Consider the following 509,421-nt stretch of genomic DNA (forward strand, 5'->3'; position numbering starts at 1 on the left):
GGGCATATTTTCTTCTCTCTGGTATTATACAAAATAATAAAAATAACTAAGACAATTCTGTATGATCGCTTTACCAGAGTCAGCAAATTGAAATGGAAAAGGGAATAGTTGAAGAAAAAATAATGCCAAATGGGAGGGTCAAATGGAAGGGGTATCCGTAGAGGCAAAAGGGGCTGTACCAAAGAGGAAAGGGAACCCAGTTACACTTTTTTGCCCAAGCCCATGCAAACCTGGAACCAGAGGAGGCCCAGTTTGGATCAGGCTGTTGGAGGGTCAGGGGGTTAAGCCTTTTCCAACTATATGTTTCCCCCCAAAAACAAATTGCCTCAAAAGCTGCCTTAGCCATGGTATAGAAAAAAAGTCTGATGCCTGTATTTTACTACCTCCCTTCCATCACAAATAGCAACTTCGGGGTGATTTATAGAAAAGAAAACCTTACCCTCATAAGCGTCAAAGCCTCAGTCGAAATTGAGATCCCCTACAGCTGTTTTTTAATTTCGCTGTAAAAGAAAACATCGAGAAATCTGACCACAGATCTTTCAGTGAACATGTAGTTTCGCCCTCAGTGTTCTTGCGTTGTTTATTGCTGAAACCATTTAGTCATAATAAGGAAACAGCTATTTAGCCACATGTGATCACTTTGAACTTATGGTAAAGGCCACACAGCCTGACCGCAAAGTTAAGTGTAGTGTGTTAGCTGACCCTTTCTACAATAATGGTGCCAGCAATTGTGTCCTCAGAGGACATATGCAGAACTTATTTCCTCAGTCAGGATGTGCACCAAATTATTTTTCAAAATGAACAAACTATATAATGCTTAAACCACAGCCACAAGGATTATTTTTTCCGCATTAATTACCCAGCACGAAACAGAGCTCATAGATAAAATAATGGAATATCATGGATTATTTAAAAAAAAAAAATACAAAATGTATTTGTGCCACATAACACCCTAGCTAGATGTGGAATGAATCACCCATGTGGTGCAGAGGGTAGGTGGTTTCTATATACCTTTATTTCCCTGACCCAGTTGTTAAGATGGCTTGTGCATATTCCAGGGAGAAAACTGGCAATAGTGTTGATAATCTCTTGGAAAACAGAGTTGTGGGCTCGAGTTACTCATCACACGACCTTTTCATTCTAAACAGCTAATTCGCTGTATCACCTCTTACCTGACCTGGGCTACCTGTGTGCAACTGCTGCCGCCGCCATGTATGAGTCCAGCACTGGATCAATGTTCACGTTTTTATCTAGAAATGTCAGTGTTGTGACTTGAATTTCCATTGCAAATGAGATATTCTCCCAGATTCCCCACAGCCCTCCAAAATAATCTAGATGAAAGTAGGATTACCAGGTAAATTGTTTTTCTTGGAAAGATTTTGCTCCTGGACGTATTAAAAAAATCAGCAGAGTTGTTACCTTTTTCAAAGGACATTCAATAGTAAAGGCAGCGTGATTCCTCTTTCTGAGAAATGCTGTGTCAGATCTGTTTATTGCAATCTGATGCTCATCCAGATATAAAAGTACAGTGAGAAGAAAATAGTTATAAATTCCACAGATGCCTCATTCCTGGAAGAGATGGTTTAGTAGCACCCATACAAAAGAGTGGTTGGTGACATCAGGTTATATAATAGTAGCTAATAGCCAGCGTGATCAAATCCTTCCCCAGAGACACATGAGTGATGTGCTCTATGTTGTAATACTTGCTTAAGGAGATAAGCTTTATTAAATTACTGCAGGTAACCACACAAGCACACATCTAAGGACCTGAACATCTAGGTCCTTCTTGAATCCCTACATCAAAATAGTTTTAGAGGGTAGCTGTATCTCACAAAGGGAACTTTGACTCTCGAAAGCTTATACCCCAAAAATCTTGTTGGCCCCTAAGGTGCTACTGGTTTCAAATCTAGCTGTTCTACATCACGACTGTAACATACAGGGCACTGACTAAGGAACTAGTATAACACTGTGTGCTCATTTGAGGTACAAAAACCTAATTATTACAATATGCTGTTTAAAAGAATGACAGCAAACCTAATCAGGAATACTCATAAGTAAGTTCATTTGATTAAATGGGATTTACTGCCAGGAAAGTGTTGCAATTTAAGGCTACAATCCTAAAACCACTAGTTTAGGAGTAAGCTATACTAGACTCAGTGGCACTTGTTTCAAGATAAAGCTGCATAGGATTGGGCTACAGAAGAGTAGAAGTTAACTTTCTCCCCACTTAAATTAATTTTTGCAATAGTCCACATTGGCTGAGATGTCATGTTTTCAGCACTTCATGTGTAGTCAGTAGTGCTCTGTTTAGGGGTGGGGGGAAGCATCCTGATTAGCTGCAAAATCTTGTTTCCCAGTCTAGTGGTTATAATAGAAATTGTGCCCCTAAACTGCATCATTTCAGTTACAGCACAAAGGAAACATTCATTGGTCATCCTTCCTGAAATAAACATTGGGGACTGTCTATTTTATCATATCCTGTTTTTCATTGTCTTCTCATGACTACACTGCTATTATCAATAGTAGAGCTTCATTCCCCAACACTGTGAGCTTGTTCCCCAGTATTTATTCCCTGGTCCTTTGAGATGACTTTCAAATTGCAGTCTTGTGACTGAGCCCTAGTAACAGAAGTGGTGTTAAGCCAAGTCCTGCTTTGTCAACAACCTTCTTAAATAAATGTTTGTGCCAAATGGTTACACAATAATACTAGTATGGAAGCAGGCAAGACAATAATGTAGCTTGGAGATTCTGACCAAGGTAATTGGAGAGAACAAAAACTCAGGAAAGCTAACTAGCCAAAGCAAAAGGATGTAGCAAGCCATGGTGTAGAGAGGAGGGACAGAGAAGCAAACAAGGAAGCAACTCAAGAGAAGCACCATAAAAGCTATGGGAATGGGAAGTCAAATAAGGCTGTGAACCAATCAAGAAAAGGCATGTTGGCAAGAGAGTCAAGAGCTGCCTTCAAGAGTCTATTGCAGCTGGCTAGCCTTAGGTTGTGCCCTGACTTTGATGGCCCAGGCTAGCCTGATCTCTTCAAATCTCAGAAGCTAAGCAGGGTCAGCCCTGGTTAGTATTTGGATGGGAGACCACCAAGGAATACCAGGGTTGCTGTGCAGAGGAAGGCACTGGCAAACCACCTCTGTTAGTCTCTTGCCATGAAAACCCGAAAAGGGATTGCCATAAGTCGGCTGCGACTTGATGGCACTTCACACACACACACACACACACACACACACAGCCTTAGGTTGTAGCACTGAAAAAAATATTTTGGCTGCTTTGTTCAAACTCATCTTGTTCCCCCCCCCCTTGGCCAACTGCACTGCTGGAGGGCACCTGCATCAAAGACACTTTAAGATACTCTTGTTCTGGTCCAGATATCTGCACACACAAAAACAGATAATTATGGCATCAAGCATTTTCTAGCTTTTGGCTATCAGGCCAGGAGACCAGTTGAAACACCCAGGAAGATAGGGTTTCTGCAACTGAGACTGGATGGGAGCAGGTATAGAAATCTTGGGGAGCATTCAGAACTTTTGGGGACAAATGGGGGCATTTGGGATTTTAGCCAGTACTTTCAACGTGCGGTGGCTTTTAACAGCTAGCAGGGAAGAGTTCACTGACACGGAGGGTAAAACCCCAGATCTTATAAAATTATTTTATAATTTTAAATATTGTTTTTAATTGTTCAAATGTGTTAATGTTTTTATGTGTGCCACCTTGGGGCCCAGATCAGGTGGAAAGTCAGCTTTTAAAATTTTAAATGGCTATTGTGTCGACTTATGGGGACCCCTTTTGGGGTTTTCATGGCAAGAGACTAATAGAGGTGGTTTGCTAGTGCCTTCTTCTGCACAGCAACCCTGGTATTCCTTGGTGGTCTCCCATCCAACTACTAACCAGGACTGACCCTGCTTAGCTTCTGAGATCTGACAAGACCAGGCTAGCCTGGGCCATCCAGGTTGGGGCTATTATAGGCCATTAAAAACATGACATACAACAAACAGGAATCAGTTCTAATGTTAAGGAGCTGGCTGCTGGTCATTCAGCATAATGGTCTCATTGAATCTATACTGTATGCATATAAATAGTCTTTTCTGGAGTGCTGTTTTATGTCCTAAGTTTTCAGTTGAGGTATTTGATGGTAATGTTGCATACTTGGTGGACAGTAGTTGATTAAAAGTTAAGAATCACTATCCTAACTACGGAATGTGAAAGTCAGGCTGAAGTCAAGTAGAGATCATGAAAGAACAGAATCAATTAGTACAAGATAGACCAGTGATGGTGAACCTTTTAGAGACCAAGTGCCCAAACTGCATCCCAAAACCCACTTATTTGTCGCAAAGTGCCATCACGGCAATTTAACCTGAATACTGAGGTTTTAGTTTACAAAAAACAACTCACACATTAACATCTTTGATTCACCTCCACTGTACATGCGTTTGACCTATCTAGTCCAGCTCCTGTATCTCACAGTGGCCCACATCTATAATAAGGAGGTAGCACATACCCATCAGGGCTAGTAACCCGTGATGGACTTTTCCTCCAGAAATTTGTCCAATCCCCTCTTAAAGGCATCTAGGCTAGATGCCATCACCACATCCTGGGGCAAGGAGTTCCACAGGTTAGTTACATGCTGGGTAAGTAGTAGGGGATTTCTTTTAGTAGGGGATTTCAATGAAAGGTGGGAGGCATAGCAAAGCCCGTGCTGTGGCCCAAGCTCTATGCTCCCCTCCAGCTATGCCACGCTGTGAGCTATGCTCCCCTCCAACCTAGCTCCTCTTCAACCTAGCTCCTCTTCACCTTCGTCACAGACTCAACAGGCTGCCCGCGCCGCACCCTCATGCCGCATGTGAGCCGCCCTGCCTCATGTGACAGGGGAGGGAGGAAGCGGTCCCATTGGGCTGCTGGGCAGAGGGGCGGGTGATGTGAGCAATGCCCTCAGGGGCGCGTGGAGAGGGGGAGAGGAGTAGCCCGCTCCCGCGTCCCTCTGGCTTTCTAGTAATGAACTTAGGCAAACTCTGTGCTGGGGCGACGGTGACCGTGCCCACAGAGAGCTCTGAGTGCCCCTCTGGCACGCGTGCCATAGGTTCGCCACCACTGAGATAGACTATACCAAAAGAAAAAGAAACACAATGTCTTTTGAGCAATGCTTTTCTGCAGGCATAAAAAGGTAACAGTATTTTCTCAGTCTTCAGGCATAACTTGACCTCCCACCCCCCACCCCAAAAAAAGCTCCAATACAAAAATAAGCCTGTGTAACTCCTCCAGTGGCTTCCAGGGAAATATTTTTCCATTCATGGAACATAATTGCCCATTTCCCTGTTCCTAGAAATGGTTCCATGAAATCAATAAGCATGAGCGACACAGATGTCCCTGTAACTGAGATAATTATCTTCCATTTTTGAATATATATATGTCTCATCCTATAAATGGGCTGGGCATCCTCCTCCCAGGGTTCTGTGCAAATGGAAATCTCAGAGGCAACCTGACTTTATTCACCAGCCCTGCAAAATGAGAAAACCTGGGTGTGTGTCTGCCATGTGCAAAACCTATTATCTCCCCATCAGTTGTCACCTAGTGCTGCAATCACCGGAACGATACCAGCTCATCGTTTCCAAGGGAATGACATCAGGTAAACGTGTTTTTGCATCTGCTTTTTAAAAAAATCCTTGTACTCACCCAAGTTATGCTGTCTGCAAATTTAGGTCCATCCTTAAAAATGTAACAATTAAACAAGGGCAGGGACTGTGTATTTGAGAAAGGGTGTAGAAGGAGGGTTGCCACAGTAGGGATGTCATGAAATAAAGGGCTGGATATCTTAGAGGCACCAGCCTATGACCACATTTCTTCACATGATTAATTCAGAATTGCCAAAGTCTGGTTGTGCATGAATTTGGGCTTTAACAAGCCACCTCTCTGACTAAGAACTTGTGTCCATAAATGCCTACTTTGTTGTGAGAATTATATAGTCAAGTAACACTGTAAATGTCAGAGGGATTTTGAAACTGAATTATTAATATTTCCTGTCAATCATTTGTTCACTAAAGCACACGAAAGTACCAGTGTATATTTAGCAGACACAAGACAGACAAAAGGATGAGCTCTTCTAATCAAGCTCTAGTTTTTAAACTGTGTTCCACAAAATTCTGGGATTTCACAGGAGCTTACCAAGGTTCTGTCAATTAAAAGATCAGGAATGGTATTCAGGTTTCCTGAAAGAAAGCTTATCCAACATCATCAAGGTTAATTTGGCATGGGCAGCTAGAGAAAGATCCAGTGCTCTCTCCCGCCCCCTGTGGGTAACCCATCACCCAAATGCAAGGGGGAATGTCAGATCTTAGCCTTGGCTGCCTCGCTCTTCATTTTAATTATACTTTAATCAAATTAATAATAAATCATCATATCAAAAGAAAAAATGGCGGAGGGCGCCCAGAGAAGTAAGCAGCCACATGGCTGTTTACCTCTCCAGTCCCAGAGGCTTATCGCACCAACAATTTACAGCATATTATCATCGTGCTCGGTGTGTGGGTTTTGGATGCGTATTCTTCATTTCCAATCATACGGTGCCTGTTAAGACTGCTCCCAAGACAGCATATCGTCATATCGCAAGGAGGAGCGTGGGGGAACACTGAGTCATGTCTATGTTGCTGATACTTCCCCGCCTCCCCTCCCCTTTCTTTCACACATGCGCAATATCATTGATCCGAAGGAGCGCTGTACGCCATTAAGAATTGCCTCATTTGCACGGCAGGGAAACTCTAATCACAACCTATGCAGGCATTCCCCCCTCCCCTAAAAAAAAAACCCGAAATGAGCCGTTCCTTGCACAGTGCTAATCACAGAGCTGCCAACTTTTCGGGCGTTGGTCCAACGATCATGCATTTTTTTGTTGGGATGAGCACATAATTATTATTTTTTTCAGAACAGGGAGGCACCCCAGCAGCGAGAGAAAGGGAGGAACAGGTGGGGAGAAACTTTGTGCCGGCAGGAGAGCCCTGACATGTGTGTGTGTGCTCTCTCCCTTCCTCCTCCTGCTGCTTCCCCCTCCCCCATCTGCCGCTCCCAGCAATTTCACTACTTTTCCAGCCCTCGCCCTCCATTCTTCCCCCTTAGCCCACGAACCGTTTACAAAATCCACTTCAAGGACATTCCATATGAGGGAAATGTTTGATTGGGACCTTGCACAAATAAAAATGGTTGATCTAATGTTCAAACGTTCCCGTGTTCCTTTGTAAGACCACAAGCACTTGGGGGGGGGGGGGATTAAGTAACAATAATGATTGGTGGATGCAAACGGGAGGGGAGGGGAAGGTGGGATGGGAGGATGAAGGCTTTTCATTGGGTGTTGCAAAAAGAGGGGAGGAGAACTGAATAGTGTATGTAACTGAACGCACCCCTTGGATTGCCGGTTTTGAAACGACATAACGAAATACATTGTGGTATAGGCGTTTTGGGGAAAAACAGATGTCTGCCGCTTCCAAAGCATTTCCAAGCCGAAATGGGAGGTCTGAGGTGCGATCTAACCTGGAAAACACGGTTTTTTAAAACAGTATATACTGAGTGCGTTAGGCCCCCCAGTTGATCACAGGATACAGGTAGCTGAGCCCAGCGCTTCCCCACGATCTCCCATCACAGGGGAGGAGAAGCCAAGTGCTTGGCTGCCGTCCAGGGCTTAGCTTTCTCTCCTGTGTGCTCCATGATTCCAGGGGACAGGTAGTTGAGCTGCAGTACCGGCTTTTTTCCCCTGGTGGTACTTGGGTTGTAAAATGGCCACTTGCCGGGGGCAGAGAGGAGCTGGCGGGGTGGTGGTGGTGGTGACGTTTTTCTAACAAGAAACACTACAGCCAGTTACAGAGTTTTCAAGGGGCAGGGACTCAGAGGCTTCCGGATTTCTGCTAGTGATTCTGCAGTACTCCTGGTAATCCAGGAATATCTTTGGGGCAAGCAACCACCATGCATAGGATTTTGAGAATTCAGATCAGAAAAGTGTGGGTCAAGAGAGCGTTGAGCCCAAGGTTAAATTCCCATGCATAAAAGACCGTGGGCACAACCCAAGGGCATTCACTGCAAACAATTTCCACGTATCATATGACATTGCATTAAAAATACTCCTTGTGGAAAGAACTGCATTTTTCATTTTTGGCAGTTTTGACTGCTGGGAAAATATAGTCCTGCTAAAATAGAAGCATTTATTTAAAAGAAGACTTCTAGATACTATGCTGCCAAATGAATAATGAGTGGACATTTCTTGCAGTAAGCTAGCTGTCTCGAAAGGTGTGTGGGTTTTTTTTTTTTTTGAATGCCCACACTTTTTGAATTAGAATTGCAGCATACCTGTGCAAATTGGGTGGTTTGAGGCTGCTCTGTAATTTTTCTGGATACTCCTCAACTATTTTAAATATCTGTTACAAGGATTACATTTCTGCACTTACTTTTATACAAGCATATAGTATTCTCCAGCCTTGCTTAACAAATTTGCTCAACTAGCAAATACAGGATTGTTAAAAATATATGCACTATTTGGAACTAGCGATAGTTAACCTGATGACAAGGATAGCAAGACACAATATACTCCACCCCAGCTGACTGTTCTATCAGATTTGAAAGATTTATGTTCTTTCACATTGTAGTGGTGGAATAATATGAAACATAGAAACTTGTCCTTCATAACACAACAGTTGAAAGCTCTTTAACATAGCTCAGTACTAATTTCCTGGTATATCTGGCACAATTGGAGACTTGTGATAGATTTCCAGGAGAGAGAATGCTTCCAGCCAGGACTAAAGAAGATTAGCAGCTCAGCCCTATCCTTCCCTGTGCCTGAGGCACTATAAGAACTTATGCCTAGGTGTCTGCTTGCAGGGCAGAGCATTGGACTTCTCATACATTCAATAGTCTTGACTTCATGTATTCCAGAGGTCAGAAGTCCCTCAGCATTGCTTGTTATCACAATCTGTGCATACCGAGCGAGAGAGAGACTGCTTTCCAAAATGTTTATTTGGAGTTGTAATTTTTCTCCTTAGCCCCTTTACTTATTTTAGCTCAGTAGAACTGAGACACCACAGGCCTTTCAAGTTAACAACCAAGTAACAGAAAATTATTGAACACTGTACATGGGATGACTTGGAGGGAAAACGGTACGTAGGGATGGTATAGAACCAGAGCTAGTTTTACTACAGAGAAGGCATAGATCTTAGATGGCTTAGTTAGTACAGAATTACAATTCTTAAATTAAGTTCCCAAATTCAGTTCACAGAACTTCCTATAGGCGTTCCTAGTCAGACTTTGCTCCTTAGCTAACAGGGAAGCATGGAGATTATACAATCTCTCTCCCCCAGAGAACAAAGAGGTATGGAGATTGTTCTTCTAATCTCTCTTCCAGTTCTCTCTATAGATCTACCTCACTTTTGTGGCAATAACTCCTTAACTAAACCCTGTATTTGGAATATCTCCTCCCCAGAGCCTATTCCCTATCAGTGACCTGAGAAAGGATCCCTTTCCTCCCAATCTCCCCCTGTTACTCCACAGGAGTTGTTTCACAACCGCTTAGGCAAATCTGAACCCTCAGGTTCCTAGAATCAAAAACAGCTGCTGAACAAGCAGATTACCAAAACCAAAAACAGACTCACTCCTTTTTCCCCCCGAAAAGAGTGAGCTCCCTAGCTCTGCCCACTCCGTCCATTTCTTTTTCTGAGCTTCTCTCAAAGATCAACTCTTTGTTCATCACTCGTCTTTTCTGTTGTCTACTGATAACAGATGCAGCAGATCAGAGCAGATGATTCTGCTGGGAAAGATCTCATTGTGTAGATACTCTGCTAAGTAGGAGGATGGAAACACTCCTGATTTGATTTGTCTCTCATTTTTGTTCTTCCGCTGAAAAATAGAGATCCCCTTCATATTTTGCCTTCTATCCATGACCACAGCAATAATCATTACAGCTACTAGCCAATGTTTAGCATTTGTCATCTCTTCCTCAGGTTCTACTGCATTAGCTTAATACCAACGTCACCTCCTTTAAGTAAAGTGGATAACACGTAGCTGGTATTGTGGCACTTGTGCCTCATACGTAGATTATTAGATTGGTAGTAATCCTTCTTGCAACTCTTGACTGTATCGGATCTGACCAAGAATAGGCACAGAAGAAGAAACACATGAGGTATTATGTGATACTTATTGCAGCCATAACAAAGAACCATTTGAAAGGAGACTCATAAGAACTCACAAGATCATTACTCACCTTCCCATTTTCTCTGCTAAATGCCATCGGCTGGGTGTGGTCTTAGGATACAGGGAAGGGAGTTCTCAGGGAATGTTTTGTCAACTGTGCAGCATTGTAGCTGTGCTTCTGCCTTCTTTTTTAAATAGGTATAAAGCTTGCACCTTGTCCAGAGGCAAGAGCCAAGCGGCACTTGGCTCAAGGCTTTGCAGCCTGTGGCGCTGTGCGAGCCCCTGGATTCAGAACCTGCCCAGGATGTGGCCCTGTGCCTGTTTTCCCCCCTAGGTTTATTCATTGTGTTTCTCTTTGCTAATGATTTTAAAATTATACACCATTGTAAGCGGTTTTGGGTCCCTATCAGAAAGAAAATTTAAATAAATACACATTTGACTGCCAGTTGTAGCCACTGGGAGAGCTAGGGCTCTCTGGAACTGCCTTATGCAAATTCTGTTCGACGGTCCGAGAAGCCTGGTATTGCCTGTTCTGGTAGTAATCCCCAAAGCCCTTTTATGAAAAAAAAGTCTGCAAATAAAGGATGTAAGAGAATATAAAGTATAACCCAGCTCATTAATACCGCCAACTCTTTAATCACACGTATCTCCCGTCATTACACAGTCATCACTGACTTTCCCCTTCTTGTAGTTCAACATATTCCACCTCAAAAAGCAAGTACAAAAACCAGCTAGTGCTATGACAGAAGGGAGGAAGTGAAAGAAGGAGAGAGACAGAGAGGTCCAGGTCTCTCTACCTTTCTTACCCAGCAGCTTGGAGAAGACCAAGGCAGAAGGTTCCAGTAGTACTCCTACCTGCTTTAAAGCTGTGAGCTGTGCGCTTAAGGAAGTCGCTGGGATTCAGTTCTGTAAGGCTGGTAGGAAGATTGTTGGAGCCTTTCTCCTTGGTTGGTCTGATTATACTACTAGGGGAGGGTGGGGAGATGTCGTTGCAGCAGAAAGAAGAATAGGTAGGAGGAACCTGCAAGCATCTCCAGTTTGCTTTCTTTCCTATCTTTATAACACCATAAATCTCAAACAGCAGAACAATGCCTTTCTTTTTGAGGCCTGAGAGCTCTTTATATGTACGTGCTCAGAAGCCCACAGCCATAATTCACTTTAAATAGAAGACTATAACTGACAAGTCGATGGCCGCATATTTTATTTATTTCATTTATACCTCACCTCTCTCCCCAATGGAAATCCAAAGCTGCTTACATCGTTCTCCTCTCCTCCATTGTATCCTCACAACAACCCTTTGAGGTAGGTGAGGCTGAGTGTGACTGGCCCCCAAGGTCACCCAGCAAGCTTCCAGGGCAGGGTGGGGATTTGAACCTCGATCTCCCAGATACTAGTCTGGCACTCTAACCATTACAACACACTGGCTGTCAGTGATAAAATATATTAATAGGTTGGATCTTGCAGTTCCATTTTGCTAACAGTAGTGCTTTTCTCCAGTGCAAAAAGCCCTGAAGGAACAGGCTCTTCCACCACTGTTAACAGATTTCCCCTAAAATGTCACAAGAAAGCATATCAAACTGAAATATTGCCTAAAAAACAAACACAAGAAATAATAGACCCAGGCAAACAGATTATAGCAATTTAATAATTCAATCATTTCAAAACAGCTGTGACAATACATCTTTCCACAGTCATGGAGAAGTCCTGCAGTTTAGTAAACAGAGGCCTTCTCCACATGCATCGTTTACCCCAGATTTTCCACGTGGTCGATCTGCGAGGCTTGGAATCGCATTCCACGAAAGCTCTGCATGCTTTCTTTTGCAACGTTGCTTTCTGTTTTCCTGTTCACTTCTAAATCAGTTTTATCCTGTCTGCACTTGTTTCCCCCAAAAGCGATGTTTTCTGGTGGAGGGCATCATGTCATTTGTGACATCGTGGATGATCATGTTGGACACTCCCTCCACTTCCCCCTAATTTTGTTTTTTGTTTTTGCGCATGCTCTCTAGCACTGATGCATACCACCAGTAAATAGGAAAACACGATTGCACCTGCACTTTAGCGATAATACATTGTGCTTACAATTTGAGAAGTGGCAAACCCATGTGTTCGAAGGTGGCACCCACAGAAACATATTCCCATTAGTCAAGAAGATTGTAATCCACTTCAATTGGCCCCTGGATGCCCACGAGGCTATTCTGGGAATGTTCTGGGAAGGTCGCTTGTCTTGCACACATGTGTCTCATCCACCATTTGGAAAAGTTTCTATTCAAAATGGATGCCCCAAACCAAAGCACAATTCACCATTAGGCACATCTGCAAAGTGGGTTTGTCCACTTTGCTTTGCACTCAAGCACCACCAAACTATTACACACAATTCTTTTTTTTTGCTCACAGAGTTTTACCAAGCAACTTTATGAACTTCTCAGAATTAAGGCATACTCTGGCTCTCCAAGCATGTAACAAGAAGCTCATGGTAGCAGAATACATGTTAATTATAGCCTAAGGGAATGCAGAAACGGGGTTATTCTAGCATTCTTGCATCCATTAATCCTAATCTTTATTAAAAACAGTCATAGACCAGCATAGCTCTTCACAATTTACCACTAAAACCCTTAGTATCTTGTGTTCATTAGCTCCAGCATTATATCACTAATTTTAGGCATCAGTTTTTTTAAAAAAAATTAGGGCAGGAAATGGGTGGAGGGAGGATAAAGGAGGGGAGACGAGCAAAACAGTGGGCATGAACAAGGGAAGTGTGTTTGGTAGGGTGGAGAAATGAAGGCTGTTTGAAGAAGTTTGCATTATCAAGGAAAGCTGGCTCGGAAATGGATTTTTAAAAATCATGGTAAAAGTGCTCAGGAAAACAATGGAGGAAAAATGATGGGGAAAATTTCCAAAACCAAACAGAGGGGAAAACGTGCAGAATGTGTTTTTTTAAAAAACAACAACAACAACAACAACCCATGAATTTGACAACATGCAATGATTTATACCACTTGTGCAGAAAAGGCCAGAGTTCACTCACAAATGTTAATTGCATGCTAGAAAGAGACTTTATTAAAAGGATCACACACTTAAAAGAATCATATTTATTCATATACAGTATGAACATTACAAAAGAAATACAGAAACTCGGCATTTAAACAATCATCTAAGACATTCATTGCACCACCAGCAGTTTTACAAAAAGTTAAGAACATAAGAACTGCCCTTCCAGATCAGATCAGTCTATCTAACTCAGAATTCCATTTTCAACTAGGGTTTGCCACCAGCCTGGCCTGTGCTGCCAGGGAAGGGGAGCTATTGCTTGGTCATTTATGCATGGTCGCTTTAACTTCCTTTATTCCCCGTTTCAGCCAGGATCAAAGTAACCCGGGTTGGGGGAAACTGTATGCATTGGCTGGAATGATCAGGGATGAAACTGTGTGCTAATGGAGGCATAAATACAGAAAAGCAGTCTCCTAAGTTCAAATCAAGTCCCACCCCTTTAAATGCTGCTCTGTAATTGGTTTACCTCACGAGAGAAGATTTCCTTCCCCCCAGACCCAACTGCAGCATAAAAAAGCATTTTAAGGACAAAAAAACAAAAAATTGAGCAATCTGAAAGAAGGTGGTGGTGGTGGGGAGAAATCCAAGCCTCGTTTTAAAAAAGCCTTAATTTTGCTCAGAAAGAGCTCCAAGGAAGCAGGAAGCACTTGAATCCCTGCCTCTTTACACACTGCTTCGTGATTGGCTGTGAGAGAAGCCAATCTTCTGGGCTTCGTCTGTTTGGCTTCGTCTGTTTGGCTATCTGCATGCTGCCTTGAAGAGGGGTTTGGAAAAGGGTGGGGCGAAGCTCAACCTGAGAAAGGTGTACGCTCGCTCAGTGACTCCAGAATGAGCCAGGATGAACAGTTTAATTCAGGCCAGAAGAGGAATGGGAAAAGCCGGGTTCATTTCGCGTTGAAACAGGGTTGAGCTGACAAGGAATGAGGTAACGTGCATACAGAAAAATTTGTTCCTGGCTGAAACAATAAAGGAGGGTAAAGCGACTATGCATAAATGGCCCTTGTCTCCTCCTAATTCCCACCTTACCCAGTCACTAATTCTTTGTTGTGCATGCCAAGGACAAGACAACTGACACTGTTTTTGCATACTCAGGCCTTAACATTTTTTTCCCGATCAGCACCAGAGGTGGGCAGTCAGTGGTGTGGGCAGCCAGAGCAAATGATGATGGATGGTTGCAAGGAGTCTGGCTCGAGTAACTGAGAGAGGAGGAGGACAGATAATGGAAACGGAGGCTTGAACAGGCCTAGGACAGTGGTAGGCGGACAAAACTGAATGGAGGTGTCGACAGTGCTGCATGTCATCACGGTTAGACAGCAGGGCCCAGTGGCTTTCAAGCAGGTTCCCCCTCCCAAAAGAGTTCTTTAAGGGGAGCACTCAGCCCAAAGACCACTTTGCTTCTCTAGAAAAGAGAAGAAGGCTGGGAAACAGAAGTTTTGAAATGAGTTGAGGACAGTCAGCGAATGAGGAGCAACCAGAAAAGTCACTCTAGCTTCAGTTCATCCCTTGTGTGTATTTTGTACTTCTGTGTCAGGATGCAGGACAAGAGAGTTTGTGTTTTCTCATGACTTGACCCTATATTCTGTGGCTTGGCTTGTTTTTTTTTTAAGTTATCCTACATGCAGAGAAGATATTTCTGATTATGAACAATTTATAATATCACTTGTGTTGTGATATGTGGGAGCCTGATACTGTGTTTGGGCAGCATAGTTTTATAAGCACATGGCTTAGATAAACAGTGTATTTGCTGTAGGCTCCTTCTCAGATCCTGGTGCCAGAATCCCCCCTGGGGTTGCTAGGTCCCCCCTGGCCACCAGTGGGGGGCGGGGAGTGGTGGTAGGGTGGCCAGATTCAGGCTGGGAAACTCCTGGAGATCTGGGGATGGAGCCTGTGGAGGACAGGGTCCTCAGTGGGGTACAATTAGGGTTGCCAGGTGCCCAGTGGTGGCGGGCAAACCCCTGGTAATTTGCCTCTCTGCCTGCCAACCACCTGAGGGTGCACGTCCGGGTGTAAACGCATTGCAAGGGGCCTTTTACCACTGGTAAAAGGTCTCGTGCCCCAAAAGCTCCCACTGGAGGAGAAGGGGGACCTGGCAGCCCTAGGTACAATGCCATAGAGTCCGCTCTCCGCTCTCCATTTTCTCTAGGGGAAGTGATCTCTGTAGTCTGGAGATGAGCTGTAATTCGAGGAGATCCCCAGGTACCAACTGGCGGCTGGCATCCCTACCCCCCACCAAGAAATCCTGGCCAGATGATGCTTGGAAGCTTGCAAATGAAGTATGACGTTGGTGCTCTTTGTTCCTATCTGGTAACTGGAATGTACTGCTTCTGAATTAATGCTGGTGCATACAATATTCACCTTTTGCTATTATTTTTAAACATGGGAATACACCAACCCCTTAGTAATATTGATTAGATTAGGGATATAAGAACAGCCAAATCATGTTAAAACATATGAATCTGGTGATCATAATAATAAAATATGTATGCCACGAGCCGACAAAAGGCAGAGTTCTCCCAGCCTCAATAAGCTCCCATTCATTTCCATAGAGAGACCTGATAATCATACCAAGGAATGCAATAACAGATTGGGCTTCTCCAGTAAAAAAAAAAAGGGGGGGGGTGAATTAGGCAGCCTGTACTTGTAAGAAATCATATGTATCAGAGCATCCACAGATCTTTGGGCTTCTCCAGTAAAAAAAAAAAGGGGGGGTGAATTAGGCAGCCTGTACTTGTAAGAAATCATACGTATCAGAGCATCCACAGATCTTTGGGCTTCTCCAGTAAAAAAAAAAGGGGGGGTGAATTAGGCAGCCTGTACTTGTAAGAAATCATACGTATCAGAGCATCCACAGATCTTTGGGACTGGAATGATAATCAAGAACAAACTCCAAACCAGTCAGTAAGGTTTACTTGCAAGGAAATTGTTGTAGAACTACAGCCTCAGAGTTTGCTCATACAAAGACACTCAGATTGTGTTTTCAACTTTTTATACAAAGTATAGTGATTAACAGTACAATCCTAAGAACAGCTGCATCCCTCTAAGTCCATTGACTTCAATGGATTTAGAAGGGTGTAACTTTTCTTAGAATGGCTCTGCAAGTCCTACACTAACTCTAATGAAATGATACACCAGAGAAAAACACCTGCTGACTATTATGGCATCATCACGTGAAAGGCAACATTTTCCTTTGCTATTGCTTGAAATCTACCATAAATATGTTGTGTACTTAAGGCCAAATATGCAGATTTTCTGCAGTATGTAAAAACATACCAGGTATTTAAAGTGAACCCATTCCTGAATTTGGAGCTTCCTTTGGAAAATGGCACTTTTTATGATGAATCATGGTCAGACAAGATTATGCAGTATATTTATCCAATGCTTTCAGTAAGTAATCAGTGGCCACTGCTAGAAACTAAACTGAGGAAATAAGAATTTTCTGTCATCTTCTTTTGTGCTATATGTGAGTACCAAAAGCTTTCATACTTCTCCCATGTTAGCTTTTTCCAATACCCACAAGGAGGGCGATTACAAATGCCAGACTGCCACACAGATATATTAGCAGCAGTAATATTTCACTTTTCACCTAAAAGGAAAAACAAATATTAACTTTAAGTGAAAATTGTCTTTTGCATGGATTTTTACTATATATATTTATACACACACATATATTTTTACATTCAAAATATCTGTTAACCTTAGTCTTCCTATACCACTTAGCACCTACTACTGAGCAAATCTCTACAGGCAAACCACGGATAACTTGTAATAGTGCCAGTCTTCGTGATTCTGGGGCTCTGAACAAAAGTACAGGTTGGGCAAGCCCCCATAGGCCGAAACGTGTTTGTCTATTGGTCATTTACATATATTTATGATCATCAACCATGTTTGTAAATTAGCAATGATCTTTTTAGAGTCTTTTAATTGATCCGACTAATTTTGGGGCCTAGTGTTTTTAATTGGGTGTATGCTATATAATAAACAATATCAGTATATTGTATAAATTTGCAGCTCAACTTTTAGGTTCTCTGTCTGTCTTGCTAAGGTTGATTTTTTCCCCTCTTTTCGTTAATTCCACCATTTTAGTGATTCTGGGGCCCTGAACAAAAGTACAGGCTGGGCCCCCAAATCACTGCCACCACACCCCCTTCCACCTGGGCTACCAGGCTCAAGGAAGGGGCTGCCCTTGTCCTCTGCCAGGTGGCAATCTTTGCACCTAATTGATTAATGCACTTCCTTTCTACCCTCCCGTGAATGGGCAGGTGCATGCATAGGGTGGCTGTCCAGCTGTCCAGCCATTTCTTGAGCCCCAGTGGGAGAAGGCAGGCTGCACACCTGCCAGCTCTTCCTGTTCTTCTCCTCTGTGGGAAGGCATACCCCAGTCAAGGCCCAGAGCAGCCACCCTGGATGCTTTATGGCTAAGACTGACCACTGAACAGGGGCAACACCTTGAACAAAAGCAACGCCTCTTCTGGTAGGGAGAACTGAGAGCCAAGAAATGGCTGGAGGACGAAAAGGGTTTGTAACTCTTTCCACACCTGCAGTTCCTTTGCTCCTTCAATATTCACCCATCAGCTGCTTTTCCCCCTGCAAGGCAAACATGTGTCTGAAAACTTGCAGGGAAAACCCTACTGGGGAGATTTAGAGCAGAGAAATGGCAGTAGCGAAATAACCCTTCCCTCTCCATTCTCTGCTGTAAATTCCACCCTCCCAAAGAGGCTTTGCATTTTTAAAAGGGGGATTGGGACATCGTTGCATGCACTAACATGTAACTAGTTCCCTTAGAACTTTCAAAATAACTCCTTGTTTTCCTGACTATCCTGCAGTGTTGATTTAGGACTGGTGACTGGCTTAAAAGAGTTTTTGTTTGTTTGTTTCCACATACAACTGTATCTGGATGACAAAGGGATGATAAAGGGATGACAAAGGGATGAATGACTTTTTCTTCACATGGCAGTTATCTTATTTCCCCCCTGCAAGAGGTAAAAGCATTTTTTCAACAGGAAAACAGTACTGGAGGAAAACGTTTAAAAGCAAAACATGCTCTTTTAAAAATAACCAACTTCTCCTATTGAAGTAGACATTCTATTTTACAGCATCGTCACAGTCCTAGATGGCTATAAAATAAATTGCTTAAGACTGGGGGGATGATTACCTTGGCTTGTGAATCATCATATATTTCTGAAAAATGTAAAAGATAGGAATGTTACTAAATTCTGCTTTGCCTTGTTGCTTTATTAAATACAGGCAGCAAACATTTGTATGTGTGAATCAGAATCAAACTGTACCTCTCTTTTTCAACCAGAGATTTACATCCAGTGTGATGGCTATTAATGCCTCCCAGCCCACAAAGCCGCCCATTGTTTTAACCATCCAGTGGTTAGGAGAGCTGAGCATTTGTAGTCCCAGAAATAGGTCAGCATCTAAGGTAAAAAATAGAAAAACCACGGCAAGCAAGTTAGATTTAGGTGACAGCCCTTTTATGGCACATTCCAGTTTCCTGTTCCAAATTCTAAGGGCAGTTAATACATTCAGTAGAATCAGTGGTAAAGCTTTTTGAGGACTGTACTGTATAGTTGACTGCTCCTCCAGTTAAAACAAAATTATCCTAGCCTTTGTCCCAACAGTCTGTTTTTCTATGCACAAGTGCTTTTCATGGAAGCACACACATTTAGCCTTCCTTCGCTGCATCCCTCATGAATATAGTCCAGAAAAGTTTTACCATTTTATTCTGTCAAATGTATAAAATTTATCTCAGTGACCTGATTCACGATAGTCAAAGCTGCAATCCTGCACCTGCTTTAGAAGCCAGACAGTGTAACCATGCACAGAAAGGCTCTCTTATCTGAAAAAACCGTTGAAATACCAATATACCAACACAATATATATTTTTAAAAACCTGGACACGACGGGAGAGTAATGGCCGAATATGGGGGGGAATTTTGGAAATCAGGGAAGGAGGGAAAATGGGAGGAGGGGAAAAGTAGAACAAGCAGTGGAAAGATCGACCTGCGGATGAACAACGCACCTACAAAAGAATCATGAATTATGTGGAAGATAATTGTCGGGATAAAACAGGGATTGGAAAACCTGGGGAAATCGCAGAATGGAAGCAGGCTGAGCCCCAAGGAAGGGGAATGTCATGCATAATCCCCGCATAGAATCAGGACATTCGCGGGAGAATTGCAAGACTAACCGGCTGTGCATAACTGACCACAAGCAGAAGGCTACTATATGTTTATTTGGGATACAACAAATGATCTATTCTCCCTGCAATTTTGTTTGCTTTACAGTTGAAGGGTTAGATCCAACAGAAGATTCTACATATACTAGACCCCTTGTGTAAATGGAAATGTACTAAAAAGACCACACTAGCAGTTTGCACTAAATTAAATTTAGCGTATGCCAACATACATTTCCAATTATTTTGTTTCTATGCAGCGGACAAAAATATTCAAAGATCTTACTTATAAGTTCTTGCTCCCCTCCCTGCGGGGAGAGGGGATTAAGTCCTGCTTCTCACTTTTCAGCCAAAGCTACCATTCATTATTTAGTTTATTTTCCTTTTCCTTTTATCCCTTAGAAGTTCCTTGATCAATTGATCTTGAGCAGCATATATCTAGTGTTGGAAGGATATAAGGATTGAAACAAATCTTGCCACTGACAATGTAGCCTTGGGGTCCCTATCGCTTAGTAAAAAAGGCATTATGTCAGTCACAGAGGCATTGGATTTGTATATTAAAAGGGGGGAAATATAGTGCGATCGAAGTTCCTCGTAAAAGCGGCATTCCAAAAGGGCATGGGCTAATGAGTCAATAGAGCCAGAAGAGCAAGGGCAGATCCTGTCTGAGTATGGTATATTCAGAATTCTGCCCTGCATTACCATAGAAGGGTTAGCATTCAATCTAGCCAAGCAAAAAGCTCTACAGAGATGAGGAGTTGTCAGATAATATGTATAGGCAGGCAGACCACGTGGAGGGGGTATTCCGAAGAACTGGGATGAACAGATGAGACGAGCACGAAAAGTAGTGCTGTTATAACACTGGTTCCCAACCGGGGGTCCATGGACCCCCAGGGGTCCGCGAGAACTAAATTAAGGTCCGCGAAACAAAGTTATAAACCCATAATAAATTAATATTTTCAATTAAAAGTTCTCTATTATAAAATATATATCAAATATTATTCTAAGTTTATTGTTTAACTAACAGTTATGATTAAAGTTTATTTTCAAATTCCCTGAATTTTTATTTTGAACCTTGGGGTCCCTGCACCGAACAAAAAAGTCCTAGTGGTCCCTGGTCAAAAAAAGGTTGGGAACCACTGTGTTATAATCAAGCTCTTTAATGCGCTTTTTAATTTTGGTAAAAGCTTCAGTTTTCCCAAGATCTAATAACATATCCTGCGAGAAGCCCAACAACGCCAGTTTCTCATCTAAGATTTTTTGCCATGAAGATTTAAAAGGGTCATGCTTCAGAGAAGCTAGGAACCCCTCAGTGCTAAAGCAGTTTAAGGTGTAGTTTAAAGGCGGCCAACCACGCCCTAGCTTCAAGTGACATTTGGCCAAACTCGGAACGAAGAGTAATGCCAGCAACACATCGAGGGGCATTATTTAGTTTGCAATGTGTAGTGTTAACAGCCATAAAAATAAAGAGAAAAGCAGGGATTAATTATTAATTCTTGCTTTGCTTGGGTATGTGGGATCAACAAATGATTCATGAACGAACAGGATTAAACAGGAACTACAAAGAAATGAAGATAATTTAAAGGGATAGTAATCATGAGAAACCTCATTGGAAACCTGGCACTAAATTTGTTTTATGATTTTTTTTATCACCATGAAACAGAACAATAGATTGTTGCAAAAGATGCCAACAACAATCTAGACTCCTCCATTAAACCTGAATGAATGAATCCTCAGTTAGACAAGGTTGCCTCCTTGCTCCTCTCTTGTTTAACCTATACCTGAATGATATGGCAACCAATTTCTCAGAGTTTTGCCACCCCCCAAAGCTTGCAAGTCATCCCACCCCGATTCTACTCTATGCTGACGATGCAGTTCTCCTGTCCCGCACAAGAATTGGTTTGAAAAGATCTTTGCTAACTTTTTCTGAGTACTGCTCTAGGGAAGGTCTTAAAATAAACCATCATAAATCTAAGATTATGATCTTCACTAAGAGGAGAAAATTGCCTCTTTTTCGCTGGGTATTAGATGGCTTTGAGGTTGACCAAGTCAAGGAGTTTGTTTACCTTGGCATTCTTTTTCCCCGTAACCTAAATTGGAATGCCCATCAAAAAGCAGTGTCCAACAAAATTAAACCTGGGGTTGGTGCTATTGTCAATTTTTTTCACACCAAAGGTGGCTATTCCGGTTTTTAACCTGAAAATTACCCCAATTATCCTCTTTGGTGTTGCCATCTGGATTACAGTCATCAATGAATCTATAGATCGTCCACTGCTTCAGTTTTTACGAAAAATTCTAAATGCCCCTCGATGTGTTGCTGGCGTTACTCTTCGTTCCGAGTTTGGCCAAATGTCACTTGAAGCTAGGGCGTGGTTGGCCGCCTTTAAACTACACCTTAAACTGTGCTTTAGCACTGAGGGGTTCCTAGCTTCTCTGAAGCATGACCCTTTTAAATCCTCATGGCAAAAAATCTTAGATGAGAAACTGGCGTTGTTGGGCTTCTCGCAGGATATGTTATTAGATCTTGGGAAAACTGAAGCTTTTGCCAAAATTAAAAAGCGCATTAAAGAGCTTGATTACAACAGCACTACTTTTCGTGCTCGTCGCATCTGTTCATCCCAGTTCTTCGGAATACCCTCTCCACGTGGTCTGCCTGCCTATACATATTATCTAACAACTCCTCGTCTCTGTAGAGCTTTTTGCTTGGCTAGATTGAATGCTAACCCTTCTATGGTAATGCAGGGCAGAATTCTGAATATACCATACTCAGACAGGATCTGCCCTTGCTCCTCTGGCTCTATTGACTCATTAGCCCATGCCCTTTTGGAATGCCGCTTTTACGAGGAACTTCGATCGCACTATATTTCCCCCCTTTTAATATACAAATCCAATGCCTCTGTGACTGACATAATGCCTTTTTTACTAAGTGATAGGGACCCCAAGGCTACATTGTCAGTGGCAAGATTTGTTTCAGTCCTTATATCCCTCCAACACTAGATATATGCTGCTCAAGATCAATTGATCAAGGAGCTTCTAAGGGATAAAAGGAAAAGGAAAGGAATGAATCCTCATACTTTCAAATTAAATTATTAACGTGGAAGCACCTAATGACCTAGGGGAATCAGATCTTTCTGATGGCATTAAAATATTATTATGAGCTGATTTTACTATCTCACTTTTACTCAGGCCATTAACGCATGGCTGCCTTCGCATTTGTTTGTCCCTGTCCTATTCCACGTCTTTGATCTCAAAAAATTGAACACACGGGGACAGGGATAAACAAATAAATGAGGGGCAGCAGCAGCAGCTCCTTTCCCCCACCTGTGCCTCTCCCCCCCTCCCTGACAGCAGTAGCGGCTCCTTTCCCCCCACCCATGCCTCTCCCAATTGCAATGGCAACAGCTCCTCCCCCTCCAGACCCGCGCCTCTATCTCCCCCTCTTCCCCTGCCCTTGCGCCCTCCTCCGCCTCCCCCCGGCACCCCAGCACCAGCTGTGGTTTTAGCCCGCAGCCTTACATCAGTCTGCATTCCTGAGCTTTTGGCGGGTGGGGATGGCGGGGAGGAGGCGCCGCTCCTAATCTGTTTCCCAGGCACCAAAACCCCCCAAAAAAGCCTTTTAAAGGCTTTTTAAATTTTAAATGGGGCTTTCCACCCATAGAGAACAGTGAGGCTGCACCTGCTAAAAAGCAGACACAGCACCATTGTTCTCACCACCAGCATGCCAGGCTGAAAGGGGACCAGCATGCCCCAAGAACGCCCCCAGGGATGCTGGAACGCCTCCTGGAGCGCTGGTGCGGGACTTTACGACAGTGGGACGCCAATGGAAGGCCCCATCGGTGTCCTGGGGAGGTGCTGCCATGGCAGCACCAAGAAACCGGCATCCAGGCCTATCCACCAGCATTGGGGCCACTTATGGCAGCCCGAACACCGACGTGAGGGGCCCCAATGCCGGAGCAGCCCCTTCCTGGCCTCCTGAGGAATTTTGTCCTCAGAAGTAAGGAATGCTCTATCAAAAGATAAAAACTTTCTCTTAAAACAACTTACGTTCTGAGGCTATGTAAATAAGAATCAGATCCAATCAAATTGTCCTTATGTATATTAGTTCCTTGCCTCTATCAAGCTACTGCCTACCCCTGGAATTAGGATCAGGGTGTTCACATTCCATTGCAGTTGCCTGATTTTTTTAATAAGCTATATGCCATCAAAGTCATGCAAATTTCTAGACTATCTAATTCAATGGGAACTGAGCATTTGTACTTGAAAGTCAGAAAGAAACATCCACTTACCCGCCAATACTTTGATGACTAATGCATTTAGCATGTGAAACCAATTAAAAACGAACCTCCTGTTGATGCAATGCAAAACTCTGTGTCAGATATCTTTGTTCTTTAAGGTGTAAACATTAGGCAGGGATAAGGTTTCATGCCTACGTGTGATGGAACAGACTGTGAGTGGGTGGCAAGGTTCTCTTTCAGTAACAAATCGAGAATTCCTTCTAAACTAGCACACCCAGGGCCGGCACTGGGGAAAAAATGACATAGCCACTACATGGATGCATTTACTTCAAATCCCAAACTGGTGAATAAGGTGAATGTTTGTTTTCCACAAGTCCTGAAACACTGGACCTCATAAAAGCTGTGTGGCTTTAAAAAAAACTACTGCATTACAATGGATAATATTATTTTAGTTACCATCCAGGAAAACATTAGATATTGTCCCCTGGAAAGTGCCTGAAGCCTTGGTTTAAATATCTCGAGATACAGCAATAATATGGACAGCTTTTCCCAGGAACGTGGTCCTGATTTTGCAGGGTGGCTTTTGGCAGCCTTCTGGAGTAGAAGAGACACACAAGCAGCTCCCAAGCTTGTAGAGTCTGCAGGCACTTTTGGAATTTGAAAAAGGGTAGCAGTACCACCACAAAATGGCTATCATGGGGAAGGAGCCAATCACAAAATGCCTGCCTTTGGGGTGGGGCCATCACAAAATGGCTGCAAATGGGGCCAGATCAGCTCTTTGTTTTGCTGTTTGGTGTCAGTTTCCTAAGAAAAGGGAGGATGTTCTCCCTGCACTGCCACAAGGAAAGGTTGCCATGCCAAGACTAGGGTTCCCAACTGCCAGGTAGTAGCAGGAGATCTCCTGCTAATTCAACTGATCTCCAGCCGATAGAGATCAGTTCACCTGGAGAAAAATGGCCCCTTTGGCAACTGAACTCTATGCCACTGAAGTCCCTCCCCAAACCCTGCCCTCTTCAGGCTCTGCCCCCAAAATCTCCTGCCGGTTGAGAAGAGGGACCTGGCAACCCTACCAGAGACATAAGGTCTGTGCCTAAGCTCAAATTGAAGGCCCAGGGCAATCTCAGCACTTTGTTAGTCAGTCAGCTGTTAGGACATAACCTCTAGCATCCTCAATTTTTTCTGTTCCCCAAAAAAAGTCTTTGCATTTTTTCCCTTGAAAAGCAAGCAGCCTCCAGGAATCATACTGCCTCCTTGGTCTCCATAGGTGCCATATTGGGGATCGCTGTTCTATTTCATCACAAGGACAGTTTAAATAAGACATTATAATACCCACAACCCTACCAAGTACTCCAATTTATTCATACACATATATAGATCCACTAATATTCTTCCAATTTCCATGTACATACATATAACCTTTCTTGGCATAAATAGTTATGGTCAGGAGATCAGAAATAACAGGCGTTTCATAAAAAATTACAATCAATTAATATTTAGGATTGAATCTTAACCTTAACCACTTTCACCAAAAACTCTGCTACCTTCACCGTAACCTGAGTCATGAAGTCATTCAGCAGGAATTGACATATGGTTGTTCTGTAAGGGGCCATCAATTTGCTAATTAAAGGTAATATAAATTTTTTGCGGGGTTCCTCATGTAAATGACAATCTAGGATAATGTGTTGAAAGGAATCTGGCTGGGCCATTCCACATGGACATAGTCTCTTGTTAAAGGGAGTTTTTGTAAATCTCCCATAAAGAACCGTGGATGGGAAAGAGTTAAAACGAGCTAACATAAAAGCTCTCTATTGGAGGGGTTCCTCCAGTGTATAGAAATATTGCTGTATCTTTCCGGGCAATGTTAGCAAATCCATTTTAAGTGGGGAACATACTGGCGGATTGAGTGGAAATTTCCATGTACAGTGCAGAAAAATTCTGCAGATGGCCACCACAAATAAACCATAGGACTGCTATCATTACTCCTGCACACTGTATCTACTACAGTACACAGGACTATATAGACAGCTGTTGAATCAGGATTTCATGCCCTCTGCTCTATAATCTTAGCCTGATGCCAGATGTGTGTGGATTGGTTGTGGTTACTCAGTGATTCAGGGAATTGTTCCCTGCACCTGTTCAAAGACATTTTTTGTTATTATTTCATACAGCCCAAGAGCTTTGGCTCTGAAAAAAAGCCATGGTCAGTTCTTGCTATCTGAGATTTCTAATCAATCAGCCCCTTGTGACAGTGTGCCTCTCTGCGTCTGATTAATGCAATTTATGCTAGAAAAACTGGAGACACTCATAACAGAGCATCTTGGTAATTACAATCCTACAATTCCTGCACTCAGTTTCAGTCTCTAATAATTAGATAATAAAGTTTAATCAGACTCTGCCAGCACAAATGTCTGAATATGGAGACTGGATCCAACCATCCAGTGTGGTTGCAGTGGTTAAAGTGTCGGACTAGGATCTAAAAAATCCAGATTTGAATCCCCACTTGTGCCATGGAAGCTTTCTGGGTGACCTTGGGCCAGTCACACACACTCAGCCTAACCTACCTCACAGGGTTGTTGTGAGGATAAAATGGAGAAGAGGAGAACGATGTAAGCTGCTTTGGGTCCCCACTGGGGTGAAAGGTGGGATATAAACAAACAAACAAACACAAATGTTAACCAGTTCAAAGGTATGATGTAACCTGCAATATGTTAATTTAGCATTTGGTCAGTGAGAGCATCGTTGCGCACATGCAGCTTGTCACGTACACAAGCAATCTGCTTTTACTGCTCTTTCTCTATATCCTTTGTTTAGAAGAGAAAGCACAGTCTCAGTTAACTTTTGACCATCAACCTGGAAGGATGGAGGGGCAGTTCTTTTACTTAGAAATGCCTCGTGTGTAATCTTAGTACCTGCCAGGAGTATCTGGCAAGTATAGGTAACGTTAGCCATGTAGAAAGGATTATTTGTTTTAATCTCCCAGTGACCCATTCCCTGATTTTAGTGAGTAAAGGTTGTTTTACTAAGACAAAGGACTTTGTCTATTTTGTGCGTGTGTGTGTGTGACTTTATCTTCATTAGGCCACAACCAAACGATACAATCAGTAATAAGTCAGTTCTGACAGAAAGGTGGGATATAAACAAACAAACAAACACAAATCTACAGCTTAAACATGATAGATATGCAAGCTAGTTTATCTTGATTAGAGTGAGTTTCTAGTGCAACAAGTCCTCCTTTTTGCTAGCCAAGTGTCTCCAACAGAAAACTAGTATAACCAAGACACAGATTATTCAATATCTCAGTACATCCGGGCAAAGGGCAGCGTTGAACTCAGTTCTTGCACTCTGTGCCAGTTCTCAGGTTACGAAGTCCTTGTGTCCCCCTGCCCCATGTCTGCACTGGATTAGGCATGCACTGAGAGTTGTGTGCTCAGAGATTGCTTCCCAGGTGCATGCAGAACCAATGCAAAGCAAACAGGGAGAGGGGTCTTAAGGCTTCCCTCTTGTGCTGTGTTTCCGACCTGAAAAAGTCACCGGGAGCCATCATTTGCCCCACTGAGGGTTATACATAATTTCCCTAAATGGGGCAAGGAGCAGCGCTCCAGACTTTCTATAGCTGGAAAAACAGCACAGGTGGGAAGGCTAAAGAGGCCGCCATTCTCCATGTGCCACTGTCTCAGAGTCAGGTCCACACACGCTTGGGAATTAAGTTCAAACCATGGAACCCCCAGCGCATGACTGATGGCAACTATCAGGGCAGACATGTGGAGGACGTGCCATAACATATGAACCAGCCCTCATGAGAATTACACTGTGCGTGCCTACTTTGTAGTCAAAGCTTGGGGATCCACAGGCTCTCCCACCACCTCTCTTGCTTCCCTAAGGAACTGAAAGCCTCCATAAGTATGTCAGTAAGTATGCAAAGAGAACTAAGAGTTCCCCACTCCTCCTAGGTGGGTTAGGCCAGAAGCTGGAGTTCCAACACAGCCAGCAGAATGGAAACAACTTATGTGGGCAGCTGAGGGTGATAAAAAGTGTCCACATATTATTCCATTCCACTAGTGATGTGCAGCAGCAGATCATCTGCAATTGGATTTTCTTGTGCGCACAAGATAATTCAGGTGGTGAATGACTGCTGTGGCACAACATGCAGTGATAATGTGGATGCAGCTTCAGTCACTATAAATGTGTCTTTAGGATGGCTGGTGCAGGAAGCTGGGATCCTCCTGTTGCTTGACATCTCGTTTCTGACAAGGTTTGAATCAAGTAGCTAGGGGAAGAGAAGTAGACCCATGCCTATACACTGAACAAGTCTTGTATGATTTTGGGGAACTCTCTGCGACAACGTATGAAGATCCCTTGCATTCAGCAATGATTATACACAAGTGTATAAACTAAACCAGGGGTGTCGAACTCATTTGTTACGAGTGCCGGTTATGACATAAATGTCACTTGGTCAGGCCAGGCCATGTGTGCCATAAAATTTAATGCCAGGTACCAAAGATACAAACCTTATAGAAGACACAGGCAAAACCAATTAATGTTATTTTTGTACTTTTATTTTTCACTTAAAATATCAACAAGCTTAAAACAATAACACTCTTACAGTATTTTCTTTTATTTAACAGTTTTTGGTAATTGATACCTCGGGACTGGGGGAGGCGGCTGCCTCAGCTGGCGAGTTCACATGGGCTTGTCAGCCCAGATCAGGAGTGGGGGGGGCGGCTACCTCGGCTGGCCTGCGGGCCGGATAAGAGACCTCAAGGGGCCTGATCAGGCCCTTGGGCCTTATGTTTGACACCCATGGACTAAACCATCTGAGTTCCTCCTAATCTGGCATTTTGTAAGCCAAGCAGTGAATCACTGGGAGGGAGGGTGCTGTTTGGGTAGGGAAAAGCTGCTCAAGCAGCCCTACCCCTTTTGGATATGATATTTGCACCTTCTCCGCAATGAGTAGATTGTGCTACAAGGAAGCCATGCTTAATCATCTTGCTCTATTTGTGAAAGAGGCAAGATTATTTTACAGCAATACACTTAATGCCTGTAGAGCATACTCCTGAGAGAGCACAGTGTCTTGTAGAGTTGGATAAAAACCAGTACAGGCAGGCTACCAAAGAAGTGTTCTAGTATAAACAGGAATTACTCCAGCTGCGTTCGTACTCTGAAATGTTTTTAGATAATTGTAGGGAAGTACGTGGTAAATTTCCTGACTCCCTGCCCTCAAGGCGTTACACAAAAAGTTGACTTCAAAATCACTAGCATGACTTTACCTAACCTGCAGAAACAGTCATACATTTTGCAATAGCTTGTTAACCTTGCACAGACATAATTTACTGAAGGTAGGCAACTGGTGTAGCGGTTACAATGTTGGGTTATGACTGGGAAAATCCAGGTTCAAATCCCCACTCAACCATAAAGCTCACTGGGTGACTTTGGGCCAGTTTCTTCCTCTCAGCTTAATCTATTTCACAGGTTGCAAGAACAAAATGGAGATAGGAAAAACTGGATTGCAAATTCTAGCCCCTTTCATGGTGAAAATATACAAGGAAATGCATGTCTCCACAACAAAAGAGGCTAGAAACTTACTGTATTAAAAATGAAAGCTGGGAATTCAGAGAAGCTGATACACAGATTTTTATAACATTACATTGATATATCAATATTAAAATGGTTATTTTTAAAAATCTACTGAAAAAGCCACTGTGACCTAGCTGTTTGAGGGAGGTAGAATGGCCACTGCCAGGGGAACAGGGAAGAAACTGTGGGGAAATATCCACTGTGCAGTATCAGCAGCAACAGGGAATCTTTACAAGCCTATCCCCATGTGGAAACCACTATACACTTTTAAACATGCAAAGACGCAAGAAGAAAAGTACATGCATATAGTTGCTTATACTTAAAATGAATCTCCAGAAGTGTTGGCCTACCGTTGTGAAAATGTCAAATAAGAAATGAGAAAGAACTGTTTGCTATATTCCAGAACAGTTTTGACCAAGTTAAACATCCTTCTACAGCAAAAACAGTAAATATCTACACATAACGTTTTCTTATTAAATGTATGATATACAAACCTGTTATTTTGAGGAGAAGGGCGACAAAAAGCTATCAGTGGCTGAAAAAAAGACAGAATCATAACAATGCACCCAATAATGGCATGAGCTTCTGCCCCCTGTGGAAGAAAGTTTATAATTGACATACCTGCCTTGTTAATACCGTGAAATCACCTAATTGAAAAAGGGTAATTCCTTACCCGCTACAAAAGTTTTAATTTTTTTGTTTGTATCAAAATAAATGCCACAAAAAAGCCAGTAGACATTTTTTGAGGTAGATGAAAATAGAGGACATCGCATGTATTTCAGTTTGTCAACACTGAAATAATATTAATTCTTTACCCTGCAGGAATCCTTTTTCTCCCATATGTGAAGGACTGAAAGAATATCAGTTCAGCACTAAATTACACACTTTTTACAAAACTGTCAGGAGCCATAGGAATCAGCTTTAAAATTCCATAGGGGTTTATTCACTTCCCAAATGAAAACAAGGTGGAAAAGCCAGCGTATGCAAACCGGACTACCTCAACAAATGACAATTGTCCATATTTCTGAAGTCAAAAAGAACCAAACAGCTTTTTTCTAAGTACTATGTACATTTTAAAAGTACTGAAAGAAGTCCTCGTTTTCCAAAATGAGTTGTTGCCCAGGGCTTTCGATGTCAGATTTTTCTTAATTTACACAACTTACACTACTCCATCCTTTTCTTGATACAAAGGCCAATATGAAAGCAACTATTGTTGCAGCTACAGTTAGCAGCATCACCCAAAAGTGAATCTAAAAGGGGGGGGAAATCAAAGATTTAAATTAGATGACAACAATAAAATATAAAGAATTGTTTCTGTTTAACTGATATGTCACTCTCCTACAGAATGGACATTTTAAAACATATTATTTCTTTCTCAACAGCCATGGGAACAATCCCTTCTTAAATAGAATTATTGATTCTCTTTCACCATCTGCAGGCAGAAATGTGTAAAACCCAAAGCCCAAATGAAGGTGTTCAGGATTTATAGAGGCTGATCTACTTCAGTAGTAATGGATATACAGAATGGCTGCCTTGACCTGCCCTGAGCTGGCTTGCTGGGGTGGGCAGGATACAAATGTGGAAAACAAACAAACAAACAAAAGGTTAGAAAATTTCATTCCTACATAAAGGAAGACAGAAATCCCAGGCACAGCATAACACACTAGATGATAGTATCTTGCTATACATGGCAATACCATTGAAACACAAAGACCTGGAGTAATAGCATGAAGCATGATTGAGAGGCTCTGTTTTTGTCATTTTAATATAAGGGTAAGCAACCCCTGGCATGTGAAACAACAGTGGCACACTAGGAGGAGGTGGAGTTGATTTTTATACCCCGGTTTTCTCTACCTTTAAGGAGTCTCAAACCGGCTTGTGAGGTAGATGGGGCTGAGAGAGAGTGGAGAGAACTGTGACTAGCCCAAGTGCACCCAGCAGGCTTCATGTGTAGGAGTGGGGAAACCAATCCAGCTCACCAGATTAGAGTCTGCCACTCATGTGGAGGAGTGGGGAATCAAAGCTGGTTCTCCAGATTAGAGTCCACTGCTATTACCCACTACACCACACTGGCTCAGCATGCTAGACCATTTTGTTTGGCACCTAGACCTTTGCTCAAGCAACTAAGGGCACTGTCAGCACTGCTGGGGCCAGCGGTGTGGGAGAAGGCAACAGGCATGGCTTATGCCCTTCATCACTACCCAAATCTGCACAAAGTGAATCCAGTGGCAGTGCCCTGTGGGGTTGCTTGCTCCAAGCATGTCTCCAAGTGCAACCCTTGTCTCCTCCTGTCCATTTTGTTTCCCACAACATCTTCATAGGTAGATGTTGCATTTTTCCCCAGCAATTGGGCCAAAAAATGTTTGCCTCCTGCCGCAATTACTACCTTTATGGTTGAAAGATACACAACAGATATACAAGTGAGGCTGTTGCTTTAGAATGCCTAAGACTGTGAGGTCTTCAGTTTAAGTATGACTCAGGGCCAAACTACATGTTATGTTTCACGTAAGATGCCAATGGGAACTCGCAGCTGTACTATGGCTACAACTTCCTGTAGCGAATGCATGTAAAGCACAGCATGTGAAGTATGACCCAGCCACAAACTTATTCAGGCAAGCTAATATTTTCTCATCCTCCACCCCAATCTGCAATGGAAGATCAATAAAAGTGACCTTACCAGGCTGCTGTAAAAGTTTATGAAATAATGCATCTGCAATGCTTTGAACATTTGCAAAAATATTATATAAATGCCAAGTTTTGCTATTAAGCCCATTTGTGTTTGAGAAAGGATATGCAAGGTGTTTGTTTCTAATTGAATCCCATTGTTAATCAGAAAGAAGCAGAAAATTTGCATATATTTCTGTGAATAAAGCTGTGAATTTATTTTTTAAAAAATACTGTTCTTGTATGAATTGTTTTTATTTATGTTATCATTGTTTCCTGCCTCAAAAAACTTTGGTTGAGAATTGAGATAAAAACCTTTTACGTTGATTTACATTATTTAAAAACAGGGTGGATTTGATTTAAATCACTAGTCAGTAAGACTAGATTTAAATCATGGTTTTCTACATAGAGACTCATTCTTGCTTGTACAATCTGCTTGCCCCCCCCTCACACTTAGCTACTTGTGCAGATCTATTCCACTCCAAACAATCGTCTATTAATTGAAATTTTTGAAACTTAGCCCTTAAGAGGTAAGGGATTAATTCCGTATACATAGATTTGCAAAAAAAAAAAAAAAAAAGGATTAAAATTTTTTCCTCAACTCTATGTTTATTTTATAACATTTTTTCTGTGAAGAAGAGGCATGTTATCTCTGCAGACACAAATGCACAGTTTTGAGAACTACAAAACCAAGCATCTGTGATAATATCTTCTAGACAAAAAAACTGCCCAAAATAATCTTAGGCCGTTTATGCATGGGAAGTTTTGCCTTGGATTTGCTGCTCTCTAGATGCACATTTCCCTCATCTGAATTCTCAAAACTCTGCATGGGGGTTTATTTTATTTTTTATTTTTGAGAATTAGGCTGGGGAAAATGTGCACCTAGAAAGCGGCGAATCCAAGGCAAAACCTCTCATGCATAAATGGCCCTAAAGAACCCTCTGGAATAGCATGACATTGTAAATGGACTAATGGAATTCATTTACCAAAAATTTTAAACATGGCATGAATATACAGCCTCATACAACATAATTAAAAATTAATCCTTGTTTCATGGTGAATATCCTTTGGACTATAATGTATCTTAAATAGATTTTTCTCAAAAAGCATTTTTAAATATCTGATTTAAATTTAAAAAACAATGTAGATAAAAATCATTTTAAATTTTTTAAATTGATTGATTTTTATTTACCCTTTTAAAAAATTCAACCAACCAGTTATCTGTGCAGTTGAAAAGCTCAGATATACTTTCACCAACAGAAACTGCCCCTGTAAGGTATCTCTATCTATTTGCATCTTGTTTTCTGGACCTAACCAAACAACAGCCCACTCTGTCCAATCACAGATCAGACTGATTTATGTACATATCTGAAACCAAATATCTTTTCCCAGAAGAGGTTTTTTAATGGACTTCAAGTACCTAGCAAATACCATTCCTATGCTGCCTGTGGTCATCCAAGCAACCAACATAAGAGCTCCTTAAAAACAACCAGCAGAAAGGAGAGAGAAATTTTCATTTATTAAAGCATTTCAGTAATTCCAACAAATTTTTGCCCAGTGTACTATATCTTGGGATGCTACTTCTTCAACTGCACGGGTAAGCATGAAGGGTCATCTAATCCAACCCCCTAAACAATGCAGGGAATTCACAGCTACCTCCCCACTCCCCCAGTGACCCCTGCTCTGGGCCCAGAGGAAGGCAAAACCCCTCCAAGATCCCTGGGTCAATCTGGCCTGGAGGAAAATTCCTTCCTGACCTCAAACTAGTGATCGGCATTACCTTGGGCATATAATAAAAGGCCAAAACAGCCGAGCATTGGACCATCTCTTCCTGCCCTTTCTCAAACAATCTGCCTAAATTCATAGTGAGTCATAGAATCAGCATTACTGTCGAATGGCTGACTAGCCTCTGCTTAAAAACATTCAAAGAATGAGAGCCCACCACCTCCTGAGGAAACCTGTTCATTGAGGAACAGCTCTCTCAGGAAATTCTTCCTAATGTTCAGCTGAAAATTCTTTTGATTTAATTTCAACCTGTCGGTTCCGGTCTGACCTTCTGGGCTAACAGAAAACAACTCTGCTCCATCCTCTATATGACAGCCCTTCAAATACTTGAAGATGGCTATCATATCACCTCTTAGTCGTTTCTTCTCCAGGCTAAACATACAGAGCTCCTTCAACCTTTCCTCATATGACATGATCTCCAGAACAAGATCACCATCTTTGTCGACCTCCTCTGGACATGTTCCAGCTTATCAACATCTTTCTTAAATGTGGTGCCCAAAACTGAACACAGTACTCCAAGTGAGGTCTAACCAAATCAAAGTGATACTATAATTTTATGTGATCTAGACACTATACATCTGTTGATATGGCCCCAAACTGCATTTGCCTTTTTAGCTACCACATCATACCACTGACACATGTTCAGTGTATGATCTACTAAGATCCCGAGATCCTTTTCGCATATGCTACTACCAAGACAAGTCTCCCTCCTCCTATAATTATTATAATTCTATAATTAAGTATAACTTCCTTGGTAATTCGACATGCATTTTTACATGCATCTGAATTCAAGTTTATAAAGTAACATTTAAAGTGGCTCCTACAGTGTAACCCTAAATCAAGTCACACCCTTCTAAGGATCACCCTAATAATCACTCAGCAAGATGTTTAGTGCAGGGGTGCACTGAGCAAGAATTATACATGCAGTAATACTAGAGGGCTATCACAGTGTCCAAGCACAGCCCATTACAAGATAAAGAGACCACAGGGAATCTTTTATAAAATAAAGACCTTCATATCCTTCAGAACCTGTAAGGTAAGTAACAGTGCAGTCCTAAACAAAATCCAAAACAGAATAACTGTTAACTCTGCTTAGGGTTGGACTGTGGTGAAAGACTGGTACAATTTAGCAAGGGTAGTCCCTGCAGGAAGGAACAGAAGAAGGTGCAGACAAAATGTTTTCCCTTTGTATCTGTCACCCTTGAGCACTAGGATTGCCTTCACATGGTACCACAAAAGCCAGAAAGAAACAACACTGTGAATTTGCTCTCAATCATTTACCATGAGCCTTAATAATCAACGGTGTAGACCAGGAGCCACCTTGTGTTTCAGAACTTGAAATGTTCACCCTCTGTTTAGTGATGGAGGGTGTCCTTTGATGCTTCAGTATCTGCCCTTTGAATATTTAAAAGAAAAGAAGAATAACTAGCAATGGCAGTGCCTTCCTCTGCAAGAGATGAAGCTCTGCCTCAGATTATGCAACATGTTGGGAAAAACAGCTACCCATCAATGACATCCTAAACTGAGTTACACCTTTCTAAACCCACAGACTTTAGTGGACACAGAAGGGTGTAACTCTGCTTAAGATGGCACTGTATCTAGAGCGAAGGGGGGAAGAGAACCTGTAGCTTTAATTGTTCAACAGAAGAGGGTACTTCAGCAGGTGAATCTTACAATGTAAGGTAAACTGCACCAGCTTAAATGCCCTCTTCTACAAAATTATTGAAGTTATAGGAATTCCAAGACCACGGTTACACAACCCGGATAACCTACAAGAACCAATTATAGGAATCCTGTCTATCCTTGCCTCTGGTCACTCTCTAGCTATATGCTAAACAAACTATAAACATTTCAGGATTATTTAATATGTTCATCCATATATTGTAAGAATAATAATGTTATGAATCAGTCCAGAACCTAAAGAGCTTGTGTGTGCCATGACAGGTTTTAATGAGTGGCATTATCTGTAAATACCTAGCATGCGCACACTAGGGTAATAAAAGTCTCTTGACTACTCTAAAATACTTGCTACAGTTAAGGCTTTTCAGCTGTTCTTTAGTTTTCAAGTAATCAAATTACTCTTGTAAATGTCTCCCCTTTCTGCTTTGACATAGAACTCACCTGCTGATGATGGCCCATGAACCAAAAATACGTAATACAAACTGTCACCAGCTCTTGATTGAGTTGATATGGCATTTCTTGAAATGAAAGAACATCTGATGAGTCCGTTGTTAAAAGATGTTGCCAAAATTTCCACCTTCCCCTTTAAAAAACCCGATTAATTATTAATATGTTTGGCCATGTTATTGTACAGTTATACATTTATAAATATATAAATCATTAGTAATCAACAGCAATCAATTAAAATTATTTTGCAACTCCTGAAATAGCTCTTCATTTTCTTTAGCATAAGGAATAATTGAGGGCCCACTATAAGTGCTTTTGGGGGGAATGATTCCTGTGAAAAAATTTATACTGAACATTTGAACATCCACATGAGTATTTTCAGTAAATATATGTACTACTAGGTCCCTGCCACCTATTCCTTGGGGGGAAAAGAGCAAACACCACAATCCAGTTTAGAAGTCAGTTCCTTTTCTTGTACTCACTCACAGACCAAACTAATGTAGAAATTACTTGTGGTGGCACAACAAATGCTTTTCTTTTTTTAAGTCAGCAAGGAAAGGAAAATTCTGAACAGTTGCATCAGGGGAAGTGTGATGCTTCACTCTTGAAACACTTCAGGCAAAGGGGAGCAGGGCAGCAGTGACCACATCCTACTATGTTCTGTATAATACTTAGAACACTGTTTTTAAAAATAGAAGGAGTGAAAGACATTGTTAGTACCAGAGGTTTATTACTTGGAGTAGTACGCCCCGTTGAGAAGGCACGTTGAACTTCAATGTGATCCGAAGCATTCTTAACACAAATGTAGATGTCATCATTCCCCTAGGAAAAGATTTAGATACATAAATAAAGGCAGCACAATAGGTTCATCCTCCAGCAGTTATTACTGAGGATAAGCTCAACTTACATTTGTTTATCACCCTACAACTAACACAAGGGAAATGTGGCATTTTTTGTTCATGACACTTATAGACCTGCTAACAAATATGAAACTGTTTGCTTTTCAAGTCTTTCATTTCAGATGGGACTGCAGATCTGGAGGTTAAAAGGTATAATGCTTAAAAGCCTAGAGGAGCCTGAGTAGACAACACTAGAAGGCCAGAAATATCAGAAATAGAGCTTTGCAGAATTACATGAGATAATATATATTTATACCCCAGTTTTCTCAAAGCGGGCTATTGCATCATTCTTTCCTCCTCCAATTTATCCTCACAACCGCAACCCTGTGAGGTAGGCTAGGCTGTAACCCTCGCTGTGGCAAAAAAATTTATCTATGGTTTTTAATACCTCTTTTTAACTGTACTATTTAGATATTATGTTTTTGTATGTTTGGTTATTTATGTATTATGGAATGCATTGCATTTGTTTTGCTTATGACCTGTTGGTCTATAAGCATAAAGGATGGAATAAAGAAATAAAGGAAAGGAATAGGCTAGGCTGAGAAACAGTTACCCAGCAAGCTTCCATGGCTCCCAGCTTCTAGTTCAATACTCCAGCCACTGCTAGTTGTACTTTATATAATTTGCTGGCTGCAATAGTCCCAATTCAATGCTCCAACCACCACTAGTTGTGCTAGCTGAACTAAAACTTTTATTATCTTGCTGTTAGGGTGCATACCAACATATCTGCAATACAAACCGAGCTTCCCCTTTCTTCTAGTTCTGAAAGTTATATGGCAGAGCTGCCTGTATATGATGCTGATTAGTTGGTTGCTAGCTGTGGACAGCACTGATTGGCTGTAGCCCCTCTTCCCTCTCTCTCCCAGAAGTGCCCATGTATTTATCCATTCAGTCAACAACTTTAAAAAAAAAAAGAGTACACCCCATTTGTAAAATATTATAAAACTGTTCCAGAGAAGGATAAATATGGACTAAAACTGTCAGCTAGTCAGTGCTGTGCACAGCCAGTTACCATCTAATACACCTGTGCACAACAGTCCCATTCCAGCCAACAGTGGATCCAGATGGCTCAAATTCCACAGTTTATCAGTGAGTCTGATCGAGCATGGCAAAGAGTGGTATGCACAGCAGGATTGTTGAGGGAGTAGGACAGAAGACAGGAGGTACCACTTTGGCCACTTTCTTACTGGGATTCACTACTGACTTATTTTCACCCCTGCAGTAGGGGAGCTATGCATCCAGCCCAAGAAGCAAGTTCAAGTTTGAAAAAGCTGAGTCATCCTCCATCTGGACAACTAGAACTAAAGCACACAAGGAGTGGCTCTGAAGATGCGTTGCATCAGCAGCATCCTATCCAGGTAACTAATGAAGAACATTACTGCTAATATGTAACCATAGTTTGGCAGTTCATTGTATTAGCAAACTATTGTTTGCACTAAGTAGGTGGTAGCTATCTGAATAAGCGATTGTAAACTGAAGGGGGAGGAGTGAAAGGGAGAAATGAGCTAATTCACATAAAATCAAACCACAGTTTGAAAAAGAAGAAGAGTTGGTTTTTATATGCCGACTTTCTCTACCACTTAAGAATCAAACCGGCTTACAATCACCTTCCCTTCTCCTCCCCACAACAGACATGCTGTGAGGTAGGCAGGGTTGAGAGAGCGTGACTAACCCAAGGTCACCCAGCTGGCTTCGTGTGTAGGAACGGGGAAATAAATCCAGATCACCAGATTAGCCTCCGCTGCTCATGTGGAGGAGTGGGGAATCAAACCCACGCTGGCGTGGTGTACATCTAAACCAATTAATTGTCATTACATCTAAACCAATTAATATGAATTTTGGGTGGCATTCCATTATCATCATCACCACCACCACCACTACCATCATCAAGGCCACAAAAGCAACTACCCAAGATTACATTTTAAGTTTCTCCATTACTGCCCGTAGATCAGTTATAACTGCCACGTTTGCTTGGCTGGTCCTTCTGCTCGACAGTTAGAATTTAGGTTTTTCTTTCACATACGAGCAATATCTAAAACACACATCCACCTGCTCCCGTTTTTGCTTTGCAACATTTATCTCACCATAATATTGTCGTCGGAAAAGCCAATAGCTACATATCCATCGGACAGTCCGCTCATTTCAAATCTAAAACCACCGCTTTCCAACGCCTCTGATGACATAAAGTAACAGTTTGGGTCACGTGGATCGCAGCCTGCAGGGGTGCTGAAACAGAACTTCTGGACACCACACACTTCTTTTGAGGACATCTGCAAAGAAAAAATAGCTGCCCAAATGTCAACCATGAACCTAGCTACACAATCTTGTTTTAAAAAAAGAAGAATTACTCCTACCCTTTATTTGAGATTATATTATCTGGTTTAAGTTCATCACAAATACCCTTTACAAGTGAAACTTCACAAGAATATGAACTTGAAATTCAAATGTACACTTACATGCATAAAGGCCCACATTCTTCTTTGTATTTGGCACTAGATAAATTTGTTACAGCAATGCTCAAGTCACTGACCCTCTAGAGCAGGGGTGTCAAACATAAGGCCCACGGGCTGAATCCAGCCGCCTGAGAGCTCTTATCCAGCCCGCAAGCCAGCCACACACACCCCACTCTAAATCTGGGCTGGCGAGGCATGGCCCGGCCCGACCAAGTGACATTTATGTCATATCCGGCCCTCGTAACAACTGAGTTTGACACCCCTGCTCTAGAGGTATCTCAAACTCTGTCAAACAAGAGCCATTCCAATCATTGCTCGGATGTAAATCTAGGCTTATAACGAAACATATATTTCAGTTTACATTTTGTGGAGAAAGTGTGGCCTATAAACATTTGAAATAAATAAATAATTGAGAACCTTACTTATTCTCTAATGAGTGTACCTAATCATGCATTTCTTTCTCAACAGATGTTTGGTTCCTGTCTGGGGAAATCCTTTCTTCCTTTCCCACATTAATGAGAGGGAACTAAGCAGTCCTCAGGAAGAAGACACTGAGTGTTGATTCTGTTTTTTAAAATCTCCATTCCATTCCAATCTCCATTTTTTTAAATTACCATTTTAAATCTCCAGTGAATATTTCATTGTTTGAGACTTATACCAGGCTGTGAGAAACCTGGTGTGGGACATCAGGAATAAAACAAGGGAACCAATGCTTATAGAATTGAAACATTGGGTTGCAATGGTGTGATCCCTGAGGTTTTGCTGGCTGATGGTTTGGACCCTTCAAATAATTTGTATCTGACACCTATGACATAAGCCTTTTGCATACTAACGTAGCCGTTTTCTTCTATACAATCACATGCAAGTAAATTTTGACATAAAGGGAAGGAACCTGGACAGAAGTGGAGGGGGGACATTTAAACGGAAAACAAGAGTCAAAGATCAAATACTTAAAGAGGGACTAGAACTCTGTGGGAAACTGGGTAAAGCCCATGAAAGAAGCAGAGAAATGTCAAAATGGCTTAGGAAAGCAACTTCTTTCTAAACTTCTCACCCCCCCTTGCGATCAAGGAAGAGATAAAGAGCAATCTATGATGGTATGTTCGCATAAACATTTCCTCTTACAGAATTCCTCACCAACTCTGAAATACGTATGCTATCTATAAACTAGACCGGGGTGTCCAATCTTTTGGCTTCCCTGGGCCACATTGGAAGAAGAAGAATTGTCTTGGGCTGCACATAAAATACACTAACACTAACTTGGGCCGCACATAAAATACACGAACACTGACAATAGCTGATTCATATTGTTTTAAGTAAGTTTACAATTTTGTGTTGGGCCACATTCATAGCCATCCTGGGCCTCCTGCGGCCAGGGGACCGCAGTTTGGACAAGCCTAAACTAGACAGTGCAGAGATAGAAGAAAAACAGGGATATTGCCACACACACAGGCAACATTTTCAGCTATCTTCATGTCCCATCTGGTTTATTCATCACATTTGCATTCCATCTTTCCTTCAAACAGTTTAGAGTGCCATTTTTGTTCAAGACAGCAGCCCCATGGTTGCTAGTTTCAGATAGGGGAACTTCATGGGGAGGGGAGGAAGAGCATTTCAGGCATCCAGTCCATCCTGGGAACTCACAGAGGTGGCCTGGGCATATGATTTGTTTTCATATGATGTTAGGTTAAGGTCTAGGTGATGAGTGGATGTCACTGTATGAGGAACCAATGTAGTTTTCAGCAAAAAAGGCAGGTAATTTGCTAAAGCCCCTGAGCTAGCTATACCAGTCTGGCAGCTAACTCATACTAATATTTCTGAATATGATCACAGGCAAATATGTAGTTGTCATATAGGACAAAGTGAGTACAAACAGATCATTTAGTCTAGTATGCAGAACAGATGACTGGATGTGATCATTGTCTTCAAAAGTACAGCAATTCTGGGTGTCTTTTCAATTTTGGGTGTCTTTTGGATAACTCAGGAATGACCTCAGTGAACACTGGTGGAAAAAAACATATACTAACATACACAAATGACATCAACTTTTCCCTGTAGACTTGTTTAGGCAAAACATTATATATGAAACAGATAATTATTGCAATTTCTTCCCCCACATTTAATGAGGATGATAACTAGAGATGTAAAATTCCCAAAAAGTTTGAAAAAATGGGGAAAAACCCTTTTTTGTGGGTTTGTGGAATGGAAATTTTGGGGAAAATTGGAATATATACAATACTTACTATCCTATCAATCCTAAATGTAATTTTACTGCTTTAACGACATAAAATGCATCATTTACTCACTATATAAAATTGCAATATTTGACACAGTTATGTAATTTAAAAGATATAAATGCCTTAGTTTTATACAAGCAAAACTGCAAATATACCCAATACTTGAGAGAAAACTTCAAGCTGACGCACCCTATGCTGTCTTGGCACATGTACCTTCATTTTTTGTATCTGTTTAGAGAGAGCTCAGTGAAGCTCTCAGTTTTTCTCTGAGGCTTTGGCGTAGTTTCTGCCCAACCTCCTGATCTTTTTCTCCCTCCTGCAAGGTAGGGCAATAAGCTACTTTTTACCCCGTCTGTGGGTCAATGTATCACAGTGGTTTGAGGGTGAGGTGAGAAGGTCAAGCATGTCAGGTCAAAAGGACAAGAGAAGGCTTGCAAAAGATGAAAAGCAATGAATGTCCTGCATGCTCCCCTCATGAAGATTCGGTAACCTAGGTGCAGAAATGCATTTTGGATTTTAAAGCTGTGTATGTCTAGGAGATGCTAACCTTTCCTTCAAAAACGTTTTACTCATTCTAAACGAGAAAATATTTCATCTACGTTTTTTTCAGTGCTCCCCAAATTTTCAATTTTTCCATTGGGAAAATTGGGGGGGGGAGGTCTTGAGGGGGAAAATGGAAACAAGCTCGCCCTCCTCCCCCCACAATTCAGTTGTTCCCAACAGGCCTTCTCATCCCTAATAACATTCTTAATCTATGGGGGATATTTTGAAAAAGATACAGGAACAAGGTGTTGTGATATTTGGACCATTCAAGTTTAGTGATACTGTACAATCATGAAAACATTAAATTCTGCTAACACCTTTGTGAATACTTTTTATGTATTACACTGTTTTGATTGCATTGTTTTGAATTGTGTCATCCATCTTGAGTCTCAGTGAGAAAGGCAGATGAATGAAATGAAGAAGAAAAATGTACTAGGATGAAATATGCATTTGGAGATAATAAATTTTCTTTCAGCCTAGGCTTAAAGATGGGTTTTTCTAAGTAAACCTTTTAGAAAAGATGTGTCAGAAAACTTGAAAAACAAATGAAAACAAAGGGATAGATCCCACAAACTGCAAGCACAAGAAATTCAGGGACAATAATCTTCTCCACCATCCCTTTTCCCCATAGGGACCTTCATGGACAAACTATCTTGCAGAATAAGGGCTGCTGTGGGGGGAGGGGGGTGTCAGGCCCCAATGACCTGTGCACTTTCATCCATGAGGTTACCCCAAGCTTCATTTGCAGCTTTTGGAGGGGCATAAAGACTTCTAGGAAACTATGATTGAGGTTCACATGTTCCAACCCAAAGTTTTAAACCAGAAAGTGAAACATAATTACACACTGATATAAAAAAAGCAACCACGATCACATCAAAACTTACGGAAACTTGTGGACTGGAAGATACAAGAATTTGGCTTTGAACCTCAGCCCAGAAAACTGTAAAATTATGAAGCACCGTTGCTCTATAAAGGGAGTAAAAAAACTAACAGTGAAACACAGTTGTAAGAAGCATTGTGACCATTCCCACCAGCTGTTCTATGTCACACTATTGCAAATTTCATCTCATAAAAACATAAGGCAGGCCATGCTAGATCAGACCAAGGTCCATCAAGTCCAGCAGTCTGTTCACACAATGGCCAACCAGGTGCCTCTAGGAAGTCCACAAACAAGACAACTGCAGTTGCATTGTCCTGCCTGTGTTCCAAAGCACCCAATATAATAGGCATGCTCATCTGATCCTGGAGAGAATAGGTATGCATCATGACTAGTATCCATTTTTACTAACAACCATGAATTGCCCTCTCCTCCATGAACATGTCCACTCCCCTCTTAAAGCCTTCCACGTTGGCAGCAATCACCACATCCAGGGGCAGGAAGTTCCATAATTTAACTATGCACTCAGTGAAAAAATACTTCCTTTTATCAGATTTGAATCTCTCAGCCTCCAGCTTCAGCAGGTGACCCCGCATTCTAGTATTATGAGAGAGGGAGAAAAGTTTCTTCCTGTCCACAATCTCCATAATTTTATAGACCTCTATGATGTCTCCCCTTAACTGCCTTCTTTCCAAGCTAATCAGCCCTAAGCACTTTAACCGCTCCTCATAGTCCCCTGGTCATTTTGGTTGTTCTTTTCTGCACCTTCTCAAGCTCTGCAATATCCTTTTTTAGGTGTGGTGACCAGAATTGTAAATAGTATTGTCTAATCATGGCCAGCATGGAATCTGCCTTTTTCACAGCAGCTGCACACTGGATTGACATCTTACCTGAAGACAACATGACTCAAATCAGGAGGAGCAACCCAAATTGCAGATATATTTTGCTTGTTTCTACTATCAGTATGACTCACAGAAGAGTTCTGTAATTAAAAGAAAAAAATTAAACCTGATATGAAAGGAAACAACAGTTTGAGGATTCTAAAAACATAAAATGCTGAATATTGTTTTGTGAAAACAAGTCCATACAAAGAATCAAGAATCTAGTATAGACACACTTTTTACTTCATATTTGTATCTCACATGCAATAAAATTATTGTCTCTACTTGGCAGACTGATACATGTAACCAAGCTCCTCTGGGGCAAGAAAGCTCACTATTGTGTAATTTTGTCATTTCCACATGACCCTGCCAACTGACAAGGAAATTTTTGCCACCTATGAGATGTACAAGATAAGTGACAAGGGCATTTAGAAAAACATCGCAACAGTTGGTTTAATTTGCCCACCAGTTGCAGCTAAGAAAATGAGAACATTGAATAATGGTTGTTAAAGCAGTTGTGTTGAGAACAAAGTAAGCACAACATTACTGGTATTTTTATCAGAATAGTACAAGTGTGAATTCTCAGAAGTACAAGTCAATAACACGTGTGGTGGTGACTTTGGCAACAAAAGGAATGGACTTGAATGAACAGCTAGGCAAGTTATCAAACAGGGAAGAAGCTATTGCCTCCTTCAGTGGCAAATATTGTCCCACTGGGTTCCTACACTAGCCCCAGGAGTAACACTACAGCCCCATTGCTGAGGTGATGGTAATGAATTCCCTGGCTGTTCCATAAGACTTGAGTGATTGTTGGAGCTTTGGTTTAGGAGCAGGAGACATGAGTGTTCTTCCAGTAACACTCAAAAGCAGGAAGCCATGGGGCTAAGGAGGACTGCCTCAGGGCTTGGCTGAAAACAGGGACGGAACACAGAAATGAACATTAATATATCTTCCCTCAAAATGAGTAATTGCTAGGGGCACAACCCTACCCTTCCCTTTCTTCCCCATAATCATAAAGCTCATATGTACTATGCCTGGTCCCTAAAATCATAAAAGGATAGTTGCTTGTACTCAACTAGTGAGCCATTAGTGAAGGCCTAGGGTTGTCAACTCCAGCTTTGGAAATCCTTGGAGATTTGGGGGTAGGTGCCTGGGGAAGGGAAGAAGCTCAGTGAGAATGGGATATCACCCTTGGACTTCTGTCTGAAGCTGCTGTTTCCTCCAGGGGAACTAATCTTTGGAAATCAGTTGTAATTCTGGGAGAACTCCACCTTGAGATTGGTAACCCTATCCAAAGCAGATCACATGGACCACTCTCTTGTTGCAGCCCACTGAATTCCCTGAAACGTTGTTCTGGGGGGTCACTGGGGGGAGGAATTTGGGTCTGCAGAGGGAGGGGAAATTGATAGCAACTGTTGTCCCCTCTTCCTCTTCCAAAGTCTTTGGAAATACATAAAATAGCCAATCATTATGAGAGAAATGAATCCAAAACAGACTATGAAAGACTGGAAATTATCACCACCACAGATGCAACACACCCACAGAGGAAAAAGGAAACAATTATTTTATTGCAAAACTTGGCCAGGGTTAGTGGCAATGTTTCCTGCTGGAATTCCACAATAATATGTGGTAACTGTAATTCACATTGAAGCAGCTAAAAGCCCAGATGGATTCAGATTTTCTTTGGGAAGTACTCGATGTATAAAAGATTGCCCATTGCTCTGGTTGTGGTACCAACAATTCTTGTCCAGTCTTTTGCTTTCTCTATCCACACCAGATCAGAGATATTCAGTTAAAAAGTCATCACACAGCCTCAGTCCTCAAGGAACCTATAGATTCCACTCTTTGGCTCTCCCCTTAAATGGAAACTCATACAAACTGCAGTGCAACCCTGGGCAGAGTTACTCCACTCCAAGACCACAGAAATAAATGGGGCTTAGACTGGAATAACTCAGTATAGGATTGAACTGTTGGGTGCCATATAGAAAACACAGTTTGAAGCTACAGAGACTTTAAAAAGCTGTTTGTGGTATAATACAGAAGAGTTTCTTAAAATCCCACCAGGAATACTCAAAGAGCCTTGGGCACATCTAAAGTAACTCTTTGGATCCTAGCTGGACGTTTTACTCAGCAGTGTCTCTCTACGAATCACCTTTTTTAATCACAGGGTTCTCACAGCATGTACATTGTCCTCCCTTCTTCCATTTTATCTGCACAACAACCATGGGTTGGAAAGAGATGGTGGCCAAGGTCACTCAATTAGGTTCATGGCTGAGTGGGAAGTTGAATCCAAGTCTCTAGTCCTAATCTGACACAGTAATCAGATAATAAAACAACCAAAGCCAGTGAAGTAAGACAAAAGTTATAACAAAAGCATTATACGAAGCATAATCAAATACCTGAATGTTGTTACACACAAGGCCCTGGGTGTTAGGTGTTATGATTCGAAATGCACCGACAGCTACACCTCCTCCAACTGTTTGTGCCTGTAGTAAAAATCCTTTAAAACTGGAGTCATTCAGCCCTGTTAGAGATACTAAATTTAAAAAAAAAAGAACACTAGTGTAAGTTGAATCATTTTTCTATGATTGGTATTAATAACATGAAATAGTCAATGTGGAAGTTATGCCTACACAGCATTAGTAATCTATGCCACTGGGACTATCACCGTGATATCCTGCAGAGATAAATGCACGATAGCCACCTTTTAAGCACAAACTTAGCTCTCCCCAGTGAAATCAATTGCAGATGTTTAGTTTTGGCTAAAACACGTCCTGTGTGTTTCAGCCTTTCTTTTGGAATATATAAATATACACAGAGACTATCAGAAAAAGAACCAAGCCCAAAGCAGCTGACAAAGCACAGATCCTTTCCTGCATTGCAAATCATTGTTTCACCCTAGGCTATCTACAGATCTGGTTTCACCACAGAGAAAAAAAGATAATAAGCCACACTGATTTCTTCTTTCTGCACAGAAGGCAATGACTGAAACAGGAAACTCTTCCATTGGCAGAAACAAAGAACCTTTCAGTTCTTGCTGGCCAAAGGTAACCTGTTGACTGCAAGTCCTGGATGGGATCCGACAGGCCGTGCGCACAGTTCTTCCTGTGCACCAGGGTTTTCCAGACCCCTTTCCACCACAGCATCTTGTGCCTTGCCCCAAATCCATTTCTGGAGGTTGGGAAACTTTCCAGAGATGTAGCTCACTGGACTGCAGCCAGAATAGATACTCAACACACACGCGCGCACATACACACTTTGCAAAAGTACATAACATGCAAAAAGCTCTTAGGATCCTGGCCCTTGTCGAATCAGAAAGTAGGGTAGGGTTTAGAGAGCAAGAAAATTGAAGGACAACAATCCTTTGTCAAACAGAGACATTGCTGGATGCAATGAACATCCTCAATATGTACTGTTTATTATTTTATTTATTAAAAAATTTATACCCTGCCTTTCCTTGTGGTTCAAGACAGCTTACAATAATAGTTAAAAATCATTTCCAGATTAACAAACCTCAAAATTCACCCCCTCCCTCTTAAAAGATGCCCCCCATGCTGCTTTTAATTAAAACAACCAACCCCTTCATTCTGTCGGGGGCAACAGGACTAATACCAGACGCTCCTCCTTCTTGGCACTCCACATGGTCAATCTAAGCATCCACCAGCACCAGAGGAGCCACTAATGCACCTGTAAAGGCCCACACGCCAGCCAGCGGATCAATGGCGGTTGGCCCTTGCCCTTTGACAGCCAGTCACCTGATGTCTAGAAGGCGGAGGGGAGTGGCAGGGGAGAGATTGATCACAGGATGCTATTGTTCTCTCATGGGTTTGGCCACACACCCCTCTGCGTAGAGGGAGGCCACCTGGCAAGACCCAGGCCTGGCTAGGGCTTTTAAAAGGCTTGAGGGAGGAGGCTGAGGAGGATGTACCACCTCTGCCAGCCAGCACAGAAGAGTAAGGCGAGAGGAGGTGGAATAGGGTGGCGCTCAATCCTCGCCCCTCTCTGAAGTATGGAATTTCAGTCAAATTGCACCGTGGTGCACGACAGCCATGGCCGAAGACCCAAAACATTCTACCACTTTCAACAAATTGTTCTAGATAGTGGATTTACCTGTGATCTCATCGCCTGGGTTAAATGCAGTGCTGGAGACAGAGATGGCATATGGGGGTGGAGAGGTCTGTGGAGCAGAGGTCCAATGCATGGGCAACATAGATTTACAGGCCATACCAATTTCTCCACTTGGATAGGTCAGGACTGTTGAAGAAAACACCACGAAAAACAGAAACAGAGCAGGCCATGTTTCCATCTGTGAAAAATACAACACTTGAAATATGCAAACTAAGGCAAAAGGCTCATGCACAAGCATGCAGAAAGGGGAAAAATTCATTTGATTGCATCCTTCAGCATCTGAACATCTTTAATTAAAATCATATTTAACGGCTTGCATCCTACCACTTCACTCAGCTGTGGAAACTTCCTCTAGTGGCTCCTCCTCAAGAGGAAGGCTCCTTCTGCTGCAGGGAGGCAGATTGGCAATATAAATCCAAAAGAAACATTTCTACACAATAATCACAAAAATATTAATACTGAAATTTTATCTTTTGCATGCACCATCAAAAAACTAACACAGATGCTAAAAACTGAATGTCATTGCGTTGAGCCTGTCTAAAACGTCCATGTATGGAAAGACTGCTGTACATAGAAGCGCAACCCCCCTTCCTGCTGCAACCCAAAAATGCTGTTTCTGTGGGAAAGGGAACCCTCAGGAGCAGCACAAGGTGGGGGGGGGGGGACTGAAGGGCTGCTATGAGAGGGAGGAAGCATCAAAAACTGCCACCCCTTGTGTATGTGGATCTTTTGACAGTATCCAACTGTATGTACCCAATTCAGCTGACATTAGGAACTTGTAAGTCCCACTGGTTTAAATGGAAGAATTAGGCATGTGTTTTAAGCTCTGCCACTCTGCCGTGTGTTTGTAAAGTGTTTGTAAAGTGTTCAACTTTAGCTGAATCACTGCATAGTTCGTAGCCACACATGTCTGTTAAATTTTGGTAGGGCAGATTTCAATAAACTGGGAGGCATGATGAGAATCATTCCATGGGCAAGACTGCTGGAAGGGAAAGGAGCAAGTGAAGGGTGGGCTCTCCTAAACCAAGAGTTCTTGCAAGCTCAGACCCTCACTATTCCAACAAGAAGGAAACATGGATCCAAGAAGCCAATGTGGATGAACACAGAACTCCATGATGAACTAAGGAAGAAAAAGAAATGTTCAAGAAATGGAGGCAAGGACATACCTCTAAAGAAAAGTATCTGTGGGTTGCTAGGAACTATAGATTAGTCATCAGAGAGGCCAAAGCTTACAATGAGCTGATACTGGCTAGGGAGGCTCGCTACAAGAAAAGCTTCTTCAGATATGTGAAAAGCAGACACAATGGAAAAGAGGCCATGGGTGAAAATAAAGAAACTCTGACAGAGAGAAAGCAGAAAGGCTCAATGCCTATTTTGCCTCAGTTTTTTTCCTGAAGAAGAAAATGGGCTCATCTAAATATGATAGTAAGCAAGGCACGGTGTCCAGGCTGCTGGTTGACATGAACAGAGAGGTAGCTGAGAAGCACCTGGCTGCACTGGATGAGAACAAATCCCTTGGGCCAGACAGTATGCACCCGAGAGTGCTCAAAGAGCTTTCTAGAGAGCTTACAGAGCCTTTGTCCATCATCTTACAGACCTCTTGGAGGACAGGAGATGTGCCACAAGACTGGAGGAGGGCCCAGTACTTTTCAATATTTTTATAAATGATCTGGATGAGGGTGTGGAGGGATTACTCATTAAATTTGCAAATGACACCACATTGGGAGGAGCAATGAACACACCAGAATATAGACAAAGAATTCAACGAGATCTGAACACATAGGAAAAGTGGGTGTATGTGAACAAGATGCAATTCAATAAGGATAATTGCAGTGTATGTGAACAAGATCTTGGGGCATGGGTGGTCCATAATATGAGCAGCCAGTGTGCTGCAGTGACCAAAAAAAAAAAAAAAGCTAATGAGATCTTGGGGTATATCAACAGTGGCATAACATCCAAATCGCAAGATGTCATAGTTCTGCTGTATACTGCATCGGTCAAGCCGAACCTGGGGTATTGTGTGCAGTTCTGGAGGCCTCACTTCAAAAAAGATGTGGACAGAATGGAGTGGGTGCAGAGAAGAGTGATGAGAATGATCAGGGGCCCAGAGACCAAGCCCTATGAGGAAAGGTTGAGGGAGTTGGGAATGTTTAGTCTGGAGAAGAGGAGGTTGAGGGGGGGGACATGGTTGCTTTCTTTAAGTATTTGAAGGGCTGTCACTTAGAAGAGGGCAGGGAGCTGCTCCTGTTGGCATCAGAGGATAGGACTCGCAATAAATGGGTTTAAATTGGGTTTAAATTAAAACCCAAAAAATGGGTTTAAATTGTGGGTGGAAAGGTACTGGCTGGATATCAGGGGGGAAGTTTTTACAGTAAGAGTTGCTCAACAGTGGAATCAGATACCAAGAGAGGTGGGTGAGCTCCACTCACTAGAAGTCTTTAAGCAGAGGCTGGACAAACACTTGTCAGGGATGCTCTAGGGCTAGGCTGATTTGGGCAAAATGTATGTTGCAAAGGAAGGAAATATTCAGCAAGAAACTTCCCAGTCAGTACTGATTGTATTATAGGCAGCGCAGCATAGACAATACAACACAATCCGTACAACTAATTTTTCATTTCATTTTGGGAGAATTATTGACCTTTTAGGAAATATCCAAAATGGTTTCTGTGTCTCAAACTGACAATGTTTCAACAGTGCATGTATTTTTGCTACAAAACGTGACAGTGAGGCACACTGGAATGTATTAAAGCATACATTCTGCAGGCTTAACCTGACTAGCAAGCACTCTAAAAATTAATTGAGGAGAAATGACACAGCACTGATCTCCCTCTTCATTTTCAGCATATCACTTCCAAAGGCTGCAACTGTTTGAAATCTGCAATGTGGGGCCCAGCTTGCTAGTTGGAACTTGGGAGTTTTCATGCATGGACATAGTGAAGAGGCAGAAGAAGAGGCTGGGTTAGTGAGCTGTGAACGCCGTAAAACCCTTAACCTGGCACTGAGAGAGTCTGAGCCACTTAGATGGAATCTACAGCATCCAAAAACTGCACCTGAAATACAGTGTCATTCTACCAATATCACAACTGATATTGCTTTGTACTTTCACTATCTTTTCTGACATGGAAATGTTTAACTCCACATGTGGGTTGTCATATGATGACTACCACACCTCTCTAACCGAATGCACACCTAATCAAACAAATACCTGATCAAACACTAAGCAAACATTACATGCTACTATCTACACATAGGTATCATACTTTTCATGTATTTAAAAATGTGATATTGCCTTGAGTGGCCAGTTTCTGCATTGTTCCAAGGAACAGGAATCACATTTTAATATTTTAAGACAGTCTCCATTTAATCAGTTTAATTTCTGTATTTAGAATCATAGAATCCTAGAGCTGGAAGGGACTGCCATGGTCATCTAGTCCACCAGCCCGCACAATGCAGGAAATTCACAACTAACCTCCCACCCACACCCTCAGTGTCCCCTATTCCATACCCAATAGATGGCGGGGGGGGGGGACCTCCAGGTTCCCTGGCCCATCTGGCCTGAAGGAAAATTGCTTCCTAGCCCCAAAGTGGCGAGTATTATGCTGGGCATGAAAGAAAGGGCCACTAGAGCCAAACACTGAAAGAACCCTTCCTCCCTCCCTCTCATGATCTGCTGACAGACCTCCAAAGAAGGAGATCCCACCACCTCCCAAGGAAGCCTATTCCATTGAGGAACTGCTCTGTCAGGAAGTTCTTCCTAATGTTTAGCCGAAAATTATTTTGATTTAATTTAATTTTGATTTAATTTAATTAAATTTAATTAAATTTGGTTCTGGTCCAACCTTCTGGGGCAACAGAAAACAACTCAGTAACGTCCTCTATATGACAGCGCTTCAAGTACTTGGAGATGATTATCCTATCACCTCTCAGTCATCTCCTCTCCAGTCTAAACATACCAAGCACCTTCAACCTTTCCTCATAGGACTCTGCCTCCAGACCTCTCACCATCTTCGTTGCCCTCCTCTGGACACCTAGCAGCTTGTCTACATCCTTTTTGAACTGTGATGCCCAAAACTGAGCACAGTACTCTAGGTGAGGTCTAACCAGAGCAAAGCGATACCATCACTTTGTGTGATCTGGACACTATGCTTCTGTTGATACAGCCCAAAATCGCATCTGCCTTTTTAGCTACTATACAACCCTGCTGACTCATGTTCAGTGTATGGTCTACTAGGACCCTTACATCCTTTTCACACACTCTACTGCCAAGACAAGTCTACCGATCCTATAATTATGCATATAATTATAATTATGCATATAATTATGACTGACTGATGATTTGTTCTAAAACTTTTCCAGGTATAGACGTTGAGCTGACGGGTGTGTAGTTACCTGGATCCTCCTTTCCCCCCTTCTTGAAAATGGGGACAACATTTGCTCACCTCCAATCTTCCGGCACCTTGCCTGTTCTCCAAGAATTCTCAAAAATAATGGACAGAGGCTCAGAAATTACACCCGCAAGTTCTTTTAGTACCCTTGGATGCAATTCATCTGGCCCCGAGGACTTAGTTTCAGTTAAAGAAACTAGGTGTTTATGACTGTATGTGTGTAAAGTGCCTTCAAGTCGCAGCCGACTTATGGCGACCCCTTTTTGGGGTTTTCATGGCAAGAGACTAACAGAGGTGGTTTGCCAGTGCCTTCCTCTGAACAGCACCCCTGCTAATCCTTGGTGGTCTCCCATCCAAATACTAACCAGGGCTGACCTTGCTTAGCTTCTGAGATCTGACGAGATCAGGCTAGCCTGGGCCATCCATGCCGATCCTGGGCTGCAACTCCCTTCCCTCGTCATCTGTTCTGTGTTTGCCATGTTGAGCACAGTTTCATTTGCAAGAGAAGACTGAGGAAAAGTAGGAATCGAGCAGTTGTGCTCTGCCCTCTCTTCATCACATGTTACGATTTCTAACAGAGCTGTCACTAGCCCAAGGTCACCCAGCTGGCTTCATGTGTAGGAGTGGGGAAACCAACCCGGTTCACCAGATTAGAGCTCGCCACTCAAGTGTAGGAGTGGGGATTCAAACCAGGTTCTCCAGATTAGAGTCCACCACTCCAAACCACCGCTCTTAACCACCACACCGGCTCTCACTGTGACGTAGCAGGGCAAGGGAGGTACCCCGGCTGGCAGAGCAGGCACAGATGGATTAATGTACCCTGTTCCTATAACCAACCAGAACAGGGGACTCGCCTGTGTCAAACAGCAGCCCTCCACAGCTGCTGGAGGAGCGGCGCCAAAGATGCAGAACATCCCTACTCGAGCATAGAGGGACTGCTAGATTACAAGCACTACAAAGAACACTGCCAGCTGACAGTGATGAGGATAATGAGCTCACTCCAGCAAAGAGTGCTGAGTCAAAGGAACCACCAGGCTTATTTAAACAGATTCTTGCATCCAGGCTGACGTGGGAACAACTTGTGCTAACTGTGATTATATTGGTCTCTGAGAGCTTATGACCCTGGACTGAACTCTGACTATTCTCTTGGACTACGTTTATTACTTGAAACCAAACTCTACAGGTAACCCGGCTTTGACTTCGGATTGCTCTTGACCCCACTTCCCAGCCTCGGGCCTTGGCAATACCCAGTCATTTATTTGCAGTATTCTTCTTTCCCTTCCTAAGCCACGACTTTCGACAGGAAGAACTGATGAAAACACAACCTCTACTCCCAGGTCCTTCACCTTTTTACCCAGAGCCACATAGTCTCTTTGACTATGTTCTGGAGCCATTTATTTAAATAGTATGAGGACCATCCAGTGAGAGGGAAATATGCACAGAAACAAGTACACATATATAGCCCTGCACACTCCTCCCCCAATCCCTTAGATTCCCACTAATCAGCTTATTTGGCACAGTAAATCCTGACTTGCTCCCCCCCTCCTGAGCACACACAAATGTTCCACAGTAATACCATCTTAACTAGGCACATGTGTGCATGTACTTCCATGCACATGTCCTTGTGACTGGATTGCATCCTTGTGTCTGAAGTTGTGTATTAATTAATCCTCATTGTGTTCTAAGAGAGCACGTGTGGTACAGCAGAAAGCATATTTGACTTGGAATCCTGTATTCAGCCACTAAGACATTAACAGTGAAATACTATGCAGTTACTCCAGTCTAAGCCTATTGGTGTCAGTGGGCTTAGACTGAAGTAACTCTCCTTAGAATTGTGCTGTAAATCCACCAGGTAGCCCCGGACAAGGCACTATTTCTTTTTTAAAAAATTCCATTTATACCCTGCCCTCCCCCAGCTATGCCAGGCTCAGGGGAGTTTCCAACAGCATACATCACAATATTAAAATTATATAATATATAAATTAAAAACATACTGTTTAAAACCACAAATCCTAATTTAACTTCAACTGATGATATTCAAAATATTGTCGAAGGCTTTCACGGTCAGAGTTCATTGGTTCTCGTAGGTTATCCGGGCTGTGTGACCGTGGTCTTGGTATTTTCTTTCCTGACGTTTCGCCAGCAGCTGTGGCAGGCATCTTCAGAGTAGTAACACTGAAGGACAGTGTCTCTCAGTGTCAAGGGTGTAGGAAGAGTAATATATAGTCAGAAAGGGGTTGGGTTTGAGCTGAGTCATTGTCCTGCAAAAAGTATCAAAGGTAATGTGCTAATCATTGTCCTGTAAGTATCAAGATAATGTGCTAACATACCACACCCTCATTAGCACATTATCTTGATACTTACAGGACAATGACATTATCTTGATACTTACAGGACAATGAAGAGACACTGTCCTTCAGTGTTACTCCTCTGAAGATGCCTGCCACAGCTGCTGGCGAAACGTCAGGAAAGAAAATACCAAGACCACGGTTACACAGGCAGGATAACCTATGAGAACCAGATTATATTCAGTTTTGTACCCACTATATAACAATAATCTCAGTGGTGAATAGGGCTGCCAACCTCCAGGTACTAGCTAGAGATCTCCTGCTATTTAACTACTTAGACGTTGCTGCCTCAGCTATATGCCTGGTGGAACATCTCCATCTTGCAGTCTCTGCAGAAGTGAGTTAAATCCTGCAGGGCCGGGTCTCATTAAACAAAGAGTTCCACCAGGTAATTCTCAGCTGAATTACCTCATAGGGAGATTCAAAATAATAAATGAGCAAATAATTGTGACTTTGTGATATTCTCATTCCTCCAGTTATGGCTACAAGTAAATTTTATGGTACAGATACACTGACTTAATTTTTGTTCACTTGGCACTGAACCTGCTGTATAGGCTAGTATAGCTATCAGGACGTTTTCCAATTACACAGCACTCTCATGGAACTAGATTTTAAAAAAACCTTTTCTGCATTCATTTTCTCCGTTTGTTTCCTTATTTTTCCAAGTTGAAGACTTCCATGGATACTGTGCCAGAACTTGGTCTTAATATCAGCAATCCAGATAATTACAGCCAAACCACAAAGACTTCTAGCTGCACGTAACCAAATAGTTATTTTTGAAATTAATCGTATTTGTTTCCTACTATAAATGCACTTTGCCCTGTGCAGAAGAGTTCTTTAGCCTACTGGTTTTTCTAACACATAGAACACAATCTTGACTCAGTTCTCAGAGAAAACAGACGATTGGTAAGACAAGGAATAATCAGACAAAAAAGTCTGCACTATTTAAATGTAGAGTAACCAATCTACAGGTGGGGCCTGGAGATCTCCTGAAATTATAACTGATCTCCAGATGACAGGGATTAGTCCCTCTAGAGAAAATAGCTGTTTTGAAGAGTGGACTATGTGCCACTATACCCCACTAAGGCCCCTCCCCTTCCCAAACCCCATTCTTCCCAGGCTCTGCCCCAAAATCTCCAGGAATTTCCCAACGAGGAGTTGGCAACCTACCTTTAAAGTAATGTTTTATTTATTTATATCACACCTGTTGATTTACAAAACTCCAGGTTGGCTTTAAGAGGGGAGTGGACATAAGAAAAGCCATGCTGGATCAGACCAAGGTCCATCAAGTCCAGCAGTCTGTTCACGTAGCGGCCAACCAGGTGCCTCTAGGAAGACCCCAAACAAGACGACTGAAGTAGCATCCTGCCTGTGTTCCAAAGCCCCTAATATAATAGGCATGCTCCTCTGGTACTGGAGAGAATAAGTATGTATAATAACTAGTATTCATTTTGACTAGTAACCATGGATAGCCCTATCCTACATGAGCATGTCCACTCCCCTCTTAAAGCTTTCCAAGTTGGCAGCCATCATTACATCATTGGGCAGGGAGTTCCACAATTTAACTATGCATTGCGTGAAGAAATACTTCCTTTTATTTGTTTTTAATCTCTCACCCTCCAGCTTCAGCAGATGACCCCGAGTTCTAGTATTATTTATCCATAGCATGCATAATTTTATATACCTCTATCATGTCTCCCCTTAATCACCTTCTTTCCAAGCTAAACAGATTTAAGCATTTTAACCACTCCTCATAGGGCAGTAGCTCTAGTCCCCTGATCATTTTGGTTGCTCTTTTCTGCACCTTCTCAAGCTCTGCAATATCCTTTTTTAGGTGTGGTGACCAGAACTATATACAGTATTGCAAGTGTGGTTTCACCATAGATTTGTACAAGGGCAGTACGATAGCAGCAGTTTTATTCTCAATTCCTTGTCTAATCGAATCTTCTGAGGAGAGAGGAGATCCTGGGCCAAAAGCAGATGCATATGCACAACACTTGTTAAGATTTGCTACTTACTTCATGCTACAGTTACTGCTGCTTGTGTTTGGACATATTAAACACAGCTCTTCAAAAAAGTAATCTAAAGTTCCATCAAGCAGAGCTTCTTTTTGCTTCTGCAAAGGAGAGTACAAAGCAACGGCGGAACAACTTTGAACAGTCATGACAGCAAAAAATGATGTTATTGATAATATCTAGAGCAGTTTACACAATCACTTTGCTTCAGATGTGTCACAAAATTGAAAAGTTTGCCATAGAAGAGGATGATAGTACATACATCCTAAACTTTTACAAAACTGACTTGGATGCTGCCTCACTACAGCTTCATTGGGATGTTTTTGGATATTGCAATGGAGAACAGCTTTGTTTCAATATATTTCCATTATCTATACAGCTAAGATAAAGAATAATTTATCTGTAACGAACATGGTGAAATTTGAGTTGGGGAGGCAGGAACTATAACAATTGGAGTACACAATGGAGTACAACGTGAAAAAAGGGTTTTCTGAAAGATGCATTACATTTCCTTTTGATACAAATTGATATGCAAAGCCCTTGCAAACTTTCTAGGATTAAATTACTGAATCACCGCATCTTGAGGGCTTTTCAGTTTTGAGTTCTGCAGGACTGGCAAAGAGCACCCGTGTCTCCGCCATAGCATCTCCAAAGCTTTTTGCTCAAGAATATACATTTCTGAGATTCAGGGCCAACGTGTGTCCAACGCAACCGTTCTACAGAAGCAAATCTAAACGAGAGTGCTACATTTAAAAAGCATACACACCAGCAATCTGCACACACCAGAACACCTGGAATTTACTCCAGGTTGCCAATCGTTCCTCCTCCAGGCAAGATTCGTGCACCATTGGGAATTACGAAACCGGCAGCCCATTCAACAAGTGTAGTCATCCCCAACAAGGAAAAACAGTGACAAGAAAAGCTTTCCCTGGTGAACTCCTGTTAGCTCAGCTCTTAAGGGGAGCAACAAATATATCTGAATGGTCTGTTATTCAGAGGGCGGCTGTATGAATATTCTTGCGCATCAGTCCCATTTCTCCCCACCACTCAATTTCACCACTACCTTTCTTTGCAGGGGAGAAAAGGCTGACGCCGGTACCTTCCCTCAATCTTTTTTCTTGATTGGATGCAAAGCAGAGCAGAGCTGGATCTGTGACCATAGCCGCCAGCATGAAAGACGGGCGTCCTAACCACGTGTAGCGCCTAGGAACAAACTTGACGCACGCGCCCTTTACGCTCCGACGCTTGTTTTAAAAATGAGCGCAACTCCCTTCTACACAATCACGTCCGATCCCTCTGGCGGTCTATGGGAGATACTACACGTGTTGCAGAGGTAACGCGCTGGTGCTGATCTCCGACTGATCATCTTTTGTTTATACAGAAGAATCCCTTTCTGTCCGTGATGGAAACTGTTTAGGCCCCCAGCCCCCAAACGTTAATCCGTTTAGCTAAGGCTACAGAGTTGTCGATTTTCCTCCAGCCCCAAAGTTTTCCTCCCTCAATTTTATTTTATTTTATTTATAAATGTCTCTGCGGCCTTTCCTCCATTCAAAGCGCTTTTGCAATAAAAATGCAGTAGCGCGGTGTATATAATAAAATCCCAATGTCAGTAACAAGAAAAGTAAATCACAGTCTGAAACTGCGCAAGCTAAAAATATCAGGCCACTGTACAGCCACCTGTTCCCCAAAAGCCAGGCAAAACAAGAATGGTGTCCAAATCCCTGCTCTGCTATGGAACCCTGCTAGGTGACCTTGGGCCAGTTGTTTTCTGTCATAGGGCGAAAACGGACGGTCGCTTGAGCCTCCTTTCTTCCCTGTTCCAGCCAGGATTCAGCCAGGATCGAACGCACGGACGTGCGTTCGATCCTGGCTGAATCCTGGCTGGAACAGGGAAGAAAGGAGGCTCAAGCGACCGTCCGTTTTCGCCCATACTAAACTACGTCACAGGGTTGTTGAGAGGATTACATGGAGATTGGGAGAATATTGTCAGCCTCTTTGGATCCCCATTGGGGACAAAGGTAGGGTTTAAACTAAACAAACAAATAAACAAATATGAAGAATATGGCCTTCTACACCTCCACAAGGAGGTGATTCCATAAATAGACTGCCAGTACACAACAAAACAAAAAAGATAGATGGCATCCTAACAGGGCTTGCTGTCCTATCCGTACTTTAGATATGTAGCAGCATCACTGAAAATTACTATGTGTCTCCAGACAAAGATTCTCTCTGAGCCTCCCCATATCACCCAGACCCTACCCCAACATCCTATGAAAACAAACCATGTAACATTTTGGGCCCCAAAGTTTATTAGGTCTCTTGGAATTTCCCCCTCTTGGCAGCTTGGCATGTGGTTCCTGGGTTGAAAAAGATATGAAGGCCAAGTTTGAGTGACTATATTCCAAATTATTGTCGAAGGCTTTCACGGTCAGAGTTCATTGGTTCTAGTAGGTTATCCGGGCTGTGTATATTCCAAATTGTTTTTATTTTAATAGCATGCAGTTGATCTACGTAGTAATCTTTCAAATACAGCTAAGAACAAGCTGCTTTTTATTCTTTCCCTTGATACAATATTGTAATTTCTGTGTGGCTCAGTCCTAGCTTCAGAGGGCACATGCTGGATCAGACCAAGGTCCATCAAGTCCAGCAGTCTGTTCACACAGTGGCCAACCAGGTGCCTCTAGGAAGCCCACAAACAAGACAACTTCACCTGCATTCTCCTGCCTGTGTTCCAAAGCACCTAATATAATAGGCATGCTCATCTGATCCTGGAGAGAATAGTAGGGTTACCAGGTCCGTCTTCTCCACTGGCAGGAGGTTTCTGGGGTGCAGCCTGAGGAGGGCAGGGTTTGAGGAGGGCAGGGACTTCAATGCCATAGAATCCAAATGCCAAAGCAGCCATTCTCTCCTGGTGAACTGATCTGTATCGGCTGGAGATCAGTTGTAATAGCAGATCTCCAGCTACTACCTGGAGGTTGGCAACCCTAGAGAATAGATATGCATCATGACTAGTATCCATTTTTACTAGTAGCCATGAATAGCCCTCTCCTTCATGAACATGTCCACTCCCCTCTTAAAGCCTTCCAAGTTGGCAGCCATCACCACATCCTGGGGCAGGGAGTTCCACAATTTAACTATGCTTTGTGTGAAGAAATATTTCCTTTTATCTGTTTTGAATCTCTCACCCTCCAGCTTCAGCAGATGACCCCGCATTCCAGTATTATGAGAGAGGGGAAAAAGCTTCTCCCTGTATCTCCATACCATGCATAATTTTATAGACCTCTATCATGTCGCCCTTAACCACCTTCTTTCCAAGCTAAACAGCCCTAAGTGTTTTAACCACTCCTCACAGGGCATTTGCACTAGTCCCCTGATCATTTTGGTTGCTCTTTTCTGCAACTTCTCAAGCTCTACAATATCCTTTTTTAGGTGTGGTGACCAGAACTGTACACAGTATTCCAAGTGTGATCTCACCATAGATTTGTACAAGGGCAGTATGATAGCAACAGTTTTATTCTCTATTCCTCGTCTAATTATGGCCAGCATGGAATTTGCCTTTTTCACAGCAGCCGCACACTGTGTTGACATTTTCATCGAGCGATCCATTACCACCCCAAGATCCCTTTCTTGGTCTGTTGCTGCCAGCACAGATCCCATCAGTGTATATGTGAAGTTGGGATTTTTTGCCCCAATATGCATCACTTTACACTTGCTCACATTGAATCTCATTTGCCATTTTAAAGCCCATTCCTCCAGTTTGTAGAGATCCTTTGGAGCTCTTCACAGTCCGATTTTGTTTTAACCACCCTAAATAATGGTGTCATCTGCATACCTGGCCACCTTGCTGTTCACCCCCAACTCCCTGTCATTGATGAACAGGTTGAAAAGCACTGGTCCCAACACAGATTCCTGAGGGACCCCACTGCTCACATTCCTCCATTGTGAGAAATGACCATTGATTCCTACTCTCTGCTTCCTAGTTTTCAGTCAGCTCTCAATCCATAAGAGGACTTGTCCTCTTATCCCATGACTATGACGTTTTTGGTGGGGGACTTTATCAAAAGCCCTTTGGAAATCCAAACACACAATGTCCACAGGCTCATTCCTGTCCACATGCTTACTGACACTTTCAAAAAACTCTAAAAGGTTAGTGAGACAGGACCTACCTTTACAGAAGCCACACTGGGTTTCGCTCAGCAGGCATTGCCCTTCTATATGCTTGACAATTCTATCTTTAATAATGCTTTCCATTAATTTACCTGGAACAGATATTTATCTAACCAGCCATTAATTTCCTGGGTCTCCCCCTGGAACCTTTTTTTATAAATGGGTGTTATATTGGCCATTCTCCAGTCCTCTGGTACAGAGACTGATCGAAGGGCCATGTTACATATCACTGTTAGGAGTTCAGCAATTTCCCATTTGAGTTCTTGAAGAACTCTAGGATGAATACCATCTGATCCCTGATTTGTTAGTTTGCAGTTTGTTAAGACGTTCTAGGACTTCCTGCCTTGTTACCACTCTTTGCCCCAGTTCCTCATTCTCCTCTCCTCAAACCTCTGTTCAGGAGAAGGTATCTACCCTAAATCTGCAACAGTGAAGACAGATGAGAAGAATTCATTTAATTTCTCAGCAATCGCTTTATCCTCTCTTAATGTCCCTTTACTCCCATTATCATCCAATGGTCCAATCGCTTTCCTAGCTGGTTTCCTACTCCTAATGTACTTAAAGAATTTCTTATTGTTGGTCTTGATGGCCATTTATGCAGGGTCAATTTTGATGCTCACTCAAAGCTCTTTTTTTAAATGCGACCTTTAAATGCCTATTCACAATTGCACAACCCCCCACTCGCCTGCTCCTTTATTCCTTCCATTAGCCAACAGCCATTTGCATAGCTAACATGCGGCTGTCATTTTGCATGCTTCCTTGAGGGGATTCTTTGAGGCAGGGTGGAGCAAACACAAAAGGTTGCATTAAAGGGGCTCTTAAGAAATGCGAAGCCAGTATATGCCGGCTTCGTAGTCACTCCCTGAATGACGGTTCAGAGTGAAAAACTAAAAAAAAAATATGAGGGGCACTTCAGCCTTGAACGCGCTGCTAATTACCAAGCATAAATGGCTGATTTGTTTAGCAATATGTCCCTCAAAATCTTTTTTTGCATCTCTAATTGTTTGCTTGCATTTCCTTTATGCAAGTTTGTGTTTGCTTTTGTTTGCCTCGTTTGGGCAAGTCTTCCAGTTTCTGAAGGAAGCCTTTTTTCTCTAATAGCTTCCTTCACCTTACCTGTTAGCCATGGTGGTGAGCTCTTGGACTTATTACCATCTTTCCTGACCTGTGGTATACAATCTAGCTGAACCTCTAGTATTGTGGACTTGAGTAACCCCCAAGTCTTTACCAGAGATTTAACCCTCCTAACTGTTCTTTTCAACTTCCTCTTTACCAGGTTTCTCATTTTAGAGATACCGTTGTGGTCACTATTGCCAACTGGCTCAACTATATCCACATCCTGCACTAAGTCACTGGCAGCACCACAGAGTATTAAGTCCAAGATCACCTCCCCTCTGGTTGGGTCTGTGACCAACTGTTCGAGGGCACAGTCATTGAAGGTGTCTAGAAATTTTATCTCTTTGGCTTGACTGGAGCATACATTTATCCAGTCAATATGAGGGTGGTTAAAGTCTCCCATTATTACTACTTCATCACCTTTGCATGCTTCCCTGATTTCATTCTCCATCTCCAGATCATCCTGAGCTTTTTGGTCAGGGGGCTAATAGAACGTCCCCAGTACTAAATTACCTTTAGGGCCTGGAATTGTCACCCACAAGGATTCTGTGGACAAGTCTGCCCTTTAGGAGTTGTGTTGACCCGCAGTCGATCAGCTAGATTCGAGTCCAGTAGCACCTTAGAGATCAACAAGATTTTCAAAGTCTGAGCTTTCAAAAGGCAATGCTCTCTTCATCAGATGACCCAAAAATCTCTAAGGTGCTACTGGGCTTGAATCTAGCTGTACATCCTAGCCTATACGTTTGCATTAAGTTTACAAATGCAAGAAATGTCAAAAACACTTATCGTGCATTCCTGAAGGGCCCCCCGAAGCAGCATAGGAGCCGGCATAACCCCATGATAAAGTGGCAAGGATGCCAGCGCGGGGTCACTTAACCAGTGCCACAGAGTGATGCAGCAGCACGGCCACCAGCCACCAGGGCTGATATGTGGGCAGCAAAGCCTGGAAGCGGGTGCCCACGCCAGCATCAGGGGGGCGTTTCCGGGGTGGAGCTGATGTGAGTCAGTGTCATGGCCCAGCCTGGGCTCAGCTAGTTAGGACTCCACAGAGGAGGAGGGACCCTGTGCAGATTGATGTAAGCTAGTGAGAAAGAAAGGGCCAGTCAATGTTTATAATGAGATAAGTAAATATAAGTATTTATAGAGAGATCATTGAGTGTAAGGAAGGGATTTGGTTGTTAAAGAGCAGAGAAGAGCTTAAAATAAAAGATTGGTTTATGTATTATAAATTAAAAGATATCTTTAATAAGGATAAGTTGAAGGGTTTTAATGAAAATAAATCCAGATTTGAAATTATATTAAACAAGGGAAATAAAGGATTGATAGGACAAATTTATAAATTATTAACTGAAATGAATTTAGAACATGAAAGAATCAAACCAGTGATGGTGAAATGGATGAAGGAGTTAGGATACAATATTGACCTAGAAATATGGGAAAATTTGTGGAAAAAAGAATATAAATTTACAATTTCCAATGAAATAAGAGAAAATTTATATAAAATGTTTTATAGATGGTATATTACTCCTGTTATGATAAGTAACATGAAAAAAGGTGATTTGGATTTATGTTGGAAATGTGAAAAAGAACATTTATGCATGCATGGTGGTTTTGTAAAAAAATTAATTTTTTGGGAAAAAAGTATTAAATGAAACAAATAATTTGATTAACTCCAAAGTGAAAATGGACCCTTCCTTTTGTTTATTGGGGATACCTGAAAACAAATTAGATAGATGTGATAGAGTCATATGTCAATACAGTTTTGCAGCGGCAAGAATTACAATAGCTAAAACCTGGAAGCAAGTAAATAAACCTTCAATTAATGCTTGGAGAGAGAAATTATGATTATATATGTGAATGGCCAAATTAACAGAGTCCTTACATGGTAAGGATATGGAAGATTTAAAAAAAACATGGTCAATGGCTGTCGCATATTGGGACAAACTGGCGAAAATGAATTTAACTAATTTAGTTAATGAGTTGTAGATAATTGATTATGGTTTTGTATAATGATTTTATTATACTTACTCTTTAAAACTGTCATAACACTTCTCCGGAAGTCCAATGTGGTGATGGGACACTATCTTAGGGTGGGTGGTGGTTTTTCAGGGCACTATGAATTTTGTAATTTTTTATTATAATAAGTAGCTTAAATTGTTACACAAGTGCTCTTTTGTATATTCTTTTTTTTATTTGTATGTTATGTTTTATGTTATAAAGATAAGTAACTGTTTAGGCAAATAAGAGTAAAATATTTAACTGTGTGAAGATATGAACTCAGATATACCGTTTATTACTGATACGATAATTATAATTGAGGTAATTTATCAAAAACTTACCATTTCTAAGACTTAGAGAAAGTATGAAGATCTGAAGATAGCTTAGTAGGTTATAGAATATGTGACTATGAACAGGGGTAGCTATTTTTTTAAGTTAATACTAGAGATGACCAGGTCTGTGCACGGACATTTTTTTTTGGGGAACCCCTCCTTATTGTCTCCCTCTTTCTTCTGTATCCCCCATACTCTGAAAAAGAAATAAAATTATTTTTTTTTAATCTGATTTTAAGAGATGTTCACTGTGTGGGGAAACGAAGCCTCTACTTGGGGCGACCTTCAGTTTCAGAGCAGGTTTTTGGGGGAGGGGGTGATATCAGAGTCAGCCAAAGTCATGACCAAGGCAGCTCTTGTGAAGGAGATTGCTCATCAGCGCGGGTAAGCAGTCTTCTTCAGAATGAAGACTATTCAGCAGCTGTTGAAGCTGGTGCTTTTTAGTTGGAGGGTATATCACTCCTGACGGGACTGGATTAGCCCCGTCTTTTAAATGACCCTTCTGCCTCCAGACTATCCGGATCCAGATCAGCCCACTAAATGGTGATGGATAGTTTGGTCAGACTAAGTTGGCTCTGATTACACAACCGCTACCTCAAAAGGACCCCAACTATGGGGCCCTAACAAAACCAGTCAAAGATAGAAAAATGGGAGAAGGCACAGAGTTGTGCATCTGAGCAAAGGCAAATAGACGAAACCCAAAAAAAAGCCGAATATCCATTTGGCTTTTTCAAGAATCGCCTATTCGACTTCAGGCAGATTCCCATGTTTTGGTATTCAGTCTACCCAAAACTGAAATATTTGAAACTGCTAATTTCAGGTTTGTTTTCGGTTCAGGTATATCAATATGCACAGCCCTAATGGGCTGCCCATGGAATTTTGCTAAGGGGAGAGCACTAAAACTGTTCTGTTTAAAATGTGATTTGTAATTATTACACATGTTCCAAACTTATTGTCAATATACAAGAAGGTCACCATTTGGTGACTATCCTAAATACTGCAGAAATCTCTGAGCCTGGAAAGGGTTCCCCTGCATTCTTTATAGTAAGTTCACTTGAACATCACCTCCCTATTGGGCTTCTACAAAAACAGCAACTCTTCATTAGCACCTGATGCACAGCAGTCTGGTGAATATGTCAGCATCTGACAGTTAGGCTTTGTCTTCTAAGAGGGTTCCCAAAATCCAGGCCCCTTAACCCATGATCTCTGAATATTGAAGCACTTAACTGACTGCACCTTAGAGAAGCCAACACAAGGCTTTCCTGTGTACCCCCTGGCATCTCAAGTCAACATGAAACCCCAGCTTCACCTTCCGAGTAGAGAGGAGGACCTGCAAGGACTTGTGGGGGGGGGGGCACCTCATTTCCCCTTCCCCCACTAGTTCGTCTTTCTCATCCCTGAAAGCCCCTACAGCCTCTCCCCCTTTCCTGCTTCTTTCTCTCCTTCCCACCCACCAACCAACCTACCATTATCTGCTGGGTTTTAATAACTTCTATGATATGAGCCAGCATGGCGTAGTGGTTAAGAGGGGCAGACTCTAATTTGGAGAACAGGGTTCTATTCCCCACTCCTCCACATGAAGCCTGCTGGGTGACCTTGGGCCAGTCAAAGTTCTCTCAGAACCCCCTCAGCCCATGTGGAGCCAGGCAATGGCAAACTACCTCTGAATATCTCTTGCCTTGAAAACCTTACGGGGTTGCCATAAATCAGCTGTGACTTCACGGCACACACACACACATGATATTTTATGTTTTATAGATGCCCCAGGCGTTCTCTGGAGAAGTGGCATAGAAATAAACAAATAGAAATAAATAAATCCCAAACTTTAAAAAATGCGGGTTCAAAAGTGTTTGTAACTTAGATTTAAAACCACATGACGTCACAGGAACTTAAGAGTTTGTGGCAGATGTTAGATCTGAACCTGAGACTTCCCAGCTCTCATTCTTCATCATCCTACCCTATGCTATCAGAAACTTAGTGAAAATGGAATAATAGGGAAATGTAAAACCAACTGCTGTGAAGTCAAACAGCTATTACAGGGTGACCATGCTAGTGGCTTTTACCATCTTTATTTTGTTGGATCAGAGTGTCAGGCTTGTTGACAGAAATCTTGGGGCAAGTAGAATATAACAGTAAACTGAGGTTGGGCTATTATTAATCTATGGAGGGGTAGGTAAATACTGGCATGTGCCGACAGCAGTACACCAGACCTTTTTTACTTGGGACCTATGGTCAGGTCTCCACGAAATCAACCAAGGTTCTGGCAGCACTGCTGGTGCCAATAGTGAAGGAGAAGGCAACAGGTATGGCTTATGCCCCTCATTATTGGGGGATCGGGGCCCCAGTTCCTGTAAAGGGAACCCCGATCTTTAATTTATCTGCTACCAAATCAGAGGGAATGGATCGTTCCTCTTGAACTATGAGAATTGAGATCACACACACGCACAAAAGAGGCAAGACGCATTTGTCTTGAAGTAAAACAATCTTTACTCTAACTCAGGGTAGGGAAAAAGTCACTGGGATACAAAACAAATAATATCTGTCTACATTCTATGTTTCCTATACTTGCCAAAAGCCTTTGGCAAGGCACTAAGCTTACTTACAAGTAGGCACCCTTAGCAAAAGGAGAGCCTCTCTCCATCCTGCCTGTTCAGCAGTCAAGCAAGGAGAAAAGTGATCAACTACTTTCTCTTCTAACAAAGAAATCGAAAGCAGTTGAACATGCAAAGTAGTTGTATACGTGACCCTCGGGGCACGACTGCAATGGCCACTACACTGACCAAATGGTCAGTTACAATATTAACCCTTTAACTGTCTGACATGTAACAAAGCTCGCTCTCTAATACCCAACAATCCCCTTTTCGAGGTTTAGTTACATTCAGACATATAAACACAATGCATCACGTAAGTATTCAAACTGTTGTCTAGGCAGTGGCTTCGTCAGGATGTCGGCCACCATCTCTTTACTTTCACAGTACTTCACTACTACGAGACCTCTTTCTTGTTTGTCCTTTACTGAGTCCATTTTGAGTCGAAGAAGTCTCTTCCCTTTCTTAGAGTTCTCGCCATTCAGTAGTGCTATACACGATTGATTGTCCTCAAACATTGTAGCAGGTGTCAGTTCATCTAATCCAAAGTCGCGTAGCAGTTCAATTATCTCTTCCAGCTCCGTACATGCACACTTGGCTGCTATGCATTCTGCTTCAGTTGAAGATGTTGACACAACTTGCTGTTTCTGGCTGGTCCAGGAGATCAGGTTTTCTCCAAAGTAGAACAGATATCCACTTGTAGATTTGCTGTCTGTTCTAGTACCACCCAGACTAGCGTCCATGTATCCTATCAGTTTCAGCTCAGTATTTGGAGTTATCTTCAACTTCAAATCAATAGTTTTCTTTAAGTATTGTGTGAGGTGTTTGATTGCATTCCAATCATGTTCTGCAGGTGTGCTGGTCCTTCTACTTAGGATTCCAACTGCTGCACTTATATCCGGTCTACTAACGTTGCTCAAGTATAGAAGTTTTCCAATAGCTTCTCTGTACTTGTGATTGTTAGGCAATAGTTCACCTCCGTCTAGATCCATATATGAAGGGTCAAGTGGAGTGTTCTTGGTCTTGCACTCCTTCATATTCATGAATTGTAGAAATTCCAGTATCTTGTTCCTTTGATTGATTGAAAATCCATTGTCTTGGTTTCTTTCAATCTCCATTCCAAGATAGTTCTTTACTTCTCCAAGTAGTTTCACTTCTACTGATTCATTCAGTTTGTTTGCAATTTCCTTTGCAGCTTCTTCAGTGTCAGAACAAATCAGAAGATCATCTACAAAGGCCAAAATAAAGTCCCATCCATCATCCTTCTTCCTTCTGAATAAGCATTTCTCTATATTTCCTTGTTCAAAGCCTTGAGCTTTCAATAATGAGGTTAGTTTGTGGTTCCATGCTCTTGCTGACTGTTTGAGCCCATACAAAGTCTTTTCAAGTTTACAAACTTGATTTTTAGTATCACAGTCCTTTAATCCTGGTGGAAGTTCCATGTATATTTCTTCTGATAATTCTCCATTCAGGAAAGCTGTTTTGACGTCGAGTTGCAGTACCACTTTATTCCTGGAGGCGGCTATACTCAGCAAAGTCCTTATAGCCGTGTGACTAATCACAGGTGCGTAGGTTTCTGTGTAGTCAGTTCCATACTTCTGGGTAAATCCTTTTGCAACTAGCCTTGCTTTGTATTTGTCAACAGTTCCATCCGAATTTTTCTTGACCTTGAACACCCACTTACATCCCACAGTCCTTTTGTTTGGTGGGAGTTTGGTTAGTTTCCAGGTATTATTCTTCTGCAGTGAGTCTAATTCTTCTTGAATTGCCTTCAGCCATCTCGACCGCTCCCCATCGGGCAACTTTTGCAGTTCGTCCCAACTTGAGGGTTCCACGTGGCTGTCAATTCTAGTGAAAAGACTCAGTTTCTCTGCTGGTATTCCTTTTGTAGTCCTTGTAGATCTCCTTAAGGTCTGAGAGGGTTCCGCTGTTCCATCAGCACCGGGATCAACCCCTTTTGAATCTGCAGTCTCTTGCTGTTCCGCAGGAGCAGGTGGATTGCAATCCCATGCTGTAAATGGAATCTCTATGGTTTCGTCTTCACAAACCTCTGGATCATCAAAGTTATTAATTTGTTGATTATTAATAACATTTCTTTCATCTATATATACTGCATTCAATATTTGTAAATTGTAAGTCTTAATGTCCATTATCCTGTATCCTTTTGAGAAAGGATGGTATCCCACAAGAATTCCAAGTTCTGTAGTAGGATCCATTTTTCCCCTTTTCTCCTTTGGGATGTATGCAAACACACGAGATCCAAATGCTTTCAAGTGTTTCAGACTAGGCTTCCTGCCATTCCATCTTTCATATGGAGTCATGTTGATAGCACTTGAAATTGTCCTGTTGTAAAGGTAAGCTGCTGTATTTACACACTCTCCCCAGCAGGGGTAAGGCAAGCCTGCCTGTAGCATTAAACATCTTGCACTTTCCATCAGAGTTCTGTTAAACCTTTCTGACAACCCATTGTTCCTAGGGGTATATGCAACTGAGGTTGCATGCTCTATTCCTTCAGATTCAAGAATTTCTTTCATTTCTTTATTAAGGTACTCACTTCCATTGTCAGTGAACAATAACTGTATACCTCTGTCATGTTTATTCTTCATCAGGGCAACATAAGCTTTAAACTTTTCAGCTACTTCAGTCTTTGATTTCAACAAATACACATATGCAAATCTTGAGGCGCTGTCTATGAAATGCAGAACATATTTTGCCCCTCCTGCTGAAGCCTTGAGTGGGCCAATCAAGTCTGAGTGCACTTCTTCCAAAATCTCTGCCTTAACACTGCTTGGCCTCTGCACGTGCTTAGGCGCTGTTCCCTTTCCTCTGAGACACACTTCACAACGTTCTTTGTCCTTAAAGCATTCCTTAACTGGCATTCCACAATCAATCAGCAGTTGCTTCACTGACTTAAAGTTTTTATGAGCTAGTTTCACGTGCCATTGGTACAAACAGTCCTTGTGGTTACACTCTGCAGCCTTCTGCTCTGTCAATCCTTTATTAAAAGCAACTAGGCATTTTGATTCTTCCTCAACATTATCTTCATTTCCATCAAAATCACTTTCATCAGAATCAACATTGCTCTCAAAATCACTACAAGCATATTCCTCCAATTGACTTGCAACATTCTCCAGGCAATAGTGCGAGCCTACTGATAGCACTGGGTATTCTCTTCCTTTAGAATCAAATAAGCGACATTTGTCTCTTTTTATAGACACTTCAAAGTCTGCATCCACTAATTTATTCACGGACAGTAAATTTTCATCTGAATTAGGCATTAGGAATACGTCTTGTAAGGTCAAATGCATCACATTTCCACAATAGCTTTGAATTGCAATAGAAACTTCTCCTTTCTGAGTGCATAGAAATCTTTCTCCACAAGCCATAACTAATGTTTCATCACAAGGCTCTAGAAAGTCAAAAGCTGATCTCAAGCCAGACACATGTACATCTGCACCACTGTCCAGAACAAATGTATTTACACGCTTTAAATAATCTTTGGTTGAAGCTGTATTCGAGACTAGATAAGCCTTTGGGTGACTGTGCCATCTGGGCTTCCCTTGGCTTGTACTTGGGCTCCCTCTTGTGGACGATTGGGGCTGTTGCCTCCCATTTCCATCCCTCTCCCTTTGTGAGGATTTGGCGGGCTTTTCTTCCCGGCGAGAGGGGGGGGGGAATTTCTCCCTTTGTTTCACGTCTCTCACATTGAAACGACCGGTGACCATGCCTTCCACACAAGAAGCATCTGATTGTGGATTTGTCATTTACACGCAGTACAGACACTCCACGAGATAATTCCCTCTCTTGGCTCCTGTCTGCTTCAAACTGTTTAAGTGCAGTCACCAGCTTAGTAAGGGTTAAGTCCTCTCTACCCAAAAGATTCCTTTTTTCAGCGTTATATTTAAAATGCAAACTTCCCAGAAATAGTACAAGAAACTCTTCTTCACCGATTTCCCCTCCTACAGCCTTCAACTCTGATTCCATATCTTGCATTTTCTTAAGGTGTTGCAAGAGGGTCATATCTCCAGACATTTTATTTGCATACAGTCTAGTTTTTAAAATCATTTTCTGGGTTTTTGACACAGTTCCAAATTTCTCATTGAGTGCATTTAGCATTTTCCTGGCGCTATCATTATTCAAAATTATTGCAGTTTCTTCCGGATTAATCGCATTGGAAATCAAATTCATTGCCTGGGCATCTGAAATCTTAAATTTCTTAAGGGCTTCTCTATCTGTGTCAGCTGGCGGGTCTTCATTCAAAACGTGATTCACCCCAATTGCTGTTAAAGCATTTTCCACCATTCTCTTCCATACTGGAAAGGAGGCTTGGGTGATATGGGGGACAGAAACGGATTGGGGTTGTTTTGAATTCATACTTTCCTTATCGTTGCTCATTCCAGCGGCTCAGGGCTGCTTTCTTCCTCACAGGATCCAAGCGTGGCGCGCGGGGTTAAGTTTCCTGCCGTCCTTTGCAGACCAGGCTGCTGGCTCCGTCACAGGAAAAATTCCCTCTGGGCGTTTGTAAATCCTTTCGTCTCCAGTGAAGATCCCAAAAGCAAAAAAAAAAAAGGAGTGCGGTGTGATCCTATCTCAATAGCCAAAATAAAAACCAAGCGTACTCAGCTACCACTTATTGGGGGATCGGGGCCCCAGTTCCTGTAAAGGGAACCCCGATCTTTAATTTATCTGCTACCAAATCAGAGGGAATGGATCGTTCCTCTTGAACTATGAGAATTGAGATCACACACACGCACAAAAGAGGCAAGACGCATTTGTCTTGAAGTAAAACAATCTTTACTCTAACTCAGGGTAGGGAAAAAGTCACTGGGATACAAAACAAATAATATCTGTCTACATTCTATGTTTCCTATACTTGCCAAAAGCCTTTGGCAAGGCACTAAGCTTACTTACAAGTAGGCACCCTTAGCAAAAGGAGAGCCTCTCTCCATCCTGCCTGTTCAGCAGTCAAGCAAGGAGAAAAGTGATCAACTACTTTCTCTTCTAACAAAGAAATCGAAAGCAGTTGAACATGCAAAGTAGTTGTATACGTGACCCTCGGGGCACGACTGCAATGGCCACTACACTGACCAAATGGTCAGTTACAATATTAACCCTTTAACTGTCTGACATGTAACAAAGCTCGCTCTCTAATACCCAACACTCATCACATTCCAGACCTGTGCAGCCACCAGCTGAGTCCAAGGTGAATCCCTGGGATGCTGGCAATGCTGTTGGGGTTTAGCTTGCTTCAAGTACAACCCCGCCCTTATTTGCTGGCACATCAACATCTTCACAGGTATACGTTGCATATGTGTGTGTGTGTGTGTATGTGTGTGTGTGTGTGTGGTACTTGGAACATAAAAGTTTCCTACCCCTGATTTTTTTTTTAATGCAGCAAAACCTGAATACAGGAGATAAGTTTATTTAAAAAACAACAACAACAATTAATGTTAATTTATGGCCATGGCCCTATATGTAGTTCTCATTGGTATTTGGAAAGGAAATCAAGTATAGTGTATTTTTCCATTCTCATTGTGCATATGCTTCCTGAAAAGTAAGTAAAGAAAATGATATTATTACCTTACCCGTAACAGTTAAGAAGAAATGATGGACTTTAAAATGTTGTAAACTCCTCCGAAGACCTCATGGTCAAAAACAGGATGGAAACAACAAAATTAAAATGATTTGAGTTGTATTGCATTGTGTGCAATTGACATATTCCTGTCTATTTGAAAATACATTAAAATAAACATAATATCCAAGGGGAAAAAAGGAGAATAAACACAATAAAGTCTGTAAAAACACATTGCAAATTACAATACTACATACACAATCAATAGCAGTAATCATTATACATGATTGTGTGTACTCGGCAGTCAAAAGCAAGGCAGTTTTGCTGATCATCGAGATTAGAAAAGGAACAATAGGTACCGCTGTCAAAGGGGCGAAAAAGGAGGTTGTTTTATGTGTACTCGGAATTGCGGGTGTGGGGGGAGGTTTCCTGTCAAATTTCCCTCCAGCTCCCGGAAGAATTCCCTTTGGATAGCTAACTTTCCTACCAGAATTTCGTGGAAGTTATTGGGATTGGTTGTGTGTGTGTTAAGTGCTGTCAGGTTGCTTCCGACTCATGGCGACCCTATGAATGAAAGTCCTCCAAAATGTCCTATCTTTGACAGCCTTGCTTAGATCTTGCAAATTGAAGGCCGTGGCTTCCTTTATGGAGTCCATCCATCTCTTCTTGGGTCTTCCTCTTTTCCTGCGGCCCTCAACTTTTCCTAGCATGGGATTGGTATTACAGATTAACAATTGTTACGATCAAAGCCATCTTCACCGCAGCAGGCCGTACTCGGCTCGTCCTTTTAACAGAAACTTCTCTCTGTGGGCGAGATGGACCAGAGCCCGGGCATGTGGCACGTGCTTGGAAGGGAGGCCGAGCAGAGCCTGAGGAAAGACTGTGCGTGAGGCGGGAGACTAGCCTTTTCACTCGGGCTGCATTTTGCAGCTCATTAGGGAAACACAGGAAGTACCCCTATCTTAAAACTAGCAAAAAGTACAAAAGCTAACTCTAACGCTTTTTTTTTTGGGAACAAAAAACGTGCTGCCAAGGTGCCACAAGACCCCTGCATTTATTTATTTATTTTGCTGCAAAAGCCTAGTAGGCTACCCTTCTGGAAATGGTTGGGAAAACAGAGATAGCCGAATCTGTTGTGGCAAGAACAACGTTGCGAGGCATAAACTTCCCTGGGCCAGAGCTGACTGTTGCCTGCAAAAACCTTCCTTCCCTGCCTTCTGACAAATGTAGAAAAGAGCAAGAGTCCAGTAGCACCTTAAAAGACTAACAAAAATATTTTCTGGCAGGGTATGAGCTTCCATGAGCCACAGCTCACTTCTTCAGATACAGCTAGAATGTGAATCCATCTGTCTTTAAGTAGAGGAGAGTGAATTCAGACAAGCATTGGTATGTAAATGTTAACAGTATGTACATGTGAATTGCAGGCGTGATGGGATGAGGTGTGGCGTGCAGAAGAGTCTGTGATGTCCAGGGGAGAGATGGGTGTGGAGAAATCAGCATTGGCAATGAGCCATGAACGCAAGGTCTTTATTCAGCCCAGGTAAATGCATTGACTTTAGTTTGAATATCAACTGTAATTCAGCAGTTTCTCTTTCCAATCTCCCTTTGAAAATTCCTTTGTAAGAGAACTGCTACTCTTACATCTGCAACAGAATGTCCTGGAAGGTTGAAATGTTCTCCCAAAATATTTTCTGGCAGGGTGTGAGCTTTCGTGAGCCACAGCTCACTTCTTCAGATACAGCTTAGAATGTGAATCCATCTGCCTTTAAGTAGAGGAGAGTGAATTTAGACAAGCATCAGTATGTAAATTAACAGTACGTCAATGTGAACAGCAGGCGTGATGGGATGAGGTGTGGTGTGCAGAAGAGTCTGTGATGTCCAGGGGAGAGATGGGTGTGGAGAAATCAGCACTGGTCATGAGCCATGAACGCAAGGTCTTTATTCAGCCCAGGTAAATGCATTGACTTTAGTTTGAATATCAACTGTAATTCAGCAGTTTCTCTGACCATTCTGACAAACGGTTTCGGATACAGAAGCGCGCTCTTCCGCGCCGGATCCCATTGCGGACTAAAGCCCAGCAGAAGGAAGAACGCCTGCGCGCCCAACCCAACCCTCTCTAAAATAGTCCCTCTTTGTTCACCGGAGGCCTGGACGTGCTCTCAGCCAGTATCCTTCCGCACGTCACCACTCCAGGCGGGCTTCCTTTCCTGGCCTCTCATTCCCCGCCCCTCGCCGGGGAAATCGCTACTCGGCCGGGTTGGGCTGGCGAGGGGGGCGGGGGAGGCGGCCGAGCGGCTCCTTTGTGTTTCCCACAATGCACCAGCGTCTCCTCCGCGGGAAAGAAAAATGGCGGCGGGCTGCGGCGGAGCCGGGCGGCTTGTGAAGCGGGCGTGAGAGCCTCTTCCGCGGCCGCCTTTGCCCCGCAGAGGCCGCAAGGAGCCCGGCTGAAGAGAGGCCTCTCGGGGAGGGCGCATTGAGCGCACTGGTTTCCCTGTATGAAGCGGTGGGCCCCACTGGAGAGACCGAATGAGGTGAGGGAGGGCCGGGGGACACCCCCCCCCACACACACGGTAACGGCAAAGGGGGTAGTTGAGGTACGGGGGGGGGATTGTTCAGCATGATCCCACCTTTTGTTGGCTTCCCCCCCAAAAAAACTACAACAACACTTTGCTCTGCTGAATGAGTATTAACAGAATGCCTGCCCCCATTATGCGGCGGAAGGAAGCCTTCCAGACATCTTACGCTTAATGCGACTTTATAAGAACAGGGTAGGGAAAGGGGGTAGTGGGTGGAGGGGGAGTTCAAGTGCACGTAATATAAGCCATATCTAGGGCTGGCTGTGCGCGAGGGAGGCGTCTGGTGTCCCGTGGAAACCAAAACAAAGGCGAGAACCGTAAGAGGAGTCGGAGTCGAGGCGCGCCTCACCGTGAGAAGCCACGGCCGCGAAAATTGAGGAGCTTCCCTAGGTTAATTCCTAGTTGCGTGTGAGCCAAAAGAAAAGTTGTTTTTCCTTTCCTACAAAGGGAAAGAGCTAAAGCCGGGGTGGGGTGGGGGGAGCTTCTGTGCAACGACTGCGAGGCAGGCTGTATCAGTATTTTGAATACAATGACCATTTGTATACATTCCCTTGCTTGCTGATCGGCTTCTAGTTGTAAGTTGTTTTAAAAGAGTAAATCTTTTAGTTCTTGCTTAAAGAGCATGGCCGTGTTCTTAAAACTATAAATATTTATATGTCTGCTTCCCAGACAATTGGGACCCAAGTAGTAGAAAAGAGCAAGAGTCCAGTAGCACCTTAAAGATTAACAAAAATATTTTCTGGCAGTTCTGAAGAAGTGAGCTGTGGCTCACGAAAGCTCATACCCTGCCAGAAAATATTTTTGTTAGTCTTTAAGGTGCTACTGGACTCTTGCTCTTTTCTACTACTGCAGACAGACTAACACGGCTACCCACTGTGAATTGGGACCCAAGTTAGGTAATATGCAACAGCTAGTGACCCCAGTATAGCAGTGTGCATCCGCATTAAATTAAAGGTCATAATTTGAGTAATGCAAAATTGCTGCATTTGTACTGTTATTAATCAGACAATCCTAGTGTGTGTGTGTTTTTTCTTTCTTTTTGTGTGCCTGTGCTGCCTCAAACTCAACCAGCTGTTTAGCTGGATTCTGGGCAGATATGCATACAGATGCCAATCTTTGTGTGTATATCTCCCAGTAGTGGGTCAAGATACTAGTTTTAGGTCATGGCCTTAATTTAGAGAGTTCCTGTTAGATACATGGCTAGGGTATTGCTAGTAAATATTGTCATCCCATAAGCAATGAAGAATCATTTTTCGATATGATTACACCGATGTAAATTCCATGAATGGTTAAAATGTTAATTTCTTAAAGGTGTAATGGAAATAGGTTAGGTCATGTAAAATTATTCTGCTTATACTTCTTTTCATAAATATAACATAAGTGTGGCTATCCTTGGTCTATTTCAGAAAACATTTATACATTATGAGCCTTTTCATATTGATTATACTCTGATTTTGGGACTACATCTCACTATTGCCAGCCAGATAGTTTTACATTAGAATACTTATATTGTCATTCTGAATTTGAGTTAAGTAACTCACCATAAGTCAGTTGTGATTTGACAGCAATACACACAATCATTATCTAATAAGATTATGAACCAAATTATAGGGCAACAAACCTCTATTAGTTTTTATCTCTATTAGTCCTCTATTAGTTTTTATCTCTACTGTGTGTGTGTAAAGTGCCGTCAAGTCGCAGCCGACTTATGGCGACCCCTTTTGGGGTTTTCATGACAAGAGACTAACAGAGGTGGTTTGCCAGTGCCTTCCTCTGCACAGCAACCCTGGTATTCCTTGGTGGTCTCCCATACAAATACTAATCAGGGCTGACCCTGCTTAGCTTCTGAGATCTGATGAGATCAGGCTAGCCTGGGCCATCCAGGTCAGGGCCCTACATGTAAACTAGAAGCACCAAAATTTGCATTATCACGATTGGTGGCTGCGTTAGTCTGTCAATAGCAGTAGAAAAGTGCAAGAGTCCAGTAGCACCTTAAAGACTAACAAAATTTCTGGCAGGGTGTGAGCTTTCGTGAGCTACAGCTCACCTCTAAAAAATGAGACTAAAGAATCTCTCTGTATCTCTCTCTCTCTCCCTCCCTTCCCCCCCCCCGTTTCACACAGAAAAATCCAGTTGCAAATGATGGCTATAGTGCCTTGAGAGTGCATTAGCCAACGATGTGTGAACATAACCTCTCTCTCCTCCCCCATGTCTCTAAAGTGAATTGTGTTGTGTCCATCTCAAAAATCTGCAATCTCTTGAATTCTTTGATATAAATGTGTACAAGATATTTCTGATGCTGTCTCTTGTAAATAAAATCTGGAAATTACTTTAGCTTTTTCAAAGCAGCTTCGACAGATTCCTTTTATTTGAATTAGTAATAGAATTTAATCTCCTAAATACTGTACCTATTCAGTTTGTTTTAATTTCGTGTAGATGGGGCAGGGAGCTGTTTCACTAGCTGCTCTAATTTAACTTCTTTGTTGCAAATGTCATAATTAAACTTTACTAGTATGGTCAATTGCAAATTACGACTTGGCACAAACTCCTTTCCCATTCATGTACTGTTGATAAGAAAGAGCTCTGAAACTTGTGCTTTGTCTGTGCAGACACTTCATGTGGGGTGAGAGAAATATTCTTAAAACTAGCTACCTAGCATTTAAACAACTTTCAGGTTATTCATTAAGCATGTTTTCAAAACCCCAGTGATTGTCCACTCCTGATGCCCATTCCTGAGGGGGAGGGCTGAGCCGGTGACTGGAGGCAGTGCAGCCACACTGCCTCCAAAGGAGGATTCCCCCCCCCCACACGCACACTGAAGCCGGCACTTTGCCCTTACCTGCGAGCCCCTGGGACCACGGCACTCAGAGGTGCATCATCAGGATGCTGGCGGGAGGTCGAGCTGGTCGAGCTGCCACAGCAGCACAAGGAGGCCACCGTGAGTGCCCCAATGCCGATGTCCATGCCACTCTCAGCGGTGCAAGTGGCACAGACGCTGGCGCAAGCAGCCCAGAAGCTAGTGCGGGCCCTTGCGCGCTTCCTGAGGAATTTCGCCCTCCCAGCTCAGGAGTGGACTGTTAAAAATGCAGCAGTTTCTCTTACAATCTAAAAGGAAAAAGCTTTCTTTGCAATCTTTTAAAAATTATTTTTTTAAAATCTTTCATTTCTGCAAAGATTATGCAATCACAATAAACCAAGCAATATAAATAAAAAATAACATCAAAGTACTACTCAAAATTATTTTAAAATCTTAAGCAACTGTATTTTCAACTAAAAGATACAGCTGCTAAACCATTAGTACATTATATTTAATATTTAGTGTGTGTTATTCAAGAATGTTGTTTGTGAGTATATAAAAAGAAATGCAATGTTTTGTCATTTACATGGCAGAACTACTCTCATATTCATTATTCAAATTCTTAATTGTTATAAGAGCAAAATAATACTTAGTATTAACAGCAGGGATCATAAGAGTCATATTTCATAGCCAGTATAATAATAGACTTTGTCTTAAGTAGTGAGCACTTAATAGTGTACTTCAAAATATTATGAATTGATTGAAATTCTTGGAAGAACATTTGCATTCAAAATAATAATGAGAGGAGATCTTGATCAAATTTACTGCCTGAAAACTTAATATTGTCTGAAAAGTTACTGTTGCCAATAAAAGTAGAAATGCATGCCACTTTATAAAGCTGTTGCCACATATGTGTGCCCAAGATCTCACCCTTCAAGTTAGTCCCTTTGAATTCAGTAGGACTTGTTCTTAAGTACACAATCTATAAGTCTGATAGTTTAATCTATGGGCTGTTCGGCAATTAATCTTCAAGGTTAGCACATTTATGTACATCAGATTTCACTAGTTTTTGTAGCAGGTGAAATCTAAACGTTGGCCTAATACAGTGATGGTGAACCTTTTAGAGACTGAGTGCCCAAACTGCATCCCAAAACACACTTATTTGTCGCAAAGTTCCATCACGGCAATTTAACCTGAATACTGAGGTTTTAGTTTACAAAAAACAACTCACACATTAACATCTTTGATTCACCTCCACTGTACATGTGTTGGACCTATCTAGTCCAGCTCCTGTATCTCACAGTGGCCCACATCTATAATAAGGAGGTAGCACATACCCATCAGGGCTAGTAACCCGTGATGGACTTTTCCTCCAGAAATTTGTCCAATCCCCTCTTAAAGGCATCTAGGCTAGATGCCATCACCACATCCTGGGGCAAGGAGTTCCACAGGTTAGTTACATGCTGGGTAAGTAGTAGGGGATTTCTTTTAGTAGGGGATTTCAATGAAAGGTGGGAGGCACCGCAAAGCCCGTGCTGTGGCCCGAGCTCTATGCTCCCCTCCAGCTATGCCATGCTGTGAGCTATGCTCCCCTCCAACCTAGCTCCTCTCCAACCCCACCACGGGAATCACCTTCGTCACAGACTCAACAGGCTGCCGCCCATGCCGCACCCTCATGCCGCATGTGAGCCGCCCTGCCTCATGTGACGGGAGGGAGGAAGCTCTCCCATTGGGCTGCTGGGCAGAGGGGCGGGTGATGTGAGCAATGCCCTCAGGGGCACGTGGAGAGGGGGAGAGGAGTAGCCCGCCCCCGCGTCCCTCTGGCTTTCTAGTAATGAACTTAGGCAAACTCTGTGCTGGGGCGACGGTGACCGTGCCCACAGAGAGCTCTGAGTGCCCCCTCTGGCACGTGTGCCATAGGTTCGCCACCACTGGCCTAATATAACCTTTTCTCATTTATGTACTTGTCAAGTTTGAAAGGTGCTAAGATATAGAGCTAGTGTGGAAGACTCTTCTAGCAGCAGAAGTTATTTCTTGGTAAGTTTTAGCCATTTCTGTGTCCCAGTATTCTTAAGTGGTTATAGAGATGAAGAAGTGGCCCTGTTCACTCAAATTTTAGCCTGGTAAGAGTCTTGGGTACACTTCTCACCACCCCTTACTATGTACCCAAAATGGCAGGTGAACTGTGTCTACTGCATTTATTTGAGCTTAGGATATGCCTTTTCCACATTTAGTGGAGCATGTGAAAGTGTTCCCTTTGTGTTGATTATCTTGTCATTTAAATGGAGTATAACCTGATTTTATTATTTTTGTTATGTGTGTATTTCTATACTTCTGTAAGCCACTGTAGACCTACTATGTAGGGAAAATGGTTTATAAATATTAAACCAATTCTCCAACAATATCTCTAGGTGAAAAGTTTAGGAACAGTGTTTGCTCTCTGCTGTTCAGACACTTTTTTCCCGATGTCGCTAACTACTGTGCAAATGCATTGCTCCAGCACTTGTGTGAGGTTTTCTTGAACTGACACATTACACCTACGCAGAAGATTATTTGGTGCCAGTTGCTATGCTGCGTATTGAGAATAATTTTGTGTCTCAATTTTGTTGTCTATATGAATGCTATCAAACCAACATTCTGTTGGTCAAGCAATACAGAGTGGTTCTAATTTTGTAAACCATCTTGGATGGTGGTTCTTCATTCCATATGCTTAACATGTGGAGGTTTTGCTTCTCATTAGTGATTGGCATTTGGGTGTACTAAAAAAAATTACATCAGAAGCCATCATTTAAGATAAGTTTCCAAGGATTAAAAGAGGCTGAAAAAATTTCAGGCAACCAAGAGCTTACAACTTAATGCTGATGTTTAGGAATATGACAGCTTTCTTCAACCCAAGGTTAGGGTTTTGTATTCATTGTTTGTGCCTAGTGTCTGGTGCCAAGGATAGAATTTCTGCTGGTGTCCTGCCCACCCTGCTGCCTAACCATCTTCATATCCGAGCATAAAGAGATGTCACCTCAGTCAAACTCTCTGACTGAGTCTAGGGGTTCATGGTTACTGTGATAATGCAAAATGTCTTCAGCCTTTTATATATACAAGAGGACACATACTTGACCTGCTCTTCGTTCTATCAATCAAGGGGTCGGCAAACTCATTAGTCAAGAGCCAAATATCAACAGTACAACGACTGAGATTTCTTTTGAGAGCCAAATTTCTTAAACTTAAACTATATAGGTAGGTACACTGTTTATTAACTTAATAAACTTTAAAGTTTTAAGTCTTAATTAAACTATAGGTACACTGAATAAAACTTGATATCATACTTAATAGTGATCTTATTTATTGATAAAAATTAAATTGTAAGTCCCTGCCATTTCCCCCTCCCCGTCTGGAGTCCTCGCCTGGAGGCCTGGTCTACCGCCATAAAAGCCTATTGGTAGACCTGGCCTCCTGCTAAGTCCCATTGGGAGGCCAGGTCTACCCATTGGCTTTCTTGGCAGTAGACCTGGCCTCCGGAGGCCCATAGAAGCCAATTGGTAGACCTGGCCTCTGAAGAGGGACTTTTCCCCCTCCTCGGAGTCCAGGTCTACCGCCAAGAAAGCCAGTGGGTAGACATGGCCTCTCAATGGGACTCAGCCGGAGGCCAGGTCTACCAAAGGAAGCCCGCCCCGCCCAACAGCTGATAGGCGGGGGGGGGCAGGAACCGCCGAGCCGCCCACCCAGCAATCGCGCGGCTAGAGGGGAGGGGAGGCTTTAGCCTCCCAACCATTAAGGGAAAGGGGGACCTGGCCATTCTCCACGGCGGGGGGGGGGAGAGACAGCGCTCCCGCTTGCCTGCTCTCTCACGCTCTCTCTCTCTCTCTCAGGCGCGCGGCTCCGCAGCACGACTGCCGGCGCGAGCGGGCGCAAGAGCAGGGGCTCCGAACCAAGTTTGGAGAGTCGCACTCAACGGGCCAAAGAGCCGCATGCGGCTCGGGAGCCACAGTTTGCAGACCCCTGATCTAGTGTATTTTTATCCCACCCTTTGTCCAAGGAGCTCCAGGTTTTCCCTTCCCCATTTTCTCCTCACAAACAACTCTGAGGTAAGCGAGGCTATGAGGGACTCACCTAAGGTGAAGAATGAAAGAAGGGGAATAAGCTGGCCTTGAGGGTGGTGATCTGAAACACAATATTTCTATGATTTCCCTTTCAAAGACAGATCAGCATCTGGCAAGGCTTTGGATGAAGGGAGGACCTGTGCCTCCAAAGGGCTAGGCAACTACTTTAGTCTGCTTTTAGAGATGCATGGATCCAGATGGTTTCCAGGGGATTCTTGGTAGATAACTATAGGACATGGTGGGAAATTCTGTTGAAGCCATGGTTGATCTCTGGATTACAGAAGTGATCTGGCACGATGGTTTCTAGACCCCTCTGCCTCTGAACTAAATTGAGTCTATAGTGTTGAATATACATAGGAGCTGGAGGGTGACACTAGCAATGGCTAGAGTGAAAATGGATGGCCTATGGGGATGAATACAACTGAACACAGGGTAGAAACCATCTGATAGACAATGGTTGCAGCCCAAAAGTACTAATTATCTCCCATTGAATCTGTTTAGAGCCATTGGCGCTGTTTTGAGTGATGAAAACTTACTTCATGCAAATCCAGTTGATAACGCTGTTGAAATATCAATAGACCACTCTGTATGTTTGTCAGACACCTTGTGGATGAAATCACCCATATTAGTGCTGAACAGGATACCACTATTGATATAGTTACAGTAGCAGACACCTCCAGAGCAGTGATTTCTCATTTGATGGGATTACTACAACCTGAAAATGTGGACATGATGCTTGGAATTCTCTGTTTCCTCTGTGACTTTTGCCCTTGGCTTATTGTACCTAAACAGAAGAGAGTTTCTGCCTGGATATGGGAACTCTTCCTTGAAAGAGGTGATCCTGACCACCTTGGAGGAGGTGGTTATGATGTTAGTCCTGAAGATACCTTCATTAGATGATGCATGGACTCCATCTATCAGCCAGTCTCAATCTCCCCTTGGGGGCAAGATAGTGAGTTCAGTACCAGGGGCTTTTGGATGCAAATGGTTTTCTAGGTCATGGTTTTGGCACACAAAATCCATTGGCCAAATTTGATGGATGATATACTGGAACAGATTGAAAGTGCTACCTTCCAGATTCTCCCGAATAATTCAACAGTGTTTAGTATCACTAACCATTGAGTAGGGGTAAAAGGCAGCTATATTGTGGTGATTCCTACTTGGTACATGATTCTAGAAGGCTATACTAGTTCTACTTTCAGCCCCATGCCTGTTCTTAGTGCCCTCTTAAGAATATCAACCCCTATATTGAGTTTCAATGTCACATGGCTAGTAAGCTTGAAAGCCTCTGACATAACTCTGTAGAAGTTGTGAAGAGACCCTTTTCTTATTGCAAGAAATCAAGTTAAGAGTTCATTTAATGTTGCTTTTTTATTTTAGAGACTCTACGGGGGTGGGTAATTCAGTGGTCCACAAGCGGTCTCCTTTACGGCGACACCAAAAGCCACCAATATCCTTGACCAAGCTGTCCTCGCGGGATGGACAGCAAGCAAAAAAGCCAGTGTGCAAATTTGAAGAAGGTCAAGATGTCCTAGCCAGATGGTCAGATGGCTTGTTTTATCTTGGAACTATCAAAAAGGTAATTCATTTATAGGAACTATTAAATCATTTTCTTATGTGTAGTGGTGGTTTTATATGTAACAGCCTCAAATTTATTCTTACTTTCAGATAAACAAACTGAAACAGAGCTGCTTCATTATATTTGAAGACAGCTCAAAATCCTGGGTTCTTTGGAAGGACATACAAACAGGCAAGCACCTTTCTAAGTCCTTGTTCTTTTAGCTTTGTGTTCATTAGTTTGAATTTTCAAACTCTTTTTCTCAAACCCCACCCTGTAGAGGGAAGAAAGTTATCTGTCTGGAATATGTAAGCACAGAAAGACAGTGCCTAGGGGCTTCTGAGATTACAACACGTTTAAGTTCCTTTTCGAGAAGGACTTCAGTCAACATCAGTTTTATTCCTTTTTATGCACTTCCAGTCCTACATGGCTTTCACTCTCACAGCTAATGCCTTCCCCCTCTCAACTTGTGACCAGACACTGGTATCTGCTGGGTCTTAATGCACTCTACTTATTGCCTGTTCCTCCTTCCGCCACTTGCTCATTGCTGTTAGTTTTCTAATCACAACTAGTTTAAAAGTTGTATGTATATTTGATATTGCTCTTGAAATGGCATACATGGACTTTTTAAATTGTAAACCTAGCCCCTTTTAATTTTTTAGGAGCTACTGAAAGTGGGGAAATGGTCTGTACAATATGTCAAGAAGAATATTCAGAAGCACCCAATGAAATGGTTATATGTGATAAATGTGGTCAAGGTAACTTGCATTGTGTTAGAAATTTGTTTTGCCAGTTTCTTAAGTTTCATCCTGGATGTGGAAATGTTTGCATTGGCATGGATAACCGTGGCATTCATATCACCACATCATTTATTGTACCTTCTAATTTATTGGGACTTGTTTATGATCAGTTGGGGAATAATTTGATGTATATGTATTAACATGGTGATATTTCCTGCACTTGTTGAGACAGGAAAGGCTTTTAATGTGTAATAAATTCTGTAAATTCTTTTTAAATTCAGGTTATCATCAGCTGTGTCACACACCAAATATTGATTCTGCTGTGATAGATTCAGATGATAAATGGCTTTGCCGGCAGTGTGTCTTTGCAACAACGACAAAGGTAGGCTAATCGCTTAATAAAGTGACTACTGTTGAAAGACTTGATTTTTGCCTGGCATTGGACACTAGTGTCTGCTTCTTCAATATGTCTTCATTCAGAGAGGTGGCGCGCTTAAGAAAGGACCAAATGCCAAAGCCCTGCAAGTCATGAAGCAAACATTGCCTTACAACGTAGCAGATCTTGAATGGGATGCAGGCCATAAAACTAATGCCCAGCAGTGTTATTGCTACTGTGGAGGTCCTGGAGAGTAAGTTAAAGAATGTTTATCAAAAGATTCTCTGTCAAATGTATTCCTATATATTTTGTTGCCAATTATATGTATGAATGGTGGCTTACATTTCACAGAAATATACATATATTTCTAGGGCAGTGTGCTTTCACATGATGCATTAGGTTATTTCACCAGCAATATTGGGCTTTCACTACGTTGCTGTATTTTGGTTTTTGAAGTCTGTGTTTGAGAAAACTGGATTTTACTCCAGATTAAGCTTGTTGATTTCTGCATAGGATTGCATTGAATTGCAGATCAAATGAAGTCCTATGGATGCTTTGCTGGGAGTCAGTCCCATTGAACTCAGACGCTTCCAGCTAAACCTATCATGATCCCCCTTACCCTGTCCTGTACTGAGGGAGAGAGACTGCTTGTTTGTTTGCCAGAATGTTTATTTGAAGTTTTAATTTTCTCCTCCTTAGTCCCCTTTACTTATTTTACCTCAGAAGAAATGAGACACCAGAGGCTTTTTCAAGTTAACACACAAATCATAGATTTATTAAACACTGTATAAGGGATGGATTTGGAGGAAAAACGATGGGTTAGGAAAAGCATAGAACCAGAGTTGTTTTATACATTTCACTTCAGAGAAGGCATAGATCTTGGATGGCTTAGTTGGTACACAATTACAGTTCTTAAATTCAGTTACAAATTCAATTCAGTTCCCAGAACTACTTATAGATGTTTTTCTTCAGACTCTGCTGTCTAGCTATCAGGGAATTTGGAGACTTTACAGTCTCTCTTCCCCAGAGAAACACAGAAGTATGGAGATTTCTCCTTAAATCTGTCTTCCAGTTCTCACTATAGATATACCCCACTTTTGTGGCAGCAATCCCTAAACAACACCCTGTATTTGGAATATCTCCTTCCCAGAGCCTATTCCCTTCCAGTGACCTGAGAAAGGGTCCCTTTCCTCCTAATCTCTGCTTGTCACTCCACAGGATTTGTTTTACACCAGTTTAGGCAAAACTCCGGTTCCCAGAGTCAAATATAGCTACTGAACACGCGGGCTTCCAAAATCAGAATACAATTACTTTCTTCAGAACAGAGAGAGTGAATTCCTTAGCTCCTCTCACTCCCTTTCTCTAAGCTTCTCTCAAAGATTAACTCTTTGTTCGTCACACCTGCATATAATCAGGCTGCCATTTTCAATGCAAGTAGGGTAAAATTTGCTGTGCTGATATTGTGTCATACTTTGGTTGCGCAGCAGAGGCCAATTTTAGACAAATTTAGGAACAAGGATGGCATTCCCAAAAAAGGAGATGGTGAGTGAGTAAGGCTAACAACCAGGGTGGGTTTCCTGAAGAAGATTTCAAATACAGCCAAGCAATATCGCTATCACCAATGCTACCTTGAAATAATTTTGTTACTCTGCAAGCATGGGGAAATGTGTATAATGGGTTGCTCAAGCAGTTGTTATGCTGTATTATAAACAAGTGGCAGAGAAGCACTGCAGACGACACCACATTACTTGGTATGGGTCACCATGAAAGGGTCTGCCTGGGATATAGGTTATCCAGATTTCACAGGTAAAAGAGGCATACTTGAAGTATGCCCGATATTTTCTAGGCATTTCCACATGTCACTTTCTTCTGCACAAAGGTAATTTCTTGTGGGGTGAAAAATATCTGTACATCCATGCTTCTGAAGTGTGGTGCAACTGTTCAGTTTTCCACAAGTACATAGATCAGGAAGGCACTGTACAAAGGCTTCCCTAGGTATGTACTTGCAGCAAAAATATTTTAATCAAAATATATTTAGAAGTATTTAAATCTGGTGGTTCATACTGAATTATTATTGTGCTATAATAGAGAACTCTTACCACAACTCATTTTTTCTTCCTTTCTCTTAATGAAGCTGGTATTTGAAGATGCTACAATGCTGCAAATGTAAACAGTGGTTTCATGAGGCTTGTGTGCAGTGCCTCCAAAAGCCAATGCTTTTTGGTGACAGGTAAGATTCTGTATGTTCACCATTGCTGTATTTGCCTTAATATTTAACCAGTGAACTGATGGGTTGTATCTTACCAGTCTGTTCAGCTGCCACTACTGTGTTCCTCCATTGCAAGTAGCTTTCCATTGATACAAGAGGTTCTTGCACAGAAGGAGAGTTGTGCAGTAGTGGAATGTCTTTCTACTGGGGGAATGTGCTGGCACAATCAGAAGGAACTGGTAGGATCCCACCTATTGTTTTTATGCAATCAAATTTTATTTTTACACACACACACACACACACACACACACACACAGACACACACACACACATATTAGGGTAATCACATGAGTTCATAGACTTCAATAGCTAATGGGTAGTCTTGGATCTGCCAACTAATTTCATTGCAAGTTGAATGGGTTTCAGCTATACAGGATATGTTGGTTAATGCTTTTGATCTGGAAGTCCTAAACATCCTGCAAAATTGGACTACTTGCTAATGGTATTGATTACAGGTACACATTTTCAAAGCACTGAACCTACCTTACTTTTTATGCTTTCTTTCTCTCTCTCTTTTTAAAGGTTTTATACATTCATTTGTTCAGTTTGTAGTTCTGGACCAGAATACCTCAAACGTTTACCCTTGCAATGGTAAGAACAACATCAGAGTAGAACTGTGCTGCACATTTTCCTAGTTGTTGTCTGCTCCAAAAACATATTTGCCCTTGAACAATGAATGAACATAAGTTATTACCTTGTATTACTATTCAGTGTTTTTTTCTTTCCAGTTAGCTTCAAGTTAATCAGCTAAGGAAATCTGAAGCACAGTAGAATAAGGTTTTAGTAAACTCCTACATAGGATTAGATGTGATCCAAATAACATTATGGCACAATGCCTTGACCTGGACCCTCAGCTGATACAGTTCTAGCTCTTGGCATTAAGCCTGCCAGGTGCCTGAGCCTTTGCTCCCTTTCAAGCCTGAAACTCAAGAAAGCTCATTTCACCATTTGGCCCATCTTGACTTGTCCACAGCCTTGGTCAGTACTTCTTGCATCTGTTCTATGCTCTAAGCTCTTCTGCAGTTAGTGTGCATTGCAAGGGCTCACACAATTGTGATTTTGGGCAAAGCTATCTCTGTTGCTTCCCTCACCTGTGCAGTCTTTACCTGTCTAACTCTGAGTCAGGTTTGGCTTCCCTCATCCTTTCTCAGGGCATTCTGACTGTTCTGCTGTGCTGTCTGGAGGGGAGTCTTTTTTTAAGTACCCCACTCTTTCCTGATATGCAGACGACACCACATTACTGGCAGTAAACAGTGAAGACTTGAAATGACTACTGATTAAGGTTAAAGCTGAAAATGCCAAAGCAGGATTACAGCTGAACATCAAGAAGACAAAAGTAATGACTATTGATGAATTTATACAACATTAAGGTTGACAATGAAGAAATTGAATTTGTTAATCATTTTCTATTCCTTGGCTCCATCATCAACTAAAATGGAGACTACTACTGAGAAATCTGAAGGAGATTGAGACTGGAAAGGAAGCTAGAAAAGATCCTGAAGTGTAAAGATATGTTGCTGGCAACCAAGATCAAGATAATTCATACCATAGTATTCCCTATTACGATGTATGGGTGTGAAAGTTGGACAGTGAAGAAAGCTGACAGGAAGAAAGTGGATTATTTTGAAACGTGGTGGAGAAGAGTTTATGGATACCATGCACCACCAAAAAGACAAATAAGTGTGTCTAGATCAAATCAAGTCTGAACTCCCTAAAAGCTAAAATGACAAAACACAGGCTATTGCAGTTTGGTTACATTATGAGAAGACAAGAGTCACTGGAAAGGACAATAATGCTAGGAGAAGTTGATGGCAGCAGGAAAAGAGGAAGACTTCACATAAGATGGATGAACTCTATAAAGGAAGCCAACACTCCTCACTTTGCAAGACCTGAGTAAGGTTGTTAACAATAGGATGTTTTGGAGGTCATTAATTCGTAGGGTTACCATAAGTTGGAAGCAATTTGACGTCACTTAACACACACACACTCTTTCCAAGTATTTATGGGTTGCCTACACACCTATTGTAGTGGTATACCATTACTTCTGACCATACTGCTGCCACTTCCAGAGTAACTAAAAGTGCTACCATTCTTTTCCCCTTTGGCCCTAGAGTCTCCCCGTCACACATTTAATAAAGCTGAACAATTTTGTGAGCTTCATAAGCCACCTGGCTCTATAGAGTGTTGGTTTCTTGCCAGATTGTGTTTGCATTTATAAAATGGCAAGGTATGCTAACTATTGAAATTTTGAATTCTAGGGTGGACATAGCACATCTATGCCTTTACAACCTAAGTGTTATTCACAAAAAGAAATATTTTGATTCAGAGCTTGAACTCATGACCTACATTAATGAAAACTGGGATCTACTGCACCCTGGTGAAGTAAGTCGTCAAAATATTCTTATTGGGGGTATTTTTTCATCCATGAGGCAGAACCATTAGCATGAATAGCTATAATACATGCTTAATTTAGTCACAGAAAGAATATACAAAATACAAGAAACCATTAGATTTTCCACTTAGTAAAAAAGGAGTTTGCCCTGACCTGGATGGCCCAGGCTAGCCTGATCTCGTCATATCTCAGAAGCTAAGCAGGGTCAGCCCTGGTTATTATTTGGATGGGAGATCACCAAGGAATACCAGGGTTCCTGTGCAGAGGAAGGCACTGGCAAACCACCTCTATTAGTCTCTTGCCATGAAAACCCCAAAAGGGGTCGCCATAAGTCGGCTGCGACTTGACGGCACTTTACACACACACAAAAAAGGAGTTCTCTGAAAATAATTTTCTTGGGTTACAGCCCTAATGTTCAGGTCCGGCATTGGCAGCAGGAGGCAAAGAAGCTCAAATTTTTCTATGGTCAGCAGTGAGAAGCACTGCTATCATTTTTTTTAAATATATAAATTTTTATTGGTTTTCATTTAACATAATAACATGTAAATGAGCAGATAGTACTGAAATTAGTATAAAACAGTTAAAACATGTATCATTATTAATAATAACAAAAAAAAATTGACTTCCCCCTCTCTCTCTTCTATCTTAAAATAAATTGTGTATACCTTTGCTAACAATACTAATCCCCCTTATTTTTTAATTAACAGATACTTATATTGTCTAACCTTACCATTTTCATTCAATACCTTGATTTTATCATATTAACATATATTTATAAGGGATTAAATCAATGAATATCCTTTAAAAGGTCCCGTCAAAAACTGATTTTCACAGTAAATTCTCCACGCCTCCCATTCCCCCCAAAATTGTACATTATAATTTTGATTAACTAAAGCTGTGAGCTTTGCCATCTCCGTCAGTTCCAGCATCTTACTTATCCAAACTTTTTTAGCAGAAAAACACCCCCAAAGCATAATATGTCCCCCTCCATGTTTGACGGTGGGGATGGTGTTCTTGGGGTCGTAGGCAGCATTCCTCCTCCTCCAAACACGGCGAGTTGAGTTGATGCCAAAGAGCGATTTTGGTCTCATCTGACCACAACACTTTCCCCCAGTTCTCCTCTGGGTCATTCAGATGTGCATTGGCAAACTGCAGACAGGCCTGTACATGTGCTGTCTTGAGCAAGGGGACCTTGTGGGCTCTGCAAGATCTCAGTCCTTCATGGCGTAGTGTGTTACCAACTGTTTTCATAATGACTATGGTCCCAGCTGCCCTGAGATCGTTGACAAGTTTCCCCCGTGTAGTTCTGGGCTGCTTCATCACCGTTCTCATGATCATTGCAACTCCACGAGATGAGATCTTGCATGGAGCCCCAGACTGAGAGGTTGAAGGTTAGGGTTATCACCTTCTCACCAAGCTGCTTGGCAATAGTCTTGTAGCCCAGTCCAGCCTTGTGCAGGTCTACAATCTTGTCCCTGACATCCTTGGACAGCTCTTTGGTCTTGGTCATGGTGGCTAGTTTGGAAACTGATGGATTGATTGCTTCTGTTGACAGCAGGACCCTAACCTGGCTGGCTGATAGGGGATCAAATACTTATTTCACTCATTATAATGCACATCAATCTCTGGCTTTTGTCTTCTGGGTTTCTGGGGGTTTTCCTGTTGTTATTCTGTCTCTCACAGCTACAATAAACCTACCAATAAAATTATGGACTGGTCATTTCTTCGTCAGAGGGCAAATGGGCAAATTTAGCAGGGGATCAAATACTTTTTCCCCTCACTGTAACTGCTGGGAAGCATTAGCTGAGGTTACAGTACAGGAGGGCATTGTTTGAGGGTGTGTGGGTGTGTTTAGCCTGCTGTAGAGTGGTGCCTGTTTGAGTAAGCGTTGTTTCTGTTGATCTCTTTTGCCTGGTTTGTAACTTAGTATACCTAATTGAGGAAGATGATTGTTGTTGACTGGGGAGAGGCTGCTTTGCCTGGGTTCCTCCTCACCAGAGGCGCAAGCCGAAGGTAGCCTGGGGATTGAGTCTGGGGACACTATAGGGTGGGACAGAGTAGTAATCCTGTTATCGGGGCAGAGTAGATCTCTGTGGCCTGTAGGAGTTCCGAGCAAGTTAATCATCCGGGTGAGGAAGCCCGGGCACTAGGTCCTTATTCAGTACAAGAGGGGCACATGGCATAGAGAGCAGGGCACTTACCCCTTTTCATCTCCAGAGTAAAAACACCAAATAAAAAAAACAAAATACCAATAATGAAGATAGAAAGCCAGCAGGGGTTGGGGGGTTATCCAGTGTGCTGTATGGAGTGTCACATGTATGACTATCTGGCTGCTGGACAGAAGTCATGAGTGTGTGAGCTCGGTGCAAGGAGCTCCTGGCTCTCAAGGAGTGAGTTAATTTCCTTGAGACCAAGGTAGCTCAACTAGAGAAGCTGAGACAGGCAAAGAGAGAGGTGGATAAGGACTCCGGGGATGAAATAGTCACATCCCAGGCTGATGGCTCCCTGCCAGTCACGGATGATGGAGCCCTTGGTGGAGGTCATCTCTCTGAGGTAAGGGGATATGGTACCTTAGAAGGGACCCCTTCCTTGGTGGATGAACAGATATCCTGTCATACCGAGGATATTCCTCTGAGGGGAGGGGACTTCTAGTAGTGGGAGACTCAATCCCTAGAAATGTAGACAACTGGGTTTCTGGCAGGCGCATGGACCACGTGGTGACTTGCCTGCCTGGTGCAAAGGTTGCGGACATAACCCGTCATTAGGATAATTTGGTAGATCTTTTGGAGGACCCAGTGGTCATAGTGCATGTTGGCACTAACGATGTAGGGAAGTATAGTCCTGAGGTACTGGAATCCAAATTTAGGTTGCTAGGCAGGAAACTAAAAGCCAGGACCTCCAAGGTATCTTTCTCTCAAATGCTACCTGTTCCATGCGCATGACCAGCTGGATAGGCACAGTTGGGGAGTCTCAATGCGTGGATGAGATGGTGGCGTAGGGAGGAGGGCTTTAGATTTGCTTGGGCAATCTTTTGGGATAAGCCGGGCCTGTACAAAAGAGATGGGTTCTGTTTGAACCAGGATGGAATCAGGCTGCTGGCACGTAATATAAAAAAGATGGCCAAGCAGCTTTTAGATTGACCCTGGGGGGAAAGCCAACAGGTACTGAGAAGCATCTGTTTCAGGCAGACTCATTGCAAATGGACAAAGGGAACATTGCTTCTGATTACTCATATAGGGATGGGGTAGATATGAAAGGGGATGATAAAATAAAGCAGGATAGCCATTAAGGGATCTCTGTTGGGACCGGTGCTTTTCAACCTGTTCATCAGTGGAGTTGGGGGTGAAGAACAAGGTGGCCAAGTTTGCAAATGACACCAAGGTGTTTAAGGTGGTTAAAACAAAATCGGACTGTGAAGAGCTCCAAAGGATCTCTACAGACTAGAAGAAGGGGCATTAAAATGGCAAATTAGATTCAATGTGAGCAAGTGTAAAGTGATGCATATTGTGGCAAAAAATCCCAACTTCACATATACACTGATGGGATCTGTGCTGGCAGCAACAGACCAACAAAGGGATCTTGGGGTGGTAGTGGATCACTTGATGGAGATGTCAACCCAGTGTGCAGCTGCTATGAAAAAGGCAAATTCCATGCTGGCCATAAGAACATAAGAAAGGCCCTGCTGGATCAGACCAAGGCCCATCAAGTCCAGCAATCTGTTCACACAGTGGCCAACCAGGTGCCTCTAGGAAGCCACTAACAAGACGAGTGCAACAGCACCATCCTGCCTGTGTTCCACCGCACCCAAAATAATAGGCATGCTCCTCTGATACTCGAGAGAATAGGTAGAGGAATAGTTAGATGAGGAATAGAGAATAAAACTGCTGATATTCTGCCTTTGTACAAATCTATGGTGAGACCACACTTGGAATACTGTGTATAGTTCTGGTCACCACCCCTAAAAAAGGATATTGCAGAGCTTGAGAAGGTGTAAAAAAGAGCAACCAAAATGATCAGAGGATAGGACTATCCTTGGCTACTGGTCAAAATGAATACTGGGCATAATGCATGCCCTCTACAGTATAAGAGGAGCATGTGAAACACAGGCAGGATGTTGCTGCAGTCATCTTGTTTGTGGGCTTCCTAGAGGTGCCTGGTTGGCCACTGTGTGAACAGACTGCTGGACTCGATGGGCCTTGTTCTTATCCAGCATGGCTTTTCTTATGTTCCTAGGCATGTTCTAGAATTCCTGCTGGACATCACGCCAAATATATTCAAAATTTTAATTTTTCTTCCTTCTGTGATTAGCTTGCTGGGTAATTTTGTCCTATCTTTATAGTCAGAATTTTAGATAACTAAGATTTTCATTAGATTAAACCACTTCTTAATATTTACAGCTGGCAGACACACCAAAATCTGAAAGATACGAGCATGTCCTGGAGGCGTTAAATGATTACAAGACCATGTAAGTTGATACGGGTTTTATATATTTTAAATAGTTTCATTTTATTTGCTGTAATATAAATGCTTCTCTTAAGGTTCCTTACAACATACCGATGGTGGCAACTGAAGGTAGCAATGGAAAACATTATTACAGAATTGTTGGATCTCACTCAAAACCAAACTTGTTATTGCTGAGAGAATTTTAGAGAACCCAGTGCTCAGTTAGTTTCTATCATTTTTACACCCTTGGAATTTAAGATCACCATAAAATGCTATTAGGTGAACTGGTTTTTGGGAATGTCTGAAGAAATACTCATGTGTCCATGTTCTACATTTAACAATTATTCAGGTTTATGTCTGGAAAAGAGATAAAGAAGAAAAAGCATTTGTTTGGCCTGAGAATTCGTGTTCCTCCTTGCCCACCAAATGCTGCTTTCAAGGCTGAGAAAGAACCTGAGGGAACTTCACATGATTTCAAAATTAAAGGCAGAAAATCATCTAAACCTGTGCCTGATCAGAGGTAAGACAAATAAGTATCTGAATATTATGACTTGCTTTCTGTTTGTTCAATGAACACCTCCTGGTTTATTTTTTAAACTCTTGGTCTACAACAGACATGTATTAGTTGAGGAAATATTAATATCAAAAATGTTGCTACTGACTTTAACGGGACGTGACTTGTGATTTATTATAATCTGTTGTCTGTGGTGCTCTTCAGAATAGCACTGAGTTTAAGATTAAGGCTTCTAGAACTTTGCAGAAGAATAGGCCTAGGAATATTATTACTGTTAATTAACAAATCCCAGATAGAATCGTGTTTATACTTAACCATCTTTTTGTATGATACATTAGCGTTAGGATGGAATATATCTATATTGTCTTCAATATTGATAGGTTTGGGGTTTTTTTTGCCAAAGTTACCAGGCATCCATTGATGTTCCAGCTGTTCAGGGAACAAGACTGTTGCAACAAAAGGGTTGCGGATAAATTTGTAGACGAATTTATAAAAAGCCTGGTCTTTAAGAATAATATAAGCAGCCATTCCAAGTGGTTTGAATCCTGGCTAAATTGTCCCTTAGCAGACCCTGAGCAGCAATGTGAGAGGGGTCTGCAACAGGAACGAATAATTACTGGAAATTATGATTTAGTCTGGATTGCTTATCTTATGCTGTGTCACCGAAATTCTTCAATTTGGTTATGCTAGGCATTGTTCACACACTTCATTGGAACCTAGTTACAATAGACATCTTATTGCTGTCCAGCAATCTCAACCAATTTTTCTCTTTCTCTGTTCATGGCTAAATGGTTTGCTGTGGTGTAGCCGAAATCTAGTTAGTTCCTTTTCCTGTGCCTGCAGTTTAGTTCTTTCTCCTAAGTTCCTGCTCAGTGTCCCTCTCAGAGCTGCCAATACGACATACCGTATTTTTCGCTCTATAAGACGCACCTGACCATAAGACTCACCTAGTGATCTGGGTGCCAGGTCCCCCTAGTTTTAACCCTGCAGCTGTAAACATAGCAGTTTCAGAGAAACTGTTATTTTTACATTGCAGGGTTAATCCAGCCTCTGGTGGTTGTCTCCCTGATAGCCACTAGAGGTGTTTCCACGATGCTCAATGGGAAAATCGCATTGAGTAATGCTTTCCTGTGGGCGGTAATAATAATCACGTCCAGCGCGCAGGCCGGGTGATCCATGTGGGGGGAGGGCAGGGCAGGAAACCTCCGGCGGCGCGTCCAGTTTGAACCTCCCCCCCCGCCCATCAGCTGTTTGTCGGGCAGTGGGGGGGGATTTGTGGCAGAGCCGCACTCGGGAGCCGCGGTTTGCTGACCGCTGCTCTCGGCGACTCGGCTCCAGTTACGGTAACACACATACACACACACATTCACTCCATAAGACGCACAGACATTTCCCCTCACTTTTGAGGAGGAAAATAGTGCGTCTTATGGAGCGAAAAATACGGTAACCAAGATAATGAAGGGAAAGAACTTCTTTACGCAGACCAATAGGAGCAATGTTGGGGTGTGGTATACATTGTGGATTTTTAGGAACTATATGTTTGTGAGCTCGACTCACAGACACAGTTTCTATAGTGGCGTTTTAAATAGGGCAAGCTACAGTGTGACAAGAAGGCAGAAGCCACAGATTGGCTTTTATAGTCACAGGGGAGGAAATCTTGGTGTTTAAAGTGTCTGTATATGCATGTAGCTGTAACAGGATTTCTAGCTCAGTAGTGCATTTGTTTTAAATGTTAACCTGTTGGCTTTCTTCCAGGGAAGTTACTAACGGTGTAGAAAAAAAGGGAAAGAAAAAATGTGTAGGTCGTCCACCTGGTCCATATACCAGGAAAATGATTCAAAAAATGTCTGAGCCATCACTTTTGGTAAGTGGTATTTCTTTATTGTTCATCGCTCCCTTGACCAAGTAGTGGCCATTATGTTAAATGGTACTTTCAAAAAGAAAACTGATTTCAGGATTTAAGTTGTCGATGAAAATGTAAAGTTCTGTTCTTTGTTTTATGTCCTTTTTGGGAAAGGAACCTGTCATAGTGCAAGAATCCCCTACTTTGGATTTACCTAGCACTATTGGGTAAGTAGGGGAATAATAAATGTGTTTCTATTATGGATTGGCGAATGTCAAATAAAATTTTAATATTTGAATTTTTTTAAATCACATGGCAACATGAAATGGCTCAGAAGATCTGATGGAACTGCACATTCATCGAATACCTCAGATGTAGAATCTACAGGTGCTGTCAGTACAAAAGAAACTACCTCAACCTGTATTCCCAAACATTACAGGTAAGGCAACTAGAAGTTGATACAATTTGATTGATTTTGTACGAGTGATACAATTGATGATTGATTATAAATATAGTTGGTTGCAACTAGTATTGCCAAGATGACTAAAACTTAGGTTGGATCCCACAGAGTGTGAGCAGAGCTTTGCTGGTAGAAAGGCTCTTCTGTGCCTCTCCTTCTCTCCTTCCCACCAGCTGGTTCAGAAGGCTTGCAGACACTGGGAATGAGGCAGGGCTCAGGAGGCTGCAGACTGAGAGGGGAAATTCGTGGAAGCTCCAGACCAGCTCCTTGTACAAGGAGAAGTGCCTTAGGAGAAGGCCAGTGTGTGTAGTGGTTAGAGTGTCTGACGAGAATATGGGAGACCCACGTTTAAATCCCCAATCTGCCTTGGAAGCTTGCTTGGTGACCTTGGGCGAATTGCACACACTCAGGCTAACTTACCTTGGAGGATGGTTGTGATGATAAAAAGAATAAATAAAAGCACTTTTGTATTGATATTGTTGCTTAGAAGTAAGTCCTGAAAACTAAGTGTATTTTAGGTGGTAGATTAAGGACAACGTTTCATATTTCTTCTGCCATTAACTCTTGTTTGATACTGAGAAATATTACAAAATTGTCAGCTAAGTAATCCTGTGGTCCTTTGACCATTTTGCTCACTCATAAGCTACCTCCTCCATTATTGTTAAACTCCATAATTCTCAGAAGCATGCATCCCCATATGGTTGGAAGCAAGTTCTTTGGACCATGTGTCAAGTAAAATATGTCGTTTAGGACTATAATAAGTACTTAATTCAAATGTTAACTTTGGAGTAACTTTAAATAGATTTATTCCACCTGGAATATACATTTCACGTTAGAAATTTTTTACTCTGGCTTTTGTATGACTTCTGTTCAGAATTTATTGCTGAAATACTTACGTTGACGGTTAATAAGCATAAATACAGAACTTAATTGAGCAAGAATGATTTCTGAATTCCAAATGAATTTTACTCCAGCATGGAGCAAAAGTTGTTGTGTGACTGGAAGTTAATCAAATCATTTTCTTTGTTCATTCTCGGCATTCTGTTGTCTAGCATGGTCAAGAAATGGAATGTGGTATGGAGTTCTGTAGATTGAGCCCCATCTATGCTTCTAAGACCAGGTTTGATTCTCAGTGAGAGGGAGCAGGTTTATTTCCACACCAATCCAGTCTGAGGACACCCCCTTTACTTTCTCATATAATATGGCCACAGTTGTGTTTAGAGGCACATCTGACACTGTTTAGAGGCACATACTAATAGGGCACACCTAGACAAATGTGCAGTGTGAGATGGTTTGGGACCCTGCCAATATGCAAGCAAATACAATCCGTGCTAAGTATTTCACTAATCGTTACTGTACCATGTAAGGTTGGGTCGTGTTTTCTACAATCAAGAGAAACCTCTGTGTATTTGCATTGTCTTTAAATTAATTGGTTACTTAATAGAACCTGTTTTTTCCGTGTTTAACAAGCATTAGTGAAGCATTCAATAGCAAAAGGCCCTTCACATAATGGGCAGCCAAAACCTTAGATATGCATTGGTGCACCGAGTAGCTTGCAGTGACACTGATGATCTTACCATGCCTGCAAACCTTTAGATTTGTTCATAGGTAAATTGTCACGTAAATATGCCTCACTGAGATAGTCTCCAACCAATTCAGTGCCCCTGAGCTGCTTTTTGCTGCCACAGCACATCAGGTAGTGGTGGTTATAACAGCTCTTGCTTATTGTGCTGTGGTAGTATAATGTCCTGACCTTGACTAAGGCCACATACTGTTAAACTAGCTTGTGAAGTTTAAAGGATGATTTCCTGTTCCCTGCAGCTTATCTGACTCCAGGAAAAGGACACGTACAGGAAGAACTTGGCCAGCTGCAATACCACATTTAAGGAGAAGAGGACGCCTTCCACGGAAAGCACTCCAGACCCAGAATTCCGAAATTGTAAAAGACGATGAAGGCAAAGATGATTATCAGTATGATGAACTCAACACAGAGATTCTGAATAACTTAGCAGATCAGGAGTTACAGCTTAACCATCTCAAGAACTCTATCACCAGTTACTTTGGTGCTGCAGGTAGGATAGCTTGTGGTGAAAAATACCGTGTGTTGGCTCGGCGTGTGACACTTGATGGAAAGGTGCAGTATCTTGTGGAATGGGAAGGAGCAACTGCCTCCTGACTGTAGGACTGAACATTATGTTCACTGTACTGCTGTTCACTATTTATAATGCACAGTTTTAAATCAGGAGTGCAGAAGGAAACTTAATGATGTTTCTAAAAATGGAAACCAAGTTAGCCTTAACTCTTGCTTCTTAACAGTACAAACATTGTGATAAGAATACATTTTTTAAAATAAGGTTGGGTTCTTAATTTTTTAAAGTAAAGATTTAGATTGACTTTGGATGGGAATCTTGGATTTCAGTTTGCTTTAAAATGTGCATGAGTACAGAGTGACTGTCTAAAGTACGTTCTAAGGATACTCCTTTTTTGCAATTAGGGATATTTTCTATAGCTAGGAAACAATTTTTAGGATGACTCTTAATCTTTTCTTACCCAAATTTTGCAAAAGTGTATTTCTACATTGACAACCCTAGATTTTCATAAGGTGCAGTGTATATAATTCCTACTGAGAACTGTAAAATATTGAAATCTTTCAAGCAAAGTGTAAAAAATATATATATTGAGCCTGTAAATTGCTCTGTGACTAGACTTTGTGGTCTCCTTAATATATTCTTTGCATGTGTGTATATGTACACCTACGTGTGCATGTGTATATATGTGTGGTTGTGACCTATGCAATATCAATTATGGGATTGGGCAGCTTTTGACTATATATCCCATAATTCTTTTATCAGGAATAGTTGCAGTATTTACACAGCAGCATTTCTTCTCAGGCTTTCTTGGGTGCTGTTGCTTGCCGCATACTACAGAATATGTGTCAAATGAGTGTCGTGTGTTCTGGCAGTGAGTCCAGTCATAAATGTTCATATGCCTTTTTAGAAGTAAAGTCAGGCTGTAATCCTGCCCACCAGGACCCAGAGCAGTTATATTTCCTGGTCTCTTAACTGTGATTACAGATAGAAAGAGCCCCTTTAGGCTTGCACATTCTTGCCCCCCTCTCCTGTGCAGATTTACATCTCCTTTCCCCTATCAGTGATAACCATGGTAGGGGTGGGGGTAGCACAGCATCTCCACCAAGGTTTTTGCTAACTCGAGTCTGCAAATCAGCTTCAAATCCTAGCTTCAGACTTCAGTTTAAATTGAACCATATGTAGTGAATTACCTCTGTGCATCTGCAACACCAACCCTATGATTAACAGAGAGGAAGTGCTTGTTGCTGTCCATAAACATGGTTAAGATACCTAATTACTTGCATCTGGTCTGGGCCAGTTTGTTTAAATAGCCTTTACTTTCTCAGCTTAACTGCACAGGACTGCAGCCCCCAATTAATTTTGGATAAAAGTCAGCTGTTTGAGAAATGAATTGGGACTTGGAAAATTGAACATGCTTAAATGAAATTCTAAGGTTTTGTGACACATTGATTGTAAATTTTGTCTCCCAGTAATTAAAAGTCAGGAGTCGCACAAGATTCCTTTGTATGTAATGTTTCGTAGTCATGTTTAATAAGTGTAGTTGGAACAAAGTGTTTAATTGCACAGGGTCAACAAAACAGTATGTTGCCACTTGAAGTAACAATACTGCTTTTAGTACAATATTACCTCTTCTGTTTTAAATATGAATCAAGTTTTAAATTTATAACTTTGTTTTACTTGCAAAGTAACAGGTCTCTTTGAGGTTAGATAAGTTTTGTTTTGAGTTTTTGTTGTGTCTTTTTTTTTTTTTTTTGCCAAAGAGTAATCACAACTATTTTATTTTGATGGTTTCTCATTTTACTGCCTAGTATTTTGATAACAGACATGAATTTGCCAACAAAACAATTTTAAAAGTGCTGTATGGTTAAAGCTTATTCCACTACTTACTTTGACTTTTTAAACAACACTGTGTTTTGATGAAGAAGAATCCTTTGTCATCTTTAATATAGCCAAAGGAAGCATAGACACATTTCTTGTCCTGTGCTTGTGGCTGGCCAGAAAACTTGCAAGCTTTACAAAAGTGGTAAACTGAAAATGTACTTCTGTTTTGCCTTCACTAAAAATGTGGGTCTTTTTTATCTCACACACAGTCTCAGCTATTAAGTTAAAGTTGCCTTGCCTATAGCTACAATATTTTGATAATACACAGGTTAGTTTTTGAATGTTTGTCTCTTGGGATAATGCAAAGTGTAGTTGTCTTGAATGTTGCTCACACAACCAGTTTTCATCATTAATCTTTTTTACAATCCTTATAATTCACATGGAACACCAGCAGTATTTGTAGGAGGGCTTCCATACAAAGACCATGATTGGAATCTACTTAAGGAAAGAGCTTGACAAACTATCAACAGATTTAATTGTGAATGTTTTTGTTTTCATTTTATCATGGTGGTTGACATGTTTGTATTCCTGAAACTGTTTTCTAGAATTTAAAAAAAATCAACATTAAATGTGTGTATTTTTAAGAATCTTTGTTTTTATTTCTTAAAGCCTACATTTAAGCATATTGATTTGGATTCAGAGGTGCCCGTCTGTGAGCAGAAGGTGCTTCCAATTGTGTCATGGAGGGTCTGCAGCTTTCATAGGCCTTCCACTTCAGCTGCAGCCCCTTGTGCAGCAGCCTGTGCTGTTACTAAGGGGTCCATCCTCCTCAGAAACAGCTCTTCTGGGTGACACGGAGCTGCAGGTGACACAAGTAGGTGGGAAGGGTTCATTCTACCAGCAGAGCTCTGCTTGCAGTTTTTTAGATCCAGTCATTTAAAGAAAGTTCAGCATAACATCAGAGTAAGCATGTGTTTAGCCTTTTAGGAAATGAGCTTGGACTGCATTCGTACCAAAACCCTTATTCCAACCAGGTTTAATAAGCATTTTTCCTAAATGGGCTTAAGCAGAATCCCAGTCCTTAGCATCTTTATGTGAAAGTGAGTACCATTGATTTCAGTAAAGCTTATTCCCAAGTACATGTTCACCTTAGCAATGCAGTCTTACGTACACTTAATGGGGACTATGCCCCAGTGGGACTATGTTTTGAGTAACATGCATGCAGTTGGGCTTGTATGTCTGAAAATACTAATTGAAGAAATGTATTTTAGAACACGGACTACTAATATTTAATGGTTAGCTGCTGTCTCTTCTATTTTACAAATTATAGCATATTGATCTCTGGCAGTGTAATTACAAATTTAGTAACAAATGTGAGCAAACTTGCATACATTAAACCCATATCAAGTTTCACTAACAATTTCAGGCTATTGAAGTTAGTAGCCCATTCAGATTTTCATCATTGCTATTTCATGTCCTAGACCTATTCAGTTGCCGTGCAGTCACTGCAGTCCATTGGATCTGGTAATGGTGTGACATAGTTAAAATCATATTAATTGAATAAACTTCTGTATATTACATGATTGTTTCTGAAGTTTCTCATCTTCCTTTTATAAAACTACTCAGTAATTTTTTTAAAATCCTACTTTTCCTTGAAGAAGCTCAGGGTGGCATATGAGTTTTCCACCCATCCCAATTTATCCTCACTACTACCTTATGAAGTAGATTAGAGTGAGTATGTTTGACTGGCCCAAGGGTTACCCAGTAAGTTGCAAGGCAACGGTCGTCTCACATGCTTTTGATAGCTTCAAAGTTTAACAGCATTAATGTCATTCTCTGACTAGCCTCCACTGCTTTGAACATTCTGATTGCGGCCCCTGGGCCGGTTTAATATGGCCCCCAGCCCGTTTTGCAGAGAGAGAAAAGGGGGCACGTGGGGGCTGCTCCTGTGCTTTGCATCCCCGACCGAGGGAGCGACGCTTGGGCGGAGGGTCGCCTCGATTGGCTGTCTCAGCCCCTCCCCCCATAATGAAGGCCAGCGAGTCTGAAACCCTAGAGAGGCCACTTCCTTCTTACCCAGAGCCCGTGCGTGGGGACGCGGCCTTTGTTGTTCTGACGCATGGAAAAGCAGCAGCAGCTCCTCCCGAGTGGGTCAAGGGGGATCCTGAGGATGGGTTGGGGGGGGGGCTTGAGGGTGGGAAAGGTGGGGGGGGAAGGGAAAGGCAAAGGAGGTCAGAGGCCGGCCCCAATCCAGGAGAGGAAAACCCCCCCACACACACACACCCACACCGAAAAGCCTGGGAGTGGGGGGGCTGCTCCGTCTGGCTCTCCTTTTTCCTCCTTCCTCTCTGCAGAAGGCTGGGGTGGGGGGGAGATGCAGCCCCTTCCCTGCATTGCGGAGGCCTCTCGAGGGATCCAGATTTGCAGGGTGGGTGGGAGGGAGGAGGGGAGAGACTGAATGGGTCTTGAGTGGGGGGATTGTGAGTCAAGGAAAGGCAGGGGGGAGAGGGGGCTGGATTTGGGGGCAGGGAGTGTTTGGAGTCAGACCCCCCAGCAGGTTCTCTCCAAGGCAAGTGGCTGCTTCGAAAGAAGGGATGGGGTGGGGGAAATAAATGACTCCTGGCATGTATCGTGTTTGGAAACAAGGTGCGTTCAGACGGGGCCGAGTCTGCAGAGGACACCCGTGTTCATTCTGGAGGTCAAAGCCCCGAGCAGAGAGCAAAGAGGTCAGAAGGAAAGAAGGGAAGAGTTGGTTTTTATATGCCCACTTTCTCTACCACTTAAGGGTGGCTTACAATCGCCCTCCCCTTCCCCTCCCCACAACAGATACCCTGTGAGGTAGGTAAGGCTAAGAGCTGTGACTAGCCCAAGGTCACCCAGCTGGCTTCGTGTGTAGGAGCGGGAGATACAAATCCAGCTCACCAGATTAGCCTCCACAGCTCATGTGGAGGAGTGGGGGAATCAGACCCGGTTCTCCATATCAGACTCCACCTCTCCAAACCACCGCTCTTAACCACTACACCACGCTGGCTCTCATGGGGAGAAAAAAACCACATTCCTCCCTGCACGGGAGATGTCAGAGTGTTTGAATCTTGGACTCCATGAGAATGAAAACCAGTTTATTTCCTGGCTCAGATGAGGGGAAGACAGAATACCCCCAGCATGGCTGAAGGGAGAGAGTCGACAGTCCCAGAGAGGCACATGAGCGGGGGTGGGGGGGAGGAAGAGTTCCTGCTCCCTCTCTACAGAAGGAAGGTTGGAGATTTAGAAGCTGGGGGGCATCCGGTGAGCTGAAAGGGGCTTTGGGGAAAGGAAGGAATGTAGCCATGGTTTTTTGTGGTGCAGTCTGTGGTTATGGGCATAAGTATGCCATTTGCAATAAACTTTGCATAAAATAGTTAATTTGCATTTAATTAATTTAATTAAGAATGTCAGGCAAAATGGTCGGCCCTCACACATGTTCACTTCATCAAATCTGGCTCTCTCTGAAAAAAGTTTGGACACCCCTGCTATACTCTCTATGAATGAACCCACATTTAAATGAGATATTACAATAGTCTAGTTGTGAATGGCACATATTTAAATAGCTAGATTTCCCTATGACAACAGGGAAGCAGGACTTTCTTCCTCATCACTTTTTAACTACAGTGGACGGTATTAAGGAGCTGGGCATTTGTTTTGCCATTTAAATGATAATTGTTTCTGAGGAGGCATGCATCAGCTCAAAGATGCTTCACTATTTTGTAGGCTACTTTCAATTGGCTTAGTGGGCTTTTGTTGGGAGTCACCCTGCAACCATACATCTGACATCTATGCAGCAACATGCTACCACTCATTTAAAATCTGCCCATTAATCAATGCACAAAAATAATCCTATTCACAGAAGGTTGCAACAAAAAATAAGTGGCAGCTGTTTGAAGGACTGCATAAAGACCAAAAACCATTTTTGAAAGTTATGCCAGTAGCTTTTTGGACATTTAAAGTGTTTCCTAAATTAAATCATGGTTATTTAGCAAATGCCACTATCTAATCAAATGAAACAGATGTATTGGAGTTAATCTGCAAGTTCAAAGTAAATAGCTTATTTTAAAAAAATTTAAAATAAGTGCAAAGATTCCTAGTGCAATCTTTTTACTTTTCCCACACTAATGGGAGAATGTGTGCCTAAGTCTTCTTAAAAAGTTCATATAGGTTTTTAAATGAGAAAAAAAATCAGCAGAGATGACTGATACCAAATCATGGATTATGTCTTATGCATACAGCAGTCATTTGGAGAGACATCCAAATATTAACAAGGTTACAGCCATAGAATTTATTCTATGTGTGAGATGAAGCATGTAGTGTACTGTTTTTTCCCAATGGAATATCAACATGCAGAATGGTTCACTTTGGTCAAAGCCAGAAGGATCAGGCTGCAACCTCAACCATGCAATCCTGAAGTGGGGGGCCTTAGCCGCATAGGAGCCAGCATGACCCCAGCACCAGTGTCTGTGCCATTCTGGACCGTCCAAAGTGGCGTGAAACTGGCACTGGGGAGCGGCACAGCAGCGCAAGCCTTGTGTGCCGGTGCTGCCTCTCCGGCAGTGTTTTTCCAATGCGAGAGTTCACACTGGCATCTGGGGGGGGAGGGCGTTCCCCAGGGGCAGAGCTGCCTTTAGACACTTCTACAGTCCTTTTCACCCCATGAACATGCCATATTTCAGGCATATAGTTTCACCTGCAAAATCCTGGTGTGGCCCCATGAAACTATGGGTGAGGTTCACAGGTCTTGGGGGAAAATTGTTTATTTTCCCCTTCTATGCCACTGCAAGCTGGCCAGGGGACGGCGCAGCTACACCGTCCCCGGGCACCATGTAAGTACCCCCTTCAGAACTGGGCTGCCCGTATGTATGGCAGAATACACATAACAGATCTTCCTTTAGTACATTGTTAGGATAATGCAAGCAATGCATTTGTGCTCATTTTTAGTTGCTATAGCAATTTGTGCTTTTTAAAAAGACAAGATCAGACGGGGTTCACACGTAAGTTTACAATGTGTATATTCAGTATATTGCTAAATCATTTTTAGTTTGAATTAGGGGTGGGGGATGCCAAGTGCCCACTGAATCCTTGAATTCTATAAATATATAAAGTCTGGCTGTATAATAAGGATTTTGAACATTACAATTCTTCTGTGTACTGCTTTACAAAATAATACAAAAAAACTTTCATGGGAAAGCTCTTTCTGCTTGCATATGAGGTTCTTTGGATCCCTGTTCACATTTAATGGCTATTTAAAAACCAGTAAATAGCATTAGGCTTCTAGTTAAGGTTTAATATGAACTTTTACTCAGTTTCATTGTTGGTTACTTTATGGATCTTTCTCACAACACAGAATTACAAACAAGTTATCAAATCACATGCACTAAAAAAATGCACTTGAAAATATTTGTTTAACAATAGAACCAGGTTAACTGCTGTGACATTTTCAGTTCTCCTATCCTATATGCTGTAACTCTGTTTAGGGTTATATACTTAAGTTCTCACTAAGTTCAGGGGAAATTCCGATGTGATGTTGCTGTCGTCCTATATTTTCCTTTCATATATAAACAGCCAGCAGCCAGTCATTTTTTTCCATTCTCAACTTACTACTTGTATTTGAGTGTGGAAGGGAGAAAAGTGCTTGTAGCAATTGTCAGGATTCATTTCAGTGGTGGTCTCCCCTACACACTTTCACTATACCTTATTTGATATGTGAAAAGAGATACATGCTTATCTTTGTCACAGCTAGTTTGGGCTTCAGAACTCCCATTTCTCTAGGCATTCTTTGTGTATAGTGATGCTGGGAAGGATAGTGATGCTGGTTTAAACATGTTACAGAAATGGCCTTTACTTGCAAAAATAGGGTTTTTCTACTAATCAGCATGGAAGATTAATGGAGAAGACTAAAGTTGTTCCACAAACTAAGGCTGCTAACAATGAGTAAAAGTGGATTGCTAAAGTATGCCCAGGCACTTACTGAGTTAAATCACCAACATGCAACACAGTAAAATTGTTTTTAGTTCACAGCTCAAAGTAGCAGCATATTAAATGTACACCTTCCTGTACTAGTTTTAAAGCACCAAACTAGACAGGACACTTGGCTACAAGTCAGGGTTCAAGTTCACCAGGCCAGACCCTGATCGTATCACGGCCAGACATGACTAGAGGGAAACAAAGTTTGCGAGCACATGAGGAAGAAATTCAGCTCAGGACCACAGCCCAAGTGAAGACGTGGGTTTCTGCCTTCCCTCCTGTGCTCTTTACCCAAGCCAAAAATGATGGGGGGGGGGGGGACACATTAACTGCTCTACTGCTGAGCAGCACATACAGTATTCAGTGCTTGTGGCTGAATATCTCACTGAGTTTGGCCTTCAGACCAATCCTGAAATTTTGAATCGCAAGAATCTGTTGCAAGAAAAATACCAATTTGGCGTATTAGCTCAACAATCCCAGTCAGGACTCTAGTAGCTGATACTGTACTAATTAGATCCTGCTTTAACCCTTATAAATGTGCAATCTTATATTACATTGTAGCTGAACATGAAGTCAAGAGGCTGCTTTATTCATATAGAGTAAGGAAGAGTCCTAAAATCTGAAAATCTTTTAGATGCTTGTATGTTGAATTTCTTATTAGTACAACTAAGCCACAAGAGTGTCTAGTGATGCCCAGTGAAACGTGTGGACAGAACAACAGCATAGTTCACCTATAGCAGCTTTTCTTTTACCTGAGTTTCTGAAATCAGGTAGACTCAAATACAGAAAACACAATTCATAATTTTATAAATCCAAATTTGCCACATTTAAAAATATTGAAGCTAGGCTGACAGATTAAGACATATTTACAGGTATAGCAAATACTAAAAAAAATCTTTATTTTGTGCAATACAGATGGCAGAGGAGATTTTGACAAGTATTAACTTATGCAAATCTAAAAACTGACCTATTGTAGTTATGTTGATAGAGAAAAGAAAGGCATTTTGTCCATGTTGAAGAGTCATTTGTAAAACGTAAGTATCACCTGTTCAAAACAAGCTGGAAAATAACACCCATCTCCTTTTCTGTAGCAGTGTATTGCATGTTTCCTTTTATTGCTCTTATTACACAAGGCTGTTAAGTTCTAGTTTTCCTTTTATCTTCAAAGAGACTTTTCAGCATGTAAACCTGAACAGCAGATACAATAACCATTATGGCCAGGTTGACCATGGACCAGAAGTTTACCCTATCAAAGTTGCTTTCTTGAATGTTTCTATCCCGAGCTTCAAATGCTTTCAGCAGGTTCTGGATATGAATGCTTTTGCTTAGCCTAGACTTGACACTGTTGACAGATTCCTAGTAAATAACAAAATATTCATTTTAGTATGACAAATATTTTTAAAGCAATAGTTTCACTACAAGAACTTGTTTATTTTCAGAAATTGTCAGGTGCAGCTCTGCCCAATCCTCCTTTTCCATCAGCCTTTGTGTTTGGCTCCAGGTGAGTCTATTAATTCTAGAGGAGACTCTTGTTTGTCTCTCCTCAGTGTCATATTTGAAATTGGAACTACTCTTTTACATTTTGTATGCTATTCTTATTCTAAAACCAAGCCATTTATGGAGTCTTAGGATTCTGTCGATTTCAATATGTTCTCAACCACCTGTTTGTCTTACAGGACTCAACAGATCTTCAGTGGTCAAGCCATATTTGGGGGTGAATGGGAGTGGCCTTGCTTTAGAAGTCATTCAGTATTCTTGGCCCTCTACTCAAGCCTTACTACTGCATTCATAAGCATAAGGGTCTAGTGCTTCCCTTCTTATTTTGTGCCCATGCTTTTCCAGTTCCATGTCTTTCCAGAACTGCTGCCTTAATGTTCCACAAATCCTCCCCCTACATACTTGTGTGTACAAATACATTTGGAAGAGAGGCTAGAAAAATATGCAGAAACCAGAAGTGACTGCCTGGGAATCTGAAGCAGTTATTCACCTAAAAAGCAAAGGATGTGTTTTATTTATCATCGCTGCTAGTGATGGATGGGAAATGAGCAGTCCAGAGTTTGCCATTCCTGTTATGGCCACTTATATCAGTAACTGCCAGCAACAGAAGGAAAGACTAACCCTCTATTTTTCTACTCCTTAAGCTATGCAGTTTTGATTATTAGTTTCCTCCAGCTGCTAATAGAAAGACGATATTTAATAAATACACATCCCTTTTTTCCATCTCTGGAAGGCCACTAGAGATGGCTGTGCAGCCACTACATCCTGTCCTGCTTGTAAGACAATCTTGGCCAGATGGCAGCAGCAAAAAAGAGAGCCGGTAACAGAAACCACAAAGTCCACAAATATTGTAAAGGCTGAATGAATACGTACCAAAATATCTTCTAGTTTCATATCCAGAAGATCCGTGCCGGTAATATACTTCTTCCAGTCTTCTTGATCTTCTTCTTCTCCTGCATTATCTAAAATCAGTTCAAAGAAAATCACCTTCTCTGAAATGGTGCTGAATGTGTTGTCAAAGCAGAACATGTAGTCACCATCAATTGTCTCCACTCTGCAAGCACAAGATCCATAAAGGGGGGGGGGGAGAAATCACAGCCGACGTGTTAAAGCAGTCTCATAATAACAATCAGTTTTGACTACACGCCTAACATACCTTATATAGGGGAGGACTATGTCAGCACCTATCAGAAGAGCCAATGTGGTATAATGCAGTGTGGGCTCTGGGAGACCCAGGCTCAAATATCCACTCTGTCATGAAAGCTCACTGCGTGAATCTGAACGGTTATTCTCTCTTTCTCTCCCTAACCTACTTCAGTGGCTTGTTGTGAGGATACAATGGAGGAGAGAAGAAAGATATAGGCTACTTTGGGTCCCCAATAGAGGGGGAATAAATAAATATCCTGTCAAGATGCTTTTAAGTCTTTGCTTGGACAATAACAGTTCTCTCACTTCTAATGTTTCTCAACTTGCATAATCATCATATAAACGAGATCCACTACATTTAAATGACATTTATTGGTCTAAAGCAATTATAAAGCATGCTAGTTACACAAGTAGTTGAGAACATAAATTAGCAATGGACCAAAGCAAGAAAAAAAGTGAAGGTGAAATTTCTGAGCCTAAGAGCCTGACGTTGCTCACAAAGAGGTACACTACAATTCTGAGTTCCAAGCAGTTAAGAACATACATAATTTGACTTTTTACAAAGACATCTTGCTCTAGATTCTTTCTACATTAACTAGTGCAACCATATATAATCTATTTGAGAGTAGCCATAAACTTTTCTGTAGGCATCTAGGAAACTGTGATAGTCCCGGTTCAAAAAGTCTATTAAATTGTGGGAGGGGACATTCTGAGCTCTTTGAAGGAAGGACAAGGTATAAGAACATAAGAGCCCTGTTGCATCAGACCAGTTGCCTATCTAATCCAGCATCCTGTTTCACACAGTAGCCAATAAATTGTCTGGGAAAGCCAATGATCAGAGCATAGCCCCAATATTGTCTTCTAGAACTGGTATTCAGAGTTTTGTTGCCTCTTGAATATGTTGTTCTGAGGTTGTTATAAGTCACCATGGCTAATAACCATTAAATGTGAACAGGGATCCAAAGAACCTCATACGCATTCCCATGAAAGTTTTTTTTGTATTATTTTATAAAGCAGTACACAGAATTGTAATGTTCAAAATCCTTATTATACAGCCAGACTTTATATATTTATAGAATTCAAGCATTCAGTGGGCACTTGGCATCCCCCACCCCTAATTCAAACTAAAAATGATTTAGCAATATACTGAATATACACATTGTAAAACTTACGTGTGAACCCCGTCTGATTTCCTCTGTTCAAAAACAAGAGTTTCGCCTTTTGGAGATATCAGGTAAAAATCAACATCTAATCCTGCTCCATCTAAAACCTAGGAGAACAACATAAACAGATAGAAGCTGCATATGCAAATTTTAAAATTATGCAGTTATCTCTAAGGTGAAATCAAATCTAACACCTTTTCAAGTGCTACTAAAGAAAGGACAAAGTGGCATGCAGAGCCGAATAATGAAATGACCCAAGATTGCAATTGACAATGGGTTGGAGTTAAGGAACCACAAGTGGAATTCTGTCCACAGAAAAAATATTTCCCACCATCCCTTTTCTTCTGAAGCCACTTCCCCAGTGTCACCCAGGAAGTTGCTTCTGAGGGTCAGAGAACTCTTAGGAATAATATGGGTTACAATGGAAGGGAAGTGGACAATCTGTAGCTTGAATATGGAATTCATGGCAGCCACAGACACATCCCTTGCACATGTGGAAGCACTTTCCGTTTGCACAAAATAGAGATGTGAAGGCACAGGGGGGGAAATGTGGGGGACGGCTCCCCACCTAAACTTGTTTCCATTTTACTTTGGAGAACACTGAAAAAGTCCTATGAAATATTTTCTCTTTTGGAATGGGTGAAATGCTTTTTAAAACAAAGCTTTATATGCTTGTACAGCATGAAAATGTTTATGTAAGATTTACAGGATTAGATAATGATAAGTGAAGGACCCATAAGGACTTGCAGGGGGTGTCTAATTTCCCCCTCCCCCACTATTTCCTCTCCCTCCTCCAGGCAGCCCCCATGTCCTCACATTCCCCTGCTTCCTCCTCTCCTTACAACCCCATCCAAGACAGCAGAGATCTGAAGTCACTGATCTGCCTTTCAACTAACCCAGAGAACCTCTGTCTTGTCAGGATTAAGTTTCAGCTTAATCACCCTCTTTCAGCTCATTGTTCACCCTCTTTCAGCTCATTACTGACTCCAAGCACTGACTAAGATGAACAGCATCTATGGAATTAGGTGGAAAAGAAAGGCAGAGCTGGGTATCATCCACATATTGGTGACATCACAGCCCATACCTCCTGATAACTACTCCCAATGGCTTCAAGGAGATATTAAATAGCATGGGGAATAACATAGAACCCTGTGGCATCCCATGGCTATGGGACAGAGCAGGAATCCTCCAACACTATCTTCTGAGACTGACCCCCTTGATAGGACTCAAACCACTGTAATATGGCGCCCCTTAGTCCCAGCACTTTTATCTCCCTCACCCCATCTTCAGCTATACTTATGTACTTCATTTATATCCTGCCTTTCTTCACAATGGGGACCTAAATCAGCTCACATCATTGCCCTCTCCTCAATTTTATCTTCACAACAACCCAGTAAGGTATGTTAAAATCAGTGTGTGTGACTGGCCCAAAGTGACACAGTGAGCTTCCATAGCAACAAGGGGATTCGAACCTTGGTCTCCCTGATCCTAGTCTGAAACTCTAACCACTACACATCACTGGCTTTCATAAGGTGGCTGCTGTTAAACAATACCAAGCAGCTGGTGAGTCATGCAAAACAGGTGGTAACATGTTACCTGGTGGTTGCTGGAAAGGTCCCCTTCCCCCTGCCTTTTTCTGACAGAAACCAAGACTTGGTAATACTGTTGGGGTTGCCTAGCAACAGCCACTGAGGCCATCAGTTTCTTACAGCTATAGGCACTCCATTTATCATTTTAGGGTTTTTTAGGCCCCCCACTGCATTTTAAAAAATGATTTCTGATTTTTATGTAATCCTGGGGCTTTTCTCAGGTTTGTAGAAACAGCAGTCTTGTCTGTTCATGGTTCCAGTCTGTGAATTTAAGTAGCCACAGATTTGGCCACATTGAGAATTAGATGTATTGATCATTTCTGTCTTCATGGTAAACATGCATAACACATTTTCAAGGGTATTTTAATTGCTTCAATATGAATATAATTGGCAATACTTCATATTCTCATTACAGCATAATACAATGTTGAGTAGTTCAGTATTATCAAGGTTTTAAAGTTTAACTTAGTAGCCAAATATTCTGGCTGTACTACTAAGACTGTTTTTGTCCAAATAGTTTCTTTTGTTAACCACAAAATTGGTTTTCTAATTTCATTCTTTCGTATCTCTCAGACGGCAAAAATTAATCTATGTGTGCTATGATAGTACAGGCTACAGTGGAATTAGGCAGACAGTAACAAAAAGTGACAAGACCAAAACCCTATGCATTGAAAGTAAGCAGCACTGTACTCCTTTCAGACTTACCTTTGAGTAAAGTTACATAGGATCAGACTACAAATTAATTCATTTATTGTTTGAGTTCTTAAGATTCTGTTCAGTAAAGTAATACCAAAGAGAAAAGCACAACATTCGCTAGTTTGGTCTGTATCAGTTCCATATAACTAGAAGAGACATACTGCTTGCCTACCTCTACCTCATTCTTACTCAGACTTAGCTCCTACCTGTCATAAAAGTTTCAACATATTTGCTTACGTGGCTTTAAGTCATCCAAGACTAATCCAGAACATCTGTGCTGGCTAGATTGTGAGATCTAGTTCCCAAAAGCAGTTTGACATATGACACAGTTTGATTTTTGTGACATCTGGCAAACCTGTTAATTCTGTAGAGCAAACAGGACAGAAACTCTCCTCCAGCTAGGGGAAAGTTTACTTACATGGCTTTCTGTCTGGTCCTTTAGAACAGCACTCTAAAAGCTGTGATCTCACACGTAATGAGGTTAGGGTATATCCAAACAACATCAGTCTAAACTGTCATTTGGTGTGTGTATGCTAAACGTAAAACAAGAGAGGATGGAAACTGGCCAAATTCAGTACTTAATTTCTAAAAGGAAAAGTTCTGGCACATAAAGCTACCTAAAACCCACCCGATCTATGTTGTTAGTCCTGTGTGGTAGTACGTTGCAGTTATGTTCCTTTATTAATTCATATATGCACTTGGTTTCGAAGGCAGATTCCAGGATAGAATTTTGTTACAAATTAAGTGCAGGCGGGCTCCTGTTAATATCAACGAATGCATGTAAAAATAGTCATCTTGGGTCCTATTTATTTTCTTCAACTAGTACTTCAGAGACAAAACTTCTCCCCACTCCCATACTCAGTGTAATGCTCCCCATAAAAAAATCCTCCTTGCATATATAAAAATTGTATAGTGAGAAGACTAAGCTAAAGCCTATGCAACATTATGATTATTGTGTTAGACTAAGGCAAGGGAGACCCATGTCCAGCTCTCTTGTCACACCGTCACAAAACCCCTTAGAATTTTGCAGCAGTCACTCTCTTATCAGCATAACCTATCGCATAGGAGAAGAGCAATATAAACCATCCTGAGCTTCTTGGAGGGAAGGTGGGCTACAAGTGTGACATATAGCATTCTCTCTCCCAACATACTAGTTTTCCATATGTAGAGAGGTTCCCCCCGCCATAGCAGGGAGTGTTGGACTAGGATCAGGGAGACCCATGTTCAAATCTCCAGTCTGCCTTGAAGCCCACTGGGTGACCTTAAGTCAGTCTTGAGTCAGCTGAGCCTACCTTACAGGGTTGCTGTGACTGTAAAATGGAGGAAGGAAAACCAATGTACACTGCCCTGGCTCTTGGAGGAAGACCAGTCTAAAAGTGTGCTAATTTTCTCATGAGGAGGGGCCTTTCCCTCGCGTGACAAAGTGTTTCAAAGTGCAAGACGCACCCCCCACAAGCCTTAAGAAGTAGAAAAAGGCAAGAGTCCAGTAGCACCTTAAAGACTAACAAAAATATTTTCTGGCAGGGTATGAGCTTTCGTGAGCCACAGCTCACTTCTTCAGATACAGCTAGAATGTGAATCCATCTGTCTTTAAGTAGAGGAGAGTGAATTCAGACAAGTATTAGTATGTAAATGTTAACAGTATGTAAATAGGATTAGGTGTGGTATGCAGAAGAGTCTGTGATGTCCAGGGGAGAGATGGGTGTGGAGAAATCAGCATTGGTAATGAGCCATGAATTCAGCCCAGGTAAATGCACTGACTTTATTGGTTCTGGTGGGTTATCCGGGCTGTGTGACCGTGGTCCTGGTATTTTCTTTCCTGACGTTTCGCCAGCAGCTGTGGCAGGCACCTTCAGAGGAGTAACACTGAAGGGCAGTTACTCCTCTGAAGATGCCTGCCACAGCTGCTGGCGAAACGTCAGGAAAGAAAATACCAAGACCACGGTCACACAGCCCGGATAACCCACCAGAACCAATGAACTCCAACCGTGAAAGCCTTCGACAATATGCATTGACTTTAGTTGGAATATCAACTGTAATTCAGCAGTTTCTCTTTCCAGTCTCCCTTTGAAATTCCTTTGTAAGAGAACTGCTATTCTTACATCTGCAACAGGATGTCCTGGAAGGTTGAAATGTTCCCCCACTGGTTTTTGAATATTGTGGTTTCTGAATATTAAGCCTTAAGAAGCGCATGAAAAGCTTTATAATTTGAAATATTGTCAAAGGCTTTCACAGTCAGAGTTCATTGGTTCTCGTAGGTGATCCGGGCTGTGTGACCGTGGTCTTGGTATTTTCTTTCCTGACGTTTCGCCAGCAGCTGTGGCCGGCATCTTCAGAGCAGGAACACTGAAGGACAGTCTGCTGAGTGGCCCTTGAAGCAATTTGGCACTGACCCACGCGTGAGGTTTGTTTTTTAACTCCAAACTACCAAGCTGAAAAAGAAAACGGGGGGTGGGTGGGACAGAAGCACGCTTCTTCCTTCTCCGTTACCTGATACTCGATCTCCAGCGAGGCCTCGTGATGCATGGGCTGGAAAAAGCACTCCTTACGGCCGGCGGGCAGCGTGAAAGTAAAGTCACTGTCCAGAGACGAAGTGAAGCCCGGGGCTGCAGGCAGCAGGACGAACAACAGCGAGAGGGAGAGCAGCAGGCGCCGCCAGAGCTCTATCCCCATCCCCTCGGCGCCCCCACGGCCCAGGGAGCGGGGAACTTCGCAGGCGGCCAGCCCCACCATAGACCCACGCCGCCTTCCCCTCACGCACCGCCTGCGGGCGGAGGACGGGCTACTACTACCCACAATGCACAGCACCCGGAGGCGAGGACGGCTTCTGTCAATGGAAGGGAAGGCGGGAGAAGCATGACGGGAGGCTTGCCAGCCTCTAGGAAGCGCCCCAGGCCGTCGGTTCCCAAGGCATTGTGGGAAATGTAGTTCACCAGTCGTAAAACGGACTGCAGGAGAATGACACAACTCTAAGGCTGACAATGAGGAAATTGAAACCGTCCCAGGCTTTCTGTTCCTCGGCTCCACCATCAACCAAAAGGGAGACTGCAGCCAAGAAATCAGAAGGAGACCGAGACTGGGGAGGGCAGCCATGAAGGAGCTAGAAAATTGGTTCTTGTAGGTTATCCGCTGAACATCAAGAAAACAAAAGTAATGACTACAGGAGAATTACGCAACTTTAAGGTTGGCAATGAGGAAATTGAAATTGTTCAAGACTTTCTATCCCTTGGCTCCACCATCAACCAAAAGGGAGACTGCAACCAAGAAATTAGAAGGAGATTGAGACTGGGAAGGGCAGCCATGAAGGAGCTAGAAAAGATTTTGAAGTGTAAGGATGTGACTCTGGCCACCAAGACTAGATTAATTCATGCCATCTTATTCCCTATTACTATGTATGGGTGTGAAAGCTGGACAGTGAAGAAAGCTGATAGGAAGAAAATAGATTCCATTGAAATGTGGTGTTGGAGGAGAGGGTTACGGATTCCGTGTACTGCCAAAAAAACCAATCAGTGGGTTCTAGATCAAATCAAGCCTGAACTGACCCTAGAAGCTAAAATGACTAAACTGCGGCTGTCGTATTTTGGTCACGTCATGAGACGACAAGAGTCACTGGAAAAGACAGTCATGCTAGGAAAAGTGGAGGGCAGCAGGAAAAGAGGAAGACCCAGCAAGAGATGGACCGACTCAATAAAGGAAGCCACAGCCTTCAATTTGCAGGACCTGAACAAGGCTGTCAATGATAGGACATTTTGGAGGACTTTCGTTCATAGGGTCGCCATGAGTCAGAAGCGACTTGACGGCACTTAACACACACACACAGTCGTAAAACTATGTGTTGGTATATTACTGTAATAAATAATCCATTCATTCGTTAAAGGAGAAATGGGTTTGGCCAGAGAGGAGAAAACTACGATTCCCAAGAGTCTAAGGGAGAGCAAACGAGCACTTCTTTGACACGTCTCCTCCCACATACTCCGCCCTAACGACCCCGCGCGGTTCGAATGTACGAGCGACGGGTCGCTCCGAGGGTCAAGTTTGTAAAAAGGATTCAGCGTGGTGGTTCGAGGGAGGTTTCCTTGGTCTGCAGTGGCTGCTTTTTCTCTAAGTAAAGGGAGGTGAGTCCAGGTCCTTACGTAGCTGGGGCTAATATAACAAGTATAATAATAAGGGGTGGGGGACTTGGTGCGAAATGTCAATACCAAGGCGGATTCGGAGTTTTAGGGTTTTCACTCAGCCTGGCGCTCTTTTAGTCTACGGCACAGCGCGCCCGTTGTGGGGGTGGGGGGGGATGCGCAGTGTTGCTAAGCAACATGGAGCGTTCTAGCCTGGAACCCGCGCGACTGAGGCGGTTCCTTAGAAAAGGCCACCTGTGGAAGGGGAGGATGGAGCTGCGCTGGGAGGCTTAGCCCTGAGGTGGGTAAGGGAGAAACGGCGAGGGTAGAAGTTGCTTTCAAATCCTAGACAAGCGCTCCTGTGGAAAGAAGGTGACTAGACAGTGTAAAAAAAATAATAATAAAAAAATAAAAACAATGCTAGAACTACAAGAGGTTCAGGCCAGAGTTCTACAGACAGCTACAGAGATCGATGGAGAAGATGGTGGGAGGCATAGGAGATCATCTGCCCTGACCTAGCGTGATCTCATCAGCTAAACAGGGTCGGCCCCGGTTAGGTTTTGGATGGGAAGCCACCAAGAAATACCGGGGTCTCTGTGCAGAAGAAGGCAACGGCAAACCACCTCTATTAGTCTCTTGCCATTGAAAACCCTATGGGGTCGCCATACGTCCGCTGGGGGACTTGACAACACTTGACCCTTCCACACACAAGATCTATCTACTCTTGCCCTTTTTGACTACTGCAAACAGACTAACACGGCTACCCACTGTAAATTAAGATCTATTTTGGAAGGCTCTCGTGTCCAACCTGTTACCCTGAGATTGCACTTTAGCTTCCAGTTTGTGTAAGCCCATAATTCTCAATGTGTGTGCCACCATACCTAATTTTAAATAATAAAGCATCCCTTTCATCCCTCAGGAGGTCCGTGGCGCAGAGTGTTAAGCTGCAGTACTGCAGTCAAAAGCTCTGCTCACGACCTGAGTTCGATCCCAACGGAAGTTGGTTTCAGGTAGCCGGCTCAAGGTTGACTCAGCCTTCCATCTTTCCGAGGTCGGTAAAATGAGTACCCAGCTTGCTGGGGGTAAAGGGAAGATGACTGGGGAAGGCACTGGCAAACCACCCCGCAAACAAAGTCTGCCTTGGAAACGTCGGGATGTGACTTCACCCCATGGGTCAGGAATGACCCGGTGCTTGCACAGGGGACCTTTACCTTCATCCCACAGGACTCAGCCATAGAAGAGCATGCCGAGGCTCTAGGAAACTGCATGACTCTAGCTATACCTCCTTCTGATCAGCCTCTGCAATGGGTATGATTGTATCATTCAGTATTTCCTAATGCAGAGCTAGCTGCACTGGTAGGAGGTTGCCTGTTGTGTCTCTGCATAAATTAATGCTCTGAGTATGCCTTTTAATCAGAACAGCAACTCATGCAGCAACATAGGCAATGGCCATTGTTAAAGATAAACCAGTTGGGTGAAGCATGCCTTCAATTTTAATTCAGAAAAAAATGCTTTCTCTAGTTTGAGGAACATTGGGGTAAGCACTCAAGGGGTAAATCAAAGATAGAAGCATTGCCTTGGTAAGAGCTTGATGCTTCTCTTTCATTTCAGGCAAAATAATCATGTAAAGAATAATGTCTACTTATAATACTATCACTTGATGATGCACTGCAGCAGAACAACATCAAAAGTGGGGAGGTCAAGGAACTTGAGCCTAAGAAGGGTAGCCCATGGTAGCCTTACTGAAAAATACAGTAATCCTTAGCTGGGTCAAAATCATCATCAAGGGGGTTGACAGAGCCAGCCTGTGTTTTTTTTTTTTTAAGGTAGATTGGAATTCTTTTTATCTATGAATTTTGAATGTGAAAACAGGTCTGAGTTTTTCCTTATGTCTAGTTCCTGTTTTGAAGTGCTTTCTGTTGTGTAAAATGCTCACTTTGGAAATTTTAGAGGATTGGGTGTAAGCCTGTAAAATAATAAAGCAGCAGAAGAAACAGAGTTGGTATTCACACACATACTAACTACATTATGTACTTCCGGAACAGCCCTGAGAGGAGCACTTCATGAATAACAAAGGTAAGGGGATCTGATGCAGTAATGGAAGACACGACTGCTATATCTTCAAAATTTGTGTAGAAGAAGGTTTAGGTTATTATGTCACAGGTTGAGAAAAAAATTCACTAGCTCATAATGTCTCTTTGATGCCTTTTTAAAGATACCTGTGCACTCTTCTCTATTGCATCTGGTTACCCAAGGCAATGGCCAGGTGCACTGTTTCCAGGATTGGTTGCAGTTGGTAAACCAGCCTAAGCTGGGAGAAGGCACTGCTGGCTACCTGTTTTGCAAGCAGCAGGACAGGGCCTGGGCTTCAAACCTTACCCTTCAAAGGGTGTGCAGCTCCATCCAGAACAGCTGTAATCTTTCTCCCGGTTTGGTTTCATGACCAGTAATACTTCTGTCTTGTCAGGAGTAAGCATTGTGTTCACCTACTCTGCAAGATGGGAAGGCAATACTTGTCTGAACATTCTTTACCGGAGAATCATTACCTGTCCCATTACTTGGTCATCTGTGCATTTAACAAGCTATCTTCTTCAACTAGTGGATATAGTCATATTAATATTGTTTTGTTAGTTATCTTTTATATTAGACAAATGTATATCTATGGAATCTAACACATCAGTGTGCCATGATTACCATGAGGATGAGGAAGACTTGCTTGCAAGTGTTATGTCTTTAAGGAGCCAACTAAGGAAAACAGAGAGAAATCTGGAAAACTTGGGAGAAGAGCTTTTCAGGTATGTGTATATCCAAAAGTAGAACTTCATTTTATTTAATAACGTATTTCCAGTAACTACTTGTATCCTAATTTTAAAATAGTTCGTTAGGTGAATTGTTTATTTAAAGTTAGGAGAAGGTACTGCTTATATCTATTTTTTACTTTATTTTCTTCCAGTTCTAGTTCATGTGATCATTCGGACCAAAGCATACATGAGGGAGAACTTGATGTTTTAACAATGGAAGACCTTGATTATTCTACTGAATTAAAAAGTTCTTCATCTCATATTGCTGCTAGCAGAATATCTTTAAATAAAAGAGAATCTCCAAAGAAATTCAAGAACAAAGTAATTATTCAGGAATTTATGAACATTTGTTGATTGTTTATTGCTATTTGTATATTACATTCTTGGGGAATTGGGCTAACAGGTCTTATAAATGCTGTGTTCACTTTGGTTGATTCTAGCTTCAAATCTCATACTTTGCCTTCTAGTCTTATTCAGTATCTTTTGATAAAAGCATGGAAGAGGAAAATGAAGAACTAAAGGACAAATTAAATGTTTTCCGGGAACAGAACACATTATTGGCTTCCCAGAACTACCAGCTAATGAGTCAAATGGAAACCATAAACGTGGAACTGAAACAGTCAAAAACAAGAGTAAGCATTTTTCAAGCATATATTTGTTTTAAGGCAATTGCTAATGATGATACAGTATACTAAAACATTTCTCATTTACCTTGGCTGAAGCTGTGTTTAACATGTATTACTAGATTTGTTAGTAAGTAAACAATTTGTTAGTGGTTTGGTAGTACTTATTAGTAACATACTCATAAATACATTGGCTAGTGCAACCCTCAAACCACATAGTCTGATGTAGACCTATGGAACTCGGTTAACCACAAACCATATTTCAGAAAAAGAAAACATTTGGGTGGATTCTGTTATGATTTGTGACACAATTTTTGCTTGATGGGGAGCTGCAGCCAGGCCTGGCTGTGTGATGAGTGCCTGTGTGGCACATGTGTCTATTCATTTGCACAAAAATTTTCAAGTTTACACTTACATGTAAATATATATACCTGAAAACATAATGTGTGAAGCAGCCCTAACTTGTCACCTTTTTAACAACTTTGTTACATGGTATGAGAAAGTCGTTGGTTTGGATAACCCTTTCCGTTTTGGATCTTTTGAAGCATGAGCACAATGATGCTCATGGCATGGTTTCTTCCTTTATGCCCCCTGATAATTCTGAAATGCTAATGCTGGAGTTTGTGAGGCTTACATTAACAAAAAGTCATGTGGCCCAGGAAAAATGCAGTGAGCATCAATTAATTGGTTAGGCCTGCACTTCATGTTATGTTGTATTGGATGACTACAGTGAGAAGGAAGCATAGGTAGTTAAAATAAGCACCATTCTGATATGTTAAGAATAATTGAGCATGGCTAACTGAATAGTTGAACAATATGGAGCTTTTTTTGGGTAACATACCAAAGGGAGTACTTGGAGAAGAAATAGCCTGTAAGGGAGACCAGTAATTGGAGAAACTGTGGTTTTGGATCGCAGTTCTTCTTGACCTTTGCAACTTTAGGAAGGTTTACTCCCAGGGTTGCAAGACCTGCATGGATTAATTGCTCACTCCTGGCTCTTCTGTAAGCAGAGCTATATTGGTGGAAGATAAAGAAGGGTGGCTATTTTACCCCCTTCTTCCTCCACCCTGCAGCCTCCTGTCCTGTGTGGCTATTACTCCATGTGAGTCCTGTGACCCTAGGAATAAAGTTTCCTGGAATCAGAATGGACCGTGTGTGTGTGTAGCTGGGAGGCTTAGCAACATTAATGCCTTCCACTGATCAGTCATGGACTCCAACACTATATGTGCCAGTGACAATTGATTATCTTGTATCTCCTGTTTTATTGAATGTTGTGGACAAGTTTGAGGTTATTGATTCTTCTTTAAGTGATCACTGTCCATGGAGATTAATGCTCAATGTCAATGAAACCAACCCAAGATTTTGCAGAAGATACAATTCCTGGCTTTAGGAGACTGAAATGGTCAGAACAATTATATAATAACTTACTGCATACCTTTTCGAATTCAGTCTTGGCGGCTCACAGGTTAGCTCCCCCTCAGCCTGGCAATGATGCCATAAAATCTTTTGAAGCAATAATTAGATATCTAAAACCTATGTTTATTAATAGCAGACCCATAAAACCCTTAACCCATGTATCTAACAGTTGGTATGATCTTGAATGTAAAGTGTTTAAGAAAGAAATAATCGCAACTATGAGACAAGTGAGACGAAGTAACAACAAGGCATTGATGCCTCATCTTTTAAAATTTAGATCTCAATATAAAGTTTTAATCAAACAAAAAACTGAACATGCAAAATCCTTATGGAAAGATCTTGAGTTAGCAGTCCTTGAAAAAAAATGAAGTACGCTTCTGGGAATTGGTCTCATGTGATTTAAGCCGCTCGACTCGGCGGCTCAAAGCGCAAATTCCAGGTAAAGCATGGTTTATGTACTTTAGCAAGGTCTTTGGATCTTGTGTAACCTCTCCTTTAATGGAAACCTCACAATCACAGTGTTCTCACCCAGATATATCAGATCTTCCAGTTTGATTGCCCGCTTCAGAGTCTAAAATTAGAGGATTGATCGCTTCACTGGCATCTGGAAAATCACTTGGGGAAGATATGATCCTCCCTGAATTATATAAAGCTTTCTTAAATTATTGTCGAAGGCTTTCACGGTCAGAGTTCATTGGTTCTTGTAGGTTATCCGGGCTGTGTAACCGTGGTCTTGGAATTTTCTTTCCTGACGTTTCGCCAGCAACTGTGGCAGGCATCTTCAGAGTAGTAACACTGAAGAAGAGACGTCCTTCAGTGTTACTACTCTGAAGATGCCTGCCACAGTTGCTGGCGAAACGTCAGGAAAGAAAATTCCAAGACCACGGTTACACAGCCCGGATAACCTACAAGAACTTTCTTAAATTGGTGGTCTCCTGTTTTAGCTAGAGTTTTTACACAAATTAACGACACAGGTGTAATCCCCTCAGGGTGGAAGTTTAAGCATTATTAACAGAGCCACAGAATTACAGACCAATAAGCCTTTTCGACATTGCAGCAAAGCTATATAGCAAACGTTTGCTGCATAAACTGGAAGAATGGGTGACTGATTCTGCACCCACACAAAGCAGGATTTAGAAAGGGACTTTGCACAGCCGATCACTGCCAAACACTCCATCAACTTGCATTTTCAGGCATTAATGGCCCAACTAAAGCATTATTCGTAGCGTTTATAGACTTGGCTGCTGCATTTGACTTTATTGATAGGGAGCGTCTTTGGTCAAAGTTATCAAGGGAAAACATTGACAAGCGTCTACTTTTCCTGTTGCCTGAGTTACATCTATGCTCAAATTAGGGTAGGACTATCTGGTTCCCTAACCAACAAAATTCCAATCTGTAAGGAAGTGAAGTAGGGGTGTGTATTGCCCCCCTTGCTATTTAATCTGTTTATAAATGATATTGTTGAGAGGCTTTCAGGCCCGCATTTTGTTCCACCCTCACTTGGACATAAAAAAATTTCGGTCCTATTATACATGGACGACATGGCTATAATCTCCCTTACCAAAGTTGGTTTGAGAAGGCTGCCGCAGCAACTGGGATCATATTGCAAGGAAGAGTCTTTAAACATTAATTACAAGAAGACCAAAGTAATGGTCTTCAGGAAAAGTCCCAAAACATCTCCCTGGAGTATTCCAATCAAGCAGTGCAGCTTTTTAAAGTACCCTTTTTGCATTTTTTTTCTATACAAAGGGAGGCTTCCTTCTGGACTCTGTCTTAAAATTATACAAAAGTAAGGTCGTTCCACACCTCCTTTATGTGGTGGAAGTGTGGGGATGGAAAGGTCATTTAACTTTATGCTACTGAAAGACACATCATGCCTTGACTTCCTCAATAATATACTGTCCCAATACTTAATCTCAGAGGATCTCTTAGGATCATCAGCAGACATTTCCCAACTTACAGACTGAGTCTATAGATCTGATGCCTTATGGATAGATAACTGATATTGAAATTGGTGACTGCCCCCTGGCTTAAATTTTTTAAAACTGACCATCTTAGAGCTCCCTACTTAGTCACTATTTCAAATCCAAAGCTTAGAGCAGTCTTTACGTCCCTACACTTTCAATCAATGCCAACGGCTGTATTGGCCAGGTGCTATTGTGGAATACCAAAAGATCCATGCTTTTGTATTTGTGGATCACTTGCTCTGGAGGATTTACTTTCACTATATACTCGATTATCCTCTGTATGCAGAACCTAGGGCTAAATTTCTTGCCGGGTTGGTTTCTGGTCTAAATACTTGCTGTAGTGTTGAGAAATTAATATTTTTGTTAACAGACTCTGATGGGTTTGTTTCCTAGACGATCTCCCTGTTTGCCTTAGCAGCAAAGAAAATAAGGTCCAACATAGCTGCCAAGAGAGCCGATCCTGTGAGCTGATTTTAGGTCTTACTAGTTTACTGGGATATCACTGCAATTTTTAGCTAACATTGTTTTGCATTTTACTATTTTAGAATACTTTCCTTTTTTATTATGTATATTTATAACTATTATAGGTAATTGCTGACATGTTTGTAGTAGCCTATGGCTACATGCAAATAAAACTTATTCATTCATTCATTATATGTGCCAGTGTAATGAAAGGCAACAAAGCAGCTTGTTGATTCTTCCTGCATTTTTTTTCATATTTCAGATATCTTTTCTTGAATCTGCTTTGGATACACACTCTGTTAGCATTCCGATGCTAGAAGACCAAATAGCAAGCTTGGAAGCAGAAGTTCAAGCTCAAGATGATGTTTTGAGGTAATTAATTTGCTTTTTACTCTTCTCTCTTACTCACATGGTTAGTTCATGCTTTACTTTCTAGGAGGAAATGCCAACTTGGTAGCCTTGGGTGCATATGTACCCCTCATCATGGGAAGAAAACAATGGGCTGGATCTGGCTAGGAGTTTCATTAAATCTTCCCAAATTCTCCTTACTACAACCCCCATCCCTTATGGCTTTTGTCCATGCAGGTCCCATGATCCCCAGCATAGCCTTTTTAGGTTGTCAAAGGGAACCCCTCCTTCTTTTTTCACTAGCAAAAAAATTGGTTGGATTCAACCCATTGAATAAAAGGCTATATTATGTTAATTTAAATGTCATTTAGCATTCCTGATCTGTCTTGGACTGCTTAGTTAAATCATTACTTCATATGGTGTATGAGAAAGAGCCCTAGGCTGTCACTAATCTGTAATGAGTAAACAGCCTACAGTGAGTTACTGTTGTTTTTCAAATGCAGCAATTTAAAAGCCTTAGTGATTTCAATGTTACTTATATTTTTATCTGAAACACATCTAGATGTAAGGTTGTTGTTTCAGTGGAACTTACTTCTAGCCTGATACGCATAGGATCATAGTGTAAAGCATACATATGCTCTGTATTTTAGTCAGTTTTCACCAAAAATCTCTCTGTGTTTTGAATTCTGTCTTTTAGAGGTAATATTGCCTCAGTATATCAGACTGGCCATTTGTTTCAAATGTCTTAGGTCAGGGTTACCCAACATGGTGCCTGCTGACACCTTTCCTGGCACCCACCAAGTGCTTTTTGAAAGTGGGTGTGGTCAAATGAGGCTTTTGCCTGGCAAAGCTTCTAATTAGCTATTGGAGCTTTGATTGGCTGTGCAGATTGTTAAAAATGCTGCTTTGACAGCTGCTGCCATACACCATAAGCATCTACACTATGGGGGTTACCGCACTTGTATTCCCAGCGATTTATGAAGAGTTTGAAAATGTTATAAAAAATACTGTTCGCACTTTGTTTGGCCCCTTTAGCTGTGAAGACGTCTTCCAACCATTTTTTAACCGTGGTATCCAAAAACCCTTTTAAAGCGATGTATTAAGAGTTTGAAAATGTTGTAAAAAACATCGCTGGTAATACAAAGTATGGTAACCCCCTATGTAGGAAACTCCACTTTCAAAGGCAGTAAACCTCTGAATTCCAGTGCCAGGAGGCAACATCGGGGGGGGGGGGGACACCTCAGCTTCTTTGTCTTGTTGTTGGCCCTGCAGAGAAACTGATTGGCCGCTGTGTGAGACAGGATGCTGGAGTAGATGGACCTCTGGTCTGATCCAACAGGGTTCTTTTTTGTTCTTGTGTCTCACTGAAGATAAGCCATGGTAGCCATTTTGTGGCTGGTGCTGCCTCCTGTGGCAACTATTTTGTAGCGGCCATTTTGTGGTTGAGCCCACCACACTGCGTCAAAATCCCAAAACTGCCTGCAGGCTCAAAAAGTTGGGGACGCCTGCTTAGGTGATGAGGAGAAGAAAAATCCCCATTAATTTAAATGCTGGACTTGGGTGTCTTGGTTTAAAATTATGTAATATATGTTGTTTATACTTGTTTTATAATTTGAAATTATTTTTATAGAGAGAGAGAAGATAAATTAGCACAAAGCCATAGTATCCTAATGGAAAAAGAATATGTTTTGCAGAAGTTCAAGGAGGAATATAAAAAAATGAAACACGATTTAATTGAACGAAGCAAACATGGAAAGAGGTGACAACTTATTCAAGTTCAGTTTTTATTCTGGAAGTTTGATAATACATTTCTTGCTATAGAATAGTTATTGTGAGATGCCTAGCTTCAGTTTTTATTCTGGAAGTTTGATAATATATTTCTTGTTATAGAATAGTTATTGTGAGATGCCTAGCTTTATTTTGTTAAACAACAGATGTGTTATTTCAGAAGGGATCTAGATTATTAGAGTATTCAGCAGTCTCGCTATCATGCTGTGGATGTAAACAATTCTAACTGTTGCTCTTTGACCAGATTAAAAAAAGGCTGGAAAATTGGCAAAAAATAAAATAGTGTTGCTGTGACTGTCACATTTACAACATTTATATTAAAGGATAGCTGCAGTATTTTAGACCTTGATCTAGTAAAATTTATGCTACACAATATGAGCTCTGAGCTTGAAGATTTTTGCCTTCAAAACCCTATTCAGATGTTTATTCTTTTCTCTCCTGGGAGAGCCAAAGAGCTGACTGTATTGTGTGTGTGTGTGTGGGGGGGGGGGGACTCAGCATTCTGAGCCTGTACCTAATCTTTCCTCAGGAGCGACTCCGAGAAGATCTGTACCTTCACACTAACTGCTAGTTTCATTTATAGTGGCATGATACTTGCATATGTTTTTTCAGTGCTATAAGAGCAAACAGAACTAGACCATTTCCTCTTTCCTTTAGCTGCTGTTATATGAGAATGGCAACGAGCGCACAAATGTGTGCATTATTATTATTATTATTATTATTAATTAAATTTCTATCCCGCCCTCCTCAGCCAGGCCAGGCTCAGGACGGGTAACAAAAATTACAGACAAAAACATAATACGTATTCATTAAAAAACATCCAATATCATTAAAACAAGATCCAGTAAACTTGCAATAAATAAACTCAGTTAACGGTCTAATAGCTGCTGATGCTTGGCAGTCAGACAGAGCCCACCCCCCAATAATATATAGGCCGGCAGAGCCAGAAAAAGGAGGGGGTAGGGAAGCCAGCAGAAGACACCCTCGGCTGCCCTCAATTATAGGCCTGGTGGAAAAGCTCCATCTTACAGGCCCTGCGGAACTCTTTAAGGTCCCACAGGGGCCCTATGTTACTGGAAAGGGAGTTCTACCAGGCTGGAGCCAGGACCAAAAAGGCCCTGGCCCTCGTCAAGGACAGCCACACACTTCTAGGGTCGGGGACCACCATCAAGTTGGTATCAGCAGAATGTAATGCAAGGACAGCCCTGAATAGAGTGAGTGACACTAATCCAGCCTACAGGTGACTGTCACATGGATCACCGTGGCTAGGTCAGGGCGGGAGAGGTAAGGCACCAGCTGCTGGGCCTGGCAGAGATGGAAAAAAGCCACTTGACCACAGCTGTGACCTGGGCCTCCATCGATAAGGAGGCATCCAGGATCACACCCAGACTCTTGATGGCAGGTGTTAATTGCATGCTGTTGGGAGCCAGCACCCCCCTGTCCATCAGCAGATAAAGCTGTACACTGATGACAGCCCAGCCCAAAACTCCCAACAAGCTGGGCAAGGGGGCGCATATAGATGTTAAACAACATGGGAGATAGGACCGCACCCTGCGGTACCCCGCATCCCAAAGGGTGCCGCTGCGATATCATCTCCCCAAGCATGACCCTCTGTCCCCAACCCTGGAGATAGGAGCTCAACCATTGACGGGCTGTGTCCCAGATCCCAATGCTGGCAAGGCAGTGGTCTAAAAAGATCATGGTCGGCCATGTCAAAGGTTGCCAATCTAATAATATCAGCAGCCCTGACCCCCCTCAATCCAGCTGTTGACGGAGATCGTCTGTGAGGGCGGCCAGAGCCGTCTCTGTCCCATGGCCAGGGCCAGGGAAACCCAAATGAAATGGGTCCAAAGCCGATGTGTCATCCAGACAACCCTGTAGCTGCTCAGCGACCGCTCTCTCAACTACCTTGCCCAGGTACAAAAGGTTAGAAACCAGGCGGTAGTGGGAAAGATCTCTAGGATCTAAAGATGGCTTCTTCAAGAGCGGTTGTATCACTGCCTCTTTTATTGCCCCGGGGAAAATCCCCGTACTAAGGGACAAGTTGATAATTTCTCTCAGGGGCATTCACACCGCATCCAGGCTGGCCTTGACCAGCCAGGATGGACATGGATCCAAGAGGCAAGTGGTAGGCCTCACAGCCAACAGGATCCTGTCAACATCAGCTTCTGAGAGCCGACTGAAGTGGTCCCAAAATGGACCAGTAGACGGGCAAGGGGCCTCTAGTTCTTTTACTGTATCAAAATTGGCAGGGAGGTTGTGGCGGAGCAACAGGACTTTATCCTCAAAAAAACTTGCAAATGCCTTACAACTGTGGGTTGAAGTTGTACCTTCATTTGATTGTCCTTCCAAGAATGTAAGAGATCAAATTATCCTAAATAATTGTGCCTTGCAAAGCTAGCGGATGCAATGGAGGCTGCATAATACTCCTTAGCAGTTGTCACTGCCATTACATAGGATGTTTATGAAAGCCTATAAGTTGCTCTTGTAGCTTCGTCACGAGCGCACCATCATACTTGCATCACTGTTACTTGTATGGAAGTAATATCCCTGACCAGGAAATTAATGGGAGACGTTTGCTTCTGTAAGGGTGGGCTTCTAATTAGGCTGCCTCTCGTTGTAGAAGAAATAATAGCTGCTTATATTTCAGATTTAGCCTTAGGAGTTTGAATTGTTAATTACTTGGAAAGCTGGATGAAGACATAATTTGAACACTGGCCAGTTTATTTTTTTGCTGTCTTTCAGTAAAAGGTATATTTTTTGTGGTCTACGCTCTTACACTAGAGGATATTGGTGTGGTACGTGCTTTATATGGCATATTCCAGTGTCATTATAAAGGAAATTCAAAACGAAGCTACTCTTCATCTTTAATATTCGTATGAAGTAGCATTGTACATTTTATAGATATACGTTTGGGAGGAAAATAGAAAGTTAAAATAAGTGCTGATCACTTACTGTTTCTGTTTAAAGATTTGTGTGAGTGTGTTATGAAAAGAATAATCTAATATCATTACTGTCCTTGGTCAGTTTAAATCTGAGGTACCTCTTTCATTTAAAGAGCTGAACAGCAAAGAAACGAAGCTCTATATAATGCTGAGGAGCTTACAAGAACTTTTAAAAAGTACAAACAGAAAATAACCGAAAAACTGGAAAAGGTACGATCTTTTAAATAGAATTTCAAGTGTAACTGGAATCTTTGAAGTCATGGTTTAGTTCTAAAGATTGTCACCAACCAGCTCTGTTTTCGTACATTAAATTGTAGCCTATCCCACCGAAATCAACTTTATTGCATGAATAGCTAAATCTGCATGTGCCAGCCTGCTGGTAAAGGCACAAGGGCAAGGCTTAGGGTTGCCAGTCTCCAGAGGGTGCCTGGAGATCTCCCACTATTGCAACTGATCTCCAGCCAACAGAGATCAGTTCACCTGGAGGAAACGGATGCTTTGGAAGTGGACTCTGTGGCATTAATACCCCATTGAAGTCCCTCCCCTATCCAAACCCCGCCCTCTCCTGGCTCCACTCCCAAAAGCTCCAGATAACTCCAGACCTGGTACTGGCAACCCTAGCAAGACTAAAAAGAAAAGATGATAAAATTATTCATTCAGTTGCGCTGGTGTGAAAGACTGGATTTGCACTTGTTAGAAATAGTTGAATGAAGCTGTTCATGCTTTGTGTTTATGGGAGAAATTCTGTCTAAAGTGAATTTCTAATTTGTAAGGTACACAAGGATGTGGAATGGTATAGTAAAGCCTGATCTAGTCAGATCTCGGAAGCTAAGCTGGGGCAGAACTTGGGAGGGAGACCTCCAAGGAAGACTTTGCATAGGAAGACAATGGCAAACCACCTCTGCTTCATCCCTCTGGCTTAATTTATGGCCTCCTTGCTGCCAATCCTTTCTCCCAATGGGTCCAAAGAGCCACAGAAAGATTAAGAACTATAGGGTTAGATCCAGAACAACTTCTAGAAGAAGGATTAAAAAAAGCAAAAAGTGTGGTCCATCAACGCCTTATCGAAATCGAGCTACAAACAGAGCATGCCACCTTACCCCCTATTTACAACCAACTGAAACCTAGCTCGGGTTTGGCTCCAGCTTCATATCTGGTCAATATTTCCAACCCAAACCATAGATGGGCCCTTTCAAGGGCAAGATTTGATGCCTTTCCCTCCTCACTACTATATGGTAGATTCCATCATACTCCCTGCTCCATGAGACTCTGCCCCTGCTCAAGTGTCTCCATAGAGACAGTTTCTCATGTATTATTTCATTGTGTTTGGTATGCCTCTGAAAGAAAGTGGTTAATTGAACCTTTTTTACAGCGATTTAACCTAACCGGAAGCCCCATACATCAATCTGAGGGGTTTTTATTAAGATATCTCTTGGAGGACAAAAATGTGGAGGTCTCACATTCAGTAGCAAAATTTGTTTGCCTTACATTTGGTAAATGCGATAATCACAAACGATCTAGGTCCCCCATCGACTGATAGTCACTGAGACCTTTGATGTACAAACTCTATGTATGGACTCTAACTGTCCTATAGAATGACGGTTATAAATGTTCAGGATACTTGTGGATTTTATATATTCCTTTTAATCTTAAATGTCTCTGTATTTGTATGTATCCTGTCTGGTCGTTGACTGTTTTAATAAGCTGACTTGCTGGGGCAGTACTTGGGAGGGAGACCTCCAAGGAAGACTTTGCATAGGAAGGCAATGGCAAACCACCTCTGCTTAATCACGTGCCTTGAAACCCCACCGGGGTTGCTATAGGTTGGCTTTGACTTGACGGCACTTTACAAACACAAGTTGCGCAAGTCGTTTCAGAGACCAGACCATTCAGAGTTGACACCTTCAAGACTAGTATAGTTGTATCAAGTTTCAAGAAGGTATAGGGAACTTTTGGAACCAGTATAAAGGGCCCTGAGGCAGTAAAGAAGGCTCACACATGCACACAAGAGCAGTCTGCTGTAGAGACAATGTGTTGTACTGATTCAACTGTGATATTTTCTGCCCCACCTACCCCATTCTATTACATTCCAGGAGTATGTCGGTACTGGAATTAATTAGGCTTGTCGTCCAACACACACAAATGCTCCTCAGATCTCTGTTGATAGCTGCCTCTCCTTGTTATAAGAAGGGAGGGGATATTGAATGGTCAGAACAAAAGGCCTGAACACCTTTCCTCCAGGAGTAGGGATTTCTCCCTCTTACTTTGTTGTATCAATATGCAAGAAGATTTGCTTGCTCAAAGAAGGGCTTGCTTAAAGCAGGGCTGGAACTTTAATTTGTTTCTCTAGTTAGTTCCAACAAATTAATTGTAGAAAAGTAATGGCTGCTTTTTGTTCAGGTTCAGGATGAAGAACAAGTTTTAGAAAGCAAGTTAATGAACTGTGTAAAAGAAAAGGAAAAATTGCAGGAACGATGTGATACCTATAGAAGCGAGCTTGAAAACATGGAAGAACAAATGAGGTAAAATGTTTGTGTTCTAACTTAATTCTTCATGTAGAAAAACTGCTCTGAGATTATTTTTGCAGTTTTGAAATTTGGATCATGAATCCCTGTGACCTCGGGTGGACGGTTGATTCACATTATTGTGTGAACAGTTTCATGCACACTGTACTTCTGCTGTTCAGTAATCTGTAATATGGTTGCCTTTTAGGCATACAAAGTTATTCATGGCCTCACAAAAGTCTATCGGACTGTATGATGGAGCAATCAGATGACTACTTTTTCCTATAGCAGTCAGATTTAAAGTGTGTTAACTTTCTCCACAGCTTGGGGTCCTTTTGTTATTGTTGTTGCTTTATCCACCCTGAGTGTGGAATGAATGTACTTCCAATGTACATTAAGATTTTGCACTAGTACTTAACCCTCTTGATTTGATTAAATAGCTGTTAAAAGTATCATTTATATTTGTGTGATTTTAATAACATTTCTATTATTGGACAAAAAAGATTGGGTAAAAGATGGCATGTTCCTTACTTCTTGAGACTGTTACCTCTAGATGGATAATCTAGTTGTTGGTCAGAGCAAAACTGAAAGTTAGAATGATAACACTGCAATCCTAAGCAGAGTTTCGCCCTTCTAAATCATTTGAAGTCAGTGGTCTTAGAAGGATGCTACTCTGTTTAGGATTGTATTGTTAATAAAGTAGTAAGCTGCTATTGCATAGATTCCTTGTCATGAATACTTATTGGGGGGATATTCAGACTTGAAGTTTTTGCCTTGAACTTTTGTTTTTGTTTGTAATTTGTTTAGAAAATTAGTTGAAGAGAATTGTTTTGGAAAAGAGACCCTAAAAAGCGTTGAAGCCAAAACCTCTGAACTTGAATCACTTCTAACACATTCCCAGAAGAAGATTGTCATGCTGGAAAGTAGACTTCAGGAGCAAAATGCAGTCGTTGAAGCAAAAAATACACTAATAAAAGGAAACACTGAGTTAAAAGTTTTTATTGCCCAACAAAATGATTATCTTAAGTTATGTCATCAAGAAATTGAGAATTTAAGAACTGAAAAGAGTATTTTAGAAAATGCTGCTTTCCAGTCCTCCCAAAGTTCCCCTAATGAGGTACAGTAGCTTCTATAAAATATTTGCACTCTTGGTAGATTAAACGTACAATGTATTGACCATAACTGCGTAACTAGCACTCTAGGCTAAAACACTATATGGACTATATGTATTAACTAGTTCCAGTAGTACTGCCCTGGGATCTAAAGGGATGATAATCCCTATAATATGAAACATTTCCATAAGAAATGTCTCTCATGCATATTACTGTAGCAGCAGGAGAGGAGAAAACAGTTTGCCATTCTTTTTCAGTAATGGCTTCACCAACCATTTGTTGCCATTTCTGTACAAAAATTTCATTTCAGTGTTTCCAAAACGAGATAAACAGCCCTGCATTGTGCAGGGGGTTGGACTAGATTACCTTGGAGGTCCCTTCCAACTCTATATTTTTATGATTCTATATGTGACTGACATGAGTCCCTTCTGTTCTTTTTTACTGTATACGATGTCCTCAGATTTGTCAAAAATACATTCATTTGGTTTGCTGTCTGTTTGCCATAATACATAGGTATTTGAAAAAAACTGAACCCATTTTATAGGTACAAAAAGAAAAAAAGTCTGGGAATAATTTTTAAAAGTTGTTATTTTTTCCCCCAAACATTATTAAATTCATACTTGGAAATGTTTTCCAAGGAGAAATGGGTATGCAGCCATGTTTTTCACTGGTTACATGTGCCGGGGAGTAATTGGACAATGACCAGACTGAAGAAAGTAACCCATTTTCTTCTCCCAGATATCCACAGCGAGGGTTGCTGGTGATGCTTTAAACACTGATGCTGAATTACTCTTACCCCTGACCCTCTCCCAAAGGCTAGCCTTAGTGGAGAAATTCCCTTCCCACTTTGTTTTTTTGCTTAGCTTTGTGCCCTTCATCATACCATACAGATTTGATTACTGATATTTTGTATAGGTGTACGTTCAGAAGCTAGTACCGTATTTTTCGCTCCATAGGATGCACCACTCCATAAGACACACCTAGTTTTTAGAGGAGGAAAACAAGAAAAAATCTTGTTTTCCTCCTCTAAAAACTTGTCTTATGGAGCGAATGCCGGCTAGGCGCGTGCGCGTCAGGACGGGCGCGCTGGGAGGCGGGCGGGGCGCACAGAGCCGGCTGGGCGCGCTGGAATTATGCGAGCCGGCTTTCCCCGCCCCGACGGCCAGCTGGGAGGCAGGCGGGGCGCACAGAGCCGGCTGGGCGCGCTGCAACGGGGCGCACAGAGCCGGCTCGCGTCATTCCAGCGCGCCCAGCTGGCTCTGTGCGCACATTCACTCCATAAGACGCACAGACATTTCCCCTCACTTCTGAGGAGGAAAAAAGTGCGTCTTATGGAGCGAAAAATACGGTAATTGGAAAATCAAATAAGAAGAGTTGGTTTTTATACCCCACTTTTCTCTACCATAAGGAGTCTCAAAGTGGCTTACAATCACCTTCCCTTTTCCCCTCACAACAGGCACCTTGTGAGGTAGGTGAGGCTGAGAGAGTTCTGAGAGAATTGTGACTAGTCCAAGGTCACCCAGCAGGCTGCATGAGTAGGAGCATGGAATCAAACCCAGTTCTCCAGATTAGAGTCTGCCACTCTTAACCACTACACCCGCTGGCTCTCCATGATGCAAAGAAATACCATGATGTAAAGAAGGCCACTTATACATGCAGAGGGATTGTATGCACATAGTGTTTATTTCTCTCTTTTTTTGCTATGGTAGATCTTGCACACCACATTGTATGCTGCTTTTGAATTCTAAGGCTTTCCATTATTGAAAAGCAGTTTGCAGTATGATGGGGAGGAAGGGCTAGTGTTCCAAAAAGATTGAGAATCTCCATTGTTTGCATGAACATTTTTTCCCCTTTAACCTACAGTTTGAATCAGATGGTGGCGAACATCATTCTAAAGGAGCATCATGTGCTGCTTGCTGTGATATAAGTAGATCCTTGATAGAAGAGCTAAGGTATTGTATTTAAGCTACTGTACATTATTTTTATTTTGATCAACAAAGAAACAGCTTTGTCACCCATTTTTTCCCTGTAGACTAAAACTGCAAATGAAAGATGCAGAGATTCAGAAAATTATGACCAATAAGGTGGCGCAAGACTTCTTTGATGAAAGTGAAGGACAAGAATACAGTGGATTGCACATCCCGGAAGTTGAACCGGTAAAACTGACTGGAGATCCAACAGGTACAGAGGTGGAAATGTAGCATACTTTTAATTTATAGCAAAGATATCACTGCAAACTATTGCTTTAAAAGATGTCTTTACACAGCTGTTTATAATCAGTAAGTTCAGACAATTGTGCTTCTTTTGTGAAGTGAGAAAATGCCAGCAATTGGAACTGATCAATAATAAGTTTGAAAAAGAAAAGCAAAAATTAGTGAGACATCTAAAAGAGTTGCATGCCAAGCTGGAAAAATCTGAAGAAGAGAATTCTTCTTTGAAGGCTGACATGGTCCAGCGAACCGGTCAATTTCAAGCAATACAGGAAGAACTATTGGAGAAAGCGACACAATCTACTAAAACAGAACGAGAAGTAAGTAGAACGAAAGAAGCCTGTTTTCTCAGGAGCTAACTAGTTTAATAGACTAATTGCATAAATATAGCTTCTGAAATATAACTTCTAAAACACAAATGCATTTTAGACCAGTTGCCAATCAGCTGGGAAAGACCCCACTCATTTGAGGCATGGTTCCAAAAGCTCTAAACTATTACAGTAACACTGTGTCCTGTCCTCCATATAATGGTGGGAGAGGCAGGAAGAAATAATCAGTGCTGTAAGCAGGATAGCTGTCTGCTAGGGTTGCCAGGTCCCCCCGGCAACCAGCAGGGAATGGGAGGGACTTAGCAGCTACAGAGGGAGGTTAATGCCAACGCAGTGACATCACTTCTAGAAGTGATGTCACTGTGTTGGCATCAACCTCCCTCTGTAGCTGCTAAGTCTAGAAGTGATGTCACATGACCGGCGTCATGAGAGATGCTCTGGTATTTGGGCAAAAACTCTATAGTAGAAGCTGTTTTTACCATAGAGTTTTGCCCAAATACCAGAGCATCTCCTACAATGTCGATGGCATGATAACATCACTTCTGGAAGTGAAGTCATCACGGTGACCAGGCCAAGTCCTAAATTTACCACTGGTAAGTCTCCTGCTAGCTGGCTGAACAGGGCCGGGGGGAGGGATCCAAAGCAGGGGATCCCTCACCCCCGACAGGAGCCTGGCAACCATGCTGTCTGCTCATTTTAGATAACAAGAAATCAGAGTTGTGGCGTTAAATGGTAGCATTACTGGGAGAAGGAGGAGGGATTGAAAATGTTTGCCACTTCCCCCCCTTTTGTGGAAGGGTAATGTTAGCTATTCACTTTCAGCAAATACATTAAAAAATTGTGAACAGGAGAAACAACATTGCTTACTGACGTCATAGGCATTGTCCAGGTGGTTCAAGTGATGTTTTTGCAATCATATTCAACAAGGGCCTTTATTCATTCAATAAATGTCCTTATTCTTTTTGTCTCCTGGATTCAAATTTTATGTATATAATATTTTTATAGGCAACAAGGAAATCTTCTAAGATTTCAGCTCTTGAAAAACAGTTGGAAGACAAGACAGTTGCATATACAACTGCTGCCTCAAGAAATACTGAGCTGGAACAAAACCTAATGGTAAAACTCTTGCTATCTGATTAAAACATCTGGGGTGGAGGGAGATGTGTTCCTAGTTGTGACATTGTTAACAAGTTTTGGCATTTTAAACAGCTGTCTCTTACATTTTTGCATATAATTTGATATGATATAAATCTGTGTTCCAAAGAGCAGCATTTTATTTGTCCTTCTTCAGCTTCTAGATATGTAGGAAATGGAATTAAGAGAGAATACCTGGAGTGAAGATCCATACTTTTTTCCTGCTAGATGTTAATGTGTACATGTCAAGCATGTGGTTGTTTCCTAGGAAGTACGTTCCGAGCTTCACGATTTGGAAAGAATCATTGCTGAGGAACGTGAGCAGTTCATTAGAACACTAGAAAAAACAAAGCTAATTCATCTTGAGCAACACAAAGAAATGGAAAAACAGATTGAATTAGTAAGATTTTTTCTTGCATTGTTTTGTTTCTGTTATGAATATTAATATTGATTATTTTTGTTTCAGTAATCCACTTTTATTTATTAACTGTACTATATTGTAATGGTGTTCTGTATTGGAAGCCATGCTGGCTGAGAGTTGAGGGGTACAAATGACTTTAATATGCAGTCCACATTCCAGTGCTGAGGAAAAAAGTAACAGAGTGCTTATCAGTCTTGCACTAGTTGCTTCTTGTGGTCTTTTAAAGCTACGTATTGCTGTAATGTTAATTTCCTATGCCTGAAACAGCACTGGGGGGGGGAGCGCTAGAGGTGGGTAATAGAAGGGTTAGCAGTGAACAGTGAGTGAGGTGATATGATTGTGGGGGGGCATTTTAGGCTGTATCAGGAGGGGGATGCAAGAAAGTCATGGGAGGCAAAAATCCTTTTGTCTGTAGAAACACTGCACTGGATCCCAGCCAGTGTTTGAAAGGTTGGTCAACTACCATTTACCTCTTCTCTGGTTCTGAGAAGAATCCTAACAAAGTGAGACTCCCAAATAGAACTTTGCCTCTCTTCAAAGTGTTGAACACTAGATTTAGGGAGAGGTCTGCTAGCACTAATCCTTGGTCAGGAAAATTCACTCTTTTTTAGGGGTGTGCACCAAAAAACTTTCAGTATTTTTCAGATTCAGGTTAGATTTTTCAGAAAATCCAAAAAAGCTGAATCCCCTTACCGATATGTTCCCCCCCCCCCAAATATCTGAAAATTTTGGGGTCTGTTAAACCCAATGGAAAATCTTTGTGGGGCTCTGGGGAGTGGTTTTTAAAGATAGAGCCACCAAATTTGCAGTGTAGCTTCAGGTGACTGTCCTTAGAGGTTTGGTAAAGATTGGGTCAGGAAGTCAAATTTTATGGGCTTCCAAAGAGCGTGCCCCATTCATCCTCCATTGTTTCCAATGGAGAAAAAAAAGGGCCCCCATAAAATTGGACCCCCTTAACCCAGTCTTCACCAAACTTGGGGGTTCTTGTAAAGACAGTCACCATCAGCTTTGCTGCAAATTTTGTGCCTCTACCTCAACCTTCCCCTAGTCCTACAAAGATTTCCCAATAGTTTCCTTAGGCTGGGAAAATTTTCTCTCCATGATTCTCCGCTCTGACATAGCTCAATGTTACGTCAATGGGGGATCTATGCGGGGCTGTGGAGGGCTGTTTTTCAAGATGGAGCACCAAATTTGCATCATAGCTGCTGGTGACTCTCCTTACACGAACCCCCAAGATTAGTGAAAATTCAGTTAAGGGATCCAATTTTATGGGCCTGCATTTTTTTCTCCATTTGGGGCCCCATAAAATTGGATCCCCTGACCCAATCTTCACCAAACTTGGGTGTTCTTCTAAGAAGAGTCACCTGAAGTTACGCTGCAAATAATGTGCCTCTGCCTCAAAACATAGCCTCCCCAGAGCCCTGCAAATATTCCCTTAGGGTAAAATGGACCTTAACAATCTGAAAAAAATGGCTTTTTTTCGATTTGCCTTTTTGACTCCATTGACTCCATTTGACTCTTCTTTTTCCGTTTGGCATATCCGAATGCACACCCAACTGTGTTTTTCTAAGATAGTGCCATTTGTAATTGCTGTGTTCTCATACTTTTTTGAAGGGCTCAACATTTTTATTCTAAAACTTCTTATCCACTTCTGAAACATAAAATACTGTTGATGACATTGGTATAAATCAGGGGTGGGCAACCTTTTTTCTGCCAAGGGCTATTTGCATATTTGTAACATCATTCGGGGGCCATCTCCTGGTGAGGGGGGAGAGAAGCTAGGGTTGCTAGGTCCTTTTCACCACTGGCGAGAGGTTTTGGGGTGGGCGGGGTTTGGGGAGGAAGACTGCATAGCCATAGAGCCCAATGGCCAAAGTGGCCATTTTCTCCAGGGGAACTGATCTCTATTGGCTGGAGATCAGTTGTAATAGCAGGAGCTCTCCAGCCACCAACTGGAGGTTAGCAACCCTAGGGGAGGCTATGCAGAGAAGGCTTGGAGGGTGCCTCTGCTCCCCCAGATCTTCCCCCTCCTCCCAGGTGGGAGGGCAGCCAGCGGTGGGCCCAGGCAACCGAGGTGCCAGGGGGCGCAGCTTGCAGCCTTCGGTCGATCTGCAGGGAAGGAAGGAAGGAAAGAAAGAAAGAAAGAAGGAAGGAAAGAAGGAAGGAAGCAAGGAAAGAAGGAAGGAAAGAAGGACAGAAGGAAGGAAAGAAGGACAGAAGGAAGGAAGGGAAAGAAGGAAAGAAAGGGAAGGAGAGAAAAATAGAGAAAGAGAGGGGGGAGAAAGAAAGACAGAAAAAGAGGAGGGAAAGAATAGGAGAGAGAGTGACAGAAAAAGGAAGAAAAGAGAGAAAAGCCTTCTCTCTCTCTCTCTCTCTCTCACACACACACACACACACACACACACACACACAGCCGGCTCCATGTGACCGGGCTTCAGCCTTCCCACCTCCACCCCCCCCAGGCCACAAAAGTCCTCCACCTGATCGGCTCCCACGCGCATGCTCCACCGCTGGGAGTGGCTGGCTTTTTCCTCTTCTTCCCCCCTCCCTCAGTGGCGAGAGAAATTTAAACTGCTGTGCCACGGCGTGCAGGAATGCTTCGCCTTCCCTTGGGGGAAGCGTCTTTCTCCCCTCGCCAATTAACAGTTGACAGTCAGCGAGAGGGGGTTTAAAGGGGCAGGGAGGGCCATGCTGCGCTGCGTTTCTGTGGCAGGGCCCTGGAGCTCCCGAGGGCCACCGAAAATGGTCTCGGGGGCCGTAAACGGCCCGCGGGCCTGACATTCCCCATCCCTGGTGTAAATGATACCATATACCGTTGTTGGAGATAAATAATGCTGACAAAATTGTCTGCCATGTTCAAATATCTGCAAGATATGTTGTAGGGAAATAAAGAATTCTTTTAATGTAGCTTCAGAGTCAACTAGAGACCAAAACCCAGCAATTCCAGGAAGAAGAGAAGACAGTGTCCATTTTACACCAAGATATTATGTGTAAACAATGCCAGCTTGAATCACTGGACCGACAGTTACTAGACAGCAAAGAGGTAGTATTTATTCTTTCCTGTCAGACTGTTTGCAGAGGGGTTTCTTCCCCCATTATTTCTTCCTAGGATTGTGTTTGCTTGCTAGGGGAATTGCTGAAGGTGAATCAGTGTGGGGGAGGGAATCCCAACAAGTCATTCAGGAAATTGCTATGTGGAATAAATACATCTGGACTGTGGGTTGGGTCCAGCAATAGGTTTCTACCAATAGATTTTTCTGAGTCTTCTACTGCAGATTTGTCCCTTTTGCTGTTCATGGGGAGGGGTCCCATGTCCCCCAGGAGCAACAATTTTGGGATTCCGTTGGGTTGCAGTGAGATGGGGAAGTCAAGAAAGTCCTATTCTGCTGATGGAAATGGCCTCCACTGGATCTGAACCTGTCTTTTAATTACAAAGCCACATTTTGTCCAAGATATCCACAGTCCAAAGAACTATTAAATTAGTTCTGTGAGTTGAAGGGAACTTTCAAATTGTGTTTCTTTAAAAGAAGGTTTCCATGTTGCAGGCAAGTCTGTTTTTGAAACTGTGTGGGACTTTCATAGCCTGTTTCTGATATGGCATGGGGATGAAAAATCAAAAACTTAAAAATCTGAGTAGGGTAGAACAAGGTCCTTGATTGATCTTAAACTGCTGTTTGGATCCTACTCAGTGTTTAAATAAGTACTTAGAGACACACCAACCCCTATGTCGTAATAGGCTAACTGAGAACTGCTGGGCTTGGATTGGGTACTGCCAATTAGCAAGTAACACAGACTTACAAGGAATAAAACAATGCCCATTTATGCTTGGTAATTAGCAGCGCATTCCAGGTTGAATTGCCCTGCATATATTTTTTTTAGTTTTTCACTCTGAACCGCCATTCAGGAAGTGACTGCGAAGCCGGCGCATACCTGCTTCGCATTTCTTAAGAGCCCCTTTAACATGACCTTTTGTGTTTGCTCCACCCCCGCTGCGAAGAATCCCCTCAAGGAACCATGCAAAATTACAGCCACACATTAGCTATGCACACGGCGATTGCTAATGGCTATGCAAACAGGAACGAAGGAGCAGGTGAGTGGGGGGTGGTGGAATTTCTCCTTTTGCACCGGGACCATGAATAGGCATTTAAAAGGTTGCATTTAAAAGAAGTGCTGTGAGCAAGCATCAAAATTGACCCTGCATAAATGGCCTCTGTGAACAATGGGAAGCTTAAATACGGATATTTGAAGAAAGAGAAAGGCCATTTATGCAGGATCAATTTTGATGCTCGCTCAAAGCTCTTTTTAAAAATGTGACCTTTAAAATGATTATTCACAGTCCCGACACAAAAGAAGAAATTCCACCCCCCACTCGCCTACTCCTTTGTTCATTCCATTAGCCAACCGCTGTTGCATAGCTAATGTGCAGCTGTCATTTTACATGGTTCCTTGAGGGGATTCTTCGGTGTGGGGGTGGAGCAAACACAAAAGGTCGCGATAAAGGGGCTCTTAAGAAATGCGAAGTAGGTATGCACCGGCTTCGCAGTCACTTCCTGAATGATGGTTCAGCGTAAAAAACTCAAAAAAATATGTGGGGCACTTCAGCCTGGAACTCTCACTGTTAATTACCAAGCATAAATTGCCTAGAGAAAGGCCCTGCAAGAGGTAAGAACATGATTGTGCTGATCTAGGGTTTTTAGATTTTTAAAATTAACCTTGCTTGCTTGGTTTGTTTTTATACCATCTTTAAAGAGCTGAGGTAGCTTACAGAGTTCCCCTTTTTATCCTTGGAAATACTCCTGTGAGGTAAGGTTGACTGAGACAGTTGCTGGCCCAAGGTCACTCAATGAGCTTCATGGCTGAGCGTAGATTTGAGCCCAGATCTCCTCAGTCCTAGTCCAACATTCTCATTACAACACAAACCACTGCAACTACTCTTGGTCTTTAGCTAAGATCAAGAACTTCTGAGTAGGGTATTTCTAGGATTTTCTTTTATATAAAAACAGAAAAGGATTGAACAGTTTGGTGGTAGTCAACCTTAAGCAGAAGATGCTAGAAAAGATAGAGCTAATATTTTTTTTCTTGGTGGGTTAAGAAGTAAACTGTGAAACCTGAGCAATAAAATTTAAAAAATTCTGTTAATTCTGATGCAAATAGGCCATGGAAAACCAGAACTTCATTAACAATGAAACATTAAAGATATTACGGGGCCAGCTAACCGAGGAAACAATAAAGGTAAATAGCACTTTTACAGTTTCTCATGATCTGCAGGATGTTGTTTTTTTTTTTATCCTATCTGGACAAAATATGATGTTGATTACATTGGAAGGCCTTGTTACTATTAATCCTTCTGGTTCTTTTTATTTTGAAAGAGAAGAAATGAAGAATAAATCCCTGAAACATTTTTTTCTTCACGTGACAAGGTTATAAACACGAGTTATTTAAATTTATAAAGAAGAATTCTTTGTATTTCTAAGTATTACTTACAATTTAGATGGATTATGACTTTACCATGCTGTATATGTTGTAACTTATATGGGGTTGGATAAGTTCAGTGGAAATATTCCACTAAATTTTTACTGTGTGGGAAAGGGGCAAAGGAAGGGTAGGAAGAGAGTAAAAGGAGAATCAAGAGGTGAGGAAATGCAGTTACACCTACTTAAATCTTAGATGTAATTCAGATGTTACAAACAAACGAATTTTTTTCACAACACTCACGAGCCAAGCTAATTTCCCATGCTTGCACACTCTCCCTCCCTTTGCAGTGTGATGGGATTGAAAACTCAATCATGCTCAATGAGTTGTGAAGTCCAGACATTGGTGCCCTAAAAAACTAAGCTTTGTTTGGTTAAGAATCCAAGATACTAGGAACGAAAAGCTCCATGTGTTGTGATGTCTGAATGCAGGTGTCTTGACTAGTTAGAATTAGTTGAAGGCTCTTTTATGTGCGTTGTATAAAGAGAGGAAGGGAGGGAGCATGCAAACCTGGTAATTAACCGTGTTCGTACCTGTCACAAACAAACTCCATTTTATTTATTTATTATTTCAACTTACTGCCCCCTCTCCCCGGTCGAAACCAGGCTCAGAGCGGCTTACAAAGAATATAAATATCCCGTTAAATCAATAAAACCATTAAAACATTTAAAATAGCCCTATAAAAAGTTGTATAAAACAGTTATACTACATTACCTAAGGCGTCTCTAAAGTGTAAGACACAATGCTACAACTAGCAGATGGAATAAGTCCCAGATTGATATAGGGAAAGATGTAACAACAGTGGGGGTTAGGGAGACCAGCATTTATCCATAGGGAACCCTATGGCCTCAACCATAGGCCTGGAGAATAGCTCTGTATTACAGGTCTTGCAAAACTCGTTAAGGTCCCGCAGGGCCCTGGTCTCATTAGAGAGGCCATTCCACCAGGCAGGGGCCAGGGCAGAAAAAGCCCTGATTAAGGCCACCCGGACATTCCTCAGGCTGGGGACCACCAGAAGATTGGTATTAGCTGAACGGAGAGTCCTCCGGGGAGCGTGCCAGGAGAAGCGGTCCCGCAGATACAAAGGTCCCAGACCATGTAAGGCTTTAAAGGTAATAACCAGCACCTTGAATCTGACACAGTATTCCAGCTGGAGCCAGTGCAGCTGTTTAAGCACTGGCGTAATGTGAGACCGCTGCGAGGTCCCCGTAAGAAGTCTCACTGCAGCATTTTGTACCAGCTGGAGCTTCTGGGTCAGCCTCAAAGGCAGCCCTACGTAGAGCAAGTTACAGTAGTAAGGAGTCATCCAAGGTCACACCCAGGCTCCTGACAGTGGGCACAGGTGTTAGCTGCATACTATCAAGAGCCAGACTGCCCCAAGGCTGCCCTGGCTGAGCAACAGAGAGGCTTATCGCACCCAGGCTGGGAAACGTATGGAAAACACCTTAAAAGCGATCGTGCTGGATTCGATTTCCTATTTCCCCCCCGCACTTCTGCTCGTTCTAACGTCTCTGAAACGTTTGCTTTCAGAGCGCACCTCCAATGAAACAGCGCACAAAAGAGAGAAGGTGGAGTGGAGAAGCGCCCCTCTCTTCATGCTTGTTTGTCAGCCTCGCTTGCCCAGGCCCCTTAGCCCCCCGCTCACCCTGCCTGCCCCGAGGGGGGGCTCCTTCCTACCTACCTACTCAGCCTGCACAGGCCCAGAGGGTGCTGGAGAAGCCGTCAGCCATGTCGAGTGCAGGCGCTTGGCTTCCGTTCTGCCCCGGTAGCCATGCTGGTTGCTGACAGACGCCCACCCCCCGCACTACCCCACCGGAGCGCGCTGCTTTCCCACTCACCCACCCGGCCGTGCACGCTCCAGCGGTGGCAATGGCGGCGGCTTCTGTGAAAGAGTCCACGGGCCGCAGCAAATGATGTTGCGGGCCTTAAACGGCCCACAGGCCGGAGGTTCCCCACCCCTGCTTTAAGATAAAAGTTCCAAAAGGAGCAAGAAATTCAGAAAAATGTGTTTGGGTATGAGGAGAGTGAGGAAACAACCAGCATTTCAATACTAGCGTTCTTTCTCCTTTAAATGGCTATGTTAGTAAGGGCGCTTTGACTGGGATGTGTTCTTCCAATTCCCTGGAGCACTCTGATGTGCTGCTGCTGATAGTCTGACTTCAGTGCAGCCATTGAACATTTGCTCTGTTGTCCATCCCTGGTAATAGACCAGTGATGAGGCTGTTTATTCAGGTGACTTCCATTGGTACAAGAAAGAGGAGGAATGATCTTATCCTCTTCTTCACCGCGGCCTTGTCTTCAATGGCTTTTTGTCCACATGAGTCCCACAGTTCCCCAGCACTGCTTTTTCAGGGGCCAGAAACAACCCCTCTTCCCTCTTGCTGTAGAAGAAAAGTGGGTAGGTTTCAAGCCAATATGGTGACTTTGTACCTGCAAAGTGGAAAATGTCATTATACGTTTAATGTATATAATCAAATGTGTTTGTTGGAGAGCAACTACACTAATGTTTCCCCATTTTAAATTACTCTCCTATCTAATTAGGTCAGACAGCTACAGACAGCATTAGATATCTGTAAGGAAGAGCTAGCATTGTATTTGAGTCGGCTAGAAGAAAATAAAGAGTCATTTGAGAAGCAGCTGATGAAGAAATCTGAAGAGGTAAACCGGATGTTTCTGGGCAGTTTATTCTTCGTGTGATGCAGTTATGGGTTTCCCCATTTGGAGGTGTTGGAATTTGTGTCCATAAGGAAGCAATTCTTGTCATGGGGAGAACTGGCATAGTAAGATATTTTATTAAAAGGAATTGTAAAGAAAGAACAGACTTTTGATGATGTATTAACACAGCAGGTCTGAGATCTTAAATGTGGCTTAGGATGTTAAAGTGTGCCACCCAGTAGTGCATAAAAATCTCAGGATGCACTCTGATATTCAGTCACTATAAATAGATCTTTCTCAATGGTTATTTGAAACTGGGGCAGAAATTAAAACATAGACCATATTGTGTGTAGTTGAATTTTAGTAGGCGCTGCTCTGAAGATCATGTAGAGTGAGAACAAATATCAGATTCTTACTGCCACATCATTACAGCGTGCTGATATATTTCAGGTACAACGACTGCAAAAAGAAATAAAGATTAAAAATGACAACCTTCAAGCAACCAGCGAACAAAATTTACTTCTACAGCAGACACTGCAGCAGCAGCAGCAAATGTTACATCAGGAAACTATTAGAAATGGAGATCTAGAAGACAGCCAAGCTAGACTTCAAAAGCAGGTGCATTTTTATGACAAATGTTAAAATTATTTAAAGGATCTCTAGAGTTTAAGTTCAGTCAAATTTATTAATATGGTCGACCTACCAATCACGTGCCAACACATAAAAATTTCCAGACTCTATAGTTTTGCACTGCAGAATCACAGACTGCCCATGCATATAAAGGTGTAAGGTCAATAAAAGCAACCTCTGGTTAAAATTATCACATTAAAATTGATAAAATTGTAAAATATTCTGACAGTCATTCTCTAATAAAGCTCTGCGTATTTTAATAGCAACAGCACAGAACTTGGCAGTTTGGAGCGTAAGCTGAGGGTCTTCTAATAGGAGCTTCTTTGCCAAAAGCTCAACTGACTCATCAGGGAATTTACCAAGTAGGGGGGAAATAAGCTTTGATCTAACTTCTTGGTAGAATGGGCAACATATCAGTGCATGTTTGGTGGTTTCAATGTCCCCTGTTCCACACGGACATAACCTCTCTGATCTAGGGATCTTCTTATATTTCCCTTCTATAACAGCCGATGGTAGGGCCTGGCATCTGGCAAGGGTAAAGGCCTTCCTATAATTAATAGACTCAAGATGATAAAAATAAGCTGCAGGTGAGACCAAGTATCTAGATTTATCAGGTACTAGGAAAAATGGTGATTTTCCAAGGTCTGTCTGGCGTTCAATGTCTTCTACCCTTTGCTTCAAGAAACTTGATGCTTGATCTACGCCCATGGCTAACAGGGTAGGTGGAGAACGGCCCAGGCAGGCCAGTTTATTAAGGACCATCTTTAGCCATGTTGACTGGAACTTATCCTGTAGAAGCAGGGGAAGCAGTCCTTGAGGGATAAGATTTAATCTGAGCCAAAGAATAATGGAAGCAGTACAGACCCTTGCCTCCACCCTCACCAGTCCTGCCTCCAGTCTAGCAGTAGCATTTGATACGCAACGAGGTAAATGGAGGCTGCTCTCAAGAATTTAGATTGAACCCGCTCCAGTGGGACCAAAGTAGATGAAGGTGGCCCAAGTAAAGTCCCATATGTCAGTTGTGCTAGTGTTTTCGCTTGGTAAAGCTTAAGAGTGGCTGGAAAATAATGTCCTCCCTTAATTCTTGAAAATTTAATGATGCTTAAGGCAGATTTTTGCCCTTTCTCTGCTGCGTAATCGCTGTGAGCTTTTCTAGAACCAGAGGCTTGTAAGACTACTCTTTAGTAGTATTTAAACTTGAGTACCTGGTCTATTTTGTGGTCATTAATACTCCATGTTCGTACTTTAGGGCGCTTGCCAAAGGCCATAACTTTTGTCTTTGAGAAATTAATGTCTAGTTGTTCAACAGAACAGTATTGCAATAGCCTCTACGTGGCTTTTTTAAGGCCCACCGGGGTCCTGGAAAGCAGAACCACGTCGTCAGCATAGAGTAAGACAGAGATACCGCGATGGGCTAGCTTTGGAGGGTGTAACTGGAGTTTAAGTTACAGAATATCAGTGGTGATTTTAAAAAATATATTTGTTATGCTTTTAGTTTCTAACAGCCCATTCTTGAGGGAAGGGGCTGCGCTGGTGGCTGGAGGCAGTGCTGTCGCGCTGCCGCCAAAGGAGGATTCAGCCCCCACCCCAAATGAAGCCAAAATTCTGTCCTTACCTTGGAGGCCCGTGGAACCGCTCCATTGGGTCCAGGTGGATATGCCCCTCTCGAGATAAGGGTAAAGGGGGCGTTCCCGGCCTGAAAGGGCTTAGGAGGCCGCCTAAAGGCAGCTCCTCCCTTGGACCAGCCTGGGAACACCCGACGGGATGACAGCACACAGAAGTGCACCGTCAGGAAGCTGGGGCAGTGCTGTGCTGGCGTCCTGGGGCCGTGCTGGGAGACCAGCATCCAAGCTTCAACGCCGGCATCCATGCCGGTTGCAGCGGTGCAAGTAGCCTGGGTGCCGGCGTAAGCAGTGAGGACGCTGGCGCAGGCTCTTCCAAACCTCCTAAGACAGTTTGCCCTCCCAGGTCAGGAATGGGCTGATAGCATATTTGGAAAAAAATAATTTACCTCACCCTAATCCTAAAAAAAAACTAGCTGTGATCCAAACAACAGCTGTAAGTAGATATGAGGCCTTAGAATTTTTAACACGGTGTCATACACTTTTTTTGTGAAAGACTTCTTAGTTTCAAAAGTGGTTGCCGTAAGAGGCAATTTGAGAGGCACATTCTAAACCCTTCTTAGGCACACAGAACTATATCCCTATCTATATGCAGTTTGTCAGGTAGCGCACAAAATGTGTGTAGATCTATGGAAATGGTACTTTCTTTGTGATGTAGCTAATTTGCGTACAGTTAAGCAGTTGAGTTGCCCCTCTGGTTCCAGAGGTGCTTCTGGACTGTGCCTGTCACATAGAACTAAATTGCATTCATACTTTTGGTATAAATGAAAATGGGCTTGAGTTAGATGTGCCAGCCTACATTCCTTAAGCTGTCTCATTAAATGTCATGAAACTTCTCAACACTAACAGCCCATTCCTGAATGTGGGGGTGGGGATGGTTAGCTGGCTGTCGGGGGCAGCGCAACTGGGCCGCCTTCAGAGCAGCTTGCTGTCAGCGCAACAAGCTGAAAAGGTCATTAAAATATATTTCTTCAGAAAAAACGTGTGGAACTCCCCATAGAGTTCCAAGGAGCTGTGCCACAGTTTTGCAGGCGTATCTTGCCGCCTGCAAAATGGTGTGTTTTGGAGCTGAAAGGGGTTAGGAAGCTGTCTAGAGGCAGGTCCTCCCCTGGGAATGCCCTGGGAACACCTCCCAGGACACTGGCGCGAGCACTCGTGCTGGACATATGCCGCCAGGGAGGCAGTGTGGGCGCAGGAGGCTCGCGCTGTTGCATGGCGCCCCAGGGCCGGCATCCATGCTACTTTGTGGCTCCGAACTTCCCCTTCAGGAATGGGCTGCCCCTGGTTTCTAGTGTAGTTCTTCATGGTTCTATGAGTTTGTTGCTCTTTCACTAGAGAATTAAATGCTCAATGCCTGTATTTAAAATTATATTTGAAAGTACAGTGTCATACTGTAGAACTTTAGTTTTTAGATAAATACATCTTCATAGAAGTATCATTTTAGACATTTATGTTTGACTTCTGATATGTATACCTTTCTAAAACAATAATTGTGAAAGGTGAGAAACTGCATACGTTCCAGTGTATTTAGTAGCCAAAGGCTGCAGTCATATGGGAGTAAGCCACATTTGACTATATGAGTAACCATTCTTAAGACTGGACTGCATGGCATGTTAAATCTGTTATTAATGCAATCTTTTAAAATAGTTATTAAAACTAGAGCAAGAGCTCCAAAAGCAAAAGGAAAGTTCAGAAGAAGAGTTGAGAAAAGCAAATGAGAAGTTCCATTTAGCCTCTGAGGAAAATGATTTGAAAAGAGAAAAAGTGACAGAACTTACCAGCACAATCAGGTATGTCTGGAATAATTTTCTATTAATATGTTCTTCAGCAAGAAAAAGTTTGCTGTACGGTCAACTGACTTTTAAAATACAGAACAACAAGAAGTTTGTTATACGGTCAACTGACTTTTAAAATACAGAACACAGTAATTATTAAAATGTGATTAACAATTATTTCACCAGGCCTTATCTCAATAGCTGCACTGAAAAATGTTGCCATTTATTCATGTAATGTGTACTTTATCCCCAGCATGAAGAAGTGTAACTAGCTGTTCTGCTGAACGGCCTGGAACTACAGCCAAAAATTGAGCAATTATATCCTCCCTAACTCTCCTATAGAATCAGATAACCTTTATTGGCATAATATTGATGGTCACAAGGTCAGAGATAAACAGATAATACGTATCTAGATTAAAATTAAGTTTGAATCTTAACCTTAACAACTTCTGCCAAAAACTCTGCCACCTTCACCGTAACATCAGTTGTAATGTCGTTCAGCAAGAATTGGCAAGTGGATGTTCTATAAGAGGCCATCCATTTGCTGATTAAGGGTAATATAAATTTTTGACGGGGTTCTTCATGTAAACGACAATCTAAGATAATGTGATGTAGGGCGTCTGGCTGGCCCGTTCTGCAAGGACAACTCTCTTATAATAATTGTGAGAGAGTGGCCTATGGGATACGGTCTCTATTACCTGTGTGCCACAGGTATATAATCAGTCATTTAAAGGGATGTGTTTATAGGGCATCTTCAAGAATTGCTGATGGCAAAATGTTAAAACATTCTAGAGTAAAAGCTCTCTTATATTTTGGGATACTGACAGCCCATTCCTGAAAAGTTGGCGTGCGGAGTTGGCGGGGAAGAGGCGCAGCTGCACCTCTTCCTAAGCCGATTCGCGCACACAATGGGAACAAAAAAAGCCATTTCACAGCTTTTTTTGTTTTCAATGGGGCCTAAAGCCCCATTGAAAACAGCGAGGCTGCGCCTGCTAAATATCAGGTGCAGCACCACTGTTCCCCCCGCCGGCGTAACCTGCCGGACCGGGATAGGAAGCCGCCTAACCAGCTTCTCCTTCCCCCAGAACTCCCCCCTGCGCCGGCATGGCCTCTCTACGCCGTTGTCGGCACCACGGAGAGGCCGCACCGGCAGAGGGGCGAGGCCCCGCAGCGCTCTCCCGCCGGCAGGACCTCGCCGCCAGGGTATGTGCAATTGCGCAATTACACGCACTTACGCTGGCAGCGAGGTCACGCTGCCTCCCAAGGACTGTCAACCCATTTTTTCAGGAATGGGCTGTTAAGGTATTTAAATATCTTGCATATTTCTTGGGTGCTGGAAAATTTAGGTCCAAGTTTAAAGGCGAGCAAGGCTGACATGCCAAGGTATATATGTTCTAGTAATCTATATCACAAAACCTTTGCTTGACTTAATGCGTGACCTTTCCCCAGATTGTTATATAGTAAAACGGGCAAAACATCTGTCATCGTTGATTTCGTGGGTTATAGTTTACTATGTTCTTTAAATCTGTATTGTGTATTGTTGATTTTAAAAATTGTGAGTCTTTTCTTGAATGTTGTATTCTTTGAAGAAAGATTTCAGAATTAAACTTTTAAGCAAGTTATTTAATGTGTGCTTAATTCTAAAGACTGGAATAGCTAGAGGGTGTCTTACTGGTCCAGACCCATTTTTTGGTTAGACATACCAATTTTTGAATTGCTAAAGATCAAATGATACACTGTAGATCTGTGGAAGATTGTATTTTGCCAAGGGTTATGTTTATTCAGAATGCTGTTATTTCAGTGACTTATTAATACTTATCAATTCTGTTTAGGCAAATCAAAACAGAGATGGATCAGTGCAAAGATGAGCTAATAGACATGGAGAAAGAATTAGTGCACTTAAGGCGAGATAGTCACTCTAAAGCTATGCAGCTGAGCCATTTGGAAAAGGCTTTGGAGCAGAAACATTCAGAACTGCATAAAAAGGCACAGCAAGGTAGTTCCTTAACAGAACTTTTTTGTACTGTGAAAGTCCTATTAATTTCAACATAGTATGTTTGGCAGATGTTTCTAGCAGATTATATGACTTAGCTTTACCTCACTGTTGTAAAAATACAAATATAAAATAGGTCTGCAGTACTTCAGTTGTCTGATGTATATGACTAGCATATATGCCTGAAGCTTATCTGATTATCTTTCATGTTGAGGATTGCTTTGCTTAAAACGTCTTGCTTCAGTATGCTTTTAGCCCTACTCTGTATCCAAACATACAGTTGCTCTTTCCATAGCTAATCATTGTTCTCTTAGATATAGGTGAAGTTTGAGAACTTTTAGAAATTACAGTTGCAAAGCACATTCTAAATGGTGGCCACTGGGCGTTTGTTTGATATGACAGACTAACAGTTACCGTTTCTAAACCCGTCGGGCTTAGAAAGATGTAACTCAGTTTAGGATGGCACTGTAAGACTTAAAACACCAAAGTGTGGTTTGATGCTACAAGATTGAGCCTTGGCTCAGGCACTCCTTCCTCCCCTTGTGCACTTCAGTTACCTCCCTTCCTTCCTGCTGTGGTATTACCTTGCATCAAGGCCAGTTTCTCCTGGCCTAGTACTTCATAGAAAGTCTTCCTTGCTCGTGCACAGAGTCTGAGATATCAATAAGAGGGTAAAGTTATTTGTCAAGAACATATGCTCAGTGTTTACTTAGAAGCATTTTATCTGGATTAGAAGACGTCCTTAGATTATTATATCCCAAAGTACACCTTGTGTGCATTGCAGTGCAGTGAATGTGATGAACATGGTCAATGGACTCTGGTATTCTAGCATGTCTTCCATAGTCTAGTAGTTGACCACAGAACGTACAAGAAATGTTGTGTGCTCTGATGTGCATGAGGAAAGGGTGTATCTGTGACGAGGGGTTTTCCTGAAAATTCCTTCTATGTTCCATTGTGTATGAAAGTGAAAATATTAGAAGAGAAATTACTTCAGAGTGAGATGCAGCAAAAGGATGCTGTACAGGAAAGAGATGCCCTACTGACTAACTTGCAAAATGCCAATGAGGAACAAAAAGCCACTTTGAAACAGCTCGAGGAACTTCGGGAAGTCCTGCAAAAATCACAGATGTCTCTGGAGGAGAAGTATGCGGCTATCCAAGATTTGTCTGAGGAACTAAGGTAAATTAACTCTTACTACTGAACTGGATCGATGCTCCAAAGTAGCTTTTGTATTTCTTTCAAACTCATACTGGTATTGACAGCTGGTAGAATGAGGCTACATATTGAAATACTTTATTATTTCTCTGTTTATATTCCAGCAGACGAAATGCTCTTATTTTGTAAACGGGGGAAGGGGGTGGAATCTAACAGAAAATTACATAGTCTGAAGCAAACACTTCAGCTTTTTCTTCTCCAACCCATCTCCTTTTGCAGGAAGAGGGAGGTGTTGAATGCAAGGCCCCATCCTGACAGGACCCCAGCATGTTTAGGGTGGAAAGCTCCACCCTCTTGTCTATCTTTTGTCTCTATTGGAGAAAAAGCCCTGAACAAGGTGGGATGAGGGTGGCCAGAAAGCCTTCTCCCAGTACTTCTCTCAGTACTTTCTGCCAACTTCTCACTATGCTGAGCTGAAATAGTGTCACAAGTCCCACCAGGATCTTTCATATTTTCTGGGTCATGAAAAGTGAACAGAGGATGCACGTGATAGAGATAGTGAGTCCTGCAGTTGTCACAAGTACAGCACACACACACACACACACACACACACACACACACACACACAGGAACAGAAAAATTGTAAGCAGGAACTGTGATGGAGCCAAATGCACTTCTTACAGGAATCATTTGTTTAACCTTTATACTACAGAGTTCCTGTGAAACTTTAGTATAAATTGGTGACACACTGTTTATTTCCTAGTATTATTATATAGTTTTAGCGGTCGTTCCATGTTTGCTGACCCAGCACTTAACTGGGGGAGTGACTGGAGCTGGCTACACTGTACGTAGCTCACCCAACCCCTAGCATGAAATATAGAGACCCAGACCGCTTGCAGTCATGATCCTGGCATGCAATTGAAGACACAGACAACTTGGTGGGATGAAAACAGCCACAACCTTTTATTGGTTACAGCATAAGGGCATCGGCGTAGCATAGGGGCTGCATCCAAGGCAACCACCAACCCGCCTGCTGACTGATGCATCTTCTACTCCCAGCGCACCTGCTGGGGAGTACCAGTATGTGGGACCCACTTGGATTTGAACCTGCTGTGTGGCTCCTTCCACTTGGCAGGAGGCCACCCTGACAGCCCCCGAGCTGGGCATATGTAGGGAAATAGAGTGGATGAAACTAGACCAACAGGCCTGGAGAAAAATGTCCTTCCGCTTAATAGAGGCTTAATGTGTGGAAACTTCCCAGCTTCCCCCAGTATCCCTTATTGGGATCCCCAGTTCCCAGCTTCCCCCAGTATCCCTTATTGGGATCCCCAGAGTGGGGAAAAGGGGGCACACCAGCTGGCTTCCCCTCCCCCCTGCAACTGGATCCACCCCCATGCAAACACCGCCAAAAAGTTGTGACAATATTACAAAAGCAAGAACACAGTAGCAGCCAAAATATAGGGAAAGAGGGTGGGACAACATGAAGGCAAGTGAGTCAAGAGCAGGTGAGGGCTCCTTTTATTCCCAGCGGATATGAGTGATTGACCCGTTTGTATCCGGACGTGGCGCGGTCTTGAATCTTCCCCCAGCACGGGACGGCAAATAGGGGACCACAGATACATACCCATGTTTATGACTGATTAATGAAACTTTAATAAACAACAGTGATTTTTTCCCCTCAGAAAAATATTGAGATAGAGACTTTCTGGCAGACATTTGTTTCATCTAGGGTTGCCAACTGTCTGGAAGAAAAATGTCCTGTATGTTTAATAGAGGGTTAATAGGATGTTATTTATCAGGTGATAAATGTTATGTTATTTAGCTCTGTGCCATCAAAAGTTTCAACTGCCCATTTCCAAACATTAAGCCTCTATTAAGCAGAAGGACATTTTTCTCCAGGCCTGTTGGTCTAGTTTCATCCACTCTATTTCCCTACATACTTTAAACAACTATTATGTTTTGGATTGTTGGAACTATTCTAATTATGCGTTAAGCAAATGATGAGCAAAGGGAAAGGCCTTAACAGCCCACTCTTATGCATGTTAACTTTCAAGAAAGTTCCACTGAGCCAGATGGGGTTTACTCCCAAGTAAGCATGCAGAGGATTGAAGCCTTACTAGAGAGTAAGCCACACTAAACTCAGTAGGACTTATATTTGAGTAAACATGGATAGGGTCAAGCTATAGAAGGATGGGTGACAAACATAATTTGGATTCCCTGACCAAGAAGAACCTTGTACTTTTGTTTTTAAACGATCATTACAGGGAATGCAAGGATGAAATTGAGGATAAAAAGCAAGAACTTACTGACATGGACCAGGCACTGAAAGAAAGGAATCGGGAGTTGAAACAAAGAGCAGCTCAGGTTAGAACTTTACCAGACTGATTTGTTCACTAAGTATAATAAGCACAGTATAACTGATAATGGTGCAAAGTGTCATGATTGATTCTAACTTTGTGCTTTGAATAGATTGTCTTTGTTTTTTGATGTCTCATTTTTAGGTTACACAGTTGGATATGACAATTCGTGAACACAGGGGAAAGATGGAACAAAAAATCATTAGATTAGAAGGAAATTTGGAGAAAGCAGAGCTACAGATCAGGGACTGTAATAAACAGGTACTTTAATAGTTCAAAATTCTTTGACCTTAGTAAGACTGAAACAAATGAAGCTGTGTGAGAGCAAAAAAAAAATGCAAAGAAGGGAGTGTTCTAGAACTACCATTAACTATATCACTTTGAGGGCAAACCTAAGAGCACTTTCCTGGGAGTAAGCCCTATTGAATAGACCTGAGAAATTCTGAGTAGGTATGCTTAGAGATTGCTCTCTGTGTTGCTTTAAGAATAGAAGGATTAATAATAGCATTAGAGAACTCAACTGTATTCAGAAATCATGGTTTGTAATGAGAACATGCCAGGAAGTCCTTCCTCACCTTCCCTCCTCCCTTCGTTTTAATCTAAGAAGTCTTCATTCTTGAAGCAAGCCCACAACTACTCATGACATCTGAATTGGGCACTTTAACAAACTGACATTTCTTTGTTGTCGATAAACCAGGATTAAATCAGGTAGAGAAGAAACATGCCTCAGTTTGTTAAAGCATCCAATTTAGACATCATGATAACTTGCATTTATTCTAAACCAGGAAGTTTTCAGTCCCATCGCTAGGGGAGGAGGTCCATAAGTACATGCCCAGCACATTGTTAGTACAAACCATGCTTTGTAATATCTGAATACAGTCCCTATGTGCAGTTCACCAGCTATTCATGTTCAGGAGGAATTATGCTGTAGAGATTTTTTTAAGCTTCTAAAATTGATTTTTTTTTACAAATTATTTTGTGCCCATTTATAGATTGAGAGTTTGGAGAGCAAGCTACATAATTCAAATGAAGAGCTTCATCAGAAAGAGTTTGACATACTCCAACAACACCAAGAGATAGTTCAGCTTAAAAAAGAAATTGAAAGAAAACAACAAAGAATAACAGACATTGATAAAGTAGGACTTCTCTTGCATAAATATTTTTTTCTACTATCCATGGCCACACTGTAGGGAAATGCAGAAAAAGATTCGTCTGAAGAAAAACCTAAAGTATTTAGATGTGTGTTTCTCTTTATCCCAATACATCCCACAATTCTCTCTTTAAAAGTCTAATTATTTGCTGCAGAAATAATAGAAGAGCCTTTATGTTGCAGAGAAGGCAGTAAAAGGTTTTAAAATATGTGAATAAATAAGTGTAGAATATATGGATAACAGATCTAGGCTGCTTCCATGCACAGTTTTTTCTGTAAGAGCAGCCTGCCACTGCATTTAAAGGGAGCTTCTATGCAACTTCATGTTCATGGGGCTCATAGGGCTTCCCTGTTTAAGCCAGATCACAGAAAAACCTTTGGTCATGCACAAAGTAGGAACTCTAAAATGGCTGTGGGTGGAGAGTCCATGTGGATGTTCTGCCCTCAGCCAATACAAGGGGGAGGGGGTGAAGCTAAACTCCACCTTCACAATGGCAGAACTAAGCTCTGCACACACACCACCCCCCGCCTAGCCCTTTTTCTCAGCTGAGCCATAGTGTTAGCTTTACTTTGTGGCTCAGGAGAGAAAGGAAAAGAAAGGGTAAAGGGGCCTCTACAAAACTATTGCAACAGAGAGAAGTCGAGGGGATGGCATCAGCAGAAAGTGTTGCAGGGATGAGACATGTGGGTACTGTTCCCATCCAGTTCTACACCACTTGCTGCTGCAGCAGAGGCACATTTTTGCATTCCCATGTAGAAGCATTCCTAATCCTACATGATAATAGGAAGCGCATTTCAAAGAAGACTGATATGGATAATTCTTGGTTTTGTTAATGTATACTGTTTACATCTTAGATGGTGAAAGAACAGGAAAAGTGCATTGCAGATCAGCACAAAGAAGTACTGGATTTAGGTCAGCAACTGAGGTTAGAACGTGAACAAATGAAATGCATCCACATGGAACTACTGGAGAGTCGCCGTCAACTGGCTCAAGCTCAGAGGGATGCGAATAGGAACGCTCATGAATTAGAAGATGTGAACTATCTCTCTCATGAAAAAGTAACCATGAGATTTCACAGTATTTTCCCATGACCATAACTGGCCCAACCCAAGGTCGCTCCCAGGATCAGTTTCTTGCCATATTCAGTAAACATACAGTGAACAAACAACATGTTAACGAGCATGCAGTAGTATAGTTGTGTTGTTTGCTGTATGGTTTTTTAAAAAGATGCTTGGTTAATGGTTTGTTAATAGTCCCTCATACTCTTGGAGAGGAGTGAAAAGTAGAGGGCCTCAGGGATCTGTCTTGGGCCCTGTGTTGTTCAACATCTTTATTAATGACTTGGATGAAGGAATAGAGAGGGTGCTTATTAAATTTGCAGATCATACCAAATTGAGAGCAAATACAGTAGAAGACAGAGTCAAGATACAGGATAATCTTGATAGGCTGGAAAACTGGGCTAAAACTAACAAAATGAATTTCAACAGAGATAAATGTAAAGCTCTGCATTTAGGTTGGAAAAATCAAATGCATAATTATAGGATGGTGGAGACTTTTCTTGGCAGTAGTATGTGCAGAAAGCATCTAGGAGTCTTAGTAGACCATACACTGAACATGAGTCAGCAGTGTGATGCGGTAGCTAAAATGGTAAATGCAATTTTGGGCTGCATCAGTAGAAGTAAAGTGTCCAGATCACGTGAAGTGATGGTATCTCTTTGCTCTGGTTAGACCTCATTTGGAGTATTGTGTTCAGTTTTGGGCACCTCAGTTTAAGAAGGAAGTAGACAAGCTGGAACATATCCAGAGGACAATGAAGATAGCGAGGGGTCTGGAGACCAAGTCCTATGAGGAAAGGTTGAAGGACCTCGGTATATTTAGCCTGGAGAGGAGACGTCTGAGAGATGATATGATAGCTATCGTCAAGTATTTGAAGGGCTGTCATATAGAGGATGGTGCGAAGTTGTTTTGTTTTTCCCCAGAACGTCAGACCAGAAACAGTAGGTGGAAATTAAATCAAAAAAGTTTTCGGCTAAACATGAGGAAGAACTTCCTAACAGAGCAGTTCCTCAGTGGAACAGGCTTCCTGGGTGGGGGGCTCTCCTTTGGAGGTTTTTAAGCAGAGGCTAGATAGCCATCTGACAGCAATGCTGATTCTGTGAACTTAGGCAGATCATGAGAGGGAGGGCAGGAAGGGATGAGTCAGGAAGGGATGAGTCAGTGCTCAGCTCTCATGGCCCTTTCTTACATGCCCAGGGTAATGCCAACTGCTACTTTGGGATCAGAAAGCAATTTTCCTCCAAGCCAGATTGGCCCAGGGATCCTGGAGGTTTTTTGCTTTCCTCTGGGCATAGAGCATGGGACACTGGGGGAGTGGGGGGTGGTAGTTGTGAATTTCCTGCATTGTTCAGGGGGTTGGACTAGATGACCCTTCAGGTACCTTCCAGCTCTATGTTTCTACTACCTGATTATTATCTTACTGCTTGCTTACTTTGCACAAAATAGGTTGTGGGTCAGCCTCTTCTAGAGCAGAAATAAATATCAACTTTTCCAAATAAAAAAAGATAAGGATCATGAGGCAAGGCTGGCCATCTATTTACTAACACTGTCCATATCCAAGCAATATTATCCTTTTCCAGTGGCAGGAGGTAGGCTGGTCTTAATAGCAAAAGATCTTTGTTTGAGGTTTCTATTTGCTTGGAAAAGCCCTAGAGATACCCTTAGAAGTATTCACTTTGCTGTGGAAAATTGATGGTTGTTCTTTGTGTCACTGTGGTACAAACTTGCTTACAATATATTGGGCAAATACTGAAATGAAAAATATATCCATTGTCCTTGTTAATTTTTCCCTTCATGTTTGACTTGTTTGTTTTTAATCAACCACTGTGGCAAAATGCCACAATACGTACAAAAGATATGTGATATTTTTTGTTGAATAACCTTTCAGGAAGCTCGTGCAAACTATTTGGCAGAAGAGCTGGGCGCAGCTCAGGCCCAGGAAGCTCAGTTAGAAGCAAGAATGCAAGCAGAGGTGAAGAGGCTTTCTGCAGAAATACACTCACTGAAGGAGATGTATCAATCAGAGGTAAAAACTCTCCCATTTATGATCCATTGTTCTGTATATGAGAACTGAACAACTCATATTTTCTTAGGGCTTTGAGAAGCTGCCCACAGGGGTTTTCTCCTTTTGTTTCTTACACTGCAGATGGGGGGAAAAGCTGTTGAAGACTATAATAAATTAAAATTAATCATCTCTGTTTCCTTGAACCCCGGGTTTTGGGCTGAGGCTTGATTACCCAACCCCCCATTCCATATGCATTAAAGCTGAATAAGGATCATCAGTCAAGTACCTTTATTGGCATAAAAAAAGAGAAAGGCTGATGCAAGGAAACTATGGCCACAACAGGTAAAAAAAAAGGCAGAAGCTAGAAGAAGGACCAATCAATCAATAATTTATTATGGTCATGGACCAACAGAATAAAATATACACTAGCAGAGTGGCTATAAGGATATACAGTCTTCCATTAAGAGATATTTTAAAAAGCAACTATGTCACTAAATCAACACTGTACCTCAGTAGACTCTGGCAGCTGCACTGAATCTGGCAACTCTATCCAAGGGTCCAGATTCAAGGACTGTAAGAAGAAAAGAGGTATACCATTCCTCCGATTTTCCCAGGATTTTTTAGGAGGATAGGTGTAATAAATACATTTCAGTTCCTTACTCAAAGAACCACATTCACTAGCAGTGGACAGACCACAGTTAGGATCCTTGAGTAATCTCATCAGTGCACCTTTTGCCATGAAAAATCCTCCCCATTATCATTAATGTGTTCTCCTCTTTACCCAGAAAAGAGCCTTCCTGTTAATCATCTGTTTTCTAGAACTGCTGTTTTTGCAGCTGAGGCCTGTCACAGTGGGTGAGGGGATGTGTGAGTCTGTGAGGGGGCTTACACCACTTCACACCCCCCCCCACTGGTTATATGGGGTAATTGCCACCACCCAAGTTCTGCTCTTTCCCTCATTTACCAGTGGCTTGGGGGACTGGTTTTGGGTTCCATGCATGAGCGTTGGGGTATTTGTGCTCCTAGCTCCCACCTTATTTTCTCTTGTTCGTAATCCAACCCAGCCTAGCCAGGAGGCAGTAGCCTATGCATGAAATAAATGGTCAGGCACATAGGAGAGTCTGCTTGAACGCAATATGATATCTTAAAAGAGAAAAACCTTTATTCGCTAACACAACTTTATACTCTAGAGCACAAGTACATAGAGAAATGTATATCACAGCACTAAAGGACTATTGCAGAACTAGGAAATAAAACACACAAGGCTAATCTAAGCTTTAGAGTCACAGATGTTACCCACGTGGGCCGCTCAGCACTCTTATCTCTAATCAACATGGAGCACATCTCCATCTTTTATTGCCCTGCTTTGCTCGGATGCTGTGACTGGGGATGTGTTTGCTCCATCGGAAGGTAACTAGCATGACGTAACCTAGTTAGATATACTGTATGGTTTCCTTTTATTTCCTTAGATTCTGTTTTCCCCTACTTTGATGGCTATTTTCATGTATGTGCTGTAACTTAATCTTTAGTAATAAAGCTTCTTTCTTGTCTAGGAAAGCAGACTGTGCCTGAAATCCCACCCACACTCTAAATACATGCACCTGGGGGAGGGGGGAAACTAAAGTAACTGAAAGCTCTGCCCCTTGTACTTGCTCAGAGGCAGCCTTTCCAGCATATCCCAAGCCACTGATTACTGAGTTTTATATCTTGTGGTGGTGGCAAGAAGAGGAAACACACTTTTACATTCAGGCAAAAACACAACACGCATGTGAGAACACACAGACCCAGTGCAGGAATGTGACAAGTCATCCATATAAACATCCATCTTGCCCATTCTTGGCAGTTGGCCAAATGGATATCTCCTTGTAGGTAACTTAGCTCAGCCTGGGTGTAATTCAAGGCATCTTGCACTTCTGTGTCACAGCAAGGCCTACTTTTAATGTTTTTAATTTAAATGCTTTTAATGTTTTAAATGTTTTAATGCCTTGTTGTTCACCGCCTTGGGGATCCAATTTGGGTTGAAGGGCAGCATATAAATGTTGTAAATCAGTGGTTCCCAACCTTTTTTTGACCAGGGACCACTAGGACTTTTTTGTTCGGTGCAGGGACCCCAAGGTTCAAAATAAAAATTCCGAGAATTTGAAAATAAACTTTAATCATAACTGTTAGTTAAACATTAAAAGAATAATATTTGAATATATTTTTATAATAGAGAAATTTTAATTGAAAATATTAATTTATTATGGGGTTATAACTTTGTTTCGCGGACTTTAATTTAGTTCTTGCGGACCCCCAGTTGGGAACCAGTGCTGTAAATAAATAAAACATTTCCCCTGGCACTCCACGTGTTAAGCTTGAACTAAGGATGATGCAAGGATTAGCTTGTCCTCTTGTTTACCCACAAAAGAGTATTCTGTATTGTCAATTTCATGTCCATTCAGCCAGCTCCTAAGCCCCAAGTTTTGTACCATTTGAATTGACTTCTGAGCCCCTCGTGTAGTTGGGACACATGCTCCTGGTCCCCACTTCTGCTCCCCTTTGTTTCCAAGGCTGGAAAGAATAGTCTTCCTGTTCCCTGCCTGTTTGTCTTACCAACTTGGGACAAAATCATTCCCTAAAATGTGCTCTTTTTTGCCTGTTTGAGACCACTTGTGTCCTGCTATCTGTTCAAGTGCCCCATTTGGCAGATATTACATGGTTCCAGTCCCCCCTCCCCCCCCCAGTTTTAGAAGCTGCGCTGCTGTCTGAATTGGTAGCAATTGCTCTTTCTCTCTTGCAGGCATATGCTCTCTCTCCTGGCATCCTTGCTTTCTGTTTTATGACATTATTTGGCCATACACCTGATGCTTGGAATCATTCTCCTATCCAAATCTGCCAATCCCCCCCACACACCCTTAATAGTTGTATAATTCAGCTTTAATAAGCTGTGTTTATTATTTTAATTCTACTTGGTGCTCTTTGTAAGTTTTCTTAAACTTTCCAAATTGGCAGTAAGGATTTCTCACCCAGTTAAAAGATCTTTTATGTGTTTTTAAGCCTTATTAGATCTGGGAAAACATCTAAGAATACTGTTCCCTGGAACATTTTACTTTAGTCAGTGTTAAAATCCAATCCAGCTCTTCCTAAGAGTGGAGTGAGAGGCTGCAGAGGAGAGAGAGGTTCTCCATAACTGAGCTTCTAAGTTTGGTTTTGGTGAATGTGGGATCCATTGCAGGAGTGGATTATATTCACCCATACATGGTGTCATACATATGATTCATAAGCCTGACCACACATGCTATCATCCCCTCCCAAAATCACACATAGCTCCATCTTGCATCTACAAAGGGGACATTCCCTAAGTAGCAGCAGATGCTGAAAAATGTCTGCCACTTTTTCACTAAAAGAAGGTTTTAGCTCAATGAGAGATTATCTGGATTTCTAAAAAAAATTGAACAAAGTTACCAAATTAAACATATTAAAACATTGAAATTAACATTCAATAATAAATTAAATTGAAAAATAAATTAACGTTTTAGGAAGTTACTAAATTAATATTGGCAGGCGTAAGCTTTGCCTTAACAACGCAGTATTTCATAAATAAAGTCATTCAGACATAGAAATCTATAATTTAGATCTGTTTAATGGCATTAACAATAATAAGGTTTGTCGGTGCCTTGACTAACTTTACAGGAGTAAAGAGCAAGATCAAAGACAAAAATTAATGAGGTTTTGATTGAAATTTCTTACTTATCCCTTGAAACTTAGAAACGCTTACGTGAAACAGAGCGGATAAAATGGCAGCAGTCTATAGAGTCTCAGGTATCTAAATCTCATCATCTTAATGGGCAACTGAAGCAGTTGAAGTTGGACCTAGAAGATGCCCAGGGCACTGTCTGTAATCTGCAACAGCAACTTGAGTCTAGAAACATGCTGGTTCAAGCAGCAAATGAAGCCCTGCTTCTCAAAGTAAGTTAACACAGAAGTACATTACTTGACATGCAAGCTGTACAACTAACAAGAACTTAGTAAAATTAAACTTTTCATCTGACATTCAATGTGATACTCTTGCTTTCCTAACAAAAGGACCAATCTAAATTAGGTTTATATCCACATTGTTAACCTAAAGAGCCTAAGTAGACATTCTGGAGCAACATTGCTTCTACCATCCCATGTCTCACTCTCGTGTGTGTAAAGTGTCATCAAGTCACAGCCAACTTATAGTGACCCCTGGTGGGGTTTTCAAGACAAGTGATTAAGCAGAGGTTGTTTGCCATTGCCTTCCTCTGCAGAGTCTTCCTTGGAGGTCTCCTAGACAAGTACCGACCCAACTAGCTTCCGAGATCTGATGAGATCAGGCTAAACTATACCATTCCACATCTCCTCACTCTGATATTGTGAGGAAGTCTGCTGAATTGTTTCTTTCAACTCTATTGTCAGGTCTGGCCCGTACAAGCGGTCAGATCCTGGTTCAGGCTCTTGACATGGTTTAGGCCCGTGTTTGCTGTTCAGTTGTTCTGTGATTCCCACTCCCTGTTCCTCATCCCTCCCGAGTCTCGACCTTGAGTAGCTAACGGCCAGGCCGTGTTTAGATTCCTGTTTCACTCCTTCTTCCCTCCTTTCCCCTGTGCTCTGCTATCTCGCTGTTTCCCAGGCCGTTTGATCTTGCACCTGTGATGTAATCATGTAACTATGCTTTAAGTTAGGCTTTGCAGCCCAGGTCTGTATTGGCAGCTTTGAAGCTGCAGTGTATCCATGCTTACTAGATGCTCTCAATAAACGTTTACCTGCTTCTGACATGCCTGTCTGAGCGAGTGACTTTTTGAGACGACCTAGGTTGGCTTGAGGACCTGACAGATATCTCCCCAGTAAAATGTAGAAAAATAAATATATGACATAATTATCTTCAGTGTTTTCCTGCTCCCTAAAACAATGACACTAAATACCCTGGGTTGGATTCACATATTCCACTTGCAGAACTGGCCTTGCTGACCTCCTTCTGCCTTCTGCAGCCCCCTATGCCACCCAGAGATTTCCTCCTGAAGATCAGGGGATCCTTGAAAACAGTGTGGGATGCAGCTCAGGGGGCTGTAGTGCAAGAGAAAAATTGTGGCAATCCTCCTTGTGCTAGAGGAAACACCTTCCATGTAATGCTAGAAATACTTTAGATGTAACAGAGTATAAAAAACTGTTCTGTTGTGTTAATGTTATAGACTACCCCAGGCTGTAAGTGATCTTTCATCTATAATGCTTGGGGGTTATTCTTTGTAGAAAGGGTTGTACTCCTTTGTGACAGCGACTGAAGTTTTATAATGAGGCTTAAAAGTGATAAAGAGCCCCGTGGTGCAGAGTGGTAAGCTGCAGTACTGCAGTCCAAGCTCTGCTCACTACCTGAGTTCGATCCCAATGGAAGTTGGTTTCAGGTAGCCGGCTCAAGGTTGACTCAGCCTTCCATCCTTCCGAGGTCGGTCAAATGAGTACCCAGCTTGCTGGGGGTAAAGGGAAGATGACTGGGGAAGGCACTGGCAAACCACCTCGTAAACAAAGTCTGCCTAGTAAATGTCGGGATGCGATGTCACCCCATGGGTCAGGAACGACCCGATGCTTGCACAGGGGACCTTTACCTTTTTTAAAAAAGTGATATGGCCAACTGTGCTCTAAGAGCTGTTTGTTTTTTACAAATCTTGAGCCATTCTTAGCATATGCAGTATCATATATATGCCTCATAATCATCCTGCCTAACTTAAAAAAGAGATACTTCTAGAGTTCGAGATGCAGAAGCCAACCAGTTATAGTGATTATAACAAGATTTTTTCCAGACCCCCCCTCCCAGGCCTGATATGGATGTATTTGTATCAAGTGAGCATGGTTTTAAGAGAAGGTAGGTTGGTGCTGCCTCTGTTCCCTCTTTTCCTGTAACTGGAAGTGTCTCACCACAAAGCACAGACCAAAGCACAGACCAGGAAGCTCCCAGACTCTAGTTAGTAATGATTTGGCATAAAGGGCTTAAGTTCAGAGAAAGAAAGGTCTGAATTTCATGCAGCTACTGAATGCTCCTTGTATATTCTTTTTGGACACCAGCTGTAACACATGCATGGGAAAGGTGGTGAGCCTCTAATGGTTTTACAGGCACAGTTCAGTAGGTACCCATGAGACTCAGGTAGTTATGTTCCATGTAGCATACACAACTCTGGTGGAAGCACTACCTGAGATGGGGATGGAACACAGAGGAGTTCACAAAACAGCAGGGCATTGAGAGAAGAAGGTAGCTTGTGTTTGACCTTGCTCTTAAAGTACGGTCAGGAACAAATCCACTAAGCCTCCACAGAAATAAAAAAGATCTACAAAGGTTATGATGTAGAGGCAGAACCGCTGAGTGCCACTGTGGGCCCACAGACAAAAAATTTCCCTGGGCCCTCCCTCAAACCAACCCAAAATCATATGTAAACAAACTAAGTGACTTGCCCAACTCCCTGGGGCCTGAAGGGTGACCAGGGCCCTTAGAATTTTGACTACCTAGTTCTGCCTTCTCAGTGGCCCTGTGTAGAGGTTGTGGTGTCAGGCAAAATACATAATGCACTTTCCTGGGAGTAAGCCCCATTTTATTTAATGGGGATTACTTTCAGTTAGATGTGTTTAGGATTGTTCCCTTAGAATGCTCAGGTAGTGCTCAGATAATGTGATCTGTCTACAACAGATGCAGTTGCCGGGGTCAAATGGCTGGTTCTCTAATAATGACATACATATATTTTACATTTAAATAATAGTCTGGAAGAGCCATTAATGCACATCATCTTCCTACCACAATGAAGAATGCACTTTGAATTTAAAGGAAAAGAAAGATAGGGACTTGTCAGGGGCTAAAGAGAAATTTTGAAGTAGCATTACATGGTGCGTCTCTTCAGTCTCCCTCTAAGGAATTTGGGTGTGCTGCAGGAGGAGAAACTGGGTGCCCAAATGAGGGAGGTTTCCTGTGCCTCTTTGTCAACCAGACAGGCCTCACAACAGCTATTCACCCCTCCCCATAATATTAATTTTGCTAATAATTTTTCATTATATAAGAATAGATGACCCACTTTTTTCTTCCTATCGCTATCTCTTTCCCGCAATAGTTTTAATCAATTGAATATAATCTAATAATATACATTATTTGCTTGTTTTTTCAGGAATCTGAAGTTACCCGACTGCAAACTAGAATGGCAGGTCATGAAAGAACAGAAGGCATCAAACAATTATCAGTCCTAAAGGAGATAACTCCTCATCTGTGGTCTGATGATAAAGAACTGAACTTTGCTAAGCACTCTCAAATTTCCTATGCTAAACACAGAAAATTGCGTCGCTCTACAAGTGCTAGTGATCTAAATATAACAGATGATGATGGGGGTTTATTACACCTTAAAGAGATGTTTGTATTAGACTCTTCAGTGCCTTGTAACAACCAAAAAGATACAACTCTTGCTTCACAAAAAAGCCCAAGTGAATCCTCATTTGATCCCTTGGCATACACTGTAGATGAAGACATGACTTGTGACAGTAATGACTTCCACACTCTTAGTGGAATGCTAAAATATATCAACAAAGAGATGAAGAAGTCTGAAAATTCCTCCCTATAATTTTCACCTGATGCAAATGCAAAGGAAAATCAAGTATGTGAATTCTGTACTATGATATTTCTTAGGTAAATGGAACATAATACACTTAAATAGATAATGTATTGTATTTGAGGAAAAACTTGTGTTATTTGCTCTATGGTTTTCATGGGACAAAGATGGCTGCTAATAAGTGGATATCTCTAGGATATAATTTTCAAATGGATCCAAAGTGCACATTTTGTAGCTGGCCTACATTTTAAAGTAATTTAAGAGTATGTTCCTTTTGTTCTAAATGTTATACTTGTTGCATTAGCAGACTGATTGCTTGGGCTATATTCAGGACTGTGTTTATGTGATGATTCTATGAGAATGCTGGACCCTGCAGAGAATGGGAATAGAATTCAACTTCCTGAGAATCTCTGCTTTCATTTAAACCAAAGAGCAAGTTTTGTGTTCTTGTTCTTATAAAGATGCACTTGAAGCCATGCGGGCAATGCCTGTTGAAATCTCAGCAGCAGTTGCTAATAAGATTTCAACCAGTTAGAGGCAGGGCTTCAGTGTTTTCAGTAACTCCCAACCCATTTCCAGGTATTGTAGTACCAGCATAAAGTGTGTAAAGTAGTAAAAATAATTCATGGAAATCAGAGAAAATATACACATCCGAATAAGATATACAAGTCCATTCTTAATGTAGAATTTCATTACTTTGGTCCAGAAATTTGATTTTTTTAAAGCATTGGATACATAAAATCATAGCTAAATCACACTACTATGTCACAATGTATCTGACAGATACATCGGGTAAATATTATCTGCAATTTTGAGAAACTTCAATATCATTTCCAGGCAGCTGAGTCCCATAAAATCCTAGGCATACCTAGAAGGCAGGGTGCTGCATGCCCTAGCTGTTCAATACCATTTCCATTTGGTTCAAACTGGTTGGAACAGCTTCTGAAGCTCCTGGCCTGTGCTGTGTCCAGGGAGGCTCAGGGCTTATGACTTCTCACACTGGTTGCAGAGTTGCTGGGCCATGGAGTATTCTGGCTCCCAGGTTGGCTCTAGGGTTTGCTACTGCTTGTGCTGGGGAAGTTACAGCAGTACAGTGCAGTGGAACTGTGGATCGCATCCTCACAAAAACTTTTCTTTTGGAACTATCTGAAGTAGCCATTTCCAGATCAGATTGCAGGATTCAGTAGAGATATTCTGTCTGTCAAACTTACTTCTTTAATATCAGTTTTGGAAAACAGAAAATTTGTGGGGGGTGAACATAACAGAAGATTGGTGCCTGTCCAACATTGCATGCTAACTAGAATTTTAGGTGTGAACAAGTCTTGATATGAATATAGACTTTACTTCACAAATGTATCTATTTCAGGTTCAAAGGCTTTGAAGACACCTCAAGCAAGCAGTCAACCACTGATGATTTAATTGGCATAGCATTATGTTCATGAAGACATTTAATAGATATTTTGTATATAGTTAAGATCCTCTGTCTTATTTTTCTAATTCTATTTTTGTGATTATTGCTTTGAAATAATTTGTACAATAATAAAGATTGTTAAATTTACTGCCAAGGGGAAGTCTGGCCATTTCCACGCCAACTTTTTAAGACCTTTAATAAAACATTTATTCTTGTCCACACCATTTTCCCTCCATTTGGGGTTGGAGCTGATTTGCAGTCATTGTATCACCATGATATCTGCAAACACTTTTATAGCGATGTTTCCCTTTTCGCCATTTCCAGGACCGCTTTATCTAACATTGGACTGTGCTTTGCACAGGATCTCTTGAGCTAAATAAAAAACGCAGCACAAGCAAATACACATGCACGCCCGGCTTCTCGCTCTGCTTGCCCTGCTTCGCATTACAAAAGAGCCCACTTAACGCAACCTTTTGTGTTTGCTCTGCCGCTGCTGCGAAGAATAACCCGGCACGTTAGCTACGCACATGCAAATGAACGAAGGAGCAGGCGAGTGGGGGGTGGGAGGAATTTCTCCTTTTGCGTCGGGACCATGAATAGGCATTTTTAAAGTCGCATTTTAAAAAGAAGCTTTGAACTAGCATCAAAATTGACCATGCATAAATGGCCCTGGAGAAACTTTTGGAATGAGCTCTAATACATCATGAGTTGAAGTGTAGAAAACTGAAGAACCAGAACACATATGCCTAAGGGACACTCTGAATCTTGACCTAAAATGACAACTACTGCAGTCCATCTAGTACAACATTCATTTTCCAAGAGCTCTGAAATCTAAAGAAGGGCATGAATGTGATAGGCAACCCCAGCTGGTCATCCCTAGCACCTGATGTACAGAGGCCTTTGTAATGTAATCATATTCCATTCCAGATATCAATGTAAGAATTTTCTGGTTTGCTTTGTGAATGTTGGCTTTACGCTCTGAATGCTCAGGGGTTAAACTCAAACTTCCTTTACAGATAGTCTGGCTGAAAGATAATTCTCCTCACCTACCCTTCTTAGTCCCTTCTGAATTCCAGCTATAGAGTTTGGGGACCCCACTTTCTTTTTATCTTTAGGAGGCAGCCGTAGATGGTTTATTTAGGATTGCATTTGATTAAAGCAGTTTTACACTGATTTTAAATTTTGGTTTAATGTATTTTTGTGTACTCTGTTTTGTTTATACTGTAAGCCGCCTTGAGCTCCGTAAGGTCAAAAGGCGGCTAATAAACATTTTAAATAAATAAACCAGTTTGGGGAAGAACAGCAGCAAAGTGGAAAAACATCGAAGCGGGATTAATCCAGGACAAAGTTATAAGGATGTTACAGAAAAATGTGTTGCAGTAAAGAAGCCAAGGCATAGCAAAACAAAGCAGAGTGCTTCAGCTATTGCTTCTACAAAAAGTACAGTCCCCACAAAATTGGAAAAGGCCATTTTTTCACAAACAACTAGTCCTGCACAGAAATCACTACTGTCGGCCCATTCCTGAGTTTCAGGGCCGAAAGTTGTTAGGAGGCGTGCAAGTGGCAGTACCGGTGCCCGTGCCCCTTGTGGTGCCCGTACCACTTGCACCGGCAAGACTGGCACAGGCGCCAGCATTGGGCCATTCATGCTGACCTTCCTGCACTGCCATGGCAGCGCAGCCCTGGGACACCAGCTCAGGCTCCTGCTGGCCTCCTGACAGCGCACCTACATAAACCAGTGTCCCAGGGTGCGTTCCAGGGGCAGAGCCACCATTAGGCGGCTTCCTAACCCCTCTGCAGGCCAAGAAAGCCCCCTTTGCTTTTACCTGGAGTTATGCCACCTTTTTAGGTGGTGTCGCCCAGTGGAACCCTATGGAGCAGTTTCATGGGGCTCGCAGGTAAGGGCAAAGTGCCAACTTCAGTGGGGGGAGGAGAGAATCCTCCTTTTGAGGCTGTGCAGATGCGCTGCCTCCAACCAACGGCTTAGCCCTCCCCCTCAGGAATGGGCTGTAAGTGGAAATATGCATGAATCTCTTAATCCTGCATGCGCTCAATCTGCATGCTAGGAAACCACAATAGCAATTCTTAGCCTGATTTGCATGTTTGTTCTGACTGGCCACAATCCAGCTCTAGTCACATTTTAGACACACACAGAAACACACATGACCACTTAAATGTGGGTGGAAATTCATATATCAATACACACGCCACTGAATGCAATGAAGTACAACACTTGAAACGGATTTCAGCAGGTCACTTTTCAGGTGTATACAATGGGGGGTCCATGAGGAATCATGGCAGATGGAGACAATTTGGAAACCCCATTTCTTTCCACAGGAAACCCCCACCCCCAATTCTCTAAACAGTGGATTTTGAACATACTGATTTCTCCCCATTTCCCCTCTGGTTCTATCCTTTTTCATCTGACCTCTTCAGGATGGTTTGTGTTTACTCTCCCCTTTGGGTTCATTTTTAGGCAGATTTTTCAGTGTACTTGGGAAGTCCAATACATATGTAAAAACCCCCCCCCCACACACACACACTTCCTGCATGCGGGTGGGTCACTTTTGCTCATTTTATTATCATGGGGGTAGGGTGACAGCCACTTTACGATTAAAAATAGAGACTGGGGAATGTGAGGAATTATGGGGCATATCAAAATCATGCCCCATCTCCCCAAGAGGATCCCCACCTTCCCAGTTATACACATCAAATGCGATAAATTCTGCCTTGCCTACATCCAAAACTACATCTTGTTGGCCCAGGCTTTTGTAAGCAATTTTGTTTGTATAGATTCTTACATATGAGTTGGCGAAATGAAGTATTGTGCAGGTATAGGTTCCAGGGGGGACCCAGGAAATTACAGGCCAGTTAGCTTAACGTCTGTTCCGGGTAAATTAGTGGAAAGCATTATTAAAGCTAGAATTGTCAAGCATATAGAAGGGCAAGGTCTGCTGGGCAAAACCCAACATGGCTTCTGTAAGGGTAGGTCCTGTCTCACTAACCTATTAGAGTTTTTTGAAAGTGTCAATAAGCATGTGGACAGGAATGAGCCTGTGGATATTGTGTATTTGGATTTCCAAAAAGCTTTTGACAAAGTCCCCCACCAAAGACTGCTAAGCAAACTTCATAGTCACGGGATAAGAGGACAAGTCCTCTTATGGATTAAGAGCTGGCTGAAAAATAGGAAGCAGAGAGTAGGAATCAATGGTCAGTTCTCCCAATGGCGGGATGTGAGCAGTGGGGTGCCTCAGGGATCTGTGTTGGGACCGGTGCTTTTCAACCTGTTCATCAATGACCTGGAGTTGGGGTTAAACAGTGAAGTAGCCACGTTTGCAGATGACACCAAATTATTTAGGGTGGTTAAAACAAAATCGAACTGTGAAGAGGTCCAGAAGGATCTCCGCATACTGGAAGAATGGGCATTAAAATGGCAAATGAGATTCAATGTGAGCAAGTGTAAAGTGATGCATATTGGGACAAAAAATCCCAACTTCACACATACACTGATGGGATCTGTGCTGGCAGCGACAGACCAAGAAAGGGATCTTGGGGTGGTAGTGGATAGCTCAATGAAGATGTCAACCCAGTGTGCGGCTGCTGTAAAAAAGGCAAATTCCATGCTGGCCATAATTAGACGAGGAATAGAGAATAAAACTGCTGATATCATACTGCCCTTGTACAAATCTATGGTGAGACCACACTTGGAGTACTGTGTACAGTTCTGGTCACCACACCTAAAAAAGGATATTACAGAGCTTGAGAAGGTGCAGAAAAGAGCAACCAAAATGATCAGGGGACTAGAGCAACTGCCCTATGAGGAGTGGTTAAAACACTTAGGGCTGTTTAGGTTCGAAAGAAGGCGGTTAAGGGGAGACATGATAGAGGTCTATAAAATTATGCATGGTATGAGAGAGTGGACTGGGAGAAGTTTTTCTCCCTCTCTCATAATACTAGAACACTTGGTCATCTGCTGAAGCTGGAGGGTGAGAGATTCAAAACAGATAAAAGGAAGTATTTTTTCACATACTACATAGTTAAAATTGTGGAATTCCCTGCCCCAGGATGTGGTGATGGCTGCCAGCTCGGAGGGCTTTAAGAGGGGAGTGGACATATTCATGGAGGAGAGGGGTATTCATGGCTGTTAGTTAAAATGGATACTAGTCATGCTGCATACCTATTCTCTCTAGTATCAGAGGAGCATGCCTATTATTTTGGGTGCGGTGGAACACAGGCAGGATGGTGCTGCTGCACTCGTCTTGTTAGTGGCTTCCTAGAGGCACCTGGTTGGCCACTGTGTGAACAGACTGCTGGACTTGATGGGCCTTGGTCTGACCCAGCAGGGCCTTCCTTATGTTCTTATGTGAAGTAGGCTTAAAAAAATAAAATAATGAATATCATGCTGTTATTAAAAGGAAACTGGCAGAAAACTCGTTTTGGAGCGTTGCAGCAAACTTGTATACATGTATTGATGAATGAACTTTTCTCCAAAACAACACCAGCGTCCGGGCCTTTATTGGAAGGGGGGGGGGAGGAACTCAAAACCGGCACATGGTGCACTCGACCACCCCGCGACGGTCTCCGAACCGGAAGCAGAATTGTGAAGGCCGGGACAGAGTGCTTCCGGCGGAAGTGGTGCGCGCCGCAGCCGGAGTCGCTGGTCCCTCGCGAGCTCCTTCCTCGCTGCCTCTTATGCGCTGGGTGCGGGGGGAGGGGGACGGGGGAACCGTTGGCGGTCCCGAGCGCGCGAGGGCTCCCCTCTGAGAGGATTCTCGGGCCGCCCGTCCGGCGAGGAGGAGGAGGCGGCGGCGGCGCTGACGGGATGTCTCCGGGAGTTCCCAGCCGCCGCCGCGGCGCTTGAAGGATGTGGCGGAGGCGGCGCCGGTGGCTCTCGACGTAGCACCGGCTGTGGAGGAGCTCGGGCGCGCCCTCGCTGGTCCGTGTGTGGGCCTCAGCGCCGGGGAGGGAACCCCGCTCGCCCGCCCGCCCGCCCGCCCGCCCGGCCGGCCCCCGGCGGCCGTTGGCCCGCCCCAGGCGCCTTCCCCGCCTCTCCTCTTCCCGCTCCCTTCCAGGCCCTCCGCAGCCGGCGCTCGGGCGGCGGCGGCGGCTCCGCAAGCCCGAGCGGCCGAGGATGGCTTCTTCGTCCGGGAACGACGACGACCTGACCATCCCCCGAGCGGCGATCAACAAAATGATCAAGGAGACGCTGCCCAACGTGCGGGTGGCGAACGACGCCCGGGAGCTGGTGGTGAACTGCTGCACCGAGTTCATCCACCTCATCTCCTCCGAGGCCAACGAGATCTGCAACAAGTCCGAGAAGAAAACCATCTCTCCCGAGCACGTCATCCAAGGCAAGAGCCTCCGCCTGGCATCCTTACCCCGCCCCTAGGAAAGGCCCCCGTGGCTGGTTGCTGACAGGGAAGTGTCAGGGTCATAGCCTGGGGCGCTCTCGACTTTGACCTCAGAGGACTCCTGTAGCTGCATTGGTTCTTGTAGGTGATCCGGGCTGTGCGACCGCAGCCTTGGTTTCGCCAGCAGCTGTGGCAGGCATCTTCAGAGGAGGAACACTGAAGGACAGGGTCTCTCAGTGTCAAGTGTGTAGGAAGAGTAATATATAGTCAGAAGGGGGTTGGGTTTGAGCTGAATCATTGTCCTGCAAAAAGTATCAAAGGTAATGTGCTAATCATTGTCCTGTAAGTATCCTATAGCTGCAGTTTACAAGAATTTCAGAGCCGTACACCACTCCTGTTGCCTTCGATGGGTTTTTTCCCAGTCACTTTAAGCGAGAGAAGAGACTAGGGTTCTGAAGGATTCTAATGAGCAGGAGTCTCTGTGGTTCAGCTGGTCCATTGCACGTTTAGTCCTTTCAGACCGTTTCCATCAGATTTATGTGAGATTCAATGTGTAGGCAAAACACTTGTCTGTGCAGGGCTTCATGAGGCGTGGCATGTGTTTTAAATGAGTTTTACCTGCTTCCTGATCCCCTTGAGTACAGTATTAGGCTCGCATAGCTGAGTATGTCTGCTGCTGCTGTCCTACAGAGTCGCAACATCGGTTCATCTAGCTTAGTATTATTTATTCTGACAGATAACTCTTTGGCAGAGAAAGGGCTTTCTCTGTACTTGTCACCTGAGAGCCTTCCAGTTGAAGATGCTAAGGGCTGAACCTGGGTCATTCAGCATGCAAAGTATGTGCGCTGTTATTGAGCAGCTGCCACTCCCTAGTTTAGAAGTTAGCTTTGTTGTGTACTAATGGTTCATGCAAGTGTAAAAATACTTGTAAGCAAAATGCCGCTCATCTGAAACCCTACAAACAAAAGTGTTGCAACTGACTGTAAAAGTCGGCTTTGATGATTGAGGGCAAACAGGCAGAAACAATATCTGGATGTGCTCTTGATCTAAATATCACTCCTAAACACATCTGTTTAAGGGAAACTCATCCATATTAGCTGGAATTCCAAAAAAGCTAACTTAGAAATGCTTGCAAATTAAAACTGTTCCTTGTTGTAATAGCAAGCTAAGTCATTCAATGCCTCTTCTCAGGGCAGTAAAATGAGGCCATCCACAGACAAGGTGGAGGTTTCTGCATCCACAGGCATGCACAGAAATATTCCTTTGTAATTTTTAATAAGCTAGCTTGATTGGGACTGAACATGCTGATTACCCTTCACTGCAAAATGAGGCCAGTGGAGGAAAGGAGAGAATAGCTGTTCTAGACCCCAACCGCATACAAAACGTTTGTAGGTAACCAAGTCTTGTATAGTGGAGTGGTAATACCCTTCTTTTGCTGCTGTACTGTTCATATTTGAGGCTAGATGAGTAACATCCTGCTCCTCTAGCCCCGAATCTTGTCAGCACCGCTGAAGTACAGAACTTGGTGAACAGGAAGCAATTCATCTACCTCCAGAGTTCAGCTGTCTTGTGCAATTACACGCTAGAGAAAAGAAACACTTTGAAATGTTTTTTCTCTCCTTTCTCCCCCAATTAATTGTAGGCCTCGAACTTATAGTTCCATAATAGTAGAATATGGTCAGTTTGAAAAATGGCTGATGTTCATTCTTTTTGCTCAAGAGGGTAGATCATGTGTGTTCATTGACACAGCATGGAGAAAGGTGTTGCTATATACCTCTTCTGGGAATTGAAAGCAAAACTCTGTGATGCAACACAGCACAGTTCCGATTAAAGGTTTAATGAGTTGTGCTAGAGTATAGTTAATTATTCCAATTATTTCTTTGCACCTGCTTTTTTGCATTCACTTCTTGTGGCTTGTGGGAAACTGTTTTTCCTTCTTAATTTTATTTTTACCCCAAAAAAAGTTTTGTTCAAAAATCAAATCATATTTATCCTCAGTTGCAACTAGGGCAAGTTTGATTAGGATATTTTTCTTTCCTGTTTTCTTTGTCATGATGATCTTGCATGCTTGACAGATCACAGAATGTTTACAGTGGTTTCTGCATTGACCACATTCAGAGCAGCAGCAGTGAAAGTGACCAGAAACTTGGTTTCACTCAACTGCTGGTTGATTCTAGTTTCAAGCTCAAGTAATGTTAGATTTTTAAATATGGGAAACTTGGTAGTTCTTGCTTCACTAAAATGGAATTATAATAGTAAGACTCTAACTTGGGCAGATGCTATGTTGAGAGCTGTGGGTTGCCCGTATTAAAACAAACTTCAGAGTCAAGAAAAACAGGATTCTGTGACCTGTATAAATGATTCTGATTCAGCAGGTTTACTTCCTTTACTTCAGGGGTGGGGAACCTTTTTTCTGCCAAGGGCCATTTGGATATTTAGAACATCATTCGCGGGCCATACAAAACTATCAACTTAAAAATTAGCTGACCAAGCCCCAAGCAGGCAGCTGCCCCAAATGATACCCCCCCTGCGTGGATAAGCAGGGATAAGCGTGGATAAGCAGGCAGGCATCCAACTGGTGGCGCACTCGGCCACCTGGGGGCACAGGATGGTCTGTTGCACCAGCTGGGCATAGCCATCCAGTCACACGCCGGAGTTGCCCCTGCTCCACATGGTCAGGGTTGGATTCTACAACCGGCTCCTGCTACCTCCGCCTGCAGGGATGAAATGAGGACACACTGGCTAAGAACTCCCCCTCACATGCATTCTGGCCCTGCCCCCTTTAACTCCACCCCCATTGTCACCACTTCTGCCCCCAGCTCTCTTGTATAGGAGGAATATGTTTCTCCATGGCCTGGATGGGAAAGGGTTAACACCGTTACTTGGGCAGTCCTAGCAGCTCCATAGCTAACGACTCTTCAGCAAGGGGGGAAAAGGTTCCTTTTCTCGCAAAACAATCTCACATCCGTCTTGAATAGAGGCTATTCCTGTCCGCGGGAGAGGGCGGATCGCCAGTCTTAGATCCTTCTGAACTAGAGATCTGCCAGGACCCACGAAGGGCCAGACCAAATGATTTTGGGGGCCTTAAATGGCCCCCGGGCCTGACGGTCCCCACCCCTGCTTTACTTCATTCCTTTTGCATGCAGTTGCCATGGAGAGGGTCAAGAAAAGATACAGGGCATTGATGCCTTCTCCAGTAGAGATCCTGCTTAATCTCTCTGTCTTTAAAGGTTTGAAAGAGCTAAAAGATTTCCAAGAGTTTAAAGTAGCATAAGCTTGTTTTGGGGTATGCAGGCTATTTTTTAATGATGGAAAACTGAAGTTCTCAGGATACTGAAACGTGTGTGTTATCAGAATCTGAACTTTTGGGTGGTTTCACAGAATACTAGAATTCACATAGTCTTGGCTATGTTCAGGTACTTATCATGCTATCAATTTGCCTCAAAGCTAAAAGGCCCAAACAGGCACCACATCCAGTAGATCCTTAGCAGTCCAAGTTGTGCTAGGCTACATATGAGAAAAGTAGAATACCTGTGTATGTGCATGCAATACAGTGTAGGTTATCTTGTTCAGTTGTATAATCTAGTTCCATCTGTTCATTTGTAACAAGTATGAGTTGCTATGGTGGTTCTTGCTCAGGTCTCTCTTTTGTAGGTCTTATTTGTTTGTTTGTTTGTTTATAGATTAGATTCATATCCCACCAGCTGAGCTGGCTGTATTAGTTTTAGATCTCTGTCCTTCTAGCCTCAAAATGTCTAGTAAGTGGCTCAAGAAGAGCAGGACTGGCTTTTACTATGATAGCTTGAGCCCAGCATGCAGTCTAACAGGGTTATCCCCATGCTTATCCTAGTCTCCCTGGGGCTCCTGAGCTAAAGGAAAACATTGGTAGCAGATGATGGGGGAAGAAATGTAGGTCAGTGCTACAAGTTCATTGTTGACCTGATTACTGTACATACCATTTTATGCTGGTTTTCATGACCCAAATTGGTTGGTCAACTTGGCAAATTCTGCAGTTTTGTTGAAGGTAGGGATAATGTAATTGTAGATTATTGTGTTCTCTCCAGATCACTGTACTGTATTTCAGTTTTTACTTTGATTACTGCCACAAAACACAGTTGCTCACTGACTAATTTGAGAAATAAGTGAGTCACTGCACTTAGTTTTTCTAACCACGAGTTTTCATTTTCTGCCTTTGTTTTTTGAATCCACTGTGCCAGTTTTTAAACAGCAAGACAAAAGCACCTTTGCAGCTACTTGATGTAATTTGCTGAGATCACAGTTTTTCCCAAAGAATTGGGGGGTCACGTTACCCAAAATGACGCAGTACTATAGGGGTCCCAAGCATGGTGCCCATGGGTGCTATGGTGCCCACTGACACTTTTTCTGTCTCCCACCAAGTGTTTTTAGGAAGTGGGCTTTTGTCCAGCAAGGCTTCTGATTGACTATTGGAGATTTGATTGGCTGTGCAGATTTTTTAAAATGTTGATTGGCAGCAGCTGCAGCCATTTTGTAGTAGTCATTTTGTTGCTACACCCACCATGCTGTGTCAGAATTCCAAAGGTGCCCACAGGCTCAAAAAGGTTGCGGACCCTTGCATTACCATATTACAGCTGTTCACTTGATGTGCTACCTTTTCACATGCAAGAAGGTTTTAATACAAGGGAGCATTCCATCATGTAAAGCTAACCCCCCACCATGCTCACTGTATAGTTGTGGTAGTACTGTCTCATGAAGAATGACTCATTCCTGGTGAATGATTGGATTGTGTCTGCAAGTAATTTGTGTCCATTTTGTATTTTTCTTGTGGCCTTAAAAGGCTTTTGCTATGATAGCTAGCCTTAGTGGCCAGCGTTAGGCCTGGGAGACCTGGATTGAAATCTACACTCTGCTATGAAACTCCTGGGTGGATTACCATGGACGAGTCACATTTTTCAGCCTAGCCTATTTTATGGGGGTGTTTTGATGGTAACACAGAGGAATGGAGAGCCGCATATGCTGGTCTTGATTGCCCCTGCCGTAGAAAGATTTCAATTTCTGAAATGCATTGTCTCATGACACTTATTAGCAATGTAATGTTTACAATCCCTATCAACATAGAACGCCTCAAAATTTTATTATTTTTTCAACTATACTAAGTTTCTCCTAAGCATATATTTTAGTTCATCTATGACAGTGATGGCGAACCTTTTAGAGACCGAGTGCCCAAACTACAACCACAATCCCACTTATTTATCGTAAAGTGCCAACAGCTAGGTGGCAGGCAGTCCAGGGAAGGGGGGGGGCTTTGAAGATGGGTGGCCTTCGTGGGGGTGGGGGGAGTCCCCAGTGGGAAGCTTGGCCAGATCTACCCATTGGTTTCTATAGAAACCAATGGGTAGACTTGGCCTCCATAGAGTCTCAGTCGGGAGGCCAGATCTACTGTCATGCAAACCAATGGGTAGACCTGGCCTCCATGGGAGTCTCAGTCGGGAGGCCAGGTCTACTGTCATGCAAACCAATGGGTAGACCTGGCCTCCGGATGGAGATGGGTTTCCCCCCCACAGAGGCCAGATCTACCCATTGGTTTGCATGACAGTAGATCTGGCCTCCCGACTGAGACCCCCTCCCACACACACACACACACACACACACACGGAGACCAGGTCTACCCATTGGTTTCTATGCGCATAGAAACCAATGAGTAGACCTGGCCTGCATGGAGGGGGGGAGAAGGAAGCAGCAGCCTGACTGTGCCCGGGAGAGGGGGGCAGCGGGGAAAGCGAGCCTGGCCCTCTCCGGGGCAGGATTGCATGGGAGAGGGGGGCGGCGGGGAAAGCGAGCCTGGCCCTCTCTGGGGCCAGGATCGCACGGGGGGGTGGGGAAAGCGAGCCTGGCCCTCTCCGGGGCCAGGATCGCACGGGAGAGGGGGGGCGGCGGGGAAAGCGAGCCTGGTCCTCTCCGGGGCCAGGATCGCACGGGGGCGGCGGGGAAAGCGAGCCTGGCCCTCTCCGGGGCCAGGATCGCACGGGAGAGGGGGGCGGCAGGGAAAGCAAGCCTGGTCCTCTCCAGGGCCAGGATCGCACGGGAGAGGGGGGTGCGGTGGGGAAAGTGAGCCTGGCCCTCTCCGGGGCCAGGATCACACGGGAGAGGGGGGGCGGTGGGGAAAGCGAGCCTGGTCCTCTCCGGGGCCAGAATTGAAAGGGGGCGGTGGGGAAAACGAACCTGGCCCTCTCCGGGGCCAGGATCTCTCAGGAAGGGGGGCGGGGGGGCAGGCAACGCGGCGCGGTTCAAAGCCCGCCCCTTCCCTGGACTGCCCAGCTGGGCGGCGGGGGCTTTGAACCACACCGCGTCCCTTTCCTGGACTGCCCAGCTGGGTGGCGGGGGCTTTGAACAGCGCGGCGCTGTTCAAAGCCCCCCCGCCCAGCCGGGCAGTCCAGGGAAGAGGCGGGCTTTGAACCGCGCCACGCTGCCTGCAGGCAGCGCAGCGCGGTTCAAAGCCCCCGCCGTGCACGGCGCGGTTCAAAGCCCCCGCCGTGCCCACAGAAAGAGCACCGCGTGCCGGACTTGGCCCGCGTGCCATAGGTTCGCCAACACGGATCTATGAGATACCTGTGTAGCACATAAAAGTACCATAGCAGACATCTTAAATTTGTTTACCAAATATGTCAAATAAGCGTACTAAACCAGATCCCAGTTTGTTTGCATCTGAAACATTTTCCAATTCCAGATCTTTTGGAAACCCACCTCCCTGATCATATAGCTAAACTAAAGATTAGTAAAACCCTTTCCTGCATCTATCAGTTAAGCGAATCTAGATGCAGACAACGAATAGTGGGTAAAAGTGAATCCTGTGTGCCATATCCAAGAGTCCTGACGAAGGTAAGGCTCAAATTTGATACATGTACATTTGTTTAAATGCAGGTTAACTTCAGAGCAGGTGGTTTTAATGTTGCTCCTTATTTTAAAAAACAGCTTGAGATAGCAATTTAGCCAATACAGAATTGCTTTTGTCTGAAAAGTCCAAATGCAGAGTCTATGTGCTTAGCTCATTAGGTTAGACTAACTAACCTAATGAATCGTGTTCTTTGCTACCATTTTTGAGGTTTGCTAACACAAAACCTTTTTTTAATCCCCAGCACTAGAAAGTTTGGGTTTTGGCTCCTATATCAGTGAGGTGAAAGAAGTCTTACAAGAGTGCAAAACAGTAGCACTAAAAAGGAGAAAGGCTAGTTCTCGTTTGGAAAATCTTGGCATTCCTGAAGAAGAACTCTTAAGGCAGCAACAAGAGTTATTTGCAAAAGTAAGTGAAGTTACATATCTAATGTTTCCATAATTAAAAGAGAAAAAATCAGTGAAGATGGATCGACCAAACCATCCTACACTTTGATATGCTAAAACTCTAAATCATGAGAAATGCCATTTGTGTACTTTTATTGTTGTTCTTCAGATGTTAAGTATGTATCGAATCTGTATTTGTCAGTAATATGTCAATAATGAGCTACTTAGTGCGGTATGAGCCAGCTGGCAATAGTGACCACAGTGGCATCAAATTTAATTTATATCTATGTGGGAAAGTGCCTGGAAAATCTCACACAATTACCTTTGACTTTAAAAGAGGGAACTTCTGTAAAATGAGAAATCTGGTAAAGAGGAAGTTGAAAAGAACAGTTAGGAGGGTTAAATTTCTGGAAAAGGCTTGGGGGTTACTCATGTCCACATTACTAGAGGCTCAGCTAGATTGTATACCACAGGTCAGGAAAGGTGGTAATAAGTCCAAGAGGTCACCACCATGGCTAACAGGTAAGGAGAAGGAAGCTATTAGAGAGAGAAAAATCTTTCTTCGCAAACTGGAAGGCTTGCCCAAACAAGGCAAACCAAAGCAAACACAAACTTTCACAAAGGAAATGCAAGCAAACAATTAGAGATGCAAAAAAAGATTTTGAGGGACATATCGCTAAACTCATCAAGACGAACAATAAGAAATTCTTTAAGCACATTAGGAGTAGAAAACCTGCTAGGGAAGTGATTCAACCATTGGATGACAATGGGAGTAAGGGAACAATAAGAGGATAAAGCAATTGCTAAGAAACTAAATGAATTCTTCTCATCTGCCTTCACTGTTGAAGATATAGGGCAGATACCTTCTCCTAAACAGAGGTTTTGGGGAGGGGAGAATGAGGAACTGGGGCAAATAGTGGTAACAAGGCAGGAAGTCCTAGAACATCTTGACAAAAACTGCAAACTAACAAGTCACGGGGACCAGATGGTAGTCATCCTAACAGTGATATGTAACATGTCCCTTAGTTCAGCCTCTGTACCAGAGGACTGGAAAATGGCCAATGTAACACCCATTTATAAAAAAGGTTCCGGGGGAACCCAGGAAATTCAGGCCAATTCGCTTAACGTCCGTTCAAGGTAAATTAATAGAAAGCATTATTAAATATAGAATTGTTAGGCATATAGAAAGGCAAGCCCTGCAGAGCAAAACTTAACATGGCTTCTGTAAAGGTAGGTCCTGTCTCACCAACCTTTTTGAGTTTTTTGAAAGTGTCATGAAGCATGTGGACAGTAATGAGCCTGTGGACATTGTCTATTTGAATTTCCAAAAGGCTTTTGATAAAGTCCCCCACCAAAGACTTCTAAGCAAACTTCATAGTCATGGGAGAAGAGGACAAGTCCTCTTGTGGATTGTGAGCTGGCTGAAAAATAGGAAGCAAAGAGTTGGAATCAATGGTCAGTTCTCACAATGGAGGGATGTGAGCAGTGGGGTCCCTCAGGGATCAGTGTTGGGACTGGTGTTTTTCCATCTGTTCATCAATGACCTGGATTTGGGGGTGAACAGCAAGGTGGCCAAGTTTGCAGATGACACCAAATTATTTAATGTTGTTAAAACAAAATTGGACTGTGAAGAGCTCCACAAGGAAGAATGGGCATTAAAATGGCAAATGAGATTCAATATGAGCAAGTGTGAAGTGATGCATATTGAGGCAAAAAATCCCAACTTCACATTTATGGGATCTGAGCTGGCAGCGACAGACCAAGGAAGGATTCTTGGGGTGGTAGTGGATCGCTTGATGTCAACCCAGTGTGTAGCTGCTGTAAAAAAGGCAAATTCCATGCATAATTAGATGAGGAATAGAGAATAAAACTGCTGATATCATACTGCCTTTGTACAAATCTATGGTGAAACCACACTTGGAATACTGTGTACAGTTCTGGGCACCACACCTAAAAAAGGATATTGCAGAGCTTGAGAAGGTGCAGAAAAAAGCATCCTAAATGATCAGGGGACTAGAGCAACTGCTCTATGAGGAGCCATTAAAATGCTTAGGGCTGTTTAGCTTGGAAAGAAGGGGGTTAAGGGGAGACATGATAAGAGGTCTATAAAATTATGCATAGTATGGAAAGATTAGGAGCCCCATGGCACAGAGTGGTAAGCTGCAGTACTGCAGTCCAAGCTCTGCTCACGATCTGAGTTCGATCCTGACGGAAGTTGGTTTCAGGTAGCCTGCTCAAGGTTGACTCAGCCTTCCATCCTTCCGAGGTCGGTCAAATGAGTACCCAGCTTGCTGTGGGTAAAGGGAAGATGACTGGGGAAGGCACTGGCAAACCACCCCGCAAACAAAGTCTGCCTAAGAAGTCAAGAATGACCTGGTGCTTGCACAGGGGACCTTTACCTTTTACCTTTATGGAAAGATTGGACAGGGAGACGTTTTTCTCCCTCTCTCATAATACTAGATGGCGGGTCATCTGCTGAAGCTGGAGGGTGAGAGATTCAAAACAGATAAGAGAAAGTATTTCTTTATACATTGGATAGTTAAATTGTGGAACTCCCTGCTCCAGGATGTGATGGCTGCCAACTTAGAAGGCTTTAAGAGGGGAGTGGACGTGTTCATGGAAGAGAGGGGTATTCATAGCTATTAGTAAAATTGATACTAGTCATGATGCTTACCTATTCTCTCCAGGATCAGAGGAGCATGCCTATTATATTAGGTGCTGTGGAACACAGGCAGGATAATGCTGTTGTAGTTGTCTTGTTTGTGGGCTTCCTAGAGGCACCTGGTTGGCCACTGTGTGAACAGACTGCTGGACTTGATGGACCTTGGTCTGATCCAGCATGGCCTTTCTTATGTCCTTATCAGTAATGGATGTTCTTAGATTTCATTTTTCTTGTGTTTTATATTAGCTTGTGCAAAAATATTTTCATTAAGTTTTTTCTCAAATGCATCTGAATTTGTATAACAAAATGGCAGCTTTTGAGAATTAATGTTGTGTTTTGTCTGTTTCAAAATGAAAATGATCATTAAAAACCTGCATGTGACTCCAGAAAGCCATCTCACAAATGGTTAGTGCAGTCAAAATGTTACAGGCATAGATTTCTTTCTGATTGTGGACTCTTTTGTTGTGATAGATTTTTTGTGCATATTAGGTCATATGCTTCTACAGTATAAATGATATCAGTGCTGTATTTAAGTGATAATTTTCAGGTGAAATCATTTGTTGATAAATCATATCTTTTCAAATTTATCCCCTTTCCCTCCCTTTCTCCTTCCCTTCCTCCTTCTGTTCTTTGTTTCCCTTTCCTTCTGGGCCTATTAGTTTTCTGCCCGTCTAATTGGTCTCCCCCTATTATCATCTCTTGACCAACATCACCATATTGGTGATAACTCCCCTATATGAGGTGGGTGCGTAGTTCAGGATGCTATCCTGCACCATATAAGATTAGGATTTATGGTGTTAATTATATTTTTTAATCTCATATTTATACATCTGTTTATCATTGTTGTTATCATAAACCTCCCTGAGCCCAGCCCTGTCAGGAAAGGATGAGGTATAAATTGAATAAACTAAAAATTTCATGTGTTACATATGAAATCTGAGCCTGCACTTTAATAAATAAAAACTACCACTAATTGTTCTTCTGTCTTCAACATTTTTCTTTCATTATTATATCAGACCAAGACAACCTTATAATAAAGAAATATACAAGTGTGCCTTAATGATTAAAATCTGTCCTTATGAATTAGTCAGCTAATGCTTAGCCACACTTGCTAAACATTACACCCTGAGATAATACATATTTAGACCATAACTAACCTGTCTTGAGTTCTTGCAACCACCTTCCCATTATGTTTGTTGTAGAAAAGCAGGGGTTCAGTCCGGATGATGTCAGTGTTAGGTTCCCTGAACAGCAATTCCACTTTGGTGACAACAAAAATGATTTTTTTAATGCACTAAGTTCCTAAAGCAGTCTGTGCTGTGACCTGTTATTCAAAGGAGAAAAGTGATTGGAACCCAAGGTGCTATTTTGCAACTGTAATGGTGCTTCTCTTTGTAGCCCACTGGGGACCATTTTTGCTGATTTACATTCCCCTGAAAACTTTTTTATCTAAAGCACTTTCATGCTGCCTTTCCACCCAATTGAGGGTACCAAGGTGACAAACAAAAGATTAAAGCAAGCTTAAAATACACAACAATTAAAACAACGATTAACAAAACACACAAACGGGAAAGAAGGGAATGCCTAACAAAACAGAAGGTCTTTACTTGTTGGTGGAAAATGGGTAGAGGGACACAGGTGAATCTCCCTGCTGAGGGACTTCTATAACTCGTGTATGACTCAGAAGGCCCTTTCTCAGTTGTCTCCCATATAGCTTCATATGGCATGGGGAACATAAAACAGAGCCCCTGAAGATGAATGTAGTGATTGAGTGGGTTCATATGAGAATAAGCAGGTCAATACTAGCACCTTGAATTGGGCCCAGAAGCAAATTGGGAGCCAATGGAGGTGGAACAAGACTTAGAGTCCCCTCTCATGGTGAGTCTCCTGACCTCCAAGAGCAGAATTTTGGAGGGCTCATTGGGGGGAGGCAGAAAAGTTTAGTTTTGCAAGATTTGCTCTGCTTGCAGTACTTTGGATTCAACATATGATATTTAACAAGTCTTTATTTAATTATTTAATCTCGGAATAGGAAGTGTGACCACCAGGGTTATCTAAGTTCAACCGCCTGACATTGCAGGATCTACAGCTATAATTTCTCTGACAAGTAGGTATCCAGTTGATACTTACAAATCTCCATCTACAAAGATGTTTATTTATTTAAAACATTTATATGCTCCCTTTCCACCCAAAGAAGATCCCCAAGGCGAATATGAAGACATTAAAACAGCATTTTAGAAGTATATATAAATATTTAACAATACAGTAAAAACATACAAACAGCAAACATCCGCAATAATGTATTCAATAATGTCAGTAACATAATCAAGTGATTAAAAGCAATTTTACTGGAGTTAAAGGTTCTCAAGATGACAGATATGTGTACATCTTTGATACAGCTGTTCATGCTGCTGTGCTTTTCTTTGATCCTACTTCAAGCGAGTTGAAGCTAAAAAAGATGTTGCAAAATAAAGCATGCAAAAGCTATACCTATAATGTTCTTGTCCTTTTCAAGTGCAAAATAACTAGTAACAGGAAGCAGGATGCTGAACTACATGGACCTCTTGACTGATCTAGAAAAACATTTATGTTTTTGACATATGTGTGCGCTATAATCATTGAACTTTTGGCTTTGTGTCCTTAGGCGAGACAGCAGCAGGCAGAGCTGGCACAGCAGGAATGGCTACAGATGCAGCAAGCAGCTCAACAAGCACAGCTTGCTGCTGCCTCCGCCAGCGCATCCAACCAGGCAGGATCTTCTCAAGATGAAGATGACGAAGATGACATCTGAGATATTCCAGGCTGAGTTTTGATCTCTGCAAAGAAATAGTTGTCCTACACAACAAAACCAGTGGAACGAATGCTTACCCCGTAACTTTCTCTGCATCTTGGACCGGCCATTGGTATTTTAGGGATGTCTGCTGTTGTGTGCTGTACATGTAAAAACTGTCTCTTTGAACTCTTGAAGACTTAAGGTTCAGTATCATATCAACTTTGGATTTTTAATGGTGTTTATGGAAATTTTAGATAGCCGTGTGTCACTTATTTGATCAACAAACAGTGTTACAATTAAAAGTTTATAAAATATAATGGAATTTATACAGAAACTCTAAATTCACATTTACATGTCTCTTCCCTTTTAACTATAGAATCGTATGTAGAAAACTTTTAATTTGTTTTTTTGGAACAGAATAGGTGTCTAATCTGCTTTAGGGGAGAAAAAGCAAAGGGTTCAGTGTAATATTGTCTGAATTCTTTGTCCTTTTAAATTAGGAAATATATAAAATACGGCAATAAATACTATGTGCTCAAATATCACACTTGTTAAAAATCTGAAAAATGATACATTTTTGCCAAACTAGGAATATGTATGTTTAATAGGAGTTGTACAGATTCAATCTTTTTTGTATAGGGGTGAGAAAAACCCAAGATTTTATTACGGTATCGATTCAGTGTCTTGAGCAAAACAAATTATTTCATTTCAAATACTGCCCACTTTGGAGAACTAAAACAATTCCTGTTTCATGGCAGCTTAACATTAGAAGGTATTACATGCATAGTCCAAGCATATTCATAGTGTTCAAATATAAAGGTAGAACTTGGTGGGAAAGAGTTGTTTTAATTCAGTTTTGGCTAGGAATGCTTAAATAGTAAGACCTATAAAAGGAACCCTTGAAACTAATGAGCATGCTCGCAGTGAGAGGAATTTTTATTTAACTCTGATTCCTTATTAGTTGTCAGCACGTTGCTAACAGTTTTCAAACTAGTGTACCAATAGATAAGACTGTTGTGAAACTGACTGCTTCATTCAAGTAGGTTGTAGTTTATAAATGATTCATGAGGCAAAATTATTTTGGGTGTGATGGCAGTAGCCATTTTTATAGCACTGCTTGGATATTTGCATTGAAATAAAGAACATTAGAGTCCACTATAGAATTTGGAAATATACTTGAAGAAATGTCACATGTTCTGATACTATGTGTGTGTGTGGGGGGGGTGTTAATCTCAAATATCTTGCATATTAAATGTAGGCAACTACATCAGACAACATTATGGGACTGTGTAGATTGTAAATAGCCTTAATGGTTATTGAAAATTGTGCAAGTTTTGAGATGGAGAAATGGAGGAGGTCTTGTCTGTGAATCAAATACCAGTCTGGAAGTCAAATTAAGGTTTTCTTGAATTGCAGTTAGTTTAAGACGACTTGTATGAAATAACATGCACTCTGTTCATATAGTGGTGTTGAAGAGAGTGGTATGAACATTAAACTGAACCACCTTTGTGGATTCAGAAGGAAAGTATTGGACTAGATCTGGTTAAGGATCGAGTCTTTGTGATGGTTGAAGTACCAAAGGTAGGAACACTAGGTTAGCAACACAATGTTAATGGGCAGTGTTGGCTTTTCTAATTTGTACTGTAATACCTTTACCCTTCTTGTTTTAAATGAGTCTTTTTTCCTTTTAAGCAAGCAAGAAAGATATATTTTCACAGTTTTTCTGATGCAGGATTCAGGTTAATATTTTACTGCATCTGGTATGTATCATATAATATGTTGGAATCCCTATGACCTTTTCGTTGGACATTCTTGTGCTTTTTCATATGCTGTATTCCTCAAGCAATAAAATTCAAATGTGTTTTTATATTTAATGTTTGAATATACAGCTTTTTGGCATTGCTTTCAGTATTGTAAAATTCTCAATATTTAGATTTAGAGCAACTATGCAAAGTTTTTATCACCAAGGTGAGCTAACTGAAGATCTGAATCCCTCCTTATTGGGTTTGCTTCTTTGATTGTAAGTTGTGTTATTTGGTCCTGATGACTATCGCTGTTATTGACAGTAAGTGCTGCTTACGTGCATGTCATACACAGACCTAGCTTCCTAGTTCCTTTCTAGGGATTTCAGAGATTTTAAAAAAACTTTTGCTGAACTGAGCACCTTTAACTTCCACAAGTAATCTTGTTACATTATTTTGGTATCTGTTTATATATAATAAACTTCTCAAACAGATACACACGCATGCAGTTTCAAAATTTAAGAAATTAATTATCCATAGGCATTAGTAGCCATGATCTAATCATTGATATTTGCATAATGGCGATATACCCACGGTTCCAAGGAGGATCTATCTTCCAGACTATTGTCTAAACCTTACCTGCTCAGTTTCGACAAGGTAGTTGAATCATATGCTCTCCAATTATACCTTCGCCAATGTTTGCTAAAAGAAATTCTGAAATTCTGTGTATGCTGATGGAGAAATATACACAAGGAAAGTTCCCTCTCAAAGAAAAAGCAGAGGCATTATGTAGGTGAAACATGTTTTCCTTTCTCACAACTGCATTTTGAAACAGCTGAGCTGGGGAATATAGGCAGGTGTAAGTCTTAACTTTGCCTTTCCTAAAACGGCTGGGAAGCCTAATTAAACTGAGATTTAACTAAGTGAGGTTTGCTGGGAGAGGATTCTGTTTGTTGTGCGAGAGGGTGAGTGGGTGCTTAAAGTTTGATTGCTGCCTTAAAGCTTGATTGCTATCTTCTAAAGAGGGTCTTTTTGATTGGTGCTGGGTGGAGCTTGTGTGTGAGAGGTGGGGGCTGTGAGCATTTAAATTGCAAAGGCTCCTGCTCGCCAGAGGTGCGAGCTGAAGGGCGAGAGCACAAGAGCTCTTGCCCTGTGGCTGTTAGCCTGGGGATCGTGACTGGGGACCTGTGCGCGCGTGTAAAGTGCCCTCAAGTCGCAGCCGACTTATGGCAATCCCTTTTTGGGGTTTTCATGGCAAGAGACTAACAGAGGTGGTTTGCCAGTGCCTTCCTCTGCACAGCAACCCTGGTATTCCTTGGTGGTCTCCCATCCAAATACCAGGGCTGCTTAGCTTCTGAGATCTGACGAGATCAGGCTAGCCTGGGCCATCCAGGGAGGACCTGTGGGGTGGGTAAAAAATCTTGTTATCAGGGCAGAGTAATTCTCTGCATCCAGTAGGAGTACCAAGCAACTTGAGCATCTATGTAAATTAGCAGCAGATAGCTGCAGGGCAAGGAAGCTTCGGCACTCAGTTCTTATTTGGTACAGGAAGAGTGCAGGGTATAAAGGGCAGGTTGTTTTGTTTCCAGGGTTAAAACACCAAAGAATAATATAATAATAATTAATAAAATACCAGTTATGACGATAGAAAGCAAGCAGGGGTCAGGGGGCTATCCAATGTGCTGCATGGAGTGTCACATGTATGACTTTCTGCCTACTGGACAGAAGTCGTGGGTGTGTGCTTGGTGCAGGGAGCTCCTGGCTCTCAGGAAGCAAGTTCACTTCCTTGAGGCCAAGGTAACTCAACTGGATGAGCTGAGGCAGGCAGAGAGAGGGGTGAGTAAGGACTCCAGGGATGAAATAGTCACATACCAGTCCCAAGGTGATGGCAACCTGCCAGTCACGGATGATGGAGCCCTTGGGGAAGGAGGTCATCTCACTGAGGTAAGGGGATGTGGTACCTTAGAAGAGACCTCTTCTTTGGTGGATGAACAGATATCCTCTCGTACCCAGGATAGTGAAGATTTGAAACAACTATTGCTGAAAGTTAAAAGAGAAAGTGCCAAAGCAGGACTACAGCTGAACATCAAGAAAACAAAAGTAATGACTACAGGAGAATTACACAACTTTAAGGTTGACAATGAGGAAATTGAAATTGTTCAAGACTTTCTATTCCTTGGCTCCACCATCAACCAAAAGGGAGACTGCAGCCAAGAAATTAGAAGGAGATTGAGACTGGGAAGAACAGCCATGAAGGAGCTAGAAAAGATTTTGAAGTGTAAGGATGTGACTCTGGCCACCAAGACTAGATTAATTCATGCCATCATATTCCCTATTACTATGTATGGGTGTGAAAGCTGGACAGTGAAGAAAGCTGATAGGAAGAAAATAGATTCCTTTGAAATGTGGTGTTGGAGGAGAGTGTTACGGATTCCGTGGACTGCCAAAAAAACAAATCAGTGGGTTATAGATCAAATCAAGCCTGAACTGACCCTAGAAGCTAAAATGACTAAACTGAGGCTGTCGTATTTTGGTTACGTCATGAGACGGCAAGAGTCACTGGAAAAGACCGTCATGATAGGAAAAGTTGAGGGCAGCAGGAAAAGAGGAAGACCCAACAAGAGATGGATTGACTCAATAAAGGAAGCCACAGCCTTCAATTTGCAAGATCTGAGCAAGGCTGTCAAAGATAGGACATTTTGGAGGACTTTCATTCATAGGGTCGCCATGAGTCGGAAGCGACTTGACGGCACTTAACACACAACACACACACCCAGGATAGGCCTCAGAGGGGAGGGGGGCTTCTTGTAGTGGGGGATTCAATCCTTAGGAATGTAGATAGCTGGGTTTCTGGCGGGTTTATGGACCGCATGGTGACTTGCCTGCCTGGTGCAAAGGTTACGGACATTACCCGTCATATAGGTAGTCTGGTAGATAGTGCTGGGGAAAAGCCAGTGGTCGTGGTGCACGTTGGCACCAACGATGTGGGGAAGTGTAGTCCGGAGGTCTTGGAATCCAAATTTAGGTTGCTAGGCAGGAGACTAAAAGCCAGGACCTCCAAGGTAGCTTTCTCAGAAATGCTACCTGTTTCACATGCAGGACCAGCTAGGCAGGCACAGTTGGTGAGTCTGAATGCGTGAATGAGACGGTGGTGCAGGGAGGAGGGCTTTAGATTTGTAAGGAACTGGGCAACATTTTGGGACAAGCTGGGCCTATACAAAAGAGATGGACTCCACTTGAACCAGGATGGAACCAGACTGCTGGCGCGTAGTATAAACAAGGTGGCAGAGTAGCTTTTAAACTGAACCTGGGGGGAAAGAAGACAGGAGCTGAGAAGCATCCGGTTCGGGCAGCCTCAGTGCACATGGACAAAGGGTAACTTGCTTCAGATTGCCCACATGGGAATGGCATAGACATGAAAGGAGATGGTAAAAAAAAGCAGGATAGCCACTTAAGGATGCCCAAAGGCACATGCCAGGCAAATCGAAAGAGACAGTGTGGAGGTGTTTCCATGCTAATGCTAGAAGCCTCCAAGCAAAAAGGGAGTTAGAGTGCTTGGTTTTAAGAGAAAACATAGATATAGTGAGCATTACAGAAACCTGGTGGAGGGGAGAGAACCAGTGGGATACTGTCATCCCTGGTTACAAACTGTATAGAAATGACAGGGAAGGGCGGAGGGGGTGTTGCTATGTATATCAAGGAAGGCATAGTGTCTAATAAGCTAGAAACCATAAAAAGGGCAGCCTAATTCACAAAATCCTTATGGGTGACGATTCCAGGCCGCAAAGGTGATTTAGTGCTGGGGACATTCTATCGCCCCCCTGACCAAATGGCTCAGGGTGATCTTGAGATGGAGATTGAAATTAGGGAAGCATGTAAAGGTAATGAAGTATTAATAATGGGAGACTTTAACTACCCTCATATTGACTGGATAAATGTATGCTCCAGTCAAGCCAAAGAGATAAAAAGTTTAGACATCCTAAATGACTGTGCCCTCGAACAGTTGGTCATAGACCCAACCAGAGGGGAGGCAGTCCTGGATTTAATACTCTGTGGTGCTGCCAGTGACTTAGTGCTGGATGTGTATGTAGTTGAGCCAGTTGGCAATAGCGACCACAATGGCATCAAATTTAATTTATATGTAAGTGGGAAAGTGACTGGGAAATCTCACGCAATTACCTTTGACTTTAAAAGAGGGAACTTCTCTAAAATGAGAACACTGTTAAAGAGGAAGTTGAAAGGAACAGTTAGGAGGGTTTAATCTCTGGAAAAGGCTTGGGGGTTACTCAAGTCCACATTACTAGAGGCTCAGCTAGCTTGTGTACTGCAAGTCAGGAAAGGTAATAATAAGTCCAAGAGGTCACCACCATGGCTAACGGGTAAGGTGAAGGAAACAATTAGAAAAAAAGGGCTTCCTTCAGAGACTGGGATTGCCCAAACGAGGCAAACAAAAGCAAACACAAACTTACACAACGGAAATGCAAGCAGATAATTAGAGATGCGAAAAAAGATTTTGAGGGGCATGTCGCTAAACACATCAAAACAAACAATAAGAAATTCTTTAAGTATATTAGGAGTAGGAAACTCTAGGATGAATACCGTCTGGTCCCTGTGACTTGTTAGTTTGCGGTTTGTCTAGACCAGGGGTATCGAACTCATTTGTTACGAGGGCCGGATATGGCATAAATGTCACTAGGTAGGGCTGGGCCAGATTGTACCAAATAAATAAATACCATAAAATGTAATGCCTGGTACCTGAGATACGAACTTCGTAGGAGACACAGGCAAAGTCAATTAATTTTTGCTATTACTTTTGCTATTGTTTTAATCATGATTGTATTTTAAGTTAAAAAATCATTAATTGGCTTTGCCTGTGTCTTCTATACAGTTTGTATCTCTGATACCTGGCATTAAATTTGATCTGGACTGGGGGCTGGGGGTGGCTGCCTTGGCTGGCAATCCCACAGTGGGTTTGCCATCCAAGATCTGGACTGGTGGCTGCCTGGGAACAAAATTTCCCCAGGGAACAGAATTTGTGCTCTGGGACAAGAATGACATGTCACAGAGTGGAATAACAGCCCCTAGGAGTAGCAGAAGCATTCTGGGACTGTCATCTCAGAACACTTCTGCTACTCCTAGGGCAGTGGTGGTGGTGAACCTATGGCACGTGTGCCAGAGGGGGCACATAGAGCCCTCTCTGTGGGCACGCGCGCTGTCACCCCAGCACAGAAAAGCAGCAGCAGGAGAGGCGGCAGGAGGGATCACCTGAGCCGCCTCATGGTGGCGACCCCTGCCCACAGCCCCGGCTCTTGCACCGGGTAGCCTCTCTCCTCTCCTTTTGGCAGCCACGAGGGGAGGGGTGGGGGAGAAGAAAGTTGAGCTCCCCGGGTCCTCTTGCAGTCGCCGGGGCGCCTGCGAGCTTCCCTCTCCCCCTCAGTGGTGCAGGGCGACCTTGCTGAGGCCGCCCCCCAGGCGCCGGGACCGGCCGGGATGGCTGGCGGCGTGTCTGGGCTCTCCTCGAGTGGGAGCCGCCGCGCTGCTCCTGCTTTGCGCTGCCAGCGTCTGTCCCACACAGCATGAGCGGCAGCGAGACTGGAGCTGGCTCTGGCTGCCTGCACCGCCCACGGCCCTGCCCTTGGAGGAGTCCCGCCAGGGCAACCTCTGCCCTCGCTTCTCACCCAGAACTGCTGCTGCTTGCATGGCCTGGCCAACTTTTTCGAGGCTGCAGTAAGTGGGCGATCCTGAGGTAACATGGCGACGTTGCCTTGCTTTCCTGCCGTTGCAGAGATTCCTCCCCTGGTACGATTGCCAAAGATAGGACTTTTTGGAGGACTTTGATTCATAGGCACTTAACACACACACACAATTGCCAACCTCCAGTTGGGGCCTGGGAATCTCCCAGGATTACAACCGACCACCGCTCTACACAGATCAGTTCCCTCCCCAAACTCCGCTGTCCCCCAGATCTCCAGGAATTTCCCGGCCTGGAGTTATCAATTGTATTCAGGGTAAATTGCCGTGTTGGCACTTTGCGATAAATAAGTGGGTTTTGGGTTACAGTTTGGGCACTCGGTCTCTAAAAGGTTCGCCATCACTGTCCTAGCGGCTATTCCACTCTGCGACCTGTCATTCCAGTCCCATAACACTTCTGCTATTCCCAGGTGCTGTCATCCCTCTCTGCGACCTGTCCTTACAGTCCCAGAGCATACATTCTGTGGCTAGAGATCATCATTCTAGTCTGGGGGCTGTCATTCCAGACCTAGAGTAGTCTTTTTGGGCCCAGAGACTTTAATGGAAAATCCATTCCGCATTTTCTTTGCAACTTTTTTGTGCTGTAATGTATTTCAATGGAGTCCATGCAAGTCAATTGGCATTCCTGGCCCACATTATCTCCAATGGGCCTGCAAGCCTCTCTTATTGTTTCCAATGGGCAATCCTGTCATTCCGTTTAGTACATCCCCTTTTTTGTTTTAGGAATTGCATGGAGAATTAACATTTGGGAAGTTCTTCCTGCCTAAAGAGCAGCAGTGCAAGATTGCTGAGGCTTGAGGGTAGGAGATCAGTGTCTTGTTCACTTAGTCCTGACCCTCAGCAGCTCCAGCTGCTGAGGTTTTACACTTGGTGAGCAGGAACATAAGAAAGGCCATGCTAGATTAGATCAAAGTCCATCAAGTCCAGTAGTCTTTTCACACTGTGGCCAACCAGGTGCCTATAGGAAGCCCACAAACAAGACAACTGCAGCAGCAATATCCTGCCTGTGCTCCAAAGCACCTAATAAAATAGGCATGCTCCTCTGATCCTGGAGAGACTAGGCATGCATCATTGCTCTTTTCTGCACCTTCTCAAGCTCTGCAATATCTTTTAGGCGTGGTGACCAGAACTGCACAGTATTCCAAGTGTGGTCTCACCATAGATTTGTACAAGGCGGTATGATAGCAGCAGTTTTATTCTCTATTCCTTGTCTAATTATGGCCAGCATGGAATTTGCCTTTTTCATACTAGCTGCACACTGGGTTGACACCTTCATTGAGCTATCCACTATCAACCCAAGGTCCCTTTCTTGGTCTGGCACTGTCAGCAAAGATCCCATCAGTGTATATGTGAAGTTGGGATTTTTTGCCCCAATATGCATCATTTTGCGCTTGCTCTCATTGAAGCCGCTTATGAGAGAGGAAGCTGCTTATCTTGCTCCATAATGTATATATAATATGTATACATATTAAACATGTATTTCTGCGTCCCCACCGTAATTTCAGATGCTGTTAGGGTCTCAATCTATCTACCACAGTTTACTCCTGTCCTTTCTCCAGGAAGCTTAGGTTGGCCTACAAGAATCTCCTTTTCATTGTCACAACAACCCTGTGAAGTTGGTGAGGCTGAGAGGGCTGAAGGTCACCCAGTAAGTTTCATAGAGGAATGGAATTGGAGCCTGTCCTAGTCAGATACTTTTAATACTAACTCCTAGAAGAGGAAGAGTTGGTTTTTATATGCCGACTTCCTCTACCACTTAAGGCAGAATCAAACCAGCTTACAATCACTTTCCCTTCCCCTCCCCACAACAGACACACTGTGAGGTAGGTGGGGCTGAGAGAGTCACCCAGGTTTCCTGTGTAGGAGTGGGGAGACAAATCCAGTTCACCAGATTAGCATCTGCAGCTCATGTGGAGGAGTGGGGAATCAAACTCAGTTCTCCAGATCAGAGTCCACCACTCCAAACCACCACTCTTCACCACCACACCACGCTGGCTCGTAATCAGTCCTTCTCCTGGATTCTTTTGCCTTCAGAGAAGTGGGTTTCTGCTCTCCCTACCCCCTAAATATTTGTCTCATTAGCTTAGCTCTGGCTGTAGAGAAAGTGGGGACTTCCAAAAAATTTTGTTTTATATTTGCTTGGTGTGTGTGTGTGTTATTTGTTGATGTATGGTAACTGCACCTAAAAAAATTAAATCAGGAAAGACTCTGCATGGTAAGTACAAGCGCTCCATTTTCTGCATATCTGGGGGAATACCAAATGTTTTGTATTGTTGGTATGTTTGTATGTATTTTAAAGGTTTCTATCTTAATAACTGGGAATCTGGGTTCAGTCTTAAGTTTTTCTTCCTTGGGCAAATTAAGAAATGGCTCAAAGAGCCAATCCTTCTCTCTGCTTGAGGTTTCTTAGCCTTGGAGGGAACACTCTGTACAAGCGCAGAAGCACTCTCGCTGCACAAGCTCGGCCGTGCCACTGAAAACAGCTCCGAGGGCTAAGCTCAAAGGAAGCTCCAACAGAAGAGAGACACAAACACAGCACAGTCCAAGCCTCCATTTTCAGGGGGAAGCAAACTCACTCCTAGTATGATTGGGCCCCAACCATCATAGTACAAGGGGGGCGGCTTATGTTCATTGTCTGAATCGACGTTGAGGTGGTAGAAAGCCAGGGTACCAAAGACAAAGCCCACCAGCAGGGCTGCCCTGCTCTTTCCTTCCATGCCCTGCATGGCACGAAATCAAACCTGCCCCAGAGAGGCAAGACAGGTGCTTGAGAGCCAGAAGGCACCACAACGACAACTCCCTGCCCCCAGAGGGGACCCGACAGCGACATCTAGTGGCCAGATGGAGCATAGCAGCGTCAGCTGCCCATGAAGGGGAAAGGAGCTAAGAACTCTATAGATTGCTGAGTAGCGTTCTTCGGGAAGAAGGTATTTGTTTATCCTTGCCTTGGCTGGTTCGGGGGCCGGATGAGAGTGCTCAAAGGGCTGGATATGGCCCACGGGCCTTATGTTTGACACCCCTGGTTTAGACGTTCTAGGATTTCCTGCCTTGTTACCACTATTTGCCCCAGTTCCTCATTCTCCCCGCTCCAAAATTTCTGTTCAGAAGAAGGAATCTGCCCTGTATCTAAAACAGTGAAGACAGATGAGAAGAATTCATTTAGTTTCTCAGCAATCGCTTTATCTTCCCTTAGTGTTCCTTTACTCCCATTGTCATCCAGTGGTCCAACCGCTTCCCTAGCTGGTTCTTCAAGAACTCAAATGGGAATTGCTGAACTCCTAACAAAGATATGTAACATGTCCCTTTGATCAGCCTCTGTACCAGAGGACTGGAGAATGGCCAATGTAACACTCATTTATAAAAAAGGTTCCAGGGGGGACGCAGGAAATTACAGGCCAGTTAGCTTAACATCTGTTCCAGGTAAATTGATGGAAAGCACGATTAAAGATAGAATTGTCAAGCATATAGAAGTGCAAGGCCTGCTGAGCAAAACCCAACATGGCTTCTGTAAAGGTAGATCTCACTAACCTATTAGAGTTTTTTGACAGTGTCAGTAAGCATGTGGACATGAATAAGCCTGTGGACATTGTGTATTTGGATTTCCAAAAGGCTTTTGACAAAGTCCCCCACCAAAGACTGCTAAGCAAACTTCATAGTCATGAGATAAGAGGACAAGGCCTGTTATGGATTGAGAGCTGGCTGAAAAATAGGAAACAGAGAGTAGGAATCAATGGTCAGTTCTCACAATGGAGGGCTGTGAGCACTGGAATCCCTCAGGGATCTGTGTTGGGACTGGTGCTTTTCCACCTGTTCATCAATGACCTGGATTTGGGGGTGAACAGCGAGGTGGCCAAGTTTGCAGATGACACCAAATTATTTAGGGTGGTTAAAACAAAATCAGACTGTGAAGAGCTCCACAAGGATCTCTACAAACTGGAAGAATGGGCATTAAAATGGCAAATGAGATTCAATGTGAGTAAGTGTAAAGTGATGCATATTGGGGCAAAAAATCCCAACTTCACATATACACTGATAGGATCTGTGCTGGCAGTGACAGACCAAGGAAGTGGTATTGGGGTGGTAGTGGATAGCTTGATGAATATGTCAACCCAGTGTGCGGCTGCTGTAAAAAAGGCAAATTCCACGCTGGCCATAATTAGACGAGGAATTGAGAATAAAACTGCTGATATCATACTGCCTTTGTACAAATCTATGGTGAGACCACACTTGGAATACTGTGTACAGTTCTGGTCACCACACCTAAAAAAGGATATTACAGAGCTTGAGAAGGTGCAGAAAAGAGCATCCTAAATGATTAGGGGACTAGAGCAACTGCTCTATGAGGAGCCATTAAAATTCTTAGGGCTGTTTAGCTTGGAAAAAAGGCAGCTGAGGGGAGACATGATTGAGGTCTATAAAATTATGCATGGTTTGGAGAGAGTGGACAGGGAGAAGTTTTTCTCCCTCTCCCATAATACTAGAACACGGGGTCATCTGCTAAAGCTGGAGGGCAAGAGATTCAAAACAGATAAAAGGAAGTATTTTTTCACACAACGCATAGTTAAATTGTGGAACTCCCTGCCCCAGGATGTGGTGATGGCTGCCAGCTTGGAGGGCTTTAAGAGGGGAGTGGACATATTCATGGAGGAGAGGGGTATTCATGGCTGTTAGTTAGAATGGATACTAGTCATGCTGCATACCTATTCTCTCTAGTATCAGAGGAGCATGCCTATTATTTTGGCTGCGGTGGAACACAGGCAGGATGGTGCTGCTGCACTCATCTTGTTTGTGGCTTCCTAGAGGCACCTGGTTGGCCACTGGTTGAACAGACTGCTGGACTTGATGGGCCTTGGTCTGATCCAGCAGGGCCTTCCTTATGTTCTTATGTGAAGTAGGCTTAAAAAAATAATAATGAATATCATGCTGTTATTAAAAGGAAACTGGCAGAAAACTTGTTTTGGAGCGTTGCAGCAAACTTGTATACATGTATTGATGAATGAACTTTTCTCCAAAAAAACACCAGCGTCCGGGTCTGGGGCACCAAAAAGACCTTCAACTGTCAAACATGCAAATCTTAAGTGGTGTGTGTGTGTGTAAGAAGAACACCACTGCGCAGGCGCACGTCCTCTGACCGTTGGCGAAGCCGCTCGATGGAACAAAGTGGGAAGCAGCGCTTCGCTGCAAGGACACGTGCTCTCTCGAGCCGAAGGGCTTTATTGGGGGGGGGGCATGGCGACGGCGGCAGCGGTGGGAGAGAAACTCAAAACTGGCACATGGTGCACTCGACCACCCCTCGATGGTGCTGCTGCAGTCATCTTGTTTGTGGGCTTCCTAGAGGCACCTGGTTGGCCACTGTGCGAACAGACTGCTGGACTTGATGGGCCTTGGTCTGATCCAGCAGGGCTTTTCTTATGTTCTTAAAACCAAGAATGTTTCCTGAAACATAACTACTGTACTTATATTTGTGCATATAATTATGAAGATCTCCTCCGTTGGTATCAGCAGGATCATGGAGTCACTAAGCAGATGGGCAGACCACACGGAATGAAATTCTCTCATTCAAGAAGGGTGTAATGTAAAATTTGGTTATCCCATTTACCTTTGCAAGAACTCTGGGTAATAGATGACTGGCCCAAGGTCACCAATTAATTTCATGAAGGAATAGGAATATTTTAGTGTTAAATGGAGGAGGGGGGTTGTCAAATACATGGGAAATATCATGAACCAAATGGAAAGTTCTTAACATATGTTCACTGTAGGACAGATATCCAAGAACCTTATGCTTGCCAAAACACCAATTCTAAAGGATCTTTGCTTGAAATCCTTTATTTCAAAACTACAGGACTTCTACTATACTAAATATTCATCTTATATGACTCAGCCAGCATACGACCAAAGGTTTTTAGCACTGAGACATAAATTAGAGTCCTGAATTTAGATATGTTGTATCTGCTGAGATTCCTGCTTTCGTGAGTGATACATGTGGTCAGTTGCCTGTCTCAGCATTTCAGCCTATCTAGTCTGTATGCAGGCAGTGTAACAGTGAGATAGAGGAAGTGAGAGTATTCCCCTAAAATTAGGTTTTTTAAAATCCAGCTATATTGGAGCCCACAAATATCAGTATTCCCGATTTTTCAGGATCCCAATACCAGTATGATATTTGGATCTGGGATTTCTTTGGGAATCTCATATTGTTTGGCTCCATTATAGCCTATGGGGAACCTATCGGGGGAGGGGGGCTGTTTTTTTAAGCTAAAGGCACCAAAATTTCTCCACAGCTGCTTGTGCCTGTCCACAGAAGAAACCCCAATTTTGAAGAAGATTGGGTCAAGGGGACCAATTCAATGGGCCCCCAAACAAGGTGCTCCCATCCATCCTCCATTGTTTCCATTGAGGGGTCTTTTTTCCTCCAGGGCAAAAGCAAAGAGGCATGCCTGCAGCAACCTCTGGTCAATGTCTCCTATGCCAAGAACCAACAACAAGCCCAACAGAACCAATGCAGAACCTAGGAATCCTACTACAACCACAAAGTACTAACCAGGGCCAACCCTACTTAGCTTCCGAGATCGGACTAGCCTGGGCCATCTAAGTCAGGGCAATGACCCATTAACTAGTTTCAAATATTAAGTATAGGAGAATCGGATCAAAAGTTGTCTTCCCAGTTCTACATTAGCACAGCTATTGATGTGATCTTGACATGATCCATATAATATTGATATTGACTCCCATTGGCTGCCCATCAGTTACTGGGTTCAATTCAAGGTACCAGGTATCACATACAAAGCCTGGCACAGCCCTGGACCCTCATATCCGCAGGATCACCTCTCCTCCTGTGCTTCACCATGACAGTTTCACTCCTTTGATCAGAGTCTTCTGCAGGTGCCACCTTGCAAATGGACAAGATCAAAAACCACCTGCTCACATGTATTCTCTGTTGTAGCTCCCTGTTGTGAATGAGGCAGATGGGAAAGATGCAGTCTGTAATAGTTATGGTGATGGAAGAGTACACTGGCATCCCTGTGATGGAGGGAATGTGGGAAAGGTGCTGTTCTCCAGATAGAAAGCACCATTTACAACCCAAAGGGAAAATTTGCTACCTCTTTGATGCGTTAACACCTCTTGATTTGAGGGTTCATGTTCTGGTGGGCTTGAGCCCCTGGATCTGGTGCCCAGATTGGCTAAGGGCCCCGGAGTCCATGAGGAGAGGAGTCTGAAAAGGGGAATTGTTCCTTTGTTTGGGGTCAGCTGTTGCTGCTCGCTATGTTTTCTGTTGCTGTGAGCAGTGCATGCCTGTGGTAGCGGCTATCGGAGAAAGGAGGGCAAGAAAAGACTTGCTGCCCCAGCTTCCTGACTGGGCTGCAAGTTGGCTGGGGAAGTCTGGGGAGAAAGTACCCTCACATGGACAGGGTGGTTGAGCAGTCCTGACACAGGGTGGCAACCACCTAGCCACAGGGAGACAGTAGTAGTCTTTGCCACCCCCTTATCTTGTGGAATGGCCTGCCTGAAGAGGTTAGGAAGGCTCCAACACTTCTAGCATTCCACAAACTATGTAAAACAGAATTGTTCAGGAGGGCATTTCTGTAAAAGGGCCATACTATAATGGTTCAGAAAGGCACTTAAGTGAAGGGACTGTGAACTGTACCACTGGCTATAGGATGAATTGTCTGTTGTTACTGCATTATTTTCTACTGAGATAGTATCATATTTCCACATTGTAATTAATGATGTAGTACCATTTTTTTGCATTGTATCTGCATTCTAAATCATGTCTAATATTTTATGCTTGTTCCAGATTTCTGTAATACTAGTCCTAGTGTATCGCTTATCAGCTGTCTCATCCTATCAATTGCATCAACGTATACTGTGTTAGCCACCTTGAGTCTCCATGAGAAAAGCAAACTGTACACATAGTTAAATAAATAAATGCTGAAGTAGCTAGTAAATCTCATTCTTCATACTTTAGAGCTGGTGAAGTAAAATCTTAGCACTGAATGATTAGTTCTGTTGCCTGTAATTTAAAAACACAACTACTAATTTTCCATATTGACGAAATGAAGTATTTAATCATACAAAGCAGAACCATGTACCAAGGGCATATTTTAATTTCCTACTATTAATCTCCCTATATGAAACTATACATTCTTTGCACTTTTGAGTTTTGTGTTTCATGATTTTGAATTAATTGCAGTATCCAACCGAAGCACTTAGTTTCTTTTCAGGAGAGGAAGCACAAAAGACATGCAACTAGTCACTGTGCTGGTTTCTTTGTATGTTGTCGCCATCACAAGCTCTGGAGCAGCAATAAGAATGGGATGTTCAACTCCAGCAACCAAAAGACAGCATTTCTATAACCCAACAGTTACATTAATCCATACCCACTGATTTTCTGTTCATGCCAGGACAAAAAAGGATTAGCAGTGGATTTTTCCTTTACAATTGGATATTCTGTGTAAATTTGCATCTGTGTGTCTGTCTGTGTGCTAAGAACATGTTGATTCACTGGGACCACTAGGTGGCTGTCAGGTTTAAGACAATAATTTATTGCCAATGTTTTTGAAACAAGTTACCATATCGAAACTGTGCTTTAGAATCTTCTATCTTAAATAAACTTTCCAGAAGTATAACATTAATTGTACAAGCATTCACTGATTAACTACAGAACACAGATATTTCCCAGTAATTACTATTTAAAGCATATTTTTGAAGATATCCATTAACCACATAACTGATTTTCATGAATTAAATGGAGCAAGTTGGTACAATTAAAACACTTTGCACCTTTCTTACACAGCAACCCTATGCATGTTTACTCAGAAGTAAGTCTCACTGTATTAACTCCAGGGTAACTGTGTTTAGGATTGTAGCTTTATAATGCAAGACATCTCACTTACCTTGTACCTGATCACAGTGCTTGTACCAGAGAAATACAAGTAACCATATTCCAGAGAAAGAACTGAGCAACGTGCTTCATTTATAAGCAAAGGGGGAAATCTATTATCTATGTTGGCATGCTTTGCTCTCAAAGCTGTTTATTAGACCTGTGGCCGTTAGAAGTAGGTTTTCAGAAATAACTTTTTTTTTGTCGAAGGCTTTCACGGTCAGAGTTCATTGGTTCTTGTAGGTTATCCGGGCTGGGTGACCGTGGTCTTGGTATTTTCTTTCCTGACGTTTCGCCAGCAGCTGTGGCAGGTATCTTCAGAGGAGTAACACTGAAGGACAGTGTCTCTCAGTGTCAAGTGTGTAGGAAGAGTAATATATAGTCAGAAGGGGGTTGAGTTTAAGCTGAGTTTGCAGGACAATGACTCAGCTCATTGTCATTTGCATGACAATGACTCAGCTCAAACCCAACCCCCTTCTGACTATATATTACTCTTCCTACACACTTGACACTGAGAGACACTGTCCTTCAGTGTTACTCCTCTGAAGATGCCTCCACAGCTGCTGGCGAAACGTCAGGAAAGAAAATACCAAGACCACGGTCACACAGCCCGGATAACCTACAAGAACCAACTTTTTAATTCATTTTTAGAGGTCTTGCAATGCATTGACATACATTGCTGGTACTCAAAAGATCATACATACCACACTGTTCTGCATGCCTACAAGGGTGTTTCAGATCCCCTTCCAGCTCCTGAAGTTCAGGAATCCTTCCAGAGCAGCATTCAATGTGGAATTAGGGACTGCCCTTAGATGAGTTTGGCATACTGTACAGGCCTCTATGGATTCTGATTTCCTCTATTTTATATCGATGTTCATGATGATCAAATAATATTTTCATGCTGGTGTAGGATCAGATATATGTTATTTCTTTGGTGACACTGCAAAACATGCACATGGTTAATGCTAAAAGGTTACCCAATCAGAGCTTAAAGATCTGGTTACATTGATGGGTAGTTGCATTTCTTTTTTATTAATATGCATTTCCAAGAACTCTGGCTCAGTAACTGGTGATTTCCATAATCATGGTGAGGTTACGCTGTATATCTGCACGCTATGCAAATCCCTGCCGCTCTCTGATTTGAAGTTGAAAGCAAATCATAGCAAAAAAAACCAACAGTGCTCTGAATGGGTTGGATCCAGACTTTTATGCAAATAGAATGTGAACTGTAATTTCTGCCAATTGCTCCTTCCTGCTGCAGACCCTTGATTTGACCCCCCATGCCCTGAGCGTCTCCAATCCCCCTGGAGCAGCATTTCAGGCAGGAAAGTTCTGTTCTGCTCCTGGAAGTGCCTTTCCTTAGAGGAAAATTTAGTCTGGATCCAACTCATTATGCTAATCCAGTATTGTGACTGACATCCTAGACTTTGAACTTTTCATCCACATGCATACATCAAACACAGCAATTATCAAGCATGACAGCTGATGCCCAGCTCTATATGAAACTGATCTTAAAAGTACAGTTTAAGAAAAGATGTATTTCAAATAAATGCATGTGTCTCTGTCTCCCTTTTACTGTTTGAAAATCTAAGAGTATAACCAGGTAGAAGAAAAGGAGGCAGAATTATACCTTCAGTGTAATTAAACCTTCAGTGTTCGTTATAGTTGTTTAAACACAAAGATGATTTGAATTAGCCAATCCAAACTAAGAGCTGTATTGTACTAGCAGAAAGGGCTTGAAGTAAGCGGCAGCAAACACCTTCAGCATTCACACTTCCAGTTCAATTATTTGTATTTATTTTATTTGTATTTCTTTTCATCTATAGTCGCTTTTCTCACTGGGGCATATGTGGATTACAAGTATGATAGAACTATTAATTCACTCAGTAAGTCAATTAGAAACTATGATAATGTTTGAATGATAACATTTGAATCTAACAGCAAAGATCCTTAGTAACACAAAGCTATTCAGTCAACCAGAAACTATATTACAAAATATGATAAGAACATTTGAGTCTAACAGCAAAGATTCCTAGTAAACAACATAATGCCATGGGACTGGGATTGAAGAACTAGAAAAAGAAAAATACATTATCCCTAACAGAGGTCACTTCCTGAACTTATCCATTATATCACAGTTCTATTCCTTCTACAACAATGCCTTCAGTTTCTTTAATCTCAGAGAATTACATTTTATCTACAGGAAGCATCCTCAGATTCTGCCAGAAGGGATTTACGATTCTTTTGTTGTGAGTCATGTAGATTTCTGCGGGAAGAGGTGTCTTTTTTTTAGCCACCACCACCACCCCCCGCCATTAAATTACACTCTAGTGTTGCATGCCCCAGGTAACTATTTGGATTTGTTTTTATGACTGAGAAAGTAGGAAGTGGAATTAGTGTGATTTCCCACTCACCATTTTTCCAACTAACAAGAAGTTAGGTGAGTGGTATTCTCACACAACGTCCTCTTCTCTGACTGTACAGCAAATAGCTAAAGTAATCAACATCACATGAACTGTGAGCAATGTTCCATTGTAAACACACGGCCGCCAAATAATGTCAGATTATAAAAAGAATAATCAGTGTGTATCCTAGTGATAACCAGCCCCTGAAACCCCGCCAGCATCCAATGTGCCATAACCCTCCAACCTTGCTTTGTGAGAAGTCAGAACAGCCAATTTGTTCAGTCCCAGAAGAAAACTGGTCAAGCAGAAAAGTGAGGAAAGGAGAAAACAGAACATAGCGGGACCAATGTGGAATGTTGCAACCATTTCCAGTAAGCCAGAACAGCAGGGAGGTGGAAAACAATACTACTTTCTCCTGTCCAGCAAGGAGAGAGGTTGTGTGAGCAAAGGTTCTCTTGTGTTAAGAATGCTTTGAAGAACAAAAAAAGACTAATAACAGTGCCATCCTAAGCACAGTTATTTCCTTCTAAGTCCTTTGAGCACAATGAGCTTATAAGGGCGTAACACTGCTTAAGACTTTGCTGTAAATATCCTTAAATTTAACACAATTACCGTAGCATGTTCTTTTTAAAAAAAATTCCATCTAAGCAGTATCAAACAAACCACAGTTGTACTTTTCTTTTAAAAACTCTGCTGACACATATTTTGGTACTGAAACTGTTTTTTGCTTTCTGGAAAATCCTTGTCTCTTATTTCAGTGTATTTTGTTCTGGAGCTGTGACATGTGGTATACCCATACTATCATCAATGTCCAAGAATTTAGCTTTTCCAGCATATAGTTCTCTGAAGGTAGTCTGCACAATATGTGCTGTTTGTTTTTTAAAAGGTCTTCCTCCCAAGCTAGTAATTACTTTGCTTCACATTCCTTAGTTTATGAGATTTGCAGGAGCTGTACAGAAATGCTGCTTTTCTTGGGGGGGGGGGGGAATACCACACACAACTAAGAGTTCATTACAATTTGTTCTTGACTTTGATTTTTAAAAAAATCCTCTATAGTAAGCATTGTCTATCCTGTTTTAATAGCCCTTAAGTACATTATTGTATTAATTAAAATTTTATACACATTTAAATATGTTATTTACAGTAGGTAACATTGACCAGGGGAGGGAGATACATGACAGTTTGGATTAATTAGCCTCACTCTGAATTAAGTCCCCAGTGTGAGACATCTTTCTGGCTTATTACCTGCTTCAAATTTGTAATGTTGGAGTGTGCGTATCTTTTGTAAATTGTAAGTTATATTTAATATTATGGGAACTTTGAGTTCCTAGTGTGGGAGAAAAGCAGTATAAAAATATTCTAAATAAACAGAGTCTGTTACAGGTTCAGCATGGCTGGCTAGCTTAAGTAGGATCCCAATTAATAAATATATCAAGCTCTGCTTTCCCCCCTTGATATTTCCCGATGTTGTATAGTGACTACAGTGTTGGATCTGGGAGACCCAGGTTCAAATCTCCACTCTGTCATGGAAGCAGGCCAGGTGACCTAGGGCCAGTCACATACCCTCACTGAACTTACTTCACAGGACTATTGTAAGGATAAAATAGAGGAAAGAACAAAGAAAGCCGATGTGGGGCCTCTAACTGGGGAGAAGGGCAGGTTTTTTAAAAAACGATTTACTTAATTAATTTATACCCGGCCTTTCTCCCCAATGGAGACCCAAGGTGGTTTACATCATTCTCCTCTCTTCCAATTTATCTTCATAACAACCCTGTGAGGTGGGTTAGGCTGACAGAGTGTGACTGGCCCAAGGTCACCTAGCAAGCTTCCATGGCAGAGTGGAGATTTGAACCTAGGTCTCCCAGATACTAGTCCAGCACTCTTAACCACTACACAACACTGTGTGGGGGGGGGGGAGGAAGAAAGAAGAAGAGTTTTTTTTATATGCTGACTTTCTGTACCTTTTAAGGAGAATCAGTCTTACAATCTCCTTCCCTTCTTCTCCCCATGAATGAAGTAAATAAATAAATGTTTCCCCACTGCTACACCTGAAGCCAGCTGGGTGACCTTGGGCTAGTCACAGTTCTCTTAGAGCTCTCTCAGCCTCACCTACCTCACAGGGTGTCTGTTGTGGGGAGGGGAAGGGAAGGTGATTTAAGCCGGTTTGAGTCTCCCTTAAGTGGTAGAGAAAGTTGGCATATAAAAACCAACTCTTCTTCTCTTCTAACTGTTACACCAGCAACATTCACTAGTATGGAATCTGGCTAAGTCTGGTTTTATTTGAATACTAAGACCAAAGGTTTTCTTGTATTCATATTTTACAGACATTATTGATTCATCAACTCAGTAGCTCCTCAGCACAATATATCCAACCCGTCAAAGCCATCTTTAAGCCTTCAAAGGAACAACCAAAATCCAGTAACAAGCAACGTTTTGCAAAATTACCTAGAGCTGTTCTGCTAGCCTCAGTATAATTACTGTGCAATAAACATTGTGTGCTGCAACCTTGGAGGCAGGAGGGTAATTCCTGAGTCCAAGAGACCACTATTGTTGTTTTAGCTGGATGACTAATAATCTCTTCTGTCCTAAAGACTCCTGGGTAATATTGATCCGGGATTGGAAGTTGAGTGTTTTCAGGCATGAGTCATCTCTCTCTCTGTGCATGTGTGTTAGAGAGAGAGAGAGAGAGAGAGAGAGAGAGAGAGAGAGAGAGAGAGAGAGAGAGAGAGAGAGAGAGAGAGAGAGAGAGAGAGAGAGACTGACTGACTCTGTAGGGATGGCCTATCCCTATTAAGACAAAGGTAACATGATGCTGGCCCAGTGAAGGAAGTAATTTACTAGTATGTCATGAAATGACCCTATTCTTTCTTTCTTCTCTCTTGAGCAAGTAGTCCAGAAAGTATGTTGATTAATTTAACTACTGGCTCCTAAGTACCTCATTAATTATCCAGTAATTCTTAATATGTTTCTTTTTAAGACTCAACCTACTTATCTGCCTATTTGCAATTAAACGGACAAGGCATGCAAGGTGACATGCACTGCCATCCTAAGCAGGTCTGTTCAGACTCCTACTCATGTCAGTTCCATGGAGCTTACTTTCAGGAGAACATTTTTAGGATCGCACTGATGTTTTACTAGACATGCAGTTCAATCCCTAACATATCCTTCTAAAGCCATTTAAGCCAATTTGCTTGGAAGGATTTAACCATTTTTATTGCACTGTTACAACAGGTAGTTATCTTGAAATTATGCTTTTGTTTATTGCATTAAACCAGGGAATATAATGGATAAGTGCCCTGCTTTTGCTGCAATTTTTCTCAAATTGACTTGATGCAATCTTTTTAGAAAGACGATTGTCAGAGCTTCTTTGCATGCCGTGAGGATAGGAAGGTGAACATTTTTTAAGATCCCACCCAGATTCGCTCCATTTCCGTGCCTCACCCCTCCATGTTCACCATTTTGTGCATGCAATCAGAGGCCTTTGAAAAAAATTAGTAGTTGCTAGATTGCTATAACATTATAATGATCTATTGCCATGATCTACTAACTCATCTGAATTCCTAGCTTTCATTTTTAAAAAAGTATCTAGCCTTCTTTGTTGAAGAGATATAATGGGTGCAAGAGGCTTCTACATTATAGAGTCAATGTTGGAGGATAGGGTTGCCAGCTCCGGGTTGGGAAATACCTGGAGATTTTTGGGGTGGAGTCTGAAGAGGGCAGGGTTTGGGGAGGGATTTCAATGCCATAGAGTCCAATTGCCAAAGCGGCCATTTTCTCCAGGTGATTTCTATCAGCTGGAGATCAGTTACAATAGCAGGAGATCTCCAGCTAGTACCTGGAGGTTGGCAACCATATTGGGGGACTATTTTTGACTATGAAATTGAAACCATTGTAATCTCACTATTTTCTAATTGTCCCATCAGAGAGTCTCACTACTAGAGTTTCTTTTCATTTCAGCATTCTTCATGCATTCATTCATTCACCAGTATGAATTTGGTTATTATGCTTTGTAATTTGCATTAATATTTTTCGCTAGAAGGAGAGTAATATGAAGAATTTTCACCAACAACACCATCAGTTTTTGTGGGCTTGACATTATGTTTCTTCTAGCAGGTTGCACATTTCAATAAACCGAGCAACTTGAAATGAGAATTTGTAACAGGATTTAAAAGCTATAGTGCTTAAAGAACAATTCTTTCTCTTATGTACATAATAAATATTATGCCTAATATAAATAAATCAAAATTATTTATTTAGGTTAGATATATATCCCATCTTTCTCCCAATACAACCAAGACTCAAATCAAAACATATGCCATAAATAGCAATACTATTAATATCAACATCTAACACTGGACAGATATGTACACAAGTATTAAAAATACTTGCAAATTTATGTTGGTTACTGGAGCATATGAGAGAATTTTAAAGGAAAATCAGCTTGTGTTTCATAGATTACAGCAAAGCTTTTGACTGTGTGGATCATGAAAAGCTATGGTTGGTTTAAAATAAATGGGTGTGCCACCGCATCTGATTGTTTTTATGTGCAACCTGTATTCTGGGCACAAAGTGACTGTTGGGACAGAATATGGAGAAAAAGAATAGTTTCCAATTAGCAAAGGTGTCAGGCAAGGATGAATTTTATCTCCCTGTCTCTTCAATCTATATCCAGACCATAAGGAAAACTGGATTAGATTTAGATGAAGGTGGAGTGAAAATTGGTGGAAGAAACATTAACAATGTGAGATATGCTAATGATACCATATTACTGACAAAAAATAGTGAATACTTGAAATGACTACTGCTGAAGGTTAAAGCAGAAAGTGCCAAAGTAGGATTACAGTTGAACATCAAGAAGACAAAATGACTGCTGGTATATTACAAACTGAAATTGTTCAAGATTTTCTGTTCCTTGGCTCCATCATCAACCAAAAGGGAGACTGCAACCAAGAAATCAAGAGATGGGAGACTGGGAAGTGCAGCCATGAAGGAGCTAGAAAACATTCTTACGTGTAAAGATGTGTCCTTGGTGACCAAGATCAAGTTAATTAATTCCATATTGTTCCCCATCACTATGTATGGGTGTGAAAGCTGGACAATGAAGAAAGCTGACAGGAAGAAAGTTGATTCACTTGCAATGTGGTTTTGGAGGAGAGTTTTATGGATACCATGGACCGCCAAAAAGACATATCAGTGGGTTCTAGATCAAATCAAGTAACCAAAAAGGTTGACAAAAAACCTACTAATGGACTGGATAACAATAAGTTACATACAAAAAAAACAGACAAAACATTAATACATTTTAAATCATTAAAATATTCTAAAAACCAAACATGTTTGAGCCAACAGACCTTCCTAGGTGGTATAAATTGTAAAATGCACACACCATAACATGCGTTCATCCAAAAAATATATATAACAAATCTGACCAAGCTGTAAAACACACATAGAAAGTAGAAGCAGTTCATTAGCTAGACAATCCCCCTTTCACTGTTGGAATAACATAGGACATCCAGTGACATTTTGCAGATAATTCTTATATCTGGTCCAAATCTTAGTGAGCAAGGTCAGAATGAATCTTGGTTCTATGGTGTGCATATATCCACATTCAGGAAACAGATTGTAACCAATCTGGGGCACAGAAATCAACCTGCATTGTCTCTTTGCTATTTAAATCAGTTTTTGTAGATTAACATCCCTTTACAGTGGACATTAAACAGTGTATTGGAAATTGTTTATTTTCTGCCATTTTGTACATATTTGTTCTTTTAACGTTGCTGCTTATCATAGATTTGCAGATAAGGGAGGGACTGTTGAAACTAATGTGGCATGGACTGGTACCTAACAAACATGCAAGAGTCCAGTAGCACCTTAATGCTAATAAAATGTCTGGCAGGGTATGAACTTTCGTGAGTCACAGCTCACTTCTTCAGATAGAGTCAAAGCTCACTTCTATATCTGAAGAAGTGAGCTGTGACTCACGAAAGCTCATACCCTGCCAGAAATTCTACTGGACTTTTATTCTTTTCTTCTGCTACAGAAAGACTAACATGGCTACCCATCGTGACCTAACAAACACGGTTAGTTAATATTTTCCCATTCAAACTCTAGTTTATTTAGAAAATGTTTATGTTGGCTCTCTAAGAATCCTGCCTGAAGTGGCTTATAAAATGAAACATAATGAATACATAAAACATTAAAAGTGGTTAAACTGAAGAAAGCTGACAGGGAGAAAGTTGATTCCTTTGAAATGTGATGGAGAAGAGATTTACAGATACCGTGGACTGTCAAAAAGACAAATGTGTTCTAGGTCAAATCAAGCCTGAACTCTCCCTAGAAACTAAAATGACTAAACTGATTATGTTTTTATGCCAATAAAGGGATGAGGATGACTAAACTGACACTATTGTACTTTAGTCACATCATGAGAAGACTAGAGTCTCTGGAAAAGACAATCACGCTAGGAAAAGTTGAAGGCAGCAGAAAAAAAGGAATATCCAATATGAGATGGATTGACTCTATAAAGGACGCCACAGCCCTCAGTTTGCAAAACCTGAGCAAGGCTGTTAATACAAGACATTTTGGAAATTATTAATTTATAGGGTCTCCACAACTTAATGGCACTTAACACACACACACACATTAAAAAGGATGTCTTCAGGGTACAGGAAACCAAGGATACTTTAAATTTCCATTTTGAATATATAAGGTTAGGATTATCACCTTGGCTTGGATCCTAAACAGCTTGAGTGGAGTTGAATTAGAGGAATACAGCTTCCCTGCCTCCCCCTTCTTCTTGTAACCTTTTTTGTCTCCCCCAAAATCATGCTCCTTCAGGTCAGTGAACCCAAACTGTATTTGTGGGGGGAGGGGAAATTGCAAAAAAATATCCTTTCCTCCTCTGGAGGCATTCTGTCAGAGGAGCTGCTGAATTTTGACACCATCTCATGTCCTAATTTAAGCTCTGCAGCTATGAAATCTCTGTAAGTCTCCCCTCTAGTCCTTGATCTTGACCAAAAAAAAAAAAAAAAGGAAACTTTTTCTTTGAAACATTCTGAAATCTTGGACTGAGTACTTGGACTGTGCAAAGTACCTTTTCCATACCAAAAAACAAAACAAAAACAAAAAAAACCCCCCAAGAATGTGCCCAAATTTTTTGTTTTAGAATTTGGGTAGGAAAATCAACTAGTGGTTGGCTGACTGTTCTTTAAGGCATTCTCCCATGACTAAATAAAAAAGGAAACATTTTCCCTCAGATGAGACATCCTTGTTTCCCTCAGACCTCCCTCGTGCCCCCTCCTTTCACAGGGGAAATATTTTTTCACCAGACCGCCTGCCTGGTCTACATACGGCTCACAATGCCACCTCAGAAGAATGAGTGGTACCACTCGAGAGTGTAACTGCACTAGGTATTCCCAGCGATGTATTAAGAGTTTGGAAATGTTATAAAAAATACTGTTCGCACTTTCTATGTATTCCCACCAATGTATTAAGAGTTTGAAACTGTTATAAAAAAATACTGTTGGCACTTTGTTTGGCCCCTTTAGCTGTGAAGACGTCTTCCAACCATTTTTTAGCCGTGGCATCCAAAAACCCTTTTAAAGCGATGTTTTTCGTAACATTTCCAAACTCTTGATACATTGCTGGGAATACCTAGTGCGGTAACAGCCACAGTGGAATCACGTTTTTAATGCTTTTCTACATTAAAAAAAAATCCCCACATACAGGAGACAAGCAGGAAGAGGGCTGGGTGAGAGACCCTTTGTGCAAACCCCGATAGGCTTATTTTAAACTTGGAAGGCTTATTACTATTACTACTACACTGGAAAACGTGACCTCTCGCCTGAAGCGGCCCAGCGCACGCCACCGCCGCTCATGCTGGGTAAATTTGAGGCAAAAGCTATTGAAGATGTAGATGCTGATGATTTCTTAAACAGAACAGCTTTAAGCTTTTCACATAGCCACAGATAACTGACTGACTTTGCATATACACATAGAATTTCCTGATCCTAACATAGATAGAAGCCTTTCATAGGCTAAAAACACATAGAGTTCTCTATGGTTTCATGTACCTTAGTCCTGGCATGGACTGAAAATATGCTTCAAGAGCTCTTAACTTCAGCTCTCACATGAACAACTCATGGAGCCAGAGACTTCTCTAATCTTTGCATACACCAAAGAAATTAAAATACTAACAACATATAAAAGATCATAAAGGTTTAAATATTCCTGACTGAAACATTCCTAAACATGAATTAGGTACTTTCTCAGATCTCTCTGAGCCCTGCTGAGCTGGGGAGGTTTTACAAATGACATGACTAGGTAAAAGAAAAGAGCAAGAGTCCAGTATCACCTTAAAGACTAACACAAATATTTTCTGGCAGGGTATGAGCTTTCGTGAGCCACAGCTCACTTTTTCAGATACGAAAGCTCATACCCTGCCAGAAAATATTTGTGTTAGTCTTTAAGGTGCTACTGGACTCTTGCTCTTTTCTGTATGTGTTGGTATATTACTGTAATAAATAATCCAAACAAGAATATTTTCTGGCAGGGTATGAGCTTTCGTGAGCCACAGCTCACTTCTTCAGATACGAAAGCTCATACCCTGCCAGAAAATATTTGTGTTAGTCTTTAAGGTGCTACTGGACTCTTGCTCTTTTCTGTATGTGTTGGTATATTACTGTAATAAATAATCCAAACAAGAATATTTTCTGGCAGGGTATGAGCTTTCGTGAGCCACAGCTCACTTCTTCAGATACCCTGCCAGAAAATATTCTTGTTAGTCTTTAAGGCGCTTCTGGACTCTTGCCCTTTTCTTCTACTGCAGACAGACTAACACGGCGACCCACTGTGAATGACTAGGTAAAGTATGTCTAATGGTTTATGATATTCTAGATATATTGAAATAAAGTGCTTTTAACTATGCCAGATCTTATCCAATGCACTAACCATATTTTACATTATTTCTGTAAACGCACTGACCATATTTTACCACCACCCCCGCCCCCCGCCAAGGAGTCGGCTCGCTTCCCCTCCTCGTTCCGCGGTCTCCCTGACGAGGAGCGGCCGAGCCCGCCTCCGTCCCAGCTGCCACCGCGGCTCTCCTCCCCTCTTTTCTTTCCCCATTCCCATGGTTCGAGTAAGGCGGAGCTGAGGCGACGGTTGCTTTGCCGTTGCCGCTCTGCGTCCCCCCCTCTCTCTCTCAACGGCGCTGAGGACGGGGGAGGAGGGCGCGCGGGGGGGACTCTCCGTCTGAGGGGACAGCGGGGTCGCGCGGTCGGTGGCCGTCGTCTTCGGCGGCATATTCCGCGAGAGCCTCGGGGGGGGGGGGAGAAGGAGGGACGGGGAGTCCCCGCCAGCGCCACAAAGGAGCGGCCGGCGGTGGAGTCTGCGCTGCCTGCGGAGTCGCCATGAGCTGGGGCACGGAGCTGTGGGTGAGTCCCTCGCTCATTGTGTCTGGGGTTCATTGATCTCTCCCGCCTCGCGTCGGCGCAAAAATGATGTTTAGGCTGGCTTCTGGGTGGGTGGAAGGGAACTCCCTGAGGGAAGGCGGGTGTTTCTTCGGATACGTCCCTGGGGCGTGCCACGCTAGGGGGTATGTGTGTGTGTGTGTGTATTTTTTTGGGGGGTGGGGTGGGGGGCATTTGGACTGCTCTGTGGAGGGGAAAACGGAGAGGGCCATCCAGCGTGAGATGGCTGAGTCGGGGGTCGCGGCATCGCCTGTGCAAAAGGAGGGCGGGGCTTCGGATCCGGGATTGTTTGTTCTTCCAGCGCTGGGTCCTTTTCTTCCAAAGCGCCGACTCTTGCTCTTCGCCCGTGGTCGGGGGTCCCTTCCTGCAGGATCCTCCGGCTTTCTCCAGGGTGGCAGGACGGCCGAGGCCACAGCATCGCGTTCTTAATTGACCGACTGGGTTTTTTGACCGGGTTATCTTTTAACACGCTTTCTTTCTTTTCCCTGAAACAATGAAATAGTGTCGGCGGGACGCGCACCAGGAGCAACCTCTTGGTTTACCCGTGAAATCAATGATTGTGTGCACAAGTTTGCCTTCCCCCCCTTTCCTTTCATCCCTTAGAAGCTCCTTGATCAATTGATCTCGAGCAGCATATATCTAGTGTTGGAGGGATATAAGGATTGAAACAAATCTTGCCACTGACAATGTAGCCTTGGGGTCCCTGTCGCTTAGTAAAAAAGGCATTATGTCAGTCACAGAGGCATTGGATTTGTATATTAAAAGGGGGGAACACCCCCCCTTTAAGGAAGGAAATAAAAACCATTCAGGTTTGCCCACTCTCTCCCTTGGTGTGAGTCAGCTGTGCTGTGCCTTGCATCCTGCTTCAGACAATGATGTGTTACTAGGAAAGGGTTACCAGTAACATAAAAAGAGGTGTGTTACGACAGTCAAAGGGGTTGGGTGATTAGTTTTATTTAGCAAATATGTGGTGAGGACTGCTAACCTGAAATCAACATTTCTCTAGCATTTAATTGAACTTGAAGGCTTCATTCACAGTGGGTAGCCGTGTTAGTCTGTCTGCAGTAGTAGAAAAGGGCAAGAGTCCCGTAGCACATTTACCAGTTAACATTTACATACTAATGCTTGTCTGAATTCACTCTCCTCTACTTAAAGACAGATGGATTCACATTCTAGCTGTATCTGAAGAAGTGAGCTGTGGCTCACAAAAGCTCATACCCTACCAGAAAATATTTTTGTTAGTCTTTAAGGTGCTACTGGACTCCTGCTCTTTTCTACTATTGAAGGCTTAAGTAAGAGGAGTTGTTGTTTTCAGTCTTGTTGGTGTGGGTAGAATCTAATTTGAATCAGTGGAAAAGCCATATATTAACATTCTAAGATACTGTTGCTTAGTAATGAAATATTTTTGCTTTCCGTTCATTATTATAACACTTTCTGCTAAATATCTGGGTAGATAACTAAGACCCTGACAAGTAGTTCATCCCTCTATGTGCACTCTGTTTAGTTTCTAAGAAAATCTCAATTACTAGATGTTGTCGAAGGCTTTCACGGTCAGAGTTCATTGATTCTTGTAGGTTATCCGGGCTGTGTAACCGTCGTCCCAAGACCACGATTACACAGTCCGGATAACCTACAAGAATCAATTACTAGAGCTTGCTAATGGTAACAATAGTAGGAAAGCTAATGATATGACATTGTGCCTATGGCACCAACTACTGTTTGCATGTTCTACTGGTGATGACTTCCCTCTTTTGAGTCAATAAACGGATGAAGTGTCAAAAGAAATAAGAAATTCTGGGAAAATAATAATCCAGTGCCTGATTGAGCATTATCGTGGTTGATGTGTGGCAGTTTTCATAGGAGAAAGATGGAGAGCTGTGTTAAATTAATAAAATGTGCATATATACTGTGCATATGATCTGCCAGCAAGCTTGTCATTAAGTATATCTGCTTGTTATATATGGTCCTATCTTAGCTGGTGTTGTGACATTGGCTCCAGTAGATTATATGTTTGTTTTTCTGGTAGAGCAGTAGTACTCCAGAAAAGCTTTTTCTGACAGTGCAGTAGTGTGTCATGATGATGTATGGTGTTCACAACTAATTGTGAAAATACAAAAAATATTGTAAAGAGGTTTTGGCACAGCCGAAATCTTTGGCCAGCACCAAAAACCCGTGCAACCCTCATAGGGTTGCATGGGAGATACACCAGCTAAAAGCTGGCATATCTTTGCAAAAATAAAAAGGGGCGTTCCGAAGCCGAAAGTGCTCGGGAGGCCGACTAATGTCGGCCCCGCCCCGCAACTGGCGCTATTACGCCCTGGGAACACCTCCTGGGGTGCTGGAACGCCTCCCGGCTCGCCGGCGGCCAGAGGGCGGCGGCGGTTGGGGAGCGGTGCCTGGCCATGCACGCCGTTGCTGGGGCCACTAACACCGGCATTCATCTGGGCGCCGTCCGTGTGGGCCCCTGCACCGGTGGAGGCCGTAGTCGGCCTCCTAAGGGCTTTGGGCCCAATTCTCAGGAATGGGCTGTTAGATGAGGTTAGCATCGCCCACTGTTACTGAATCCCTCCCCCTCGCTATTACTTCAGTGGACCATGGCCTGGGATAGAGGAGGAACCTGCCTGTTCCTTGTACATTGAGTATTATGCTTTTAGGTGCTACAGTGACCAACAGGCAGTTTTGGACCAGTTTTGAAAGTGGATGGAAATGGAAGGTTATGGAATAAATAGAAAAAGCAAAAAAGGGTTGCAGTCAGATCGAATTTTTTTAAATTTTAATCGGATTCTTAAAATAAAATGCTTTTTGAGGAAAAAATCTATACTCATGCAATGTTTAAAAATTTTGGCGAATGAATTCCATTAATCCATTCACAATGTCATGTTCTTCCAGAGGTTTCTGTAAGATTATTTTGGGCAATTTTTCTGTCTAGAGGGTATTAATCCAGATGTTTGGTTTTGCAGTTCTCAAAACTATGAATTTTGTGTCTGGAGAGATAACATGCCTCTTCACAGCAAAAATGCTATAAAATAAACATACAGAGTTGAGAAAAACACCTTAATCCCATTGTTCCTTTGCAAATCTATGTGCACAGATTCAATCCCTTACCTCTTAAGTGCTAAGTTTCAAGAAGTTCAATGAATAGAAGATTGTTCGGAGTGAAATAGCACAAGGAGCTAAGCGTGAGGAGGGAGGGGCAAGCAGTAAAAATGAAAGTGAAACCTTTTGAGCAGAATACCTCTAAAGCTAGGCCAGATTCAGAGGGGGGCTGGGGAGAGCAGTTGCCCCTGGCATGGAAAGAGGGGGCGGCGCGAGCCGCAGTGGCAGTCATTGGTTGGAGGCTCCAGCTGCCGCCTGGCTGCTATGGAGATCGCCTGGAGCATCTCATGCAGGGCTGGCTGCCACTGGGCACAGGCTCACTGCAGCAGCACCTCCAGCTGTGCCCCTTCCCAATCATCCTTCGGCGGGGCCTGCCCAGCCTTCTCCCGCATCAGCATGCCCACCAGACTGGCAGCAGGAATGAGCTGTCCATGCATGCCACACACCAGCTTGCCCAGGCACTGCCAAGCCCACTGTGCTCCCATTGAGCTTGGCCGGCACAGCATGAAGACCAGCGTGCATGAAGGCCACCGACATCTGGCTTCAGTGTGCATGCACGGTATGCCTGCTCCCTTCCACCCTCCCCCCTGCCCCGGGCGCTCCTTCCCCCAACTCTGTGGCTGCCGACAAGTCTCGGGATCTTTGTGTGTATAGCCTAACGTTTATCATATTATTCTTTCCCCGGAGGAGAAAATCTATCATGGCAGCAGGCCATAAAAGAGACCAAGTTTGGGAATATTTTAATAAAGTTCCACTACCTGTGGGTAAGGTAGGCATGCATGCAAAATGCAAACACTGCAACGAAGAAATGCAAGGCCTGGTGGCCTGAATGAAACTGAAGATAGTTCACCTCACAATAATTTCATAATTATCTATGTATTTCTAATCGTATAACCAAATCAGTATTTTTGCTATAACTGTAAAACTAATCTGAAAAGTTATTATTCTAAAAATGAAACCCTCATCTGGTTGTAAATATTAAGATTATACCAGCAAGAATTAGTCTTTATGTAGAAAACCCTGATGGACAAAACAAATGGGCATGATGGACAAAACCAAATGGACGTCAGGAAAATTGCTTCTGATTTCCCACATGGGAATGGGGGATGGTAAAGTTAAGCAGGATAGCTACTTAAGGATGCCTAAGGGCACATGCCAGGCAAGAAAGAGAGAGACAATGTGGAGGTGTTTCTATGCTAATGCTAGAAGCCACCAAGCGAAAATGCATGGTTAGAATGCATGGTTTAAGGGAAAACATATAGTGAGCATTACAGAAACCTGGTCGAGGGGAGAGAACCAGTGGGATACAGTCATCCCTGGTTACAAACTATAGAAATGAAAGGGAAGGGCGTATTGGATGGGGTGTTGCTATGTATATCGAGGAAGGCATAGTATTTAATAAACTAGAAACAATAGAAAGGGCAGACTCATCCACAGAATCCTTGTGGGTGACGATTCCGGGCCCAAAGGTAATTTAGTACTGGGGACGTTCTGTTGGCTCCCTGACCAAAAGGCTCAGGGTGATCTAGAGATGGAGAATGAAATTAGTGAAGGTGATGAAGTAGTAATAATGGGTGACTTTAACTATCCTCGTATTGACTAGATAAATGCATGCTCCAGTCAAGCAAAAGAAATAAAATCTGTAGATATCCTTAATGACTGTGCCTGAACAGTTGGTCAAGGACCCAACCAAAGGGGAGGTGACCCTGGACTTAATTCTCTGTGGTGCTGCCAGCGACTTACTGCGGGATGTGGCTGTAGTTGAGCCAATTGGTAATAGTGTCCAAAATGGCATCAAATTTTATTTATATGTATATGGGAAAGTGCCTGGGAAATCTCATAAAATTACCTTTGACTTTAAAAGAGGGAACTTTTCTAAAATGAGAAACCTGGTAAAAAGGAAATTAAAACAAACATTTAAGAGGGTTAAATCTCTGGAAATGGCTTGGGGGTTATTCAAGTCCAGAATTCTAGAGGCTCAGCTAGATTGTATACTGCAGGTCAGGAAAGGTGGTATTAAGTACAAGAATATTTGGATTTTATATGCCGACTTTCTCTTCCACTTAAGGAAGACTCAAACCGGCTTACAATCATTTTCCCTTCCCCTCCCCACAACAGACACCCTGTGAGGTAGGTGGGGTTGAGAGAGCTGTGACTAGCCGAAGGTCACCCAGCTGGCTTTGTGTGTAGGGGTGGGAAAACAAATCCAGTTCACTAGATTAGCCTCCGCTGCTCATGTGGAGGAGTGGAGAATCAAACCTGGTTCTCCAGATTAGAGTCCATTGTTCCAAACCACCGCTCTTAACCACTGCACCATGCTGGCTCCCATGACTAATGGGTAAGGGTGAAGGAAGCTATTTGGGGGGGGGGAGCTTTCTTCAGAAACTGGAAGGCTTGCCCAAATGATGCAAACAAAAATTTTCACAAAGAAAATGCAAGCAAACAGAGATGCAAAAATTTTTTTTTTGAGGGACATATTGCTAAACACATCAAGACTAACAATAAAAAATTCTTTAAGTACATTTGGAGAAGGTAACCAGCTAGGGAAGTGGTTGGACCATAGGATGACCATGGGAGTAAAGAAACACTAAGGTAGGATAAAGCGATTGCTGAGAAACTAAATGATTTCTTCTCATCTATCTTCACTGTTGAAGATTTAGGGCAGATTCCTTCTAAACAGAGGTTTGGGGGAGAATGAGGAACTGGGGCAAATGGTGGTAACAAGGCAGGAAGTCCTCAAACGTTCAGACAAACTGCAAACTAACAAGTCATAGGCACCAGACGGTATACATCCTAGAGGTCTTCCAGAACTCAAATGGGAAATTGCTGAACTTCTAACTGATGAAATTACAGGCCATTAGCTTAACGTCTGTTCCAGTACATTAATGGAAATCATTATTAAAGATAGAATTGTCAAGCATATAGAAGGGAAAGGCCTGCTGAGCAAAACCCAGCACAGCTTTTGTAAAGGTAGGTCCTGTCTCACTAACCTTTTAGAGTTTTTTGAAAGTGTCAATAAGCATGTGGACAGGAATGAGCCTGTGGACATTGTGAATTTGGATTTCCAAAAGGCTTTTGACGAAGTCCCCCACCAAAGTATGCTAAGCAAACTACATACATGGGAGAAGAGGACAAGTCCTCTTGTGGATTGTGAGCTGGCTGAAAAATAGGAAGCAGAGAGTAGGAATCAATGGTCAGTTCTCCCAATGGAGGGATGTGAGCAGTGGGGTCCCTCAGGGATCTGTGTTGGGACTGGTGCTTTTCCACCTGTTCATCAGTGACCTGGAGTTGGGGATGAACAGCAAGGTGGCCAAGTTTGCAGATGACACCAAATTATTTAGTGTGGTTAAAACAAAATTGGACTGTGAAGAGTTGGGGCGGCGCCCAGGCTGGGGTTGCGCTGCCGCGCCCAGGCGCCACACCAGCAAAGGAGGGAGAGAGCGAGGGTGCGCGTGTGCCTGGAATGACAAAGGGCCGCTGGTGCTGGAAACCTCCTGCTCCGCTTCCCCCTCCCTGGAAGGAGTCTTGGCCAGCTCCTGGGGCAGCCTGGCCCCGCTGCGCTCGGCAGCTCACAGGGGCCTCCCACCCCCAGCTGGCTGGAGTCTTGGCCGGCTCCTGGGACGGCCCGGCCCCGCTGCGCTCGGCAGCTCACAGGGGCTTCCCACCCCCAGCTGGCTGGAGTCTTGGCCGGCTCCTGGGGCGGCCCGCTCCCACTGCGCTCGGAAGCTCACAGGGGCTCCCCACCCCCTGCAGATAGTAGGTAGCCTTCATGGTTTTTTTTTTAAAAGTATTTGCTTTACATCAGTTAAAAATAGTTGGTTGGGAAGGGAGGCGGTGGGGAAAGAGGAGGAAAAAGGAGGAAAAAGAAGGAAAATATATTTTTTCTTTTTCCTCCTCTAAAAAATAGGTGCGTCTTATGGTCAGGTGCGTCTTATAGAGCGAAAAATACGGTATTTCTTCACACACGGCATAGTTGTGGAACTCCCTGCCCCAGGATGTGGTGATGGCTGCCAACTTGGAGGGCTTTAAGAGGGGAGTGGACATGTTCATCGAGGAGAGGGGTGTTCATGGCTTCTAGTAAAAATTGATACTAGTCATGATGCATACCTATTATCTCCAGGATCAGAGGAGCATGCCTATTATATTGAATGCTTTGGAACACAGGCAGGACAATGCTGCTGCAGTTGTCTTGTTTCGTTCTATGAAAAAAAAACATGAAAAAGCCCACATGAAAATTGCACACAGAAAAAACCCCATTGTTATAAATGCTAACACGAAAAAAGCCCACATTAATAGTTGCCCACACAGAAAAATATGTTTGGATGCAACCAATATATTTGTTTAAAATGATGAGTACCTTTCCTTTTAATTACAACTGTAATGGAATTTCAGAGAAACGTCTAGCCCAATCCTGGGGGTGGGTACTTGCACTGTAGCCTTGGAAGGTGCAGCAAGAGTGCAGCAGAGGTGCCTCCTAAAAGATTTGCTGTGCTGGGGCCAGGTCCGCAAAATTGGCATTTTAAACAAAATAACAGTGAGGTGGACGCCGGAGTGGGTGCACCAGAGCAGAGAGGGCAGAACCAGGGACCAGGCTGCCATGGAGGCAGGTGGCCACCAGGGAGCAGCAGGGAGGGTTTTGTAGCCCCCCCTCCCCAGAGAAGCAGGGAGGGGGCGGGACTAGGCAAAACATCTCATGGGGCAGGCACACCCTACAACCACCAGGTCTTGAGGGAGGGCCCTGCAGGCCGGAAGAGGGGTGGGACTAGGCAAAGGAGTACAGACGATGGCTCCACCCCCACTCAGCCCCGAAGGAGTGCAGCAGAGGCTGGGAGAGGGACGGGACAAGGTAAAGGAGGACAGAGGATGGCTCTGCTCCCACCTGACCCCGAGGGAGTGCAGCAGAGGCTGGGAGAGGGTTGGGAGAGAGCTGGGGACAGGTGGGTCACCCCGAGCATGCACTAGGGGTGCATGGCGGTCCACCACCTGTAGCCCCATATACAGCGGCAGCCACTGGGAGGGATTGACCCACAACTGCACATCACTTGCTGGTCCCGATCCCCCATCCCACACTGCGGGCACAACCCCCAAAACCTTAGTTACCTCTGAAACGTCAGATGGCAATGCAGGCTGTGTAGAGGCTGGGGTGGAACAAGGAGGGCTGGAGCCACGGGAGTGTGGTGGGAGCGGCGGGGTGCCAATGGCAACTTCGGGGGCCAGAGGGGCGCTCACCCTTGTGAGGGCAACCCCTTTGGACAGGTCGTGGTGCCAGCTGTGGTGGGGAGGCAGTCGCAGCTGGTGCAGGGGTTGCAGACAGGGGTTGCCCAAGCCCCATTCCGCTCGTGTCTGCCTCTCTGCAACACCCTATAAATTACTGTATGTAAGTATTTTTCTGTGTGGGCAATTAACTGTTTGGGCATTTTTCCATGTGCGTATTTTTCTGTATGGGCATTTTTCCATGTGGGCTTTTTTGTTGTGCGCATTTATGACAGTGGGTTTTTTCTGTGCCCAATTTTTATGTGGGCATTTTTCATGTGTGTTTTTTTCTGGTTACCATCTTGTTTGTGGACTTCCTAGAGGCACCTGGTTGACCACTGTGTGAACAGAGTGCTGGACTTGATGGACCTTGGTCTGATCCAGCATGGCCTTTCTTATGTTCTTATTTTGAACATATGAAGCTGCCTTATACTGAATCAGACCCTTGGTCCATCAAAGTCAGTACTGTACTCTCTGACCGACAGCGGCTCTTCAGGGTCTCAGGCAGGTGTCTTTCACATCACCTACTTGCCTAGTCTCTTTAACTGGAGATGCCAGGGATTGAACCTGGGGCCTTCTGCATGCCAAGCAGATGCTGTACCACTGAGCCACAGCTCCTCCCCTTATGTTCTTATGATTTAAATCATGATTTAAATTGATTTGATTTAAATCAAATCCACCCTAGTTGCAGTAAATCAATTCACACATACAGTCAGAGTGCTGGCAAAGTTTATGAGATTTTTGGAGGTGTAATTTAGGCTTTGTGTGCTGATACTTCATTGATTTCATATGGGCATAAATATGGTGTATTTGATGCGGCATGCTAGATTCAAAGTCCCTTTTTAAAATAAAGAAGAGGGAAATGATGGTAGCAAATTGTGGTGTCAGAGCAATAAAAACTTATGTCGTGTCAGTATTCTTTTTGGTGAATGAATTAGAGATTCTGTCTTGTTGCTGAGATTTATGATGAATTCCTCCAGTAATAATTTTATGTTATTTTTAAAGTACATGTGGAATTGCAGGTTGATAGACACTGTTGCCAAAAAAAGATGTGCTGTTAGTTTCACTGTATGCACTAAAACAATTCATTATGTGAGATCAGTGTAACTGGTAAATTAAACCCCAGGTTACTTGCACATACAGAAACTCTGTCTCTCTCACTTGCTCAAATGTACATTTTGTGGGTTAATAGTATTTTTGAAAAGTAGCCTTATGATTTTTTCCAACATAATAATCATTTGGAAGGAATGAAGCACTCTGTGTTGGAATTATCACACATTGGTACAAGCATGGTATGTGTTCACACTTTTTCTCATAATAGTTACAGGGTATGCATGTGTTTTCTTGCTTTTTTCCCTTTTTTGCTGTCAAGTCACAGTTGACTTATGGCAACCCTATGGGGTTTTCAAGGCAAGAGACATTCAGCGACGGTTTGCCATTGCCTGACTCTATGTCGCAACCCTGGACTTCCTTGGCGGTCTCCCATCCAAATACTAACCAGAGCCAACCCTGCTTGGCTTCCAAGATCTGACAAGATCAGGATAGTCTGGGCTATCCAGGTCAAGGCTCTTGCAGGGAAGCACTCTCTTAAAATTACACATTCTAAAAATAACATATTTTCTGACCAAATGTTAGAACATTATGAAACAGGTTTCTTTTTTGTTTGTTACTGGAGGAAAAAAGGTCCTGCCCAGGGTGGATTTGATTTAAATCAAATCAATTTAAATCACTATAGTTAGTAAGATTAGATTTAAATCATGGCTTTCTACACTCTTTTATGGCCTGCTGCCATTATAGGTTTTCTCCTCCAGGGAGAGAATAAAATGATAAACCTCAGGCTATACACACAAAGATCCCAAGACTTGTAGAGTATTCTGCTCAAAAGGGTTAACTTTTCTTTTTACTGCTTGCCCCTCCCTCCCTCCTCGCAATTAGCTCCTTGTGCAGATCTATTCCACTCCAAACAATCGTCTTATTCAATGATCTTCTTGAAACTTAGCACTTAAGGAACAATGAGATGAAGGTCTTTTTCTCAACTCTGTATGTTTATTTTATAGCATTTTTACTGTGAAGAAGAGGCATGTTATCTCTGCAGACACAAATTCACAGTTTTGAGAATTGCAAAACCAAGCATCTGTGATAATATCTTCTAGATAGAGAAATTGCCCAAAATAATATTACAGAAACCTCTGGAAGAGCATGATATTGTAAACGGATTAATGGAATTAATTTACCAAACAAATTTAAACATTGCAAGAATATACAGCCTCATGCTACATAATTTAAAACTAATCCTTATTTAATGATTGACTATAATGTATCTTAAATAGAAAACTATCTTTAGATGGATTTTTTAAATTAAAACACTTTTTGAAGAAAAAGCTGATTCTAAATTTAAATAAATCATTTATTTTTATCCACCCTGGTTCTGCCTGCCTTGCTAGGAAGGTTGTGTGTATATGCTTGTGTGAGTTTTGTGGTATGGGGGGTTGTGTTGAAGTGTGACAATATATAGGGGCTCTCTGAAAAGACTTTTTTTCTTGTGTACATGTTCACAGGTTTCTCCAGTCCATTTAAAAATTCTTTAAGGTAATCTTATTTATTTATTTAGATTTAAAGCCAGCCCTCATTCCTGGCAGGTTCAGGGCAGGTAACAACAGTTCAGTATTAACACTATAGTAAAACCATAAAATCTACCGATAAAAAATTTAAACAGTATAACAATATTAGTACACATATAAATGCATCAAGATGGCACTCATTCTAGTCATAATAGCCACTGAAGACCCGGCAGAGCAGTTAAACCCGCAGAAAAATAAAAACAGAAGGCAGGGGGAGGGAATAGGGAGGTCAGCACCGATGACAACCTGCAGCTGCCCTCAATTGTAGGCCTGGTGGAATAATTCCATCTTACAGGCCCTGAGGAACTCTTTAAGGTCCCACAGGGTCCTGATGTTACTAGGAAGGGAATTTTACCAGGCCGAGGCTAGGACCGAAAAGGTCCTGGCCCTCGTCAAGGACAGCCCCACACTCTTAGGGCCAGGGGCCGCTAGCAAGTTGTTATTTGTAGAGTGTAATGCTTTCTGGGGGGTGTACCAGGAGAGGTGGTCCCGCAGATATGAAGGTTCCCAGTAAGGCTTTAAAGGTTGAAACCTTGGACCTGATCCGATATGCCAGCTGAAGCCAGTGCAGCTGCTGGAGCACTGGTCGAATATGTTTTCGCAATGGGGTCCCTGTAAGAAGCCTTGCTGCAGCATTTTACACCAGCTAGAGTCTTTGGATCACTCTCGAGGGCAGCCCTACGTAAAGCAAGTTATAGGATTCCTGCCTAGAGGTGACCCATCGCATGGATCACTGTGGCCAGGCGGGGCAGGAGAGATAAGGTGCCAACTGCCTGTCCCGACGGAGATGGAAAAAGGCTGCCCTGACCATGGCTGTGACCTGAGCTTCCATTGTTAAGGAGTCATCAAGGATCACACCCAGACTGTTGCTGGTAGTTGCGGGTGTTAATTGCACGCTGTCAAGAGCCAGGACCTGACACCTCATCCCAGAGCCACCCTGATCAAGCGAGAGGACCTCCATCTTCATCATCATAATTGTTCCTTTATTGGCATAAAAACACAATACAGTAGGATACAAAAGGAATTGAAATATTAAAAAGTGCTCTTTATAGAATAGTTAAAATACAGCTACATCGAATAGTGCTGTTTGTTGATACTGCTATCTAATTAACTGTTTGGTGGGCTTTTAAAACAAACTTTAAAAACTGTATCACCGTCTCCAATATTTGGAGCAAACAATTGTTCAATAAATAGGAAACGTTAAAAGAATCTGAGACATTCTGTCTATCAACCAACAGGGGGCTTAAAAGTTCGTTATGAGATTCTGTGTAGAAACTACAATAAAATAAGACATGAGCAACTGTTTCAGTACAATTGTTGCCACAAGGGCAAAGCCTGTCAGACAGAGGGATTTTCCAAAATCTGCCTTTGAGTAGCACAGATGGCAAAACATTAAATCTGGCCAGAGAAATGGCTCTACGTTGAGAAGGCTCACAAAGTTGAGATAAGTATGGGGAGGGCTGATAAAAGTCAAAAGATACCCCTAAATTTGATGGGGAGCATGTATTATTAGCAGCACAGACCTCCGCCTTCAAAGGATTCAGTTTCAGCAGGCTTTTCTTCAACCATACAGTCATGGCATCCAAGCATCTAGCTAGTGTGTCCGGGGCAGAGTCCGGAAGGCCATCCATCAACAGATAAAGCTGGGTGTCATCATCATACTGATGACAGCCCAGCCTGAAACTCCTGACAAGCTGGGCAAGGGGCACATACTGATGTTAAAAACACGGGGAGAGGACTGCATCTTGCAACACCTTACACACCAAAGGGTGCTGCTGCGATACTTCCTCTTCAAGTGCCACCCTTTGTCACTGACCTTGGAGAAAAGAGCGCAGCCATTGAAGGACTATGCCCTGGATTCCGATGTAGGAGAGGCAGTGGTCCAAATGATCATGGTCAACCATGTCAAAGGCTGCCGATAAATCTAAAAGTACCAGCAGCCCCAACCCCCTTTGATCCAGCAGTCGACAGGGATTGTCTGTGAGGGTGACCAGAGCCATCTCCATCCCATGACCAGGGCGGAAACCTGACTGGAATGAATCCAGTGCAGACGTGTCATCCAGAAATCTCTGCAGCTCTTTGGTGACTGTTTTCTCAACTACCTTACCCAGGTATGAAAGATTGGATTCTGGGCGGTAGTTGGTAAGATCCTTAGGATCTAAAGATGGCTTTTTCAAGAGTGGTCACACCACAGCCTCTTTCAAAGCCCCTGGGAAGGTCCCTGAACTAAGGGACAAATTATCAATCTCTCCTAGGGGAGCCCGCACCGCATGTAGACTAGCCTTGACCACCCAGGATGGGCATGGGTCTAAGAGGCCTGCCACCTCTGACAAGCTTGACAGGGTATCTGCCAGTGCGTTGGGCAGCCGGTGCATTGAGCCAGATAGCCAGGCTCTCCTTGGCTTCCAACACCAGCCCAATACATTCAATGCCGTGTATTACCGGATCGGGTAGGGCCCTGAAGCAGAAAGCGTCCCAGATGATCAGCGCCACCCCCACTCCCTTGTCCCATTGTCCAAGACTGGAGAAGGACCAAGAAACCTGGGGGCATCAGTTCCTTCATGGCAACCGTCTCTCCTTCCCACACCCAAGTCTCGGTCACGCAGTCCAGGTCCACACCGTGCAATATAAAATAATTCTGCAGGGTGGCAGTCTTGTTGCCAATGGACCTGGCGTTGCACATCAGCAGTGTCAGAGATGGGTTATTCCTAGACCCCCTACCATCGTATTGCGGGATGGGACCTAGGTTGGAAGGGATTCAAGCATAACCATATCTCTTAAGCCACCTGGACTGCCATACCTCCCCTCCCCAACGACTGGGATCCCCAACCCCACACTGGCCTCCCACATTTGATTTAACCCTGTCTGCCTCTGACCTGCAGTCATCCAGCAGCCCTATAACTAAACTAAAACCCAATACAATTAACAACAGCAACCACAATAATACATCAAAGTTCTCTGCTACTCACCTATAACCCCTACTAACTAATCTAATTACTTTTAGGGAGTTACAAATAAACACCTAAAATAGGAGCAGTAATTTCATGAATAATTGGGAGACAACCACAAATTCTTGAAAACATTCAGATCTAAAACGTAGGTGACTGCAACTTCTGAGGGTTTATAAACCCTTTTTAAATTCAGCTAACCATAGTAGGACCCAGAAAGTACATCCTGGGAGTCGCACGACATCTCAACTTGCCAGGCCTTTTAGGTTCTAAGACTGCTATACAGCTGCAGCCTCCACAATCCCAGCCAGCAATGCAACAGCCTGCCAGATTTTTTTAAGGGACCGTCTCACAATGGTCATCTCTCCTGCCAACCTTGCTGATGATTTGCACCTCCGTATCCTGAAGGATCAAATGGCAGGTTGAACAGCAGACGGACTCAGGATGGTGAACAGTGCAGTCCCTGAAGCTTAGAGTTCTTTGATGGTAACTTTCACAGCTCCGGGGAGTTCTCCAATGTGAAGAGACCCTGGAGTTGCCCAATGATATCTGATCCCTCCATAAAGGACTCAGGGACGCCCGAAGCTCCTTGTTGCCTCCTGAAGGCTTCTTAAGACACCTCAATGCTCACTCTGATCCTCCAATGGCGTCAAAGGCTAGATGACGAAAACAACGGCGACGGCAGCGGCCATCAACAACCAAGCCATCAGAATTGGAGCCACTAGGATGGTTCCACCACACCAGCCCATAGAAGCTCACCCATCAACTGCAGCCGGAATCGGCACCTGTCAGAATTGACAGGCAGCACCAAGTCCAGTTCGTCACCAGGTTCGCTGGGCCAAAACCGTCCACTCTCCGCTGGTTGCCAACCCAGGGACCTGCCCTCCAGGCAGCAAGCCCTCAGGAGTCGGCCCCTCTCTCTCACCCTAGGCCCGATTCTCCTTTTGGAATTTGCCACCTCTCCAGCCGGAATGGCACAAAGGTCTGGCCAATATGTTTTTTGTTGTTTTTTGTTGTTTTTAACTTCCCTGGCTAGCCGGAGCTCATTCTGCGCTTTAGTCTTCCTGACATTCTCCCTACGTGTGCTGACTACTTGTGTCATGGTGCTCGCTGGGGACACCTGGAATAGGTTGTTTTTGATGCAGCTTTGTTTGGCATTCCAGTTTCCCCCTGATCACCATGTTTCTCCAAATGTATTATCTGGCTGTAAAATGTGTTCTTATTCAATTTGGCCGGATCTCATAGTTTCAACCTGGGGATATTCTTAGGTTCCTATTGTTTTTCAGTAATTTATGAAACAACACATTGTTTTTCTGAGACTATCTCTTTCAAATAGGTCCATGCACTGACAAGTTGGCTTTCAAGATATTAGTATATGATTTGCAGTGTCAAAATTATTTGGCTTTCTTAAAGGTCTAGCAGCAGTAGAAGAAATCTCCTTTTACCCTGAATAAAGGCGCAACATTTCCGGCTGTGTTGCCATGTCAATAGGATATTGAGTACCTTTGTGATAGTATATAGCAGGGGTCCTCAAACTTTTTAAACAGGGGGCCAGTTCACTGTCCCTCAAACACTGTTGGGGGCCGGCTGCCCCCCCCCCCCGCCCAAATGGGAAGGCAGCCAGGCGCCCAGGCAAAGAAAAGTTAACTTGCGGCAGGAGGACGTGCCGCCCCTTCCCCAGGTGCCTCTCCATGGCCGACACTCCCCCCTTCGCTGGGCTGAGAGACACCCCCCCCGCTGCCGCGCGCCCTCCTTTCCCACCTCCTGAAGCGGGAGGCGGGCTGTCCCCCTGCTTGGCAAAGAGCACCTGAGGGGAAGGGGGAAGGGCGTGGGAGAAGGCCGGCGGGAGACGGGGTCTCTCAGCCCTCCCCGGAGGCGCCGCCACCCAAGCCCCCCATGTGGGGCCCCCGGCGCTCGCCCGCTCCCTCACCCACTTGCCTCGCTCCTGCTCGCCTCGCAGGCAGACGAGGATGTTCTTCTTCCAGCCCGGCATGGCTCCTTCAGGGCTGCGGCGGCTGCTGCGGCAGCAGGGGCACATTGCAGTCCGAGGTGGCATCTCCCGAGCCGCGCGTGCGCCTGGGGAAAGGAAGGCGGCGGCTCTTCAGGGCAGCCGCAGCAGGGAAGGTGCAGAGGTGGCGGCGGCGGCTCCTGCGTTGGCGCGGGTGTCGCCTCTCCGCTGCTGCAGCCGATGCTTTATACAGTGAACGGCCGCCTTAGTTTGGGGAAGGGACGGGCGCGGCGGCGGCTCTAGAGGGAGAAGGGGGCCGGGTTCAGTACCCTGACGGGCCGGATGCGGCCCGCGGGCCGTAGTTTGAGGACCCCTGGTATATAGAATCATAGAGTTGGAAGGGACCATCAGGGTCATCTAGTCCAACTGCCTGCACAGTGCAGGAAACAGTTCTTTCAAAAGGAGTGCATAGGTATTTCTTTCTGATGATGATTCACTCTTAAAGATGTCTTTCCATTTTTATGTATAACCCAGTCCACCAACTTAATTTACCCAGGATTCCAACTTAATTTATGCATAATAAGATTTGATACATCTTTACCAAAGTGTGTTGTGGCTTCTTTGATATTTCCTTTAAGATAGACTTTCTAGTATCTAAAAAAATAAAGGAAAAACTGACTTTGTTTTTAGGAGTGGTACATCAATGTAGGAGGGTAGATATTAAAAAGGAATAGGAAAATCATAGTTATTGAAAAGTTCTGTTATTTTCGAACAAATTGGGTAATCGTACTAGGATTTGCATTTACAGAATAGAGCTTTTTCTTTGAACAGTTATTCTCCATTAACCTTTTGATCATAAGATCTGCTTAGAACACCATGTTTTCTGGTAATATGTAATAGCATGTTAGACTAATTAAAATATAGAAAGCTGTAATACTGAATAATGGGGAGTAATTTTGCCCATTAGTTACACATTTCCTTCCTTAGTCCTCATTCAGCGATGCATGTGAACAACTTAACTTGCAAGCCTAAACATGTCTGCTCAGAAGTAAGACCAATTTTGTTCAGTGGGGTTTACTTCTAGGAAAGTGTTCCTAGGATTATAGCTGGGTTAGGCACCTAGCTTTTATAAATATTAGTTGTGTCTCTTCTAAGGAGAAAAGGGAGAGGGAACAAAACAAGTGATTAGCTAATCAATTATGTGGTTTTTTAAATCAATAGTCTGGCATGGTATGCACACCACCCTTTTGTGAAATTTCTAGTTATGTTTTGGCAGCCTTATTGCACAAAGGGTCTTCTTGACAGTGTTAGCTAGCAGGGTATAGTTGCTTAATCATGGGGTAAACTGCATATACTGGTTAAAGGAACCTCCATGTGGAGTCACTGCGTCATGGAGGCTGAAACTCTTTACATGGCTGCAAAATGTATGAAGTGGCCCTTAGCATGGTTTTTAGAAAACTAAATGCTGTTTATAATCTTGCTGGATGGCATCTGTATCCAGCAGGAAGCTGGTTAGCATATCTAATTGCTACAGAAAATGTTATCTAGGCTATATTCTCTCATGTTTGCATGCGATAATTGATGATTATGGGGGCATTTGTGTGTCTGCACCTGAGATTTATAAACTATACTATTTGAAATAGCCCTGAGGGGGTTAAGCAAATGATCTTTCAGTTGTATTTTTAGAGTAACATTAAAATATTCTGGTTCAACTTGTATTTGCTATTTTTCTTCTGCATGCCTCTTTGAAAGAGGAAAAAACGAATTTTATCTCAAACAAAGGCATTGCCAATTCTTTTAGAAATGTTTTCTAATTCACAGGTAGGGTTGTAGTGTGGTCAGGGCAGAAACAATTTGTCAGTCAAGTACTGCAAAACATTTTGATTTTGGATTGGATGTAGTGTTTTAGTACTCTTGATTGGCTCATCTATATATTACTTGGGGATTTTTTCACATCATCAAGGATAAAAACATTCTCTACAAGTTCCCTAGTAGAAGTGGCTTGCCTTACTTAATGACGAAATAAATTTGGAAAGCCCACAAAAATGTTGCCAGTCTTCCTGGCTGCATGTATCATATGGCACCTGGAGTGACAGGTTTGGTAAGTTACTTGCCTAGAAGGAAATATTCCCTGCAGATGAGCTGACAAATGGCTAACTGTATATCTGTCGTACTCTGTGATCAAAATGTTTGTCCAGGCATGAAAATACAACATAAAAACATTAAAAGGTTGGCCAATTACTGCTCCTGCTGTATTTTGGTCTACCTAACAGCATTAGTCATTATCTTTCCAGCAGTTGTCCAAATTCATGGATGCCTGACACTTCCAATCCTGTTTGCAGAGAAAGTGAATCATTGGTCTTGAGATCTTTTTCTCCATTAGTTAAATCTTCCAGGTTGGCAGACATATTTCAATAATATTTAACTAAGATTTTCAGTTATCTGCTGGAAGTAGATATTCTTCCAATATATTTGTGAATCTATTTGCAAGTTTTTAAACTATTTTTGCTAAATGACAATGCTGTTAGGCTTTATTATTAAAAGAATATTTGTTTTTGTTAAATAAAGCAATGCGATTTTATTTTTGGTTTGATTTATTTTTTTAAAGATATTGGTCTTCTGTCTATATATCCCTGTTATCAGAGTAAAAAAAGACCTCAAAGAACAAACCTACCAAAATGATATCTGAAACATAAAGCTTTTCACTAAGGCAACTCTTCCACTGTAACTTGCATGAGAGGGTGAAGAGGACAGATGTGTGTTACAGTCGGGTTGCTATACTTTGGATTATAAGTAGTGGAGAGTGGAATTCTGTTTCTGTGCTTGAAAACTACACGCATGCACACACCTGTTTTCAGGCACTTTGAAGACTGGGTCCAGAGCCTTTTTCATTAGATGTGTGAAGTGGGTCGAGATGGTGTGAGACGTAGCTCAAAACGTCAGGGGATATAATGAGTGAGAGATAGTGGAGGAAAAACCAGATTAGATAACAGAGATGGATATATTCTGACAGTTTAGTTTGTAACTGGGATCCAGAGGGCACCAGGGTTGCCAGCTAGCCTGGAGAGAGAAATTCTTTCCCACTGATATAGACTCAGTGGGATGTTATTTACTTCCATGTAATGAAAAGCTTCAGCTCCACTTTTCCACTCATTGAGCTTCTATTAAAGGGACAGAACATTTTTCTCCATGCCTGTTGGCAACTGTAAAAGGGCCAAACATAGTGTTAGATGTGGCCCCCACTTACCAAATATTCTGGCTCTGAGAGAGAGGGGCATCTTCTGCTCGGGTTATCTACCATCGATATCTGGGAGGCAGGAAATAAAAAATATCAAGACTTCCTGTCCCCTGGGAGGAAATGACTCCTCCCTTCTCAGAGAGTCAGTTTAGTTTCCTGCCTTGATGGGAGAGCAGCTTCTTTCAGAGCTCTGCTAATCCGACTGTAGGAAATTAGTTTATTCTTTGTTCGTCTTGTTTTCTCGTTGTGTTATACCTCTGACTACTTTGTCCTCCCCGCTCCTAGCGTCAGTCAGGCTCTCCTCGCTGCAGGCTTAGGCCAGGCTATAGCCGCTGCAGTTTCCCGCCTAAATAACATGGTGGCCGCGGCTTCTAATGATGAGTACATCTCGCCTCAGGATTTAGATCCTAGCCTCTTACTTGCTGCTAATAGCAGTTCTACGGGCCAGCAGACCCAAAAGGAGCCTCAGCCTGGCGCCAAACGCAAAACTAACTCCAGTAACTCGAAAAACTCGGGGAAGGACTCCAAGAAGAAAAGAAGAGAGAGGACAAGAAAAGCGGTGCGGCTCCTAGCCGATCGCAAAAACGCAGCGGCGCGGCTCCGAGCCATTTAACAGCGCCCCGGGCTACTTCCTCTGCCCAGTCGGAGCAGCCTGCCGATCACAAAAACACAGCGGCGCGGCTCCTAGCCATTTAACAGCACCCCGGGCTACTTCCTCCGATCAGTCGGAGCAGCCCGCTGCCGCCGCCTCTGCAGAGACTTTAACCCCGGCTTCCCTCACAGCTCCAATCAGGGATGCAGCTAAAACCGGCAACACGGCACTGGAGGTTAACGTACAACCCCACGCAACTGAGATTCAGGGGAGGGAGGTCTGGCGGCTTTAAGGAATGAACTCTTTGATCTAGTAAGGGCTGCAGGTTTTACCGTTCTCCTCCCCACCCGCCTCCATTCAGGGCGACCCGAACAGCAGTCAAGCCCCTGGCAGCCACACTCCCTGACAGGAGCCAGCCAGAGAGGCTCATTTAGACCCCGGTGAGGGTCAGAGTACGGGGAAAACTCCTTGGCTGACTAAGGCAGCTAGGAAGGCACCTGCACCAGGACCTTCTAACATTACCATGTCCCCTGACTCCTCTGATGCAGAAGAGGAAAACAGAGAAGCAGGGAGAGTTTCCCTCTGACGAAGAGCACCCTCCTGTGGAGGAAAAACAGATGAGGCTCTTACCCCAGGAGGAATACCAGAATTTATTGTCCAAGACGCTAGCAGCCTTGGATCTGTCAGAAGACACTGACGCTAAGTCTAAGGAAAAATTAAGGGACTCTAAGGAGTTTTTTCACAGACACAACGTCCCTGACAGGACTGTTCCTATGCCTGACAATTTCACTTCACTCATTAAAGATGAATGGGAAAAAAACCTATGGCTGTAAAACTGAGGCTGCACCTGAAAAGAGTTTATACTGCAGAAAAAAAGTTACAACCTGCCCTTCGTAGTGCTTAGTGACTGAGGGTGTATGTGTGTGGGGCTGTTTAATATTTGGCTGTTCCACACGATCAGTAATCGCCATCTTTTGCATTTCCAGCTGTGTGGCTGCTTCTAGTGTTAGTGCTTCAGCTGGCTCAGGGGTGTCAAACTCAATTGTTACGAGGACTGGCTATGACATAAATGTCACTTGGTCAGGCTGGGCCATGCCTTGCCAGCCCAGATCAAGAGTGTGTGTGTGTGTGGGGGGGGGGGGTGGCTGCCTGGCTCACAGGCCAGATAAGATTTCTCAAAGAGTCAGAGCCGGCCCATGGGCCTTATGTTTGACACACCTGGTGTAAGGCTTTAAAGGTCAAAACTAGCACCTTAAACATTCACAGAAAGATTCTTCGGTTTCACTGGGGAAAGGTACCCCTGTGGCAAACAGGAGCTATGGGCTCAGGGTCCATCCCCAGGAAAGTTGGCAAGAAGGCAACGCTCACCTTTAAGCCAGCAACAGGCCTGTCAGCCGCAAAACAAGTGGAAGAGTCCAGATGAGAAGCCACACCTTCTCACTTTGGATCCATTGGGGAGGTCCAATTTAGACTGTGACTGCAACATTGGGCAAGGAGGGTTTTTTCCTATACCAGCCATATATCAACCATCATGAAAATCACAACAATATCCTTTTTTTAATTAAAGCATCCTCCTGAAAAATGTGGTTCAGATGAAAGACATTGGCAGGAGTATGCACACCCTGCCTAAAAGACTGCAGTCATCTGAGAATCTCCCTCCCCCCTCAATAGAGTCCCCACCCACTTCAGTTAAGGCATCTGGCCTCTTGCTCTGAGCATCTCTTCCTGGGGGAAAAAAGTCCCCCCCCCACCTTTCCCCCCACACCCAGATTCTCCATTTGGGATTCTCCTGATCTGTCCATTCAAGAGAGGGGGCTGAAAAAGTTACAAATCAGGAGACATGCCTTACCGGCCTCACAGAAATCCTATGTTGTGTAACACTTCCACCCCACCCACCCCCATTTGCCAAAGGAGGGCCTCACTGTGTTCCCACCACCTCCTTCTGCTCCAAAGGAATCCTATTTCCCATGAGAAAAAAGATTCGCTTCAGGAGGGCAGATGCTCACCAGGGCCACGTTTTTGCCTCAGAGATGGGGGGGGGGGGTTCAGTTATCTTGCAACACCAAGTAAGTGAAGACCCAGAGGACAGGTACCCACCTTTCTCAGACAGTCTTGGGGGGTACACATGGAGGCAGCTCTATTCCCCCTCCCCAAATGCAAACAGAGTGCTCTGCAGCCAGACAAAGCTCTGCCTGGCAGCCCATACAACTTTACACTCGGGTTGCCAAATGACCAGGAGAAACTCCAGCCTGCCCAGCACCTGTGCCTTTAGCTTAGGTTTCATCTGCAACAATCAGGAATTGAATCAGTTCCCAGCCTGGAGACAAACCGGATTCCCGCCTGGCTGTCATTCCAGTCCCAGAACACTTGTGCAAGTCCCAGGGGTCCTCATTCCACTCTGGATGCTGTCAATCCAGTCCCAGAACACTTCTGCTAGTTCCAGGGGCTGCCTTCCAGTCCCAGAGTAGAGTATCTGGGCTTAGAGACCGTACTGGAAATTCCATTCCACTATTTCTATGCAACTCTTTTTGTGCTGTAATGTATTTCAATGGAGCCCATGCAAGTTAATGGGCAATCCAGATTCTCATTATTTTCAATGGGCTGTGCAGCCTCTCCCATTGCTTCTAATGGACAATCCTGTCATTTGTTTCAGTACATCCCAAGAAAGGGAGAACCAGAGAGAGAAATAGATAGACAGATACTGAGAGAGAGAAAGAGAGGGAGAGAGAAACACAGAGAGAGAAGGGGGAAGAAAGAGGGAGAGAGAGAAAGGGGGACAAAGAGAGAGAAAAATAAAAAAGATTGGGAGAGAAAGAGTAAGAAAGAGAAAGAAAGAGAGAACGGAGGGGAAGAGAGAGAGAGAGAGAGAGAGAACGAATGAATGAATGAACTAGAGGGGGGCAGAGAAAGCAAGCAAGCACCAGAGAGTGGGCGGGGGGGAGAGAAAGAAAGAGAACCAGGGAGAAAAAGAGGACAGAGAGAGGAGGAGAAAAGAAAGGAAGGAAAGAAGGGAGAGAAAAATAGAGCGACGAGGAGTGTGAGAGAGAAATATCCCTTGGCTAAGAACCCTTGAATCTCTCCCCCCCCCCCATAATCGCATTCCAGGTCCAGCACCAGATGCAGGGATGCCAAAGCATGCCTGCCCTCCACCCCCTACTCACCGCCAGAGGGGAGGAGGCCAGGAGGGACCCAATTTTGCAGCTGTCCCTAAGAGCAAGGAGGCGGCAGGGCTGGCGATAAGCAGCAACTCAAAGGCAGCCACGCCACGCGGCTGGATGACAGCTCCTTGCCTTGGGGGCTTGCACAGGGAGCTGGGTCCCGCACTGGCTCTACTACACTGCACCCAGGTGGCCCGGCCACCCTGCGACTAAGCAACTGCGAAGCGCGGCGCCACGTGCAACCTTGTTGTGCTGGCGGGCCGCATGCTCTATTTAGCCCTGGTGGCACACGCAGGAGCTTGGGAAGGTCAGCTCCCCGCTCTGTGCTGGAGCATGTAAACCAAGCTGTTTGCATTCTTGGGGCAGCTTGCACGCTCCAGCCTGGATTGGGGGAGATGGGGGCGCCTTGCTTCCGTGGGCCACATAAAAGCCCTCTTAGGGCCTGATCCGGCCTGGGGCCCTATAATTGACACCCCTGGTCTACAGGGAGTGCTCGGGGTGAGGGGCTGGGGGGGCGGGGCTGGCGACTTTTTTGCGACCGCAAGATTCAAAGACCCACACTTTGAGAAGCTCTGCTTTAGATAGATTGTAATAAGCACCTCTCTCTCTCCTTCCACTGCCTGTTGCCAGGCAAGAAACACCCACCCTGTAATAAGCACCTCCCTCTAGAGGGCAGTGTTTCCAGGCTAGTGTTGCATAACTTTGCAAGTGAAACAAAGTGATACACTTTTCAACATAAATACAATTTTTAAAAGGCTTACATTCTCCCCCCAGCCAAACATTTGATGTCCCGGCAATTGTCTGCAATACCTCCATTTTATACCCATTGTGGTACTTGTGGAACTTGCACTCTTCCCCTTCTGAATGTGCAGAGGTTGCCCAAAACATTAACCAACCAATGAGCTATATGAATGGGCTGCTCACTTGCTACACCTGGAGCTGTATAAGTCAGATGTTGCACAGTTTTAAACTCCCTGTCTCTTCTGTTAAGACTGGATGCCTTAGTTCTGCTGGGAAGTGGCTCATTCACCTCAGGAGGATGAAATACAGAGAGGTCCTGTTCATCAACTAAAGCAACGTCTTCAGTATCTGCCTGGGTTTCCATAGAAGGACTTTGTCCCTATTAGGTGCATGAGACAAAATATCTGATGATGGAGATGGAGAAGCTAATGGTGCTTTGGGGTCTGCTTCTGGGTGTTAGAAATCTGGTTTCTCTTAGGCTCTCATTGATCTGTGAGGAATTTCCTTCATTTTCATGAGATTAACCACTACTAGCCATTGACCATTCCTCTTGCAGTCTGGGCATTTCATTTCAATATGCCCAATTATCATCCTCATCCTCTGAATCACTGTCTGAGCCAGTTACTTCAAGCTGTCCAGAAGGATTGTTCCGTGTTGGAATTTGTTGCTTAACATTGTGGTTCACATGAGATGCTAATGTGGGTTGCATCACAACTAATTCACAATGGGTAACAGAAGATTTCTATGTACGGTCTTTATGGGCCCACGGCCTATTTCAGGTTTGATTTTATAGACTGGCGTATCCCCCATTTTTTCCACCACATAGTAAGGCATGGCTTTCCATCGGTCTCCTATTTTGCATTTCCCTGCAACACCTACATTCCGCAACAAAACTCTGTCTCCTGACTGAAGTTCCTGGGAACGCACTCTGCCATCACAGCGAAGTTTATGCCTGTCAATATTCTTTCTAGCTGCTGCTGTAGCAAGACGGTAGGCTTCCTGCAGTCTCTCACGCAGCTTGGTGGCATACTGATGGTAATTCTGAGGGCCCTTTCCCTCTGCTGAAATGCCAAAACATAAATCTATTGGTAGGCACGGCTCACGCCCAAACATCAAAGAATATGGAGTAGCTCCAGTGGCACATTGATTACCATTCCGGGCAGCATTATATGCATGCACCAGATATGCAATATGTTGACTCCAATGTGTTTTCTGCTCTGGCCGAAGTGTCCCCAGCATATTCAGAAGTGCCCTATTAAAACACTCTGGCTGTGGGTCTCCTTGTGGATGTTAAGGTGTAGTTCTGGATTTCTTGATGCCAGCTACTTCAAGGACCTCCTTTAACAGGTTACTCTCAAGTCCCTCCTTGGTCAGTATGTATTCTTGCTAGCAACCTGAAAAAGGAAAAGTATTTCGCCCATAAAACTGTAGCAACAGTACTGGCTTTTGGTCCTTAGTGGGATATGCCTGAGCATATCGAGTAAAATGATCAATCACAAAAGTACATTTCCTATATTTTTCCAATCTTCTTCAAGTGAGAGGAAGTCCATACACACCAGTCCTAAAGGTTTGCTGGTGGAAATTGTTTCCAAATATGCAGACCTAGTAGGTAAAGTCTTTCTCTGAACACACCGTGCACATTTCTCACATTTTTTTCCCTTTTAAAAGATTGGGACCACATTTGCCCTCCTCCAGTCTACTGGAACTTCTCCTGTTCTCCAGGAATTCTCAAAGATTATTGCCAATGGTTCTGAGATCACTTCAGCCAGTTCTTTTAACCCCAATACAAGATTCTGAGCCACCTGTACCTGGACTCTCCATCTTTCGTGTTCTTCCCTCTCTTTGAGGGACTGGCTGAATTTGCTCCAGCATCCTCCAAGGAATTGAAAGGTCTTTATTGCATTAAACACGAAACAGCTGACTTTCTGTCCTTGCACCCCCCACCTTCGTCCATAGTCACAATGGAGATGCAAGCCAAGCAGAAATTTGGCCAGCATTCCCCTTCTGATAGGGAGAGTCGCTGCATTGATACGCTGGGCAGGAAAGTTTACACCTCATCCTCCCTCAACTACAGGATTGCCAATTACCAAGTAATCATGGCAGGCTACCAGCTCTACCCGTAGGAAAAGATCGGCCCTTTGCTGGACCCTTTCACTGAGGACTTCAGGAAACCGATCCTTCAGATCCAGATGGAAGCGCTCAAGGTCTCCAAGCCGGAGATTGCAGCTGGGAAACATGTGGCTGAGACCTCTGCTAGGGGATTGCCACTGCTGTGACTCTCAGGCTGCACTCCTGGTTGCGGGACACTGGCCTGTCCATAGATATTTGCTCACAGGTCGAGGATCTTCCTTTTGAGGGATTTACTCTGTTCTACCGAGTTCTTTACCAACATCAAGAAAGACAAGCAGATTGCTAAGTCCCTAGGGGTGTTCCCCTTGCACCAACCTAGAGAGTGTTTTGGGCAGTGCCAACATGGTTTTACCACTCCGTTTTACTGGCCACAGTGCCAGTACCACCCACAGTATCCTCCCAGGCAGCTTGGGTACCAGCCCAGCTTCCAGCAGCCTTTTAAGAAGACCAAGTCTCCTAGTAGACCTAGGTCCCAACACACCTCCCATCCTCTTAAGGAGAATCAGCGACAGCGTCCACGCTTCTGACTAGCCCTATCTCCCCTCACTGAGTCGACTTAGTTCAGAGATAGGTTGGCTAATTTTGCCGCTGAATAGGCCTCTATTTGTTCTGATACTTGGGTCCTCAATATCATCAGGTTTGGTTATGCCTTAGAGTCTAGGTGTTTGTTTTTTTTAATTATTTTTATTATTTTCTACAATTCAACAAAAATAAACATATCTCAACATATCTCAATATATCTCAATATATTCAGTTGTAATTACTTGTAACAAAAAAAAATTGCTATTACTGAGAATATGTTATCTATAGTATTCAATGCTATCTGCTATATATGACTTCCCCGCATCTTCTTCAGTCACTAATTCTACTGGTTAACACTTTTGCATTTCAAATTAATTTCTAATCCTTATTTTCTCTCATACAGACTTGCTTTAAGCTATCTATACTACTTCTATAAGCAATTTCAAGTCCTACCTAGTTATAATATTATCATCATTGTCTCTATATAACATTCTATTATTCTATAATAAAGGGATTAGATCAATACATAAACAAATTTTCCCATTAGAAATTCATCAAAGTAAATCCACCGTGCCTCCCTTACACCCTAAAAATAAGCATAATCTTAGCCATTATCTTGTTTTGGGAGGGGATCTGCCAGTCCTTCTTTATTTCCCAATCCCCACCCCCCGTTTTTCAGTATAGTAGCTGCAATTCTGGCCTCTGAAAATGCAAAAGAAGATCCCAGTGATTGTATCCATTGGCTTCTTGTTAAAATTTCCAGCAGCTTCTTGGTAAAATCCTTCGTCATGTCTCCCTCCATCGCTGGCTGCCAGGAAGTGTTTTCTTGGGATAATAATGTTCCTCCTGTCAGCAGTAACTCAGACAAGTAGATTGTAGAGGTATTGAATTCTCTCATGTTGCTCTCTCTCATTGCCAGCTGGTCACTTGCAGCTACCTCTTTAAAAATAGATTGTTCTAATTCATTGTCATTTTTTCCAGGTTTTATCACCATTTCCACATAGCATTCAATCGTCATCTCCTTAGTAGAATCTTTTTTTTCCATTGACATAATTGTTGTCGTATCTTGGGTCTTCATATCGTGGATCTCCTCAATAATAGTGTCCAGTTTTCCATTAATTGATTTAAATAGGATATTCATCACCTCAGCTAGTTGAAATACTTGATGTGAGAGCGCTTGTTGTTTTTCAAAGACTAAATCTTGTTGCACTGCAAACATGTCCATTTGTTTGAGTAACATCTCTTCCATCCTCTTGTTTGACATATCTGCTTGTATTCTTATATAGAAGCAGGCTTTGTAATTTTCAAGATATCCTCAATTACGCTTCAAAACGGCACAGATAAAGAAAAGAAAGTAGACAGGAAACTGCAGTATCATAGACCCTGCGTCGTCTCCTCTCGGTGGTTAAGTGATAGGAACGATTTGATGGTTACACCGGGGAGCTTCACTTCAAGTCTTCCAGTCTGCCCTGTCTTTTCGATGGTAACAAAGCCCTTCTTATTATCTTCCGGTCTTAAGAGGCGACGTGGCTGGACATTGAATCAAAGAGATCCGGAAGTGGGGGGGAAGGTTTTCGTCTCCCTCCCTCCCCTCAAAGCATTTAATTGGTAGTTGTAAAGTCATTCAAAAGTCCCTTTTATTTCGTCTACTCACTGATCAAGTTGATAAGGTCTTAGTCAGTTCATTTAATGGCATTTGTTTATTTAAAAAGTCTCGTTACGCTGGGCAGGGAGTCGCCGGTTTTCGTAGGTGTTTTTATCGTCATTCAGGTCTTCTCAATCAAGATAAAGGCAAAAAGTGTCTTTTTACTCACTCTGACTTCCAAAGGTGAGGCTTCTTGTTCTTTTCATAGATTCTTTGATGTTAATGTATAGAGGAGGTCAAAGCCTAAGGCCAAAGAGTCGTCCGTGGCAATGGTAGCCCCTATATGCCGGCGGGGACAGCTTCCAAATCTACGAGAGGCTTAATGAAAGCTCTCTCAGAGAATATGGGAGTCCAAACCGCTCTTGAAGGCTGCAGGGGAATTTCCTGCTTTCCGATCCACTATTTAGGATCGAGTTGGGGTGCTTTTTGCACTCCAAATCTAAACGACTCTTGGTGTCTCCTGGGAGCCCCAGGAAACAATGGCGCTCGGACCAAACGCTCTACAGGAAGTCCAGAGTCCAGGTGTTTATCCCTTTTGTTTCCCTGCCCAGTTGGCCAGGGACAACCCCTTCCCAGAGCTTACAGCTCAGTTGCAGGAACTGTTACAGAAGGGGGCAGTGCAGAGGGTCACCAGGAGACCCAGTGCCAGGGTTTCTTTTCTAGGGTGTTTGTGGTGGATAAGAAGGATAGTGGCAATAGGCCCATCCTGGATTTGCGACAGTTAAATAAATGTTTGTTTGTTAATAAATTTAGAATGATTTCTTTGCCTTCCATCATGGAGCTCCTTGCCCCCAGGTTCCTGGATGGTTGTTTTTGACTTCAAGGATGTGTATTTCCATATTTCCATTCGCAAGGACCACAAGAGGTTCTTGCGCTTCAGACAATGTTCTCAGGTGTTCCAATACAACATCCTGCCCTTCGGTTTGGCTACAGCTCCCTGTGTGTTCACCAAGTGCATGGCAGTGGTAGTAGCCCACCTCCACACCCTGGATGTCCCAAATCATAGCTTGAAACAGTAGCCTTTATACCATGCTGACTTTTGTGCAGTGGCTGCTATTGAACAGTAGCAAGCAACTGGGCCTAGGTATCAAGTAGCCCAGTGGTTGCTGTTGGGCCTGGATACTGATTCTTCCCTCAAAGTCCTAAACAGCCCTGGAAAGGGCTCTGACCCCTCCTCCACCTTTTACTGTCAGAAACCAAGGCTAGAATAAGAACATAAGAAAGGCCCTGCTGGATCAGACCAAGGCCATCAAGTCCAGCAGTCTGTTCACACAGTGGCCAACCAGGTGCCTCTAGGAAGCCACAAACGACTGCAGCAGCACCATCCTGCCTGTATTCCACTGCACCCAAAATAATAGGCATGCTCCTCTGATACTAGAGAGAATAGGTATGCAGCATGACTAGTAGCCATTCTAACTAATAGCCATGAATACCCCTCTCCTCCATGAATATGTCCACTCCCCTCTTAAAGCCCTCCAAGCTGGCAGCCATCACCACATCCTGGGGCTACCTACCAGCAGCTACTGAGGTTTCAGGGTGCATTTGCTTCTTAAAGCTACAGGTGCTGCTTTTTAATTTTGGTTTTTTTACCTCCCCACCCAGAGTAATTTTTCTGCAAACCTGGGGCTTTTCTCGGGTTTATAGAAAGATCTGTCTGGTCTATTCATGTCCCCAGTCTCCGGATTTAAGTATCCACAGATGGGGGCAAAGATGAGAAATATATATTGAGATATATTGATTCTAAAATTAACTGAAAAAATATGACATAAGGGTATTTCAAATCAGTATGTATCATAGTACTCTTTTTAATCTCCCATGTCTTGGCTTCTTTGTTCCCAAGTATATAGTCAGGCTAGTTATTTTGAATCCATGTATAACATACCGTGTTTCCCCGAAAATAAGACATACCCATAAAATAAGCCGTAGCAGCATTTCATAGCATTTGCGCAATATAAGCCATACCCCGAAAATAAGACATGGTCCCGACGGGACGGCGTGAAGACCGGGAGGAGCCCAGCTGAGCAGAGGCGGTCTCCCGCGGCCACTTCAAAGGCCCGCGAAGACCGGGAGGAGCCCAGCTGAGCAGATGCAGTCTCCCGCGGCCGCTTCAAAGGCCCGGCAACCAGCGCGCCCAGGGCTTGGAAGATGGGACCCATGTGTCCGGAAGGAGGGGGAGAAGGCTGCTGCAAGTCTTTCCCACCCTTATATGGACTCTGGGGGCGGGACCGGAATGGGGTGGTAAGGGGAGAACGGGAGCCGAGAGGGAGGACAGTTCCGATTCCCCCTCGGAATGGTCTGAGGCCCTCTCTCCTGATGACTACCCCGGGACAGGGCGGAGCACGAGTCCAGGTGGGGCCGCTTACAAGCTCTCTTCCCCAGCACCAACCAGCAACAGTCTGTGGTCTCTCTCATCCCACACAAACACCAGGGGATAGGGGAAAAGCTTCAGCAAGCAGTCTGCTAGAGCCCAGAGAGATCATCCCAGCTCCACTGTGCAGATTGGACCCAGTTCTCACTGGATCCCTGATAAATAAGCCAGCCCTTACACATCAGCTTTGCTGGCCTACGGTATCTCTGCTTTTCCTGAATAAATGTAGATTGTTGTACCATACTTAATAAAAATAAGACATCCCCTGAAAATAAGCCATAGTGTGTCTTCTTGAGGAAAAATAAATATAAGACAGTGTCTTATTTTCGGGGAAACACGGGTAGTAGAATAGTATAACAAAACATGTGTAGTGCATTAGTCTAAAAGTAGATTATAGCCACCAAAAACGTGGCTATAATTTCCGAATTAAACTTTCACACACACGTGTGTGTGTGTAGAGTTTCTCCATCTCTTTTTGTGCTACCCGATCATGCAGATGTTTAACATTACTACAGAGTAGAGCATTGCTGTGCCTGAATAGGTCTTCATAGTTCGATATGTCAACTCTGTCAGTACCATACATTCATGTTACTTCTAGATGATTGAACATTATGTATTAAAATAAACAGTTTAACAATTCATCTCAAGAAAGCTAGTTCAGGTATAATACTGGTTCTGTGTTGCCATGTATGATGGATATGGAGGGGACAATATAAAGTTTGGATGTAAAGATAAAACTAGGCTTACCTTTACAGCCTCATGTCACTTCACCTTTTCCTGTTAACTTCTGATGTTTCTTGCATGAAATTGGTAGTCAGTGCTGCTTCACTCAGTGCATAATGAAATTATGGAGCTCGCTGTCCCAAGCCTAATGCCAATTTAGCTTATTTTTAAAGAAGGTTAAATAAATTAATGGAAGGCAACTAAATGGAACCTCCACGTTGAAGTTGGGATTGTCTTTCAAACATTTTATATAGCACCTAGTTGTTTACATGCTTTATAAATAACAAATATCACCACTACTGTTAGTCCTGATATAATTCAGTATTTTTCTTTTTTACAGGATCAGTTTGATAATTTAGACAAGCACACACAGTGGGGCATTGACTTCTTGGAAAAATACGCAAAATTTGTTAAAGAAAGGATAGAAATTGAACAGAATTATGCAAAGCAACTGAGGTAAGTTTTTGTTGCTATTGTATCTTTATTACTCTATAAATTATTCTGTAAATCATTGTAGTCCAGTCAGTTCCATTCTTGTATAGTTAAATGTAACTTCCATAATGTGCAGTAGGAGTTTTTCAAGAAAGTGTGCTCAGGGTTGCTGCAGGCATGTTCAGTCAGTTTAGATAAAACCACTTCTTCTTTCTGATAATCAGTTACTTTTGCTGTAGCGATACTTCCTGCCAACCTGATAATATCCCCCACATTAGCTGGTGTAGTACACAAACAGGCTTGCACAATAGCAAGTATCATGACATACTGTGCAAGGCCAACAGGGCAGAATTGGACAACCATGAGCCACTTTTCTTCCTCATCTTGGCTATATTCAGGACCTATTGTGGCTTGCTTGACCTTTTGTGGACTGTCACTTTGAAGAATGCTTGAAAATCTTCAGAATTAAAATTTAGCTGCTCTGTTTTTCCCATGAGGCTGTGTACAGAAATGGAAGAACCATGTATGTCACCAGGTTATCTTTGAAGTTTTCACAGTAATCATTTGCCCAGCTGAAGAGGCAAGTGGTTTTTCATGGGTTAGTGGTTAGGAACTTCAAATAAATTACCAGCATTTCAGCATTTTGCTTTACTATTTTTGTCCATTTATTTATATATTCAGAAAATGTGTATGTATGCCACCTCTTTGGGCACCTGCTTGTGGCAGCCCACAAAATAAAACATGATAAAATAATAAAAAACACATAATTGTTAACATTAACAAATCATTAAAAACCCACCAATAACATTTTTTTTGCTAGTGACTACAAGTCCTTCTTGGACTACAATTAAAAACATGCTTGAAAAGAAGGGAAAATACGTTTGTTACAATTTCTAGGCAGTATTGGGCTCTTCTCCCTTGGCTTTAAATGAGCTGTAAAAAAAAAAGCCAGCTGCAACTGGACTCTGAGAAGACCCCCTTATTCAGCACTGTTATAGAGGTATTTCCCCCTGCATTATAATGTTACTGCTAATTGGTGTCACTGTTTATTTATGTAGATATTTAAGACTGTATCCCACTTCTTCAGAACACAAAGCAGCCAACAGGGCAAAAACACAATAATAAAAATAATAAATTATGGGAAATACAGGCCATAAAACCAATAATCTAATACAACCCCCACCTCAACAATCAATTGACCCACTTATGCAGGTGAGTAGGTATGTAAAGGTAGGTCGCCATCAGCATATGGACAGAGTTTCCTTGTTTCAGTGCTGGAGCCTGCTTGTTTTATCTGGGGTACCTGTTAGGGGTCAGAACTGGAAGAAGTCAGCCACAGAGCGTGAACTTTGCTCTCCTCTTTAGGTGTTGGCGCAAAGTGCTCACCCAGTAGTGCTAAGTGCCCTTTCTGTGCTTTTCGTGCCACCAAGATGTCTCGCCATTTGCACTAAGTCTGCACAGCAGGGAGCTATCAGACAGTGACCCGCGCCACGTGCCCTACCTCGTGAGTTGTGGGGCGTCCTGGCTGGGGCTCTTGTAGGGCTGGGAGAGCCACGATTGGGTGCTGGGGAGGGGGCTTGGCTGCCGCAGAGGAGGAAGGTGGTTGATCTTACCCATAGTATCTTGAACTGCATAGGACCTCATGGACATGGCTGCGGCAGTGGGGGGGGGGGCATTTGTATTTTTCATTCAGTAGGAGCCTATGGGCTGCAACGTGTTTTTTGAAGGTGCAACTTTGCGCCTGTGTCAGGGGGCTTTCCAGGGGCTTAGGAAGCCAATTAACTGTGACCACGCCCCACAAACCACCCACAACCTCGCTGATGCAGAGCCTCAATTGCACTGGTGCACAGCCGCTGCAGAGCTGCTTTGGTGCCTGAGAGCAGCACAGCAGCTCTGGGGTCCTACTCCAGCATAAGGGTCAGGAGGCTCCCTGTGCCCATTCACACACACACACCCCTCTTAGGATTGCACTGTCGGGAAATGAAGCTAAATTAGCAGGGGTTTTTTGTTCTGACACCAGTATAAGTTATATCTCTGCTGTCATCAGAATTGCAGAAATAAGAGAAGTAGGAGTTTATAAATCCACCACTAATACTTTTGGCTAGTAAACTACTTCTGGTTTTGAGTTAATCTTTATGTAAGCAAATTATGTGTAGACAGATACATTTAACTCTTCTTTTGCAGAAATAGTGTGAAGAAGTAATTTTAGTTGCTTAAAACTTAGAAGCTCTGCATTGGCAGAAGGACGTGACAACTCTTTAACTGTGGAAGTGGCCATCTGGGCATGGAGTAGGGGTCACAGGGGGTGTGGGTGGAAGTAGTTGGGAATTTCCTGCATTGTGCAGGGGGTTGGACTAGATGACCCTGGTGGTCCCTTACAGCTCCATGATTCTAAGTGTTCTTGCCTTGGTCTTAGCAGTTGGCATGCATTGCTATGTATGCATTATAAAAGGTAAAGGTCCCCTGTGCAAGCACCAGGTCATTCCTGACCCATGGGGTGATGTCACATCCCAATGTTTACTAGGCAGACTATGACTACAGGGTGGTTTGCCAGTGTCTTCCCCAGTCACCTTCCCTTTACCCCCAGCAAGTTGGGTACTCATTTTACCGACCTCGGAAGGATGGAAGGCTGAGTCAACCTTGAGCCGGCTACCTGAAAACAACTTCCATTGGGATCGAACTCAGGTTATGAGCAGAGCTTGGACTGCAGTACTGCAGCTTACCACTCTGCGCCACTGGGCTCTATGTATGCATTAAAATATGTTTTTATTAAAAATACGTATATTAAATGCATATAACATAAACATCAAATACCATTTCACATGAATTATTGCTTTACCAGAAATCAGCAACAATTGTAAAAATATAACACTAAACCTTTTACAAAAACTGAGGAATGGCAAATTCCTTCTCCATATGACAGTGTAATAATTTATCAGTGTCAGTCCATCTGAGAGTTATACTCTAATTATCCCTTTCCAAATAAATAAAAAGTCACTCATCTCATCTTAAGATATCAAAGTCAACCTTTCCTTCTCCATAATACAAAATGTTTATTTCAATTTGAAATAATTGTCTGGATCTAATTTTTCTATTTCTTTTCCAACATTCAGCAATTAAAATCTTTATAAAGGTAAAGGTCCCCTGTGCAAGCACTGGGTCATTCCTGACCCTTAGGGTGACGTCACATCCCGACATTTACTAGGCAGACTTTGTTTACGAGGTGGTTTGCCAGTGCCTTCCCCAGTCATCTTCCCTTTACCCCCAGCAAGCTGCGTACTCATTTTACCGACCTCGGAAGGATGGAAGGCTGAGTCAACCTTGAGCCAGCTACCTGAAACCAACTTCCATTGGGATTGAACTCAGGTTGTGAGCAGAGCTTGAACTGCAGTACTGCAGCTTACCACTCTGCGCCACGGGATATCTTTATACCTGCTAATAAATTAAATATCAATTCTGTTTCTTGAATTGAACCAAGTTGATTTCAATAATCTAACACTACCACTACTTTGTCAAATACCTTCTTGGTGTTAATATTAATATGCTTTTAAAATTTATTTATTTACGTCATTTATACCACACCTTTCTCCCTATGGGGGACCTGTGACAAACCTATTTTTCCCCACTGAGAGTATGCACACAGCCTCCTAAGATTCTCTGGGATCTAGTGTTGTTTTAACCTAGAAACCTTCCTCTCATTACCAGGTGTTCTAAAGGTAGCATGTGTATAGGCTTTGGGCTTCACCGCTGTGAGGTAAGTATATGTAGTGTGCAAGTAGTTCAAGGAGATCACTGAGGCAGGGTTTGAACAGAAACAACAAAGGAGATTTATTTATTTATAGGATAGTCTCAAGGAATAGAAGAACAGCACAGGTCTCCAGGCAGACAAGGAGAAACCTGGCTGAGGCACACAAAAAATTAAATCAGTTATGGCTTTAGAAAGTAGTTAGAATTTTCTTTAACGCCTTCAAACTCAAACGGGCTATTATTGATTAGCCACTAGGTTGGATCCTCTCACACTCACTCAGGATTCCACCCACACCAGCCTGTCCTTTCCCAAGAGTCAGACTAAATGGTACAAGGTCTGGTCATCACCAGAGACAGACCTAATAAATGGGGTACTCTATTCCATCTCAAAGATGGAGCTGAACCACTCTGCCACACAACCAGGCAGAGCTACCCCTCACTCTGTCTGCTCTTTTTCCTGAGCCAGGCCTGAGCTGTGTCTGCCTTCTCTGTCCCAGGCAGAACTCACTCCTCTGTCCTCCCTCCCCTCCAACATTCCAGCCCCCCTTCTGAAAGGTGATGGGATGTTGGAACAGCACTCCTATGGGCTCCTCTGAGTGGCTGATTTTTCCCTTCCAGGGTATGACAGGCTCCTGTCTGTCACACAGAGTGGCTTGCATCCTGCTCTTCTCCTCCATTTTATCCTCACAACAAACCTGTGAGATAGGTTAGGCTGAAAGTTCATACCTGGCTCATAGTCACCCAGGGAATTTCCATGGCTGAGTGGGGATTTGAACCTGGGTCTCTCCCAGATCCTAATCCAACATTTTAACCACGACACCACACTGGCTCCTTCTTTTTACTAGTACAGTTAATTGCATGCTTTATATTATTTTCTAATGTATCTTATTTTATATTATCTTCTAATAAATCCATGATGCTTGGTAATGCAAGATTAAGTCTATTTACCATGATTATTGTCTTTATATTAAAGTCTTGATTTAAGTATACTATTAGGTAATCTTATTTACATTCCATAGGTCTTTTCACTTGAAGCATGGAGTATTAGTAGTGACAATCAAAGGAAATCTCAGGGTGGAAGGTTTACTGAATAATCTAATACATTATTGATTCACAAGGTTCTAAGGGCATGAATCTCAGTTGCTCTTACATTGAATAAGCTAGGCTTATCTGCCCGCTACACACATGCAACCCATATTGTCCCTCCAGAATACTATAAACTCTTAGGGGTTTGAGCAGATCAATTTCCCCATATGCCTCTTTTTTTCTTTCTTCTTTTTCCATGCTCTCACTACTGTCAGAATTTCAGTGTTCAGCAGGATGTTGTGGGGATGGAGTGGAGGTCTTCATTTTACAAACATTTTTCAGCATATGTAGGGGGCCCCTAAATTATGCATACATATTGAACTTGATGACAGATGGCCCACTTTGATCGCGTTTGTGGTTGGTACTTGACCATGAAGTTTGCTGTTAGATGGAACAAGATGGAGGTATGCAAGAAGTCTTGGTGTGGTTGTGATAAACAATTTGGATGTCCCTTCCCTTCCACACTTAAATCACTCCTTCCAGTATTCAACAAGCTCCTGGGGTTTGAGCTTTGTTGCCTCTTTGACTCACAATTGCACTTACCATTCTGTGCCTCCTGGAGCATGCTATATCCTCATCACGTTATTTGGGGGGGGTAGTTGATTTTATAAAGTCTGCATACCAAGACAGTCCCCTGACTGACAGGTCTGTAGAGAAGTGGCATATACATTTTATAAATAAGTAGTATATAGAAAACTCTACCTGGTGACCACTGTGTAGTGGTAGCTTATGCAAAAGCGTAAGCTACCACTACACAGGCAAACTTCAACCACCAGACTACTATGTAGCATTAAGAAAACAACAAGGCTGAAGAAGCCATCATTGGTGAAAGCATCTATTACCTGGAAGACGTTTCCATTCTACTATAAGTGCCAGCTTGGTCTCCTTTTGAAACACCTGCAGCATACAGCCAGTGAATATAAAAGTCTGATTTCCCACTTGGACTCTTGGAAAATCTGTAGAAATTCTTTCTACTTTCGGGACCAGCTCTTACAAAGACTGAAATTGTACTGGAAAGTCTTTAAGATTCAAGGAGAAACATTAGACATAGATTTGTTGTATATATTGTTCTTTGACTTGTCTTTTGATATTTTTGTATAATGTTCTCTTGTTTGACTTGCTCACCTATAGATATTGCTTGCACTACGTTTTGTATTGACTATCTCCTTTTGAATATATGTATAGAACTGAGCCTTGTGTGGATTGTTTTTGCATAGATTTTAAAAGGAAAGCAGCTTGTTCTGTCTGCTTCCTTTTCATCTAAAGCTAATTGTTCTAAAAGGTTAACTTCCTTTGTTTCCATTAGCGATGAGTGTTTTCTTCAACATCAGCACTCCTGTGTTAGATGTAAATTTATGTTAAGCTATCTAGCACATGTGTTTGACAGTTACAGGGGGACTACAATACAAAGATTTCTGAATTTGCTTAACTTGTAAAGGAAGTGAAGAGTTGAATTTCCATTGTGCAAATTTCCAGTAAAGCTCAAATCTCCTGTAACATGATATACCAGGACCCCTAGAGGGAGTTACTGGATTTGGAAGTTGACTTGTTATTTAATTGTTTGATTATATAATTTTTAGTTCATGCACAGGCAAGTGAAGATGTAGTTATTTTAATTATTATAGTTAGAAACTTGGCAAAATATCTGGATGCTTTCTACTAGTCTGAATTCTAAATAGGATCCAAATGGTCGACACATGGTCTCCTGTTTTTTCCATGTCAGTTTGTCTTTAATTGAAATTGAAAACATAAGATTTTGATTATCCCAGTGTAGATGTGGCAGTTTCTCCTTCTAGCAGCTGTGCAGATGAACACTTACTATTCTAAGGAGATTTCATGCTGAAAACTCTGGCACTGCATTTTTACCCAGAAAAGCATTTAATGGAAATAGAATGTTCTTATTTTGTGATTAATAATCTCGTTAGTTTAAGCATGTTGAAGTCCTGTTGGTTTGAATTGAAGTATTGCGCAAGTGCTTAAATCTGTTTCACTCAAGTTAATGGTACTTCAAAGTGTTTGGTGTTGGCTGGATTGAGTGTGTATTTAAAAAAAATACCAGATTATCAATTACTGATGCTTCAGTTGTTTTCAGCATCAGGCTGGATGTGAGAATGTATGGCTGTCCCTGAAAATGGCAGCCTTCTGTTTCCTTCCTCCCCTTCCAGAATGATGTCAAAACACCAACAGTTCCACACCATCTATTTCTTGTGCGTGTGTGCACGTGCGTGTGCATTTTTGTATTCTTAAACTTTCTTTTCCTTCTTGGTACCATCTGTTCTTCTAGCGGGGGAGGGGGCTTCTTTTAACCCTTGCAAAGGCTATATGGATAAATCATGAAACTGTGTGGACAAAAAGCCACATGGAACATGGGTTGCAGTGAGGAGGGGAGTCAGGCAAGAATGCCACTCTTTCCTCTTGTACTAGAAGAAAAGCTGGTGTGGTGCAATGCATTGTTGTAAAGATGTTTTAGTATTGGTATCATAATGGTTAGCAGCTTTAATATTCCTTGAATTACTAAATTCTGTGTTGTTACTATTATCAGTCAGTGATGTGGGGGTAAGGAAATGCACAATATTAAGTCAACACAAGGTTTGGTCAAATAGGCATTAAAGAAGGGTGAGATAAGTACCCAGTTTCATTTTTGCTGGCTGCTGCATCTTGCCCTCAGGCGATCATTATCTCACTTTTTCACTTCAATGCTGGTCAGGTGAGGTTTGGAAGAGTAAATATTTGCTTCTGATTTTTCTATCCTCTTGCAAGGTATTACTTTTTACCGCTCATGTCCTTAAAATTACAACTTAGACTTGCTGTATACTGTAACCAAATAACATCATCTTTTTTGAAACTGAGACTCATTATGTTTAGTGTATGTTTTTGGTGGCAGTAGATAATTACAGCGTTGGAGAAAACTATGATTATAACTCTTTAAATCACATTTTTGATCTTCGTAAACTAGAAACCTTTAGGTGAGAAAGGTGAATATAAGCTGCTTGAAATGCTACATATTCCACAAGGAGGCTGAAGTTGGTTCCCAGTTCCTTATTCGCATTTCCTAGTTCCTGAATCCAAGCACAAGTATTGAGAGAAATCTAAAAGCTCTGCACCCCAAAATAAGGTTGGACAACCACACATCATACACCCCCACATTCAAGGGACTCTGCCCTCCAATGGGACGTGTGCTGGATCCTGATCCAAAGTCCAGTGTTTGTGCCAGCTGCTCCAAAGTGGGGTACCCTCAGGAAAAATGCATGTACAGACACTGGGGCCCAGCTGCACCCAAAACATTCTTTGGACCACTCCACATCACACATCTCCACACTCCGGAGACTGTCCCCTGCAAGAATATGTACAGAGGTGCCCGGTACAAACACTGGTTTGGGGGGCACCCCGCTGTGGTGGACCAAACTTTATTTTTGGGTGCAGAGGGCATGCAACTGTTCCACTTCCTTATTCAAATCTTCTTTGCAAATATAGGCCTCTTCATGGTGACCCAAATAGAAGCTCATGGTGCCAGAACCAGTGTTTGGACTAGGCACTTCTGTATGTCTTCTTGCAGGGGACAGTCTCCAGAGTGATGGGGTGTGTGATGTGGGGTAGTCCAAATATTTTTTGGGTTGCAGCTGGGCCTCAGAATCTGTATGTGCATTTGTCCTGAGGGCACCCCACTTTGGAGCAGCTGGCACAAGAACCGGTCTTTGGACCAGGCACCAGCCTACGTCCCCTTGGAGGGCAAAGTCCCCTGAATGTGGGGGTATATGATGTGTGGTGGTTCAAACTTTATTTTTGGGTGCAGAGGGCATGCAACTGTTCTACTTCCTTATTCAAATCTTGTTTGCAAATACAGGCCTCATGGTTCCACCCAAATAGAAGCCGGTGGTGCCAGAACCAGTGTTTGGACAAGGCACTACTGTACATATTCTTGCAGGGGACAGTTTCCCGAGTGTGGAGATGTGTGATGTGGGGTGGTCCAAAGATTGGGGTGCAGCTGGGCCTCAGTGTCTCTATGTGCATTTGTCCTGAGGGTACCCCACTTTGGAGCAGCTGGCACAAGAACTGGACTTTGGACTAGGAACCAGCCTACATCTCCTTGGAGGGCAGAGTCCCCCGAATGTGGGGGTGTATGATGAGTGGTGGTCCAAACCTTATTTTAGGGTGCAGAGCTTTTCAGTTTTCCTCAATATTTGTGGTTGGATTCAGGAACTAGGAAATGTGAATAAGGAACTGGGAACCAACTTCAGCCTCCTCCAGGTTCTTTCTGGGAGAGATTTAATAGTATTTAAATCAATACTGCTTTTTGTGAATTGAGTTATGTACACCCTTAGAGCTTAGATACAGGCCTTAAATGTTTATAGTTTCTCTTTAAATTACTGTCTACCTTGTATACCTTAATATAATCTCAACTTGGTTAAGATTAACCAATTTGAGAGCCAGTGTGGTGTAGTGGTTAAGAGCAGTGGTTTGGAGCAGTGGACTCTGATCTGGAGAACCAGGTTTGATTCCCCCCTCCTCCACATGAACGGTGGACTCTGATCTGTTGAACCGGGTTGGTTTCCCCACTCCATATGAAGCCAGTTGGGTGACCTTGGGCTAGTCACAGTTCTCTCCAAACTCTCTCAGACCCACCTACCTCACAGGGTATCTGTTGTGGGGAGGGGAAGGGAAGGTGATCGTAAGCCGGTTTGATTCTCCCTTAAGTGATAGAGAAAGTTGGCATATAAAAACCAACTCTTCTTCTTCTTAATGTGACAAAAATAGCCAATTTGAAATCAAATGAAATCAATATGACTGTTCATTGCACATGTGGAAAATGTAGACGGATTACTCTTAAACTGCTTCTGAAAAGGCTCTGTGAGATGCCCAGTTTAGGTTCTATTTGAAAACAAAGTAGAATCAGATCAACAGTACACATTTGTTTCCTGATGCAGCAGAACATTTTTCTAGACAAAACTTGGATCTTTAGGCCCTGAAAGCTATATCTGTTTATAAGTTTGAGGACTAGACATTTATGTTTCCCTCTCTTTGAAAAGGGACGCCCTCTTTCTGTTCCTCTGTCATCTTCAGAAATCTCATTTAACAGACAATGAGGTATACTTTTTAGATTACAGATATTCAGCATCTTCAGCTGGGAGGTGGGCTCCTCCTTTACTAAGCTGGGGGAAATCCATTCTCTCTGCTAAATAATTTGAGGTATCTGCAGTGTGCAGGAGTGGACTTGAAAACTTGTGCTGCTGCTTAGCTTTCAGATACAACTCCCATCAGGAAATTAGAGGTTACTCCAGAGCCCTCTACTGTAACCTCTTATTTCTTGAAGAGAGGTGCACCTGTTGGGTTGAAAGTAGTATGTACTTATTTCTTTTTAGCCAAAGTGGTTGTCTCTGAGCAAAGGCTCAAGGACTAGCCTTGACTTGCTAAAGGCAACACATGAATTGCATATATGTTTGGTTGTCATGTGTTGTCCATCCAGTCATGTTGGAGCTTGAAAATTAAAGTTTTTCCATCTGTAAGAAAGAAATTTGGTTGCATTCTAGGAAAATTAGAATGTGAAATGACAAATCTTATATATTGATTTGAAATCAAAGGGGTTTTAAAATCTGCTGCCTTTGTAGCCTTTGCTAGCAGGATGAAAGTGATCCAGATCACTGTTTTCATTTCAATTATTCTGTGGTCATGCAGCGTTGTGAGAAGCCAGAACTCTTAAGTCTTGTAATGAAATGTCTTACTACTCCCCCCACCGAATTACTGATATGTGGGGAATTTACCCCATTATTTCTGTGTTGTCTGTACACATGCATGTTAGACATATGTTTGTATGAACAGACACTTCCAATCCGGCACCTCACTTCACACTAAAATAGTAAGCATGGGAAAGAAACCTTTCTTGTGCCATCTTTTGCTTGTGTCCAAAAGAAACTTCTGGTTAAGGTGTTTAATACCTGGCAAGTTTTAACACCTATGTTGAAATCTGGACTCAGACCAAGGATCTGTGAGAAAGAGACATTGCTATTAAAGCAGGTTTGGAAGGAAATTTCAAACTGGATATATTGACAAGAAAAAGTTTATGCAACAGAATATAAAATATACTCAAGCAATCAGATTATTAACAAACAAGTAACACTGGACTAGAATACTCACATGGATCTGTAAATGTTCCAGATGCCCAACATTTGTGCAATGTATAAACCCAAGAGAGAGAATTGGAGGGAGTATTTGCCGAGGGGAAGAGGAGTAGAAAGCAGGAACATATCGTTACCTTTCCCAGTAGGATTCCAGACCAAGGATTTGATATCTTGGCAGAAGGGCATCCCAGACTTTTAGTCCAGTGATCCCCAACATTTTTTTTTCTGGTGCCCACTCCCATCCACTCCCATCTACCCAAATCAAAGAGCTAATTCTGGCTGTCTGCCATCTCTTTGCAGCAGTGGATGCTTCAGAAGAGTCCAGGAGGCATCACTTTTCTTTCTGTAAGGAGCACCCATAAACAGCTGTTTTCATCATAGGAGGACCCTTGGCTTGGAGCTTCCCAGTATTTGGTGATTGAACCATGATAGACATTTGGTGGTGGTGCCCACTCAATGTCCTCAAAATTCCAAAAATCCCCACCGGCTCAACAAGTCAGTCAACAGGTGATTGTCTGAATGTTTTGTCTTTTGTTCCAGCAAACAAGTCCAGCTAAGGGCCAAGTGAAGTAGGGAAGAAACAAAGACAGGCAGGTAGCATCTGTCAGGAATGGGAAGGTTCTGTAGTAGCACTTGGGAGTGTTACCCGCAGAAACCCACCCTCGGGGTAGCTACTGGTCCTCACTATAGAACTTGAAGAAGAATGACGTACAAAAGATTTGATTTTCTCAGTCTTGGAATGGGGAGGTGTAAGCTCTAGCCCTGCGGCAAACCCATAAACAGATTCTAGCAGACGGCAAATCCACGAAAGCAGTTTTATTGGTTAGAATCGACAGGTTTCAGATGCCATATTCAAAAGGACACTAGTAAGGGGCAAAGGCAAGGTACATAGCATATATGGAAGAGCAAAAGGAGATAACTGGTAACCCAGGCAACCCCCCTCCCAGAGGAAGGAAGGAGTACTTGGCGATTCCCACAGTATGGGAATCTATGAAGACTAAACACGGGGCATACACTGGCCTTGGACAGAATAGCACCACAGCACCTGGAAGCAGCACAATCACACTACCGCATACCATCCCCATGGTCTGCTCCTGACAGGAGGAGAGTACCAATGAGCTTAGATGGAAGTTACCTGATTGGATGGAGGTGTGGTGAAGAGTGTTCAGATGATATTGGAAAACTTCCAAGTAAAGAAAGGAGAGCAAGTCTTGGGGTGGGGAGAAGGCATGGTCCTAGTTATACAAAGATGCTCCTACTTATACAATGTTGAGTTTGAGCACTAGAAGCAGACTGGGGGAGAAAACTTCAGTAGTTAGAGTCTGGAGTCACTGGAATCTCCTTTGTTATGGAGGAATGTAGCAAGGACAAGGGAACATTGTATCAAGACCACCTTGGTTGAACTGAAATCCTTTGTTTAATAGTCTAAAAGCATTTGGCACTTGCATGGATCAATATCCTTCCGAGTTACATTGTGCCTCTTAGTATCTGCCTGAGCTTTTTATTTTGGCTAGACATGTCTTCTCCTGTCACTTTTCTTGTTTTTCTCCCTCCCTTATTCTGTAAATGGCTGAAGTGATGTTTTCTGGGCCCTGTGTAAGAGGCGGGTACTAGCTGGTCACAAAATAGAGGGAGTAGAGAAAAAGGCCAACAAAATGGAGACTTAAAGGAAATGATAGCACGTTATATGTTAGAACACTGTGGACTTTTGGCTCCACTGTGTTACCATGCTTTCGGTTTACAGGCAGCCATTACATGCTAGTAGTCTCTAGATATCTTATCTTCTAATGTTTGCTGAGTGTTTAAATTTAAATGACCCCAAATACCATCTCAGAACCATAAATCCACTGATGCCCAAATGCAGATTGGATCAGCCTGGGTCTTCAGTGTGGTTTTTCTAGAATTATTGTTTTGGGGTATGTGTAGAGACTTTCCATCTGATATTTCAGACTTTCTAGGAACTTAGCCAGATATTGCTAAATTACGAAGGTGAGAGAAGCTAGGTGAGCCATTCACATGCTAATTTGCAATTATGATCCTCCCTTGCTGCCCAGCCAAACTGTCAGAATGTGGGTGCTTTTGAGCTTTCTTGTTAAGTAGTTTTCCTTTCTTTTCTGTAAAACAGCAGAAAATCTCTTCAAAAGACTTTTGCACAGTTGCTCGGTTACAGCATTTTTGCTCTATCTCGGGTGGGGAACCTTTTTTCTGCCAAGGGCCGTTTCGATATTTGTAACATCATTCGGGGGCCGCACAAAATTACCAACTTAAAAATTAGCCTGCTATAATTAATTAATTAATTAATCAATTAAACATTAATTAACTTTAAACTGCGGCGCAGCAAGCACACGGGGGGCATGGAGGGTGGCAAGCACAAAGGGGGCGGGGGGCATGGAGGGTGGCAAGCACACGGGAATGGAGGGTGGCAAGCTCACAGGGGAGAATGGAGGGTGGCAAGCTCACGGTGGGGAGAATGGAGGGTGGCAAGCACAAAGGTGGCAGGGGGGAGAATGGAGGCGGGAGCTTTGCCCCCCCGGGAACTTTATGCCACGGTGCGGCTAGCACAAGAGAGGGGGAATGGAGGCGCGAGCTTTGCCCCCCCCCCCCCGGGAACTTTATGCTGCGGCGCGGCTAGCACAAGGGGGGGGGGAATGGAGGCGGGAGCTTCGGCCGCCCCAGCAGCTTCAGGCAATGGAATGGGGTTGCAGCTGGGGGAGCGCGAGGTGAGTGCTGCGTAGGGGCCCACCGAGCTGGTAGCATACCACCTACTCACCCGGAAAAAGCTGGTAGGTTGCAGGGGAAGGGGCCAGATGCACGTATTCTCTCTCACGAGAAACAGAAAACAAGCCGGCCAGATGCACGTGTTCTCTCTCACAAGGAACAGAAAACAAGCAACAGGAAGCCGGGAGACTTGGGGGAAACACCCCCAAAATCATCCAATCAGCCTTCAGTTTTTTTGCGCATGCGCTCCTGCTTCCCAGTGAAGCCTGAAATGCCGAGAGGAGGGCCTGGCTAGTGATAGCTAGCTCCGTGGAGCTCTTGGCCTCAGCAGGTGGGCTGTGGAGTTCCTGGCCCCGGCAGATTGGCTGGGAGCCGGACAAAATGATCTCACGGGCCGGAGGTTCCCTACCCCTGCTCTATCTGGTTCAGGTTTATTGCATATGGCCAAGGGCCGTTACAAGAACTGATAAAAATTCATATAACAATAATTGATAAATGTTACATTTTGGTAACAGATTTAAACTCTCTTCTTTTCTGTTAAAGTTGTGCTGATGTTTGTGAATTTCAATGGCTTCTCTGTGTAATCTGACAAAATAGTTGGTAAAGTTTAAGAATGAATAAGGCTTGGCTTCCTGTCCTGAAAACCTCCAGACTAACTACAGTCCACAATAGCCATGCAGATTAGCCTTGGATTTCACACATTAACAGATCACTTCAGGATACAATGGTTCCATATTAACATACTCATTAGCACATTATCTTGATACTTACAGGACAATGATTGGCACATTACCTTTGATACTTTTTGCAGGATAATGATTCAGCTCAAACCCAACCCCTTTCTGACTATATATTACTCTTCCTACACACTTGACACTGAGAGACACTGTCCTTCAGTGTTACTCCTCTGAAGATGCCTGCCACAGCTGCTGGCGAAACGTTAGGAAAGAAAATACCAAGACCACGATCACACAGCCCAGATCACCTACAAGAACCAGACAAGACAGATCTTTCAGCAAACTTGAAAATGCCCCACGTTTGCAAAAAAATTCTAAAATCTAACCTCCCCTTAATAACAGAAGCAGCACTGGTAGCTTTAAAAAACAAATGCCCTCATTGGTCGTTGCTAGGCCACCACAACAGTACTGCAGTACAGACAACTTGCTGCCCCATGACTTGTATGACTCATCCAGGCTCAACAGCAGCCACCCCACTGAAGCCAGTGTGGTGTAGTGATTAGAGTTTCAGACTAGGAGCTGAGAGACCCAGGGTTGAATCCCTATTTGCCACGGAAGCTGTGTGACCGTGGGCCAGCCAGACACACTCAGTCTCTCTTATCTCACAGGGCTATTGTGACAATAAAATGGAGGAAAGGAGAATAATGTAAGCTGTTTTGGGTCACTATTGTGGAGAAAGATGGGGTATAAATTAGATAAATATATCTGAAGATGAGGGGGCAGATAAAGGGTAGGTTGGCTGGCGGGTTGGTCGGAGAGAAGGAAGCAGGGTAAAGTGAGGGTATGGGGGTTGCCAGGAGAAGGGAAAGACAAAATAGTATGGGGAAGGGGATACAGAGAAAAGTAGGTGCTCTGTGCAAGTTTTTGTGGATTTCCCACTACACAACTGTGCCACAGTTTCCCTGGGTAGAGGCTAATGCTAAAGATGGGGGCAATTAAAGGTAGTCTGGATGGTGGATAGGAAGGAGAGAAGAAAGCAGGAAAGGGGAGAGACTACAGGGGCTTTTAGCAAAAGGAAAGAAGAAATAGTGGGGGAGGGTTAAATGAGATGTCCTTATGGGTCCCCTGCTTGTAAAATAATATTTAGTTGATTAATTATTTGCCTTTTAACTGATTAACGTATAGAGATCACTCCTGTCAATACAGACATGAAATAGGGCCCTGCCTCGGCCAAGGCAAACATTTTTGAATACTCAGGAGGCTCCCTAGTTGTGCAGAAAAAGATTTGCTTGTTAAAAAAAAAATCCCCCATCAACTCAACTAGAGCTGAACATGCTCATTGCCATGTGGGAGCTACAGAATGTTGTGGGTGGGGGCGGGGGGAAGGAAAGTGTTTGAGCCTCTGAGACCTTACAGCATCTTTAGAGCTGGATTGGGATCTGGTAACTCTAATTTCCCTTAGCAATAAGACCAGGATGCTATATGTTTTTAAGAGCATGACCATTTAAAACCTCAAAGGATCCCCTCCCACTCTGTATGGCTTCAACTTGGGGCCAGGTGTACAGCTTACTGTGCAGCCATTAGTGTTGAGGTTCAGAGTTAGATGAGCAAGAGACTATTTGCCTAACCCAGGAGTTCAGGAAACCTGCACTGGAAGAGGGGATGATACCCCTTCCTGATATTTCACAAGCCCTCAACTTATAAACTGTGTATTGCCAAAAGCTCAAAAATCTACCTCTCTGAGATGTTGAAGGAAGCAAGGCATGGCATGTGGAGTGTTTTACCTGAGCTCTCATCACATGTTAGGTAGCTAAGAAAACTAGTCAGATCATAAATACCCAATTGTTTCTACAAATACGGCTCATACTATGCTGGCTAGAGGTCATGGAATCCTACTCAGCACCACCCTTAGTAAAGAGGTTTCTTTGAGACATTGAAACTAGTGCAAGAACTTGTTATTTAACAAGAACTACTACTTATTGTTAGGAAAGGTCATTTAATTTTTTTCCATAAAGGCTAAATTATATGGTGTTCCTGGATGACATACCAGAACCAAAATAGCCTCAAAAATAAACAAGTATGCCTTTACTGTTCAGATCTACTGATTACAATTCCCCCCATAAAACTTAAGATCATTTATCAACTGATTAAGCTCATCAGCATGCAGCCCTAATTAGAACTCTTATGTTTAAGGAAGGTAGAATCTAGCTTGCTGCTTCTAAAAATAACAAATTTGTTTTTGCAAGTCAAATCACAGCTGCCAGTTTCATAGACCTTCCTATTTGGGTAATGTATCTTACCTTTTCTGTATTGCTGGAACTTCTGAGACTTGGCCTCCACTTGAAACTTCTGAGACTTGGCCTAGCTTAAGTAGCGGGTATTCCATTTCATACAACCATTCATATCACTTTAATCATTTATTGTTATGTGCTTTTAGTGGCAAGTCAAGCCTTTGGGATGTGAAAAGGACAGCAATGAGAATTTTTTTGTTTTTATCTTGTGAGAGACCATTTTGTAGACCTATTTCCACATTTGTCTTTATCCTTATCAATATTTTTTTAGGTTAGCTTGACCCTGTTTAATTTTTCCTTGTACAAGCCAACACTGAGGAGCCCCGTGTTGCAGGGTGGTAAGCTGCAGTACTGCAGTTCAAGCTCTGCTCACGACCTGAGTTCGATCCCAACGGAAGTTGGTTTCAAGTAGCCGGCTCAAGGTTGACTCAGCCTTCCATCCTTCCAAGGTTGGTAAAATGAGTACCCAGCTTGCTGGGGGTAAAGGGAAGATGACTGGGGAAGGCACTGGCAAACCACCTCGTAAACAAAGTCTGCTTAGTAAATGTTGGGATGTGACGTCACCCCATGGGTCAGGAATGACCTGGTGCTTGCACAGGGGACCTTTACCTTTACCTTTTACAAGCCAACAATCTGTCTTCTTTACATGTGGAAGATAGAACACGTCTTTGCTCAACCTTTTTTCAAACTAAAACAAACAAATAAAAAATCAATAGAAGATTAACTACCAGTGGAGAGTACATGCCTTGGTTGTTGAACATTCAGACTAGCCTATTCTTACAAAGGCTTATTTTTCTACTATCCCTGAACTGGTTTCTGTTTACCAAATAGACCAAAGTTCCAATTTCAAATTAACCCCTCTCCCCCAAATGCAAATGTCCAAATTGGGGCTGTTGAAATTTCCCCCCCGTATAATTCTGGTTTAAATGGCCTCCCCTCCTCCCCGGGAAATCCCGAATTCCCCTATACTGGTATAGGTAGGAATTCAGGTTTAAATTCGGGATTCCTGAATAATTCGGCCATTTAAAGCCATTTAAACACATTTGTGGCTTTCCGCAGCTCTGGGGGATTTTTGTAGGTAGCTACCCTGAAAATGTAGGACTTCTATCTGCAAAAATGCCCCCCCAGGAGCTGTGAAAAAAAAATTCCCTATGCCTCTCAATGGTGGCAACAGCTCCTGGGGGGGCATTTTTACAGGTAGAGGCCCCAAACTTTCAGGGAAGCTAGAAGGGGCTCTCCTTGCAAGGACCCCCAAGTTTGGTAAAGATTAGAGTCTTCCAATGCTTTTGAATGGAGGAGGATGGGGGCGACCCCTTCCAGACCCCATAACTCCGGACCCCCAGCCTAATCTTCACCAAACTTGGGGGTTCTTGCAAGGAGAGTCCCATTGTCAGGACTGTTGGTTCTCAATGCCTGTCATAATGTATATAAGAATGTATATAGAATGTAGTGGTGTGGTAATCTGAACTCTCCAGGCGGGAGTTGGGAAGGAGGAGCGGTGTGTGTGTAGGGGGAGTGTGTGAAGGATTCACACAGCTCAGCAGAAGAGTAACCTTGGGAGGAGATAAGCCACATGGATTGGGGGAGGTGGACGTGGCAGGCTATAACCGGACACCACTGGAATGTATGGTCATTAGAGTCTTGACACTGTTGCCAGAACTAAGAGTTTTGCTGAATGTCGTGTGGAAATACAATAAATCTTTGGTTACTTCAGAACAAACACCAAGTGCTTGGAATTTATTGGAGTATTGTCGGGACAACGAGAAACCTCACACCCGTCTAGCTACCCTGAAAATTTGGGACGTGTACCTGCAAAAATGCCCCCGCAGGAGCCGCTGAAAGCCGGATATTCGGGAATGGCAAATTCGGCTTTGCCAACCTCCTGGATTTTGCTGATTCGGTATACCCGAACCAGAAATTTACCGAATTTGCATTTATCTGGTATTTTTCTGGTTCGGTTTTGACCAAATCAACAGCCCTAGTCCAAATGCATATCCACTTATCTTTTCCAAGTGCAACATGTTTGGAGTTCCTGATTCCCCCCACCCTTTATGTTTGCAGGTCATATTGAGATACAGCCTGGGTGTATTTATGTTAGAATGCCTTAATATTGGATAGTAGGTGGACCAACTAGGTGACTATGCTTCAGAATGGGTCCCCTGGTGCTGGAGAAAGAAGAGCAGTTTTACAAGGCAAGTTATAAGAATAAAAATCCCTGGGGAAATGGTGATGTCATATTTTCATCCAGAAATGAGATCTGCTACATTTTGCTTCAGAATTACCATTAACTTTTCTTTATTTGGAGATGTCAGGTCATAGCAGAACTTGGCTTGGCATTCCCACGGCCTCGCACCTGACTTCTGTTGCGACTTCATCAGTCCTGAGATATTCCAGCTTATCTCCCGTTGCCTGGCAGCAGCCTGTCCCCTGTCCCAGAAAGTTGCTTTTAGATCTAGCCATGCACATTTGTAACCATTGCCTGCTTTGTTCGCCTAGGAGGCTGTCAGCTCTGTTGTCTGTGACCCGCTAAGTCTTCCAATGAAGTTTTTTACTTTGGATCGTTCCTGTCTGAGTGAATACTTAGGAAGAGCTAGGGGTGGACGCCTGTCTCTGACATTAAGCAAGCAATCTAATTTCCCCCCCTATCTCTCCCGGCTGAGATGACGGCTGTCTCCGCTACACACCCATGAGTGGATGGGATGGAGACAAAGGGGGGGGGGGCTCCCGACACCAAGTGGGATAAGACCCAGCTGGTGATTCCCGAGAAACCTGATGCTGAGCCGGACAGAGGCGGGTGGAAAGCCCCGTGTGTGACCACGCGACGACAGTATGGAGCGGGTCCTATCAGCTGGAAGGGGAGTTGGAGCTCCAAGAGACTTTGCGTGACTCTCAGTTTGGGGAATTTGGAGCCCGTGGAGAGTCCTGGCACTGGGGTGCCGGAGTATTACAAACACCTCGTTGGAGAACTGTGGACGAGGAATATACTTGGCTCCAGCAGCAAAACCAGGCCCTTTCGGAGCAACTGGTTGACTTGCGTGGCCTAGTAGCAGAAATGTGGCAAGAGATGCAGGAGCTTCGAAGGACATGTCCCCCAGACGACATCCTGGTGGGTCAGTGAGGCCTGGACGGCCAGGTTCCTGGAGGGGGAGACCAGGTTGTTGCGGTCGGCGATCAGAGGGGCCATGTCCCACCACCTCAACCGGTCCCGGTAGCGCCAGTCATCCCGGGGGTTCCTCAGAGGCCGGCGCCCAACGCCCCAAGGCCTGACAAGTTTTTCCAACGGGACTTAAGGGCAACTTTCGATGGCTCTGGGGAAAGGTTGTCATACTTCTTAATACAAGAGGACGGTTTTATGCAGGAACAAGGAGGCACATTTCCGTCAGAAGAGAGCCGAGTGTGTTATGTTGGCTCTTTGTTGGAAGGAGAAGCGGCTAGCTGGATGGTTAAACTTTACAACATGGGGTCTCAAGCACTGCTATCTCTAGATGACTTTATGCACGCTTTGCGATGGAGGTTTGAGGACCCATACCAAAGTGAATGGGCTAAGACCGCTCTCCTGCAGCTCCGACAAGGGTCCCAGGCCGTGGCGCAGTATGCAAGTGAGTTTCAACTGCTCGCCAGCAGGGTTGTGGGTTGAAGCGAGGCTACTCGAGTACAATACCGTGAGGACGTGATCGGAATCATAGAATCATAGAGTTGGAAGGGACCACCAGGGTCATCAACCCCCTGCACAATGCAGGAAATTAACAACTACCTCCCCCCCACACCCCCAGTGACCCCCACTCCATGTCCAGAAGATGGCCAAGATGCCCTCCCTCTCATCATCTGCTTAAGGTTATAGAATCAGCATTGCTGACAGATGGCTATCCAACCTCTTCTGAAAAACCTCTGGAGAAGGAGCGCTCACCACCTCCCGAGGAAGCCTGTTCCACTGAGAAACCGCTCTAATGGTTAGAAAATCCTTCCAGTATCCAGACGGAAACTCTTTTGATTTGATTTCAACCCACTGGGTCTGGTCCGACCTTCTGGGGCAACAGAAAACAACTCAGCACCCTCCTCTATATGACAGCCCTTCAAGTACTTGAAGATGGTTACCATATCCCCTGTCAGCCTTCTCCTCTTCAGGCTAAACATACCCAGCTCCTTCAACCTTTCCTCATAGGACTTGGTCTCCAGACCCCTCACCATCTTCGTTGCCCTCTTTGGACACGTTCCAGCTTGTCTACATCCTTCTTAAATCGTGGAGCCCAAAACTGAACACAATACTCTAGGTGAGGTCTAACCAGAGCAGAGTAAAGCGATACCATCACTTCGCCTGATCTGGACATTATTTGTCTGTTGATACACCCCAGGATTCCATTTTAGCTACCACATCACACTGCTCGCTCTTGTCAGTGTTTGGTCTACTAAGACTCCAAGATCCTTTTCGCACTCACTACTGCTGAGACAAGTCTCCCCCATCCTATAATTATGCATTTGATTTTTCCTACCTAGATGCAGAACTTTACATTTATCTCTGTTGAAATGCATTTTATTGGTTTTATCCCAATTCTCCAGCCTGTCAAGATCATCCTGTGTCCTGGCTCTGTCTTTTACCATATTTGCTACCCCTCCCAATTTATTATCATCTGCATATTTAATAAGCATCCCCTCTATTCCTTCACCAAATCATTTATAAAGATATTGAGCAACACAGGGCCCAGGACAGATCCCTGGGGCACCCCACTAGTCACTCCTCTCCAAGTGGAAGGGGAACCATTAACAAGCACTCTTTGGGTGCGATCAGTCAACCAATTACAGATCCATCTAACAGTAACAGGATCTAAACCACGTTTTCCCAATTTGTCAACAAGAATATTATGGGGAACCTTATCAAAAGCCTTACAGAAATCTAGATAAACTATGTCTACTGCATTCCCCTGATCCAGCAAGGTAGGAACTTTCTCAAAAAAGGAGATAAGATTAGTCTGACACGACTTGTTCTTGACAAACCCGTGCTGGCTCTTAGTGATCAGATCCATCTTTTCTAAATGCTGAACAACTGACTGCTTGATGATTTGTTAAAAAACTTTTCCTGGTATAGAAGTCAAGCTGATGGGTCGGTAGTTACCTGGGTCCTCCTTTTTCCCCTTCTTGAAGATGGGGACATTTGCCTGCCTCCAGTCTTCTGGCACCTCACCTGTTCTCGAAGAATTTTCAAAAATAATGGACAGAGGCTCAGAAATTACATCTGCAAGTTCTTTAAGTATATTCCTGTTAGGCAGACGGGAAGTAAATCTTCCTCTTCACTGTTCATGTCACATGCTTTATTTTTTTTAGCGAGACCTAAATAAAGCTGTTAATCTTTGTGGTTTAACATATCAGTTGTTCAGAGGATATTCACATGTTTTTCTCAAGTCAATGGGTTGAAGACCAAGAGAGACTAAGGAATCATCAGCTTTTCCCCATGGTCGCTTGGATGGGATATACTGAAGATACATAGGTTGTCTTGTCTAAATCAAGCTTCCTTCCCTGGTCAATTGGAGGTAGGATAGGTGTAATGTACCTGCATTCTAGTAAACACTTCAGTTAGGCCATTGGGTGAGTGCTGTGGACTTTGAAGTCCAGGATTGAAGCCAAACTCCATTTTTTTTTGTGGGGAAAAGCTTCTCATTGTCATCAGTCTTTTCTAGGTCTGAGAAGCTGATGAAATGTTTTATATTTGGACTGCACAGTTTTAAGGCTTAATTTCTCTACAAATCACTGATTAATATTGTGGGGTTTAATTGAAATACAGCACATATTTTATAGTATTCAGGAAGTGTAACAAGAGGAAGCAACGTAAGTTTCCTGTTGAAGTACATGAAATGTATACATTATTCCTTTGTGGGAATATCTGTGGTCAGTGAAGGAAATGGAGGCCACTGGAATTCTTGGAATTCTTGTTGAACTCTTTGAAAAGCATAAGTCCAGCCACTCCATTGCTGCTGCATCATTTGGAGAATATGCTGTTCTTTCTGGCTGAAACAAAGTGTCTGTGTTACTCCTTCTGAAACAGACCGCTAAAGAGGTTGCTGTGATTGTTAATTGTAGTGCAATTCCAATTTGTTCATGTTGTGGGTAAAAGAAAACATGCTTTTTTGCTTTGGCCTTTGTTTTTAGCTATTGTTAACTTGAGGAGCAAGAGATTAACACAATACGTTGGCTTTGTCCCAGCGGGCTCAGCAGAGTACACATTTTCCCTCCTTCTGCCTACAGCATTTGAAAGTCTGAGGATCCAGGCACCATGTTTACATTTATTAATAAGAAGGGCATTGTTCGGCTAATTTGGCAGGGAACTCTTTGGCAAATATTAAGACACTTAGTACACCATGATGCTTTACTGAATCATAAGAAGGGGCCATACAGGCCATCTAGTCCAACCCCCTGCTTAATGCAGGATCAGCCTAGAGATGCTTCACTTTCTGTATGACATCTCCTTAAATTGTACACAGGAAAAGAAACTGCAGGTTTTTTTTCAGATCAGTGAATAAAAGGATTGTTGCTGTTTCAGCGTCGGAATGTTTTGGCATGGATTTCTAGGCACATTTGCTTTTGATAAATTTACTGCTGTTAAGAAAATCAACATTGTAGTGTTATGATGAATCAAGGAGTATTCCTGTTAACATCAACACAGTCATTCTCTGAGTAATTAATTACTATGGTATGTAAATCCACTGCAAGAAGAGATGAGCATTCTAAGCAAATGCCAGCCTGCATGTTCTCCAGGAATGAATTCTGACTCTTCAACAAATATTTTGAAACCTAGCTAGAAAGTGCTTTTATAGAAGATGTATTTTCCTTTCCTTAACAGAAATCTGGTGAAGAAGTACTGTCCTAAACGTTCATCCAAAGATGAAGAGCCCAGGTAACATTAATGTTAATTATTTTTGTAAGAAGTGCCGAACAAAAACAAACAATTGTTCAAGTTGATTTATTCTATGCAGGTACTTTGAAAGAGACCCGGACACTAAACACAGGTTTACATATATATGCCTCATTGATCTGAGAGATTTAGATGTGAGATGAATTCTGTTAGAATTGGGGCTTTAAGTTTACAAAAGCAAATAATGCAGGTTTCTATAAAATTTTAAACATCATAGAGTCTTGTGGCACATTAAGAACTGTGGGAAATGGTTTCACCAGCAGGTCAAAGGTTGCAAAATGGGACCTCCTTGCTTCCTCCTTTTTGTTGCATCCATTGATCCCGCTAAGATTCTGTTCCTGGGGATCTGTAGTGGGAGTTGGGGATCTGCCAACAGAACTGCTGTTCCAGTGCTTGTGCACCACTGGGTCCATCCCTAACAGATTTGTTATGCAATACTTTTAAGAGTAATAGTACACTGTATGAAGTGGGCTCTGGCTCATGAAAGTATATGCTACAATAAATCCACCTTCTGCTCATATTTGGATCTTTCCTGCCTCCTCCTTCCTCCAGCAGTCACCTGTGGCTTCCAAAAGGTTGATGCTAAGAGTCACAGGCGGCTCACGAAAAAAATACCATGAGGGGCTACAGTGAAGAGGGGAAATCCTGCATCAGCCAAGCAACGAACAAAATGCTGGCTGCTTTTCTGTCTTCATTGCAGCCTTCATGCATAACAGCAATTGACCATGAGGCCCTGCAACTCCCAGCCTCAACTTTTTGGAAGTCTTGGGGGAGGCCAAAAATACCTGGTTTGTTCAGTTTATAGCATACATTCCTTAGTTCTGAAGGTTCTCTTGCAGTGCAGACTCTTCCAAGAACACTGAAGTCAATGAGGTTAGATTGGTTAGCACTGCCAATCTATTGCAGCCAAAAAATGGCAAATATGGCTCTCCTATGGAATATGCAGGTTTCAGACTGGAAAGTGCTTTCTTTTAGAGATTGAAAAGAGTTTTAAATTTTTGATAATGTACTGCTTTCTTCTGAAAGTCTAGACCATTGTTCTTATGTTATTTGGGTTACTAGACACTAGTCGTGTACTGCTGGTTGTTATTCCTTTGTCCCCAAGTGAGATAACTCTTTGCATTGGAAACACAATGTGGTAAACAAGAGTTTGAGTACCCATTCCTCTCTGAAGCTGCATAATGTAAAGCGCTTCAGAGGAACTATAGGTTGCCATCGAATGTGGGCTTACTGTGTGTGGTATGGCTCTCCCCTTCTTTTTAAGTGTTTAAGGACTAACTTTCTTCTTGTCCTGTGCTTCATTTAATTAGCATTTCAGCATACTATAAGGGGATTTTCCCTCCATTGAAAGCATTATTATATCAATACACTGACTTGTGTTGTGTGTCTGCTTGAAGATAGCTGCAGAGAAATCAAGGTTATTCCATTGTTGCCAATGGGAACACAGCTCTCCCCCCCCCCCATATTTAGGCTAGAGATTTTTTTTTCATGCTTTACAGTGTTTTTTAAGGAAGCCCATCATTAAAAGAAGATAACAATCATAGGGTTACAGGGACCCAGTGGATCATCTAGCCCAACACCGAAACGTTGAATGAACTTCAGTTTTTTAAAAAGTTCAGTTTCATTTCTCATGGAAGATAATTGTGAGCTACTCCATTTTACTCTAACATCTTCTAAGGATTATGGATAATAGGACTTGCCATATCTGATAATGGAGTTCAAGACAGCAACTGTAGAGATGGCACACATTCCACAAAGGTTTACGAGAGAGGTCTTCCTTTAACACAGTGATTCTGTTTGTTTCTTTCTCCCCTTCCACACATACTTTCTACCCTTATTTTTTTTCCTTCCTCCCCTTCCTACTACCCCCACCCTTTTTAGTGCCAGCAGTAAATAGTGTGGCACCATTCCCTCTGTCCCTGGAGGTGAGCAGGCAAACAGGCAGCTGTCTCCAGAGTTGGTAGCAAACTTGTTCAGTAGATCATCCATCGGGATGCATGTGAGTGGTATGATTGGCATGTTCAACCCTCAAGATCAAGCACATCATCTCTGCAACAAGTTCAGCTTCCCAAGCCTAGGAATTTATGTCCATTTCTAAACTCAGTCCTTCCATTTTGCATCTTAGGATGTACCACTGTACTGCAGGGCCTTCCAGGTAGTATTCTTTATTCTTTTCCACCTCTTGAAATCTGTTTCTGTAAATTGTGCGTGAAGAGATGTATGTGTTGGTCATCTTCCCTGTGTGTCTATTTCAGCAGTTGAATTAATATTTGCTTAAGGCATCTATACCATGCCAGGTTCTGATCAATTTCCTTAATCCCTTTATGAAACAAAAACGTTGACTGCTTTTTTTCTTTCCACTGTGTTTTATCAGGTTTACCTCATGTATAGCCTTTTATAATATCCTTAATGAATTAAATGACTACGCCGGACAGCGCGAAGTAGTAGCAGAAGAACTGGGACATAGGGTATATGGAGAACTGCTAAGATACTCCCACGAACTCAAAACTGAAAGAAAAATGGTAAAGAATTATTAATATATCTTCTACACTGCTGGTATTACTTTCTGTTCCTTTTTGCCATTCTGTGTTTAGAATAAGTTCTTTGGTTTGGGGAAGTATATGCATATATTGAAGGCTAAATACCTTCTCAAATTATTTTAACAATTCATGTTCAAAATTTTGCAGCACCTTCAAGAAGGTCGAAAAGCTCAACAGTATCTTGACATGTGTTGGAAGCAGATGGATAATGTGAGTGTTCTTTCCTGCCTTCCTTCCTTTCCTATTCACTTTCAGTTTATACATCTTGGTACGCAATTGTTGGCAAAGAAAGGAATTGTGCGTTAACCTAGCAGTCACTGAGCCATCACACTGGTTTCATTGTTAAATAGACAAGATTACTGTGTTTACATAGATCATTATGGTGCTAATTTCTAAATAAGCAGGCCATTATCTACAGGAATACTGCCTTGAAGGATTTACTAACTACCCTTCATCTATATTAGAATTTATTGGACATACCTCCCGGCTCTGATGTGGTTGCCAGGAGCAATGTCTTAATAGAATGGAAGATCGGAATATATGGTGCAATCCAGATCTTTTAAAACTTGGGAGAGTTTTGCCAGTGACTTCTGTGAGTTCTGAATGGCTTAAATAAATGAGAATTGAAGTATTTATCTTTAGCCTTATATAAAAATTGTAATTAATAATTATTTTGATGAGATAAAGTCTACTGTATTTATTTTACATTTTATCAAATGTTATGTATGCCCCCTCTGCCCCTGTTATATTTTTGTAATTTAGCCTCAGATTGTACTTAACTAATGAGTCAGTTTGAAGCTGCAATTCAAAGCAAGTTCATGGTACTATGACATAGCTGATATAATGTCTCTAAATGTGTTTGAAGATTATGCCACCAAAGCTGTTCAAGACCGTAAAGGTGGGGAAGATAAAATGGGCTCTGTGTCTTCAAGAGCCAGGTCATGCGCTCGAGGCTGTTCTTTCTCTTCCTTTTTGAATATTTCAACTGGGGAGATATATATCTACCTGAAGGCTTATTGATTAATGGTAATAATAATTATACAGTGCAATTCCTTGGTTCTTAATTTGGCTCACAAACATGCTATGACTAACCCTTGCAGCAATCCTGTACAGTAGGCTAGTATCATTATACCCATATTTCAGATGTGGGCAATGCTGCTGCTGAGTGAGCACAGCTTGCTAAGGCTGTCTTGCCTGAAAAACAACTGCAGTTTTGTTGAAAAGATGAAGATACTTTGAAAAAGAAATCTGTGCCTGTAGTTGGAATATTTATTCTACTTTCTTCTCTGGCAAAAGTGTTTTGCTGACTTTTGTAATAATACAAAATAATAGTGACCAACATTACCAAACAGAGCAATCCTGTGGGGCACTTGCATAGCGGCATTTGGCCATGGCATAACTGTGGCGCAGTCTGTCTGCTCCCTAAAGGGTTTAGTTACACAGCAGCCAGCAGGAAAAAGAGTAACTTGTTGGGTTTCAGTGGCTGCAACCGCATCAGTGTCCCCAACAACCGCACTGCAGCATCTCATACAGATGTTATGGCAAGACCATGATGGAAAGGGCAGCCAGAATCATGTTGCCCGACACAGGGTCCCATGCCACACGCCCTACCTTTTGAGTTATGTGTCATCCTGGCTCGGGTTTTGTAGGGTTTGGGGAGCAGTACTTGAGTGCTGGCGAGGAGACTTGGCCACTGCAGGGAAGGGGGGTGATTGGTCGCACCCTTAGTTGACATCCTGAGCTACCTGGGGCCTCATGGGCATGGCCGCTGCAATGGGGGAACACTTGTTTTTTTCAGCCACGTATTTGTTGGTGCAACTTTGCACCTGTGTGTCAAGATCAGGTGTCCACCTCTAGCTCTTTGCAAAGGACTCAGACTGTCGCGGTTCGGGCCGTTAAGTGCCTACACTCTTAGAATGTACCATTTACTGAGAAATGGAGTTATCTTATTCAGCGAGACACCACTAGACCGGAATCAACGGTTCCTAGAAACTTGTTATTGCTTCTAGGACATCTCTTGAACACGCCAATAAATTTATAATAATAGACAAGAGTAGAAGTATATATAAAAAACACATTTATTTACATTATACAATATATGCTTTTTGGTTGCAAAGCCTTAAAATATCATATAAGGATAGACATCATTAGTCTTAAACATGTTTATGTAGCAAGTAATCATTCACATTCTCTATGCCTCCATAAAGGAGTATCTTAGTCAGAATATACTCATAAAGTATATTAGTGCAATGCACCTTCATTCAGAATATAAGGTTACAGAAATCCTGTCAAAATATGGTTAATTCTTTGGAGAAAGATTTAGTTAGAAGCATCCTAACTTAAATCATTCAAAACGTCATAACATTTCTGTACAGAAGACACACTATACCTTGCTGTGTCATCTGTGTCACCTGGAGTCCTTTAAAGACTTCTATTAATATTCTTAACTGATCATCATTAAGATCAGGCATTGTGTATGTACATGCTATGCATGCTCTTTCTAGTTTTAGACAGCAATGCTGAATATATAAATATTATGTGTTAGCTTAAAGCTGTTTACAGTCTCTTTGACTGTGCCAATCTGTGTATGTGCATTGTGCATATCTCACAGAGTACAGAGAATCTCCTTTCCCTTCTCTGGTCTCTTGCTCTGAGGAGGTTCAGAAGTCCCTCAGTTAAGTAGAGGACGTTCTGACACAATCTCAGAGGTCTAGCTATTAGCCCTGTGTTCAGGATGCTTCTTAGCATTGGTAAGCCAAATAGGCTTAGTTTGTAAGAATCCATAAATCTGATGGACTCTCAGTGTTCCATTACATGGAAAGATCACTGCACTTAGATTCCTATTCAAAGTATAGGAATTCTAAGGGTCTCTATCCTCTTCTAGGAATAGAGCAGTCTCACAAGAAGACTGTAAGTAAGATATGTTGAAATATCCAGATCTTGATATTTCAAGATATCTCTGAACTTCTGTCCACGCAAGGATCAGAGTTTCAATGTTTTACATCTCAAGCCTTTTGAGATGGAGGTTCTATACCAGACAGCTGCAGTCTGCCAGCCATAGAACTCTAAAATGCAAGCTGGACTGTGGCTGGTATTTATACTATTTCTAGACCCATTAAGAGTGAAGATTGTTCCTTTCTCCTCTTCCTTAGCCCTCGAAAGGGTACCTTTATTTCCCTTTCTTGTCCAAAACCAGGAGCTTAGTGGCTTCTTTTCCTGTCTTCTGATATCTTGTTGTCCAAATATGGACATCCTTCCCTTTCAGTCCTCTGTGCCTAAAGTATAAATCCTTATTTCTGAGTTACATGATCAAGTTACATATTTAATTTCTATACCATCCTCTTCGTTAGGACTATACGCATTAAATGAGACTACTTAGAAATCTGTAGCACAACGTTTAACTATATAACTCATGAAACATAATTTTAGCTGACATTGTCACTTTGCAAAGTGTTTTGTTTACATTAGTTAGCAGGTTTGTATTCTGGCAAGATTACAGTAGAGCAAGGAAGCATATTACTCTCATCGTTGAGAGAACTATAATGCCTTTAGGCTATATTTTAAGCACACTTCCAACTATTAATGCACTCTTAGTACATTAAGATTCTGACATCTGGCAGCTAAGTCAGAAAGATGACTTTTACGCTGCCCCTTCAAGGGCAAGCCAGAGTAACTTTAGTAGTTAGCTTTGATTAGAGCTAACCTTGAGCTAGCCTGTCAGCATGACACAGAGTTGCCTGTCAGCATGACACAGACTTTCATTATACATTACACAAACCTCTGTATTTGTATGATGTGTTTAAGCCCTATATGGAATTAATTCTGCACATGTTCACAAGATACCATGATCATGTCAGAGACTGCTACAAGACAGGTGTGGTCTGAAGTAAAAACACTTTATTCAAAGACTAGCAGGCATAGACTGAAGACATGACCACTTATAGGCGTAACAAAGCAGGCAATACTTTTCAAGGAAAGTTACTTGACTTTAAACACTTCTTCTGGGATACCGGCCCGGCGTTGCCAGGCAACCCGAAGATAAGGATTCTCACGGCTGAAGACTCAACACACCCCAGGTGCTTGGCTCAGCTAAACTGAAAGCACAAAGACTGTAGGGAATTCCCTGGGGAGCGAGAACAGGCCAAGGCCCTGACACTGTGTCGGGGGCATTCCCAGGTTGAAAAGGTATAGGGAGTGGACTAACTTTGGCCATGCCCCGCGATCCGCCCACAACAACACCAGTGCAGAGGCCTGTGCCAGAGTTGTGCCTGCACACAGCCGCAGCACAAGAACAGTGCAGTGGTGCTGGGGTCCTGCACCAACGCTACTGGTCCTTTCACCGGCCTATCTTAGAGATATGGCAGTATAAGGGTCAGTCAGTCCCCTGAGCCAATTAGCGAGCCCCCGCCCCCCGGACTGAGCTGAAAATCTGTTTGGCTGGGTACAGTGGTAGGACAAGAAATGCACATACATCATGAGAAGCAGAGTCACTCTCAAAACCTCAAAGCCTCTCTCAAAACCTCTTAACTCTTAAAAGAAACTGTTGTCTTTCTTGATCAGTAGCAGAGTTGAGTTAAGCAGAAATTTGAATCTGGGTGCATATGTCAGCATGTTTAATACAGTGGTGAGTGAGACTGCTGTGGCAAACTGTGTTCTGACCTGTGCACATTCATTGTGGCACTGTGTATACATTCTAATGAGTATGTTCAGTTTGGAGGTGAAGATTATGCTCTGGTTGTCCTGCACATTCATTGCACACGTTTAGAACTTCTGAAAAAGACTAAAAGTCATGCTCTTAACTATGGCGGTATATCAACTTTGATTATTTGTGGTGCTTGTTAGATGATTGGTATCTTTCCGGAGCAGCAGCTTAGAATTTTCTTGGTCCAATACACATATAAACCTCCTGCAGACAGTAGTTTATTTCTTATTCTTATGTAATTGATGGGTCGCAGGTAACTTGTTTTGGGGTTTTTGTGAGAGAGTGTTGTGGTTGTCAGGCCTGGATGTGAGTCTAGCGCAGCCTTTAGCTCCTGGGCCCCTCACCCAAATCTGTGTCCCCTCCATCTATAGGAAAAATTGAGTTTACTTGCTCCCTTGATAGCACATGTTGGGAATACACAGTCAATTTGGAAATTAAAGATTTTTTTCAAAAAAATACAGCTCACAGAATTACACTAGCAAAGGAGGGAGGTGTGTCAGTTGTTACTGGGGAGGGCACAGGCATTATGGTTCATGGCATTTGCACACTCATGGCTCCTTTTCATACACTTACCCCACTAACGCCCCAGGATGTGGTGATGGCTGCCAACTTGGAAGGCTTTAAGAGGGGAGTGGACATGTTCATGGAGGATGGGGCTATCCATGGCTACTGGTCAAAATGAATACAAATCATGATGCATACCTATTCTCTCTAGTATCAGAGGAGCATGCCTATTATGTTAGGTGCTGTGAAACACAGGCAGGATTCTGCTGCAGTCATCTTGTTTGTGGGCTTCCTAGAGGCATCTGGTTGGCCACTGTGTGAACTGACTTCTGGGATGGGCCTTATGTACAATGTCCAGATTCGTCCATTTTTTTATCTTCCATCATGTTACACAGCCTCTTCATGGACCATTTGACTTACATATGATATTATGTATATGATGGTAGGGACCGGCCTCTGTCAGGCAGACTGGAGCAGTGGCCTGGTGAATGTTTGAACTAGACTGACTCTTTTTTTAAAAAAAATCTTTTTCTCTGTGTCTTTTTCTACAGTGACTTGAGATAAGATGTATCAATACTGTGCAGTGAATAATGACTGTGAATGTTATTGTATTGCAATCTGATCATCTGGAAAGGCCTTGGATTACTCTTTTTTCTGTAATTCAGAGAGCTATGTGCAACCAATGTTCTCCCCCCCACATCCCCTGTCAGTATTTCCTAGTTGCACCATGGGCTGCTACTTAATCTCTGGGAAGCTTCATAGGCATCTTGAAAATACTCTCCTAGGGGCTTAGTGGCATGATGGGGAAAAAGAGGTCACAGTCACACAAAACATGTGCTGAGTATTTAGAGCTTTGTGGCCTACCATCCAGTAGCAGGTATCCCAGGCCCTCTGGGGTAGCATGAAATGCTACACTCTGAGCTGTAAGTGCATATTTAAAAAGTCATAATACTGTTTTGATCTGTAACTCTAATATGGCTTCATTACTTCGTAGAGCAAAAAGAAATTTGAGAGGGAGTGCAGAGAAGCAGAGAAGGCTCAGCAGTGCTATGAGAGGCTGGACAATGATACCAATGCGACTAAAGCAGATGTTGAGAAAGTAAGTGATGTTATCATTTTTTGAGCACCATCATTCTGGTGGAATAACGCTATATTTTTAAAAAAGCTCACTGAATCAGTGTTTTGACTGACCTTGAGTTTACTGTTTACTAAATATCATTACCTGGAGATAGATCACGATGGGTAGCTATGTTAGTATGTCAATAGCAGTAGAAAGGAGCAACAGTAGCACCTTAAAGACTAACAGAATTTCTGGCGGGATATGAGCTTTCGTGAGGCACAGCTCACTTCCTTCAGATATAGCTAGAATGACCTGGGTAATCTTGGGCTAAAGGAAATTTTAGTAAAATACTTTTAATGACAGAATATACATAACAGCATTTTTCATATATACTTTTCGGGGAGTACATGCTATACTTGTTCATTTTGTTGGTGCCTGAGCATGGCACAAAGACAAATGAATGGAGTTGTGCTACAACAGTGTTCTTGGATTGCTCCCTTAATCAGACAGTTTTTTACTGGCTTGTCTGATTTTATTCTACATAACTGAACAGTAGTTTCAAATAATGCATTTTAAGGCCTAAATTAAGAATTAAGAAAAGAGCCTCAAATACTTATAAGAAATCTGTTCTCTTACAACATGTGTTAGAACGCCCGGCTAAAAAGCTAGATGCCCCTTTCCTTTAAATAGTTACAAGCTAACTTTGTAGAGGATGTAAAAAATGGTTATGAATGTTGATAAAGAGGAAAAGATTCTATAACTGTGCAAAATCTAAGGAAAGGATATCCTAAAAATACTAAAACATGATAGCATTTTTGTGTGTGGCTAGCATGCTACTAAGTAATAATTTATTAAAAATACAAACAAAACTTTTATTATTATTGATGTGTCTCTTTCAGGCCAAGCTGCAGTTAAACCTGCGTACACATATGGCTGATGAAAACAAAAACGAGTATGCTGCCCAGCTGCAAAATTTCAATGGTGAACAGCACAAGCATTTTTATATTGTCATTCCTCAGATTTACAAGGTAAATCTCGTATTGTCTATCTAAATAATTTTGTTATCTTAAGAGTTTGGAGACAGCTTCAAGGTGTACCTCAGATTTAACTTGAACAAACTAGCTTGAACACCATGAAAAGTGTTCCCTTTGGCTCAGCAGATTAATTTTGCTAACTACAGTTCTAAAAGCTGCATGTCTGAACTCTTGCTTGGATCTTGTGGGAAATCTCTGTTGACAGAAGGGACATCTGTCCATGGAGTGGGAGTTCATCATCCTGCTGCAGCCCAAAGAAGCCTCCAAAATGCTGTTCCTGTGGGACAGAGGCATTGGCGCCACATTTCCAATAGCCTGGGTGTTTTCCTGACACAAAATTTTGTCTCATACCGTAATAGCAGAAAGAATGAAATGCCTGAGTTTCTTGCTGAGGTTCATAACCAAGGTGCCAAGAATTCCACTGTAATTGTTTTCCGTTGATCAGCATCTTTGGCAAGAGAGCTATATAAACAAAACACATCCTAGTCATGTTTTCTAATACTTACAGATAATATTTTCAATAAATAAAAAATCAACTGTTTAGATTTCTAGGCACTTCAGAAATATGAATAAATTTTTCAAGAAAAGATTTTCCCCAGGATAACTTTAGAAGCAGCAGCTGTAACTGTGATTTCCATACTACTGGAAAATTGAGTCACCATTGATAACGGGTACAGTTTTTCTCATAGTAAAAAGAGAAATAAATTAAATAGTCAAGTTTTGTGGTACATTTGTATTTAATATCTGAAGAGCAAGTCTGCCCTACATATTTATTGTTAAAATCATACAACTTCCATTTCCTTGAAATGTTTGAGGAAACAAATGGGGTAACAATTTTGTTCCTCTTAAGGAAGTAATTCTTAAGATTTCCTAATGACAACTCTTACTTTCACTTTGTGGAGTAGACCTCAGAACAGTAATGAACCTTAAAAGAATATTATCTCCAGAGCTGTGTTGTTCATTTGTGGAGGCGGGGGCGGGGGAGTTAGATGTTGGCTGTTGAATAAAAGCTAACAGGTTACAGTCCAGTTCCTTTAAGTGCATGAAGACTTTGTACTTGCCAAATGGATCTTTCATATTTTCCCTTTCCCCTTCATCAGAAGCACTTCAACTGTTTAAAAATGACTTGAAGTGCAGCGCAAAGATGAATGTAAAAACAGACTATTGGGTGTGTAGCTTCCTTCATTCTATCTCTGGTTGGGAAAAGTGAGAGTCTCATTCTCCTTGAGATGGAGGCCTGGTGCAGGCATCAAATGTAACCTGGATGGTGGGACTGGGATTGAGTTGTAGGACTGAATTTGTTGCTGGGCTTGGAGTTTTGTAGCTGCTGACACCTTGCTGAACACATCCAGGTTTTATTTGTGAAGGCTCAGTTTCCAAATGCAGGTTCTTACTCTATTGCTGGAACTTTTTTAAATCTCATTGTCCAATTCATTTTTGTAAGTAATTTTATAAAATCAGGACTGGTGTCTACCTTGATTGGCTCAGGATGACAGGTTGGTTGCTTTCCAAAACTTTTTGGATTGTTTAGATAGAATGATGAAGCTGTGGTGGGGAAAACCCATCCATTAGCAATAATTTTTTTAGATCTTGTTTAACAAAAATACATTTATTAATTAAAAGGGATTGCTTTGGTTGAGTTTTTGCAAGGGCCTATTTCTTTTCCTTTCGGGAGGGCCAAAGCTCAATGATAAAGCATCTGCTTGGCATGCAGAACATCCCAGGTTAAATCCCCAGCATCTCTAGTTAAGAATCAGGTAGTAGATGATGTGAAAGATCTCTGCCTGAGACCCTGGAGAGTTGTTGCCAGTCTGACTAGACAGTACTGACCATGATGGACCAATGGTCGGATTCAGTATAAGGCAGCTTAATGTGTTCAGTGTGTTTCTTTAGAAATTTGAGGGCCTGTCATATGATAAGTCTGTCAGGTAGAAAATCAGTGCTGTTGAACTCACTCAAAGAGTTCAAGTGAAAACACAGTTCACAGATGTGTTTAAGGGGAATCCTGTGTTCATTTTAACTAGGCTGGCCACATATAACATAAAACCTTCATAGAGGGAGGGGCCCAAGGCCGTCATGTCCCTATGGCCTGCTCTTCACTCTTAAACATTAGTTAATTTTACATCTGTACCAAGTCCAGTTTGTCTGGTGAAAATGTTTTAAACATCAGTTAACTTAGTTTAGCTTTAATTTCACTGGTTATGGCTCTTTAGCTATTATTATGTTCATACCGCTTTATTTATTTACTTCATTTCTAGTCTAACTTTCTTACTGAGATTCAAGATGGATTACAATTAAAAACAATGCATTAAGAACAATATAATACATGCAACCCATAAAATTAGGGAACATTGCACTAAACACATAGTATAATACAGACAGTGAAATAGGAATTATAGAACGATGCAGTGAAATGCTATCTGGTGTACATTCAACAATGTAATAAAGCTTGATTTTAGAGAACAGTGCAATAGACAGAGCGCATATTCAGTTTATCCATGACTGTTTTTCAGGTGTTTCTTTGTTAGTAATATTGCACACACTCAAAAACCAAAACTGAAATAAAAAGTAGGGAGGTAAATGTGGCCCAAGTGTATAGACTGTCCACCTATAAAGAGTATCTAACTGTAAAGGATGCTCAGGTATTCTTCCTTGTTGTTGTAGCATCTTCAAGAAATGGATGAGCGAAGAACCATCAAACTCAGTGAATGTTATAAGGGGTTTGCAGATTCTGAGCGCAAAGTTATTCCAATAATCTCAAAATGTTTAGATGGAATGATTTCTGCAGCGAAATCAGTCGATGACCGCAGGGTAAGTTGCACTGGTGCTGTATGTTTGTCATATCAGTATTAAGAACAAAGCATTAAAAGCAAATCCAGCTAATTTAGTTCCTTCCTCTTGCTGCAGCCCACTGACCCTCCCTTGGATTCTGCTTCCATTATGAAGGCATGCTGAGGAACAGGGTGGGGGCTAACTGGGGATCTGCAGCGGGAAGGGCAAATCAGTGAAAACTGTCCTCCCTCCTCTGCCAGTAGAAGTGCTGTTCTGCTGGTGTAACGGTACCTTTGGATCCAACACTTGGTTCTCCTTTTTCCATTAATGTATGTAAACAAAATACAAAGGGTTACAAAATGTGCATTATAGTATGTGAGTTTGCAGTTTGAAACCATGCCACACAGCAAGGTAATTCATTAAATAATTGTGCATATCCTACATGTCACTGGGGGTTACTGCATTATGTATTCCCAGAGATGTATTAAGAGCTGTTCGCACTTTGTTTGGCCCCTTTAGCAGTGAAGACTTCTTCCAACCATTTTTTAGCCGTGGCATCCAAAAACCCTTTTAAAGCGATTTTTTTTATAACACTTTCAAATTCTTAATACATCGCTGGGAATACATAATGCAGTAACCCCCACTGATTAGTGTTGATATTGACTATCAAAGTTTCTTCAAGGTAGAATAGGCTATAGTTGAAGAGAAGTGTAAAGAGGATGATGGAACCCATACACACTGACAGAGAATTTTCCCCCCCCAAGCTGGGAAGTTTATAGTGCAATCCTAAACAGGGTTAACACCTGTTAAATTCAGTGAACTTTGAGATTCCTTGTTTTGAACTTTTTACATCTGAATAGAGTACGGGTGACTTAATATGTGATGATATTGGGCAGGGAATATTTAGCACTAATGCCTCATGCGTTCTCTTTGTCTCCATGTCTGTCTCTTCCAAAACAGAACGTTTCCATTTTTGGAGATTGATACTTGCAAAGTTGTGTACAGGTGGGGATTTTGCACATTTCTTGAGTGGAGATGGGGATGTGGAAGAACAAGCCCCTTGGGGTGCTTGTAGTTTCTGTTCTTTCTGCAACCTCATTGTGTCTAACACTGGTACAAAACAAAGACCCAGTAAACTGTTTCTGGATTAAGTCTTTCTGGAATAGTAATGATTTCTGGAAGTCTCTTTTTAGCTATGCATGTTACATCTCTTGAATTGTTAAATATCCCTTCAATTAAGCCATTAGTGCTTTGTGTAAATCATTTTATAAACTTTGTATCTCTCCCATCAAGGACTCTCAAATCGTAATAGACTCCTTCAAGTCTGGTTTTGAACCTCCTGGAGACTTTCCCTTTGAAGATTATAGTCAGCACATTTACAGGACTGTTTCTGATGGAACAATCAGTACACCAAAGCAAGAAGGGATGAAAATAGATGCAAAAACCACTGTGGGCAAAGCAAAGGGCAAACTGTGGCTTTTTGGAAAGAAACCAAAGGTAAAAAAAAAGGACACATTTCAAATGAAATACACACTCTGAATTTGTAATATGTGGCTAAAGGATCAAATGGCATCCATTTGAATCAAAATAATGTGTTGTCCTGCATATTTCTAGAATGCTCACTGTATATCCTTCATATTGGCAGAAGTATCAGTTTAGTAACAGCAATCCGCAGCCCCCATTACTCTTGACAGTGCAGCAACCAAGCCCCAGCAAACCTCAGGTATATCTGGGCAACAGTGAACTCCTCAGCTGTTGTAAGTTGCTTGCACCATGTACTAGCCTAACATCCAAGAATGCCTGGGTTTGGGCTACCATGGCTAGAGGGCACAGGTCAGACAGGTGAAGCTGTGTTGCTTTGTGGACTTCATTTTATGAGCTCAGCACTGTTTTCTGGGTGTATTTCTTCTGGTACTTTTATGTGTTGGTGGAATTCTGCTTGCATTAAGAAGATGCTCTATCTATAATGCATAGCTAATAATTCTGTTGAATTATACTGAAGCTGTATAAAGAAATTGGAATATTTAAAGGGAAGCCAATGCTAAATGTCTTGGGATGTTTGAAAGTACCATGGTATAAAGGCTAAGTTGCAGAATTCTACTTCTTGGGGCTAGCACAACATTTTTTGAAAAGAAATAATTTAATCATTATAGATGCATACATAAATTTATGGAGGAACACCTCAATGCTGTAGATACAGGAACAAAATATACAGGAAAAAATGCATGCTATTCCTTCAGTTTTTCTGACAGTCTAGCACTGGCAATCTAGTATTAAAACAGTTAAGTTTTTTTTAATCTTCTTGGTTTACTTTTTGGAGTTTTTCTTTTTGAAAGGAAATGTATAAATCATAGATATAAAGAACACCAAAGCTTGCTGTATTCAACAGTGTATGCTGGTTACTCCACTGCTTGGGTTTTTTGTTATATTTGGTATAACTTTAACAGAGTATTTCTTGTTCTTAGCATTATAACTAGAGATTTTGAGTGGTAAAGACTATATTGAAATATAAATTTAATGATCTGTTTCTGTGTTGAAAGGAAAAGAGAATTTTCAGATCACTTTGAATGTTTGCCTTATCTGTTCCTTTCTTTATTTCTGTATCAGCCGCAGTCCCCACCCCTTACCCCTACTAGTTTATACACGTCCAGTACTTCTAATGGTTCCCAGTATCCCATATTCTCCATTGAACAAGTGCATTATTGCATGAGTGAAATAAAAACAGGGAAGCCCAGACTTTCTTCTTTCAGGAGCCTCAAAAGAGGGGTAAGTTTTATCATAGGTTATAGGTGCATGATGGTGCTATGGACAGTGTGCTTGTGGTGTGGCTTTTTAAATATTTTCCACCCTCATTATAAGGCTCTTGGCTAGCAGTGATCTGATCAGAGGCCATTGTGCTTAGTTGTCTGCTGTGTAAGAGTTGCCCTCACCCCAACAGGTTTGTTTAAAACATCTGTCTCTGAGAAGAGTCATATTTTTTTCTGATACAAATACTAAATTCTTGTGGGAAAGGCAGATAATCATTTATTTTGTTTATTGCTCCATTGTCATGCCCTTCCCCATGATCTCGTGGTTATCATCTTTCTTCTCACCACCATCTTTAATCTTCACATCAGTCTTGTGAGATAGGTTAGGCTGAAAGATAACTGACTATTTCAAAGGTCATCCAGCAAGCTTTGTGACTGATCAGTAGTTGAACCCAGGCCTTCCCAGTCTCAAGCCCAGCACTGCACCACCCTGGTGGTTAGAGAGTTGGATTAGGGACTCGGGCTCACATTCCCATGCTGCCATGGAAGCTTGCTGGGTTACCTTGGGCTAGTCACATGCTGCTATTTTAATGTGTGAATGTAAAATCATACATCTGGTTCTAGACTTCTAAGTATATTTATTTACTTCATTTATACTCCTCATTTCTCTCTAACGGGAACCCAAAGCTTCTTACATTGTTCTCTTCTCCTCCATTTTCAACCCTGTGAGATAAGTAGGCTGAGTGTGAGAGACTGGCCCAAGGTCACCCAGCTGACTTCTATCACAGAGTGGAAATTTGTACCTGGATCTCCCAGAGCCTAGTACAGCTCTGTGGACTACATCGTGCTGGCTATTGGGTATATGCACCCAAGTAAGAGATATTTGCTCTACCGCTTCTTTAAATGTCTGTTCTTCTCTGACTTTAATATTGTTACTCATTCCATTGTGTTCCATGAGATTTGGACACAAGCCAAAGTCAGAATATTATATTGATCTCCCCTTAACTGCCATCTGGTGGCCACTCAGCTGTCAGCTTTTACCCAGCCAACAGATTGCACATGCTGTGGCATTGCCCCATTATCAGAGGGTATGCTTGTTTTTAAGGGAATGTAGTAAATCGTTTGCATCTCTGTTATTTTTTAAATGCATATGTTAAGCCACATTCTGTAAGTCTTCATAAGCTCATGGGCTACATATTACACTAGCCCATACTAAAATAGTCAATTTCCTGGGAAACAATTTCAGAAGAACCCTTGCCTTCGTCCAGATTTCTAAAACAATATTTATTTCTTGTAATATATTCTGATTTTTACTGCAGTGTACTCTAACTGTAATGGATATTTATTTTAGCTTCCTGAGGATTTTGTGGTTTGTTTGTTTTTTTGCTATTTGGTAAACTGCATTTCATAAATTATGGATTACTACTAAATGCTACTTTCTAAGATAAATCAAGGAAGTGCACTTACTAATTATAATGGCATATTCTGCAAATGGGATTTGTTCTAGGGACAGCAGCTTTGAGTGAGTGCCTAGCAACACTCATTATGTCACTGATACTGAGTGCATCTACCCCTTTTTGCCTGTGAAATATATTCTTATTTGTGAATTTAAAATGCTGATTTACTAATAACCAGAAGCTGTTAGCCAGAAGCAAACATATTCCTTTTTTTATTAGAAACCAAACCAGAACCTAATACTATGTATTGGCCATAGCTGTGCTCTGTTGACGTAAGAAAAGCAGACCAGAGTCCACAAAGATATTATAAGCAATTCCAGTTAATGATTACAGGAGTTCTTACTGTTGTCATGGGTTTCATTGTGGATTCTTTTTCTTCTTTTTTTTGCTTTACATTTCTTTGAACTTGTCTTTCTGGAGCTCTAATTCTGTAATTAGAATACTTTATACAAATTAGACCTTATTGCCTATGTTTACTTAGTTGTTAAAACTTTGTTCTTTACAGTTCAAGTTATTAAATGACTTGGATTTTATGGTAAGAAAGAATGTAGTGTTAGCAAAACCATTCTTCTTCAGAAAGGGAGAAAGTTGACAATAATGAAGATGTTTCCAGTATTTCCTTCACTTTCATGACTACTGGGAATTAGTCACAGGGACGGAAAAAAATCCCCAGAAACAAAATCTGTTCTTTGGCAAGTCGATCATTCTTTCTGCTGTTTTTCAGGGAGAATTGAGTCTATAACTGTAGAAAATGTAGAATAGTTCTGATTTGAAATGAATAGTTGTTGATCATACTTGAGAACAAGGTTCAGTTAATGTGATAAATTGTGGTCAGAATTCTCCTACTCCAGTGTTAGCCTTTCATGTAGTCCTTGGTAGATGTCAGCAAAATGTGTATGTGGTTTAACGAGAAAGTTGAATCCAGAGATGGTTGTGCAAGGTGCACTATGTCTCTACCACATTGTTATCCTGCTCTTCTTCTAGGTAGCTCAAAATTTGTACCTTCCTCCATTTTATCCTCACAACAGCCCTGTGAAGGAGACTAGATTGAGAGAGTCACTGGTCCAGAGTCACCCAGTGAGCTTTACAACTGAATGGGGACTTGAACCTGGGTCTCCTCAATCATCATCAGACACTGTAACTACTACACTGTATGGACTCTCCAAGCATCATTTACAGCAGTAGTTCCCTAAGCAGAATTCCTAATTTGAAATTTGATGTGAGTGCAATTGAGAGGGAAACTTTGCTCTGAGAAACAATAGTATTTGAGGTCTCTGATTTTAATGATTTGTATGCCAGTTCTAAAGAAGTTTGAAAAATTGTTGCTAAGTACCTCTTGATTATTCTTGGTAGCATGTAAAAAATTATAAGCAACCCTTCTTATTTAGTTTAAGGAACTGCATATATGCAGGGCCACCCTGTTAATTCTTCAAAAATGGAAGAAAACAGTGTAATGGCCTGTGCTTGTCATGAGATGTGGAGTATTGCAGACAGTTTATTCCCCCTTCATAAAATATTGCTCAAGACCTTTGAACAAGAGCTTAACCCTTGAGCTGGTCTTTCGCCATCAAGAACAAATCCAGCAGCAGCTGAGTATGACTAAAAACAAATGAAATCTTCAGGGGCATCTAGTCTGTTGTTGACGTCACCCATCCAAATGTAATAATAAATACAGCTGTGTGTTTGCTTTTGTAAATGTAGAAGAATAGAGGGGGAGAAACCTAGCAGATGTCATTTGGTAGAAATCAAGAGGCAATGTGACATGGGAATCCAGCCACTTGAGATGAATAAACATTGCTTTTTTTTGGTCTTTTTTATTGCTGTTATTTTCATGTCCTCACATTTGTGAGGAGAAGTAGAAGGAAGTTTTTGGGCTTGCTCATTCCCCTCTCTGTTTTCATGTTGAGATTGAAGACTTCCTGATTTAGAATTAATCACAGTTTGTCATGAGGTCTGAGTTTGATGCTTTTACAAATTACTGTTTCTTGTTTTTGATCCATCCTTGTCTAGAATCCTTATGCAAGCAAGAAAGGAACCCCAGTTTGTTAAAGGAATTGGGAAGTCATGGCAAATTGTCATTAGTTCTAAACTAGTAAGTCTTCAATTTTGGCACAGCAGACAGAGAAGGGGGGAGCATACAGACTTGAGGGCTTTGTTTTGTTCTCATCATGAACAAACTGTGGTTTGTCTGAATGTAGCCGTAGCAGGTTCAGTATGCCAGTGAGACAAAAGTACAAGGGCTGGTTAGACCCTGCAGTAACTTTATCCATGCGGTGGGGTTTAGAAATGGGCATACCTGCTTGCTGTGTGACAGGTGTGGTCCAAAGGCTTTTTATTTTGTGAGGGAGAAAGACTTCCACAGTCACACATACATTTGTGCACACAAACAATAAGCATGAATAACTAATGATGAGCAAGTGCTTTTCTGGGATCTGCTTACTGCCAGATGCTTGAACTTTCCCTTAAGCCACAGATTCAGCTGTGGAACTGTAAATCATAATGGTGGCAAAGTGCAGAAACACATCAGTCATGTGTGCAGTGGTTTGTGTGTGCAGCAGTGCTTTTGAGTCAATGGAAGACCAGTTCCATATACTGAACAGCAAGGTCTTTCTGAAACTGTTAACAAAAACCCTGATGCTCATGGAGAGATGCATGCACCTCCCTTGACTGATGCTGCAACCAGTTTTGCCACACACATCATTTCAGGGATAATTGTTAGGATGGACAGTAACCTCAGTCAGGCTTTTCTTTATGTCCTTGGGTACCAGTTCTCAAGACCTGTACTTGCATCTTCCTACACTGTTGGTACAACTGACCTTCAGTAGTGTCATAAAATCCTATTATGTGGTGCACGTCTATATCTGTACCACCACTATGGGCCAGCTTCTTATACTGTTTCCCATGCCACCAGTTTCCATATGTGGTTCCCCCCCCCCCCCGTTTTTTATTATGGCTGGCTCCTACCCCCAAATGCCCGCCTGTTTTTACCATCCAACACTGGAGGGGCTGATCTTTTAAATGTAGTAACATTTGCACCATTGGAAGACTTAAGGTGTATTAGATGGTTTATTAGGTTTTTAGATTTATATTTTTTAAGGATGGAATTTTTAAGCTGCTGTATTTTACATTTGTTGTTAGCCACCCTGAACCCTCCTCTGGTGGGTGAGGGGGATATAAATTGAAAGAATAAAGAAATAAATATCCCTTCATAAATATGTAATTGACAAGATTGAATTTTAGTCTTAACTTTCAAACTGCTACTTCAGTGATGCCCAAAGGAACTTGTACCTTGACATACTGGCTGTCATAAATTACACACTGCTTGTGAAGCATCCCTCTGTGGTAGAAGCCCTGCAGCACAAAGGGATGCTGATTTAAAAATGAAGGGCAACTCCTGCTGGGGTGGGCACAGTTTGGCACGCTGAGTTCTGGCCATTTGGGGAGCTTGCTTAGGATTTTGTTGATAGTAGACCAGACCATTGCCATCATCTAATGCGGCTGCTTTGTGTGGTGTTCCTGTGTGCTTTGTTTTTCTTCAGTGTAGAAATAAATGTTGTTCCTTTTTAAAGTAGCAAGGTTAAATTGCCGTTTATCTTTTACAAGCCCTTGTGCATTGACTACAGTTGCCTGTAGTCTCAATCAATACATGCCAAAGGCTGTATATTTGGTTGATAGTTAAAAATGCTCAGAATGTTATAAAGTTTTGCCATTAAGACTGCAATATTACGTACATTTAAGAATATATCCCTCTTTATGAGTGGGCTGTTTTGCATTTAGAAGTCTTCCTAAAGAGCGATTGATCAGTATCATGTGAATAACTTCCTGTTTCTTTCTGTTTTCAACTGACCTGGTCAGTGGTCGATGAAGACGGTAAGGCCTGTGTGCAGATCTGTCTGCTGTACTTTGTAACAACCATATAAAAATAGCTTACTGAAGTTGTCTACATTTCATAGTTTCTTTGAGTCAATTGTTGAGATGCATATGCTGGTCACTGTACATACTTTGTCACTCTGTCTCATAATCATTTGTGTTTCATGAGAACAAGACAGACTCCTGGTTTGGTACTGGTTACATATCTAAGATCACTTGTAGATTAAGTAATTCAACCAACGGGTGAGGTGTGTTCTTGTATTGTCCCTATAAAGTGAAAAATAAGGTATTTTAGAAACTATGCCCTTTAGTTATCTCTTGATAGTAGAAATGGACTCTATGGTATAAAATCTCACCAAACCTTTAATGTCAGATTAGATGTTTGCCAGTGTTTTATAAGTGAATCACAATTTTACTTAACATCTTCTTTCATACAGTAAGAGTTGTTCAACAGTGGAATCAGCTACCTAGGAAGATGGTGAGCTCAGGGATAATTGTTAGTACAGACAGTCTTTAAGCAGAGGCTGGACAAACACTTGTCAGGGATGCTGTAGGGCTAGCTGATCCTGCATTAAGCAGGGGGTTGGACTAGATGGCCTGTATGGCCCCTTCCAATTCTATGATTCTAGATAAAGTAGGTTTTCTAGGCTGGAATGAATATTCTGTTCTTAGGAGTTGGTGTGAAAAGCTACTATTTGAAAGGTTCTCTGTTTTGAAATGTGAATCACTTTTCAATCTACAGTGCTTAAAAGCAGTTTACAATCAATTAAAATTGATTAAAACCATATTAACCAGTCAATACTATTATGCAAGTTTTATTTAATATGGGATGAAATCTAGTCTTTAAAACTTAATTTGTAGTAATCACGGGAGTAATATTCATGAGATCCAAGATGTACCCTTCTCTAAAAATTAAGCTCTCAGCCATCATGTTGTTACAGGACTCATTTAGATGCTTTTGTGAATCACTTAAAAGAACTCAGCCTGGTTTTTACAACTCTATTGAATTTACAGGTGCCACCAGAAGTCTTGGTAGAGTGAGGAGAGGGAAAAGAGGGCAATGAGATATGGAGTCTACCTCCTCTACCTTTTTATAGGGGGTAAAGCATGCATGAAATATGTTTAAAGAAGATAACTATATTAATTCTGAGGCTGTAAATTCTCTCTCACACATGCATGCAACATACAAGATATTTTACTGTGGAAGAATAGTGCCATGGAAAGAGAATGGACATCTATTTTGCCTACTGTATTAGACACATTTTATTTCAAAAGATGGCTCTCAAGACATTTACATGTTGCATTCCTGAAAAAGTTAAACAGAACAGAAGCATGCAAATCACAGGTACTTGTAACTTGGAAGTAAACCTCATTGAATGCAGCGGGGATTACTTCTGAGCAAGCATACTTGGGATAGTGCTGCTTGTCCTATTGATTCCAGTGGAACCTGGGCCTAATTTTTGCTGGGTTGTGCCCATAGTGTCACTTCAATATGTGATGGGAGCAGCCTGTCTTACATTGAAGAATAAGTAATGTCATTTATGTTAGAGCAAGAAGTTCTTTTTTTAAAATATTGCCTTTCTTGAATGATGCAGACTTAAATGTGTGCCTCAGTAATTTAACTACCATAATAACTGTGTAGTCTTCCATAAACCATCATTTTAAAATGTACATTTTCTCAACTTTCTAAGCCATCTTTTTTAAAAAAAATGTGTATGGTATTCCTATTTATCTGAAAAGAGTATTGGTGTCAAGTTTTAGAGGATGATTAACTTAATAGGCTCTATTGTATTTACAACCCTTTGAAATAGTCCTCTAAGCAGAAGGTGAACTACAGTGACACACAGACTTCTGAATCCCTGTAATTACTGATTGGTGCTATAGTTAGATTATTACATTGTTAAACACATGTGCTTACTTAGGTGCCACTGTGCATCCTTTCTTTTTAACAGCTTGTTTATAGCTCTGAAGTTGCTAATTGTGGGCCTGCCAACCTAGCCAATCAAACAATGCTGAATAAAGTAGAAGCTTCTTCAGTTGAGGTGTTTGTAGAGGTTAAATAAATTGTAGCATCTGAACATTGCCCTTTAGGCATTCATACTTATTCCAACTATATTTGTAGTTTAATAGTAGGGAAAGCCTAAAGAATTTAGCTGGCCTGGTTCCATTGATTGTAATCTTCTGCCCCCAAGCATTTCCTCTCTGCTCTCATCAAACTGATTACAATATGCATTGTGCCGTTGTATCCCTTACAAGCATTCTTTATAACATCCCTCCCACCTTCTGACTGGAAAATAAAGATTCCGATCTCCATTCCTACTCATTTCTGATGAAGGAAGCTTTGACTCTCAAAAGCTTATACCCTGAAAATCTTATTGTTCTCTAAGGTGCTGCTGGACTCAAATCTAACTGTTCTATTACAGACTAACATGGCTACCCTCTGAAACAATTATTATGATCAGTAATTCTTTGCTACTGTTTTGCGGTCTTTGCATATCACACTGAGGGGCTTTTTGTGATTTAACAGCTAGCTTTAGGAGGCACTAAGCTCATCAGTATGAATGCACAGATGACCACTCAAAGAATGACAGTTATAGGAAAGCAGCTGACATAAGGGTGCAAAACTTCGGACTCCTAGATTGCATGTGTAGTTCATGTGTGATGTGTCCTGTACTGGGGCGGAGGGGCGGGTTATTGGAATATAGCCTTTAGAATACACCCTACTGTGGTTTGCAGGGACTGCTATGATAGTTTCATAATTGTTGCTGCAATTGAAAGGTCAGATAAACCAAACTAACATTGCTTTCCCTTTCTTAAAACAAAAGGGATCTATTTGAATCATACAGTGTGTTTCATTGAAAGTTACCCCATATAATAGATCCTTTTAAAAAGGGCTTAATATATCAAGCCTTCCCTTATGGAAGAAGTAATGACTTCCCATTTCTGGCCAAATCCTCCTCAACCAATTGATTTCAAACTGGCACTCAACCTCAGGCACAAGAATTGAACAAGAAATAGAGATTAATAAATCTCACAGGTGGTAGTCCATATATTTTGGTTTATCCTATTGACCACCTTCATATGAAGTTGCAGCCGAACCTTCTGCTCTCCCTGGTGCCTGCTCCAAAGCTCAGCATGATGAGAACACCACTGTTTCTGGGGGGAAAGATTTCTCATATTGAACTGACTACTGGACAGTTCTTGCCCGCTTCAAAGTTCATTGGAAAATTTTTTAAAAGGCTACCCTCTCCAAAGTACAACATGATATGAGGAATCCATCTTCCCCTCTCTCAAATGGAGGGTGGGTGGACTGCGGTTTGTCACGGTGCATTGAGAAACATGTTAATGGCAAGTAGATGCGTGGAGGCCTTATAACAGGACAAGAGTTATAAGAACAAGGAATAAATGAATGTATAATGTGCACTGTTGTTACATGTGTCATTGTACCACTTTAACTGTGATTAAGGAGGGGGAGAAATTTACTCCAGGAAGAGACTGTGAGAATGCAGCACCAAATCCTGATAATGCCTGATTTATTATTTGCTATTAGCCTGGAGCTAGTATTATGTCTGCAGTGATCCAGTATCCTTTGGATGAGTGCTGAATAATATGTTTGGGAATAAGTTCTGTCCCAAAAAACCTGCAGAATTATAACAGTTTGAACTTATATGATTCAGGGAAGTCTTAAGATGTTTTTAATAAGATTTTGCTGGTATATTAGGTATATATTCAGTATATTAAGTCAGTATATTAAATCACTTTAATCATCGTACTATTGACCAATAATGTCTCATTAATACAACTTTGGCACTTTAAATATCTTTTTGCCTTCATTGGTTCCTTAGTTTTACTGGAATTAGCCATTAGCTAATTTGGGTCCTTTCCAGGTGTCCTGCATTAATTGAGAAATCTCACTGCGTTACCTCACCCGTTTGCTGCCTCATTCTGAGCACGCTGATGGAAATGAGGAAGCCCACTGTGACCCAGTTGGTTGTCACCGTTTTAGAATCATGACCTTGCTTTCTAATAGTGCTTTATAGTCTATTTGGAGCATCTCAGTTTTTACACATGCTTGAAGGTGTGGCATAAACCACAATAAATGGAATTTAGCATTGCATTTGAGACCTGACAGAAATTACTATTATGTTCTGTTGTCTTTAATACCGCAAGTTTGTCAAAAGATCCTAACAGTATAAAAACACTTGTGATACCTTGAAAACTACTATATTTCTTATTATGTTTCTTTAGTGTCTTTGAGGAAGTAGTTGGCTTTTGTCCACAGAATCTCATACCACAACAAATTTGTCAGTTTTTACAGTGTTTCAAGGCTTCTTTGTTGATGTGTTTTGCTGTGTAGGTGAACACAGCTAGTCTTCTAGAATTAATTCTATTACTGCCTCTTTCATAACTGTACTTCATTTCTGGTTTATGCTAAACAGATTGTCCAGCGTAATATCTGAAAAGCATTTGGACATGCCATTGATAAGCTCAGTATCTTCTAATTAGACTTTCAGTGTTTCCCCTGTATCTAAATGGTCCACATTTATGTTTGCTGAGTTACATTATACTGTTTTCATTCTGGTCCCCCCATATATTACATTTTCCCCACATCTGATATCCTCCTAACCTTATTGTGCAAGATTGTGGGTTGGCACCTAATGCCCACAGAGAGGAGGAATGTGCAAAAGTAGATCTCCCCCTTCCCCAGCAACCCTGTTCTTGCTTCATATAGTCTGCTGAGGGTGATGTGACTCTCCTGAACAATATGCCACTTATGGGAAAGGGGGCCTACAGCAAGAAGATGGAATTGCATCCAGCCACACTAGCTTGAGCTTGTGCAATCTTTTGCTACATTTATGGTACTTGCTGTGCATGTGAAGGGCAATTTCATTTGATTTCCTTTTCTTGCTTCATGGAGTCCTGTTCAGGAGGGTCTCCCGATCTTCAGGAGCAACCACAAGGAGGGATGTGGGAGAAGGTTAGGACAGTCCTCTTCTAGAAATCTTTCCCTCTGTGAGAGTTTGGATCCAACCTGATATAGTACATAGCACTGATCAGAATCTATTATGAGAAAAATGGAAATCTCAAGTTGCAAAAAAATTGAATAACAAATATTAGGGCATCAAGTCATGATCTCAATCTGAGGCCTGTGTTTCTCTGTAGCCCTGATGGGGAGAGGGAGTTCTGTTCTGCTGCTTTATTCACTGAAGTGCCCTTGATTGTGTGTGAGCTACCAGTGGAAATAACTAATCAGTGGTCACATATTTTTTTTTAAAGCAAGGCTTGCATTCCCCTTTGATTCAGGGTCCTGCACAGGAAGATTTTAGCCACCTGCCTCCAGAACAGAGGCGAAAGAAGTTGCAGCAGAGGATTGATGAACTTAACAGAGAACTACAGAAAGAGACGGATCAAAAGTAAGTTCTTGTTTGTGTCAGTTTCTTGCCCTTATTCTTACTCTGGTGATTTTCTACCTGTCCTGTATTTAAGGCATGTCTACTCCAGTAGTCAGTTTAGCTCAATATTATGTTCAGTTTTGTCAGTGTGGCTCCTCAGCTGGGCTTTCTCCTGCATTTTTGGCAAGCAGCTTCTCTTCTTGCTCTGTGCACTTCCCTAGAAAGATGTATAAGGACCATATGAGTGACAGGCAGGATGTTGAGGAACAGTATTATTCATTGGAGCAATTAAATATGCATTTAATGTTTTTTATTAATCCATTTTGCATCTTTTGTATAGAGACGCTCTCATTAAAATGAAAGATGTGTATGAGAAAAATCCACAAATGGGAGATCCAAGCAGTCTTCAGCCAAAATTAGCAGAGACTATGAGCAACATGGACCGCCTCCGGATGGAAATACACAAGAATGAGGTCAAAATACATTAAAATGTTCCTTGGGTGTGTGGAAATTTTGGAGTTCCCTACACAAGCATCCTCCCAAACCCCTGAGGGGTAATTGCATGGGAGATAGGAGGGAATCAAGGGTCTCCATCCAAATCACAACTACCTTTCCTTTGTAGCCAACTAGATGTGATGTTGCCAGACATAAAAAATAGCATCAATTGAAAATCAAATGGGAGGACTTTGCCTGCCAGATGCTTCTTTAAAATATTGACAGCTGGTCTTGAAGCTAGGACTGTGTGATTGCTGTCCACCTAACAAGGAAGCTAGAAGAATATCAGACAATATTTTGGTGAATTCAGTTTTGTCTGTGATGAGAGAGAGGCTCGCAAGGATTTATGTGGAGGGGAAGGCCCATCTCCCGCTGCTTCTCTTCTGTGAATCACTTTCTTCCCCCACCATGCTGAATTGGCCTGTCTCTTTTTGCCCACCTGCCCAACTTGCCAAGCTGCAGTTTTCTGCATCCCATCTTCTTGGTGTTTCCTTCTCCCTAGCTGATTATCTAGCCTTTGCCCATGTTGGGTGGGGGGTTGTGCAGCATCTAACCCCCCCTTCTTCATGTTGAAGATCCAAAGAAGTTTACATCATTCTTCTCTCCTTCATTTTATCCTCACAACAATCCTGTGAGGTAAATTAAGCTGAGTATGTGTGACTGGCCCAAGGTCACTGATCAAGTTTACATGGCATAGTGGGGATTTGAACTGGGTCTCCCAGATCACTATGGTACAATTTTATGAATGAGAGAAACTCAACAGTGGTGGCAGGGAAGTCTTGCATTGAATTTTGGTAGGTAGCAGCTTTGGATAATAAATTACACACACACTTGCTTCCACACATTGTTAAAATAGGCATTTCTTTTGTCTGGACATTTTGAGGGTTCGGTCATTATGAATTGCTATGGCTATCTCGTGACAGCTAAATCCAGTATTGGTTTGGACTGAAAACTTCTGCTGTTACTGGTACCAAGTCACCCCTTCTCTCTCTTAAGGCCTGGCTTTCTGAAGTTGAAGGTAAAGGAGCAGCCAGAGGAGACCGAAGACATAGCAGCGACATCAACCATCTTGTAACTCAAGGAAGAGAGAGGTCACTATTTTAAATTTTTACCCTATGTTTGTAGGTTTCTTTCTCTCCCCCCCTCCCTCTCTCTCTCTCTCTCTCTCTCCCTCTCTCGTCTAGACAATGGTCTTGGGGGTGATGGTTCTTCTCACTTCAGGAATTTTAGCTAGCATGCATATAGTCGTACATGGTAAAAAGTAGTAGCCATTTGTGATGACAGGTAGTAGAGAAGACATGATGGCAGCAGCATAGCTCTGTTCCAGAAGGCAGGGTGCATTTTAACACCTTGATAATCTGTCTTCTGATATATTATGGTTGGGCAGATGAATTTATAGAATTCATCCAGCCCCCAAGGACAAGCATGTCTCTGATGCCTAAATCAAACCAAAGACAAAGTACACTGTGATAAAAAATCATGTTAACAATTACTTACTACGCCAAAGATTGAGCAAGTAACAAACAGGTGTCTACAAGAATTACAAAATCTGGCCAAATAGTAAATAGCCAAAATGTTAACAATGCTTACAGTAGTAAGACAAAATGCTTGTAATAGTAGGTACAGGAATCAGGATGTAATCCCGTTCTGAAAATCTTCATCATCTGAAGCTTAATTCTTGATACACTGAAGGAGTATCCTAAGATATAGTAAGGGAGCTCTATCAGTCTAACCACTTATGAAGATTTGATAACAGGAAGGAGCACAAATTTAGCAAGAGCTACGTCTGGATTCCTGTACCTACTACTGTAATTGTAAAATTTTTGGCAATTTACTATTTGGCCACATTTTGTAATACTTGCAGACATCTGTTTATTATTTGTTCAATCTTCAGCATAGTAAATAATTGTTAATGTGGTTTTTTATCATGGTATATTGTGGTTTTGGTTTGTATTTCACATAGTTATTTCTCTTTTTTTCCTGATGCCTGTATCAGCAATCAGGCTGTCTGTATTCATCAGTAATAGTATTATCAAGTTGTATATGCATGAGATCTGCAAGTGTTGTGAAATCTACATGGGGAAAGTAATGGGTTTTTTTTTTGTTAGAGAAGTATGAACATTGCTTGTTTTAACTGCTATGTTCTAGCCCTGAGGGGAGCTATACCGATGATGCAAACCAAGAAGTTCGAAGCCCACCACAGCAACACAGCCACCATAACGAATTTGATGATGAGTTTGAAGATGATGATCCTTTACCAGCTATTGGACACTGCAAAGCTATATATCCATTTGATGGTAAGGTTAACTGGGTGGGGGTGGGGGCATTAAAAAACAACACAATATTTGACAAATGCTATCTACCCTGCATAGAATTGTCTGCACATAAACTATTCCAGCAGCTGGTTTAGGTTCTGGGAAACTATGCCATAAATCAGATTTTGTTTAATGGCTAAATAATACCTCTGCGTTGTAACAAAACAAATATGTTAGATTAGAAAAACAGTCATTGGCATCCATTCAGCTTTACAGCAAGGGACCAGATTTTGTCTGTGGGTCTTCGCTTGGAACATATGTTCCATCACACACATCAGATGATTCCTCCTGTGAATGGAAAAATGAGTGCTGAGAAAAGAGAGCTTGCTGTATGTGCTGCTGGAGCTGTGACAGCACTTCTTTGTGTGTCCTCCTTTTCCTTTAGGTCACAATGAAGGTACCCTGGCAATGAAAGAGGGGGAGGTTCTGTACATTATAGAGGAGGACAAAGGGGATGGCTGGACAAGAGCTCGGAGGCAGAACGGAGAAGAAGGATATGTGCCAACTTCCTACATAGATGTAACTCTGGAGAAGAACAGTAAAGGTGCAGTAACCTATATCTAATCTACAGAGTCGGTCACCTTACCAGTGAATACTGAAGCATACAGTTGGATGGAAAGTATTAGAGCATTTAGGAGGTCTCATTAATCTCTTGTTCACCATGTGAGCTCAACCTGTTCCTCGTTCTGAAACTGGGGAAATTTCGTGTTTTGATTGGTTTGTCCTCCTGTTCTGGACAGTGGCATCTCTCTCTTGTTTCTTTCTGCCTTTATTTGCATGAGGGCTTTTAAGTGTTCTCTTATGAACATTGGTCGGATCAACATATTTTATTGCATTTTTATAACGTTTGTAAAGGTTTCTGCTTGCTTGAGGATAGTTTAACTGGATCAATGATTTTTTTAATGCTGTATTCTGTTGCATTAGTCTTCACAGTCCCCTAGCCACAAAACAAGCTCCCAAAACAAGAATGTGTTCCTAAGAAGTACTAAGCTCGTTTAATGAAATCATCCCATCCCAGAGAACCCGCACACATGCACCCAGTGTGTGTGGAGCTGCAGTTCTGAAAACAAAGGAACACTCCCTACTGTAGGTGTGTAGGCCATTGCCTATGCGTAAAGGCGCATGGGGGACGACTGCAGAATTCGATCTGATCCTGTGAAACACAAGTAGATTTGCACTGCTGAAATGGTGCCTTTCTTTCCCACCTTCCCCTTTTGCTGTTCCCTTGTGGTTTAGCAGACCCCCAGAAACAACAAGGGGGTCAAAATGGGGGGGGGGCTGCAGTGAGAGAAGGGAATAGCTGAAAATTGCCTTTCCCCTCTTCCACAAGCAGAAGTGCCTACTGAGGATCTAAGCCAATGCTTACGAGTTTCCTTGTTCTAGAAATATTTTTTGCTGCTTTTACTTTGGGAACCAGGCCCGTCCTTTCTGGTGCACAAAGGTAAAAAAAAAGTGCAGAAGGTAATCAGGAATGTAGTACAGCTAATTGCAGGGGACTCAGTAGCACACCATGGTAATCTGCCCCTGCGTTCTCCTTTTTCTCTGTGCTGGGAACTTTGGATGCTATGTATGCTTGAAATGATTTCCTCTCTGCTCAGAAGTGTTGTCAAAGTTATTCTGCTGTTAAATCATAACTGTGTTCCCCATTCTCTTGTACCAATGCTCTTGAACACTTCTGGAAAATGTATATTCCAGAAGTGAAGAAACGGTTACACCTCAATTCATCAGTCCATGTGCAGACAGGCTTGCACCATCCCATTTGTTCCAGCAGACAAACCAGATTTGTATGCACAAAGGTAGGGGGATGCAAATCTGCTCCATTAAATTAGTGGCCAAGCTGTTGTGACTAAAGAAAGTTTTGTGTGTACGCTTGAGCTTCTGTGTCTGGAGCAGATTCCCACCTCAGGCATTAGTCTGTTGGATAAGATGTCTATAAGTAGAATTTTTAAATGCTGTTACCTTTTCTGGAATCTGTACACTTCTTATATTTATATAAATAAATACCTTCACTAGGGGAAGGGAAAAATTTGGAAGCTAAGTTGCACTGCTTTGCAACTTCACAAGCCCCTGTTGGGCAGTATGGTGTGCAGAAGTCTGAAAAGGGTTTGCATAATCCCTTATGCCTACATAGAATGTTTATTCTTTAGTCATTTGAAATGGATTTTTTTTTTTAAAAAAAGAGCACACTTCTCTTTTTGCAAAAGCCTCTGGTAATTCTGTTCTGTTCTTCTTTTTTCCCCTCTTGGACTGCAGGTTCCTGAAGCGGGTTTCTGAGAAAATGGGCGAGATGTTGAAGGAGGTTACATGCAGCTGCTTTTGGGGGGAGGGTGTTAGGCCCAGCAAGATGGGGGGGGGGGAGCCAGTTGCATGAAGGCCTGTAGGCATACATTTCCATTAACAATATGAGCATTGCTGTGTATGTTCAGCGTTTCTGTGGCAAACTAAAGCTCCATTCCAGCAGAACCAAAAACATCCTGTTCTGAAAACGCACTCTTCATAGTCCTGAGTTTTGAACAATTTTACTTGCAGTTCGCCAGTTGTGACATATATTGGCTGTTTCAGCTTTCTCATGGTCCATACCCATTTTAACTGGTGTTCCGTTAGAATCATATCATTTACCAGTCAGTCTCTGCCTGTGCCACCTCCATGCTCGCCCTAACCTTCTCCTGCATGTCTAGGTATGTCTCAGGCATGCATGCCTAATGTTTTGTATTTCCATAGCTCTTCCTCCTCTTCTGCATTTGTAGCAAGACCACTTTTCATGTATCTCTGGCACTAAGGTTTTTCTTTTATTCCAGTACCCATTTATGCTGCTATAACTTTTTTGCCCCTTTGTTGTGACCGTCGTTACATTCCAGTTATTTTAACTGATGTGAACGCAACATTCATTTTGATTTGGGAAAAGGAACACATCTCAATGCTAGGCAACTGCAGCCCAGCTTCAGCACCTCACCTTTTCCTGAGCACTGAAAACCTGGGATTTAACAGCACAGATTTTCCACTACAAGACAAAAATGACTGTTTTCCGAAGTCAAGTGCTTGCCATTCAGATGCTGCCTTAAACTCTCGAGTGCCTAAATCTGTTGATTTGCCAACGCTTACCACTTCAGTATCCCGCAAAGGGCTTTGGGTCTCAGCTCCGTATGACCTCTTCTATCTTTCTACAGTGCTGCAGCTGCTGAGGTAGCCATGGTAGATGTTTTCTAGAGCTCTACCATAACATGATGCATGGTGCATTGTAAACTTTATGCATTGAAATCTAAATACATGTATCGGTTTCATTTTCTGTCTAATGAATGTTTTTAATAGGATCTTTTTAATGGAGCCTTTTCCCCCCCTTGATTGTCTTTTACTTTTTAGGATGGGGGGCGGGAGAGGGAGGGAAGACTCCAGTTTCTAATTAACTGCAGTGCTAGTCTGTTTCCAAGTGATGCTTCATTGTAAGGACCAGTCAAAAATTGGAGTGATACTTTGTAATGATCTATGTGCACTTTTACTTGTAAACATTGAGATTTGGAAATGTTTATACTTGTAAATATAGTTGTCTGCAGCACCCCTATTGCTCATGTTGTTTTGTCTGCCATTTGTGAATTCTATTAATGAGCTCACCCTACATCTAACTAAATAAGGTAACCTTAGAATATGGGAAGTTGGGGGAGGGGGAGGGAAACCCTCATTGAAACCCTCAGAAAACCAGCTTTGTGCTGTTTGTGGTAATGTTTTAAAAAGTTTGCTTTTCTATGGGGGGTGGGTGGGAGAAGGGTTGAAGCAATATTTGGACACAGTGCTGGATTCCTTTAGGACTTTTTCAGTGTTATTAGCAGTTGTACTACCAGTAAACTAAATCTGTGTGAATATTGTGTGGAAGTTTTTCTTCCTTTTTATTATTGTGTGCCATTATTACACAGATGACACAGTGTATTGAGCTTGGGGGTGGTTAAACTCTAAAGGTTAGGGTTTTCGATACTGTAAACAGGGTTATTTATATATATGTGTGACATTACTCAGTACTGACAAAACTACATGGTGTAGCTTTTTGTTTTTTTAAAGGAACCACCTAGGTGCGTTTTTGTTTCAGAGTTGATGCGAGTATGTTCTCAATGTGATTTTCGCCCAGGCTTCTACTACACTTCTAGTAAAGGACTAACAGTTCTTTCATGCTACTGTTTTTTCTAGGACCAGGATATTTTTCCTCAGGATATTTTTTTTCTGTGATATAATACATCATGAGGGTTAGTAAATATAAAAGGAGGGGGAAACTCTTTGTACTTGCACAATTAGCTAAAATTATTCTGAGATTTTGAACATGATAAATTGTCTGAGTCTTAAAACTTTCCTGTAATTTTTAATCTTTTGTGCACGTGTTGATTTTTAAATGTTTAAATGCTTTGTTAAAAACAGTGGTTCTTTTGAGAATATTTTCATGGAATTAAAAATAATCTTTTCATGGTCCTGGTAATTTTGCTTGTTGTCTTCTGTTACAGGTACAGGAACAAATGGGATTTAGGTACCCTTTAAAGCAAATGTGCTCAGAATAGCTGGTGTTGGTGAGCAATCATTAATGCTAGAAAAACTAGGGTAGTTTTTCCCTTTTGTTATTGCGCCTAGTTCAAACAAGATTCCTGCCTCCATGTGGGTGGGGCTTCTGAAACAGCTTCTTTAAGATGATTGGTGGTGAGTAATAACTTTAAAACACCTTGGCTTTCTTGGCTTTCTTTGCATGCTCCTAGTGAAAGGCTGAATTGAGGCAAAGAACCTCTAGTAACATCAGAACCTTTTGGCTGGGGCAAGTAAGTGCCCATATAAAGAATAGGAAGGATTGTTTTATGTGGTATGCAGAAGCAGGTTTGCATCTTCCCATTTGGTAATCTTCCCTGACTAAGGCTTTTCAACAAGCACTTTGCTTCTTTCTTACAATAGTCCCACCCCCACCTCCGGAGTTTCTTAACTGTATAAGGCAGAGGGGCCCTTAAATCCCTTTCATTAGAATTTTTTTCTTGGTTCTAACGGCACAGCAGCAGGTCTCATTTAAAAAGCATGTAGTCTGGGGCAGCATGATTGCTGTCTCATCCTTGTTGGGACAGTCTTCCTCCTTGCCTTCACAGTCCAAATTGTCTCATTTTTTTGGCTTTGTAATCACAAGAAAATTAAAGCTGACAAAAGTGAATATGTGTAATGATTTTGACTGCGAAGCTGTAGCTTAAGATACCCCTTGTAACAGTAAGCCCAGTGCTTTGGACTGATGAAGAATGTGTTGAGCCAGAGATATGAAAGCACTCCAGAAAGGCATGCCACAGGAAAGCGGAACAAAATGGGAGTTTCACCTTTCCAGCTGGCTGGTCAGATCGAAAACTATGGGCAGCAGGCCAAGATGGAATTAAATGCCTTTTATTAAGTTGGTAATTCGGTCCATCTAGGGATTCCTATTATTGGTAGGCATGACAACTCCCCAAGTATATGCTGGAAGATAGATGTGTTTCTTTTCCCCTCGACAGTAAACGATTATTTTAGTCACTTTAGGAGATTAAAAAAACATGGTGTTGCATCCTTTTGTCTCCAGAACAAGCCCAAACTGGTACAGGATCAATTTCTTTTAATTTTCAGTTATTGAAGTTCAATTAAATACAATGAATTTTTACATACTGACGAAAATGAAATGGCACAGTTTGAAACTTTGCACAAGGAAAGCAGTTTCTGCTCCAGTAAGCAAGAAGCTCTGTGTTTCCTGGCCTGGACAAGTAAATGGTGCAGCATTTTAATGAGGCACAACTCCCATTAGTCTGTACATTCTGTGCCACTGTCTTCAGTTCAGATTTGTTGCATGGCTTACACGTACAGAGGGACCAATGCAGAGATCCAACACAGATCTTTTTCTGTCAGTTGCTTTATTGTATAGTAATTACACAGTGTATACGCTGTTCTCAGTGAGGCAAACATCTCCCCCATCTTCCTGCAGTATGTTTATTGCTGGGAAATCAATTTTTTGCCAACCAGGGATAACTGAAGACTTGTTCACAACATGGGACCAGAAAATCAAAATAGTGGCTGCCTATGGTGGCAAAAATGTCAACTGACCATTGACTTCTATAGCATTTCAGAATGTGCTGCGGGAAGGCAGGGCCCCCTCCCCTCATTAGAAACAATTATTTATGAAAGCATCTTAAGTACAATCATCCTACATTATGACAAGGCTGACCTAATTGGCAGGACTCAACTTGCAGTATTGTGACACTGTGAAAATGCTTTCTCCTCACCTTCACAAACCAGTCTGACACGCATGCCTGTTGCACTGTGGTGCAGAGAGGGGCACATTGTTTCATGTCACAGGCATCTACTCTCTGAGAATGACACCAGTCTCCGCCCTACCATTTCCCCCTTTTCTTTATCCATGCGTCTCTCCAAGCAGAGGAGTGAACGTCAAGCTCTTTCCACAAGTGCTGGACATAACACTGCCTCCCTCTACACATTTGTTAAGATCACACTCATCTGAGTCTCAATTATAGTGTTAAGACTAAAGCTAGAGTTTTCTGTTATTCGGAAAGGCCCTGACAGCCAATACACCCACGCAGGCACAGAAATACCTTCTCTGGACCATGCAGTGTGGGAGAGCAGGGGCCGTGACATGGCAGCAAGATGGACTGTTGGCCCAGGAGCAGGTGAGCAAGCCTGCACTCTGGTGGTGTCTATTGCCCACAACAGGCTTTTTCTCTACAAGTCAGTTTTGCTTTTAAAAAAACACTCACACAAACCCCCCCCCCCCACTGTAAAAGGAGTATTCAGTTTTCTCTAAGGTTTGGATTTATGCAAACATTCCTTGGAACAGAGGTCACCATTTTTTTCTTAATGAGAGCTACTTCTGAGTAATGAAAAATACCCCAAGTATGTTATCGTGTTACTAAGTTTATGTTCTGTCTCTGAAACAGAACATGGGCCAGGAAGAGCAACAGAAACGAAGCTGTCAGCGCAGCAGGACAGAAAAATTACTATAAAGAGAAGGTTTTTTACAGCCTATTGCAGATCACTTTCCTAAGGCTACTAGAGCCTGTGTAAGCTACTCTGCAGTAGTCAGCAAGCTACTGGGGGTTACTGCACTTGTATTCCCAGCGAAGTATTAAGAGTTTGAAAATGTTATAAAAAATACTGTTTGCACTTTCTATGTATTCCCACCGATGTATTAAGAGTTTGAAAACGTTATAAAAAATACTGTTCGCACTTTGTTTGGCCTCTTTAGCTGTGAAGACGTCTTCCAACCATTTATAAGCCGTGGTATCCAAAAACCCTTTTAAAGCGATGTTTTTTACAACATTTTCAAACTCTTAATACATCGCTGGGAATACAAAGTGCGGTAACCCTCACTGGTAGTTCATGAGCTAGCTGTTGGAGACCCCTGCGTTACTCTGACCTCCAGGCAGCAGAGATCATTTCCCCTAGAGAAAATGGCCAGTTTGGCGATTGGACTCTATGGCATTGAAGTCCCCTCTCCAAACCCCACCTTCATCAGGTTCCACCCCCAAAATCTCCAGGTATTTCCCAAGCCAAAGCTGGCAACCCTACTCTGATATGAAGTGGCATTTTGAATTAGATGCCTGATGTTGAGAAAATGTAGCCCAGATGCAGTTGTACCCTACTACTTTCATGGCAGCGCTGACATTTTTGTATAAAGCAGGGAATGATTCAAGACAGTATATACACTGCATTATGTTAATGGAGTAAAAGTCCAGCTGCACCGCATAATATTCACTGCAGTCCCTTCCTGTCAGCTCCTACAAGCTCAGAACCTTTGAACCCTTACAAGCAATTCATTCATTCCCTCACCTTGCTCAGTGTTCCCCATTAAGTCCTTGACACTGCTTTACGAATCCTTGGCAGGAGAAATGTTACCTTTGTCTCATTCATTGTAAACTAGATAGTGGCTGATCTTACATAGGTGTAACACACTTTTGCCAATACTGCTGGAGTGGAATTGTTTGAGGTTATGTGTTTGTGATGGGGAGAAACCAATCACCAACAATCACCCAAAACCCCTATTCTGTTCAATTAAAAAAATAATTAGAATTCTTTGCACATACAGCAAAAGTTAAAATGCAAAAAATATTCCCAAGGATATTTGAGCCCCTAGGATATTTGAGCCTGGTGCTCAAATTATTTTTCCCGTTTGATACAATGGAATTTTTTTTTTTGCATGGATATACTTTAATTGACAATAGTATATACATTTTCCACATCCACTTAATAGATATCATATAACTGATACCTTCTGCAAAGTGAATCCCATACCCTCTACTCATATTTACATTTGTTAATAACATTATTTGATGCAAGACTAAACAAAAATCTAGTAAAACAACTGTAAGCCCTGTTTTTATGCTGCGGACAGTATTTCACTAGATAATTAAAAGGTAACATCCATAACAAATAAATAATTATTCTTTTATAAATCAGTAGTCAGTCTTATGCAACAATTCATAAATAAATGCACATTGTGCCAAAAGGGGGTGAATGCATTTCTCACAAAAAGCACAGAAGTGTCTCCTCTTCAGCCCTATTTTCTTCAGGGTTTCCTCCAAAAGGGGTGTAGAACTGTTTGGACTAAGAGAAGCCACTGCTGATTGAGAAAACATTGAACCTGGATTTAAGAAATTGTCATGTGTGCAAATCTGGCCATGTAGCATTAGGACATCCTCATGCTCACTACCTGACAATAGGCTGGGATCACCATTGCACGGACTAGTTTTTTTGTTTTTGTTTTACATGACTGTAGTAGCATACAAGGCGTAAGCAGGATAAGCAACATAAGGTAAGGAAGTGTTGGGAAACATTTTTCTCCCTCAGCCCAGCCCTTTTTTAACTGGGAAAAAACATTTGGAACAGTCCGTTTTACAGTTTGTTGGTTTCTTTGCTAAGCAATTACACTGAATCAACTGTAGTAGGAAGTCCATTAGATACTTCACTGCTCAGTCTGCTTTGTTAGAGGAGGTTCTAATTTTCGGGAGAGTGCAGTCAAAATCTGGTTGAATTTCTCATATCTTTCTCTTTGGTTCACCTGTGCTCCTTTGCTGCCCCAGAGCAATCTCATTTGGAATTCCGTTTTGAAGACTTCGCTCATCTCATCATCTGGCCAAAAACCTGATGAGGCAAAAAAGGGAAATATGTAAAGGCAGCTATAAAACAGCATTTTCACCACAGAGACATCCAAGACAAATACCTCCATTTGTCCGTTGAGCAAAACAACAAAGTGTCCCCATTCTGCATTAATTACTTAAGAGGATCAGTTCAGAAGACCTTCAATGCAGAATGTGAACATCCCTGCACGGAGAAAGTAACATTTAACCCATCATGGCCCTAGCTGCAGGAGCTTGCAGCTGATGCTTTTCACTTCTATGTGCATAGGGCACCTGAAAAACTCTTCACAGCACTCATGCCAACTGCTGTTGATAAGCGGGTCTCAGTGGGTCAGAAGTTTTCTGCCACACCGCCACAATCCTGGGGATGTTCTTCTGTGTAAAAAAATACATATGACAGCCCTACCAAGATTTGAGGCTCCATAGAAGCCACACTGGGACAATAGGACTCTGGGGCTCCAACTCCCATCCCCAGAGCAGCTGGCTGAGGGATGGCTGGCCGTTGCTATAGATACCACTTGGTGCTCTTCTGTTCCCTGGACTGGGTATTGAAATGAATTAAAAGTAGGATAAAAGAATAACTAGTCTTCAAAATGTCACAGGCCTCTTTTTTTAGCATGAAGCAATTTTTTTTCCTGAGGCCCTGTTATTTTAGAAGTATTTCTTGTCATTACTAACATCAATGGCCAAGTCAGCGTAGCAGTGTCCTCTGCTCCATTTTATTATGTTATTTGTGCTAAGTAAGGAATTAGTTGTGATAAGTACCTAGAAAGGGCAGGTACCCTTTCTCACAAGCCTTTTTGACTTGCATGACTGGTGCTGTTCCTGCTCTTTAATTAAACTGCCTTGGACATGATACCTATAGTAATTATTTAAACACATTGCTGTCCCACCCTTCTGTGTTTTTAATTCTGGGGTGGGTGGGAAATACACAGTCCAACAGAAAACCACCCATGCATCTGTAACATTGTTAAGTGATCCCTCCTCCTCTCTTTCTTACCATGCAAGATCCGTTCTGCGTTTGTGCTGTACAGGTTGGTATTTTGTGCTATTGAGCGAGCAGTCGCTAAATGTTTCAACATGATTTCACAGCTTTGATCAGTATTCTCCCAAACATCCATCCCATCAAACACAACTGCTTGGCGTTCCAACAGAGTAACCAGAGGCATCAGTAGGGGTACAGTAATGATGTTTTGCGGAACACAAGTTGTGTCTAAAAGCAAGTAAAAGTAAATCCATTTGGTTTTGCACAATTCCAAAGTAGATTGTTGAAGCAGAACATGCTTCTTTACACCAGATACAAATAGGTTTTAGTAATTATTTTGTTTGGCATGCAATACTATAATGCCACCAAATAATACCTTGTATTGTTAGATACTATTTGCTGATTCCAGTCATCCCCAAAATGCTACACAAAATTAAGCAGAAGGCAGAAGCCGCATGTGTGGTGCCGAGGTGGCCCTGGTTCTCCACTCTAGCCCTGTCCACTGAACCACCATGGGAACTACAGTAATTCCAAACATGCGAGTGCAAGGCTCTGTCCCGCACCCAGACCCTTCATGGTTGCATCTGATCCCCTGAAAATTGAGTGGTAGGCATTGTTAGCTCAAGGTTTTGGGGAGCAGGTTGTTCACACAATGTTTTCTGCACATAGCCCATCTATATCACGCCTATATGACAACAAATGGAAGGCATACGTGAGATGGTGTAGGTGGAAGCAAGTCTTCCCCAGATACTCCAGTTCTTACAAGATGGTTTGTCTCAAGGTCTTAGCCCAAACACCATACATAGACAAGAAGCAGCCCTGGTATCAGTAGTCCCAAGTATAGACTGTTACCCATTTCCAGGCACCCAGCAATCAAACCTTCCCTTAAGGGCGCATCATTATCCAATCCACTGGCAAGTCCGAGGTTCCCAATGTAGAAACTTCACATAGTGCTGCAAGCTCTGACTAAACCACCATTTGAACCACTGAGAGAGGTGTCTCTCAAGCTTCTGACACTTGAAGTACTGTTCCTGGAGGCAATTACTTCAGCAAGAATATCTGAATTGGGAGCACTGACTATCTCCAAAGGACTATGTGTCTTCCATAAAGACATGGTGGTCCTATGTCCAGATCCTACATTTGTGCCTGAAGTGAATTCAATCTTTTACAGGGCACAGGAACTATTCTTATCATCCTTCTGTCCTAGTCCATTGAATCCAAAAGAAGACAATGCATTCACTGCATCTCCACAGGATCCTGCTTATATAAATTAGAAGAACTAAACCAACCAGAAAGTCCAAAATCTTGTTTGTAGCATATCACCCAGCAGTGTGGGGCAAAAAGATTTCTAGACTTACTCTTAGAAGGTGGCTGAAAGAGTACGTATCAACAGCCTACTCATCTCAAGGCCTCGTCCTGCCTAAAGGAATCATGGGGCATTCTACCAGAAGTGTATCTACCACAGCAGCCTTCCATACAAATGCCTCAGTGGAAGACATGCAAAACAGCGATTTTGGCATCCAGTCAATGTTTGTCAAGCATCATGGTTTTGTAACATCCCAAACGCGTCAGGATGTCGTCCTCTTCTCAAATGAAAATGGAACATTGGACTAACTGTGAAGGTACCTTTCGTTTGAGAACGAGGAGGACATCCTAGACCCACCCAAGCTTTTTTGAATTTTTTTGTCTCCAGTGGTGGGGGAACCATCTGCCAACTGAGGCATTAGCTTGTGGAATCATTATTTGTTCTTTTCTGTTTCCTACAGTATTACTTGTTCCTGATAAGGTTTAAGTTTTGTTCTCCTGTCCTAGTTGTTTCAGAAGGTCGGGATGGAGGAAGAGTCAAGGGACACGGAGTAGTCTCTTTAGGAGCTATGGAAGCCTCTGAACTGAAGAGGGCAGGCACTCCTCTCCCCATCGGGGGTGGAAAGAGCAATCTAGTTCTTGCTTCCCAGGATGATGGGAAGCGGAGTACCCAAATGTGCCAGGATGTCCTCCTCGTCTCAAGCAAAAATAGGTGTTCATTCAATGAGAATGAAAAACTCGTTCACATACAGATCTTTTCATTACATTTGAATATGGGCATTGCATACTTATATGAAACCCAATGTATATAGTGGATAGAGTGTTGGACTAAGATCAAGGAGACCCAGGTTTCAGTCCCCACTCTGCTGTGAAGCTTGCTGGGTGACATTGAGCCAGTCACACACTCTTAGCCTAACCTTCCTCTCAGGGTTTTTGTGATGGTAATTGGGCAAGGGAGAACCACAGAGACCAACCCAAGCTCTTTGGAGGGTGAGAAAAACATGTACTAGACAGGGTTCTTTATTTGCAAGGTAGTTCAAGGCTCAGTGATAGGGAACTGCATAATACTTTCCTTTCCATATTTCCCCTACATAAAATGGAAAATCAGGAGTGAATTCAAAGCAAGACAGGGTGTGATTGGGTCTAATGGACTCTACATATTATTATTCTCAATGGCAGAACTTGATTTGCTTCTACCCTCTTCATTAATGTGATCACAGGTGTGATCTAAATATTTGAGTTCTCCTGATGACGGTAAATGTCATGCGGCTTCCTGCAATCACACATGTAATCACCTCTTCCTTCGTGTAAGGCTTTGCTGAATGGCTTCAGCTGCTTCTCATACAAGATGGCTGTCTGGGTGTAGCAGTGCCTCAGAGTGGTCCATGTTTGCTCCAATCTGGAGATCTGCAGAAGCAAAATGGCTAGACTGTCAAGGAGTCCTACCCACCACTGCTTCCGAAGGAAGGTTAGATGGATGCATTCAGATGTTATCTCATTGAACTCTGTTCAGCTTAGCAATCTACATATTTAATAGCGACGTGTGGCCTCCATCTGCAAATACCTAAATCTGCAGATGGGGACCACACTGATACTACACAGATTTTCCTGCAAACTTGGAGGACCCCCAGGTTTGTAGAAAAATTTGAAATCTTTTAAAAAATACACTGGGGGTTTAAATTCCCCCCCAAATAAATGCACAAACAACTTACCTTTAATCTTCATAGCTGACGGCAGCAGATGTTGGGAGGCACTCTGGGCCCGGCCACAGCAGCAGCGGAACCAGGTGGTCCGGCAGCAGTGGTGGCAGATGATGGGAGACTCTCCAAGGCTTGAAGGGGCTCTCAGACACTGCCACCGCTACTGCCAGGCTCAGAAGTACATGGTGGGGCCTGGAGCTGTGCTGATTCTCACAGGCTCCCAACTTGTTCTATACTATTTTACAAGATGGCCAAGTAATATTTCTTGGGCATTCTTTGCACAGGCATAAAATGTTCTTTATCCATGAATAACCAAATTAACATGGGACTCTCAGATCAGAGCATGTTGTTTCCAGAAAGATGGGACACTTGGTATCTTCTAAGAATATTGCATGCTTAGAAGTATTCTTATCTTTTTTAGTTCAGGCTTGATGAAAGCATATTCCAAGGCCGGTGACCCACAAAGACAAAGGGTAAAACTTGTAAACACAGCAAGTAGGGACATTATAAAATAAATCCTGTTCCTACATCTGGAAACATGCTTAATTTACGGTGTCTTTAGGGCAGGACATTCTCACAGCTGGTGTCTCATGTAACACAGCTGGGTAAAAATCAAGGGTCCTATGTTGAGGTAACCAACCCAAACTGACACAGTGTTTATTAAGAGTACATTGTGAAACCCGTGACTGTAGTTCTTCACTGTCCCTGTAATACGTTTGCGTGTACCAAGCATTTTTGCTTGTCTGTTTTTTAAAACCAGATACACAAAAGTCAGTTCTCTGATTGCAGGACGGCATTTTGCATTACAAAATATCAAATTAAGGACATCAGAAACATTCAGCAAAAATAATTTACCAACTCTGTTAGCTGGCTACACTGGAGGCTCTCTCCCAAGCAAGTGGGTAGTGGGTGGGAGGGAGTGGGTGGGTGAGCTGACCTGCTTCTGCTGCCTGATGAAACAACCAGCTGAGCCTGCAAGATATCTGCTTGGAAAATAACACCCTCTCTGCATGCAGCACGAAACATCAAACCAGCAGCTCCTCTAATGATCCTTGCTCATGAGCACCAGAATAAGATGCTGGTTATTCTACTGCCCCTCTAAACCTACAGTTTCTGAACCAGCCCTACATTACCGCCCCCCACAAGAATGCATCCAGACCTACTATTCTCTGTCCACTAGCCTCTTCTTTCTGCCTCATCTTCCAAATAATTTTGACCACATCCAGCACAATCCTATGAATAATAGAGGGTTGGAGTCATGTTAATCTCTAAGCCAGAGGGCTGTTTGATCCTTTCTGAATAAATAGCCTAGCCTAGGGAATCCCTTTTACCTGAGGCATTTCCAGGGCTTTCATCACAGCTGAGAAGGCATACAGATCCCCCATGGAGTCCTTGAGTTCCACAGCTACCTGGATAATCCGATTTAAGGTTGCAACTCGCTCCTCTAAGTTTCCTGTGCAGCCTAGGATATCCACTGCTATTCCTATTGCCATGGTGTTGTGTCTGAAGCGGGAAGCAAACCAAGAAAGTTAGAATAAGCTACCAAAATAGCTGCCAGGGGCCACACTCCACACAGAATGGAGTTGATGCAAAAAGTGTACTGAAGGTATTACCACCTTATTCTGATTTACTTTGATAATAAATGTTGGATAGAAATGAGCATTAGACATTCATATCATACAAGTGCCCCACATGTATATTTGGTGCATTGACCAAGTGCTGATGCGGTCTTGACTGCTTCAGACATTACAAATCTCCTTGGTAGTATTTATTTATTGTCTATTAATGGTTTTGTATCAAGTGTATAGACAAAAACAATACAGTAGCTACAGAATTTAGTACCTAATATTTGATCTCTTAGTGTTAATGGTTCTTTTATTATATTTAGTGTCTATGTCGAAAGTATATTAAATTAATGGGCAGGTGTTGGAATCTTAGGGGCGCCATGGCATATGGAAAACTAAAGTTGGCTCGCTTGGGCACAGATATACTGTATTTCATGATCATTTTTATTCTGAATTTCCCCTTTCCCACTTCCTTCTTTCTGTATCCCTGTACCTTTAAAAATTAATAAAAATTATTCAAAAAAGAAAAGAAAGAGAGGGAGAGACAGTGATGCCTGTGTCCGGCAAAAGCCTTTCAGCTTGTTTGGAAGGGCCTGGGGGAGGAAAGGAATCGCCGACCCTCATGCTAGCAGCAGAAATGCCAAGGCTGGCAAAGCCATCTGAAGCTATCACAATAGCCCTGGAGTAGGTCATCTTGTTGCTTGGCAAGAGAAAGAGATACCATTTGCCAGTCAGACCATTCTAGTCCTTGGGTTTCTCCCAAATCTGGAGCGAGATACAATGGCAACCGCACGGTTGGCTAAAAGCTCTGAACTGTTGCATGCAACTTGGTAAGAGGCAATGGTGGAAGAGTCAGAGAGGCTGAAGATTCCTTGTGGTTTTTAGGTATTTCTGTGATATTTGAAATACATCTTGCAATTAGATGTCTGGCAATATTTATGTATGAAACATGTACGATATATTTAATTTTACATCATTTCGGACTATTTTCTTTACTTCTCATCTTTTTCTACTGTGGTACAAGATCTTTACTGTGAGATGTGCTAGTTTTACTTCATCACAGCTTCCCTGGTATTATTAGAAACAATACAAATACAGCAGCTGGAGTCAGTCAGTCTGATGTCTCTACCTTCTCTTCATTTCTACACATAAAAAAATAATCTTTTGATCCAAAATATAGTACTAAGCAAACAAGAGAAGAAATGGAGGGCTGTCTGGCGGGGAAAACAGCTAGCAACATTTTGGATTTACTGTAATGTCCTGTCACCGCCCCCGCCCCCCAGGACCACAGTGTTTAACAAATGGGTTGGATCCAGTGAACTACAAGCACAATTCGGAGATATTGTGGGTTCGGTTCCAGACTTCCGCAATAAAGCAAATATCGCAGTAAAGTGGGTCACATGATTTTTTTTTGTTTTCCAGTGCATATAAAAGTTATGCTTACACCATACTGTAATCTATTAAGTGTGCAGTAGCATTATGTCTTAAAAAATATACTGTAAAAAAAATGAAAAAGTTTGAAATATTGTGAGAATTACCAAAATGTGACACAGAGACACGAAGTGAGCACATGCTGTTGGAAAAATGGTGCCAAGATTTGCTTGAAAAAACAATATCTCGAGGTGCAATAAAACGAGGTATACCTGTACATTTACAAGGATCACAGATTTTTCATGTGTTCCCTTCCCACCAGCAGTCCTGGGAAGTTTGTTCCTGAGATTGCAGAACCAGTGTAGTTTAATAGCCCTGCAGGTCAGGAGGCTGCAGGGGGAGGGGGACAAAATCACCTTCTCTTCCCTCAGTAGAGATGGATTCATAGAATAGGCAGACAGTGTGATTTTGTCCCCTTCCCCCTCTCCACTGCAGCCTCCTAACATCCATCCATGAACTTTCTGCAGTCTTTCCCAGGTCTGAAAGGATTGCTGGAGGGAGGGGAACACGGGAAAGATCTCTGATAGTTCTGCTGTCGGATCACCAGATCCAACCCCTTTGTTTACAACCATTCCGCTGGTGATGCTTTTTGCTGTCAATACTCCTACCTGTTCTGTCCCTTTTTGTTAAAACAAGGACCTGGATTGTGGGATGCATTTGCTTGAAGCTGAACACTTGAAGCTGAAGATATACTCTCAGCATGAAGTTGTTCAGTAGTTGTGAAGGTCTTTGTAAGTTCTCAAGAGAAGGCGGATTCTGTTTCTTCAAACAGTTTAACTCTTGGGCAAGTAATCCTAAACATGTTTAAGTCTGCTTGTATTTAGTAAACTTTGTTGGCAGGTAAGCTTGCTTATGATTAAAGCCTTAGAAAGCATGAAGCATTCTCAATTATTTTCAGAAAGCTGCTTTATAGCTAACCTGCCCAATAAACATCATTACTATTAGTCGCCAGTATTAATGCATATGGGCAAAGAAAGGTCATGACAGAAATACTTTTACCTTGAGATCTAAAATAAGCCCCAACCATTTCTTCAGGCAGGCTGCTGTTTTAAGTAGAAGGTATGAGAAATACATATGGAGACAAAAAGCAGCAATTTGTGCAAGGGGAAAATATTTAATAATTAAATTGCCCCTCCTCATTTCGCCTACGCTTCCTCAGGGGGATCTTTCTTAACTCAGACGTCCCAAGCAAGCAATGAAACAATCAAAAAAGCTGAGAAATACATACATCAAAGATGATATTTACCTTTCAATAATGTCCAGGCGCAGTCGGTGGCCAAACGGTAATGTAATCAGTTCCAGGCCTGAATTCACCCCCATGCTTCTCCTCGTCTCTTCAGAGACCTCTAGGATCCTAGAAACCTGTCAAATGCAAGAGTTCACACAAGCAAAGTCAAGGACACTAGCCATAGAAAGAAGAGGGTCAGAGAATTTAAAAATACATCTGCAAACACAATATTGTTCCAGTCGAGCACCCTTAAGATTGTGCTCTTTGTAAAGCAGCCATTTCCACCAGAACTGATCTCTGTGTTCTGGAGATCAGTTGTAATTCCAGGACTGCTCCAGGCTCTGCCTGGAGGTTGGCAACCCTAACTGTGAACATTATAGGTTTCTAATGGCGTTTTCTGGTCTGGTTCCCCCCCCTTCCACCATAGATCACTGCATGAACCTTATTGACACAGGCAGGGCCTTGCTTATAACCACAGCCCCATGATATATTACAGTCCAATATACGGCAAGGTTTACAGCCACCAACAGCTGTTACAAGTTATAATGGCAGTTATATTTTACCATAGATAGATAGATAATTTATTTGCGGCACTTAGCCAGTCAAAACATGATAAAACGGAAAGCATGGACTAATAGATTCTTACAATCAAAGAATTACAGTCCGAGTCTTAAAACATTTTAAAAACATTTTAAAAAAGAATTACAGCTGGGACACATCTGTCAATTGCGCTGTTCTAAGGCGACAAATTTTCATTGCTGCTAAACAAAATTTTGCAACCTGAAGAGTGGTTGAAGGATTACCCCCTTGTAGGAGCATCTCAAACCTTTCACCTGCCCTGTCAGGTCTCAATATATTTTACCACATTATCCAGGTTATGCTCATTAGGGATTCCAGCTCCTCTGTGTTGTAGGCAGGTGGCACCAAGTGTCATTAGTACAATGATCCCCCTCTGCTTAATAATGTAATCAATAGGCTATTTGGCTTAACTGAGCTCATCAGGGCCCCAGCCTGTGACTATAGAAATGTGATAACAGGAAAACAGGCCCATTCCTCCAAGGTGCCATTTAAATGGGACATAAATATAGATTAAACTCTCAGAGTAGAGAGCTCCTAAGTAATGGGCAGAAGTGCCGGAAAGATCTCACTCCCAGTGCCATGGACCAGCTAATGCCAAAATGATTTACAGAATCATCAAACAGGCTGTTGTTTCTAACAAGCCTATAATTGCTTGGGGGAGGGTGGTACATGAGGGTGCATTCAAGGCAATGTCATTGAGCTGAGGATAACAAGAGGGGAGATAAACCTGTGAAGACAGGTGGACATAATGCCGGTTGACCCTTAAAAGTTGCTGGGCAGGGATTCAAAAATAATAGGTCATTTTCATGGAATGAATGAGAAATATGCCACAGCAGTAAAAGAGGATTGTTTTAATGCAGACAAGGGGGGAAATCCAGACGCTACCAAGTGCTTCCTGATGTTAACTTCACCAGCAACAGTAGCTTCAAAACCAGAAATGAGACATTTAAAAAGGCACTTAAATGTCACTGCAAATGTTGGGAGATGCCACTATGTGCTGTACACTGGTTACCATATCCCACTATCTGAACCACACCAAGCCTGCTAATATATCTGGACTAGCAACGATGAGCATGGTTGATGGGTCAGCATGTCCAACCTCAGCTTACCTGCAAGAGCAACTCAACTGATGAATAAAGTTGGATGTCTGGAATCATCCTTATGGTATATCTTCACCACCTGTTACATCTCAGGCCAGATCCGGAGATCATGAAGAACAGAATACTGCTGGCTGTAGCCTCACTACTACTGCTTTGTGCTTGTGGACTGCAAACATGAAAACACCCCAGGGCACAGAGGAACAAACTAATCCAAAAAGAAACCCAAGGTGGTGTGGATGTCACTTCAGGATTATTCTGAAGTAGCATTCCTTTATCTTGCAGGAAGCCACAAGTCCCTTGTAAGGTCTAAGGGGTCCTTGGTGATCTTGCTTCTCGTTCTTTCCCACACTACTATTCTGGAATAGCCTCTCCGAAATGCACTGTTAGTTAAAGCCAAATAGCTTTATTTCTGTGAACAGCTCTGCATATTTCAATGGCAGCTCCATTAGAGGGCAGAATAGATTAGGAGAAGCTCCAAATACACTGCCAGTGGCAACCTCCTCTGTGACCAGATGTCATTTGGGCTTGTATCACAACTGAGGAGGGATCAGTATGGACCCTGCCTGAAGCCTGCATTCTAGCTTTTATACCCTCATTCTAGCTTTTATACCCTCACCTACCATCGGAATACCCAGAATTGTTTCTAGGGCTCTCCTGAACAATATGGCTGCCATCTGTTTCTTGTGCCATTTTTATCTTTCACAGACACGAAAAGCATTCCCACTGGCTATCTAATACTAGCCTCTGTCTTGGGACAGGAAATCTCACCATTTGATAACTTTATCAAATAATGGCCAGTTCCCCTCCCCAACCCATTCAGCAATTATTATTTTCCAGTTAACCATTTATCAAGATTTAAGAGTTGCTACCCATTTGCCCAGGGACAGTAGCGCTTCCTTATTGGCTAAAAGCATGCCACAACCTTGATCCAGCTGTAGATGTGTGGGTCAGCATCAGTCAAACCATTAGTGGTAGCCCCAACTATCTGCAGAGCTGAATCCAGTTCCCCTGCTATCGTTCTCCTGACCAGATTATCAGTGCTATCAAAACTGATCTTCCCAAAGGTGGCTGCACGGAACGGGCTGCTGAAGGATTTCTTTTCTGCATTAAGGTGCAAGCAGAACTGTACTGAAGATCCCAAACAGTATTTGTTATCATGCAATATTTCCCCTCTAAAAATGTGGCAATGCCTATTCCAAAACCAAGATCCTGCTCAATGTCTACTCAGAAGAGAATCTCCTTCACCAAGGCCCCTCTTTCTTGCGCTTCTTCAGTTTCAGTATTTTTAGTCTGATTTGCTTCCTGTTCTTTCCTGGCTGGCCATTTCTTTTGTGGTACTCATGAATAAATAGCTAATTATCAGCTCTTGGGAGCAGGATAATTTCTTTTCTTTTTTAACTTGGTGGCAAGCCAAAGCACAGCTCATCACTGTTTATTTTATTGTCATCATCCTAATGTGATTACAAAATAATGGTCATGAAAAGTGAAAAAAACAAACATCAGTGACTGGGCTTGTTACAAAATCAAAAACCTCAGTTCTCAAGCCCCCTTTATTCATGAATGCCATCAGCTGGCAGAAAAAGGAATTAATTAGTAATGCTGAAAATATTTTAAAGGGACAGTAGTTCTGGGAAGTCTGATTAGGATTTCAACTGTAGACATTGGATGGACTGATGCTGCAACTGGATTTTAAGTTTAAAAAACCTGCCACAAATCGGGGGAAATCCACAGAAAATACTGGCTTGCACTGAGCTGACCACAGCATAATCCGTATTGTCCATTTAAAAAAAAAAGTGACCAAATCGTGGCACAGACTAAACAACTAGTATGGAAGCTTCCTAAGGCTATACACATTATCTGTCAAGTACCCATCTATCCTGCTCTTCCACAAGGGGAGCTCAGAGTGGCATACATGGTTCCTTAGTTCTGGATGCTACATTTGATCAGGAGCTAGAGGTGCCGCACCAACATAACACAGCCTCAGCTCTTTAGCTGGCTGGGGATATGTGTGCAGAAGCTATCACAGTATATTATGTCCACAGCTCGTTCTTCGAAAAGGTCCAGACACATTTTGGGCTCTAACTACTGCACAAGACAAAACACTAGGACAGTCTGAACTATAGTGGCTGTTTCTTTTGTAAGATCAGTTTAAAAAGGTAAAGGTCCCCTGTGCAAGCACCGGGTCATTCCTGACCCATGGGGTGATGTCAAATCCCGACGTTTCCTAGGCAGACTTTGTTTACGGGGTGGTTTGCCAGTGCCTTCCCCAGTCATCTTCCCTTTACCCCCAGCAAGCTGGGTACTCATTTGACAGACCTTGAAAGGATGGAAGGCTGAGTCAGCCTTGAGCCAGCTACCTGAAACTAACTTCCGTTGGGATCAAACTCAGGACGTGAGCAGAGCTTGGACTGCAGTACTGCAGCTTACCGCTCTGAGCCACAGGGCTCTTACGTAAGATGTTATTGCCTTGTTAAAAGAAACACAGATTTAGTTTACCTTGCAATCCATTCTTAGTATATGCAGTGCAATGGTCTTTGCTTCGCTGTTCGTCAACAGTTCCTTCACCCTTTTTAACATTGCCACCTCCAGGGGTTTGTTTTCTGGAGGAAGGAGTTTGGACTCGAAAGCATTTGGTCTGAAACTGGAGACCATCTCAAGAATGGGTGTGACAAATGTGCTGCTCCCTTTGCCTGTTTCAGTCTGGGTTGTTAGCGGATCCACAGAGTTCAAAGAATCATTATCTCCCAGGATCAAGTAGCTTGTTTCCGAATTCCTAGACGAATGCGTCCCATTCTCCTTAGCTGTCAGATGCTCTACAAAGCTGTTCTTCTGACATAAAGGTTGCTTTGTCACACTACAGTCTGTGGGAACAGCTGCATTAAGTTCACAATAGAGCACCTCCGGGCAGGGCAGCGGCCTCAGAAGGGGTGCTTTACTGGGCTTGGGTGGAGGCCTGGGATATAGCTGGCTGTCTGAACCCCTGACAGCATCATTAATTTGCAACTCGGAAGCAAATCTGTGAAGCATCAATGGGCTCAGGGCAGGTTCGCTGCCAGTTCTGTATGCTGGAGACTTTGGACAAGGGCTTAATTCACCTTCAGGTCCCTGAGCTGGATACCTTGAACCTGGGTTTTAAAACAAAAACAGATTTTAACAAAGTGACAAATCACCAAAATTAAGAGCAAGGGAAAGGGGATATCCTCAAGGTCTAGATCATAGTACTTGGAGCCACCTGATTTGGACAGGGAGAAGAAGAAGAAGAGTTGATTTTTTATATGCCAACTTTCTCTACCACTTAAGGAAGAATCCAACTGGCTTACAATCACCTTCCCTTCCCCTCCCCATAACAGATACCCTGAGAGGTAGGTGGGGCTGAGAGAGCTCTAAGAGCTGTGACTAGCCCAAGGTCACCCAGCTGGCTTCATGTGTAAGAGTGGGGAAACCAACCCAGTTCATCAGATGAGCGTCCACCGCTCATGTGGAGGAATGGGAATCAAACCCGGATCTCCAGATTAGAGTCCACCTCTCCAAACCACCACTCTTAACCACTACACCACGCTGGCAGGAACTGTGGTAGGCTTCCCTTCAGATCCAGACAAATTTAGTAGGTGGAGGATGAGGAAGCCCACAAGAATTGCTGACCTTTTGATTTTTCCTTTCATTTTAGCCCACCTTCCTTCCCTGGAACAAAAGTCCTCCTGTTCTGAATGCTGGGAGGCAGAGAGGGTTCCCCATGTTCTCCTATCCAGGAACTGGCCAGGCCCAGATGCGCTGAGCAACACTGATGCACAAGTGCCTCCAGACCATACTCACAAAACAACCATTTCCCCCCAGGAAGTAAAGGTATTAAAAAGTAATCCCCCCTCCCCAACCTACATGTGGTGAAAGCTGGACAGATCAAAAAGATACTTCTTGATTTTGGGACTGTCAGGCATACCCTGTCTTCTCTCCCCTCCCCACTCCAGTGCATGTGCACAAGCAGACTGTACCATCAAGGCAGGATATTGCAAAGATCAGGAGGATTTTCCCCATTAAATTCTGGTCCTCTTTTCTCAGAGCCCAGATCTAAATTCCTCACAGCTATTTTAGCAGTCTCAACTTGTGTCCAATGGTGGAGAAAATTATTTTTCTCCTGGATGACATAGATCCTTATGTCACTTACCTTGTATCTTTGGACATACAGGCCGCCATGAAGATCTAACCTAGAGCCAAAGTTGAGGCCTAACCCATTGCAGTATGTCTTACTTCTCTGTGTCTTTGAGCCAGGATTTTCAACTGAATTTCAATCTCATTTTAATTTGTTTTAATTGTCATCTCTGATCATTCTTGTGTTTTATATTCCTCTGATTCTCATTTCTCCCCCCCTCTGATTTTTATTCCTCTGATTTGCACTTTTCTTCTTATTATTGTAAAGGCCTTTGGCCATATGCAATAAACTTCTCCTTCATTCTCTGCATGGATTAGGAAATTTGTGTGCCTCTCCCAAATCTCTATGCAGCCCTTTGGTCCCTCTGTGCACTGCACAATGCTGAAGATTTAGATCTTGAGCAACTTGGACAGCTAAGTGAGGGAGGGCTCAGTAAAGATACAGGAGGCACAGACACACAACCTTGTGTCCTGGTGTGCTACTTCCCAAGGTGATATTCAAACCAAGTAATTTCATACCAAGAATATTTTTGCAAGCATTTATTTGTTTATCTTTTATTTTTAATAAGAGCCTACAACTGTTTACTTGAGTACAACTTCCCAAGGTGAAGCAAGGGAATAAACAGGGTTCCAGTGAGTCCTACAGGGATTCCAACACATGCGGAGCTGGGCTCATGCATAGGGAAGATCATACTCAAATTGCTTCCCCCACAGAACCTTCCATAGCTGACACAGTCTTTGTGCCAATGCTGTAAGCCACCCTTGGGCCATACATTTCTTTCCATGATTATCACTGTTTCCTGGGGATAAAAATGTTTCACATTATCTGAATTCTTCCCAGTGCCACACACTCTGTATGATTTTAAGATGCATCATTCATAGACAGTAAAGTGGCAAACTCTGCCAGTCCTCCCCACAAAATCACAGAAAGACAAAACAGCTGTACTGCCATGTCATACTTGGGTGACTGTGATAAATCCCCTTATCCCTGAAGCACATACAAGCTGTACAGTCACAGAGAGAAAATCTCCAGGGCTGGGAATAGGAGCAGGTTTGTAACCAGCTCTGATGGGCAGCAACAGAAACAAGGGCTTGTGACTCACTAGGAAGTGTGCCACATTTTGCAAGAGAGGAAAATGTTCTAGAAAGGGAGCCTGAGAGCACAAGAAGACAGGGCAAGAACGAAGGTCAAGGGCATTGCTCATGGCTCAAAGCCAATTGCCTTCAGAATTCAGGGAAATACCTACCAAGGCCTTTAAGGCAACAGCAGCCCCTAACTGCCTAATTCTTTCCCCAAAGGCTGCTTTGAAAGGAACACAGGAGCAGGCAAGGTCCCTCATCTAATCCAGCCATCACCCTTTACTTCCCAATCTTTGGCTTCTTGTAATTGTTGGGGTGGTGGAATAGGAAGAGGGGAAGCATGCCAGGGACAAAAGATCCTTTACCCCTCCATTCTCTCATTCTTCCTTCACGTCAAAGCGGATTCAGGCAGTGTGGATCACAACACCAAACAGCGAACAATGCCATCCATCTCCTCTCAGACCCACATGTCTAAAGCTAATAATGTTGGTAATGTTCAGGATTGGGTGCAGTTCATGCTAAAACAATTAAAGTCTTCATCTAGAAGACAATCAAAATTCAGCACAATACTGAATTCTAAATACTAGTCTGTATAAATTAAGCAAAATGGGCTTGTTTTCTGCTGTTCTGCAGGCTTTGTTCGCTTAGAGCCTAAATGGCTGTTCCATCAATGTAACAGGACACACAAGTTCCACCAATGAAACAACATTTCCATTTCTGGAGGAAGGAATGATGATTTTAACCAATTCCACTCCCACCCCCACATTGTTCCAGAGAGTGGGGTCGACTGATCTACAGGAGCCCAATTTTGAGCAAGGCACAGAAGGCTGCAGTGGAGTAGGGAAGCTGCCTTCTTCTACCGTGATGCCACTCACGCTGCTTAGAATCCAAGCTATTATGCACACCTTTGTTACTAATTTATTATGACTAAGTTCTTCTGGCTTTGAAATGGTTGAAATTGTTACTGATTCATTCTGGCATTGCTAGTAATGAGGAAGAATAACAAAGCTATTTAAGGTGATGAAGCTGCCTTACAGTGTAATCCTTAGCAGAGTCAATGGACTTAGAAAAGTGAAACTGCGTAGGATTGCATGGTGAGTCTACCACCACTCTAGCTTCTGAAGCTTCTGCCAATACATTTTCCAGCATACTTCTGAGATCTAGCAGCTAGCTTTTAAAAAATGAAATGATTCTCAGGAAACTCAGTTCTGTGTCTAAAGCCACGTTATTTGCCTTCTGCGCTTTCCCCAAGCTCCCTGCATCTCAGCATCTACCCAAGCCCCTGCAGTGCTCCGAGAGTGAGAGAATCAGCGACATGTCAGCACTCCTGCCTCCATTTGTATCTGCGTTTCTCACAAGCTGCTCTTTGGATCCCAAAATGACAGCAATTGTTGGGACAAGAGACATCTAGCATAGGTTAAGTACCAATGTTATTCACTGACACCCCACTATTCCTACAACATCATTCTCCTCCAGTTTATCCTCACAACACCAACCCTATGAGGCATGTTAGGCTGAGAGTGGATGACCGGCCCATCACTTCTGAAGCGAGCTTCTGTGGCAAAGTGGGGATTTGAACCTGGGTTCTGGTCTGCCACTCCTACCACTACACCATTCTGGGGCTCATATTCACAACAATGATACTAATTATTGTTTCTACAGCACTTGTAAGAGTCATGCTTCATACACACTCTTGACCATCCTATTACAACAGTCCTATAGGGTAGGCTTGTTAGTGAGTTCTTGGCTGAGGTGAAATCTGAACCTGGGACTTTGTGGTTTACAGCTCACACTTTCAGCCGCTGATGTTGTAAGGGTGGCATCAATTCACTCTACAGGCACAATAACAAGCAGTGCCGTCCTAAGCAAAGTGAGTCTGTTCTAAATCCACTGACGTCATTGGGCTTAGACGGATACAACTCTGCTTAGGATGGCACTATAGGTTGCAGATGGCAACACGAAAGAAAACCTTTCTGTCAAAACTAAGGAAGCCCTGCTGAGGCCATTATCCATTACAACAAGCTAGAAACGTACACATCTTTAAGGAAATCTTTCAGCTTAATATCACCATCTCTCAAATCCCTGGTCAGACATACCTATTGGCAGATAGCTTTCTGACTGATGGGCCTTTAGAGGGAACCTTTTCTCTGGCACATGGTCCAAGCATGCTGGATGGCTGCCACTCTTTTCCCTGTTTCTGAAAAAAGGGGGGAAATGGTACAATGTAATCCACTGTCTGAGATCAGGTTAAAATGAGTCCTCACCAATTAATCAATCAACTAAAGCTTTAGTTAGCTGATCTACCTATTCAACCTAGGAAGAATTTTCTAGCAGTTAAGAGTTGTTCCTCAGTGGAACAGGCTTCCTCGGGAGGTGGTAAGTGCTTTTTCCCTGGAGGTTTTTAAGCAGAGGCTAGATGGCCATCTGTCAGCAATGCTGATTCTATGATCTTAGGCAGTTCATGAGAGGGAGGGCATCTTGGCCATCTTCTGGGCATGGAGTAGGGGTCACTGGAGGTGTGTGGGGGAGGTAGTTGTGAATTTCCTGCATTGTGCAGAGGGTTGGACTAGATGACCCTGGTGATTCCTTCCAACTCTATGATTCTAACCTTGCAGTGTTACTTAAAATAGTACCTTAAAATAATACCTCATGGAAATCAACTATAGTCAAAGCACAATCAGGTCTTTTATGGAACAAGTTGGCAGTACCTTAAAAGGTTTCCTCGGATTGAATTCTGCTCCTGGGCCTGCCGGTTGCACATATTAAGGCTGAGTCTCTTGGGAGGTTCCACTTTTCCTTCAGGAGCGCTGCTCTCTCTTTGCCTCACTGGAGAGGCACCATATTTTTCCTCCAGACACCTCAGTGGAACTGTCCTGTTGATGGGCTGAAATATAATTGCTCCACTCTGCTTTGATATTGGCCGGCGGTTTCCCACGTAACACCGGACCAGGCCAGGGATGCTGTCAAAACTTTCATCTTCAAACTGGTACTGAACACGACAATAAGCTTCATTAAGCCTCAGGATAGTTTTACTGATCTTGAAATGCTGAGAGCTATTTTTCCACTGGCAGGTAAGGACAAAGTTCCCAGGGCTGGAAAGAGAGTCCCGTAGCAAGAAATCTCCATCTCTCTGAATGAGGATTTCAGCCAACTTTAAAAGAGAAAACCAAACACACTTTGAATCAAAACAAAATTAGTCCATATTGGACTTTCATGCTAATCCCCCCTTTATTTTACTGAAACATTCAACACAAATTATTTTTATTATGATTCATTTATTTATTACAGTTAAAAATGCAACATCCTCTATCGAAAAAGATCATACATTTGAAATACAAAAGAACATAAAAATTCTCTGGACATTTATAGTTCCTATTGTAATATATCACAAATTTGAACGAATATTCAGCAAAACACTTACTTGGAAGTAGATTCTCAGTGATTTATATTAGTTCAACGTTTTAATCACTACACCACACTAGGTCTGACACATGTTTACTTCTGAGCATGCATGTACAGGACTGGGCTGTAGATTACCCTCCCTTCTCCCTTCCCAAGCTCATCTCCGTGTTTATTTTAGTGATGTACTAGACTTGAATCACCCATAATTCATTGCTACTTTTTGTTTATTGATTGATTTGGGGCAAAGATTTTTTTCATTACTTGTAAGCAGCTTTGGGTCCCCTTGGGGAGAAAAGTAGGTTATAAACATTTAAATAAATAATCAAACAAATAAATATTCTCCCTCATCTGGAAATGTTTGTCTTTCTCAGACACTGAAATCTGAGCTACTACCAATAACTTTCTCAAAAACATTCTCTGTTTTATGTTTGTGCCTTGTAAGAACCATCAAGATTACCCAGTCAGCACAAAAAATGTGAGTGGATTAGGAATGGAAGCAGAACCCAAAAGATAGCCTAACCAAAGTAACGAAGGAGATCATTTGGATTCTTATTACTCTGAAGTAAAAACCAATCCATTTTTCTTAAATCCAGCAAGAGGAAAGTTTTTGATGAGCATCTGGCTGACCCCTTATCCACACATACACATTAGCACAAGGTTTCTCATCCAATTCTAAGCAGGAAACAGTCTTATGAATTAGAAGGCTCACAGGACTCTGAGTTCGTTGAGAACCATGATTCTGCTTTCCTTGATGTTAATCTTTCTGAAGGTTTGCCTAAGGATTGTGGATGGCTCTCTCACTACAAAAAGTGAATTGCCATTTGGATATGTACTGTACTCAAACTCCCAGCGATTCAGTAAGGGGAGAGTGTTATGCTGGTATTACTATCCCCCAGGTTCACTTTGTTTTCAAGTCACACACGAATGTCTGATGCCCTTTCAATCTCTCTAATGCAATGAATTACATGTCGCCTGTAAGAGCTCCCTTTCATGGTATCAGTTAATCCCCAAAGCTCCTTGCAACAATATTCCTTTATTTTATTTTTTGCTGCTATAAAACTAACTCAGATCCTCTTTTTGGCATTGACTTCTGGGTGCAAACACCAGTCTATAAAGGGAAATAATTAGCATCAAAGTGTCAATGAGGATGCAGAGCTCTATAGCACACATACAGTTTACAGCAACACTCTGTGGGAAGAAACGCTTCCCCCATGCTACAAATCAGTTTTTTCAGAAAGCAATGGAGTGGTGGTGGGGAAATCAACTTTTTTTTCTTGTGGTCTACCAGGAAACTCCCTAAGTATGATGAAGACACCCAGCTGTTTTTTTTTTTCCTTTTCATCTGCATCAAGTGAGCTGGTAGATACTCTGGACTGATGCCTGAAAGAGAGAATGGGCTGGATGAGGGCCTGTCAATTGAAGGCAAATCCCTGTAAGCCATACACACTGTTGGTTGATGGGGTTAACCCAAGGCTGAGGTATCAGTCTGTATTGGATGAGGCTCCACATCCTCTGAAGAAAGAAGCTCATAGTCTGAGGGCTGAAATTCCAACCTCTAATTATCCTTTTAGTATCAGTTAGATCTGCAAGCAATTATCAGGTGAAGTTGTTTAACTTCTTGCCATGAACATCTCGGACTGCCTATTTCCATTAATTAAACCTCTGCTAAAGGGACATGTCCTCCCGCCCCCCTCCTGTCCAGTTGGCAACCTTATTTGAGGATGCTATTTTTTCCAGATGTTCAGATGGAGACACCAATCTTCTCTGTGGTCCACAACACTTATTATCAACTTCATCTAGGGGTCTGGGGGGGGGAGGTAGTTGTGAATTTCCTGCATTGTGCAGGGGGTTGGACTAGATGACCCTGGTGGTACCTTCCAACTCTATGATTCATCTTGTTTGCCCACCTGATCCCTTCCTGGAAAGGTGAGATGTGGCCAACGTTATCCATGTCCTAATGAAATCAAGGTTGGACTGCTACAATGTCCTTTATATGGAACTGACTTTGAAGATGGTCCAGAAACTTCAACCACATATAAATCTAATGCCTCTGTGTCTGACATAATGCCTTTTTTATTAAGCGACAGGGATCCCAAGGCTACATTGTCAGTGGCAAGATTTATTTCAGTCCTTATATCCCTCAAACATTAGATTCACACTGCTCAAGATCAATGGAAAGAAACGTCAACCCTAGTGAGGTTGTAGGCTCTAGTAGAACAGCTTCATTGGCTTCCTGTTTGCTCTGGGCCCAATTCAATGTGCTAGTCACTACCTTTAAATCCTAAATGGTTTCAGATAAGGATATCTCAAGCACAGTTTGGTTCTCAAGTATAGTTTGGTTCCATCCTTTGAAATAATCATCAGAGGCCCTGCTCTGCCCCTTTCCTTTCACAGAGGTAAAATGGGCAGTACATAGGACCAGGGGCTCTACCCTTGTGATGCCTCCAACTCTGGAACATCTTCCCCTTGGATAATTGCCTGGTGCCAGATCTGCTGTCTTTCGGGCAATAGGTGAAGACTTTTTTTAAATTCTCCCAGGCTTTTAGGTAGGATTTTTAAAATCGTTTTTCTCTTCCCCTGCTGCATTGTAGTGGCCATTAGCTTTTAACTCTGCTTGTTTTGATTTTATGCTATTTAAACTGCTGGTTTAAATATTTTCTTGATATGGGATTTTTTTTATTTTCTCTTTTTCTGATTTTTTTCCCCAATTCTGATTAATATTTTACCATTATAATGTAAAATAGTTCTGGCATGATGCTAGCTGCCCCAGAAATCAGCTTTCTATTTGAGGATAGGGATATAAATGCTTTAAGTAAACAAATAAATAGCTTCAGAGGGTTTAACACAGGGGTGGGGAACGTCAGGCCTGGGGGCCGTTTAAGGCCGCAAAATCATTTGGTCTGGCCCTGCATGGGTCCTGGCAGATCTCTAGCTCAGAAGGATCTAAGACTGGTGACCTCCCCCCTCCCATGGACAGGAATAGCCTCTATTTAAGACGGATGTGAGCTTGTTTTGCCAAGAAAAGGAGCCTTCCCCCCCCCCTTGCAGAAGAGTCGTTAGCTATGGAGCTGCTAGGACCGCCCGAGAAACCGTGTTAACCCATTCCCACCCAGGCCATGGAGAAACGTACTGTATTCCCTCTGTACTACAAGAGGGCTGGGGATGGAAGTGGCGGCAATGGAGGGGTTAAAGGGGCAGGGGCAGAATGCATGTGGGGGGTTCTTAGCCAGTGCGTTCTCATTTAATCCCTGCAGGCGACGGTAGCAGGAGCTGGCTGTAGAATCCAGACTCAACCATGTGGAGCAGGAGCAACTCCGGCATGCGGCTGGACGGCTACGCCCGGCTGGTGCAACAGACCATCCTGTGCCACCAGGTGGGCAAGTGCGCCACCTGTTGGATTCTTGCCCCCGCACGAGGGGGGTCATCTGGGGCAGCTGCTTGCTTGGAGCTTGGTCAGCTAATTTTTAAGTTGATAATTTTGTATGGCCCGTGAATGTTATAAATATTCAAATGGCCCTTGGAGGAAAAAAGGTTCCCCACCCCTGGTTTAACATATTGGTTTTACATTACATTTACTGGTAAAATTTCTCAAAATCCCAAAACACTGTTGTCGTGAGAATTTTTGGTATTGAACATTAGTTTATATTAAAATTATTAGTTTATATTAAATATTATTAGTTTGTGTTAAGAAAAACCAATTAATCTGTAGCTTATTAATCTATAACTTAGAAGCAATATGAAGACCTGACTTTTAGCTGACATCAGCTCTACTTAGGCTCTTGACCCTAAAGGGCACAGGAGCTAGTCACCCAAAGCACATTACGTGCTCCAAATCAAGGCCGTTCAAGCAGGCGGCAAATTGTCTGCTCACGTAAAGGGGGAGATTGTTTTGGTACATTGACGGATGGACAGGAAAATCAGATATCAGACTTGGACACTGAAAGAATTATTATGGAACAAGATATTTCTAAAAAATCTAGTCATGATTTGTGGAAACTCATTTCCTAAAGAATGTGACAGGGAGGGGTCATTTGAGAACCTCTCCTCACGGTCCAGCCCATATAAGGCTGATTCAAACGCCCAGTCTTTGTCCTTCCACAGAGAGATCACAGACCCATTGAATATGGTTGCCATCTCTGACTCTCTTTGGAAGTGACCCAAAGGCCATTGTTACTGTCTGTCTGTGAGTCTGTTACTTTATGTCATATATATTTAGTTAAGTATTGCTTTTTCCTTTGCTTCCTACTGTTTTTGTAAGTTCAATAAAACTGTTTGATTTACCTTTCATATGGTTTGAATGCTGCTTAAGGGAGACTGTGTAAGAGAGCTTCTCGGTATGCAAAGTATGCAAGTTCCTATCCAGATCTCTCTGGGTTGCTTTTTGGTAAGTGAAACGGGAAGGGAAAAACATGCACAACGAACTACAGGGGGCGGGGAAAGGAAGGTTTTCGCGCCACAACTGTATTTTAATTAATTTTCCTTCTTCAGTCATAATGGATATGTAAATCAGGTGGCTGCTGTGTTCTGCTTTTTCTGAATTGTTTTCAGGACGGTCATCCACAGGGATCCTCATAAGTAAGAAGATTTTGATTACTAGCTCATGCTGTTTCAGTGCATTAGATTAAAATAATTATGGCAACTTTCCAACAACTGTTGAGGATAGGCACATAAATATCTGCTAAAAATTCAAGAGGCGACTTGTTGCTGAAAATGTCCTACTTACAGCAGAGTTACTCCAGTCTAAGCCCACTGAAATCTAGACTGGGTTTAGAAGGGTGTAACTCTGCTTAGAATGGCAAGGGAAGTCTCCAAATTCCAGACTAATCAATGTTCCTTACTGCACCAGGTCCAGTCACTTCAATATAACCATTTTAACTTATAATTCACCCACTTCCACAGCCAGAGCTGCACATGCCATTGAGCTAAATATCCTTCTACTGAATCCTGCAGTCAGACTAAATTACACACATTAAATACATTTGGTTTATTTTACAGACCTTTTTTCAGTATTCATGGTTCAGGGATTCAAATAATTTGGAACTTTATTTGGGAGGGGCAAGCGACAAGGCTGTGAAAAACTACAAATGTTTGTTTTTAAATAGAAAGCGGTGTTTCTCAGAATTTAATACCAAGTTATCTGCCAGGCAGCAGGTTCTGCACTTCTGTGGCAAACCCACTGATACTCGGATCACACAGTCCTATTTTGTAAAGTATTTTTGAGTGTGCCATCAAGTCACAATTGACTTATGGTTAACCTGTAGGGTTTACAAGCAAGAGATATTTGGAGGTGGCAAGGAAGCATGAAGGATCACACCCAGACTCTTGACAGTGGGCACAGTTGTTAAACGCATGCCATCAAGAGCTGGGAGCTGGCACCCCGCCTCAGAGCCACCCCAGCTGAGCCACAGGACCTCCATCTTTGATGGATTTAACTTCAACCAGCTCTGTCTCAACCAACCAGTCACAGCGTCCAAGCACCTAGCCAGTGTGTCCAGGGCAGAGTCCTAATGTCCGTCCATCAACAGATAAAGCTGGGTGCCATCAGCACACTGATGACAACCCAGCCCCATACTCCGGACATGCTGGGTGAAGGGGCGCATGTAGATGTTAAATAACATCAGGGAGAGGATTGTCTCTTGCGGGACCCCACACACCAAGGGGTGCCACCGTGATACCTCTTCCCCTAGTGCTACTCTCTGTTCCCAACTACGGAGGAAGGAGCGAAGCCATCGAAGGGCTGTGCCCCAGATTCCAATGTCGACAAGGTGGTGGACTAAAAGATCATAATCGACCGTGTCAAGGGCTGCTGACAGATCTAACAGTATCAGCAGTCCCGACCCGCCTTGATCCAGTTGCTATCGGAGATAAGTCTGTGAGGGTGACCAGAGCCATCTCCGTCCCATGACCAGGGCAGAATCCAGACTGGAATGGATCCAAAGTTGATGTGTCATTCAGGAACGCTTGCAGCGACCTGTAAGATGTTCTTGCAGCTATGTATCCTATACACCACCACTTCCTCTTCCCAGAGATACACACAAACAATGCAATCTCAAGATAATTTTCTTGGGAATAAGCCCCACTGAACAGACTTGGGTAGAATCGTAAGGGCAGGATTCTGGTTAGGATTGCTCTCTATGTTTTGTTGTTAGTTTCCCTCAATAACTGTAGAGTGTGCAAATTACACCCATACACACATTCCTGACAGATTTGATCCTCTTTGCTGAGAAGGGGCTGGAGATGGAACTGTGAAGTATCTGAGTCAGAAAGCAAGGCAGGAAGAAAATAATCTACACAGTCTTTCTGTATTAACTGTTTTAAGAACATAACAAGAAGAGCCATGCTGGATCAGACCAAGGACCCTTTAAGTCTAGTATTCTGTTCACACAGTGGCCGACCCATTGCCTCTAGAAGGCCCACAAGCAGGATGACTGCAACAGCATCCCTCCGCTTGTGCTCCCCAGCAACTGCTACAAGGAAGTATGCTGCCTCCGGCAGGACTGTTTCTGTCTTCAGAACCTTGCCTGAATGGGAGACCAAGATGGGACGCACCTGCCGTGGAATCCGTCCGTGGTACCAGGCGTGGCTGCGCAAGTCTTCACCACTCAGTTGCAGCTCTTCTTCCAGCTCTTTCTTCAGCTTTTCTGGAGCACTGTCCATAATCTGCCTCTCCTTTGAAAACTGCAAGAGAGAAAGAGGCTTGATTGTGCCCAGTCTGACAAGAAACACCCTACCCTTGCTCTAAACTTTCATTTTCCCCCATAGGTCATGAGGTCTTTGATAGCCAATGACAATCGCACACAACATTTTACAAGCCTTTGATCCATAAGCAGCATTTGTGAAAACTACTGCCAGGTGAGAAGCTAGGTAATGATTACACGATGCAAGGTGTATTGTAAATGTCCCACCTGGATGCTTGAGATAATAACCAGGGTGCCTGCTGAGTCATTTCTCTACTTTCACAAGAGGAATGCATCATTACACAGAAAGAAAGAGCGAGAATCTCAGTTGAAAACTCCAGCCCAAACTGCACAGGTTTTTACAGAGGCCAGGTGTTATGCCTGAACATTATTGCCAAACCATCCCCTACGGGCTTATTCACGTGATTCTGCAAAGAGCACCCTCCATCACAATTGTCCTTTGGGAAATCTTCCTGCAAGTCTCTCTGTATCAGCAATATCATTATATCTGACTCCCCCACCCCCCAGATACTTAATGGGAGAATTCTTTACTACTGCATAGTTAGAAACGTCAACCTTTATTTTAAAGGTCATTTAGATGAATACTCAAGTTGGAGGTTGAGCTTTCTCAATTCTCAATGCTATCAAAAAGGAAATAAAATCGACAAGGGTAAAGTGAAATTGACAACAATCATCCATGCAGCTCAGAAACAAGCCAATGCATAACTACCCTGTGATACAGACATAATTTGTGCAATTTAGATACGCTTCATGCACAGCTAGTCTTTAATTGGAAGTGCATTTCTCCTTTAGGATAGGATTTCTTATATTCTCGATTAGTTAATATGTAACTATTATTGCACCCTGACTCTGCATTTATAATAATTAGAATCAGCACTCCTCAGGTGCATTGAAACTATTGGGGGAAAGTTCATACTGTTGCCTTACTTGTCGGTGTTTTCCACAGAGAGATGGGGGCTTCTGTAGTTCCTCTGCTGCTGCTGCTGCAAATACTGCGCAGTGGCAACGGAGCTTCCACATGGCAGGTTTCCCTACATTTTCTCTGTCTTGGTCCCCCATAATAACCATTTCCCTTCCCCACACTACCATGGGGGCTTTAATGTGTGTATCTTAATTGACAATCAATTATAGCATTATAACAATCTATCAGGTTCTCTGAATTCCCAGCTTTCATTTTTTTAAAGGTCTCTAGCCCATTTCATTGTGGGGATATATAAAGAAGAAGAGCTGGTTTTTATACCCCGATTTTCTCTACCTTTAAGGGGTCTCAAACCTCCTCTCCCCACAACAGACACCTTATGAGGTAGGTGGAGCTGAGAGAGTTCAGAGAGAACTGTGACTAGCCCAAGATCACCCAGCTGGCTTCATGTGCAGGAGTGGGGACCAGGTTTACCAGATTAGAGTCCACCGCTCATGTGGAGAAGTGGGGAAGTCAACCCGGTTCTCCAGATTAGAGTCCACCGCTCCTAACCACTACACCATGCTGGCTAAGGGGAAAGGCACAATGAAAGGGGATAAAGACTTACTTTTAAATAATGAAAGCTAGGAACGTTATAACATTATAATGTTATGTCAATTGTTAATTTGTTTGGAAAAAATAAAGCCCTGCAGTGGCAGCCAGGGAACTGGCCACTCACTGCCGGGACTGGCGTGGGTTAAATAGCACTGATATGGGTTGAATTGAGAAGATCTTTCCCATCCAGATGGGTGCCACCATGGCTTTGCTGCAACCCTCCCCAAAACATCACAGCAAAGACTGCAAGAAAGACAGGGGAAAACTGGGAGATGCACGGAAGTACAACACTGCTGAGAAGTAGGGCAAAACCCCATTTTCCAAAAGCATCAAAGGCAGGGCACACAACCGGTGTGTAAGTCTTCACCGTGTGACCACAAGGCTTGTTTGTGTTAAGAGGCTAATAAAAATCACAGTTTATGTCTTTAGCAGAACCCTTTTAAGAACTTGTTTCTACTGGAACAATGAGTTACCTGGACCCAGGAAATTCCCCTTTAAGCCTCTGAGCCCTCCTCTGTCAAAAGACACAGGATCCTTCCTATGAAACTACACATTTGTTTTAAATGCACAGCTGCCATTGACATGCATTTCCTTCCTACTTCTGCAGTAAACACTGCATTAAAACTGACACAGGAGGGGATATTATTGTGCTTGGTGCTTCCTCACTTCCTGCAAAGCAGCAGCCAGTGATATGGAACGAGTATAAAGAAATCCAAACCCTTAAGATATCGCACTGCAAAATTGCTGTAAAGCACTTCAGTGGGAGATGTGGGGAGGACAGGTAGAGGGCAGCAGCCCCATAAAACATAATTTGCGTCTCCGGTGACCCATTGTTCTTGAATCATGGAGGGATCTATAGGGGAGTTCTCCACCACCATTACAGGAGGATCACAGGATCCTCTGAAGTGCCTCAGAATAATAATGAGAGCCACACGGTCCATTCAAATGAATAAACAGTTGAGAGGAAAAGGTTGTTTAAGTGCATCTGGTTTGACTTGCATTTCTGGTAAAGAGGAGATGTGATCATAACACAGACTGAATATTCAGACAAGGCAGATTTAACTATGCCACTTTGATGGCATCTATCTGGGCCCTTCCCACAATCCTACTTGGTATAATGTCATTTTCTTGTTAGAAGAGGGATTATGGCCCTGAGTAGTTTTGATTAAGGATCAGCTGCTTTGTTGCTTCTGATCAATGAATTAGGAGTTGAGTGATAGACATGGGGAGTTAAAATAATCCTCCATATTTACTCCCTCCCTTTCTACTCCCTTAATTCAAACACATAGTTCACAAGAGTTGAAATGGCATTTTAATTAAGCACAGCTGGTTCTCCTGCTATTACAAACTTCACTTCAAAAATCAGATATCAACTACAAGGATTGTGCTCCTACCCTAACATGCTTGCCTCCTTTACCATCTGGATTACTTATGTCAGGCTTCACATCCCACATTAAAAACCAGAAATATAACACTTCCAAATCAATGGCCAAAATTTTTAAAAGTCCTTTGTGTCACAAACACAATCAATCACATACATCAAGAAAATCTGTGGGCACCACAAAACTCTTCACAAGCAGAAGTAGTATGGGCCCTCAGGCCATTGACACAAATGATGTATACATCAAAATTTTATTTTCTACATCTGTAAACTAAAAAGGTACACCAAGTAGAATTTATATTAGATTTGAAAATCTCTCTTTTTCTCAGATTAACACAGTGTTGTATCCTATAAATTGATTCCACTGGTGGTGTAACTTTCCATGGGTAGAGCACATGTGTTTTCCACTGGAGTAAGGCTTCTTGTACCACACAAACGTTTTGCCATTAGCAAAGCATAGGATCCAGCCTTTTCACAGAAGTGAACATTCATGATGACAGATAGATACAATTTTTTAAGGACAACTTAAAGTGAGTTGAGAGATATTACTTCCCATGCATAGAAATGTGAAGTCCCAGAACAAAATGGAGGGGTCCCTTAGACTTGTTTTTGGGGCAGGGGACTGGAAATTATTTTGGGAGTTTTGGAAGGCTCTGAAAAAGATGCTACGAAACATTTACACTTTTGGAATGGGTGAAATGCTTTTTAAGACAAAGTATGACACATGCAAATGTATAGCATTATGATTTTTATGAAGGAAAGCCTACAGCCTCTATATATTTAACAGTCAAGCGCCTATATATCTACAGCATCTATATATCTAAAGCCACAGATTGAGCTCACACTGACAGAACAGATATTTTTCTCCAGAAAAATCTGAAACCTTAAAAATGATATTGGGGATGTTTAAATCTCCCCAAACAATAAAGTTGTCTGTATGCACAAAGATAGCTCACCTGAGCAGCCTCCTGGGTCTCTGCTGTGACTGGTTGCGATGTGGCGGCTCCCAGGGCCCCTGCTGGCTGCTGGAGGCCCTTCAAGGACAGCGCCGGTGGCCCAAGAGTGGGTCAAGGTACAGAAGGGAGGGGGAGAGAAAGAGATTGGGGGATTTAAAACAGAAGAGGAAGGGGAGAAATAGAGGGGAGGATTGACAGAGAACGGGAAGGAGGAGAATGAGGGGGGAAGATTGTCAGAGAAGGGGAAGGGGGAGAAAGAGAGGGGGAAGATTGTTAGAAGAGGGAAGGAAGCAAAGGCAGGGGGTTGAGATGCATCCTCCCTGCAAGTTTCCTGCGGTTCCCACTTGTTAGATAATAGTTCCCATTTATACTGTAGGCCTACATGGTGTCTTGGCAGGTTTTTTTTTGCCACAGATCATATAGGTTTTTGAAAATGGAACAACTATTAATTCCATGAGCTCTGATCCCCCTTTTTTTTAAAACAAACTTTGTCCATCTCTTATCTTCTAAAGTTGCTCTTAGCATCCATTGTCAGGTATGCTCTAGGCTGATCCTGCATTAAGCAGGGGGTTGGAATAGATGGCCTGTATGGCCCAACTCTATGATTCCATGAATTATATGAAAATGCCACAAGCTGCTCCCCACCCCCATGTGTCTTCAGTCCACCTTCAGTTCAGTCAGCAACAAGAAGCTAGAGAACATTTGGATGCCTTGGAAACACTGTTCTAGTCATGAGTACCAGCTTCAAGGGGGGGGGGGAATGAACCTGGATGCTGAGTCCCATCCCATGGATGCAGCCACTCTGAACAGTATCCAATGCCTTAAAAAACAATGGAGTGTACCTAACCATCCACAGACTTAACAGAGTGGGGCTTTCCCACTTCTGCAGCAGCCCACCGAGTCTCCTGAAATTATTCTTCTGGGGATCAGTAGACCTTCAGGAACAGTACAGGGGGAAAGGCAATGCAAAGGAGAGAATTCCCCCAGTGATGGTACACCCAGTACTACACATGAACACATGGCGCTGCCTTATACTTCACCATACCCTTGGTCCATCAAAGTCAGTACTGTCCACTCAGACCAGCAGTGGCTCTCCAGGGTCCCAGGCAGAGGTCTTTCACATCACCTACTTGCCTAGTCCCTTTAACTGGAGATGCCGGGGATTGAACCTGGGGCCTTCTGCATGCCAAGCAGAGGCTCTACCGCTGAGCCACAGCCCCTCCCCAGTTCACAGTTCACTTTCGCCTGTGGCACACCCCCCTCAGCCCTCCCCCCCCACAGGCTATTAGAGGACAGAGGCTGGGGTGAAGAAATGCTGAGGACAACTGGGATCTGGGGTACTCTTCATACCAGCATCACGATTGATCAGGCCCCATCCTGGACATTCTCACATCTCAAGCAAAGAACATTACAAAAATGTTCCTGCAATTCAAGGTTCTGCTGAAGAAAAACTATTTTTAAAAACGCCAGCACAATATAAATAGATGCTAGATATTTGTGGCAGCCTGACAGTTACTAAATATACCTTTGCTAGGAAGAGGCAAAAATAAAGTGACACAAATTTGGAAACCCCATGATTGTAAGCTATGGGTTACCATGCAACTATAACCACAGAAACATTTTTTCCCATGGCTGTGTAAGTTCTTAGTAACTTGGATGAACTCCCAGGCCTCTGGTGATGTGAAAGCACTTGCAAATAACTGAAGGAAGTTTTCATCCTCCAATCAAGATTTTTCTCTCTCTGTGAATGCTTCAGTCTCAGACATGTTCTCCTTAGGAGCCAATCCCTATAGCACTCTGAAGACGTGGCATATGCTACAGACTCCCTCCTGCTCTCCTTTGTGCTTCTTTAACTACTAAATCTATTTCCATATTATTAAGAGAGTGCTTCTCATAATGGAACAATGCCCAAAACGAAAGGTTGTTTTCTGCTATGGCCCCTTTCTACAAACTATGAGCCCAGATTGATCCTAAGATTAGTTTCTTTCTGTCCTTTGCCATTTTTAAAGGGGGGGGGATGAAGACAAAAGAAGTTGCCTTCCAAAGCATCACTATTTGTGTGGTGAATGAAATCAACCACAAAAGCAGCCTGCTTTCGCTTATGAAATAATATTGCTATCACTGGATATCTAAGTGGAATATGAAAACCAAAGGGCCATTTGTAAAATAATTTAGATTTGGATGGGAGACAAATTCCATCATCCCTCCTGTCTTCTCAGCTTCCTCTCTTCTCTGTTTCCAGACCGCTTCCAGTATCTGTCCTTCTCTTCTATGTGATCTGTCCCTTTCTAGGATTGCAAGTTCAAGGGCAAGGGCAGTTGCCTGTCCTGCCTGTCTATGATATTAGGTCAAGCTCAACCGATCTGTCTCAAGAGGCTTCACTTCTACCAAATCCAACTGCATGTTACAATGTAGGTTTTAGAAAATCCTATCCCAGTTTGTATACCACCATTCTGCAAATTACCCTTTTTTGAATGGTCTTCTCTAAAGCCCTTCTGCACTGCATAAAGAGTGAATTCATATATTTTTGCAGGCAACATGTTAGCACCTGTATCAGATATGCAACTAGATGTAATGGCTTGGTTTTGAACATGTCCTTCCAACAATATCCCCCTGCATGCATATATTCAAAGAGGCAAATTCCCCAATGTACATTCTAAGGTGCCATAGTCCAGTGCCTTTGCTGACCATCTTCACTAGCCTCACACATACAACACATACAGCATCTTGTTGGAAGGCCAACTGTACATCTATTGTACATCTGACCTTCATGGTCCTACCTCATGGAAGCTTTAACCCAAGCTAGACTGGCCTCTTGCCCAGACAGGGGACAGTGCCATCTATGCTGTTCACACAGGGGAGAAACTGGGGAAGATCCTGCTACTTAGCTGGGTAGCAAATGCTGAATAACATCTTGCTGCGTTTGTCCTCCTCTTGCTCACAGTTCCCTATGGTTTAGGCATGCCTAGAGATGTGAGCCCTTGGGAGCAAGGGCTCTTGTCCTTCAGATCTTAGCCTGAGGGCCATAGCCTAGGACTGGGTGGAAGAGTGATTGGCAGAGAGAAAGAGATGTCCTGCTTGGCACTCAGAAGCCCACCCCCTTTTCCCATTTGTTTCTGTACTGCTCTCTAACCAGGACAACGGATGCCATGCCATACCTTTTATTAGTGCCTCTGAGCATGTATGAAGGGCTTTCAGCTCAGAGGTGGCATCTCCCAGGAAGACTAAAGATCCTGACACTTCTGTTTCCCAATTAAATACTGCACACTGCTAAAAACCTACAGTGGTCCCAACACCAAGAAAATAAGAGATCGTAAAACCCCATTGAGTGAGAAGAACCTGCACCCTTTCACACTGCTATTCTAAACCAGTTGGTATCCATTGCTGGTCCAATTCCATGTAAAGCAACATGTAAAGGGCGGCGGGGGAGAAGCGGCACTTTCAGAAGTGCCACAGACATTTCAAACACCACACTGCAGCAATTCAGAAGTGCAAAGACCACCTGAAAATGGAAGAAAGCAGGGTGTTTTAAAAACAGCTCAGTCCCACTTTGCAAACGTGACACGTGGCTTTGTATTAAAAGGTTAAAAAAAAAGCAATTAGCAGCTGGTTCTGTCTGAAATGACACAAAAAATCTGTTAGCAAACGGCTGCTAAAACATATTATAAAGGCTGTTTGAAAGAGGCTCCCTGAAACTAATTATTTATTTCTTATTAACTGCTGCTGCTGGAGGTTTTGTTGCTGCTCTAGAGAAAAACCAACAAAACAAACGTGTTTCTTCTCGAAGGACAGGAGACAGATAGAAAATAACCTTGGTGTGAAAGAAATATTTAAAGGCAAAATGACAATCTAATTTTCATAGAATTGTACAGGCATAGACTATAAACCTGAAGAAAATTAACCATGCTTATGCTATTGAAATTACTAGGATTAATTCCATGTCAAATTATAGCTATAGTCCCCCCACCACACATACACTACAGAGGGTCCAACATCTTAATGAGTATACACAATCTACTATATTTCCCCTCATTATTCATTGTCATCTGTCTTCTGGTAATTTTTTTATGTTAGTGTGGCTTTAGTGGCGCCATCTGATGCCAGGAAACCTGAAACCCTGATGGGATTGGAAGTACAATGTTTGTTAGTATCTCTGATTGTACATCTTCTTGTTGTTCCCCATTGTCCTGATAGGATTTCAATTGTTTCCTGCTGCTATGCACAGAAACCCTGCCAAAAGACATTTAAATTCACCCCAGGAGCCGCCAGTTAAGGGATTCGTCTTGCTTATGACAAATAAGTCTGCAAGTGGGAAGGTTTCCGAATTATATCAATAAGCAAGTCACATCTGACTACGTGTGTGTGTGTGTGTGTGTGTTAAGTGCGGTCAAGTCGCTTTTGACTCATGGCGACCCTTTGAATGAAAGTCCTCCAAAATGTCCTATCTTTGACAGCCTTGCTCAGATCTTGCAAACTGTGGCTGTGGCTGTGGCTTTCTTTATTGAGTCGATCCATCTCTTGTTGGGTCTTCCTCTTTTCCTGCTGCCCTCAACTTTTCCTAGCATGACTGTCTTTTCCAGTGACTCTTGTTGTCTCATGACGTGACCAAAATACGACAGCCTCAGTTTAGTCATTTTAGCTTCTAGGGTCAGTTCAGGCTCAATTTGATCTATAACCCACTGATTTGTTTTTTTGGCAGTCCACGGTATCCGTAACACTCTCCTCCAACACCACATCTCAAAGGAATCTATTTTCTTCCTATCAGCTTTCTTCACTGTCCAGCTTTCACACCCATACATAGTAATAGGGAATAAGATGGAATGAATTAATCTAGTCTTGGTGGCCAGTGACACATCCTTACACTTCAAAATACTTATCTGAGTCTATATAAGACTACTTATCTGAGTGTATATAAAAATATGCAGTTTGTCAAAGCATCTAACCCAATCGACACGCACACCTCTTGTCAGTGGCCTGTGCAAATAGCAGCAAAATGTTCAAGGTAAGAAGGGCTGATATGCCATGCAAAGGGGTCTACTGCATGTAAAAGTAGCATTATGGCTTAGCTGGTTTATCATAGCTGCCACACTTTCTTTGCACAGACAAGAACCGAAAATAACATCAGATGAAAGTAGAGAGAGAGACAGAGAGAGCGCGCCACTACATCTTAACTTTCTCATCTTCACAGCTAAGTTAAGGTCCCACATTAAAAGCATCTATCTTTTTTTAATGAGATTTTTCAATTGGTCAGGCTGTTCCCAGTGATTAAGGATGGTACCCTAACCTACAGCTTTTTAACGTCTATGCCAAAGCAGAACATGTGTTAGAATGTTATTTTATATCTTTGTGGTACGACTAAATGAATGTTCTATGCGTTTCAGAATACACCTTCTTTTTTTGGCTGAAACCGATTCTTGATTTGTCTCTGGCTTGTTCAAACTGTTGGCGCGTGTAAAGCTTTAATCAAGGGCTCAAAACCTGTTATGTTTGACAGAAGAAAGTGAAAGGCCATGGTCTGGAAAGTCACCAGTCAGCAATAAGGAAAGTGTAGCCAAGCAAAATCCTGACTTTGTGAAGCATCCCAGGAACCTTTTCCATCCAAGGGTAAACAAAGGGATTGGGGGGGGGGGGGAGAAACAGTCACGAGAGCCAGGCTTTAGAATGAAATCCAGTAGGCTAGTCTGACTCAAGAGTGTTAAAGATATCCCAAAGCACCCCCCCACACACACTTTTAGGTCCATGGCAGGCTACCAATTCAAATCTCCTCAACTATTTTCACATGCCCCAGTAATCTCTCTTGAGGCTGAACATTTTAAAAGAGGCAAACTGCCACTTTTCCAAAAATGACTATTCATCCACTGGTAGCGCTTTTGCCACAAGACTCCTTTGTGGTGCTTCTGAAGAAAGAGACTAAAAACAATTACCTCCCTAGAATTTATATTCACATGGAATCCTAGTCCAAATGATTGATGACTACGAAACAAGGCAAGGTTATAAATACACTCCATATGCTGCCAATGTTTTGTCAGTCTCATTAGAATCTCAAGCCCCAGAACTAATTATTTTCTGCTTTGAAAGGCTGTAATTAAGAACACCTCTTTACAGTTAGCTGTATTTTCAGACGGAGCCGGCCTCTAGCGGAAGATGGAATGTGCAGTGTTAGCATTCAGAGCCTCTGTCCCTGAAACGCTCGAGTGGAGTAATTCAACATTGCAGTCTTCAGACAGGGGTGGCAGGAAAAGGCATTTCCACATGTCAGAGCTACATGCAGGGGCTGCAATACCGAGCCATGGTTCACCATGTGGCCAGCTCTGGTCATCTTTTGTCACAATGTTGAACAGTCAGAGCAGATTCCAGAAGTACACACCATTATTATTTTTGCCACCAATCTCTTTTTATCTGGAAGTTTAAAAAAGGCTGGGGTATCCTGGTCTACATATACAGCAGAATAAGGTAGCAGAACGAATTGCCCGGTGAAAGTGCCATATTTTGTAATATTCCCTGCAAATTTTTTTTAATATCATAAAACTAGAAAAGCAGAATTAGAAGTGATCTCAGAGTTTGGGGGAGCAACTAAAAAAAAAAAAGACTTCCTCTCTCCTGAACACTGAAGTGATTTGGTTCAACTCTAACACCTCATAATTCTACAAGTATCTACCAGCTCAAGGACAGGCAGCATCTACCTGTGAAAATGCTGGTGCACCAGCAAAGAAAGGGTGGGGGAGGGGGAAGAGACAAAGGTTGTACTTAGCCAGACAAAATGGGAATCAGCCAGAGAGGCTCACCTTAGTCTTTTGGGCAGAGAACTGGCCCTGTGTGCCAAACTGAATGGTCTAACATGCCACTGTTCAGCACACATGCTGAGGGTTGCCTACCAGTGCTGTACTAGCTGCATTAGTGCATTTCTGCTGATGCTCAGGTACCAATCCTAATGCAAGCTTGGGCCTATACTCCTATTGCTACACATTCTAGCTATAACAAAAATTCTGGTCAATCAATGCTTAAATACCATCTACCTCCCCCACCTCTTTCTAGGCTTACAAATGTTTTTGAAATAGACCTTTCTTGGATTTCGGTCAACATGAAGCAACCGAGATCTCAAAAGTTCTGCAATGCATGTGTCAAGTCTATTTTAAATGCTGGAAACCTCTTTAAATAGAATCTTATTTCTGAACAAGGCCAGGTGTACTTCTATAGCAAATCCTGTTTTCGCTCCGTTTCCCAGAGGCCATGTGGATTGGACCAAGGGAAAGTTACCATGACAACGTACAGCATGATTTTAGGTATTAGACTTTCATGCCAAGATAAACAATGCAGTCAAGAATTCTAATTCTAATTTTGCTTTGATAATGAACACTAAGCCTCAAAATTCACATGGAAGCTTATAAACCTGTTGAATTAAAATAACAGCTTTTATGATCTGAATCAAAATTAGAGTCCTTTGTCCAGTGGTCTCACACACTCTCTTTGTATTTTTTCCTTATGTGTTCACTGAATTCATGTGCTGCTCTTTGGGGGTTTTTTTGGTCCACTCCTTAAAGAGTGGCACCAGACTTCTTGTCAAGTAAAGGCCTGCTAAAACAACACTGGAGGACTTGCAGCTTGATTTGCTGGCAAGATGGCTTCTGGTCTCAACAACAGCAAGTCAGGCATAAATTCAAAATGTGCAGCTTCCGTGGCTCAGTGCAAATATGGTCATTTCTCCTTCATCAGTTTCTCCCCAGTGGCATAGCGCTATATCTGCACCATAACTAACTGGCTAATGCTCACAAAGGTTGACCTTCTAACAATGGTTTCAAATCAGAGTTTGAAGCTGGTTGTGCAAACTTTGATTATGGAGCCATCGGGTTAGAATTGTCGAAGGCTTTCACAGTCAGAGTTCATCCGTTCTTGTAGGTTATCCGGGCTGTGTGACCGTGGTCTTGGTATTTTCTTTCCTGACGTTTCGCCAGCAGCTGTGGAAGGCATCTTCAGAGATTCCTGACGTTTCGCCAGCAGCTGTGGCAGGAAGAAAATACCAAGACCACGGTCACACAGCCCGGATAACCTACAAGAACTGAATCAGGTTAGCTATTTGCAATAGTCAGCACCAAAGCAAACATGACAGATAGCATGTTTTAAATAATGCATAAGAGGCAGGGGAAAATTCACACAGTAGACCAGAAGAGAGAGTTTGCAAGACAAAGACATGTTCCTTACCTCCTAGCTAAGGTTACATCTGCATCAAATCAGCATTGCATTTTGATAGGGGTTTTATGTTCTTGCAAGTCTTCCGATTTGTGTTCATCACTGAGTATGAGATTCCTCCCAACTTTAACAAAATGTATTAAAGCATACTTTTACTAGTACCTTTCCATGTACCTCAGTAGAAGGCTACAGTCTATTTTAATTTTGACATGAACAGTCTGACTGTTGTTTTCAAAAACTTTGTATCACCTTCCATTAAAAATGCTTCAAACCACCAAATAATCACTTTTGAAGGAACCGATCTGGAAATAGCTCACACTGGTTCATTGGCTTTGCTTTTTCTTCCTCTGTGTGATGCAGCCCTCTGTCTTGTTCGCCAGCAGCAGCACTTTCAGTGGTTCGGTTTCTGGTCAACTTCTAATATAACTATCACATTTGTATGATGTCCTTGCTCCAAGGGGCTCAGAGCACCATAAGTGGGGTTTTCCCAATTTCATCCTCATAATAATCTTTTGTGTTCTGGCAAGGACTCAGCAACTGGCCCATGACCAGTCAGTGTGCCTAATAACCAAGTAGAGACCTGGATGTATGTCTGCCCGATATAAGTACGATATTTCACATTGGCCATGCATAATAGGATTCATATCATTAATAGTAACCTTCACAAACCTCCAGTTAGAAGCACGTACTCTACACATAATTTCTATCAGATAAAAAACATTTCAACATAGTAGCATATTTTTATTATCATTGATACAGTTTTGTTAAGACAACAAGTGACCTACCTTTATTCCAATAAGGGACTTATGATGATAAAAACAGCAGAGAGTTGCCGCAAGCCTTTGAAGAACATTACGGTCTTTAGGCATTTTTCTGCTCCTCTACTCTGAGGACCAAAAGCTTCTCTGGAAACACAAGAGTCCCTCCAAGTTACTTTCCAGAGTTCCCACTGTGCTCTTGCGCTTAGCTGCTGCCTGCCAGCCTTGTACATCCCCTTAGCCCAGACTTTAATCTCAGGCTGTTTCCTCAGTGAAAGCTGATCCTGCATCTAGAAAGGGCATCTCTCCCCCACCCCTTCCATCCAGCACGTACCAGAATCCTCATGGGGCTTTTATAGCACTCACGAGTGAAATCCTAACCTGCTGACTCTCTTTCTATTTGGGAATCTCCCCTGCCCATGATTACAAACACAACTAAAAACACTCATACACACACAACCTAACAAACGGCATCACCTTTTTGCCACAGGCATTCAGCATCTGGGCTCAGAAAGGCTCACCACTCCACCTGTTCCAAAAGATAAGTAATGTCCATGCTTACGTCACTAATACTGCTAGGTACACAACTGATAAAAGGAGGGAGGAGAAGGGCATCTGCAGGAACAATTGCTGAGAAGGCTGTGTGTCCATCTTACTTTTCATAACCAAACATGACATCACCTCAGGAAGCACAAGTATCCAAGGAAAAAGCCTAAGCTGTTTGCTTTGATTGGCAAGCTGCTGGCAACCCCTTGTGCAAAACAAGGGAGAGGAGTTGGCAACATCAGCACAGCTGCTGTTCAAGTCACACTAGTCAACACACCATACTAGTCAACACAGCCTTAGGGCAGTTAATTAGTTCCATTTCAGTCACCTTTATTGGCATGATAATGGTAATAACAAAAGTGCACAAAACTCCATAATCGCTCAAAATTGTCTCACATATGACAATATAATCTTAGCCATAATTAAAAGATAAACCTGTGAACGGCCTGGCTTGGCGCTGGCCCTTTGCAGTTGAGCGAGCTTCTGGAAACTGATATTTAAAACGTAGTGTTGCAAGCTCTGACTGCCCTCCAAACTCCCCCGGGATTTCCACCGCCAGTTTCTCCAGATGGTGGATTTTAGACTTTAAAAACAGAGACTGAGACCCATGTTGAGATCTGCAGGCAAAAATGAATACGGATATCTGCAGAAGCACTGTGTGTAGGCACCATGAAGCTCTGCCGGGCTGTGAGCCATTCAAAGCATATCCCCTTCATCCATAACCTTTAATTGCAGATACATAAAAAGGTGCTTGCAGAGTGAATGGCTCCAGATGACTCAAACAAGCGAATCAAGCCACATGAAAGACAAAAAAAACAGACAGGTTCACTGTGCACACTGACCTGGGAGAAAATTCCTCCTTAACCACTTAATAGTATGACCAAAGCCAAGTTTATTGGGCTAACTCCATGTCTCCTAATAACCAATTCTCCAATTATGGCTGGTGTCTTAGAACTAGGAGGCAGAAAATTCCAATATATCTAGGGAAAAAACACCAAAGACTTCCCCCCCAAAAGGGAAAAAAAGATAACCACATGCTGCAAAGAACAAAAAATGCCACAGCCCCTCTGGGACCCTACCATTTCAGAGTGCAGAAAAAGACTGTGCATGTTAATGCTCTCACATGTCAAAAAACCCTGCCAGCAGAAAGCTAGCTATCTCACATTCTAGTTTTCTATTTGGGGGGTAAGTAAAAGAGCAATCTCACATGGGATTTCCAACCTACAGTATTAAATGATACAGTCTACAAACAGTTACAGAATGCGATATGTCTGAACATGTTGCTTGGCCACAATAGAAAATGGGTAGTTTTCATTCAACATTATAAATAGTTACTGGAATTCTCTGCCACAGGGCATTTATTATGAAGCAGTCTTTTCAGTAGTTTCAAGAATGTTATCAGGCATTTATAGTTTTGAGAACAACTCCCAATGTTTAATTTTAGGTATTTAATTATAGATGGAATCAGAAATCCCTTGTGAAACAGACGGATTTAGAACTTGTCCAAGAAACAGCTAAGCAGGGGGGCGGTTTATTTGAACAGCTCCTGCACAGACAGCTTTGTCCTACAGTTTTGGCAAGAAATAATTAACCAAATAATTTCTGTTCTGATAGAGAACAACAACTTTGACTTGATTGTAAATGAAGACCCAGACTGCTATATTTATTCTGGAATAATTAATCCAGATTTTAAAACAGAGCACATGCTAAAAAAGAAATTCTATTTATATAGTAACTGATAATAATCCTAAACCAGCCAACAGATGCTTAAAGGATAAGATTTTACCAGGAGCATCATAATAAATAACCTCACACTGAAATCTCAGCAGAAATAGTACTTTGCAAATATGGGGGAAACAGCATTTATTTTTATTAGTTTATTCTTATATTTTACCCATCAGCCTAAAAGAGATTCCATAACATTTTTCTAACTAAAGGAAAATTGTGTGTGCATGCACGTGTGTGTATATGTGCCATCAAGTCACAGCTGACTGATGGCGACCCCTGGTGGGGTTTTCAAGGCAAGAGATGTTCAGAGGTGGTTTGCCATTGCCTGCCTCTGCGTCATGCCCCTGGTATTCCTTGAAGGTCTCCCATCCAAATACTTGCCAGCAAGTTTCCATGGCAGAGTGGGGATTTGAACCTGGGTTTCCCAGATCCTAGTCTGACACTTAACCACCACGCTGGCTCTCATGGGGGAAAATTCCTTTTTTTTTTTAAAAAAAAGTGTGTTTGTAAATAAAATTCCAGAACAGGTTTGCAGTGTCCTGGTTCAGCTACAGAATGTATCAAGCAATAACAGTGCACACGCAGAGAGTGTAGTTCCCTCATCACTGAACAACCTCAGCCAAACCATACCCATTGTGGATTACAAGACGGGGGTCACGGCTAGAAATAAGTGTCCCTACCCAAGTATCTTTACTTCAAACTTACTCCAAACTGGGCCTATGCCAACGCAACTTCGAACTGGACCAGGCTGGCCCTCCTGTCAGGCAAAATACACTGAGGATTCTGTCCTGTACACCATACTATTTAATATGTACACAAATAGACATAATGAGTGAGCTGCTGATAAGGTGGAATTCAGTTCCTGCTGGATAGGGTGGCACACCCCTTCAAAGATCAGGTTTGCCATTCTGGAGTGTTGGTCAGTCTCATTTATAGCATCCACAGCTTGCAACAGCTTTCACCAACTGGGATTGATATGCCAGTTGCACCTTCTGCGGGAGAAAGATTATTTTGCTACTAGTCTATGCTTCAGAAATATCCAGCCTCAATCGCAGCAACATATTTATACATGGGACTGCTTTTGAAAAATGTTTGGAAGCTTTCATTTGGTCTGGAATTTGGTGTCCAGGTTATTAACAGGGATCCACTATGGAGCTCATAGACACCAAAACATAAAGACGTTATCGGCTCCCAGTTTGTTTCTAGTTTAAATTCAAGGTGTTAATTTGAACTGATAAATCTCTAAATGGTCTGAGTCTAAAGGAGCAGCTTCAACCATAGGAACTCCTACACACACCCCCGCCCCGTATACTCACCTAGTACCAACACTGCTACCCTTAAGCACCAAATTAAACGTGTCCTGTTCTCCCAGGCCTGTGACGGTGGCTTACCTGTAACTGTTGTTCTTTGAGTGAACACATAAATCTGCCTTTTATTGAATCTGACCGTTTGTCTTTACCAAGGTCAGTATTATCAGTGGCTCTTCAGGTTCTCTGACTGAGGGCTTGCATATCACCTACTACCTGCTCATGTAACAGGAAATGAGCAGTCATCTTCTTTATGTGCTTATGTTTTTAAGCTGTATGGTTCTCAGATTATTTGTTTTGTTAACTTTAATTTTTTTAGTTGACATTACCCACCTCAAAGGCTCAATATGTGATTGATTGGTTGAGAGCCAGATAGGCACTGCACGTTTTAATGCATTCCAAGGAACATGCATACAGCAAGGGGCAGAGCTTGCCACCCAACCCACACATGTGTACATTATTTACCCTTCCTCGGAATACCAGGAAAAGTGATTTTTCATCATATTATAATTGGCCGATGTGGATGAAAATATTTTATCAATCTAATCTGTTTCATGTATGTGCATCACTGTTGATTAAACTGCCTGATCCTGCAGGCTTTTGCACTGCATCTTCCTTGTTGTCTGCCAGAGTCCATTTTTAGAATCTGCACGGCAACAGACTGAACTCTGGCTCCCCCTCCTGGATAACAGCATGTTGAAGAGAGATTAAAAACCTGCAGCTGTACAGCACTCCTTCCAGTCCTTTGTCTTAGCCGTAACACTACTCCTAGGACCTGTGACAGGTTTCAATCCTATCCAAACCTACATCTTCCCCTTCCCTCACGGAAGCTGGGCTTCAAACATTCTGACAGCTTTGTTCCCTGAGCATTTAGAACACTCAGCTTTGCTACCTACTAGCAGAAATGTTTGTACACTACTGCAGTTTCTGTACCATCTGCAGCCTTTCTAGGTCATTGATTAAAATATAAATTCCAGAAGGTTAGCCTTGTTAATCAGTTGCAGCAAACAACAAAAAGGAATCTTATGGCACCTTAACAATAAATCTGCTGGTCTTTAAGGTGGCACGACGCTCTTTTGGTTTAAGAAAAATGCAAAACACCATCACACTCCTATTAAAGTAATGATAAAGTTTTCCGCTTTATACTTGCACAGTGAGCACTAAAAAAACAACAACCGCGGTTTTCCATACCCACAGGTATTTTGCTTATGACCCATAAGTGAAAATGTGACTAATGTTGCACTCTGAATTGTAGTTATGTGGCTAACATCAAGCACTTCCTCCTAGGTCTCATTTGTTTATTGCATGTTGAAAATTGTATGCAGTTCTCCCACCTCAAATAACCAAAATGCATTAGTAGTTTAGCTTCCATTTAAAATGTCCATGACGTCTGAGTTGTTCTTAAATTGTTAAAAAAAAAGACTCGCTCCACTGCTTCTCGTGACCCATAAGTTTGTGAATATGCCTTTTCTAAACAGGATCTACCGTTGTAGTGAATTTTTAAAATGTTTAGAAAAATTTCTGTTGTTTTGTATTCATTCTCTTCCAGAGTCTCTTCAAGCAAAGCTCAATGGCTTTACAAGAGGAAGAAAGAGGTCATTGTTGAAATGATTCTTAAATTTTAACACCAGATGGTTGGTTTTTCTGTTGCATTTGTGGAGAAGTTCCAGAGTGTCATTCTATTTACCACGCTAGAGGGCAGTGTATTACCACAAGTCACTTTATGTCATAGGACCTCTTCCTAAAGGATATCTACATTAAAAACTCTAGAAAATACAAGACTGGACATAACAGCAGCCTATGACATGGAACCAAAGTGTCTCATTTTCAATTATATAGTCCATCTGCAAATTCCTGGTCTTCCTTATGAACCTTTTCAGATGGTATCTGTGGTGTCTGGCTAAAATGTTAAAACTGGAAAAATAAAAAATATTAACATATTAAATTTTCTTGGTATATCCAGAACTTGCCCCATTTATTAACTCAAAATTAGGATAATGTTTTACACACAAATAGGAAAAGTTACAGTAGCAATCTCTCCTTGGTTTTTGTTTGTTTGTAGACTAACACCAGTTTCTTCGCGATAACCCCCATCCTGAGATCGGTGCTAAGTACATTGCAAATTGGGACACTGGATTGCAACTGCATTCAGTTTAGGATCCGAATCCTTGGCCAGCAGCCTAAGGGCAGCATTTACTAGTGGTTCCTGTCATGAGGATGACTGGATGAAGGCTACCTAGTTGGAAGGAACTCTGTAATGGATGTTTGAGGGGTGAGGTAGAGTTCTTACATTACTATAAACTTGGGAAATTCTTCCATTAATTCAGATTTTGAAAACACCCCTGACTGACTATGAAGATGCCAAAAGAAGAATACCCCTAACTGCATCAGACAAGTAACCCATTTATTCCATTGTTTTCCTTTTGAGGAAGTGTCTTACACATTAACAATGCCATCCTCAGTAGAGCTATACCCTTCTGGGTCTGTTCAATGGGCTCAGAAGGATGTAATTCTGTTTAGGATTACACTGTAATAGAGCTATAGCTCCCCAATCAGCAACTTATTTAAGATCGGGTCCACTTGAGGAGTTGAGATGGGGCAGCAATACTACATGTGCCTCCTCTCACTGACTTAGGCAAAGGGCTCTTCAACCCCCGCCCTCCTTTGGCATCTCAGCTGCTCAATCCAAGACTCAAAGAGCTGCTATAAAGTTAAGGTTCATAATAAGGCATTCCTGGTGATCAGGGATCATACAAAGGGATAGGTGAAAAACTCCTGTAGGTCCAGAGCAAGTACCTGGGTAACCAGTTGCCCAGTCCTCCTCTAGTACTTTATCAGTTACATCCAGTTATTTACTTATAGACTATCTTAACAGCCATTAATCACTTTATCTTTCCTGAATTTATTTATTTTGAATTAGCAATGCTGTTTTGGATATCACCACATCCCAGACTACATCCCTCATGATGCTTTGAATGACACAAAAGTGCTCCCCAAACTCTCTCTAATATCTGAAGGCAGACAGGGGAGAAGGGAACATTCAACAGATTTTACTATTTCCTAGAAAGGCTCAAATACACACAGTACCACAGAGCAGCTTGGAAAGGATCTCTTTTTGGAAGAGGTCATCAGGGCTAATCTGCAATCCTGCAAGTACAGATAGCTTCCAGAGGGAAGCAGAAGTGTGAGCTGTCATAATTGGCTCTCTAGGACACAGCATTCATATGTGCAGGCTTTTAAAATGAATGCCACAAACAAACAGAAGCATCATGAAGACAGCCTATAGAGAACCCTCATAAATCTGTATCTGTGGCAGCTTTTAAACAGAATTGTGCATGCATTCATTTAAAAAAATGAGAGGAAAAAAGAAGGGTAACAGGAAGAAAGAGGGAACAGGAGCCAGAATGACACCCACATCTAAGAGAAAATAGTTTACATGTATGTGTATATATGTGTGTGTATGGAATTGACTCACAAGGTCCAAGCATCCCTATTGTTTTATTTACATTCCCCCTTTCTCCCCAATGGGACTCAAAACAGCTTACATTCTCTTCATTTTATCCTCAAAATAACTCTGTGAGGTAAGTTAGGCTGACAGTGTGTGAGTGGTGATTTGAACCTGGGTCTCCTAGTGTGTAGTCTGATGCTCTAACCAATGCACCACATTGGCTCTTGTGTTTTTTTTTAACATGTTGCTTGGTGATGTCTATCAGATATTTTCACATTCCAGAATGTCAAACGTCCCAGGTTCAGTTTTTCAAAATCATGCATGATTAACAACAAGGTCCATTCATTTTATAGTGCCATCTTTCTAGTCTAGTCTAGACAAGAAGCACTTAAGAAAAAAACTGAAACTCCCACATTTGACAATCACTTGCTCGGGTTTATCTTTGTGGCACAAACATTAATCTAACATGTGGGTAAGTGACTCACAAGGTCAAGAAGATTAGTAACAATACCCCTCAGAATTGCAATTACTGCCCTCCCAAAAGAAGGCCACAAATTGCAAAAATGTGTTTAGCTTTAATTTGGCAAAAGTAATAAAAAAAACCGATGGCTCTCTGTCCTCTCTTGATTTACCACCCAATAAATGTCACTTGATAAGCAGCACTGCTTCCTGCAGGAGAGTTCAACTCTATAAAAGAATGGACTTGAATGAAAAGCCGTGTGGAGACATGTTTCCCAAAGGAAAGGTCAGGATGAAATCAACAGTGAGACTCAGGGATTGTGGGAGTGGGATATGAGGCTGGGTGTGTGTGTGTGTCAATGGGCATCTGGAACAATGTGTGAAAAGGATCAGCTGAAGAAGGCAAGACTGACAAATGCCTCTTCAACAGATAAAAATTCCTACAGTGGGCACACTGCAAGGAAACTGTGTGAGTTCCTGCACAGCACACAACTGGAAGTGATGGTATCATTAAAAAACAGTAAACAGATAATGCTGTATGGGATGCATGTATCCCTTCCACCTTCCATATGCTCCAATTTCCCAGTTTACCAACTACAATGTTGAAGGGCTTTTCTTCTGGCTAAATGCCTTCCCTTCTGTTGTTTTAGTAGGTAGATTCCGGGGAGTACCCAACTCAAACAGATTATGTGCAGGTGGGACTGGGACAACTGAAACTTTATCCCACATTTTCTTTGTATCTGTGCTAACTGCCCCTTTGAGAGATCTGTGACTATGGCTGGTGATAGTCTGCAAGGTTTCTCTTGTTTCCATGCCTTTCCTGCTCTCTTACTGATTCTGGTATTTATTTGGATGTGGCTAAATTTCTGGCAGCAGTGGCTTCTATGCAAGGATGGAAACTGAGGGTGGTATTTGTAAGATTTGTTCTGTCCAAGACAGCTGGGTCAGTGGATTGTTAAATAAAGAAAGGATTCAACAAATGCCCATTACAGGTCCCTGGTTAAAAAAACCCCAGCCCCTATATTGCCTCTAGGGAAAACTGTGAGAATATATCTTTTTAAAGGTGTTAAGTGTGAACATAATACACACCAGAGAGTTTCCGGCTTACTAGAAGTTACTACTGAATGAGGGGTGGCTGCATTTTCTTGGCTCTAGAAGTCAAGCATGCATCTACATGACCCAAGATGGTCATATGCTATTTCCTATTCAGACTACCTCAAATAACTGCCCAAGCAGACAATCACCAGTGTTGCTGAATGTATTCATGATGCAGCTGCTCCGTTATACAACGAATATAAGTACAATATTCACTGTAAGGTTCAGATTGGTATTTTTAAAAAGGAAAACTTACTAACTGATCCTGCTTGAGAAACCAGTGCAGACAAGCTATTGCACAGTGAATACACAGAAACAGAGAGAAAAAACCCTTCATGAACTGATAAGGGCAGGGGGGAGACATTTGGACAGGGATTCTCAGGGCAAGAATGTGGTTTTTTGAAAAGCACAAAAATGTGTTCACCTTTATCACTTTCTTTTTGCACTGTGTGGTGGACTCCCCCATCAATACTAACCATCTTTCCCTATTACATATGGACTACAATAAGACAAAACTTTTGTATGTAAATAAGACAAACCTGTTGTAAGGATTAGACGGGCCAAATCAGTACACATACAGCATCCCCCACATACACAGGGAACCTACATGGATGAACCCTTTCTAAGTCATTTGAAAATCACTGGTGTCAGGGAAAGGATGCCAATGAACTCTTTAGGAATAATATTGTATTATGCTGCAGACAGTAAAAACTTCAAATAGCTTATGATCCGGCAGAGCAGCTCGGAGTTCTTACAGATGAAGAAGCCAAGATCAGAACCTTGATTACTTACCATGAGGGTTCCTTCTGCTCTGAGGAATGGAGGGCATCTTACATGTGATTGATTCCCATTGGTCTCTCGGGGAGGCAAGATCTAGAATTCCACTTCCTGTCTCCTTGGCAGGAATCTCCGACCACCTCTCAGGTCGAAACTTTCTGAGCCACGGTAAGACAGGAATTCAGAAAAACAGAACAGTAACAGGAAAACTGAAAACGTGGAAACAACATATTAACAACAAGGTTGAATAATAGTGCGGTAGAAAAAGTGAGCCCCGTGGCATAGAGTGGTAAGCTGCAGTACTGCAGTCCAAGCTCTGCTCACGACCTGAGTTTGATCCTGATGGAAGTTGGTTTCTGGTAGCGGGCTCAAGGTTGACTCAGCCTTCCATCCTTCCGAGGTTGGTAAAATGAGTACCCAGCTTGCTGGGGGTAAAGGGAAGATGACTGGGGAAGGCAATGGCAAACCACCCCGTAAACAAAGTCTGCCTAGGAAACGTCGGGATGTGACATCACCCCTGGGTCAGGAATGACCCGGTGCTTGCACAGGGGACCTTTACCTTTAGAAAAAGAAACTGAAGTGCAGGTAGCATTAGGAAGCCATTAGAAATGTTGCCTTCTTGCATAGGGACATAGACGTGTGGACAATGCCCTCTTGGTGACTCCAACTTTGTCCTCCTCTGTTTTTTGTTTTTGTAGACTCTGTTTGGGTGGGCAAGATGCCCTCCATTCCTCAGAACAGAAGGAACCCGCATGGTAAGTAATCAAGGTCTCTGAAACAAAGAAGGGCATACACATTAACAAGATTTAACGTGTTACCCTCAGCAATATTATAGGGGAAAGTTCAAATAATACCACTTGCAGCAAGGTTATGCCCTTGTGGAACGAACTATATATTTTGCACTGCCCCCTTTATCAGATAATCCGCCTTAAGTTTATCAACCCGTTGTTTGCTAGCAGTGAGTGGCAACCGGTTGAGCGCAAGGTAGCTTTTCTTATGTCTACCCAGGATGTGGCCACAATTGACTATGTAGCCAAGTTTTTGCAGCAAGCAATAAGGATTTGTGAATGTTATTGTAAACAGGAACAGGTGAACTCTGTTGAGTGAAATTGTACAATTACTTTCTTTGTGGATGTTGTTTATGCCAGTAAAGGTTTTTGACATTGACATTGGAGTAATCAAGGTTCCGTTCTCGCTCTGAGGATGGAGGGCATCTTACGTGTGGGACCTTCAAGAGCTGTGGACTGACAGGTGGGCTTAGTCTTCCTTCACGACCTGTTGCAATACTCTTCACCCAAAGGCTGCAACAGCCGACGATAGCATATTAATGCAATAATGTTTTACAAAGGTGGAAACTAAGGCCCACATGGCCACCTTGCAGATTTCCTCCACCGTGGCAATGCGATTGAAGGCAGCTGTGGTGGCTGTGCTAGGAACCGAGTGTGCAGTGATCCCCTCAGGAATTGGTACATTACTGGCTCTATAATCATATACTATACATTGGTGAATGGACATGCCCTTGCCCGGGTTAGAAATGGAGATAAATAGGGTGGTATGACTGTCTGAAGGCCTAGGTCAGGGGTCTCAAAACTGCGGCTCCAGAGCCGCATACGGCTCTTTGGCCCGTTGAGTGCGGCTCTCCGAACTTGGATCGGAGCCCCTGCTCTTGCGCCCGCTCGCGCCGGCAGCCAGGCTGCGGAGCCGGAGCGCCTGAGAGAGAGAGAGAGCGGGTGAGCGGGCGTGCTGTCTCTCCCCCCCCCGCCATGGAGAATGGCCAGGTCCCCCTTTCCCTTGCCCTCAATGGTTGGGAGGCTAAAGCCTCCCCTCCCCTCTGGCAGCGCGATTGCTGGGCTGGCGGCTCAGCGGTTCCTGCCCCCCCGCCTATCAGCTGTTGGGCAGGGTGGGCTTCCTTTGGTAGACCTGGCCTCCAGCTGAGTCCCATTGAGAGGCCAAGTCTACCCACTGGCTTTCTTGGCGGTAGACCTGGACTCCGGGGAGGGGAAAAAAGTCCCCCTTCAGAGGCCAGGTCTACCAATTGGCTTCTATGGGCCTCCGGAGGCCAGGTCTACTGCCAAGAAAGCCAATGGGTAGACATGGCCTCCCAACGGGACTCAGCCAGAGGCCAGGTCCACCAATAGGCTTTTATGGCGGTAGACCAGGCCTCCAGACGAGGACTCCGGACGGGGAGGGGGAAATGGCAGGAACTTACAATTTAATTTTTATCAATAAATAAGATCACTATTAAGTATGATATAAAGTTGTATTCAGTGTACCTATAGTTTAATTAAGACTTAAAACTTTAATTAAAATTTATTAAGTTAATAAACAGTGTACCTACCTATATAGTTTAAGTTTAAGAAATTTGGCTCTCAAAAGAAATCTCAATCGTTGTACTGTTGATATTTGGCTCTTTTGACTAATGAGTTTGCCGACCCCTGGCCTAGGTGCATCTAAGGTAAATCCTAAGGGCTCTGTGAAGATCCAGAGTGTGCCACTCTTTTCAGATTAGGGTAGAACAAGGGGAGATGGATTTCCTGTTGATGATGGAAGGTAAAATTTACCTTTTGGACAAAGGTGGAGTCCAGCCTGAGGACTACTTTGTCTTTGTGGAATATGCAGAGATTCTTACAGACTGACAGGGCCCCCAGCTCAGACACCCTACGTGCTGAGGTGACGGCTATTAGGAACAGAACCTTCATCCGAAGAAACTTGATGGATATATCCCTCAAGGGTTCGAATGAATGGGGCCTTTGTGAGGGCCATGACAACTGGGTGAAATCGCCAAGTGGGAAACCTGAGAAGGACCGGGAGGCAAATTTGAGCCACTCCTCTGAGGAAATGCTTCACATGAGGATGCCTGGTAAGAGGGAATCCTTCTATGAGTGGTAGGTACGATGGTAGCAATGGCCGACACTTGTCTACAAGAGTAGAAGCTTTTAAGGATTGTTTCACTCCATCCTGAAGGAATGCTAACAGATGACGCACTCCGAAGATTAGTGGTGCTATATGTTTTCTCCTGCACCAGCTCACAAAAGACTTCCATGAGGTGTTGTATATTCTGCATGTAGAGGATTTTCTAGAACTCAGGATAGTCTCTACGCCCTCTGGATTGTAGCCTAGCCTGGTGAACCTTTGCCTCTCAATATCCATACAGTTAAGCATAGCCGTTCTGGATCCAGATGTCATAGGGGACCCTGCTGTAACATATCCCAGGTTACCTGTATGCACCATGGTTCTTGAATTGATCGTTCCTTCAGAACTGGATACCACGGTCTCCTTGGCCAGTCTGGTGCCACAAAGACTACTGACACCCTCTCTTGTGACTTCCTCAAGGCTTTGGTATGATCAGGAGCGTGGAAAGGCAAATAGGAGCGTCGGTGGCCAGGGGGAGAGAAGTGCGTCCACTTGTTCGGTACCCTGTTGTTGGTATCTTGAAAAGAACCAGGGTAATTAGTGATTGATGTCTGAGGTGAATAGGTCGACTGCCAGTGTTCTGAATTTTGCTGTTATTGACCAGAATGTCTCTGCTTTCAGTGACCATTCATTCTTGTCCAGTGTCTGACAACTCAGCCCGTCTGCTTGGAGGTTTAACGATCCCTTTATGTGTTCTGCATGAATGGACTGCAGATTCCTTTCTGCCCATGAGTGGATGTTGTAGACTCCTCGATGAAGTTGGGAAGATCTGGATCCTCCTTGCTTGTTCAAGTGGGCTTTCGCTGCCACGTTGAGATTAGGATGGGTTTGCCTTGCGATCAATTTGAATTCCAAGAGGACCTTCATGATGGCTCTCAGCTCCAGGACACTGATGCTTAGAGCTCTTTCTGGAGGGGACCAGACTCCCTGGGCTGGATGATTCTGGACTGTGGCTCCCCACCCTGTCAGACTGGCTTTTGTGAAAATCTGAGTGGGTGGTTCATGAAGATATGCCTGACCCTTGGCTAGGTTGTGTGCCTTCTTCCACCAGGTGAGGCTCTGTTTCATCCTTCCTAACTGATGCAATTAAATGTCCTTCTTCTGAAGAAAGAGTATGTTACCCCTTGGAGGCCCAACAAGAGATCCTGCGGCTGCAAATGTACCTTCCAGAGGGTCTGGGGTAGCCTCCTTCTTGCTGGTGTTTGAAGCAGCAGTAGCCAATGGACTTTCACACCTTTATTGTTCTTTTTCATGCTGAGTGTTTTGCCACTTTGGCAGGCTCCACTCGCCCTCGCTGTCCTCCTCTGCGAGCCCACATCTGCTGCTCCAGAGGGGTCTATGGCAACACTTTGCATGCTAGCAAGGAGTCCGAGGTTCTGATCCTCCTTGGATAGGAAGCCATCCATGGCTCCTTCGAGCAGGTTGGCCATCTTTCCCACCCAAATTAAGATCCATGGAAATATTGGAGGCTAGGAAGCCTAGAAATCAGAAGATAAAGGTGAAGAGAATAAGAATGAAATTGCTGAAAAATTCCTAAGGTGTTACTGCAGAGAGCAGTTGTGAGTCTGCACTCCCCATACGAGGCAGGAAGGGAACTGAGAGGAGGTGGGAGATTCCCACCAAGGAGACAGGAAGTGGAATTCTAGATCCTGCCTCCCTGGGAGACCAATGGGAATCACCCACGTGTAAGATGCCTTCCATCCTCCATACTTTGAGTTGGCAGGGGCCATTTCTGACCCACCCCTCCCTTGCTCAATACCGGAAACCCAAAGAGAGATCATTCCAACAGGGTGGCTGTCCAGCCACGGCCTGAAGACCTCCAGCAAGCAACAGAGAAACTCTACCCAGCTGATGAGGTCTACTGTCAAACTGCTCTCCCTGTTAGGAGGTTTCTCCTAATGCTGAACTGAAATCTACCCTCCTGTAATTTATTTATGTCAGTAACAAAATGAAGAACTTGATTTCTGACCATAGCCACCAGGCAAATGGTCATAAATCCTTCCCATCAGGTGATCCACTCACAGCTCATCTATGGGTCTTTTAAAAATGTCTCCAGTATAAGCATTCAAAAGAGAATGTAGAAAACTTCCTTTTAAGGAAGAGATTAATCCATTCCCCTTTCTTAAAGTGCATGCCCTGTGGAAACGAGCCCTTTTCTTGTACAGAACCAATTCCAATATTTTAAGCATAAAAGGGTAGGAGAAGAGCTAAACACAGCCCCTGTAAAATTTTATAGCTGATGCTCAAACACTATCTTCCACCCTCTTGGCTGGCACTGTTTGATCTCCTCTCCCCCACAAGTAGGTGGCACATCAGACTTCTTATAGTCTCCCCACAAGTAGGTGGCACATCAGACTTCTTTGAGTAAAGAGGGGGAAGTCCTCAACATAAGCCAATTTATTTGCTTTGAGCAAAAAAATAATAATCTGAGGAAGTGTACACAACTATTGTTACTGCTCTGCCATTTGTAAAAAGCATATATAGTTTTCGTTATTTGGTGTGTGTGTGTGTGTGTGTGTGTGTGTGTTTTAATTTAGCACAAAATTTCTTTCATGGGTTTTTTGTTATTAGCTCACCCAAAGCGGGATTGGCCCCATTTTCACTTGTGGAATAAAAGCCGATTCTAAGAGAGCTATTTAACTGTGACCAGAATTTCAGCGGCACTGAGAGAACAAAAGAGGAGCTCTAGTCATACGGCTACTTTTCGGCAAGGCGATTTCACTAGATCAGTACATTTGCTTGTTCACAGGCACCCGCTCTTGCATAATTGCCAACCCCCTTTTTAATCTGCCTAATGACCTCATGCATCAATACTTTAGACATTATAAAAGCATTTATTTGCATTAACATTTTATAGCATATGTCTTTCTACAGAGTCAGTACTTAACAAACACACACACAAATTTTCTAAGAATTTACGATATAAATACACATGCTAAAAATATCTTCTCTTGTGTGTTTCTGGGCAGCATTAATGAAAGTAACATTAATTCCTACTGCTCTTCAGTGCAGCAGCTCTAGACAGATCTCATATTTTACACCTAAAGTGCAACTAACTATTTGCTGTAGAGACGGACAGTGGCATTTGTCAAACAAGGGGAAAGCACAGACAGTGAAACATAAAATAATACAACCAAACCTACAATGAAAGCTTTGCTCAAAAAGCAGACAATAAATGGAGTTTTAAAAGTCTGACACTGGTAGGCTCTGTTTATTGCACAGATGCAATGGAGGAGGTTTGTAATTATTTTCTTGATACTGACCCAACTATATTTCATCTTAAATATATGTGGCAACCCACTGCGAATCCCCTCCATTTGTCTAATACCAGGAGTGAATGCGCACAAGCAGTTATCTTACGCATGTGAGCACTCTGCAAGCTGGTTGTCTGCACTATCCTTGCCATGCAGGGAGAAGAATCTCCTCTCCTGATTGCTGGTCAAGGGCAGACACATGTAAAGAATGGCCTCTCTTCACTGCTTAGCAGGACAATCCAGGCAAGCCGCTTGCTAAAGGATCACATGCTCATCATGGTATGTTACCACTCACAACACTGTTGGCTGCATTTTACCGTCTGACCATGGCAGTCCCTAGCAGGGCCAAGCAGTGGGAATGAACAGGTGGGAGCACAAAATATAGAAACCTAAAAAGAGAGTCTCAAGATCACCACATACACAGCAAGAACAGCATTTATGTATGTCTGTTCTTGACTAACAACCGCATGTGGCCTCACCTGATGTGTATAAAAACCAACCAGCAGGCACACAATATTAGCCTCATCTTTAAGAAGGTAGTTCCAGCTGGCTCTCGTACTATTGCTAACTGTTACTGCTTATCCTGCCTGTGCTGCTGACCCCAAGAAACATCTTCCTCTGCAAGGCAGAACAAGAAACCAGTAAGAATGCAGGGCTGCCATAGAAAACAGCAACCTTGTGTCAGCATACTCCTCACTTCTCCTACAACATGTGATGATGTCATGTCACAAATTTCCATTATTACATTATACATTTCATGCTGGGATTTCTTCCATTTCTTCCATCCAGTGGTTCAAACTTTTCAGGCCACTGCCCCCTTGGTTCCACAAACTCAACCCCAGTGCCCCCTACCCTATCCAACAACATAGTTGAAGGGGCCCACCTCTAGCGCCCCCCTGCTGACCCCTTGCCTCTTAGTGCCCCCCTAGGTAATCCCACCGCCCCCCAGGGGGTGGTACTTCTCACTTTGGGAACCACTGATCTAGAACTTCATCTTCATGCTTTCTGAAAGTACACTGTGTTCCCTCCCTAGTGGTTGATGAATGTAATGAACAAGACTTCACAAGCCACACTATACACAAGCTTATCTTTACAAGCCACACTATTCTCTCCAAGCTACTAAGCTCATATCAGTCCCCCATTCATTCCCATGATGACAGTTAGGAAATTATAGAACTTTTCTACAGAAGGAGAGATTCTACTGATGCTGAATCCTCCACCAAATTCTAATTTTTGCACTTGAATAGCACAGTTATGGCTTTGACATAACAGTAGACTATGGCCATTTACGCATGGCCGTTTGTGGATTAATAGCACTCTTTCCCCAAAAAACTGCACGCATGGGGGGAAAGGAGCGCATGACAGGGGGCTGCAGCCACTCTCCTCCACCTGATGTCTCTGGGCAGAGGCGAGGGGAAGCTGAGGGGAAACCGGCAGGAGTGGAGGTTGCCGCGGCTGCTCCGCGCGCCTCCACCCCACCAGGCCGGGGGCGGGGAGGGGAAGCCGGTGGTGGGCTGTATGTGCAGTATTTTGGGAGCCCCAACCTGACTTGTGCCAAAACATCTTATGCAACTGGGCTCTCATGAGAACCAACCATGCTGACACTCTCTTAGTTACACAGGGGGAGGTTGTAATAGTTTGATTTACCACCATATATTTGGCCTACTAGGTCCAAGTCTGAGCACCTCTGATCCAAAGCCTTAGGCAAATGAATAACCTGCCCTGACGTCCGTAACAACCATTGATTACACAGCTGAGTTTATCAACACGTAAGAATTGTACATCTCTCTCAAGCCCTGAGGTCTCACTGAGACATCACTTCTCCCTGCTCAGGACTCTGCTGCAGGAAATTCTAGCGAACATTTTGGAATACCAGTGCCATCAACTCTTCACTCGCCCCAACCTCATCAACACAAGCACACGCTTCATCATTTTTATTTTCAATCCCACACATGGTTGTGGAAAGTGTCTTGCTGACTGCCAGTGGAATTTGCCCAAGTAAGCATGGGTAAGGCTGAAATTTAACAGAATAATCTTGAACATGATTACTTAGAAGCACTGCTGACTGCAGTGAACTCCATCCCAAGTAAGCATGCCCAGGACTGAAGGTTCAGGGTTACTGCTGTGGATTAGTGCCCTATCACAGTCATTTCCTTTGAAGACACACATATGCGTCAAAGATTATCTGAAATGAAGAAGTGAGATTGTTAATGGAAAACCTGAAGGATGCTTTAACTCTATGAATTTAAGGAAAACAAGCAGACTTTAAGCCTCAATACCAACTGCAAGTGGAAAACGAATATAGAAAAGGAAGAGGCAACACAGCTGGTTGCTTAACAAATCCAGGCACCGTGGGCAACTTTACAGGGCTATTATTTGAGAAAATATGGATTTGACATTTATGGAAACATACCCTTTCATTCAGGAAGTAATGGCAATAAAATGATGCAGCTTTTTTACCACATGCTCAAGTTCCCGTTTTTCAACACAGGTTAACATTAAACTACGCCACCACAGAAACATCTAACAGTGATGCAGGCAGGCCTGCACTGAAAAACCAAGCCTTTGACATATGGATAATGGAGCCTTGACTACTTACCGTGAGGGCTCCTTCTCTTCTGAGGCAAAGGGCATCTTGAGCTGTGGGGTTGTTTTCCTTTGCTCTATCAGGAGAGGCAGGACTAAAAATTTTCAACTTCCTGTCTCTCTTGGCGGGAAAACAGCCTGCAGGAACTCAGTCACAGGCTTGCCTAGCTTAACAGACAGGAACGAATAAACAAGAACTGACAATGGTTAACAATATCAACAGAGGGACCCGGTAAAAAACGGGTGCCCTAACGTGACCATTTGTGGTCAAGGAATCCCTTTTACACCTACAGAGTGCTGGGTACTAGATGTAGTAGTAGAGAAGGTTATTCAGTAAATTGATTTCTGTCTTCACCCGGGTGGGCAAGATGCCCTTTGCCTCAGAAGAGAAGGAGCCCTCACGGTAAGTAGTCAAGGCTCCGTTCTCCTCTGAGGCAAGGGCATCTTGAGCTATGGGACCTATAAGAGCTCCCAACAGGGTGGGTAAAAGAACCTTCTTAGACTACATGTTGTAGGACCCTACGTCCAAAGGCTGCTTGTGTCGAGGACCATGTGTTAATCTTATAGTGTTTGATGAAAGTCAAAATTGTTGACCATGTAGCTGCTCGACAGATTTAATCCACTGGTGCTTGCCTGTCGAAGGCCACAGAAGTGGAGGCGCTGTGCAGGCAGTGACGCCCTCTGGAACTGGTACTTTCGATGCTTTGTAAGCTTCGACTATGGTCTGCTTTAGGGTATAGCTGATAGCTGCCGTTGACATTCTCTGTCCCTTGTTGAGGGTTGAAATATTGACGAACATGAAGTCCGACTTTCTGAACCCTTCAGTCCTGTGGATAAGGATTCGAATTGCCCTGCCAAGTCCAGTGTATGCTAGGAAATTTCTTTTGGCGAGGATGGTTTTGGGAAAAAGCAGGGGAGAATTATCTTTTGAGACCGATGAAAAGAAGAATTCATCTTAGGGAGGAAAGATGGATCTAGCCGCAGAACCACCTTATCCTTGTGGGAAGTGCATAGGCTCTGTCTGATGTATAAGGCTCGAATTTCCGAAACGCGTCTGGCTGAGGTTATGGCTACAAGGAACAATACCTTCATACGAAGGTACTTCAAAGAAACTGACTTCAAAGGCTCGAAAGGGTCCTTGGTGAGGGCTCTAAGAACCAAACTGAGGCTCCAGGTAGGGAACCTATGAATAGTGGGGGGTCTGGTCTGGGCGACCCCCCTTAGGAAGGCGATGACATGTTGGTGCTTAGAGGTTGAAACACCCTCTAATTCAGGAATTACTGTGGCGATGGCCGCAATTTGTCACCGTAAGGTAGAAGATGAGAGGCCTAGTCTTACTCCCTCTTGGAGGAACTCTAAGATCTTGCTGACTCCTGGGAGTAGAGGATCCACCTTCTTCCTGCGTGCCCATCTGACAAAAGCCTTCCATGACGCGTTATAGATGAGACGTGTAGCAGGTCTACGAGCCTCCAAGATGGTATCGGCCACATCCTTGGAGTACCCTCTCTCTAGAAGAGACCTCCTCTTAAGTGCCAAGTGGTCAAATAGAACCATTGGGGGTCTGGGTGGACTAGAGGACCTTGTCTGAGGACTCCCCACGTTGCTAGAATCTGCCAAGGTTCCTGAGTCGACATCTGACAGAGTGTGGCGAACCAAGGTCTGCGTGGCCAGAAAAGCGCCACCAGAATCACTTCGGCCTTCTCCTGATGGATCTTGCGGAGAACCTTGGGGATTATGGGCAGAGATGGGAAGGCGTATAGGAGGCCTTTCGGCCACGGGCTTAGAAGGGCGTCTGTTCCCTCCGCTTCTGGATGGTAATATCTGGTGAAGAATCTGGTAACTTTGCAATTGTTGTCTGATGCGAACAGATCTGCCTCGGGCACCCCAAACCTTTGTACGATAAGCGGAAAGGTACCCTGATCCAAGGGCCATTCCCCTTCGTCTACATACTGTCTGCTTAGCCAAACGGCCTGTACGCTGAGGACCCCCTTGATGTGCTCCGTCCGGATTGACTTGATGTTTAGCTGGGCCCATGTGAAGATCCGTATCGATTCGTGGTAAAGGGCCGCCGATCTCGTGCCCCCGTTTGTTTAGGTGGGCCTTGGCAGTTGTGTTGTCTGTCCTTACCAGAACATGCTGGTTTTGAAGCATTGGAGAGAATTGTAGAAGAGCAAGTCTGACTGCTCTCAGTTCCAAGGTATTGATGTGTAGTTTCTTCTCCTGTAGGGACCACCTGCCTTGGGCTATTTGGCCGCTGAGGGTGGCTCCCCATCCTTCCAAGCTGGCATCCAAGAACAGTTGTAAAAGATCCTCGTGAATGTACTGGGTACTCTTTTTGAGGTTTGGGCGGTGAGCCCACCATAATAGGCTCTGTTTGACCTTGACTGGTGTGGGGAGGATCCTGTCCCTCTTCTTGGTGATGTCTTTTTGGAGCGGTCGAGGAACCACTGCAGTGATCTGGAGTGAAACTGGGCCCAGGGCACGATTGCTATGCTGGAGATCATGTGGCCCGTTAACCTTGCCAGGGACATTAATCAAGCCGATCTGGATTTGGCCGTAGACAAGGCGAGAGAGGACAGCTTCTCTACCCTGTCCCTGGATAGGGATAGGGAGTTTTGCTTTGAGTTTATGCAAACCCCTAGGTGAATCATGGTCTGGGAGGGGCGTAAGGAACTCTTGTCGAAGTTGTTTAGATACCCATAATGTTGGAGGACCTGTATGTGATTCTTGCCGTATGGGTAAACTAACAAGGATTTTCTCGCAGACAAATCTCTCTAAAGCACAGAGCTGTGCAGGAACACTACTCTCTCCTCTAGGCAGGATGAAAGATTGAGCTCCTGCAGGCTGTTTTCCCGCCAAGAGAGACAGGAAGTGGAAAGTTTTTAGTCCTGCCTCTCCGGATATAGCAAAGGAAAACAACCCCACAGCTCAAGATGCCCTTGCCTCAGAGGAGAAGCCCAACTCAGCCTAATACTGCCTTTTGGGTAGTATAAATTGCACTTGAAATTATCTTGATTAATAAAAGTGAAACAAGAATTAGGTGCCCAATAGTTATATATTTCTAAGGGGGTTAGCGCACTTGTATTCCCAGAGTTTGAAAATGTTATAAAAAATACTGTTCGCACTTTCTATGTATTCCCAGCGATATATTAAGAGTTTGAAAATGTTATAAAAAATACTGTTCGCACTTTCTATGTATTCCCACCATTTTCAAACTCTTAATACATCGCTGGGAATACAACGTGCGGTAACCCCCTTAGTCTGCTGAAGTCTATGGGCTTAGAAGGCATAACTCTGCTTAGGATAAGCTTTCAAAGGTTTTTAAAAATGCACTGAAAAAAACAAGGTAACTAAAACCAGCTGAGATGTTCTCGTGATCACTGGTGTAACAAAATCCTTCAGGTACTTTCTTTGAAGTGTGCAGAATCCAATTACTGGATGTTATACAGTCGTAAGACAATGGCATTTTCTGGAGTTGTACAAATGCACTTTCCATATAGCAAGGACCTCACAGCTCTGCCGTACCATGCCCACTGGTTTTCCTATTTGATTTGCTCCAGTGCTTCCCTCTCTTATATAGATCAATACTTGAGAGTCTGGACAGAAAGCGCCCTGGTAACAGAAGTTCCATTCATACCAACAGGGCATGTGGCAAAGCTGTACATTAAAAATCCATCTGCAAATTTGTTTTGTTCATTTCTGGAACAATAGCCTGAATGCTGCAATATGAGCAGAAGAAAATGAAGGGGGAGAAACCCTTCGTGACAGTGACTATTATTTACCAAGGTCACAAACTGACACTATGCTCTGCTTCTTTGATTTAAGCAATCTAATATCCTATCCTTTATTCCCCCTTAAGAGTCAAACCACAGAAATACTGGGGTTTAAAAGAATACAAATGAAGAAGAAATGCATCGGAATTATTTGCATGTACTAATAAAATAAGGTGTTGTTTTGAAAACAGGCTTGGAAATAAAGTGATATTTCATACCTTTACATACTCCATAGCTGGGTCCACAGAAGTCTGATCTCTGCAATAAAAAGACACAGTAATGACTTTAATGATTTCTTACTGTAAAAATCAAATGTATAACAAAATCAATGTACTGGATCTAATGGCATAGATAATGCAACAGTGTGTGCGTGCTTTCAAGTCACGGCTAACTTATGGAGACCCTGTAGGTTTTTCAAGGCAAGAGACGTTCGGAGGTGGTTTGCCCATTGCCTGCCTCCACGTGAGCTGAGAGAGTTCTAAGAGAACTGTGACTGCCCAAGGTTACTCAGCATGTGGAAGAGTGGTGAATCAAACCTGGTTCTCCAGATTAGAGTCTGCCGCTCTTAACCACTACACCACACTGGCTCAATGCAACAGATCATCAGAGAAAAGCTGAAATAACTGCAGAAGAGGGATGCAATGGAAGAACAGGACCCAAAGAGCCTTTTAATTTTGGTTATCTGCCATTGCCACAATTTGCATCTGATATCACAAACATACCCAGCATTTATTCTAAAACTGAGGTAGGATTGACTCACAAAACAGTCTTAACGGCTTATCTTCAATTAATGCTCACTTTTTAAAGTCAGTTTGGCTTGGAAGTAGGAGTTGTGAAGCAAAGTAGCCATGTGAGCATCCCATCTTGATCATGAATTACTATGCCATAGCAAACAGTTACAGTTTGAGGTAGTACATTAACTCAGGAAATGTGCTAAAGCATCTTCAAGAAGACAGCTTCACTGTTTCCCATTCATGTAGTCAACATCATCTAGGCCCAGGGTTCTACACTCACAGTGATTATTGCTATAAACAATTATGTGAACCTATGTACATCACATGTACAAATTCTTTCACTCAAAAAGGGGGGTAATTATCCTATATGGACAATGGCTTGTATGCAGCCATGCATGCACAGAAGGCAAACAGTTATCCTGTGGTCCCTTCTGATTCCTAGGGTCACAGAACCCACATGAAGCAATAACTATGTAGGTCAGGAGGCTGAAGTGAGGCTGGACCACCCTCCCTCCTCAGCTGAGCTGCATTTGGAAGAGGGAAGAGGAGCTACATCATCCTCTTTCTCCTCCTCACTATAGCATCCCTGCTATCCACACAGCTATTCCATGTTCCTTCTGGAAGTTCAGAGGAGCTGCATAATGAGAGTAATGCGGGGGGGGGGGGGAACTCTGTGCTGCATATATGGATGGTTGAATATAGGCCCATATTATTTCCGGTTTTATGAGAATAAAAAACATAACTACAAAAATTCTCACTCCCCCACCCCATTTATTCTAGTCTACCCTTTGTTCCAAATGAAATGTGAAATGGTATATGCTCAGTCTGCAATGACAAAACATCAAGCCTGTACTTTCAATGTAAGTATGCACTGAAAAGAAGTTCACAGTCATAGCAACTGAAGTCTTACTATGGATTTATGAACCCCAAACACAAAAGCGCAGTACTGACTTCAGAAGGGGGAAAAGACAGCTAGCTTCACTGAGTGAAAGGACAGCAAATCCTTTTGTTTAGTAATCATTTTCTTCAACCCCAACTGAAGCAGAAGGATTTCCATTACTGGTCATCCAAATATATATTTAAAAATAATTAAAAGGCAATTTTCAAAGCACATATAATTGAAACAAATGGATAAGCAGAGTCTAATCATTAACAGCAAGTGGAAACATCTTTCAATTTTCAAAGTGGTAATTTAATCTTGAATAGTGGACTCAATATTTGTGTGTCTCTTGAAAGATCTATTGTAACTGGAAGACAATCACATTATATGTTACCGTGATGTGACGATTTGCTTTAGAAACCATAAATCAGTGGGGCCCTTGTTCTAGAGTGAAAAAAATGCCCCCTAAACCAGGGTGTCAAAGAAAAGCGGAAGGCTTTTCTCCGGCCTGCAAGGCAGCCAGCCCCCACTCCCCCGCCCCTTTCTGGGCTTCCTGGGACCACTCCAACTTTGTGAGCACAGGCAGCCGCCTTCCCTCATCCCTCTCATGGCTTCCCAGAAATTGAAGATCGTGTTGCCAGGGATCAGAGATACAAACTTCATATAAGACACAGGCAAAGCCAACTAATGATTTTTTACTTTATTTTTTACTTAAAATACAAGCATGCTTAAAACAATAACACTCTTACAGTATTTTCTTTTATTTAACAGAGTTATTGTTTTAAACATGTTTGTATTTTAAGTAAAAAAATAATATCATTAATTGGCTTTGCTTGTGTCTTCTATAAAGTTTGTATCTCCGGTACCTGGCATTGAATTTTACACGTGGCCAAGTGACATTTATGTCATATCTGGCTCTCACAACAAATGAGTTTGACACCCCTGCCCTATGCTATATAGTATATGTATTAAAACTGCTCAAATCAATACACAGATCAGAATAACAGCACTTTCTACTCAAATGCAGGTAAACAAAAAGTCACTAGAAGTTTTAACGCTCTTTCGAAGAGAATCAAACTACAGTATAACAAATTAACAGTGTAATAACAGAATTGTACGCTCTATGTATGTTTGTATTTTTATTTTTTTATTTTATTATTATTTTCTTTTTATTATTATGTATTTTTTTTGATTTATTATAAAAATCAATAAAAAATTAAAAAAAACAGTATCTGTAAAGCAGCCCAATGGTTGTTCAGTGTTCATTAAGATTTCATTTATATATGTGTTGAGTCTCAGCTCCAAAATGTGCGCCAGTTGACATTCTTCTGAGCCAATGATAACGTTTTGTTATTTCAGCCTCTCCGTTGTTCAGAAATAGACTAAACTCAAGGAACTCCCTATACCAACCAAGGCTGAATTCTCATACTCATCTGATATGGCAAAAAACCATGGCAAAACATGCTTAGCAAATGCTGCACATGAAGCTCAGGTGCACCTTAACTTCTGACCCAGCTAGGCTGTTGCAGCAGTAAAACAGCAGAATGCCACACTGGTGAGGGAAAAACAGAATTAAGTGTTAGGTCAGAATACCTAAAGTAGGAGTTAGAATTGGCTGCAAGAGAGGATGTGAAAGTATGGCTTCAAGTAGGCATGGAAAAGATAATGTCGAAGGCTTTCACGGTCAGAGTTCATTGGTTCTTGTAGGTTATCCGGGCTGTGTAACCGTGGTCTTGGTATTTTCTTTCCTGACGTTTCGCCAGCAGCTGTGGCAGGATGCCTGCCACAGCTGCTGGCGAAACGTCAGGAAAGAAAATACCAAGACCACGGTTACACAGCCCGGATAACCTACAAGAACCACTGGAAAAGAGAGTTCAATGTTACTCTTGCACTAAACAGACCATGGATAAGGAAGCTTCCCCGCCTCTCCAGCAAGCTCCCTATTGTAAGGTCTCCCTACAAAGTCCTTGTTTTCAAGGTCAGGCTTTCTAAAATATTGTAAGCACTAACAGCGATTTATACATAGTCACCAATTATGCAACAATGGTGGTTTACCATTAGTGTTGCTAACAAGCTGTAACAAATATATACCAGTGAATCAGTTCAGCAGTTATACTCTATGGTATCATTTTAATCACATGTACAAAAACAGTCAGTTATCCCTTGCCCTCCTGTACAGGGCCATAAACGAGGATACTTTACAGAGCACCTTCTTCCTTATTAAGTCAGCAGACGGGTTTCTGCTCTGTGTGCCTTCCAGTTGGATAGTGAAATCTGCACACGTTTAACAGGACCTTATTGGCTGTGGCACCCATTTTAGGAAATTATTTCCTCGGTGATATTAGGTGCACTTTAAAAAAAATTCTCAACATTATAACATACAGTGCTGCTACAGCACTAAGTCTATAAAAAAAACTATATTGGTGCTTTGTTATGTTTTCATATTGTTTCCATTCTTTATGAATTACTTCCCTCAAACTAATTTTAAGTACTGTCCATGCATCAATGGAACATTTTTTCCCATTCAAAAAGCATTCTGAAGAATTTTATTTTTAAAGTTACATTTTGTTCCTTCTTCCATATTCACTTACAATAGTCCCTCTCCGGTATGGTAAGGCATGGTTCAGATGTACTTGTAAATAATGGTTTGATGATACATGAATGAACCTATGGGATCCCTGGGATCCCATGTCATGATCTAATACAAACATTTCTGCTCTCGTGACAAATCATAATTTGCCATTAAAGCCCAGCCATGGCTTGCATTCTTCCCGGCAAACCAGGATTCCAAATGATAGTTTCACCTTGGTTGAAATCCTGGTTGTCAGGGAAGAGTACATACAACAGCTTGCATTCCAGACATATTGACAAATTATGGTTTGTCCTGACAGTGGAAGTGTTTAATTATACTTAATTAGATTTTTGGGAAGAGGAAGGGCACGCCCTTGTCCATAGCAGCAAATAATGGCTGAGTATTACATCAGATCTATGCCTTAACATCTTGCTCCAGATGATTTCTGGTTACAGGCCTGCTCCTGTCGGTGAAGATGTTCCCAGTGGATGCATCTGAGTTATTATGCCATTCGTTTATTTCTCTTCAAGTGTGTAACAAGACTAAAAGAAAAAATAAGACTGATGTTATGTCTCTCACTACCATCTGTAGTGAATGTAATGCTTACTCATGTTTACAGGAGCCACCAGGAATATACCAACAGGATTACAACTATGGTCAAACACAGCTGCCCATAAGACCTTTATCATGAATCACAGCTGAAAGCCTCTTTCACCACCACAATAAGCTCCTTTTTTCAATGGGCATTATAAAACTCCTAGTTAAAAGATGTTTAGCTTTCTGTTGATTTGTCTGGTTGTTTGTTCAAGGGTGTGCATTAGGATTGAGGGATGCTCTCCCTACTTGTGTATGGAATTAAGTAAATCATGAGTTCATTGTGCTGACTTTACACTGTATGTTTGGCTTCCCTGTGATCAGATAAGCCTTATTTCCATGTCAACAAAAGAGCATTTGATGTATAAGAGTGGATCATTAGCATTGGAAAGGAAAGGTTGCCGAGTCCTTCAGAAGATAAGAGAACAAAAAGCAGCTTCCCATTTGAGGAACAGCATTAACTGCTGACCTGTTTGCATGACATCACAGACATTCAATACACAAGGCAGGAAAAACAAGTTGACAGTTAATGTTGAGGCTTGCCTTTACTAGGTTAATCTTCTAAAGCAATCAGAGCTTTTCCTCTATTTTAGCATATCTGACAGAAAAACCTGAGTGACTTTCAAATTCTGCTGTTCTTTTTAATTAAAGGATTTGGTTCCATTATCAGCCAAGCAATTTTGTAAATTTAGTCATGGATGCTATGATAGGTGCAGAAGGAATCATTTTTGTAATTTTTAAAACGATAATTTAAAAAAATGGGGCAGGTGTTAAGATCCTGACATAGCCTATAAGCTAACAACCAACAGATTTCCATTAGGCACTCCAACCACAGGGAAGGATGCTGAAATCTCATTATTCCAATAGGGCAGATATAAGCATGGGGCTTCAGAGTACTTTGGTCTGGCATTTTTAACTGATTTTTATCTCACCCTTCCCCCATGGAACTCAGGTCCATGTACCTGGTCTCTCCCCCTTTATTTTATCCTCACAAGGCTGAGAGAGCAATTTGCCCAAGAATATTTATGGCAGAGCGGGGATCTGAACCCGGTCTTCTTACATAGTCCAACACTATATGGCTCACTCAGAAACACAGGAAACAAGCTATGGGCCAAGAGCCCTTTGGCTCTCATCCTTCAGCTTGCACATCAGGCCAGAATATCTGAAACAGAGGAAGAACAAAAGTTTCAGCCCAGATCTCATTCATCCACCATCAAGATGATGTTCCTAACCTTCCTCCCCTGCATGATGGCTTCAGAGGAGCATCAGGATTTGGTGTGGGCAGGTACCGGGAAGACCCGTGCCCCATCAGACAGCTATAGCTGGCTGGATCTCACACCTCCTGCTCTGACCTTTTCCCACTCACCACCTGCTCATTCGTTCACACCTTCTTTCCTCCTAAAAGCTGTAGCCAACAAACATCACACAACAGTGAAAGTCATGGGCTAAAACAAGAGGAGCAAATACCAGCATCAAAACATCATTCAAAGTCCTTTTGTCTTTATTCTGCTCCAGAATGTTTGGCAAGAAGGCACCTCCTGAGGGGATTTCTATAGGATGGAGAAAGCAGATCTAAGTATAAGATTAGGTTGTATGCTGATGGAAATGCCTAATAAAGGCAAATGATAATGATGATGATGGTATAACATTAGGAGCCTTATTCTGTAGGTACCTCTTCTATTTCTTACAGTATTAAATCAGTTATAGATAATGTTGCCCTAAGCAGAACTATGCCCTTCTAAGCCCATTGAGTCCAGTAGATGTAGAAGCTCTAAGATTGCCAGCCCTCAACTGACAACCCTCAGAAAACTGGCAGGGGCTAGGGAGTGGGACTTACCTTAACGGTGTCCCGTGACATCACTTTCAGCTGCGTAACCATAGAGTTCCGGATGACTCCTAGAGCATCTCATAACGCAGTGACTTCAGTTACATAGCTGGAAATGATGTCGCAGCATCTGGAATGGGCCTACAAGAGTGGGTACAGACAGCACTTTCACTTGCTGCATTTATTAAGGCAGGTGGAGGGTAAGCTATTTTGGCCATATTTTCAACTGTGGCTATTGACTTTCACCTGTATATTTTACCGTAATTGTGTGTTGGTTTTAACTTGTTGCTGGATGATATCCTTGTGTCCTTGTAGCTTTTGCTGTTTTGTTAGCTCCAATGCCTCTGAGTACATGGCAGTGTATAAATGAATTGAAATTTTAAACTTAATTTAAAAATGTTCTTTAACATTTTAAAATTAATTCAATAAATACGCAAGCCCATTCTTCTTCAGACCCCCTGCATCCCTCCAGCGCAGCTGTGCACAGAACAGATGCCAAGGTGTTTTAAGGCAAGTTGCAGAAGTGTCTCAGTCAGACTTCATCTAGACTCCGCATACTTGGAAAGTAGAGGAACAAGGCAGGTTTACTTGTCAAGAAATACTGTAGGAGGGTGACATTCCAGCAGAAAGTCTCTGGGTGAGGGTAAGGGAAGGAACGACAAACAGTACTGTGGTTGAAGTCTGCTACAGACTTCAGGGTGAGGAGGTGGATGCTGCCCTCCTTGAGCAACCTGACAGGGGATCCAAACAACAAGAGCTGGTAGTTATGGGTCACTTCAACTTCCCTGATGTGTGGTGGGAGACAAACACTGAAAAGCGATCACAGTCACACAAATTCCTCACCTGCCTGGTCGACAACTTCTTTCATCAAATGGTGGAGGTAGCTACAAGGGGCTCAGCCATACTCAATATTGACCAACAGGCAAGAGATGGTAGAAGGTGATGAGGACCTTAGGGGATAGTGACCATGTCCTCCTAGAAATCCTTTTGCTGTGGGGTACCAAGGTAGATCCGTAGCCACACATACCTGTTAGATTTGGTTTGGCAGATTTCAATAAACTCAGAGGCATGATGAGAATCATTCCATGGGCAAGACTGCTGGAAGGGAAAGGAGCAAGTGAAGGGTGGGATCTCCTAAAACAAGAGCTCTTGCAAGCTCAAGCCCTCACAATTCCAACAAGAAGGAAACATGGTAGAGAATCCAAGAAGCCAATGTGGATGAACAGAGAACTCCATGATGAACTAAGGGAGAAAAAGGAAATGTTCAAGAAATGGAGGCAAAGACATACCTTTAAGGAGGCAAGGACATACCTTTGAGGAAGTGTATCTGTAGGTTTCTAGGGACTGTAGGTCAGCCATCAGAGAGGCCAAAGTTCACAATGAGCTGATGCTGACCAGGAAGGCTCGCCACAGCAAGAAAAGCTTCTTCAGATGTTTGAGGAGTAAATGCAAGGGAAAAGAGGCCATAGGCCCACTGTTGGGTGACAATGGAGAAATTCTGACAGAAGACAGAGAGGAAGCAGAAAGGCTCGATGCCTATTTTGCCTCAGTTTTTTCCCTGAAAAAGAGAACAGGCTCATCTATAGATTATAGCAGGGGTGATGGGGGTGAAGGACATTAGCATAATTGATCAAGTGAAAAGGTTGAAGGCTAGGGAACAAAATATATATAGTCATAGAAACCTATATAAACTGCACTGAGGCCTTGGGAAAAGGACAAGCTATAAATATACGTTAACTAATAAAAGCTCTTGTTAGCCCCATTGCATGCATGGCAACATCACTGTCTCCACCTGCAAAGATATGCTGCAAGAGGATTTTCTAACCCTACCTTCTCCCTCCTCTACATGTAAGCTGCAGTGTCATCCTCAACAAGAAATTCAAATCCAGAAGAGATAAGGCGGGAAAATGTCTGTTTCCAATGGTATGGAAGAGGTCTGGCTAGTGCAGCTGTTCTTGTTGCCCCACCCCTTAATCTTTATCCATTCCATTTAGCATCTCTCTTTCCCAACAGTAGACAAACTCTTTGAAAGAAAGGCCATATCCAACTCAAGATGAATATAATCAAGGGCGCCCAAATTTTGACTTGCCTTACTAGCCAAGTCATTATTTTGGATCACCACCGAGCCTCCCTTTATCAAATTTTGTGATATTCACATATAACTCTAGGAAGGGAAGAGTGCTCACCTTCATGTAGGCTTCTGCAGGAAGCACCAGTATGCCTTGCTGCCTCATCCTGGTCTTTTGCAGGAGGCACCAAGAACATCTTTCCAATGCAAAGATAGACCGGGGAAAGGTCTTCCTTCCTGCAAAAGCATCGAGCCTACGTTCCTCATGGAACAAAGGAGGAGCTACTATCTTTCCCATATGCTGGATTTCTGCTGGAAGAGAATAGATGCACTCGCCTCAGGAAGGGAGGCAAGGAACCCTGAATAGAGTATTATATTTTTACACTTTACAGACAAAAGTTGCTAGGCCATCCATGCATGCCAACGTGGCACATCTAACAGCCTGAAGAAAGCCTCATCCCCATGTACAAAAACATCCCATCTCACTTGGCTGGAGACAATTCTTGCACCACAAGAATGTGGTTATTTACAAGTTGACAAATGGTGCCAAAACAAGGCACGGCTATGTGGGCTGTAGCATGAGGTTTGCATGTAGTGTTGCCCACCTTCAGGCAGGACCTGGGATTCTCCCAGAATTACAACTGATCACCAGACTACAGGAATCATTCCCCCTAGAAAGAATGGGAACTTCAGAAGGTGGCCTCTATGGCATCACATCTCTGCTAAGTCCCCTCCCCAAACTCCACCTCCAAATTTCCAGGAAAATGCCAACCTGGAGGTGGCAACCCTGTTTACATGATCCTGGCTTTAGATCCAACTAATTTGTGATAATCTGAAGGGACAGGAATAACTCCTCTTAGCTGAGAGGGCTCAGCAATGAGCTACACAATCAGGGTTGCCAGGTCCTCCCTGGCCACCAGCAAGGGTTGGGGGAGGCAGGGTTGCCTGTTCCAGGTTGGGGAATTCCTGGAGATTTGGGAATTGAGCCTGGAAAGGTCAGGGACCTCATGGGGCCACAATGCTATTAAGTCTGCCCTCTAAAGCATGCATTTTCTCTAGGAGAAGTGATCTGGAGATGAGCTGTAATTCCAGGGGATCCCCAGGTTCCACCTGGAAGCTGGCATCCCTATACATAACAATATTGTTAAGCAATGATGGCATCACATCACTGGGTACAGACCTACTGCTAAAGTTGGGCTTAAAATGTACATACCTTGGAAGCAAGGCACCTTATGACCAGACAAGCTTTAATATAGATGAGAGAATAAGACTCTCGACACATTTAGAGAAAGGGAAAAAACTACAAATTATCTGCGCTACCAGCTCATTACTATGGCCATGGCAAGGAAAAAAAGCACATTGAAAGAGGTACAGACCCTCCTGGGCCACCTTGACTCTGCATGTTGTGTGGTGCTCCCGGCTTACCAGGTCTACAGCTGGTACAAAAGCCACCCATCATCGCATAAGGGTCAAAAATGGGATGAAAGCAGATTTACGTGTCTGGCGCACATTTCTGGCCACGTACAATGGTACCTCGCTGTGGCAATCACCACTTGAGTTGGGCCCTGCCTTGCAGGTTCGCTCTGACACATACGACAGTATCAGCTTCTCTGGGTGCTGGTGTTCCCAATGGTGGCCTGCATCTTGGGTCCAATCTGGGATTCTGAAGGATCTAACATTCCTTGAGCTGTTCCCAATTGTGGTGGCTGTGACAATATGGGGGGGGGGTCATCTCCTTGCTAACTCCAAGGTCCTTTTTTGGAGTGACAACCAGGCTGTGGTATGGGTTATCAACACACCTCACACTTTGAGCGGGTTATGCGTTTAGTGTGCAAGTTCATTTTGAGCTGCCTGACCTTTAACATATTGTTTTCTTCCAAGTATATTCCAAGCATTCATAATGAAATCGCAGATGCATTATCTCACTTTCAGGACGTAAGGTTCAGGATGTTGGCACCCAAGGCGAACCGTCACCCAGACCCCTTTCCGGACGAGCTGTGGACCACTGGCGCCATCTAATCTTTCAGGGAGTACTCAACTCTATTGCCCCTTACATGCTGCGCTCATATTCCCTGACGTGGGGTAAGGTTTTGGCGTTTGCTGTGAGTACATGATGCGCCAAGTCTTTTCAGCTAAGACCATGATGCTTCACCTGGCAGCGATTTCATTCTTCAGCAAAACATATGGCCATCCAGACCCTTCCCAGTCGTTTCTCGTGCAGCATGCAGCCCAGGGCTGGAGGCATTTATTACCTCCACCCTTCGATTCTCAGCTCCCTATCACATATTCTATCCTCAAGGTTCTCCTTCGGCAGCTCCCGGTAATTTGTCATTCCAAATTTGAAAGCATTTTATTCTAAGTGGCTTTTGTACTTGCCTTTTTTTAATCATTCCGGTGCAGTGAACTAGTTTCAGCCTCAGCACGTGACAGAACAGCTCATGCCTTAGAATTCCATGATGTGTTTCTGCGTGATAGCTCCCTCCACATTAAAATTAGGAAATCCAAGACTGATCAATTGGGTTGAGGCGCTTACGTAGTCCTCCAGGCGGCCTCGCCAGGAAACCCTTGCCCAATTACTGTAGTTAGGGACTACTTACATGTACGCCCCCTGGGTGTGGGTCCATTTCTGGTGCACAGTGATAGATCTTTTCTCACCTGGTACCAATTTGTGAGTATTTTAAGATTTTGCCTTGAGGCTGGCAGGTTTCGGCCTAGCGTATTCAGGGCTGGATTTTGGGGCACAGAATAATGCACTGGGCTGGCCTATTTGCTTCTTTCTCCGAGCAGGTCACTTCTCTGGGTGGGCCTAGATCGTCACCTGCTCATCAAGTGGATTGGTCAATGGGGGACGCTATGGAGCTCTTTCTCTGCAACAGTGATGACACTTTTCAAACACTCTGGCCCTCCTGATGCCATGGTAATTCAACTGGGAGAGAATGACCTGCCGGGCCATAAGGGTATTGATCTTTTGCTTGCTATGTTGGCTGACCTGCTGTGCTCCAAGCGGTTGGCACACGTCTTTTCAGGTCCCAACTACTTGAAAGAAGAGTGTGGCGGAATACAGATGTCCCTGCACAAGTTGACTTCACCAGGAAGAAGCTGTGCAGGGCTGTCCGTCATTTTGTGGAATTGGTCAGTAATATGGTCATCCATCACCTGGACACTTCTTTCAGGCAAAGAGCTTTGTACTGCCAGGATGGCGTTTATTTGTCCAGCTGGGGACAAGATGTTTGGCCCCAAGGATTTTTGGATTCTCTCCTTTGTTGGTTGCAGCAGTAGGGGTTTGGCGGAAGCAGGGCAGCAGCCCTGCTCACCGGCGGTTTTGGCATTGGGTCAGATCCAATTTGGGGACGATGCACCTACATGCCTGCCTTCCCCCTTTTGGGGACCCCCATAAGGGGTCTTGGGGTGGAGTCCTACCACGGATGCCCAGCTCGGGGGCTGTCGTGTGTCTCCACTTCCAGTTAGCAAAGGAACCACTCAGAGATTTATGTCCTAGTGGAACCACTGGTTTCGTCACTCCGGTTTGCCCCCCAACATCCGGGTTGGGGTACGTTAATCAGCCATCAAAGTGGTTGCCTGATGGTGGATCCATGCCCTATGCCTCACCAATGCTCCCATCTGCTGTAAACAATAAAGCTGTGGCTGTTTTTATTCCCATATCTGTTGTGTTGTGATTTCTGCTATCATTTGTGAAGCAGAACCACTTATGCCCCTAGGACTGCAATCACATGCTACAGAACACAAATCCACTGAACTGATGTGCTCTTCTACCTTTACATTGTAAGTTATGCACAGGATCCTCAAAATGAATCTCTATTAGAATTTTCCAGTATATACGCTTATTTAAATGGCTGGAAGCCAGACAAGGAACTTAAAACAATCTTTAATTGACTGACAGCTCAAGGCTGGGCAGAAATGCACCAGGAACGGTTTAGATGAGGGGAAAAGATTCTTTCTCTTGGTCTTATACTGAGCTCTTTTAAACTCTACAGTTCTCTTTCACCTTCATTATCTTAACTGTTTGAACAATAAAGAAGACTGCTTGAATACAAATATAAATTAAACATTGTTTTAGACTGAAGACTTTTCATGATAAGAAAGTTGCCAGATGCTGCTGGGGGGGGGGGGCACAAACAGAGGCAGACTTCTGAATGTTTAGAGGATGAAGACATGTGTGTAAAAAGGAGTTGCATGTGTGGTTTTTTGGGCCAATCCAACAGCTAAACTATGTGGGTGCAGCCCCCACGCACATGGCTCTATAACCATCTGATCAGGAAAGGATAGTGGAGTAGGAGACTGTATTAAATCTCCTATTCCCTCCCCAGACTGACGATTGGCATGAATGATCTGGCTAAGACTACTCATGGCCAACTCCAGATGCTACATGTATAAAATGTTGGATCCAAACATGCAAGAGTAAATACCTATTCAAGGTTAAGACTGCATGAATGAAGGTAAATTTAGAGACTCAACAGACTTTGAAAATTTGATTTAAAAAGACAAAAACCACCTCTTGGGTAGAGTATATAAACATTTATTGAAATTTGAGACAGAAGCGGAACAGATTAAACCATGCATGATTAAATGAATGCAAAATTTTGGACAAGAAATAGATATGCAGAATTGGGAACACTTGTGGTCCAAAGCAATAAAATTTACTGATTGCCTGAGCCTGAGAGAAAATTGGTACAAGATGTTTTACCAATAGTATATAATACCTAAAAATATTAGCAAAATGAGTAAGAGCAAGGATGGAAGATGCTGGAAGTGTAATGAAGTTGACGGTACCGTCTTTCACTGTTGGTGGTCCCATATTAAAGTAAGTTTTGGGGTCAAAGTACATCAAGAAATTCAAAAAATATCAAAATTGAACTTTTTTCTAGAACCAAAAATAATGCTCCTAGGAATTTTAACATCATCAACTGAAAAACAAGGCAGAGCTGTTCAGATATATGATAACAACTGCAAGAATGACAACTGAGTTTAACTGGAAGTCAGAAGCAATACCATCAATAGACAATTAGCTAGAAAAATTCTCCAAATATGCAGTGATGGCTAAACTGACAAATATTGTGAACAAAAGACCAATTGAAGAATTTCAGAAGAACGGGAAAATGTACTATGATTATGTAGCAATTTAATGTAGGTGTAGCAAGCTTGTAAAAGGTAAAGCAATTGCATAGATAAAATATTGTTAAACAATTTAACCTATGTAGCTCAATGAAAACAACCCTGTTCTTTTTAAATAGATATATATGCACAGGTATATTCCTGTTAGAATTAACTAAAACAAATATGCAGTGCTATTAATTTCTTAGATATAATGGTTGAGAGGTATAGCAAATGACATAAGCATAATACCATTTAAGTTTTGTAATGTAGTTAGTTTGTATGAAGGTCACTGTTAAGAGTACAATCTTATATACTCTTCTGGTAAAGATTTATCTACCTTTAAGATTAGTGTTAGTATAGATTGACCAGCTCCGCGTTATAGGGGTATTAGACGAAGATCTTGGCGTAGGGAGGAAGTTTGATTATGTAATGGAATGTGTGTGGCATGTTCTATGGGTTGTTTTATTTTTTTAAATAACTTTTTATTTTTCAAACAAAGAGTAAATACCTTTATGTTATATAAAGTTATGGGATGTTTCTCCATGTGCTCTATGGCCAGCATGCTGAGACTTAAAACAAACTCCTATGAATGAATAGCCATAATGTTTTCCGGAATAAAATCCCAAATCGACACACATAGCTACATTCTAGCGGCCACATTTCTTATCTTTAAATTCCTTTATTTAAGTAGCTGATACTGAATGATAACCTGACCAAGCAGCACAAGATAAGAAAGGAATTTTTAAATAAAAAATGAAATATAAATCAATATACCAGTTGCCTACAAGGCATTGTGCATTCCAGAGCTCCGCTTGCATTTTTGTTCTCCTCTTCCACCCTCCCTCACCTTTTCAATGTTCTTGTAATTCCAGTTAACCTCTGTTATGATTTTAGTATCAACGTTTTTAATTCTAAGACAGGAAAAATAAAAATGCAAAGCCTCCATAGTCTAGCATTAGAAAAATTAAGTTTGTACCAATGGACCTGCTGAACCTTAGCAAAATAAGGGTTGCCAACAGTCCTGGAGAAAAGAGTCCTGTCCCTTTAGCATTCCTCTACTGTGTGCAAATGGGCATCTGAAGCTTTTCATGGTCATGGAGATAAGAAACATTACCTGGTGAAGAACATCTATTAACCCCCAAGCCTGTTGGCAACTGTACCCTAAAATCTTCTGGATATATCCTTATTCAGACTATTCTGGAAGACTTCTACAGTTAAGTAGATTGTTTCACTTAAAAGGACTGCTATCTTTATTTTATAATTCATCTTTTCATTTCAATTTTATTTTCTGAAGGTTTCTCATCAATACGTACATTCAACATGACTTAGAATGGAACGATAACAGTAAAGGTCCACTAAACACCCACATTTTCTGGCTGGCACATGGTATCGATAGTGTTGAGATCTGCAGATAGTATTGAAACTGACAGGAAGGGAAGATTACCTTTAAAAAACAACAACAGAAAACTACACTCAGAAAGTTCAAACAGTAGCCACCTGTCTTTTGTTAGGGATGCCCATATCCATCTAACTCCAACTTTAGAAATATCGCAAGAAAAAGGTTCATAAAACCATTATTCAGTTACCCATCTGTTGCAGCAAGAGGAGTAATAAAATTAGACTTAATATTAGGGATAGACCACTATTTCCCAGACTTCTGATAGCCAAGCACACTTGTATACTTTCAGAGCTAGATTTGGAGTCCAGTAGCACCTTAAGACCAAAAAGATTCCCATGGTATAAGCTTTCAAGAGTCAAAGCTCACTTCATCAGATACCTGACGAAGGGAGCTTTGACTTTTGAAAGCTTATACCCTGGAAATCTTTTTGGCCTTTAAAGTGCTACTGGACTCAAATAGAGCTCTTCTACTGCAGTCCAACACAGCTACCCTCCCAAACTAGTGTGCTTTCAGAAGCCTTTAAATTAATTTATCTCTCATGCCACAATCTCCTCTGGTGCACAGGTTGGGAAATACTGTACCAGTCTAAACAGACCTCATTCTTGCCCTGGAGAAAACATAAATGTTTATCCTTCTCATCTGTTTTTGCCAAGACTGTGCACAAAACAGCATTACTTAACCAAAAGAAAAATGACCATTTGCAGCTATGATAAATTATGCCTAACTTGCACAGTTTTTCATTTCCTGGAGACAGGCTGGTGCATTACTTACAACACACAAATACTGAGAACTGCTTATGTGAAAGAAGACCTGGGAGAAAGTTACAGAGCATACTTCTTTTGATACTATCTCAGCTTATTTGCATCACTTGTTAAAGGAAAAGACAGGACAAAAACTTTATAAACCATCTCAAGCCACAGTACCCCTCTGATAAGAGTTTTCTACAACAAAGTTTTGTTGTGTTTGGTGGGGGTGGGAGAAGTACTTTACACATACGTAAAATCCCAGCTCTTCCAATTAGCGACTCTCAGGTAGCTGGACATAGAAGTGCCCTGTAGCCTAGGAGGTCTCCAAAATATTAATGCAGATCTGCTACTAGACAATTAGGATCTCATCTTCCAGCTGTACAGTTGCAAAACCTCCCATGCGTTTTGGCCATTTCATCCCTCCCCTCGCCTGCCGTGCTAAGACCCTGCGGGATTCGCCCAGGCCTTCCTCCCGCCTTCCTTTCCCCCCTGCTTCCTGGAGCCTCCCGAAGGGCCTCCGAGCGGCTCCGGAGCAGCAGCAGCAGGCGGCGGTGAAGCCAGGGGCTGCTGCTGCCGCTGGCCGCCCTGGCCGGCACGCAGTACAAGAAGTACAGCTTTCACGGCTTCTCAGCGGCCGAGCGGCCGCCGCTGCAGCACACCTACGCGCTGGAGCAGTACGAGGGCTGGAAGGACAGTGTCTGCGCCCTGGAGGCCAGCCTGCACCTCCACCGCCTGCTGCGCGACAGCGAGGCGCACTGCCACCAGGAGTGCAGTGGCGGCGAGGCGCCGGGGGAGCCAGCCTTTGGAGAGCCAGGCCCCGGCACCGCACCAGATAAGGGGCTGGCTGAGCTGGAGCTCTTCGCGCGCGTCCTATGGAGTGCCTCCTGCCTTCGGCGCTGCAAGTGCGGCCTGCCCGTCTTCCAGCTCCGCTACCCGCCGGCCGAGACCCTGTGCAACTTCCAGCAGCACACTCCTTACCTGTACCTGCACCAAGCACTCTATAAGGTGAGGGGCGCACCCCCCGGGAGACCATCCGGCCACGCAATCCTGTGCAGAGCGACTACGCGAGCATGGGATGAAGTGGGGATGTTAATGTATGAGTTGTTTTTTCTAAACTAAACCTCAGTATTCAGATTAAATTGCCGGGTTGGAATTTTGCGATAAATATGTGGGTTTTGGGTTGCAGTTTGGGCAGTCTCTAAAAGGTTTGCCATCACTGGCCTATACTGTTTACAGACAGAAAACAGCAATACACAATAACTGGGAGCTTCTCGGATCTATCCACAGTGAGGGGCAGTCCTGGACCTGGGAAGGTGAAAGAAGCCCTTCACTGCTTCTCACAGAAAGAAAACACCATTTCCTCTGAGGTAAAGATCAGAAAAAGTATATTTGGTCTGCCTCTAGTAGCTTTAAGCCATTGTTCTCCCAGGCAAGTTTCATTCCACTCTCTAAAGTGCTTTGTCCTGACTCTTTAAAGCTCAGACCCAATTTACAGAATTTTACTTATGCTTTGAATTCTCTTCATATGTTGAGGGGACACATAGGTACACACATACCCTCTACTTTGCACAAAAGTCAACATCTCACATGAGGGTGTCACACTTAGGGCTGTGTCTTTTAAGGCAAGATGTGTGAATATTCACCCTAGAAAAGGCAGAAGGGAGAGATTGTATAAAATTGGATCATACACATACAGATCCCTCACATATCTTTTGTGTATTGTATTGTGCAGTGTGGTACGATTTAGGCCCAGTCATCCAGCATTATGGATCAGGTAAAGGTACAAACTGTGTATTAGTTACTCTCAGCTCTTGATAAAAATATAAAAGAGAATAAAGCTTCCAGTTACCTTATAATCCCTCACAATGCCTGTCAGCCCATGAGCATCATCTTATTATGAGGGCAGGGAATTTTTATTTAACTCTGAATTCAGCCAGTGTTAAACACTCTTCTTTTCAGCACACCAAGTTTGGGACTCAAGACGCAAAAAAATCCTTCATAGTTAATTACTACTATCATGCTTTTTCAAAGTTAGCAAATTCATTTCTACTTTTATATTTAATTGTGAAAGGTACAAGATGAAAAGCCATGAAGCTTCAACATGACGGCTTTTGTAACCAGATCACAGCAATATTTATAGTTGTTCTGTCACTAGATTTCAGATATATATGCTGAGGAAGCATAATAGTAGCACAAAATTATATTTTGGATTACACTGCAATATACTAGAGTGAATATCAAACATTTAGTAATTGTCAGCAGTCACATAAAAATTTAATGAAGATCCAAACCTGAATAATATAATTCTATACTTTGTGACAGACACCATTTTCTGAATACTGTTGATTACATCTGGGTGTATAACATTCACCAGGCTACCTCCGGGTTTTAAGACAGTCACAAAATCTGTTTTGAGATTGTCCAAACACAACATAATCTCAATTTCTAGTGTTATGACTTCCCATTCTTCTAGCCTTTTTCTATCAAAGCCAGTCACCCAAGATGATATGTGTGTGTGTGTAAAGTGCCGTCAAGTCACAGCCAACTCAAGAGACTAACAGAGGAGATGATATGTACCTCATTCATAACAAGCCTTTTCTTCTTTGGTAAGACGGTTTTAATTTACTGATCCATATTTGTTTAAAAGTACTGTCACAAATTCACAGAGCTATTGTCCTCAAAGGGTCTTCAGAAGTCATCCAATTCCCACACTCCCCCTTTCTCTTCTGCTGAAACTGACTGCATTAATCATCTGTATTCCATTTATCTGCATAGAAAATAGGATTAACATAAAACCACCCTCAGAGGTGATTATACGTAGCTTTTTTTAAAAGGTCTCCAGAGCTGAAGATTCTACAACCTCCCGTGGTGATTTAAGAGCAGCTGGATGATGGTAAACAGTGCTGGCAAGAAACCACCACTTACCACTGTCCTGCATTTAAACACTACAGCCAATATAACCAAAACTGTTTTTCAAAAATTATAGTCCTATGCCAAACAGAAACTTGGTATTTAAAAACCTACATATCCCAAAGGAGCACACCAATACATTTTAAACTGAAGAATGGGAACTAGGGCACAGAAAAGTGGTTGCTTTAGGTAAGCATCTTTCATAGAGCAAATCAGCACATTATTTCAAAAAGAAACTGGTAAAAATAGCAAGCACAGTCTTCATTCATTTACACCACACAAAATTTGCTGAATTCTTTAGTGCTCCCTTCTCAAGGTACAGTAATACTTAAGACTACTTCCCAATGAGGCACTCATTCTACTTTTGGGTGATATCACTTGAGGAGGGAAGTGTCACATGATTCTACCTATCCCTTCCTCCAGGGAGCTCAGGTAGTGTACATGGCTTTCATCTTGATAGGTGTTGAATGCCACAAGGTCACTCAGTGAGCTTCATCAATGAGAAGGGATTTGAACCCACATCTCCCTGATTCTAGTTCAACATACTACCTACTGCACCATATTGGCTTTCATGACAGAATCCCCCCCCCCAAAAAAAGAGATTCCCCAATCCCTAAAGAGATGTCGGGGCACTTTACCCAAACATCTTTCTTTGTTAATGGACTTTTTGGGTATAGACATGAATTCAACCTACTAAAGTGCAGTCCAGACACAGGTTGGCCACATCAGTGAGAAGTGAGCCTACAATAACGGGGTATTTGTACAACTTGGAAATCCGTTCAGGGCTGATACTGTTGTTACGCATTTTGTGCCAAATCTATAAGTCAGCCATGTTATGCAAGGTGCTGCATGACACACTCAAATAACTTTAACCCCAGTGAACTCCAGGTATTCAGACCATTCATAGGACACAGCTCTTCACAACCACTTATCTCAAGTCTGTAGCATCCAAGCCCCCGCTCAGGAGCAGCTGTTTCAACCAGTTGTGGCATCAGCAGCAGCTGCTACACACCAGCTGAGCCACACATACTTCCAATCCCACATATGCCCCATGTTTGCTGGAGACTCAGTTATCTTTGTTTGTGCAGGGGAGGGGAGGGGAGGGGAGGGATAAATCACACAGATGCAAACAGTATCATCATTAAACTGAGTCCAAGATTCTACAAAAAGAGAAACCTAATTAAAATGGTGTATCACATGCAGATATCACTTATTAAGGGTACATCCACTCTATGTCTTATTTTTATGCTAATATGTAACTTCCTTACACCATCCCCACACAAAGAAGGAGAGTCCACCAGTGTCTGCAATAGCATAGGGCTTCAAATGAGTCAAAGGAAATGAAGCTTTTCTTTAAAAGGCAGCAACTAGAGCCCAAAACAGACAAAGATGCATTTCATGTGCCAGATGCTTGTTGCTTTTGTTTGGGTGGTAAAAGGCAGCCACATCTGTTCGTCTAAAAAAAGGGCTAAAAAATGTTTTCCCTTCACTGATCACAAAGCATAGGGAAGAGCAACGGGGAAACATGCATGGACCACAATGGACATTGCCATAATTCCCACTGAAACGGATAAGACTTAAATATAATGTTGGTTCTGTTTAGGGCTGCACACAAAGGAAAAGGGGACCAAATATGCACGTTTTTATGGGGTTGGGAAGGTCTGTTTATCATTATACTTGCACCTGCCTTTTTTATGCTAACATGTGCACACACAAGTGGCTGCTATAGGTAAGCAAACAAATAAATGCCTATAAGGCGGCAGCATATTAAATTATATGATGCTGCTTCTTATGTATTTTCAGAGGGTAGCCCTGTTGGTCTGCAGTAGAACAACCAGATTCGAGTCCAGAAGCACCTTGGGGACCAACAAGATTTTCAGGGTATGGGCTTTCGAGAGTCAGAGCTCCCACTGACTGTGATGAAGGGAACTTTGACTCTTGAAAGTTCATACCCAACAAACTTGTTGGTCTCTAAGGTGATTATAGACTCAAATCTAGCTGTTTTCCTTATATACAAGCATGCATGCACACTGTAAAATAAAATCAATTCAACATTAACAGGAGGTAAACTTTAAATCCATTTTCATGGCTAAGGACCTTTTTTTAAAAAAAAAAAAGCTTCACACAATGCCCACGTTCTCATATTATAGCAATTATTTATACTGGGTTAAAGGAACATTTGGGGGAAAACAACTGTTGATACTGCTGGTGATTTTGCTGCCATTTCCAAACTTTGTGATAATGTTGTATACTGCTTGCCAATAGCTATTTTAAGGCTTTTATAAAAGAGATCTTTATTGTACAATCTGTTTTAACTATTTCTTTAAACTGTTGCTCTTACTGTGCTGTTAGTCATATTTATTTTATTTTAAATATTTTATGCCACTTCCCCACCCAGCTTAGGGCTTCAAGGTGGCTAACAACCAATAATATTAAAACAAACTTTTAAAATAAAGTATGAAAATAACAATTAAACAGAATGCATGCACAGGAAGGAGGTTCAGTCATATCAAACTGGAGTCATCAGAGAACAGGAAGTAACACCTATTAAGTGTTAAAAACACGAATAACTGTTTTTTTTGCATTGTGAACACACTTTTCTTGAGTATCATTAGAAATGCCAATACATTTGGCCAGCATTAATAACTAGATTAAATGTACCTGTGGTGGAAGCTGTCATTCTTCCAGTTTTGCAGAGGATACTCCTCTATTACATCTTGAATTAACGTTCCCTGATGTCGATATTCTTTAAAGCAAGGCAAAGTTCCTACATGGCTAAAGACATCACGGGATCTAGCAGGAACGGTACCCTTTTTCTTCCTTGGAAGCGTACCATGGATAGAAACATCTTGACAAGTACTGGAGCGATGTTCAACCAGAGATGGTTTGCTGCTCAAAAGATCCATAGAAGAAGCCAGCGAGAACTCATGATTCATCTGCATATTTCTTGGGAGACTTGCAAAATTCCCAGCTGCTATCATTCTTAGTTCTAGAAAACAAAAGTTATACATGGCATAAACACTAAAGCTATTTACTTACAGAAGAGAAAATTAGTACTTTACATCAGATTGTTCATTTTAATTTCAAGGAAGATGTAAACATCTGTACGTTTAAGGGTCAATAACTAAGTTTTATTTACGAAATCAACAGTTAGAATTCCCAGATGTCAAAACAAAACTCCAATCACCTATCAGAGGGGGGATGCAATATTGGAGGGAAGCTCAGGAGTATACATCTGCCTCTTGGAGGCTGCAGTAATTGCTTTTGGGTTTGCTTCAGAAAGACCTCAGACAGTTAGAAAGGTAGCTCTGCCTGGTAGCGTGGGAAAATGATTCAACTCTACCTCTGGGAGAGAAGAGTACCCGATTGTTAGGCCTGTCTCTGGTAATGAGCAGACTAGCTTAAATTTACGTGCCTCAGCCAGGTTTCTCCTTTGGTTACCTGGGGACCTGTGCTGCTGATCTGTTCTTTGAAACCAACCTGTAAATAAATTCTTTGTTATTTGTTATATACAACTCCTGCCTCAGTGATCTACTTGCTCACCCCAAAAGTTATCTCATAGCACTGAACACAAAGCCTTTGTACTTGCTACCTTAAGAGCATCTGGTAACTGAGGGGAAGGTTTACCATTCAAAACAAACCTGGTTCCCCAAAATCTTAAGAGACTGAGTGGGTCCCCTCAGCTGGTAGAGAATGGAGCCTTGGCTTACCTGTGAGGGTTCCTTCTATTCTGAGGAAGGAGGACATCTTCAGCAGCTGGTGGTTTCCTTCCCATGCTCAGGGAGGCAGGATTTAAAAAACTTCCTCTTCCTGTCCCCTGAGCTTGGACCACCCTCTATGCTTCAGTTTGAGGGCTTCCCAAGCTAACTAAGTCAGGAAGAATAACAAATATAAAGAACCTAAGAAACAATGTATATAATAAATAAGTTAACTATTGTTACTAACGTCTGAACATAGTTTAACATGACAACACACTGTATGACAGGGGAAGAACAGGAATCTTCCATAGACTCGTGGTCACCTAGTGAGATTTATCTTGTTTGGTATTCACTACATTCTTGGTCTAATGTTGAGTACTTCGCATAGGGTGGGCAAAATGTCCTCCTTCCTCAGATTAGAAGGAACCCTCACAGGTAAACCAAGGTTCTGTTCTCACTCTAAGGTCGAAGGACATCTTCAGCAGCAGGATTTTTAAAAGCTGGTAACTCTCGGATGGGATCTGTTGTCACTCACCACGTGCTGCAATACTCTCCTACCGAAAGCTGTGTTGAAGGATGCATAAGTATTGAGTTTGTAGTGTCGTGCAAAGGTAGACATGGTTGACCACATTGCCGCTTTACATATTTCTTCTACCAATGAGTCTTTGTCGAAAGCTGCCAAGGTGAACTTCCGCTAGGGGCGCTGATCTGAGTGCGACATCTCCCGGGGGGACCAAGAATCGCTTGAATTTGGGGCACAAACTCTGCATCCCTACCCGATCCTAAACAGTGGATTGGGAAACAGGATTACTCCTGCTGCCCTTGAGTGCGGTTTGACGCCCAGTTTTGCCGAGAGAGCCATATGACGACTCTCGGAATCCTGGATGAGGTCCCGCCGGTTTGAGGAGGAACCATTGCTGCAAGCGTTTCTTTGGATTTTAGGCTCAGATCTCCCCTATCTATTACCATCTACGCAACAATACGGAAGCAAGAATACCTACTCTTCTAAGATCTGAGTAAGTTACAAGAACCCCTTTGTTTTTCTGGGATTTGGAAGATTTGAAGGAACGGAAAAATACCTACTGAATCCGTATCTCCCCAACTGATGTTTGGATGACTTTTCAAAAAACAAAAATACTTGATAAACTGGCAGGATTTCTATCAAATTTACTGGTGGGTAGACATAACAATCGGGACTTTCTGAGTGACATTACAGCTACCAATTGGAAACTTGGATTTGCAAAGGGGAGGGAGATAGAGATTTCCGGGAAGACGCTCCTTTGAATAAACAAGCTTTTGTGCCACGTCTTATCCGGAAGTAACTACTAATCACCTACCGCGAGAACATCACGAGATTTGGGACTGGAAGTCTTTGTTGTGCAACCCACAAATATTTCCCAAACCTTGAGGCAAAAGGAAAAGGGTGACCTGCGACGAAAATCTCCCCCCCCCCCCGCAATATCTTTTTACCCACACAGAATCAACAACTATGGAAAGTGTAATTAAACAACTGGAACAACTCTTCTCCCTGACAAGCACTTTTATGAATCCTTCAATCGGAAACTGGATGTGCTTTTGGGAAACCTTAAGGATGTAGAAGACCAAATCATTACAGCCGAAATGGAACGAGAAAATGCTCCAAATGACAAGTCACCACAAGAATGTTTGCAAGAAGAAATTGAATCAACCCAGATGATAACCATGCAATCGGATGTATGAGACTTTGATTTTTGTTTGTACAATTTACCAGATGATTTTTTCAAAGTTAACTGGGGGATCCTAACAGGTCGAAAGGCTGGAAATACAGGGATCTTCCTCTCTGCCTTAGGGATGATAGAAACTGTATCGCAGATCGTTTACCACCCGTTAACTTCTGCAAAGGGAATCTTCCAAGGATGCTATTCAACATCTAAAGATACTGAGATGGAGAGGAAGAGGCTGGAAATTCAAGATAAAGAGACTAATTTAAAGGGTGTAGATCTTTTGGGATTCAATTGAAGGGATTGATTAATGGCTTGGTTTTTAAAATAAGAGATAGATACTTACATGAGGTTTGGGAGAAATGGAAGAGATTTATAGATATATATTTTGGAGGGAAGTTTGGGAGAAATGGAGGAGATATATTGATATTCACTTTTAAGGGAAATTGATAAAATAATACTTATTATATAATCCACTCTTTTCTCTCTCTCTCTTTTTAGATAATGTCTTTTACTTTTACTTTTTTAGTTTCTTTTTTTATTGGAAAAAATTACTATAATTAAAATAGTGGTTATGATACTTATATTAAAAATAAAGAATAAAGAACTATTACAAATAGTTGTAATAATATTAGGATTGCTTTTGGACAAAGGAGATAACAACTAAATGACAAGATCAAGGGAGTGTAGGGGAAGTCCTTATATTTTATATATGTATATGTATTTCTAACAATCTGTTACTGGAACTTACATTTTGATGTGCAATTAGAGTAATAAAAAAACAATAAAATTTATATATATATAAAAAAGAAAGCTGCCAAGGTGGCCGCCACTGCGCACTGAGTGTGCAGTGATGCCGTTGATATTGGAGTGTTGCTGTGCTGGTATGCTGTCTGAATGCACTGGCAGATGCATTTGCTAATGGCCACGTTTGACATCTTGCCGCCCTTATTAGGTGGTGAGACTGATATAAAGAAGGCATCCATGTGGTGGAATGGTATTGTTCTTTTCAAGTATATGTGTAGGGCTCTTCTCATATCCAGGGTGTGCCAACCTTTTTCCTTGGCATGTACCGGTTGTGGACAGAATGTGGGTAGGCACAGTTCTTGTTGCCTGTGGAATTTTGTGTTAACTTTTGGAGTGAAGGTTGTGTCGAGCTGGAGGACTACCTTATCATGATGGAATATACATAGACCTTTTCTGGCTGAAAGTGCCCGAAGCTCTGATATCCTTCTGGCTGAGGTAACTACCATAAGAAACAGCACCTTCATTCAAAGATAAGAGAGGTGTCACTAAGTTAACAGTTCGAAAGGAGGCTTTGTCGAGGCGTTCAGAACCACATGGAGTCACCAGGTAGGGAATCTATATTGTATTGGTGGAGAAATTGTGATTACTCCCTTCAGGAACGGGTTTAAGTGAGGATGCCTAGTAGTGGAATAGCCTTCCATTTGAGGAGGAACTGTCGCTATGGCCACCACTTGGCGACATAAGATAGATGATTTTAGCTTTTGCCATAATCCGTCTTGTAGAAATTCCAATAGGTTCCTCATAGATGCTTTCAGTGGATCCAGCTGTTTTCTCTTACACCACCGGAGAAAGGACTTCCAGGTGAAGTTATAGATTCATCTGGTAGAAGATCTTCTGGCCTCCTGGATGGTGGTCACCACGTCTGATGAGTACCCTAAGTCTAACAACCGCTGCCTTTCAAGGCCCAGGCGGTCAGATGGAGCCATTCCAGATCTGGGTGAAGGAGGGGACCTTACTGGTAGCTGTAATGATTGCCGAACAGACAGTTCTTGTAAGGTCGAGAACCACAGGTCTCCGTGGCCAGCGTGGGGCTATGAAGATCACGCTGGCTGTCTCTACCCAAGCTTTCTGTAATGCCTTTGGTATTATCAGGAGCAGCAGGAATGCACAGAGGAGTTCTTTTGGCCATGGGGCCAACAGAACATCTATCTCTTCCACTCTTGGATGGGCGAATCTTGAGAAGAACCTCTGGGTTTGGTGATTTGTTGGGGATGCAAAGAGGTCCACTGTGGGTTGGCCGAACGTCTCTGTGATTTGTTGGAATACTTCCTTGTTTATAGCCCATTCCCCTTCGTCCACTTGTTGACAGCTAAGCCAGTCAGCCTGGGAGTTCAGGGTGCCCTTGACGTGTTCCGCTCTTATTGATATTAGATGTTGTTCTGCCCAATTTAGGATGATTTTGGCGTGGAGGGACAAAGATTGAGACCCCCCCCCCGGTTTGTTCACATGCACCTTCGCAGAGATGTTGTCTGTCCTGATCAGTATACGATGGTTCTCGATAAGTAGTTGGAATAACAGGAGGGCTTTGTTGATGGCACGTAGTTCCAATTTGCTGATGTGAAGTATTTTCTCTCTCTGTGACCACTGGCTTTGTGTGATGTGTTGTTGAAGAGTCGCTCCCCAGCCTTCTAGGCTGGCATCCATGAAGATATGAGTTGTGAATGTCTGAAGGTAAGTTTGGCCCTTGGATAGATTGGCTGCTCTGGTCCACCACTGCAGGCTGGTTTTGACTTGACTGGTTAGGGTAAACCTTCAATTTTTCTTTTGCAGGATTTGCATTTGATGCAGTTTCAGGAACCACTGTAGTGGTCTTGCATGTAACCGGGCCCAAGGAATGGAGCCTTGATTACTTACCGTGAGGGCTCCTTCTCTTCTGAGGCTGCGGCGTCTTGAGCTGTGGGTTATTTTCCTCCATCTTCAGGGTAGGCAGGACCAATATCTTTAAACTTTTTCTAACTTCCTGTCTACCCTTGGCGGGAAAATAGCCTGCAGACCTCAGTTACAGTCTTGCCTAGCTATTACGACAGGAGTGAAGAATTATCTCATACAAAGACAGGTAAGGGAATAAACCTTGACAACATCAACAACAGAACCATACCCTTTGAACCTAAAGGGCTCATCCGATTGACCTTAGTAGCAAAGGTGCCCTATGGGAAAACTGCTATAACAATCTGAAAGGTGAACAAGTAGTGAAAATGCAAAAAACTGTGGTTTTCCAAAAACAAGGGAAGAAAGGAAAAGGAAAAGTTCAGACCCGGGTGGGCAAGACGCCTACGCCTCAGAAGAGAAGGAGCCCTCACAGTAAGTAATCAAGGCTCCATTCTCCTCTGAGGCTGCGGCGTCTTGAGCTGTGGGACCTACAAGAGCTCCCCTGATGGGTGGGTTATGAACTTTCCTCCGCCACTTGCTGCAACACCCTGCGACCAAAGGCCGCTTGGGCCGACGACCAAGTATTTATTCTGTAATGCTTTATGAAGGTCGAAGTCGAAGCCCAGGTTGCAGCCCGGCAAATTTCCTCCAACTGAGCCTGCTTATCGAAAGCTGCAGTGGCGGCTGCACTACGCAGTGAATGAGCTGTAATCCCCTGTGGGATCGGAACTGCTGAGGCCTTATAAGCCTCAGTGATACAGGCCCTGATGGTATAACTAATTGATGAAATCGACATTCTCTCCCCTTTGCCGGGGTTAGAAATTCCAATGAACATGAAATCTGTTCTTCTTATATCATTTGTCCTTTTAATGAAGATGAGCAGAGCCCTGCGCAAATCTAAAGAGTGCCAGGCTCGTTCCCTGGGACATGAAGGCTTTGGGCAGAAGGATGGTAGGTTGATTTCTTGCGATCTGTGGAAAGGAGAATTTACTTTTGGGGTAAATGTGGGGTCAGGAGTGAGTACCACCTTGTCCTTATGGAACACACAAAGGCCTGCACGAACAGACAGAGCTCTCAGCTCGGAAACCCTTCTGGCCGATGTGATGGCAACTAGAAAGAGGACCTTCATGCGAAGGAATTTTAGGGAGACCGATCGGAGAGGCTCAAATGGTGGTTTTGTAAGGGCCTTGAGTACTAAGGACAGATTCCAGGATGGAAAGCGATGCTTGACAGGAGGTTGGCTTTGCTTCACCCCTTTTAAAAAGGCAATGATGTGATGGTGCCTAGCAGGGGGAACCCCTTCAACTGAGGGAATGACCGTTGAGATCGCTGCGACCTGTCTACGTAAGGTTGAAGCGGAAAGCTTCATATGAACCCCTTCCTGCAGAAAATCAAGAAGTTGATGCACCCCCGGCTTCAGAGGGTCGACCTTCTTCCTTCTTGCCCAGCGAACGAAGGCCTTCCAAGAGGAATTATAAATCCTCTTGGTAGCAGGCCTACAGGCCTCTAGAATGGTGTCAGCTACCTTGTCTGAGTAACCCCTGTCTAGTAAAGATCCCCTCTCAAGTGCCAAACGGTCAAACAGAACCATTGAGGGTCTGCGTGGACCATGTGACCTTGACGAAGAGTCCCCCATTGGGAAGGAATTCTCCAAGGTTCTCGACAAGACATCTGGCGCAGAGTCGCAAACCATGGTCGACGTGGCCAGAAAGGTGCTACTAGGATGACATTGGCCCCTTCAGTCTGGATCTTTCGAAGGACTTTTGGAATAATGGGCAGGGGAGGAAACGCATACAGTAGACCCGTTGGCCAAGGGCTCAGAAGTGCATCTATGCCCTCCGCTGCGTGATGATGATACCTGGAGAAGAACCTTGGCACCTTGAAGTTTTCGGCGGATGCGAACAAATCTACTACGGGATTGCCAAATTTGATGGAAATTTTTTGAAAGACTTCCTGATCCAAGGACCATTCCCCTTCGTCTACGAAGTGGCGGCTTAGTTGGTCTGCTTGGATGTTGAGGACCCCTTTGATATGCTCGGCCCAGATGGACCTCAGGTTCACCTGAACCCAGAGGAAGATCTGCTCCGACTCGCGGTGGAGGGTCGATGATCTGGACCCTCCCTGTTTGTTTATGTGAGCCTTCGTGGAGATATTGTCTGTTCTCACAATGATGTGCATGTTCCGGATCAGAGGAGCGAAAGCCCGCAGGGCAAGCTTGACCGCTCTCAATTCCAATATGTTGATATGCAGGGAGGATTCCTGTTCTGACCAACGACCCTGTGTGGTGTGTGAGCTGAGCGAGGCCCCCCATCCTTCCAGACTGGCGTCTGTGAAAATTTGCATTGGTTCCTGATGAATGTACTGAGTAGTTTTGGAAAGGTTTGTCTGTAGAGACCACCAGCGCAGACTCCTCCTGGTCTCGAGGGAAAGTGAAATCAACCTGTCCCTCTTCTTTGCTATGTCCCTTTGAAAAGGTCGGAGTTGCCACTGAAGCAGTCTGGAGTGGAAACGAGCCCAGGGCACTACTGCAATGCATGATATCATGAGCCCGAGTAGTCTGGCCAACTTCATGAGTCTGGAAGTTCGTGATCTGGCTATAATCGATGCTAAGCCTATGATCTTTTGTATGCGTTCTGAAGGAAGGGATATACAGTTGTGTCTTGAATCTATCTTGACTCCCAGGTGGATCAGGGATTGTGAAGGAATAAGACTGCTTTTGCTGTAATTGATCAAAAAGCCGTGTTCCTGAAGGACTTGTATCACCCATGTTGTGTGCAGCTTGGACTGATGTTGGGATTTTGCACAGATCAGGATGTCGTCCAGGTACGGGTGTACCTGGATGCCTTCCTGCCTGAGTGACGCAATGACTGACACAAGGATTTTGGTGAACACCCTCGGAGCTGTCTTTAATCCGAAGGGGAGGGCCCTGAATTGGAAATGTGAATGGCCATATGCGAAGCGAAGAAAACGCCTGTGAGATGGATTGATCGGCACATGGAGATAAGCCTCCGTCAAATCCACCGCCGTCATGAATGTGCTGGGGCGGAGGGACTCCACAATGGACTTGACCGTTTCCATGCGGAAACGCTTGAGGACCATCCTTCTGTTTAGGAATTTCAAATTGAGGATGGCCCTCCAGTCCCCATTCTTTTTGGGGACCGTGAAGAATATAGAGTAGATTCCCTGATGCCTTTCCGAATTGGGAACGGACTCTATGGCCCTGATTTGTAGGAGGTGTTGAATGGCAGTGCGTGTTCTGTTTTGTTTTTCCATTTTGAAGGGAGTGGGGGATTGGATAAATCTGTCTCTTGGTTGAGACGCAAATTCCAGCAGGTAACCCTGCGAAATTATTGTCAGAACCCACTGGTCCTGGCAGGAGGAAACCCAACTTTCCTGAAAGTATTGAAGTCTTCCCCCCACTTCTAGTGTGTTGCTGTCATTGTGCGGTATTTTTGGGGAACTTGTCCCCTTTGTCGGGTCGGGATTGCTGGTTGGATCGTTGAAATCTACCTCCCCCTCCCCTCCGAAAGGGCTGAGAGGAAGAATTCCAGGAGCCCCTTCTGTACTCAGATCGGTATCTGAATGGGGTTCTTGACGTCCGAAAGGACTGGTACGAAGAGGGTCTGGTGTCTTTCTTTAACTGTTTGGGCAGGGCCTGCTTCTTATCTTTGGTTTCGATAAGAATTTTGTCCAATTTGTCGCCGAAGAGCCTGCCCTCCTGTATAGGATAGGACATCAACGTGGTTTTTGCCCTAAAGTCAGCAGGCCACGCTCTAAGCCATAAGGCCCTCCTTACAGACGTAACGGATGCCATTGACCTAGCGACCAGAGACATTGTATCAAGAGAGGCGTCCGCCATTAAGTTGACAGCGCTGAGAACTCTTTCCAGGCCTCCTACCACTCTACGGTTCTCTGGAGGCACTAACTGGATAAGCTTTTTTAGCCATAAGTAAGAAGCCCTAGCAAATATTGATGTGGTTGCACTAGCCTGAATGGCAAGCGCTGAAGCCTCATGCGCCTTTCTAGTTAATGCCTCGCATTTTCGATCTAATTGATCCCTCAGGGAACCTTTCCCATCCTCAGGGACCAGGCCCGGGGACTGTATATCCACCACAGGAGCATCCACCAGTGGCATTTTGAGAAGAGACATAGCATGAGGGGCTAAATTGTACAATTTTTTGACACTAGGGGGCAACTGCCTATTGGAGGCCGGGTTGTCCCATTCCTCATGAACTGCTCTGAGGAAAAATTCTGGGAAAGGAACCAGGTGATTGTGAGCCTGCCTTCTGGGAAAACACTCTGCCACCCCTTGTTTGAACTTAGGGGTAGGAGCATCAGAGGGATCACTCTCCTCCTCATTCAGATCAAGGGCCAGAATAGCTTTAGCTAGGAGTCCTTGATAATCCTCCCCACTAAATAGGCGGCTCTGGGGCTCTTCAGGGGGTGGTGCCTCATAGTCTGATTCGAACTCGCCTTCCTCTAACTCTTCATCAGAGCCCAAGGTGGACTCAAGGGATCCCTGTGATTCATTCTGCACTGATTCCCCCACCTTCCCCTTTAAGGCAGCTTTAGTAGGCCATTGTCCAGAAGTAGAAGGTCCCTGGATAACAGCAGGGGGTCTCTGGACTACAGGGGAACCCTCACCCACTTCAGTAGAATTAGAATGGATTGAGAAAGAAGGGGGGGTTCAATTGGGCCAGCCCAGGGGAAAGGAGGGATTCTCATTTGGAAGGCTTGAAAAGCCTGCCACTGACGCTGGAGGGCTAGGTTAACCCAGCTGTCAGCCTCCTCCTGCGTTAATAACCTCCCGCCTAGTGCCTGAGAAGGGGGGGGTAGTTACCAACTCCCGCCGGGAGAGACGAGGTAGACTCCACGGATGGTACCGCGGGGGCCGTCTGCAGGGTCCTGCGATCCTTTGGCGAGGAGGCGGAAGCTTTCTTTCCGGCTCTCGTCCCTGCTCCAGTTCTTGGGCTGCGCTTTCGCCTCTTAGTGGAAAGAAGCGGCGGTGCGGTTTTTCGCGCCTTTTTTTGTCTTCGGCGCGGCCGGCTCCTTTCTCTCTCCCTGAGGGGAACTTTGCTGCTGCTCAGCCCCTAATGACTTGCAATCACGGTCGTTGGGGTGAGCGAGTTCCCTCGGGGCAGATGCGACCAGCCCCCGCTGATAATCCTGTTCAGACAGGAGATCGTCCTCCCTCTCCACAATGGCGTCCGCCATTTTGGGCAAAATTCCTCCGGAGAGATCTCCAGGAGAAAGGAACAAATAAACACCACAAAGGATGAAGCACGCAGGACTAGGAGGGGTAAAAGGAGCGGGGATGGAATGCACGCACAGACAAAGACTTACTGACCACACGACAGACAGAAAGATCCTAACAGTAATGAAGAAGCACGGAGCTCTCTCCTTTGCGACCTGCTACCCCTAGAGGCAGGACGGAACTGAGGTCTGCAGGCTATTTTCCCGCCAAGGGTAGACAGGAAGTTAGAAAAAGTTTAAAGATATTGGTCCTGCCTACCCTGAAAATGGAGGAAAATAACCCACAGCTCAAGACGCCGCAGCCTCAGAGGAGAATGGATCCTATACAGACCACCATCAGGCCCTGTAGTCTGGCTAGGGACACAAAACCTGCCAATCTGGAGTTGATGGCCTGCTTCGCCAACTTGGATATGGTAAGAATCTTGTCTTGAGGTAGATATAACTTGTTGTGTGAGGTGTCTATAAACACCCCCAGATGGAGGATTGTCTGTGAGGGGACCAGGATGCTTTTGGCCCGGTTCACCAGAAAACCATGTTGCTCCAGCATAAGCAGGACTATGGAGGAAGATTGAACTGCTGTCTGTTTCGAGGGTGTGCTCACCAGGATGTCGTCCAGGTAGGGAAAGATGTTAATTCCCTCTTCCTGTAGTAATGCCACCAGAGTAATGAGTATCTTTGTGCAAACCCTCGGGGCTGATGATAGTCCAAATGGGAGGTGCCTTGAGTTGGTAGTGGTGTGGACCGTGGGCAAATCGAAGGTACTTGCGGTGCAGAGAATTGATCAGGATGTGTAGGTCTCCATCAGGTCTATTGATGTTAAGAATGACTGGGGTCACAGAGCTTCGACAATAGATCGGAGGGTCTCCATCCTGAAATGCTTTTGTCTCATGATCCTGTTTATGCACTTCAAATCCAAGATTGCTCGCCAGTCCCCATTTCTCTTTGGCACAGTGAAGAAGATGGAATATACTCCGGCATGCCGCTCTGTAGACAGAAAGGTTCTATAGCTCAAATGTCTACGAGATTAAGAACTGCTCTTTGATTTCAGAGATGTTTGTCCCAGTTTGGAGAAACTGGGGAGGTAACAAAATGATCTGGTGGGGGTAATCTGAATTCTATCAGGTAGCCATTGTTTATGATGAGATGAACCTAGGCGTCTGGTTGGCGTCTGTTATCTGTTCTGGGTCTGGCTAGGGTATGAAAGGTCCAAAAGGAACTAAAGAAGTTGTAGATGAGCTTTTCCTGTCCTTTCTGATGTACTTTGGCATTGCCTTTTTCTTATCTTTAATTTCTATAAGTATACCATCTAATTTCTCGCCAAACAGACAACCTCCCTCAAAAGGGTAAGCCAGCAGAAAGGATTTAGATGAATAATCTGCTGGCCAAGCCCTAAACCAAAGAGCCCTTCTGGATGCAGAGGTGGCCACTAGAGACCTAGCCAAGAAGGTCATTGAGTCCAGAATGGCATCAGTCATAGTTCTTGTGGAACCAGGTCTATTAATTTCCTGGTCCACATAATGCATGCCCTAGCAAACAGGGTTGCAGTGGCAGAGGCTTGGACTGAAAGGGCTGATGCCTTGTGAAGTCTTGGCGGCGAAGTCCGCCTTCCTATCCAGGGGGTCTTTAATGTTACCTGCCCCATCTTCAGATAACAGGCCCGAGGATTGGTGGGCTGCAATGGCAGCATCCACCAGAGGAACCTGAAAAAGGTCCATGGTGTGCGGTTTCAAGGAGAATAGCTTCTTCATGTTAACTGGGAACTGCCTACTTTCCTTACCACCCTGTTTCAATTTAGGCTTGGGATCCTCAGAGGAATTTAATCCCTCATTTACCATATTTTTCGCTCCATAAGACGCACCTGACCATAAGATGCCCCCCCCCCAGCTGGCTGTCGGATCGGGGAACGCCGGCTTGCGCCATCCCGACACGCCCAGCGGGCTCTGTGCGGGCCCACCCGCCTCCCAGCTGGCCGTCGTGGCGGGGAACGCCGGCTCACGCCCTCCCGACACGCCCAGCTTTGTGCGCCCCGCCCGCCTCCCAGCTGGCCGTCGGGGCGGGGAATGCCGCCTCGCGTTGTTTCAGCGCGCCCAGCTGGATCTGTGCACCCCGCCCGCCTTCCAGCTGGCCATCGGGGAAAGCTGGCTCATGTCGTTCCGGCGCGCCCACCTGGCTGGCGGGAAAGGAGGGGGTCCCTTCGCCCGTCTCTGGGAGTCCCGGATGGACCGGGCTAGGGTCCATAAGACGCACATTCATTCCATAAGATGCACAGACATTTCCCCTCACTTTTGAGGAGGAAAAATGTGCGTCTTATGGAGCAAAAAATACGGTAAGTCCAGGGCTATGATGCCTTGGTTAGCAGCCCTTGATAATCCTCCCCAGAAAACAATCTGGTTTGTTGCTCATCAGACTGGGAGGGCTCTTCCTACGAATCAAATTCCCCTTCTTTTCGTTCTTCTTCCTCTGAATCGAGGGTAGAGGCTAGGGATTCAGACTGGCCAGACTGGAGTTCTACAGCATTAGATTTCATGGCCGCTTTTGTAAGCCATTGCTTGGAGGTAGAAGCCCCTGTGGTGCTGGGGTTTGACTCTTCCTCCCTGGTGTTAAGGGAGTGAGTGGAAGAGGTGGAGGGAGACCCACAAGGACCCGACCAGGGGAAGAGGGGCAGACACATCTGGAAGGCTTGGAATGCCTGCTATTGCCTTTGAAGGGCTACGTTAATTGGCAGTAAGCAAGGTTGTCAACTACAGGTTGGGAAATTCCTGGAGATCTGGGGGTGGATCCTGGGGAAGGCAGGGTTTTGGGATGGGAGGGACCTCAGTGGGATGTGATGCCATACAGTCCACCCTCCAAAGCAGCCATTTTCTCCAGGGGAACTGATCTCTGTAGTCTGGAGATCAGTTGTAATTTCGGGAGATCTCCAGGCCCCACATGGAGGTTGGCATCCCTAGAAGTAACTGAAAGGATCTTTTCCATTCTCCCCAGATATTATTTTACAAAATGCATATGGTGCCTTTCTGTTCTCATATTCTGGAGTAAACGGAAGAAACATACATATTCATCAGCAGATCCTTCAGAAGATATCAGTGAGTGGGTGGGTACCCTCAAAACAATGCAATAGGTTGACTGGAAGTGGTACTGTAGATTCCTGCTGGATATCATGAAACATGGAACAGTCCAGGAGGGCGCTGTGCTATTATAATGGAATACAATTGTAGTCTATTGCAATGATTACTGTTACTTTGTTTTTATACCATTATCTTTGACCTTTGTAATACCACTTACTACATTGTTGTTCATACTGCTTTTAATTCTGTATTGTTGTACTGTTCATAAAATGCCCTATGTTGTACGAATACATTGTTTTTATCCTGTAACCTGCCCTGAATCTCAAAGGGAAAAGTGGGCTATGGATACAGATAAAAGCTCAGGGTATAGAGCACACCCATGTAGATAGATTGTACCAATATCGTAACTGGGGAGGGGGGGAATCAGTAAATGCTATAAACCTGAAAATAAAAGCCAATACTGTGGTTCAATCTGTGTAGAAAATTAGATACCATATTCAAATTGTCTTCATTAATTTGGCCCTGGAATAACTGGCTTGGCCAGATCTAAAAATCCCCTGAATTGCAGAATCTTGCAAAGCCTACTCAGGCTTCACTTGGTTCTAGCTCTCTTTAAGGCAGTTTTTTCCCTGTTGTTCTGACCTAAATCTTAGTTATTTCAGCCTTGCCATTTGCTGCAGCAGCAGCATAACATCAAGCTGGATAACATAGGAACCCAAATCAAATAAAAATGGGGTTCTGCTCTGGGACACTGGAAAAGTCAAGAGCTACTTAAAATGCAAGTCTGGAAACAGCGTCGCTTGTTATTAGCAGGGCTGCCTAAAAACCGTAACAAAAACAGATTCAAAAGAAATCTCACTCTTTTAGTTTGCTTTTCTTGTACATTTCCTTTCAACATGCCTCAGTAGAATTAAAACTGGAGCATGATCGGCGCAGATTTTCTACATATGTGGTGGAGCTGCAGTACAGCCCAAACATACTGGATGAAAGCGATTGAAATCATATCCAGCGGCCTTGAAATTGTTATTCCAGTAAGATCGGAAACAATTTTATTAAATTATTTTCCAGATAAACCAAAGGATATTCGAGTCATTTTCTCCATACATTAACAGTGCCTAGAACAAATCTTGTGAGATATTGGAAAAGCAATAATTTCCCTGATTTAAATAATTGGCTTGATAAGGTTAAAGAAACCTATGCTTTAATTAAGTTGACATATTATAATAATGACAAAAATACAGAAGAACTGGACACTCGCTGGAATGTAACAATCTCAAGGATGGAAAAAACACTCCAGTGCGTAAATTGAAGAGAGGGAGTGATGTAATTATCATTGGATTTTAGATAACTAGATAGCATATTATTTGGCTCACTGGTATAGATATTTTAGTTATATTGCAGCATGGTTTTAGTTTATTTTCAAGAATTTGTAGTATGCGTATTTTAGTAATGTTGTATTTCTGTTTTCTTTTATTGTTATATTCTCATTTTCTCTTAATAAAAGAACTGGGGGGAAATTGGAGCATGATCATTCACCCTAGGGCCAGTTTTGTTGATTGCTTATCTCATCCTTGTAGTTTTCAAACTGTCAAAGTCCACAGAGAAAACACTTCTTGCACCAACAACTAATTAAGATTTGGTATCAGCACAGAGCTGCTCAGATCTGGGAGACCAGAGACTGAAATTAATCTCTACTGTAGCTGCACCTGTAAATCAATCCTTCCATTCAAATTGAACATATATTTTCCCCAAGACTGTACAACTTCAGAATTTAAATGGGGAGAGAGAAATCATATTATTAAATTTAAAATTTCCTGGCTGTAGAAAGCTACCACAAGGTAGAAGCATTTTAGTCTAACACTCTCCTCGATGTTTTATATGTTCAGAGATATATATTTTTGCATGAGGAAACATGCAGCTCCATGTCTGGTTTTTAATCCCAAGAGGTCTGTACCATGCAATACTTCTGGACATGTTGTCAGGCCTTAACTCACATAGGTTGGTTATATATAACTTTGGGAAATTCACCAAAATAGGAATAATGATGTCTTCTCTCACAATCCGCACATTACATAAAACCATGGTTTATTTTAATGCTGGCTAGTTTATCATGGCTAGGACATTGCTGAAGAACAAGCAAGAAATAAACCAGGATGTTCCTATTCATAAACTAAACAAACAAAAAATGGTGCTGCAGCAAACACTAAGGGAGGGGAGGGGCCATGGGTCAATGGTGGAGCATCTGCTTGGCATGCAGGTCCCAGGTTCAATACCTGGCAACTCCAGTTAAAGGGACTAGGCAGGTAGATGACGTAAAACACCTCTGCCTGAGACCCTGGAGAGTAGCTGCCAATCTGAGTAGACAATACTGACTTTAATGGACCAAGGGTCTGGTTCAGTATAAGGCAGCTTCATGTGCTCAGGAATGACAATTCACATTAAAATAAATAAACAAAATGCTGTTCTATATTTATTTCTATTTATTGTCTATATTTATTTATTTTTATTGTATATTCTAATGTAAATACTGCAATAATAATTCTTAATATATTCACAGTGTTTGCTGCGGCACCATATTTTTCATAACACTGTGGTTCCTCATCTGTTGCTCTTCCTATGTTCTTACATTATACAAAACCACAATTAAGGCTAACTATTGTTAACAAACCAAATTCATATTTCTGGCTTTGACAGACCCTAACTAACCACATAGTAAGTTGAGAAGCCACATTCAGAAATCTTAGCTATAGCAATATAGAAACCTCTTGCATCCTCAGATCATGCTGGGTCCATCATCTGATCTACTTTCTACTTCAATCATGCCACTATTAGAGTAACCCCAAATGGCCACCCGTACTTTAACATATCTTTTTCAAAGTTTCAAACACATGTTTTGCGAAGTTTTTCAGGTTTCATCTAAAATTCTAAAGAATAGTTCTTAGGATTAACCCTTATAATTAAAACATAGGTGCAGCTGACCCTCTACCTGGATCGAGAATTTTCAATTTGAATTCTGTAACTTTCAAGTGTAGAATAACTGTTTACAATGGCTAATGTATTTTTGATTTGCCACCATCCTTTATATGCCAATGATTCCATTCTGTCTAATAAAGATGCCTGTGTAGCTGGTTCAACAGTATAATTAGGTATCATAGTAGAAGTAGATATCACGTTACTTAATTTGTATTTCTTCTCTCACAGTCACAAGCTCTGATGTATGGGCTACAAAACTGGCATCCAGGACTTTTCTAGCAAGTGAGCCTAGAAACCTTTTTGGGGAGGGGGGAACGCAAAGCTCCATGAAGTATACAATAATGACCAAAGATGATTGAGATGGGGGGAGGGGGGATTGCAGCTATGCACATCAAAAGCCCAAAGGCAATTAAACTTATTCCCAACAAGTATGTCAAAACTTATATACAGAGATGGGTCTCTTTGAAGAGCTCCTCCCAACACTGAATATTAAGCTACATCACTAACTTTGGTTACAATAAAAATGCCAATTCATCTTTATTGCATGTTACGATAAGCTGAGAGCATATTTGTACAATTCCTCATGACATTAGCATTGTTCTGAATCATGGGGATGACAGCAGGCTTTGTTGGCTCCTCAAGTTAAAACGGAACACGGCTGTGGGATAGTTTTAATTGCTGGAGCAAACACTCCTGATTTTTTACTAATCGTGTCATCTCAGACAACTTGCACTTAAAGGCTAAATCATCCAGCAATTATTTATTTTACATATCAGTTCAGACAGAGCTTACAGCTCCTGAGGCAAACAGTACTACAAAAGGAAAAAAGCAAGCTATAGCAGCAGAAGCCCAGGCATGTTACAGATAACAGAGGCACCAATGTACAACTCATAGCTGAGATAGTTCTCAACAGGCAAGGTGGAGCTTTCATAGGGAAGCAAACTTTCTTTACTATTACTCACGCACATACACTAGACTATACTATTGTAGGAGCCAGCCTCTTTTGTTTCTTTATCCCAACCCTTAAGTGCCTTGTTAGTTATCTGTGTGCCTAGTACTTGATACGTGACTCTAAGCACTATGTAACATTAAATGATGGTTCAGACAACAAGATAAGAACTCCCTTTAAGAAGATATATATTTCCTTGTAGATCTTCACCTGGGAACTTTAAACCTATAGCTAGTACTGCTAGCTGTGCAGCTTAAACAAAGCAACCCACGTGAACCTCCAATGAATCAATGATAGGTCATGCCACTATTCCATTACGACTAGCAGGAGCTATAATTCCCAAGGCAGGTCTCTTTTCACCATTTCCATCACAAGTGTCACCGAAAAATAAACCTTGAATACTCAATAAGATCTCTGGCCTCACAATACCCTACAAGGCTTATTGGACTATACCAAGTGGGCCTACCAGGTTCCCAATCAAGAGGGCTTGGGGCAGATGATTTGTCTCTATTTTTAGTTTTTTTTTCTTGCCTTGGTCAATTCCCTAAAACAACATTTGACAACCTGTGGCTACAGTTTTTGGAAACTAACTCTTAACATGCACATACTATTCAGTGTCCTGTTCTAGCACAAGATGCCTGAGCGCCACAAGCTAGCAGTAGGGTTGGGCATATTGATATACCCGAACTGAAAATAAACCCAAAATTAGCCGTTTTGGCAATATTCGGGTTTTGGGTAGACCGAATATTAAAACCTGGGAATCTACCTGAAGCCAAATAGGTGATTCCCAAAAAAGCCAAATTTGCCTTTGCTCAGATGCACAGCTCTGTGCTTTCTTCCATTTTTCTATCTTTGACTGGTTTTGTTAGGGCCCCATAGTTGGGGCCCTTTTGAGGTAGGGGTTGTGTAATCAGAGCCAACTTGGTCTGACCAAACTATTCATCACACTTCAGTGGCTTGATCTGGATCAGGATAGTCTGGAGGCAGAAGAGTCATTTAAAAGACGGGTCTCAGCCAGTCCCATCCGGAGGGATATACCCTCTAACTAAAAAGCACCAGCTTCAACAGCTGCTGAACAGGCTTCGTTCTGAAGAAGACCACTCACCCACGCAGATGAGCATCCTCCTTCACAAGAGATGCCTTGGTCATGACTTTGGCTGGTTCCGATATCATCCCCCCAAAAAAACCTGCTCTGAAACCGAAGGTCTCCCCGAGTAGAGGCTTTTTTCCCTGCACCATGACCATCTCTTGAAATCAGATTTTTGATTACTATAATAAAGGACTGTTCACAGGATGTCATTTGCCAACAAAATAAATGTTTTCCGTGCCTTATTTTTCTTGCATTTAAGCAGTTTTCCTCAGTTTGGAAGCTAATTTGCACGGACATCATGCTATGCGCCCCAGATATGATGGGAGCCCCCAGACTTTGAGGTGCCTGCCTGCCAATTGGCTCTTTCCGCCAGATTTCGGCAACACTGAACTTCTGAACCTGAAAACTGATGGACAGCTTGGCTTGCAAATGCCTGGAGGATGGGGGTGACCCCTTTGCAGGCTATAAAATTGCACCCCCTGTCCCAACAGTCACCAAACTTTGGTGTTCGTCTAAGGAGAGTCCCTTGCAGCTACACTGCAAATTTGGTGAATCTACCTCCAAAAATGTCCCCACAGGAGGTTCGAAAACACCCCATAGACTATAATGGACCTGATTTTTTTTCAGGAAACCCAGAAATAAAGCCAAAATACCCCTATACTGGTATGGATATTCGGTGTATTCTAGGTTTACCAAAAAAATCAGGCCCAATAAACCCTAGCCCGAAATTTACCGATTTTTCTTTTTTGCACAACCCTAGCTAGCAGTAAAATATTATGCAACATCTAGGAAGGTCACATAGAGCCAAAGAAAAAGGGGCAAAAAGCCCCTCTGCTTCCCTTTCCACTGGTGAAACAGGGATAGGAGGATAACAGGACACTCCTTCTCCCCCCTTGCAGCACTGAACACATTATAACTTTTAAAGGTGAGTGCACCAATGAATGCCTAACTGTGTGTCTGGTCACGTACCCATGACCCAATATTGCATAGTTTGACCCTCACATGCTTTATTTTCTCAATGATCTTAAACAACTGCTATTTTAATTTTGGGGGGGGAAATGCCATCTGTGGTTCAGTTTTAAAACATTTTTTTGCGATGAAGACAAAAACAGGGTGAATGTCACCTCCACGACTGATGCAAGTATTAACAGATTAAGCAGAATCAATAGTAACTTCAGGTAGAACCTAAGGAGCTGTGCATTATGTTTAACTTATACAGTGTCGCTTTTCTTTGGCCATTCTTTTAAACCAGGAAACTCCACAGCAAGATTCAAAGGAACGCAGTTAGGAAGTAAAATCAGCAACAGCTCTCCCTATGAGCTGAAGCACTTTACACTTGCACATGAAGCTCTTTGGATCCCAAGCAGTAACTGCCAGCTTAAAACAACATTTTATTCAAATACTATGTTTTTTATCAAGTATGTTACATATAAAATATATATTGCTTTTATATGAAGCTTTCAGATAATTTATTGGGCCTTCATATTATAAACAGCATTGTTCTGTAAACAGCTTTATTGTCACACTAAAAATCACTTAAAAGTGTCCCTTAACAGAGCCCTTAAAGTTAGCTTTCCACAAGGAATAAGTTATTTGTATGGTTAATTTGATCATATATTGCTAATTTTCCCACTACTTTTATTGTGATGCTATACTTTTGTATTAATAGGTCATTAAAGTTGCTAGTTTGAGTAGGTATTAATAGGCCATTAAAAGTGTTAGTTTGGTTGCCATATCAATAATGAAACCGGATTTCAGAAAAATATGCAATTCATGATTTAGTCTGATCACATTACAAAACTCTTTGAAAGTAGCTCTCTGCATACGAGCGAACTCCAGTCATCCTTCCTGAGCAGCATGTCACTCAATAATGTGTCAAAACCTTTTACAGCACGGATGACCAACCTTTCAACATTAGAGCTCTAATATCCTGAAGAAAAAAAGGGATTTGGGCAGGTGTAGCTTGGTCATATCATAGTGCTGAACGATTTGAAAAGCTGCAGCTGCCAACATCCCTTCATTAACACAATGTACAGGACCCCCGATGTTGATACACTGTACATCACTGTTTTACAGCAACAGCTCTTTTATCATTACTCTTTTATTATTATTTATTAAGAAGCTAGTGGTCTGATCCAAAGCACATTTACTCGTTTACATTCAACCAGACATACCTCTAACTGAATACAAATTCCAAAATGCCAGCTTAGTCTCTTATAGCAAAAATAACAAAATCCTGTGGCACTCTAAAGATGTAGAAATGTATTGTGTTGTATATTTTATGTATTTGCTTCATTTATACCTCACCTTTCTCCCCAGTGGGGACTCAAAGTGGTTTACATCATTCTCCTCACAACATCCCGGTCAGGTAGGTTAGGCCAAGAGAATATGGCTGGCCCAAGGTCACCCAGTGAGCTTCCATGGTAGAAGTGGGGATTCAAACCTGGATCTCCCAGGATCCTAGTCTGGCATTCTAGCCACTACACCCCTCCAGTCTTCGTCTACATGTATGAAAAACTGAAAAATGCTGAACAGACATAAAGAAAGACATGTTCTTCAATGGCCTAATTTTCTCTACTGTCTTGGCTATACCACTTTAGAGTGCTGGTGGGAATTCATATGACTGAATGCTCTTCCATAACACCCCCCTCCAAGAAATCTCCTTTGCATAGGAAACTAGTATGTTGGTGAGAAGGCTGGGCTCTAGAACTCTTCTCCCAAAAATCTTGTTTGGGACTTCTTTTTTTGCTCAGAGGAACATTCATGCGAGTTTTAACCTGAAGGTTCAACAGATACAGCCTAGATACAGGCTGACCACTTCAGTTAGAATAGTGATCCATGAAAATGCATGCTATAATACATGTTAACCTTTAAGATACCACAAAACTATTATTTTTATTCCCACAAAGTATACTTAGGTTCATAGCCTTGATGATGATTCCAATTTGATTATTTTGTAATCTAGTGACTGGATAAAAGAAAAACTGCCCTCTTCTGCACCTAGACAGAAAACTTTCTTTTCTTCTCACTGGTGAGTCCATTTATTGTTCTCGAGCCATTCAGTTACCCTGATTTCTAGAGTTGCCATGGATACGCCTATGGACTTTTCCAGCCAACTTGTTTCCCCAAGAATAAACCAAAATACCTTTTGATATAATGGACTTTTGAAGGGGGGAAAAGCAAGAGAAACCAGACTCAAAGTAGTTAACAGGTATATCCAACCACAACCTTTTAAAAAATTATTAATTCACCCAATTAAAAGAGCATAAACATACAATTAGAAACCAGTCAAATTCCAGTGATTCAACAGGAAGAATTATGGGTGTGCTTAAAGATATCGCACTCATGGGACTTTAGAGGACACTTCACTTTAACTAACTTGACCTTACCCCAAGGAGCTCAGAGCAGCGTACACTAGGATGTATCCTTCTCCCAGGTACCCCGTGAGATAAATTGGGTCAAGCGATGGAAAATCTTTTCCTCGCCTACTGATGATCATTCCATCCCATCCATTTTAAAGGTGGTTTCCAAAGCAGAAACACAGCCTAACCCCCACCGTACCCCAATCTGAGGCATTTCTTCAGCATTCAAATAGCTCAAACCGACTGCAGAATCAGAAACGCCGTCATGTAGCAGCTTAAGAGTCACACCAGCTATACACAAACGGACTGCACAAGATGAGTCATACCCAGCAAAGCCGGCTCTTCTCTCCCTTCCTCCTCTCAGGGACAAACACAACCAGCTATTCATTCTTTAGCCACACAAAGCAAGAGAATAATGTTGTCAGCACAGCTACAGGGCAGCCCATTTCTCGCTCTCTGCTAACTTTCTAAACAGATTAGTTGGAAAACCTTCCCCACTCTTGCCCCCAGCGGAGCCTTATCCAAAACACTGCCAAGGCTTCTTGGGATCATTTGGCAATGGAGTAATCTGAGCACAACACAGTAAACAAGTGGTGTGGGGGGGGGGGAGAAAGTAATGCTATAGCTATAGGAATAAATCAGGTTTTTTTAAAAGGGATTTTTATTGGGCTGTACATTTCAAACAAAGCTTACTTCCCAGGCGAATGCTTTGTACATTCAGACATCAATGCCACTTGGGTCTGAAGAAACAAAATCAGCTGGGATGTCCGTGGGCAAATTCCATCGCATCTCCACTACCATAGTAACAGTTTTTTGTTTTAAAAAAAGAAGAAGAGAGAAACTCTTACAAGCTGGCACTTCATTATACAAATCTCTCTGATACAAACCCTTTCTAAATCCAACTGTGACCTTGGCACAAGTTCGTTGTAACTAAAATATTAAAAATCCATAAACCGAGCAACAGCAAATAAAAACACCTGAAAGGCTTCTGGGTGAGCAATTTATCCTAATACAGTATGCCAAAAACTTTAAAAACTTGTATTATATAGGGTAGCTGGATGGGATAGGAATGATAAAGGAAACTGGCACTGAAAAGCACCACACAGCTAATAAATAAATCATAAAAATCAGATTCTTTAGAACCCAGAAGACAATCTGGTCCAACAGTCTATGCTGAAGTAAAACCACTCACCAATTAACCCAGTATATCATAATATAATATAGAGTGGATAACAGAGAGGTTTCAGTTACAAATATCTGACCACAAATCCAGGAGTCCCGCCCCATGCCACGTAACAATATTTTAATTTTAAATACAACCAAGCAAATCTTACGGCAAGTCCTCCACAAATTGATTATACTCGTCTTTCTAAAAATGGACAAAAATATCCACAAAGTGACTGGCAGCCATCTCTGGCACTAATTTAAAAAATGAATATATTTCATCATTTCTGCTATTTGTCAAGTCTTCACAAAAGGATCCATTCTTACAAGTTTTATTACATTACTAATTGCAACTAGCAGCACACATTAGTCTTTTAAGAAATTAGCCCTAAGAGGGAAAACTAATATGAACAATCTATACTTATGAACATGAATATGGATTATAGTTCCCAGTTATATTTGAGGCACTGAAAGGATAAGGAAAAGTCCGTACTTGTCCTCCTGTGACTGATGATAGGGAGATTAAGTTTAAGAAACTGCCAGTCTACACTGAGTCATTTTCAGTGTCATCCCAAACAGAATTACACCCGAAGCCCACTGACTTCAACAGAACTAGAAGCACATATTTCTGTTTAGGACTGCGCTATTTCGGTGTAAAGGTTTTAGGAAGGCAAGTCCTCCAAAGCTTGAGAAGACTCCATCACAGTGTGGGCGCTGTTCCAAACTAGTTGCGTTTATTTATTTTGAATATTTATAGGCAGCTTTCTCCTCGAACTCAGGGACCCAAGCGGCTTACAAGTTATAACGCCATAGCCAATCTCAAATAAAACATCATCTAAAGCCCTTTTTTTAAAAAAAAATTATCAGGGGTGCAATCCTGCGCACGTATCCTTGGGAATAAACCGATCCCTGGCAAAGTCGGTAGGACTTACTTCTGAGAAAAAAATCAGGATGGGTGCAAAGTACCTCCTTTCCTCTCCTCGGACAGTAGAAAAGGGCAAGAGTCCAGGAGCACCTGAAAGACGAACAACAATATTTTCTGGTAGGGGATGAGCTTTCGGGAGCCACAGCTCACTTCTTCAGTATCTGAAGAAGGGAGCTGTGGCTCCCGAAAGCTCATCCCCTGCCAGAAAATATTGTTGTTCATCTTTCAGGTGCTCCTGGACTCTTGCCCTTTTCTACTACTGCAGACAGACTAACACGGCTACAAACTGGGAATTGTCTCCTCGGACCGTTTCGTAAGGCCATTTATGCCCGGGAGGTTTTGCCTCGGATGGGCTCCTCTTTAGACGCGCGTTTTCCCCATCCACATTCACAGCACTCAGCAGCCAGCCCCCAGGCAGGGTTTCGAGCACTCGGATGGAGAAAACGCGCACCTAAGAGAGCGGCACCCCGAGGCAAAACCTCCCGTGCGTAAGTGGCCCAGGAGTATTGCTGCGGGTTTTTTTTTTTTTTTAATACATAATGTCCTTGTTAACATTGTGTCCTCTTCCCAGCAGTGGCCTGGTGCGGCTTCCCAGGCTCAATTCACTCCAGAGCCCCCCCTGCCCCCCCGAGGGTGGAGGGAGCCTGCCCCTGCCCCGTTCAGTTCCGATCGCCGGCATGTCTCTCTAGCCAGAAGGCACCGCTCTTACCTGCGGTAGCAGCCGCAGCAGGAACCGCGGCGTTTCTTTGGCCGCCCACCAGCAGCGCGCACAGCTGGAGCGCAACAGCTGGAGCGGCGCGGGCGGCTTGCAGGGTGGTTGCTGACGCTCGGGGCAGCCGGGCGGGGAGGGCGCGGGGCTGCGCGACCCGGGGCTGCGGGCGGCGAACCAGGCAGCCGGCAGACGCGGCGGAGAGGGAGGAGAGCGAGGCACCAGCCTGCAGGGTGATTTAGTGCTCTTCGACCACACCCCTACGCCGGGCTCCTGCAGGCTGCAGCTCACGAAGCCCCCTGCAAAAAAAGCCATCGACATCTGCTGACCTCCCGTTGCCCTTTACGATAGTTTCTTTTTTTCTTTTAAAGAGAACTTTCCTTCAATCCTCCTATAATTTCTCCCTCTAAACGCGGCCCCTGAAAAGTGACGATTAACAATCGTGCTTTGCTATGTCTCCGTTTTTATTTTCTAATTGATTTTTTCCCCTTTTCCCCCCCTCTCTCTTTATTATTAATACTATGTTATTGTTGCTTATCGAGATACATTAAATAAGGGGAAAGTGGAACATTAGAATAATGACTTATAAGGATTGGAAAATACTAATACAAAGGAGACACCAGATATTTGCAGGGAGGGAGGAAGTCGGTGGGGAAGTCAATTATTATTAATTATGTTTAATACTGAAGACGTGCACCTAATTTTAAATTTTTTATTGAGTCAAAGATTGGTATATAGGATGTATTGTCAAATGAGATGTAAAGTAATTATTGAAAAATAATAAATATATATATATATTTATTTATTATATTATATATTTATTATATACACACACACATACAGACACACACACACACATATAAAAAAAAGTGATGATTAACCACTTCCTAAATGCAACTGCGTTTGGCAGATTCAAGCCATGCTATAATCAGAGCTAATTTCATTAGTTTGTCTGCAGGGAGGGGGGTCCGGGGGTCCCTCCCCACTGCCTCCCTTATGCACACCTGTGCTTTTTTTTTTTTTTTTAGTGTTCAACCAGCGGGCCACTTACCTTCAAATAAGCAGGCTTAATTAAAAGAGCAGGTGAGGAAAGCAATAAACAAACAGCAGCGTGAGCTTGTTCCTGCCTTGGATTAAGGAAAAGAGCAATTTGTACCACTCAGCAAATATTGGCTATCAGATTTTTATCCTGTCTTTTCTTCTAAGAGCTCAGGCTGGGTTCTCCCCCTTCAATTTTTTTCCTCGTAACTGCCTTGGGAGGTAGAAAAGGCTGAGAGTGCAACTGGCCAAGATCACCTAGGATGATTCATGTCTAAGTGGAGATTTATTATTTAGTTACATTATTTATAGTGTGCCTTTCTTACTTGGACTCAAGGTAGATTATGCTGAATCAATACAAGTGACAGGATGGGATGTTCAATAAACAATACAATAGGATTAGGGTTATAGAACTAATCAGAAGTCTAAAAACAGAACTGAAACAAAGCACAAGCATTAACAGTATACGTTAAATTATGCAAAAATTACATAGTAGGATCCTAATTTCACCATACGATGCACAGTAGTATAGACCACAGCCACTAATAATTTATCCAAGGCTATTGCCTGCACAGAAAATTATGCTGTTCTAGAAAATATTGCTTACTATTGCCTGCATAGAGAAGCCCTCTTGAATAATTCAGTTTTGCATAGTTTGCGGAAAGCCAGGAGAGTGGGAGTGGGATTTGAACACAAATTCACCACACTTGGTCATTTGATATCCAATAAATCACTGTAACCAATAAAACTGTTTGCTTATCACTAGTCAAAATCCATCACAGGTACGACACTGCCACTAATTAGGGTAAAACAGCCTGCATTGTATGGCAGATTTTAGGGTACCAATAATGGCATCAATTATCGATTATATTTTATACCACAGAGAGCACAATTTGGACTTCTCTCCCTCCAGTACCAAAATTACCTTGGACAGTTCTGATCCAAATAACTAACCCAGAGGGTTTGACTTGCCAAGTAGGATTTCTGCTCCCACCCCCCTTTCCAGTAGATTCCTCTTCTTCCCCCAGTATCACAAACTGGTTCTGAAACTGTCCTCAGTTGTAACAGTAATTTGCCATGTACATTAGGAGTCTGCCTGGACAGAAATTTGAGTTCAAAGTACCTTTAGGTTTACAAAACTTTTTGTACCGTGCCAAGGATCCAGACCAGCATTGCTGTTGTCTGGAAAATGTCATTACATACCTTAAAGAGGTGCCATTATTATTAGTTGCAATGAGGACCTGGCTAGGAGGTTCTTTTTGCTCTGGGTGATGTTCCCTTAAGATTACAAGGAATCTGGTTACCATCCTGACTGATGTTCTTTAAGGGGCCCTTGACAGCAATCATCAGTGTAATCAAAGCTGCCACTTTGTTCTTACCCCAAACACTAAATGCTGCCTTTCGTATCTCCAGCTGGAGCAGGAAAAGACGACCCCTGCCATGGCTGCTCCTGCCTGTTCCCTCTGCAATCCTGTTGTTCTCCTGGCTTGCTGACTGTGCAGCGTGCTTGGAGATCTGCTTGCCACAGCAGGTGGAGGGGGGAGGTGTTGCAGACAACAGGCCAGTAAAGGGAATGGATACAAGAAGAGCTGTGGCTGCTTTTTGTCATCTGGACATAAAAGGTGCAACATCTGGCATCCAGGCTAAGAGGTGGAAAATCTACTAGAACCACCCCATTCCTGCACTTCAAAGTAAACATGTTTCGAACTTGCAGCCTGTGTCACCCTCTCCTCACACAATATTTGCATCCCTAGAAATGCTTTTGACATGATTCATAGGCATGAGAAGCATACGCATGGAAAAGAGATGATGGGGAAAGGGGATACACAGCTTCAGGCCTCTTGACTATTAAAAGTCCCAGATCACTTGGTTCCAAGAAACAGGAAGCATGTGTTACATTTCCTCTTTTCCTGTCTTCACTGAAATTAAGTGACTGTGGGACGGGATCACCATCTTCCACTGTAACTAGAGACAGAGTCCAGCCATCCCCCACACGGGAGGCTCAAAAAGAGAAAATATTGTCTATATTTTGCTACTTCTTGGATCGCATACAAGTCCTGTTGTTAAGAGTCCATCCTTTTTAGAATCACCGTATTTAAAATCAAAAGGTTATGGATGGCTGAAGATCACAATGGGTAGCCTTGTTAGTCTGTCTGTAGCAGCAGAAAAGAGCAAGAATCAGTAGCACTGTAAAGACTAACAAAATTTCTGGCAGGGTATGAGCTTTCATGAGTCACAGCTCACTTCTTCAGAAGTGATGCATGGCTGAAAGTGTCACAATAAATATACATACGTCCTTTAGTTATTTCAGTACAAGTCTATTTGAAAACAATCCATATAACTCTTTTTAAGACCAGAAGAAGGAAACATTTATTTGGCGGTAAGAAATGCCTTAGTCAGCTCCACACACAAACACAGCAAAAGAACTTTCTTTTAAATCTTTTTAACAACTGCAGTATCATCTTGTTTATTCGTAAGACCTGGGGGAGATATGGGAGGCCTTCAGATAGTCATGCATTTCGATAAACTAGATTACTATTTACACAGGATTTATACAGAATAAAGTGTACACTACAAGGGGTGTGAAATAAATATATAATGGTTCAGATAAACTTCTACTGTCTTCTGATGCAGTAGCATGTAAAAACGTTCCCATCTATGTCGGCTTTGTGGAGAGAGAACTGAGAGTGGATCTGTGTATAATTGTATCAATACTTACTTACCTTGGGCAATTATTAAATGGCTCTGAGTGTGCTTTTCAATGTTTCCTACTCTGCAATCCAGATCTTGAAGAGTCTTCAGCCCTGCCAGTATCCCCTGCAGTTCACATGGCTGACAGGCACCAGGCATACAATCAATACAAGATGTGCATTCTGTATGGCTGACTGCTCAGGATTAAAGTGAATGTTCCCTGAGATATATCTTGTACTCTTGACAGGATACTATAGCACCAGTTGACAGCATGGAAAAGAACCATCTGGATACAACTTTCTCTGTATATATACAGGTGGTTTTATATACTCACCAATGAAAGTCCCAAAAATTGCATACATTTAAATGGCTGTAGACTTTGTTCCCAATTGTCACACATTCACACTCTAATGATCATTACTCTACAGTGGAGGAAGCAAGTAGACACACACCTCTTTTTGATTAGGCATATGACACATTGCCTGAGCCCGGCAATCCTTATAGAGATACGTGTGGTTTGAAAGCCAATTGGCATGATCAATAAATCATACAAATTAAGTTTAGTGGTGCACAGACCTACAGGTGAAGCATCCGCCTTACATAATACTTCAAATGCACTATGGGAGTAGTGAACATAGAGGCGTCTTAGTTCTTCCTCCATAGAATATCTGAAGCATAATCCATAATTTACATTTTTGGCACGCCTGAATTTTCAAGGACTTTTACTTTCAAATTTGCTCTGTCTTCTTCAAGGTTATGCCCCTTTTCTATCAATTCCCACAGAACTAGCTCAGAGAACTTCCCCTCTCTTTTTTTCTTGAACCTTGGTATTTTGCAGCTGTGTTGTCTTCTATAATCCCAAAGAGTTTTTCTAACATTGTTCTTTTTCTTTTTTGGCCTGAGTTCTTAAACCAGAAGCTTAAGGGCTTTGCTGCTACTACATGTGTAATAGTTCTCTTAGCCAGCAAAGCATCTTTTCAAATAGAACATAGTTTGTGGAGCAATATTGGTTCCTAATTTTTGTCTGCTTAAAAAACAACACCACCATTATACTTCCAAAGTCAATTCCTTTATGTCTCACTCATCCTCATAAAGAGGCATTGCAGCAATTTTTTCTTAACTCAACTGACCATACCTCATTAATTTCACAGGTCAACCAGATGAACACAGCAATTCTGCTAAACCAAAATGTGGGTGGCCAAGAAATCTTAATGGTCAAGAATCTATGAATCGTACTTTACAGCATGTATACCATGTAATTACATTCCATTGTTTTTTATAAAGTTTTTATTACAAGACATGGGAAAAGGGAAACAGGGAAAGGGATAATCGGACTATATTCATTTTCATTTCTATTACACCGGCATACGGGCTTTCTTCATCATTATCTCTATCATAATCTTACTTTTTTCTTCTATTATTTCTATTATATCATTCATATATCATTTCTCTAATATCATTTTTGATATTTTTAATGTTACCCTTTAATCTATTGCAAAGAACAATCACAAATTTCATGACAACACTAACTAAAGTATATACTTATGGACTATCATATTTATCATAAAAAGATTGCCATTTCTGCTTGTCTCGTCGGTCATCTCATGATGTAGCAAGGTGGAGAGTTTTGACATCACTGCATATTCATGCATTTTTGTAATCCACATCTTTAAGTCTGGTATCTCCTTATCTTTCAATTTTTGCGCCAATAACAATCTCGCTGCTGTTGTTGTGTATTGGTACAGCTCTCTTTGATTGGGTGAGATTTGAGTTGGAATAATACCCAATAAGAAGTATTTGGCTTCTGGTTGATAGCTGATTTTCGTTAGGTCTTGTATTTCTTTATGTATCATTTCCCAAAAGGTTTGTACTTTCTTGCATGTCCACCATTGGTGGAAATATGTCCCTTCTGTATCAGAACATTTCCAACAGTTTGCCTGATTTGCTTTGTACATCTTCTGCAGATCTTTCGGTGCATAATGCCATCTGTAGAACATCTTATACCAGTTTTCTTTTACAGCTGGTGAATCTGGTAAACTGAATGTCTGTTTTCCACAGTTTCTTCCAGGTTTGCATTGGGATCATCTCCCCAAAGTTCTGTATCCACTTCACCATACATATTTTAACTTGCTCAGATGTAGTTTCTATGGTCAGCAATAATTTGTAAATTTTTGACAAAAGATGATTTTGTGTTTTGGTAATCAGAGTTTCAAATTTTGTCAGTTTCCTTTGTCTGCCTTCTTGTACATAGTCTCTTCTTAAAGCATGTATTATTTGATGATATACGAACCAGGAAATCTTAATGTTCTCTCCTTGAAGTTCCTGTAATGTTTTCACTTGTCCGTCTTTCTTAATTAAATCATTGTAAGTAAATAGGTCATTTTTACTCCTACTTACATAATCTGTGTATGCTTCTATTGGAGACATCAATCTAGGTGGCGATGGACTAAGAAATCTCTTTAATGAATTCCATACTTTTATCATCTGCATTGGTAGATTCTCTGTATTTACATTCTTAAATCTTGTGGTGGCTTTTTTCATCCAAAGCCATTGGTGAAAACCATGTCCAAGATCCGCTTTTTCTAATCTGATCATTCAATCTTCTGGACGTATAATCCAGTCTGTCAGTGCGGCCAGAGTAGCTTCCTGGTGGTATAGTTTAAGATTGGATAGATTCAATCTGCCTCTACTTTTCTCATCTTGTAAGACTGCAAATCTTACTCTAGGTTTCTTGCCATTCCAAATAAAATTGTTCAATCTTCTCTGCCATTTAGACAATGTCATTGAGTTTATATAAATTGGAATTGTTTGGAAAAGAAAATTAAGTCTTGGCATAATGTTCATTTTCAGCACCGCTGTACGACCCAACCATGAAATTTGTAATCTGGTCTATCTTTGAAGATCTTCTATTTTCCCCCAGACTACTTTGTAGTTTAAGTCAAAAAGTATATCTAATCCCACTGGTATCCTGACACCCAGATATTTCACACTCTTCTTTGGCATTGACCATTGGAATTTGTTATGTATAACCAGTCTTTCTTCAGCTGTGACACTGTTGTTATGTATAACCAGTCTTTCTTCAGCTGTGACACTGTAGAGAATCATGTTAGTTTTGGTTTTATTGAACTTGTATCCGGAATAGTAACTAAATTGATCAATTTGTTTTCTTATTTCCATCAGTGAAGCTACTGGTTTTTGGCGTATTAAAACCACGTCATCTGCGTAACTTCTTATTTTGTATTCTTGGTCTTTATATTTTATTCCTTCTATTTTAGGGTCAGCTCTTGTTTGCAAGTATCTCCATTGCCAAATTGAACAATAAAGGAGACAAAGGACAGCCTTGTCTTGTCCCCATTTGTATTTCCAATTGTTCTGTTAACATCCCATTGATCAATAATCTCGCACTTTGATTGGTATATATGGCCTTAATGGTTTTCAGGAATTGTGTGCCACAGTCTATTTGTTGTAACGTTTCTACCAAAAAGTTCCATGAAACATTATCAAAGGCTTTCTCAGCATCCAAATATCTCACTGCCCCTTTTTCTTTTTTATTCTTGATGTAGTTGATCACCGCCAGAACCACTCTGACATTATCTTTTAGTTGCCTCTTTGGGATAAAGCCGGTTTGATTGGGATGTATGATCTTCGTGATACAGCTCTTCAACCTTTGGGTTAATATTGAAGCAAAAATTTTGTAATCAACGTTTAAGAGTGAAATTGGTCTGTATGCTTTTAGGAGGTGGCTCTCCTTTTCGTCCTTTAGAATAAAGGAAATGTGTGCTTCTTTCCATGTTTCCGGAACTTTGCCTTCGAGTAGTAAGTCATTAAAGACCTTTTGTAGTTGAGGAGTTAGGATGTTGTCTATCTTCTTGTAATAACTCGCTGTAATTCCATCAGGACCTGGTGCCTTATCTAATTTTAAATTTCTTAAGGCATCAGATATTTCTTGTACAGTGACTTTTTGATTTAATATTTTTCGGTCTTCTTCCTCGAATTTTTTAAGATTTGCTGATTTTACGTAGGATTATAGGTCTGTCTGTGCTGTGTCATTGTTTTGATATAGCTGTGCGTAATATTCTTTAAAGATTTCTTGGATATCTTCTTCTTTACATGTCAATTGTTCGTTCTTGTATACAGCAGTAATTCTTCTTTTGGCAGACTCTTTTTTCAAGGTGTTTGCTAGTTATCTTCCTGGTTTGTTTGCCTGTTCAAAATGTTTGTGCTTTACAAATCTCAATTTTTTGTGTATCTCGTCGATCTCCATGCTTTCAATCTTGTTTTTAAGGCTTGAAATCTTCATCGTCTTGTTTTCCCCCAGATATTTTATGTTCTTCTTCTATGAGTCTTAGTTGAGCATAAAGATTTCGTACTCTCTCTTCTCTTTCCTTTTTCACTTTGTTAGCAATTGCTATCAATCTTCCTCTCATATAAGCCTTACTGGCATCCCATATTGTTCTCGATTCCATGCCTGGAGTTCAGTTTGTTTCAAAAAAATTTTTTATTTCCTCTTGGCACTGAGTAACAATATCTCATCTCAAAAACAAATTATCATTCATTCACCATCTTCTTAATCCTCTTCGATCCCCATGAATTTTGATTTGTAGTGGATTGTGGTCTGCAAATGTCACTGGTAGTATCTCAGCTTCCTCCAAATTTGTAAATAAGGAGTTTGAAATCCATCCAAGATCAATTCTTGAATATGAATTGTGTCTATTGGAAAAGTGAGTGTAATCTTTCTTATAAGGATGTTTAAATCGCCATGCATCCGACAAATTCCAATCCTGAAGATATTGATGCACTACCTTCGGTAATTTATTCCCTTTCATTCTAGTCGATTTGTCCATCTTGGGGTCCATGACACCATTCATATCACCTACTATCAATATTTCACCTTGATGGAAATAAATCAAGTCTTCAAAAAAGGTAAAAAAAAAACTTTTCTTTGGTGTGATTTGGAGCATAAATATTGGCAATTGTAAATTTCCGTCCGTTGGCCCGTTGGAGCAATATGCGAACATATCGGCCTTCTTTGTCTTTCTTGGATTGTTTGACACCCCTGCTGTAAGGTTTTCAAAGCAAGAGACATTCAGAGGTGGTTTGTCATTGCCTGCTTCCACATCATGACTCTAGTATTCCTTGGAAGTTTCCCATCCAAATACTGGCCAGGGCCAACCCTGCTTAGCTTTTGAGATCTGACGAGATTACACTAGTCTGGGGTTATCCAGGTCAGGATAGGCCTCTCTTAATTCATAGTCACTAAAATCTCTTGGTCTGCTCTCAAAAAAAGTTATATACTTGTAACCACAGATTTGATTAAAGTGTCTAAAGGACATAAGAGAAAACAGAGCACATATTTACAGAACTTAGTCACACACACAAATTCTTATTATACAGAAACTTAAAGGCAATACAACAATTTAATTATATCAACAACAAACTATTTAAAAAAAACCCAGTCACACACCATGATAACTTCCACCCAAAATCATGTATAAAAACAACCTGAGAAGCTAGCAATGTTTGCAATTTAACATTCTGACTTTCTGGACTGCATTACCCTGATCTTGGAAATGGACCTGACCCTGAATTTGAATTGTCCTTCTGATAGTGATACATAGGAATTGGATTGGAACAAAATGGTGCCTGAGCTTGGACTGGCTTTCTGATTACGCTTGTATCAGCTGGCATCCTGGACAAAAATTATTATCAAATGCAGGAAAATGTTGCTCAATGATCAGAGGTAGATAGGTAGAATTGCACAGGGATGGCACAGAAAATGGCATCCCCGTGTTGACGTCTCCCCCTTTCCTGTGTAACATTAAGATTTCATGGTGTCCTCTCATTATGTGTTTCTTTACTTCTGTTCCACATTGATAAATGCTGCTGGTAGAGGTGGGGAAACACACAACAGGATGCCATAATGATGGAAGTACATAGGCGTAAAATGTTACAAGAAGAGGACATGAAACTAGAACTATAGATGCCATTTTCAATAGCAGACCCATATTGAATGTTACGTGTAATTTTTTTGCCATCAATTCACAGGCAACTTAAGGTGACCCTGTAGGGTTTTCAAGGCAAGAGAAGTTCAGAGGTGGTTTGCCATTGCCTGTCTCCATGTCACGGCCCTGGTATTTCTTGGTGCTGTCGTATCCAAATACTGACCAGGGCCGACCCTGCTTAACTTCCAAGGTCTGATGAGATCGGGCTAGCCTGGGCTAGCCAGGTCAGGGGTTATATGTAATAGACCATTGAAACTATCATGCAAAATCTTCCTGCCTTTATACTCAAAAGGCTATTGGTAGCATTATGCCTTCTAAAATTGATTCTAGCATTATTTAAGAGCCAGCATGGTGTAGTGTTTAGATTGTCAGACTAGGATCTAGGAGTTGCAGGTTCAAATCCTTATTCTGCCATAGAAGTTTGCTGGGTGACCTTGGGCCATTCACTCTCTCCCAACCTAACCTACTGCACAGGGTGGTTGTTATTCGGATAAAATTAAGGAGGCCAAATTATGTTGTAAGCTGCTTTGAGTCCCATTGGGCGGAAAAGTGATATATACATTTCTAGAGGAAGGAACTGGCAAACCACCTCTGTTAGTCTCTTGCCATGACCCCCCCCCCAAAAGGGGTCACCATAAGTCGGCTGCGACTTGACGGCACTTTACACACACACAAATAAATATTCACATCATCATGTATCAGCTGTGGTAGCTGCCATTAACTAACTGAATGCATAGTAAGCTCTTAAAAACAAAGATCAGTAATATATTACAGTGTTGGATGGGAAATGGGCAACCCCCATACTTGAGACTTAATAAAGGAAATAACCACATGAGTCCTGTTAAGGCAAGGATGAATAGCTCTAACATGGAATTCTGCATGGAAAACAACATATTTCTGAAGGGCATTTCACAAGCAAAAATATGAAAACAGACAGCAGCTCATCTTTGCATGAGAGACAAGTGTCTATTTTTAAAAAAATAATAATCTTAGAATGGGAAAGGATAAGCAGAGCTCCAATTATAACAATGAAGAACAGTTAGAATCTACAAAGGATAGGATGGCATCTTGGTTTTGCTTTAACCTTGGGCTGTTCTAGGGATCCATGTGGCACATGAAGTATTTGCATATTCAGAAACTGAGTCTACATATTGGAGCTCTTCCTTAAAATAATGGGATGGAAAGGATGATCTATTCTAAAGGTTTCCAGTCCTGGTAGCCATCAAAAGAACTGCAAAATGTACTGATAGGATCTAGGCTGCTTATGCATGGGTTGGATGTCCCTGGTTCATCCCTCTCATGTCTCACACTTTTATATCCCGAGACTGGAAAACCTCATGCATGGTGTTGCTTGTAGTTAAGAAAGTCCTGAACAGTCTCATGAGCACAGCATAATCACAAGGAGAAATCAGGAAGTGCCTGAGTCCCCTGCCCATTTAAACACTGCATTGTAATTGGCAGTAGTGCTTACTCTGACAAAAATGTCACCCCGCATCCTCCCCTTCACCCCCTCTCTGCCCCGTGAGTGGCCATTTCACAACCCAAAACGGAGTACAGTGTTGCATCCACAAGAGTAAAATGGGGGAGATTCTCCTTTGTTCACACACTGCTGAAACTGACTAGAAACCCTGTGAATCGCACAAAAGGAAAGGGGGGGGGGGAATCCCCGCAGTTGAACACACATTGACTAGAATAGATGGGCAAGTTTGCTGTTCATCCCTGTGGATTGCACAAAAAGAAAGGGAGAGAAATCTCTGTGGTTGGACACACACTGCTGAAAATCACTAAAATAGAAGCCCATTTTCTCTGTGCCCCCGAGCCACGTTTGTTATTTTTTCCCCCTGCCGCTTCGATGGAATACTGATATATCATCATATCATCCAAAATACTATTTAAAATTGCAGAGAGAGCCAGCGGAGGCTAGGATCATGCACTCACTCGCCCCCTGCATGGGAAAGTCATCACCCAAATGCAGGGGTGAACATACGATCCTAGCCTCCGCTGGCTGTCTCTGCAATTTTTAACAGTATTTTGGATGATATGGTAATATATCAATATTCCATAGGAGCAGCAGAAAACAAAATAAAAAACACAGCAAGGGGGCACAGAGAAGGAACCGATAATGGCCACCTCCATCTCTGATATGGCTTCCGGGGGCATTGCGAAGGGGAAGGCTGAAGGCTGGCTGAAGGAGGAGTTGAAGGAGGGGTAGGAAAATGGGGGCATGTCGTGACATGGGTAGATTGACCCGCGGCTGAACTATGCACCTACTCACATCCGAGATAAGCTCGCAAGTAAACTTCGGGATTGGAAAACCTGGGGAAATCGCAGAATGGAAGCAAGCTGAGCCCCAAGGGAGAGGAACGTCATGCATAATCCCTGCGGAGAATCAGGACATTTGTGGGAGAATCGCAAGACAAACCAGCCGTGCATAACCGACCTAAATGAACAATACTAAGGAAGCGTTTGAAACAAACTTTTTTGTATATGTTGGCAAAGGTATCCCAGACTGGGCTCCAGTTTGTTTTCAAAGCAGAAAAAGAATTGCTCTATTACACTGAAGAAAATGTTGCTGTGATCATGATTTTAAATGTGAATGGGGAAAAGGCAGTGACATTCTTTGAATACATTCTGCAATTGTAGCAGCACTGTCTTTTCATATAGCCTGCAATCAGAACAATCCTATCATGAAGCTTGTTTTGCAAGGGATCTGGAAAAATAAAACAGCTCTTTAAAAAAGCTATGTTATACAAGCCTCCTCCCAGCAGCTAGAGCTGGGAACAAAACAACAGGAGCCCCAGTAGGTTCAAAAAATTTCCTGGCCTCCAAATCCAATCACTGTTTTAGGTCTCCACTATTCCAGTGTATCTTGGTCCAGTAGAGGAAAAGCCAAAAGGGAGCACAGAAGGTGCCGGTTGTTTATTTTGCTTAGAAAGCTCAGAGGACTGATCCACACAACCAAAGCGGCAAGGTGAAACTGAGGGTTCAGTATTTCATGACTGGGAAGTAGCAATGAGTATTCCCCCCCAAAAGGTGAAGAAGCCAAAAACCAATAAGTGCAAAATGGATTCTAAACAAGTGCAAGCTGATTCTAAACATAGTTAGATTGCAGAAGTTCTTCTTGTAATTAAAATCAGCATTCTAGTCCCATTTTCTCTCGAGGAGATAATAGGTTTTTTATTAATATCAAGCCTGAATTTTGAAGTAGGGGGTGCAAATTGTCAGGGAAGAGGGGACACCGACAGCCTGGCTTATTCCTATCCGATTAACAGCCGCTTAATATGTAAAAATCAGCAAGGAGAAACTTGCATGGAAGCAAACATCATCCCTCGTTAATTTGTGTAGATCGAACAATAGGAGCCATTTCAAAAGTTGGTAACCTAGTTTTGGAGTAACTGGAAGATTAGACTGAGGGATGGTAACACTAGAAAATCAGTACCTCGAGAAAGATGAGGTCGAAGAGACAGGAAATTAAATAAAAAACTGAAAAGATATGACAGCTGGGGAAAGCTTTACTTAAGGCCTGGAGGCAGAAGAACCTATGCTAGTGCACCTGTCTAAAATTTGTATATCGATGTGACCTAAATCAGCCAACTCCTTAGCAACTATAAGAAAAGGTTGAGCAAACATCTGTCCCTGTCATTTTTCACAGCTATACAGTAAAATGGGGTGGGTGGATGTTCTAAAGTAGAACTTTTAAGTGACAAGACTGTTTCCACAAACGAAACAAGAAAATAATGTGATATTCCAGGATCTTTCAAGTGCTTAAAAACAAGTGTTCCCAGGGTAACTGATCATGTATCCTTGCTCCAAGACACAGCACTTTATCCGAGGCAGACACAAAACAAAAACACAAGACCAGATTACAGCTATTAGTCCCCACTGTGAAAACAATAGTCTGCAGTGACAGAGTAGGTCTGTTTGAAAGCAAGATTCCTTGGCCCCTTGAACATGATGGGCCAAGTTCATCGCCACAAATGTTGGAAAGCAAGGAGGAATACATGTGGTTTACCTCATTCCACCATTGGTTGTTCATTAGCTATATCTGAGGGAAAATTTTAAATATAATAGATAGAAAACTGGTAGTGGAAATTGTACTTACTACAAACTCTTTCAACTTGTTATTTCTGGAGAAAAGAGAAATCCAGAGGACTGGCTGTAATGTAACATTTTCTTCCAGATACGGTAGGAAAGGATTCCAAAGATTACGCTTGTACACCGATATGTTGTACAAATTATTCATGCTTCTTCAAGTTGTGGCAAGTTGTAGTAACAGATTCTAGACTGCCTGACATCACGGGAGAACTATTTACATTTATGATGCAGTTTCCTGGTACCATAACTAAGGCTGGGCAGCAGGGGGGTTGTATGAAAGGCCAAGGGCCCGGCTTTAAAGAAAAGGAATAGGCCACTGGCAGCCCAGAGCCAAACATAGTGCCCTGACAATCCTCAACCCCTCATTTCCCAACGTAGGGCCAAGAGTGGCATACGTCAGCAGCTGTAGCTACTTGCCATTTAGTCCATTTTAGTAGTGGTGGTGGTGGAATCCAGATGGCACCACTCTACTCCCAGCCTTCCAGCAGTGAGGAGGCAGATAGAAGGTGCAGATAAGTAAGCAAGGCAGACACCAAGAAGAGTGCAACTTTTCAGTTTCACAGAACTTATCCCCCCCCAAATCCAAACACTTCTCAGCATAGGGTTGCCAGGTCCCTCCTGACTACCAGTGGGAGATGAGGGGTAGGGTCGCCAGACCCAGATTGGGAAACTCCTGGCGATTTGGGGATGGAGCCTGAGAAGGACAGGGAGCCTGAGGAGGACAGGGGTACAATGCCATAGGGTCCACCCTCCAAAGCATCCATTTTCTCCAGGGGAGCTGATCTCTATAGTCTGAAGATGAGATGTAATTCCAGGGGATCTCCAAGTTCTACCTGGAGGCTAGTATCCCTATGGCAGAGGGAAAACAGGAATGTTAAATGGTGATATTTCGACACCGTGATGTCACTTCCAGCTACATAACTGGACATAGCATCACCATATCATGGGACTTTCTAAGATTCGGGGTGGAACCTAGATTGTCCCACAATGCGGTGACATCACTTCTGGTTACGTAGTCACAGCATCAAAAGATTGCTCTTCAGGTAAATCCCACACACACACACACCAGTCTGCCAAGGGCTGCCAAGGGCTGGCAATCCTAGTGCCAACTCTTAGTTGCCTGAGACAAAATGGTATACTTTTGTGAATTCAGGCTGAATTGGGCCTATATATTTGGTACCTAGAAACGCACATATATGAACCCCTGAAGCTGACATTGCACCAAACTGGACCACTGGTCTATCAGAGTCCAGTATTGTCTACTTCAACTGGCAGCAGCTCTCCAGGGTTTCGAGTAGAGGTCTTTCACATAATCTACTACTTGATTCTTTGAACTCGAGATGCCAGAAATTGAACCTGGAATCTTCTGCATGCAAAGCAGACACTCTACCTCTGCTCCTCCCTGTGCACAAGCCTCATGAAGAATTTCAATGCAAAATCAAAGTTTCATGGGAAAAGAATATTGTGTCTACAAAACATGCATCATTTTTATAAGGTTTAATTGCTGAGGCATATCTTGGTATCTTTTGCTTATCTCCATGGCCTTTGCTATGATTAAATGTTTTCATACTTTTAAAACATTCTCCCTACATTCCTTTTGAGTTTGTTGATCCTAAACTGACATTGAAGCTAGAGGACAGAAACATTTGCATGGAACAAAACTTGCATGAGAACTCTCTTTTTATGTTTTATCTTCTCAGTTTCAGTTGTAAGATATGCATTACATAGTCCATGCAATATCCAAATAGCACAAACAGAAAACTGAATCGCTGATAGAAAATATTTGTCTACAGTTTTCATACAACCAAAAGGAGATAAAGACACAGGCACAGCATTCATTTTCCCACCAATATGAAAAATAATTTGTCACATAAATGTAAAACTTTATCCACAAGAATGACAATTTGCATTACAAATGGCTCTCTTCCACATTAACACCTATCAGAGGCTTACTTCAAAAGCACAACATGTTCAAAAGGCAACTTAAGCCTGAAGTTTTGGACAACACTCTAAGTAGAATGTAAGAATTATGAAATAAGTGTTGCTTAAGGATCACTGATTGTTGTTATGAACTGAGACACAATTGCAGAGCAACAGAATGTCCCAATGGTTGTGGGTTTGTTGTTGTTGACAGTCTTTGAGAGGTTTGTGATGTCACATTTTAAGAACCTTTGCATTCAACTTTTTAGCTGTTAGTCCCATGTACATCAACAGTTTATCAATGAAGAATCTCCAGGCAGAACATCATGAGGGTGATTGGGGGTTTGCAACCCTTTGTGTCCATCAGAGAACTAATGCAGGGGTTTGCCTAAAATAATCTGGATGGAAAAGGATCCTTGGGACTAAAAAGGGCACTCTGGACCAAAAAAGATCCTTGATAGAATCTATTAGTTCTTTTCTTGCAAAGAAAACTATTCTTAAATCAGTTAGGAATAGTAAGTAATCTAGAAGTCAGTAATCAATATATTACATGATGTACTAATTGAAGGCTAAGTACATTATAACTAATGGCAGTATTGCTATAATCCAAAAATCTGTGAAGGAGTATTCCACTAATGGTTAAGAAAGGAAATACTTGGTACAAAGAGTATGTCTCTGAGGTCACATAGAGATATCACTTGCTCACAGAAGAAAACTAGGAAGATCCTGCACTTGTTGACTTCTATAATTGGGCACCGCAATTTAAGAAGGATGTAGATAAGCTGGAATGTGTCCAGAGGAGGGCAACAAAGATGGTGAGGGGTCTGGAGACCAAGTCCTACGAGGAAAGGTTGAAGGAGCTGGGTATGTTTAGCCTGAAGAGGAGAAGACTGAGAGGTGATATTGATAATCATCTTCAAGTACTTGAAGGACTGTCATATAGAAGAAGGCGCCAAGTTATTTTCTGTTGCCCCAGAAGGCCGTACCAGAACCAACAGGTTGAAATTAAATCAAAAGAGTTTCCGTCTAGACATTAGGAAGAATTTTCTAACAGAGCTGTTCCTCAGTGGAACAGGCTTCCTTGGGAGGTGGTGAGCTCTCCTTCCCTGGAGGTTTTTAAGCAGAGGCTAGATGGCCATCTGAGGGGGAGGTAGTTGTGAATTTCCTGCATTGTGCAGGGGGTTGGACTAGATGACCCTGGTGGTCCCTTCCAACTCTATGATTCTATACCTATACAGCAGGGGTGAGGAACTTTTTTTCTGCCAAGGGCCATTTGGATATTTATAACATCATTCACGGGCCATACAAAATTATCAACTTAAAAATTAGCCCTCCTCAGGCTCCATCCCTAAAATCTCCAGGTATTTCCCAACCCAGACCTGGCAACTCTATAAATAACATAAATCAATCAATCAATCAGTTAAGTCTTTGAGTAAATAACGTCATTTACAGCAGGCAAGTAATTGCAGTATGCATAGATGTGGCAGTAATTAACAGATGTAGACCTCTAGGACTAAGTATGCCTCTCAAAAAAGGAAGATACATACCACGTTAGTTGATGCAAGAGGATTCCTGAGAGCTGAAGCTTTGATCTATTAAACTTCGAAAATTGCTGTAGGCAGGCAGTGGTTCCCCTCCTCATGGGAAGGGGAGGCAGGCAGGCATCAGTCCGGTTTCAGGCTACAAGTTTGCCGGCTGCGGTTGCAGCACATGCCCCCCAGTGGCAGTGGTTTCCCGGCGCTTTGCCTCCTGGCCGGCTCTTTGCAATGCCTCCTCCTGACTGGAGCGCAAGAGGTTTCAGGAGCTCCCTTACAAAGCAGCGCAGCTGAAGGCTCACTGCTCAGTGTGGAAGGAGGCAAGGAGATTTCTTTAAAGCCAACCTGCTGAAGCGTGGCAGGCGGACCGGGTGGCCAGCGGCTGGGCCACCTTTAGAGGGGAAGGGGGCTGAGAGCGCAAGAGGCAACCTGAGTGAAGCTGTTTGACTCTTTTCCCGTTGCTACAGAGAAATGTCCGTTTATGCATGGGAGGTTTTGCTTTGGATTTGCTGCTCTCTAGATGTTTGCCTTGGCAGGGCCAGGCCAAATGATTTTGCAGGCCTTAAACAGCCCGCGGGCCAGACATTCCCCACCCCTGCTTTACAGGCAGACTGTGATCTATAGCTGGAATCCAAAGAGTTACTGCACTTGCCGTGTAGAGTCTTATCCTTCTTGCCCCAATTGTTTATGCTGCTTCAGAGATCATTCCTAGGGACCCTTGAATTTTATGGTCAGTTTATCAGGTGATATGAGGGACTGAAATCAGAGCAACTACAGTAAGCAACCAAGAAGGGCTGCTCCTATAACAGGAAAGATGAAGGAGGCAAAGCTGCATATGAAGTACACATTGCATATGAAGCATGAGTAATTTCTAAAATCTTTAGGCTGTCCTCAAAAGAGGAATCTATAGAATGTACGTATAAATAAACAATACCTTAAACATGTACGTGTACCTACTGTGTAAGTGGAAGGATCACATCCAAGGCAAGCATTTAAGTGAAATTAAGCAGCATTAAAACCCAGAAAGATCTGGAACAGGAGCAAGGCAGAAAATAGATTCACACAGAAAGGTCTACCTTAAGCTCTACCGAGACCTCTTCTTCTCACCATATGATGATAAAAGCAAGTCAGCCTACATTAGCAATAGATGTTTGTAGGAACACCAGTTAAGCACCAAGAGGCACCAAGTTCCATTGCATTGTTTATTTATTTATATCATGACAATAGGAACCCAAAATGGCTTAGGCTGTTCTCCTCTCCTTCATTTTATCCTCACATCAGCCTTGTGAGGAAGGTTCAGCTGGGAGTGTGTGACTGGCCCAAAGTCACCCAGTGCGCTTAAATGGCAGAGATAGTTAATCAAGCAGAAGTGCTATGTCAGACTCAATTCTTGTTCCAGTGTGAGGCTGGCTGATGGATAGTCCAAGGGATGCACCCAGCAAAGCAATTGCATCTAGTCAATGGTGGCTCTACCAAATATGAATGAAGATGTGATAAAAAGGAAATATTGCCCATAGCTACATCTGTTAGAAGAAGAAAAATGCTTTTAAGTTGTCAGAAACAAATTACCCTCACATTTGAATGTTGCGTATGGCCCCCCATAAGGCAGAAGCTCTGGCTGCTAGATGACATCAGTTTTATTACTGAGCTTCTCTTGAAGGAGTCACTTTGTATGGCAAAAGATACTGCTAGCCCACAGATTGCTGTCTGGATAATACTCTTGCCCCAGGGGATTCAGATGTTGGCCACCCCTGCTCTAATGCCTGTTCTTAACACTTTCCCCTTGACATTAAAATAGCATCAAATATTCAAGCTAGACTCTAGGTTTGTCATTTGTGATACCAGACAATATATTGCTTACATCACTTTCTTTCTGCTTCCTGGAGGAGAAAGACATAGGCGTAAACTATGGGGGGGGGGGCTGAGATGTTAGAAGTGAGGAGTGTTTGATGATTCTCAATTGATCAAATTGATTGATTCTTATATTGATTCTCAATTCTCATTTTCTTAAGCTCAACTTCCATTAAGTGGAGTAAGTCCTCTTGCAATTCAAATGAAAGTGAACACAAGTGAACATAAGGCTTAAAAATATTCAGTTAACTCATGAATTTAGAGACCAGTTCCTCAGTGGAACAGGCTTCCTCAGGAGGTGGTAAGCTCTCCTTCCTTGGAGGTTTTTAAGCAGAGGCTAGATGACCATCTGTCAGCAATGCTGATTCTAAGACCTTAGGCAGATCATGAGAGGGAGGGCATCTTGGCCATCTTCTGGGCATGGAGTAGGGGGTCACTGGGTGTGTGTGACTTACCTGCATTGTGCAGGGGGTTGGACTAGATGACCCTGGTAGTCCCTTTCAACTCTATGAATTAAATTCTTATTTGGCTTTGGCTCTAATCTTCACTAAATAATAAGATTAAAGAAATATTTACTTGATATATTAGGCGTCCTCACTTGTTTGTGCCAATAAAATGAAGGACTTCTGATAAATGGTTGTCATCAGATTACAAAATGAGCACACTAAGAATGTATTGCTGTTGACAAGCTATTCAATTACATTAAAGCTTGATACAGCAGTATACAAAAAACTACATTAGCATGACCCGTAGGAAACTCTGTAAACACAGGACTCCTAGCCTGTCAGCCACATTAGCTTCCCTAGAGAATTGGCTGAGTTAGCCCTAACAAACTTGATTTGCATAGCGTATGACCCACTATGCTGAATATAGCTCACCAAACATGAACAAGATAAATCTGCTGATTTTGACAACTTCCTACAAGATTTTTAGTACATTTCTTGGATTTGTTGTTTGTTTTAAACTTGGCAGTACTCTGGAAAAAATGACGCTAATTGTATTTTGGGATATCTTTTTACCCCAAAGCAAATTCCACTGTATCTCAAGCTGCTTCCACAGAGAAATTTTTCATGGGGTGGAACAGAGCATGCCCCCATTTTTCTAGAGAGTCCACAACGGTGTGCTCTTTTGAAGCACAACTTGTGAGACTCCAGGGCATTGGCCTTTTAAGCCAGAGCAAAGAAAACCTCCTTTGCTCTCCCTTAAAGGGAAAACAACACAGTGGCTTCAGGCAGAGCCTCCAGGTGAAAGTTCTGCCTACAGCCAGTCTCTAAGTGTGGTGCAGTTTAACTGCTTCCACAATATTGCTTCCTGAATAAGACAAGTCACAGACATATATCCATGTCTTTGTGTAAATACATACCAGGAACCACAGAGGAGAAAGAATACAGGGTGAGAGTAACCTCCTTTCTTATGAGAGAGGCTGAAGAGGATAAAGGACTGCCTCATTCCCTTTCCTCACATTACCAAATATGCTGCAATCTGCTGTGTTTTTCACAGCTAAGTTTTGCTGACCACCATTCTGAGAGAAGTTGGAACCAACTTAAGGTCATGATAAATGCCCTTCTCTTTTGTTTTTCCAGGGATGATTTACAGGCACATTCTTTGGAATCTCCTTCCTTGCAAACAGGTGCACACCAACTGTGTTTTCTATGAAGAGTTGGCATCTCAACTCTAGGGTCATAAATGCAGATTGCACTATTTAATTAGTGTCAACACATGGCCAAGACCACCTGCAAAGAATTTCTGTATTAAGTTGTGCTGCTCCAGAAAACCTCATTGGCTTTCAAATAACTTGGTAGACAAAGAAGGTACTTTAAAGACCCTCCCTCCATTTAAAAAAAAAAGTTTATCTACTTCAATTAGAACAACATGTGAACAGCTCTAATATAATGATAGATTTATCTGCTTTAAAATGTCAACTTGTATATATGATATACAGGGTCGGGGCTACCCTTAGGCCAACTAGGCGGTCGCCTACGGCACAGACCTCAGAGGGGTGCAGAACTGGCCTGAAGGGCACAGTTTTAAACAGATTCTTTTCTAGGGAAAAAAATTATATTTTTTATTTTAAGATAAGTACCACAACAGTGCTATGGAATATAATTAATTATAACATCTCATAAAAAGTTTTGTGTTTTTATTTTTTCTACAGGACATCTGTTTTTAAATATTGGTTAGCATTGGGGGGGGGGCACAAGCAGTTAGCCTTGCCTAGGGCGCAAAGATGAATGGTACCGGCCCTGATGATATAATACTATATTTGTGTGAGCAATGCATTTTAGTGGGTAAAGTGTTGAGTTTGGGTTTGTTATTCCCAGTTAAAATCCCTGCTTAGCTACAAAGCTCCATGGCCGGCTACTGGAACAAATCACTATGTTGCAGCCTGATTAACCTTCAATGGTTGGTGAGAGACTAGCAGTGCAATCCTAAGTAGAGTTATACCTTTCTAAGTTCACTGAAGTAAATGGACTGAGAAGGGTTAAACTTTGCTTAAGATTGTGTAAGGCTGCTTCCACAAAGCAGGGGTTCTCTAGGTTGCTTTCATTACCAATACAAACGCAGAGGTATGCGCACTGCTAACAGAGCACGGTGGAGATGGACACAGAAGGCTCGGCCTCTCCCACAGTCAGCTCCTTGTGTGGATTGGTACAGGCAGCATCTTTGTAGAGCATGGGGAGATAACAGAAATGGATTACAAACGACAGGGGTCCCTGAAACGCACCCTCTTGCCCTCTGCAACAATGGAAATTTAGCTAATATTGTATAACATGTGGATTGGCAAAAGTGGCTGGAAAACGGTTGCTTATGTTTCCATGTAATACAAAATGGAGAATCGTCTAATGGAATTCATATATAAACCAGGTTTCAAAACAAGTGAGCTGCAGAGACATATAGATAGTGTGGTTGGACTGGCCAGGATTCCTTCACCATGTGTGCACCTGGCAAAAGGGAACGTTGCCCAGAGTCCCATCTATTTATTTATTTCGGTTAGACCCAGGTTTTCTCCCCACTGGGGACCCAAAGCAGCTTACATCATTTCGCCTCTCCTACATTTTACCCTCACGACAACCCTGTGAGGTAGGTTAGACTGAGACTGTGTGACTGGCCAAAGGTCACCCAGCCAGAGCAGTGTTTCAAACCTAGGTGCCCTAGATCCTAGTCCCAAACTCTAACCACTACACCACACGGGCTCTCTCTCCCTTGCAGAGCTCCCTGGTGCGGCACTCATTCTCGGATGCCTACTGGGCAGTTCTACTTCCACTAGTGGGGCTGTGTTCCCTTCCTACCTTTGTCATGTTGTGTGTGCATGGTGGTGGACTCTGGGCACAGCCGTGAGTGCTGAGTGCTTCCCTATCATGGGGCGGGGGCATTGTTGGTGTGTCTTGATTGGTAGGACTCGGTGAGTTTGCAATTACTATGTTCTCTGTACCTTGGCGAGAGGATTTTCCATTACATACATCCCCTCTGCTGTGTGAGCATAGGTGTTGGGGGACTTAGGACAGGATTGTTAATGAAACCTCAAAACAATGTAATATATAGTTATTAGGCACTAGTTATTTTCCATACTACTAGTTCTGGTGCGCGTGTGTGCATGTGTATAAGAACTGGAAGAAAGGGCTAATAATTCCCTGTGTTTTTGTGTATTTGTTTGTTCATTGTGTACTACCTCCCTGAGTTTTATTTTTAGCTTGGCTTCAATAGGAGAAAAAAACTTTAAAAATACTTTATCTTGGTAATTTAAGTAACTGTGTGCACCTTAACAATAGAGAGGGGGTTCTCTAGAACAGGGAGCAAACTGAATGCCAGCAATAAAACACAGCTTCCAGACATTGTAAAATTGTTCACAGAATAATGACCTTAGGCCCTGTACAAACCCATTGTACCCAGAATGACGCACTAGGCAACCAAGAAGAAGTAACTAATTCCTATCTTGCTAGCCCCTGAAGCAAGTGTTCTGGTCTATTTAATTAAGAAAGCACTCCTGTTATGCATGTCTTCCAGTTTGCAATCTTGTGAATTCGACTCCTTCTTCCACAGTGTGAAAAAGGCAGAGTATATTTCCTGGAACATGTTTCAACTTAACACTGCTTTGAGAATTGAGCTATGGTGTGGGAGGGAGTTTCTGAAGCTTACTAGTCTCTCCCAAACCCTTCATTTTTCCTGTTTATATTATCAAACTACACCGACACTCATGTTATTCAGATGTGGCACAAGGGCTCTGAACAGATTGTACTCTCTCAGCCAAGGATGCCTGATTGATACCAACTCCACCCTGCACCCCCACTGCTTCCTAGGTTTGCAGGGCTTAAACAGGAGTCGAAAAATGACTAGATCATGTCTTAAAATGTGTTTTTTCCTTGCCCTCCCCATATCTTGGCAAATGTACAGGTTGTACATTGTTTTATGTCATTTTGATTGGTCTTAATAAATGGATTACATGGATTTCATTTTTAGATTTTTTAAAAATAACAGACCTGTTGTCTCTCTTTTTGGAAAGGTTCTGCTTAGGTAGGTCATACATTACTAATAGTACAAATCTACAAACATTAAACCAACAATCTCTTTATAAAATTAAACTTAAGACTTCAGGCAGTAACAGAATTATTTTGATACTCCGGCAGCTAAACTTGAAATGCAATTCTAAACAGAGTTATACCCTTGTACGTCCACTGAAGTCACAGGATTGCACTGCTGTTGTCTACTGAACCTGATATAATACCACAGGTTTGGCCAAACTCCAAGAAAAGTTAATACTAAGGATGCAGTCCCATACACAGTTATTTGAAAGAAAGCCACATATAGATCTGTGCTTGGGTCCTATGAGTAGGATTGCAAATCTCCAGGTGGTAGCTGGAGATCTTCCACTATTACAACTGATCTCCAGGCCACACTCACTTCACCTGGAAAAAATTGCCACTTTGGAAGGTGAACTCTATGGCATTATACCCCATTGAAGTCCCCCCTCCCCAAACTGTACCCTCCTCAAATTCCACCCCCAAAATCTCCAGGTATTTCCCAACCCAGAGCTGGCAACCCTACCTATGAGGTTTTCTTTAACACTAAAAAGCAGCTGTGAAGTTGAATAAGGGATGGCACTAGAAGTTTTTTTAACCTTTTCAAGAAGAAGAAGAAAAAGGAGAAGACTTGGTTTTTATATGCCGACTTTCTCTACCACTTAAGGGAGACTCAAACCGGCTTACAATCACCTTCCCCTCCCCACAACAGACACCCTGTGAGGTAGGTGAGGCTGAGAGAGTTCTTAATAGAGCTGTAACTTGCCCAAGGTCACCCAGCTGGCTTCGTGTGTAGGAGTGGGGAAACACATCCAGTTCACCAGAGTAGCCTCCGCCGCTCATGTGGAGGAGTGGGGAATCAAACCCGATTCTCCAGATCAGACTCCACTGCTCCAAACCAACACCCTTAACCACTACACCACACTGGCTCTCCAGAAATCATCCTGCCAAAGTTGCTAGTGGTTACAAGCAGCCTTGGAACCTTCTTTCCAAGGAGAAATACAAAATAAAAATATTTTAAATGAATAAAATGATTTTTGGGGAAGAACTGCAAGCTTAGTCTAGCAGCTGGGGGAGAGGGGGAAGGTTCTTGTATCACAGAGGAGTTAAAACTCTCAGAACTATGGACCTGATACAATACACATAGGGTTTACAAGGTGGGGGTAGGGAAACTCCTTTCCCTTCATTGTCCGCCCTCACTCCAGCCAGCAGCAAGGAAAAAATACAGGAGTGAAAACAGCATCCCGCATTGTCATGATGTCATTTCTGACCACGTAACTGCAAGTGTTGTCACCTATGGTGTCTGGAGACAGTGACAATACTTCCGGCCGCACAGCTGGAAATTATGTCATGATGTTGCGGGATGCCATTCCATAAGTCTCTGCTATCCAAAGTCTCAACCCACACTATCTGTGGCTGATTTTCAGTCTTTAAATATGAAGATATCTGATCATGGATGACTGCAGCAACATCCTGCCTGTGTTTCACAGCACCTAATATAATAGGCATGCTTCTCTGATACTGGAGAGAATAGGTATGCAGCATGACTAGTATCCATTTTAACTAATAGCCATGAATACCCCTTTCCTCCATGAACATGTCCACTCCCCTCTTAAAGCCTTCCAAGTTGGAAGCCCTTTCCCTCCCATTTTTCTCCCACTCCTCAAATAATTGATAGTGGGGGATTCTGGGTGGAGGCAGAGGAATGCCTGCTGTCAGTGGGCAAATGGAAAAGTCTGTGTGACATAATGCTGTTATTAATAAAAAATGGGCAAAATATTTTAAAACTCTACTTACTTATTAATAAATATCACCACTGATGCTAAAATCCAAGATTGTATTTCCTCCATTCAAGATAAGAAACCAAGCAAAGAATAAATTGTACACCTTATCTTGGTGATGGAGTCTTTTCTTAGACTTTGATAAATAGGTTGCATCTTCACAGATATAGTTCATTCGTTACCAGATCTGCAGCACATGCTGGGTTTTTTAGTACTTTTGCTTAGTGTATAGGAAGAACACTTGCCAAGTTAATACTGGTAGAGCATACAATTTATGCCAGCTGAACTGATTACATTCTGAATTAGTTCCAACTTGAAAAAAATGCTGAAAGGTTTGCACGGGTTACCCATCTGTTTCCGTGCACATCAAAGTGCTGTTCTTACCTTTAAAGCCCTTAAACGGCTTGGGACCAGGATACCTGAAGGGCTTCTCCCATATTATTCAGCCCACCAGTTAAGATCTGCTGCTAAAGCCCTGCTCTCTGTGCCCCTACCTTCAGAAGAGAGGTGGTGATTATTAGAGACAGGGCATTTTCTGTGTTGGCCCCTTGCCTCTGAAACATCCTCCCTCTTGAGGCTTGCCTGGTGCCTACTTTCCCCTTTTTTTAGGCACCAGGTTAAAACACATGTTTTTATCCAGGCTTTTATTTAGGGGTTTTATCAGCTTTTTAATGGTCAGCTTTTGTTTTATGGATAGTTTTTATGCTGCTAATGTCCAATGGTTTGTGTTTTAATGGCTGGTGTTTTCATATTGTGATTTTTAATTGTAAGCCCCTTTGAGCAGGACTTTGAAGATGTGGCATAGATATACATACCTCCATGATAAGTGATGTATTGTATATGCAGAATCAGATTTGCTTTCATCATGTAACTTTTTACTTTCCTTAAACTTGAAACAGGACTTTTCAATTTGCCATGGCTTTGGCAGCTAAAATACGCATGCTATGACAGGCTATCTGTTGGATGTACTCAGAGCCTTTAAGTATTGTAAACCATAGATTATGAAGATGAAAAACTAAAGTCCTGATGACTATGTCTTTCAACACACTGTACACATTATAGGAATTTTTTAAAAAGAAATTAGATGGGAGACACAGTTCAAGCTTTACAGAAGTCAACAGTACAACTTAATGATTCTGGATTTTTCCCTGAAGCTCCAGTTCTTGGGCAGAGATCCATAAGGGCATTTGTGGGATCATATTTGATGGGAATGAGTACACTTTACTGAGGCTCTGGTCCAAAGAAGCTGGGCTCAGATTTCAAAACTTCAGGCCTATTACCAAGATATGGTCTATGCTCTCCATGTCATGTTAGAAATAAAATAGCATGTTCTTCCAACTATACAGAGGCCCTGATTACAGCCAGAGTAACATAAATGTGCAGTATTTCCCCAAAGTTCTAGTCAACTTCAGTTACCCAATCATAAGGAACATTTACAGATTGACATAATGAGTCAGAATTTTAATAGGATTCCAGGACAGGAGTTATCTAACTATTTTACCTTCAGGAGACTCTTTCTACATGAACTTGCCTGCCAAGGGGAAACAACTTGGGGGAGATGATTTGAAATCACTTAAGGAAGAATCAACCCAACTTACAATCACCTTCCCTTCCCCTCCCCACAACAGACACCCTGTGAGGTAGGTGGGTCTGAGAGAGCTGTGACTAGCCCAAGGTCACCCAGTTGGCTTCGTGTTTAGGAGTGGGGAAACTAATCCAGTTCACCAGATTAGCCTCCGCCACTCACGTGGAGGAGTGGGAAATCAAACCCAGTTCCCCAGATCAGACTCCTCCACTCCAAACCACCGCTCTTAACCACTACACCACATTGGCTCTCCAGAAAGAAAGAAAGACAGCACAGAAAGAAAGACAACATAGACCTTTAATCTGTGCGCAAGTTATTGTTTCATATTTATAGCATACAGTATTTGCATGCTTGCTGCATTATAGAATCTTAAAAAATGTCTAAGGGAAGCTAGTGCTGGAGCCAGAGAGCCATGGGCCCAAGGTTCACACACCTTTCCCATGTTCCCCTGCCCCCAGCTAGGGTGCTAACTCCTAGTTAGGAAATTCCTGGAGATTTTGGGAGTGGAACCTGAGGAGGGCAGTGTTTGGGGAGGACAGGGAGCTCAATGGGGTATTATTATGCCACAAGAGTCCACCCTCCAAAGCCACCTTTTTCTCCAGGGGAACTGATCTCTGCCACCTGGAGATTAATTGTCCTTCCAGGAGATCTCCAGGTCTCACTTGGAGGTTTGCAACACTGCCCCAACAGTCCTTTCTGAGACTGGGGGAAGCAATTCCCGGGATTATGGGACCAGCAGAGACTAATATCCGCACTCATTGGTGCACTCCACTGACGGAAGAAGTGGGGAGGACGGGACAATTTCAACCCCTTCTTCCTCCACATCGATGTCCCTTCTGACTTGTGCAGCTATTAGTCCATCTGGGTCTTGCAACCCCAAGAATCAGCTTTCCCAGGATCTGTTGGGACTGCCTGGAGTGAGGGAATCACAGAAAAGCTCCACTATCAAATCACTGGAGGCAGCCCTTACGGTTCCCTGAAACACAATTTGAAAACCACTGGCTTGAAATATTTGTGTAATTTTTCCTATTTTTTAAAAAAGGTTTCTTACCTCTGCTTCATCAAAAAGTGTGCAGCAGTACTCTGCACTGAGATAACCAGATAGAAATGAGAGATGCTTCATAATTTTAAATTCTGTCTCCTCAAGAGGCCTTTAATTCTGCAGAACAAAAATCAGTTTTAACCTCTGGTGTACAAGAAACCTGAGGGTTAGTTCACACACATATTAATTGACTCTAGGAGTATCAGCTAATGACTTGCCTGCACAAATGAACTGTGTGTGTGTGAAATGCTGTCAAAGTCGCTTCCGACTCATGGCGACCCTATGAATTAATGACTTCCAAAATGTCCAATCCTTAACAGCCTTGCTCAGGTCTTGCAAACTGAGGGCTGTGACTTCCTTGATTGAGTCAATCCATCTAATGAACACGTGAACACATGAAGCTGCCTTATACTGAATCAGACCCTTGGTCCATCAAAGCCAAACCCTTGGTCCATCTACTCAGACCGGCAGCGGCTCTCCAGGGTCTCAGGCAGATGCCTTTCATGTCACCTACTTGCCTATTCCCTTTAACTGGAGATGCCGGGGATTGAACCTGGGACCTTCTGAATGCCAAGCAGATGCTCTACCACTGAGCCACAGCCCCTTCCCAGCCCCTCCTCATGTTGGGTCTTTCTCTTTTTCTTGCTGCCTTCAACTTTCTCTAGCATTATTGTCTTTTCCAGTGACTTTTGTCTTCTCATAATGTGACAGAAGTATGATAAAATTAAAAGCTAAACCATTAAAAAGTTGTCTAAGTACACACAAGTTTAATACAAGTTAAAATCAAATAATGCTAATGACTCCTATATGGCCTTGCAAGGAGCCTTCCAAACACATATATTAAAATAACACAATTGGCATAATATACAATTAGACATACAATCATACGTAAACCATAGGCATACAATCATAAAGACCATACGCGTTTAGCTTTTAATTATATTTTTGGGCTTGTTAGTTGTTGTTTTTTGCTTGATCTTCTAGGTACTTAATTCTGTTTTCAGGGTTAAGTTTTGTTTTTGTTTTTCTTTCTACCCCTTTTTTGGACAAAAGTATGATAGCTTCAGTTTAGTCATTTTAGCTTCTAGGGAGAGTTCAGGCTTCATGTGATCTAGAACCCACTTATTTGTCTTTTGGATGGTCCACGGTATCTGTAAAACTCTCCTCCAATACCACCTTTCAAATGAATCAGCTTTCCTCCTGTCAGCTTTCTTCCCTACCCAACTTTCATACCAATACATAGTAATGGGGAATACCACAGATTAATGACTATATGATAGAATTTTCATATGGTCCAAACTCCATACTTTTTCTTCAGTAGGGGCTGCTGCCACCTTTTCACCTTGATGTAATCAAGTGAAGAGAGATCAGTGAGGTACATACATCAGTGAACTAGCCCTAGAATAATGTTTATTCAGTAAAAATAAGATATAAAGACTGAGCAATGCACATCTAAGAAAAGCAGTGTAGAAAGGCAGGTTGTAACAAATGAGTTATTCTGAATTATATATCCCTGAACAGGTCTAGAGAGGAAGAGAGGGCATGGTACATTTTTAAAAGTTATTAGGCAGATTCCTGGTCAGCAACTAAGCTTCCCGAAATGCTTGTTTAAGAAATGAATGAGGGATGGTAGACCAGCACGTAAACCACACACACCCCTTCTGAAGTGCCACGTCAGCAAATTCTGTGTCCGCAGACACCACCTTCACATATTTTTGGTCTGCTTTTCACATGCAAATTACAGGTGGTAAAATGGTGTTTCAGTGTTACCACATCAGACCACATGGAGGGGGAGGGGGACTCACTGGGACTGCAATCTTAAAGATACTTACCTGACTAAACATTCATAAAATTGCGCTGTGGGAGGGGTCACTGTATGAAAAAAATCTTTACATAGAAAGCTAGGATGACAGTGTCAGCTAGATTACATACTGAGTTTTCTATGTGCAGGGAATTTTTGTGCCTGGAAGAGCACTGAATTATGTAAATCCCTACCTGTAAACTTCAGTTATTCCACCCAGAGGTAAGGTTATCACCTCATCTACTGTTTATTAAAAAATGGCCCTTGACTCTCTAGGCTGAAAACACTTCTCAGGAGTCTAGATTTGACCTAGGGGGCTTCTTCTCACCACCAATAAAGTTAAATTTTAAAATGTCCCTCAAACCTGCAAACGGAGAAGATGCCAATCTATCCCTGCTACTTTCTGCTGCATATAGACCCAATACGCTTTGACAATTATTATTACTCCTTTGGCTCATCACCAGAATTATCTTCTTGCCACCTAAATAAGCATTAGAGCAGATACAAATAGTGCTGTGGTGGAAAAATAATAGTAGAGGAACACAAATAGTACAAATAGTAGAGGAACACAAATGGCAATACTTTTTGTTAAGTCTGCATGGGGAGGACACACGAGGTCGAGACGGAGTTCCAACAACAACGCTTTATTGAGGAACAGAACAAAACTAAAGAACACAGTGAAAACGGCCCTGCTTATATGCCCCCCTGATCCATGATAGGGGGGAACAACCCCGGGTCACCAATGGCGCGTGCCGGCTTAGGGCCAATGGCGCATGCCGGCTTGGTTGTCGTAGGCCAGCCTGAGCTGTCCTCCTCCTTGGAGGAAGAGGAGTAAGAACCTGGGCGCGGTCCTCCAAGGACTGCACTGGAACAGCAGGAGCAGGCATTAGAGCCACCAGGACCCATGACAGGAGATGAGGGCTGCTCTTTCTGGCAGCAAACAGAGCAGCAGAAGCAACAGCAGCAAGGGCAGCAGGACTCCTCGCCTGCAAGCTCTCCCAAGCCGGCTGAGAAGCAGAGAATCAGGGCCCGGCTTCAATTAAGAGAAAGAAGGCAAAATGCCAGGTGGGCCTTGAGAGAGAGAGAAAGGAGACAATTAAGCCTAATCAAGACGGAGTGGAATAAGCTGGAACTGATAGGCTAATAAAAGGCCAGGCAGTTTGCCAGAGCTCTCGTGGGTTCAACACATGTTGAAGGCCACTGACTGAGACGCAAACAGGAGCTCCAAGCAACTGAAGCTATCTCAGTTCACACCGGCGTGCAAACTGCAGTCTGATCTGAGAAACAAGGAGATAGAGCTGGTAAGTGCTTTGTCTGCTAATTACCTTAGGCTAGCCTGATCCCCGGGAAGAGAAAAGCCTGCGTCAGGCTCTGGTCGGCACAGCACTCCAATTGCTGTTGTTGAAACCAGAGGCCAAGCCTCCGGCCTGGTTCCTGTCTGCACGCTACACTCCTGCCAGAGTACGACATTGGGCCAATAGCGTGTGCAGGGTTCAGGATCCTTCGTCAGGGACTCAAGCTCCTAAGTTTCCCCCTGCATATCCGCCCACTATGTACATACATAACACCCCTTCCCCTAAGTCTTGACAATACATGAACACACATAGTCCTTGAGGTGACTGGGCTGCGACCGCGTGCGCTGGGAGCGGCATGGTGCTGGAACGGGGGTTGCCGGTTGCTTGGCGGGTACTGGGCTATCACTTCACGAGGCGGCAGGGTTATCCTCCGCTCCGTCTCCGGGCGGTTTGGACTCGCTGGCCGGTGGCGGACAGTCGGGTGGTGCAGACTCCGTTGATTCGACTAGTGCTCACGCTCCGCTGGGGACAGAGTCCGGGAGTAGAAGGCGATCGGGGCCTCCCGCCCATCAGGCATCCGGTGGCTGAGGACCGCGCCGATGCCATAGGGTGAGGCATCGCCGGCAAGCACAACCGGTAGCCGCTCATCGAAATGCATGAGCAGGCTGGAGGAGGACAGTAGACCCTTGCCGGCCTCGAAAGCCCGTTGCTGCAGCTTGCCCCAGGACCACAGAGTAGCCTTGTCGAGGAGGCGGTGGAGGGGCTCCGCGACCGTCGCCTTGTTGGGCAGGAAGGCGTGGTAAAAGTTCAATAGTCCCAAGAACGCCTGGAGCTCCTGTTTGCACTTGGGGGGGGGGGCGCTGTGGATAGCCGCAACCTTGGCCAGGGTCGGGTGGATGCAGTCGGCGTTGATTAGGTAGCCCAGGAAGTCCATTTGTGGAAGGCCGAGCTGACACTTCTTGCACTTTACCGTGAGGCCGGCATCCCAGAACCTGCGGAGCACCCGCCGGACGCGTTCCAGGAGCTCCCCCTCCGAGCCGGCCGCAACCAGGATTTCATTGAAGTAGGGGACGATGCCCGGTAAGCCTTTGAGGAGGTCTTCCATCAGGTTCTGGAAGATGCCGGGCACCGTGCTGACCCCGAACTGCAGACGTTTCACCCGGAAGGTGCCCCGGTGGGTGAGAATCATCTGGGCATCCGCGGACTCAGCGTCGAGAGGCAGCTGCTGCTAAGCCTGGGCCAGGTCGAGCTTGGCGAACACGCGGCCACCAGCAAGGGATCCCAGGAGGTGGCTCACGTGACGATCAGGGTCTCCCACTGTGCACTCGGAACTGGTTCCAAGATGCCCTGAGTGACGAGGCGATCCAGTTCGGCGTCGATGCGGTCCTTGAGAGAGAAGGGGATGCAGCGGGGCTTGAGGCAGGTGGGCACGGCGGCAGGGTCGATGAGCAGCCGGACAGGTGGGCCTTTGTAGCAGCCCAGTGGGTTGTTCCAGACGTCCTCGAATTCGGTCCAGATGGCGTCGAGCTGGGCCTGGGCGAGGTGGATTCCCAGGGCGGGGAACCACTCAAGCCCCAGGAGGCTAGCGCAAGGACCCTCCATGACGACGAGGCACAGGCGGCGCTTGAAGTGCTTATGACGGACGGTCACGAAGGCGACACCCCGAACCGGCACCCGACGACTCTGGTAGTCAGTGATGAGGATCTTTGATGGCTGCAGCTCGGGAAGGGACGTTTGTCCAAGGAGCAGAAGGTGTCCATCGAGACGATTGACAGCGCTGAGCCGGAGTCGACCTCCATCACGCATGGGGCGCCCTCAATGAGGACGGTGAGGGAGACCTTCTGCATGCCGTGGACCTTGTGGAGTTGGAGTGCTCTTCGTCGGACAGCTCGTGGACGAGCAGGGCAGCACCATCTTTCTTGCCCGGGCCTGACCCTTCATGACGGAGCGGCAGACCTTGGCGATGTGGCCGACCCGGCCGCAAGCCTGGCAGTTGGTGTCACAGAAGCAGCAAGTGCGGCGGTTGTGAGATTCACCGCAGCTGGCGCATGGGCGAGCCACTGGGCCCCGTAACCTGTGCAGCCTGGCAGACATTTTGTGGGCTTTGTCCCCGGAGTCGCTGGCTTCCCCGTAGTGGACGGGGGTTGCCCCACGCAGAGGCTGCGCGGGGTTGCGGTCGCCGATGCGTTCAGCCCGTGTAGAGGACTCGGCTGCCGTAGCCTCTTCAACGGCAGCAGTCAGCGAGACGTCCTTCCGAGACAGGGGGCGGCGGCACACCTTCTCGTTCCACAAGTTGAAGACGAGCCGGTCGCAAAGCGTGCCCTTGAGGTCCGGGAACAAGCAGAAACGGGCAATCTGGCGGAGCGCTACGAGGTAGGTGGCGACAGGCTCCCTGGGTTCCTGGTCCCGCAAGTGGAAGTCCAGGCGGCGGGCGAGCTGCGTGGGCTGGGGTGCGAAGTGGTTCCCCAGAGCTGCCATGATGGCATCGAACGACGTGTCACTCAGCTTTGCGTGGGCCAGTAGGTTCTGCGCCAGCTGGAAGGTCCGAGGGCCACACACGCTGAAGAACAGTGAGCGCTTCTTGCTGGGGTCCGTGAGGTCGTTGGCGTCCAGGAAGAACGCGACATGGTCAACGTAGCTTTCCCACTCGCTGGGGTTGGAGGTGTCGAGCGCTTCCATCGAGACTTTGGTGGCCATGGTGCGGGGTGTTGCATCTCTTCGTGTGTCAAAGATTTCAGCAAGGCGAGGCGGTCTGCCAACCGGGCACTGTGAGATCGCGGAAGATTGAAGGTGATTTCAGCGAGAGTGATTCAGTTCACCAGATTAGCCTCCGCTGTTCATGTGTAGGAGTGGGGAATCAAACCCAGTTCTCCACATCAGACTCCACCGCTCCAAACCACCGCTTTTAACCACTACACCATGCTGGCTCTCACACCACGCTGGCTCTCACACCATGCTGAGGAAAACAGGAGCTTAAAGAAATGTATTCATATCTTGTCTTTTTTTCAGGGAATGCAAGGTAGTGTACAAAATGTTTCCAGGTGTCCTCTTATCAGGCACTGGCCAGACTGAAACCCTAAGATATGTTGCTGTGCCTTCAAACCATGCTCTATAAATTTTCCATGTGCAGGAAAATTCTTGACTTTTGTTGTGCTGAGTATTTGCCACTTCTGTCCACTGCTGAATCAAAAAGATTTCTGCCTGATGCACATAAAACCCCATGCAGTAATGAGTTCTCAGCAACACAGCATTTGTTCTAACCTGCTTACATGCTTTACATACACATTAGCCCACAAGCTGAAGTAATGTGGTCAACAAATTGTTCAAAAAAAGAGCTGCTTAACATGCTTATAGTTTTTAGAGCATTGCAACATTGCTGAGGACATATATTTAAAAACAAACTTGGGGTGGGGGGAGGGAACTTCCAAAGAAAACATGACAGAATGCAGGGTAGATACAAAATAAAATATGGGTGTTTAATTACTAGAAACATAAACAATTACTCAACAACAAAAATAAACCATGTTTGCAATATTTTGGAAGCCACTCAGAATTCCATCTTGAACTGAAAGATTTGCCTAATGAAATTTGAGTACCGAATCAATATATCTGATTTTGTGGCTACTTCAGTCTGGAAATTGGAGCAATGAACTGACAAGATAGCTCTTTCTACAAACCTGAAAAACCTCAGGTTTGCAGAAAAACTTGAATTTAAAAAACAGAACATTGAGGGGATAAAACCTCTGTAACGAATAGGAGCAGAGCCAGTAGCTTTTAGGAACTAACACCCTCAGACCCCGCTGCTAGGCAATCACACAGTATTGCCAGCTTTCAAGCTTTGGTTTCTGTCAATAAAAGACAGGGGTAGGAGCAGGGCTCTTTCCAGGGCTCTTTTGACTTTTGAAGGAGGACTCATTGGACAAAGCCCACCAACAACCACATGGAAACTCGCAAGTATACAACTTGCATGCTCAGTTAGGCCTAGATGCTTGCTATTGTTCAACAACAGCCACCCCATGAAAGCCAGTGCTGTGTAGTGATTAGCATTTTAGACTAGAATCTGGGACCCAAGTTTGAATCCCCACTTTGCCATGGAAGCTCACTGGGTAACCTTGGGCCAGTCACAACAACCTCACAGGGTTGTTGTGAGGATAAATTGGAGAAGGGGAGAATGATGTAAACTGCTTTTGGTATCCATTGGAGAGAAAAGTGGGGTATACATGAAATAAATATAGTAGAATATGGGTGGAAAATAAAAAGGTAGATTGGCAGATGAGTGTGAAGGAGAGATGAAAGCAGGGAAAGGTGAAGATATGGGGGTTGCCAAGAGGAGGGAAAGAAGAAATACTGCAGGGAAAGTGATATGGGGTGGGAGGGGATTGGGTGCCCCCAGTAAGTTGTGAGGATAAAATGGAAAAGAAAAGAATGATATAAGCCACTTTGGGGCTTCACTGGAGAGAAAGGTGGGGTCTAAATGAAGTAAATACATAATAAGCAATGAAATCCTTGAGGTTCCCTACCATGCAACTGGGCCCACCCTAGTGGCCAGCACTGTACAGCTGGGCCATAGTTTTGTCAGGTACAGGTTGCTGGTAGGGTTGCCAGGTCCTCCCTGGTCACCGTTGGGGTGTGGGGTGTAGGGATGCCAACTCCAGGTTGGGAAACTCCTGGCGATTTGGGGGTGGAGCCTGAGGAGGACAGGAACCTCAGTGGGGTACAATGTCCTAGAGCCCACCCTCCAAAGCATCCATTTTCTCCAGGGGAACTGGTCTCTGCAGACTGGAGATGAGCTGTAATTCCAGGGTCCAACCTGGAGGCTGGCATCCCTAGCTGCCAGGGAGAAGGAATGTAGAAAAGTTGGAAACAGGGGGACATATTAACACACACATGAATACATGAAGCAGCCTTATACTGTATCATACCCTTGGTCCATTAAAGTCAGTAATGTCCACTCAGACAGGTAGAGAAAGTCGGCATATAAAAACCAACGCTTCTTCTTCTTCTTCCCTAGAGGGCCACTGGCAGCCAGGAGGAAGCTAAGCCAAGTGGCCCTTGCAGTGTCAACAGTGCCTCAAGGCTTGCCCTACTTAGACCTGGATCTCAGTGATGACAGCAGAGGGGAATAGTCTCACCCCTGCTGTATGAGCCTATACTCATTACCTCATACTGTATGAGTATTACCTCATACTATACTCACCCCTATACTGTATGAGCCTATACAAAATGAGCCTATACTCATTACCTCAGTTGTGGTGGCTTGGGTTCAAGTCGAAAGGACTCTGTGGCACTGCCATCGCCTCAGGGGGCTCTGCTTGCTCCAGGGCAATTTAACTAGGATTCCCAATACTGCCTATGCAAATACTGGGAGCCTTGGGGGAGGCAGTGCCAGAGAGGGTGGACTTCAGGGTTGCCAGGTCCCCGCTTGCCACTGGTGGTGGTGGGGGATAGGGTTCCCAGCTCCAGGTTAGGAAAATTCTGGAGATTTGGAGGTGGAGCCTGGGGAGGACAGGGACCACAGTGAGGTTCAATGCCATGGAGTCTACCTTCCAAAGCATCCATTTTTCCAGGGGAACTGATGTCTGCAATCTGGAGATGAGCTGTATTTCTAGGGAATCCCCAGGTCCCACCTGGAGGCTGACAAACCTACCACTCGAGTGTGGAAAGGATGTGATGTCACTTCTGGGTAAAGACTATAGAGACTTGGGGAAATTCCTAGAGTGTCACTATGGAGGCCCTTTTCTCCCCTGCTCCTCAGTTTATTGGAGAATTCTCTGCCAGGCCTAAGCAATTGGGAAGCCTAATTTTAATGTCTCCATCCACTCTGATGTGTAGAATTCCTAGAAGAAAGTATTCAAGGAAGAAACACAGGGTTGCCATCTTCCAAGTGGGGCTTGTTGATCTCCAGGAATTACAATTGATCTCTGGACTACAGAGAACCATTTCCCTGAAGAAAATAGCTGCTTTGCAAGGTGGACTATATGGCATTATATCCCACTGATGTTCTTCCCCTCCCTCCCCAAACCCTCCCCTCCCCTGGCTCCAACCCCAGCTCTCCAAGAATTCCCCAACCCAGAGATGGCAACTCCAACCACTGGCCTGTCCTCTTTTTATTCCTATGCTCTCTCCCCAAGAGAGATATCCCTCCCCATTCTGAAGAATCCTTCCTATTAATTCAGGCTCACCTTTTTAGTTATGGTGGGCACAATGGATGCCTCCCATATACTTATCCCTACTTTACTGCTAATAAGGGGAACATATGAGAGCTGATATTTCTACTTTTTAACATCTTTCCCCTTAAGCATCTAATTAAACAAATTCAACATTAAATTATGATACCATAAAAGGCTCTTACTGTGCAATTCTCTTTTGCTTCACCCTAGATCAGAAATGTTAACCATCTGGGCATGTTGCAAAGTATTAGGGCTGTTGAAAAAAAAATTCGATTGAATTCGGGTTTGGCTTTAAATGGCTTTGTTTTGGTTCGGGAATGCTGAATCCCGAATCACCCCGATTCGGATTCGGGGAGATTCGGCTGGAAATTCAGCATTGCCAAATCGATTCGGCCATTTAAAGCCATTTGGGGCTTTCCGCAGCTCTGGGGGGGGCATTTTTGGAGGTAGAGGTCCCAAACTTTCAGGGTGGCTTGAGGGGACCCTGCTTGCAAGAACCCACATGTTTGGTGCAGTTTGGGTCAAGGGGTCCCGGGTTTTGGGGCCTGGAAGGGGGCAACCCCCCTTCTTCATTAAAACCAATGGCATTGGTTTTAATGACATCACAAACAAGGCAGCTACCTAGAAGAACAACCAACAAGGACAACCACACTGACAACTCTAGACTGTTTACAAAAACTCTAAACACAACCAACCACAACAAATTCAAAAGTGCCCTCCCCTGCAAAACCCAACCCTAAGACAAGCCAACCACAGAAGCCCCCCCACAAACTGAGGACCTCCAGTCCTCACCCAACAATGCAAAACCTTAACGCAGTTAATCACAGCAGAGGTGGCAACAACTTCACTCCAGGCCAAAGTTGGAAATAGAAAAAAACAGGAGGATTAACACTCCCAGAGAGGCAAGCACACCCCAACCAGAACAGATAACGCCCCCTCCTGAACCGCAAACAAATAAGCAACACAGGCCAGGCAGAGGTTACTGATCCAGTTTACTCCAGGCCAAACTTGGCAACAGCAAAAAACAGGAGGATTAACGTTCCCAGAGAGGCAAGCACACCCCAACCAGAACAGATAACCCACCCACCCTCCTGAACCACCCTAACCAGAACAGGTAAACCCACCTTTGGCTTGCCCCAAAGAAAATATACAGCAGAATCTGCTTCCCCCCACCACACACACACAAAGGAAAAAAGTTATAAAGAAAAGCCCCAAATGGGGACAAACTGTGGATGTCTTCTCTTCTCTTCCAGCAGGAGCAGGCAGTCAGGGTCTAATCTGATCCCAGCAGCAGCAGGCAGCAGGTCTCTCCGGATCAGAAGCAGTGAATACCAGCAAAGTGGAAGAGGAACAACAGACTCGTGGCAGGGAGTATTTATTCTTCTTCTGGCCAATTCAGAGAGGTTCAACTGGGAGAATCCCTTCTCTGATTGGCCAGAAGATTGGCCAGAAGAAGCAGGGAGTATTTATTCTTCTTCTGGCCAATTCAGAGAGGTTCAACTGGGAGAATCCCTTCTCTGATTGGCCAGAAGTGGCCACCTATTGGCCACTGCTGGTTGGTTGTCTCTCCTCAAGGGCAAGAAGGCAAGTTAGCTTGCACTGCAAGCTAACTTGCCTCGAGGAGAGCTCTTGAAAGGGCAGGAAACTGCCAAAGCAGGAAAAGCCTAATCAGGCTGATTCGGGTTCGGCGGTTTCCCACCTTTTTTTGGTTCGTGTGCTTCTGAACCAAAAAAACAGCCGAATCAATCAAAATTCGGCTGTTTTTTAGTTCAGGAGCACCCGAATCAACAGCCCTACAAAGTATGTCTTCTTCACCCTGATCATTAAAGCATTTGGGCCATGAACCAAAAAATCTTTTTAAGGACATGCATAAAGATCAGCAAGTATTTCTAGCGTATTGCTGACTCAGAAACTGGGAAGTGGTGGAAAAAATATCTTAAGTCTGTAAAATGGAAGCAGTTGCATGACTACAAATATGTTGTATGAATATACAGGTAGTCTATTATGTTTTTTCTTCATCAGTTCTTATGTTTTTATGTTGGTCAGATGTATCATCATTATCCAAATACTGGTTAGCTGAAAGTCTTAGTAATTAAAATTCATTGTATATTGCCCACATGTTTTAATCTATGTTTATTTCACAGAGTTGTTCTTTATTTCTTTATTTTGGAAATACTCATGAAAAAGAGGAGATCTGCCACACTCAAAGAATAATTGTAATGCAAGGGCTGTATATCCTAATCATTAAGACGCATATAAGACACCATTTCTGTAGCGACTCATGATGTGTTCCTTATTTTAGAGTTTCTCAAGGAACAGCCCTGTAAAGAACACCCCTGTTTTATGCAGGACTGTTTGAGGGGCTACATGGCTCACTCACAGAGCTTCTGCTTTAAGTCCCAGGCTCTGTCCCTGGAATCTCCAGCTTTAAAAAAGAATCAGATAGTCAAGGGCTCTTTTTATATCACCTACTATCATAATTGACAGTAATGACCTTGATAAACCAGTGGTCTGATATTAGGCATATTCATAAAGGTTTGACTACAGAGATATTTTAATGTACTCCACAGATCACCTGAAATAACTGTCAATCCATTTTTAGACCTAAATTTAAACCCATTTTAAAGAATACATTCCATCCCTGTGCAAATGCCTCGAAGAAGAAGAAGAGTTGGTTTTTATATGGCAACTTTCTCTGCCACTTAAGGAAGAATCAAACCAGCTTACAATCTCCTTCTCTTCCCCTCCCCCCAACAGACACCCTGTGAGGTAGGTGGGACTGAGATCTCTCTAAGAGAGCTGTAACTAGCCCAAGGTCGCCCAGTTGGCTTCATGTGTAGGAGTGGGGAAACCAACCCAGTTCATCAGATAAGCATCTGCCGCTCATGTGGAGGAGTGGGGAATCAAACCTGGTTCTCCAGATTAGAGTCTACCGCTCCTAACCCCTGTTCTTAACTACTACACCATGCTGGCTCTCTTGCTTATGTAGCTCTGATCCAAAAACATTTTCTTTTTTTACTCAGCCCACCAAAGCTGATGTATGACACCCCTTGAGAAAGTGTGTTTAGGACTCACAAGCACAGGTAATAAAACTCTACTACACTTTATATGTCACTGCATTTTGTAACCTTAGAACAAACAGACATGCTCAAGGATCTGGAGAATCTACACAGAAGAGAATGCACACTGAACAATGAAATAACAAACAATAGCTAACTAATCTCCCTGGGCCAGCTGCATTTGCTCTATTAACTTGTGCTAAAAAGAACTCAAAGGAAAATCTCATGTATTCAGAGCTTTATGACTCATAATGCCCTGCTTTCTATGTGCTTAGCTGTCTCATTTCAGTGTTCTGTGTGGAGCGTTTCTTCCATACTTGTAGCTTCCCTGTATCCAGGGCCAGCTTTCTCCAGATAAAGGCTCTCTCTGGTTTAAGAACTACGTATGCCTCCCATCTCAATCAAGAAAATATCAGATACCAAAAGTCTCAGAAACACAGAAGTGTACTGGGCAAGATGTGATTCAGTGAAAGGCAACTTATTTTAGCCTGGATCTTGTGTATCCAAAGTATCCAAAAACTATCCAAAATATTTTTTAATTAGACATTATGTATGCTACTTGCACTGGGCATGTATAAACAGTTAATCAAAATTAACTTTTTAAAGATAGCCCTAATGTAATAAACTATGCAAAGGTCAGACATTGTTGAGTGCCCCTTTGTAAGCTCCTGAGACTGCATCACACTCACCAAAGCTAAACATTTGCCGCCAAGTGGGTAAACACAAAAGGCATGCAATGCATTTTCTTCCAACATGTCTCACTAGGACACAAATTTGTTAAAAATGCACTGTAAAAAATTGCCTTGGAAACATTTGGCAACAACAAACCAGCTTTTAGACTCCACAGCAGAAAATGTTTTAGAGACTAAATAAAGCATCCTTTCCACACAGTAGAAGATCTGATTAGGCAGGAACAATCATTATAAAGGAGGAAAGAGTTGTAATAAAGCCAAGCCACTAAATTAGAGAGACCACCAAAAATGGAAACTGAAGTTGGAAGAATGCAGCTCCTGAAACCAGTGGAACAATCAAGACTGCTGAAGCAGAGTTATAGCCCATTCCTGAGCCGCGCCGGCGGCCCGACCCAAAGGCCTTTAGAGGCCGACGAAGGCCTCCGCCAGCACAAGGGCCCACAATGCCGGCGCCCAGAAGGTGCATGCCGGCGTTAGTGGCCCCAGCGCCAGCGTGCAGGCCAGGGCGCTGGTCCCTGGCTGCCGCCACGGCAACACTGAGCCTGGACACCGCCGGAGCCTCCCTCCAGCATCCGGCCGCAGGCACGGGCCACAGCGGGAGGTGTTCCTGGGGTGTAACGGCGTCCTGGGAGGCATTCCCGGGGTGTTCCGGCGCTGGCCGGGGGGGGGGGCGACGTTAGTTGGCCTCCTGAGCTGGTTCAGCTCTGTATCGCCCCCCTTTTTTGCTGAGATACGCCACCTTTTAGGTTTTTTGCACCGGGCGGAGGCGACGCCACTGGGTTGCCTCCTAAGCCCGGCGCAGGCATTCCTCTCAGGAATGTGCTGTTAGAAAGTGTTCCTAAGCATGTCGATTCAGAATCCTACTCAATGGGGCTTACTCCCAGAAAAGTGTCCTTAGGATTGTGCTGTTAGTTATGCAGGCTGCTAGATCTGCCCAAGGAAACATAAGGACCAAAAACAGCTGAATTAATTCACTAGCACCTTCTAAAGACCTTGCACTTTGTCTCATAAAAAATAGAGACTAAAACAAAAACAGAAAGAGTGAGAAAACCACAGAGATTCCTTTGTAGGAGTGAAGATCTGTTAGATGAAACATCACCACTAAATGTTTCTGCGGCAACATGTGTGCCCAGACCCTGTGCCCTCCCGCTTCTTATGATGTACATCACTTTGTATTCCCAGCGATGTATTAAGAGTTTGAAAACGTTATAAAAAACATCGCTTTAAAAGGGTTTTTGGATACCACGGCTAATAAATGGTTGGAAGACGTCTTCACAGCTAAAGGGGCCAAACAAAGTGTGAACAGTATTTTTTATAACATTTTCAAACTCTTAATACATCACTGGGAATACAAGTGCGGTAACCCCCTATGTTATCCCAAGCCTGGCTCTTCTGGGTTCCCAGTGTCACTGACCATCATGAACCTTCTCTGCTTTACTTACTTATTTACTTACTTATTCAATTTGTATCCCGCTTTTCCCCAACAAAAGTTGGGCTCACATCCAGTACTTTCACTAGACATGAAGAAGACTTTTAACAGACAATACTGGAACTCTACATCAGGCCCTTGAGACACAGAGGTTATTTGTGAAGTTTGAAAGATAGGCCTAAATTGTGTATAAAAACAAAATGCCTATATTTCCAGACAGGATTACCAACTGGCCTGGAGAAAAATCCCTTTAACAGAAGCTTAACTTGTGGGAAAGGGCAGCTGAAGGTTTTCATGGCATGAACATATCACTTGTTGAATAGCAGCCCATTAAGCCTCTGTTAAAGGGAGAAGATAAGAGAGCCAACTTGGCGTAGTGGTTAAGAGCGGTAGGTCTCTAATCTGGAGAACTGGGTTTGAGTCCCCACTCACCACATGAGTGGTGACCTTGGGCCAGTCACAGTTCTCTCAGAACTCTCTCAGTCCACGTGGAGGCAGGCAACAGCAAACCACCTCTGAACATCTCTTGCCTTGAAAACCCTACAGGGTTGCCATAAGTCAGCTGTGACTTGACGGCACTTTCCACCACCAAAGGGAGAAGATATTTTTCTCCAGGAGAAAAGAATGCCTCCTCTCCTCACTTCTCATTGACATTGCTCCACAACCTCTATTGTGCACCATATGTCAAATCCTCAAATATCACAATGATAAAAATTCCAGACCATGGTTAACCTTCCTTTCCTTTTTTAAACCTTAATTTCTGCCCTTCTCAACCAGAAATCCTACGAATTTAAAGTTTAATCAACTAATTTGTCCCAAGAATTTCTAGTGCCCTAGATGGTGATCACCCTCATGCTTGCTTCCCGCCCCCGCCACCCCCCACACTTGCTCACACACACTTGCTCCCACTTCAGCAAAGCTCTGCGAGGAAGCCTCCTTGTCCCCTGCATGATGGTTCTGCACAGAGGGAAAGAGGACCAGGCAGAAGAGGAAGAGGACCAGGGGCCCCCTGCCCCCCATGGAGAAAGGGTGGGAGGGAACAGACTCCCTGCCAGCTGCCCACCAGGACCTGTTGCACCTCCCAGGACTGCTGCTTGGAGTGGCAGACCTCAGTGCCATGGTGTGTGTGTGTGTGTGCAGGGGAAAGGCAATGGGGCTGGTGGGAGAGACTGGTGGAGCAGCTACTTGGCGTGCAGAAGGTCCTAGGTTCAATCCCCAGCATCTCCTGTTAAGGATCAGGTAGTAAGTGATGTAAAGAGAGTTGCTGCCACTCTGAATAGACAATACTGATCTTGATGGATCATTCAGTATAAGGCAGCTTTATGTGTTGGTGTGCGATGGCCTAAGTCTGCCTAGTCGACAGGCTGGCCCTGAATTTGGCAAAATTTCTAGATCCAAAATTAACTGTAGAAAATGTATAGACTCCTGTGAACCCTAACACAGTCCCATTTATGAGTGTATTGATAATTCCTAATATCTGGGCATTTAAATTCCCAAACATATCAAAATAGTTATACTTTTAATTTTACCTCACTTTAAAACAAATAGAAAATGACCTAGGGAAATATATTGAAAATGCATATTATCCTACAGTTTGTTTTTATTATTCAGGGCCATCAATATTTCCTTCAATATTTTTCATAAAGCAGATGACATATGCTACGCACTCTTATGAAGAGCAGGATGAAAGCCTAGCATAGCCTATTAAAAGTTACAAATACTTATTGAATGGGGCAGATTTAAATTGCCCAGTGTGAAGAGCTTGTCATAATGAATTTCTGATTGTTCAGACTAGGTTTTGGAGAGATGAAGTACATAATGAGGAATGTCCAGAAGAAGCCAAACTTTAGTAACATCAGCTGTTCCTAATACAAGGCTGGGCAGTGTTAGATTCTCAACATCTATGGAATTTGGCCTTACTCACCCACAATAACAGCTACCAAAAGGCCATGTACAATTTCCTCCCACTTTTGCATGAGGACTCAGCGCTAAGGAGCAGTCCAGACAGTAAGGCAAACGGCAAACACACCCACCAACCTACCTTTTATCTGCTACACATCCCAGCTATATTTATGTATTGCATTTATACCCCACCTTTACACACAATGGGGACCCAAAGCAGCTGACATAATTTTCCTCATCTCCATTTTACCCTCACAACAACTCTGTGAGGTAGATTAGTCTGAGTGTGTGACTGGTTCAAGGTTACCCAGTAAGCTTCCATAGCAGAGTGGGGATTTGAACCTAGGTCTCCCAGAACCTAGTCTGAAATATTAACCACTATACCACAATGGCTTTCATGGGGTGGCTGCTGTTGAACAGTAGCAAGCAGCCAGGCCTGGTTGAATCATGCAAATCACGTGGCAGCAAGTTGCCCAGTAGTTGTTGCCAGGCCTGGCCCCAACGAGTCCTTCCTTGAGGTCTGAAACGGCCCTGGAACTTCCCCTGTCTTTTTGTTACAACTATCTCAGGTGTCAGGGTTCAGCGTCTCTCTTCAGGATAAACGTGGCCAGGAGTGCCGGAGTCGAAAGGGAGCCAGAAAGATTGGCAAGGTCAGTCACAGTCCAAGGTCAAGATTCCAAGAGTAGTCAGGTCAGATATCAGACAGGTCAGAGGGAAGCGAACTCGCGTCCACACCCACTGCTCTTTGGCCAAAGCCTTTTGTACCACCCCCTGAGAACGGGCTAGCTGTGTCTCCAGCTGGGTCCTGTAATCAATCACTTTCCAGCTGTAGTTCCTGGCGTGCAGCCAAGCGCTCGCTGCGTCGTCTACCTTTCAATTCCTCTCTCAGCCACTTCCTGCGTGCTTCCAGGGGTGTTGGGGACTTGGGGCTTGGAGGCTCATCCACTGCCCTGAAGTCTGGGGGCACTTCTGAGCTAGAAGGCTGCTGTGTATCTGAGATTGCCTGCGTTTGTACTTCTTCTTCAGACTGGTGTCAGCTGTGGTCTGCTTCCACAGGCCTCCTTCTCCTCCTCCTCCTCCTCAGAGTCCTCACTGGCACTAAGCCCAGGCTGGCCCATGACACTTTTACAGACAGAAACTGGCAGTACTGTTGTGGTTGCTCATCCACAACAGCCACTGAGAGGACATTCATTTCTTAAAGCTACAGGTACCACTTCTATTATTTTGGGTTTTTTAAACTTTATGGGATGCCCTTTTCTACTCCCTCAGAGACCATACCATCCTCCATAACCTGTGTCAGATAGGTTCCAGGATACAGGTAGGCCAGGCAGTCACAGTTCACCACCTTTTTTGCCTCTTTTGCCCTGACCCTTTCATACATAAGGTCTCCTCTCTCTCATTCACAGAGACATCACCAGACAGGGTAGCCCAGTCCCCTTTAACAATCTCCCCTCACTCAGACAATGAACAGAGCTGCTGGGACTGCTTCAGTCACACGCTGCCACCATTCACTCATAACCTAATATATATTTATAAAGACCGAGAGCTTAGTTTGTGCCTGAGGCCATATACATTCAGCACACAGGGATAAACAAACAAGGAGTTAACTTTTATTTTTGGTTTGAACACAACATTGGAGTGAATCAGGTAGAGATTACAAAGATTCTTTACAGTAAAAGTTTTGAAACATAGCCCTATTCAGGCATTCAGGATTCTTTGTTACAAGTTGACTTTCAGTCAGCACCAGGTCGCTGTTATGTTACACATTGGCCATTAAAGCATGGCTGTTTTGTCTTGCAATTCTCCTACAAATGTAGTGAATCTCCGTTGTCTAAACGCATGTCCTCCCCCTCCTGTGGAACCAACCCACTTCGGTTGCAAAACTTCCCCTGGTTTTCCAATCCCAGCTTAATCCGATTAAAAACAAAGAAGCGCAGCAATTGCGAGTGCCTGCCACTGCGTTTCAGTGCTTGGGTCGACTCCTCTTCCTTCCAACACTCCCCCCATTCCACTTTCCCCTCTTGACTCCTCCTCCCACCTCCCTCTTGGTGGAACTTCGGAAAATGTCCACCATTGCCCGTAATGGCCATTTTGAACTTGGGGTTATTTGGGATGGGGAAATAAGGTTTAATGGTGGTGGGACGTTTGATGTCAGACCATTTTATATTTTGTATAAAATGGACAAAGGCTTTGATAAAATGTAAATAAAATATATATATTTTGTGTTCATAATTCAATTATAATACATGGCAATGTGAACAAGAAAACTGTTCTACCTTGTTTTTCTCACCATTAATGGTTACAGATGAAGGAATGAGACCAAAGAGTTTACTTGACTAGATAACAATATACTCACAAAACAGCTCATCCTTCTTCTTTTTCTCCTTTCTCTTTTTATGTGTCAGTTCACATAAAGTACATGTATTATTAGAACTAGACAGATCCTGTTCTGAACTGGATTGCTTAAGATTGCTTGCATACATGAACATGTTTAAGACTCATGATGTCTGTATTTTATAACATGTTTTAGAACTTTGTAACCATTTACGTGCATATATTTTATGTAAAATAAATAGTATATAACTACACATACTTTTCATAATTTATTGGGGCAATTCGAGAGAAAACTTACTTCGGTAAGAAGCATTGAGTCCTATCTAGTAGGTGTCTGACTGAATAAGATAACATACTTCTTCTCAGGAAAGGGACCATTCTAAGAGTTTAGGCGCTGAAAAGCATTGACCCACTTCAATGTGAGTTAAGACATCCAACAAGCACACATTCAGACTACTCCCATTGATAAATAATATTTTGTATGGGAGCAAAGCAGGATATAACTATCTTGAATAATATTTTGAATAGATAAATTGTAAACTCACTACTCAGGAAAGCTCCTTCAGGGGGAAAAATGCCTTTCTGGAAAATGTAGGTGAAAGTAAGAAAAGGGAGGGCAGAAGAAAGGATATCTGTAGAGGTAGAATGTGGATGAGCCACAGAAAGAATATAGACACTGCTTTATATTGAGTCAGATATTTTTTTAAAAATAATTTTTTATTATTTTTGTTGAAGGACATGGGAAAGGGAAAACAGGGAAGGGAGTAATCAGTCTTTGTTCATGTTATATTTCTATTACATTTCTATTACACCGGCGTACGGACATTCTAGATCATCATCTCTAACAAAAACTTACTTTCCCTTCTGTTATTAGTATAACATTCCTGTAACAATGCTCTAATATTATAATTGATATCTCTGGTGTTACCTTAATCTGTTACATAAAACTATCATTAATATCATAATGGTATCATCTAGAATATATACTTATCAACTATCATATTTATCATAGAAAGTTTGCCATTTTTATTTGTGCTCCTCACACATTTCATGATGTAGCAAGGTAGAACGTTTTGACATCATCGCATATTCATGCATTTTTGTAATCCACATATTTAAATCTGGTATGTCCTTGTCTTTCCATTTTTGCGCCAATGATAATCTCACCGCTGTTGTAGCTTATTGATACAGCTCTCTTTGGTTGGGTGGGATTTGTGGTGGAATGATACCCAATAAAAAGTATTTTGCTTTTGGTTGAAAGTTAGTGCTCGTTAAGTCTTGTATTTCCTTGTGTATCTTTTCCCAAAAAGTTTGTACTTTCTTGCATGTCCACCATTGGTGGAAATATGTCCCTTCTGTATCAGAACATTTCCAACAGTTTGCCTGATTTGATTTATACATCTTCTGCAAATCTTTCGGTGCATAGTGCCATCTGTAAAACATCTTGTACCAGTTTTCTTTAACAGCTTGCGATCTGGTAAACTTAATGTCTGTTTTCCACATTTTTCCCCAAGTTTGCATTGGGATAATCTCCCCTAAGTTCTGCATCCACTTCACCATACATGTTTTTACTTGCTCAGATGCTGTTTCTATGGACAGCAATAGTTTGTAAAGTTTTGACAAAAGATGATCTTGTGTTTTAGTGATCAAGATTTCAAATTCTGTTAGCTTCCTTTGTCAAATTCTGTTAGCTTCCTTGTAAATAGTCTTTTCTCAAAGCATGTATTATTTGATGGTATACAAACCACGGAATCTTAACGTTCTCTTCTTGAAGTTCCTGTAAAGTTTTCACTTGACCATCTTTTTTAATACTATCATTGTGAGTAAGTAAGTCATTATTACTCCTGCTTACAAAGTCGGCATATGCTTCTATTGGAGACATTAATCCAGGTGGCGATGGGCTAAGAAATCTCTTTAATGAATTCCATACCTTTATCATCTGCAATGGTAGATTCTCTGTATTTTCATTTTTAGATTTTCTAGTATCTTTTTTTGTCCAAAGCCATTGATGAAAGCCATGTCCAAGATCCGCTTTTTCTAATCTAACCATTCTGTCTTTGGGACATATAATCCAATCTGTCAATTCTGCCAAGGTGGCTGCCTTATGATATAGTTTGAGATTGGGTAGATTTAATCCGCCTCTACTTTTCTCGTCTTGTAAAACTAAAAATCTCACTCTAGGTTTTTTGCCATTCAAGACAAAATTATTCAATCTTCTCTGCCATTTGAACAATATGGATGAGTTTATATAGATTGGGATTGTTTGAAACAAAAAGTTAAGTCTAGGCATAATATTCATTTTCAGCACTGCTATACGACCCAACCATGAAATCTGTAGTCTAGTCCATCTTTGAAGATCTTCTTCAGATTATTGGTCCACCCAACGCAGTATTGTGTATTACTTGAGTACCAACCTTATGCCGCAAATAGAACACCTTTGTGACACATCTGGGCAGAAGCTGAAGTAGGCCTGGATATACCCCAGACGTCAGGCCTGCACTCATGCCTCCCCCATACACATCACATGAAGCTGCTTTATAATGAGTCAGACCATTGACTTATCATGGTCAGTACTGTTGACTTTGACTGGCAACAGCTCTCCAGAGTCTAGGGTTGCCATCTCCCAGGTGGTGGCTGGAGATCTCCTGCTATTACAACTGATATCCAGCCGATAGAGATCAGTTCACCTGGAGAAAATGGCCACTTTGGCAATTGGACTCTATGGCATGAAGACCCTCCCTTCTCCAAACCCCGCCCCCTCAGGCTCCACCCCCAAAATCTCCAGGTATTTCCCAACCCAGAGAAAGCAACCCTACCAGAGTCTCAGGTAGAGATCTTTCTAGGGTTGCCAGTTGGAGGTTGGAGGTTTTTGGGGTGGAACCTCAGGAGGACAAGTACCTGGAGGTTGGCAACCCTAGATCTTTCACATCAGCTACTGCCTGTTCCTTTTAAGTGGAGATGCCCAGGATTGTGTATGAAGTGCTCTGAAACTTGAAAGGGCTATACAAATATTATTATTTTACTCCGTAAAGCACCTTGTACACTAATGGCATGATATAAGCAATAAATAGTGTAACATCTTTAAACTATAAGAAACTTGGGTGGAACATGTACAGAAACAAGACAGTGGTCCCCTTTAGGTTCTTAACCATATATCAACGTTGTTTTGTGGCTCTTGCAGTTATTTTGGCTACTAATAGTCATTGTCAAGATTAAATCCTGCTTTGACATCATAGTTCAAATTGCTGAAACCCATGCAGTCCCCGCAATGATATATCATACCTTAGCTTCCCACAACCAATTACATTTTCTCCACAATAGGCCCCTATTTTTTAATTGGTTCCTTCAAAAGTGTCTTCCTGAAGTGGACAGCCTTACCTCAGAGGAATCACACTGTAATTAAGAAAGAAAGAAAAAAGTCTGAGTCAGATGTCTACAGGTACAAACCAGCAAAGTGCTGTTCAAAGCAAAAGAACTCTGCCAGGTTTCCTCAGCTACTGCTCTGAAAAATTTACATCAGTGGCAGCTCCCTTTTGTTAGTTTCTTTTCCACTTTTAGTTCATAACAATTCAGTTTGCAGAAGTGATTTCCATGTGAATGAATCCCTAGGCTTTATCTGAATAGACTACTCTGTTTAAACAGTGGCTTTTCCAAGGGCTCAAACCATCACAGACATTACGCATACCCTTCAGTCTGAAATGAGACAAGTGGTTTTCCTTCCAACAATAGCTCAGATCAGTCTGAATGAGTACTTTAGCCTGTTTACAAGTAGGCAGAAGCAGTATCAAATAACTCACTGAACAGCCAATCAATAACCTCTATTCATACTTGAGAATCCTTGCTTCATAATTCATTTGTTCAAATCCTCGTTTTAAGCTAGCAGAATCAGGTGCCCTGGATCCTAACAAATTGTTTGGAAAGTTCTGCGAATGCAGAGGATGCCTCCCCACAGTGGCACCCTAAAATACACTTTTTAAATTTATAGCCCACATTTCTAATTTCCCAAAGTGGATTACAAGTATGATTTAAAACAAAACAAAACACACCTTTCGGTCAACCAGTAAGCAGATTCCAATATCTGATCACATCTGAATCTAACAGCAAAGATTCCTAGCTATTGTGAGCAGACTATCTTCTCAGATGCCCCTTCATAAAGTTGAATTTGCAGCTCAAGTCCCAGGGTTGGACCTAATCAGCTTTCCCACTAATAAAAAAAAAGGAAGAGTCTCCTCTGATCACCAACAAATGTTATGCTGGAGATCATGGGATCTGAAGGGATAAAAGTTATACGGAACAGGGGCTGCAGTAAGAAGGCGAACTGGGCGAGACAAAGTGAAAAATCTGGCTGGATCCAACGCCCAGATTTATAGCAAGCTTTATTCACTTGCTGTGAAGACATTAACATGAAACACAACTTAGCTTGCATATGTCTGGGCAATGTTTTTATAATAACACATTTCCAAATTGCTGCACAGCATTTTGATTCCCTTTGGATCAGCAAGTCCACTTCCAAATTGAAATTTAAGCCGTAATTAAAAGAGGTACTGTCTTTACAAGGTGCGTTGTGCCAGGAGTTTGTTTTGTGCAGTCATTACAAACACAGCTAGCTGAAACTTTCCAGTGGGCCTTTTGTCTTTCCAGTGACATTTAGAAAGCACTATCATTGACACAGCAAGTTTTACAGCTGCATCTCTAGGTGCTCTCTGTTGATCAGAAAATCTAACCATTGCACTTTACCCTCTGAATATTTATATCATACTAGGCATTCTCAGTTCATGTTTTACGTAGATGGTTTCTACATGGTAACAATATTGTGTGGTTTCCCTGTGCTGTCAATACAGTACAGCTGTCAATACAGTACAGGGGTAATGGGGCTTCTACATAGCAGATTTCCCCTGCAATTTCTCTACCCCAGTTCCGCAGCAGCAGCCATCCCCCTCTTCTGGGTCACTAGGCCTTTTAAAAAAAATTATCAGGTATTTTATATCATTATATCAATACAAGTGGGGACCTGCAAGAAAGGAAAGGATGCTCTCCCCACCTGTGCACTCCACTCACCCCACCCTTGAAGCTCTGCCCACCCCCTTACCTACAACTGCTGGCTTTCTCCTCTGGCATGGTGTGGCCTGGAGTGGCTGTCTCCATCCCCTGCTGGTGAGGCTGGGCCCAGAGCAGCTTCCTTTTTTATTATTAATTATTATTATTTTTTTTATAACATAAAAACATAACAAACATATAAAAAGAAAATACAAAAAAGCACTTATTTAACAATTAAAACTACTTATTAATATAAAAGATTACAAAATTCATAGTTCCCTGAAAAACCACCACCCACCCTAAATAGTGTCCGATCACCACCTTGGACTTCCGGAGAAGTGTTATGACAGTTTTAAAAAGTAAATATAATAAAATCATTATAAAAACCATAATCAATTTTCTACAACTCATTAACTAAATTAGTAAAGTTAAATTTCGCCAGTTTATCCCAATACGCAACGGCCACTGACCATGTTTTTTTTTTAATTTTCCATATCCTTACCATGTAAGGACTCTGTTAATTTGGCCATTCGCATATATGTCCATAATTTCTCTCTCCAAGCATTAATTGAAGGTTTATTTACTTGCTTCCAGGTTTTAGCTATTGTAATTCTTGCAGCTGCAAAACTATATTGACATATGTCTCTATCACCTCTATCTAGTTTATTTTCAGCTATACCCAATAAACAAAAGGAAAGGTCCATTTTCACTTTGGCGTTAATCAAATTATTCGTTTCTTTTAACACTTTGCTCCAAAAATTTTTTTGCAAAACCACCATGCATGCATAAATGTTCCTTTATCTTTTTCACATTTCCAACATTAATCCGAATCACCTTTTTTCATTTTACTTATCATAACAGGAGTAATATACCATCTATAAAACATTTAATATAAATTTTCTCTTATTTCATTGGAAATTGTAAATTTATATTCTTTTTTCCACAAATTTTCCCATATTTCCAAGTCAATATTATATTCTAACTCCTTCATCCATTTCACCATCACAGGTTTAATTCTTTCATGTTCTAAATTCATTTCAATTAATAATTTATAAATTCGTCCTATCAATCCTTTATTTCCCTTGTTTAATATAATTTCAAATCTGGATTTATTTCCATTAAAACCTTCAGCTTATCCTTACTGAATATACCTTTTAATTTATAATACATAAACCAATCTTTTACTTTGAGCTCTTCTCTGCTCTTTAACAACCAAATCCCTTCCTTACACTCTATAACCTCTCTATAAATATCCATATCTAAATTTAATTGCATACCCCTATTCATAAAGGCTTCTACTGGATTAATCCAAACTGGAGTTTTATTTTCAAAAAATCCTTTATATTTTTTCCATGTTTGGAATAAACCATATCTAATGATTTGAGAATTAAATTCTTTATTTACTTTCTCTTTCTCATACCACAAATATGCATGCCATCCAAAACGTAAATTGAATCCTTCCAGTTCTAAAAGTTTTATATTCTCTAATAATATCCAATTCTTTAACCAATTACAACAAGCTGCTTCATAATACATTCTTAAATCGGGTAACCCCAAACCTCCTGTTTCCTTTAGTTGAATTAAATTATTATAAGCTATTCTATGTCTTTCTTTTCCCCATAAAAAGTTCAAAAAATCTTTTTTCCAACTTTTAAATATATGTACTCCTTTTATGATTGGCAAATTTTGAAACAAAAAAAGCGTCTTAGGTAATACCATCATTTTAATCACAGCAATTCTTGCCGGTGGGTGACAAAGCCAGCCACTCCGAGCCCAGCCATGCTGAGGGGGGCAAAGGCAGCTGCTCCGAGCTGGCCGCACTGGGGGGAGCAAAGGTAGCCGCTCCAAGCCCAGTGTGGCTCCTGGGCTGTGCGCAGAAAACACTTTATTTGGGGGGGGAGATAAACCCCCCTAATGTTTTTTTTTTATGTCAGATTTTTCTGCAAACCTAGGGTATTCCCCGAGTCTGCAGAAATATCTGTTTGTGTTAAGTGTAGCCCTGATTCACAGATTTCGATACCCACAGACGGGGGCACACTTGGAAATTAGATATATAAACAAGTAGGGGCCTGTGAAACCCATGGGGGGAATTCCATCTCCCCCCGCCAATTGTGGCTCCAGGCCTTCTCCTTCCTGCCCCAGTCCCAGCCCCGCTCTGTTGCCGGCTCATCCAGCACTGATCTGGGCGGGTCGGTGGGTAGGCAGGCAGCAGCAGCTGAAGAGCATTTTCTGTGCTCTTTAAAAATTGCAGAGATTTAAACCCCCAGGGTTTCCCCCCCACAGATTTTTCTGCAGACCCAGATGGTCCCCTGAGTCGGCAGAAAAACCTGTTGGGGGAGGAGTGTGCCCCCATCTGCGGATTTAAGTATCCGCAGGCAGGGGGCATATGTGAGAATTAGATATATAGATATCATTATAACAATAAGTATAAAAAGGTTTTGTGAATTCCCACCTTTCATTTTAAAAAAGTCTCTAGCCCTTCCATCGCAGAAATATGCCTTTCCCCTTATATATCCACAATGGAATTCACAGAACCTTTTATATTCGCTGTTATAACAGTATATTGATATAATGATATGAATGATATAATGATATGAAATATGATTTTTTTTAAAAAGGCTTTTGGGTGGTGGAGGGATGAAATGGCTGCCACGTGGATAGTGTCAGGGAAAATTACTGTCATGTAGGTGGGACAGGGGAAATCTGAACTTTCCCATCAACACGGCAGCTATCCTGGCTTTACTGCAATCTTTCCCAAAACTTTGGAGCAAAATGGGCTTGAGAAAGATCAAAAAACCCCCAGAAAAACCCATAATGCAGTGGGGAAACAGGAAAAAAAAAAAAAACTGCTTCCTGACAGCATTGAACCCAAGGCAGATAAACCCATGTGGACATGGACCTAATTTTGATCAATATTTCAACACCACCTAGAGCAGCAGAAAGTTTTGTGGGACATTCTTTTAAACGATTTGTTCCACAATAAATGGTTTTGTAGGTTTATGACAGCTTTGTAGCATCTATTTATTTATCAGTATGCAAATTGAGGAGGGAGGGGGGCAGGTAGGCTCCCCAATAACACTAAGCCTGTTTTACTTTTGGCAGGTCAAAACATGTTGTGTTGGACTTTTGGAGGACACCATTCTGGGAGGATTCTGACATGTTATCATCACTTGAGGCAGGGCCGGATTTAGTTTTGATGAGGCCCTAAGCTCTTGAAGGTAATGGGGCCCTTTATATATCCAGCTGTCCTTTGTCAACAACAAATTGTCGCTGTTTTTTGTGTTGAATATATGCTATATGGTAATTTATGGACCTAATAGGTATCTAAAGCCATTTGCACCTAACAAAATATGTATTTTATCATTGTTGAACTGAAATATAATTAAGAAGTATATTAATAGTGAAATAATTATTAAGCTCTAACTTAAAATGATTTTTTATTCATAACAAACTTAATAATGCAAACAGTTTCTGTATGTAGGTTTTATTTTATTTGTTTTTTATCTTATATTTTGGAAATGTACATCCAGTTGTTTTTTCCTTTAAATTTTTTGGGGGGCCCCAAGAGAGTGGGGCCCTAAGCTATAGCTTGTTTAGCTTATACATAAATCCGGCACTGGAGTCCATCACCTTACAAGCACTGCTTTTCTCAATGGAACAGTTGACAATTTAGCTGTCAGTCCTCAAGTACAGGCAATGATCAAGCACAGAGAAACCAAGTAATGTACATTCCCATGTGAACCAGCTCATAATATGTCATGCCTAAATTCTGGCATTCAGTATCGATTTGGTTTTCTCAAGGCTGAGTGGGTACCTGGTTCAGACTTCATGGCCAAATAACTATTTGGCCCTCCGTCATTATAATGCTCTGTACTCAGGCACTCCTTCCTTCTCCCTCCTCCATTCATACACTCCAATTCCTAACCTCATTTCCTGATTAGGCAGTTGGTGGTGTTACAACTACACCAAGCCACAAATGCATCCAAAGCACATGCAGCTTTTCACTCATACTTCTCTGTGTCTGAAAAATGAATGGATTGAAAACCCCAAGATATACTGCTTCCTTTTGGGCATTTCATCATCCACATAGGAAGTCATTTAACAAAAGATAATCAACAAAGCATCCAATAGCATCAATGTTAATATGGTTTACAGAGAAAAGTGTGATATATACATAACTAATTTTAAATTAATCTCAAAAAGGCCATAGAATCATAGAATCACAGAGTTGGAAGGGGCCATACAAGCCATCTAGTCCAACCCCCTGCTTAATGCAGGATCAGCCTAGAGCCGTGTTGGCGAACCTATGGCACGCATGCCAACTCCAGCACGCGGAGCCCTCTCTGTGGGCACACGCGGGGGCTGGAGGTAGCCGGCAGCACCGTCCCTCCGGCGCCGCCCCCCCCTGCCATTCACTCGCCCCGCCGCCCAAGGGGGAGGCCCCCCGGACAACCCTCCCTTCCCCTCCGCCGGAGCCTCGCGCCCACCTCCAGCGGAGGTGGACAGCGCTCCCTCTTCCTGCTGTCATCCGTCAAGCCCACAGAGGCCCCTCACAAACAGCATGGGAGCAAAGTGGGAGCCTGCAGCAGAAGGGAAGAATCAGAAAAAAAAGCTCCCTTGTTCTGCCAATGGAAGTGCTGTCCACTTATAAGTGTTTATGCTGGCAACATAACACCTTTTGATCCAACCCATTGGAACCAGAACAAGTATCATTACTCCAAGGAAGTCAATGCATTTCCCAGTGTTTTAAGCAAGTACCGTACTCATTCTCACATTCTTCAATTTCCCCCCAGCTTAAATGATAAACAGTTAACCTCTTTATAAAGCAAATGCAACCACAGTTCCACCTAGAGCTCATATGCAATCCCATGCAGAAAATAAATATCTACCTGTTTTTACAAGGGGGCTTTCCCCAGTACAAAATAGCTGTGTAACATTTGGGTGTTCTAATTTTCATTTCAGTTTGCTATGATAATCGGAGAGGACACATTGATGAATGATCAGACATTTCTCTCATCCCGACATACCATAAACTCATTCAGCAACACCTGCAATCTAATGTTACACTGGAATAACGTATTTGAACACCCAGGAATGTGGTTCAAAGACTATTAAAATTTAAGAGGAAAACCTCCTGTTGGCTTCAGGGGTTCTGGACCGGATTACAAACTATATACAACAGAGCAGTGATCAGGCTTGCTGGCAGGGGCTTGGGCTGCAAGTACACTTGCCAACTCTGGATTGGGAAACACCTGGAGATTTTGGATGTGGAGCCTGAGGAGGGCAGGGTTTGGGGAGGAGAGGGACTTCAATGGGGTATAATGCCATAGAGTCCACCTTCCAAAGTGGTTATGTTCTCCAGGTGAACTGATCTCTGTTGCCTGGAGATCAGTTGCAATAGTGGGAGATCTCCAGCTACCACCTGGAGGATGGCAGCCCTAGCTTCAAGTCTGGCACGTCTTCGCCATTGTGCTGCCTCTTCACAGGCCCACCGACTCCGTCGCTCTCACCAAGTGGAGAGAGAACCTGGAGGGCTGGTAGTTTGGGGTCCTCTTGTTGAAAGACACACCTTGAAAAGTCCTTCCAACCAATCAGAGATCAGACCTGCTCAGACGCCAACAGCTGGTGAATCAGAAACGATGGTTCTTTATGCATGGGTACTTTTACTCACGTTCACCCCTGGACTGACTTGGTTGTTCCTTGGCGTTATGCATGAGTTTTCTGTCCCTCAGAGTTGACCTCGTGCCCACCCTGCACTCTCTCCGGGTCTTCCCAGTGCTCTTTTAACTTGATTCTTCTCCAAGATCAACCTCGGTCAAATCGTCGCCATTACTGTGCATAAGCCAAAGCACGGGTCTTTCTACCTACACCCCCCCCACACCCGTTCTCGTGTTTCCTCTTCCCACTCCTCCTCCAGCCAGCCTTCAGTCATCTCCTCCACAAAGCCCCGGGATGCCATTGATACAGGAGAGCCATGTGACTGCTAACTTCTCTGGGCATCCTCCGCCATTTTTTCTTTTGATATGATGTTTATCGTTAATTCAATTAAAATGTAATTTAAAATGAAGAGAAAGGCAGCTGAGACTAAGATCCAGCACTCTCTTGCCCCCCCCCCGCCCCGTGGGTAACCCATCTCCCAAATGTGTGGGGGGGAGGGAGTGTTGGATCTTAGCCTTGATTTTTTAAATGATTTTTTTTGCTTCTTCAAGAAAATATGACAATTTTAAATTATGATTGTAGGTTATGGGGAAATATAACCATTGATTAGCATTAGAACCATAATTTTACTAATAGGGTAAACCAGAAGAAAGACCAATCAGTAGAAAAGTACAGAGAATACTCTGGGTTGATTCATGTTACCAGAGTATTGTGGCTGCCACTTCTCCATGACTGAAATGCTTCAAAAACATACTAATAAACAGAATGGTATAGGATGCACTGGTCATATGGGAGTTTCCCATGTCAATTCCCTACTCCTTGGACTTTCTGTATGATCCCATATGATTCCCATGTAGTGTGGTGGTTAGAGTCACATTAGGATCTAAGAGACCCAGGTTCAAATCCTCAGTCTGCCACAAATGCTTGCTGTTTGACCTTGGGCCAGTTGCAAACATTCAGACTAACCTACCTCACAGGGCTGTTGCAAAGATGAAATGGAGGAAAGGAGAACAAGGTAAGCCACTTTGGGTTCCCATCCAGGAGTAAGGTAGGCTATTAATGAAGTTAAAAAAATATACAAATGTTACTGCTGTGGATTCTGCCATGGGGCCGCATCAGCCACGCTGCATTTGTAATATCTTAATTGGGCCTCTGATTTGAGCAATCACAAGTCAATGCACTTTGAGTAGTAAATATGTTGGGCCTGCTATTCATTGCAGTTAAACTCTCTACTTCCATCTTTTCTATGGATTGCGTCTTCTTCTGATTTTGTTATTTTGTGCTACTGCCCTTGATTAATCACTCTGTTGTAATTAAGCATCCACCCACAAGCCCTTTCCCTCAATCCTTTGATTGATATAAAAAGACATAATTCCTGATCCTTTCATATGTCTGTATTTTCTTAGGTATATTCACATTGCTTGGACATCTGTTTTCTTGGCCTTTTAGCATCCTGTTTACACTAGCAACCAGGCAGTCCTGATATGATAAATCTCTGTGGGATGACTGATTTTTTCAACTGGCACAACAATAGACCTCTTTGCAAAATTAGCACAAAGAAAAAACAATCCCATCACTTTTGTGGATGCTTATTTCTTCATTTACAAAGCCATGTACAAACACAAAAAGATAAAAACAAAGAACTAGAAATATCACGGGTAGAATTCACAACGCAGCAGTGGCAAAAAAAGGGCAGGAACAAAGAGATGTTCTTTAACTGGCTGTCCTGAACAGAAAGATTTTCAAACTCTTCCCCCAAAATTGGTAAAGACTGAACATAACACATTTCACAAGAGGGGCATTCCAGAGCTTGTAGAGGCAAGTGTGGCTTCCCTGCAACACAGAATATGGAACAAGGCCTCTCCAACAGACCTTCGAGGATCATTTGGGAGTAGATGCCCATGACACAAATCATGTCAGAATTTCAGCTAGAGCTAGCGCCTTGGTTTGGCCCACAAATACATAGCAACCAGCAATGTGGTTTCAGTGTAATATGATCCCACCACCTGCTAAAGCCGAAGATTTCAGATCGTGTCCATGGGAAGCCCTATTGGCACTAACACCCTATAGATGGTGCACTGTTCCTGCTTGACATGAATTACTGTTGTTGACGCAGTGAGTGCCCAGGAGATAACTGAAATGTATGGATGAATACATGGAAATGCTATCTCCGTTGGGTAACATTAGCATTTACATTCAAAACTGTGGGGATAATCAAGATGTTATATAACCACATTTTGGATACTGGATAAGTAAGTATGGCTGCTTCCCTGGCTGCAAGGGGATACAGGTTGTGCCAGGAGCAGATCCTCTACTGTACAGCTGTTGTCAGAATGGAGAAACATGAATGGAAAGCCAGAGAGTCATCAGAGTAAGGAAGCATTATGCCAGAGGGATGAGGCATGCACAAACATTCCTGCATTCTAGCAGGACTAGAAGTGGGAAGTAATAGAACAAGAAGTATCAATGGAACAGGAAGAAAAGTCTCAAGAACAAGACCCAAGGAAGGGACAACATGGGTATAGCTGATTTTAGTTTTGGAAGAACTCTTGGGTCTGCTATGTTAAATTCAAAAGTGAATTCTTTGCGGTCCCTCCATCTTCAATCAAGAAGTAATAAAGTTTCATCTGCTGAATTTTTGAAAGGCAGCTGTTCAAAGGAAAGGACTGTATGAGGGTGAGCCCTCAGATCCACCCCCCCCCCAAATCTCTAGGAACTTTCCAAACCAATGTGGGTAACCCTACGTACCATCCTCTCACTCTGGACAGGGTGAGCAAGTTGCTAGGGGTGCAAAGAGGAGTGATGCCCAGAGAAGGTATCTTGTCTGAAGGACCCCCAAACTGGGAGTTAGTGCTGCTGTCAGTCAAAATGTCCAGGCCTACAAGGAAGGTATTTGTGAAGTACCTAATTAGACACGAATTTTCAAAAGAGTAGTATTTCAAAACTGGCCCAAATCTTTTGAGAACATTGCTTTGGATACAATTAACAAAGAATGGGTTTAAAGGAAAGATAAAGGAGTTTGGGCCCAGAGGTTACACTGAGATTAGTAATACCTAGAAACTCTTTAAGGCAGCACAAAATTGCAGAGGGGTTGGTACCTGATGGGCTTAGTGGTACTTTCTGAGAGAGAAAAGAAGCCTGAGAGGGAAAAGAACCAGGATTAAGAAAAAGGATCCACTTGTTGGATGTTTACATGGCTCTGGGTAGTAACTTCAGAGGGATTACATATAGGGTAATAGCTGGAGATCTCCTGCTATTACAACAGATCTCCAGCCGATAGAGATCACTTTCCCTGGAAAAAATGGCCTCTTTGGCAATTGGACTCTATGGCATTGAAGTCCCTCCCCTCCCCAAACCCCGCCTTCCTCAGGCTCCGATCCAAATACCTCCTGCCAGTGGCGAAGAGGGACCTGACAACCGTAATTAAATAATCTATTTAACAATAACACATCAAATCAGAAGCCGGGCTATTGATTAAAAAAAAAAAACCAAAAACAAATGAAATCCTTTAAATTAGTAGGTAGTTTAAAGGGTTGCAATATTTTAATGTCTTTAATTGGTAACTAAAAGCTTTTGTTAAATAACTGACGTAAGTCAATTGTCCAGCTGGGTTAAGATCGCCTTTGTTTATTTGCAAAGATGGTTTTCATTTGGTGTGTCATTGAAATAGAACTGACTATGTATGGTAGTTTCTATTTAACCTATTGTAAGTTTTAGAGAGAAATTCTAAGCAAGTATACTCCGAATCATACTCAGGTCTATTCAATGGGGTTTTTTTCCTAGGAAAGTATTCTTAAGATTGCACTGTTAATATTTCATAATTAATGTTTTGGTAATATGCAAATCTAAATACAATTAATCTGCTAAAAGCAGATGCTCAATCCATCAATATTTTTTAAATGGTTGACATCATTCATATTTACTAACTGGAGGTTGTTTGCACTCCCTTGTATATTAAACTAGACTTAAGTAGAACTTACCTGTAACTTACTTAATGCCTCCATTTTATTATCTGTTAAGCAATGAAATTTTTTTCCTACTCCTAAAAAGGTTAAAACATAGCAAAGAAAGATATGCAGATAAACTAAGAAGAATATTACAGGATTTCTTCCAGTTGTGCCTTTGCTATTATGCCTTTATTAATAGATTGAGTCCTCTGAAAACATGCTATATAAATACAATGTAAAACTGTTGCTTTTATTACATTGAACTGGACGAGGCCTTTGACTGACGAGGGCTCATGTTTGCATGCATTAGCAAACCGAATCTTAAAAGTGGTGTTTCTGAGAGAGACAGAGGTTAGAAGACGGAGATGGAGAATGCATCTCATATGAGGTGGGCAGACTGGAAGAAAGCACAAAGATAGAGTGGGTGAGTCGCACAAAGGATGCTTTGAAATGAATGTTGGCAAGCAAATACAGTGAAGAGGTCTACACTGGGGACAAGTTGACCTCAGAAAACACTATACAAATAAATAGCACTGGATGGTATCTAAATATCTTTGAGCATGAGCAAAAGGTGTTTCTGTCTTCTCATGGGATGAGGTAGGTGGGGAATCACTGATATCCTCCAGCTACAACCTCTTGAGCCCCCTGAAGAGGTGTTCCTGAGGTCTAGGAAAGTCTCAGAAACGTTTTAGTAGGCACAAGGGATGCATTTAGGGTTGCCAGCTCTCTACTGGCAATCCCTGGAGCATTTGGGGGCAGAGACTGGAGGACAAAAACTAGGGATGCCAGCCTCCAGGTGGGGCCTGGGGATCCCCCAGAATTACAGCTCATCTCCAGATTACAGAGAACAGTTCCTCTGGAGAACATGGATGCTTTGGAGGGTTGACTGTATGGCATTGTACCCCATTGAGGTCACTGTCCTCCTCAGGCTGCACCCCCAAATCTTGAAGGTGCTTGGTGCATGGGAAGGTGCATCTGTTAGCAGAACAGAGCTGCAGGGCCAGACCCATTCTCCCTTTATTCCTGGAACTCTCTCCCAGAATACCTGTGTGATGCTGCTTCTCTAAATTCCTGAAAAACCCTCTTCAAAACTCACCTTTTCCACCTGGCCTCCACTCTCATTCTTCACCCCAACAGAAATAAAGCCCACGTACATGGAACATGGCTCGCATCCCATTCCTCCACTCTTTCCCTCACTGTCTAAATTTAGACTGTAAGCTTGCGAGGGCAGGGACCTTTTTCTATTTTTCTGTTATGCACACTGATGGCACTGTAAGATAGATAAAGATATTTATTTTTAAAAGCACAATAAATCCTCTTGCAATCAAATAACCATGCAAATTCCTTGCATACTAACCAAAACATTTCCCTTCAGTAATGGGGATTTGCCTTGCCAACGTGCCCTCTTCTCTAATAAATCCTGGGCTACATTCCTGTCAGATTTATGGTCTACTCTGCATTGATTCCAGAGATGTAATTCAGTGGAGAAAGTGGTCCAGCTGGTTTGATCAGCGATTGTTCCCTTCTCCTCTGTTCTCCCATTACTGATCCAAATTGCTTCCTTTTGCTCGCCGCACTGCACCACCACCTCCATCACAGCCCTTGTTTAGTATGTGCAAACCGTTCACAGAGCACATGGAGGGAAGAGGGGAAGGGAGAACGCAGCATTAGTCAGGCATTGGGGGAAAGGTAAGAGTTTTCGTGGATCTGCTTTCAGCTGCAGCTTCCTCCGTTATTGTTCTTGAGCTCTGTTCTCATCCATTTGTGTGTGCAAAGTTTTTTTTTTATATAATGGGAGGGTGAACTTTTGTCCAGCATGTTTTATGCATGTGCATTTTAAAGGATGTGAGAGACTGTTATTGCTTCACTCCCCATGTGCTTCGACACAGCATGAGCCTCCTGCTTGCACCCTCCTTCTCTTATATGTTTTTGCCTTTCTGCTTGCATTTATAATTCCTAGACACAGATGTACAAAAGGACAGGTGAAAAAAGAGTGCACAATGGACAAAGGATTGGAGGGCCAAAGTAGATCAAAGCTCCAGTTCACAGAAAGATTTATGATAGGGCAATTTTGGGAGCATCAGAACCCCAAGGAATATATCTCAGAATCAGGGTTCATCTACCAGGCAATTTTGGACGGGCTTATACCTGGTCCTTGCATTCTATAAATACCCAGGGTGTCATGCTGATCTCCTGCCCTTTTTCTATACATACATGACTGTAGTAATCATAGCAGAGCTTGCTGTTAGAATAGGTGGGTCCCAGACTAGAACAGGTGCTAGAACTTTTTGAAGGCATTTTTCTATACTGGAAATAGACCAATGGAAGAACATATAATTTACATACTGTCAGGCTTCAGCAAATGCACGGCGTTTCAGGCAACAGAACTCAAATCCAGACAGAGCAGCGATTCAAGGATTTATTCCGAAAGTCAGTGATTTCAGTAAAGAGACGAGCAAGGCTGGAATACATGACTGGGGGAGTATGGATACATATATAGGGCTGATACAATAGGGTTACAGGAACAAAGAGACAATGTAGTCGTTTCCTGCGGGTAACGACTTAAGTAAAACAGAACAGAAACAATTGTGAGCAATCAGTGGAGGAGATGGCCGAGCTCTCGGCTTTGTGTGCGGGACCCGATATCAGATCGGAGATTTACACGGGCGGGTCCCAATACAATTGTAAATCCCTGGCCGAAGCTCGTGTGCAAAACGGGGGGGAAAGGAGTGCAAGAACTCCATCTTGTTTGCGGGGAAACCATCTTGTTTGGGAACGGAGCTGTCAGAAGCCCTATCTGACACATACGGAAGGTCCCAGGTTCAAGTTCTGGCATCTTCAGTTAAAATGAATTTTAGTACCAGGACTTGGAGTGACTTATTATTTATTTACTTCATGTATACCCCACCTTTCTCCCCAATGGGGACCCAAGGTGGCTTACACAACCCTCCATGTTATCCTCCCAACAACAACCCCATGAGATGGGTTAGGCTGAAAGTGTGTGACTGGCCCAAGTCACGCAGCAAACTTCCATGGCAGAGTGGGGATTCGGACCTGGTTCTTCCAGATCCTAGTCTGATACTCTAGCCGCTACACCACATGGGCTCTCACTTCTACCCAGGACCTTTTTGATTGGCTGCCAGCACTGGATGGACCAATGGCCTACCTCAGAATAAGTGCAGTAGGGATTATAAATATATGTTTACTCAATATGAGTTCCATATGCCTACATAGATTGCAGCCATGGGTCACTGGCACATGTATTATTGGGCCCAGCTTGGATGATACTGGGAAGCAGTCTCTCCCACCCCCCATCCCACTTCATCACAGATGGTGGTGCTTCTGTGTACCACCTGGGGCTTTTCTTGCCTTTTCTGAGATCTTTTTCAAACCCACTGTGCTGCCATTTTTGGGAAGGATTGCAGCAAAGCTAGACTAGTTGCCACATGACTGGGAAAGGCTGTATTTTCCTTGTCCCGCCCACATGGCAGCCACTCCCTGTACATCCACCGGAAGAGCTGTTTTTTAATTAAAAAAAAAAAACAGTAACTGACATAATAGTATGTTGGCATATCAATTATCAGTTTTTTTAAAAAAACTCTCAGAAAACAACCCCCTAGTGCCATGGAGTGGGGGTGGCCACTGTAGGGACTACATCAAGGAAAATGAAGGGAAACGCACCATCTGGAAGCCCCATAACTAGGGTTACCAACTTTCAGGTGCAACTTGGAGATCTCCTGGAATTTCAGCTGTTTCCCAGACAAAATAGATCAGTTCCCCTGGAGGAAACTTCTGCTTTGGAGGGTGGGCTCCATGGTATTGTACTCTGCTGAGGTCCCTTCCCTCCCCAAATCTCTCCTTCCCCAGACTCAACCCCCAAATCACTAGGACTTTTTTCCAGGCTGGAGTTGGCAGCCCTACCCATAGTCCCTGTGCTGCACTGGCAGCCGCAACCACACCAGATTTCCATAGGAAAGCATTGCCATGTGGATAAGATCTTAGACATAGTGGACCTGATCCGGCAAAGAATTAGATGCCCTTATGCACATCAATATCTATGGGATTGTGGTCTTTGGTCTACATTTAACACCTCCTGAAAGGGGTACAAATATTTAAGTATCTCCGGACATTTTAACAGCTGAAACTGAAATGGCATGTCAGTGTCAATATTAGATTTATGCTGCAATCATTAGAAGGTGCTCATTGGTACCCCTGCTTTCAGTACCATATGGAGCAAGGCATTGTTAAGTTTCATTAAAAAATGTCCATAGCTCCAAAGGACATTCTAAAAGGGGCGCAGTTATAGTATTTCAACATGAACGTGCTATTAACCAACTGACGAAGAACAAGCTAAAGTGGCAACAAGGAAGCATCAAAACACAACAGAAAATGCAAGAATATTTTCAGTGCTGGATGCCAAACCAGGACAACACATTCATGTAAAACACCTTGCATCTTCAGCTTCCCTTTTGTAGAAACATGTTTAAACTACTCTTGCCTTCTGGGGGTGTGTCTTGGCTTCTGAGAAGTAACAAAGCATTATCACCTGGATGAATGAAGTTCTAGCTAGAGCGGAAGTTAATTCATGATGACAATTGCATTTGGAAAGAAAATTACCTTGGTGGAGCAGATGAACACTCTTCAGAACTGACTGGCTGATACAGATATGGTAGGAACCATGCCCTGAGGGGTCTCATCCCATCTGGCTAATCTGTTGCAAAAGGTGGTAATGGGCGAAGGACATGAGTTTGACTAAATGGGCTTTGGGATATGGAGTCCCTCAAGGTCTTTCATTTTGTTTAAGATAAAATACCTGGCAGAAGTCATCAAGAGGTTTGGATGGAGGTGCTATTAGTATGCCAGTGACATCCTAGTCTCCTTCCCTTCATTATCTGAGTAATAAGATGTCCTTGAATGAGTGTCTGGAGGTCAATGGGCTGGATGACAGTCAATAACTATGCAACCCCAAGCAGAATTACCCCCTTCTAAACCCATTGCCTTCAGTGGATTTAGAAGGGTGCAACTCTATTCAGCATTACATGGTGAGGTGCTGTTAGTTGATAATGTAATTTACAGGAATTAAGGAGTCAGACTGCTCTGGTTGGGCTTGCACCTTGGTCTCCATAAACAAGTACGTTTGCAACACGTTAGAAGATTTCTGCACATTTCTGAAGGAAGTCTACTAAACAGGAAACCTGTTCTCTTTAGGAGGGGGTGTGCCTCTCTGGCCTTTTATGCATGGCTGTTTCCCTCATGGTCACGCCCTCGCTACTTTGGGCTTTGTTTTGGTTATGCATGCATTTTCCAACCTTCAGAGGTCGCATAGCTCTCCCCGCATGCCCCCCCCCCATTTTCTGGCGGCCAGCATCCAAAGAATGCGGGGAAAGCATGTGGAAACACCCAGGGAGAGTGAGGTGACCCGATCCTATTACTTACAGGTAACTCCCACAGTATTCAATGGATCTTGCACTCAGGTAAGGGTGCATAGGATTGCAGCCTTAGGCACAAATAGTTTATCCAAAAAAATGATTCCCACAAGTTATTCTTTGTCATGCAAGAGCTTTATCCTGCATTCTTATTTCTCCCCTGCTCCATGGAACCCTCTCCTCTTCATATATTTTATTTGGCCAGACATGACAACCAAATTGTGCGGCAAAAATCTTTTTTAAACATCAAAGTTCCCATCCTTGGATATTTACCTATGTGGTCGGCAGTTGGTTGTAAAAATTAAAGTGCGTGTTCAGTGGTAGTCACACATAATGTGGTGTAATTTTTCATACTTACAATACTTCTTAGAGAAACGCCTGTAGAAAATACTCTAAAGGAACTCTGATAGTGTCTCCTCAAGAAATCCATTTTTTTCCTGAAGAGTCAGGTCAGAGGGGGAAAGTTAGTTGCAAAGGCAGGCTAGAAAGAAAACTGTAGAACAGAGATCAATTGGGAATGCTCACACTTCCTAGTACTGAGAGGGTGTTCCACATAGGTTATCAGCCCCAAATTCAATGCTTTAGGGAAGTTGGGGGGGGGTTGTGCTTCCCCGCAGCATCATACTGCAGCTGTGCACCTCTGGGGGTCTCCCTGGCTTTTCTCCCACCCATTCTCAAACCTGCTTTGCTTTGAACATTTGGGAAAGATCACAGTAAAGTCCGGATGGTTGCTGTATGGGCAGGAAAAGTTGGGTTTTCTGGCCCACATGGCAGCCATTTTTCCTGTCCCGGTCCCCACAGCAGCCATCCCCCCGCCACCTTTTTAAAACACTTGGCATGAATATATTGTTATTTCAATATACCACTGTACTGACAGGTGTAGCAGGTATTCTGAATTCCCAGCTTTCATGTATTAAAAGCAAGTCTCAAGTCCCTTTCCTTGCAAAGAAACAAGGAAAAGAGCAAATCTTTGTATATTGGTATGATATTCCAATGCAGTTGTTTTTAATGCAAAAAACGGGGGGGGGGTGGCCACTTCCAGGGGACTGGGGCAGGGAAACTGTGAGGAAACCCACCATGTGGAAGCCTCTCTGTAGCTGTACCAGCAATGGAGAAACCACAAAATACCATCCCATGTGGAAGACTCCTGAGTCTCAGTCATTCCCAACTGTCCTACAGCTAGTTGTTCTCCCCCCACCCTATGCTGCCTCTCAGGCAGTGTGGGGGATCAACAGTGGTGGCAGAGGCTTCAGAGCGGTATCTGGGACAGCTGACTCAAAGGGCCATGGCTCAGTGGTAGCGCATCTACTTGGCACACAGAAAGTCTCAAGTTCAATCCCCAGCATCTCCAGTTAAAAACATCTGGTAGCAGGTGATGTGAAAGACCTCTACCTGAGACCCTGGAGAGTTGATGCCAGTGTGAGTAGACAATACTGACCTTGACAAGCCAATGTCTGATTCAGGATAAGGCAGCGTCCTGTCTCCATGTGGCTGCAGGGTGGTGGGGGCTCCCAGCATGGGACCCCCTAGCATGAGGCCCAGGGCAGCTGCACCAGATCCCCTGTGGCTAAGACCACCCCAGAGAATGGGGCAACTCTGTTTAGGATTAAATTGTTAATGTCACTTTCTTCTGCTTACAATGTGCAAACTTTTGAGTTCGAAGAGCTGCATCTCCCTATCTTACGTTGGATTTTACAAGATGGGACACAGAGTCAAGTGATGGCAGCTATTGGTGGTCTTTTGTCATGATCCTCTAGACCTGCACTTTGCAGACTGGGATGCGTCAATCTGAATATAAGTAAGAGTGCAGAAATTTCCCTTAAAGATGCCTTGTCCACTAGTGCTGAACTTCCCCTGCAGTATGTGGGACACGGGAGGGTGTTGGGTTTGTTTCGGGTCACATTCCATTCGTGTGGGGGAATGCAGATACCTGAGCAGCCTGCCTGTAATGTCAACCATATTGGTTTGCCTTTACTTCCTAAAAGCAGGAAATACGTTAGTTGTGGTATCTTCCCATTGTGATGGCAAGCGTCCATACATCCCTTTAAAACAAACAAAAGCACACAGCTTTGCATAAGTGGGACAGCCATGCTTTTTTCAAATGTATGGAGCTGCCTTACCCAGAGACAGATCTTTGGTCTGTCTAGGCCAGAATGGCCCACTCTGAGTGTATATCCACGTTATGGTTTTAAATCAGTTCATTCCTTCATCCTGTGAAGGGTGGGTAAGCTAAGGATCTAATTGAAAATTCTCAGCATTTCATCAAACTTGGGGGGGGGGGAATGCCATAATAGACTGCTACAAGTTTGCAGTATATTGGGGTTTCCCCAGGGTCTCAGGCAGGGATCTTTCTCATAAGTAAAACCTGAGATCCTTTAACTTGATTGAACTTTGTGCCTTCTGCATGCAAACCACATGGTATAACACTGAAATGTGGACTCTGCTCAACAGCCAGTCTTTCTTGTTTCCTTTTACGCAGGACAGAGCATGCCATTAATGTAGCTAGTATGCAAGTCATGCAAAGACAAGAAAAAAAGGCCTTTGGAATATACTTCGTAGAGAAGTGTCACTGCTCACGTTTCTTTTGTGCTGCCTTCCTTTGCCTCTAGCAGTGCAGTGCCATCTACTGGCCATAATTCTGGAGGGCCAGCGCCATCTACTGGTCAGTGAGCAATGAGGAGTTTGTTTATCACGGAAACCTATTAGAATTGGCCTTTTAAAAAAAGGATTTCAAACAAAATTCTCCTAAACCACAAGTGAGTAAATATTGTATAACTTTTATTGGGGGGGGGGGAGAATTCTGGTAATACATAGAGAGAGAATTCATTTATTTGTTTAGCCATAGGCCGTTACAAAATATCCTTACATATGTACAAAAAGCTTTAAAAGGGGATAAAATTGCATCAATATACATTGCCTGGATAAAAAGTATTTCATACAGAATCTCTATTAAAACAAATATCGCACTCATTTGCTTTCCTATACAAATTTTTCTTAATGGCTTCAAGAGCTCTAACCTTCCTGGCCGCAATGGCAAATTGAAACATTCTGAAGGTGACATGTGAATCAGAGTCACAGAGTAAAAAACAACAACAGTTTATCAATTTCAGAACAAAAATTTAATCCCTTCAAAATTCCATCCGAGAATGTGGCTCCAGGCTCTCTATACTACAGACATGACAGCACATAATGAAAAATGCCCTCCGGTGATAAAGATCCACAGATACATGTGTGATGTTCCTTTGGGATTTTATTATACCGCCCTGTCGGAAAGGCTGAAGGCATGGTCTGAAATCTTAGGGAGGTGAAAGCCACCCTAAGGATCTGCGATGTGAGGTTAATCAAATAGGAAGATCTAAGATGGTCTTTCTTGTAGTTATGGAACCAGGGGGGAAATTTAGACTCTCTGATTGTCACTTTGTCAATTAAGGCATCCATCCTAAACACCCCAGTCAAGATTTATCTGAAGCAGCATCTAAAAGATCATCAGGTATAGAGTAGCGATGGTAAATGTTATTAAAGTAACTCTGGCGGGCTTGGTCTTTTACCAGTAAGTAATCAAAAGCTTTGCCACCAAACCCGTCTGGCCTGATAGTCCTATGTTTTTTACAATATTTTATTATAGCGAGATGCGCACGGGCCCTGAGAGATGGGAGACCTGTTTCGGCTCTCATCAGGGCTGCTGGGGTTCCTTTGGGGAGGGCTAGGATGCGCCTAAGAAAGTAGTTTGGGATTCCCTCTATACTAAGGAGGGTAGCATCCATCCACCCCCATATTTCCACACCATATAGCACATGAGGGACGACCTTGCTCTTAAATAATTTTATGGCCGGGTCAATAAGAAAACCCCCTTTTGAATAGTAAAACCTCACAATAGAGCCCACAATCCGAAGGGCAGATGATTTGATTGTGGCTATATGAGCATTCCAGTTTAGTGTCTCTTTAAAAGTAACACCCAAGTACTTAAAGAGACTACATTGTTTGATTGAGTTGTTCTGAATGCTCCACATGGATTTTAATGGCCTTTTCCTAAAGACCAAAACTTTTGTTTTTTTTCCAAAATTGATCTGCAGGGCCTCTTCCTTACAGTAGTCACCCAATTGGTGTAATAGACTTCTGAGATCAATTTTGGTAAGCGAGACTAGGGCCATATCGTTCGCATAAAGCAGGACTGAAACTTTTTGGTAATACGTATGAATAAAGGATATCACTCAGTGAAGTTGTTCTCCCTCAAACCTTACAAGGAAGCAATTCTCCCTAGACAGGACTGTTTTCAATCTCAGATGCCTGGATGCTGACTATTCACTCAGTGGGGAGCAGAGGGAACTCTGCACACGCTCAGGGACATGCTGCGCTTCGTGCAAAAAGAATAGTGTCCCAACTGATGCACGACAATAGAAGACTCAGCTAAAGGTCCTCAAGTTAGCATCAAAAGACCAGCAAGCTTCTATTCATAAACTGCACTAGACCACATTAATCTAGTTAGTGTTGTGTCCTCCAGGAGAAGCAATGGATAAGCAGAAGATGGAACGGTGCTAGCAGATGAAGCCGTTATTAGCTGTCGATCTGACAGTGAGAACTGCAAAAAGCAACTGGATCCCCCCCGCCTGGGCCATAATTTTAGGTCATGATCAGCAATTATCAGAGAAAAGTACTATTTGTAAAAAATTATTTGGATAGGTGCTTGTTGCAAGCAGTGCCAGTTTCTAGAGCAGAGGTTCCCAACCTTTTTTTGACCAGGGACCACTAGGACTTTTTTGTTCGGTGCAGGGACCCCAAGGTTCAAAATAAAAATTCTGGGAATTTGAAAATAAACTTTAATCATAACTGTTAGTTAAACATTAAACTTAGAATTATATTTGAATATATATATTTTATAATAGAGAACTTTTAATTGAAAATATTAATTTATTATGGGTTTATAACTTTGTTTCGCGGACCTTAATTTAGTTCTCGTGGACCCCTGGGGGTCCATGGACCCCTGGTTGGGAACCAGAGAGATGGATTCCACCAATCCTGCCTGCCTGTTAGCCACCTTTGTGGATCTAGAAATGCTGGCCCATTTGTACAGGGACAGGCTGTATTTATGAAAACAAAGTCCTCCCCAACATGTGGTGGCACACCTGTGTGAAATATACTACTTTTTAACTGTGGATGGGGTTTTTTGAATGCTCTGTACAAAAACAAAATGTCAGAAAGGTTGTAGCCTTCCCTTTTCTACGTATAGGAATATTTTTGTGAGAGAGCACTTGAAGACAGAAACACCCATTTATAATGCAGAATGTTATAGAATACTTTTATCACCTCATGTTATATTAGCAAGAAATGGGCCTGTGATTGGTTTACTTTTCCTGTGTAACACTTTCTCTTCACCTATATTATTTTCATTTGTGCTCAGTGGTAAAGCACCTGCTTGGCATGTGGAAGATCCCAAAGTCAATCCCTTGAATCTCTACTTAAAAGAATCAGGTAATAGGTGACTTAGGTCATTTATGCATGGGAGTGTTACCTGAGTTTCGTTGCTCACTGGACCCATACTTTCTTGTTGGGAGTCTATGCAGCAGCAGCCTCCGAGCTCAAATCAGGAAGTATTTGAATCCCCGCCCCTTGAAATGCTGCTTCATAATTGGCTGCAGTGAGTGAAAAGTTCCCTCCCCCTCAAACCCAATTGCCGCATAAAAAAGCATTTTAAGAAAAGAAAAGAAAAAACCAAAAAACAGAGCAATCTGAAAAGAAAGGGGGGGGGGAGAAATACAACCCTCGGTTTTAAAAAGCCGTTCTTCTGCTTAGAAAGAGCTCCGAGGAAGCATTTGAATCTCCGCCTCTGGACATGCTGCTTGGTAACTGGCTGTGAGCGTAACTAAGCTTGAGAGTCCTGCACTTTGCCTTATGCGCGGAGATTTCACCCGGGCTGAGCTCAGGGGAGAGGGAAGAATCGGGTTAACAGAGGAAGGGGAAGGTCCAGGATTTGTGAGGGCTGGAGGCGAGGTCATCTCTAACGGAGGGGAAACTCATGCATAACTCCAAGGAACAACTGAGAGAGATGGGGGTGAACATGAGTGAAAGTACCCATGCATAAACCCATGCATAGAAGACTCCTACAGGAGGCCCTGGAGAGTCACTGCAGGCAACAGTGACAGTGATGGACCAATGGTCTGATTCAGCATAAGATCCCTTCTCATTTTGCTGCGCTCGCGCACACATGCACACACACACAGCAACAGACTAATACTAATAGAATTTATATGTATTGACATTGAACACTAATTCACCAGCTGAGCCCACATGTTCTGTAGCCGAGTGCGCATAAGTCTGAATGCTAAGTGCCAGATGTGTGCATAAAAATATTATCCCAATTTTCAGTGCCAAAGATTTATGTATAACCCAAAAGCTTACATACTCTTAGAGCAACAGAAGTTGATCTAATTTTTTTTTCTCTTATCCCAAAATCACTCGACACTGGCTCAAACACAGATGAAAACTAACAGAGAGAAGATCTTTAAGCAAACAGTTACACACTCAAATCATTATTATAATAAAAATAATAATTTTGCAACGTTCAGTATGATTTAAATTATCAAAAATATGAACAAAATAATTTAAAGCGTTTTAAATATCACATATGACACACCATCATGCGATGTAGTCATTTTATTTTACCCAGCAAATTGGGCAGCCGTAGCAACACAGTAAAAGTAATTACATTACTAGTAACATATACATATTTTGAAAGCTCTCAAATAATTGCTTTTTAAGAATGTCATAAATTCTAAACAAGCAAAACCGATTTCAATGGCAAGTCTACTTTAACAAATTAATTAGTTCCACCGAGGATATTTGAAAAAGAAGACGAACACGACGGCGCAAACCCTCCCCCAAGTATATATATATATATATATATATATATATATATATATATCTATATTTAAAAAAGACATGATAGACTAAATCAGATTTAGGATCCAGGGCACTGCAAAACTATACACCAATCAACCCTCTCCCCGCTTTCAGAACGCGCTGTGACCGCCTTTGTCTATAGGTTGTATAGCCAACATACCAAGAATCCAACAGGTGGCTCCGTGGCGCAATGGATAGCGCATTGGACTTCTAGAGGGTGAAGGGATTCAAAGGTTCCGGGTTCGAGTCCCGGCGGAGTCGTAGTTAAATTTTTTCGCCCCTTTTTGTTCCCGTTTTATTTTATTTTTCAATACTTCCTGCGTTGCTCCTACCGCACCTTAAACGTTCGCTGACCGTGCGAGAACTACCGTTCCCGAAAGCCCCAGAGCCCAGCTCAGGCCCTCCCGCTCGCAGCAGCGCCTCTGGCCCGCCTGCGCCAGCAGCCAGCCGCGCTCAGCGTTGGGGGAAGGGCGCTGGAGCCCGGGCCGGGGGGGGGAGGGGGGAGGGGGGAGAAGCGCCTCGGCTGCGTTTCTGCAGACCCAGATGCAGGCAGAGGCGTCGAGCATCGCGTCGGGCTGCAGCCAAGAAAGCAGAAGGAGATTGGGCAGGGCAGCCATGAAGGAGCTGGAACAGATTCTCAAGTGTCAGGATGTGTCGCTGGCCACCAAGATCAAGTTAATGCATGCCATAGAATTCCCTATGACTGTGCATGGGTGTGAAAGCTGGATAATGAAGAAAGCTGATAGGAAGAAAGTAGATTCCTTTGAGATGTGGTGTTGGAGGAGAGGGTTGCGGATACCGTGGACTGCCAAAAAAAGCAAATCAGTGGGTTCTAGATCAAATCAAGCCTGAACTGACCCTAGAAGCTAAAATGACTAAACTGAGGCTATCGTATTTTGGTCACATCATGAGAAGGCAAGAGTCACTGGAAAAGACAGTCATGCTAGGAAAAGTGGAGGGCAGCAGGAAAAGAGGAAGACCCAACAAGAGGTGGACCGACTCAATAAAGGAAGCCACAGCCCTCAGTTTGCAAGATCTGAGCAAGGCTGTCAAATATAAGATGTTTTGGAGGACTTTCATTCATAGGGTCACCATGAGTCGGAAGCGACTTGACGACTCTTAACACACACATATGAAAAGTGCATGGGTGCTCAGAATATGTGAATCTGAGACAAGTGGGTGCATGTTTCCTAAAGCCCTGTTCTTTTTTTCCCTTTCTGCCTAAGGATAATTCACAGTGGGTCGCCGTGTTAGTCTGTCTGCAGTAGTAGAAAAGGGCAAGAGTTCAGTAGCACCTTAAAGACTAACACAAATATTTTCTGGCAGGGTATCTGAAGAAGTGAGCTGTGGCTCACAAAAGCTCATACCCTGCCAGAAAATATTCTTGTTTGGATTATTTATTACAGTAATATACCAACACATATAGAAAAGAGCAAGGGTCCAGTAGCACCTTAAAGACTAACACAAATATTTTCTGGCAGGGTATGAGCTTTCGTATCTGAAGAAGTGAGCTGTGGCTCACGAAAGCTCATACCCTGCCAGAAAATATTTGTGTTAGTCTTTAAGGTGCTACTGGACTCTTGCTCTTTTCTACTGCCTAAGGATAGACCTCTCTTTCTTTCTCCCCGCCCCCCAGCATGTTCTGCCCTTGGGGTAGACCAGTTAGATTCTGTGATTATCGCTCCTCCGCCAACTGAAGACGGAATAAATCTTTCCCTAGAGTATTTACAGCCTTACTGGGCAGAGCTTGAAAACTTAGTTCAAAACAAAAAGATTGTTGCTATTGGGACTTCTGATCTAGATAAAGCCATGCTGGAGGAGCTGTTCTTGTGGGCACAGGTAAGAGGCAAACACTTTTCATGGCAATAGCCCCAGAACAACAATTTGGTTTTGGTTTTCTTTCTTAACTACATTTAGTTAAATAACTTCTCAAAGACAGATTTCACGTAGAAGCCCTGTTTCCAAGTGAGATTCAGGAAGTATATTTTGCCTTGGAAAAACAAAAGAGCAGAATCGTTAAACATTTTCATCCTGTGCCACATTTTGTGTTGGCTGTGAAATATAGTAGATTTGTCTGAGTTTTTGTGTGATTATAAATGGACATGAAATTCCCATGCCAAGGGGGTGCCCTTCCATGGCCAGTTTCCCACTAGAAAAAGAGCTTCAACTAGGAAAAAAACAACTTGGCACTCTAGTGGAAAAGAGGCCCCCACAGCAGTACCTCCGTGCTCATTTGATCAGTGGGTTGGGAGGCACAGGGAGATTGATCAGTTGTTTTGACGTAATGGCAAATTGACGTAATTGCTTCTTATGCCTGGGGCTTGGGCTCGTGGTCTTCCCCCCCACACACACAGACACACCTCCTCTTTTCCAGCAAACCATTATTTGGAATGTCGGGCTAGGATCTAGGATACCCAGGTTTGAATCCGTGCTCTGCTATGAGAGCTGGCTGGGTGACCATGGGCCTGCCACTCATTTTCAGCCCTGACCTACCTCACAGTGTGGTTGTGGGGATAAAACGGAGGAGAGGGAAATGATGTAAGCCAGTGTGGGTCCCCATTGAGTTTGGGTCCCCATGAAGCGGCTCTCATCATGAATGTGTGGTCATTTACAGTGCAACCCTATGCCTAACATCTCCACTCAAAGCCCATTAATTTCAGTAGGGTTGGACTGGAGTTACTCCGCATAAGGCTGCATATAATTGACAGATGCCATGACGCCCTTTCTATCTGAAGGAAAGCTGCCCTTTCTTTTTTCTCTCTCCTTTTTTTCAAAGGTGAAGCCAAGCAGTAACCAGGTGAACCTTGCTTCCTGTTGTGTGATGCCACCAGATCTGACTGCCTTTGCAAAAGAATTTGACATCCAGTTGTTAACTCATAATGATCCAAAAGGTGAGGGTATAAAAAGAACAGAGGAATTGCCTTACCAGATAGACAGGGTCCATATTTAGGTCCCTGAAAATCTTAAGCGAAGTAGTTGTAGTATTCTGTTTAGCATCGCCATAACTGTTAGAATAACAATTGAGGAACTGCCTTAAAGAACAAGACAGCCAAATGCTCAAGTGCAACATGAACGTCATTCTGTTCTCTAGTCATTTGGAACAAGAATTATTGGCATTTGGATGCTGGTAGAAAAATCTGTTACTGACTCTCCTCTAATTTCCCTGTTTAAATTTAGAGCTACTTCGCGAAGCAAGCTTCCAAGAAGCTCTTCAGGAAAGTATCCCAGAATGCCATGTACACGAATGGACTCCACTGTGGCTTCTGCGGTATTCAGTCATTGTGAAGAGCAGAGGAATTATCAAATCCAAAAGCTACATCTTGCAAGCGAGAAGAATACCGTCATCTTAAGACTTTCGACAGTGGCCTGCTTCTGAAAAGACCCTGTCACTACAAGGCATTGCACCAAGGTGCAAACGAGAAAATTCAAAAGAACAAATGTGTTATTATCAAGTGGTCAGTGACACTCAAATTGTATAGCGGTATAGCCGTTTGACAGCATAGTCGATCCATCAGTTTCCTTTCTTTTTACGTGTTTTTTGTATGGAGACCAGCTTGCTCAAATGGCAAATAGTTGTTTTCACTTTACTGGAATTTGTTAATTTCGATATGATATATAAATAAAATTATTTGAAATATTTTAATGAGTAATATAAACTAAAAATCTTTTACTACCTATATTTTGATTGAAATATTTTTTATTTGTAAGGAGAAATATACCTTTTCTTATTGGTGGCTGTGGTGGCAGAAGAAAAATTATCAATGTGGAATAAGTAGCTTTCCAGCTTAAGCATATGAGATGAAACAAAAGTGTATGCGAGAAGAATTGCTCAATATAGTAATGAATGCATATTTGATATTTTCCACATCATTGTAAGGGTCATATTCCTTTTGTACTAAGACTAAATTAACTTTTTTCTTCTGAGGCATATCCCTCTGAGACGCATCCCTCTTATTGGTTTATGACCAAAAGAGCTGGTGGAAGAACACTGATTGAAAACATAGTTTACTTTATCATACTGAAGCAACAGTATGTTATTGCTTTTGCTGTTATTGCTTTTGCTGATGTTTTAGGAACCATGCACATTTTGAAAACCATAAAAGGCTAATGCTTGATATGTTTATATGTTTATTGCATACACAGTAGATTATTGTGTAATTAATTTGTCTTGGAGGTCACAAAGAAAACTGCTGTCTCAAAGCCAACCAGAGGTTTGACCATTATTCAGTTATCCTGTAGTGAGGTGCTTTCAGCAGAACCGGGACTCTGTAACTTCACACCTGTTTCCTTTGCTTCAGACTTATTCCTGGAGCAAGTGAAGTAGCCGCAGCCTCCCTCACAGACCTGCTGTTGTAAAGACTAGCAGGAGGAAAGGAATGCCTGGAGTTAAAGTTATTCCAAGTTTTCTATTTGGAGAGGGTATTTTAATGGATTTGTCTTACTAGTCACATTGGACTATGAAGGCATTAGAACAAGATTTTCTAATTCTGACTTGGGAAATTTCTGGAGATTCAGGGGCTGGTGTCTGGAGTGGCAGCTGCCATTTCCTCCAGGTGGATCTCTATATTCTTGCAATATCCAGAGTACTTTGTAGATCTTGTAATTCTGGGAAGACTCCTGGCCCCACCTGGAGGCTGGCAATCCTAAAGACAGGTGCACATCTCAGCTAAGTAACTGTTCAAGTGCTAGGGCAAAAACTGAGGAGTGATAACAGAAAATTACAGCACCTGTTGATTACTGAAAAAAGGCATCTAACTTCTAGTCACAGGAGCGGTTGCTACGACTTTGTGAGTGGCCTTCTTTTAGATGTCAATTTACATGTACAAAGACGATTAGAAAATAATTCTAAAAATGTTAAAGCCTGCCCACTGAGGGGGGAAAAGTGTTGTTACTGGACATTAATCTTAACTTAGCAAATGATTTGTAATCCTGGTAGATTGTGTGTTAAGTGCCGTCAAATTGCTTCTGACTCATGGCGACCCTATGAATCAAAGTCCTCCAAAAAATGTCCTGTCTTGGACAGCCTTGCTCAGATCTTGCAAACTGAAGGCCGTGGCTTCCTTGATTGAGTCCATCCATCTCTTGTTGGGTCTTCCAATTTTCCTGCTGCCCTCCACTTTTCCTAGCATGATTGTCTTTTCCAGTGACTCTTGTCGTCTCATGACGTCACCAAAGTATGATAGCCTCAGTTTAGTCATTTGAGCTTCTAGGGTTGCCAATTTACAGGTACTAGCTGGTGATCTCCTGCTGTTACAACTGACCTCCAGCCGGTAGAGAAGGGGTTCCCCTGGAGAAACGGGACACTTTGGCAACTGGACTCTATGGCGTTGAAGCCCCTCCCCAAAAGCTCCCGCCGCTCGCGGCCCCGGCAGCCCTACAGTTGCGACAGGAACATAAGGTCACGGTCTTCAAACCGACTCGCCGCTCGTTGTTTCCTGAAAAATTATATCTCTGACGAAAGCTCCCTAGTCTCAGAGAGAAATGTCACCCAGGTCGCCTTTTCTTGCCTCCCCCCGCCCACGCACGCACGCACGCACCGACGCACGCACGCCCCCCCCCGGCTCTTAACGAAAGAGAACAGCCTTTCCGATCTTTGCAGGGGAACGTAAAGGAGGGGAGGAGGTTTCCAGCCGGAGCGCTTAGGCGGCGCTCAGAGGTCCGGCAGGGAACGGGAAGCGGCGCTTCCGGGACGTCAGCGGGTAAAATGGTGGCCACCAGGCGAGCGGGGCGGCGGAGCGAGCCGATGCCGTCTTCGGCGGGAAGCAACGCTTCTCCGATGGTGAGAGCCGCGAGAAACAGCAGGCCGCACGGGGGGGGGGTTGGTCCCCTCCCCCTCCCCCTCCCCCTCCCCCTCCCCCTCCCCCTCCAGTCTTGGAACACGTGCGTTTCGTTTCGTCTCCCTCCACGGTTCTCTGGCCACGCTGGGAGCGCGGGCATCGTGGTTCCCAACGTGGGGCTCGGGCCCCTCAGGGAGGGGGGGGCAATTCGAAAGCTTGTTTAGGCCAGGTGAATGGCCTTTTAGACTTCCTCCACGTGAAGAGGAGTTCACTTTGTAGCATCTCTTATGGGAAACAAACAGAATCCCTACCGTAGAGATCTGGATGGATAAGTCCTATGGATAGGTAACAGTGGCCCAACTGGCTGAAACTTTACAAATGAATAATCAGAAACAAAATAGGGACAAATGGGCACCTTTCTCTGTGTGTGTGTGTTAAGTGCCGTCAAGTCGCTTCCGACCCATGGCGACCCTATGAATGAAAGTCCTCCAAAATGTCCTTTGACAGCCTTGCTCAGATCTTGCAAATTGAAGGCTGTGGCTTCCTTTATTGAGTCAATCCATCTCTTGTTGGGTCTTCCTCTTTTCCTGCTGCCCTCCACTTTTCCTAGCATGACGGTCTTTCCCAGTGACTCTTGCCGTCTCACGACGTGACCAAAATACGACAGCCTCAGTTTAGTCATTTTAGCTTCTAGGGTCAGTTCAGGCTTGATTTGATCTAGAACCCACTGATTTGTTTTTTTGGCAGTCCACGGTATCCGTAACACTCTCCTCCAACACCACATCTCAAAGGAATCTATTTTCTTCCTATCAGCTTTCTTCACTGTCCAGCTTTCACACCCATACATAGTAATAGGGAATATGATGGCATGAATTAATCTAGTCTGGGTGGCCAGAGTCACATCCTTACACTTCAAAATCTTTTCTAGCTCCTTCACGGCTGTCCTTCCCAGTCTCAATCTCCTTCTAATTTCTTGGCTGCAGTCTCCCTTTTGGTTGATGGTGGAGCCAAGGAATAGAAAGTCTTGAACAATTTCAATTTCCTCATTGTCAACCTTAAAGTTGTGTAATTCTCCTGTAGTCATTACTTTTGTTTTCTTGATGTTCAGCTGTAGTCCTGCTTTGGCACTTTCTCTTTTAACTTTCAGCAATAGTTGTTTCAAATCTTCACTATTTTCTGCCAATAATGTAGTGTCATCAGCATATCTCAAATTATTAATGTTCCTCCCTCCAATTTTCACTCCACCTTCATCTAAATCTAATCCAGCTTTCCTAATTATATGTTCTGCATATAGATTGAAGAGATAGGGAGATAAAATACATCCTTGTCTGACACCTTTGCCAATTGGAAACCATTCCGTTGCTCCATATTCTGTTCTAACTGAGGCCTCTTGTCCAGAGTACAGGTTGCGCATCAAAACGATCAGATGTAGTGGCACACCCATTTCCTTTAAAACCAGCCATAGCTTTTCATGATCCACACAGTCAAAAGCTTTGCTGTAATCTATGAAACACAAGTTGATTTTCTTCTGAAATTCTCTCGTACGCTCCAGTAACCAGCGTATATTTGCAATATGATCTCTAGTGCCTCTTCCTTTTCTGAAACCTTTCTATGGTTACATTACAACTAAAAAACAACAACTAGACTCCAAGAGTACAGTAGGTTCAAGGTGGAGCTTAAATCCACCCTACTAGAAAATAACGGTGTTAATAAAAGATGCAAGGGGGTAGTACAAGGTGCTACACTGCTAAATATTATTTTAATAATTTATTGCTTTCCCCCCCCTCCCCATCCCTTTTTCCCTTTTGTACCCCTATTTATTGTTGAAAATCTATCTACCTACCTACCTACCTACCTATGTTACGGGGGACAGGATCAGGATTTTAGAGATGCTTAGGTGGGGCGTGGCCAAAAAAGGGTCGGGAACCACTGGCTAGGCGCAGGGTCTACGCTGCGTGACCGATGGGTGGTGTCGCGTGAGGAGGGAGCCGTTTCTTTGGAGGGTGTGGGGTGATTTCAGTTCATTGCGGCCCTTCGCCTAGCGTGGGGATTCAGCAGAGTGCCTTTCTCAGCTTAGGTGCGTGCTTTGGGGAGGGGAGGATGACGGATCAGAGCCAGCATCTTCTGTGGTTCTGTGTTGAGACAGCACAGTATGACTATGGAAGATCCACTGATTTAGCAATTTGCAATAATCTCTTTTCCTTTCTGTAAAATGTATTGAAATGTATTAGGACAGCCAGGGAATAGCTTGTTGCTGGGCAGAATATCTCTGTGTGTCTGTGTGCTAAGGAATTGGGGCAAGAGTCATGGAGGGTTACAGTAAACCATAACAAGAATTGGGTGAAACTGTTACTATACTGCCGCCTCCATGTCTGGAGTGCTATCAGCTTTACCCTGAATGTTGATGGGTTGTCATATCTTGAATTTGGATAAATATCCCTTCCTCAGTACAATCGGGGCTCAGAGATTTTTACTCGGTAGACCGCTCTGGGTAGCAGCTGCTCTGAATAAATAACTGTTTTCTTGCAAACAACGGTCTTGGGTCTCCTTCTCTCCGAACCATTTTACCACATCAATGTCGTGGGAATGTAAGAGGTCTGATCATGTAAGCACATTTCTGTATGCTTTAACAGGATGAAAGACTTTGCCGTGTGAGCACCATTTTTGTCTTAATATCTTGGATCTAGACTGGAGGGAATAGTGTTCTCTCTTCCTCTAACCCTGCCCTGGTGGGTTTTTGGTGGTGGTGTTCTCCATAAAACCTGTTTGTCCCACCTGTGAAGACATGCTATAGCATCCCTGTCAATTTCATGGCCATGTTTGCAGCGTATACATTGCACTACTTGTCTGTTTTAGCATTACTTATCTGAACCTTGTGTAATATTTATATGTGCTCTAAAGTACTAGAGAGAGAGTTCACTCTGTGTGAATCTAATTATTACACATAGCTTGTACATGATGTGCCGTGATATCTCCATAGTTATATCAGACCAAGGGAACAGACCATACAATGTGTTGCCTTTGCCTTTTTGGTTACTGTTTCCTGACTAGGTTTATGCTAACAGCCTGAACCGGGATTGAGTAAAGCTCCTGACCAGACATGTTTGTAAACTCTTCTTTAAGAACAAGTCAGTCTGCATTAAATTGAATGCATAAGGAAATGGGCTAGTTGCTATTTATGGTATAGTTCTATCATTCTTAGTGGTGCTGTTCAGAAATCACAAATACCAGTTTAAATAATTGTCACTAATCACTGAACCACCAGTCAAAGTACCATAATTTATGGAAGCCCCTACAATGCAGCGTGCTTCAGTGAGTGCATACTAATTTTGCCTGCACAGTTTCTGATGTCTTGCTTGTAATTTTAAATATGGTCTCTGTCACTGATAAAACTTTGAAGCTTTCAGTGATGGTGTCCTCATTTGAAAATCTGCCTTTGTAACTCTATTTTACTCTTAGCAGCTGGCAAGAAACAGGCAGGCGCCTCCTGTAATAAGGTCTCTGAAAATATAAGTATGGTTCTTTACATTCATAATGTTCCCTTACTTTGTCTTCAATTCTGATCATTTCCTTTAGTTTTCATTTTTTACATGCTGTTTTCATGTTCCTGTGCTTGGTAAAATGGAATGCCTTGTACTGGAAGTACCTAAGATCCATTTGGTGTGTAAGTCAATTGTTAATTCTCTTAAAGTGACACTGTTATCCAATTATCAACTCAAAAGCCACTTAAAAAAACAACAACTCGAATGATTCTAGGGGAATCCTAATGTTCATTTGAATTAACAAAATAAACCTCAAAATTATTTGTTTTATCTATTTAATAAATGTCTATGGAATAAGTATTCAACAGAAAAATGTGGTAGCTATTATCAAAAACATATTAAGTAAAAAAAAAAAAAGCTCAGTCCAGCAGTGTCAATTAAGAAAGTAAGGTTCTTTTAAAAACCTGGGGTGTGTCAAAACTTGGGTGGCTTGCTTAGTGCTTTAATAGGCAAGCAGGAATGAAAACGATCTTACAATAGAGATTGATTTAATATTGTTTCATACATATAACATGTGGTTGATTTCAATCAAATTACTTCAGTGCTTTGCCATTTGAAATCATGAGTTTCTCATTTGGCATTTATATTTATCAGCGAAAATCATTTTTGCATGATATCAATGTCACCTTTGTCATTCTCACAGTGTCCCTCAATGGAAGGCAGCACGTCTGTGAGGGCAACTAGGAGCAAAAGTAAAGTGGATTCCTACCCAGATGTCATTCCTGAATCTTGTTTTGAGAAAATGAAGGAGCCTAAAACAAAACCAGATGTTGAAGAGCATTTGGAAGAGCAAGCAACTCAGAAAAGGAGTGAAGCTACACATTTAGCAGACTCAGTTGCTGAACTCCAGGCTGATGGATATATTTCGGAAGCAGAATCAAATTGTTCCTCTGTCTCTGGTCTTCAGACACCCTTGTTCATAAGGATAACAAGAAGGCGGCAAATTGTAGTTCCTTGTCAGTTAGAATCTCCAGCTAAGAATAAACAAAGCAGGAAAGCACTTCCCAATGAAGACAGCAAATGCCAAGATGATGATATCTCTGAATCGGAGTCATGTTCTTCCACTGTTTCAGGAGTGCAAACCTCCAGTACTACAAGAATGACTAGAAGCAGGCAAGCCAAGACCAGTATATTACCTGTGTGTGAAACACAAGCCGAAGTGATTTCTGATGCAGAATCATGGTGCTCGGGTATATCCATAGAACCTTCTGTTCAATTTAAAAGAATGACAAGAAGCATGCGACTGAAACCACAAACAGAAACAATATCACACAGTGAAAGGAAAAGTGAAGTTGTGGTAGGGGATGAAAAGTTGCTTCAATATGTAACTAAATCCCAGACAATAGTGATTTCTGATACAGAACCTACAAGATCTGATTTTGATAAGCAACTATCATCCTGTGTATCAACTACTCAAAATAATGAGCAGCCTGGCTCCTGTAAATCAAAGTACCATTCTGAATCGATCAGTGGTGGTGATCTAAAGGAGAGATTTTCAAGCAGCTGTAAGAAAACAGATAGGGAATCTACAAAAACGACACGTAAAAAAGAGATGCAAAAGGATAGCGATTGTAAAATTGTGGACAGTGCAGAGGAAAAGGTAGGAAAGAACAAAAACATAAGGGAATCTTATGTTTTCTTAACAAAAGACATATCAAATGATATTTATGAAATTGTGGAGAGCGCAGAAGAAATGTGTAATCAAACATCAGAAGAACCTAGAAAAGCGCCTGAAAAATTGTCTCCAGTGAATCGTACAGCCACATTCTCAAGGCAGACAACCCCTACAAAAATGACACCTAAAAAAGATATGCAAAAGGCTAGAGATTGTGAAATTATGGACAGTGCAGAGGAAAAGGTAGGAAAGAACAAAAACATAAGGGAATCTTATGTTTTCTTAACAAAAGACATACCAAATGATATTTATGCAGTTGTGGAGAGCGCAGAAGAAATGTGTGATCTAACATCAGAAGAACCTAGAAAAGCACCTGAAAAATTGTCTCCAGTGAATCGTACAGCCACATTCCCAAGGCAGACAACCCCTAATAAAGACAAACACAGTCCGGAAACCAGAAGGCTTATACAGAGTTGTTTCTGTCAAGCAGAAGAGACAATAGAAGTGGACAAGCTACATGAAACAGGCGATCCACAAAATGATATCATCCCATCACAGACTATTGAAAGCAGCGATGATGATTGCAAGGTGTCTGTTGTTAGTATAGACAGCGATGGAAGCCAGGAGGAGCCAGTGGCTGAATCCTCTTCATGCACAGCCAAACAAACAGGGGATGAGTGGTGTTCCACTATGTCACTTCTTATCAGTGATGAGAGCAGTGAATCTGACAGCAGTGATCTGGAAAAAACAAATGAAATGAAAATGACTGCTAGTTGTGCAGATAGCCGTAAGCAAAATGCATTGGCCTTGGATACCTCTCACAGTGAAGGGGTGTTTGTAATCGACAAAACTCCTGGCTTAGACTCTAGCAAAGCATACTATTTAGAAGAGAAGGACACAGGGAATGATGGGGAAGGTACGAAAAGCAAGCAGTCCTCTGAGTTGGAAGAAGATGAAGAGGAATTTATTGACGAGGATGAAGGTTCATCGAGAGTGACTCATCAAGCGTAAGTTCTTTCTTAGACGAGCCGAGACATGGTTTCTGTATCCTGCTAGACGTGAATTATTTGGGTTAAACTTGATCCTGGTTGTGGATCAGTATTCATGTCATTCTGCTTTCCATGACCTGTTTGGGGGGGGGGGTGGCAGAATGGGACGAGGAAGGCCTGGAATAATGGAGTAGCTCTGATGATAAGGGAGATCCAGAGTTTGTGCCAAACATTAGTTGCCATACAGTAGGAAAAAAAATCACTGTGCAAGACTTTGAGAGACCTAACCCAGGCATAGTCAACTGGTGGCCTCAGTCTGATTCTCAGCATAATGTCAAACACCTCATTATGCACTTCAGGAGCATTCTAAGTAGTCTGTGTGCTGAGGTGTGCAGTTGAAATAGATAAGAAGTGGGGGGATTATGCTAACAGCACTGTTTTTCACATTGTGTAGGAAGATGCTGAAGAGCATTTCCTGTCATTTCCTATGGGGGAAGGAATGGGTGGAGCTAATGTTATTGGCCTAAGCTTTTGCTGAGTCCAAAATATAGACTGTATTAAAATTTGTAGATGACTAGCATACACACCCTCCCTCCTCAAACTTTTGTGCATTTAAACAACTTTATCTGTATTGAGTTTGTAACAGTTGGTTACAAGTACGTGTTGATGTAGTTGTAGTTGTGGACTGATACATTTAAATAACCAGCTCTTCTCTTCTAGTTTGTCATTATCAAGCAGCATTGATCCTGGCCTAAATCTTGAAGACCTGGGAGGGTTATATATTAATTTTGATGCAGGAAAGCAGAAGCCTAGCTCACATGGAATTGTTCCACTGAAGGAGAGAAAAAAAGATGAGGTAAACTACCCAAAGACCGCCATTAAGCAAAATGTATTGAAAGCTCTAAGTTGCCCTATTGGCTCAATGGTAAATACATACATATTATTTAATTGTTACAAATAAGAACCAAAGTTTGATTTTGGCCAAACTGCACGTACGTACAAGACTGGTGGTATCCAACAGTTCAGTCTTAAGAAGAGTTACTCTCTTCTAAGTCCATTGAAGTCAATGGGCTTAGAAGGGTATAATTTTGCATAGGATTGCACTGCAAAACCACGAAAGCAGCTCTGCGCTCATTACGCTAAACTTGTTTTGTAATTGATGTTGTTTAACCATGTATTCACTATTTTTTCTGGCAGTTGACACCACCTGCCATGTGCCTTTGTTCAGCTAATCCTGCTGCTATTTTGGCATGCTGGAACATCTGCCTTTTGTTCATGGTGTTCTTTGTATTTAGGATGATTTGGCTCCATTCTGGCCAGTATGGAGCCAGCTCTGCAAGTTTTCTTGGCTTAACATATATCTCCTTGTTCTGGGCCACTCCAAACCAGTGGTGCACAACCAGCCACATTCTGATTCATCAAAATGGTTGCCACTTGGGTGTTGAGTAGTCATATGGAGAGATACAGTTCTGGCATACTGTGCAGTCTGCTTTAAACATTTAAACAGAACCAACAATTGAAATCTTAAAGAGTAGAAATTATACATTACAGTTAGGGAATAATAGAATATTAGTTGTGTTTGGGATAGATAGTCTTCCTCTTGTACTCCCATCTTGAGATTTTGTCTATGTTTTTTGCTAGGGCTAGAACTCCACCCTCACCCTACTATCAAACTACTATCAGTCCTCCTTGAAATCACTCATCAAAACCCACTTCTACCACGGGCTTACTTTATTTGTATCTTGTATTATGCCGGTCTACATTAAAATACTACTCTTAAAAAGGTAAAGGTCCCCTGTGCAAGTACCAGGTCATTCCTGACCCATGGGGTGACGTCACACCCCGACATTTTCTAGGCAGACTTTGTTTACGGGGTGGTTTGCCAGTGCCTTCCCCAGTCATCTTCCCTTTACCCTCAGCAAGCTGGGTACTCATTTTACTAACCTCGGAAGGATGGAAGGCTGAGTCAACCTTGAACCGGCTACCTGAAACCGACTTCCGTCGGGATCGAACTCAGGTCGTGAGCAGAGCTTGGACTGCAGTACTGCAGCTTACCACTCTTCGCCACTGGCTCATATATACTACTTTTACCTTGCCTTATATACTGTAGCTTCCCTCATATATATCCTCTCTTTTCACTTCTATCTGCTTTGCTTAAATTATAAGTCCTCAGGGCAATGACATTGTCACTTTTGTTATTCCAGCATGCTGTGTTATTAAATAAATGTTAAATAGTCCCTAAGAAATACAGAGTAGCTATTGTTCATCCCATAAGTCTCGATCTTTGCTTTACAAAGTGTATGTTGCATTAGAAGAGCATTCAATTTACAGTGCAGTCCTAAGGAGAGTTCGATCCTTCTAAGTCCTTAAAGTCAGTGGGTTTAGAAGGGTGTAATTCTGCTTAGGACTCCACTGGTCAGACCCTGCTACAAATTCAGTGCAGAAAATCAATACTGTTTCTATATTCTGTAGTATCACATTTCCAAGTAAATTCATTCTACCTCTGTTGTCTTCAGCAAGTCAAAAACGTTGTTAGTTTCTTTTATTACAAGTCAGTTATTGAGACGTCTTAATTCTTTCAGTTACTCTCAGTGAAATTTCTGTTTAGTACATTTGTGAGCCCTTGATCTTTCTGCCTTTGAATGAAGAATTTTCATATAGTATCAGCATTTTCCGAACCCTGTTTTCTTTAAGTCTGTTTTCAAAGTTTAAACTCTCAACTGTAGAATGGTTTCTTCAAGTGCTAGAATTGGCATTCCTTGGCCATTGTCTGTATAACAGTGTGCAATAGTTATGTCAGTCTAATGAAATTTATTTTCATATGTAGCTCTTGCAGAGTAGTACTATAACTCCAGACTTTGAAAAAAGGGAATGTGTTCCACCCTTAAGAGAATCAGTCCACCAGCTAAAGAAACAACGTAGGGTAAGTTGCATGCCACTGAGCAGCACTTGTGATGCTCAAAGCTCTAAACATATGGTTTAAACAATACATTCTAGCCCTTTGTGATAGAGAATGCCTATACAGTGAGCCTAAATCATGCATCCAAACCAGTGTTCCTTGAGTACAGCTCATGTAGCTACCTGTGATGAGCACCACATTGAGTAAATGCACTTTTCTCACAGTGTGGTGTTGGGAAACATGTTACATGGAGTGCAGGAGACTAAGAATCATATACTTAAGGCTGTCCAGATATTATGAATGCTGAAGAGAGACAGGATTCTAAGGCTTCAGAAAAATTCTAGGGAAACCTTAAGAAGTAAGGCAGGAATTAAAGGGAGAAGCTGGGTACAGTAACAGAATACTTGGATTTGAAGAAATTTGGGAGAATGGAGCAAATCATGTGTTCTATGCGATGGATGCGTGGGGAAGAGTAACCACTGATCTGATACTATTATGCCAGTTCCTAACCTCTGTCATGGAAGCTGGCTGGGTGACCTTGGGCCAGTCACACACCCTTAGCCTCACCTACCTTACAGGGTTGTTGTGAGGATAAAATGGAGGAGAAGAAAATGATGTAAGCTTCAATGAGTCCCCATTGGGAGGAAAAGCAGGGGATATGCATGAAGTAAATGAATAAAAAAAAAATGGATTCCAGTATTTTGAGGTGATAGGGTGTGTACAGCCTTTTTATATGTATTCTCTGTATAAATAATTTAAATGTGAGGGTTTTTTTGTGCCTTGCTTTGACTGCATGTAATACAAACCTGATTACTATTTCAAAATACTAATTTTTGAACGTGTTATTTTTTGGTACTTACATGCAGGCAGAGCGTGAAAAAACAACAGGTGATGGCTGGTTTGGTATGAAAGCCCCTGAAATGACCGATGAATTGAAAAATGATCTTCAGGCCCTGAAGATGAGAGCAGCCATGGATCCTAAACGTTTTTATAAAAAGAATGATAGAGAAGGTCTCCCAAAATACTTCCAGGTAAGAAAGACTGACCAAGAAAGTATTTTAAATAGTATGCATGTTTGTGTCCTGCTTCACTACTTCAATAATATTATCTTATAAAGTTAAATATACACTCAAATATATATACACATTTATTGATGACTTAAGTATGAGGTTTTTCTGTTTTATATTAGCTATGACTACTTTAAAATAAAACATTTCCGTTTCTGTCAGTTAATTATTCCTAATTATTCCATTTGCACACCACTGGTTTTATTTCCCGTACAATTTTCAGAAAATATTTTAATGTAAATTCTTTAGTTTGTTTTGTATGCTTATAGTGGTCTTGTTCGATATCATACCATATTTTCAGCTTCACTGCTCTTCATTCAGTCTGGTAACTGTACCATAATCTCTCTGCTCTTTTCTTAGTTTTTAAAAAAGGCAAACCCTATTTAAATATGCATAATAATCAGGCTAACCTTGATTGTTCTTTTCTTAGATTGGAACTATTGTGGATTCTCCAGTAGACTTCTATCATGCTCGAATTCCCAAGAGAGAAAGGAAGAAAACTATTGTGGAAGAACTTCTGGCAGATGCTGAATTTAGAAGGTATTTACAGTTAATCTCACTAAACATACGGTTAGAGTACAGTAAGTGGAGCAAGACCTGTGGAACAGGATTCTTCTACTTTCCACTGTAGCCCAAAATACTGTTCCCCAGGAGTCATGGACCTTTGCAAACAGCATGCAGGTGACATATGGCTTAGCAGAGGAAGGAGGGCCTAGGCAAATTCACCATCTTCTGCCAATGGAAATGCTGTTCGCTTGCCTTTTAGATACAGGCGTGGATCTCCTTGTTTTAGAAAAAATATCCTCAATACTATTTCAGAAAGTGTACCAAAAATCTGTTTGGTCTACCGGATGCTCATGTTCTTAACTAGATAGAAACAACAGCATCAGACCCAAGGTCCATCTGGTTTCAAACAGTGGCCCATCAGATGCCTCTGGGGAACCCACAAGTAGGTCATGAAAGCAGTAGCTTGATGTTTGTTCTTGACATCTGTTCTCAAAGCAGGTTCATTAATTCTGAATATGGTGGTTCCACTTAGTGTTACAGCAAATAGTCATTGCTACTGTTAAGTTTATGTTAAACAAATTTGAGTAGTAGAAGACAGTTCAGTATGATATTGTTTAATCTGTAAAAGAAATTATTTTGTGTATACAACTTATTTTGTGGATCATGCTGTATTTCACTCATACCTTCCAATGATTTCTCTTGTTCAGATACAACAAAAGAAAGTATCAAGACATTATAGCTGAAAAGACAGCCCTTGCCACAGGCAAGAAAAACAGGAAAAAGAAGAAATTTCATAAATAAGATGGAACACTGCTTTGTGTAAATTTACAAATTATGAGTTAATATTTATCACATAAGAAACAGGACATAACAGTCCTGTTTTGGAAACCATTTTTGTCACTATCTTTTTGTTCAGTTTGGAAATGAAGATCTTTAATTATCAGTAAACACACTGTGTTTCAAACTTTAGGGGAAAGAAATACTGTTGTATAGAATCAAGAGTTCTGGAAATCTATGGTTCAACTGTGCAAAATGTCCCTTTTATTAAAATCTGTAAATCTTTGGGTTTTCTTCAAAGAAGTGTATAAAAAATACTTGGAAGAATTCCCAAGTCAGGTTAGTTAAATTTATCCTTAATTTTGGCATCTTAATTTTGTTAAGGAAATATTGTAAAGCCACAAATGTATTCTCTGGGGAAAATGCTATCGTTTTGTATTCTTAAAAATCTGCATATGTGAATAGCAGTTCTGCTGTATCTCTGGAGGTTTTATATAATGTCTTTTTGCAATGTAAAACTGCATATTTTTAAAATATATATATAATGTCAATTTTTAAAACATCCGTAAACTCTTAAATGTAAATGGTACAATTTCTGTTCAAGAGTATTACACCCCATCTTTTATAAGCTGCATCTTTTAGATGCATTGGGTTGTATCCAAAGTTTTGTTCTAATAATGGTGAGGCCTTCTTTGATGCACAGACCCAACTCAATTTAGGCAAAAAGATTTGATTGCAGTAGTTTTGCTGGTTTTCATTATACAATGTAATAAAAGATGTGGTATCTTAAACCTAGTTATTAATCTTAGCTATTAGCATAGAAGAATTTGAAACAGCTCTATACAAAGAGATCAAGGAACGATAGTACGACACTGGTGCTGACATTTCCCCTTTGAAACACTTCTTGTACCTTATCTGCAATGTTTGATTGCCTTGTTCCTCCATAGATCCTCATCAGAATCCCCTCTGAATACATATCAATGTACATAATAGGCTATGCCTAAGTATTCTGGAAAAGTGGGTATGACAACTGTATTCCTCAGCTATTCCATGATTGTATTGAAATGAGAGAATGAGAATGTACGCAATTAAAGATATAAATTGCAGGCTTAAACATGTGAGCCTTTTTAGGAGTGTGATGTAGCTAAATGTCACTTAATGGAAATATTCCTTGCTAAGTACTAGAGTACTCATGCTACCATTGATGCCACATGTCATAGCATTTGTCTTTATGTAAGATGAGGAACAGAGGTAAAGCTGGAAACACAATGAAGACGCTTCTATGCCTCAGAGCTCTCACGTATCTCTGACTAAACCCTATAGTTTTGTTGTGGCTGCTTTGTTGGAAAAGATTGTCTTCTCCAAGAAAGCTTCCAGGCTATACAATGTAGTGAAGCTTCAGAGTATCAATCGGACTTTTGCTTGTTTTCTTCCTAGTTTTGATCCTTTGTATTGTAAAGCTTTAATTGAGTGTAAGTAAAATCCTAAAATTTTTTGCAATTAGTAATAAAATCCCTGTACCAAAAACAATACAGAGCAATAGAGATGGGGAGAGGAATAAATAAATATGGAATTAGGAAAAGGTATACAGTGCTCAGTGTAGTTTCCTCGACAAACTATTTTGATATACTAATTGATAATTTTGAAGGGGGGCAGTTTTTGGTACACCAAAATTAAAAATTGTGTGTGTATTAAGTGCCTTTAGATCGCTTCTGACTCATGGCGACCCTATGAATCAATGTCCTCCAAAACGTCCTATCTTTAACAGCCTTGCTCAGGTCTTGCAAACTGAGAGCTGTGGCTTCCTTTATAGAGTCAATCCATCTCTTGTTGGGTCTTCCTCTTTTCCTGCTGCCTTCAACTTTTACTAGCGTGATTGCCTTTTCCAGTGACTCTTGCCTTCTCATAATGTGACCAAAGTATGATAGCCTCAGTTTAGTCATTTGAGCTTCTAGGGCCAGTTCAGGCTTGATTTGATCTATAACTCACTGATTTATTTTTTTGGCAGTCCACGGTATCCGTAACACTCTCCTCCAACAGCACATTTCAAAGGAATCTACTTTCTTCATTGTCCACCTTTCACACCCATACATAGTAATAGAGAATTCTATGGCATGGATTAACGTGATCTTGGTTGCCAGTGACACATCCTTACATTTAAGAATCTTTTCTAACTCCTTCATGGCTGCCCTTATTAAGTTAAATTAGATGAAAGTCAACTGCTAACAAGACATCTCTATTTCAACTTGCTTTATAGATTTAAAGCTGTGTGACCAAAGCTTTTGTTTGCTTTTTTTCCTAAGGGGCTTAGGGTCGGGTGGATTGAGGCCAGCAAAAGAGCAAGTATAGGGGCCCCATGGGGGCCCTGGGGGGGCGAGGGAGCAGGGTCTGAATTGCCAACCGTTGTCCTGTCCCTCCTCACCAACGATCCGAGGGGCCCCCTCTTTTGTCTTTTATAAATTTTTTTACTATTTTTCCAAAATTATTAATCACATAGTTTAACAATGACATAAACAGTAAAAAGTAAAAACAAATAGGCTCGTTATTCCTTCTGGGGCTTTTGTCTTCTCGGCCCTCATCGCCGCAATAACCAGCCTAGAACACTTCTGGGGGTCCCTGGGGCTTTCAATCCCCTTGGGGGGCTGTCATCCCCCCTTCAGAACACTTCTGAGGGTTCCATGATCTGTCATCCCCCCTTCAGAACACTTTTGGGGGTCCCAGGGGCTTTCAATCCCTGTAGATGGCTGTCATCAGCACCTCACCACACTTTTGGGGGTCCCAGGGGCTGTCATCCCCACCCTAGAACACTTCTGGGGGTCCCCAGGGCTTTCAATCCCCTTGGGCTGTCATCCCCCCTTCAGAACACTTTTGAGGGTCCCAGGGTCTGTCATCCCCCCTTCAGAGCAGTTCTAGGGGTCCCTGGGGCTTTCAATCCCCGTGGGTGGCATTCATCACCACCTCAGAACACTTCTGGGGGTCCCAGGGGCTGTCATCCCCACCCTAGAACACTGCTGGGGTTCCCAGGGGTTTTCCATCCACTTGGGGGGCTGTCATCACCACCTCAGAACACTTCTGGGCATCCCAGGGGCTGTCATCTGCACCCTAGAACACTTCTGGGCATCTCAGGGGCTGTCATCTCCACCCTAGAACACTTCTTGGGGTCCCCGGGACTTTCAATCCCCTTGGGGGGCTGTCATCCCCCCCTTCAGAACACTTCTGAGGGTCCCATGATCTGTCATTCCCCCTTCAGAACACTCTTGGGGGTCCCTGCGGCTTTCAGTCCCCATGGGTGGCTGTCATCACCACCTCACAACACTTCTGGGGGTCCCAGGGGCTGTCATCCCCACCCTAGAACACTTCTGGGGGTCCCCAGGGCTTTCAATCCCCTTAGGAAGCTGTCATCCCCCTTTCAGAACACTTTTGAGGGTCCCAGGTTCTGTCATCCCCCTTAAGAGCAGTTCTGGGGGTCCCAGCAGCTGTCATCCCCACCCTAGAACTCTTCTGGGGGTCCCAGGGGCTGTCATCCCCACCCTAGAACACGTCTGGGGGTCCCCGGGGCTTTCAATCCCCTTGGTGGGCTGTCATCCCTTCAGAACACTCTTGGGGGTCCCTGGGGCTTTCAGTCCCCGTGGATGGCTGTCGATCACCACCTTACAACACTTCTGGGGGTCCCAGGGGCCGTCATCCCCACCCTAAACACTTCTGGGGGTCCCACGGGCTTTCAATCTCCTTAGGGGGCTGTCATCCCCACCTCAGAACTGTTTAGAAACCTTACTGGGAAATCCATTCCACATTTTCTTTGCAACTGTTTTTGTGCTGTAATGTATTTCAATGGAGTCAATGCAAGTCAACCGACACTCTCCTCTTCCATTATCTTCAATGGGCTGGGCAGCCTCTCCCATTGCTTCCAATGGGCTGACTTGTCATTCATTTTAGTACATCCCTTATTTTCTAATCGTCTTTGTACTGTTAATTGGGGAGCACTTCAGTACATGTAAATTAACATCTAAAAGAAGGCCCGCACAAAGTCGTAGCAACCGCTCCTGTGACTGGAAGTTAGATGCCTTTTTTCAGTAATCAACAGGTGCTGTAATTTTCTGTTATCACTCCTCAGTTTTTGCCCTAGCACTTGAACAGTTACTTAGCTGAGATGTGCACCTGTCTTTAGGATTGCCAGCCTCCAGGTGGGGCCAGGAGTCTTCCCAGAATTACAAGATCTACAAAGTACTCTGGATATTGCAAGAATATAGAGATCCACCTGGAGGAAATGGCAGCTGCCACTCCAGACACCAGCCCCTGAATCTCCAGAAATTTCCCAAGTCAGAATTAGCAAATCTTGTTCTAATGCCTTCATAGTCTGATGTGACTAGTAAGACAAATCCATTAAAATACCCTCTCCAAATAGAAAACTTGGAATAACTTTAACTCCAGGCATTCCTTTCCTCCTGCTAGTCTTTACAACAGCAGGTCTGTGAGGGAGACTGCGGCTACTTCACTTGCTCCAGCCAGGAATGAGTCTGAAGCAAAGGAAACAGGTGTGGAGTTACAGAGTCCCAGCTCTGCTGAAAGCACCTCACTACAGGAAGATCCCATTGTCCAGGTCAGCAAGGAAAAGGAGCTGCTTTGCTACAATACTGAGAGAAAGGTTGTTTTCCAGCCACTATAATGTAGTTTTAAACAGATTTAAAAATATTCCACTACATTTTTCTACCAAAGTACACAAAGAACAACAGTTGGTCAAAGAAGAAAAAACAGGCCAAAATGTTTATTTTTTCTAAACTGGAACAGAACCTGAATGTCTGCACTGATGCAAAGGAGAAACTGTTACCAGCAGATTTCTGAAAAAGCAAGCATCCTTTATCAACAATAATCTCAAACTAGTAAAAAGCACATTCGGCACAGATGTTTTAAGTAAAAACATTAGTTAATTTTGAAATAGGACTACATACCATTTTGCCTCTACAGTCAAAGTTCAAACAGTTTTGTAATCAATCCTAATTTTGCATATAAACATTTTCCTGCATTCAACATACACATCCAATTTTTTAAAATCACTCTCTCTAGAACTATTCAAATTCTTTAAGCAGCAAGTCAAAGTTTACTCTAGAACCATCAGAAATGTTGCACGGAAGTCTATTCCATTAGTTGTCTAAGACTGTTTCCAACCAACTAGTATAAGTCTCATGCATCATTCATTAGTAATGCCCGATAATTTCGATGGAAGTGAACTCCCCAAGTAAAAGCTGACAAATGAGATGTCAACCACATGCTTACAATACATTAGACAGAAACATCCCCACATGCTCAGTACTCTTATTCAAAACCTTTATAAATAAAAGCATGAGATGTTTACCCAGTGGAATGATTAACCTGTGTAGATATATTACGGACAGTACAAAAAAGTTATATGTTCTAGCTGCCTACGACAAACATTATTTCTGATATGAATGTAAAGGTTTTAATTCCAGATAAAGTTTGCCATTGCCCAGGAAATTCTTCACTAGTGCATTATGTTTAGCATTGTTCAAATAGCACATTATCTGAATAAGGGTAACTGAATAATGGCCAGACCTC

At 42.7% G+C, this 509,421-nt stretch overlaps 9 protein-coding genes and 1 non-coding gene across 14 annotated transcripts; 7 read left to right on the plus strand and 3 right to left on the minus strand.

Annotated features, from left to right (window-relative positions):
• Nucleotides 1–16,613: 16,613 nt before the first annotated feature.
• LOC130473852 (putative ferric-chelate reductase 1) lies at nt 16,614–47,971 on the minus strand. The gene is made up of 15 exons (XM_056845462.1): nt 47,776–47,971; nt 46,065–46,201; nt 43,675–43,766; nt 42,792–42,873; nt 38,759–38,944; nt 36,496–36,597; nt 35,770–35,911; nt 34,930–35,043; nt 33,234–33,341; nt 30,363–30,451; nt 29,694–29,791; nt 23,677–23,735; nt 18,498–18,632; nt 18,365–18,390; nt 16,614–16,795 (listed from the first exon to the last, which is right to left on the minus strand). Exons 1-15 carry the CDS (start codon nt 47,969–47,971, stop codon nt 16,706–16,708), a joined length of 1,656 nt encoding a protein of 551 aa, XP_056701440.1. The 3' UTR covers nt 16,614–16,705.
• A 26,788-nt stretch (nt 47,972–74,759) lies between these two features.
• On the plus strand, nt 74,760–99,451 carry MTF2 (metal response element binding transcription factor 2). Of its 3 annotated transcripts, none has more exons than XM_056843999.1 (15): nt 74,760–74,845; nt 83,165–83,363; nt 83,453–83,534; nt 84,005–84,100; nt 84,364–84,464; nt 84,563–84,711; nt 86,593–86,688; nt 87,250–87,318; nt 88,986–89,109; nt 93,517–93,584; nt 93,912–94,082; nt 95,832–95,940; nt 96,094–96,146; nt 96,254–96,358; nt 98,201–99,451. In XM_056843999.1, exons 1-15 carry the CDS (start codon nt 74,841–74,843, stop codon nt 98,553–98,555), a joined length of 1,782 nt encoding a protein of 593 aa, XP_056699977.1. In that variant the 5' UTR covers nt 74,760–74,840; the 3' UTR covers nt 98,556–99,451. The 3 variants fall into 3 exon arrangements, with proteins under 3 accessions (XP_056699977.1, XP_056699975.1, XP_056699976.1); XM_056843997.1 differs by lacking the exon at nt 74,760–74,845 and adding an exon at nt 80,445–80,583; XM_056843998.1 differs by lacking the exon at nt 74,760–74,845 and adding an exon at nt 80,445–80,583 and having other exon boundaries at nt 96,257–96,358.
• Nucleotides 99,452–107,152: 7,701 nt separating this feature from the next.
• TMED5 (transmembrane p24 trafficking protein 5) lies at nt 107,153–115,106 on the minus strand. The gene is made up of 4 exons (XM_056844000.1): nt 114,866–115,106; nt 110,100–110,197; nt 108,655–108,835; nt 107,153–107,640 (listed from the first exon to the last, which is right to left on the minus strand). Exons 1-4 carry the CDS (start codon nt 115,046–115,048, stop codon nt 107,422–107,424), a joined length of 681 nt encoding a protein of 226 aa, XP_056699978.1. The 5' UTR covers nt 115,049–115,106; the 3' UTR covers nt 107,153–107,421.
• Nucleotides 115,107–119,148: 4,042 nt separating this feature from the next.
• On the plus strand, nt 119,149–324,412 carry CCDC18 (coiled-coil domain containing 18). Its single transcript, XM_056844003.1, has 29 exons — nt 119,149–119,282; nt 119,441–119,609; nt 119,756–119,920; nt 124,019–124,128; nt 125,735–125,863; nt 128,951–129,047; nt 131,238–131,359; nt 132,149–132,458; nt 134,317–134,405; nt 134,486–134,634; nt 134,766–134,983; nt 135,998–136,108; nt 136,395–136,526; nt 139,456–139,590; nt 141,702–141,779; nt 144,561–144,677; nt 145,125–145,292; nt 148,574–148,716; nt 150,534–150,697; nt 151,660–151,873; nt 154,114–154,213; nt 154,351–154,467; nt 155,199–155,342; nt 156,212–156,415; nt 158,302–158,439; nt 162,166–162,366; nt 165,564–166,043; nt 167,365–167,405; nt 324,399–324,412. Exons 1-27 carry the CDS (start codon nt 119,149–119,151, stop codon nt 166,008–166,010), a joined length of 4,305 nt encoding a protein of 1,434 aa, XP_056699981.1. The 3' UTR covers nt 166,011–166,043; nt 167,365–167,405; nt 324,399–324,412.
• Nucleotides 172,527–185,778, plus strand: DR1 (down-regulator of transcription 1). Its single transcript, XM_056844002.1, has 3 exons — nt 172,527–172,760; nt 179,876–180,039; nt 185,324–185,778. Exons 1-3 carry the CDS (start codon nt 172,541–172,543, stop codon nt 185,468–185,470), a joined length of 531 nt encoding a protein of 176 aa, XP_056699980.1. The 5' UTR covers nt 172,527–172,540; the 3' UTR covers nt 185,471–185,778.
• On the plus strand, nt 213,618–300,030 carry FNBP1L (formin binding protein 1 like). Of its 3 annotated transcripts, XM_056843995.1 has the most exons (17): nt 213,618–213,662; nt 245,022–245,137; nt 268,581–268,634; nt 271,027–271,174; nt 271,340–271,402; nt 277,393–277,497; nt 278,358–278,486; nt 281,157–281,303; nt 282,558–282,761; nt 283,872–284,030; nt 289,324–289,338; nt 294,643–294,752; nt 295,072–295,204; nt 296,223–296,317; nt 297,375–297,523; nt 297,927–298,085; nt 299,795–300,030. In XM_056843995.1, the coding sequence occupies exons 1-17, from the start codon at nt 213,639–213,641 to the stop codon at nt 299,800–299,802; spliced, it is 1,818 nt and encodes a 605-aa protein (XP_056699973.1). In that variant the 5' UTR covers nt 213,618–213,638; the 3' UTR covers nt 299,803–300,030. The 3 variants fall into 3 exon arrangements, with proteins under 3 accessions (XP_056699973.1, XP_056699972.1, XP_056699974.1); XM_056843994.1 differs by lacking the exon at nt 299,795–300,030 and having other exon boundaries at nt 297,927–298,230; XM_056843996.1 differs by lacking the exons at nt 283,872–284,030; nt 289,324–289,338; nt 299,795–300,030 and having other exon boundaries at nt 297,927–298,230.
• Nucleotides 306,469–388,115, minus strand: BCAR3 (BCAR3 adaptor protein, NSP family member). Its single transcript, XM_056843993.1, has 11 exons — nt 388,068–388,115; nt 366,782–366,821; nt 331,734–331,862; nt 324,491–324,933; nt 323,879–323,979; nt 319,053–319,681; nt 314,896–315,011; nt 311,985–312,156; nt 310,249–310,360; nt 307,664–307,876; nt 306,469–306,667 (listed from the first exon to the last, which is right to left on the minus strand). Exons 2-11 carry the CDS (start codon nt 366,794–366,796, stop codon nt 306,489–306,491), a joined length of 2,109 nt encoding a protein of 702 aa, XP_056699971.1. The 5' UTR covers nt 366,797–366,821; nt 388,068–388,115; the 3' UTR covers nt 306,469–306,488.
• Nucleotides 388,116–472,662: 84,547 nt separating this feature from the next.
• LOC130473211 (glutamate--cysteine ligase regulatory subunit-like) lies at nt 472,663–490,414 on the plus strand. The gene is made up of 5 exons (XM_056844737.1): nt 472,663–472,775; nt 485,176–485,246; nt 488,311–488,513; nt 489,451–489,565; nt 489,852–490,414. Exons 1-5 carry the CDS (start codon nt 472,663–472,665, stop codon nt 490,022–490,024), a joined length of 675 nt encoding a protein of 224 aa, XP_056700715.1. The 3' UTR covers nt 490,025–490,414.
• On the plus strand, nt 486,851–486,935 carry TRNAR-UCU (transfer RNA arginine (anticodon UCU)). The gene is given in 2 exon segments: nt 486,851–486,887; nt 486,900–486,935. It is a non-coding gene; the product is annotated as a tRNA-Arg (tRNA).
• Nucleotides 490,415–492,378: 1,964 nt separating the features above from the next.
• DNTTIP2 (deoxynucleotidyltransferase terminal interacting protein 2) lies at nt 492,379–503,948 on the plus strand. The gene is made up of 8 exons (XM_056867711.1): nt 492,379–492,453; nt 496,637–497,766; nt 498,025–498,615; nt 499,318–499,453; nt 501,425–501,520; nt 502,363–502,527; nt 502,994–503,103; nt 503,778–503,948. Exons 1-8 carry the CDS (start codon nt 492,379–492,381, stop codon nt 503,869–503,871), a joined length of 2,397 nt encoding a protein of 798 aa, XP_056723689.1. The 3' UTR covers nt 503,872–503,948.
• Nucleotides 503,949–509,421: the final 5,473 nt, after the last annotated feature.

Source organism: Euleptes europaea, chromosome 2, assembly GCF_029931775.1.
Source record: "Euleptes europaea isolate rEulEur1 chromosome 2, rEulEur1.hap1, whole genome shotgun sequence".
Classification (NCBI taxonomy): Eukaryota; Metazoa; Chordata; class Lepidosauria; order Squamata; family Sphaerodactylidae; genus Euleptes; species Euleptes europaea.

Coding starts and splice junctions, on each gene's coding strand:
- TMED5 (XM_056844000.1), bottom strand. CDS start 115,048: ATGGGGATAGAGCTCTGGCGGCGCCTGCTGCTCTCCCTCTCGCTGTTG. Junction 108,836..110,099: donor AAATCAGACGGGGTTCACAC/GTAAGTTTTACA, acceptor TTGTGCTTGCAG/AGTGGAGACAATTGATGGTG. Junction 107,641..108,654: donor TGAAACTAGAAGATATTTTG/GTACGTATTCAT, acceptor GTTATTTACTAG/GAATCTGTCAACAGTGTCAA.
- DR1 (XM_056844002.1), top strand. CDS start 172,541: ATGGCTTCTTCGTCCGGGAACGACGACGACCTGACCATCCCCCGAGCG. Junction 172,761..179,875: donor TCCCGAGCACGTCATCCAAG/GCAAGAGCCTCC, acceptor TTTAATCCCCAG/CACTAGAAAGTTTGGGTTTT. Junction 180,040..185,323: donor AACAAGAGTTATTTGCAAAA/GTAAGTGAAGTT, acceptor TTGTGTCCTTAG/GCGAGACAGCAGCAGGCAGA.
- LOC130473852 (XM_056845462.1), bottom strand. CDS start 47,971: ATGGAAACATGGCCTGCTCTGTTTCTGTTTTTCGTGGTGTTTTCTTCA. Junction 46,202..47,775: donor CCCAGGCGATGAGATCACAG/GTAAATCCACTA, acceptor TTTTAAATTTAG/TATCTCTAACAGGGCTGAAT. Junction 16,796..18,364: donor ATGATGATTCACAAGCCAAG/GTAATCATCCCC, acceptor TTTTCCTTTTAG/GTGAAAAGTGAAATATTACT.
- LOC130473211 (XM_056844737.1), top strand. CDS start 472,663: ATGGCTGCTTCCCTGGCTGCAAGGGGATACAGGTTGTGCCAGGAGCAG. Junction 485,247..488,310: donor TCTCTACTTAAAAGAATCAG/GTAATAGGTGAC, acceptor CCCGCCCCCCAG/CATGTTCTGCCCTTGGGGTA. Junction 489,566..489,851: donor AACTCATAATGATCCAAAAG/GTGAGGGTATAA, acceptor GTTTAAATTTAG/AGCTACTTCGCGAAGCAAGC.
- MTF2 (XM_056843997.1), top strand. CDS start 80,543: ATGCTGATGTTTAGGAATATGACAGCTTTCTTCAACCCAAG. Junction 80,584..83,164: donor ACAGCTTTCTTCAACCCAAG/GTTAGGGTTTTG, acceptor TTTTTATTTTAG/AGACTCTACGGGGGTGGGTA. Junction 84,101..84,363: donor ATGTGATAAATGTGGTCAAG/GTAACTTGCATT, acceptor TTTTAAATTCAG/GTTATCATCAGCTGTGTCAC.
- FNBP1L (XM_056843994.1), top strand. CDS start 213,639: ATGAGCTGGGGCACGGAGCTGTGG. Junction 245,138..268,580: donor AATTATGCAAAGCAACTGAG/GTAAGTTTTTGT, acceptor TTTCCTTAACAG/AAATCTGGTGAAGAAGTACT. Junction 282,762..283,871: donor TTTTTGGAAAGAAACCAAAG/GTAAAAAAAAAG, acceptor TTTCTGTATCAG/CCGCAGTCCCCACCCCTTAC.
- DNTTIP2 (XM_056867711.1), top strand. CDS start 492,379: ATGGTGGCCACCAGGCGAGCGGGGCGGCGGAGCGAGCCGATGCCGTCT. Junction 499,454..501,424: donor AGGAGAGAAAAAAAGATGAG/GTAAACTACCCA, acceptor TTTCATATGTAG/CTCTTGCAGAGTAGTACTAT. Junction 503,104..503,777: donor GCAGATGCTGAATTTAGAAG/GTATTTACAGTT, acceptor TCTCTTGTTCAG/ATACAACAAAAGAAAGTATC.
- CCDC18 (XM_056844003.1), top strand. CDS start 119,149: ATGGAATCTAACACATCAGTGTGCCATGATTACCATGAGGATGAGGAA. Junction 136,527..139,455: donor TGGAAAAACAGATTGAATTA/GTAAGATTTTTT, acceptor CTTTTAATGTAG/CTTCAGAGTCAACTAGAGAC. Junction 144,678..145,124: donor TGATGAAGAAATCTGAAGAG/GTAAACCGGATG, acceptor GATATATTTCAG/GTACAACGACTGCAAAAAGA.
- BCAR3 (XM_056843993.1), bottom strand. Junction 312,157..314,895: donor CGCCTGGACATTATTGAAAG/GTAAATATCATC, acceptor TTCCCGCTTCAG/ACACAACACCATGGCAATAG. Junction 306,668..307,663: donor CGCAGAACGGATCTTGCATG/GTAAGAAAGAGA, acceptor TTGCCTCATCAG/GTTTTTGGCCAGATGATGAG.